General features: G+C 40.0%; 33 protein-coding genes across 60 annotated transcripts; 18 read left to right on the top strand and 15 right to left on the bottom strand.

Annotated features, from left to right (window-relative positions):
• Positions 1-4,189: 4,189 nt before the first annotated feature.
• On the top strand, positions 4,190-20,446 carry LOC141757343 (stromelysin-3-like). The gene is made up of 8 exons (XM_074617775.1): positions 4,190-4,437; positions 8,997-9,286; positions 12,060-12,203; positions 14,755-14,888; positions 15,027-15,241; positions 15,561-15,765; positions 16,322-16,582; positions 16,692-20,446. Exons 1-8 carry the CDS (start codon positions 4,327-4,329, stop codon positions 16,817-16,819), a joined length of 1,488 nt encoding a protein of 495 aa, XP_074473876.1. The 5' UTR covers positions 4,190-4,326; the 3' UTR covers positions 16,820-20,446.
• A 1,646-nt stretch (positions 20,447-22,092) lies between these two features.
• ppp6c (protein phosphatase 6, catalytic subunit) lies at positions 22,093-26,175 on the top strand. Its single transcript, XM_074617652.1, has 7 exons — positions 22,093-22,295; positions 23,563-23,658; positions 23,813-23,878; positions 24,057-24,198; positions 24,305-24,384; positions 24,475-24,684; positions 24,778-26,175. The coding sequence occupies exons 1-7, from the start codon at positions 22,221-22,223 to the stop codon at positions 25,024-25,026; spliced, it is 918 nt and encodes a 305-aa protein (XP_074473753.1). The 5' UTR covers positions 22,093-22,220; the 3' UTR covers positions 25,027-26,175.
• Positions 26,176-27,078: 903 nt separating this feature from the next.
• On the top strand, positions 27,079-51,937 carry scai (suppressor of cancer cell invasion). 3 transcript variants are annotated; one of them, XM_074617949.1, is made up of 17 exons: positions 27,079-27,449; positions 30,152-30,276; positions 33,980-34,075; positions 34,380-34,466; positions 35,033-35,131; positions 35,336-35,432; positions 35,718-35,816; positions 36,479-36,631; positions 37,947-38,048; positions 38,935-39,036; positions 39,419-39,509; positions 39,669-39,768; positions 40,113-40,194; positions 41,137-41,209; positions 41,550-41,723; positions 41,833-41,933; positions 43,047-51,937. In XM_074617949.1, the coding sequence occupies exons 2-17, from the start codon at positions 30,170-30,172 to the stop codon at positions 43,191-43,193; spliced, it is 1,710 nt and encodes a 569-aa protein (XP_074474050.1). In that variant the 5' UTR covers positions 27,079-27,449; positions 30,152-30,169; the 3' UTR covers positions 43,194-51,937. The 3 variants fall into 3 exon arrangements, with proteins under 3 accessions (XP_074474050.1, XP_074474052.1, XP_074474051.1); XM_074617951.1 differs by having other exon boundaries at positions 27,080-27,449; positions 39,419-39,497; XM_074617950.1 differs by having other exon boundaries at positions 27,080-27,449; positions 39,419-39,503.
• A 1,168-nt stretch (positions 51,938-53,105) lies between these two features.
• odf2a (outer dense fiber of sperm tails 2a) lies at positions 53,106-61,909 on the top strand. 2 transcript variants are annotated; one of them, XM_074617872.1, is made up of 19 exons: positions 53,106-53,261; positions 54,464-54,595; positions 55,379-55,492; positions 55,624-55,806; positions 56,227-56,414; positions 56,970-57,096; positions 57,362-57,487; positions 57,568-57,642; positions 57,852-57,923; positions 58,092-58,208; positions 58,393-58,578; positions 58,956-59,065; positions 59,313-59,448; positions 59,688-59,798; positions 59,968-60,231; positions 60,800-60,900; positions 61,154-61,316; positions 61,472-61,597; positions 61,685-61,909. In XM_074617872.1, exons 1-19 carry the CDS (start codon positions 53,259-53,261, stop codon positions 61,853-61,855), a joined length of 2,505 nt encoding a protein of 834 aa, XP_074473973.1. In that variant the 5' UTR covers positions 53,106-53,258; the 3' UTR covers positions 61,856-61,909. The 2 variants fall into 2 exon arrangements, with proteins under 2 accessions (XP_074473973.1, XP_074473974.1); XM_074617873.1 differs by lacking the exon at positions 53,106-53,261 and adding an exon at positions 53,628-54,100.
• A 3,441-nt stretch (positions 61,910-65,350) lies between these two features.
• sptan1 (spectrin alpha, non-erythrocytic 1) lies at positions 65,351-102,090 on the top strand. Of its 9 annotated transcripts, none has more exons than XM_074617927.1 (56): positions 65,351-65,502; positions 76,878-77,114; positions 77,636-77,761; positions 78,960-79,100; positions 79,582-79,862; positions 79,969-80,113; positions 80,209-80,363; positions 80,524-80,659; positions 80,826-80,927; positions 81,039-81,176; positions 81,283-81,393; positions 81,542-81,619; positions 81,770-81,925; positions 82,053-82,257; positions 82,611-82,792; positions 83,223-83,466; positions 83,605-83,727; positions 83,833-84,050; positions 84,289-84,381; positions 84,494-84,628; positions 85,006-85,154; positions 85,425-85,481; positions 86,693-86,891; positions 87,200-87,304; positions 87,404-87,436; positions 87,522-87,557; positions 88,079-88,126; positions 89,403-89,494; positions 89,611-89,755; positions 89,869-90,050; positions 90,193-90,292; positions 90,390-90,587; positions 90,699-90,845; positions 90,939-91,042; positions 91,682-91,844; positions 92,658-92,672; positions 93,576-93,707; positions 94,021-94,158; positions 94,250-94,354; positions 94,507-94,715; positions 95,172-95,292; positions 95,458-95,579; positions 95,684-95,816; positions 95,925-96,023; positions 96,131-96,290; positions 96,724-96,800; positions 96,891-97,100; positions 97,219-97,515; positions 97,890-98,002; positions 98,331-98,348; positions 99,997-100,051; positions 100,210-100,406; positions 100,518-100,571; positions 100,918-101,064; positions 101,402-101,549; positions 101,640-102,090. In XM_074617927.1, exons 2-56 carry the CDS (start codon positions 76,881-76,883, stop codon positions 101,763-101,765), a joined length of 7,437 nt encoding a protein of 2,478 aa, XP_074474028.1. In that variant the 5' UTR covers positions 65,351-65,502; positions 76,878-76,880; the 3' UTR covers positions 101,766-102,090. The 9 variants fall into 9 exon arrangements, with proteins under 9 accessions (XP_074474028.1, XP_074474033.1, XP_074474032.1 ...); XM_074617928.1 differs by lacking the exon at positions 65,351-65,502 and adding an exon at positions 70,404-70,557; XM_074617932.1 differs by lacking the exon at positions 85,425-85,481.
• A 1-nt stretch (position 102,091) lies between these two features.
• dync2i2 (dynein 2 intermediate chain 2) lies at positions 102,092-109,800 on the bottom strand. Its single transcript, XM_074617952.1, has 9 exons — positions 109,521-109,800; positions 107,698-107,958; positions 107,480-107,589; positions 107,114-107,271; positions 106,671-106,780; positions 105,630-105,800; positions 103,278-103,513; positions 103,017-103,174; positions 102,092-102,540 (listed from the first exon to the last, which is right to left on the bottom strand). The coding sequence occupies exons 1-9, from the start codon at positions 109,596-109,598 to the stop codon at positions 102,302-102,304; spliced, it is 1,521 nt and encodes a 506-aa protein (XP_074474053.1). The 5' UTR covers positions 109,599-109,800; the 3' UTR covers positions 102,092-102,301.
• An 850-nt stretch (positions 109,801-110,650) lies between these two features.
• Positions 110,651-116,197, bottom strand: LOC141757458 (protein SET-like). Its single transcript, XM_074617956.1, has 8 exons — positions 115,929-116,197; positions 114,308-114,365; positions 114,071-114,213; positions 113,758-113,861; positions 113,557-113,670; positions 113,144-113,314; positions 112,467-112,598; positions 110,651-111,669 (listed from the first exon to the last, which is right to left on the bottom strand). Exons 1-8 carry the CDS (start codon positions 115,999-116,001, stop codon positions 111,649-111,651), a joined length of 816 nt encoding a protein of 271 aa, XP_074474057.1. The 5' UTR covers positions 116,002-116,197; the 3' UTR covers positions 110,651-111,648.
• A 606-nt stretch (positions 116,198-116,803) lies between these two features.
• Positions 116,804-121,143, top strand: zdhhc12b (zDHHC palmitoyltransferase 12b). Its single transcript, XM_074617957.1, has 5 exons — positions 116,804-117,325; positions 118,007-118,146; positions 119,007-119,099; positions 120,017-120,183; positions 120,275-121,143. The coding sequence occupies exons 1-5, from the start codon at positions 117,229-117,231 to the stop codon at positions 120,588-120,590; spliced, it is 813 nt and encodes a 270-aa protein (XP_074474058.1). The 5' UTR covers positions 116,804-117,228; the 3' UTR covers positions 120,591-121,143.
• A 1,246-nt stretch (positions 121,144-122,389) lies between these two features.
• Positions 122,390-137,037, bottom strand: pkn3 (protein kinase N3). The gene is made up of 22 exons (XM_074617941.1): positions 136,623-137,037; positions 133,325-133,601; positions 132,575-132,744; positions 132,266-132,389; positions 131,762-131,913; positions 131,345-131,567; positions 130,862-131,044; positions 130,558-130,667; positions 129,233-129,376; positions 128,355-128,430; positions 127,764-127,923; positions 126,963-127,032; positions 126,632-126,693; positions 126,412-126,478; positions 126,085-126,176; positions 125,815-125,991; positions 125,653-125,715; positions 125,490-125,566; positions 124,410-124,552; positions 124,202-124,309; positions 123,964-124,044; positions 122,390-123,309 (listed from the first exon to the last, which is right to left on the bottom strand). The coding sequence occupies exons 1-22, from the start codon at positions 136,641-136,643 to the stop codon at positions 123,109-123,111; spliced, it is 2,781 nt and encodes a 926-aa protein (XP_074474042.1). The 5' UTR covers positions 136,644-137,037; the 3' UTR covers positions 122,390-123,108.
• A 1,017-nt stretch (positions 137,038-138,054) lies between these two features.
• Positions 138,055-143,131, bottom strand: uap1l1 (UDP-N-acetylglucosamine pyrophosphorylase 1 like 1). Its single transcript, XM_074618662.1, has 9 exons — positions 142,504-143,131; positions 141,357-141,561; positions 140,424-140,599; positions 140,120-140,292; positions 139,756-139,949; positions 139,534-139,674; positions 139,220-139,405; positions 138,557-138,623; positions 138,055-138,404 (listed from the first exon to the last, which is right to left on the bottom strand). The coding sequence occupies exons 1-9, from the start codon at positions 142,781-142,783 to the stop codon at positions 138,318-138,320; spliced, it is 1,509 nt and encodes a 502-aa protein (XP_074474763.1). The 5' UTR covers positions 142,784-143,131; the 3' UTR covers positions 138,055-138,317.
• Positions 143,132-143,932: 801 nt separating this feature from the next.
• On the bottom strand, positions 143,933-156,738 carry slc25a25b (solute carrier family 25 member 25b). Of its 3 annotated transcripts, none has more exons than XM_074618658.1 (11): positions 155,874-156,738; positions 150,421-150,547; positions 150,182-150,269; positions 149,667-149,702; positions 149,197-149,308; positions 148,904-149,062; positions 148,627-148,779; positions 148,428-148,535; positions 147,789-147,956; positions 147,553-147,703; positions 143,933-146,838 (listed from the first exon to the last, which is right to left on the bottom strand). In XM_074618658.1, exons 1-11 carry the CDS (start codon positions 156,267-156,269, stop codon positions 146,654-146,656), a joined length of 1,683 nt encoding a protein of 560 aa, XP_074474759.1. In that variant the 5' UTR covers positions 156,270-156,738; the 3' UTR covers positions 143,933-146,653. The 3 variants fall into 3 exon arrangements, with proteins under 3 accessions (XP_074474759.1, XP_074474762.1, XP_074474760.1); XM_074618661.1 differs by lacking the exon at positions 155,874-156,738 and adding an exon at positions 152,434-155,809; XM_074618659.1 differs by lacking the exon at positions 149,667-149,702 and having other exon boundaries at positions 155,874-156,728.
• Positions 156,739-159,524: 2,786 nt separating this feature from the next.
• On the top strand, positions 159,525-163,304 carry naif1 (nuclear apoptosis inducing factor 1). The gene is made up of 3 exons (XM_074618657.1): positions 159,525-160,143; positions 161,004-161,054; positions 161,597-163,304. Exons 1-3 carry the CDS (start codon positions 159,696-159,698, stop codon positions 162,145-162,147), a joined length of 1,050 nt encoding a protein of 349 aa, XP_074474758.1. The 5' UTR covers positions 159,525-159,695; the 3' UTR covers positions 162,148-163,304.
• A 1,492-nt stretch (positions 163,305-164,796) lies between these two features.
• Positions 164,797-176,683, top strand: eeig1b (estrogen-induced osteoclastogenesis regulator 1b). Of its 2 annotated transcripts, none has more exons than XM_074618656.1 (12): positions 164,797-165,003; positions 165,698-165,986; positions 170,348-170,468; positions 170,683-170,712; positions 171,612-171,728; positions 171,828-171,874; positions 171,982-172,142; positions 172,404-172,505; positions 172,816-173,035; positions 174,203-174,324; positions 174,408-174,477; positions 174,563-176,683. In XM_074618656.1, the coding sequence occupies exons 2-12, from the start codon at positions 165,841-165,843 to the stop codon at positions 174,606-174,608; spliced, it is 1,182 nt and encodes a 393-aa protein (XP_074474757.1). In that variant the 5' UTR covers positions 164,797-165,003; positions 165,698-165,840; the 3' UTR covers positions 174,609-176,683. The 2 variants fall into 2 exon arrangements, with proteins under 2 accessions (XP_074474757.1, XP_074474756.1); XM_074618655.1 differs by having other exon boundaries at positions 172,404-172,535.
• A 2,563-nt stretch (positions 176,684-179,246) lies between these two features.
• dpm2 (dolichyl-phosphate mannosyltransferase subunit 2, regulatory) lies at positions 179,247-183,003 on the top strand. The gene is made up of 4 exons (XM_074617926.1): positions 179,247-179,367; positions 180,602-180,691; positions 180,942-181,044; positions 181,207-183,003. The coding sequence occupies exons 1-4, from the start codon at positions 179,365-179,367 to the stop codon at positions 181,260-181,262; spliced, it is 252 nt and encodes an 83-aa protein (XP_074474027.1). The 5' UTR covers positions 179,247-179,364; the 3' UTR covers positions 181,263-183,003.
• Positions 183,004-188,540: 5,537 nt separating this feature from the next.
• pip5kl1 (phosphatidylinositol-4-phosphate 5-kinase-like 1) lies at positions 188,541-202,699 on the top strand. Its single transcript, XM_074617662.1, has 10 exons — positions 188,541-188,806; positions 190,874-191,089; positions 192,966-193,016; positions 193,126-193,280; positions 193,421-193,545; positions 194,543-194,577; positions 194,678-194,733; positions 194,843-194,955; positions 196,490-196,652; positions 200,754-202,699. Exons 2-10 carry the CDS (start codon positions 190,874-190,876, stop codon positions 201,196-201,198), a joined length of 1,359 nt encoding a protein of 452 aa, XP_074473763.1. The 5' UTR covers positions 188,541-188,806; the 3' UTR covers positions 201,199-202,699.
• Positions 202,700-205,315: 2,616 nt separating this feature from the next.
• Positions 205,316-210,176, top strand: LOC141757283 (tumor necrosis factor ligand superfamily member 15-like). The gene is made up of 4 exons (XM_074617663.1): positions 205,316-205,663; positions 206,310-206,352; positions 206,510-206,551; positions 208,078-210,176. The coding sequence occupies exons 1-4, from the start codon at positions 205,481-205,483 to the stop codon at positions 208,470-208,472; spliced, it is 663 nt and encodes a 220-aa protein (XP_074473764.1). The 5' UTR covers positions 205,316-205,480; the 3' UTR covers positions 208,473-210,176.
• A 5,443-nt stretch (positions 210,177-215,619) lies between these two features.
• sh3glb2b (SH3-domain GRB2-like endophilin B2b) lies at positions 215,620-238,962 on the bottom strand. Of its 4 annotated transcripts, XM_074617431.1 has the most exons (11): positions 238,726-238,961; positions 236,129-236,270; positions 234,736-234,864; positions 233,621-233,754; positions 233,251-233,343; positions 231,679-231,741; positions 225,813-225,836; positions 225,596-225,685; positions 224,311-224,411; positions 222,021-222,261; positions 215,620-219,890 (listed from the first exon to the last, which is right to left on the bottom strand). In XM_074617431.1, exons 1-11 carry the CDS (start codon positions 238,807-238,809, stop codon positions 219,783-219,785), a joined length of 1,209 nt encoding a protein of 402 aa, XP_074473532.1. In that variant the 5' UTR covers positions 238,810-238,961; the 3' UTR covers positions 215,620-219,782. The 4 variants fall into 4 exon arrangements, with proteins under 4 accessions (XP_074473532.1, XP_074473533.1, XP_074473534.1 ...); XM_074617432.1 differs by lacking the exon at positions 225,813-225,836 and having other exon boundaries at positions 238,726-238,962; XM_074617433.1 differs by lacking the exon at positions 231,679-231,741 and having other exon boundaries at positions 238,726-238,960.
• A 5,722-nt stretch (positions 238,963-244,684) lies between these two features.
• On the bottom strand, positions 244,685-255,560 carry zer1 (zyg-11 related, cell cycle regulator). 2 transcript variants are annotated; one of them, XM_074618239.1, is made up of 16 exons: positions 255,408-255,560; positions 252,221-252,438; positions 251,959-252,109; positions 250,938-251,392; positions 249,593-249,766; positions 249,385-249,499; positions 249,117-249,263; positions 248,825-248,998; positions 248,482-248,697; positions 248,316-248,357; positions 247,985-248,104; positions 247,768-247,883; positions 247,310-247,498; positions 246,918-247,015; positions 246,514-246,616; positions 244,685-245,564 (listed from the first exon to the last, which is right to left on the bottom strand). In XM_074618239.1, exons 2-16 carry the CDS (start codon positions 252,385-252,387, stop codon positions 245,477-245,479), a joined length of 2,355 nt encoding a protein of 784 aa, XP_074474340.1. In that variant the 5' UTR covers positions 252,388-252,438; positions 255,408-255,560; the 3' UTR covers positions 244,685-245,476. The 2 variants fall into 2 exon arrangements, with proteins under 2 accessions (XP_074474340.1, XP_074474339.1); XM_074618238.1 differs by having other exon boundaries at positions 255,403-255,533.
• A 3,472-nt stretch (positions 255,561-259,032) lies between these two features.
• Positions 259,033-269,044, top strand: tbc1d13 (TBC1 domain family, member 13). Its single transcript, XM_074618240.1, has 12 exons — positions 259,033-259,190; positions 260,692-260,765; positions 260,870-260,910; positions 261,295-261,356; positions 262,045-262,144; positions 262,442-262,524; positions 262,671-262,830; positions 263,111-263,321; positions 263,406-263,569; positions 264,036-264,196; positions 264,294-264,351; positions 264,484-269,044. Exons 1-12 carry the CDS (start codon positions 259,168-259,170, stop codon positions 264,547-264,549), a joined length of 1,203 nt encoding a protein of 400 aa, XP_074474341.1. The 5' UTR covers positions 259,033-259,167; the 3' UTR covers positions 264,550-269,044.
• Positions 269,045-269,801: 757 nt separating this feature from the next.
• Positions 269,802-277,353, top strand: thnsl2 (threonine synthase-like 2). 3 transcript variants are annotated; one of them, XM_074617783.1, is made up of 9 exons: positions 269,802-269,898; positions 272,482-272,713; positions 272,808-273,002; positions 274,153-274,305; positions 274,398-274,637; positions 274,984-275,132; positions 275,262-275,387; positions 275,512-275,666; positions 276,750-277,353. In XM_074617783.1, the coding sequence occupies exons 2-9, from the start codon at positions 272,491-272,493 to the stop codon at positions 276,973-276,975; spliced, it is 1,467 nt and encodes a 488-aa protein (XP_074473884.1). In that variant the 5' UTR covers positions 269,802-269,898; positions 272,482-272,490; the 3' UTR covers positions 276,976-277,353. The 3 variants fall into 3 exon arrangements, with proteins under 3 accessions (XP_074473884.1, XP_074473882.1, XP_074473883.1); XM_074617781.1 differs by lacking the exon at positions 269,802-269,898 and adding an exon at positions 270,932-271,148; XM_074617782.1 differs by lacking the exon at positions 269,802-269,898 and adding an exon at positions 270,960-271,098.
• Positions 277,354-278,471: 1,118 nt separating this feature from the next.
• dqx1 (DEAQ box RNA-dependent ATPase 1) lies at positions 278,472-292,488 on the top strand. The gene is made up of 12 exons (XM_074617207.1): positions 278,472-278,729; positions 282,575-282,963; positions 286,223-286,416; positions 287,431-287,899; positions 288,669-288,959; positions 289,288-289,387; positions 289,752-289,907; positions 290,125-290,316; positions 290,445-290,570; positions 290,912-291,102; positions 291,186-291,376; positions 291,495-292,488. The coding sequence occupies exons 2-12, from the start codon at positions 282,622-282,624 to the stop codon at positions 291,700-291,702; spliced, it is 2,460 nt and encodes an 819-aa protein (XP_074473308.1). The 5' UTR covers positions 278,472-278,729; positions 282,575-282,621; the 3' UTR covers positions 291,703-292,488.
• Positions 292,489-293,905: 1,417 nt separating this feature from the next.
• smyd1a (SET and MYND domain containing 1a) lies at positions 293,906-303,082 on the bottom strand. Its single transcript, XM_074617924.1, has 10 exons — positions 302,772-303,082; positions 298,970-299,146; positions 297,595-297,808; positions 297,314-297,444; positions 296,790-296,828; positions 296,322-296,508; positions 296,106-296,198; positions 295,846-296,009; positions 294,275-294,443; positions 293,906-294,121 (listed from the first exon to the last, which is right to left on the bottom strand). The coding sequence occupies exons 1-10, from the start codon at positions 302,906-302,908 to the stop codon at positions 294,020-294,022; spliced, it is 1,413 nt and encodes a 470-aa protein (XP_074474025.1). The 5' UTR covers positions 302,909-303,082; the 3' UTR covers positions 293,906-294,019.
• Positions 303,083-303,641: 559 nt separating this feature from the next.
• Positions 303,642-309,296, bottom strand: spra (sepiapterin reductase a). The gene is made up of 3 exons (XM_074617925.1): positions 308,904-309,296; positions 306,682-306,972; positions 303,642-305,985 (listed from the first exon to the last, which is right to left on the bottom strand). The coding sequence occupies exons 1-3, from the start codon at positions 309,223-309,225 to the stop codon at positions 305,795-305,797; spliced, it is 804 nt and encodes a 267-aa protein (XP_074474026.1). The 5' UTR covers positions 309,226-309,296; the 3' UTR covers positions 303,642-305,794.
• A 4,460-nt stretch (positions 309,297-313,756) lies between these two features.
• Positions 313,757-323,668, bottom strand: LOC141757509 (excitatory amino acid transporter 1-like). The gene is made up of 10 exons (XM_074618028.1): positions 323,471-323,668; positions 322,543-322,685; positions 322,309-322,446; positions 320,557-320,761; positions 320,427-320,469; positions 318,663-318,943; positions 318,351-318,584; positions 316,887-317,081; positions 316,632-316,766; positions 313,757-314,727 (listed from the first exon to the last, which is right to left on the bottom strand). The coding sequence occupies exons 2-10, from the start codon at positions 322,679-322,681 to the stop codon at positions 314,517-314,519; spliced, it is 1,581 nt and encodes a 526-aa protein (XP_074474129.1). The 5' UTR covers positions 322,682-322,685; positions 323,471-323,668; the 3' UTR covers positions 313,757-314,516.
• Positions 323,669-325,321: 1,653 nt separating this feature from the next.
• nadk2 (NAD kinase 2, mitochondrial) lies at positions 325,322-335,929 on the bottom strand. 6 transcript variants are annotated; one of them, XM_074617547.1, is made up of 13 exons: positions 335,793-335,929; positions 333,867-334,132; positions 333,486-333,574; positions 332,202-332,290; positions 331,775-331,856; positions 331,477-331,560; positions 329,799-329,962; positions 329,196-329,289; positions 328,529-328,672; positions 328,334-328,389; positions 328,184-328,237; positions 327,582-327,705; positions 325,322-327,456 (listed from the first exon to the last, which is right to left on the bottom strand). In XM_074617547.1, exons 2-13 carry the CDS (start codon positions 334,095-334,097, stop codon positions 327,318-327,320), a joined length of 1,350 nt encoding a protein of 449 aa, XP_074473648.1. In that variant the 5' UTR covers positions 334,098-334,132; positions 335,793-335,929; the 3' UTR covers positions 325,322-327,317. The 6 variants fall into 6 exon arrangements, with proteins under 6 accessions (XP_074473648.1, XP_074473653.1, XP_074473647.1 ...); XM_074617552.1 differs by having other exon boundaries at positions 328,529-328,624; positions 329,823-329,962; positions 335,793-335,928; XM_074617546.1 differs by having other exon boundaries at positions 335,683-335,829.
• Positions 335,930-337,995: 2,066 nt separating this feature from the next.
• Positions 337,996-343,727, bottom strand: skp2 (S-phase kinase-associated protein 2, E3 ubiquitin protein ligase). Of its 2 annotated transcripts, none has more exons than XM_074617801.1 (10): positions 343,568-343,727; positions 342,580-342,842; positions 342,369-342,480; positions 341,881-342,024; positions 341,210-341,344; positions 340,648-340,746; positions 340,396-340,523; positions 339,556-339,607; positions 339,081-339,188; positions 337,996-338,995 (listed from the first exon to the last, which is right to left on the bottom strand). In XM_074617801.1, the coding sequence occupies exons 1-10, from the start codon at positions 343,579-343,581 to the stop codon at positions 338,788-338,790; spliced, it is 1,263 nt and encodes a 420-aa protein (XP_074473902.1). In that variant the 5' UTR covers positions 343,582-343,727; the 3' UTR covers positions 337,996-338,787. The 2 variants fall into 2 exon arrangements, with proteins under 2 accessions (XP_074473902.1, XP_074473903.1); XM_074617802.1 differs by having other exon boundaries at positions 342,580-342,839.
• Positions 343,728-344,508: 781 nt separating this feature from the next.
• fpgs (folylpolyglutamate synthase) lies at positions 344,509-355,295 on the bottom strand. The gene is made up of 15 exons (XM_074617417.1): positions 355,029-355,295; positions 352,073-352,201; positions 351,876-351,929; positions 351,626-351,690; positions 350,648-350,762; positions 350,145-350,222; positions 349,810-349,871; positions 349,141-349,243; positions 348,784-348,861; positions 348,513-348,660; positions 347,530-347,613; positions 347,062-347,212; positions 346,481-346,556; positions 346,062-346,128; positions 344,509-345,695 (listed from the first exon to the last, which is right to left on the bottom strand). The coding sequence occupies exons 1-15, from the start codon at positions 355,257-355,259 to the stop codon at positions 345,319-345,321; spliced, it is 1,818 nt and encodes a 605-aa protein (XP_074473518.1). The 5' UTR covers positions 355,260-355,295; the 3' UTR covers positions 344,509-345,318.
• Positions 355,296-356,449: 1,154 nt separating this feature from the next.
• Positions 356,450-360,354, top strand: cdk9 (cyclin-dependent kinase 9 (CDC2-related kinase)). The gene is made up of 8 exons (XM_074617736.1): positions 356,450-356,526; positions 356,662-356,775; positions 357,705-357,786; positions 358,079-358,169; positions 358,364-358,530; positions 358,631-358,802; positions 358,951-359,099; positions 359,193-360,354. The coding sequence occupies exons 1-8, from the start codon at positions 356,483-356,485 to the stop codon at positions 359,556-359,558; spliced, it is 1,185 nt and encodes a 394-aa protein (XP_074473837.1). The 5' UTR covers positions 356,450-356,482; the 3' UTR covers positions 359,559-360,354.
• Positions 360,355-382,628: 22,274 nt separating this feature from the next.
• lmo4a (LIM domain only 4a) lies at positions 382,629-397,396 on the bottom strand. 2 transcript variants are annotated; one of them, XM_074617795.1, is made up of 5 exons: positions 397,138-397,396; positions 389,282-389,529; positions 386,292-386,388; positions 386,042-386,200; positions 382,629-385,374 (listed from the first exon to the last, which is right to left on the bottom strand). In XM_074617795.1, exons 2-5 carry the CDS (start codon positions 389,521-389,523, stop codon positions 385,366-385,368), a joined length of 507 nt encoding a protein of 168 aa, XP_074473896.1. In that variant the 5' UTR covers positions 389,524-389,529; positions 397,138-397,396; the 3' UTR covers positions 382,629-385,365. The 2 variants fall into 2 exon arrangements, with proteins under 2 accessions (XP_074473896.1, XP_074473897.1); XM_074617796.1 differs by having other exon boundaries at positions 385,234-385,374; positions 397,133-397,271.
• Positions 397,397-399,910: 2,514 nt separating this feature from the next.
• Positions 399,911-416,766, top strand: lrsam1 (leucine rich repeat and sterile alpha motif containing 1). The gene is made up of 25 exons (XM_074618397.1): positions 399,911-400,076; positions 402,672-402,865; positions 403,266-403,322; positions 404,170-404,214; positions 404,372-404,449; positions 404,757-404,825; positions 404,920-405,004; positions 405,081-405,202; positions 405,297-405,387; positions 405,471-405,580; positions 405,707-405,736; positions 405,964-406,086; positions 406,445-406,584; positions 406,686-406,730; positions 407,301-407,371; positions 408,054-408,153; positions 408,301-408,388; positions 408,660-408,734; positions 409,249-409,329; positions 411,603-411,698; positions 411,914-412,012; positions 412,087-412,218; positions 412,476-412,542; positions 413,250-413,473; positions 413,699-416,766. Exons 2-25 carry the CDS (start codon positions 402,794-402,796, stop codon positions 413,819-413,821), a joined length of 2,223 nt encoding a protein of 740 aa, XP_074474498.1. The 5' UTR covers positions 399,911-400,076; positions 402,672-402,793; the 3' UTR covers positions 413,822-416,766.
• Positions 416,767-417,151: 385 nt separating this feature from the next.
• On the top strand, positions 417,152-424,065 carry ndor1 (NADPH dependent diflavin oxidoreductase 1). Its single transcript, XM_074618398.1, has 15 exons — positions 417,152-417,281; positions 418,133-418,272; positions 418,493-418,570; positions 418,885-418,982; positions 419,078-419,176; positions 419,520-419,621; positions 419,750-419,953; positions 420,111-420,238; positions 420,420-420,631; positions 420,790-420,897; positions 421,014-421,128; positions 421,524-421,670; positions 421,789-421,907; positions 422,495-422,589; positions 422,828-424,065. The coding sequence occupies exons 2-15, from the start codon at positions 418,138-418,140 to the stop codon at positions 422,970-422,972; spliced, it is 1,785 nt and encodes a 594-aa protein (XP_074474499.1). The 5' UTR covers positions 417,152-417,281; positions 418,133-418,137; the 3' UTR covers positions 422,973-424,065.
• Positions 424,066-426,197: 2,132 nt separating this feature from the next.
• Positions 426,198-442,093, top strand: ptpa (protein phosphatase 2 phosphatase activator). Its single transcript, XM_074618396.1, has 10 exons — positions 426,198-426,301; positions 427,793-427,902; positions 428,438-428,524; positions 428,702-428,827; positions 429,460-429,577; positions 430,569-430,668; positions 430,848-430,972; positions 431,429-431,529; positions 436,717-436,824; positions 441,173-442,093. The coding sequence occupies exons 1-10, from the start codon at positions 426,277-426,279 to the stop codon at positions 441,245-441,247; spliced, it is 975 nt and encodes a 324-aa protein (XP_074474497.1). The 5' UTR covers positions 426,198-426,276; the 3' UTR covers positions 441,248-442,093.
• Positions 442,094-450,662: 8,569 nt separating this feature from the next.
• ier5l (immediate early response 5-like) lies at positions 450,663-454,316 on the bottom strand. Its single transcript, XM_074617803.1, has one exon. It carries the CDS (start codon positions 453,705-453,707, stop codon positions 452,787-452,789), a length of 921 nt encoding a protein of 306 aa, XP_074473904.1. The 5' UTR covers positions 453,708-454,316; the 3' UTR covers positions 450,663-452,786.
• Positions 454,317-467,562: the final 13,246 nt, after the last annotated feature.

Below are 467,562 nucleotides of genomic sequence, written 5' to 3'. Positions count from 1 at the left end.
TTTAGGGGGAGATAGCAGGTCAACAGTAGATGTCACATAGAAGTGGTGTACATCATCTGTAAACTGAGATTAATTTGAGATGCAGCTGATGCAATGAATCATGGGTAGTCCCTCAGTGGGGTTAATCATGACAAGCTGTTCATGAGATGACTGATGCAGCCTGCAGTGCTCGAGGTGGGGCATTGTGGGTAGTCTAATTAAACAACAATGAGGAGTCACTGCAGTCGGCAGTGAACAATCACATTTAGACTTTAGCTTCTTTATGCAAAACCTCCTCAAGCTCTTTAACTAAGAACATCTGGACTCATCGGTCAAAGTGTAGGAGCATTTCTGACGAGCTTAATACATACCAGCCCTCACCCTTTGCTACAGGAAGCTTTTAGCTGCAGTGATTAGCATGCAGAAATCGTTTAATTGATAGCTTTTAACTGTTAAGACTGTATATAAGGTCCCAATTAATCAACTATTCCAAATATTCTGTTTTTTAAAGGGACTGTTTGTAAGAATCAGAAATTGCTTGTTAACGGCGACACCTGTGGCCGTTAAGTCAACGAAAGTCAGCGTCGGGCTCGCGCTTGTGCTCGCTCTACATAGACATGAACGAGCATCGCTCAAAACAGTGAGGCGACACACGTCAGCTAAAACCACAATATCGCTCTATATTTCAGCTGTTTAACAGACGGGCTTCACTAGATATAACTTTGCGGTTTTGGTGCTTTTGTGTAGTTTGTGTTGGAGTCTGAGTCTGAACAGCGTAGCCACACGCGAGCGCGCATGGGACACCGACCTGCATTGATTTATACGTGTAAGAAGTTACAAACAGTCCCTTTAAGTTTCAAGTTATTTATATGTGCACAACAATTACAGAGAAGTAGTTATTGGCAATGAAATTCTTAGTTCCCGGGCTCCCTTCAACAATCGTTATATAGGCTATAAAAATAAAATTACACAAGTAAAAAAAAAAAAAACAGAATCTAAGACAGAAGAAAAAGTGCAAGTTATATTCTAATGTGTTAGAATAAATAAACAGTTTTGTTTGAATATGTAACGGAACAGTTATATCTGTGGTTTAATAATTAGATAGAGAGATAGATAGTAACTTTATTGATCCCGAGGGAAATTCAAGGAGAAATTGGTGATTATTTTACAATAAATGATTTATTTTTGTGAAAAATAAATGTGATACGCATTGAGTAAGGAGTCAATATTTATTTATCTGGTATTCAATAATGTTAGTCCCTGCATAGTTGTCCGAGTTCATAAATACGTGTTCAACGTATGTATGTAAATCTTTAAAGCCTGGTGCCTACTGAACCTGTCATCGAGCTCCAACAACACCCAGTTATTAGACAGTGATCTCACTCCGTCGAAGGAGTTTCCAACTGTCAGCGCGGAAGCAGTGCATGATGAATTGTTTCTAGTTAGCCGTCGTGGATCTTCAATCTACCAGCCAGACATTTTCCACTCCTGTCGATCTGAAGTCGTCTCTCCTGCACAAAGAACCGGCACTGAGTTGCCCTCCAGACAGGGCAGCAGCTGGTCTGATTTTACTACCCCCCCTGCAAACATTAAAGCTAGACAAAAGAGACGAGCGGATATGTTAGAAGACGAGACGAGCAGCTTGTTTTACACATCACGAGAGGAAACCTCGACAGTAGGAAAGAGAATCCATTGTTCATCACACAAGCTGTGGTTAACCTGTAGAGCTGAATCACAGCGAGTTTGATCAGCAGATGGCTCTCTGGTTGCTGACTAACGTGCCTGAATTGCCCCGTGAGGGATGAATAAAGTATTTTGAATGGATTGAAAGTGATTAGAGGAATTCCTCGAGTCAAGTCGATTTTATTTGTACAGCCCAAAATCACAAATTTGCCTCAGGAGGCTCAGGAGGCTCAGGAGGCTCAGAAGGCTCAGGAGGCTCAGGAGGCACGACACCCTCTGTCCTTTACAGTGCGATCCTCTCATCAGATGAGGAAAAACGTCCACCAAAATAACCCTTTAACAGGGAAAAAAGAAAAAACTGGAAGAAACCTCAGGAAGAGTAACAGAGGAGGGATCCCCTTCCAGGATGGACAGACGTGCGATAGATGTCGTACAGAGTAACAACATTGTTGAAGAAAAATTGCCCCGACCTTGGGCCAGCAAAATATAGGGCGTCCTCCTTCAGCACTTTTATCGTTATAATAATTAAAACTATTGGAGTTCGCAAAAATCAGTTTAAAAAAATTGGTCGAGAGAAGTCAACAGATCTCGATGCAAAAAATGTTTATTTCTGTCACCAAAAACAAACACGTGTCGTCAGTTCGAACGGAGGACTCACCTTCATGACAAACCAGTCCTCCTTATATATCATGAGCTTCATTCACAATTCTCTTTCATGTTCTTTACCCTCGGTGGGCAAACTGCCCAAAACTCATTATTTTTCTGCAAACTCAGCGATTCTGCTTTATTTTGATCCCACCTCTGACAGATTTACGATTCTGAACTTTTTACCCCCGAGCCTCCTCCATTCATGCCACCGCTAGAGATGTAAGATGTCAGGAGCGTCAACGTTTCAGCCGGTGTTGCTGTCCTCCATTTGACAAAACCCCCTGCCATGCTCCACTCCTCTCAACTAGAGAGCCAGTGTGCTTTTCCCTCACTAATCCTCTCAACGCCAAATAGATAGAGCCAGAGCAACACAACCTCCTCTCCACGCCAAATAGATGGAGCCAGAGCAACACGACCTCCACTCCACGCCAAATAGATGGAGCCAGACCAACACAACCTCCTCTCCATGCCAAACAGATAGAGCCAGAGCAACACAACCTCCTCTCCACGCCAAATAGATGGAGCCAGAGCAACACGACCTCCACTCCACGCCAAATAGATGGAGCCAGACCAACACAACCTCCTCTCCATGCCAAACAGATAGAGCCAGAGCAACACAACCTCCTCTCCACGCCAAATAGATGGAGCCAGACCAACACAACCTCCTCTCCATGCCAAACAGATAGAGCCAGAGCAACACAACCTCCTCTCCACGCCAAATAGATGGAGCCAGAGCAACACGACCTCCTCTCCACGCCAAAACAGATAGAGCCAGAGAGACAAGTCCTCCTGTCCATGGCAAATATATAGAGCCAGAGCAACACAACCTCATCTCCACGCCAAATAGATGGAGCCAGAGCAACACAACCTCCTCTCCACAGCAAATATATAGAGCCAGAGCAACACAACCTCCTCACCACGCCGAATAGATAGTAAGAGCAACACAACCTCCTCTCCATGCCAAATAGATAGAGCCAGAGCAACACAACCTCCTCTCCCCAGCAAATATATAGAGCCAGAGCAACACAACCTCCTCTCCACGCTGAATAGATAGTGCCAGAGCAACACGACCTCCTCTCCACGCCAAATAGATAGAGTCAGAGCAACACAACCTCCTCTTTACGCCGAATAGATAGAGCCAGATCAACACGACCTCCTCTCCTCACATTCTTATTTCACCAATTCTGAGTCATTCGTTTCTGAGCATGTTTAGCCCCTCAAAAAAACGTGTTATAGAGCAACAAAATGCACGTTTAGCACCTGTTCTCTAGCGCCACATAGTGGACACAGGAAGTGGCACAGGGAGATCCGTCATTTCCTGTGCCACTCAATCCACGTAAGGCCTCTGGAACGGGTCTTGGGGTGTGGGGTATAACGCATGCACATTGTAACTGAAGTTGCGGTCGTGCGCTGCGATTGGCTCAATTTCGGCAAGGGCAGACCAGATTTTACTGCGCATGTGTTATACCCCCAAAGATATGACGCGTTGATGATGCGTGACACAGCCTCCTTTCTATAGGCCTGGAATCCATGCAGGAAATAACGTCTAAGTTGTGCGTGCAGTGTCCGATGGTCACAGAAATGTAGGGCTGAGTCGACCAGCGTCCCACAAGTCACCCCGATGTGCCCGAAGGTGTGAGGGCCCTATGCTTGCAGCTTTAATAATAATTTTAATTTCAATAGGTACTCGGCTAAAATCCAGCGAGTGTCTCATTTACTGGTGGAATGAAACTAAGCAGCTACATTTACTACTCAAATAGGCTTTTTGGAAGCCAGCCATGCAGCCAACTTTTTACTGCACTAAACATTTATCGTCGTGCATTTGGAGTTAAAGGGGTTAAATCACGTGTTGTAGTACATTTGAGCACGTGGGAGCTCGCAAGAAGTGTCATTTGAAGAAGACAAAGAGAATTCTGCACCGTGATTCATTCCTCCACTCAGCGTCCTCCTCCTGCACCACCAGCACTCATCCAGCTTCCTCCTCTCTCTCTCAAATCTGAGCCCTTCTGGGACAACATGATGCAGACTGGGACGCTCGTGTTTTGCATCTTACCTTTGCACTTTTTCCTCTGCATTCATTCTCTGCCGGTGCACGAGCGGCCAGCCAGCAGGTACAAGCAGCTACAGGTGAGTCCAACACAGACTTGTGAGCTTTACGCAGAGTGGCACAGAGGCTTAAAGGGAACTTTACGCACGGAGCTCACACAATGTTGAGCAGGTATAGAGACACAAGAGGATGCTGTGTGTGACGAGAGATGAGTAAAAGACAAAATAATTGCATATGCATTCATGTTTTTCATGTATTGTCATGTCAGTAGCTAGATGCAGCTGTATGTTTCATGACATCATTCTCATACAACTCATAAAGTTGGCTAAAAATGAAGTGAGGGGAAATTGTGTTCTGCACAGTTATTTTAAAAGAGCGGCAGAAAATTGGGAATTGGAGGGTAGCTGGAGAGGTACCAGTTTGCCTCATGGGCACTGCCGTTGAGCAAGGCACCAAACCTCCAACTGCTCTTGGTGCATTTCCTGGGCAGCTCCCCTCACTCTGACATTAATGCATCCATTAATGCATGTGTAAATAGGTCCTGTTTGTGCATGTGTGTAATGTGTTTTTAACTAACAACAGAATGAAAAAATGTAATTTCCCTTCAGGGATCAATAAAATATATTCTTCTTCTTCTTCTTCTTCTTCTTCTTCTTCAACAACTCCAAACTCCTGTCCCTTTCATACAAAGCTGGCATGGCAGCATTTAGTTCAAACAGGGTTCGGCCACTGACTACTGTGTAAATGCTTTTGTTCCTCAAAATCATACGCTCGAGCTGCTACCATGAAATATCTGACAGCTGAAATCATTATTAACCCTGCAGGGTACCTCACTGGTCCTGTAGTGGTAATACATTTTCAGTTCATTTGTGGATGAGTATTCCTATGAATGAGAAACTGTAGTTTATAAATGGAAAGGAATCAAACCTTCCTTTTCTTGCAGTAAAAAACAAATAAAGCATTATGCATGCTATGTCATTGAACTGTAGGCTGTACTGTATGTCATTGCCCAAATAGGACAACATTAGTTTCTGCAGCTTCATTGATGACAGCCCTGCTGCTTTCCGGTATAGCTGTCAACAGTGGGAGTCAGATTAAGCAGGCAGAGGCAAGTCATCTGGCAACTGGTGGTGTTTATAAAAACTTTGCTTATTTGCTGACTCGGAGGAACTGGAGAAAAACAGCAGATAGCTACTTAGAAAGAGAGAAACACATCCGGCAAACAGACACCCAGCGGCTGAGCAACCTCACCGAGGACAGCACTGCCAAACAGGACGACATCACAACACTATCAAACATTGTTAGTCATTATGTAATCCTGAGTTTGTTCATCCGCTTACTCAACAGTCAGTGTTGGAAGATAACTAAGTACATTATTCAAGTACTGTATTGATGTATAATTTTGAAGTACTTGTACTTAACTTGGGTATTTCCATTTTCTGCTACTGCTAATTCTACTCCACTACATTTCAGGGGGAAATATTGTACTATTTACTCTATTACTTTACCACGTTTAAAACATTGTCCGTTAGAGGAGAAAATACCACTAATTTGTGAGGGAAATGTCTTTGATTTTTGAGTTGGTGGAATAAATGTAATAAATAATTTCTGACAATGACTAATATATTTAACTACATACATGCTGAAAATCAAACATTTTTATTGTATTAATTTAGATATTTTCCAAAGTAAAAGTCCCTAGAAGTGTATGATTCAACTTTTTCCCATGGTCGAGTGTCACAATATCGCAATAAATCGTAATATTGAATACTTAAAAGTCGCACCCAAGTATCGTGATAGTATCTAATCTGGAGATAGATGAAAGGTCCCAGCTCTGGTACAGTAAATAAATACTGTGATGAGGCTGAGCAGCACGAATGAATGATGTGAATACCTGTATCTATATACTGTATACTGTCAGCAGTACGGTAGCTCTCACAAGTGTAGAAAATCTCTGATTGAGCTTGTTAACTGAAGAGGTTTAGTGAGCGATGTTTACAGTAGAGGATCAGTCTGTCATCTCCATTCATGCTAATCCTCTTTTATCCTGCAAATATTTCCTCCGCTTGGCATAATCAGTCCGTTTGTGTGCAAAACACAGAACGCCCGCTGATATCTGGGAGTTTTTGCGGTTAAAGGGGAACACCACCTAAATTAGGAATTCCCATCTGTTATTTCCATGGCTGAGGAGAGTTCAATCAATATTTGTTAACATGAGCTCCTCTCTCTCTCTCAAAGCCAGAAACCAGAGAAGTAAGTCTCAAACTTGTGATGTCATAGGGTTTAAAGTCTTGAGCTCCTCCGTAGACAATGAATGAGAGACTGATTTTGTGGACTCACACAAATGTTTGTTTTCTTCTTTGTACCCAGTTGTGAAACAGAAAATGTTCCCATATACTCAGAACATTCCCCTGGGTTCTCTCAGTGTCCCAGACTTTATACCCTATGACATCACAAGTTAGAGTTTTTGCCCTCAGGCTTTTGGATTTGGGAGAGAGTTGTTCATGTTTACTCATATTTTTGGACTGTCTAAAGCTGTGCACGCACTGTACCATTTTAGAAATGTTGTTGTGTGCTTCCTACTCCGACTGTACGAGTAGAGCGTTAGTGATGTAAAGCCAAAGCTCACGATTTATGTGCTCACACTGTAACGTGGTAAATATAAAAAAAACACGGCCGGTCGGCTCCTCTGGGCCGTTCTGGCTGTTGACAGTTGTACATAAAGATTGGTTTGAAAGCTCCGAGGCAGGTAAAGTTTGTTTGCTAGCAGAGATCTGTACGGGTCACAATGCTAACAAGGTAGAAACGTGCTGCCTTGATCATCTGTGCCATCCTGTCTGCTGAAACATCTAAAAAAAACAGAAGCAGCAGCGTAACGTTATATGGATTCGCTGTGGCTAGGAAGACGTGGACAGTATGGCTTGTCCATTTGCAGAAGCAGAATATCTATTGTACATTGTTATCTTGATAGCTACGCTGTGATTGCTGTAAAAAGAGTAGAAGAAAGGCACTGATGTTGGGGAATCAACTCGTGGCTTCAACTGTGTGAGAGCCTGTGGTCGGTCGACCAACATTTCCGACTTGTCAGGAGTTGATTGATCCTCGTCCCCCGTGTACACTTCACGGCAAACGGCGCCCGACGAAGCTGAAATTCGGTCCGACTCTAAAAGGAGTCGTGCGGCTTAAAATTCGGGCCAGAAATGGGCTAAAATCGTACAGCGTATGCACAACTTTAGACCACAGCAATAACATGTATGCGTTTTGAAATGGCCGTAGTTTCCCTCTAAATATTTACCCAGATTTCTTCCAATGCGCACATCATTTATCTCAAGTTTTAACTACTTTATCTCTGCCATCTGTGGTAGTAGAATTTATCACGTTTGTGGTGGTGAATTAGAAAGTCAGATCAGATTCTGCTACAGTTTTTTCTGTAATTGCAAGTCGTAAAGTTAGTCAATCCCAGTAATGCCAGATCAGCATCCTTGAAAAACACCCTCCCTGTGGTATACTGCAGACGACCTGATGTCATGACCCACCAGGGAATTTCCAGACATCTGCTCACTTTGTGTGCGATGCAGCTTTTGTGGAGGTTTGCAGAATAGATTCATGTGTATCTGTGTGTGGTGCACATTTTTCCAATCATGTGCATGTTCACACCTGCATGGACACATTGTATTTACACATTTGTAACAGATGTAACAGATGCCACCTATTAGATAAAACTACAATGCTCCCTTCTGTAGATGGGCTGAGCACTTAATTTGGGTTGAAGCTTGAGCACGTCAATTCGGGCGATATGCAGCAACCGCAGGGTCCTGTGGTGACATGTTAGCTCCATCTCCAGGATTCCCCCCTGAGCATACACAAAGCTTTGTTTCAATGGCATGTGCCTTTGTGTTTATATCTTTATGAAAACTTGCTTCTTGCCCGCACACTTGCCTTAGATCTGTCACTTAGCTCCGCTAAGCCTGTGGCTTCAGTTTTGTTGAAGTGGTTAAAACCTCTTCAACCCCGAGTCCATCGTTGTGCATGTTGTGGAGAGATTGTTGAAAACTGGCTTTAGTTAAGTCGATCAATTGTTTCAGTCATCTTTCAAGCAAACATGCCCCTAATTCACCTCTCTTTGTGAATATTTGCTGATATATCATGGTCATTTTATGATTTATTACAGTAAATATATTACATATTGGTCCTTTAGATAACAGAATTTAATCAAGCAATAAACCACAAGAGGCTGTGATTTACAGTGATTTTTACAACAGCTAAGGGACGTTGTTACTTCATACTTGGCAAGGTTTCATAACAAATGCAATTATATACAGATAAGAAATTCATTCTTCTGCCAAGCAATGTGGTTTGTAACAGTTTGGGTCCGTGTGTGATGGTTGAGTAGCTTGGAGAGCGTAGCAGAAGACGACAGTCAAAAATTCACAGCCATACGGGTACGGGGGTTTCCACAATTCCACACTAACCGTCACACTTGAGGTGAGAAGGTGTAGGAGCTGAACTGACTCTGTAAACACAATGCGCTGTCCGATGACGTTGCTTCCCTCATATCTTAGCAACACCTTAAAGATTATAGGTTAATAAAGACCCTGTTTCTGTATGATGAACTCAATGACTGTGCCTTTGTCTGAAGGTATCGCCTCACGGCAACGGTCACGTTGGTCTGAAGAAGAGGGGAAAACACGAACAGGACACGTTAAATGAAGATTACCATTTCAAGTCTGTCAAGTCGGCATCCAAAAATGACACGGAGCTGTGGAAGCGTCCTCGCTGTGGAGTCCCAGACTATCCCACCTTAACGCAGGTCGGCCTGTCGTACTATAACCTGAAGAATAAGAAGAAGGGAGGCCTGAGCAGACAGCAGCGCAAGAAACGATATGCGCTGTTCGGAGGGCGCTGGGAGAAGACTCACCTCACTTACAAGTAAGAAACACAAATACTTTGTTAGTACGTGGCTTTGTTCAGTTGTTTACCACTGCTGTTGTCACTGTCTTTTAATCCTGAATGCACTGCTGGATGGTTTGCTGGATGTTAGGGATGTGACTGTGAGGACATTTTCCCACCGGTTAATAAACTTATTACAGCACAGGTGTTACCGATTAGAAAAGTTGACGGTCAACATATGTAGCGCGCTAACTTTGATCTTTAACGTGGGGTGGCTGTGTGTCTTGCATCTCCGGTATCGTGCCAAAAACTGATTGCCCTCATGGGAGCGTGTGCAAGCTCTTAAAGCTGTATCGGCAAGTTTATAGTCTACAGCTGCTGTTATCTGGATTTCTTTGATACAGACAGAAAGGCACGTTTCTCTCTCCTCAAGCGCTGGTCGTAAAATGTCCATGCATATTGTCTCTTTTTTATATTGTAAAAGCTGTAAAAACATCTCCTTCAAACAACTGTTCTTACTCAAGTTTCTCACCAAAATCAAAACACATTTTCTTTTTCCTCGCGGGACGACGTGACGCCATTAGTCCTGAGCCTCGACGGTACATACGGAACTTGCAGTACTGTAGAAAAACAAGAACCATCCCATCTTCAGAATTTTTGCATCGACTTGGTACCGAAGTATCGGTAGTAGCGTGTTGTGTTCACGATGTACAGGTTAAGCGAACTGCAACACGGACTTGAAGGGAACCGTACTCAGACCTCCTCTGAGTTGGTTTGGAGGGCTGAAAGGGACCAAGTGTGAAAACACTACAAGACAAATCAACAGCTCTGTTAAGCCTCTAGATGTCTGACTGTCATCACCTCATGAAAAGCAAATTCATTTTTATCTGAGGAACACTTGATGGAACAAAACAAAGCTGTTTTTTTTAGTTTAGCCATGAACCTCATCATGTCTGGAATTAGGATGAGAGAGGGGGGTGGAGATGGCGAGCTAATGGTTATTTACAGGAAAATGTGTTTACGTTGTAGTTTCACACGAAGGCTTGTGGTGTAAATTGTTTGTAGATTCAGTTTGTCAAAGCAGCAAAAACAGGCAGAATCGCCAGCCACCTCATAAATTGTGGAATCATCCTGTAATTAAAATGAATGGATTCATAATTATTATTGTAGAGATGTTGTTATGTATGTGTTTACCAGGGGGGTCAGTGTGACAAAAGCAGAGTGCTCTGCCTCTGTAGGCTTTACCAGTGTAACTGTTTGAGAAAGCATCCATAAATAGGCAGTAGTAATGGTGTTAGTGCTTCCAACTTAGCTGGGTTTCCCTTTTTAACACAACTGGCAATGTTGTCAACCACAAGTAACAAGGCCTGTTGCACACATGGGTGATCTGGTTAATCATTAACATGCGGGAAGAACACTTTGTGTTTAACCATTTACATGTATTAAAGCTGAAGTAGGCGAGATTGGAGGAAATATGATTAAAAAAAGTTACCGGTCGCTATATCCTGACAGTAGTACATGAAACAGGTAACCTGAAAAAAAACATCTGGCTCTGCCTCTGTGTCCTCCGGTTCTCCTAACGGCATCTGCAAGATTTCACAGACCGGAGGAAAACAAGCAGTAAGAGCTGATCTGAGGTCTGCTGTCCAGCTGCCGTCTATGAGAGCCGGCTGTCAATCACTCGCGAACTCCGACCAAACGGTCAAACTAGGCAGCGCTGATCAAATATGAATCAATATTATGTTACGTTAATGCCTATTTCTCGCCTCAAATGTTTTCAGAATCATCTTGTAGTGCACGGTTTATCTGTAAAATTAGAAAGTTTGACGCCGCCATTGTGAAACCTGGTGAAGGAACGCCAAGTTCCGGTCACATGACCGGAGCACAGCCAATAGGAACGTTCTCTCAATAAAATGACCTGTGATTGGTCAAAGTCTCCCGTCACAGGCTAGATTTTTTAAAGCCTGAAAACAGAGCCATGAGGAGGTGCAGAAGTCTAGTTTTCTCTCAGAACACTTGAATTACAATATGCTGAAAGGTTATTATGGAATTCTTGCCCAATGATGCCAAAAATATACTGCCTACTGAAGCTTTAATGTCCTTCTTCAGCTGCCAGCGTGGCGAAAAACCACAACTGTTGTAAGCCCGTAAGAATGCAAGACTTGACAACTCACTATTTTACACTGGAAATCAGTGATTATTGAAGGACAAATGCAGAATATTACAGACAAAACACCAATTTTATTATGTATTGTGTGAGTAGAGCTTATCCAAGAGCATCAATTAAATCTACCCTGTGGTTATTGTAACTGTGTACACCACATCAAGGCAGTATGGTTACTGTCTTTTCATTTTAATTTGGATTCAAGCTTTTTCCTTACACTGCAGCACACAGAGCTTACCATCTGTTTGGTGTGCATGGGGAAGTCCTTTAACATTGTCAGCGGTTCATATCAGATCCTGTCTGTCCTGCCTGAGCTTGTCCACACAGCTGAACAATAAGAAAGAGCCCATTCTCTATCTATATCACAAGAAAAGCACTGATTGGAATGATTACCGTGTATTCATACTCCACTGCAACACACAGGTGTGGGACGAAAGTTTCAATTTTGTTAAGCTTACCTGAACTGAAGTTTTGTTTTTTCCACCTTTTCCACCTTTTTCCATTTCAAATAGGTTACTTGCTAATTATCACCTAATTAACAGGAAATTTGCGGACCTGTAAAATGAAATGTTACCCTGTTTTTTTTCACGAGTGCTCTCTAATACAGCATTGTTTTGTGTGTGTGTGTGTGTGTGTGTTTGTGTGTAGAATTATGCGTTTCCCCTGGCAGATGAGTGAGGGCAAAGTGCGGCAAATCTTCCAGGAGGCGTTTGGCGTGTGGAGTGCAGTGACTCCTCTGACGTTCGCAGAGGTCACCACTGAGAAAGCTGACATCATTATTGACTTCAGCAGGTAAGAAAGGTACACCGGCAAGCAACACAACAACACACAGGAAGGTTGTTAATAGGCGCTACTTGGCTCCATGATAAAGTAGATTTCAAAGAATAAACTTCCTAAAGAAGTTGTATTTTTATTGCCTAAACATAAATAAGTTGTAGTTTTGTTACCTAAACCTAAAGAAGTTGTAGTTATGGCTTAAGCCTAAAGAAGTTGTAGCTTTGTTGCCTAAACCTAAAGAAGTTGTAGTTTTATTGCCTAAACCTAAAAAAGTTGTAGCTTTATTGCCTAAACCTAAAGAAGTTGTAGCTTTGTTGCCTAAACCTAAAGAAGTTGTAGTTTTATTGCCTAAACATAAAGAAGTTGTAGTTTTGTTGCCTAAACCTAAAGAAGTTGTAGTTTTATTGCTTAAACCTAAAGAAGTTGTAGTTTTGTTGCCTAAACCTAAAGAAGTTGTAGTTTTATTGCCTAAACCTAAAGAAGTTGTAGTTTTGTTGCCTAAACCTAAAGAAGTTGTAGTTTTGTTACCTAAACCTAAAGAAGTTGTAGTTTTATTGCTTAAACCTAAAGAAGTTGTAGTTTTATTGCCTAAACCTAAAGAAGTTGTAGTTTTGTTGCCTAAACCTAAAGAAGTTGTAGTTTTGTTACCTAAACCTAAAGAAGTTGTAGTTTTATTGCTTAAACATAAAGAAGTTGTAGTTTTGTTGCCTAAACCTAAAGAAGTTGTAGTTTTGTTACCTAAACCTAAAGAAGTTGTAGTTTTATTGCTTAAACCTAAAGAAGTTGTAGTTTTGTTGCCTAAACCTAAAGAAGTTGTAGTTTTATTGCCTAAACCTAAAGAAGTTGTAGTTTTGTTGCCTAAACCTAAAGAAGTTGTAGCTTTGTTGCCTAAACCTAAAGAAGTTGTAGTTTTGTTGCCTAAACCTAAAGAAGTTGTAGCTTTGTTGCCTAAACCTAAAGAAGTTGTAGTTTTGTTACCTAAACCTAAAGAAGTTGTAGTTTTATTGCTTAAACCTAAAGAAGTTGTAGTTTTGTTGCCTAAACCTAAAGAAGTTGTAGTTTTATTGCCTAAACCTAAAGAAGTTGTAGTTTTGTTGCCTAAACCTAAAGAAGTTGTAGCTTTGTTGCCTAAACCTAAAGAAGTTGTAGTTTTGTTGCCTAAACCTAAAGAAGTTGTAGCTTTGTTGCCTAAACCTAAAGAAGTTGTAGTTTTATTGCCTAAACATAAAGAAGTTGTAGTTTTATTGCCTAAACCTAAAGAAGACTTTTTGTTTGTGTTCAAAACGTGACGTTTCATTTAGTTTTACATGTTTGAGCGTGTTGCTTTTAAGTTTCACTTTCACTTTTACAACGTAGTAGGTGTAGTAGGCCCCTAACGACCCACATCTATGGTGCTTATAGCGACTGATGACACCTATTTAATGGTCTGATAATACAATATGTATGTAAAAATGTACTACTGGAGTGTAAAGAGTTTTGGTGGTGGTTGAGTTTGAGTGAGGAAACTATTCATAAAATGATAAAGTCATTGAATGCACTTTGTGTCAAAGCAATAAAAAGTTCTGCACATTAACTGCTGTTGTGCTGTGTGAAGAGTTTTGAAAACTCAGTATAGAGAAATATGTATAACCAATGGTAAAAAAAAAAAAATAATAAGTTTATATGTATGTGTAATACAGACCCAGGGTCGGCAGAATGATCTCTGTAATCTGACCCAGACATGAAACTCTTTGATCCTTTTGTCAGAGTGACCCAGGAAAAAGTAAACCAGATGTATCCCAGCCAAGCTCAAGAGCAGATTACCCACATGAATGATTGCAGTACAGGACTTGTTTGGCAGGGTTAAATAGTGTGCCTACAGCTACGTTTTTATCAACCTAGATGAGTCATTTTGGCATTTGGTTTACGATACTTCCGTCATATCTTTTGCTTCACTGTGTGCTCCCACATTACAGTCACATAACTTCTCTGCCAAGCACTTTTGTTGTTCAAATCTTGACCTAGTTACTTTTATAACTGCTGTTATGGATTGTATTTTATAGATTAAATTAGAAAAAAAGGAAGTCAAGAAGGAAGGCCCCATTGACTGGAGTCTTCACTCTGATGACGTGGCGTCAAATTGCTAACAATACCCATCTCTACTCGTGTTATGAATACAATACAACATGGACGTTATCCAGCAGAGCAAACTGCAAAATGTTATCCAACCCTTGTCATGGTACCCCAACATAACACCACATTACAGGCTTGTACCAGCATGAAGTGACTGGATGATTAACGTGGATCATTATAGAGTTAGTGTGATGTGATCTTTGAACAAAGCAGCTCTGTGTATGATCATCTCCAGGTTCCTGAGCTTTATCATAATAAATAACGCTCTGACCTGTAACTAAACCTGTACAAGTATTTGTGGTCATGGCTCTATAACAAGCCATTCAAAGAGCTGATGAGGCCTTTTACACAAAGGTATGATAATAATAAGACGACTTCATGAAAGGTTTACCTCTGCTAAAATGACTTAAGCTTGCAAGAGACTATTAATTAGAATCACAAAATGCTTGTGCAGGTACTGGCATGGGGACAGCTTACCGTTCGATGGTCCTGGAGGTATCCTCGCCCACGCCTTTTTCCCCAGGACACACCGAGAGGGCGAAGTCCACTTTGACTATGATGAGCATTGGGTAGTGGGCAACGATGTGGGTGAGTACATTCTTTGAGGTAAACAGAGATCTTGTTTTATTTTGGAACAACCTGGATTTAAATGTTTTTTCTTTAAAACTAAAGAATAATAGATCCAACAACTAATTTTTATCCTTTGTCCTTTGCTGTCCTGTTTAGGCACAGATCTCCCACAAGTGGCAGCTCATGAGTTTGGCCACGTCCTCGGCCTGCAGCACTCCCTGGAGCCGGATGCCGTGATGAATCCTTTCTACAGCGACTCCTACCCCGTGCAGCTCGGCGAGGATGACAAGAGGGGCATCCAGTATCTGTACGGCCCGCCTCGGCACGCACAACCCGAGATGACGGAGACCAATGAGATTGACATTGGAACGGTGAGACAATAATACTGGGAATGGACCTCAGGCCTGTCACAATAATTACGTTATCGACTTATCGTACGATATATATGGACATGACTTCAATCATTTTTGCTTACTTTGTTTGTTTACAAAAGAATGTCACCAACATTTTAGCCAACATGATGATTAAACAACAGTTTTTCCTAATATTGGAAGAATTGGGAATTGCGCAGACATTGCACATTGTCAGGCCTAATGGACCTCACAGCTACATGCACTGTATTTTAAGATACAGATTCATATCCAGTCCAAAGACAAAAATATGTGCTGTGTTTTTGTCGTTTTGCCCCAGCTGGACGCCTGCAGAACAAACTTTGACGCCGTGTCCATGATCAGGGGAGAGCTGTTCTTCTTCAAGTCTCGATATGTTTGGCGTATCCGTGATGGGCAGCTACAAGCTGGCTATCCGGCCTTGGCTTCACGCCACTGGAGAGGCATTCCTGACCACATCGATGCTGCGTATGAAGACAAGTCTGGCAACATCTGGTTCTTCCAAGGTTGGAAATTCTGAATTTAAAAAGGCTACATTTTCTGAAGAAAATGCTTGTGTGCTAACTGATGAAAACTTGTTGAAACATACAAAAAAACAACAACAGCAGTTGAAGTCATAGTTCTGAGTTCACAGTCCTGAGTGTAAGCGTACAGTTTGAGCTGAAGCAGAGCAAATCCAAGTGCAAGCAGGGGCAGGTTAAGTGTGAGGACAGGGTTTTCAGGGCATTACAAAATCTGAATGTGAAATCAATGAGTCAGGATCTCAAATTGAAAAACCATGCTCTTGAATAAAGATAGGAAAAATGCTCGATAACATATTTAAGACCCCTGTATGTGGTTCTCATTTTAAAAATGAGTCAGGAAACATTAAAACATTAAAAACAGTTCTCAGCCAACCAACTGAGTGTGCGTTAATTAACTCAGCTACAGCTGATAAAATCTGCTGGTGACAGTTGTCATTTCAGCCAACAAAATCAATGATGGCTCTAGTCTATGACATATAAGGTCCAGATAAATGAGGTTCAAATTTGGGGTTTTAATTCTATCTTCTTACCATGACAGGTGAAAGCTACTGGGTGTTTGACGCTGAGAGGAAGATTACAGGACCAGATTCAGTGTCGCAGCTGGGTCTTCCTGTCACAGATATCCAAGCAGCTTTGAAGTGGGAAGAGGACCGTGTGGAGAGAGTCTACCTCTTCAAGTCTGCTTCCTACTGGCCCTTCGATCCTCAGGAGAATCGAGTCGATTACGTCCATCCTCGCAGCATGCACAAGTGGGGAGGAATGCCCTCCAAGATTGATGCAGCCTTTCGGGACCGATACGGTGAGAACTGGGATCAGAAAAAGTACTTTCACATTTGGTTTTTTTGCCTCTGGCTAAGTGACTCGTAAGCGTCTACAATTGACTGTTGCCTTCTCTCGCCCTCTGACAGGCTACGCCAATTTCCTGAGCGGGCTGAAATACTGGAAGTTTGATCCCGTGGCGTTGAAGGTGCTGGAAGGCTACCCCCGCAACATCGGCACGGATTTCTTTGGATGTTCTGCCTCTCTGTCCAAATAAGTTCATACACATGCATCTGCTGAACATGTGAAGAGCAGTGGATGGACTTTTCAGCTTAACTCACCGTACAGTACATTCTGTCTGTTTCGGAAATATACGCAAGGCTGATGTATTTCATTAAGATTGACTCAAAACACATTTACGTACATCAAGCTCTTGCCAAAGTCACTGCCCGCTGCAAACAATTTTTATTTTTTAAACAACAAACTTGCATTTGAAAATACATGGGTAACACGTTAGAGTAGTTACCAGGGAACAAATGAAGAATGAATGACGAACTAACTGTGAACTAGTGAACCGTTAGTGGGGCGGCTGTAGCTCAGTGGGTAGAATGGTTGTCCTTCAACCGCAAGGTTGGCGGTTAGATCCCCGGCTCCTACTGTCTGTCGAAGTGTCCTTGAGCGAGACACTGAACCCCAACAGCAGCCCACTGCTCCTAACTCAAGTTTATTTGTATAGCCCAAAATCACAAATTTGCCTCAGGGGGCTTTACAATCTGTACAGGATACGACACCTTCTGTCTTTTACAGTGTGACTTCCCAACAATGTGTTGGATCAATCAACAAGCTTGATTGATGTGCAGGTCCGCACTACACGTTGTTGAGAGTTTGGAGATGTGTGTGTTTGCTCCTCCATGACCTACGGCTACCCATAACACCCTTCTCCGCGTAGGTTCATGAAGATGTTTACGTGCATCTTGGCTGAAGCATAATAACGGATTCAGTCAGTGCCACCTGGGCACTAGCTTCAACCATTTCATTGTTCATTGTTGGCATTATACACAGAAGAGCTCTGCAGTTTTGGAGGCATACACATTACCTCTGCTTAGCCTTACATATATACATATCTTGACCTTTTTTTTATTATTTCCAAAACGTGTTAATCTCATTTGACTGCTTCCTCTGTTTCCTTTGGTTTTAGTCATTAGGTTTTTTGTGCTTGCAGGCGCCTGTTGCAACCTCAAACATAAACCATTTATCTCTGCAGAATCTATGCAAGCAGAATTAGGACCAGTCCGGAAATGACTCACTTTTGCAATGTAATTATTTACAAAAGCCTTCCAGTCTAGTATTTAGTTTGAAGATAGACAAATAGTTATCATGGCATTAACTGCGTTAAAGAGTTGTTGTCTTTTGCTTGTTTGCACTGTAGGTGATCTGTCACAAATGCAACAGGAGAACGATATCCATTACTGAAAAAGTACTGAAAAATCAACTTTGGGTCAATTCTTTCTCTAAATTCACTGCAGCATGTCAAGAATGAATGGGTGCTACATCTTTGAACATTTAAGGTGCTATTTAAAGTTCTATAGCCAAGGTAAACCAGTACCTCATGTATTACACAAATTCAACAAATCTGTTCTTTTCACTGTTCAGTGTATTCTTTTTGTGCATTTCATGGAGCCGTATACGATAATTATCTGTTGAAGTGTTTCAGTTCTCTGATTGTTATTGTGTCTTCGTTAGAAAAAGCTCTGAGACTGTATCATTCTCAGACTGTTGAAAACCATATTATAGTTGGCTGACATCATAATGTGGTCTGATATAAATCATACGAGTTTATTTTTTTTTATGGATATTGGTTATTTTGTATTCAAAGTGTTACTGTTTGTAATCAGTGCAGGACACTGATTATTGCATTGACTTGTAAAATACAGCAGTCCAGTGTCAACATGTCCATGTTATTTTGATGTACTTTAAACATATACTGATCTGTTTGCCTTTATTAGGCCTTATATTGCCTTATATTAGAGGCAGAAACCTATTGAGTTTTTGCTGGTTTATTATTATAATTATTGATATTATTATTATTTTTATTATAATTATTATTAGGGTTCAAGCCCCAAAAGGGCTTTGTATCTCACACCTTAAGTCCAATTGACTTGAAATTTGGCACACACGTCCAGCTCAATGTGATCTACAAAAAGCCTCAGGAACCACTAAAGTCCGCCTGACTGGATTTTCTGTAATTTAGATTTTTTTGAAAAACACATTTTTGACATCTCCTCCTAAACCAAATAGACGAAATTTTCTGTTTATCATTATTGGACCAAGCTTATCAATTCAATATTTTGAAATCGCTCTAAAGGGGCGTCATCAGTTCCAAACATGTGCATGGGCCTGTTGCGAATTTGGCCGTAAATCAATAACGGTTTGTACAAACATCCCCAAACTTGCTGGATATTTTAAATTGATCTATTGAAACATGTCCCCAAAATGCCAAGAAATATGATTTTGAGTATGCAATTACTGAAAGGCTGCATACATTATAAAGATGAAACCAGTGTGTGATTGGTCTCACTCGTCAGAATTAAACCAGCTGAAGTGACTTTGCTCATTGCTGCTCGCTGCTTTGATTTTGGCAATTCAGCTGCTTTCTTCTGGTGAGTGAAAAAAAGGTTTGAACCCGCGAACTGCCGCTTGCGGCTGTAATATTCAATTGTTTTTTTTAATATGTGTTTGATATGTGAATACATCTGTAAAGTTTTTTGTTGACAATAAAACCCAAAAATAAAAAATGACCTTGCTTTTCCTATTTCTACGACTTTATTCTCGTAATATTACGACTTTTTTTCTCGTAAAGTTATGACTTTATTCTCGTAATATTACGACTTTTTTTCTCGTAAAGTTATGACTTTATTCTCGTAATATTACGACTTTTTTTTCGTAATATTATGACTTTATTCTGGAAATCTCAGATGTTTTTCCCCTCAATGTGGCCCTAATACTCCGTAGTACATATGCTCTTTGGCCCTCACTGCATTAGACTTATATACTATATACTTAGACTATAATCTGTGTTACCTTCATCACAATGCTCAAATGTGTTGCGGCTCCGGACAGATTTTTGTTTTTGTTTTTTGCCTAAAATGTCTCTTTTGATAGTAAAGGTTGCTGACCCCTGGTCTATGCAAACAGTTCCAGGCTCATGTTTACCACTAAGCTGTTATTGTGGAAGAGACAGTTGACATTGTATCAGCAGGGGGCGCTGTTGCATTTGCCTTGCACACAAAACGCAGGGCATAAAGTTAACCGGAGATAACGCCACTTTAATGATCCCTTCGAAATAAAAGTTTAAAAACAGCTACTGGCATTTTCTTCAAACGTTTCCAAAACAAACAACTGCTGTAAAATGCATTAAAGGTCCCATATCGTGCTCATTTTCAGGTTCATACTTGTATTTTATGTTTCTACTAGAACATGTTTACAGGCTTTAATGTTAAAAAAAACTTTATTTTCCTCATAATGTCTGCCTGAATACACCTGTATTTACCCTCTGTCTGAAACGCTCTGTTTTAGCGCATTTTGACGGAATTGCAACAGAATTGCATTAACATTGCTAGGCAACTGCTTGGGTCCATGTGTCCTTCTTGTCAGCTGATGACATTCACATACACTGCAACCAGGAAATAAACTGGGACACATTTAGAATGTTTTACGTTTAAAAGTGTGTCAAGGATCTTAATATTGTATATTCGTGACATCACGAATGGGCAGAAATCCTAACGGCTTGTTTCAAATGCACAATTTCTGAATACGGGCTGTATGTATTTCTCTGTATATTGAGCTTTTTATAGTTTAACAGTATTTATATCACACTTAATAAACCTGCTTTATAATATAAAAAGACATGAAAATCTCAACCGGTGGTTTGCCTACTCCGGGTAGGGAATGAGTCCTTACCCCAAGTGAAGGAGTTTAAGTATCTCGGGGTCTTGTTCGCGAGTGAGGGGACGATGGAACGTGAGATTGGTCGGAGAATCGGAGCAGCAGGGGCGGTATTGCATTCGCTTTACCGCACCGTTGTGACGAAAAGAGAGCTGAGCCGGAAGGCAAAGCTCTCGATCTACCGTTCAATCTTCGTTCCTACTCTCACCTATGGTCATGAGGGTTGGGTCATGACCGAAAGAACGAGGTCGCGGGTGCAAGCGGCCGAAATGGGTTTCCTCAGGAGGGTGGCTGGCGTCTCCCTTAGAGATAGGGTAAGAAGCTCAGTCATCCGTGAGGGACTCGGAGTAGAGTCCTTGCTCCTTTGCGTCGAAAGGAGCCAGTTGAGGTGGTTCGGGCATCTAGCACGGATGCCTCCTGGGCGCCTCCCTTGGGAGGTGTTCCAGGCACGACCAGCTGGGAGGAGACCACGGGGAAGACCCAGGACTAGATGGAGAGATTATATCTCTACTCTGGCCTGGGAACGCCTCGGGATCCCCCAGTCAGAGCTGGTTAATGTGGCCCGGGAAAGGGAAGTTTGGGGTCCCCTGCTGGAGCTGTTGCCCCCGCGACCCGATCCCGGATAAGCGGTTGAAGATGGATGGATGGATGGATGAAAATCTCACTTTTTACAATATGGTACCTTTAAAACTCAGTTGGATATCTGTTCCATTTCTTCAGAACTGTCCCGCAAAATACAAGTAAACCTTCTTTTAGGTTTTGTTCGTGGTGTAAATGTATAAAAATAAATAAACTGGGACACATTCAGAATGTTAATGTTTAAAACTGTGAAATGGTCTAAATATATCATATATTTGTGACATCAAAAATGGATAGAAATCTTAACGGCTTGTTTCAAACGCACAGTTTCTGAATACGGGCTGGGTGAAATTCCCTGTGGATTGAGTGTTTCGATACTTTCACAGTATTTATATAGGATTTACTTACTTACTTAGTCCTTGTTGCGCCTGGTGGCACATAGGGCAAGGACTAAGGATCTCCACTCACCTCTGTTGTTTGCTTTCTTCTCAATGCTGTTCCAGCTGTATCTTCTCGTCTTCATTTCTCCTTCGATGGTTCGCCTAAAGGTTGTTTTGGGCCTCCCTCTTTTGCGTTTTCCCTCCGGTGTCCAACGCAATGCCACTTTTTTCATGTCATCAGATGGTTTCCTTAATACATGTCCGAGCCATCTCCATCTCCTTCTTATCAATATTGTTTCATGTCCAAGCACCCTGTCGTTTGGTGTAGTTCATGGTTTGTGATCTTTCTAGGCCAGAATATCCTCATGATCTTTCTGAGGCGGGTATTGTGAAAGCTAGAAAGCTTGCCTATGTCTTTTTCAGTCATTCTCCAGCACTCAGCACCATATGGAAGTACAGATAGTACACAGTTGTATAACTTGTTGTATATAGGATTTAAGCCTGCTTTATAATAAAAGAAAACATGAAAATCTCACTTTTTTATAATATGGGACCTTTAAATATCGCTCTTGTATAACATACTTTGTTCTCTATTAATAAAAGACTATTTCGTTGGTAAAGACTTTTATTTTGAAGGCTCCTCCCGGATGTGGTTACCTTAGTTGACTTGACACCGGCGAGGAGAGCTGAAGATGAAGGAGCGGTGAAGAAGAAGAGGAAGAAAAGGAACTACAGCTCACTAACTATTATATTTAATCTCCTGGTTTTGTGATAATGGCGCCTTTAGACCTTGATAAGTACGTTGAGATAGCCAGACACTGCAAATACCTGCCGGAGAACGACCTAAAGGTGAGCTGAAGCCTGATATTAATGGATTATTAGGCTAACGGTTAGCTAACGTCTGTTCAACAAGCTAATATCGGCTAGTTAGCGGTAGTTGTTTTACTTTAATGTGGCAAAGTTTGTTGTTATTTTTATGCGAATTTTACCAGCAATAATAAGAGAGATCGTCGGCTAACAAACTCCTTTAAATCAGGACAGGAGAGTCAAAGAGGAAGCTACTAGCTACTAAATGCTAGCTACTAGCTGCTACTAGCTAGCTAACGGCTAACTGTTATGATTGGTTCATAGCCTAGCGTCACCGAGTGACGTCAGCAGCAGTCTATACCAGTACAGTTAGCAAGGTGAATAGTTACCCACCATATATACTTACATACTTACTTTATATATGGAGCTTTTATATAATTAAAGCACTAAAACACTTGTTAAGGGGAGCAGTGACGTTACTGTTTGTTGTTGAAACCTGATCATGTCAGCAGTCAGCAATGATATATTGTTTTTCTGTAATACTTTCCTGTGCATTTAATCCAGGGATTGAAATAAGCACCTGCCACCTGCCAAATAACAGGGTTAATGTTGACTGTGGCAGGTGAAAATTTCAGGTCACCTGCCACCATGGCAGACAGATTTTCCTTATATTAAGAAATATTATTTTTAAAAAGCAATTCTAAAGCCTAAATTAAATATATGGTAACACTTCATTTTACAGGTCCACACATTTCATGGTGATTAGGTGATAATTAGCAAGTAACCTATTTGAAATTTCTTTGGAATCACTGCCAAATTACCCCAATATTTACCTATAAATTGATTGAAAATAACTTTATTATAAACATTAAATTAATACATTTTGAGGTAAATATTGGGGTAATTTGGCAGTAATTCCAAAGAAATTTCAAATAGGTAACTTGCTAATTATCTCCTAATTACCATGAAATTTGTGGACCTGTAAAATTAAGTGTTACCAAATACAGTTATGGATTAAGGTTACATGATATATTCCATAATTCTACGGTCTGGTACCACTGACTCAGTGTTAACAATTTTAAAGCGTTCTACCTAGATTTCAGAAGTGGCAGACAAAAAAACATGAGTGGCCGGTAGAAATGTTCAGTGACCTGCCACAGTGGCAGGTGAGGAAAAAGGTTAATTTCAGACCCTGATTATGGATAAAAAATAGTTCACCAGTAAGCTAGCAGTGTCGCACTGTTATGAATTTGTATTGTAACAGCATGACTTTGACCACTACTAACTACTGTCATGTTACTTTTTCCAGAGATTATGTGATTATGTTTGTGATCTACTGCTGGAAGAATCAAACGTTCAGCCGGTTTCTACTCCGGTTACTGTTTGTGGAGATATTCATGGTCAGGTAGGCCTAACTGATTTCTTGCTCTCACCCCTCCAAAGTTTTTTTTTTTTATTATATTGCTAATACTGGGACACTTTTGAACAATCATTGTCTGTTTTTTGTGGGTTTTTAAATGAATCCACAAGAATAAATTCTCTTTAATGTCCCCGTCTAGTTTTATGATCTATGCGAGCTCTTCAGAACTGGAGGCCAAGTTCCAGACACAAATTACATTTTCATGGTAAGTGACTTAAGTTTTCTTGATTTCTTGAGCTTATTGGCAAGTAACAAACAGGTTGAAAGTAACAACAATTATTCTGTACCCCGGTTGTTCAGATATGTATCTGCCCTGTATCCTGGAGTTGTGTTTTGAATGAATACATGGAGGGTCTGATGGTGTCTTCTTTTCCGTCCTCTAGGGAGACTTTGTAGACAGAGGATATTATAGCTTGGAGACATTTACACATCTGCTAGCTTTAAAAGCAAAGTGGCCGGATCGTATCACACTTCTACGTGGAAACCACGAAAGCAGACAAATAACGCAAGTGTACGGCTTTTACGGTAGGTACAAGTGCTTCACTGTTACTTTTTATATAAGCAAATGTTTTCTGTTTCACAAGCTCATCAAACCGTGCTGCCATGATGTATGTTCTGCTTATATTTTTAGATGAGTGCCAAACAAAATATGGAAATGCAAATGCCTGGCGGTATTGCACAAAAGTGTTTGACATGCTGACTGTGGCGGCTGTAAGTTCATTCATGGTTCTTTCACACTGGTTGCATAATAACATTTCAAGAACTGATTTTCTAATGACCTTTTTTAATCTCTAATCCCAGTTGATAGATGAGCAGGTGCTGTGTGTCCATGGCGGTCTTTCACCTGACATCAAGACGTTGGACCAGATCCGCACCATTGAACGCAACCAGGAGATTCCCCACAAGGGGGCCTTCTGTGATCTTGTGTGGTCAGATCCAGAGGATGTGGATACCTGGGCTATCAGTCCACGAGGCGCAGGCTGGCTGTTCGGCTCCAAGGTTACTAATGAGGTACGTTGTGTCGTCAACATTTGAAACTAATGAATGGAAAGTTTAAACACCCGTAACAACCGGTTGATTGAAAGTGCTCATATTTTGTTTTAGTTTGTGCACATCAACAATCTGAAGCTCATCTGCCGCGCACATCAGCTGGTTCACGAAGGCTACAAGTTCATGTTCGACGAGAAGCTGGTGACCGTGTGGTCGGCGCCCAACTACTGCTACCGCTGCGGAAACATCGCGTCCATCATGGTCTTTAAGGACGTAAACAGACGAGAGCCCAAGCTGTTCCGCGCCGTGCCCGACTCCGAGCGCGTCATACCTCCCCGAACGACCACCCCCTACTTCCTCTAATAATAATGTATTTTAAGAAATTCATGGAAGTACCGTTCCTTTCAGGTCTACAGCATCTTGAGTAGTTTCTTCCAAGGCTACAGTCTGTTTGCACCACACTCACTTTGTTCTGTCATAAAGGAAAAAAACATCCTCTTCTACCCCCCGATTAGAAAATGATACCTTTTAAATATCTTCATATTTTAATGATAAGAAAATGTTGAATGGTTTAATTTTGATGTTATGTATCCCACTGAAGCAAATAAAACACTTAAACTGGTGGTAACTGCCAATAGTACATGTTCAAATAAAGTGATATATATTTTATTTATCATTGTAGCAGTTTGTCATGGTTGCCTTTTGAAAGACTGGACTAGTTTTCTCCTCTCGATGACTGGAATTAGGAAATAAACTGTTGTGATAATTGCTGTAACTCACTGTATAAACAGCTGCTGAGCCATCCTCCAGCATTCTGCCTTAAATGTGGGTTTTATTTTTAAGCGTCAGTTTAAGTTTTTTTTTAATCATGTGTTACTGCAGACTATTTTTATGAGAGTGTGATGAGTTGTTGCTGCAACAGTGACTTTTATACGGAAGCGTGATGGATTCACTTGAGAAAACAATATTGCCCTGTTTTTCTGAATTAACGAGATACCTCAAAATCCCAAGAGAAGCTCTCATTTACTTAAGAGCTCGATTTCATGGAAGCAAAACATGTCCCGCCTGTTTAGTTAAATCCAGCACTGACAAAACCTATGAATAATAGGTGCAACTGTGGTGCATTTGTCTCTTGAGTCACCACGTAGCCAACCTGAATACATCTCAGATGCATCATTTTATGTCCGTCTCCCAATGTCTCAAATCTAAACCAAAAATAAACTGGATTAAACTAAACAGACGGGACATGTTTGCTTCCACGAAATTGAGCTCAAGTAAATGTGAGCTTCTCTTGGGATTTTGAAGTATCTCGTTAATTCAGAAAAAAACAATGCAAATATTTTTTCTCAAGTGAATGCATTACGATCACATGATAAGCAATATTTAAATTTGAAAATAAAATTTACAGTGCATTTTCTTGAATAGCTCAGCTCAGTAGTTGTATTGTAGCAGAGAATGGTTCTATTTGACATTGTTCCCGTTTTGTAATTTCAATAAAGCATTATTCATTAAGTCTTTGGGAAAAGTAGTCACTTGAAACACTAATGGATTGTTAGAATGTAGTCCTCCTAACCATTGTAAAATGACAGCAAAAAACGATAGGATCATTCTGATGTGGCTACAAAGAACAGGATGCATTAGAGGAAAGGTCGTGGTCATGGTGGTCCTTACTTTCCAGCCTGCATGGTTCATGTTTACTGCTGGACCAAGTGAAAACAAGTTGACGTGTAAGAAGGCTTAAGCAAACAAAAAGTAAATTCAGGATATACTGGGGACTAATCGTCACGAGGAGATTAACTGGAATAGGCTACTTAAGTTATATATCTGAACCCAGTAGGTTTAAACAGCTGATTAGACTGTTGTCAGGCTATTAAATAGGCATTATCAGACGCTATAAGCCCCATAGATGTGGGTCAATAGAGGCCTACATGCATCCTGTGAGAAACCAACAACGTGTAGTTTTTTTGCCTAAACCTAAAGAAGTTGACGTTTTGTTGCCTAAACTACTTATTGATGGATTAATATTTAATTTGTAAATTCTTTTCATAATTAAATTTTTTTATTGCCCAATCAAATGTAAAATAATTAATTACTTTGTAATTTAGTTAATTTATTCATAGATTTATAAATACATTAATGCTTATTTTTTGTTGTACAATTAGTTATTTATCAATGAAAGGCTCTATTACTATTTACTTGACTTTTGTGGTCCTCCATACATGTAAATATTCAGGTATATATTTAATTTTAATATGTATTTATAATGTGTGTATACAGTAGCAGCATCTGTTGTTAATTTGGGGTGTTTTTTATTTTATGTAATTGTATTTTAGTTTACTCTCTGTTGTCTCTTTAAAATGTAAAAATCAATAAAAAAAAAAAAAAAAAATCATATTTCAATATTGTAACACGGCCTCTATTTTGAAAATCCTGACCCGGAAGTAGCTAGCCAGTTGTAGGTGAGCGGAGAGCCAGCAGCGGTTGAGCTGTCCTCCTCCTCCTCGTCTTGTCTCCTCCTCCCGTCTGTCCTCCTGTCTGTCTCCTCTTAACCTGTCACACAGGACAACGTCCTTTCATACAGAGACAAGCAGCATTTAGTCCACGCTGCTGGGGGGACACACGTCTCCGTGTTGGACAGACAGCCCGGGTCCAGTGTCTCATCCACGGCTGATGAGATGCCCAGAAAGGCGCGCTGCAACCTCCAGAGCTCGCTGAGATCCAAGCTTCATCACGGTGGAAACTAACCGTTTACTCCTCCTCTTCATCATCGGTAGCCGGCTGGCGAGGTAAGAAATTAACGTAAAAATGTACGTTACACAAGCAGGCTGGCTGTGTGGACCTGTTTTTACATTAATCTTTGTTATCCAGACGTTGATATTCAGGTTATTGTGTGTGAGTGGTGTCGATATCGGCAGCGACAGAACGCTAATGACGTTAACGGTTTTAACGGTTTTAACGGTTAACAAACGGCCCAATTTAAGATCGGTATCTGTTAGTGATGACGGGAATTCAGGCTCTTTTTAGTGAGTCGGATCATTTGGCTCAGCTCACCAAGAAGAGAAGAGCCGGCTCTTTCGGCTCCCAAACGGCTCTTTTTGACCTATGATTAGTAATTGTGCACATATATCACTTAAGTTATTCAATATGATTATACTAAACCTTATAATTTCCAGAATACCATAATTTTACATGCTGCTTCTTTTTCCGACTGTCACTCGTCTTGTCTGCTTTTCGTGCAACGCATCGCATCGCAACGCAATGCACCGCAACGCAACGCTGCGTAACACACCGCAACGCACCGCACAGTAACCGCAGCGCTTTCTGTTCATTTTGAAGATTTTTTACCAATTGGCTGGTGTACGACTTATTATATTAGTAATAAAAAACAATTAAATAAATGTATATCTATGTATTTATTGGTCACATTTTGTTTTACAAAGTTAGGAAAGCAACGTTTAAGTCAAGCCTGACGTTTCCTTACACATAAAAGAATGATCCCAGTCACTTCCACACAGTGAGGCAAACAGCTTATTGATTAAACGGTGGTATCGGAATCGGTACTCGGTATCGACCTATACCCAAAGCCCAAGTATCGCTATCGGTATCGAGACTAAAAAAGTTGAATTAGTGCATCCCTATCCAATTGACATTGCCACCTTGCTTTCCTAACTTTGTAAAACGAAATGTGACCAATAAACACATAGATTTATTACACGCCATTGTTGAATACTCGATTCTGATTGGTCAATCACGGCGTTCTGCGGTCTGTTATTTCTTTATAGCAGACCGTTGCTATGGGCGCAGCTCTGATGTCGGACTCTGGTGGACTGTTTTTGTCAAAATATTGATTTCTTAAGTAAGTAGTCATGTAATTAGCGGGATAATGTGCAGCTAGCAGGTCATTGTTGTGAAAGAAACCCCTTCCTGACGATGTGTCGGGGTTTCTTTCACAACAATGACCGGCTCGCTGTACATTATCCCGCTTACATACATTTATTTAATTACTCTTTATTATTAAAATGATAAGTCGTACACCAGCAACTTGGTAAAAAATCTTCAAAATTAACAGGAATTACAATTCAAGTGTGAACCTTTTTAATGCAACAACAAATTGGTAAAAACTTAAACAGGAATTTAAAGTACAGTATATAATGTGTATAGTATATAAACATAGAATTGAATAGATCGACACCATTGTCACCGATATCCGATTCCAGCTATTTGAGTCAGTATTGGCCCGATATCCGATCCGGTATCGGTAACGGTGCATCCCTATCTCGACCGCAAACGTCCTGTCATTTTCACGTTAAAGAGACATTTCTCTAAAACTGAATGAGCGCTGTCGGATGTCTAAAGACAAATATTCAGTCCTGCATTTCAGCACATTTACTCAGTTTAGAGCAAATAACAGTTTGTTACAGAGATATACATAAACCCATGCAGGTGTTTAGGGTTCTTCTTAGTGATAACACGATAACTAAGCTGAAGGTTTTAGTGTAAGGCATTCGTTAGAGATGTTACACTGGATGTGCAGTAGCTAAGATTAGGCTACAGCTTCCCTCCATCATATATACTGTAGGCGCACACAGACACTCCATCTCCTAAGGCAGTAGCTATGAAGCCCGTCATTTCCATGGCAGAATAAACTTTTCACTTGGCAGCAAATTGTTTTAATAAGCTGAACATTGTGACCTGACTGTGTGCGCTGCCTTCCTTGACCTGATTGCACATCCATCTTAGCAAACTGGAGGTTGCAGCCACTATGAGAGTGAAATCTGGGACAGCCCAAGACAACCTAAAAAAGGTGACCATGTGACGCATTCCCTCCATAGTTTCTTATCTCTATTCATATTTAAGTAGGGCACCACTCTGGATATCTGCAACTAGCAATGTTCAATGGTAATAGTTTGGATATCAACGTGGTTGAAATGTATATTTTGTTATCTTAATGTATTAACAAATCATAAGTTCACATTGGTGCCAATGATAATCGGTCTAGTTGCCACCGATTCCAATATTTTTAACCATTTTTAATAGGGATGCACCGATACCGGATCGGATATCGGGCTGATACTGACTCAAATAGCTGAATCAGATATCGGTGACAATGGGGGCCAATTTATTAAATTCAATTCTATGTTTATATACTATATACATTACATACTGTAATTTTAATTCCTGTTTAAGTTTTGACCAATTTGTTGCTGCATAACAGAGGTTTAGTTGCTAGTTTACGATTTATTATTTTAATAAATAAGAACAATTATTTATATCTGTGTATTTATTGGTCAACAATGATCCCAGTCTTTTCCACACAATGAGGCATACAGCTTATTGATTAAACACTGGTATCGGATCGGTACTCGGTATCGGTACTAAAAAAGTTGGATCGGTGCATCCCTAATTTTTAACTAACCAGTATTTTTTTTAATGGAGTACCTCTCCTTAGTAGATATACAGTATATATTTATTTTCTGTTTGTAATCAGGTGTGAAAAGTCAGTGTCATGACTGGAGCTGAGACTGAGGATGATATTCCATTAGGAGAAAGGAAGACTGTCACAGACTTCTGCTATCTCCTGGACAAGTCCAAACAACTCTTCAATGGGCTAAGGTCAGTTTTTACTCACTCTGTTATCTCCTGTCTGCTGGACTGCATTCTGTAATCAAGCATTGCAGTGGCTATTTTGAAAAAAATATATGCAATGTAGAGGAATGATTGGTAAAGAATCCATCCTAGTATCCCTATGTATGTTCATATTGGATGATTGTGCAGTGCAAGATGTACATTCATTGCCAGCCTCTAGTGTCAATACAGGAAGTAGCATGGCCTTTATGTGCAGATGTGGAGGTCAGGGTGGTGGATGGGTGTGTAGAGTATCCGAGTTTGTGTCTAGTCACAATCAGTTGATGTTCCTATGGTAAAGTATGGAACATAATTTTATTAATTTCCAGGTCTGGATTAGTATGGAAAAAAGACAAGAGAGAATGGAAAAATATTTTTTTCCAGACTATTCTGTTTTCTAAAATATAATATTCAGAATTTATAAAAAAAATATTGACCATTCAAGCGGCAGAGTGTTTTTCATGGCGTTTGGAGCAGCCAAAATGTTTACCACCACGTGAGGTGGCGCGGGCCAGAGCGAGCTTGATGTCGTCGAAAGCAAGGCAAGAAGTAGGCAATGGCGTGTAGTGGCCCTACAGTGTCTACCTAAGGAAACATGATAGCATTTATGCACGACGCATCACTGACATGAATAGACTCATACTATTTATGTCTATTTTAACTTTCCTGATCTGGAAATAGAAGCTTTTTTTTCTTGTGATTAAATGAAGCAATTATCAGCTGAGCATCACTGACCTATTTACACCATTTATAGGATAGTTGTGATTGCTTGTAGACTTACTGGTTATTACGGTTACACAGTGCCATCTCAACTTTCTGTATAATGTCTGTGCTTGCTTGTCAGAGATTTATGGAATATTTAATTGAAATTCCAGTTAATCTACCATATATTTACTTGCACATTACTGTGATTTCCCTGAATTTCAAATCATCAGTGTTATGAAAAGCCTCCTTACCAGAGGCCTGTACTACGCAACAAAACTACAACTTCTTTAGGTTTAGGCAACAACATTTTTTTTTTGAGAAAAACATCGTGTTTTGAGTTAAAATAACTATGAACACATAGACAACTACACATTGTTTGTTTCACACAGGATGTGAACTCCAGTCTCTTGGGTGAAAGTCCTGCATTATACTATACTATGCTACCGCACCTGACTTCCGCTTCTGCTCCTGTCATAATTACTACGGTCGCGACAGGTCGCTGTTGTGTTCTTTTATACCTTCTTTCGGTGATCTACAATGTGAATAGATGATAAAACATACTAGTGGGTGTAATAGGCCCGTATTGACCCACATCTATGGGGCTTATAGCGACTGATAACGCCTATTTAATAGCCTGCACAGTAGGAATGGTTTTAGCTCGCCTGGTGCATGTAGAATAAATAACCGGTTTGCTTCTGTTCCAACTTCTTCAAACCAAGATCCAGAGCCAGATTGAGTCTCACATTGTGGCTGTTTTTGTTGTGCTATTGTTACAGTGGATATCACAATAAGCTCAGAAAGACTGTAGAGTGCAAACACACAGATTGGCCATCTGGAGTAGAAGGAGTCTGTGAACCTGTGATCTGGTGGCGAGCCAGGAAGGACAACAATGATGGAGAAAAAAGAAAAGGGCCAGGCTCTTGAGCTGGACTGATAGATGGATGCATAATATGATGGATTCGATAGATTAACTGCTTTCTGTTTTTATTTATTTATTATTTTATCCTGTCATCGTTGATTTTGGGTACATCTGTTAGTTGAGAGTGACACACTGAGTTTTTGGTATATTAGTCAGAACCGATGCTGCGTTCTCTGGTCATACTTGAATCACTGACAGAATGACTTGATCATCAGCTCAAAGCACACATTTTAAAGGGCTCAAAAACAATCCCACACGAAATGACTGAAATAGTGAAACACACTCCAGCAAAGCCCTGGACAGGCTCCAGTATGTGCAAAACTCGGCTGCCAGGGTTCTCACCCGCACCAAGCCCTGGCAGCACATCACCCCCACCCTCATCCACCTCCACTGGCTCCCGGTCAAGTCCCGCATCACCTACAAAATCCTCCTCCTCACCTACAAATCCCTCAACGCCCTGGCTCCTCAGTACCTATCTGACCTCCTCCACCCTTACACACAGCCCCGGAACCTTAGATCCTCAGGCACGGGTCAGCTCTCCGTCCCTCACACAAGAATGAGAACTTTTGGGGACAGAGCCTTCAGTGTGACAGCCCCCACACTTTGGAACTCTCTCCCCATAGAGCTCCGCAACGCACCATCTCTGGACACCTTCAAAAGACTCCTCAAAACCCACCTCTTCACCAAGGCCTATGGCCTCTAGCTACTGTTACATTTGTTGTATTTATTTATGTCTTTATTAAGCGTCCTTGGGTTTCATGAAAGGCGCTATATAAATCCAAGATATTATTATTATTATTATTATTATCTGACGTTTTCATTTCATTTTGGTCGTTCAAAATTAGCTCCAGCAATCACAGCTTTTTTTTTTCTTACCAAACCATAATTGTTTTATAACAGAAAATTACTTAACAATTTTGATAACCTGTTAGTAGTTTGAACATTCACTGGTAACAGCTTTTTAAATGTGAGGATAAACTACTTTTCTCCATTTGATATCATTGTGTACTGTTAATCTTTGAGTTTGGTCAGACAAAAACTGTCTGACCAAACTGTCTGACTTACTGGTATGTTTTATGGTTGTAATGTTGTTCGCAGAAGAGCACAGGGCATGATTCCACAAGTTAGGATTAAATATAGATGTAAGGGTGTGGTTAGGGTTAGTGCAACACTCTCAGTTGAGAGGCTGTATCAATGAGCGAAAGGACTCCCATTCCTTTGGTTTAGCTCGATTCCTGCAAGAGGCAGCAAATCCATCCTATGAAAAATATTAAACACTCACCAACCGTCAGCCAAAGAAGATTAATTTCTCCGTTGTTGAGCGTAGCATGTTACCTATTCTGTAGCATTCAACTGTTAAACTGGGCATGCACTGTATGATTTTAGAAATGTTTTTGTGTACTTCCTACCCCTACTGTACGAGTAGATCATTTTGCAATGTAAAGCCAAAGCTCACGATTTATGTGCTCACACTGTACGGTCCGATGGTCAGCCACGACCTGAGTGTTCACACTGTACGTGTAAAACAGAAAAAAAAACACTGCTGGTTGGCTCCTGCGGGCCGTTCTGGCTGTTGACAGCTGCCAATAAAGATTGGTTTGAAAGCTCCGAGGCAGAAATTCGGTCCGACTCTAAAATGAGTCGTGCAGCTCAAAATTTGGACCAGAAACGGGCTAAAATCATACAGTATATGCCCAGCTTTAGTCTCTAACAGTTGAATTGGAAATTGGTAATGAAACTGGGAATTGGTCCTTGAGATCCACAAAGGGCAAAATGGGCATTAACTACTCCACTCTATGCATAATAATCTACAGGCCATAAAGCCAAGTAAGTATGTTATGTACAAAATACTGCATAAGTGTGCGTCACTTGAAAGAACTGAAAGGTCGGGGCTTTGGTGTCCAGACCTCGAGGAACAACAGCTGTCTTTCCCAAAATGTTTAAGTGTTCCTTTAATTGAAGTTTGGTTGATTGTAGAGCTGAAAGTATTTAAAGATGTTATGTATGTGACTGTGTCTCTTTTCTCTCCTCCTCTGATTATTATTATTATTGTGCTCTTTGCTGCAGAGACCTTCCTCAGTATGGACACAAGCAGTGGCAGTCCTACTTTGGACGGACTTTTGATGTCTACACTAAGCTGTGGAAATTCCAGCAGCAGCACAGGTTATTTCCATCTCTTATTAGTTCACGTTGTTTTTCCAAGTTAGAAGAGGTGGATGTGTCGTGTTTCAAGTGTCCGGCTCAGGGTAGAATCACCTGTCAAACTGAGGGTGGTGTCATCAGAATGAGGAAAAATATTGAGTTTGGATGTGATTCCTCCATGTAGTAATTTAAAAACCTAGATGGGTTTACAAACAAATTTTGACATAGCATATATCATATGTCATTTGCCAGATGTTCTGTCACGCTCTGGTTGAATTATATCGTTGTCTAGTGCTCAGTATTATATGTTTTAATTTATTGACAGGCAGGTTCTGGACAGTCGGTATGGCTTGAAGAGATGGCAGATTGGGGAAGTTGCATCCAAAATCGGACAGCTTTACTACCACTACTAGTAAGTCAAACTATGTCTCTTGGGGGGGCTCTGACTGTTTGGGCATCTCCAAGCGGACCTGCTACTTTGATTCATGTATGTGGAGCAGCGCAAAGTGCAAAAGGGCTTCGTGAAGTGGAATATAGATAAGAGGGAGTGGTGATTGATAAATCCACTCTCACCTTGAAGTGTATTGAAATTAGGGGTGTAAGAAAATATCGATACACATGAGTATTGAGATATTATGTTGTGTGATACTGTATTGATTCTCCAAAACAAATCTGCTATTTGATCTTTCGGAGGTTGTTACCATGTCATACTAGCTTGTCGCGAAGGAGGCTTAAGTTACACACAATTTTGGCGAGGAAAAACTGGTATGCCGACTTTCAAAGGGGTCCCTTGATATCTGACCTTTAAAGGCAGAGTTGACGATGTTCTCCAGTATCGAATCGTTACCCTTGTATCACGATACGTATCGTATCGCCAGATTCTTGCCAATACACTAATTGGAATGGTATGAATGTATTGAAATGTGCTCCACTCCAGAGATGGTAATACACTTTCTACTTCCTAATGTTGATTGACAGCCTTCGTACCTCAGAAACAAGTTACCTGAATGAGGCCTTTTCGTTCTACTCAGCCATCCGTCAGCGCTCCTACTACTTTCAGGTCAACAAAGAGGACCGGTAAGTTCCAAACATTTCTTAAAATTTTGTGAGTTGCAATTTCCTGAAGTAGACGCCTTTATTTAGTATATAATAAAATGCTCGGACATTTAGTTTTTTAAAGATTTTTAAGCCTTAACGAACAAGTCTTTAAATATGTCCGTCCTTTAATGTGGATTTGTTTGATTTTACAAGTTCATATTGTCTCCTCTTCTCTTTTATCAGGCCAGAATTAGTAGTGAAGAAGCTTCGATATTATGCCCGCTACATAGTCGTCTGTTTACTGCTGAACAAGATGGACCTAGTCAAAGTTTTGGTAAAGGTATGGAAACAAGTTTTCTTTAAACCAGAATATGTATCAATTCAATTTCAATTCAATTAAATTTTTGCCCAATGATGCCAAAGAATTGTTGCCTACTGAAGCTTTAAGTTGTTTGCTTTTATGCTTTTATTGTGGCGGTCATATCTGAAAAGCCCCACGCGCTTTATTATGAATGTAGCACAAGTCAAACTTTTGCAGTAGAGTTAAAAAAAAAAGAAAAAAAGTGTTTGTATTTGTAAATTTGCACGACCTTCATGGAACCTCATGCCCGTCTGCTACCTGCAGGAGTTATCTGAGGAAATCGAAGACTACACACAGCGATTCAACACGGAGGACCAACTGGAGTGGAACCTGGTTCTCCAGGAAGTGGCAGCTTTTGTAGAGGTAAGTTACCCTCCTAATGTAACACAACACATTAGTGCTTTCAATGTTGTCTATTTTATTATCCATAATGAATGTTACAGATTTGTTTGATTAGATTTCCCTGAGGTCCGCTGAGTTCTTGCTGTATCTTATAAAAAGATAGTAAATGCCCATAATTGTGTAATCTGTAACAGGGCAAGACAAATGGAGGGTTGAAGTTAATTACTGACATTAAAACATTAACCCCCTGAGACCCGCCCGCGATCCCGACTGATACAAATGATATCAAACTAATAATTGCTGCAACAACTTATGAGAAGATGACGAGATGAATATTTAATTAATTAATTCATGTTTATCTCTGATATATGACTAGAACAACTTGACACACAGTGCTGAGCTGCATCTCAAATTAATCTTCAGGTTCCCAGCTTTCAGATGATGTACACCACTTCTATGTGACATCTACTGCTGACCTGCTATCTCCCCCTAAAGACTCCCTGTACCCCCCTAAAAAAAGACAAAAACGGGTCTATTGTGTTTTTTCAGATTTAATGCAACAATTAATTCATTTTTCAACTCACAGCCAGGTCATTAAACAAGTCCCTTTTGTGAGTTGTCTGCTGCCTGGTACATTGGATCAGCTGTGGCTCACTGTTGTTTCTCTCCATTTTTTAAAACAGGCAGATCCAGTGGTAGTTCTGAATGACAACAGTTCTGTTGTTGTCACCAGCAATCGGCTGCTGGAGGGAAGTGTGCCTCCACTGGAACAAGGCATGGTGGTTGGGCAGCTCGTCCTTGCAGATGCACTAATCATCGGCAACTGTAACAACCAGGTTTTAACCCACTAATTCTAATTCACAGTTCCTAACCCTTCATACACATCAACACAGTCTTATTGAAGAAAAGTTGTTGTTGGCTCTCAAACAAAAACGATATCAAACACACCTTTTGAATATACAACTTACCAGTATTACCTGCAGCTCTGTTGTCTCTGATGTTTCATCTTACATTGCTCTTGAATAGTAGTTTCACTGGGGATGCACCGATTGTGAAATTCTGGGCCGATATCGATGCTTTTGTTTATTTTGTTTCTGCTGTTATTTTTTCCCCTTTTTGTGCCAGGAAAATAAAAACCTCTTCATCTTAAAAAAAAAGAACTGAGCTGTTTTAAAGTCATTCAGCGTTTCATTAAACTGTCTTTGAATGAGCACAAATTCAATCATACGACTTTATGAAACAACTTTTAATCTTCTTTCTTAACTCTCTTTTTAAATAACTGCTTCAAAATTATTTTTAGCTGCTATGCAACTACCTACTCGATGAGAAGAATGTTTCAGTACTTACATAGCCCAAAAATGAATTAAATGTAAATGCGATTAGAAACATAAGCAGTTGTTTCTCACACATAGACTTTACTTGGTCGTGAACTGAGATGATTCAAAAACTGTAAAAGATATCAAAAAAGCTGAAACATACCTTAATAGTTCAAAGTCTTGTAACCTGTTTAAAGTTAAATTAAGTCTAGCTGAAAGTATGCAGAAGCAGTAGCCTTTCAAAGTGGAGTATGTTTAAGAGGATTTGAAGATTTTCTCCATTGTGTAAAAAAAGTGAAAAAAGCTTAATATTTTAAAAAGTATAAATGGCAGAAAGAAGAACAGATATAGCACTAATGTCCTGAAAGAGCTGAATATTTTGATAGTTGAACGGTTTCTGTTGCTCAAATTATGCAGAAATAGTTAAAGTCCAAAAAACGTACGGAAGAAATAGAAGTTGAAGAAACCTCAGCAGAACAACACTGGGTGAATCAGCATAAACAGAATAAACAGAAAAAGTACAAGGGCGCAACACTGAGGCTGCTACTCGCGGCACCATCTTGGATCAATTCTATAATAGACCTACCTTACTGACTAAAAACTCCCTACAAAGCTGATTTAAACAGGATTTTAAATGTAATGTTTGCTCCTTTCTTACCATCGTGGCAGCTCTGATTTGTCTTTGTCATCTTGTCAACCTGCAAACAATTCCCTTTGTACTAAAAAACCTGAGCTTTTCATCATCTGTCAAACCACAAATGCCTAAATTACTAATCCTCCACAAATCTCTCAGTGGTGAGGTAATGTCAGTGTTGTTTTCTTCCTTTTTTTTTAGGTGAAGTTCAGTGAGTTAACCATCGATATGTTCCGCATGCTTCAAGCTTTGGAGAGGGAACCAGTAAACCTGGCCACACAGACCTCGAAACAAGGAACGCTGGTGAGTGTCATGTCTGAAGATAGCGTACTTGTGATGGAGTGTTTTTGGTGAATTTCAGATTTTTACAACATAAAGAGAAAAGCTTCAGCGGTTCTTACTTCCTGTTGCTCAAATGAAATGAGTCTCTATATTCAAACATGTTATGTCTCATAAATGAGGCGGTTCCTCTCAGCCGCAATCAGTAGCAAATACCTATGGCAACCCGTTTTAACATTTAATAGCTAAGCTTGACTATCCGGAATTAACATTAGAGACCCACAACGTCCATTACATTTTGACTTACTCCAGTTAGAGGTATCTACATCATTTTGACTAAATTTTAGATATCTAGAAAGGACAATGTAAATGTCTACAATTGAGGGGAATTAAACATATCTTGAACTGGAATAACAACTAGTCAAAATTCAGTTGCAGATATCCGCAATGTGAATTACGGCTATCCACAACTGAATTGTGGATATCCGTAATGAGAAACCTCATACAAATGAATGGCAAAAGTAGTTTGAATCGTACTAGTCAAAATGTAATTATGGATATCTAAAATTAGAGTTTTGCCTAGTCAAAACAGAAATAGAGTTTTGACTAGACAAAATGACGTTGCAGATATCTCTAATGAATATCCTGTTAGCTATTAAATGTTTAAACAGCTTGCCATAACTACCTGTATGTCACCGTTTGGCGTTTAATAGCAGCCCTGTAATCATGCTGCAGTATGATTGAGTGCTGAGTGAGTTGCATCATTCCCTCACTGGTGTCTGATTTATTCAGGGTGACAAACATGATGACAAAATTAATTGCCTCCCAGAAGACTGGTTACCTTGGCGCACATAAAGTAAACTGGAACTGAAATATGAACAGTAATAATATTAAATATTTTCCCCCACAGGAACCCAATGAGAAGCCAGCTAAACGAGAAAACCCTCACAAGTATTTGTTGTACAAGCCAACATTCAGCCAGCTTTTTACTTTCTTGTCTGCCTCTTTTAAGGTCAGTGTTCACTTTCATCATAAATAAATGAAATAGTTAACGGTCTATTATTAGACATGCAGTATCTGTCATCTTCGAGGATCACAAGTGCTGGCTTGTCTATTTAGATTCTCACCTTTCCACTGCTACTGAACATCTAAACGTTTATTATTTTCTTGTTTTACTGAGGGGAACATTGATCGTGACACAGGGTCACAATCCCTTTCACATAATCTGGACCCATATTTGGTTTTCTTCTGCACCCCCTACTCATTATTCTATTTTCTGTTTTAATTTGATTAATTTAATGTCAGCATTTAAAGTACATGTAGCACTTACATCTAACATAATCATAATACTATTACTACTTTGTTTTTCTTCCCCTCATTGCTCTAATGTTCAGGAATTGCCTGCCAACAGCGTTCTGCTCGTCTACCTGTCAGCTACTGGAGTCTTCCCTGCCGGGCATTCAGATTATGAAGGTAAAGGTAAAGGTACTAACGCATCAACGTCCAGTCTTTTTAAAAGCAAACATCGACTAAACATGCTAACCTAATATGGTGTAGAGTTGAAGTTAAAGTTATGATCTATATGTCATAATCAATCATTTCTTTTCAAGTTGAAGCAATATCTGTTTTGAACATTTCCCGTAGGCCCGTATGATTTTGGAGGAGTTCTCACAAATACAAATCGAGATGTGGTCAACGGAGAGACGGTGCAGAAGAGGAATCAGGCCCAGAAAGAAATGCACTGGTGGTTATTTATTCATTTGTCTTTTTTCAAAATGTTCTGTTAATATTTTAGGAAAAAGAAATACAGTTTAAATATGTGTAACAGAAGAATGCTTCCTGTGAGAACTAGGAGGAAAATCAGTTTGCTTGTTGTGACTAATGACAAATATCTATATTTGTATCTATCTGATTTAAATCTGTCTGACTCAGTCTGACGTCTGACTGCAACCCTCTTTCTCTGTGTTAATAACCAGCTTAGACTCTCTAACCATGTGTACACAACTTCAGCAGTTGCAAAAGCTCACTGTAGACTTGCTGGAATAGAAAAGCAGGTTCCTGACATTTACTTTGTTTTTAATGTTGCAGCCTTCATCCAGGGGACTTATTCCCTTTCACCCGGAAGCCACTTTTTGTCATTGTGGATTCTACAAACAGCACAGCCTACAAGGTATGTGAACAGGTTAAGTTACTTGAAGAAGAGAAACACATCTATATCCGAAGTTTTGCAACTGTGAGGGAGAGTCGATGGGGCGGCATGGGGAGAACGCGATAACACATTTATACTGCATGCAAAAAACTGCATGTGATTATCATAAAGTGGGCGTCTGTAAAGGGGAGACTCGTGAGAACCCATAGAACCTATTTTCATTCATATCTTGAGGTCAGAGGTCAAGGAACCACTTTGAAAATGGCCATGCCAATTTTTCCCCTCGCCAAAATTTTGCCCAATTTTGGAGCGTTATTTAGCCTCCTTAGCAACAAGCTACCATGACATGATTTTCTAGTTTCATATGATATCTGTGCCTTCACTCTGAACCTACTAGAGCCTCTGAAAGACAGTAAAGTCGGTCGGGATCGCGGGTCTCAGAGCGTACTTTTAAAACACTTATCCCCAGATTGCAGCAATGTGTGTCAAAATTCTTTCTCAGTCAAATCTGAACACTCAGACAAACAGTACACATATTTTAAGATTCAGTGTGACTCACACTTTCCGAGGATATCATTATCTTCAGTGTCAATAATGAATAAAACATCCATAAATTTGCACCTTATAACTCCACCTGAGAATCATCATGTTTTTATATTTTCTTCAGTATCAAAGTAATCCAGTGATAGTTGTCTGTACATCCACGGGTACGCTGCAATCAGGAACTGCTAATAGCTAATTAAATTTACTTTTAATGGAGACAAAATTTAAACACATGTAGGCAAAAAAACAACTCTGACTGACTCCGTGGCAACTCCCTGTTTACATGTTGCTCTAAATGTTTATTGACATCGAGTGAGGTGATTTAAAAACCTGTTGTGTATATGATATGGTCACACTGTGAATGTACTGTATGTTCTTATCAATAATATTACTTTCTCTGTCTTTTGTTTATCCTAATAGCACTTCACAAATCTGTTTGGCCAGCCTCTGGTATGCCTACTATCACCTACAGTATATCCCAAGAGTGTGCAAGGTGTGTGTCACTCTACAGCAACATTCATTGAGTCAACAAAAAGCTGCAGATTGTTATTAGCTGGCAGTTCTACAGAATTCCAATCAAATACTTAATGTTTGATTTAGAAATCAGTCCTTATCTAATAACCTAAATCTTGGTTCATTTAATTTAAACATTTCCCTTTGTGTATGTATTTTATGATGCAATCACATTTTTAGGTAGACCTTTTAATGCAAAAGATAGTGAGGCTGCTTCTTTCACAAGGTTCTTCAGGCACCGTGTTTATGTGAACATGGAGAGAAAACGTGTGTCATGTTCTCACTTCCTACCTGTGTCGTGTCTCTGCTTACCTGTTCAGATCAGTCTCAGCGTGGGAGTCTCTTCACTCTGTTCCTCTACAGCCCACTCTTGGCCTTCTCCTCTGTGTGCGGCTTAAGCAGCGTTCAGCGAGGCCTGTGGGAAAGGGCTCAAGAATTTCTTCGTAAAGTCTACCGTGACATTGGGCAGATGATAACTCGATCACGGAACATAGGTAATAATAATAATCATGATAAATGTATTTATATAGCATATCAACTGATCGATTAATTGACACATTTTTTTCAGCACTAAAATGTTCTAATGTTTCACCGTCTCTGCAGATCAAGCCTTTTTGCAATTCTTTGGTGACGAGTTCCTTCGGTTGCTGCTGATCCGCTTTGTGTTCTGCTCAGCTGCACTGAGGCTGCATAAACTCTTCCGGGTAAGTCGCTGCTGCTGTGGATTTTCTACGGAAGTTGTTTATTTGAATGCCAAAAATGCATTGTACGGTTAAGAGCCCAGCACTTTAACACGCATTCACGCACCATCGGACACATAGAAGCCACACTTCATGCACACTTCAGAGCATCTATTCAGAGCTTCAGAGCTGAGTGTATCCCATAAATCACCACAGTCTACTGCACTACACCAGCATAGTTGCTACTGGTAATACACCTACGAGCTACACTCCCAAGCTGTAGGAATGTCATAAAGAAAAGAGAGACAGAAATGGTATTTATTCTGCAGAATTTTGAAGGCAAAGGTTAGATTTTTGAGAGCGACTCCTGCGATTTGTGTTGTAAAAAAACAGAAAAAATAATAATTTTATCAGGCAGTGCAGCAGCTTGGGGATGACTGCTGGTTAGCTGATTTGTTTAAGTTCCAAGCATTCTGGGAATATTTTGGAAAAGCTCCATTTTTTTTTAGTGGGAAAAAACGTTTTTGACTGGATGGAGGGACGAAGAGAGAAAAATATGCTTTTACACATTTAACTGGCTTAGTGTGGACGTGTGCTGAAGTTCACGGCGGTGCGCCGCTGCAGAATGAATATAGGGGAAACACTGGAGTGGATAAGGCTGCACAATTAATCAAATATTAATCGTGATCACAATTTTCACCTGCAATATTGACGTTTAAAATGTACGTTCTGCTCATAGAAAACTCAGAATATCAAATCAAGCGCTTCCTAAACTAACAGCCAGCCACCAACTGGTGATTGAGATGTTTTGGCTTCACTTATTATGGATATAGATATCATCTATACAACCAATGTATTTATGATTAAATTAAGACCATAAAATTGTTTATCTAGCCTCCTAATCTTGATTAACATTTGGGCCATAATCGTGCAGCCCTAGGAGAAGATATTTGGCGTTAATAAAAAAAATGTTTTTGGCTTGCTGGTGGTTCCTGTTGGCCCGGCAGCCCCCCCAGCGCTGACGACAGTGAAACACTAAACAAGTCCTGGCAGCTAGTAATGACAGTCTATAGTATCCCTCAGAACACGTTTGTTGTGATATCTGAGTCCGATGTGTTTGGTGTTGTTGTCTTGCAGGAGTGCCAGAGCTTCCCGGAGTCGTACCCTGAGCTCCCTAAACAGGATACAGTGGAGAGCAGCCTTCTACAGAAGCATATTTTGGAGCTGGCGACTATGCTGGACGTGCAGAGCCTATTTTGGGATGATCCACTGGAAGCCTACTAACATCTTTCGCACTGGGCAAAAATGGCATACGTGTACATACAGACTCCGCTGCCAGAGCTCTCACAGTTGTCTTTGCTTTTTTTACAGGTAATGAAAAATAACTGATTCAGCACATCCACGTTCACGCCCTGCATCTAACTGTTAACTTGTGGAAGCAAACGTAGTGCAACATTTAAATGTTCACATAAAATAAGCCAGAGTTTAGTGTAGATTTCCACCATTTTTAGTCTCAGCGGCTTGGCTCGTAAATATACGCATCATGTAAGAGTAAACAAACAGTGAGAGGCTGCAAATAACTTTTCTACTCACCATTCCCCATCCGAACGTAAGGTTGCAGCCTCGAGCTATATTCCTCGTCAGATAAGTGTTGGCAGTCTTGGTTTCGTGTCTTTTTTTAAATAATATTTATCATTGTTTATTAGAGTGAAGGTTGTGGAAGCCTTAAGGATAGAGAGAAATCTCTGTATGAAGGCAAAGCGGGGTGGTGTTGAGAGGGAACACAGTGCTAAACTAAACCCTTCACTGCATCAGTAAATATTAGTACGATGTTAGCACATTATTCGTTCACTAGGCTGGAATATGAAAGATTTCACCAAAAATGTTATTACTGGTATTTGCCAAACAGTGCTTGCTGTGCAACAGCTTAACTTGTAGCAGGCTGAGGTGCATGAGATCATGTTGTGTTGCGTGTCGTAGGTCCTCATTAGTTGGAAAGATATCACACTCCTTTGGGACATTAACCAGCAATCCATCTAAATACCTTTAACTTGTACGTCGTTTCGGTGCGTTTTGAGAGTGATCGTTAAAGCTTTTCCATATCACTGTGCTGTATTTGCATGCAAAAGGCAAACGAAATGTATCCATTTTGTTGTTTTATCCACAAAGATTGGCCTCCCAACTTTAAGGATATAAAAAAAAGGGTTGTAGATTTTAAAACGGCATGGGGGCTGGGGAGGAAACGGAGCCAGTGCATGTGTTGCATGGGCCTGTACATTTGTAGTTGTGTCAGCAAATGAAGACAATCTAGTTTGACAACAGAGGGGTTGAAGGAAGGTAGCATGGTATGCACACCCACATTTTTTCATTGCTTTTTTTTTAGAATCATTACTTAGTGACACCAAAACACCTCTGTAACCTAAATGATTCCTACCAGAATATCATTGGCAACACCAGAATCTCCCTCCTGCAGTCAGGTTACTTTCCTGGGTTTTACTTTTACCGTTGATCCGGTGCTTGAAGCTCACAGATGCTGCCATCTTTGTCAGTTACTGACGCCACAAAACAATCAGATGTAGTGAAAAGAGAGGATGCCTGGGTGGAGCTGAGGAGGGATGAACAAGTAGTAACCACCACGGCTGACTTGAACTGTTGAGAACAATTGAGACCATGACCATTGTGGGGTTTTTTTTCACTTTGTCTTCACTTTCAACCCTCAAAATTTCCCACAACACCCAAAAATCTAAAGATATTCATTTGGCAATGAATCAAAGAAGCATCAGGTTTCAGAAGGATTGAGCTTCTCAGGCCCTGTTCAGACCTGGTATTAACATGCGTCATAAGTACAGATGTGAACGCACTCAAGACGCATTGAGATCGGATCTTTCAGACCACATTCAGAGGTGGTCTGGGCCACATATGGCCACATTCTTTTAGCAGTATGTACGCGAACATGTCCTGGACCACATTAAGGAGGATGTGGAGGATGTCCCGCTGGGATCCGCGGGCCTCTGAGCTCTCTGGGGACCGCCGGTGCAATAACCTTAATAGAATGTACCCAAATTCACGAATATGTAGAATATTTCTACTGACATTCATGTAATATTACATCACAACGTCTGCTGTATTAGCCATGTGTTAACTACGTGTTTATCTGCATATAGAGCGGGGAAGTGAGATCGGATCACAAGTGGTCACTCATGTGGAGACGCATTCTAACGCCAGGTGTGAACAGACATACTTAGAGCTGTCCACTTGTGTTCGGATCACTGAGAACGCATGTTAATACCAGGTCTGAACAGGGCCTATAATAGAATGAGTGCTACCCCAGCTAGGACTTCCAGAGACATAGTATAAGGACCTTTTCATTCACTTCGTGCATTCGTTGTTTGAGTTATATTCTGCAGTAGAAAGTAGCATTTCAGTAGACATCAGAAGTCTGTTGTCAGACTGGTGCCAGAATTAAATCCTATGCTGTTTCACAGTACAGACATTTGAATGAAGAGAGCCCAGAGACCTGCTCAGTGGAGAGAAGGTGTGCTTGTTGACATCAGTGATCATGGGAACACCAGATGAATTTCTACATTTTAGACTAAATCAGTGGTGTGCAAATTACACTAAAGGTATTGATATTATATTTTAGTTTCCAGAATTTTGTAGTTAGCATGTGCGAGAAGAGAAGGGTTTTAAGCAGTTTCATGCTGCTGCGTGGTTCCAGATGCAGTTCTCTGGCTAGTTATCAGTAATAGGTATCATTGTAATATTCATGTTTGTCCCACTAGCAGAAGTACTCAAAGATGGCAGCATCTGTCAGCATGTTTCCATCCAATACCTCGACGCTAAGGAGGATATTTCAAGTCCAAATTAACAGGAAGTAGCTGATTTTGATGTTACCTGCCTAAACATCTGGGCCAAGATATCCCAAAACTACTGATCAAATTTCCGTTGCTGTGACTGTCCATGGTCCCGGTGACCTTTAGGGCCCCTTTTAGGCCAAAATGTTAGTTTGCATACAAGATATTTTATAATCTAATAGGCAGATTGCCATGAAATGTCGTCTAGCATAAAGGATAAGGCTGCTGTTTGTATTATTATGAGACCAAAACCAACGATGCATTTGTCCAATTTCTCAATACTCCCTACCTTACACTAATCTTTATCAAATATCTAGTTAGTTTTAAAGGCTCTGCAGTTCCTTTAAACAGCTGGTCTTTGTAGTTTTTAACAAATGTTACTCAAACAGGAGGAAATAGTGCGTTTGTTGGCAAAGAGGAATCAGATATATCAGGCTTTGGATACACAGACAATACTTGTTAGCAGGATACATGCATTTTTGGTGTTGGTCTTTTCATTGGATTTGTCGATAATTATACAATTATACACTATAATACCACCAACCTTATCCTTTGAAAATTGACGTTTTTAGCCCCAATTCAGTAAAGGCTCTTAGAATAGCTTAAAGCTAAATTGTCAGTATGTAGTATTGTTTTGTCCAGCACTACTCAGGCTTCTAGCCCGGCTTCAGGCCTCTTAGTTTTTGTTTGGACAGTTTCATATATGTTTTGAGTTATGCTCCACATCATAAAGGTGCTAAATTCGAAATTCAGAGCATTAATATAGCATCAAACAACTATTGTCTATGTAAAGATATAGAGGAGTAACGTCTACCTGAGCAGAGAATGAAGTCTCACTCTCCCTCTGTGTGTCGGAATCAGAGCTTCTCTGTGCATGTTAGTGCATGTGAGCATGCTCTATAGCTAGCTCACATCCGCCGCACTGCACTGCTCTCAGATGATGGTTACAGCTGATAAAGCATAGCGCCCCACTTCACTATAAACTGTTAGAATAAATAGTTTAAACCCGCAGTATCTTATAAAGTAAACAAACGTGACATAAACAAAAAAATCTAAGTTGTATTTATCGATAATATTGCAATAGTGGTACGAGTTTGTTTTTCTTGTCCAGTGCTTTAAGAGCTGGTTTAAAGGCTAAAGCCTGGTCTAGCACACTGCAAAATACATCGCTTTAACCGTTTCATACTACTGAGGAACGCAGCATGTACTGTATACTGCGTTCGTAAGTAGTATGTAGTAGGCGGTTTCGAATACAGCCTCTGTAAACGCTGTTAGCATCGTTAACTGCAAACTGCCGGCTCAGCCGTCGCCATATTGAGAGCTGTGTGGAGGCAGTGGATATGCTCTCAATTCCGTATTGAGCACCTTTAATACACCAAAGTAGAAACAAGCTGAAGGCAGGTTCATAAAGTCCGGGTGTTTATCACTGGGGATTTATTTCTGACACTGGCAGGAGGAGTGATTGCACAGGCCATTGTAGTGACGCTGATACTGAAACCAGCTGACCGTTAACTGCCCTTGACCAAAATGTTGATATGATGCGGCAATGCAGGAAGTAGCCAAGCAGGCTGGTCGGGATTGAGATTTTTGAATTGACAAGAAATGAAACACTATTTTGTAGTGTTTATTATATTTATTGACATTGTTAGAGTATGTGTACAGATAATGTAAAGCAATTTTTTTGGCACAGATGTGTTTGTTCAGTATTTAGCAAGTCTATAAAATGTGTAATGAAGTTGAACTTAAGGACGAGCGACATGTTAAAATGAGGCCAGTTTGTTCTTTGGCCATTTTTCTAAATATGTTATACATTCCAACTTTCCAAGGACTTGAAGAGAGGCAGAGGAAAACCACCGCTGTTTTCTCCATTTTACATTTGTCTGGGAAAGTGAGCCGTTTCTACATTTTCTTCTACTTTCATTGTAATATCAACCATGTTCCCTTGTGTTGACAGTTATGGTGATTAAGATATTGTAGGCTTGCACTTTATGAAGTTTAATATTGTTATGATCTTGTTGTTGTGCTTTAAGGGGAAAAAAAAGAAAATCCATCCATGTGAGTGTTCTTCATGCCAGCCCTTCACACTGGTGACCTTCTTTTTTACAAAAGAGTAAAAGTTGTGTGAGTCAGTGAAACATTTTCCTATAGGAACTGTTCATTTGCTGTCACTTTTTACACAGCCTCATCCTGAAATGTGTCAAAACATGTTGGCTGATTTCCAAAAAAAAAGTTTTGAATAGGCAGCAATAACATGTTTATTTACGTGTGTGGAAGAATTATAAATCCTTGTGCTTTATAGCCAGTGGTGCTCAAAACGATGCTGTTGGTGGAGATTACAACGCCTATCATGATTTTTATTTTTTTTTACTTTACAAAGGAATAACAACAACAACAGCAAAACTAACATTTTACATGTTTGGATATAAATCAGGACAGAAGAAGAAGTGAAGAAATGTATTTATTTAAACTTTAGTATTTCTATTTGTGTGAAAACAATGGAATTGTGTCGAGTCTTGCTGATACATCCACTTTTCACAATTATGTGCATCGTTCCGTTTTGTGTGTATACAAATGGAGAAATACAGTATTTTTCCCTGGGAATGTCACCACAGACACCCAGTTTGTAATGCTGCAAATATATAAATATTGCAAAACTTTCATCAGTTGGGCTATAGGCTCAATCACCATTGTGTTACCTCCTTTGGCTATAGATAGAGACTTAACAGATATTTATTTAAAGGTCCCATATTGTAAAAAAAAAAAAAAAGTGAGATTTTCATGTCTTTTTTTACGAGCATGTTTAAGTGCTATATAAATCCTGTGAAAGTATTGAAACGCTCAATCCATGCAGAAATACACCCAGCCTGTATTCAGAAACTCACACTGTCAGGATTTCTGTCCATTTGTGATGTCACAAATCTACAATCTGTATAGACCCTTTCACAGTTTTAAACCTAAACATTCTAAATGCGTCCCAGTTTATTGGTGCCTTCAAATGGGCTCGTGTTTACCATGTTTACCGTGTACGCCCCCCCCCCCCCCCCCCCCCCGCCCCCCTCAGAGGCCATGGAAGTAAATTTTTTGGTGCATAATAAGTTAATATATTGTAATTTTAGACATATATTGTTTTGATATTCCAAACGGCCTCATCTTCTTCCTCTGTCCTTATGTGTTTGCATTTCCTGCATTATGTTACCCACTTGCTAGCTTGCTAAATTGTTAGCCTCTGTGGCTTCTAGACGCCGACAGTAACGTTAATATTGCCGTTGCTTAGCAGCGGTGTTCTTCACGACTTAACCACTTGAACGCCGAGCATATCGTGTACACGACTTCCCATGTTGTAAACACAAGCTCACGAGTTTCATTTGAAGGCACCATATTTCCGGTTGCAGTGTTTCTGCATGACTTCAGTTCACATGGACCAAAGATGTTGCCTAGCAACGCAATTCTGTTGCACAAAAACGGAGCGTTTCAGACAGACAGTATGAGGGAAAAAAGTTTTTTTTGAACATTATCTAAACATGCTCTAGTAGAAACATAAAATACAAGTATGATCCTGAAAATGAGCACAATATGGGACCTTTAAATGAAATGTTTATATGTTTATGTAAGGGGTAATGTACAGTGAGCCGATCACTGTTGGGCGATGCAGGACGCCTATAAGCAAAGCAACAAAACCGTGTAATATAAAATGTTATTGTATGGTGTGTTCCCTGAACTCAAAATCCATGAAAATATTTGAATATGTGGCACAAAATAATCACTATTTAATAGAAAATAACCCCAACAGTGACGTGACACTGTACTCTGATCATAATTATCACTATAAAAGAAAACAAATAAACAAGAAAACGTTTAACTTCTGTTGAGATCGTTTGATGTCTTATGTGCTTCATATTTTAAAACAGGACCGTGAACACAACCAGTTAGTTTGTTATGTAGCACCAGTGGGATCATTAGTGCAGAGAAAGTATGAATTTTAATTAGCTTGTATTTCCTCACAGACTCCTTGAAACAGGATTGTGCATCGTGTGTGTGAATATTTGTTTTGTTTTTTTCTAATTTCATGTTCTCAATTTGACATAAGCTACCCAGCAGCGTATGGAGCATGGTGCAATAGCGTAAATTGATTCTGTGTGATGAAAATGGCATTTCGGGCTTCAGATAATTTGATGGGTGTATCAGAATAGATTGTTATAGAGTCCCCAAAGTCCTGGGCGCTAATACACAAGATCTTATGTGCACAAGATAACTGGTGTAAACAATATAACTTGTACAAACAAGATATTAAGAAGGTATTCATTTGTTGTGTGAACAGATATTTACTTGTGCAAACAAAATAATTTGTGTGTGCAATGTATTAATTTGTGTAAACACTAGAGAAGAAAAAGGTAGTGTCTTCTAGAGAGAACTCTAGGGTAACACTTCATTTCAAATTTCATTTTAATTAGGTGATAATTAGCAAGTAACCTATTTGGAATTACTTGCCAAATTACCCCAATATTTACCTCAATATTGATAAAAAATTACTTTATTATAAACATTATTTAATTATAATCCGCTTTTTCCCAATAGCTGGAAATTTATTTAATATATTTCCAGGAAAATAATACAAAGTTAATTGATATGCTTTATTTCCATATCTGCAGATAAATAGATAATAATTAGCAAATACCATATTTTAAATTTCTTTAAAAAAAAATCCCTGAATACTATTACTATTATTGTAGCATATAATTATTAAATAATGTTTATAATAAAGTAATTTTTGTGGTAAATATTGGGGTAGTTTGGCAGTAATTCCAAAGAAATTTCAAATATGTTACTTGCTAATTATCACTTAATAACCATGAAATTTGCGGACCTGTAAAATGAAGTGTTACCGACTCTAGAAGACATTAACTGTTGCTAGGCAGATAACTTGAACAAGATGGACTGTGCGAATGAGATATAAACAAAAATACTAACTTGTTGGAACAAGATTATCAACTTGTGTAAACCAGATAACTTGTTTAAACAAGCTTACTTGTGCAAATATATGTGCAAAAACGAGATATTAACTTGTAAGATGATTGATCTTTTTGTGCATTTGAGGTGACGATCAGATGTTAGAACTGGTGGCTGAGCTGCAACATCATGCAGAGTTCATACTATATACTCATCACTCTGATTATAAAGCCTTATGCCAGGTGGACACTGTGACAAGATACAAACCCGACTCAATCAACGTTCCTCTCTCTTTTGCTGCCATTGCCTTTTTACCTATAATGGAATAGTTTACAGACTGCTGCTGCTGAGTGTTCAAAGATCTTTTTGTGATTCATGTGTTGTGACCTGATTTAGCCTTATTGAATCACTCTGATTTTAAGCATTTAGGGTATTGAAATATACCTGCTTTTCCATTCCTGGACCCATATTGGGGGTTTGTTGTCTTTTTCTTATTCCCATGCATTCCTAGCAGAAAATGTCTCAGCTACATAAAACATAATCAGTAAACACCAGATTTTTTGTTGCAGTCCCACAGAATCAATTTCTAAAGCTGCCACTGTGCACTTTAGTCCAACATTCATACCGAGTAGATGCACAGAACAAGCAGAGAAAACAACAGGCTGGTGTTATAAGGGGTATGATCTGTGCTCGCCAGGCATAGCCAGTACTAGAATCTACCAGAGCACAAGAAATAAACTTGTTTTTGACATGGACGCACAAGCACAAAAAAGCCTCTGCTCCATAGAACGGATCCATGGAGAAGCACGCCTCTTGGGAACACAACAAATAACTGCCGACTAATCAATCCTGTTTTCTCCCCTCCCAGATGTGCAGGGGCCATTTCTACCTTTTTATACTTGTAAAAAAAAAAAAAAAAAATGTCCAAAAGATGGGTGCAGCCTTCCTGTATGTGACTTGCTTGATATGATTTTCAGTCAGTGTCAAACTGTCAAATATGTTTTCAGTTTAAAAAAAAAAAAGAAAATGCACAGATGATTCTCTCTGTACGCAGCATGTTTGTTTAGAATAGAAAGTGCCAAAGACTGGTGTACTCTTGCTTTTCCCATCTTAACAATGATTGAGATCAATTATTGTATCAGGTGTTGTTGTTGTTTTTTTTCTTCTTTTTTTCTGTGTTGCCAGATTGAGCCAATAAAGAAAAAGAAAAAAGATGGCTTCATAAAAGGACCAATAAGTGTCTTTATTGTGGGACTGGGGAGGATGTATACATGCACTGCTTTGTGTTATCATTAGTTTGTTAAGAAAAGTTAAAAATGTAGCTATCAAACTACATAGAGATTGATAATTGCATCATCAACTTCCCAAAACAAGAATTTACAGATTTACCAGACCTATAGGCTGTCTTTAACTGTTTTTTTTTGCATTTTTTGGCGATTGGATGGCGAGCACTTCCGTTCTGGAAACTGCTCAGAAACCCCCTTATTGTAAATCTAGCTAGGAAAGCCATCCATCCTCTGAATGCTCTAGGTCTCTAGTTTGCGGCTGTAAAGTTTCATGAGACTGTGATTAACCTAGAGGTCACCACTGTTTAGGGACCCCAGTATGCAGAAATATTCAAACACATCATTTTAGAATAGGCGAAAAAATACTGCATGAAAAAAACTGCCTGGTTTTTGCCCTAAATTGCATGTGATTATCATAAAGTGGGCATGTCTGTAAAGGGGAGACTCATGGGTACCCATAAAACCCATTTTCATTCACATATCTTGAGGTCAGAGTTCAAGGGACCCCTTTGAAAATAGCCATGCCAGTTTTTCATCGCTAAAATTAAGCCCAGCTTTGGAGCGTTATTTAGCCTTTTTCCCGACCAATGGATTCCTTAGGTTTTCTAGTTTCATATGATATCTACGTCTTCACTCTAGCCCTAAAACTGAACCTACTAGAGCCTCTGAAAGACAGTAAATGGGGGGTGAAATGAGAATTTGTGGTTCTTTACTGCCTTCCGGTGGCCATGTTGAGATACTACAGCACTACACTAAACGTTCAGTGCGCCTCTACAAGATAGATTTATGTAATGATTTAGGTTTCAGTTGACGGTGTATTTTAGTAGTGAGCATTCCCAAACAAATTTGCAGTTATTTGGATAACACATCAGCAGACTTGGTTAGCGGTTTTGTAGTTCCCGTTCAGATGACGATGTGCATACATAAAGGGGGGGAGTTATCTTTTCAGATAACGATGTGCATTAAAAACAGGGGGGGAGTTATCTTAACACACCGAGTATCTCTGATAACTTCCACAGCTTGTTGAGTGGTTGTTGCTAAGAGACGTTAGAAACGTCGACTCTGGTCCAATCACCGTTGGAGAAAAACATCACGTGCTTTAAACTGACCAATCAGAGAGGCGTTGAAGTTTATCCGAGCATTCACTCCAACAGACTTTTTTTTTTTAATGTTAAACCAACGTTACTTATTATTTTACCTGCTAAACAAACTGTTCTGCAAGTGGAAATATTGTTAAAGTGTTGACGAAGACATTTTGCTATATGGTAAGTCGAATTTGTAAGTTATTAGCTAGTTAGAGAAGGCTGCTGTCAGCTAATGAGCTAAAACTAACTGTCAAGCTAATGTGTAGCTAATGTTTCAGTGCATCTTACTGAACTACCTTTAGATTGACTCTTTAAGACTGACAAACTCACCAAAATCATCTAAATGTATAGCCGAATTTATAATGCCACATAGAGTATTGTCAGTGCATGTGTTTCAGGTGAATAAGAGAAGTTGTGTGAGCAGATATTTACTATTTATTTCAAATTGAGTAAAAAAGACACTAACTGTTGCTAGCCAGATAAGTTTAACAAGATAAGATCAGATATTCCTTTATTAGTCCCACAGTGGGGGAATTTGCAGTGTACAGCAGCAAAGGGGATAATGCAAAAAACAAGATGCATCAGCTAACACAGTAAAAAAAGAGCTAAACAAAGTGTAACACAATATGAACCATTTAAATAGAAGGAAGTATAAAAATAGGAGCAGTATATACAGTATTGACAATAAATAGACTATTAACAAAATTGCACAAGTGGAAAATGATATTGCACAGTGAGAATGAATGAATGAATGAAATTCCACCTGAAAATATCAGGTTATTGTCAGTTTTTTGGTGTGTAAGTGGTCTACTGGGAGCAGTGCTGGTTGTGGAGTCTGACAGCTGCAGGAAGGAAGGACCTGGGATAGTGCTCCTTCACACACTTTGGGTGGAGCAGCCTGTCGCTGAAGGAGCTCTCCAGTGCTGAGATGGTGTCCTGCATGGGGTGGGAGTCATTCTCCATCATGGATGACAGCTTAGCCATCATCGTCCTCTCTCCCACCACCTCCAAGATGGATTGTGCGAATGAGATATAAGCAAAATACTAACTTGATACCAGATATATTGAAACCAGATAACTTGTATAAATGCTTGTGTAAATATAGTATGAATATGTGCAAACAAGATATTAACAAGATAACTTGTGTGAACTTGTGTATAATTGTAGTAATTGCTGTAAATATGTTGTACAGAAATGTGTACTGCCTTATCTAGAGGGAAAGGCTGGAAAATGGTGCGATCAAATACATCTTAAATTACCTCTCATATGTTGTAATTGTGTAGAACTCATGTCATCAGCACTATAACACTGATTTCCATTGTAAAATTCTGATGTGAACATGTTAAATTGGTTGGAGATACTAAACACACTCTATTTCACAGAGGAAAGCGATGAGAGCTCGGTCAAAGTCACCTCCAATTCATTTGCACATCAACGAAGACACACCAGTTCATGTGCATGTGACGAGCCAGAGGACGAGTCCTGCTAGGACGAGTCCTGCCAGGACGCCTCAGGTAAGAGATCTACTTATGTTTGGACTGTCTGTCAAAGTGATATCTTTACTTTTTTACTGTTTTCACTTATTCTTTTTTTATTGTAAATGTGCACATATCGAATATATGTATCTCCTTGATCTCATTAGGGGCCGGGCAGCTTCTTCTCCTCCTACATTTTTTGATCAATTGCCACCAAACTTGCTGCGTTGCATCTTCAGACTCCACAAACCATCCAGACAGATTTTTGAATTATCAAAACATTTAGCCCACAGTCCATCAAAACGTTTTAGTGTGAGCAGTACTGTACACAGCTACTGCAAATTCTCGCTAAATAAAGCTCCAATGTTCATGAAAATTAATGACAACATTTTGAGGTCACGGTAGATGTAGGGTGGTAAATTGCAGAATTTTATCTTAAAAACTTTATTTTTGACAGCATTTTTAATTCTATCCTCATGTGAACCATTGCAGTCGATGGAAATCAAGCATTTTTAAACATCAATTTGTCACTTATGGAGCAATCAATCTTTATTAAAATAAATTACTGACATCTCTGTGTTGTCTAGATAAAGTACACAAATTCTCAGAAGGTGGTCTGCCGTGTACTTATCATTTGTCTTCCTTATTTCATCCTCCTCCTCTTCTTCCTCCTTCTCGATCAAAAGTTATGACATCTTGAAACTCATAACACTCCCTCCTGGTCATAGTACACACTTATTCTAATATGATGTAGTTATTATGCAGCATGAAGGCCTAACAGACGGCTCTGACATGCTGCTGCACACACTCTGTGTTTTAAAGGGGAAGACTAAGATCGACAGAGGAAACCTCCGTCCTACAGCCAAGGTCAAAACTCGAATGCCATGGATACCACCAGGAAAGAACTCCACACGGGACGCTTCATACAAGTGGGAGGTAACACATCTTAAAGGAAAATTACACCTAAATCCCTCCCGTCCTCTGTGAGATTTGTTTTTGTCTCAGCATTGTGAAAGAGCTTCTCCAGTCAAAGATTTGGTGTTACTGAAAGTGTAATTTGCACCAAGGGGCCAACGCACTGCCTTGAGATCACACCACCACTCCCTGAACCAGAATCTGAACATTCCCAGTCTGTGCTGCGAGTAGATGACCTCTCATCAGAGGAAGAAGAAGGGCTTCACGGACGAATCAGCCAGTATGAGAGGAAGATTGAATGCTTACTGACTGAAGTCGGCTCTCTGAAGAATGAGGTCAGTTTCTCCTCTGTTTCCACTTTGATCTCAGCAGGTCTGAAGCACACAAGTCCTTTCCTTATCAGGTTCCTCTCAGGCTAACATGTCAAGCCAATTTCAAGTTTAATTTGTATAGCCCAACATCACAAATCATAAATTTAGCCCAGGGGGCTTTACAATCTGCACAGGATACAACACCCTCTGTCCTTTACAGTACGACCCTCTCATCGGATGAGGAAAAACTTAACCAAAAAAACCTTTTAACAGGGGAAAAAATGGAAGTATCTTCAGGAAGAGCAACAGAGGAGGGATCCCTCTACCAGGACGGGACAAACGTGCAATAGATGTCGTGTGTACGGAGTAAATACATATGAAAATACAACATAGACAATCCATATGACAAAAAGCGTGTATGTTTGCACATCTGAACGTGTGCAGGTGGAACTGCGGAAGAAGGAGCAGCTGCTGGAGCGTCAGACGGAGCAGCTCAGTGTCTCCCAGCGGGTGATCGTGGAGCAGGAGGAGGAGCTGGCTGAGGTGGCCAAAGAGCTCGAAGAGACTGAGTGGGAGAACACGCGATTACGCAAATCAATGGAGAAGATGCTGGTGGAGACTGACAACAAAAGGCAAATATTACACTGAACACTTCTTTTTCTTCTTCTTCTTCTTCTTCTTCTTCTTCTTCTTCTTCTTCTTCTTCTTCTTCTTCTTCTTCTTCTTCTTCTTCTTCTTCTTCTTCTTATTCTTATTCTTATTCTTATTCTTATTCATATAATATGTATATATATATATATACATACAGTGTATATATATATATTATTTTATATATATACAGTGTATATATTTATATATTTTATAAAAATTGTTTATATATTATTTTATTTTTAATTTTTAAATTTTTATTTTTTGAGCAGTTTTGTTATTAATACCAGTAGGATTTTTCTTTTTCTTTTTTTTTCTTTCTTCTTTTCCACCAAGATGTGATCTTAGTACCTCATCTGCAAGTACGACATACGACAGCAGAATTTGCCTTACTTGCATTATATTCAAAGTGCCTTTATGTGGTGTGTTAAGGTTTGCTTTTTTTAATTTATATTATTTGAAAAATTTCAATATACACATTTGTCAAATGGTTACAGCGTTATTCTGGACTCTTGTCCTTGCAGACAAGACGGGGGCAGTATGCAACAGCACAAAGATGCTCTGCGCAGGAAACTGGTGGAGACTGAGATCGATGGGACAGCAGCTGCCAAGCAAGTCACCGCCCTGCGAGAATCTGTTTCCAAACTGTGCGGTGCTATTGGCACTGTGAGTATTAACTCAATATTTGACACTGATATTGTGTCCTGTCCAGTCCTGTCAGGCCTAAAGCTAGGACGTTATTTTTTACTTTTTGACCGCAGCCCATGACTTTTTCTGGAGCAAAGAATAGCTCATTTAGTTGTCATAAATGGCCAGAATTAATGTTTATATTATATGATGCTATTCAGTGATTTGTCAGAATAAGTTCTCACAACCCTCTTTGGTAAACCTATGACTTTGCTCCTCTCTGTCTCTCTGGTTGCTGGTGAAGACGCTGTCTGGCTCGGAGTCTTCAGCATTGGCCCATCAAAAGGAGCTGTTGCTACAGAAACTGGAGACCTTTGAGGCCACAAACCAAAGTCTGCGGCACCTTCTCAGAGAGCTTCACGGGTCCAAGGTAATGTGTGTACCTGACAGATCAATACAAGTCGAGACGCGACTAACTTTCATGCGTCTTGGTGGACTGTTTTTGAGCAGATGGAGTCAATCCGAGTGTCCGAGCAGAAAGATGCATTAGTCAAGAGACTGGCTGACACAGAGGCAGAAAATGCTGTGAGTATGATAGAAGAATCTAATTTATTTAATTTTAATTAGCCTAAAATGTTTTGTCTATTTTTTCTTTCATTAGACAGGCTGATACTTATTATATGCATTTCCCATGTATTGTGTTTTTTTTCTTTTTAATCTTCATGTATAACACTGAGTACTCCCCCTGTGTATGAAATGTGCTCTATAAGTAAAGCTCACTTTTCCTTTTACAGCATCTTGTGGTGAAACTTCAAGAGAAGGACAGAGAGGTTGAACAACTCTCCACACTTATAGATACTGAAAAGGTGAGCTCTTTACTGTAAATACAGCTCTGTCAAACTGTGGAGTGATCTCAAACAGGGATCCAAAACAAAGCAATATCTTACTGAGGAATTAAATCCATTACTTACAGTATGTAAAGCAGAATATGTGTTTGTCTCTAATGTAAATTCCGCTGTATTTTGGGAGTGCAGGACAATGCAAAGAGCACAGCTGGTTTGACCAAGAGTCTGGAGTCAGCAAGAGCTCATTTACAAAGACAGCTCAGGAGCAAAGAAGCTGACAACAACCGGCTCACTGTGCAGATAAAGGTTTGACATGGGAGATGTCTGTCCTAGCAGCTATGCTGCTGATCCCTCTTGTTTTTGTCAATATTCTTGTGCAGTCAGACTCATTCTTTCAACATGTCTGAACTGTTGTCTGATAATTTGACATATCAATGGAAAGCACAAACAGTGAACCCACCCTTTGGTTTTGTCCCTTCCTTTGGTTCAGAACCTGGAGCGAGCAGCCATCCAGCAGAAGGTGGAGATGGAGCATCTGACGGAGCAGCTGGTGAGGCTGAGGCAGCGGGCCGGCACAAACCGAGAGGCTCTGAAACGAGCCACGCGAGCCCAGAAGCAGCGAGCTGAGCGCAGCGAGGACACTGCAGGCCAGTTGAGCGTTCAGCTACTGGACATGGTAGGGCCGTGTCACAGAGCAGGCAGGCTGTTCTACTAAAGCTTTAGATTGATTAGTCAGACACACACACACACACACACACACACACACAAACACACACAAGACACAGACATGTTGGGTTCATATAATTAACTATAACATCCTCACTAGGTGCTTTTGTCAATTATTATATTACTGACCAACTGTTAAAGAAACTTATTCAGTTATTCCTCTTGGCATTTGGTCAAGCCCTATCTCACACACACACACACACACACACACACACACACACACACACACACACACACACACTCTTTTGCACTGGTTTGTGACACTTTTTGTGTGTCTGTAACGGACTCAAGTAAAAACAATCCACTGTTTTTATTTATTTTTAACAGGAGAAGCAGGTGGTTGATGCGCTATCAGCAGCTGAGACCTGGCAAAGTTGCCATGCCCAAGAAGTGAAAGACAAGAGTAAACTGAAGATTGATCTGTCACTGTTGAACAGGTAACTACAGCTCCGTTACGGCTCCGACTGCAGACAAGTATAACGGTCTGTCGTTATGATAATCGGACACTTAGAAACTAGAGATTTGGCACCAATTTTAGTTTGCCAGGAGGTCCTATTCACAGCTGAAAGACGGCTAAATAATGCATGCAAGAGAGTGACAGCTGTGTGTGGAAAGGCTGGTTCAGGACTGTTCATTTTGGTCATACAAGTGAAAATATGACAACTGTTGTGTCATGTAATGCAGCCGTATAGCAGAGCTGACGGAGCAGCTGCAGAGTACGGGAGATAAAGGCCGAGCGGAGAGAGAAACTCTGCTGGATCACATGCACGGACTGACCACAGAGAGCACCGCTGCCAAACTGGAGAAGCAGTCCCTCAAGGTGAAACAGCCAACTAGTCCAGAGAGTAATTCACTTAACAGAGAGAACACATTTATTGAATGGTAACCCGACCATACCCTGATCAAAATTTCTACATATGTTTTGCGTTTGTGTCTCGGGTATTGTCCTTCCTACCTCCATTTTTCATTCAAATAGACTTAGATTGACTTATATCACCTTATGAGGCTGGACAGTCCTGTTTATATGATAACTAACGACACATCATGTGTTCCTGTCAGGCTACCGCCTCTGCGGTGGAAGAGAAGCTGGCCTTGTCTCAGTCAGAGCTCCAGCAGGTCAAAGCTTCGATCCAGCAATATGAAAGCCTGCTGGACAGCTATAAGATCCAGGTATGTGAAGCCTACTGTACTACTAGGAATGCAACAGTGTGAGATTTGGTAACACTTCATTTTACAGGTCCGCAAATCTCATGGTAATTAGGTGATAATTAGTGTCCCATGGACACTTTTAATGTTCATGAAAACTCAGCTTTTCTTTCTGTTAACCAACACTGCATAGGTTGGAAAAACCCGGGCCGAAGCGGAGGAGTACCGTGCTCGGCTGGCTCAGGCAGAGCAGGAGGCCCAGGCGGTGCGCGGGGAGCTGCAGCAGGAAATAGAGGTGGTGCGCAGGGAGCTGCTGGGACGACTGGCGGAGCTGGAGCCTCTTCCCGAAGCCTTACGACGCTCCCAATTCCAGCTGCAGGAGGCTCAGGACAAGGAGCGCATCCAGGAGAGACGCGTCATGGAGCTCAGCACAACCCTGACTGATCTCCGCATGAAGGTCACAACAGTCCTACGCATATGAACTCAAGTTAGCATCACAAGATAATGATTTAAATTCCAAGTTGAATTGCTAATTTGAAAATGAATCCGATATAACAACACTGACTTTGAAATTTGCTGAATGGTTATGGTACAAACTATTTTTTTTTGTGGAACTAAATAGGAAGTAAGCGCTATACTTTCAGCACAAGCAGAGGTTTTGTCATTGGAAGATAGAAAATTAACTTCATACATTTAATTCATAACACTAGGGAGAATAATAAGTGAAAGGAAGGCATAGGATTTAAGAGTAATGTTGTTTTCATTTTGAATTGCAGTAGCACTGAAAACAACATTGGTATGTGAGGCCACTATTAATCTCCAACAAATTTATTGTTGAGGTTTGCCAATAAATTTATTTCGGCTCGCATTAAAATGTTTTAAAGTACCACATACATATTGCTAGAACTTATAGTCAGATCACACACACATGCAATTAGTTTTGGTAAAAGCTCTAAGTAGGAAACCAAATACTTGGATACACAGTCCAAGTCATCTGATGCAGGACTTGTCTTGTTGTGTGGTAGGTGGAGACCCAGGGCAGTCAAGTAGAGCTTCTAAGACAGAAGAAAACGTTGCAGCTGGAGGAGAACAGACAGCTTCAGCAGCGAGTGGAGAGTTTGGAAAGGTCAGTCACCATTTCTGCTTTTCTCTTGGCTCTGGCACTTTGTTCAGAGCAGGGGGACCCCCCCTTAATTAGGTTTTTTATGCAAATTACGGCAATCGGGCACTATGGGTTTTAAAGTACCTTAATTGCCCTCAACTGGGTGTTGAACTAGTACTGTAAGTGTAGCTTGTAACAAATTTTAGTCAGTGCACTTGTTAACTGTTTGTTCTAACTGTTCGTTGTTTTTGCTGTCCTGTCTTGTGTCATCCTGCAGAAAGCTGGAGGATGCTGGCAGTCAGAACAGCGACCTGCTGGCGGTCGTTACCAAACGGGAAGACGCCATCCACAGCAATCAGCTCTGTCTGGAAGAAAAAACAAGGGAATGTTCCCTGCTGAGCCGAAGGCTGGAGGAGGCTCTGGGTGATGCTCGCCAACAGGTCTGATACCGAACATTGTCTTACAAAGATTAAAGAATACAGTAGTCGATCATCATTAGTACTGCATCAGAAAACGTAGAACATGTTTGCAGGTGAGTACTATTTCTCCCTCTGTTGCCCAGTCATTAAGTCCAATGTGTCATATTTATCTCTAGATGGCAGAGACCAGAGGACTCGCTGCCACAAAAGAACGCTCCACCCAGTCCAAGATACTGGCCCTAGAGGCTCAACTTAGCAGGACTACCTCAGAAATCAACCAACTGCGACGCGGCAAAGAGGAGGTGAAGGCCTCCACTATAATTAACTCAAGATTTGGATGTATCAGCTGTGTGAGTAAGGTCTGTAAGGTGTGTATTTTTGATGCTCAGGTGGAGCGGCGGTACCAGAGCCGACTGCAGGATGTGAAGGATCGCCTGGAGCAGTCGGACAGCACGAACCGAAGCCTACAGAACTACGTCCAGTTCCTCAAAGCCTCCTACGCCAATGTGTTTGGAGACCTGGCCCTCGGCAGCTCACCGCGTGCCCCCTCACCCATCTGACAAGCCCGTCCGTCAGCGGTGTATTATAAGCAATAAAGATTATTTAGAACTGAATTGGTAGACAATAAAATATATCATTGGATTAAATAGTTAAAAAATAAATATACTAAAAGAATCCTAAAAAGCACAACAACACAACACCAAATACTGGCATGTGTATTTTCAGTCTTTACAAAAGCTTCTGATTTTAACCGATTAGTTTTGATGGCACCTTGGAGCTTTTCAGATTGAATGTTTTCTTCAGAAATATATGATTGGATATTGAAGTCAGTGTTTTACATGCCAAAAACAAACAATGGAAGTGGCTCCTTTTCTTTATCAAGCCTTCACTCCATCTTTTATTTTCACCCTCAGCCAGTCATGACTTGAGGTAATATGTCTTTTACCAGAATGAACAGACTACATACTGTATTTGTACTGCTATATATTAAAACTATTTTTGTTTCTGTTTTTTTTTAACATTTATACAACTCTGTAGCCAAGCCACCTATGACACATTATGTGCTTAAATGTATTTGTGCTTTTTGATTGCATGGAGCAGAAAACATTGGTGCTATTGCTGTCCTTTGGCTGGTACAAGACAGCGTGTGTCAAAACAATTATTTTGGGTTTACAGTTTCAGGTATTGGAACCAATAGTTGTTGCTCGCTCATGGAGTGTATTTAATGACTGAATAATTTATATCCACCGTGAGTAACTTTAAAAGCATCAATTAAAAAACAAAACTTCCACCGGAGTCAAACTGTGTGAAGATTGAGTGCGTTTGTCGTTTTCTCAACTTTTTTCTTTTTTGTCACATTGTGTTATGAAGATGATACAAATGGACGTAACACTTTTTGATGTTGGTCCACTGACATACAATTAGTGACCTGTTTGTAGTCATCTGTTTGTCATCCAAAGAAGCTGTCAATGAGCCATCATTGCTGTTGTCATATTGTCCTGGAGCAGCATTCCATTATTTACTGTCTATGAGCAGCCTCATCACAACAGTGCATCTCTGTTGAGTTAAGCTTAACCCCGTGATCGCGACGGACTTTACTGTCTTTCAGTAGGTTCAGTTTTAGGCCTAGAGTGAAGCTATAGATATATGAAACTAGACAACCTAAGGAATCCATTGGTACCAACATGTCATGCTATTTCAAAGGGGTCCCTTGACCTCTGACCTCAAGATATGTGGATGAAAATGGGATCTATGGGTACCCACGAGTCTCCCCTTTACAGACATGCACACTTAATATAATCACATGTAGTTTTTTTTTCATGCAGTATAAATGTGTTATTTTCGCCTATTCTAAAATGGTGTATTTGAATATTTCTGCATACTGGGGTCCCTAAACAGTCTTGGATTACATAAATTGGGTTTCACTGTAAAGCTGAGACTCTTGTGGATCCAACGAGCCCAACTGTATTCATGTGTGATGATGTTAGTCCCCATAGCAGCCATTTCATTGTAGTGAGACAATTTTTTTAAACTTGACCTCTCTGTATAAAATGACCTGTGGTGACCTCTAGGATAATCACAGCCTCATGAAACTTTACAAACACAAACTACAGACCTAGAGCATTCAGAGGATGGATGGCTTTCCTAGGTAGATTGACAATAAGGAGGTTTCTGAGCAGTTTACACAACAGAAATGCTCGCCATCCGATTGCAGAAAAATGCAATTCTTGCAGAAATCTCAAAATGTCAAAAGCTTTTGATACCAAATCACAGCATGGCTTTTTCTATGGTGTTCCTCAAGGTCTTGGTGTCTTAATGTTGTATTTTGGAGGGATTATTGATCATTTTTATAAATCTTCCCAGCTTTCAGATGATGTACACCACTTCTATGTGACATCTACTGTTGACCTGCCATCTCCCCCTAAAGACCCCCTGTACCCCCCTAAAAAAGACAAGAAAACAGTTCTATTGTGGGTTTCAGGGGGTTAAATGTAGCAATGTTTAACTTAACATTAGGAGAGGGCAGTTCAAATAGAAATGAGGCAGGCAAAATAATATATCATCCAATATGTAACAGCTCATCATAAACAAATGATGTATTGTCTAAATAAATCCTTGTGACAGTCAGCTGATAGACTGCTGAAGGAGTCTCACAGACAACACTGATGATCATAGAAAGATTATGTAAGGGCTGAATGCTTTTTATGAACACACTGACTTTGCAGCTCAGTGTTAATAATTGATAGTCATTGAAAGTCAGTTTATTGATAAGTTACACAGAGCATTCTGTATCAACATTACAGCCTGAGACTGCAGGGATGGGAGCATAATGTCTCATAATAAAATTAAAACACCCAGCCCTGCATTGATCAGCACTAATTCTATTACGTGTGACTAGAAAATGTGCATGAGCAGGAAACAGTATGTCCTTCTGTCCTGCCAATTATCCACGGTTTGTCTTACAAAGTGTATTCCTGTATAGTCGGGAAGGAAATGTAAGTCTGAAAAATACATTTTACTTGCTAGCACTGCATTGAAAAAATGCATTCTAACCAACTGGAAGTCTGAAAATTCACCATCAGTAAGGCAATGGATAAATTAACTGGTGTCTTACTGCACACCTGAAAAGATATTGTATAATGTAAGAAAAAAAACTGAAAGCTTTAATAAAATTTGGGGACCCTTATTCAATATTTTGCCCTCTTTGGAACTAGATGGCCACAAACGTACAACTCCTCCTGGACCAACCCTAAGATGTGTTGATGTATGTGTGTGCATGTACATGAGAATCTTTTTAATTTTTTAAAATTGATTTAAGTTTTATTTTCTACAATTATTATTTCTTCAAACCATGATCACTACTGACGCATTCAAAGTTATAAACGTGTATGTGCACTAGATATGTGTGCTTATTATTTATATAAATTGTATTCAATATTATTATTATTATTGTTATTATTATTTTTTTATATATGTTTTTATGTTTTTTATTTTCTAATTATTTGTCTTTATTATTTCAATCATTACTTTGAATGTATCTTATATTTTTTATATTTTCACTTACTCATTGTTATGATTGTTGTTGTTGTTATTATTATTACTATTATTATTATTATTATTATTATTATTATTATTATTATTATTATTATGTATATATATATATATGTATATTTATATTTATATACATATGAATATAAATATATATATATGTATATGTATATATATGATACAAGGATTGGTTCATTTTCAATAATATATCATTACCACATTTTTTTTCTATAATTATTAATTAATTAATTACTTGTTATTTTATTTGAATTTTTTTTTTCTAGTTTCAATATTTATTTTAATAACAAAATAACACGTGGATACACGTTGGAACTGAATTGTAAAATAAGTCTTTTGCTAATAAAAATAAATCTTTAAAAAAAACAACAACAACATTATACACACAAAAGCACATTATAAGAAGAATATGACAAGGGTAGAATAAACTTTTTGTTGGGCACGTTATGCTGTGAAGAGCTTCGGGTACTTCCGGTAATCATCGTTCTTTTCCGTACAGCTGCAGAGAATTACGTCACACAAAAAAACAGCCCACCCAGTAGAGAGAGAGTGCAGTCGAAGACTAGCATCCTTCTCCGCAGATCCGCTTGGTCAAACACCACCACCACTTCTTCTTAAGCTCCTTCGACAACAGCCCGAGGTATGAAACATGCTTACATTGTTTGAATTGTTTTAAAACGGATTCATAGCACTAAATAGTCCGTGTTCTCCTCGTTGCTCTGCTCTGTTTAATTCAATTTGTGCTCTCTAGCTAGTTAGCTTAGCGGCTAACGTTAGCCGTGGAGCTAGCTGGCTGCAGGCACTCCCTTTTGTTGATTGATTATCACAGCACGGTGGGTCGGTAAAATAACGGTACACGGTGTGCTAGTTTGCCTTTTAAAGCTGTCTGTGGGTTAGATATGTTCCTAGCTAACTTTAGTTAAATGTTAAATTGCATTAACCGACCTACCAAATGACACCAGCTTGCATTGACATCCAACCGTTACAGTTACAAACAAAACGGTGGATTAAAGCATTCACAAGTCGATTTATTTAACTTAAACTAGTATAATAATGCTGGTTTAACGTGTTAGCGAACATAACATAACGTAACGTTTGTCATGAGCTGCTTGTCATCTGTTAGCCACCTAGTTTACAACAGTAATGTACGTTTTCAGTGACCAAATCTGACCAGTATGCATTGTAATAAGTTTTCAATCACAGTTTATACATTGTGTGTTTTGAATGAATGAATCAATGAATGAAATACCACTAGGATTAATAATGGCAAGGTTATGTGTAGCTGCATTCCTGTCGGCCATGGCTGAAAAGGGAGCCGCCCAGAGCAGTTGAATACCTCTTGGACATATGTCCCCAGCTGTCAGTCCTCTTAGTCCTCTGCAATTATTGAAATGCAGACAGTGTCATGTGTCCATATTCTCAAATGTATGAACAATTTGCAAATGTTTGCCTTAACAAAAGTATGGCTTACATAAAAAACAAACACTTCTTCATTGACAAATCTTAACTGAAAGAATAGGTCTTCTACAGTAATTAGTACAAAACAAAATGCAGCTTTGTTATTTTCATATAAATATGATGAAATTATAAACTAAGGCCATCATCATACATTGAAGCATAAGCTCAACCAAAACTATACTAAAAAACGTAGCTTTTTATCTCCCACTCATTCAACAGTGGCTCATTATTGGTCATAATTCTTACTATAACAGTTAAGGCACTCAAATACAGACATATTGTCAATAAGAAAAAATAAATTACAAGGATAGGAATATAAGGAGTGGGCCCAGGCTATGAAAAGACTGGTATTTCCAGCAGACCGGTACGTAATGTACATTAGATAGTGTATAGTTTTGCATACACAGCTGTGGACAGTGTAAAAAACAGCTGGACTTTTGATAACACAACAGTGCTATTTCACACTTCAGCTATACTGGCTTTGTCAGGGTGGTGCCAAGTTCTCCACATACCAACTGCCCCTCCACTCATCAGAGGAATTCAGATAGAAAGCTACAGTCTACAAGATAGTGATTAAGCACCATGGAAATGAAAGGAGTGCCATAGGAATCCATGCCATAGGTAAACATTGTTTAAAGCTTCAGTAGGCAACAATTTTTGGGCATAATTGGACAGAAATCCCATAACCTTTCAGCATATTGTAATCCAAGTGTTCTGAGAGAAAACTAGACTTCTGCACCTCCGCATTGCTCTGTTTTCAGGCTTTTAAAAAAATCTAGCCAGTGACGGGAGACTTTGGCCAATCACAGATCATTTCGGAGAGAGAGAGAGAGCGTTCCTATTGGCTGTGCCTTGGCTGGCGGGCAATGCTTGGTGTTTCCTCAAGATATCTCAACATGGCTGCCGGGTCACAAACATTCTCATTGTACAGTTAAACAGTACACTATAAGATGTTTCTGAAAACATTTGAGGCGAGAAATAGGCCTTACAGTAACAGATTATTGATTCATATTTGATCAGCGCTGCCTAGTTTGACCGTTTGGTTGGAGTTTTTGCGTGATTGACTCGTGGCTCTTCCAGATGGAAGCTGGACGGCAGACCTCAGATCAGCTCTGACTGGTTGTTTTCCTCCGGTCTATGAAATCTTGTAGATGCCGTTAGGAGCACCTGAGGACACGGAGGCACTTTTTTTTTTCTTCAGATTACCGGTCCCATGCACTACTGTCAGGTTATAGTGACATTATATGTTTGTACTATTTGGATATTTGTCTTTGTGCATTCACCATTTACAATATTAATGTTGAATATTTTGTGGGCTTGGGCCACGGCTATAGTAGATGCTTTTGAAGCCGTTCTGCCATTTGATAAGCATAACGAGTTGCTTTATGATAGGAGTATAGATTTATTTATCCATCCATCCGGTGACCTCCCTGATGAGTGTCGTGGTTGCACTGCTACAACTTACTGACCTCAACTCCAGGTAGCCCCCCTGCCAGCTAAATGTGAAATGGCAGCAAAAGAGAATAGGAGAGTATTATTGATCCAGACATTATGAGCCTTTTCTAAGCTTGACAAAGTATAAACAGGACAGTTTTCACTGTCTTCGGTTTAAAATTGTATGAGCAGAATCTAAATAAGCGCTGGAGCCTGACCTAATGTTGCTGTAATACAGAAACATGGAAGCAAAATGGGACAGCACTTTGAGCTGTACCGCCCAAAATACTTCCTAGATATTCCCAGGGCGAATTATATGTCCCTCTACACTGCCCCGTTTTAATTGGATTGTATTACAATCATCACTTGATTACATTATATGAATTTTGTTCTCCATGCTACAACTGACTTAGACAGCATCAGAGCTTATTTTCTTTTTCTTCAAAGAAAGAAATGCCTTTTAACATTGTTTTGTTCATTTGGTAGAATAACTGAACTTGAGCAACAGGAAATTTACATCAGTTAGCTGTGGTTCCAGCCAATCTAATGCAAAGTAGACCTATCACAACCTTTAGTACAGTGCGTGTAATAAAGCTGTTAGAAGACCATTTAAGGAGGGTGGGGTCAGTCGTTTCTGCAGGGTCAGCACTGCAGTCATTTGAAAACAACCTCTTTGTTTTTCTGTCGTTGAGTAATATTGATAACCTGCAGCATTTGAACACAACTATATAGGCTAGATATGGCTATATGTCAAGGTCTGTGCTACAGTGAATAGAAACCTACATATTTCTCTTCTCCAGACTCCCTCCCAACCGGTTTTCATTGTAACTCCAAGGTGACCGTGACCCAAATAAAATAAAGCCCTCCCTGTCTCTATGGCTGTCAGGTTGTGCCTTCAGATAAAGTACCGTCTGCTAACTCACTGTCATTCTACTGCTGGCATGAGCTACTTTCCAGACATTGTGAGACTCTGTTTGTATGGAAGATTCAGGTTGTTTCCATCTCAAATGTACAGTGATTCACAATTGCATTGACTGCTGAAACATGATCATGATGGACTTAAGACATAATGCTTCCTGTGAAAGCATCTTCTTATTCTGACTACCTACTGCTACTGCTGATTGCTTCTTACTGATTGTGCGATCAATGTTATGCCCTACACAGATTGACAGCATGTCGACCTTTACTAAACCCAAACTCAAGGTAACATCCATGTTTGTCTCACTGTATGGCAAGCCTTTTTAACATTTAATAGCTAGACAGGATATTCATCAGAGATATCTGCAACGTCATTTTGCCTAGTCAAAACTTGAATTGAAGATATCCGTAATTACATTTTGACTAGTACGATTCAAACTAGTTTTGCTATTCATTTGTATGGGGTTTGTCATTACGGATGTCCACAATTCAGTTACGGATATCTGTAATTGAATTGTGGATATCCGTAATTCCAGTTTCAGATAGCTACAATTTAATTCTGACTAGTCATAATTCCAGTTCAAGATATCTTTAATTCCCCCTCAATTGTAGATATCTACATTGTCCTTTTTAGATATCTAAGATTACATTTTGACTAGTCAGAATGACGTAGATATCAAAATGTCACAATGTAATTACAGATATCTTGAATTAGAGTTTTGACTCGGCGATACGACGTTGCAGATATCTGTAATCACGTCAGCCGCTACAGCAAGTGGGAGGCGGAAGCTATTCAAACATACTATGGCGCTGCACTGCAGCCGTACGGGTTTATAAAGTGTGTCTGGAGACAATAAATCTACAATACGCTGTAAATTTCGACCACAGCTCTCTAGTGAACACACCTCTCGTTCGCCACAAATTCCTTGAGGATTGGCTCTTTCTGTTTCATGGCGTTTTCCTAACTATCTGATCCACAGCGGTCCCTGACCGCTCGCCTCACGGCCGTCTGCACATATAGGGCGATGTTATGTGTCCAGCTCGGATGACGGCTCGTTTTGATTAAAATGAGGTTGTATAGCTCATTGTCTACATTACTACGGTTAGAAAGAGCCGTCGTTTGTGTTTTAACAACGTTTCGCTAATGAGTTATTGATCCGGGAAGTTTGAATCTGTGAATATATTTCCAACTTTACCGAAGTTAGCAAAAGCTTCTGCTTAATACTGTTCAGACGCTTTGTTGGGCCAATATCCAATGGGAAGCCTCGCATGAGCGACGTCATGCACAACAACTCTGACTAGTCATGATGACGTTATGATATATCTGTAACTGTTAATTAGGATAGTCAAAACTGAATTATAGATATCTCTAACTGTCGTTTTGACTAGTCACAGTGACGTTATAGATATCTTGAATTCTGACTAGTCACAATGTAATTACGACTAGTCAAAGCACAATTGTGGATATCTCTAATGTTAATAAGCAAGCTTAGCTATTAAATGTTAAAACGGATTGCCATACTCAGTGTGTTTGTGTGTGTCTGTGTCTTTTAGTTTGTACAGGAAAGAAGATTCGAGAGAAGTGTGAGGCAGTGGTGATGTTGTTTTGCTGAGTAAAGGGATGGGAGAGAGCTGGAGGGAGGAGCAGGGGTTACAGAGCAGAGAGAGCGACGCATTGGGCTGGGCTACATCTTTGGCTTGCTCTTATGTACAGCATAGTCACTGCAGGTGCAATGCGTCTGTCTGTGCTGCGGACTAGATGAGACTTTTGCTTCTTCAATCACTTCATCAGACTCTTGTACACATTGCTGCTTCGTCACAGATGTAGTCTTCTGCTCAGCCAAGATACAAGAAAACTGGAGGATCCAGAATAGAAACATCTGATGTGTGTATGACTTTGGTTTTGCACGGTTTCTTATTTTCATCCTCTCAAATTACCTACGCAGATCTTTAAGTATGAAAATTTAATGTTTGGTGATCTGAATTGTGCATGCGTTTGTCTGTGTTGGCTTTCATTTATTCTGAACCGAAGAGGTATTAGTGAATAACGCCGCTTTCATACACCTAGTATGGAAAAAAAAAAAATGTTTTTACTGCATGTCTTTTGTTAGTGTGATAATCTCTGCATGAAAATGAAAGTGCAATCTTACCTTGACTAGAATAGCCTTTCTGTGAACCTAATTCACGCATTTCAAAATCTGTTCAGTGCGTCAGAAAACACTGAGATTAGTTTGTTTACTCCTTGATACCTGCTAGCTATCAGCCTAACAGGAGTAGTGACACTAACTGGACAGGAGCTCAGCAAATATTAAGGTAATACGTCATTTTACAGGTCCGGAAATTTCATGGTAATTAGATGATAATTAGCAAGTAACCTATTTGAAATTTCTTTAGAATTACTGCCAAATTACCCCAATATTTACCTTAAAATTTAATGAAAATTACTTGATATACATTATTTAATTATTATATTCCGCTATTTCCCAATAGCTGATCATTTATTTAATACATTTAATTTATTAGCAAATAACTTCTTTGAAATTTCTTTAAAAAACTCCCTGAATCATTACATCAGCTACCAGGTAACATTTGTGTAGACAATAAGTCACACAATAGTGAGATTTGTGCCTGAACAGAAGTGTCTTCTATTAATTTTCCACCTCCGATGAAGAGCATCGCACAGCCGTTTCTCAAGCCTACGGGCCCTATTTTAACGACTATATGCTATTTTAGCATATAATTATTAAATAATGTTTACAATAAAGTAATTTTTGATACATTTTGAGGTAAATATTGGGGTAATTTGACAGTAATCCCAAAGAAATTTCAAATAGGTTTCTTGCTAATTATCACCTAATTACCATGAAATGTGCGGACCTGTAAAACGAAGTGTTACCAATATTAACAGCTTGTGTTTGCTAGGGCTTCAGGTCTCTTTAAGTGTTGTTTTATATAACCTTTACTGTAGATTTTATTTATATATATTGAATTACATATATAGGCTTAACACTTGCTGCTTGTTGGTTGCTAAAAGCTCCAATCTTGGTAAAGGATTGCTGACGTAACTGTGGTTGCTTCAAATTGACGATTTAGGCATTGACAGCTATACTGTGAACTTTACATTACATATGACTTACTGAAATTCTTCAGATTCTTCAGGCAGGGCATGCTGTAAAGCAAAGGGTATGACAGTCAGCTGTGTGTTGTACAAAGTTCAGTTTAAGGAAAAGAAGTGCTGCTGCTGTTATCTTAGTCTTCATCCTTTCTCCTCTGTTTCTCAGTAGGGAGACTCCCATTTCCTGCAAATTCCTTTAGCTTCCATCCTCCCAGTATGGCGTCAGTATGACCCCTATTCATAACAGATGGTTCACCATAGTAACTGGGAGTTCCTAAGTTGAATGACTTCATCCACTCCTCTGTGGATCTCTGATGATGACAGAGGATTTAGGGAAGGTCAATGCGATCTATTAACATGCTGTATTCTCTGAGACCGGGTCTAATGTCGGGGTGTAGCCTTGCTTCATGGTTACAACAACTTCCAAGATTGCTTTACACATTCTGTGTTTGGGGAACAAGCTTCTCCTATTTATTGGGGAGTACAGTGTGTGGCGAGGTTGTGTGCCAGGCACGTAGAAGGACTGCGGTGACCGACGTGAAAACGCAAATGTCCCTATCTAGAGCTGTTGTGTAGTTGCGTTGAGTAGTGAATGTCATTTGGAGAAAAACAGCACTGTCAGAACAGTGGTGAATGTGCGAGGTTTCCCCGTGTCATGTTTCCCAGCAGCAGAGTGGAGTGACTGAAGTTAACCATGGATGTATAAAGAGAACCGGATACAGCGTTCAAGGCGTGGCGAGCGAGCCGCGATGGTGGAGTGAGCTATAGAGTGATTGACGAGATGGAGCGGCGTTAGTGAGAACAAAGCAGTGAATCAGAGAAATACAACTTTTTTATTGTTTCACGGCGGTTCGAAAGCAAAAATAAACACGACCACACCTCCGCACAACCCTGCTGGAAGGTAATGAGTGCAGAATTTTGAACTGCAGCCAAAGGGCAGACTTCATCCTGTCCGCTGTGGCTCAGCGCTGCTCTCGATCAAACTGATACCCCGAGAGGCAGGGGAGCACATGCACATGAGATATCAGAGGCCGAGGGCATAAAACAGCGGTGGTGTTGGCTGGGGTTTACACCCCCACGTGGGGCACAAAGCTCTTTGCTGACGCCCGAAACGTCCCGAACACAGCAACATAAGAAGAACAGAGAGAATCAAAAATTGGACTTTGGAAGGGTGATGACTTTGAAAGTCACATGCAGCTGGTATAGTTCCAAGTTCCCGCCCAGCATTCAGGGATTCCACCAGTGTATTGCAAGCCTCGCAGCCTGCCAGGCCTGAGTTGTCTCCCCGCCAGGCCTAGTCATTAATGTGTTATAAAGGTAGCAAACTCCTTTAAGGAATAACTCAGGGCGTAGGTTGTGTGCTTTACTTTAGCGAGTGTGTGCGGTCAATGGTGCCTTCAAAATGGGGTCGTGTTCACAAGAAGAGTCCATATAAACGGCCACCTCTTGCGGTATTCACAACCTCGTAAGTGGAAAGTTTCTGAAAGCTCAGAGTTCACGAGTTGTGACGTGTTTTGGTGACGTTGTCAGATATGACGGAGGCCACGGAAGTTAATTTCTCGGTGCATAATAAGTTAATAGTTTTTCTTGGTAATTTTATAATATGTCTGGGAAAATGTTGATGTTGCCAACTTCCTAATCTTTTACCTCTGTCATTATGCCTTTACATTTACTGCATTATGTTACCCACTTGCGAGCTTGCTAAATTATTAGCCTCTGTGGCTTCTAGACGCCGACAGTATTGTTAATAATGCCATTGCTTAGCAGCGGTGTTCTTACGACTTAGCCAAGCATATCGTGTACACGACTTCCCATGTTGTAAATGTGTTCCTGTGTCTTGCCCCGTTAGCCCCGCAGTTCACTCACTTATGGTGGGCTGACCTTAGTAACAACTTTTCTGGCAGAAACCCTGGCATTACATTTTAAAAATACCTGTAAGAGATGGAAGATTAGTTATGACTACGACCATCAATGGAATGAAAACCAGCAGTACTGCTGGCTGATATCAGTGTGTGTGGGTGTCTCCCAGAGAGAGCAGAAAACCCCCGCAGAGGAGCAGTGAGGTGACGAGAGAGAGAAAGCTGTTATCTACTGATACAGGATGGGAGGCAGTGCTATCAGCAGTTGCAGAGCTGTATTTAGAGGTGTCAGAGAGCTGTTTATACTTGGCGGAAGGCGCCATGGCTCGGGCCACGTGCGAGCTACGGGCACGCACAAAGGCGTTGGTCGTTGCAGTATTCTCCAAAACGCCAGGGGGCGTACAAACAAAATATTCAGCGAAGGAGCAAGAAGTCGAGTGTTGCCAGCAAAACGCCATAGACCAACAATGTAACTGTAAACTCAGATGACACAAATTGAGACTAAATAGCAGCGCAGTTCCTGTAAATAACAACAAAACAGCATAGTCATTCAGCCTTGGCACTTTGAAAAAACGCTTGAATACCCTGATTTTTTTAAATTATTAAATTACATCCACATTTTGGCAAATTCCACGATATTCCTCATTTTACAGCTTTTATTATCAAATTGCGCGATTCAGTCCGTATGCCAATCCGGAAGTTAAAATTGCACGAGTTCCCTCAACAAAAAGCTCTTTGGCAAACTGTATGGCATTTGTGATACTTACACATTTTGTTCAGCAAGATAATCTCCACAAATAAACACCACTTTTATGATTTTTTAAGTCTAAATGTAATTGCCAGAAGTAAAAAGCCAATGTTCTTATTATGCATCCATGGCTGAGGTCACTCTGTTAAATCCCAGACACAATTTAAGCTCTCTGTGAACTGGGGCAGGTTATGAGATGGGGGGAGGGGTGCCGGCTCACATTCTGGACTGTCACTTTTTTCAGGCGGTGGGTTGATGCCACAAATCGGCTTATAGTATATTCTGTATAATATGTATATTCTATACTGTAATGTTGCGTGTTTGTGTACGGTATATGTGGTTTCACTCTGGGATGCTTGCATGCCTGGAAAGCTAATGGCGCCTCTGGGGACCAAAGCATCTCTGGCTCTGGTTAAAACGCCCACTGCAACTGCACTGCTGACTGCACTAATCCTCCCATTGAGTGTAGACATGGACCAGGAAACTGTCTCACATCTATCCATCGCTTTTTGTCTCTTTATCTGCAACGTCAACAAAATCCATGTTTAGACCTGACAGACTCCACACACAGCCCTCCCCTCACCCTGCACTCAGCTTGGACATCTACTATTGTGCCTATGGGTTTGGTTGACCTTGGTTTGGTAGACGGATCAATATCTCTCTTGTTCCCTCTTTGTGTCCGTCTGTTGATGGGTGGAGTCTGGCACAGAAACAAAGAATCAACTACGTTATGGTTAAGTATTTTGAAATTGCCCGCAGATTACCAGATTAGGCAGCACGATTATGGCCAAAATGATAGTCACGATTATTTTGATCAATATTGAGATCACGATTATTTATCACGATTATTCATTGATTTTAGCGACAACACGATGTTGGAAAAAAAATGCTACATGTAGTCCAATATGAAAAAAGCTACATTTTAAAGTTAAATGCTTCAATCTGGTGCACTTTGAGAGAAAATTTAGCAACATTAAGAGCAAGATAAACAATTTAATGCCCTCAATTTAATCATAAAAACATTGGTTGTATAGATAATATCTATACCCAAAAGTCTCACCAGCTAGTGGCTATTAGTTTAGGAAGCGCTCGATTTGATATGCAGCGGAGTTTTCTATGAGCAGAACGCGCATTTTAAACGTCAATATCACAGGCAATCATGTTCATTTAATTGTGGGAAGCCAAAATAGTGATCGCGATTAATATTCTATTAATTGTGCAGACCTATCACCAGATAATTACAGGGTGAAAGATGCAATCTGGTAAAACCACCAACAGTCACACCTTCATTAGTTGCACTGTTGATAGTTTTTTTTTTTTTTTTTCTGAATGGTTTTCATCGCAGCGCTTCAGGCTGTGTTTCCCATACTCTATTGATGCCCAATTCCTAGAAATGAAGCTAGTATGAATGCCTGCTCAAGATCATGTTTTGTCATGTTTCAACGAGGTTGCTAGCCAGACACCACGGGGCCAGAGGCCCAGTGGACAGAGAGGCTGACTGCAGCGCTTCCATTGTGTAGTGAAGCCTAGCCTACTGTTCGCATGCATGTGGAATTCCCCCCCCCCCCCCCCCCCCCACCCCCGTTTGGCATTTTACTATTTCAGCTGCTGGTCCCTTGGTTGCTCAGCTTGAGACAGGATGGGGGATTTTTGTTTTGGCAAAAGTCTTGTTCTTTATATCCCGTCTCATAGTTCCAAGCCAAGTTTCTTTTGTATATTGATTTGAGAGAGACTGCAAGTCAGTGGTGGTCTTATCAGGGAAGATAGAAATGTCAGATTGATAAGCATTAATGTGACATAATATGCAGCTGGGTGGCATCTACGTATGGTAGGGTTGCAAATTGTTTGTACTTTCCTTAATCGATCATTGGTTACTATAACGATCAATCAGTCGATTAATCGTGATACATTTTTTTTATGTAGAGGCCCAGACATATTGAATAAAACTGAATATCAGATTACACATAGTTTTACAAGAAAGACGCTCAAAAACAACTTAATATAACGCTGCAACAAGAGAAGAGGCATAAGAAATATCCCAGACTACCTATGTTTATGTTTATTTGTTTCACACATATAAAAAGACATTAAAATACAATTCACATGAAAGAAATGTAAAATACGTGTGAGGGGGTGATGGAAACCTATAATAGCTTATATATGTTAAAAACATTTCACATATAAAATATACAGTGTTAAATGTAGGAGTAAAGTTCAAACAAAACAAAACAAAAAAAATACAAAGAAGCAGGAGTAATTGCCATATTTACAGTTTCAAAGAGGGATTTTTTTCCCCAAATCAAATGTCTATCTCAGGCTTGTTATAATTTTCCCTTAATTTAGTCAGTGTTATCCATATAATGTCAATATTTGAGTGGCCTGAGAAGGCAAAATGCAAAATAAATTCATGTTTTATACTTACAAATGAATGCTGTGATAAATGTTCTTATTTACTTATGAGTCCTATTGTGGTGTGTTTCCAGAAAATGGACGCCTCAGGCAAAGTGCTGGAGACAGCCGAAGACATCCAGGAGCGCCGGCAGCAGGTGCTGGACCGCTACCGGCGCTTCAAGGAGCTGTCGATTATGCGCCGGACGAAGCTGGAGGACTCTTACCGCTTTCAGTTCTTCCGCCGTGACGCCGACGAGTTGGAGAAGTGGATCCAGGAGAAGCTGCAGATCGCCTCTGATGAGAACTACAAGGACCCCTCTAACCTGCAGGTTTGTCAGGCTGGTTTTTATCTTTCTCTGTACAGGTTTTGATTAGACTGTTAACTTGCCCTTGTCCCAGAATTCTTACGCCGGGTCACACTACCTGAGTAAGCGTGGCTCGGCTGATTATCGGCTGTGGCAAATACTAGAGATTCGAGGTGTCGTTTATTTTTTCTGGGTGCAGCGCAGTTCACAGTAGAAATAGACTGTGAAAATTATGTTTTGACAGTCTTTTGACATCAACATTACTACAGTTTCAATGTTCATATCTCTGTAGTTGTTTTCGGTACAGTATGTTATTCTTTGCACCACAAATACATAAATGGACAACAGCAGACAATCATGGGAATGCATGTCAGTGGTCTGTGAGAGGGAGGAGTCGTGAGGGAAGGAGCTAGAGAAGGTGATGAGCAGGATGTGATGGTCTGAGATGATCTTCTTTACAAGCCTTACAGTTCTCTTGAGTATGTAGAGATGTGGGGAATGGGTTGCCTCTGATTTTATCTAATGTCTCTATTTGTTGTACACAGGGTAAGCTGCAGAAACATCAGGCCTTTGAAGCTGAAGTTCAGGCCAACGCTGGGGCCATCATCAAACTGGACGAGACTGGAAACCTCATGATCACCGAGGGCCACTTCTCCTCCGAGACCATTCGAGTAAGGCACACGATGATGATGATGTGGTCAAGCTAATATGCATATACATATTTCCTGACTATCCTGTCCACTGTTAAACTGTTCCATGTGATTCAGTCCTACACGCCTTACCGGACAACACAAAGACCCATAGTTACAAGTGTCAATATGGGAGAGTATATACAAGTAGGTGTTGAGCTGCTGTGGACCATGTGTGACTCTTGAGTGCTGTGAAAATTCTTCCAGATCCGGCTCTTCGCTGAAAGCTATACCTTCTTTTCATTCTGTTGTTAGGAAATGGACTAACATTTATTTATGTTGTTTTTCATATGGGTCGTCCTACAAAGGAATTTTTTTTACTACCGTTACCGTTAAAACTCCAGGACTCACTTTTATTATGCTGTCCTCACTAAAGGTTGTTGCAGGCAACGTGTTTTTCAGCTATACAGCTAGCTCAACATTAAATTCTACAGCATTGTACTCTCCAAGGAACAGACGGGTTGTTTTGTTTGGCAGGATTTAATGAAGGAAAAAATGTAATTTGTAGAACTGAAAAAGAGCCCAAAAAAAAGTACTAAATAATATTTCTAATACATCAGTAGGGAAAAGATTACTGTCACAACCAACAGATGCATAAAAGTATGTTAATGTTAATGTAATAAAGATGGAAATACAAAGATAAATACCATTTACACAAGCGCCAATGCTTTAAACACTAATACACATCTATGTAGTTGACAACAAACTAACCATCATCAAAAATACTGTACTTAAGCCTAAGAAATGTTAACATAAACGTGTTCATAATAGATGACTTACCGATGAAGCCGGTTTTGTGGACAAAAGATTAAGAGGATTATACACTGAGATGCTCACGCTATGTGTCCCTGGGGCACAAAGGAGCTTCCTGAGCACCGCATCCTGTTATTCTGCTTGATTACTATTAGCTTGCTTTCTTTTCAGCACAGCTATTCACAATCACCACTAGGTGGCACTAAAGGACATACAAAATAATCACAACACACTGGTTTCAATACATTTAGATACATATGGAAATTTCTATTTCATTAAAGATGCAAAAACTACCATGAAATCATGTCTTATGTTGGAGTGGAGATGTTTGCCCACTGGTCTTTTACTCTTCTTCTTTTCCTTCGACCTTCCTCTCCTCTTTGTATGTATTTTTTTAAAAACAAATCCTTCTCCTCCTGTGCACTAGACCCGTCTTGAGGAGCTGCATCGCCTATGGGACCTTCTGCTGATGAGGACCAAGGAGAAGGGCACGCGTCTCCTGCAGGCCCAGAAACTGGTCCAGTACCTGCGTGAGTGTGAAGATGCCCTGGACTGGATCAGTGACAAGGTCAGATTTCTCATTGGAGTGAAGAAATATTTCATATATTTCTGTGTTTAGGGGTATTCTTAGGAGTTTAAAGTAAAAATTTTCCTTTAGCCATTTGGCAGAATAAAGGAAATTCTGTTTCTGTGGTTGCTCTTTAGCTGCTCTAATAAAAGTTAAAAACAAAACAAATAAAGAAAAAATAGCAGTCCTCATTTATAGGAAATGGTAATTAGAGTTGAAAGCTAAAACGATTGCCTGAGATTAATGGTACCATGAGTGGGGCATGAAAACCAGTTTTGTCGGTAAAAAATGGTGCCTGTTGCTCAAATGTTACAAATATTATCTGTTAGGGGTGTGCCTACCTTAAATGACAATTTCACTTATTCACACCTTATAAATGAAATGTAATGATTGATGAGCACATTTCTATAGCTTTAAAGCATAGACATTTGACTGAAGTGTAATATTTATCTCAATGTTGTTCCTCCACTTCGATGTGTAGGAGACCATGGCCACCTCAGAGGAGCTGGGCCAGGACCTGGAGCATGTGGAGCTTCTGCAGAAGAAGTTTGAGGAGTTCCAGACTGACCTGGCGGCCCACGAGGAGCGCGTGAATGAGGTGAACCAGCTGGCAGCCCGGCTGACACAGGAAGCCCATCCCGAGTCTGAGCTCATAGTTCGCAAGCAGGACGAGGTCAACGCCGCCTGGCAGCGCCTGAAGGGCCTAGCCCAGCAGAGGCAGGGCAAGCTGTTTGGGGCTGCTGAGGTGCAGCGCTTCAACAGGTAAACAACAGCCTCTGCTCAGTGTGTGTGTGTGTTGATTGTATTGTAAGAAATTGCATTTTGACACGATGTAAATACAAATCTGCGTGTTCGATTCCAACAACAGGGATGTGGATGAGACCATCAGTTGGATCAAGGAGAAGGAGCAGCTAATGGCATCTGATGACTTTGGTCGGGACCTCGCCAGTGTGCAGGCTCTGCTTCGCAAACACGAGGGTCTGGAGAGAGACCTGGCTGCCCTGGAAGATAAGGCAAGAAGATGCTTTTTACAGAATATCAACATATATACAGCACAGCCATGAAGTTAAATACTTAGTATAACCTTCTTATTGTCTTTTTCAACCAGGTCAACACACTGGGTGGTGATGCAGAGCGCCTGCAGCAGACACATCCACAAAATGCAACCCAAATCCATCTGAAGAAGGACGAACTCATCACCAACTGGGAACAGATTCGCACTCTGGCCGCTGAGCGCCACGCCCGCCTGAACGACTCTTACCGGTAAAATACGAGACACAGCTTGGCGATAAACCGTCAACACACTCTGCTTAGCCACAGGCAGATATTTGCTCAGTGACAGTATACAGAGTGCCACTCTGTTAAATATTTCTCTACAGAATTCTGCTCACTCCTGCCTCTATTGTGACCATCTATTTTTTAGGCTGCAGCGTTTCACTGCCGACTTCAGGGATCTGACCAGCTGGGTGACGGAGATGAAAGCCCTGATCAATGCTGACGAACTGGCCAATGACGTGGCTGGAGCCGAGGCTCTGCTGGACCGCCACCAGGAGCATAAGGTAAAATCTCTGATAATACACCAGGTCATAGGATCTTGGAATTTGATCACCATTTTAGCTTTGTCCTTTTTAAAAGCTGAACAATGTAATCAAGCTAAATTTGTCGCTGACGCTCGCGTTGCATACAGTTAGGACAAGGTGTAATGTAATCTGTTGTGTTTTACAGGGAGAGATTGATGCCCATGAAGACAGTTTTAGAGCCGCTGATGAAGCCGGCCAGGCCTTGCTCAATACAGGACACTACGCCTCTGATGAGGTCAAGGAAAAGGTAGTAGTATGACCGCATCCAGATTGTACTTCATTCTTTGGTGTGATATTATACCTATCTATACCAACCACACTACCATTTAACATGTTTATAATGTTGTGCTCTGTGTAGCTGGGCATCCTTTCTGAGGAGAAGGATACTCTGCTGGAGTTGTGGGAGGTTCGCAGGCAGCAGTATGAGCAGTGCATGGACCTGCAGCTCTTCTACAGGGATACTGAGCAAGTTGACAACTGGATGAGCAAACAAGAGGTAACCTGGCACACCAAAACCTTTCTTCAGGAAAGAATTGCCCCCAGTGTGTATCAGCTAGTTGATGTGGTGTGCCTGTTTTTAATGTTGTATGTTCATTGTATAGGCTTTCCTCCTGAATGAAGACCTTGGTGACTCCCTAGACAGTGTAGAGGCACTGCTGAAGAAACACGAGGACTTTGAGAAGTCACTTAGTGCCCAGGAAGAGAAGATCACTGTAAGTTGCTCCCGTTTGTATACAATTTACGTTCCACCTTCCGACTGCATAGAAGTTGTATAATCACCGCCAGGTTGCAGTTTTCTCTAGAGTTGTACTATTATGAAATAGGATACACCTTGAGTTTCTTTGTCTTGTACATCTCCAGGCCCTGGATGAGTTTGCTACCAAACTAATCCAGAACAACCACTATGCCAAAGAGGACGTGGCTACCCGCAGAGATGCTGTAAGTACCACTGTCAACTTCCCTTAAATCAAATGAATAAAGCGCCTCGAATATGAGCACTGAATGCTAAAGCAGCTGGCAGGATTTTGTCACTTCTCTCAATGCGAACTCAAAAGCAACATGTCTTTTTCTTTCTTTGCCCATTTATAGCTGCTCAGCCGCCGTAACGCCCTGCACGAGCGTGCTCAGTCTCGTCGTGCTGCCTTGGAGGACTCTTTCCACCTGCAGCAGTTCTTCAGGGACTCTGACGAGCTCAAGAGCTGGATCAACGAGAAGATGAAGACCGCCACAGATGAGGCTTACAAGGTTGTTCCATCAAAGAGTTGGAGAGCTTGTTGTGCAGAGATGTGTCCTCCAATTTGAAATGCTTTTATACATTCCCATGTTATGCTCACTGTTTCTGACCTCTGTGCCTCTGCTCTCTTGACAACAGGACCCCTCCAACCTGCAGGGCAAAGTGCAGAAACACCAGGCTTTTGAAGCTGAGCTGTCAGCTAATCAGAGCCGCATCGATGCCCTGCAGAAGTCTGGCCAAGAGCTGCTGGATGGAAAGCATTACGCCTCCACTGAGGTGGCCGGCCGCATGGAGGAGGTCAGCTCCCAGTGGAAAAAGCTGCTGGAGGCCACTGAGCTTAAAGGTACTGGCTTTTTTAACTGAACTGATCTGAAGATAATGGAGGTGCTACAGGAAAATGAGAGATTTGATTTCATCAAACACAGGTCTTGAACTGATTTAGATTTTGGTGGTCGAAGGTCAATGTCACCGTGACATCATGTCTGCCCCATTCTCATGAACACGATATCTCAGGCACGCCTTGAGGGAATTTCTTCAAATCAGGCTCATATAAAATTGTATCATCTGCATAAAAATGTAGTACTGATTAGGAAGAATAATGTTATTTATGTATAATGTAACTAGCAATGGATCAAGAATAGACCACATAGTTGGTGAGTTTTGGTTGTAAATATGATTTCTTCCATTTTACTTTAGGCATCAAGCTCCGTGAGGCCAACCAACAGCAGCAGTTCAACAGGAACGTAGAGGACATTGAGCTGTGGCTTTACGAGGTTGAGGGCCACCTAGCTTCAGACGACTACGGAAAAGACCTGACCAGTGTCCAGAACTTGCAGAAGAAACATGCACTGCTGGAGGCTGATGTGGCTGCTCACCAGGTACCCAAAACTAGACGTACATTATGAAGGCATTAGGGATGCTAATTTTGAATTACCGATAGCCGACCCTTGTTAACTGATCATTAACCGTTAACCAACAAGATTAGTGCGCTGCATGCAGGGCTGCTGTGGTTGTAGTGCCTAACAAGCCGCCCAACTGCAACGACAACCTGATGCACGAACAGGTTGAATCCATCATTTACCACCAGCTGCAGTGTATACTGCCATCTTTCGGTCTGTCAACTCTCTCTTGTCCAGTGTGTGTGAAATATATACGATAGCATTAATCGGTTAAAATTATTAATGTCGGTTAACGGTTAAACAGTTAACTATCAACATCCCTAGATGGCATACCTGATACTTATTGATGCTAGTCTTTTTCTTGGTACACAGTAGTTGAATAGCAAATGTATGAATTATTCTCTCCCAGGATCGCATTGATGGCATAACAATCCAGGCTCGCCAGTTCCAAGAGGCCGGACACTTTGATGCTGACAACATCCGCAAGAAACAGGAGGCTTTAGTGGTGCGTTATGAAGCTCTGCGCGAGCCCATGGCTGCACGCAAGCAGAAACTGTCAGACTCTCTTAGGCTCCAGCAGCTGTTCAGAGATGTGGAGGACGAGGAGACTTGGATCCGTGAGAAAGAGCCCATTGCTGCCTCTACCAACAGAGGTAAAACTTATTAGCTATATTTGCTAGTATTATAAAATGAAAGGAGGATGCTTCAGTTTCAGTTGAAGCCCACCACCCACAGATATTTCACATGATTGATGACGTTCTACTAAAGTCTCTCTTGGTGTTTTTCCTCAGGCAAAGACCTGATTGGTGTCCAAAACCTGCTGAAGAAGCACCAGGCCCTGCAGGCTGAGATCTCCGGTCATGAGCCTCGCATTAAGGCTGTCTCCCAGAAAGGAGAGGCCATGGTGGAAGAAGGTATTCATTAAAAGCCAAGCCTTGTTTGGTATCTTCCTATGAGTTGATTGTGAAGCATTGTCCCAGTATTCAAAATGCTGATAATTCATTTGTGGGGGTTCTCAGGACACTTTGCTGCGGAGGAGGTGAAAGTTAAGCTGACTGAACTGCATGGACGATGGGACACGCTGAAGTCTAAGGCCTCCCAGAGGAGACAGGATCTGGAGGACTCTCTGCAAGCCCAGCAGTACTTCGCTGATGCCAACGAGGCCGAGTCTTGGATGAGGGAGAAGGAGCCCATCGTGGGGAGCCCAGACTATGGCAAAGACGAGGACTCTGCCGAGGTACATGAACGGAGGAGTTTTGACTAAATTCGTTGCCAAAGATTTTTGTAATCTATTTTAATCGATTAGTTATTGCAGCCCTAATGTCAATATCACATATCGAATTTTCAACTACTTGCTTCTTTTAGTGTTTCCACCTGAAGCTCTTTGAACGTGTTACATTTATTGCACAAGACTCAAGCTTCTATCTACTTGTTTGTGACAAGTGCAGTTGTGCTGACTAGTTTTTCTTCCACAGGCTTTGCTGAAGAAGCACGAGGCCCTGATGTCTGACCTGAGTGCCTATGGCAGCAGCATCCAGGGTCTGAAGGAACAGGCCCAATCCTGCAGGGTAAGACCCAATCCCTCTTCACACCTCAACACACCGGAGCATTTTCAGATAATCAAACATTGTTCAGTTTAAGCACAAATCAGTGACTCAAAATGTGTGTTTACCTGAACAGCAACAAGTGGCACCAACTGATGACGAGACCGGGAAGGAGCTGGTCCTGGCTCTGTACGACTACCAGGAGAAGAGTCCCCGTGAAGTTACCATGAAGAAGGGGGATATCCTCACCCTGCTCAACAGCACCAACAAGGTGCAGATAAGACCAGCTCGGTGTACAATTTCACAACAATTTAACCGCATTTGGCGGGTGGCGTGTTTTCATTTCAGACCCTGAAAAAACAGTGTGGCTCATTTATGTGTTTTAATTGACCTCTTTGGCACAGAGGAAGACAATATATCAGGCTTTGACACACACACAATACTTGTTAGACCTCATGGGATTTGTTGAAAAATAGGAATATATAGAATATCTATAGAAATATCCCGTACAGCCAAAAAAAAGCACTTTGATTAATTAGAATGCATCAAACATTTGCAAAATGAGATATTTTGTGATTTAAATCACGCACCAGAAAATATGTCATTAGCATCACTTGCTGATATTCCTCCCTCTGCTCCGTGCTGCAGGATTGGTGGAAGGTGGAGGTGAACGATCGCCAGGGCTTTGTTCCTGCTGCTTATGTGAAGAAGCTGGACCCCACCCAGTCCTCTTCCAGGGAAAACCTGCTGGATGACCACGGCAGCATCGGGCTGCGCCAAGACCAGATTGACAACCAGTAAGAACCCACACCATAACCTCTGAAATTTTGGAGCGGAACGTAGTTTACGAACTAATTTCTCCTTTCATACTGGATTTGTTAACTATTCCTCTTAAGTGTCTTTTCTCTACTCTTTAACTTACTTTCATCAGTATTTTCTGCTCAGTTTTTTTTAACACTACTGACCTTGCCCCCTGGCCTCTTTCTCTTTGTCTCCTCTGCTGTCCTTTGCGCTATATTTAACAACTTAATCTCGTCTTGCTGTGCGTTCGCCTTGCCACTGAGCAGGCTTGTCGCCAAGGAGGCCTGCAGCGTGTCTGTGCGCATGAAGCAGGTGGAAGAGCTGTGAGTAGGAACCAGCCTCCCTCTGCGTGTTCTTGTGATCGTGATACCACTAAATATCATCGCAGTTTTTACATCCCTCCCAACCCTCAAAAAAAACCTCATGTTGTGTTCCGCTGTGTCTACTTCACGCTCATCCTCTATCCAGTACAGGGATAGAAGAACCTTTCATATCCTTCTCATCCCAGGCTTGCCTATGGATGTTAATTCCTGATTTTCTTGTCATGTCATAAGCTGTTCTGTTCTGCACGTATTGGGCTTTGATTCATTATTGTATAGGTTACCTCATTGTCCAAGGCTCCAGAAGGTGCTAGTCGGAGAAATTCTGCTGATCCTCGTGGCTCCAAGATTCTTGATTGAAATCTCCAGCAGACGTGGAGCTGGTCCAACTTTTTATTGGCATTTACTTAAAAACATTTGAGGTCACAGGAGTAGATTACAAAATCTATAATAAAAACATGGTGTAGAAAATAAATGATAGATTAATAAATAGATAAAAATAAACGAGAGACCTGTCAGGTCGTCATGAACTTTAAACATTATGAACTACATGCAGACTCTACTGGGTAAAACGTGTTCAAATAAACCTCAGCCTAGTGCTTGGCTGTTTGTCTTCACTTTTCCCAACTTGTAAAAGCTCTGAAGGTTGTTTTTTTTGCCCCCAACATTACAAAGGGCTGTTGTGATTAATTATTGCGAGGCAAACATACGATGTGATCAATCAGGCAATTACTAGATTGGTTTGCCTCACTCATTAAAATTTGTGGCATTTGCTGTGTGATGTAGCTCCACAGCTTGTTGCTCTTATCTGGATAATCTGGACAGCTCATTTTGTGTATACCATGTCAGAGACATAGTTCCAGAGAAAAAACAGAAAAGGAGCAAATCCTCACATCGGAGAAGCTGGAACCAGCAACTGTTCTCCATCTTTGCTTAATAAATGACTTTAACAACTAATCAATTATCAAAATAATTGACTAATTGTTTCAGCGCTACAGGAATGATTTTGCAATTTTAATTTTGAGAAGCATCAGTTTTTAGCAGAGAAATAAAGTGATCACTAGCAATAAATACAAATTCCTCAAAAGAGCAGATTCTCCCTGAAAAAAAAAAAAAGAGATTTGAAATCTTTAAAAATGAGCCACGGTATGAGAGGGATAAGCTTTTGAAGGCACATTAAATGATTCGATTTTGTGGTTGCAACTTTTTCCAAGGTATGGCACTCTGCTGGAGCTGGGAGAGAAACGCAAAGACATGCTGGAGAAGAGCTGCAAGAAGTTCATGTTGTTCCGTGAGGCCAACGAGCTCCAGCAGTGGATCAACGAGAAGGAGAGCGCCCTCACTAACGAAGAGATGGGCTCTGACCTGGAGCAGGTCGAGGTCTTGCAGAAGAAGTTTGACGACTTCCAGAAGGTAATGTCCGCTCGTGTTTAAATCATGACGTCGCATCCGGGTTAGCTCCTTTTCCACTAGCTTCTGTAACTGAATGCAAATTGAAAGTTGAAATTATTATTCTTCCGGAAGTTATAGTTGTAATTCATGTAGCTCCCTGTAATGCAAATGTATAACTTGTCATTTATAGGATGAAATCATGTTGATTAGTAAGCATCTGATCTTGAGTCGTTTCTGCTTAACTACACTCATGGCTACTGCATGTATTTTTTTGAGATTGTTTGTACATCTCACGTCTCACAAAAATGTTGTTCTTTTGTTTGGTCCAGGACCTAAAGGCAAACGAGTCTCGCCTGAGGGACATCAACAAAGTGGCGTCTGAGCTGGAGTCTGAAGGCCTCATGGCTGAGGAGGCCCCCATGGTTCAGGCTCAAGTAAGTTCTACTTCCCTGGCTTCCTCAATTAATGAGCCATCTTCCATGTTTCACCCGTCATTTAACGGAGATCATGTTTTTGTTTTTTTCTATGTGCAGCAGCAGGAGATGCTCGCTTCTGCTCCTGGCAAGGTGATGATCATTTCTATACTTTACATACATTTACAACAACAACTAAGGTATGACTCTGGTATAACGCATATATTTCATTGATCAGGATGAAGCTGATTCCAAGACTGCATCTCCATGGAAGGTAAGCTTCATCTAACACTGTTAAATCTGTTCATTCATTCAGTGGTTTTTATGTATTTTTAGACAAAATGCATCGACTGCAAAGATTTGACAGCCTGTCAATGTTGATCTGGAAAACTGCATGACTGTTCAGCATTTGGTTGATGTTTGATACTGGTGTGTTACGTCTGGAATCTACTACAATCATGCCCAAAGACATTTTACTGGCAATGTTACATGTCCTTGTGGAATATGATTAGACATTGATGAGACAACCAGGGAGCCTGGGAACTCCTAAGCCTTTTTTTTAATATCCCTTTAATTGAAATTACGTCTCAAGATGTCAATCATTTACAAGTTGATTCATCATAATTCCGTGTTTTGGGGCTGGTTCTGCTCTAGTCATGGTTGCAGTGCTTACTATGTCCTGATTGGTGTAAAGTCTTAGGAGAAGACTAAGACTTTCCAAAACACTCTTGACTGGTGTGGTTTCTGTTTTTGTCCTCCTTCTTTCTGCCACGTTTTGTACAACTTTGACTATAGAATGTACGCTTGGCTGTTCAAACAACGGCTAACTTTAATACTATCAAGGTAAGATTAACTAGTCCACCCCGACCTCGTCTTGAATCTCCTCCCTAGCTCTCCCTGTCCTGCATTGTGATCAGAAAACTAACCCCATCGTCATAGTTTCCTTTTTGGTGTCACGTGATTTGTCTCCTCCCCGTCCTCCGAAACCCGACTCGAATGTTCAGTTTTGTCTGGTTTCGTCCCGTTTCCCGTGGCGCTTGTTCATCCCGTTATCATCCGTTTTGTTGCCTGTAGTGTCAAATGAATGTCGGCATGCTACATACGTTATGTCTTTTGCATCTTTTTGTAGATCCTGACTACATTTTGTTATTTTCTTTGTCCTTATGCTATGTAATGTTCTTAACATGCATCCAGTCCTGTTGCACTTCACACCCATCATCCACCTGCCTTTGTTTGTCCATCGCCGTCTGTCACTGCAAAATAGCACAATTCTAGCATGTATTGTATTCGTTTGATTATATTCAAAGTAAATATTTAATTTAGCATTCCTCACCTCACCTTAAATCATGATCTCCACGTTTATCAGATGATGCTGTTTAATGCTAATGACTTAATTAATCACACAATAGGCTCATTCGAGTTGAGCCAGGCCTGCGCAGAATCGATCACCGGCGATCGCTGCACAATGCATGCCGGTTAGATTTGTGTCCGACTTGATCCCGACTTGCTCTGACGTCATGTAATATTTAACGCTAGATTTGAGGATATTAGTCTCATGTTGTACAATGAAAGTTTCATCTGTTAAGAAACACATCTTGTATGGTTGATAATAATAATAATTATAATAATGGTTATTTATATGGCACTTATCAAAACGAGTGCTCATTACAAAGTGCTTTATAAGGCGGACATAAAAATAATAAAAGATGGAATCCAATGCCAGATACACGCACATTTCCACATATATTTACAAACAAATATAAATAAATCCGAACGTGGTCCGCAAACTACAAGTAGCCTACAGATCTAACAGGATGTCACTTTTCCTGTGACTTCCTGTAAATTCTTTCAAGGCTGCTGGAAACGGCTGGAAACTGTCTTTTTAGTCCCCGCCCCCCTGCTGCTGCTGCCGCCTGATCTCGTCTACTTTCCGGTCGAGGCGCAGTTCATCTCGAACAAGCCTTTTGTGTCCCTCTTTAATGAGAGGGTGTGTTTAATTCTCATACTGCAAATCACTGCAAATTTTAACACCAAAACCAGAAGAAACAATCCGCAGAAGGGCTTGGCAAACTTTGAATAAGTGTGGAGTGCTGATTTTTGTTGATTGCTTTCTGTGTAGGAGCTGAATAATCGCTGGCGGTCCCTGCAGCAGCTGGCTGAAGACAGGAGCAACATGCTGGGCAGTGCCCACGAGGTGCAGCGATTCCACAGGTACCAACCAAACACTCACCTAGAAGAAGATGAATGTATTCTTTCTTCATTTTGAGAAGTTACATAGCGTTGAGTACACACAACATTTGACCAAAGTTGTGTTTGTACCTCCTCAGGGATGCTGATGAAACCAAAGAGTGGATTGAGGAGAAGAACCAGGCCCTCAACACCGACAACTACGGTCACGACTTGGCCAGCGTCCAGGCCCTGCAGCGCAAACACGAAGGCTTCGAGAGAGACCTGGCGGCCCTGGGGGATAAGGTCAGATTAGTCTTTTAGTCATTTCTATGAGATATTGTAGCTGATCTACAACCAAACCTCTTGTTGAAAATGTGGTATTTCCCCTTACTCATTTTTCCTACTCCCCTGTCCAGGTGAACTCTCTTGGGGAGACCGCGGAGCGTCTGATCCAGTCCCACCCCGAGGCGGTGGATGACATCCAAGAGAAATGCACTGAGCTGAACACTGCCTGGAGCAGCCTGGTGGGACGCGCTGATCAGCGCAAAGACAAGCTTGGCAACTCCCACGACCTACAGCGCTTCCTCTCTGACTTCAGGTGAGGAGAGAGCAGCTGCTGGATGCCGCTGGGTCAGATTTGTTGTTTGGGTGAAGAACTGGATTGAATTGTTTTGGGAGAGAGATATCTAAGTTTAAGGGATGCGGTTAATGTGTGTGGTATTTTCTTCATCTGTGCACAGAGATCTGATGTCCTGGATTAACGGCATACGAGGTCTGGTGTCCTCGGAGGAGCTGGCCAAAGACGTGACCGGAGCTGAGGCCCTTCTGGAAAGACACCAGGTATTGAACTCCTTCCTTCTGTTAATGCACAAAATTGCAGTCAGTGCAGGTTTTTGGTCATCTAACACCACCTGTCTTTTCTTTTTCTATTTTCTAGGAACACCGCACAGAGATCGATGCTCGTGCCGGTACCTTCCAGGCCTTTGAACAGTTCGGGCAACAGCTGCTGGTGCGCGGTCACTACGCTAGTCCTGAGATTCAGCAGAAACTGGAGGCTCTAGACCGCGAGCGTGCTGACCTCGAGAAGGCCTGGGTGCAGCGTCGCATGATGTTGGACCAGTGCCTCGAGCTCCAGGTATTGGGAGTGTTGAGCCATGACATGACCAGTTAGAAATAGTTATTATGTCGTCCCTGACAGCTGTCTTTGTCCCTCCACTGACTGACTGTTGTCCTCGTCCCTCTGCAGCTCTTCAACAGGGACTGTGAGCAGGCCGAGAACTGGATGGCAGCTCGCGAAGCCTTCCTTGCTAGCGACGATAAGGGCGACTCCCTGGACAGTGTGGAGGCCCTCATCAAGAAACATGAAGACTTTGACAAGGCCATTAACGTGCAGGTCAGTAAGATATTCTGCTGCTCAGTGAAATTTTTTTAAAATTGATCGGTAGGTGGTGTTCAATAATTGGTTAAATGTTGCCCCGCTTTACAGGAGGAGAAGATTGCTGCCCTGCAGTCCTTTGCTGACCAGCTGATTGGAGCTGACCATTATGCCAAACCTGAGATCTTCAACCGACGCAATGAAGTCCTTGACAGGTAGGAAACGTTCGGAGACACGGTTTCAGTTCCAGTACACACAAATTTCAAGTTTGTCTTCAACAACGTTCTCTCAATTTTCAGCTCAATCTTTCCCAGATAGCAGTACTGCAGAATCATCGGCATACAACAGAAGCTTTTTACAACAGCTGGCATAAAATAAGAGAGGCTCTAATGTGGAGCCCTGGGGAACCCCACATGTAATCCTTTGGTTCGGACTAGGCTTGCCGCGGTAGTCGGTGTTACCGGTGTTACCGGTGTTACGCGGTGTCGGGCATACATGATTACATTACTTGCCCACCGCCCCTACCATCGTTTTACTTTTTTTATAGAAATAAAAACCCATTTAGTTAATTTTCACGTATCTGCGCCGTGAATACGGACGACAGACACTACAAACTAAAAGTGAAAGTGTCTGCTCCGTACGGAGTCTCAGCACAGAGCAGCAGGAGTCAGATTTCATGTTCAGAGTTGAGAGACAAGACTATGGCGAAGGATTTGGTGTCAAAGCGGAAAGCATAAGCGCCATTCCCCTCAAAGCCCCTAAAAAAATAGAGCCAACTGTTGGTAAACAAATGTTAAATTGCACATGCTTGTGTTTGAGGTCACTTTTAAACTTGAAAATGTGATGTTTGAAAGGTGGCGCCGGCTGAAGGCCCAGATGATCGAAAAGCGTTCCAAGCTGGGTGAATCCCAGACCTTGCAGCAGTTCAGCAGAGATGTGGACGAGATCGAGGCCTGGATCAGCGAGAAGCTGCAGACCGCAACTGATGAGTCCTACAAGGACCCAACTAACATCCAGGTACACATTTGGCCTCTTCTAGCACAGTCCAACAGAAGTTCATATTGACACAGCTAGTCTGAAAGGAGTGCATGGAAATCCCTTCAGAATGGATTTTAAGCATGAATGTAAATTCCATGCATGAATTTAGTGAATAAAAAAGATAGCACTTGTTTCTATTTTAAAGAAACCTTCAGGGCTCCAGACTAAGGTTTCACATTGGTTGCACTGGTGCGCCAAACTTTTTCATTTAGGTGCACCCAAAATTTTTCTTTGCGCCTTTTGCCTCGCATTTTACAAGATTACATTTGAACACATAACGTTAGACTTTACCATCGCCCAATACCCGTTTTTACTGAACACATCATATTGTAAATGAATGGTACCTCCTGTTAAGCTCTCGTCCTGCTGATTTCAACACAGATTTGTTATTCACAATGTGGCATTATCAGGGAAAAAATAGGGTCGGTGCCCTGGATGCATCGATAGTGAGTTTAACCATCTACCTACAGTACCGTACCTGCTAAATGTCAGGCGCGCCCAATGAAAATATTGAGTCGCACTCTACAGATTTTTGGTCGCATATGCCACCGAAATGGTCACACTCTGGAGCCCTACTTAAAAGAAAGTCAGGAGCCATTTATTGTCACGGATGGTAATTGATTGTATGGCAGGTAATGGAGCCATGTGTACTTAACTAAATTAAAATGGCTAATCTGTTTTGTCTTGTTTTTATTGACAATACTCTTCTTTAACTGTGTCAAATCCCTCCTTGTGTCCTGTCTGAAGTGAGACTGAATTTTTCTCCCACTGTCTTATTTTTTTTTATTATAGCTGTCCAAGCTGCTGGTAAGTTTTTAGTAGTGTGTCAGCTGACTAACAACCGAGCAGGTTGTCCTCCATGTGTCCATGTCTTTGCTGTGTGTGTATGTGTGTAGACACATTATAGAACAAGCACTCTGTCCATCTTGAGTTTGTCCCTCATCAGCACTGTTGAGTGCCGGCTTCTTTTACACCTGTTGTTTAATTTTGTTAATTTCGAAAAAATGGCTTTTTGTATTTTTATTCAAGGTTTGTTTTGTCATCGAAGGCTACTAGTTGTTGGTTGTGGCTTCCATTTGTATTTTCAATTCTTGAGGGGAGATGTCTTTAAACTTGCTTCAGATGTTTGACGCAGGTAAACTAATCAAATTGGACCTTGAAATGAAATTGAGACTGACGAATAGAATAGATGAATTACAGACAGTATTTTGCTGAGAGTGTCGTGTAGGCCAGCTGAGAAAGTAAAGATCCAGTCATGAAGCAACTTTGAAGAGACTCTTCCCTCAGTAGTGTTTTTTTTATTTTAAGTTAGCTCCGTTGCAGATGTTGTCCTCTACACTGCCATTTTATGTTCTTCACTTTGTTTGTCATGCGTGTCTGTCGATGTCCGACACATTGTCTGTCATGGTCGGTGTTCTGTGTTGGAAGTAATTTAGTTAATATTCAACCCTCTAGTTTTTTAGTTACAGTTTTATTAGCATTATGAGGCTGACATTAATTTATTAATGTCAGCCTCATAATGCTTCAGATAAAGGTTTATTAGTCAAACTGACTTTGATTTCAGCTCTTGCACAGAATGTAAGTATGAAAGCAGTGCTAGATGTTAAGGGGGGTTGTGAATATTTTACACCATATAGCAGAAGCTTGTCCATATTGTGATTCTCACACCGTGTCCATGTCCCCCCCCCCCTTGCCTCTGTGTGCTGTCAGAGTAAGCATCAGAAACATCAGGCGTTTGAGGCCGAGCTGCACGCCAACGCAGACCGAATCCGTGGGGTCATTGATACCGGCAACACCTTGATCCAGAGAGGAGCCTGTGCCGGCAGCGAGGACGCAGTCAAGGTATATTCACTATGTATTCTATTATTCAGCATTCACAGTATACAGACAGGTTTAATACTAAACTACTACTAAGCTGTAGCAAGTGAACAACTGTTACTCAACTGTAGCTGATTAACGTTACTTTGCGATATTGGTCAGGAAAATCCCAATTAGATATTTTCCTCAAATCGTTCAGAGCTACTGCATGACATGGATTCTGTTGAGAATAAACAGAAGTCTGTTCACTTTCCACATGATATGTGTCAGAACATGATTTTAAATACAGTAGTGTAGTGAAGAAGTGAAAATAATTTCAAACATGTCTGTTCCTCAGGTGCGCCTCAGCGCTCTGGATGAACAGTGGCAGTTCCTCGTCAACAAATCTGCGGAAAAGAGCCAGAAACTCAAAGAGGCCAACAAGCAGCAGAATTTCAACACCGGCATCAAAGACTTTGACTTCTGGCTCTCTGAGGTGAGAATCTGCACGCCAGATACATGTGTAAAAACTCTGACAACACCAATGTACAAAAGCTAATCTCAAAGTCTGGTTTATTGTTTCTCAGGTGGACGCTCTTCTTGCCTCTGAGGATTATGGCAAAGATCTGGCCTCAGTCAACAACCTGCTGAAGAAACACCAGCTGCTGGAGGCTGATATTTCTGCCCATGAGGTGTGTAGCTCATTATTACAAATAGCTCTGCATGTGGGTCAGCTGTACCTCAGGTAGCGCACAATAACTTATTTCAGAAAATACAAAATCACAGATAGATGAAGATCCAGAGTTACAATGAGAGCCACTGACCACCTCCCACCTTTCTGCAGGATCGTCTGAAGGATCTGAACGGCCAGGCTGACAGCCTGATGTCCAGTGTCGCCTTCGACACCTCGCTGGTGAAGGACAAACGCGATGCAGTCAACGGCCGCTTCGCCAAGATCAAGAGCATGGCTGGCGGTCGCCGCGCTAAACTCAACGAGTCCCACCGCCTGCATCAGTTCTTCAGGGACCTGGATGATGAAGAGTCTTGGATCAAGTAAGAGAGTTTCTCCTCGGATCATGTAGTTATCTGCAAGGGAATCAGAGGGGAGATGGGATGAGACAATCTTGGAGAGGAGAGGAGAGGAGAGGAGAGGAGAGGAGAGGAGAGGAGAGGAGAGGAGAGGAGAGGAGAGGAGAGGAGAGGAGAGGAGAGGAGAGGAGAGGAGAGGAGAGGAGAGGAGAGGAGAGGAGAGGAGAGGAGAGGAGGATAGGAGATGAGAGGAGAGCAGTAGATGAGATGAAAGCAAGAGAGGAGAGCAGGAGATGAGAGGACAGGACAGGACAGGACAGGACAGGACAGGACAGCAGGAGTGGAGAGGAGAGGAGAGCAGGAGAAGGCAGAGGAAAGAAAAAGATGAGACTTCAAACATCCAAATACAGGAAGTCTTGATGCCACCCACATTGGGCTTTAACTTTAACATTCACATTTCTGTCCTTACCCCCCACACAGAGAAAAGAAGTTGCTTGTGAGTTCGGAGGACTACGGACGTGATTTGACAGGAGTACAGAATCTGAGGAAGAAACACAAGAGGCTGGAGGCAGAGCTGGGAGCCCATGAGCCGGCCATTCAGGTAAGAGGCTCATCTATTCATCCCTATTCGTTGTGCTTATTTAAATAAGCACACAAACTGAGCCTTGTTGTCTGCTCATGTCCCTCAAAAGGACAGCTAACCTTTTAGAGAAGATGCCTGAGCTTTGGCATGCGGTGATTAGATCTTTGTTCTGTGTGCTCCCAGTCGGTGCTGGACACTGGGAAGAAGCTGTCTGATGACAACACCATCGGCCAGGAGGAGATCCAGCAGAGGCTGGCCCAGTTTGTCGACCACTGGAAGGAACTCAAAGACTTGTCTGGAGCAAGGTAAGCCTGCTAAGCTATGCACTCGGTTTGCCAGGCGGGTGTCACCTAGGACTCGCACACACTTGGATAGATATAGGTGTTTAAATGTGTGTGTTTGCTCCCAGGGGACAGAGGCTGGAGGAGTCGCTGGAGTACCAGCAGTTTGTGGCGAACGTGGAAGAGGAAGAAGCGTGGATTAATGAGAAGTTGAATCTAGTTGGGAGCGAGGACTACGGAGATACGCTGGCTGCTGTGCAGGTGCTTTTTTCCGTCACAGACGACAACAACACGCCACATTACATAACATCAAATACAAGTTTAATAAGTGATGTAACTGAATGTCACGGAAACCTTTCTTTTCAACAGGGCTTGCTGAAAAAGCATGAAGCATTTGAGACTGACTTCACCGTGCACAGGGACCGAGTCAACGATGTGTGCACTAACGGAGAGGAGCTTATCAAGAAGGTACTGACTATAAAGCATCAAGAGAAATTATCTACGTATGTTGATTTGTGCAGTACAACTACAGAAACAAAGATTTCCAAAGATAATTTTGTGTGCCTTTCCAACAGAACAATCATCACGTGGACAGCATCAGTGCCAAGATGTCGGCTCTGCGAGACAAAGTGTCTGAACTGGAGAGGGCGGCAGCTCAGAGGAAGGCCAAGCTGGATGAAAACTCTGCCTTCCTGCAGTTCAACTGGAAGGCCGACGTGGTGGAGTCCTGGATCGGTACGAACGAACACATAAAGACGTCTGTCTTCCTTTTGCAAAAGAGCAGTCTCACGCCAAAAATACATGACTTCTATTGGTTTTCTAAATACTGGATGCACTAGGAGAGTTTTCCACAGTTAGAAAGCTTCAATACGCCACACACTGAAATCCTCCCACTACAATATCTTCACTCTAGGAAATACCTAATAAAATGTATGCTGTAAAGATTTTTCTGATCATTATAGACTGATTAAAATGCTCAATCGGAATCCACAATCCCATTCCTAGCTATAGCCAGAAGAAGATGATTCAGTTTATTACTGCTAATTACATCATTATCATCTCACCTAAGGGTTTAGTGTATTAATCTGACTTGGTTTGGACGTTTTGTGTGCACTTGAATCTCTTTATCTTCATCATGTTTGAACCTGTGGATGTGGTTTGTGATTAGGTGAGAAAGAGAACAGCCTGAAGACCGATGACTACGGCAGAGACCTGTCCTCTGTTCAGACTCTGCTCACCAAGCAGGTAAGCCATCTCCCAAAACACTATTTTACCTCCGCCCTGTGTTGCTTTTTCCCTTTGGCAACATCGTTTTTTTCCCGTGTCTGTCTGCAGGAGACTTTTGATGCCGGTCTGCAGGCCTTCCAGCAGGAGGGCATCACCAACATCACAGCTCTCAAGGACCAGCTGCTGGCCGCCCAGCACGTCCAATCGAAAGCCATCGAAGCTCGTCATGCTTCGTTGATAAAGCGCTGGAACCACCTGCTGTCCAACTCATCCGCTCGCAAGAAGAAGCTGCTGGAGGCTCAAGAGCACTTCAGAAAGGTAAAGAAGATAACCCTGAAATCTTGTTTCCAAAATCAAAGCTTAAATACAGTTGAAAGCATTTGATCAAACCCAAAAGTATATTGGACTTGTTTTAAGGATCATATCTTCTCCACAGGTTGAAGACTTGTTCCTAACATTCGCCAAGAAGGCGTCGGCCTTCAACAGCTGGTTTGAGAATGCAGAGGAGGATCTGACGGACCCGGTTAGGTGCAACTCTCTGGAGGAGATCCGGGCGCTGCGCGAGGCCCACGAGGCCTTCCGCTCCTCGCTGAGCTCAGCTCAGGCCGACTTCAGCCAGCTGGCCGAGCTGGACCAGCAGATCAAGAGCTACCAGGTGTTGTCCAACCCGTACACCTGGTTCACCATGGAGGCCCTGGAGGAGACCTGGAGGAACCTGCAGAAGATTATCAAGGTCTCCACATCAAACATTATATTATGCATTCACACACACACCGCTAATATTTTCAGTCACTTTCTCCTCTAAGCTAAACTCATCTTGTGTGCTTCACCACGTTTTAGCCCATACATGTCATTTATACTTACCATTTAAGCATTAAAGAGTTGGGATTGGTTTAAATTAAACATTTTCTAGATATAAAGAAGTGTGTTTGTTCAAAAAATGTTGCCCGAAGTATACATGACCAAATGTAAATGGTCCTGTAGTTTTAATGGCTCGGTTGTCATTATTTGTTTTTATTTCTATTTTCAGAAGTTGAAACTGATTTTCAGTGCTGTTTTCCTTCCTGGTGTCTGTTTGTTTGTTTCTGTCTGTAAATTTGAGTGTAGGAGAGAGAGCTGGAGCTGCAGAAGGAACAGAGGAGGCAGGAGGAGAACGACAAGTTGCGTCAGGAGTTTGCGCAGCACGCAAACGCTTTCCACCAGTGGCTGCAGGAGACCAGGTAGAGGAGGAGTTCTTCTAGACCTGGGCACTGTGGCACAGATGTCGGCTCTTTTCAGATTGTTTTAGCACGAATGCCGTGTTTTCAAGATGACAATGTCTCAGTTGCATGATGTTCTTCAGATTTGTTTCTTATTTTTACTGGTGAAGAACATTATCTCCATTTTCAAACCCGTTGATCACGGTTCACACTGGTGTTTTAATGTTTTCAGGGTTGTTTGCAGTGAGCGCTGTGTCATCGCCTCATGTTAACGTGTATTTGTTTCTCTCTCTCTCTCTCTCTCTCTCTTCGTCCCTCGCCTCGGCTGCTTCCTCGCTGTGCTATCCAGGACATATCTTCTGGACGGGTAAATATCACATTTCTCATTATTATTTGATTGTGCTATGAGTGTTGAGTGAAAGTAAATCTTTGATCTCAACGATGGCTTGTAGTCTAAACACATGTTCCCCCTTATTCCTCCTTGATGTAAATCTTTTTCTATATATATTCCCTGTGTTTTCGCTCCATTTTCTTGTCTGATGTTTAATCTCTGGTCCTCCCCCCCCATCCTCTCTTTGAATAGCATAGCCTATCGACGGGTTATCTGTGTCTATCAGTACCAAGTTGCTGATGATCTTTCTGGAAGGTCAACCTCTTTCAAGCTTTGCTCTCTTTGCTTCTCTCTGACCCACGCGGTGCCCTCAGGGCTGTGTGACCTCATGCACTTCAGTCTAAAAACACCACGGTGTGCTCGGTACCTTCTCGCTGTACTAACAGTCACCCGGTCCTCCTTTTGTCACCTTGTTTACTTTGTGTACTTCAGGGATGGAAACTGCAAATGATTGGCTTCCGCTGTGCATATACACTACATCCTAAACAGACTCTCTAAACTTATAGTGGCGTGCAGTGACTCATCATCTGCAACGGAAAACTGACTCATATTCATGGACTACTAATAATCTGCTGCAGTTTCCAGTCCTGTGTGCAGTAGCCCTTAACCTTGCATGGTTTGGGTTACAGGTAGATTTTTTAGCATGAATTCAGCTCCACTCTCTCATAACAGATAATGTCCCAATAGTGACATGCCAAATTTATACACCCAAGAACCAGTTTATTTCACGTTCAAACACTTAATGTAATTATAATTCATAAAGGTTTCTCTGGGTTCTAGTAGAGAACGAAAGTCTTCCTAATAGTGGGCAGGCATAGCTCAACATATCATAACAATTGTTGATTGATATATTGGGAACAAAACTGGATATTGGGCCGTCACAGGCTCACACCCTGCTGGCCGTGGCTGGCATTTTTTTTTAAAATGGCGACCAGCGGCTGGTCAAACTTTCCTATCCCCATTGGACCCACATGCAATATAACAGACATAAGATCCTAAAGAAGAACCAAATAAAATACTCACTCACAATTCTTTTACAAAATAATTAGTCATATTATAATTTGATTATAGTGCTTTGAATCAGGAAAAAAAAAAAGTCATTCTCATAGTATTATTTTGTCAGATGGCGGATACTAGAGCAAATGTTATTTTTATGCCTCCGCGCTGGCGACAGCCGTGGCCGGAGGCATTATGTTTTTGGGTTGTTCGTTCGTCCGTCCGTCCCAGTCTCGTGAACGTCAACTTGGACTTATCTCACACATCTAACTGGATAAAATGATGAAGCGATGACAGTGGGGTTTCCTGGCCTGTGCCACTGGGCCTGGCCCGCCACTTGAAACCTTAACCCAAGTGCAGTGCCTCGCCCTAGTCTACCCAACTCGCCTCTCTCTTGGATGAAGGCGGGGGGGTTCAGTTATTACCTTAAACTGTAATAAAACAGTGGCCCAATATCCAGATTTCTTCTACATATATGAAGCTATACAGTATATGTACTGTACCAAATTTGGTGCTTTTATCACTAAACAGGTTCACTGTGCTGCTCCACTATAATAAACACAGTGAGTGAGTGTAGTGGTTTTATCAGACTATGCTGCTTCCTTTCTAACATCAGTTTCTGTTTCAGGTCGTGTATGGTGGAAGAATCTGGTACCCTGGAGTCCCAGCTGGAGGCCACCAAGGTAAATAAACATCACTCACCATTGCATGTTGACACTTGTTATTCTCAGCGGACAAGTAGTCAACACCTCTGAGCGGAGGTGATGGTAGACGACAACATGTGGCAGGTGTTGATGTAGAGTGTGTGTGTGTGTGTGTGTGTGTGTGTGTGTGTGTGTAGCGTAAGCACCAGGAGATTCGGGCCATGCGCAGTCAGCTGAAGAAGATTGAAGACCTCGGTGCGGCCATGGAGGAAGCACTGATCTTGGACAACAAGTACACGGAGCACAGCACAGTGGGCCTGGCCCAGCAGTGGGACCAACTGGACCAACTGGGAATGAGGATGCAGCACAATCTGGAGCAACAGATACAGGCCAGGTACACACCCAACACATTATAATACAGCTGTTTCACGTCACTGAGTTTATCTGAGGTTGAGGAAGTGTTGATGATGCTTTGAGCTCACGCTGCTCCTCTTGTCTCTTTCAGGAACACCACTGGAGTGACGGAGGAGGCTCTGAAGGAGTTCAGCATGATGTTCAAGTAAGTGGCTTTGACCTGACCTTCATCATGACACTGATTTGATTTTTATTAGATAGGGACGATGCAATTTAACATAAATCCAATACAGGGCAGAGAGAAATGAGAGAAAGTCAGAGTGCATTAATAAATGGGCTGCCTGAGTGGGTATGTAATGCCTGATTAATTTAAAAACAATTAAGGTCGGTCTTAACCGTCTTCGAAATTCTCCTTGTTTTTTTTTCTAATGGAGAAACACACAGAATCTGTCTTTTTTATCAAATTTATTTATTTACATTGCAGTTATAGACATATTTCTATGTCTGCTCTGATGAAGTCACATCCTCATCTTCACCTGTTTATTTTGCAGGCACTTCGACAAGGAGAAGTCCGGCCGTCTGAACCACCAGGAGTTCAAGTCGTGTCTGCGCTCGCTAGGCTACGACCTGCCCATGGTGGAAGAAGGAGAACCCGATCCGGAGTTTGAGGCCATACTCGACACCGTGGATCCCAACAGGTTTGTTCACAAGTTCAGGAAAATTACATTGATAGGGATGTCAACTGTAGTAAGGCTGTCTGGTATTTAACACACTGTTGGATTCGCTGCCTAAAGCTAGCTTGGGCGTACACTGTACGATTTTAGCCCGTTTCTGGCCCGAATTTTGAGGTGCGCGACTTATTTTAGAGTTGGACCGAATTTCAGTCAGTAATCAGAGCTTAGCAATCAAGATAACAATGTTGGCTTTACATCGCAAACGATCTACTCGTACAGTAGGAGTAGGAACTACACAACAACAAAATGTCTAAAATGGTACAGTGTATGCCCGGCTTAACTGTGATGAATCTGTCTGCAGAGATGGCAACGTGTCGCTGCAAGAGTACATGGCGTTCATGATCAGCCGTGAGACAGAGAACGTCAAGTCCAGCGAGGAGATCGAGAGCGCCTTCCGAGCTCTCAGCACAGAGAACAAACCCTACGTCACTAAAGAAGAGCTCTACCAGGTCAGATGTGGTTCCACTTTTCACTCTGGAATTCAGGAGCGTTGAGTCTTTTATGGAGGTCTAACTATGTCCCCCCTTTCTCCCTTTCAGAACCTGTCCAAGGAGCAGGCAGACTACTGCCTCTCGCACATGAAGCCGTATCTCGACAGCAAGGGCCGCGAGCTGCCGTCGGCCTTCGACTTCGTTGAATTCACCCGCTCGCTCTTCGTCAACTGATCCCGCGCCCACCAGGGACCAATCGGGATGCGTTTTCCCCACACACACACTTCCAACACGAACACACGGCTGAAACTGCATGATTGTGGCACTAGGAATACTCACTAAATAACAACTGTCTATCGTACTCTCTATTTATCGCTCTCTACCCTTAACTCTTTGTGCTTCTCATGATAGCATAGTGGATTTGTCTACATTTGAATGTGATTGTTTTAGCTTGTGCTTTCGATGAATTTAAGAACCTAATAGTAACAATAATGTTGTTATAACAACACCGTAACAACTGCAGTGTGCTTTAATAAACGCTACTGGTTAGAACTGGAAACCTCGACTGTTGTTTTTATTTCACCAACACAATTCAATGGTTAGGCTGCATTGTGGGATATTTGTGCCGCCGTAGTGTCCACTGTTGCGTACTATTGGTTTCATACTGGGGTTTCGGACGTAACTTCAGTCTTACAGATTTTTATTTTTCAAAACACAGTTCGCATAAATCCGTCCTATGCAGCAGCCTTCAACCGTCCCAGGTTAACATCTCATTCTGCCACCTGATTGGCTATCTGCTCCAGCTGAGCGCTCTCTCTGGGGCTCTGCTCGGTCAGATCGTGGCTCAACTGCCAAACGCAGACCGTCCCGTCTGTTTTCCCCACCGCCAACAGGTGAGGGTTCTGACGGTTGAAGGCCAAACAAGTCGCAGCTCGGTCCGCACCTCCCTGCTCGATGACGGCTGCCGGCCTCAGGGACCTGCGGCCCAGGTCGAATATCTGCACCTCACCTTAGAGACGGAGAGAGAGATGCATCTGTCTGACACCCTCAAGTATTGTTAAACTTCACATATCAGGTCGAAAGCTCTGAAGCAACTACTATCAATTAAAAAGCTGCTAAGGCGCTGAAGTAGGATCGTGACTGTGACTTGCGCTCCAAGTGAACACGTAAAAATGTGTCAATTACTGGAAGTGATGATAACCAAAAGAACATGTGCAGCCTAAACAAATAATAAACAACAGGCTAAATACACACTTTGGCTCCTACAAGCTCTCGAATACACCTTATTTACAAGAATAAAATGTCATCCTCTATTTTGTTTAATAATAGTGAAGAGCAATGACGTCATTAGGTTTCTTTTGAAATATACTGTAAGTGGTTGACAAATGGATGGGCTGATTCATCATGGAGAACCAGTCTGAATCTGACATGTAAATCCAGCTTTGAACACACAATTATTCATATCACAAAGTTTTCATGCTGTACCTTGTCCGCTGGCTGCTGCAAAAACCAGCGGTCTGGTTGGAGACCACTGCACCTGAAACACGTAGGAGTCTGAAACCCTGAGAGAGAGCAGCGGGTCTGTCTGCAGCAGAGAGTGGACGTGGGCCAGACCATCAGTCCCTGCACTCACAAACAGGTTCCTGCAGACACACACAACACACATGTCACTGTTGAGTCACTTGTAAAAATAGTTGCCGATCACTTCTGTAATCTTGTGTTAGGTCGGTGAGCGGAGCTGTGGACCTGTGGAAAGGTGAGCAGTCTATGGAGTGGACGGGGCCGCTGCGGGGCCTGAACGTGAAGACCGCTGGAGCTCTCAGCGTCACACTCTGTCCTTCAGAGGGCGCAGCAGCAGCCGGCGTCTGGGAGGAGAAGGAGCAGCGGAGCAGCAGGCCGCCCTCAGAGCCCACCAAGAAGGTGTCCGAGTCCCAGGGAGACAGAGCCAGGGAGGTGACGCCCACAGTGCTGCTGCCTCGGGCCTACAGGTGACACAAAACGAAACGCATTCTCACTCCACCCACACTGCAGCACAAGGGAGTATTTTGAAAATTATAGAAAATGTATTTGGTTATTTTCTATACTAAGGCTTTTTTTTTTGACATGCTATACCATGACTTTTTTTCATAAAATCTTCGACATACTACACTAAGAATTTTTTTTCATGAACATTTTCGACATACTATGCTACGACTTTTTTTCATGTTTTTCGACATACTATATTATTTTTTTTTCATGAAAATGTTCGACATACTATACTAATTTTTTTTTTTTTAATTTCTACATACTATACATTGACTTTTTCATCAAATTTTCGACATACTATACTATGACTTTTTTTTCATAACATTTTCGACATACTATACTATGATGTTACGGTCTCGGAGTGACCGTTCGTTATTGTTGTTATTGTTGTATATTGCTTCGTCTCCCTTTTGCTCTTTTCTTTTGGTGCGCTCCGCTGTCCCTCCACTCCGAGATGACGTCACTCCTGGGGGATCCCCTTCAGGGCGTCGCCTCTGGACAGCCCTTTAGGAGGATGCCCTCAGTTTCCCGCCATTTGTGGTCCTGCCTCCGATACTTCACCGCTGATTATCCAATCACCAGCCTGCTGTGCCGCGTGTCAAGATTTAAGAGCCAGCTGTGACTAGGCCATGGCGGGCAGTGATTACAATTGATCTGTCCCCCGTGCCTCTCGATTGTTGTGTGAATTGTTAACTAGAATATTGTGTACAGGTCCAGCTGGAGTCAGTGGACTTTAGATTATTGTGAAGTTAACTGGTCTGAGGTACTCGTTTGTGTTTATTTTTCCTTTTGAGTAGAGCAGTAGTTTAGATGTCTGTTTGGTAGGGATTATTCAGGTGCTAGGGTGTGTGCTTTTGATTTCTCCTTTCCGCGCCACCCGAAACCCTCGTTTTTGGTTATTATAATTCAAACCATTGTACCTTTTATTTTGCTATTATTTCAGTCACGGCAATAAAACAAGTGATTGCCTGATAACACCGGCTGTATGTTACTTCCTTCACCCCTACACCACCTCTGGGTTGTAACATGACTTTTTTTCATAAAATGTTCAACATACAATACTATGACTTTTTTTTATAAAATTTTTGACATACTATATGACGTTTTTTTTAATACAATTTTCGACATACATGATTTTTTTTCCATGAACATTTTCGACATACTATACTATGAGGTTTTTTTTTACAAAATTTTGGACATACTATACCATGACTTTTTTCATAAAATTTTCGACATTCTATACTATGATTTTTTTTTATAAAATTTTCGACATTCTATACTATGATTTTTTTTAATAAAAATTTGACATACTATATGACTTTTTTTTCATAAAATTTTCGACATACAAGATTTTTTTTCCATAACATTTTCGACATACTATACTATGAGTTTTTTTTTACAAAATTTTGGACATACTATACTATGAGTTTTTTTTTACAAAATTTTGGACATACTATACCATGACTTTTTTCATAAAATGTTCAACATACTATACTATGACTTTTTTTCCCTAAAATTTTCAACATTCTATACTATGACTTTTTTTTAATAAAATTTTCGACATTCTATACTATGTTTTTTTTTTATAAAAATTTTGACATACTATATTATGACGTTTCTTTCCTTACATTTTCGACATACTATACCATGACTTTTTTTTCATGAAAATTTTCGATATACCATATTAAGACTTTTTTTTCATAAAATTTTCAACATTCTGTACTATGACTTTTTTTTAATAAAATTTTCGACATTCTATACTATGTTTTTTTTTTATAAAAATTTTGACATACTATATTATGACGTTTCTTTCCTTACATTTTCGACATACTATACCATGACTTTTTTTTCATGAAAATTTTCGATATACCATATTAAGACTTTTTTTTCATAAAATTTTCAACATACTTTAGTATGACTTTTTTTTCATAACATTTTCGATATACTACACTGACGTTTTATTCATAAAATTTTCGATGTTCGTCGTTTAAGGAAGTGGTCTCATTTCTGATTCATTCGGACACTGTGGATGAGCAGTTGGGTTCCAGTGTTTGCCCTCATCCTGAGGCTCACCTTGAAGCTGGTGTTGCTGCTGTGGGGAACCTGCTGTCGAATTAAGGCGTAGGCAGCATCCAGGACAAAGCTGCCCTGGTCGGAGTCCATCGTCCACAGCAGCACCCTTCCTCCTGAACTAGCACTGAGCACCCCAAACTCTCCTTTCTTCTGCAGGGGCACCCAGACAACCTACACACACACACAAACAAACAAACAAACACACACACACACACACACACACACACACACACACACACACACACACACACACACACACACACACACACACACAGATAAATCAAAGAGCAGTTTACGTTACAGTACGGCTCTTTCAGTCCATCTTGTTGAAGTGTTGCAGTGAAGTTCTTTATTCTTCTTCGCTCAGCAGTAACAGATCTAAATACTGCATATAATCACAGACCTATGGGGTCAGATCAGTCTCAATATTAATGAATGCACATAGAAGGATTCACAAATTTATTTTGTGAATTAAATATAAATGACTCCACCAAAATATTTTTCAATGCACACTAAAACAGTTATTGTTGTATGTAAATGTAAAACAAATCCACAAATTATAGTATAGTACGTCGAAAAAAGAGTCATAGTATAGTATGTCGAACATTTTCATGAAAAAAGTCATAGTATAGTATGTCCGGAGCATTCACACTAATTAAACAAACTCGACTTTGGGGACAAGTGTACTCTGATCTGGGCCCGGGTCCCGGATGTGAAAGCACCCTTGATCACAAAATTAATTTGTGAATCCTTCTGTGTGCATTCATTAATATTGAGAGTGATCTGACTCCATACAGACCGCAGCATACAACGTTAGACTGATGTAGATATTTGATGGTTCATACCTTTGCCGGTAGTTTTAAACTGAAGCTGATACTTCGATCCTTTTTATTCTTGCAACTGTGCTAAAGCCTCTCAGAACAAAGTGCTGGACGCTAAACCTCTCCACTGGTATCAAATAGCCTACATACGGTATCACTGATCAGAGTGCTATCAGGGGTGGACCACGCTGAGCTCCAATAGGAAGTGTTGTCTACTCACCTGATAAACAGGCTCTCTGTGGCTGTCTGCTGACATCCCAGTTTGGACCAGCACCGGGTCCTGAGTCTGACTGGTGTCCCAGACCACCACCTCTCCACTGTACAGACCCCCTGCAGCAACAACAGCGCACACACACAGTTTACATTAAGCTCTATGCAACAACTGTGTGATCGAATGAATGAAGTCCAGCTAGAGCCAGGCTCAGATTACAGCTGGTCTTTGTTGGAACAGATTATCTTGTAATTTAGTAGTGTTGTCATTGACAAATAAAATCACTGTTCCTCAAGTTGCCAGCTCAACAACATGTTTTTGTTGAAAACTTTACATCGAGATGAGATGATTAAATTTGCGCTGACCTGCTTCAGACTCTGTGAGCATGCAGAAACCATGTGTAATCAGTTCATGATGTGAAAAGCAGACTGTGCTGTGCAGTGTAACGTTACCTGCAATGAGTGCAGGCTGGCTGGGATGACAGCACAAAGCGGTGACTGCAGTGGGAACATCTATGACCAGATCAGCCTGATTGGGATTCAGGCCTCGGCGATCCAGGTTCCATGTACAAACACACGACCTCTCAGTGCTCCAGTCTCCATCGTCAATCCTGCCCAACAAAAAAAACACACATTTGAATCACACTGACCACATGATGAGTACAGGAGGCTTCTCTAACACTTTCCTGTTACTACAACTAGTGTAAAATAATATGATGCCGTGGGTTGGTTTTCCTCTTGTCCTTCCCAATTTCTTGAGTCACCAGCCGCCACTGATATAGATATAGATATATAGACACACACATTAAGACAACATACCGACCGTAGGCACAGGCAATAACTGAACCTGTACAACTCCAGGACACACTGGTTACATGAAGACCTCTCTCTTGTGCGCTGGGATGTTGAAGGCAATGGAGGCATGACACCTGCAAACATGATAAACTGATTCTGAATATGGAGAAACAGTATCATACAAGGAACTCTCCATAAACATCAACCCACGTCAGAAAACACCATTTTTGTTTGATACTTACCAGCTGACTGTAATCTTCCCAGTTCACCTGGAACTCATCGAAGGCGTGACTCCTGGCATTTCTGACCAGCTCTCTGATGACCGTGTCCTCAACCCGCTGTAGGAAGTCCTTCAGGCCAGGCGGCTCCGGTTCATCGTGGTTCTGCTGGAAGAGCTGCTCTTTCGCTTGATACTGTGGTTCCGTCTGAGTGCAGCTGGTGTTAGTCGACACAGTCTGAGCCTCGGCCTCAGCACTGTGCACAGCTCTGGTCTGACAGCCTTTCTGAAATAAACAGCACATAAAGATCTTTCTATTATCAATCATATAGTAATAGCAATTTTGAGTTAATTAGACTTAAGCAGGTGCAATATTGATGCTTTGTGCTTAGAGAGGCCACATGTTTCATTATTTTAAAAGTTAAAAGTTAGTTTTAGGTGAGTGTAAAAATGTTTATGTCTTAAAAACAAAAATCTGGTCCTCTCTCTAGGTTCCATGGTGAGGAGGAGGTCGTGTTGCTGTGGCTTTATCTATTTGGTGTGGAGAGGAGGTCGTGTTGCTCTAGCTCTATCTGTTTGACTACGCCGGGGAAGCTGCTTGACATCCTCCTGGATCCACCTTTACACATATGTTCACAATATATGTATTAAGCTTTGTCATATGGATTGTCTATGTTGTATTTACATTATGTTGTTACTCTGTACACACGACATCTATTGCACGTCTGTCCATCCTGGAAGGGGGATCCCTCCTTTGGGGCTCTTCCTGAAGTTTCTTACATTTTTTCTTTTTTCCCTGTTAAAAGGGGCTTTCGGAGGGAGTTTTTCCTCATCCGAATAGAGGGTCGCTCTGTAAAGGACATAGGGTGTTGTATCCTGTACAGATTGTAAAGCTTCCTGAGGCAAATTTGTGATTTGTGATTTTGGTTTGGTTTTTGGTCGACATACTTTACCATGACTTTTTTTCATAACATTTTCGACCTACTATACTATGACTTTTTTTTCAAGAAAATGATCGACATGCTATACTTTGATTTCTTTTCATAAAATGTTCAATATACTATACTATGACTTTCTTTTATAAAATTTTCGACATACTATACTATGACTTTTTTTTCAAGAAAATGATCGACATGCTATACTTTGACATTTTATTTTAATAAAATTTTCGACATATTATTCTGACTTTTTTTCCAAGAAAATGATCGACATGCTATACTTTGACATTTTATTTTAATAAAATTTTCGACATAATATTCAGATTTTTTTTTCAAGAAAAAATTATCGACATGCTATACTTTGACATTTTATTTTAATAAAATTTTCGACATACTATTCAGATTTTTTTTTCAAGAAAAAATTATCGACATGCTATACTATGACTTATTTTTTGTCATAATTTACTGACTTTTTTTTTTCGACATACTTCACCATGATTTTTTTTACATACTATACTATGACTTTTTTTTAATACAATTTTACAATTTATATACAAATAAAATTTACTTGACTTGAGTTATTGTGTATTATTCTTGAACAAATATGTTGTTTACAGAGTATTAATGTAAATCAAATGAATACATTCAACATCTCCTATTCAGATGGTCTAAAAAGCACCAGGTTGTTCTCAGCTGTTTGTTTAAAGCAGTGTAAAGTTGGTATCAGAGCTTCCAGATGTGCTTTCTACATTTCCCAGCAACACCTGAACGTCACATGAGTCCACTAACGCTAACAGCTAAGCTAACTACTGTGGTACAAGTTTCTGTAATACATAAATATTCTGCAGCTAAAGTACATTATGATTCATGTTAACAGAGCACTTTGGGAGCAGAAGATGGTGAAACATACCGACTCCTGAGCCGCCTGCTGAGAGATCCTCCACAGAGACTGAACACTCACTGAGTCCAGAGCTTCATCAGTAAACATGTTAGTCAGATGAACTCAGGCTAAATACAAGTTAAATAATCAACATTATTACATAATTAAACATTAACTATGTTAACTAGTAACTACTGCATTCACATCGTTGAGACAGAGTAGGAACTGTGTTAGCTCGCTCAGTTAGCTGCTCTCCTAGCATCCTCCGTAACCAAGCGAGCGTCACCTTGGTTACGGAGACTCTTCTTCTTCTACTACTACTTCCGCTTTAGAGGCGCATTACCGCCACCAGCTGGACTGGAGTGTGGAATAAGAGATTAGGTCAGAGGTCAGCAACCTTTACTAACAAAAGATTTTTAGGCAAAGAAAAAAAAAAATCTGTCTGGAGCTGCAAAATATTTGAGCATTGTGATGAAGGTAACGTTTATAGTCTAAGTATATAAGTCTAATGCAGTGAGGGCCAAAGAGACAATGTACTATGGAGTATTAGGGCCACATTGAGGGAAAAAACATCTGAGATTTACAGAATAAAGTCATAACTTTACGAGAAAAAAAGTGGTAATATTACGAGAATAAAATCATAACTTTACGAGAAAAAAAGTGGTAATATTACGAGAATAAAATCATAACTTCACGAGAAAAAAAGTGGTAATATTCGAGAAATAGTAATTGTATTGTGTGGTTACGCGCATGCATACGTTTAAAACTGTGGGTCTGCGATTGCTGGGGCCACGCAGGGCGATTATATTGATCAACAGACAGACTGGACAGGAAGGTCAAATATCCTAAAATGCATCTGTCCATTTTGTCATTTGTCTTTATATAAATATTCAGTTTTGCTAGATAATTGTTAATTTGCTTCTGTCCAGGATGTACCCTGCCTTCGCCCAATGTCAGCTGGGATCGGCTCCAGCACCCCCGCGACCCTCAAAAGGATAAGCGGTTACAAATAACAGATCGATGGATGGACGTTTTCAAAAGTGTAATTGCTGTGTAACTTCTAGACTGGCCTAATGACAGCAAGCATGTGGAAAAACAAAGCATGGTGCAGGTTTTTGTCAAACAACTATAATGCCCAAAGTGACCAAACTACTCCCAAGCATCATGTATACATTTATTTATTGTAACAAAGCAACTGGTACACTTAATTTAATGTGAACAGGTTTCCAGTGGCACAGGAGAAACACTGCAGACTCCACAGAAATTATTTTTTTTCACTGCCATCTCAAAATGTTAGGACAAGCTCAAAATTAGATTTTTTTTTTAGGTTGTTTCTATAAAAAATTTACATTTCAAACCTTGTTGTGGGTGTCTGAAAAACAAGATAATGAAAATTTCATTCAACAGAAGTCCAGATTTGGTGTCAAAGCCCCGCTGCCCCACCACACCTCCCCCATTAAACTGTGTACAATGAACAAGTGTCTTACCAAGATACATGGATATCCCAAAAACATTTACAACGGTTGAAAGGAACAAGCTGGTGCTTTCAATCAGTTCCATTAGTACAGTAAGTCACAAAGAAAAATGCAACTTCTAATAAGCCTTAGTATCCCCCCACCACTAATTATATATACACGTATATATATATGTATATATACGTGTATATATATGCTAAGGATGCTATGACTAAGTTATCACTGCACCAAGGCTTATTTTTATTGAACTCACAACTTCAACAGAAACTGTCATATTTTACATAGAAATTGCTATGGTACGTATTTCAAATCTACGTAGGATGACGTGCAGAATGCTACAGTTTTTTTTTTCTTTCGCATGTCTTTGGGAGATGTTGAGAAGCAATGACAGGTGAGACTTCAGGAGAAGAGAGCCACCGACACCCCCACCCCCTCCCCACACCCCCATTGTAGACCTGCTGTGTATGGAGCCGGTCTTTAGACATGCCATTACGGATAGGCCGTGGCTGCAGAGGAAGAGGACGGACAAGGCTGACGACACACAGGAAAAAAGATTTTTTTTGTTTTGATTTTTTACAAACCCCTTCCCCCCCACAAAACAAACAAAATATTTTTGCTCCCGTGGGATGTAGGATGATCACATCACAGAGGGAGGACTGGGAAAAAGATGTTGGCTGAAATGTTTAATCATCCTCTCCGTCGTCCTGAAAGAAAGAAAAAAGTATTACACTGGTTGCTCCGGCATCCAACATTTCAGAAGTCATTAGAGTTACTAGGCTTGTTTGAGATGAACTGCGCCTCGCCTGGAAAGTAGACGAGATCGGGCGGCAGCAGCAGGGGGCGGTGACAAATCTGCGGTCAAGTCAGACAATTTCCAGCCGTTTCGAGCAGCCTTCGCGGAATTTACAGGAAGTCACAGAAAAAATTACTTCCTGTTAGAGCCCATCTGTAGGCTACTTGTAGTTTGCAGACCACGTTGGGATTAATTTATATTTATTCGTAAATATATGTGGAAATGTGCATGTGTCTGGCGTTGGGTTGTATCCTTTATTATTTTTATAGCCAATCAGCTCTTTGATCAGGCGCGAGCCAGGCTTTCCGATAATGCCCTGGGTCTTGCAGTCGGTGGAGAGCAACTGCGGCGCTTGGCTCTAAAAACTGCGGTCGCCCCGATCTTGCGAGGTTATTGTTGCCCACGTGTGCATGACGTCAGAGCAAGTCGGCATCAAGTCGGACACAAATCTGACATGCATCGTGCGGCGATCGCTGGTGCCTGATTCTGCGCAGGCCTGGCTCATCTCGAACGAGCCTACTATTAAAGCTTCAGTCTGCAACAATTTTTGGGCATCATTGGGCAAAAACTCCATAATAACCTTTCAGCATATTATAATTCAAGAAGTCTGATGTTTTTAGCTAGTTACAGGCATTCTGTTAGCGTTGGTTGCATATTGTGACGCTCAGTCTCTATGTTTAGTGTGTTAATGTTCTACAGTATCGTTACCTCTCCATCTTCTCCATCGTCATCATCGTCATCTTCACCTTCCTCTTCCTCCCCCTCATCAATATCTTCCAGACCCTCCTCTTCATCGTCGTCATCATCGCCGTCACCTTCCTCATCCTCCATGTCAGGGACCTTGGGGAACATTCGCACACATTAACCACTTGGTTCTGCCTCATCCTTACTGCAGTGAACTATTCACCCTGCTATTCACTTACATTATGCAGCAGACTAGTATAGCACTACACTCAACACTTTACTAGAGAGCCGGACCAATACAAGATGCTTCACGGTGATACTGACATCAATATTTTAGTTTTTATCAAATCTGAGAACATGTCAGTTGAACAGTCAGATATTTTCTTATTTTCTTTTTATCACTAAACTTTACCAAACATTTTTCTTTAAATGTGATTCTTGTGGCCGTCATATGTAGAGAGTGGGACATTTTACAGTCGGAAAATAAACTTGTCAGTGTTCTCTGGTGGACAAACTATGTAAATGAATTCCTGTCCTGCAATTTCTTTTTACTTATCAGCCAAAACTTAATCGTATTGTGTTATCATGTTCACCAGTACCTCGAGCAACACACACCACCACCAACAAAAGGGCTTTGTGTGGTTTTCTGTCTGAACGCTCTCTTAAAACTAGAAGAAACTGAGGTGAAGAGCGAAGCCTACCAAGTAGTACTGCAGCGGATTAGGCCAGATGTCGTCCTTGATCACTTCTCCCAGCTCGTCAGCTCCTGCATCGGAGTGATCGGTAAACCAGGTGAAGAAGCTCTCTGGCTCCTCGTGCTGCCTTTTCTTCCCAGCTTTGTTTGGTGTCTGGCCCGTACGCTTCGTCAGGTCCTGAGAGAGAAAAATGTACCCGGTGAAGATTGTAATATTGGTAAGAGAATAATAAGACTAGACAGGTTGAAATAAAAATAGTACAATGGAAATTGAAGGTGAAATAATTAAAATGATTTTTTTTTTAATTCAATGTTTTCCTACTTCTTGGGTTAATTAGATTGTGTAGTAATGGATGAAAGATAATTAATTAATACATTTTTTTCCCAAAACATAACATACAAGCCAAAGAGTAAACAAACCTTTCCAGCTTTCCATTTGATTTCAGTTGATTTGGAAACCGGATCTCCGCTCTCGTTTACATTAAACTCTTTGGAGAGGGCTTTGTTCTCAAAGTACGGGTTCTCGTCAAAATACTACAGAAAAGAAAACACACCTGTTATCAGTATATTCCATGCATGCCATTTAGAATGTAGAAATACAAAGTGAACCGGAAAACTTACAAAATCTATTCTATATCCAGACTTGATGTCCTCGAACTCAGTGACCTCGACCCTCGACAAGTAATGAAGTGCTTCCTCATCTTCCTCCCCCAGAAGAGCTGAAACTGCAGACCGAGCACAGACACTGTTAGCTGCTGATCACACTATGTTCTTTGTGCTAGTGAGAAATACTTTAACAACATTAAAAAGCAATGCATAATGTCATAAATTGAGACAATGCCCGTTTACTCCACTGATGCTTATTTCTGTAACAAGACAGCTCCTAAGCGTAGCATCACCATACACACACATACAGATAAAAAACATAGTTTACCTTGTGGATGGTTGACGAATGTTGTGACCCAGAAGTTGGGGATTTTGGCTATGAGTTCTGATCGCTTCTGAAAGAAGGGCTGGCGTAATTTGTTGTACTTCTGCTCTACTTTTAAAATTTCTTCGCTTGCCTGTTCGTTCAGTCTGGGGAGAAAGAACACAAAAACATCATGTCAATAAGACAACTTTTATTCAGGCTCCCATCTTTCATTACTCAAAAACAACATTTAAAACGTACCTGTCAATTTCATTCTGTACTTCGTCGATGTGTTCAATTGCTTCCTGTTGCTCTTTTTCTGAAAGGAAAAGGAACATTTCTAATTTAGGATTTTGGGAAAGAAATCATGAAATGCCATTGAAAATTAATTAAATGATAATATCCATTATCCAACTAGACATCCCCATGACATGCTGTATTAAATCAGAGTAGTTGCATAATGCATTAGATTGTAGCATAATAGCTGAAAGGCCAAGGCCATGTCAGAGTCAAGTAGATCCAATGAGGCCTTTCTGCTTAAATAAACCACTCAAGATTTTTATTTGGACAGCCAGAGTAGCCTTGGAAGCCTTAGCCACAAATCTTAAAAAAAAAAAAAAAAAAGCTCAATTTTATGTAAAAAAAAATATTAAACATTAAGAAAATATATAAACAAGTTAAATAAATCAGTAACCATATCTGATCAGCCTAAAAGAAAATCGAGGTAACACTTCATTTTACAGGTCTGCAAATCTCACATCAAATTTTCACATTACATGAACAGTGTATAAAATAACGCGGGACTGTGTGTGTGTGTGTGTGTGTGTGTGTGTGTGTGTGTGTGTGTGTGTATATAGGCTCCATGGCAGACAGACAGACAGACCCCTTCGCCTCTGAAGCTTCCTGTTGCAGCTAAAGGCGGCCTGGTTTGAATGAATGAGGAGCTCAGCGACGTCTCCATGCACAAAAGAAATAAATACTATCTGCTCCACACACTTGTTGTTAACACACCTCGCAGTATTTTGATAGCTTCTTCTTTGTGCATTCAAAACAAACACCAACCTTCATAAAAACAACCTCAAAAGCGACATTTACAGCAGTCTAAAGACAACAATAAGAAGCGCTTGTTGACATTTTTTTACTCAGCTAACTCGCACACAAAAAGCTAAGCATGCATATAACATATAACATATGCATGCATATTTTACATGTTATATGCATGCATATATTATATGTTATATGCATGCATTTGTTGTATGTTATATGCATGCATTTGTTGTATGTTATATGCATGCATATACCATACAACAAATGCATGTGCATTGTTATATGCATGCATATGTTATATGTTATATGTATGCATATTTTATATGTTATATGCATGCATATGTTATATGTTTAACAGTTAAGGGCCTTTTCTTGACCGTGTGGAAACAACGTCCAGGTGAATGTTGTGCACGTTGCTAATAATGTTAGCAAACAAACGAAGCTACAGCCACACAACGTGTATGTATGAGGAGCTGCACTCGATGTTTATCAATAGTTAGCTCACTACAACAAACCTACACACATACATGAACAATAACTGCACCTAAATCCAGCTTAAGCGATGCAAAACACCGGCCTCCTTTCATTAAAACTAGTAGCTAATGTGAGCTAACAGCTAGCTCCTATGCTAAGTCGTTAGCTCCTTTATGCTAACATGCTACATTACAACATGTCGCCTCCAGTGTGTGACGTCAATTAAGTACTAATTAAGATAAAATAGATATAATTCGATACCACACAATGAAAACAACATTCAAAATAACAAAATGACGACAATAAACAGAATAAAATGGCGTTGCAGGCTGCCGTTTAACCGCCATTCCGGTAACGTTACCGGAGGTCTCGTCCGCCGCTCCGTCGTGATTTGAGTTCTCCTTTCGGTTCACTTTCGCCGTTGAGGCCGACATGGTTTGTTCCGTTTCAACACCTTTGAACCCAGATGTTTATATTCCGAGTGGTTTGTTATAATAACTCTTCTCTGGAGGATATAAAAAGTTACTTCCAGCTCACACAGAGAGAGAGAGAGAGTGTTTGTCTTGTTGAAGCCCCACGATGATGAGGAGGAGGAGGAGGACGCACGCTGGTTTCTCCTCTGTGGAGGCTGCTCTGGTCGGTGATCACTGTGATGGTGCTCTACCGCCACCAGCAGGCCGGAGTAAGACACTGCAGCTTTGAAGCTGCAAGGCAGCACACACAGTGTTAATACGAAATAGTAAAATCTGTGACTATTAACCTCTACTGGAATTTTTTTTGGACCCCTTTGATACCCACAATAGACCTGTTTTTGTCTTTTTAAATTTGTAAACAATACAAAGTAAAATTAAATCAACACATAGGTAAACAATACATATAAAGGAAATAATGATCTATTTACATTATTTTAGCATTTTTATAAATGCATGCATTTATATTATTTTCTTATGATTTCTCTATTTATATATATATATTATTTATATATATATATAATATTTATATATAATATAAAATATAAAATATAATAATATAAAATATATATATATATATATATATTCTAGAACGGGAGCAAAACGTAACCCAATTTCCCCCGGGGATCAATAAAGTATTTCTGATTCTGACATTTATTTCTTTGCCAGAAAGAGAGGGAAGTTCATCCCAAAGGTATTTATACCCTCCACTTTAAAGAAGGGTGCTTCATTGATCTGTGAGTGTGTGACGTCACGGAGTGGGAGGGTGTAGTGAACGGATTGGAACTAGGCCCTAACGGTCTAGTCCCTCCCGGCCACTCTGTTACTGGACTGTCACATGACCGACGCCGGCCAATCACAGCTGAGACTGCACACGGATGATAACAACAAAACAGATACATTAGATTCTAGAACGAAGCTTAAATTCGAATATTGTGTTTTTTTTGCGACTTGTATCAAATTGGCTCAGTCGCGCGACACCAACAGAAGAATGTTCCCGCGACATTAACCGTTATAGCCATTAACGTTCTGGAACGTTGAGCTAGTTGTTTGTGTTTACGCGCTGTGGATCTCCTCTTACCGTTAGCTATAACGCTAGTAACGTTACATACTGATGGTGCCGTCACTCTGGACCCCCCCCCCAGTTAGTCCATCTGAAGACAGCGATGGACGCTCTAACATGTTAGCACCATGTTTAAGAATGTGTTTGGCTCAGGGTTTCTGGTGAGAACAGCTCATGTGATTCTAACATGGGTCATCACGTTAATACTCTTCCTACATGATACAGGTAAGTCTGATGATGATAACACTTTACATTATGTGTAGATGTAAAGTAATATATATAACTAATATGTGGAATGACGGAGCTAATTCTTGGCATTTAGGTTACACTACTAACTTAATAATTTCTTAAAGGTCCCATATTATAAAAAAGTGAGATTTTCATGTCTTTTATATTATAAAGCAGGTTTAAGTGCTATAAAAATACTGTTAAACTATCAAAACGTTCAATATACAGAGAAATAAACACAGCCCATATTCAGAAATTGTGCGTTTGAAACAAGCCGTCAGGATTTCTGTCCATTTGTGATGTCACAAATATACAATATATTTAGACCATTCTAAATGTGTCCCAGTTTATTTCCTGTTGCAGTGTATGTAAATAACATCATTTGACAGGAAGTAAACATGGATCCAAACTGTTGCCTAGTAACACAATTCCGTTGCAATTCTGTTGAAATGCACTAAAACGGAGCGTTTCAGACAGAGGGTAAATACAGGTATATTCAGACAGACAGTACGAGGAAAATAACGTGTTTTTTGAACATTACAGCATGTAAACATGTTCTAGTAGAAACACAAAATACAAGTATGAACCTGAAAATGAGCATGATATGGGACCTTTAAATGAACTTGCCTGGGTTACGTTAGGTAGGAGTCAGAACTTCGGTGTGTTTTGGGTTTCTAGAGCTGAGGAAGCAGGAGGAGAGCGGCCAGCTCGTCCAGCCGGTGCTCTTCGTCCTGCTGGTGCTGGTGTCGGTGCTGCTCTATTTCGCCGTTTCTCTGATGGACCCAGGCTTCATCTTGTCTGACAACAGCGATTTACAGGTGATTAATGATCCTGATATATATATCTCTATCACTTTACCGCTCTGAGACCCACAATAGACCTGTTTTTTGTCTCTTTTTTTTAGGGGTGTACAGGGGGGTCTTTAGGGGGAGATAGCAGGTCATAGAAGTAGTGTACATCATCTGAAAGCTGGGAACCTTAAGATTAATTTGAGATACACTGTGTGTCAAGTTCTTCTAGTCATAAATCAGAAATAAAAAAGTATATATGGGTTTAGAACATTATGATAGAAGAATATGATGGTCATCCCCATGCTCTATTATGTCTCATAAGTTGTTGCAGCAATTTTTGGGTTGATTTGGGGTTTTTGGGTGATTGGATGGCGAGCACTCAGAAACCCCCTTATTGTCAATCTACCTAAAGCCATCCATCTTCTGAATGCTCTAGGTCTCTAGTTTGTGGCTGTAAAGTTTCATGAGGCTGTGATTATCCTAGAGGTCACCACAGGTCATTTTATACAGTGAGGTCAAATTTAAAAAAAAATGGTCTCACTACAATGAAATGGCTACTATGGGGACTAACATCATCACACATGAATACAGTTGGGCTCATTGGATCCACAAGAGTCTCAGCTTTGAGACTGTGGTGGACATGTCTGTAAAGGGGAGACTCGTGGGTACCCATAGAACCCATTTTCCAACACATATCTTGTGTGTTTCCCCACAGTTCATCAGACCTGTGGGGAAACACAATCGACATTAGACTGTGGGTGGCTTTTTTTCATGTTGGTGGGTGTGTAAATGACAAATGAGCACATGCAGTAGTTCACGATGAATGCTTGAAATGAAAATGGGCTGTGGCAGCTTCTCTGACCAGTTTGTCACGTGTGTTGTGCCAGTTCACACTGGGAGTGACGGAGGAACAGCAGGACATGATCCCACCCACCACCAAATCCCTGCGACAGCGCCGTTGTGGCCACTGTCTGCTGCAGGTACCCGACACACACACACCACTTTCATTTCATACACATTAATACAATAAAAAAAAATATGACAGTATAATATGCAGTTTGTTAATATGTTTGTTGGCAAATGTATGGTTTTAAGGTATTTTTCTCATGAACAGCGACTCAGTTGTCAAGTATGGAAGTTCGATCATGTGTTTGAAGCGATAATGTACTGTTAAGTGACAACAGAGGAAGATCTGGGGAAGACCGTTACATGTAGTAGAGGACCATGAGTTAACAGGTTGTCTGAGCCGGTGCGATTGACGGATTGTCTGCGGACGAGGTGTTTGTAATTTGTCATCTCTCGGTGGGGCAGGTGTAGCTCGCTCTCAGGCTGAAATGTGACACTTGAAGTTCTACAGTACTTCCAAGATCCCTCAGCGGTATAGAATAACAGATGGGTTACCAAGCAGCACAGCTCTATGTTACACACTGTACTACTTCCTCCGGTGAGCACAACACATCATAAGATACAGGCGCAGGCAGGCCACCGTGTACAGCAGTGTACAGGAACTGATTGTATGTCTGTTTTTACCTTGTTTATGTAACATCCAAGCTGATTAAAAGCTCAATCCGTGATCTAAATGTTACGACGGAGTATTAGGGCCACATTGAAGAAAAATAAATAAATCAGAGATTTCGAGAATAAAGTCAGAAGTTTACAAGAAATAAAATCGGAATATTATGAGAATAATAATATCAGAACCTTGAAAAGATTGTGTAAGAAACTGCGTTTATTCCGAAGAAAGAACCACACGGACCTGATGGGGAAACTGCCTCTTTTATGGAGGAGGAAATTACTTTTATTCTTGTAAAGTTATAACTTATTTCTTGTAAGATTACGACTTTTTTTTATGTGTGTGTGTATTTCCTCTGAATACACTCACCTTTATTCCAAGCAGCAGCCAATGAGATCAAAGCACTGCCAGACTTGTCAGCACTGTGTCCGGCGTTACGACCATCACTGCCCCTGGATTGAGAACTGTGTCGGCGAGAGGAACCACCGCTGGTTTGTGCTTTACCTTGCTGTCCAGCTGCTGGTGCTGCTGTGGGGGCTGCACATCGCCTGGTGAGTACAACACAGTCACCGAACATCTGCGCTGGCAGGTTTCTGTTGCAAAGCCTCCACAGATCGCTTCTTTCTTGCTTTGTTTCATCAGGACGGGTTTCAGTTACGCACCCACCTGGCAGCTGTGGCTGCGTACCAACGGCATGCTGCTGGCCGTGTCCATGCTGGTGTCTCTGCTCTCGCTGATCGTGCTGCTCCTGCTCGGCTCCCACCTCTACCTGGTTTCTCTCAACACCACCACCTGGGAGTTCATGTCCCGCCACCGCATCTCCTACCTAAAACACTGCGGCGTCGATGAAAACCCGTTCGACCGCGGCACCTTCCACAACCTGTGGGGTTTCTTCTGCGTGTGGGGCACGGTGGTGTGGGAACAGGTGTACTTCAGGGAGGGCAGCGACCAAGTCTAGAAACACATGGCTGAACAAACTCTCTGGATATTTTGGGATCAGACACGTGACTGCGGAGTTGGGGAGATAAACTATCTTTGTGTGCAGTTTACCTTTTTATAGATACTTGTGTTGTTGTCCCACGTTTACCTTCTGACTCTCCTCTCAGTGGCTCATCCCTGCTCTGTTGTTTACAGCCTTTCAGGTATACACTACCCAGACGGTCCCATTTTAAGGCTCTTGAGTGAACCGTGACACATTGTAAACCTGACTGATGGACTGTTGATTCATTTTTGAAGTTTACTTTTATACATGTCGAATATTGCATAAACATTTGATGAACAAATAGACTTGTTTTAGATGCATGTGTAGACAATCCAGATCTGTGGTTGCTATGGTTTCACTCGCTGGATAGTCAGATTCCTGACTAACCAGTTGGACAATTGTTGAACAAATCCGTCCATTTGTTTTTAGTGTAGAAAGCATCATTCTGTTCTGTGATCATTTGCTGTAATTTGCTGTATTTATTCTGCACAGAGGTGCTACAGGGTCCACTTGCTTTAACAGTTTTTGTAGAAATTACAACCATTTTTTTCCCACCTCAGTTGATTTGTACGACGGAGTATTAGGGCCACATTGAGGGAAAGAAAAATCGGAGATTTCGAGAATAGTCATAATATTACGAGAAAAAAAGTTGTAATTTAATGAGAATAAAGTCAGACTATTTCAAGAAAAAAAAGTAGTAATATTACGAGAATAAAGTCTGAACTTTACAAGAAAATAAAGTAATTTCCTCCTCCACAAAAGAGGCAGTTTCCCCATCAGGTCCGTGTTTCTTTCTTCGGAATAAACGCAGTTTCTTGCACAATCATTTCAAGGTCCTGATACTGATGATAATGTGCCGCTGATGTGCCAAAAGATGAAGTATTTCGTTATTTGTGAAACTTATACTAAAGTATAACTTCACAAGATGCTCCATCTTCACACAGCTGCTCTATTTCCCCTTTAAAATAACACGTAAAATTACTACTTTATAATATTATGACTTTATTCTCATAATACTACGACTTCTCTTAAATTTATTACTTAATTCCCGTATTACAACTTTTTTTCTCGTAAACTTATGACTTAATTCCCGTAATATTACGACTTTTTTTCTCTTAAATTTATGACTTTATTCTTGTAATATTACGTCTTTTTTTTCTCGTAAACTTATGACTTTATTCTCATATTAAAAAAAAAATTCTCGTAAACCGATGACGTAATTCTCGTAATATTACAACTTTATTCTCTAAATATCAAATTTTTTTTTTTCCTCAGTGTGTTCCTAATACTCTGTCATGTTTGAAATATGAAGGTAGTAAAAACTGCTTTATTGTTTCTAGCATCTACTCCAACCATGAGGTACAGGATTTCAGTGGACAGCATTTGAAGCTATTTTATATTGTACATAATTTTTTAACTATTTTGAACAAGAAAATGTCTTTACATTTTTGTATGACTATTTGAACGGAGTAACTGGAGGAAGACTGGAACAGTAAAGCTAAGTAGAGAGTTTCGGGTGCAATACATTGTTTGGTATTTCCATTTTGAGCGTTTCCTTGTGCAATAGTAACCGTGTAAGACAGCAATAAATGTGGTGTTGAATTCAATGTACCAGCAGTAGTGTTGGACTGAGCCATTATCAGTGAGAGCTCTGGTTTTATACAAATTAACATTTAATTCATGTTATGTACTTTTGAATTATATGCAATGTTTTTACTACTTTGAAAATGACTATACATCAATACATAAATGTTTCATGAAGAGTTTCCTGGTCATTAAAAGTCCAGCAGATATACATTTATTCATTAATATTTCCTTCATGTAGTTTACACTTTACATAATGTTCTATATAAGCCTTATCTTCATGATAGTATTGTTTTAAAACAGTTGTATTGATTGAGAAATCTCTATGAAAGAACTTACATTAACAATTTGGCTATTTTCAGTACAGCATATAAGAGGCTAACAACAGATAGAGCTATAATGGTTATACTATATAGAAGAAGAAGCTAATATAATGTCATGTTTTGGCCTTCAGAGTCCGTTTTGTTCACTAACGTACATATTTACAATCTAGTACTTTGGATTGACACGGCTGGAACAATGTCCAATTGTAAAAAATATTGCACTGGTGACATTTCATATAGTGTACACAGTAAATGTTCAGCCTTCCTACGGCTTGATGATAGAAACAGTCGGCATTAAAGCGTTCAAAATCAATTTGGCATAGACAAAAACTTTTTAAAAATAAAGGAAGTCAGACCCAGCGAGTGTCAAAATGTGTCCGTTTTCCAGCGAAACCGGCCGGGCTGCAGCCTGTCGTCGAGTGTCTGAGAGACTCTGTAGTTTGAACCTGGAACTGTGGGGACATGAAAAAGGCAGGACGGTAGTTTCTCAGCTTCTGTTGAATCAGAAGAGTAAAATAAAAGTAGGTATAAACAGCCTTTCACAGTGATTTGGCAGCACAGAGGGTTGGAGGGAGGAGTATCTTTGGTCAACTCATGTAAGAGAAGTCAAAATCAGCAAAGACTTCTTGTTGCTCGGCGGTGAGGACGCAGGGCGTCCGCGGGAGGGTGAGGACCGGCTTGAGGCGAGTGAACTCCTCGTCAAAGTTGCTGACGTCCTTCAGCGCTCTGATGGCCGGCATGAAGGGAGGCTTCATCTTTTTGGCCAGGAGAGCGGCCCAGTCCATTCCCTGTCGACAAGACAATGAGTTCATATGAAGAGCAGGAATCACAGAAACACAAGATTTCTATTATTGTTATCTATTCTAAAATTATGTATTTGAATATTTCTGCATACTGGGGTCCCTAAACAGTCTTGAATTACATAAATTGGGTATCACTTTAAAGCTGAGACTCTCGTGGATCCCATGAGCCCAACTGTATTCATGTGTGATGATGTTAGTCCCCATAGTAGCCATTTCATTGTAGTGAGACCATTCTTTTATTTTTTTTTATTTGGCCTCACTGTATAAAATGACCTGTGGTGACCTCTAAGATAATCACAGCCTCATGAAACTTTACAATCAGAAGCTAGAGACCTAGAGCATTCAGAGGATGGATGGCTTTCTTAGGTAGATTGACAATAAGGGGGTTTCTGAACAGTTCACACATCAGAAGTGCTCGCCATCCAATCGCCGAAAAACACAATTCTTGCAGAAATCTCCAAATGTCAAAAGTTTTTGATCCCAAATCACAGCATGGCTTTTTCTATGGTGTTCCTCAAGGTCTTGGTGTCTTAATGTGGTATTTTGAAGGGATTATTAGTCATTTTTTGTCATGAGTTGAGGCTCTCAGTGAAGAGAATACAGTGTGGGGGGGTGAGCAGCGCCTGGCTGGATAATAACCTGAAAGAATTTGTGTCTTTTGATCTCCGAGGCGTCTTCCTCTCCTCCTCCGAGTCTCTTCTCAGGTTCCTTCTGCAGCAGCTAAAACACAGAGAGGGCAACGGAGGGGAGTCAATTACAAAACAGGAGAGGGGACACAAACACACAACACCTCATATCATTCAGAGAGAGAGATTAAGTCATCCATCATGAGAAAAGTCCTGGAGAGAATTCAAATCCATTTCGATAGGAGGCCAACCTTTTGAAGGAGGGACACAGACGCAGGAGAAAGGAAGCGAGGGTAGCGCACTTCATCGTTGACGATGCTGTCGAACACCTCTTCCTCATCGTCACCTGGGAAAGGAGACTGAGAGGAGAGAGAGCAGCACAAACTTAATGCTGTTCATATACTGAAACAGTTTTGTTGATTTATCTGATAAAGCTATTGTTTGTTTGTTTATACTGACCTCCCCCACCATCATCTCATAGATGAGGACCCCCAGCCCCCACCAGTCCACACTGCGGGTGTAGTTATTGTCCGTCAGCACCTCCGGGGCCAGAAACTCTGGCGTGCCGCAGAACGTCGTTGTGCGATCCCCGTGGCCCATACCTACACACAGAACAGCCATGCTCAAACATCAATACAGACAAATTACACACATGCAATAATGACAGAAAACTATTGAAATATTATCACAAGAATAGGTGTTCACATTCCAAGCCATGACATGAATGCTTCTCTACCAACTAAAATATTTATTGGGTAACATTTCATTTTAAACGTCCGCAAATTTCATGGTAATTAGGTGATAATTAGCAAGTAACCTATTTTAAATTTCTTTGGAATTACTGCCAAATTTCCCCATTATTTACCTCAAAATGTATCGAAAAATTACTTTTTTATACACATTATTTAATGATTATATGCTTATTGTCAACACAAATGTAACCTTGTAGCTAATGTAATGATTCAGGGAGTTTTTTAAAGAAATTTCAAAGAAGTTATTTGCTAATTATTATCTATTAACTTTGTATTCTTTTCCTGGAAATGTATTAAATAAATTACCAGCTATTGGGAAAGATTGAGTATTTTTTTTTTATGTAAACGTCTGACTTATTCTCATAATACGACTTTCTTTCTCTTAAACTTCTGACTTTATTCTCATAATATTAGGACTTTTTAATAGCAAATAAGTTATTTTCTAATTATTATCTATTTATCAGCAGACATGGGAATAAAGCATATCAATTAACTTTATATTCTTTTCCTGGAAATGTATTAAATAAATTACCAGCTAGTGGGAAATAGCGGAATAAAATCATTAAATAATGTTTATAATAAAGTAATTTACGATACATTTTGAGGTAAAAATTGGGGTAATTTGGCAGTGATTCCAAAGAAATTTCAAATACTTGCTAATTATCACATAATTACCATGACATTTGCGGACCTGTAAAATTAAGTGTTACCACTTATTGCTTTGTACTGAAAGTTTACATCACATACAAGAGTTTGACTTTTACTGGAGCTTGAAAAATGATCTTACCTTCTTTGCACAAGCCAAAGTCTGCTACCCTTACATAACCATCTGCATCCATTAGCAGATTATCCAGCTTCAGATCCCTGACAGACAGACACAAACCACAAATCATGCAACATACTCCCAACATGCAGCGAGGTGTGAAGTAATACGATTGAGTAGGTCTCACCTGTAAACTATTTTATTTTGGTGTAGAAACTCCAGGCCGAGCAGCACGCACGCCGAATAAAACCTTAAACCAGAGAGAAAGTGATGGGAATAATAGCAACGTCCTGTATTTTTTTCTGCATGTCAGTCAGTGGACTTTATACGGAGAGTGAGGTGTGCTTACCAGGTCTGTTTCTCATTGAAGATGCTGGTGTGAATGTGAGTCATGAGGTCTCCTCCGGGGGAGTAGGCCATCACAAAGCACACGTGGTCTGCAGTCTGGAAGCAGCCGTACAGGTTCACCAAGAAAGGATGGTGGGAGGTGTTGATCACTTCAAAGATCCTCTTTTCACACATGAGGCTGAACACAAACACACAGAGAGACATTTGTAGACATTGTCATATTTAAACTCAAAAAGCAATTTTGAAGTTTTCTAGTTGAGGAATTGCTTACCTGTCGACTTCGTCACGTGTCACGATGTCTCCTTTCTTCAGGGCTTTGATGGCGTACATTTTGCTTGACTTCTTATGCTCCGCTAGCAACACCTTGGATCAGTTACAAGGTTTGATGCATGTTAACCTTCATATCTTAAAAACATCTGCAGCTTTAATAGAGAGTTCAGACGGGAGCAGACAGGAGATGAGGGAAGAGAAAGATGGGTGAAGGTTCCACCTCCAGGTCACTAGGAGACCTCGTAACCTTCACTAACTGAGTACCTTTCTGGTCAAAGTGCTGCTACTGACATTTTTACAGGTAGAACAAGTTAGAGTAGATGCGTACCTTACCAAAGTGACCTCTCCCAAGAACTGAAATGCAGTTGAAGTCTTCCAACTGAAGTCCTCCGTCCCTGCAGCACGGGAGCACAAAATATTTTGCAACTGAAGAATTCCTTACTGGCTTTTTACCATTTTCTCTGTTTCTGTGTTCTCTGCACTCATACCATCACACTCACAAATCTTAATAATAATTAACAAAAATGCAAAATGTCACTATGACTTACTGTGGCAATGGATGAATAGAGGGCTGTCGCTTGGGCTTTGGGCTCTTGTTCTCACCAGGATGCTAGTTTTTCAGACAATAGAGATAAACTGACTCATCAACTGAATCACTCAAACAAGGACAAATGAAAGCAGAATAAAAAAATTGACTTGGAGAGCAACAGAAATATTAGGAAAGGAACAGAACCACTGCTCTAGATTATCTAAATTTTAATATTATACAAAGTAAATAGCCTCTGTCATTAACCCCTTGTTTTTCTGGCATTAACCATTGTATGAATATTTTTGCTGTTCAAGTATTTGTCACTGAGACAGACCATCTGACTCACTCACCAGTGGAGAGTCTTTCGTGCTCTTTTTTGAGCGATGTGGAGATCTGCTGGTTTGTTCCTCAGTAAAATCTCTGAAAAACAAGAGGGAAAGCTATGACACTGCCACTATTGTGGTCTTATTGCTGCCTACCTTCAGTGATGTACCTTGATTTTCTAAATTCCTTTGAGCAGTATCTAGCTCCACAACACTCAAACTCAAGTTTCTGTCTCAAAATCAATTACAGATTTACAATTACAGAGTAACATTGTCTGACAACTTTTTATTCTTTATGAAGAAACTACCCCAAAAACAATTACTAGTACAAACAAACAAAATAACACATACATACTAAAAATGTTTATTCCTAATTTTATGACTAGAACGACTTGACACACAGTGCTGAGCAGCATCTCAAATTAATCTTCAGGTTCTCAGCTTTCAGATGATGTACACCACTTCTATGTGACATCTACTGTTGACCTGCTATCTCCCCCTAAACACCCCCTAAAAAAGACAAAAACAGGTCTATTGTGGGTCTCAGAGGGTTAAAAACACTCATTTTCACAACCTAGCATATTTATTTATTATAAAGCATTGTGTCTTACTTCTCTTAACTCTGAATGCAGGTTAGTGATAATGTTTCTATGAGCCCTCCCACTGAAGTCACATCCTCTCTAGTCTCAGATATCATGAGCGGGTAGAAAAACAGCCTCGAGTCACGCCGTGCAAAGCTACGCAAAGAAGTTAATAGCTCACTTTTGTAGCAGCTCTTTCATAGACGGGACAAAGAGATGTTTCTGGGTCACAGTGTTTGAGCCTTACCGTGCAGGAGGAGTGGTGGACGACGGGAGGCCGGCGTTTGGGCCGGCTAATGGAGGGCTCATGGGCTCCATGGAGCTGCAAGGATGCAGGATGCTCATCATCAAACGACCCCAAGTGGCAAAGTTCATGTTCATCTGGGCCGCACGCAGGACGTCCTTCCCTGTGAGGACAAATGGAGACAAAATAGATCAAATCTGAAGACTTTAATAAGCAAGTAGTGATTTTGGGCTATACAAATAAAATTGACTTGACATGGCAACCAGTCTTGGACACGGTGGACCCATCTGTACTACACTTTGTTCTACTTAATTAACACAATTGGAACTGACTACAGCGTACCCTATTCATTTTAATGTAATTATGTCGGCCTGGTGGTGTTTTTGTGTGTGTATCATGTCTGTGAAGTTGTAACTCCTGCTGTTTTTGTGTTGTGTATTGTTTGTTTGTTAAGGTTGTTCGAAACATATGAAAAATGTGGTTCTGTACATATTTGGAACTGGACATATACAATATGTAATGTTGCCAGAACCTCAATTTAAAAAAAGCATCTGAAGACACAGTGCACAATGCTATATGAATAAATGTTGCTACCTTTTTCTTTAGGAAAGATTCTCCTCTGCCTCTGGAGTTTGGAGCGCCGCTCAATGACGGGATTGATAAATGTCACCTGCAAATGAACAGAGGGGATGATTAGGATTCATGTATACGACTGATACAGCGTTAGTGTTGGTGGCTGTTTCATAGGGAGAGAAATATTTACTGCTTGGGATGTTTTTGTGAAAAAAAAAACTTGAATATATTTGGAAATGAAGTCGACTCTGGAATGAGAAATGCAGGTACAATATGTGGGTAGCAAACTATGCTAAGCTCTCAAATTGAAGGGCAGGTCCATTATTAGTTTTCTTATATCATTCTGTAGCTTCCCAGTGGTGTTCCTTATATATTCATATACAAATACGGGAATGAAGACATTATATCACTATCACTCTCAAAGCCACCAGACTCCATTGACAAAAACAGTAATCTTACACAGGAGTTTACATAAAACCCCATTTCAAAAATCGGAACTAACCCTTTCAGTTATTTCCAAATTTAGCACAGCTAAAGTTGACAACACATTACTCATAACCTTATTGATCAGCTCACTTTGGTAACCTATGTCTCGGCTTTCTGCTAACGGCTGAAACCCTGGAAAAGAACGCAGAAGGACCCTCCATTCAAGCTGTTTATTATTTAGTGTTTGTCTAGTGATGACTTTAATAAAGACATGCAGATGTCACAGGAGGAAATAAACTGATATGAAAGTATCTTTTTTTCTGTTTTCTTTCCAGTTTTTCTTTTTGTTTGTTTAGTTTGGAATGTTTATTGCAGGTTTTATTTGTCCTGGATTGTAAATTTGGAAGCACAAAGATGCCTACATGAAAATGGAGTTGCAGATAAAAAAATAAAAATAAAAATAAAGTAAGAACCTCAATGAAGACGATGCCCTGAGGCTCCAGCTGGAGACACATGCCATGTCGGTTGTTATCCAGGAAATCCTCCAGCCGCAGGAACTTCACCCCACTTAACGCTCGCCAGTCTCTCCAGTACACAGCAATTTCCAGCTCCCTGGACTAGATCAACACACACACATTACAAATATTAATCTGTGTTTATAATCTCATTGAATATTTTATTTCTTTTTTTTTCAGAAGACTGGGAGACCCATGGGTACCCATAGAACCCATTTTCATTCACATATCTTGAGGCCAGAGGTCAAGGGACTTTATTAGCTTCACTCTAGCCCTAAAACTGAACCTACTAGAGCCTCTGAAAGACAGTAAAGTCGGTCGGTCTCAGAGGGTTAAAGTGTAAAGCTTCACTGTTAAACGGAGAGAATGAGAAATGGGATGTTGGATGCAATATCAAAACCTGAGTCTTAAGCAGGGATGCTGGGCGTGTGTGGGTAAAGCCAGATTAAAGCAGATGTCAGGGGATTAGCAGTGGGATTACATGAGTAGAGTAGGAGGTTAGAGGAGTATCAGAGACGTACTTGGCCATAAGGACTCACTGGGGGACAAGATGTCAGGGCTCTGTGTTATTGTTCTCGGGCTGTTAACAGATGTTCAACATGAGGGAAGATTGAGATGACATTTTGTTATAAACTATTTAGTCAAGAGGGCGAGCAACACTGGTGTGTTGGTACAGGCTCTCATGAAGAGGAAGACGGACAGGGTGGGAGATGGGTGGGGGCGGATTTTATGCAGTTTTGTTGTCTACCATTATTTATTCTTCATGATCGCTACTGACGCATTCAGATTTATAAACTTGTATGTGCACCAGATGTGTGTTTTTATTTATATAAGTTTTATTCAATATGTATTTTTTTTATTTTTTTCCGAATCATTTTTCTTTATTATTTCAATCATTACTTTGAATGTATCTTATATTTTCATTTATTATTATTACTATTATTATTATTAATAATAATAATAATAATAATAATAATAATATTAATAATAATAATAATTATTATTATTATTATTGAATTGAATTGTAAAATAAGCCTATTGGCTGCCTAACATCTAATAAAGTGCATAACGTGTTGGAAACACGCTACAGACTGGGAAAATGACCTTTTAGAAATTAATTTATTGTAACACTGCTTTATCAAAGTCAAGGGACAGTGACTCAGTCAGTGAATTATGTTTGTTTTTATGTCGTTCTAAAAGCAGGTTAGCGGAGTATTCGTTTGAAAAATGCCGTTCTGGCTCAGTGGTAATGTGAGTTGCTTGTTGAAGTGAAAGCCACTGACCCGTTCCAGCTCAATGTTGAAGCTCTGGCCCCAGGCCTCTTTGCCCAGCTGTCTCCAGTGTGTGTGACCCACTATCCTGTTGTCCACCTTCAGCACAGCACTTATCTCCGCTGAGACACAAACACAAAGACACAGGAGACACTCACTAATAAACACCAATAAAGGTTGTAACAGGCTGCGTGGATATTTTAAATACAGAACAATACAATGTCATAAAGCAGTCGCTTTCGACATACATCTATACACAGCTGCATGATTTACATAAAGGGAAGTAAAATGACCAAACAAAAGAGTGTTGACTTACAGGAGAGTTCATCGGCCTTGGTTGTCTTGCCATTGGTACTGCGTACTGACAGGCCGGCTCTCACCTTCAGAGACTTCCCATCCGAGAGGCTTACAGGCGAGGCCGAGACGCTGGTCTCAGGACTACGGCCCGGGACGGACTCCAACAGGTCTTGGCAGCCCATCAAACATACCTCCAACCGACCTGAGGAAAAGCATTTTCAATTCAGTCTTGAGAAAAACACTATTTTAAGTTTAATGGAAAACATGATTTTGCTTGAGGAAGAAAATATAAATGTTCTAGAAATCACAAAATGATGGAAAGTTCTCTTACATAAGTAAAAGTACCTGTACAACAATGTAAGGACAGTCTGTTAGGGTACACTTAGGGTACAATTACTATGAAATTTGTAGACCTGTACAATGAAGTGTTACCCTCTGATACCCCAAAATCCTACTTAAAAGGTGCTCGATACGATATATTGGACTGTATATTAGTAGCAACCTGTTAGACTGGCTGGTTTGAAGAAGAAGGAAGAAGAAGAGGAAGAGGACAGAGCGGTGGATTGCTTCTTTGGTATGCCGAAGGAAGGCGAGGATCCCAACGATAGTTCCTCCTCAACGACAGCATGCTTCGGATGGTCCTCAGGCAGCTCGCTTAAACGTCTCTCCAGGGAGAGATTTAACAAATCCACCTTCTGAGACGACTCTTGCATTCGTGCCTGGGCCTGAAGGACACACAACACTCCTTCAGAGTACAGCCTGGCTCAGTATTTTAGGTTTAGTTTTATGACTGCTGTCTTGTCTTGTAGTTGGCTCTGATCTTAATTAAATCACCAAATAATGACATTATTCTTCATATTGTAAGTCTCATATGTCAATAAAAAACAGACAGAACATCAAGTACCCAGCTGGTACCCACCTCTGCAAGTACGCGACGGTCCTGGATCTTACGCCCACTCAGCTGCTTCACCACATTTTTGGCGCCCTCTGCTACGGCCGATTCAATCTTCACGTGGTGCATGAGGTCGGCAACCCGCTGCTCCAGACGACCGATCAAGTCCACGGGGTGACCTGAGAGCAGATACAGGAAGCAGCACGCTTTTAACACCTTGGAATCTGAGCTAGTAAATGTTATACTAGGAAGAGACCACCTCTCTATCAACTTAATTCAGTCCAAGGGGGCTTATTGGCATGGGAAACACAGGATCCATGGTGGAAAGGAGGTTGTGTTGCTCTGACTCTATCTATTTTCCATGTTGTTAGCATTTGTCTTGTTATTGAGGGTGACTCAGTCTGTCAATATGAGACTACTGCAGTGATTCAATGACTCTCTTATATGGGTTTTGTCACAGTTTTCAGTAATGGGTATTTTATACGGTGTTGCCGTTGGGGAAGAGCTACATGCACGTGCTGTAAGATTTACCATGCGAGCCATCCCGCTCCCCGTCTCTGGCTTGATTGACTTTGATAATCTGCATGCGCAGGAGCTCAATCTTAGTGCGACTGTCCTGCAACATCTGCTGGGCTGTAGTCACCATCTTCCTGTCCTGGAAAATAAATGAGAGCTTAATGCATGTTGTCCAACGCAGACACATCCGTGATACAATGAGAGGAACAAGACTAGGTGGAAATGGCTGGACCGTTTATGGTCAGTGTGCTGAATTGTGGTCAAACTGTTGTGTACAGATTGTAAAGCAGTACAAATAAAATGTACTTGACTTGACTGCTGTACCTTGACTGAGCTGTTGGTGTAAGTCTGGATCATGTTCTCGGCGCCCTGTTTGACTTTGGTCTCCATGGTGAGCTGTTTCTTCAGGGTTCGGACTCGACTGGCCACCGGTGATGTGATCTCTTCCCACTGACACGACTCTGCTGATAGGTCGTCTTCCTCCTCCAAGCAGCCTACAGTAATTCCAAAGAAGTTTCAAATAGGCTACTTGCTAATTATCACCTAATAACCATGAAATTTGCAGACCTGTAAAATGAAGTGTTACCCAATGTTTTAATGTCGCAGGTTATTTACTATTTACAAATGCTGTGTTCACACTACGAGCGAAAAAAGCGACAAAACAGCCAAGCGTTGCCAGCTACACTGTCGACGAGTCGCCGTTGAAGTGTTGCTCAAGTGTTCGTTGATGTAGGTATGTCGTTAAATAGTGCTGGGAACGGCATTTTTTTAGATCGAACAGAACAGGGTGAAACAAAAACATATGATTGGTTGACTCTTCATGGCGTCATTGAAGCACTGAAAGAAGTTGGGACCAGCTAAACTTTACTTGTAGGACGTCACGCCATCACACAGCGACAAATATCGGGCATCAGTTTGTAGCTTCATGTCACCGGCTTCCATTGAAAATGACTTGTAGCCTGTTGCTGTGTCACTCATAGTGTGAACACAACATTAGTCCACAGATGTAAATGAGTCCGGCTGCTGATTTGCATAAAAAGTGCAGCTAAACAAGACCTGGTGCCTGTTTTTTACCTGTGGTGCTGTCCTTCTCTGTGGCCATACATCTGGCATTGAGCTCCTGCAGCTCCCAGTGCAACTTCTCCAGCTTGCGGCTCGAGGCTTTGAGTTGGCCCTCCACGTCGGCTGCGCTTTTGCGATTGGTGACGGCCCGCCGAAGTCTCTCGGCGGCCTCCTTGATCTTCAACTCCCGCTGGATCTCCTGCCTGAGCAGAGTACGAGCATCTTCCAAACGCTGCTGAAACTCTGGGTCCAGAATATCCTCCTCATCCAGACCCTGCAGGTTGCCACCCTGAAGGAGACACATCACAACTGCTTCAATGTCTGATAACTGTGGTTATGTATCACATATTATATTGCATATTATAACAATAGAGCTGCAACGATTAATTGATCAACTATTATCAGTCTGAGTATGTTTTTAAGAGAAAAAAAAAGTCTAAATTCTCTGATTCCAGCTTCTTAAATGTGAATATTTTCTGGTTTATTTCCTCCTCTATGACAGTAAACTGAATATCTTTGAGCTGTGGACAAAATAAGACATTTGAGGACATCATCTTAGGCTTTGGGAAACACTGATTGACATTTTTCACTATTTTATAGACCAACAACTACTCCATTAATTGAGAAAATAATCAACCGATTAATCGACAATGAAAATAATTGTTAGTTGCCGCCCTACATAACATTGTATAATCACCCAATCTTGCAGATGCCATTAGGAGCACCGGAGGACACAGAGGCACGTGATTTTTTTCAGATTACCTGTCTCATGCACTGCCGTCAGGATAAAGTGACCGTTTTATAAAAATAACTTTTTGCTCCATTTCTTCCCACTGCAGCTTTAAACCAAGCTGTGACAGTTATACCGTCACTGGATCACCAACACAACGCCTCCCCCTTGTGGATAAAGATCTGTTAAGCTTTCTACTACAGTGGCAACTTTGCCTTATCTGTGTCAGGAAATCAGGTGCTGTGTCAAGAGAAAAATCACAAATTCTGAGTCCAAAGAGACATTTTCAAATATGCGTGTAATCAGTAATATGTAAATAGACAGCTACTTAAGTTTAGCTGTATGGAATGTGCAATTAAAAAGATATTTAGAGATCAGTTTTGGACTTAATCTGAAACATTATACTTAGATAGCTCCAATTAAATTATGACTAAATAGTGCAGAGACTCTTCACATGTTCCTCTCTGGATCATCTCAGCGACTGACAACCAAAAGATCCAAAACAAATTCCTTCATGATGAGATCTTTGCAGTTTATAAACCAGGTTTCCCTCCTATTTATTTATTTATTATCAAGTACTCAAGAAAATAATCAAAGAAATGATCAATTATCAAAATAATAACCCTAATTGAATTCTTAAGTCATGCTATTGTTATTGTAAACAATAATAAGACCGAATTAAGTTAGCCAACATGAAAAGATGCTATGCAGGAACAATAAACAAATGATTTTATGACGATATTGTTGGATTTGTTTAAGATTGGATTAGATGAGTTTTAAGGTCATGCTTCAGCCCACATTTATCATCCTACTCAATGACTGGATACGAAGCCCAGATACTAAACAAACCACTAACCTACGTACACTAACTATTAGATCATCAATCCTTTTGTTACTAGTAACTGGCTTTGCTAAAGGCCGACCAAAACAACAGCTGTTGTTGTAGGCGGCTGGCTTTTGTGTTGGGTATTACCGGTATCTATTCATGTGTATTACGTAAGACACACCTGTCAATCGAAACAAGTACACCTTTTTCTTTCCTAGGAAGTGTAGTCAAATCTGGGTCCTATTAAAAGACATTTTCACATCCAATGGATGGCAGTATAAATGTGTTATTTTCCTCTATTCTAAAATGGTGTGTTTGAATATTTCTGCATACTGGGGTCCATAAACAGTCTTGAATTACATAAATTGGGTATCACTGTAAAGCTGAGACTCTTGTGGATCCAATGAGCCCAACTGTATTCATGTGTGATGATGTTAGTCCCCATAGGAGACATTTCACTGTAGTGAGACCATTTTTTTTTTTTAATTTGACCTCCCTGTATAAAATGACCTGTGGTGACCTCTAGGATAATCACAGCCTCATGAAACTTTACAGCCACAAACTAGAGACCTAGAGCATTCATAGGATGGATGGCTTTCCTAGGTAGATTCACAATAAGGGGGTTTCTGAGCAGTTTACACAACAGAAGTGCTCGCCATGCAATTGCCCGAAAAACGCAATTCTTTCAGAAATCTCAAAATGTCAAAAGTTTTTGAAACCAAATCACAGCATGGCTTTTTATATGGTGTTCCTCAAGGTCTTGGTGTCTTAATGTGGTATTTTGGAGGGATTATTGATCATTTTTTATCAATTCTCGCGTGAAAAAAAGGTTAAATTTAGCACCAAAACCCAAAGATTGCTGCAACAACTTATGAGACATAATAGAGCATGGGGGTGGAAATCATATACTTCCATCATAATGTTATAAACCCTTATACAATTCATTTTAAATAATTAATTCATGTTTATTTCTTATTTATGACTAGAAGAACTTGACACACAGTGTTGAGCTGCATCTCAAATTAATCAAGTTCTCAGCTTTCAGATGATGTACACCACTTCTATGTGTGACATCTACTGTTGACCTGCTATCTGCCCCTAAAGACCCCTGGACCCCCCTAAAAAAAGACAAAAACAGGTCTATTGTGGGTCTCAGAGGGTTAAAGGAGAAGTCACTGATTTTATACATCCAGGTCAGTTTACTAGCAGTGGGAAGTCCTACACAGCCCAATTTAAAGATGAGTTACTCTCTCAAAACAGTATCTCTTCTTTTGTGTCACTGAATAAAAACAAATATTAATTGTGATTATAAACACAAATTAATATTAATTTGTATTATTTTTATATTATATAATATAAAAGACAAAAACAGGTCTATTGTGGGTCTCTATTGAGGGTTAACTAACATAAGATGTCTCCTCGTCGTCTTTAACCAAGACGAAGAGACATATTCAAAGTGTAAACTCACCTTTTATTGAAAGAAACCATTTTAGATTGCTCAAATAATATACTATATATATTCTGGGAGAAGGTTTATGTCGAGGAGGTAACAACCTGTAAATAGCTATTTGTGTGACAACCATACAGACAGACACACAGAGGAACTATGAGGAAAAGCAAACAAGACAAACAGGTAAATCCAGTAGCAGGTATCACCTGTACACCTGAACTTTGGTTCATATTAATAGGTTGGTTAACTAATGTCTCCATTATAATTAAACTGATGAATTAAGACAAGCTGTATCAACATTTACCTGTAGTGTTGAACCTGACATGGTGGCTCACTGTCAGTTGGACAAAGCAGGTGAAAAGAAACAGTTCCAGGACCAGGACCAGGACCAGGACCAGACCAGGACCAGGATGGCACGACTCACAGGTATCCGAGCTAAACTGACAGCCTGACAGTTTGATAAGCCGTTAACAGGCGCTCCAGAGAGGTGTAATCCGGATACCTGTGTTCATAATAAACTAAATCTGAGTTTGAAAAGTTTGATTTGAGTTCAACAGGGTGTCGAAGGTAAAAGTGACGTCGGTAGTAGACGGGGCGGTTTAATTGGTTAAGCATCGATATGACAGACGCGCCTCAGGAACCAATCACATTCGAGTATTCGATGCACCTGCTGAGGTAAACTGTATGATGCGTTCACGTAGCCTGGGGCCTTAATCACAATCCGGTCTCCCTACACACCTCTCAGTGAACTCTGTTTGGAGTCACACTCACAGCTCAATGAAGGGTATAAATAGAGAATCAGAAATACTTTATTGATCCCAGGGGGGAAATTGAGTTCTACAATATAAAGAAATAAAAATAAAGAAATCATAAGAAAATAGAGATAAGAAATATATATATATAATGTGCAAATAATAATGCTGAAAAAAAGGATCTATGCAAACAATATAAATGCATGCATTTATACAAATGCAAGAATGGTGTAAAATAAGAATATTAGTTTTATAAAAAAATTCAAGAAAAAATAAAAATAAAATATTAATATATATTTTATTTTTTATATATATAAAATATTAATACTAGTTTAAATGTTCTGTATAAATAAATGCAGTTTTAATGCCAGAGTAAACCAGATTATTGTACAGCTGAATTATTGCACTAAATTATTATACATATATATATATATACATATATACATATGTATATATATATATACATATATATATATATATATATATATATATGTATATATATATATATATCATACTATATACTGATTTAACTGTAATGCAGTACTATTCTTGCATTTTTATAAAACTAATATTCTTATTTTTCACCATTCTTGCATTTTTATAAATGTATGCATTTATATTATTTGCATAGATCCTATTTTTCAGCATTATCATTTGCACTTCTTTTATATATATATTTCTTATTTGTATTTTCTTATGATTTTTCTATTTTTCTATATTTATATTCTAGAACGGGAGCAAAACGTAACTCAATTTCCCCCCCGAGGATCAATTTAGAACAATTTACAATCTAATGAACATGTCTACCGTTTTCTAGACTGAACAAGGGTATATATTTCTCAGTGCACAGCTGCAACGCTGCAGCTTTAACTTAACATATCTCTCAAAAATATCATAAAACATTCTCATACTTATCCCGAAACAGTTGAAAATTAGTATAAGAGGTCGAGTAGATTACTACAAAGAATGTGAGAGGACACAAAGTGAGGTATTTTGATTATATTTTTGGTTACATGTAAAAGAAAACATATTTGATTCCAAAAACTCATTGCTGGTCCCTCATTTGTCTTACTTGTTTTAAAGCTATGACATGACATGATTTGTAGCTCTTCCTCAACAAAGGGGGAATTACATGACACTCATGACAGTTTGATATGATTATCTTCACATATCATCACATATAGTTCAACAGCACATCCATCCAGGGTTGCCGTCTTCACCCTGTAACTCTATTATTCAGAGAAATGTCACTGAGCCTGCAGCTCTTTGGCCTTTTTTTCATCCAGAATGAGCGGAGTTGGCAGTGTCCTCCCTTTCAGCAGCTGCTCCAGGCCCTGGCAGAAGAAATGAGGTTGTATTACACCTCCGTATTTAGACAAGACACTGGAGATGATGACAACAGTGGATTCATTGTCCACAAATTCATTTTAAATGCCAGCTGAGAAAACTATTTTTTTTCTTCAAGGAACAACCTGTAACTGCTCACCTCTCCAAAGTAGGAGACCAGCGGTGAAATCTCACATTGTGCTGGAGGATTGTCCCCTGATGATGCACTATAGGAAAAAAAGGAGGAGAGATTCAGATCCAGTCTACGTAAATAAAACACTCACAAGCCCACATACACACGGTTCAACTGTTATCAGGTCATGAAATAGGTGTTATCAGTCGTTATATGCACCATAGATGTGGGTCAATAGGGGCCTACTACACCTACTACGTTGTAAAAGTGAAACTTAAAAACAACACGTTATGACATGTTGTAAAACTGAATGAAACATCATGTTTTCAACACAAATAAAAAGGCTTCTTTAGGTTTAGGCAACAAAACTACAACTTCTTTAGGTTTAGGCAGTAAAACTACAACTTCTTTAGGTTTAGGCAATAAAACTTCAACTTCTTTAGGTTTAGGCAACAAAACTACAACTTCTTTAGGTTTAGGCAACAAAACTACAACCTCTTTAGGTTTAGACAACAAAACTACAACTTCTTTAGGTTTAGGCAACAAAGCTACAGGCAAAAAAAAAAAAAAAAGTTCATAATTAACAGCCTGACAACAGTCTAATCGGCTGGCCATGACAACCAGGTCTAGGCTTCAAGTTCTGACATTATCTGTTGTAGCAGGGTGTCTATATGAACATTTTCCTCTGACCTGGCCGTAGGAGGAAGGGTATTCCCACGTTCATCCAGCAGCGTGGCTCTTGCGGCTGTGACCCAGCGGCAGTGTTGAGCCAGCAAAGAGTTTCTGGCGGTGGATGGGCTGTCTGTGGCTGCTCCGTCTGCATTTTTCAGTGGGGAAAACTCATCCTCCCTCACGACCTCAAACGCAACAAAGTTCCTTCCAAAGACAAGACAGTGCATATTTTAATTACCCGCAGACACCGTATTATGAGTTTATGTAATTTCATGTAGATAAAAAACAACAGATGTAAATAGCTGAAGACACAATATAAGAATCAACAATACCTTGAGAATGGAAAGACATCAAAAACAAATTTCTCCATCTTTATGCCATTGGGTTTGGTGGGTTTGACTTGATTGCCACATGTGTCCACAAAGGGAACTTTCTTGAGTGCGACGTGTTGTTTCAGTTGGCTTTCAAATGTCCTGTAAGATGAAAAAACATTACTCAAACACGAGGAAATTTGTATTTATAGGGGACTATTTTCAGCAATGGAAGGCTCTTACTCTGCTACATCCTGCAGGAAAGCCCTGGTAAAGAAGTGAATGCAGATGTTTCCAGCGCTGTACACCAACTCCCCTCCAGGTCCTCGGAGCTCAGCTGTCTCTGGTTGGATCTCGCTGTACTCCACCACCTGGGTGACGCCTCGCACCCTGCAAACCACTCCCACTGGCTCAGCAGGGTACGCCTTCTCCACCACCTGGACAAATGATGGAGATGAGAGGCCAGAGGGAAACAGGAGTCACAATTTGGCAACAGGCTAAGCATGCACATCAATATTCTCATCTAGCTCTCAGAAAGAAAGCAAAATAAGCATATTCCCAAATTATTGAGCTATTCCTTTATATCTGCTGTATGATATTACTCTACCTTGGCTCCGCAGTCGGCCCCTTTGCTCACACAGAACCCAATGAACACAGGGTCCGCCATTTTGACCAGGATGTTGTCCACACAGTACACATGCAGGTACTCCACTCCCCTCTTCGTCATGTCCTCCAGCACCTTGTTGTCCACCAACGCCTGGTACAGACCACCGTTCCCATCTGGCAGAGAGTGGAGAGGCTTTGAAACATTACGGCGCGTTACCTCAAACTATCCTGAACACACAAATCAGTGGCAATAGGTGAGGGATTTTACTGAGTGTCTGGATCTTCTGTAGGTGATGTATACATACCTGGAGCCATAGCTATCTTCCCTTTCCCCTGCAGGATGACCTTTCCGTCAAATGTCACTGCTGGGATCATCCTTTGCTCAAACATAACAATGTTTGATGGCTCCAGACCAAAGTAGTTGTTCTCTTTGAAGAACTTCTCTGTGGGAGCCAGAGTGAACTCACTGGTCATTATGTACCTGAAGAGTTGCAATAGTACAGACAGGTTTAAATATTTACTCTATAATCCTGGTGACATTCTTTATCTAAATTTCTAATCTCCAAACTTAATCACAGCGCCAAAAACAGTCATTTATTTTTACTTAAAGCAGCTATAAACAATATATTTTTTTTATGAACAACGGTTGATTAAGTAAAAATCTGATCCTCTTTAGGTTCCATGGTGGAGAGGAGGTTGTGTTGCTCTGGCTCTATCTGTTTTTGGTGTGGAAAGGAGGTTGTGTTGCTCCGGCTCTATCTGTTTTGGCGTGGGGAGGAGGTCTTGTTGCTCTGGCTCTATCTATTTTGACGTGGAGAGGAGGTTGTGTTGCTCTGACTCTATCTATTTTGGCATGGAGAGGAGGTCGTGTTTCTCTGACTCTATCTGTTTGGAGTGGAGAGGAGGTTGTGTTGCTCCGGCTTTATCTATTTGGTGTGGAGAGGAGGTTGTGTTGCTCTGGCTCTATCAGTTTTTGGCGTGGAAAGGAGGTTGTGTTGCCCTGGCTCTATTTGTTTTGGCGGGAGAGGAGATTGTGTTGCTCTCGCTCTATCTGTTTTGGTGTGGAGAGGAGGTTGTGTTGCTCTGGCTCTATCTGTTTTGGCATGGAGAGGAGGTTGTGTTGCTCTGGCTCTATCTGTTTGATGTGGAAGGGAGGTTGTGTTGCACTGGCTCTATCTGTAGTGCATAAGCCTTTACATAATCAGAGTAATGGAGGAAGATACATCATATATTCTTACCATGCAACGGTGCATTTTGAGCCATACTTTCTGTCGGCCAGCTCCTGGATTTTGTGAATGCGCTCCGCCTGGATTTGATACAAGGTTTTGCCGCTCGGTAGCCCAACATTGTACATCCCTTTGGGATACTTAACACCAAGACGGGTCCCCTGACCGCCGGCCAAGAGCAGGACCCCGACTCGATTCTCTGAGATTTGCAACATCCCTGTAAAAACCAGAGTGGTAACATGAGCAAGGCCTTTAACTTCACATACATAGCACACATCACCTTTTGTCATACTGTATAAGTGAAAACGTTCATAAAACTTTACAAGCTGGCATTTAACCTTTAACTTGTTACTGCTTTCATAATCAGCGCTGCCTAGTTGGACCGTTCGCGGCTCTCCTAGACGGAAGCTGGACGGTAGACTCCAAATCAGCTCTGACTGCTTGTTTTCCTCCGGTCTGTGAAATCCTGCAGATGCCATTAGGAGCACCAGAGGACACCGGAGGACACAGATGCACATGATTTTTTTTTCAGATTACCTGTCTCATGTACTACTGTCAGGATATAGTGACCGTTTTATAAAAATAACTTTTTTTTAATCATATTTGCTCCACTATATTAAGTCAAAAAAAGTCATGAAAAAGTCATAGTACAGAGTAAAGTAGTGACTTTTTATGACATAATTTACTATGACTTCTTTTCGAATTTTTTTTACATATTATATTATGACATTTTATCATGAAATTTTCAACATACTATACTATGACTTTTTTCGACATACTATTATTTTTTATGACATTTTTCAACATATTATACCATGACTTTTTTATGACATATTATAATATGACTTTCTATGACATATTATACTATGACTTTTTATGACATATTATACTATGACTTTCTTCACTACCCACTGCAGCTTTAATCTGAAAAATAACTGGTAAATAGGCCTAATAAGATGTTGAGGAAAGGTGGAGTAAAAAGTACATTACAGTATTTTCCTCTAAGTACAATACTTGAGTAAATTCACTTTGTTACTTTCCACTAGTGCAGTCAGTGAGTGATACTGCAGCAGCTAAATATGTCACATCTATAGGTGCATTATAGTAACTCTACTTCACTTTTCTAATACTCTCAGCAGATTTACTGTAAAACATTCACCTTCATTTCCCCACAGTTCCAGAGACTCTTTGTCACTCTTCCTCACACTGCCGATGGACTGAGGAGGGACCGGCTCTATGTGCTGGTCCAGACCTGCAGAAGGGGAGGCTGCAGCCCTTTTGGCCCCCTCACAGTGACCCTTCAGTCCCTTTAGATCCAGCTGAGACAGCTCCTGGAGGAAACTGTCTCTCTCTGCCTCACACAGCTCCGGCCAGAACTGCAGGACGTGAGACTGTCCTGCAGTCTCTAAACTCTGCTGCAGCTGCTCCAAGGAAAGCATCCTGTGGGTCTCGGTAACAACGCAAAACTAAAGTACAGACATGCAACTTCCCTCTTTCTCTTTCTGCAGCAGCAGTAGAGTCACAGGTTAGTTTGTAGGAACTGAGTGAACTCGTGACTGCAGCTCTCAGGTTCAGAACCCGGTAGATAAATAACAGGATATACTGCTGCGGTCCAGTGAAAGGGCGTCTTTATGCTGCTTTCAGGGCTACAGGAGTCCAAACATGGCTGAAATAGCTTTCTATAAACCGACGTGTGGACGACTTCCTCTCAGTCAGTAGCGAGCCACGAGACCAGACCAGACAAGACCAGACCAGAGGGCTACAGGACAAACTGTGCTGACTCTGCGTCTCATCAGCTGACTGGAGCCCACAGATAGAAAACATGTTTGATACCCATCCGGTAGCCTATATTGAAAAAAAAAAAAAAATCTATAAAAAAATAATCTATATATATGAATAATATTTGTAATTATATACAGCTATATATACATATAAAATAAAAATATTATATATATATTTTTTAGATAATATATATATATATATATATAAATAAAAGATATAATACAATATATATAATATATAAATATATATATATATAATAGAAAATATAATAAATATATATTTATTATATTTTTTATTATATATATATGTATACATATTTTTTACTTATTATACTATTATTATATTATTACTTATTATATTATATATATGTGTATATATATACACAAAATATAAATATATATATTTTCTATTTATTATATATATATTTATATATAATATTTTTTACTTACTATATATATATTTATATTTTATATTTATTGTATACATATTTATATATTATATTTTGTATTTGTATATATTATCTAAAAAAATATATATACATATTTTAATTTTACATATATATATTTTAATTATATATTATTTTTATTATATATATGTATTTATTTTATTGTATATATATATATATATATATATATATATATTATTTTATTAAATATATATATATATATTTTTTAATTTTATAAATACACACATACATTTATCTGATAGCTTTAGTTAGTTTCAGATTAAGATTGATTAATGATACTGATATAATATCAGAGTGAGGGGTCAGTTACACAGACACAGTAACTAACATAAAAACACACTTTATTTTTTAAAATGTCTTTAATGAAATAAAAATGCTATCCAGCAAATGAATGATGACAAAACATTTCATAATAATGTCCCGGGTTTGAATAATTCCTTCAATTATTTCACAAAATGTTGGTTCATTTAAATATGTCACACCATTTATTCATAAAAATTGTTTGATTGAGTAATGAACACTTTGAGGCTTTGAATGAGATGCTTCTATCGCTCTAAAACCAACCTGTTCTTTGCCTCAGGTTTTCACCAAGACCACAGATTTCTCAAAAATCAAAGACACCTGAATATTATTTATTCAGCACAACCAATAGATCACACATTCAGTCATGAGTCCCTTTGCTGCCAAAATAAATACATAAATACATCAATAATAATAATAATAAACAGGAATTAAAGCAGAATACCTTAAAGTGCATCCAGTGTTCCACAGACTCCACCTCTTATAATAATCAAGCACATGTATGTGAGAGAGGCACTCATGGGAATCTGTGTCTCATTTGACACAGGCATCAGTCAGTGCTGCCTCTGCTTGGATGTCCTGCCACGTGACTTAAAGCATTTATTGACATCATACAAGAATGGAAGATGTCTTTAGCCGACAAGCCAGTGAAACATTCCTTAGAGATCCAGCTAATAATTTCCTGATGGCTCATGTTAAACCTGTGGAAAGGGAAACTGTTTTAAAGGTGAACATATGATGACGGGAATTAAGGAGGAATGGAGGTGTATCCCAGAGAGGCATCTGTGAAGCTTCTGTACACAGTTTTAGGAGGGACACTAACCTCAAAACATTATACTGTCATTACTGAAAAGATAAAAGCACTGATACTGGTCATGGACACTGACAGAACGTGCTCTGTCAACTTAAGCTGCAACACTATTTATAGGATCAGATATTTCCTACTTGACAACACTGCCTCAGTGAAACGTCACTGTTAAAGGTGCTAAATGCACGAGTGGGAGCATTTCTATTGCCTCCACACGGCTCTCAACTTGGCGACAGCTGAGCAGGCGGCTCAAAGCTAAAGGTGCTAACAGTGGAAACAATGCTGTTGGTCGAGACGGCGTTATTGGCTGTAACCGTCATTTGAGAGCAGTGCAGAGCGGCGGCCGTGAGCTAGCTAGGGAGCACGCAGGTAGACATTATTCCTCTATATCTTTATATAGACAATAGTTCTTGATGATATATATTAATGCTGTGATATCATAGACTCAGGTAGACATTACTCCTCTATATCTTTATTTATTACACGGCTTTGTTGAATACTCGATTCCAATTGGCCAATCACAGCGTTCTACGGTCTGTTATTTCTTTATAGCAGACCGTTGCTATGTATAACAGATGGTTGCTATGTATAACAGACCATGTATAGCGGGCCGTTGCTATGTATAACAGACAATGTTTAACAGACCGTTGCTATGTATAGCAGGCCGTTGCCATGTATAGCAGGCCGTTGCCATGTATAGCAGACCGTTGCTTTGTATAGCAGACCGTTGCCATGTATAGCAGACCGTTGCTATGTATAGCAGACCGTTGCCATGTATAGCAGACCGTTGCTTTGTATAGCAGACCGTTGCCATGTATAGCAGACCGTTGCTATGTATAGCAGGCCGTTGCCATGTATAGCAGGCCGTTGCCATGTATAGCAGACCGTTGCTTTGTATAGCAGACCGTTGCTATGTATAACAGGCCGCTGCTATGTATAACAGACCGTTGCTATGGGCGCAGCTCGGATGTCGGACTCTGGCGGACCGTTTTTGTGTCAAATTATTGATTTTAAGTAAGTAGCTGTGTAATAAGCGGGATAATGTGCAGCTAGTGGGTCATTGTTGTGAAAGAAACCCCAAACTGCTTTGCGGCGTCATCGCCCTGTCGGGGTTTCTTTCACAACAATAACCGGCTCGCTGTACGTTATCCCTTACATAGACAATAGTTGTTGATGATATATATTAATGCTGTGATATCATAGACTCAGTCAGACATTACTCCTCTATATCTTTATATAGACAATAGTTGTTGATGATATAATATGATATCATATAAAGAACCTTTTAACACAAAGTAAAGTTTAATCACATCATCAGGAGACACCTTTGTTGTTTCCTGCTTGTGATCACAAGCGAATGTCTCTAAAAGCAGCGAATCTTGCAAAACAAAAAGGAAATTCACGGTCTCGATGTAATCATTTGTGTGCATGATTTACTAACGCCTTATGACTTAACCTATATAGCTACTGTGCATTTTTCATTAAGCAGCCACTTTGTGGCTTTGTTTGGGCGGCGAGAGAGCAAGAGACAGATCTTGAAAGCCGAAGCGATATTAAATCGAGAGCATGAATTAGGTTTGTGATCTGCCCTAGCAAAGCCCTTTAAGACAAACATTCTTCCTTTACACAGACCAGCAGGACTGCTCCTGCCACATCGTAGTAAGCTACTTAAATTAATTCAATGTAAACACTTGTCTTGTCTTAACCCAAGATTAGCACTCCTGGATGATTGCTTTAAGACATATTTAAATAAGGGCAACTAACAGAAGTTGCTTCAGTCAAGCTTTCCTCCATCTTGAAAGTCTCCATCATCCTCTCATTCCTCTTCATTCACATCATCTCATGTTTATCCTTTACACCCTGGAATTTCAATATGTTGAATGTCAACTGCTTGTTCTTAGAGCAGTAAATCTTCAGCTCAAAAGAAAAGCAAAAAAACCCTGCTTGACCTCCTCACTTTGACGTGACCCCCAGCGTGATCTTGAGGTGCTCGTAGACCACGTAGCTGATGCTGACGGATGGAATGACCTTCATGAAGTTGGGTGCCAGGCCTCGGTAGAGTCCCAGTGGCCCCTCGGTCCTAATAATGTGTCTGAACAGGGTCGACATGGTCATTTGAGGGCCCCCTTCCAGGGTAGCTGAGGAACACAGAGGAAGACAGGCTCATCAGCACACACAAAGCTACTCGCTTGTTGACTTCTGAAGTGCCAGACATATGAATCTAAACACATGAACAAGTCCATGAACATTATCCATCCATGGTCAGTTCCATCGGGGTCGTTTGAATGCATTTAACATAAATGTCAGTATATGTGTGCTCTACAGTTGTAGCGTCGGACGATTTGACCACAGCGATGGGAATGGCGGATGGCTTGACCGCACGTTACCGCGATACGATAATGTTTCCTGTCCAAGACAGAGTTAGCATGCAGCTTTAGCCATGATGTGTAGCTCTGCTTTTCCTGGCAATGTGTGAAACCCAAAGTGTTTCCATCCTTTACTATGATGTGTAGTGTTTACCACGTTGGATTTAAAATGTGAGGGTGCAGGTCGTATCCAAACGGACCCTCCGCCGTTTTCTACTTTTTCGTTTAGGCTCGCGGCGCCCGGCTGGTTTGTTTTGGTTGACGGATAAAGAACGGATCTGACGTCTGTTACTCAGACCACGACAATGAAAGGGGTAACTTCCTTCTTCCTCCGTATAGACTCAAATGAAGCAAATATATTGATTCTGGCATTAAAAAATCTATTTCAAAATCATGAGAAATAAAATAAAAATCGCGATACATAGGTGAATCGATTTTTTTCCCCACCCCTAGTGTACAGTGCAGTAGAGTTCTGCAGTGACTGACCTTGTGCCTGCATTCGAGTCCTGACCAGGGCCAGTGGGTAGCTGGACAGCTGGCCACACGTGCTGGAAGTGGTGCCACAAGCCAGGAGCACAAACACTCCCGGATCAGCGCTGTCCGTGGCGTAGCGCTGCAGCCAGTAATTCTTCAGAGTCTGACAGAGGAGAGCAGAGCGAAGGTGTCAGATCGAACTAAAAGAACAATAAACAAAAAGTTATCCCTCTACAACAAGCACACACCTCATAGATAGCCAGGTCGATGCCAGCGTAGGGGATGATGCCCAGCATGTTGGGGACATAGCCCTTGTAGAAAGCAGCCAAACCCTCCTTCTTACAAATATGTTTAGCACAATCCAAAATGCCCGAGTACTGGCCGGTCTTCCTCAGGGCTAACCTCGTCTTCAACACCTGAGAGGACAGAGAGTGACGTCAGGCCTTCTGACAGGTGAAGGAAACCACCACTTGGTTGTCCAAGAGTTGTAGAAAATCTTTCACACTTTACCAAACATAGACTAACATATATATATGCCGTGCATTATCTTTTATATTACAATACTTTGTGAGTTATGAACCTCATTTACATGAAGGACTTGCTCACACTTTGTGCATAACTGGAGGTCTGTGAGTCTGCGTGTGAAGATCTGATTTCCTCCAGATAAGAGGGCACAGTACAGTTTCACATGATGGGGTCAAAGCTAAAAGTTAAAATGGGCAGTCAGTCACAGGGCGGAAAGAATCCACTCGGATATTTCTGCATACAAACATAATGAGTCATGAGTTGCTACATAACATTCACAGAATTGAACACAATCCTTTTTTTTTAAGAGGTCTTGCTTGAAATTTTGTTTTATGCTGTCTGTGTTCACTGGTCTCTCTCACCTCCATGGGGTAGATGCTGCTCTGAGAGATCGCTCCGGCTAGAGAGCCCGCCACCAGTCTCTCTGAGATGCCCAGCGTCTCCTGGTTACTTCCCATTAATCGTTTAATCTGACAGAGAGGATGTCTTTTGTTATGCAACAACACAAAAATGTGACTGAAATAAAGGGCTTATTGGAGTCAGAGCTGTATTCGTGCCTACCTGTTCGTAGGCCATGAACTTAATAGCAGACTCCGGGCCAATTTTGATGACATTGATGCCGTTGCCTCGCCACAGTGACCTCACACCGCCCTCTCGGATCATCTGGAGAAAGCCTCCAGTGATATGCATGTTGTTGCTCTTAGAGGCGTGAACCTGGGGAGGACAAACAGAACAGGACAAACACAAACAGTCAGCACGTAGTCTTCTCTTTGTCTAGAATGAGTATGTCCCTCTCTGAGAGTACTCCCTAACTCATCAGCTATGTGTTGTGCATTACCTGCATGAGTACTTTGAGCCTGTCCAGTGGCGCTGTGCATGTTCGAGACACAGCACCAGCTCCTCCTCCAGCCACTAGGTGTCGCCACCACATTCCTGTTTGCTTCTCTTCTGCTGTGAACTCATCAGGCACCAACAAACTCTCCCCAACATCAAAGATCTGAGGAGGAAGCAGAGGGTTTCAGCCACTGATCCTCAGTAAACAGTTGTTTTAGATAAGAGTTAGTGACAGGAAATACCAAATCAGGGTACAACACAAATCATCCGTGCTTTGAACAGAGAGGGGGAGCGTACCGTGGAATGTTTCCAGTAGAGGATGATCTCAGGAATGTTGCCTGCAGGATGCAGGAGGTGGTAATCCCGCCACTCATTCCAGTCAATCGTCATTGTGCCGTTTTTATCCATACTGGGGATGCAAAATAAACAGCGGATACAGACTGTTATAAATGCAACAGTTTTAGTCAGTAAACAGAACAAGCTATCTGCTATCTGCATGCACGGTTACTTCTCAACAATGGTAACACTTGTTCTCATGGCTTCCTTTATGAGTTCATTCTGTTGCAGCAGGATGCTTTACTTGAGCACTCTGTGCCACAACTGATTCAACCACATCATCACAACATTTCTTTGTTTTGCTAATGTGATATTTGTTGCGTCTTTCATCTGAAATCAGTGAACAAAATATCGAACTGGATTAGACAGACTGCAGTGGTGATCAGTTTAGCACTGGCTTGAGCAAGCAGACTATAGAAGCTACTACTTACTACAAGATAGGGGCCCAGACATGACCCCTCCTTATTCTGAGACCAGCCAGAGAAAAGAGACAGACAAGCAGACAGACAGACAGACAGGTGGTTAGAGGAACTAGACAAGGATCACACTGAGCCATAACAACATGAGCCAGTTGATGCTGATATTTTGAACAACGAGAGATATTTCACATGAGTAGTGAGTGACAGGCACCATGGTTGAGACCTTTTCAGACATGGAACATGGACCATTTCTTGCTTCAAGGATCTGTTTATGTGATTATGTAAATTATGTTCTTCCATTTTATCAGATAGGGCAGCACAGTTTGGGAAAGAGCCACAATGCTTGCATGATATTTGGCACCTGGTGTGTGTGAGAGGGACTGGTTGAAAAGTAAGGATATTAAGGAAGAATAGTGTTCTTCAATAAAAAAGAGGGGAGACATCACAGAAACACACAAACAGGGACTGAACAGGTTTGTGAATCCATTAAGTGTATTAGAGACTGTTGATCACATTATCACTCTCACCTTTTGAGAATCTTCTCAGACTGTTCCTCAGAGATCTTCACCCCCAGGTCGCGCAGAGACTGCATGATCTCTTGCGAGTCGATCCGGCCTACACCACAGGAAATAATTTGGTATTCATTAAAGCTTCAGTAGGCAACAATTTTCTTTCCAAAATAACCTTTCAGCATATTGTAATTCAAGTGTTCTGAGAGATAATTAGATTGAATTAAAAGTCACCGATTGTAACACGATTCCTTTACCATCGTTCTTCTTGTCCAGACTCTTGAAGACCAGCCGCAGTTTCTTCTCGTGGTCTCTGAGGTAATGAACAAACTCCTCAAAGTCCAACTGTCCATCCAGGTCTTTGTCTCCTGCTTTCACTATTTTCTGTAAGGAGAGAAGAGACAGGAGAAAACTCAATTCTCAGCTCAGTTTTGTATTCAAGTGATGTCAAGACGTTTCAGTAAGCACGATGCATTAGCTGCATATACAGTAACATTATCTGTAAAAGTTGAACTACTTCACTGCCGTTATTAAAGACAGTGATGTGGTAAGAGTGATGTGACAAACAGTACGTCAGAGCGTAGAGGAAGCTTCCACCATCTCCTGCCATCTGTGCACTGTTGACTCGGCCTGCAGTTTAGACCACTTTACAGCCATCACACATATCAGGTTATTAGTAATCTCAGACAGTCCCCGGCACTTTCTGCCAATATAGCCTGCCAAGTCAACTGGAAAGAGTTCTATGAGGAATTAGAGTTAGCTGGAGCATGAATATACACTTACCGGCAGGAAATGGCTACCTTAAGGGAAGGAATAGCTCAACCATGTGCACCACTGGACTCACAAGATGGAGACCAGTCCATAGGCCACTGATTGAGGAACCATTTCACTGAAAAACAACTACCTCAAGGATCATAGCAGCAGTTTTGCACGCTTTTGCCCTTTACATCTGCTTTTAGAGTTACAATATGTTATCAGAGCACTGATCTATATCACTGAAAACTGAATAGCTTTGGGTATGAAGACAATGGAGTATTGTCTCAAAAAAGTTCAAAATGCAAGTCTTCCTCAAAAATAATCCAAAGCACACTGTAGTGTTTGAACAATGCCTTTATTTTACATGGCAATAATTGTTTAAAATGACCAACGCGTTGCAACCAACATAGGTCTTCATTAGGGGGGACATCCCAAGTCCCTTAACTGCATCCACATTTCCCTCACTTGCATCTTTCCCTTGTGTCTTGCATGGAGAGATGCAAGGAAACCATGCAAGGAGAGAGGAAACGAGGAAATATGTTTTCAAAGAAATGTGACGTCTTTTCCTCTGAAGCGTCACGTGAAGCGACATCTGTCTCTGATGACAGCAGCAGCTGATCACAGCTGGATCAGCTGTCAGTCGGCTTTAACAGCTGTAGAGACTACTGATGGAGTTTGTGTCTGAACTGTACTACTAATAGTAATAAAGACACACAGTTATCACTGACTGTTTAACAAACACCTGCACATGACTAACCTCCTCGGGAGGTGGTCCTAGTACGGTTCACTTCAAGTCAGCGTTGCAGTTCGTTTAACCTGTGCATTGTGAACACAACATGCTCCAGGTTTGCTTTGCCATTTCCCTTTGTATTTTAGCCCTTCAGGCTTGCCGTTAGGGGTGGCCCGTTTGATCAGCTACTGATCGTTATCGGCCAATATTCAGTCAAAATATGCAATTGGGAGATCGGCATTAATGGTTTCTAGTCATCAATGCTACGTTGTGCTATGGTTTTTGGCAAGAAACTTGAATAAATACAGTTGTTTGAAGATGTTTTCACAGCAATATAAAATAGATACTGATAATTGAGAAAAAGCAGAGAATCCTGTGACACAAGAGACACAGTCTTCTGTGTGCCAACACTAAAAATATAATTGAAGGGGAAAGCATTGACCAGCAGTGATGCAGGAAGGAACTATAGTGTGAACAGAAGGAGGACTGAGGCCCCATCAGAGCTGAAGTGGACCAGAAACAGAACCGAGTCCTCTTTCAAATGAACTGACAATGTGAACGCAAAAAGAACTGAGTCCCTTTTATGTCTGTCCCCTTTTTGGTCCACTTTAAGAGGACTGACAGTAGTGCTTCAAAGCAATTAGGACCATGAATGTCTGTACCAAATGTTGTGCCAACCCATCCTGTAGCTGGTGAGATATTTTACAGGACAATTTAAAACTCTGACCTGATGGTGGTGCTGGATTAAAAAAAGTCAGGGGTCCAGCCAACTGCTTTGTCCTACCTGTTGAAGATCCGTAGTTGGTGCCATCATGATTAATACTGTGCTCTTCTTTGGAGTAACATTACTAGTGCTGATTTGGTTACTGTCAGAGGAGTGTGCAGTATTTTCCTGCAGCTCTGTGCAGTTCCCAGCAGCCTCTGTCTCTTTCTCCCCCGGAGTTTCAGCAGGCATACACTGCGTCTTGCTAAAAAGACTCCGGCACAGGAAAGTCAGCATGCCCTGTATCATCCTGGGAGTTTCGGTGTCAGGGTGAATACTCAAACACAACAACGACACTTAACTGTGTCTGTTGGCTGAAAGCAAAGAATTGAACTAGCAGAACAAGTGTAGAAAGGTCAGCTGAGGACAGTAAAGAGGGCTCCTCCACTTTCTTCCACGTCACTGCTCCAGCTCAGTGTCTCATCTTCTTGCTGGATCTTTTTCTCATTAAAATCACTCAGTGGAAAAGACGTCCAGGCTCAGGTCCAGCAAGATAAAAACTAAACGCTAAATCTAACTCTTGCCATATCATATATAATTATAACTGATGCATGATCCATTTATCAAACCTAGAACTTCACACTCTAAGTTCCTCATGTTGAGAGTTATTATATGATGAGAGCAGCAGGATTTGCCACTTAGCCGGCTTCGGTATCAGCAGCCAGAGATATGCAGCAAAGACAGTCTCCAGAAACCTGCATCCTCACTGCAGCTGAGCCGGACCAATCACAGCAGCCCATACTAGCAGGTTCCACTGTCGAGCTATGGAACGAGCCCCTCAGCCAATGGAGGACAAGATAGCGACATGGAATTTAATTTATGCCTTCAGTCATCAGCTAGAGTAGAAGGAGGGGGCAGGGTGAAGAGCAGGGTTTCCCCTCAGTCGCACCTCCCTCACAGAAGAAAATCTGCTGAGTGATGCCTCCCTCCTCCCTCCCTCCTCATCCTCATGAGTCACTGCAAGCACCCCGTCAGCATCCAGCAGGCGATCCCATCAACCCAAAAACCGAGCTCCACTCCGCTGCATTTTAATTCTCAACACATCCTGGGTTCCTCCGGCTGTACGGTCTTCATAAAATGCTCAGGACTTCAAGCTGCTTTCCGCAGACCTGTTTCACTGCCTGCACTGCCTGCAGAGTACATTGATCCCAGTGTAATTGATTATTGACAGAAACAGGAGCTCTCTTAATTATGGTTTGTCCACCATAAAACCTGCAAGTCCCTACTCCCAAATACGGTAACAAGTCTCTCCCCACCACCATGAGGGACATTCACATTTCAGCAATGAAAGTCTCTACTTATCAAATAAGGCTGGGATTATTACTTTTTCTCTTATTATTATTAACTAATCCTACGAAAAGACCAAAACCAACAATGTGTTAGTCCATCTGTCAAGACTTTCTGTCTTCCCATCCCTGTCTGTGGCTCTCAGCCATGGATGTATTAAGAGAACTGGATACAGCGTTGGAGGCGGGGCCCCGTTCATTCCTATGAAAGTTTCTCAGTGGCGCATGAAGCCAAAATGACTCGACTTCCGAATGGAAAAGTACCCAGATCTTCTGGCGATCTTTCGCATTCATTGGGCCCATGGAGCAGGCACAGTTGCGCCCTCTCGGTCACATTGTCGTCGTGGCTTGCCAACTCCGCCTCCCATTAACATTATAATATCATCATTGTCTTTAGTAAACTCGCAAGGTATTGTAAAGTCCCTGCATGTGTTCAAACTTAAGTTAAGAGAAGTCTAAATTTGATTGAAGATTTTAAGTTGTTTTTTTTTTCTTCAGATAACTAGGCTTCAAATATGCTTTCCTGAAACTGAAATTATGAGGTGATGACTAGTGTGGGCTCCAATGCAAGTTCTGATGCAAGTCCATCAAAATTTGAAACACACAGCTCTTCTCCAGTCGTCCATCTATCAGTACAGTACATTAACTATCTTTGTTTCATCAGGGTGGACCCTCACGTAACGTTAGACAAGATGCGTGTTTTACGGGAGAAGAGTTTTACTGACATGTATGCATATGTAAAGTATGTAAGCATTAGAACCTGCTCCACTGTAAAGAAACAAAAGGCTATATCCTAGACATCTAAAGAGACCTTTCACTTTGCTACCAACCATAGTTTGAATTGAGACGTCTAGATGTCTTTTGGCTTCCAAATTATTGCTCGCTAGATTACTTACATATGAAAATAAAAAAATTGATTTTAATTTTTATGAAAAATATTTGCGTTTTGTTAAACTGTAGTTGTCCATTTAGACTTTTTTTGGAACTTTCCCTGCTGTTGTGTTTTTTATTGTCTCGTGTCATTGTCCCTACTTACTGTTACTTATCTATCTTTGTTGAATTAACCCCTCGGAGACCAGCGATCACGACCGACTTTACTGGTGTCTTAATGTGGTATTTTGGAGGGATTATTGATCATTGTTATCAATTCTTGAATGGTAAAAAATGGTTAAATTTAGCACCAAATCTGAATGGTATCCAAATGAAAAATTGTTGCAACAACTTATCGAGACATAATAGAGCATGGGGATGACCATCATATATATTTCAATGATAATGTTTTAAACCCTTATACACATTCACATTTATTTTTAAATAATGAATTAATTCCTTCATGTTTATTACAGATTTATGACTAGAACAACTTTACACACAGTGCTGAACAGCATCTAAAATGAATCTTCAGGTTCCCAGCTTTCAGATGATGTACACCACTTTTATGTGACATCTACTGTTGACCAGCTATCTCCCCCTAAAAAAAAACTGTACCCCCCTAAAAAATAAGGTCTCAGAGGGTTAATAGCACTCAACAGATGTCTGTACCTTGTCTTTCTCCCTACATGTGTTGTTGTCTTTTCTTACATAATTATCAGTACTACTCAGGTGTAATTCATACTGTGCAATATAATTTTCCACTTGTGCAATTTTGTTAATAGTCTGTTTATTGTCAATACTGTATATACTGCTCCTATTTTTATACTTCCTTCTATTTAAATGGTTCATATTTTGTTACACTTTGTTTAGCTCTTTTTTTTTAACTGTGTTAGCTGATGCATCTTGTTTTTTGCACTATCCCCTTTGCTGCTGTGCACTGCAAAATATGAACCATTTAAATAGAAGGAAGTATAAAAATAGGAGCAGTATATATAGTATTGACAATAAACAGACTATTAACAAAATTGCACAAGTGGGAAATGATATTGCACAGTGAGAGAGAATGAATGAATGAATGAATGAAATTCCACCTGAAAATATCAGGTTATTGTCAGTTTTTTGGTGTGTAAGTGGTCTACTGGGAGCAGTGCTGGTTGTGGAGTCTGACAGCTGCAATATTGTCAATATAGCTGCATTATTGTCAGCTATATTATTTTAATTGTCTGGGTTTTGTGCTTAAATTGTGCAAAAATAAATAAACAATAAATACATTTACTCTGAAATATATATATATCCACTTACCCTGAGCTCATGTTCAGTTCGATGCACCCCTAACTTCTTCAGCCCAATTGTCAGGTCGTTGACACAGATGCCTCCATCACCATTCACATCCAGGACTTGGAACAACACTCTGAGTCTGTGCTCCTGCTCAGGTCCTCCACAGATGTCACACAGATGTCCTCCTGACTGACCAGCAGGGTCCGAGTGCCATGAGTCACCAGCTGCTGTGGGCTGTCGGGGGGGTTTAGATGGAGATGGAGGAGCCGCTGAGGAGGGGTCTCTGCCGGTGTGCCCTCCTCCACCTCCACCTCCACCTCCTCCAGGATTGACTCCTCTGTGAGTGTCTCCTGTTCGACACTGGCAGAATACATCACTAAGCAACGGAGGTATCAACGAGTCCTGCTGCTGGTGCATCATGGGTAACCAATATTCGCCGGTTGGTCAAAAGGGCACGCGAGGCAACAGTTATACAGTATCTCTCGCTCGAGCCCTACCACGTCACATGTCCCTCCATTTGTTTCAACCGCCGGCCGGCTGGGCACCGAAAGGAAAAGCTACCAGAAGCCGGTTATCTTCCCCAATTGAACCCGACTTTTCACCACGAACACATCCGAAACGTTAGAGTTTAAATGCGGAGCTCGTGTGTCACACCTTCACGAAAAGTTTCACGTTATAAAGACTGTTATGAATGAGATTTTTCAGCCGCTATTTGCTCCGTTACGTGAGGAGAGAAACGAACCGGCTCCGGGACTGGAAGCCATGACGTAGGCATGACCCCGCCTTACTCTGTCTCTGATTGGCTAATACTTGTTGCCTTCGTTGATTGGTTAGTTTTCAGGTATGATGAGTGAGATAGACAGCCTAAGTCCCGCCCCTTCCGGTGGACCCCATTGGACCTTATTTTGGAGAAAAAAAAGTACAGTAGTCAATGCCAGGAGATTATTATTATTTTATTATTATAAAAAACATTTTTTATTTTTTAATTATTATTTATATAATATTATATAATATATATTCTCCCACTGCATCACAGACTACATCAGGTTCTGTGAGGAGAGCATCGTACCCATCAAAAAGGGTACGCTGCTTTCCTAACAACAAGCCCTGGATCAATGGGGACATTAAAGCCCTGCTGAACAGGAAGAAGAGGGCGTTCATGGCCGGGGACATTGAGAGGGCCAAGGTTGTCCAGAAGGAGCTGAAGAAGGAGCTGAGGGCGGCCAAGGTCACCTACAAAGACGGACTGGAGGGGAGATTACAGGCCGACAGCTCCAGGGAGGTGTGGGGGGGGGGTTCAGGAAGATAACTGGCTACAAACAGCCCCCTCAACCTGCTGTTGAGGGGACCCAGGAACATGCAAATGAGCTAAACCTGTTTTTCAACAGGTTTGACCAACCAACCCCCATGAGCTCAGCAGGACAGCCTGGGTCCTCACTCACCAACACCAGTGCCTCCCCTCCACATCTCCCCTCCCCCTCCTCCCCCCCCCTTCCACACCTCTCCTCCTCCCCCCAGCACCCATCACCAGGAGGCAGCAGCAGCTTGCCCCCCCCATACCTACCCTGAGGATCACAGCCACAGCATGTCCTTTACTCAGCGATGCAGGTAGACCATGGCCTGGTGGCCTGGATTACGGACTACCTCACCAGCAGACCACAGTATGTCAGACTGCAGGGCAGCCTGTCAGATGTGCTGGTGAGCAACACCGGCGCCCCCCAAGGAACTGTGCTGTCTCCCTTCCTGTTCACCACCTACACCTCCGACTTTCGCTTCAACTCGGGTACATGCCACCTACAGAAGTTCTCCGATGACTCCTCCATCGTCAGCTGCATCACAGATGACAACGAGGAGGAGTACAGAGCCCTGGTGGAGAACTTCATAGGGTGGTGTGATAACAATCACCTCCAGCTCAACATTGGAAAGACCAAAGAGCTGGTGGTGGACTTCCGGCGGAGCACGAGGCCCCCAACTCCCATCACCATCCGAGGGGAGGAGGTGGAGGTGGTGGACACCTACAAGTTACTGGGAGTACACATGAACAGTAGACTTGACTGGACTGACAACACCGAGGCCCTCTACAGGAAGGGACAGAGCAAACTGTTCTTCCTGAGGAGGCTCAGGTCTTTTAATGTATGTAATAGGCTGCTGCAGATATTTTACCAGTCTGTAGTAGCCAGTGTACTCTTTTTTGCTGTGGTATGTTGGGGGGGTAACACGAACACAAGGGATGCCAACAGACTGAACAGGCTGGCTCTGTGGTTGGATCTGAGCTGGACGGTCTGGAGGTGGTGGCAGAGGGCAGGATGAGGAGGAAGCTGGACGCTATCCTGGATAACCCCTCCCACCCCCTCCATGATGAGCTAGTCAAGATGAGGAGCACCTTCAGCCACAGACTCATCCCTCCTCGGCACAACACAAAGCGCCTGGGTCAGTCCTTCATGCTGGTAGCCATCAGGCTCCACAACCAAGGCTGACCCCCATATGACAACTATTAGGACTTTTAAGAAATTTAAACATGCACTATCTACCTTTTAACATGCACTATCTGGCGCACTTTACACTATACATCCTATTTACCACTTTATTGCTGACTGAACATATGTACATATTACATTTATTTATTTATTTATTGCACATACTACATTTATTTATTGACGGACTGTACACACTATGTTCACCCATTCACTCTGTATCTTTTATATCTCTATTATTGTCTTTATAATTTTTGTATACCTTTACCTCTCCTGTGATTCACTCTGTTTGCTGATGTTGCTGCTTTGACACCTGAATTTCCCTCCGGGGATTAATAAAGGTTCATCTTATCTTATCTTATCTTATATAATATCTTTTAAATCGTACTACTCAATTTTGCACTATGTTAAATATCTTTGAATAATGTCCTTGTGTTAAATTAATTAATCTGTATGTATGTTTTATTTTATTAATTTTGTGTTTGCTGTCTTTTTTATTTTTATTTTATTTATTTTTTGTTATTTACATTTTTTTTAAATCTTACTACTCAATTTTGCACCATTTTAAATATCTGTGAATGATGTTTTTTTCTTAAATATAAACACTATTAAAATAAATACAAAGAATACAATAAATGGCACATGTAGAGTGCATCTTTCTCTCTTCTTATATATACTGTGTATATATATATATATATATATATATATACATTTTTCTTATTGTTTTTATGTGTTATTTCTACTAAATTTTTCACCATGTTAAATATCTGTGAATGTTCTTTTTCTTAAATAAAAATACAATAAAAAAAATACAAAGAATACAATAAATGGCACATGTAGAGTGCATCTTTCTCTCTTCTTATATATATATATATATACACACACATTTTTTGTTTTTGTTTTTATGTTATTTCGTGTTAATGTTCTAGGCTCCTGCTGCTTGTAGGTTTAATTGCTATTTCCTGCAAAGCCTGTATGGTGTTGTTATTGAATTTTTTTTATTTTATTTAGAAATAGATAAGAGCAACACATATATTCTCTAACTACTACTGTAATAATATCAGATGACATAATGGTGAGAGTATTAGTGTTTGGCTTTTGAATGACTGTTTATGTGGCTCCTTGAGTAGATTGACGTGTGGTTCAGCCAATAGGCGCAGAGAATACAGAATGACCTCGACACATCCAACCAATGGGGTGTTGTCAGTGGGCGGGGCTTACACGCCCCAGCTAACGTAAGCGTTGTTTAGTAGGAAGAAGAAGCCGATTCTGGAAGCCATTACGTTGCGCACATCAATTGAGTAAATCCTACTATTTTTGCGTACTATACGCACAATTAACCTCCACAACCTCCAGGAATTTCTTACTAATTATGGCATCGATCGCTAAAAAGAGAAAAATGAATTTCTCGGAGAGAGAGGTGGAAATTATTGTGGAAGAAATAGAGAAACAAAAGCACACACTGGTTAACCACTTCAATGCTGGAGTCACACACATGGCCAAGAATAACGCATGGGTGGACATCCTGAAGAAGGTAAACGCGGTCACCACCTGTCCCAGAGAGTTGCCCGAGGTGAAGAAGAAGTGGTCCGACATGAAGACGGAGGTCCGGAGGAAGGTAGCCCAGGCGCGGGCTGCCATAGAGGGAACCTCCGCAGACTGCACTCCGGTTCCGGTCATCCTCACCGCGATGCAGCAGCGGATCTGTAACCTGCTGGGAGAGGCCACCATCATCAGTTTACCTGCAGGAGGAGACTCGGATGCTGAGATCACTCTACCTGTGACGGTGACCACCGCCACCACCGTCACTCTAGCAGAGAGTAAGTGAAGTTTTTACACTACTCTGAGAGCAACATACACACAGGTAGTAGAGTTATTATAACACTGCTGTAATAAGAAAAGAAAAGTTCATGTGATTCCCTCTAGATGAGAAAGGATAAGAAAGACAGAACTAGTAAATGCATTTCCTGCTGAAAAGTGCGTGTGAGTGCTGAATGCTGAAATTAACTGCAAAGCATTGTTAAAAATGCAGAAATGTAAAATGACTTGCCTGCAAAATGCTGAAGCTCAAATGCATTATTATAACGCTGCTGTAATAAGCAAAGAAAAGTTTATATGATTCCCTCTGATGAGAAACGATGAGAAAGACTTCCAGGATGGGGGCTAGATCAAAGACAGAACTAGAAAATGCATTTCCTGCTGAAAAGTGCATGTGGATGCTGACAGCTGAAATTAGTTGCAAAGCATTGGTGTAAATCCTGAAATGTGCACTGCACTGCTGAAAAACGTAGAAGTTGAAATGTACAACTAGAAGGAATTGGAAGCTGAAATGCATTACTAGAAAAGCTGGAAGCTAAACTGTAATACTGTCAAAATTGGTAAATTTGAAGTGAATTTCCTAAAAAAGGCGGAAAGAAGAAATGCTTTATATCAGACAGATGAACTGCATTAACACAGAGAGACAGAGAGAGAGTATTTGGGTGGAATAAACCTTTAAAACTATAAGTCGTCAGACAGAAAGTAGTATTTCCAGTAATTTAGCACTTTTAGGAGTAAAATATTTAAAGAAATGATTTTGCTAATAATTGCATTGTATATTTAAGTTTTCTGTCTTCTTTTTCTTTGATTGTTGATTATTTTTGTTGTGTTTACAGCATCATATTCTGTCTGTATTTTCTAGCTCTTCCAGCCGGCTCAGGTACAGTCTGTGATGAAACAAAGCCACTGAATGGTAAGTGGTTTTTCTGCTGCAATATCCCTTTATACTTGCTTGAATTATATACCTGACTCATGCAGACCAGTCAGTGTATTTCTTGGTTGAAAGGACACATCTTTCCACACAAGTAAGGTCTCCATACACGGACGTGTTATTAATTAAAGGGACTGTTTGTCAGATTCAGAAGTTGCTTGTTAACAACAACACCTGTGGCCGTTAAGTCAACGAAAGTCAGCGTCCTGTTGCTCGGGCTCGCGCTCGCTTTACATAGACATGAACGAGCATCGCTCAAAACAGTGAGGCGACACACGTCAGCTAAAACCACATTATCACTCTATATTTCAGCTGCTTGGCAGTAATGTTAAATGTTAGCCAGACGAAGGTTTCTCCATGAATCGATGCTGAGTGGTGTTGATCTCCTCATTTCATCCTCAGCCAGAAAGCAAATTTCCAGATTTCACGAAATGTTGAACTACTCCTTTAACTGGTGGAGTTTGGGGTTTGAATGGAAACTTGCAGACTCTTCAGCTAAATTAACTTTTCTGTTCTGTTTCCAGCTGAAACAACGTACCACACCCTGGAGGATGGAGGCGTGGTGGAGTACTGCACCACCACCGTAAGCGACTCCGCTCCCACTGTGGTGGCGGCCGTCGAGGCTCCGGTGGAGATGCTGGCCTCGTCCTCGGCTTCCCCGCCTCCGCCTCAGGGTCAGGCCAAACCTCAGGAGCTGAAGAGCCGCATCGCCCTCAACTCAGCCCGCCTGCTGCAGGAGCAGCGAGTCACCAACGTCCACATCCGACAGATCGCCCAGCACCTGGAGGGCCAGAACGAGCTTCTGCACATGATGCGGCGCTCCCAGGAGGCTCAGGCGTTTGCCCAGGAAAGACAGGCCCAGGCCCTGGAGGGTACCCAGGCTGCCCTGCTGGCGTTAGTGCAGATGCTCAGGCCCGCTCTCAAAGACCTGCGCAAATTCCTGCAGAGTGGGAATGAGGTTGCAAACGCCAGCAGCAGCTCAACAGCGGGAGCGACAGCTGACGGCGGGGCAGGAACAGGGGAGCAGAGCAGGCCCAAAACACCTCCTCCACAGCAAGCCGAGGAGGCACAATAGACACTGTGTGTGTGCGTGCGTGTGTATGTGTGTATGTGTATGTGTGTGTGTGTGTGTGTGTGTGTGTGTGTGTGTGTGTGTGTGTGTGTGTGTGTGTGTGTGTGTGTGTGTGTGTGTGTGTGTGTGTGTGTGTGTGTGTGTGTGTGTGTGTGTGTGTGTGTGTGTGTGTGTGTGTGTGTGTGTGTGGGCACTGCCTCCTGGTCTGCATTGTACATAGGAGTCCATGAACACAGACTTCAGAGAACAATGAAAAGCTTGTCAGAAGTTGCCTTCGGCGGGAGCATGTACAGAGTTTTACTTATGTTTTATGATTCAGAAAAACAGTCAAGAAAGCAGTGAAAAGGTTCTCTTGAACATTATTTTTTTACTTTTTACCATCTGTCATTTATTAGCAGTGAGTTTATGTTATTTAATACATTGGATTTGATATTGAAATTAGGTTTTTAATGCAAAGATGTCGACCAGTAATCACTCTGATGTGGGCTGAACATTTAGTTCGTAGTTTCTTCAAGAAGTCATCCTGCAGCTTACACTGAATGGAGAATAATGAGTTTTGTTTAGGGATGCACTGATCTAACTTTTTCAATACCGATAGCGATACCTGTGCTTTGGGTATCGGCCGATACCGAGTACCGATCCGATACCAGTGTTTAATTAATAAGCTGTATTCCTCACTGTGTGGAAGTGACTGGGATCATTCTATTATGTGTTAGACAACATCAGGCCTGACTTAAACGTTGCTTTCCTAACTTTGTAAAACAAAATGTGACCAATAAAAACATAGATATACATTTATTTAATTGTTCTTTATTATTAAAATAATAAATTGTACACCAGCAACTTGGTAAGAAATCTTCAAAATCATCAGGAGCTACAATTCAAGTGTAAACCTTTTTAATGCAACAACAAATTGGTCAAAACTTAAACAGGAATTAAAATTCCAGTATATAATGTATATACTGTATAAAACGTAGAATTGAATTGAATAGATCGGCCCTGTTGTCACTGATACCCGATCAAAGCTATTTGAATCAGTATCGGCCCGATATCCGATCCAGTATCTGTATCGGTGCATCCCTAGTCTTGTTTTTAAGACCGGAGTCAGTTTATATGCACAATGTCTTCAGAACTGAATAAAATTTGAAGAAAAATCATCATCTTGTGTACAAGGTGCAACACTATTTATCAACCAGAAGATGTCAGTGTGTGTAAGCAAGTTTCATCACTGGTGGAGCAGCAGTGTAGTTTTAAGGCATCTACTGTATAAATTGGGATGAAATCTGTGTGTTATGCAAAATGATTTGTCTTTAATTTGGAATATCAGTCATATAGGCTGGGGTATACAAGACATTCCTGTTACTTACCATGTTACCATTAGTTTAAACCATTAGTTTAAAAATCCTGGTTAAAAACAGTCATGTTAAATCTACATGTAAATAAATGTTTTTGAGCTTTAATGCTTGCTGGTGATAAACGAGTGAGAATAACCTCTTGATGTTAAGTGGTGTCCTGAGTCTACGGGCACATGACCAGTAAGTAATAAATATTAAAAGGAAAATAACTATAAAGGGTCTAAAAATTGGTGAAAGCTAATCAGTAAATCTATTGGCTTCCAGCGCATCAGCTGAAGAGAACTTTTTAACCCTCTGAGACCCACAATAGACCCGGTTTTGGTCTCTTTTTAGGGGGGTACAGGGGGTCTTTAGGGGGAGATAGCAGGTCAACAGTAGATGTCACATAGAAGTGGTGTACATCATCTGAAAGCTGAGAACCTGAAGATTAATTTGGGATGCAGATCAACACTGTGTCAAGTTGTTCTAGTCATAAATCTGTACAAAACATTAATTCATTAATTAAATATTTAAAATTAATTGTGAAAGTGTATAAGTGTTTAGAACATTATGATAGAAGTATATGATGGTCATTCCCATGCTCTATTATGTCTCATAAGTTTTTGCAGCAATTTTTGGGCTGATATCATTCATTACACAGATTTGGTGCTAAATTTTACCATTTTTTTTACCATTCGAGAATTGATAAAATGATCAAATATCTTCCAAAAAATACCACATTAAGACACCAAGACGAGCATTTTATTCTCTTAATATTACGACTTTTTTTCCCGTAAAGTTATGACTATTCTCGTAAAGTTAAGATTTTTTTCTCGTAAAGTTATGGCTTTATTCTCTTAATATTATGAAATTTTTTCTCGTAAAGTTATGACTTTATTTTCGTAATATTACAACTTTTTTTCTCGTAAAGTTATGGCTTTATTCTCCTAATATTCAACTTTTTTTCTCGTAAAGTTATGACTTTTTTCTCGTAATATGACTTTATTCTGGAAATTTATTCTTGTAATATTACGACTTTCTCGTAAAGTTATGACTTTATTCTCGTAATATTGCAAAAATAATTCTCGTAAAGTTATGAATTTATTCTTGTGATATTACGACTTTTTTTTCTTGTAAAGTTATGACTTTATTGTCTTAATATTACGTATTTCTTTCTCGATAAGTTATGACTTTTTTCTCATAACACTACATAAGCTATGTGAAATATTTCAATTATGCATAGTTTGCAAGTATTAGATTTTTCCATAAGGGTGTTTCTCTTCCTTACACACCTCTGCTCAGACTTTGTGGACGGTCCCTAACTCGCCCAGTGAGATGCGACGTTCACGGACCCGCTCTGACTGACTTACTGACTGCTGTTGAACTCAGAGAGGGAGAAAAAGTTGGTGAAGATTTCAGGTTGAAGATGCACTGAAAACCGAGAAAAACTGCCAAGAAAGCCAGACTCCAGTTGTTGTGCAGCGGTGGGCGACACAGCTGTACCGTCACCAGACCGAAAGGACCGGTGAGATCTGGTGTTTATATATATATATCTGTTGTAGTAGAGCCGCCGGGTGGTTTCAGTGTTTGCGTGGCAGCTCTCTGCACTGGGAGAGTCTGTTAAAACATGCGATTCTTTTTTTAGGGATAGTGTCTAAAATTATTAGAAAATTAATTGTGAAACAGTAGTGGAGGTGTTGTCTGCAATGTGGCATAGAGAAACTATAGCCTACATGATTTCCACAGCTGTCATTGCTCCAAAACAGCTGCAAAATGAAACTTTAAAGGGGACATATCGTGCTCATTTTCAGGTTCATGTTTGTAATTTGGGTTTTCTACTAGAACATGTTTACATGCTTTAATGTTAAAAAAAACGCATTATTTTTCTCATACTGTCTGTCTGAATATACCTGTATTCACGCTCTGTCTGAAACGCTCCGTTTTAGCGCATTTCAACGGAATTGCGTTGCTAGGAAACAGCTTTGGGTCCATGTTTACTTCCTGTCAGCTGATGTTATTTACATACACTGCAACAGAAAATAAAACTGGGACACATTTAGTAGGTTTACATTTAAAACTGTGAAATGGTCTCAAATATTGTAGATACTTTCACTGTATTTATATATCACTTTAACCTGCTTTATAATATAAAAGACATGAAAATCTCACTTTTTACAATATGGGACCTTTAATAAGTGTATTTGTTTTTCCAATTCCAGGTCTAAACTATTCTTCAAAGATGTCTGACCTTGAAGCAAAGAAGGGTTTTCAGCCCCCACTTTAAAGCCCGTACATATTTCTATTTTCCATTGATTTTGTGTTCATCATACCACACGCGAGCACACTACAGCAGCTGGGAGCAATGTCTTTTTTGATAAAGAAGAAGAAGTTCAAGTTTCAAGTGCACTTTACGTTGGAGGAGCTAATGGCGGTTCCTGTCGTCAATGGAGTGCTTTTCTGCAAGATCCGGCTGATTGATGGGGGGGACTTTGCCATCTTGTCAACCAGGTATTTTAGAACAACTTCCTTGTTATGACCCACTAAAAACCCTCTATTGCATGCATTCACTCACCTGAGTTTTAACCCTCTGAGACCCGCTGACTTTACTGTCTTTCAGAGGCTCTATAAGGTTCAGTTTTAGGGCTGTGAAACTAGAAAACCTAAAGAATCCATTGGTACCAACCATGTCGGGACTGGAATAGCCATTTTCAAAGGGGTCCCTTGACCTCTGACCTCAAGATATGTGAATGTAAATGGGTCCTATGGGTACCCACGAGTCTCCCCTTTACAGACATGCCCACTTTATGATACTCACATGCAGTTTGTTTTCATGCAGTATAAATGTGTTATTTCCGCCTATTCTAAAATGGTGTATTTGAATATTTCTATTTCCTAAACAGTCTTGAATTACATAAATTGGGTATCACTGTAAAAGGAGGAGACTCTTGTGGATCCAATGAGCCCAACTGTATTCATGTGTGATGATGTTAATCCCCATAGTAGCCATTTCATTGTAGTGAGACCATTTTTTTTAAACTTGACCTCACTGTTTGAAAGAGTGTTCAAAGTGTTGCTTGTATGTACTTGCTGTACAACGGTGTGTTTTGTGAATGCAGGCAGGTTGGGCAAAAAGGAAAGAAAAGAAGTGGCAGAACCTGTCTGGCCATTTTCTGCCTCTCCCAGGCAGCCGGCAGCCTCTAGGCGTGTTGTTGTCAGAGCTGTAAACGTCAAGTCACCGTTCAGATAAGCAGAGTGGGAAACGTTCCCCCTGATAAAGTTAATGTGGGAAAAGAATGTGTGAAGACGTAAGCTCTTATGATTGATTGTATAAAAAACAAATATGAGAACTAAAAACCCTGTAGAAGTGTTGGGATCAACGAGGCCAGTAAGCTTTTCTCTTTTGGCTGCACCCTCATACTCCATATTCACAAAGCCTGTCGTCACGTCCGCTTTAACGTTTTCCACAATACTGAACAAAATAATCCAAACAGGTAGAAGTAAGATGTAAGAGGAGCACAGCAGGATGCTTTTCTTACTCTCTTGGTCCTTGTGTTTTAAAGCACCTGATTTATAGGCCGACTTTCTCTCAGTTTTTTTCTATTGAGCTAAACTAAAAAACACAAACGTTTAACGGGAGCGGATCAAAACGAGGTTTCGTACTGAAATATTGTAGTACATCTCCCACAGTTTCCATAGTTGTCTCTTTTGTGCTGTGTGTTTGTGTTTTATTTTAACCATTAGTGAGGGGGCTGTTACATTTCTTGACACCAGGTAGCTCGTAATCATTTTTCTCTGCTGGACCCCAAGCCCCCCAGGAAGTGCGCCGGTTGTCGATCCGGACTATCGTAGTGGCTAAACGGCGGTACAGCAACTTCCGTTTTCGTCACGTGATGCATTGGGCCCAAAAATACTTTTTCCCATAGACTTACATTGGGAAAGAGACGTCTGTAACTCAGCGGATAATTTTACGAGGTGAATCAACTTCCCAGTACGAACACTCTAATAGCCCTTATTTAAAGAATTACTTTTTTAAAGTTGTAAAACGCACCAATAGCTGAATCCAGAGTTATTTCCCTTCCTCCGTTCATGTGAGTGAGACCCAGACCGAGGCTGGAGCGCAAGCCGTGACGACGACGTGGCGTTGGGATCCCGTGACCAAGTCATGTGACCGAGCGGACGCTACTCCGCCAATCATCTCGGAAGTTACTCCGCCAAGATCCGGTTACTTTTCCGGACAGAAGTCGAGCCATTTAGGCTTCATGCGCCAATGAGCAACTCTCATAGGAATGACCGAGGCCCCGCCTCCAACGCTGTATCCAGTTCTTTTAATACATCCATGTGGTGGACGCTACACACAGAACTGCGAGTGTCAATGCTTGTGCTCAAAGTGGTAAAAATCAAGTTGATATCCTCATTTACATTCAGGACAATTGACCCGCTTTTCCCCCGCTGTTGGGCGGCACTGACAGCTCATTTTTATCTAAACTAATCAGCCATTCCTCGTCCTTGTTGTGGCGCTCTCAACGCGAGCGACAGGAAAAATAGGAACAGGGTGTCCCACAAAAGTTCAGCTCAAAACGGTGTGTCGCGCCTTGTCGCTCGCAGCCAGTTTGGACACGTTGTTAGAGACTAGCTGGTGAACATAATGGAGCATTTAGCAGCTAAAGAGACCGATATGTTTTGTCAGAAGTTGGTGGAGACCAAACCAAGAGCTAAAAGAGAGAGATAGAGAGTGTTTTGGAGTTCATCAGTTGTACACAAACACTCCAAATGAATACTAATGTTGCTTCGTGTCTGCTGGATATGTTAAAAGGACACAACTTTAAAAGATGGCAATATATTTTGGCGCCAAAAACAAGTTACTGCAGCTTTAATGTAGCTTTATTGGTAGGGCCAGGACACTGCAGAACCTGAATACGTTGCTTCAAAAGCTCTTAAAATTTGTTGTTTTAAAAAGCACATAACACAGCTTTGCATTTTTCATATTTTAAAGAATTATTCCTTTGGTAGATATTTATGCAGACCTGTATCTGTGAAACAAAATGTAAATAGACATGCAGAGGGTGTAGGTTGTCGTGCATGCACATAAGGAAATAATCATAATAAAAATTAGTCAGCAGGGTTAACGGTGCTGCTGGGCAGATTTCCATGTTGTTTGCTTTGCATTTCCTACAACCACATTCCAAAGAACAAGCATGTGGGATCGTCTGTTATCAGCAGAGCAGCAGTCTACTCATGTGTGTGTGTGTTGTGTAACTGAATTGCTGATCGTGTGGAGAGCTGGACGATTCTCCTTTTAAAGTTTCCTCTGACATGAGGCGGGCTGCAGGGACAGATAACATCAGCGTTTACCAGCCAAGTCGGGACAAGCCAAGCACGCTGATGGCCTCTCTGAGTGTATGGTAGAAATCAAGTGTAGAGAAGTCAGTACTTTTGTGTTAGTTCCCTGATAGCAGTGCTGTGATCTCAGCTGCTTTTACCTTTGCTCTTTATTCACTAGTTAAGTGTTTATAGACTGAGGGAGGGACACACTGGATCAATCTCATGAGACCTCATTTCCCTGCCGTGGACTCCCAAACTCCACAAATGAAGAGATGAAGGCCTTTGGAACACTTTGAGGTCCACTGCCTGGCATAACGAACATAGCCTGTCTATAAGAAGTGGACGTAGTCACCGTGACGTCACCCACTGGTTTGTGGACTGACGGTTTGAAGCCTCGAGTTGGGCTAAATTTTAGCGAGGAAAAACTGGCATGGCCATTTGCAAAGGTGTCCCTTGACCTCTGACCTCAAGATATGTGAATGAAAATGGGTTCTATGGGTACCCACGAGTCTCCCCTTTACAGACACGCCCACTTTATGATAATCACATGCAGTTTGGGGCAAAAAACATGCAGTTTTTTTCATGCAGTATAAATGTGGCCTATTCTAAAGAGGTGTATTTGAATATTTCTGCATACTGGGGTCCCTAAACAGTCTCTGAATTACATAAATTGGGTATCATTGTAAAGCTGAGCCTCTTGTGGATCCAATGAGCCCCATTGTATTCTTTTTTGATGATGTTAGTCCCCATAGTAGCCATTTGATTGTATTGAGACAATTTTTTTTAAACTTGACCTCACTGTATAAAATGACCTGTGGTGACCTCTAGGATAATCACAGCCTCATGAAACTTTACAGCCACAAACTAGAGACCTAGAGCATTCAGAGGATGGATGGCTTTCCTAGGTAGATTGACAATAATGGGGTTTCTGAGCATTTTCCAGAACAGAAGTGCTCGCCATCCAATCGCCGAAAAATGCAATTCTTGCAGAAATCTCCAAATGTCAAAGGTTATTGATACCAAAATCACAGCATGGCTTTTTCTATGGTGTTCCTCAAGGTCTTGGTGTCTTAATGTGGTATTTTGGAGGGATTATTGATTATTTTTTATCTCGCGGAGACTCGTGGGTACCCATAGAACCCATTTTCATCCATATATCTTGAGGTCAGAGGTCAAGGGACCAGGTTTTGCCTCGCTAAAATGTAGCCCAACTTTGGAGCATTATTTAGCCTCCTTCTCGACATGGTAGCAATAGATTCCTTAGGATTTCTAGTTTCATATGATATCTGTGTCTTCACTCTAGCCCTAAAACTGAACCTACTAGAGCCTCTGAAAGACAGTAGTCAGGATCGCCTGGTCCAGGGGGCCTGGAGTTTGACAGCCTAGAACATGACTTTACAGGGATTATAGAGTTTTATTGCATCAGAGGTTTTGTCATCTGCTCACACCCTTATGTAGTTTTACTCTAAGCTGTATGGTTTTGGCAAATATTTGTCTCCTAGACAGTCTAACCTGTTCATTGTGTATGTGTGTGTGTGTGGGTGTAGGGAGGAGGTGCGGCAGAACTGTGTTCGATGGAGGAAGAAGTACTCTTTCGTGTGTAAAGTGGGTTCTAATCCCATCACAGGAGTGTTGGACCCCTGCATCTGCCGGGTCTCTGTACGTAAGGTAAAAACTACAGTTCCCAGCAGCCACCTCTCCTTGCTTCTCTGTGTAAAGGCAATGCCATTTCACCCCCACACTACCCAGTAATATAGGAATGGTTATGAAACAACAACCTGTCCCAGGTTCCATATTAGTTCCCTATGAAGTGATGTGATGTGTTTATGGATGTGACTGTAGAGATGGTATGAGGCTAACAGTCTGCTCTCTGTCTCTGCAGGAGGTCAAAGGAGGAAAGAGCTTTTCAAAGGTAAGGTTATTTTCTGATCACTAAAATACATAAAGATATCAAAACTCATCTTTAATCCAGCTCAGCCCAGTTTAGCTATAACGTGTTTGACCTGTGAACTCAACTCATAAAGTTGATGGTAAAAAGCCGTGTTAAATACCAACCGTGTCAACATCACAGGGCTTTGTTACGGGGCCACGTGACAGGGTACAGTCAGAGGGTTATAATGACTGTGAAGTGACCACACTGTGTTTACTACAGCATATGTGTGTGTGTGTGTGTGTGTGTGTGTGTGTGTGTGTGTGTGTGTGTGTGTGTGTGTGTGTGTGTGTGTGTGTGTGTGTGTGTGTGTTTGAGCTACATAAGGGAACATAAAGTTTAGTTTATATTGTCATGTCACACGCTGATTATAGGGATCATTTTATCTTTCCAGGTTAATTACAAGGGTTAGTCCATGCTGAGGAATGTGTGTTTGTCACAGGACTTTGGTACTGTCTACCTGCACGGTCGATAATATTTTTATTTAAGAAAAAGAACATTATTCACAGATATATTTAACATAGAGCATTTTCCCTTTCTCCCACCCCCGGCGTTATCTCCTTTCCTTTGGTAAAGGATGCTCCAGTGTTTCCTATGCTAAAGGGTCAAAAACAATCGAGTTAAGAAAAAGAACTAGTTGATGAAAAGTTTGTTTTGAACCCGTCAGGAGTGGCCTTACTTGGTCCAGGACATCTTTAAACTGTGTCACCCTAAGTGAGAAGCAGCGCTGACTGGGCAGAAAATCATGAATGAGGAGGTTAAAGGAGGTTATTGACTTCTGCATGAAGTCGCTCTGTCTTGTTTCCCTTCATTCACTGTCTGTCTGTCTGTCTGTCTGTCTGTCTGTCTGTCTGTCTGTCTGTCTGTCTGTCTGTCTGTAGCTGGGTTTTGCTGATCTCAACATTGCAGAGTTTGCTGGTTCAGGCTCTGCAGTTCGCTGCTGCATCCTGGAGGGTTATGACACCAAAAACACTCGACAAGACAACTCTATCCTCAAGGTAGGGCAACTACACACATGCAAACACACACACACACACAGACACACATACACACACTGATCAGCACTGAGGTTTAGTAACATATCTGTGTTTTTATAGGTAACAATAGGAATGACTCTTCTGTCGGGGGATCCCTGCTTTAAAACGTGAGTTCCTCTTCATCAGAGATTCTGACACTGTACACTGAATAAGGACCCGAGGGGACTTTTTGTAATACTCATTGTTTGTTTTGTGCCTGTGTTTTCAACATCAGGCCTCCCAGCACGGCCAAATCAGTCTCCATCGGGGACGAGGACCCCACCCTGCAGCTGGACTGTAAGGGTGAGAGCACTGATCCCACGTTGCAGCCACTAGGAGGCATCATTGAGGCTCCTCACCTCTTCAAACCCAGACAGTCATCAGTACGAAGCTCAGGTAACTGCTCAGCATTACTGTTCCCTTGTTGACCTCTAACCAACTGGAATTAAAGGGGTGATTCTAACTCATTACAACTTGTGTCTTAAGTTTGTAGATTTTCTATCAGTACTGAGATTTGATTGGTCATATGCTGCAAACACACACTCGTTTGTTCGGGTTAGTTAAGCCAGATAACGAGAAGGGCGTGTTGAACTCGCTTCGTAGTACAGGCCTCTGATAAAGGTGTGTGTGTGTGTGTTTACTGTGTGTATTCTGCAGGGCTTCCTGAGGACGGAGACGGTGCGTCCAGTCCAGATGAGGTCTTTCAAACTGGTCATTTCCGCAGCTCCAGCTACGCCAGCCAGCACAGCAGGATCTCAGGTCAGAGAGCTTCATCATGCTACAACCGAGGTCAGAGAGCTTTACTTCCTCCACCAGATAGAACAAACTCTTCAAACCTGAGTTATTATTACCAACACAATTTAGGAAAATAATTCCACTTGGGCCCTAATTATTGAGATTGGGTGGACTAATCGAGGGTGAATATAATCAAATGGTTGTAATGTGTCTTCGTCTAAAGCATGGGTGTCAAACCTACGGCCCGAGGGCCAGAAAAGGCCTGCTAAAGGGTCCAATCTGGCCCAATGGATGATTTTCCTCTTCCTCTTCCTCTCCTCATCCTCTCCTCCAGGCTACAGTACAGCTCACTCTCGCTGCTCCAGCCTGACTGACCTCAGTCACCATAGGAACACCTCCTCCAGCAGCGGCGTCTCCTCCGGGTTCGCCCATTCCCCCCTGCTACCTCCCTCTACCCCCACCTCCACCGAGCCGCACCGACAGGCAACTCCCACCAAACCGGAGAGACCTCCTCTACCCTCGGCAGCAGCCCTCATGTCCAACAGATCCTCCAGGTAGACACACACACACACGCACACGCACGCACGCACGCACGCACGCACGCACGCACGCACGCACGCACGCACACACATATCTGCTCCTGCATGTGTTCCACCTCGCTTCAGTCTTATCGGTGAGGAAGTTGAGGATTATCATGAGTTGATCTCACTGTGAGGCATGTCTGGACTCCATCACGCTGATAATAGTCTAGGGTTGAATCTCAGGCCACTCTGAGAGGAGGACTGTGGGTGGAGTATTCTGTTGGTCACATGGACGGACCTCAGACTTAGTGGGTGATTAGAGGGAGAAATGGAATATAATATTAATAAGTATGTTTTCTTTACCTCAGAATGAGCTGTTTATATCTACATAGGGATAATTAATTAATTAATTAATTAATTAACTAAAATGAATCGTAAAAGTGTGTAAGGGTTTAGAACATTATGATAGAAGTATATGATGGTCATCCCCATGCTCTATTATGTCTCATAAGTTGTTGCAGCAATTTTTGGGTTGATACCATTTGTTACACAGATTTGGTGCTAAATTTAACCATTTTTTATCTATTGAGAATTGATAAAAATGATCAATAATCCCTCCAAAATACCACATTAAGACACCAAGACCTTGAGGAACACCATAGAAAAAGCCATGCTGTGATTTGGTGTAAAAATACTTTTGACATTTTGAAATTTCTGCAAGAATTGCTTTTTTCGGCGATTGGATGGTGAGCACTTCTGTTCTGGAAACTGCTCAGAAACCCCCTTATTGTCAATCTATCTAGGAAAGCCATCCATCCTCTGAATGTTCTAGGTCTCTAGTTTGTGGCTGTAAAGTTTCATGAGGCTGTGATTATCCTAGAGGTCACCACAGGTCATTTTATACAGGAAGGTCAAATTTCAAAAATGGTCTCACTATATGAAAGTTTTTGCCCCAAAACTGCATGTGATTATCATAAAGTGGGCATGTCTGTAAAGGGGAGACTCGTTGGTACCCACAGAACCCATTTTCATTCACATATCTTGAGGTCAGCGGTCAAGGGACCCCTTTGAAAATGGCCATGCCAGTTTTTCCTCACTAAAATTGTGCCCAACTTTGGAGCATTATTTAGCCTCTCTCCCGACAACATGGTATGACATGTATGACATAACATGACGTGTATTTATCTCGCCAAACAACAGAAGAAAGAAGACCACCGTGGAGAGGCAGCCCAGCTGTGTGGACGACACCCGCATCGATGCGGACGACATCGTGGAGAAGATCATCCAGAGTCAGAACTTCTCTGACAGCAGCGACGATGAAGGTAGGACAGAGTTTCAAAGTTTCAGCTCAACATTCGTGTATCACAGCGGTAACTTCTCTTCTGGATTCCTTGTTTTCCTTCAGACAGCAATTTGAGACTGTTTGTCAGCAAAGATGGGACCACTGCCCTCAGCGGGACGCAGCTCGCCAACAGGTACGCAGTTTTACAACAGGTACACTTGTTGACTGTATCTTTTTTACCACTTTCTTTCATCTAACTGATCTCTGTGTTTTCACAGAGGATCACCTGGTATATTTGAGCCAGTGGTCATCGAGACTCACTGAAAGAAACATGAACAAGTCTCCAGCATCATCAACTGGTACGGTGACGTCGGATTGTCTGCAACTGCATGTGCAAGTATGTGCATACTTGTCTTCAGAGCACACGGCTTGAAATAAGACTACTATGATATTGATGTGGAACCTTCCTGGTATATTTAATCCGGTGGTGGGAGATGTGTAACATATGATTACTGTGTTTTCTCAAATAGTGGACGGGCCTTTTTTTTTTTACTTCACATGAAGAAAGAACCAGGCGTTTATTTTTATATTATATTATGTTGTAAGTACATTTGAAAATATTCCGCTGTTAATGCAGATTTAACAGATATATCCTCAATGCATCCGTTTTACATTAAAACACTGCCAGAAGTCCAGAGGGAATAGTTCCTCCTCTTTCCCGGGAGGATTTTATAGTGGAGCATCTGCAGGAAGTGTTGAGTTTAACATTGGCAAAGTAGAATCACCCAGAATTAATTCAACAGTGAGTGAGAACTGCAGAGCCTGGCAAGTATCGGGAGTACACTATTTTTTATCCTCATGCACAGGAATTAGTCATCCATGCTCTAAAATTACCGAATTTATGAGCACAAATAAGTACTCTGGAATTAATGTCGAGTCACTTTAACAGCAGGAATTTGAAGCTCCTAAAAATACTGAATTCATTCCTTCATGTTGATATTGTATTGACATTCAGTTCATTCACTTTATTATCCCAGATGGGAAACTCATTTCAGTTGTTCTTGTCCCCTCACCCCCCACTCTTTTTATATACATTTGTTATGGTACATTTCAGCGATACTGGCCAGCTGTTGGCAGCTGTCATATAGGCCTATAGGGGCCTAATGCAGCACAAAATAAACACTAATATATTGTGAGTGGAAAGACTTCCGATCTTGCTTGTTAAACGATGTTATCTTTCACGTCCATTTGTTGAAATGTTAATATTGTTTAACATTATGTTTGGTTAATTCATGTGCATACACTTTGAGTTTGAGAGTTTTTGCAACCCATTTGACTGTTATCAGTCCATTAAATAATCGTTATCAGTTGCTATAAGCGTCATAGATGTGGGTCATTAGGGGCCCACTACGCCTACTACGTTATAAAAGTTAAAGTGAAACTTAAAAGCAACATGTTCTAACATGTAAAACTGAATGAAACGTCACATTTTGAAGATACTTCTTTAGGTTTAGGCAATAAAACTACAACTTCTTTAGGTTTAGGCAACAAAAACAAAAACACTTAGTTAAGTTTAGGGAAAAATATTGTTTTGGGTTAAAATAACAACACACAAACTCTCTGCTCCTGTCAAAGTTAATACGGTCTCTAGAGATCGCTGTTGTGTTCTTTTTTACCGTCTTTCGGTGATCTACCATGTGAATAGATGATAAAACCTACTAGTTTGTGTAGTAGGCCCCTGTTGACCCACATCTATGGAGCTTATAGCGACTGATAACGCCTATTTAAAAGCCTGACAACAGTCTAATCGGCTGGCATTGTGGTAATTGTAGTGCAACACTGAAATGGTGCGTTCAGTGGGGCCTTGTCAACTCGTAAAACTGAGCAGGAAGTAGCACTTGGTCAGCTTGCTAAACACAGGACAGACCACGATACCCAGTGTTTCACTTTAACACATGATGGACAACTGGAAACAGGATGATGTCCATATAACTTTGATTTCTCTATCATAAAATACATGTTACAGCCTATATGCTCAGGCTAATAACAGCAGAGTTTAAGTCTGGTGTCAATTTTATCACTGGTCCAGTTTATGTGATGGATTTACCACTGACACAAGTCAAATATGATTTTATCATGTTGTCATTTTCTGGCGTTACGAGTTGACGAGGACCCTCCAAATGCAGCACAAGAGCTATGAAAAGGCTCTCAGAGAGGGCAGACGTCCTCTACACAGACTGGAACTGAAACATAAGCTTTTGTCCTCTTTTTTATATATATTTTAATGCTATTTGATTGTTGTATATATGTACTTAATATATTATTTTGCACATGTGTACTCTCTGAGGAGGATTTTTAAAAACCACTAAAAGGAAATAGAGATTGCACGATTGTCTAAAATGACATATGACATGTTCAGTTTTTACTTTATTCGTTATCGTTTCATTTCAATGCTCTTGTTATAGGACAAAATGTCTTTTGATGAATCTGTCGAAGGCCGTCCATCCATTCCCTGCACTTAATAATATATATATATATACTGTATGTATATATATATATGGATTTGGTGCTGCCCTGCACGGTATTAACCAAAAAAACTCCAGCCAGAACTCATTGCACTTTTTAGTTTTGGCAGTTTTTGTTTTTTGAGGGTGCTGCAATATACTCCAAGAAATTCATATTTTCATATCATAGTTGAATAGCTTGTGTAAACTATCACGTTGTGTTTAGAGCTAACAATGATCATGTAGGCCGGTGTTCGCCGTAGTGAGGTCAGTCCCACAGCTGCAGCAGCACAAAGCCCTCGTTGAACCAGAACTAACAGAATACAATAGACACTCACCCACAGGACTCATTCTGCAGTATGTCAGTGTCTTTGTTGATACTGTACTGTATGTGTGAATGTGCCACCATATGCATGCAGGACATGCATGTTTGGCTGACTTTTTTATCTTCATCAATCCCTGTATTGGGTAAATACTGCATAGATCAATTGTAGGCAAATATTGGTGAACATAAGGGATATTTTCGGTGTCACAATCACAGTTTGCCGTTCACACACAAAAACTTGGAATATTTATACAGTATAGTGCCTAGAAAAAGTATTCAGTCCTCCACTGCTATTTTTGTATGTTTAAACAAAATGTGCTATTCTCTGTCTCTTTCAATGGTACTCCATATTTATCACTTCATGGTTATAAATGTAGTTCTATACAGGATGCATGAGACCAGGCCCTATATGGGGTTTCACTCAAAGAACCATGGTTGCACAAAATCCAACATATTTCCCTTTTATTTTCAGACCAGCAGGCTGGTCTACAGATGTATATGTATTTCTAATATTGTACTGTATGGTGAGATGGGACTGAAAGGATAATCATTCATCATCAATCATTATTTAGGGTGTGGTTGTGAGAGAAAACATAAAAGGGAACCGTTGTGTTGGTGAATTGTCTACTACTGTGATTTGTTCTTCTTTCCTTTGTACTTGACCATGTGTAACCTGTGACTTTATTAATTACATTTATACAACTTGCATGCAGTGAAAAGTATTTTTCTTTCCTGATAATTTGAAATCAAACAGAATTGTTGCATAATTAGATTGGGATTATATTGCATTTCTGTGATACTGATTTTATTTGTATAGGGAGGCACTTTTGGTGGAGAGAATATAGACACTATTTTTAACTTTTTGTAATTTATTAAATTCATATTAGGCTTATCAAATTGGACCTATACTTGTCACTATACGAATTAGTAGAATTATAATATATGCATGAATATGTCTACATTTTTGGTACTTTTGTTGTCCTCAAACTTGTGAATGGATGAGTTTTTAATTTTTTTTTAATTATTGTAACTCAAATATTTTCTCTCCTTGTATTAAAATGCCAGGAAATGTATGTAAAAGTCACACCAAGAGTTGAGATTATTAACAACATCAGTGTTGAGGAGCAATGAATTATGATTTTGCATTAACATGTATACCAAATCAAATAATAAAGCCTTGATGGAAGCGTCATCATTCTGTATTTGATGTGGATTTATATATTTGTCGTATATACATGGTTGTTGCACACATCGAAATAGGAGCGGTATTTACAGTATTGACAATAAACAGACTATTAACAAAATTGCACAAGTGGAAAAATTATATTGCACAGTGAGAATGAAATGAAATTCCACCTGAAAATTTTGCACAGTATGAATTACACCTGAGTAGTAATTATATTGCACAGTCAGTATACAGTATAGTAACACTTAATTTTACAGGTCCGCAAATTTCATGGTAATTAGGTGATAATTAGCAAGTAACCTACTTAAAATTTCTTTGGAATTACTGCCAAATTACCCCAATATTTACCTCAAAATTATAAACATTATTTAATAATTATTTATTTTTTAAAAAACAGTATCTTAGACAAATTAATACGATGAAAATTAATCTGTCTTTCTTTTTTTTCTTTTTTCTTTATATTTTAAAATTAATATTATCTACACTCCAGCATACCAGTAGGTGGCAGTAATGCACTAAATCATGCCAGGAAACATGTTTGATTATTTTTTGTTTGTTTGTTTAATTTTTGTATTTATTTATTATTATTATTATTAATAATATATATATATATATATATATAATAATGATAAATATATATAGAAATATAAATACATATATATATATACAAATATATATATAAATATATAAATATATATACACATATTTATATATATAAATATATATGTATATATATATAAATATAGATACATAAATATAAATAAATATATATATATAAATATATATTTATGTACATATATATAAATATATAGATACATATATATATGTATCTATATATAGATATATATATATATTTATTTATATTTATGTATCTATATATATATACATATATATATGTTTGAATATTGTCTTTAATATCATGTAACCTGAAGTATCTAAAGCCAGACGTTACACACTTCAGTCCAGTAGGTGGCGGTATGCAGCTCTACACGTTGGTTTGCGATCTGCCATTAAATCAGAGAAGAAGAAGAAGAAGAAGCCAGGAAACGTCAGCAAACAGATAATATGGTAAGAAAGATAAGCTGATTAAACTTAAACAAACGGACTTAAAGCAGCTCTTTGAAGCTATAACTCATAAAAATAGCAGACTGGAACATGTTGGATAGTTTCATGCAACAATAGAGCTAACGTGTTTACGATAGAGACATTAGCTTTAAGTCTCCGTTTCAGTGTATAGCCAATTTCATTGTGATTTATACGTTACAAGAAACGTAAACAACTAACGTTAACGTTACTAAACACCTTCACGGCTCTCTCAACTTTAAAACAGACGTTTTTGTATTTGGGGTTAACCTTCTGAGACCCACAATAGACCGGTTTTAGTCTTTTTTAGGGGTGTACAGGAGGTCTTTAGGGGGAGATAGCAGGTCAGCAGTAGATGTCACATAGAAGTGGTGTACATCATCTGAAAGCTGGGAGCCTGGAGATTAATTTGAGATGCTGCTCAGCACTGTGTGTCAAGTTGTTCTTGTCATAAATCAGATATAAACATGAATTCATTATTTTAAATTAATTGTATAATGGTTTAGAACATTATGATTGAAGTATATGATGGTTATTCCCATGCTCTATTGTGTCTTATACGTTGTTGCAGCAATTTTTGGGTTGATACCATTTGTTACACAGATTTGGTGTTATATTTAACACATTTTTACCACTTGAGAATTGATAAAAAATTATCAATAATCCCTCCAAAATACCACATTAAGACACCAAGACCCTGAGGAACACTAGAGAAAGCCATGCTGTGATTTGGTATCAAAAACTTTGGATTTCTGCAAGAATTGTATTTTTTGGCGAGCACTTCTGTTGTGTAAACTGCTCAGAAACCCCCTTATTGTCAATCTACCTATGAAAGCCATCCATCTTCTGAATGCTCTAGGTCTCTAGTTTGTGGCTGTAAAGTTTCATGAGGCTGTGATTATCCTAGAGGTCACTGTATAAAATGCACTTTGGATGAGTCTGGAAACAGCAGGTACAAATTAGCCATTGTATGTAGAGCATAGGACATTTATTAAGAAGTAAGACTTTATGGAAGTGTAAAACTGCAGCGTATTGCTGGAGTGTTCCATTAAATGAAAACCATTTATGCTGCTAGTAGCAGCTGCACCTTTATCCCAAATTTATTCAAGTTCATCTGGAAAAAAAATTCAAATACTGTTGGGATTTTGGTCATGCGTGCAACATATAACAACCCCCCAAATGCCTTCTGCTCAGTTATTATTTTTTTTATTTATTTCAGGCTTCAGGAGTGGATCAAGCAGTGGGCACGAGTCTGGTTGTCTTCAGTCTCTCGCTGTTTACATACTACTCTATCTGGGTCATCATCCTGGTAGGTTCTGTTTACGTCCCAAAAATTAAACGGTCAAGCTACGGAGCGCTGATCAAATATTAATCAATATTCTGTTACTGTAATGCCTATTTCTCAGAAACATCTTGTAGTGTACTGTTACGGCCACCTCCTGTATGCTTCCACTGTCTCACTAAATATTATTATTACATGCAACATTACATGGTTTTACAAAATGACATTTTAACAGGAATTTCAGTCTTGATGATGTGTTTTTTTTGTCCTTTTCCAGCCTTTCGTGGACAGCGATCACCTACTGCACAAGTATTTTCTTCCTCGAGAGTACTCAGTCATTCTGCCTGGCATCGCAGCAGTAGTACTGCTTCTCTGTATAGGTCAGTAGACCTTCTGCAGCCTAAAACAAAGCACGCACTCAAACATTCTCATTACAATATGCACTCCGCAGACAACCCCTCTCTACATATGAAATTAAACAAGGTGTGACCATGTGTGTCGTGTTGATGTCAAAGTTAATACCGCTCTTGTCTTGTCCACAGGGGCCTTCACTGCAGTCATCATGTGGAAGAATCACAAACCAAAGAAAGTGGACTGATCTCAGGATGTTGGTGGATTTAAATATGTGAAAATAACCTTGATGCTAAAAAAACATCTCTGGTGACTCTACAAGCAAAAATCACACCTCCGTTGTCTAATAATGGTTACTGAACAGTTCACCTTCACGCTCACAAAATTATATTTGTTAAAAAAATTAAGTTTCCTGATATTTATTTCATATTTTGGTTCTATTTTCAGTTCAGTGGAGTTAAGTAAAAATCAGCTACTGTGTTTTAAAGCTGCTATGTGCTGAATTTGAAAACGTTGGTGCCCCCGAGTGGCCGTATAGAAAAAGACACTGAATTTACTAAAAGCAAAACATAGACTGCACCAATATGAATAACTTGAAAGATCACAGTTTAAACTTTGAATTTGTCCAAAGCCTTTGATATTTCTCAGTGAGTCACTGCTGCTGTGACTATTCTGTAGTGTTTAGATCAGTCTCTCCTCTAGTAGGCAGCAGACAGTGGATTCATTTAGCTGTAGGGTTATATATCAATGTCATATTTAATAGACCGGTAGGATTTCACGGGGATCCAGTAGATAACCCCACAGACCAACTACTAATTGCTACGGATGTCACATTTACCTGTTCAGATACCATTTTTGGGCCCAAATTTAAGACAACCCTGACTATACAAAGACACCCTCCGCTGCAGTTAAACATGTGACAAACATGTGAAATCCTTTAACTAAACACTTTGAACTCTGAGGGACACACTGCAAACCGACTTAAAGGCACTCAATAAACCAGCAACATTATTAGACTTCAAACAACACAGTCTCTGTTGGAGCCGGAGTTACACCAGAGGCCTGTACTACAAAGCGAGTTCAGAGTAGACTGGATAACTCGATTACACTTATCACGTTATGGTATTAAACAAAGTTGTGGCGTCTATGACTATGAATTTCAGCCTTCTTTCAGCTGCGTCCCCGTCTCCGACGTCGTGAAACAGACTTGAGAGCAAGTAAAGAAATAAATATAAAACCCTAATTCAAAGCGGTAAGCACCCACCGCATACAGCCAGCTGTCCTTCCTGCATTTGTCAGTTTAAACTCTGTTGTTTTCAGCCTGGATTATGACTTTAACTTCTTCGTATTTGTGTAATATTATCATACAATCCAGTCTCCGAGCTCCGATTGGTCAGTAGGTGGTGCTTCTATACGAGTTGATCTCTTATCTCGAACATTACCTGCTCCGGAGCAGGTTAGGTGTTCAGCATAAGTTACCATGGCGATCTACCCCAGTAAGAAGTGAACCACCTTCGTAGGACAGAAAACCTTGAAGGGTTAACCCTGAAGTTACCTCGCTATCTCCAAATCCTGCTTCATAGTACAGACCTCAGCACTCTCTCCATTCTAAAAGATAATCTGATGTTGTGAATATGCTAATATCTTGTCCTCAAATACAACTCGATCCCCACTATTTAAAACATAATTTCCAGAATTTTGTATATTTGGGTTAATATGGTAATTAACAGTAACGGCAGGATGGAAGGAGGTGGGATATGTGGCACTGTGTGAAAAAATGACAACCTGAAAGTAGGATGGGTCTTAAATTCTGTAAATATTGACAATGTGTCCATTTTTGTAGTGTGTGAAAGTGTGAATGTAAATGCATTGGATACAAACCAGCACACGCCTACAGTCAGGCTGGTAATGGGGCCAATGGTCCTTTTTTCTCAGTTCAATAAAATGTTGATGCTCGGTAGTTGACTTGAGCCTCAACTGAATAAAAACCATGTCTTTTTGACTCCTGTTGTCTTCTGTTAACTCCTGGTTCTACGGAGAATGTGTCATATACAGTATTGCGATTTATGGCCTCTTACTGACACCTGTTGTCAATAATACAACATTACATGCAAGAGTCGCTAGAGGGACACTTGCTGTTTAAAGGTCCCACATCGTGCTCATTGTCAGGTTCATACTTGTATTTTGTGTTTCTACTAGAACATATTTACATGCCGTAATGTTAAAATAAAATCTTTATTTTCCTCATACTGGCTGCCTGAATATGCCTGTATTTACCCTCTGTCTGAAACGCTCCGTTTTAGCTAATTTCAACGGAATTGCATTGCTAGGCAACAGTTTTGGTGCATATTTACTTCCTGTCAGCTGATGACATTCACATACACTGCAACCAGGAAATAAACTGGGACACATTAAGAATGTTTACGTTTAAAACCGTGTAATGGTCTAAATATTGTATATTTGTGACATCACAAATGGACAGAAATCCTGACGGCTTGTTTCAAATGCACAATTTCTGTGTTTCTCCGTATATTGAACGTTTCAATACTTTCACAGTATTCATATAGCACTTAAACCGACTTTTCACTATAACAGACATGACAATCTCACTTTTTACAATATGGGACCTTTAAGTTTAATTAAAGATCAGCCACCACTGCACTCAGACGTCTGTCTCCATCTAGCTAATGTTGTTTTTTTTCTCTGCTAAGTGAGTTAACGTTAAAGGTTCCAGAGTTAATCCCCGACATGTCGACTATCATGTAGTCTTGCTGAAATTACTGGAGATGTTCATACAAGCTGTTTTGCTCTAATTGAAAGAGCAACGGCCAATGGGGGGAAACTCCCAGCACTCACTTTTCTGCTGTACAGCCCAAAAAATATGGCTTAGAGCAGCTTTAAAGTTAAAAAGGTAGCTACTATACAAATGATTTCACTGCATAAACATATAGAATATCTGTCTGGAAGTGTGTGGAAATGAAAGGCCAATTATTGTTAGACCTTAGTTTGTCAGAATATATAAATAATGAATGGGGCCCTGCCTTTAATTACATCCTGGTAATCAAAAAATGATTTGATTGTTTGTGTGGCTGTGATTTGTTTTGCACCGCTGGGAGAGGACACAAAGTCCTCTGTTTGCAATGTGATGCTGTATGTGAGAATTTATTTTTCCGACAAATGTTTCATCACTACACTAGATTTTTGCTGCCAAACATATTTCAGAATTTTTTTTTATTCCAGTTGTGTAAATACAACATTAAACAATACATTTCCAAAGATTAATCTGATTTCAAAATGACAGGAACGTCATGTTTCTACTAATTTCACTATGGATTGATAAAATTGATAAAAGGAAACTGTCTCTTATCACCTCACAGTGTCACTGAGAGAATATCAGGACAGTCTGATGTCAAATTTCAAAATAAAAGCCCCTTAAAAATCTCAGAAATTAGCCATTTTCCCTCTAAATTAAGATTAGAATTAAAAGGAAAGCCTATTATCACAAAGTAATATCACTTCAGAATAATAGCAGACAACCCATGACATTCTCATGTAAAATTTCAAAATAAAAGCCCTTTAAAATCTCAAATTAGCCATTTCCCCTCTAAATTAAGATTAGAATTAAAAGGAAACAGCCTGTTATCACAAAGTAATGTCACTTCAGAATAATAGCAGACAACCCAAGACAGTATATCAGGACATTCTCATGTAGAATTTCAAAATAAAAGCCCTTTAAAACCTCATATATGAGCAAAGTTCTCTGTTTGCAATGTGATGTTGTATGTGAAATGCTTCATCACTACACCAGTAGTGATTTTGCTGCTGCTACTACAAGGAGACAGGAGAACCAGATGGTTGGACCTCAGCCATGAGCCAATGAGTAAGCAAAGCTTTGCTCTGTGGCTGCAATGGCATCCTCCAACAACAACTGCTTTGATTTTTTATTATGTAACCTTTTATTATTAGATGTGTTTATTTGGTGTATCGATATTGATTTTTTTTGTTGCAGTCATTTAATTCACAAAAGGGCTCTGCTCTGCTCGATGCTGTCACACAGTCAGTCTACCAGCTGACATGTGACACACACACACACACACACACACACACACAGAGAGAGAGAGATAGGAACAGAGAACAGACTGAGCCCAGCCATCACACACACTCCTGCTCTTCTCTGCGTCCACCAGCTACAACGAGGCAAGTAAACCACTTTAATCTGAAGATAACTACTTTCATATGCAACATTTAATGAGCAGCCTGCTAGTTATTTCCATTTAATAATGTTTTTTTCATGCTCCCATCAGCATATCTTTTATTTTCCAACCTTTGCTATGGATAAAAGTGTTCCATGCATCATTTTATAACCTTTAGCTAATTTCTGATTTATTTATTTTCAGCTGTGTGTGTCACAGTGTGGGATGCTATTGCTCAGATTCTGCTTTTTGACTCAGCATTTTGACTCATGCTCATCAGCTCCCATTTAAAGCTGGAAATACCCCTCTGAAACATGACTAATACATTTAATACCAGTGATTGTAGGGATGCACTGTGTGGAAGTGACTGGGATAATTATTTTATGTGCAAGGAAACATCAGGCTTTGACTTAAATATTGCTTTACTAACTTTGTAAAACAAAATGTATCAAATAAATACATAGATGTAAATTTACTGAATTGTTATTTATTATTATTATTATTATTATTATTATTATTCAAAATGAACAATTTTTATTTATTATTAAAATAATAAATTGTACACTAGTAACTTGGTCAAATAAAATATTCAAAATTAACAGAAATGTATTTATAATTAAAATAATAAATCATACACCAGTAACTAGGTAAAACAATTCTTCAAAATGAACAGAATTTTATTTATTATTAAAATAATAAATCATACACCAGTAACTTGGTAAAAAAATCTTCAAAATGAACAACATTTTTATTTATTCAATTAATAAATAGTACACTAGCAACGTGATAAAAAAAATTTCAAAAATTAACAGAACTTTATTTATTATTACAAATTTAAAAATATAATATAAATAATATATAGTATAGAAGAAATTGTACACAAGTAATCTGGTAAAATAAAATCTTCAAAATTAACAGAATTTTTATTTATTTAAATAATAAATACTACACCAGTAACTTGGTGAAAAATATTAACAGAATTACAATTAATGTGTAAACCTTTTTAATGCAGCAACAAATTGGTCAAAACTTAAACAGAAAATTAAATTCCAGTATATAATGTGTATAGTATATAAACATAGAATTTAATTTAATAGATCGCTAGTAGCTAATAGACACTCACTCCTTGGTCAGCTTCAAAGATGAGGCTCTAATTGTGAGTGAAAAGTAGTTTATTCCACGAAAATTAATAAAAACAAATATATATCCATATGCAATGATGGACTATAAAACTGACAAATTCTGCTGGAAATAACAGAAAATACAATCTGCGTTTTCATCCTGCTCCATTGAAGCCTAACTCGCACTAATCACACTTAAAAGGACACACCCAAATTGTCCAATAGCAGGACAGACTAGAGGAGCCCGTCTTAATAGGGCAAAACACACATAAAAGAGTCAAAATGAATCACAAAGCTCATTTTACACATGACTAATTGACCTTAATTCTAATGCATATCAAATCAATGGCATAACAAAATGTACTTTAGCAATTTAGATCAAATACAAAAATAAACCACATGGCTCTTACACCAGTGAATCATCATGCCACATAGTGCTGAAACCACGATACAGGCCTACAGTTAGTCATCATAACTCATCAAACTCTTAAATAAACATTTTGTTGTGATAGATGTCTTGAGTAAACACGCATAAACAATTTCTCCCAAGCGCTGTACAGTATTTAGCGGTGGGTAAAATGAGGTTAGGGGCTTGACCCACATTAAACCGGTGATCCAGGACTTGGTAAAAACAGCCTTTGTGCTTGTTGTCAACAGGCTGCATACTCAGCATCACTGGTTTGACGTATGTATGCCACGTGAAGGGGACGGTGTTTACAGGAAAGGATGTTGTTGGACCTCATGGCAAATAGTCTGGTTGAAAAAATATGCAAATGTCACACTTTATGCAAAATGAATGCAAATACATGACATTGGGATTTGTTCATTGGGTTTTGGATTATTATATTACCATGTTCTTTCCATATTATTTGTAGAAGATTAAGCCCTTTCTCTTGCAAATCAATACAAACTTGGAACCATATATGTTCCACAACATTACTAAATAAAACATTACATTTATTCAGGAAGTAAAATGAAACTGTACTTGTAAAAGGAAGCCTTGTTTGTTTCCGTGGTATTACTGGGCTCTTACTACTACTGTATATAATTTGTAATAGATTATTTCCTTTTTCATGCAATCAACACAAACTTGTACCATATTATGTTCCACAACATTACTAAATAAAACATGACAGTTTTGTTTTGCGGTACGTGTATCTCTTAGACATTAACAGCCACAGCGTGTAAGAACTGATTCAAAATAAAAGCACAGTTCTGATACTGTACATATGAAATACTAAATGAAATGAGTGATAATTTTAAAAAACAACAACAACTACGGCGTGCAAAACATATTTCAGAGAAAATGTTATTCCAGGTGTGTAAATACAATATTAAAGAATACATTTCCAAAGATTAACCTGACTTCAAAATGACAATATACCACCTCAGATTCTTTATTTCCTCACTTAAACCATAAAGTGTTAAACCATTGAAGCTGAAATAGGCGAGATTGGAGCAAATATGATTAAAAAAAGTTATTTATATAAAACGATTGCTATATCGTGATAGTAGAACATGAAACAGGTAACCTGAAAAAAAATCATGTACCTCTGTGTCCTCCGGTGCTCCTAACGACATCGGCAAGATTTCACAGACCGGAGGAAAACAAGCAGTAAGAGCTGATCTGAGGTCTGCTGTCCATCTGCTGTCTATGAGAGCCGGCTGTCAATCACTCGCGAACTCCAACGCAAACGGTCAAACTAGGCAGCGCTGATCAAATATGAATCAATATTATGTTACGTTAATGCCTATTTCTCTCCTCAAATGTTTTCAGAATCTACTGAAGCTTTATTAAACCATAAAGAAACAAATAACTAAAGTTGTGTTCACTCGACTGTGAGCTCCACGGTGTCGGTAGTCTAGCCCTCTCCTCTGTGCCCCGGGAGGTGGTGGGAAAGTGATGGTGAGACAGCGCTGATTAAATATTGAGCACAATTTGATTTGAGGCTCACATGTTTTACATCTGAAAGGTTGCCTGACGAATAGTTATGGCTCATTAGCACTGCTGGTTTTAATGTGTGTGATAAAGTTGATCTGATGAGGAGACAGGAGGACCAGATGGTTGGACCACAGCCACGAGCCCATGAGTAAGCAAAGCTTTGCTCCGTGGCTGCAATGCCATCATCCTAACAACCGCATACGACGACATAAAATGCTTTAGATTTTATTATGTAACCTTTTATTGATGTATTAATTCAGTGTATCTATATTGATTTCATTTTTTTCCCAGTCATATAATTTACAAAATGACCGTACTTGTGTGGTGTGGTCTGTCAGAGTGACTGGTGGCTGCTCAGTTAGTGATAGTGTATGGGTGTGACCGCAGGGTGAAGCGAGGCGCCGCTCGATGTTGTCACACAGTCAGTCTGCCAGCTGACATGTGACACACACACACACACACACAGATAGGAACAGACAGAGACCAGCGACCACGCACCGACCTGCTCTTCTCTGCGTCCACCAGCTACACCGAGGCAAGTAAAACGCTTTAATCTGAACATAACAACTTCTCATGAAGGCGATATCTCAGGAACGCCTGGAGGGAATTTCTTCAAATTTGGCACAAATGTCCACTTGGACTCGAGGATGAACTGATTACGAATTTGGTTGTCAAACATCAAAGGTCAAGGTCACTGTGACCTGACGTCTGTCCCACTTTCGTGATATCTCAGGAATGCCTTGAGTGAATATCTTAAAATTTGGCACCAGCGTCCACAACGTTTTCCAGCTCTTCCTGGGGGGGACCCCGAGGCGTTCCCAGGCCAGACGAGATATATATGATCTCTCTGGCGTGTTCTAGGTCTACCTCGGGGCTCCTCTTTACCAGTTGGCCGAACCCGGAAAAACCTCCAAAAGGGAGGCGTCCAGGAGGAATCCTGATCAGACGCCCGAACCATCTCTGCTGGCCCCTTTCGACACGAAAGGAGCAGTGGCTCTACTCCGAGCTCCTCACCCTCTCTCTAAGGCTGAGCCCAGCCACCCTACGGAGGAAGCTCATTTAGGCCGATTGTATCCGCGATCTCATTCTTTCGGTCACTACCTAAAGCTCATGACCATAGGTGAGGGTTGGAACGTAGATGGACCGGTAAATCGAGAGCTTTGCCTTTCGGCTCAGCTCCCTCTTCACCACAACGGTCCGGTGTAGCGCCCACATAACTGCAGACGCCGCACCAAACCGCCTGTCCATTTCTGGATCTATTTTACCCTAACTCGTGAACAAGACCCCGATATACTTCAATTCAATTCAATTGTAGTAATAGCTTGCAACAGCTAGCCAGCGGTGTCGGGACAAACTGCAAAAACTAGGCCAACAGACGCTCACCGACGGCCCCAAAACTGTCCGATTTGCTTGGTGTGTCAGTTCCTTTTAAAGATGTGTTCAAACCCCAGCAGCCTGAAGACTCAAGCGGAACATCAAACAGGTTCACAGCTTTTGTTTCACAGTCAAATGCAAAGTGAAGCTGTGAGTGTCGCTAGTAACACAGAGAGAAGAGCTTAAAAGGACCAGAAGCTTTGCATCATGCTTGTTGCTATGGAACTACTCAATAGCATATCCGTTCAACTAGTAAAAGGGGTTAATGTTGATTGCGGTGGAGCAGTTGCAGACTGTGGTTGCCAAGTTTGCAGAAATAATACAAGATACAATTTAGGCATACATCAAATCAAGTCTTTAAATGCACCTCTCTCTTATTAATGCACACAGGTCCCCTTTATTAGTATTCATAAATGAGCCATTGAATCTTGTATTCCCTTGACAACCAGAAGGTTAAAGGTTCAGCTCACTCTGATTTTACAAACTGAAGATAAGAAACCTTAAAAAACAAATCACAAACATGTAGTATCATCATTGAAAGAGGCTCAGTCATTTCCCAAAATAGCTTTTAACAAACAGGAAATTGCATTTGTTGGGGACTATTTTCAGCGGCGGATTAATCCACATTGGGTGCTCTATAGTGAGTATTTTAGGCAGCAGGATGGTGTGTGTGGGACTGAGTCACAGTGTGTGTGTTGATGTTAATGAAGTCACTCATTCATTGTTGGTTTGGAATTTTATATGATTTCTTGAAGAAAAATATGGAATATCGCCAGACTTATAACCTTTGAAAATTAATTTTGGTCATATAAATGTACCATCTTTTACGTACTGTACAAATTCAGCAGCTTGTTGAAATAATAGTGTTCTTTTAAAATACATTTTGCATTTGCACCACTGCTGTCTACTAGTCTCCTCTTTGTCTTTGGCTTCATGTAGTTAAACATTTAAAATGTGTTTTAATGGAGAGACGAGGTGATTGGAGGACCAGCATTATGCCATTGACCACAGCACAGCCCATGAAGCTATTATCCCTTTGTGTTGGTTTCCATAGTTACCCTGTTAAAGACTCAACTGACAGTCAGCTGTCTTTTGTGTTTGTCACTGGCCTCTCTGGCCTCTACTACTCTTTGATTTCTTTTTGCCGGAGCTTTGAAAAAAACCTCCTCTGTGTGCAGTCACAGCTGTCATAAGTTTTTGGATTTGTGTATTTTTCTGTGTCCCCCAGATGGAGATGTCTGCCGCTGCAGGTGGCCTGGGGATGTCTGGTCACCGTCAGCACTCCGGCACGGTGAAGAGGAAGAGGTGGGGAGGTTTGAGGCAGCAGTGGAAGCTTCTGGGCTTGTTTGAGATCGATCAGCAGCACGAGTTCTACGGCCTGACCTGCATGATGAAGGAGGGATTGGCTGCAGCCACCCAAAGCAACATTGATAATGCATCTACAGTGAGTACGGGTCAGCAATCACCTACACATAGTTTATATAACGGCATCTGCACGATTTCACAGACCGGATGAAAACAATCAGTAAGAGCTGATCTGAGGTCTGCTGTCCAGCTGCCGTCTATGAGAGCCGGCTGTCAATCACTCGCGAACTCCGACCAAACGGTCAAACTAGGCAGCGCTGATCAAATATGAATCAATATTATGTTACGTTAATGCCTATTTCTCTCCTCAAATGTTTTCAGAATCATCTTGTAGTGCACGGTTTAGCTGTAAAATGAGAAAGTTTGTGACGCCGCCGCCGCCATTGTGAAATCTGGTGAAGGAACGCCAAGTTCTGGTCACATGACCGGAGCACAGCCAATAGGAATGCTTTCTCTCAATGAAATGACCATCTGATTGGTCAAAGTCTCCCGTCACGGGCTAGATTAGCCTGAAAACAGAGCCATGAGGAGGTGCAGAAGTTTAGTTATCTCTCAGAACACTTGGATTACAATATGCTCAATATGCTAATATGGAATTTTTGCCCAATGATGCCAAAAAATATACTGCCTACTGCCACTTTAACAGATTAGAGAGAGCCACACAGCAGCGCCTGAGCAGCATTTGAAAATGTTCAGATACCAGAGCTGAAAGGGAATCTCCTCCTAAACAAAGAGCACAGAGTGGTATGCAACGTCCACCCCGCTGCTGCTGAATGAACAGTCATAGTGCAACACACAGCCGTGTGCTGCTGCTTCACCCTAATCCCAGTCAAACACACCGCTGACTCAGCAGGCTGCTGCATGACTGTCCTGTCTGTTGTATCTACAGAGTCACAAAAACACATATGCACACTTTTTACATAGAACATACTTGAGACGTATTCTTTACGTCTTCACTTTTTACATGTATTTGGACATTTTGAGTGTCAAATACTTTATTTCCAGCATTCTGGTGAATTTGTATGCACCAATTTATGGTGGAAATGTCTTCATTTACACAAAATTCAGGCACCAGATGACTATTAAAAATATAGGCTAATGGAATATAATGCACTGAGGCTCTCAGGCATCCCGTCTCACAAATATTTGTTCTCCTGTAGATCAACTTTTCTCATTTAACCCTTCTACTGCCTTTCCGTCGATGGTGCAACTTTTGTCCTTCCGGGTCAAAATTGACCCAGTGTATGGCAGAGCTGTACCACTTGTGCTTGTAATTTTATCAAAATTGTCTGATTTTATAAGTTATAAGTTTATAAGGCATACACATATAAATTACCACCCAATTCTGTGTTACACGTTTTTAGCATTTACCACAAGTTTTACGCTTTTTGGGGGGAATTTATGCTCAATAAACCTCATTTAAATGAAATTATATCTCATTTTTGACTAGAAAACCCTCCCCAGAAATTATTAATTAATTTCATCCATGTTATTTTGGGGCAATTAGATGAAAGCAACCCATATTTATGATATAATGAAGTTTGAAAATGGGTTAAATTTGACCCGAGGACAACAGGAAGGTTAATATCCTCTCCTCTTTTGTGTCTTTTATTTGGGGAAGTAACCTCTTTAAATGTGCCTGTGGCACATATTCACCCCAATGATACATTAATTAATTCTAATTAATAGATCATATGTATTTCAGCAAGATTTTTGCTCTTGTTCATAATGTTCTGCACATTAAAAATATATCCCACATATCTGTGTTCTCTGAGAACTCGAAATATTTTGAGAAAAAAGAGAAGAAAAAAAACGAGAAATTGTATAAAGTTGTAATTTATTGAGAATAATATTTCAAGAAAAAAAATAAAAATATATATGTATAATAGTAATATATACTTAATATATATATATTCTTATTCTCAATGATATCTTCCCTCTTTCTCCCACTATAGAATGAACTCTCAGATGATGATTTCAGATTAGAGGTTACTCAGATTCATAAGGTAGGTGAATATGTCTCAATAACTAACAGGACTCAAATTAATTATTGTGTTAAATGCTTCCACCTGCATATTTAGTTGCCTGTGTTTGTGTTTGTGTATGTGTGTGTAGGATTTTACAATGGAGACGTTTGCAGGCCCAGTGTTTGCCAGCCTACGTGGCTCTTTAGGAATGACGGAGCAGGAGTATCAGCAGTCACTCTGCTCTGAAAACTGCTACCTTCAGTTCATCAGCAACTCCAAGAGCAAGGCCGACTTCTTCCTGACGTGAGTCATCAGCTGTTAACTCACTCATGCGCATGATTGTCTTACTGTTTTCATAAGAGTGTGGCTTTTTGTATCATTGATAATATATTTATAATTATTGAGGATAGAAATCGACTTACTTTGTGCTTTCTAACTTCTAGAAATGATAAACGCTTCTTTTTGAAGACCCAGAACAAAAGGGAAATTAAATTCCTTCTGGCCAACCTGAAGATCTACATTGAACATCTGAAGAAATACCCCCATTCATTACTGGTCAAGTTCCTAGGTACGTATTCATACTGATTTACATATGTCACTTTTTATCATAGATTTCATTTCATCAGATCTTTAGATAATGGGCTCGGAAAATCAACTTGAGGAGACCTGGGCTTTTCTTTCAAATATCCATAAGTATAATTTTGTCATGCAGTTGCAAGCATAGACTTCATTGAAAGCTCCATGGTGGTCTATTTAAGGACACATTTAACATCTCACATATTCTCAACAGAAAACTTTTTAATGCAAGAAATGACAAATTATCCACATTCAGTGGTGAAAGAAGTATTCAGATCCTTTACTAAGTAAAAGTACCAATGTAAAAATACTTCATTACAAGTAAAAGTCCTTCATTCAAACTCCCACTTAAAGGTAAAGTGTGTATGATTTGGCGACATCCGGTGATGTGGTTGCAGATTGCAACCGACTGAGTACCCCTACGCTCACTCCTCCGTTTCCAAGACTGCGGTAACGTGAGCCGCCTCGCTGAGAAGCCAATGGCGTTACCATAATAACACTACTTTAGGAGGAACGGAAGTCAGGTGGCGGCTGGCGGTACCGCGGCTTAGCACTCTGCGGATCATGTTTTCACCCTCTTTAAGCTAACTGAGTAGGTTTTACGACACATTTAGTATTTTGGTTCACTCTGTTATTGCAACATCATTTCCTGCAGCAGCAGGCAGCTGTTTACAGTGATAAACCCACTGCACACTACCCTCCCAGCACCAATTGGCAGACAAAGCTGGTGCAACAGTGGAGCATTTAGCAGCCGACGGATAGTTTTTCAGGAATTGGTGGAGACCAAAACAGAGCTAAAAGGAGAGAGAATATCAGACTTGCATTCATCGAGCGGCCAGAAACATGACTATAAATGAATACTAATGTTGCTCTGTGTCTGCTGGATGTATAAATAGGCAACTGCCTGCCAACATGTTCGCTATAACAACGTTATAATGTGACAATATGCCAGATAATAATATGTCTTATTTCTCACTGTTTTTTTCAAGGCGTTCACAGGATCAAAATCCCACACAGACGGAAGGTACATATCAAATATTATTACTGTTCTAATTGGCATTATAATTAATGGATGTTACAAAGAATTATAATTAGCACGTTTCCTTTTTTTTTTACTTCTCCAGAAATACTTCATTGTTATGCAAAGTGTTTTTTATCCTGATGATCGATTCAATGCCAGGTAAGCTTGATTTACCCCCAGAGATGCAAAGCATGAGTAGTATTATTACTATGTTAACAGCACAGAATCAGAGAGTGCAGCCTCTTCGATGTGTGTTTTGTATTGACAGGTACGACATTAAGGGCTGCGAGGTGAGTCGTTGGACAGAGCCTGCACCAGAGGGGAGCCAGATTATTGTGATTCTCAAAGACCTCAACTTTGAAGGCCAGTACATCACTCTAGGTAAGGAAACAGAACGGGATGTTTATGTGAGTCCTTGTGAAGCTGTGTAATAGTACAGGCAGCCTAATTGCACCCCCTTCAGACCAAGCAGTATATCGTTTCTAACACTGTGCCAAAAAATTTATTCCTCTATCTTAAAAAGACCAGTGTGTAACAATTAGCGGGATATATTGGCAGAAATGGAATATAATATTAATAAGTATGTTTTCTTTAAGGTATAATCACCTAAAAATAAGTGTCAAATGTGCACATATTTATATTTGGGGAAATTGTTTATGTTGGCATGACATTTTACAGATGTTATAGTTTGTACAACATTTGTTGTATAGTTTAAATAGCCACCATTTAGGATTATGATGTTTACCATTTTCTTGTTATAGTGCTAGAATAGACATTTTATTTATTTACGACAGTATATAGTGTCGTAAGGCAGTTTCAGTGTGCATGGTAAAAAGTACGCTTTTGGAAGATGCTGTGAAATTTACATAGGTGTGGATTGTAACAAGTTTTTCATCGTGTTATACACCGTGTTATATGCTGTGTTATTACACGGCTGTACAGACTGTTGCTATGTATAGCAGACCGTTGCTATGTATAGCAGACCATGTATAACAGACTGTTTCTATGTATAGCAGACCGTTGCTATGTATAGCAGACCGTTGCAATGTATAGCAGACCGTTGCTATGTATAGCAGACCGTTGCTATGTATAGCAGACCGTTGCAATGTATAGCAGACCGTTGCTATGTATAGCAGACCGTTGCTATGTATAGCAGACCGTTGCAATGTATAGCAGACCGTTGCTATGTATAGCAGACCGTTGCTATGTATAGCAGACCGTTGCAATGTATAGCAGACCGTTGCTATGTATAGCAGACCGTTGCAATGTATAGTAGACCGTTGCAATGTATAGTAGACCGTTGCTATGTATAGCAGACCGTTGCAATGTATAGCATACCGTTGCAATGTATAGCAGACTGTTGCAATGTATAGCATACCGTTGCAATGTATAGCAGACTGTTGCAATGTATAGCAGACCGTTGCAATGTATAGCAGACCATTGCTATGGACAGCAGACCATGTGTAACAGACTGTTGCTATGTATAGCAGACCGTTACTATGTATAGCAGACCGTTGCTATGGGCGCAGCTCTGATGTCGGACTCTGGCGGGCCGTTTTCGTGTCAAAATATTGATTTCTTAAGTAAGTAGCCATGTAATAAGCAGGATAATGTACAGCTAGCGGGTCATTGTTTTGAAAGAATCCCCTTCAGGGCGATGAGACGTGCAGCATCGCCATGTCGGGATTCTTTCACAACAATGACCACCTCGCTGTACATTATCCCTTACATAGCGTACAGTGAAAGTGTGATAACGTTTAACGTATGGAACACTGTAGCGCTCCAACACTGGACCTTTAAATGAACCATGTCAAAGCACACCATTTAAATAAATCTAATTCAAATAAAGAAAAAGGTGTGTGTAAATGCCGGTGTAATATCCATCTATTAATGTGGTGTGTGTGTGTGTGTGCAGACCGGCAGCGTCCCTGGCTTCTGCGGCAGATGGAGATCGATACCCACTTCCTCCGGAGGCTCAACGTGTTGGACTACAGTCTCCTCCTGGCCCATCAACCCTTACACCACGACGAACGCCACCAGAGTCTCTCCTTAGCCACTCTCATCATGAGAACCAAAAAGTCAGTGTCTTTAAGATGTTTTCTTCACACCTCACTACAGGGTTTCTCAACATTTTGTGACCCTGCTTTTGTGGTTTGTCAGTATACAGTTCTAGTTTCACCATCATGTCACCGGTAGCGGTGAAAATACTCAATAAGTTGATAGGTAGAATATTTTTATAATCAATTCATCTTTTAAGTAATTTTTCAAGCAACAAGACTAAAGCCCCATTCTGGCAGGATTCACATTACAGGGGGAGGTGGGAAATGAAATATTCCCTGTTCTCCTCAGTAATTTAACTCATTGTTATAGACGGCATTTTAACCATGGTGAAATTACAGGACGTGGTCTGTAATAGACATGTAGCCTATAGTGTACATTCAGCAGGACAAAGCCAAAAAGGAGAGTTGAAGGGGAGGCATTGAGGGAAAGATACTGTGTGAGGTAAAACTCAGTCAAATCTTGATGTTGTATTTTTATCATTCTGCATTCTGCTAGGGGACGTCATTATCTCTGATGTTTGTCACAAATAAACGTCCATAAATTCACTTCAAAATCATAAAAGAAGTTACTTTAAGTTATCTTCAGTGTTAAAGTAATCCATCGATAAGTTGTCTGTACATCCTTCTAAACCCCTATACACTTTTACAATTCATTATAAATAATTAATTAATTCATTCATATTTTTGATTAATGACTAGAACAACTTGACACATAATGCTGAGCTGCAGCTCAAATTAATCTTCAGGTTCCCAGCTTTCAGGTGATGTACACCACTTCTATTTGACATCTACTGTTGACCTGCTATCTCCGTAATATTACGAGAATAAAGTCATAACTTTACGAGAATAAAGTCATAATATTAAGAGAAAAAGGTCATAACTTTACGAGAAAAAAAAGTTGTAATATTACGAGAATAAAGTCATAACTTTACGAGAAAAAAAGTCGTAATATTACGGGAATAAAGTCATAACTTAGCGAGAAAAAAGTCGTATATATATACTTCAATCATAATGCTCTAAACCCTTATACACTTTCATAATTCATTTAAAAAATTTCATTAATTAATTAATGTTTTTTTTACAGATTCATGACTAGAACAACTTGACACACAGGGCTGAGCAGCATCTCAAATTAATCTTCAGGTTCCCAGCTTTACTGTGATGTACACCACTTCTATGTGACATCTACTGTTGACCTGCTATCTCCCCCTAAAGACCCCCTGTACCCCCCTAAAAAAGACAAAAACGGATCTATTGTGGGTCTCAGAGGGATAATATAATTGAATTCTACTTCAAAAGTAAACTGACTCTTTTGTTAGCCAAGTGTTTTTGCTACTTTACACCTGTCATGATGTACAGTAAGAATCATGGACAGCGTTAGTGATGGTTTTACAGCCTCTTTATTTATGGGCCTGTGTGCATTACCAGATGAATGTTGGTGTTGCAATACATGCAGCTATGCAAAAATCCTAGAAACTACAGTGAGCAGCTGTTTTAGGAAAATACCTAAAAGTTTAAAGTGTCGAGTAGAAACCAATGGATTTGTGGCTGTGAGCCACAGACAGGGTAGTGAAAGCAGACAGTATCGAGTGATTAGTTTTGGCTTTTTCATAAGATTTGCTAACAGTAAGAAACATTTAGATCTACACCAGTCTTATCCTTAAATAACAATGAATTTAAAAAGAAATCCTTTTAATCGTGCTGACGTGAGAAATGTGATTCTGTGGTTTAACAGAATTTTTGCTGACAACCAGAGATTAAAGCTGAAGTAGGCGAGAAATATGATTAAAAAAGTCTGCATCTGCAAGATTTCACAGACCGGAGGAGAACAAACAGTAAGAGCTGATCTGAGGTCTGCTGTCCAGCTGCCGTCTATGAGAGCCAGCTGTCAATCACTCGCGAACTCCAACCAAACGGTCAAACTAGGCAGCGCTGATCAAATATGAATCAATATTCTGTTACGTTAATGCGTATTTCTTGCCTCAAATGTTTTCAGAATCATCTTGAGGCTGTAAAATGAGAAAGTTTGTGACACCGCTGCCATTGTGAAATCTGGGGAAGGAACGCCAAGTTCTGGTCACATGACCGGAGCACAGCCAATAGGAACGCTCTCTCAATGAAATGACCTGTGATTGGTCAAAGTCTCCCGTCACGGGCTAGATTTTCTAAAGCCTGAAAACAGAGCCATGAGGAGGTGCAAAAGTCTAGTGAACTCTCAGAACACTTAAATTACAATATGCTGAAAGGTTATTATGGATTTTTTGCCCTATGATGCCAAAAATAATACTGCCTACTGCCACTTTAACCTGTGACGGCAGTATCGATAAAAGGGTCTTACAAAGCTTAAAGTGTGAGACACAAAGAGGTTTAAATGAAACGACAACACAAAATGATCTGTATCAGATGTCACAACATAAACACAGTTTGTAGCCTGATGTCACATAACTGTCTTCTTTACATTCTTATTATTGGGATGATTTTGTCTAATTTCTTAGTAAAAAGGTTTGACATTCAAAACAAAAACATTTTTCTTGGGGATTCCCCCCCCCCACACACACACACACACTGAGAACTGGGCTGGCTCCCAAGACTGGTGTATAGGATCCTGATGTGCTAGTGGATTCCTTGACTCTGACAAGTAGCATTATGCACTAAATCTAATCGATCTTATGCACGCAACTTAAAAATACCGTAGAAACAAACTGACAAACAAAAAACATTGGGTCTGATAAATATACAAAGCTGACACTGAGTTAGCCTCTCCAGCAGAAATGGTGCATGCTGAATCTAATACATATGGTATAAAGTTTATTGAAGAAGACAGATGACTGTTTATACTATAAACAGTCGTCTTCTTCTGTCTTCTGTCATCTGTCATCTGACTTTAACTACTTCTGCATACTTTGAGCTACAGAAACCATTCAACTATCAAAATATTCAGCTCTTTAAGGATGTTAATGCTTTGATTTCTTTTTTCTACCTCTTATACTTTTTAAAACATTAAGCTTTTTTCACTTTTTTTTAACAATGTAACTTAAAGGAGAAAATCTTCAAATCCTCTCAAACATACTCCACTTTGAAATGCTACTGCTTCCGCATACTTTCAACTACAGACTTCATTTGAACTTCAAACGGGTTAAAACACTTTGAACTATTAAGGTATGATTCAGCTTTTTGATAACTTTTACACTTTTTGAAATATCGCAGTTTACGTTTTATGCTTTTTTCAGACTTTTTCTGAGTTTATAATGGGTGTGTATTGCGCTGCTTTAGAGTGGTGACATCACGCATTTTCAAAATATTTGGGCAAAAACCCTTGTAGGTTCTACAACTTCCACTCCTTATACACAATTAATACATTAAAACACAGGCATTTTTGTCCTCTTTCAGATGATGTGCCCATTTAAGCAATAGGACTTAAACTTTAGGAATTATCTGCTTCAAAGCACGAAGAGAAGCCTCCCTCTCTCTCATCTGCTGCAATGTTAATTCACCTCTGATGTGTTGAGTGTTGAGCAAAAACTCAAATGTGGAGACTTTTAAAACTGCTAGTTCTCAGTCATTTTTAACTTTATCCACACAAATAACACATCTACACCTTCATCAAAGTCTTGAGGTGCTCAAACTGAAGAGCTTTCAGGTATTCAACTTACAGTTTTTAACTGTGGGTGTCTTTTTTTCAGTGTTTCCACCAGTCATTCCCAACCATTACTCAGCAATTTCAGACACAAACACACAGGTGATTCTAATTGGCTTATTAGAGCTCCATCAGTCTCTGCCTGTCTCTGATTGGTGCGTTGCTCCTAGGCTCTTTTTGGGACCTCTCTCTACTCTCGGCCCCGGATAAAAGGTAGAGGATGGATGGATGGATGGATATGGCCAAAATAATTAATGATGTCTGAAGTTTCTTGTGACGCAAAAACACATTTAAACTGCCAAATTACATCAGATTAGGTAAATTCTAGTTACTATTTCTTACTGACGTTTTGACATCTGCCTGTCTCGACGGATCAGAACACTTTACGACATTTGCGTTGTGAATTGTGAGTGAAGCTACTGTACATACAGTCACTGCTGTGACTCATACGCATTGTCTCCCCTGTGACTTTCTCATTTTAGATCTGTGAATCCAGGCTCCAGCCCGATCCATGCAGGCATAGCTGCTGTCCCCGGGGCAGTCCCTGAAGATGATTCCGCCTTACTTTTGTCTGAAACACATGGCAGCTGTTTGAAGCAGTCACAAGCAGGAGTTGCATCAAGCAGTGGCGCTCCTCAAACGTGCCCGGATCACGCAGGGCCGGCCGGTGACGCAGCTGAGCTTCTAGACTTCAGGGCCCAAAACCGACGTTTGCTGCCCAACTTGAAGAATCCTCTGCATGTCATCGACGGGCCTGAGCAGCGCTACTTCATCGGCATCATTGACATTTTCACAGTTTACAGTTTTAAGAAGCGACTGGAGCATTTGTGGAAGAGGCTGAGACATCCAGGCCGTTCCTTCTCCACCGTCAGTCCACAGACTTACTGCCACAGGTTATGTCAATGGGTACAGGACCATACCAAGTAGACCCTGGGGGAGTGGTGGAGACTTACCACCAGCTCTCACTGAGCATGTTCAAACAACTAACCAAAGTCCACACACATGAAACATGTTTATCTACATCTGTTCCATGGCTCCAATCCTTTCATCTTTCCACATGTTCAAAACACATCTATGGCGTTATATTTCAGCCTGGTCTTGTGATGTTCCCATGCAACGAAACTGCATTGTCAATTACGTTTCGAGGGAAACGATGGATGGTCAACATTGACATTGTTATTATTATTTTAACGTTATGTTGAATGTTTAACGTTATGTACATAAATGACGAGAGAGAAAGAAAAAAAGCGCTCAAAAGCATGGCGCTACTACTAAACTAAACTAAACCTGAGGGGACATCACCCTATTTTTTCCCTGATAATGCGACACTGAACAACAAATCTGTGTTGAAATCAACAGGAGGAGAGTTAGTAACGTTACCTGTTAGCAGCTGGTGGGCAGCACAGTCCTGCTTGGCTAAATAACGGAGCTACTAATGTTAACGGAGGTGCCATTGAGTTACAGTATGATGCGTTCAAGCTCTGCTCAGTAAAATGACTATTGGGTGAAGGTAAATTACAACGTTACCATGATGCGTTCAAACGTCGTAAAATTATTTTTTTGCCGAGAAACTTGAAAAAATACAGTTGTTTGAAGGAGATGTTTTGACAGTAGATATTAGAGAGGGAATTATGAGGTTTTTAACTTCCAAACAACTTACCAAGATTTTTTTTTTTAATCAAAGCAAATATTTAAATAATTATAATCATTTGAATTGTGTGTTTTTATTCAAATAACTACTATAGATGACAATAGCAAAGTACAGTACAGTACTGTGTAGGCTACAGTACACTCCCTCCCCCAAAAGCCACGGTGTAATTTGAACACTGTAATTTACCATGTATATAATGTTTTTTATGTAAAATATATCGAGCATTGAATGACATCAGATCTAAAATGTTATTCCTTCATTTAGCGCAGACCCGGCTTGTGCAATGGAAGACAATAATCACATTGTTGTCATGGCAATGTGTGTTTTATTGCCAGTTTAGCTTTTATTCTCTTAGTATTTCTTGATTTGAACATATTGTGTGTTGATTATATACAACTGTAATTGGAAACAACTGTAAAAAAAAATTGTGCTTTCACTTTATCTTGAAAAAAAATGTGTTTATCATTTGTCATTTTGGTCTCAAGGTCAAACATGCATTCTCCCCTGAAATTCAGCAGTGTCTCTTACTTACATTCACCTTAGAAATACTATGATAAAGAATACAAACATGCTATGTTTGCTTTACTGACCAGTAAGATTTCTTTGATCATGTATGAATGTCTGAATACAAAGACTGAAAGAATGTGATAATAATCAAAGCTGCATGTTAGTTTTGATGATGCAACCGTCAGCAAGCATCTTTACATAATTCTTCCATTGCTGTTTCACAATTATGCAATAGATGATTTTGCCTTTATGTCTGTAAGATGTTTGTCTGATGTCATGTCATGACAGCACATGCACTGATGAGACAAACCTGACTCATTCACTGTGAGTAATTCCCCAACAATGAAGGTGACTTCATGATTATCTCCAACGGGAATACTCCAGCAGTTGGACAGCATATGTATCTCATATTTTATACCCTGGTATGACTAAAAAAACAATGTGAAAATTTATTCAGTTTATCCAGTGTACACAAACATGGACCCAAACTGTTGCCTATAGCAACGCAATTCCGTTGCAATGCACTAAAACGGAGCGTTTCAGACAGAGGGTAAATACAGGTATATTCAGGCAAACAGTATGAGGAAAATAAAGTTTTTTTTAACATTAAATTATGTAAACATGTTCTAGTAGAAACAAAAATACAAGTATGAACATTCTTTTGCCATCACATTTTGCATGTGATGGCAAAAGGGATGAAAAAATGTTGAGAAGTTGTGAAGACAATTTCACTGAGTATCAACTCATCAGTTTTGATCAGCAGACATGTACATGTGGTTATTGTACAAATTGTAGAAAATTGTACTTCCTCTTTGCACACATGTGCCAAAACACGTGCAATTTGCTTGAATGAATGAGAAATTCTAATCTGTTGTGATTAACAAACTAATTGTTCAGAGATTTGAGCTCATTGTTTTGAGAAAATATATATAATTCTCATTTGTGAATTGAGCCAAATCGAATGAAAAAAACTGTAACTTTTCAACATTAAACCAACCCTGTAGAGCTTTGAGGTGAGCTCAAGTCCAAGGTCACACGATCAAACTGGTAAACGTACTGTAAAGGACAGAGGGTGTCAGATTTTAAAGCCCCCTGAGGCAAATTTGTGATATTGGGCGATACAAATAAAAACTGACTTGACTTGAAACACGGTCTGAAATATATTTATGTATTGAGCATGCATGGATGTATAAAGGAAAATTAAAGTGGAAGGATATTTGAGTCATAAAGAGGAACGTGGAGCGGGCATCAACCGCAATCACATGCTCATGAATGAGGAAGCAGACATGCGCACCACAGGAAGACATAATGCAACTGAAGAACGATAAATGGACACATGTTCCATTGTTCCATAATGTGCTGGTGGTTTGCACTGAAACAATGATGTGATGGGTTGCGGGTTGAGTATTTTTACTTACAATTTGGGATGCAGGACTTGTAATACAGTATGTTCACACCGTGGTAAATGCACTTTTATTTCTGGAACTGCAAATTACCTTTTCAGACAATTTCTGGGAAAAAGTCCTTAGAGCTGTCAACTCATCCTCCAGCCGTGCCAGGCTCAAACTTATACAGTTTAAAGTGAAACAAAGACTTCATTATAGTAAGGCTAAACTCTCCAAGTTTTACCCAGACAAATTAGATGATTGATGTGATAAATGCTCACAATGCGCCCTGTGATCTGACACATATGTTCTGGTCGTGCCCCAAATTGGCTCAATTCTGGCAATTGTCTTTTGATGCGGTCCTATAAATCGTAGGGATCAAAATCCCCCCATCCCCCCATGTAGCTATTTTTGGGAGATCTCCAGACGGAAAGACTACAACGACTTCTTTGGAAGTCCAACCTCCCACTTTCATTTAAATCTTGGCTACTCGATATTCTGTCTCTCCTAAAACTGGAGAAAATTAAATTCACAATGCGAGGTTCCTCCAATAGATTTTACTCTCATTGGAGACCATTGCTCAATTATGTTGACCGGCTTCCCCATAGTAGAGTGTCACAGTAGAGGTGCGTGCGGTGCCTACCTGCGTTGAGCGTGGGTTTTGCGGCTTGTCTGCCACACAGCCCCCCACCCGTATAAGATCCTTGTGCCAGTCTACAGATTTCAATAGTCCTACATGGCAGTTTGAGTGCCAGCAACTTTTTATTTTATTTTATTTTGGTTTATGTATTACGGTTTTATTATTATTTATATGTGTATGTATACATGTGTACAGCATATGGGTATATATATAGGTGTGTGTAGGTATATATACTACTTTTCGATCTATTCACAATTATTATTTTTATTTCTTTTATCCATCTATTTATGTATTTATTTCCTTTTTGTTTTCCCTTCTCTGGGATTATTCAATGTAATTCCATGTGTACATCACCAAACTGTCCATGTGTACCACATTATCTCCATCACTACAAAGAGGAACAGGGGGGGGTTAGGATATACGGTTCTAGGATAACACTGTTTCAAACATGTAAAAATAATTTCTTTATAGTTGTACTGCTCCATTGTTCTTTTTGTGCCAATAAAAAATTTGAACATAAATGCCAAAAATGTCCAAACTGAAATACTTTTCACTACATGTTTTCTTATTTCTATAACAGCACAAACTGTAACTGCCAGCTCTTAAATAGAATAAAATGAAAGTGACATTATTTCCTGTATCGTGCAAAATGAGCAATTGTCAAATGATTTTCTGTATTTTTTTTTTTAGGGGATCACCAGGGATTTATGATTGAGGAAAAACTGGTGATTACTGGAATGTGATGAATATACATGAGAGGTAAGGCTTAATCACGTGTTTTGGACATTGCAAATGTCTGTGGTCTGTGCTCCTCCTCTCTCTCTTCTCCCTTCCCACAATCCCTATCTCTGCATGAATGGGCAGATGAGGTCATTCCAGTATGAGGGTTTCTAGTAGGCGGTTGGCTACAGCCCTCTAGGCTCAACTGACTATATAAACTCTGCATGTATCACTATGAAACAACTTTTTTGAGACACCAGCCGGTTTACAGACACTTTGACAGAGATCAGGATATCCATATCAATTATGGATATGGGCCATGACGAGTCTACGCTCATCCTCATCAAACACTGCCGGGACATGAAGAAACAGGAGACGCGCCTCAGATTCATCACTCTGCTCCTGGTGTTCAGCTGTACAACACTGTTCATGTTTACCATCTGGGCTGATTTAAGGCACCGAGAAAACTCTGGATCCAGTGGACAACCGGTAAGTTACAAAACCTTTTCTTTACGGGATTAGTTCTCCCTGTTTTCTTTGTCTGCTCATTGATGATGTGAGCATGTAAACCTCGTGGTCAGCTTATATGTAACATTATGATATAATAGGAATATTCAGCCGATTAGACTGTTGTCAGGCTATTAAATAGGCGTTATAAGACCCATAGATGTGGTTCAATAGGGGCCTACTACACCCACTAGTACGTTTTATTATCTATTTACATGGTAGATCACTGAAAGAAGGTATAAAAGAACATGACAGCGACCTCTAGCGACTGTAGTAATTTTGGATAGGAGCAGAGAGTTTGCATCCCGTGTGAGTTGTTATTTTAACCCAAAACAATGTTTTTCCCTAAACTTAAGTGTTTTTGTTTTTTTTGCCGAAACCTAAAGAAGTTGTACTTTTGTTGCCTAAACCTAAAGAAGTTGTTGTTTTCTTTTTTTTTGCCTAAACCTAAAGAAGTTGTATTTTCTAGCCGTTTTCTAGATGTTGCTTCTACATCTCAGCCCTTTTTATTTGCATTTTGCTGCCGATATCACTGAAAAGACAAGATCACATATCACACGCTGGCCACGATTATGTATCTGACTAAGATGTTGCAAGTCATGAGTCATGTGTCCTCTCTTATTCTTAGACTGCAGTTGCCTTCTCCAAGCAAGAGACAGTTTGCCCTGCAGGTAAGCTGTGTCATTAACTAATTGTGTGTCATATTTCTTAAACAAAGACAGCATTCTCATGCTTGTGTTGCATGATGCAAATCAGGGCTTTCCCCGAAATTTGATGAGCCTGCAGGCAGCATCATGTTGAACCTTTTGTCTCTTTCTCAATCTACAGATAATCCTCAAAAAAACATCCAAAGACTGCAACTTAATCTCTGTAAGTGTTTTTCTTGAGATTTCACACTTTTTGCATGAGTCTTGTTTTAGCTGATAGAGAATGAAACAAATATGTTATGTTTATGTTAGTTAATATTTTTGACATTTTATTGTAATTTCCCTGCTAATTGGTTTGGGATTGCATTTAAAGTTGAAGTAGGCGAAATTGGAGAAATATGATTAAAAAAAAGTTATTTTTATAAAACGGTCGCTTTATCGTGACAGTAGTACATGAAACAGGTAACCTGAAAAAAATCATGTGCCTCTGGGTCCTCCGCTGCTCCTAATGACATCTGCAAGATTTCACAGACCGGAGGAAAATAAGCAGTCAGAGCTGATCTGAGGTCTGCTGTCCAGCTGCTGAGTATGAGAGCCGGCTGTCAATCACTCGTGAACTCCGACCAAACGGTCAAACAAGCCAGCGCTGATCAAATATGAATCAATATTACGTTACGTTAATGCCCATTTCTCTCCTCAAATGTTTTCAGAATCATCTTGTAGTGCACGGTTTAGCTGTAAAATGAGAAAGTTTGTGACGCCGCCGCCATTGTGAAATCTGGTGAAGGAACGCCAAGTTCCGGTCACATGACCGGAGCACAGCCAATAGGAACGCTCTCTTTTAGGGATGTCCATAATTAACTGTTTAACCGTTAACCGACATTAAGCATTTTAACCAAATAACGCTATCCGTTAAAATGGTTAAAAGAAATGTTAATAATTAACTCAAAAGCTGAGCAGCTCAGAGGAGCGGCTCGTCACTTTAAGGAGAAAAGATGGTCCACCTTGACAGCCCACATTAAGAGGCGGAGCCGGAGTTGAAGGCTACAGGAAGTCGGCTTCGGTCTCTGGCTCGCTTAAGCGGAGCGGAGGTGTTGTAGTTTCGTAGCATTTATTCACCGACAAATAAACTGTACACACACTGCTACACCTAGGCAGACAAAGTATCGTTACGCCGGGCAGACACACAGCTGACAACCTGCTAAACTAAACTAAATGTGCAGTGGAGACTTTTACTGGGAAAGTGGCTGCATGTCCGCGACACTACACGCAGCATCGTGGCTGCTAAGTTAATGCTCCCGGACGGGTGAACTGGGGACTCCCGTCAACCAATATCTTTAGTGCTCCTGCAGCTGATACGAGGCACAAATCTTGTCGGTTAACGGTTAATAATCGGTTAACGAGGGTCGGTTATCGGTTAAGATTTTTTTTTTTAAATGAGCATCCCTACTCTCTGAAATGACCTGTGATTGGTCAAAGTCTCCCGTCACAGGCCAGATGTTCTAAAGCCTGAAAACAGAGTCATGAGGAGGCGCAGAAGTCTAGTTTTCTCTCAGAACACTTGAATTACAATATGCTGAAAGGTTATTATAGAATTTTTGCCCAATGATACCAAAATATACTGCCTACTGACACTTTAATATGGCGGATCCTCCACGCGAACGTCGCCGAAGTGGGTAGGGAGAGGGAGTGGGGGGTGGTTTGGAATTGGGCCTCTCACTGACTTACTTTTTGTCCCTCTTCCTACAGTGTCCGAGTCTGGGGACGACAACACCACTCATGGTCAATACCTCAAATGGTACGCCTTGCCTCATGAAAAATACAACAAACAGAAACGTGCCATTGTGATTCCCGAGGACGGCTCCTATTTCATCTATGTGAGGATTTCCTTGGGCTGCCACGATTTCGATCAAGCTAAAATTTTCAGTAGGTTCTTTGTAGCGCTGCACCAATGGAATGAAGGTTACCCCGAAACTCAAACCCCGCTGGAGGTCTGGGATGGTATAAATTGCACTTCAGACACGTTCAGGAGTGTGTTTGTGGGGCAGCTTTTTGATTTGTCGAAAGGAGATCACATGAGTGTGTGGATCGGAGAGGGCTACAAACTGATCACGAAATCAGCATTCGGTGCTTTTCTCACATAGAGAATATGCCTTGATGAGAAGATCTTTTTTTTTTTGCATGTGTTCATTATCTCAGTCTCAATCATATATCTTTAAAAGTATCTTTTATTAAAAAGTTAATTTTGGGTCATCACTTATCACTCATTTTTAAGATTTGTATGTTTTAAAAAAGCACTTCCTGTGTTTGAGCAAACGGTCAAAGTAGGCAGCGCTGATCAAATATGAATCAGTATTCTGTTACTGAAATACCAAGCACCGCCCAAGAGCCGGAGCACAGCCAATAGAAACGCTCTCTCTCTGAAGTGGCCTGTGATTGGCTAAAGTCTCTCGTCACGGGCTAGATTTTCTAAAGCCTGTAAACAGAGCCATGAGGAGGAGCAGAAGTCTAGTTTTCTCTCAGAACGCTTGAATTACAATATGCTGACAGGTTATCATGGAATTTTTTCCCAATGATGCCAAAAAAGTGTTGAAGCTTTAAGGCTTTAAATATCTGTATTCAGGTTTGAAAGAGATGCAGCAGATGGGTGACAAATTACAGGAAGTGTCTTGTCGTTCCACCACGCTGTTTTCATTTAATTAAGCTTTAATGCTCCTTGACATGGAGTCTACTGGAGGGATGAACACCATTCTTCCACCTGAAAAGATATTCACTCATCTGGTGTTTTGAGAATGGGGGTCTCTCCAAAAATCGTATCTTATCTTAACTTAAAAAGACTTATGTGAAGGCTAATATATATTTCACATCAATTTCATTCATCAGCATGAGTAAAGACAAGACAAATAGATACATTTGTGAATCTGTAGTTGTTTAATGAGCTATTTATAATAGCAATTGTTGCTAACAATGGTCTAATAAAGAGAACTGTCAATTTCATTGGGCAGTTCACCCAAATTACAAAATCTTTGAAAAATGTGCCCATTTACCGCCAGTGGTATCTCGGCATAGCTGAAGAGTTTTGTTGTTATTGCCGAGGTTTTGAGATTCTTACTGCCACTCCAATACAACAGAGGTGAATGAACTTTAGTTTGTTATGTTCAAAGCATCGAAACTGAGATGTTAAAAATTAATTCACACACCTCTCTGTCAACAGTTTCTGTTGATGTACTCGGACATTGCTTCAGGACAGACATAAGCTACTGCTGACTTGTTCACAAAAAAAACAATGTTTTTTCAACATTAAAGTATGTTAACATGTTCTAGCAGAAACCCAAAATACAAATATGAACCTGACAATAAGCATGGAAGTCCCTCTTTAAATTCAACAGCTTAAAGTTAGCTTTGAGTGATTGTGGGATTGAATAAAGCTACTGATGTTGTTTGGTACCTCTTAAGTTAGCCTAGAATAATAACATGTATTGATATGCTTTATCAGTATACATTAGACACAGCTCATTTTCAGCATCAATTTAAAACCATGTGCAAAAAAATTCTAACATTACAGAGGGCTTCAGCCAATTCAAAGTTAGTGAACAACAAAAAAAGATGTCAACAATGTCAGGAAACAAATACTATTTCCATATATTGTGTGTACTCAGGGATTCTTTTAGGAATTATGAAGCACTAGTTAATATTAAGAATGTAACAACTGTATGTTAATTTTTGTAATTGAAAGCTTTGGTTTGAGTGGGAACTCTTTTGCTGCTGTGGGCCTGAAAAGCCCATTAATATGTTGACTGTAATGTGATATTGGACTATACAGTACAAATAAACTCGACTTGAATGTATGATAAAGGCCTGCTTTTACTTTTTCTGGAAAACACTACACAGCATGCATACAGTCACATTCATCAGTGACCTACAAGAAGTGGGTATCTGCCAGTGCTATGTGACCTGAACAACTGGAAGAGAAGACACTGTTAACTCACACCTTAAAACCGGGTTCACCCAAGACCAGGGGTCAGCAACCTTTACGGTCATAACAGCCTGTTTTGGCCCCAAAAAATAAAAAAGCATCTGTCTGGAGTCACAAAACATATTTGACCCTTATAATGAAAGCAACGCAGCATATTAAATCTAAATTAGCCTATCAACATTACTAATATGTCTAAAGGGGTCTACCTCTACAGGTGGCATCCTGTCTCCCGCAGCTCCAGGTGCTCAACACTGGGTTATCTGTACCGCTGCATTTTACAGGTGGTTACATTAACCCTCCTGTTGTCCTCGGTTCCAGATTTCTTTAATCGAATTGCCCCAAAATAACATGGATGGTTGCTTATAGTGGTCTTTGCAAAAATATTGACCACTACTTTCGTTGAATTGTTGGTGTTTTATTCAAATCTATAGCATCTTCCCGAGTCAAAATTGACAGGAAGACCAAAAGTGTCATTATGTGCTGCTATTAAAAAAATGTAATGCTTTCAAAACAGTATTCTGACTAAAAGTTTACATATACCAGTATGTGATAATCCATCAACATTATTTTCCTCTGAAAATAACTATAGTCAAAATAATTCATAAAATCTGCTTTTTATTTTACTAAATAAAATAGGTATAATTTCATGGAAATTAGGTTTATTAACCTTAATTTCCCCCCCAAAAAGTGTAAAACTTTATAATTAGGAATGAAGTTGGCCAAAAAGGTGTAACACAGAATTGGGTGATAGTTTATACTAAACCAGACCGGGTCAATTTTGACCAGGGAAGACAAAAGTTGCATGGTCGACGGGAAGACAATAGGAGGATTAATAAAATGGATACATAAACAAGATTGCTCACTAAACATATATCTGATTCTATTGTTGTAATGTTGGCGTCTTCCTTATATGGAAGGTAAGCTAAGCAGGTGAGGTAGTGACGTAAGGGGGGCAGTAAGGTAAAGGTAAAAATTAGCGGGTAAGTGCTAGGCAGGTGTATCCGATACCAAGTAATACAGGGCCAGAATCTCCGATATCAATACCGATACCGATGCGATTAATTAAAAGCTGTTTTTGCACTTTCATGTTGCTTTCCACTGTTTATCACCTATCACATGCATGTAAAAAAAACCATTTAAATCATATTTGCTCCAGTGGCGTAGGCAGAAATCACAGTGTGGGTGGGCCTGTCCCGTCCAAGACCAAACATCTACTTATAAGATTGTGAAAGGCATATTATGTTAACCAAATATAGGCCATGCACCAGTTTAATCCTACAAGCCTTCTACATCATCATCATCATCATCATAGGTAATGTTACAGGCCCCTGACATGTATATTTATCTTCTCTCTTCACTCTTCGTTCAGATTTATTAAACTCATTTTTAGCTGCATTTCTATTTCCGTCGTACAATGAGAGCAAAAATAACCTGGTCAGATTCCTGGTAGCCTCTATGTGTGCAGGTCTACTCATACCTGGACAATCAAGCTGGTTCTGATCCAACAAGACAAACATAAACAGCATAACATAGCATAGCATAGCATAGCCTGGCACGGCGGCCACATATTAATATACACAGCTGGCAGCAACATGCAGCATAAAATCATAAAATTTGTTTACCGAACATAAAACTATAGCCAATAAACAATAATAATGAAATAGGTCATTAGCCCATAATTGAAAATTATCTTACTTTTGATGATTCCAGCAGGAGATGATCGGGTTTCTTGGTGTTGAACACTGAAATGACTTCATAGTCCCTTTCAAAGGTGAGCAGGGTCCAAAGAGTTCAGTATGATGAGATGACCCCCGATGACCTCCAGAGTCTTTCACCAGTAGGCCTTGTTATGGGTACAGTAGGGTGACGAGGGCAGTTCACACCTACCACTGAAGTGCTATCTTTAGCAACAAAGAAAACCTACAACAAGTTACACGATTATGAAGCCAACTAGGGCAGTAAGGCTGTAATTCAACTGTAGATCGCAGCTTTAACACAAAGGTTTGGAGGCGAGGACAGAACAGGGCTGCTGTCAGACCACCTGAGCATTTTTAAACTGCAGAGATGATTGTTGGACCAATCAGCAGCCGACACACCCCATACCGAACTCACACCTCCAGCCAATTAGAGAGAGAGAGAGCACCTAGATGGGAAACAAAGATCCTCACCAGACAAAGACACTCACTCTCAAACAAAACACAAAACACATTTCAATATACGGTTGAGAATGATGGCTGAACTTCTTCCTCCTGCTCCTCATGCTTCTGTTCCTCAACGTACAGGGGTTTCCATTTAACAAGTGACAGTGTTACCTGGTGACATTCAACCAAATGTATATGCATACTCGCAGTAACTTTTATGTAACTGGTTGACGTAGATCAGGGGTCAGCAACCTTTACGATCAAAAGAGCCATTTTAGGCAAAGAAAAAAAAAAATCTGTTTGGAGCCGCAAAACATTTAAGCATTGTGATGTAGGGAAAAAAACAGTTTATAGTCTAAGTATATAGTATATAAGTCTAATTCAGTGAGGGCCCAAGTGCAAATGTACTATGCATTGAGGGGAAAAAAATCTGAGATTTTGAGAATAAAGTCATAACTTTACGAGTAAAAAATAAAATAACACGTAAAATTACTACTTTATAATATTACGACTTTTTTTTCTCGTAAACTTCTAACTTTATTCTCATAATATTATGACTTTATTCTTGATTTACTCTCTTTATTCATTTCCATTTTTTTTTTAAATCCACAGGAGAGGGGCTAAAGAGCCGCATGTGGCTGACCCCTGACCGAGGCCCAGCCACAGCTACGCAGCTGATTTGCTCAACTTCAACCCTCTGGAGCATTAACTAATTTTCCTGATGAGTAGTTAGTAAATTAAATACCCTTTAGAGTGAGTAATACGTTATGAGTAATTGATTATGCGTTTTATGTTTCCACAGCAGAAACATGTGGGGTCAACGTTTGACCGTCAATATGACGCTGCTGCCAGCTCTCTGAAACTGTGGTATCATATACGTCAGTGTTTAAACCACAGTTTCATAGCATTCTTTCAAGATAAAGGTCAGTTTCAGTTCTTATACTCATGCTGTCTCACACGAGACATATTGTTAATCAAATTTCATTTGACATCTTTTTGGTAACACTGGCTTGACTCTCTGGTCCGATCACCCAAGCTTTGAGACACTCTTGTCAGATTGGCAACAACCAATACACTTGACTTTTGTTCGCCCATCAGATATTTTTGCCTGATATAGCAAAAGCACAGACATCATAATAAGGTGTGTTAGGAGTGCCAACAAGCTATGCCAAGGAGCCAGCATGCACGAAACCAGAGCCATGGACTGACACTGACTGCTTTTCAACAGAGACTTGAAAACAATGCCGCATTCATGTCAGATCTCAGTTATTGAGTTTCACACTTGGAATAATGACGCTGCACAAGAAACATTCATAAAACCACAAAACCAACAACTGAGGGCCACATAATACAAGAGATATGAAAGATGGTAGAGATCAGTGGAGCTATCCTCTATTTAACCCCCTGAGACCTGCAGGATCTAGTAGGTTCAGTTTCAGGGCTAGAGTGAAGACACAGATATCATATGAACCTATGAAACCTAAGGAATGTCATGCTACCATGTCGGGAAGGAAGCTAAATAACACTACAAATTTGGGCTAAATTTTAAGGAGAAACTGGCATGGCCATTTTCAAAGGGGTCCCTTGACCTCTGACCTCAAGATATGTGACTGAAAATGGGTTCTATGGGTACCCACGAGTCTCCCCTTTACAGACATGCCCACTTCATGATAATCACATGCAGTTTGGGGCAAAAAAAATCATGCACTTGAATATTTCTGCATACTGGGGTCCCTAAACAGTCTTGAATTACACAAATTGGGTATCACTGTAAAGCTGAGACTCTTGTGGATCCAATGAGCCCAACTGTATTCATGTGTGGTGATGTTAGTCCCCATAGGAGCCATTTCATTGTAGTGAATTTGACCTCTCTGTATATAATGACCTGTGGTGACCTCTAGGATAATCACAGCCTCATGAAACTTTACAGCCACAAACTAGAGACCTAAAGCATTCAGAGGATGGATGGCTTTCCTCGCTAGATTGACAATAAGGGGGTTTTTGAGCAGTTTACACAAAAGAAGTGCTTGCCATGCAATCGCAGAGAATTGCAATTCTTGCAGAAATCTCCAAATGTCAAAAGTTTTTGAAACCAAATCACAGCATGACTTTTTCTATGGTGTTCCTCGAGGTCTTGGTGTCTTAATGTGGTATTTTGGAAGGATTATTGGTCATTTTTTATCAATTCTTGAGTGGTAAAAAAAAGGTAAAATTTAGCACCAAATCTGTGTAACAAATAGTATCAACCCCAAAATTGCTGAAACAACTTATGAGACATAAAAGAGACTGGGGATGACCATCACATACTTCTATCATAATGCTCTAAACCCTTATACAGTACAATTAATTTTAAATAATTAAATTTGACCTTACTGTATAAAATGACCTGTGGTGACCTCTAGGATAATCACAGCCTCATGAAACTGTACAGCCACAAACTAGAGACCTAGAGCATTCAGAGGATGGCTTTCCTAGCTAGATTGACAATAAGGGAGTTTCTGAGCAGTTTCCAGAACAGAAGTGCTCGCCATCCAATCGCCGAAAAATGCAATTCTTGCAGAAATCTCCAAATGTCAAAAGTGCTTGCCATCCAATTTGCGTTTGGTCATCTCTTTCTTTCACTCTAGTCTGCACACAAACAGTTTGCATGCTTACCCACAAGCCAACCCTCTTTACTGACTGGAAAGGAAAAAGCCCGCTCTCACTGTGGAAGGACGATGAACAGCTTCCCTTTTTTTTTTTTTTTTTTTTTATAAAAACGGGATTTCATACGTATCTATTTGTGTGTTTTCTGATGAAACTGGCACGATGTCCTCTGTGCGTCATGGAAGATGTGAAAAGGCAAGCTATTATTGTGTATACGTGTTGTCTCCCCTATCTCTCTGCCAAGAATTTATGACTGCGTATTCTGATAAATGAAACTAGACACTATCCAATTTCTTCCCAGCAATTATTTAACAGAAAATGAGAAGAATTACCCTTACTTACAGTTGTACGCCTACCTAATGAATTTTTGAGTTATGGCTAAAAAATGTGTTTTGTGAGGTCTGTGCCAAATTTGAAGAAATTCCTTCCACGGCTGTCACCGGCACGGAGAAATAAAAAACAATGGTAAACTGTGAAATACTCATCCGTGCTGCGTTGGTGGATATTCAAGAACCAGACTCAATCATATGACTGTAACACACATGCTTTATTGCACATCAAACCAGAGGCCATACGTTGGATAATGACAAGAATGTGATGACAATAAGATGTCTGGATATGTTATAGTCCCTCCCCATCAGCCATGTAACAATATACTAAATCAAAAACAATGAAAGCAACAAAACACAACTGTGTTTAGAAATCCTGAATTCATTTTACAAACACACACAAAAATGGGGTGTTTAATCCAATCAGAGCAGACTGGTTTCTACAATTAGCATGCTACAGATGTTCTTCAGTCCTTGTCAGGTAACCTGTTTATATAAGAAAGATAGTTTGACAAAATAAATCTTAACTCTTAATCCTCTTAAAAGATTTTTTTCAGATGGCATCCATGTTTGGAAACTCCATCGGCCGACACTGAAATTGAAATTTGGTGGAAAGCTCTGACTGATATTAGGCCATGAGGTAACTACTACAACAAAGGTCAAGAAAGACTTTAATGCTCAAACATCCAATAAATTATATACAAGACCAAAATGTCAAAAGCATTGCTGCAACGTTCATTACACTCAAAAATACAAATAGCGCAAACAGCATATTGATGACGCAGCCTCATCAGTAATAGAGCTACAAATATAAATTTAGTCTTGAGGGCGGCGCTAGAGGAAAGCATGAGTGTACTCAGCAAATTCAATGACATCCTGACAGTTCCGAAATTAAAGGTCCAGTGTGTAGTCTGGCAATGAGGTGAGGAGAATGCAACCAAATGAAACCTCTCTCGTGTGCCAAGCGTTTTGGAGCGCTACGGTGGCCGACGCGAAAACGCAAATGGTCCTCTCTAGAGCCATTTGGAGCAGAGTCAGTACGTGGAGTGTGTGTGTGTACGTAGGAAGTGAGTGGTGAAGCAAGAGAGAGAGAGAGCGGCAATGGGAGCATTATCGACTCCGGCCCGGTGCAACCATGGATGTATCAAGAGAACTGGATACAGCGTTGGAGGCGGGGCCCCGTTCATTCCTATGAAAGTTGCTCAGTGGAACATGAAGCTAAAAATGGCGCGACTTCCGAGTGGAAAAGTACCCGGATCTTCCAGCGATCTTCCGCTCGGTCACACGGCTCGGTCACGGGGTCACAGCCGTCACGCTGTTGTCACGGCTTGCTAACTCCGCCTCCCAGCCCTCGCTCCAGCGTCGGTCTGGGTCTCATTCACATGAACGGAGAAAGGGAAAGAACTCTGGATTCGGCTGTTAGTGCAACTTTTAGGATCTAATGATTTAAATAAGGACTATTCAAGTGTTCATACTGGGGAGTTGATTCACCCCAAAAAAAAGATCAACTGAGTTACAGACGTCTCTTTCCCAATGTAAGTCTATGGGAAAAAGTATTTTTGGGCCCAATGGCATCACGAGACGGACACGGGAGCTGTAGTACCGCCGTTTGGCCACTATGAAAATCGGGATCAACGACCGGGGGGGCTTGGTGAAACACGGCAGACTCCGTGGAGAGAGGACCCGCTCCCTATTTAGATATAAACGACTCATTCTAATGTAACGCAACACAACGATTCTTATTATCAGGTGATTATACACTCAAGAAAACATACTTATTAATATTATATTCTATTACTGCCAATAGATCCCCCTCATTGTCACACACTGGAGGATATTTTGGCCTGACGGTGGCTCTAGAGGAAAGGTCACACAAACATTCAGCATCGTCCTCTGGGAACCAGATATGATCTCAGATACTCAGATACACTAAACTACTGTACACTCTCCTACTGTTAGCATGTTTCAAAATCACTTTCCCTTTGAAAGCCTTACAACATTACACACAGCTATGACTCACACTTATTGCACGGTCACTGGTGAGGTAAACCATCCAAACAAGGACTTTACATCATCAGTAGCAAAATAACACACAGTGAAACATTAGTCACACGACTTACTTCACATGCTCACAAGCTGATGAGTCATTTCTTTGACTGATGAATGTGACCTATTCTTCTGAACATCATTATCTCTGTCATCTCATCACACATTGCAGCAGACTGTATCACTCTGTTTCCAGTTATTTTAAACTCATAACCCAGTTGGCCTGACTTCACCCTGCATGCGTTGGGAGTTAAGGGAATCTCCTCCATCAGGGAGCTGGAGGGCTGCCAGTCAAATGTGTGTGTGTGGAAGCTGAATACTTCATACTAGACATATTACATCACAGGCAATGGCGAAATAAGCAACAGACAGACACATGTCCCAACGCCCCAACAGTAATAATGTCATGTCACTGTTGGATAGTAAAAAACAAGTGATTCATTCCTGATGACAGTTCATTTACTGAGCAAAGTTACCCTCACACTCCTACTCTCTTTCAGTCAGTTATCATTTTTAGCCTCTGTGATCTACTTTTTCTAGCTTTGTTGCAACCGTTCTTTAGACTAATAATCATCCTTATAAACCAGTTTATGGTTTGACTGGATGAATGGAGTTGTAGCGTAACTGCTCCTCAAACAGAAAGTACTTTTCTCTTATGTTTTGGTGCCTTCAAATGAGACTCGTGAGCTCGTGTTTACAACATGGGAAGTCGTGTACACGACATGCTCGGCGTTCAAGTCGTGAAGAACACCGCTGCTAAGCAACGGCAATATTAACGTTACTGTCGGCGTCTAGAAGCCACAGAGGATAACAATTTAGCACGCTAGCAAGCGGGTAACATAATGCAGTAAATGCAAAGACATAATGACAGACAAAAAGAAGAGGCCGTTGGGAATATCGACATTTTCGTCTGAGGAATAACTATTACGACTAAAAATACATTATATTAACTTATAATGCATCGAAAAATTAACTTCCTTGGCCTACACCATTTTTGACAACGTCAACAAATACGTCACAACTCAGAGCTTTCACTAACTTCCTACTTACGAGGTTGTGAACACCACAAGAGAGGAAGGCGTTCATATGGTCTCCTCTCGTGAACGCGATAAACACGACCCCATTTGAAGGCACCGTTTCTCCACAAACATTTTAGAAATTTGAACCATGCAGCTATAGCCTAGGAGTACATGATGATGACAAAGCAGAATCACTTACACACACATACTGTATACTGTAGTTATTTCACAAACTAACAGCAAGTGTCATTAACTGGTAAAATGGTGAGTTTAGGATACGAGTTCTGCATTTGAAAATTGAAACACAATCTTCCCAATCTGTACGTTCAGCTCTATGAGATTTACAATACGACGACATACACAACACAAACAAATCCAGAAGTCCGATTCCATTTGTAATGAAAGCCCTTCTCAGCAGATGATAGATGTATTTGTATTGAGGAGTTTTAAAGCCCCCCCCCTCCAGTGTATTTTGGCATTTCTATGATATTTCATATTTATTTGAGTCATTTTCTGACTGAGTTGATAAGACAAAGAACTTAATTTTGTGCTCAAAGTAAAAAAAAAAAAAGAAGGTTGTTGGTAAAAATGGGAATATGACGTATGACTATAGTAGAAGCTGCAGGTCATAGGTCATCCTCCCAGCTTGCGCAGGCGCACTCGTGTTCGTTTGAGTCTGAGCGGCAGCAAACCAATAAATCTAGTTAGTTAGCCCAACTTGTTGCATTAGCTAACTGAGGGTTTTCATTTTATTTTTATGTTCCTCCACTTTAACTCAGTGTGTTTATTATCAGTCAACCCAAGAAGATTACACAAAATCCCACCGGAAGAAAGAACACAACACCCTGACTGTCTCTCTCACTCACTCTCTTCTTCACCGTCTCCTCCTCCTGCAGGAGATAAATTAACGGAAAGCAGCCGATACCGGAGGTTTCGCGGGTCTCTAACGATGGGGAGGAGCACAACTTTCAGCCCAATGGAAAAAAACAAGAGAAAAAGTCCCGCCAAGAGAAATAAACAAATTACGGAACTCATCATCACACTCACACATTACAGGAAGAAGAGGAAGTCTGTAATAATGACCCACACGGCCACATCACACAAAACTGTTGCAACTTCCTCCCGCGAGCCATCAGTATTTATAGAAACTTTCCCAACAGACAGGTTTGCATAAGTGTTTTAGATAGCCACAGATCAAAATACAATAAGTGTACTAAATGCACACAAGTGTGTGCATGTGTGTGTGTGTGTGTGTGTGTGTGTGTGTGTGTGTGTGTGTTTGTTTGTGTGTGGTCCATTAGCTCAGTAGTTCAAGGTAGGTGACGGGGACTTTGCCCTTTTCGTTCCCCCGTTCTCCAATCAACCAATCAGGGTCCATTCCTGGTACGGTGTATACAGTAATGAGCTGGAGAAACGAGAAAACAAAACAGAGGAAAACATTTTAAGATACATATGGCAAAGTTTTTTTTTACCAAAATGAAGCTATTTAAACAAGAAAATGACTCATACTGAGGTTGATTCTACAGGAAAGGGAAACAGAAAGCATTACGTTGCACATCATGCGGAGACGTTGCATCATCTCCCTAGTTCCACTCTTCAGCCGCAGTCTCAGTCTGTGCTTTGGATTTTCTCTGACTTCAATGTTTAGTCTATGTACTATCGGCTCCTGATTGCAAAGATTTTCAACTTGTAGACGCCCAGCGGAGATTCCAACATGCTCTCAGCATGAAACGGTAAAAGGCGTGGTGGGTGACTTTATTTGTAGCCGTAGGTAGATTTGTAGATTTGCAGCAAAAATAGATTTTGACATCCGTATTGACAATAAAGTAGAGAGCACAGACAAAATACAGACACACCAAAAACATGACAAAGAGTACTAAAAAAAGCCTTACTGGGATCAAGACCCAGCAAAAAGAAGGCCACAAGAACAATATAAAAAAAACACTGAAATATCAGGACAAGAATCACAATAAAACGACAAAAGGATAAACTTTCCATAAATATTTGCAAATGTTGCTAGGACTTCCTCCGACCAGATGGGAGAGGCTGGAACTCATTAGACAGAGGATGTGGTTTGAGGTCATTGTTTGAGACATCGCTGACTAGCGGCTGTAACTGGCTGGTGTACAGGGACTCTATAAATCATTGCGGGTCGGTGTCCCATGCGTGTTCGCGTGTGGCTACGCTGTTCAGACTCACACTCTGACACAAACTACACGGAAGCACCAAAACCGCAAAGTTCTATCTAGTGAAGCCCGTCTTGTAAATGGTGTTGGTCGCGGTCGGAGGACGCAGGGGAGTCCGTAGCTTTGGTCTCCAGGACCAGAGTCTCTGCTGTACTCTGCTCCTCTGCTCCTCTGCCTGCCATCACTCACTCAGCTCGCTCCACTCTCACGTGCATGCGCGCACACTCCACACTGCAGAAGAGTTAGTTTAGCTCTGAGAATATCTAGTGAATGTACAGAGGACGTTTATGCAGAAATAACTGCTGCAGCTCCTCCAGACCAACAGAGGTTTCCCGTGTCTTGTGAAGTGACGGGGCTCCGCAGCGAGTTACGTTATCGTCCTCGACCGGGTGCCGGTGACTCCCCTGTTCCCTCCGGCCGCGGTCGGGAGGCTGATGCAGGAAAAGCCAACACTAGGATCAGCAGTGATTCATGGAGAGACCTTCGTCTGGTCAGCTAACATTACTGCCAAGCAGCTGAAATATAGAGTGATATTGTGGTTTTAGCTGACGTGTGTCGCCTCACTGTGTTGATCAATGCTCGTTCATGTCTATGTAGAGCGAGCACAAGCACGAGCAACAAGACGCTGACTTTCGTTGACTTAACGGCCACAGGTGTCGCTGTTAATGAGCAATTTCTGATTCTTACATACAATCCATTTAAAAGCAGAGGAAAAGTCAATAAATAAAAGCCGGGCATGACACCCATTTCCCTCCAGGTGTTTAAAAAGCAGGTTAAGCAGAGTGAGTGTGGCATCCTCCACTCCTCTGTTAGGTCGATATGCGAACTGCAGCGGATCAAGTGCATGTTCGGTGTTTTTTAAAACACACGCTTTGGAGCTTTTCACTTGTGCAGGGTTGTCTCCAACATCACTTTTTTGTTTCAAAAAACCTGCTCCATTTTTTGTCACTGCATCTGAAAACATCAGCTATGTCTGTAAAGGGGAGACTCGTAGGTACTGTAGCCATAGAACAAACTTTCATTCAGATATCTTGAGGTCAGAGGTCAAGAGACCCTTTGAAAATCGCCGTGCCAGCTTTTCCTCGCCAAAATTTAGCGTGACTTTGGAGCGTTATTTAGCGCTCTTCCTGACAAGCTAGTATGACATGGTTGGGACCAAAGGATTCATTAGGTTTTTAGCCAACTACAACCTCTGAAAGACAGAACAGCAGCCGTTGGATTTTTAAGAGGTTAATCTAAGCATTTGGAAGCCCACTGATGGTGCTCTGAGACCAACCAGTGGGCCAGACATAGTTTCTTGTTTAACAGAGATGTTTGTGTGTAGGGTGCCACAGAATATCCTGCTGTACCTCATCAGCCAACAGGGAAAGCTCACTGGCATCATGAGCATCGTAGTCATACAGGACCTTGGCCTTTCTGGTGCCGGTGACAGGAAGCTGCATCTGCTCCATCGTCAGCGTGCTGGGCCTTTGGCTGGATGAAGAGGAGACCGTGGCCCCAGGAGATGAAGGTCCAGACAGGAAAGCAGAGGAGACGGGGTCCGGGCAGACAGCAGCAATTGGGTGGGGAGCGCTGACGGCATTAGCACATCTGCGCGAACATTGTAAAACAAATAAAAGGAGTTAAGTAGTGTAAGTGGTTTTCCAGCTTATTTATTTTCGTGGTGAATCAATGGGTCAGCGTGCGTAAGCTGTGCTCCCCTCAACAGCTGATGTGTTGAAACCACAAGCTGGCAGACTGAACAACTACTGACAATGTTAAGTGGTTGACCTCCACAGACCGCATGTTGCGCCATCATCCAGATGTGTCTTGTTTATGTTGAGATGAGCGGTAAGCCGCAGCCGGACGGCTTTCCTAGCTAGATTGATAATAAGGTGGTCTCTGAGCAGTTTCCACCACAGAAGTGCTCGCCATCCAGTCGCTGAAAAATGCAATTCTTGTAGAAATCTCCAAATGTTAAAAGTTTTTGATACCAAATCACAGCATGGCTTTTTCTATGGTGTTCCTCAAGGTCTTGGTGTCTTAATGTGGTATTTTGGAGGGATTATTGATAATTGTTATCAATTATCGAGTGGTAAAAAAATTGTTAAATTTAGCGCCAAATATGTCACAAATGGTATCAACCCAAAAATTGCTGCAACAACTTATGAGACATAATAGAGCTTGGGAATGGAAATCATTTAATTCTATCATAATGTTCTAAACCCTTATACACGTTCCCAATTAATTTTAAATAATTAAGTAATTCATTCAATCATGTTTATTTCTGATTTATGACTAGAACAACTTGACACACAGTGCTGAGCTGCATCTCAAATTAATCTTCTATGTGACATCTACTGTTGACCTGCTGTCTCCCCCTAAAGACCCCCTTTGCCCCCCTAAAAGAGACAACAACGGGTCTACTGTGGGTCTCAGAGGGTCAAGTGGCTTTACAATTAGAGAGGCCCTTTCCCCACACTGTTTGACAACATCACACATACAGTATATCTGTTATCTGCTTGCTCCAACACTGCAATGAAGTTATATGACGTTTACATTAATGTTCAAACTCATAGCTGCACATTATGGAGTCATAAGAGTGCCATAATAAAAAATAAATCTGTCAGAAAATAAGAAAATAAAAGTGGAAATATAAAGAGGAATAAATAAAAGAATAAATAAATATAACAAAACTTATATACAGTACATATAGCATATAATACAAGTCTGTTTTAGGCCTGTTATATAAACAAATACATACTATCAGAAGTGAACGTTTTGCAAAATCAAGCTATTTGTGTGCATATGGAAATAGTTGGTGCAAGTGCACACAAACTGTGCATATTTGCTGTCCAACAAAAACTGTACTCACTAAAGTAAAAATCAAACCTACAGCATTGACTACTAATATGAATAATCCGCCCTGAAACCAGTTTATAGGTGCACCACCGCCAACAGCTGAACTGGTGTAGCACAGAAGACCGAGGTGAATTGTGGGATACACTTGGCACTGAATACCTCGGTAATAGGAGACGTGTGCATTCACTGTGTTGGTATGGTGTACTGTATGATGCTTTGATTCATTTGTCTACTCCGGTTTCCTGTACGTAGGTGTTGCCTTCTCACGCAATATAAGAATGAGCCTTAGTGACATTGACTCACTTAGTGATTAATAGCAGCTTCATCCGTTCATGCGGAATAATTAATGATAGTGAATGTGTGTGTGGACACGTACAGTTACTGGATTTAACATACGTGCAACAATTTAGCCACAAATTCGTTTTTTTACTAGGTCTTGTTTCTCGGCAGTCTGGCTGTTCATCTGACTCAACAAGGCATCAGCGTTTTGCTCAGAAAATACCAGTAATTACATCTGTGTACGCATTGAATAATATTACGCAATTCCAGCTGTGTCAGTTGGAGGAAGGATGCCAAAGCCGACACTGGCTGGTCTGCGGTTAAGTCTGTGGTTAACTCTGAGCTCTGCTCAACAAGACAAGTATGACAAATGTGACCTTTACAATGTAATTAAAAACATTTTGAAACTTAATTTTTCTTTCACAAATACCTTTTGACCTGAGTGACCGAGCTACAAAAGCATTGTCCTAATGCATACACGTGATAACAGATGAGGCTTCCAACAGCAATCACACTCACTTGTTGAGCTCCCTCTGAAGGTCCTGCATGTAGTGATGACACTGAGCGTAGTAAGTGGCCTGAGCCTCCGCAAAATCCTGTAAACAACGCAGGTGGTTGAGCTGAGGGGAGAAAGGAAGAGATGAACTCAGTATGAGTGGAATCCCCAGCAGAACGATAATCGCTTTAGAATCGCTCTTGATGTTTGTTTTTAAAGCCATTAACAGCCTTGCCCCACCTTATTTGTCTGAGATTTTAACGAGCATAAGGGGCTTTGCGGTCGTCGGGTCAACTTTTTTTAGAAGTCCCAAGGTCGAGGTATAATCTGTGGGGTGATCGTGCTTTTGCTGTTGCTGCTCCTAAACTACGGAACAAGTTACCCCCTGATATACGTCATTGACCTTGTACTATTTAAATCTAAGCTCAAGACTTTTTTATTTAGAATGGATTTTAATACCTAGTAGCGCTGTGACATTTTCCCTGTGCTTTTTATGTACCTTTTTATGATTTTATGATATGTTATGTTTTTTATTCCTGTTATTTTTTTATGTTAATGTCAAGCATTTTGGGTACCTTTTGGTTATTGTAAAGGGCTTTACAAATAAATGTTGATTGATTGATTGATTGATAAATACATACTGTATATAACAAACATTATAATCAGAGACGAGGCACTAGGCACCTGATTTGACAAATGCTTTCACCACATTTTGACCCACAGTGCTGAGCTGCATCTCAAATTAATCTTCAGGTTCCCAGCTTTCAGATGATGTACACCACTTCTATGTGACATCTACTGTTGACCTGCTATCTCCTCCTAAACACCTCCTGTACACCCCTAAAAAAAGACAAAAACGGGTCTATTGTGGGTCTCAGAGTGTTAACTCAGATATGTCGAACTGGTTAAAATGACGCTGGTCACTACTAGGACAATAAGTTCACATAAGTTCATTCAAAAGATGTATTAGTCCCGTCAACTACATAACTGTTCTTCTGTTGTGCGGTTTAAACTCCAGCCGAAGAGCGTATCAATGGCTCTTTGTCTTTCATTTCCCTCAGGGGACAGCACTGTCAAGATTGCTTGTTATCACTGTAATGGTATCAAAGTTCACTGAAGTTGAACTTTCGGGAACATGAATGTGTCCATTTAATCTGTGCAATATCTCAGACAACCACAAAACACAAATTCATGGTGCTCATTTCCTCTAAGCCGTTAGTCTGGACAGGATAGTCAGGGAACTCTGACTAATGGTTTTCCATCCCTGAAGGCTCACAGAAATCCGTTGACATGCTTCATCACACTCACATGTGTGCTGCTGATGCCTTCCAGCAGCAGTCTGGTGACCTCAGCTTGCCGGTCAAACTCCGTCTGAGCGACGCGAAGCTCGTGCTCTGACTGCAGGTGGAAGTGACAGGACAGGACAGGAATGAAGTATTAAAAGGGCTGTATAATATATACATGTAATGCTTCTCATAAAACATTTAGACACAACCAGATCTATCCGCTAGTGAAGGTTACTTACTTTGTCCACTTCCTCACTCAGCAGCTGAGAGAAGCAGCATGAGAACAGAGAAAAGCAGTAATTAACCATTCTCAGACTCAAACATGGAATATAAAGATCTATAAGCTACGTCTGTGCTTCAGTCTAGCCCAGGAGTCAGCAACCTTTACTATCAAAAGAGCCCTTTTAGACAAAAGAAAAATCTGTCTGGAGCCGCAAAACATTTGAGCACTGTGATGAAGGTAACACAGCTTATAGTCTTACTTTATGAGAAAAAAGTTGTAATATTACGAGAATAAAGTCATAACTTCACGAGAAAAAAAGTTGTAATATTAAGTGAATTAAGTCATAACTTTACGAGAAAAAAGGCGTAATATTACGAGAATAAAGTCATAACTTAACAAGAAAAAAAGTTGTAATATTAAGTGAAAAAAAAGAAAATAACACGTAAAATTATTACTTAATTATATTATGACTTTATTCTCATAATATTATGACTTTATTCTCGAGATCTCAGATTTACTCTTTTTTCCTCAATGTGGCCCTAATACTCCGTCGTACCGTCGTACCATAGACCTACAACAATGATAAATAAAAATGAAAATGTAAACAAAAAACAGTTATTCATTTCCATTTTTAAAAATCCACAGGGAGCCACTGGAGAGGGGCTAAAGAGCCGCAGGTTGCAGACCCCTGAGCTAGCCAATCTGAAACTCTGAGGGGAGCTAGCAAGGTGAATGGATGCTGAATCTAAATTTTCTTTATCTGCAGGAACTGGGTTTAGTTAGTCCGCTTCTGTTACTATGACAATTCCTACTCTGATGCCCACTGATCCCAGGCCAGTTTTCCAGCACCAACTTTGAATCAAACAGTCAAAAAATTTTATTTAATCTAATTTATGAAATGTAATTAAATTTAAATTAATATAATTTTAACTTTTAATTTAATTAATTCATATTCTGTGTGAAACAATATAATATTCTTTTAAATTAAATAGGAACTTTTCATGTTATTTGCAGGAAATAAAAATATGATAGTGAGCAAATTAAACTCCATATTCATAATTAAGAAATAATTAGTGATTAATAATTAGTGATGTGCGTGCAAACTCATCTCAGCGTCAGGTGTGCAGCAGCGTGAGCAGTGGGTTTATTTGAGTTCATTTTTTATGTAAAAAAATGCTGAAAAGCAGCATCTGTATTAACTCATAACAAATTAACTGCGCATAATGTAGTAATTTAAATGTAATAAAAGCTCATAATGTAATAATCAGCACATAATGTAATAAAACCTTGAGTGCATAATGTAATGACAGTTTTGTTCATAATGAAAAGAAAATTATTAAACTTAGCAACAAAAAAAAGTTGAACAATTGTAATAAATTCAGCACATAATGTAATAATTTACAAAAAGAGTACTCTCCTTGTCTTCTGAAAGGTCCCATATCATGCTCATTTTCAGGTTCATACTTCAAAAAGACCTTTATTTTCCTCATACTGTCTGCCTGAATATACCTGTATTAACCCTCTCTGTCTGAAACGCTCCGTTTTAGTGCATTTCAACGGAATTGCGTTGCTAGGCAACAGCTTGGGTCCATGTTTACTTCCTGTCAGCTGATGTTATTTACATACACTGCGACAGGAAATAAAGTGGGACACATTTAAAATGTTTATGTTTAAAACCGTGTAATGACCTATATATATATTGTATATTTGTGACATCACAAATGGACAGAAACGGTTTGTTTCAAACGCACAATTTCTGAAAACGAGTTGTGTGTATTTCTCTGTATATTGAGCATTTCGATACTTTCACAGTATTTATATCACACTTAATAAACCTGTTTTATAATATAAAAAGACATGAAAATCTCACTTTTTACAATATGGGACCTTTAAAACTCAGTTGGGTATCTGTTCCATTTCTCAGAACTGTCCTGCAACATAGAATTAAACCTTCTTTTAGGTTTTGTTCGTGGTGTAAATGTATAATTACTTTGTGCTGCTGTGGTAGTCACAGCTGTATCTCTACTTCTTAAATCTTCTTCACTTTTTGTAAATGGTAATCTTGTTGAAATGTATGAATAACAAAACTGTGTGTGATCAGAGACCGAATGTTTCGATCTTGTAGTGGACCGTAAATGCTTCAGTGACGTATTTGTGTTTGCCAGCTGCTGTTGTCGTTGACCTGAACTTGACCTTTACTCTACATTGTGCAGCAGCAGACTCATGAATGACTGCTGTATTATGCCCTCCTGTGTTAAACATGTGTCATTATAAGAAACCAATGAAGAAGGTTTGTGTCATTTCTCAAGAGACATTGTGGGTTACGTATGTAGAGGTTTCATGAGAATTAAAGTGGGATGACTGATGAAGATATTAAGGCAGATGAGTGTTAGACTCCATTTACAAGGATGGACAACATGTTAAAAAGTTAGAAACTGAACTTTAAGTAAATCTAACTGCCTGGATAATAAAAAGGTTTAAACAGCTAAATGATGCGGTTTGTCCTCATCACCCATTTCCTTTCATGCATCACTTGAAAACTTCCCATTAACACCTTCTGCTAGTATCTGTTACCAGCTTGACGGAGCATGCTAATTGAGGAGTTATATTTCATCTATTTCCATTCATTTCTTATTGTAAAACATTTCATATTGTATGTATTTGACAAATTAATGGATTATGTGTTGAAACATAAGGTACAAGACATGGTAAAAATGTTTGTTTCTATCTGCATATGATGTGGTAACTACAGCCTGGGAAAATAACCCCCCTATATTTCCATTTTATTCCTGTTATTTCCCATTAAAGGTCCCATATTGTGCACATTTTCAGGTTCATACTTGTATTTTGTGTTTCTAATAGAACATGTTAACATGTTGTAATGTTAAAAAAAACGGTATTTTTCTCGTACTGTCTGCCTGAATATTCCTGTACTTACCCTTTGTCTGAAACGCTCCGTTTTAGTGCATTTCAACAGAATTGCAACGGATTTGCAGCGGAATTGCGTTGCTAGGCAACAGCATGGGTCCATGTTTACTTCCTGTCAGCTGATGTTATTTACATACACTGCAACAGGAAATAAACTGGGACACATTTAGAATGTTTATCTTTAAAACCATGTAATGGTCTAAATATTGTATATTTGTGACATCACAAATGGACAGAAATCCAAACGGCTTGTTTCAAACGCACAATTTCTGAATACGGGCTGTGGTTGTTTCTCCGTATATTGAGCGTTTTGATCGTTTAACAGTATTTTTATAGCACTTTATAATATATAAGACATGGAAATCTCACTTTTTACAATATGGGACCTTTAATTCCCATAAATTCCCATTAATTCCCATGGAAATTTTGCACCACCTAGTCTGAACATTGAATTTGTCCCTAAAGTACCCCCGTGTTTCCTAAAAACTTTAGGTTACTTCAGTTACCGGTTGTCATTCATCGTATTCATTTCAACGTCTCACTATGGGATGTGTCTCCCTGCATATTCCTCGGAAGGCATTTTTGTCATTACGACAATCCTGATTGGCTCGTGATCACCACGTCCGCGTCAGGTAGAACCACCTACCCTTAAATAGCTTGGCGCTATTATGCAGCACCATTCAAAATAAGCACCTCTTCTTGCTTCACCCCAGCAATAAGGGCTGTCTGGTGAGACATCTCACACATGCTACTTGACTACTACTACTCTACTTTGAGAACCGTAAATTAAAGTTCTCATTCACAGCATTCGTTTCACTGTCTCACTATTGGATATAGGGACTCCCGTACAGCCAGACGAGCTTGTCTCAAGCACTCAACGGGTAGCAAAGGGCAAGGGTTAGGCTGTCAGTGACACTCTGACATGCCCTGAGGCAAACTGAGTGCATGACGGATGCACCGAGAGTGCGTGAATGTCAAAATGTCGCAGTGTCTGCATGAACCGCGGGGACGTCGATGGCCATCCGGGCATGATCCGGCCCGAGGCAGCACGAGCAGATCTGATGTTTGTCCCTACTCTTGATCTTATGTCTATAGAGGATTGGCGTAATGAGACAAATGCTTCTGAGGAATACGCAGCGAGGCGCCTCCCATAGTGAGGCGCCTCCCATAGTGAGGCGTCTAAATGAAAGCTATGACTGAGAACCATAAATGGGCCGTGTAACGGATAAAAGGATAAAACAAAGTCTTTACCACACACAACCACACTATAACTCACTGGTGACTATCTTCTACCACCATGTACGTATATATAAACGGCACAAAAGATTCTAATTTTATTGTGTTACAACCTTCCTCTGCTCTGATTCGCTTGGGTCGGTCGCCACTTCCCAGCTCTCCCAGCCGCTCTGCAGCTGGTTCAGTTACAGAACCAACACAAAGAAACACCAGCTGAAAGTCAACAAGCCTCAAACCTTTCTACTCTACAACGCCGTCTGACATACGGGAGGGTTAACGTTTTCATTTAACCCAACAACAACAACGTAGAAAACAACCTTTTTTTCACTGCGGTTCTTATTCCTAATTCTGATTTGATCTCAGAAAGTTACAGTTTAGCTGAAGCAGTTAAACCACAGCTAAGAAGGTCAGCGACAAACCAACGGCACTGCTGCGTCCTTTGCTATGTTGCTTCAGATGAAATGTTGCTGCTAACTGTTAAATGTTTTTTTGTGAACAGTTTGATGCATTAAGGCCACCGTATATCTCTTATACACCTAATATACTATGATTTGCTCTCTTTATACCCAGTGCAACTAGAAAACTCAGTTTTTTTTCAGAGACACGTCATAATATTAGATCATACCAGTGGGGAGCGATTGTATATGGCTCCTAAATGTGGTACATTCAAAATATCATAGTTACAACGGAGTATTAGAGCCACATTGAGGGGGGAATTTAATTTAATGAGAATGAGAATGAAGTCATACTATTTCAAGAAATAAAGTCATAACTTTACGAGAATAAAAAGCCATTTCCTCCTCCACAAATGAGGCAGTTTTCAGTCTGGTCTGTGTGGTTCCTTCTTTGGAATAAACACAAATTGCATAATCTTTTCCACATCCTGATACTTATGATAATGTGGTGCTGATGTGACAAAAGATTTATGATTTTGTTATTTGTGAAACCTAAACTAAAGTATAACAAGATACTCCATGTTCCTCATTATCACACATACGGCACGTTGCTCTATTTCCCCTCTAAAATAACACGTAAAATTACTACTTTATAATATTATGACTTTATTCTCATAATATTACGATTTTTTCTCTTAAACTTCTGACTTTATTCTCGTAATATTATGACTTTATTCTCAAAATCTCAGATTTATTTGTTTTCCTCAATGTGGCCCTAATACTCCGTTGTACATAGTGTTCGTATGTCAAATAAAAAAGAAAGTATGAATAATCAGTTCGCTCAAACAACAATACACAAAAATGAAACATGCGCAAACATGCTCATAAGTGTCATATTTATGTCGCAAAGATCATGCAACAGTCGGACAAGCCTAACTTGTTCAAGTATTAGAAACATGAGCATCTTACAGTGTTATTTAAAAGCTGTCATCGCCATGCTGCTTAAACATACAGGCACCACAGTAGGCAACATTACAGAGCCACTGGTGTGTTGTTGTAAACTGATTCAGGCAGCCTGTGTTTTGGTTCACTTGGAAACGGTCGGAGAACACCTCTCGCAAGCGATCTCGGACCAGTTGTTTTGGTCCGCACCAGAGTACGATTACTGCGTTCATAACGAACCACACCAGGGGTTGAACCGCACCAGAGTTTGATTAAAACAGATTTAATATTCTTATAAAAGCACTTTAAGTATTCTATGCCTTATTAGCATGTTAACATAGCTCCTTCCTGCGTGCCACTTGTTTCACTTGGGACTCTTACCGCTGATGCACTGGCAGAAAGAACATAATTTCGAGGCCTTGTCTCCTGAAAATCAGGTGCAGCCTACAGACAAGAGCAGGGGAGGAGGAAACACATGTTGGCACAGTCATGCAGGCAGTTACAATCATTAAGCAGAAAAACAAAAAACAATTTTGCCAAAAGCATTCCTGCGTAATGAAAACAGATCAGAAGCAGAACAGATGCAGATAATTCAGAACAAGTTCAAAGCAGAAGGTGCCGTGTGTAGGTGTTGCTGCTGCTGCTGCTGCTGGTGGTGGTGTGTGAAATTATTTATGACTGTGAATAATTTATTGATCGCTGTTTTATGCAATAAATAGGTAGAGTCAGATTACATTCTTATATTGATGGATCCACCCCATCTTTTGTTGCCATTAAATTAAGCTTTTTTTAGCTTTCTTACATGTTTTGCTTTTGTTTTAAATATATATATTTCTGGTAGCACTTCATTTTACAGGTCTGCAAATTTGATGGTAATTAGGTGATATTAGCAAGTAACCTAAACGCTGCTCACAGGCTCATTGGATCAATCTGAACAAGGCTCACCACCCTGATGTGAGAAGGTCGCCCCCTGCTGTTTCTCAACGTCCCAACTCTGTACTGAGCAGAGGCCTTCTATTAAATCATTTTAGACTCAATGACATGATATCCACAGAGTGCCTTTAAAGGCCCTGAAAACTTCCTTTCTCAATCACTTTCACAGCAATTTCTGATTCTTACAAACAGTCCCTTTAAAAGGGTCATGGAAAATTTACTTTTTGTAACGTTTCAGTCTCAAACTGTAATTATTTTAGTAAATAATACCCAACTAACTATGATGGTATTTTGCTTTATTATTCCTATTTCTACAGCTTCTTATTCTTATTATATTGTATAAACTTTCACGTCGCCGAATATTATTTTGTGCTGCTACAGTAACCTAATTTCCCTGTCGATACCACCGTTTCATCTCATGTCATATTAGGTACTCCACTCATGGTTTTGATGATGTAACGTCGATGCATCAATGCGATATTGTAACTCCTTGTTCTATTAAGCACAGGCGGAGCACTCTACCGAACTCTAGGGGTAATAATACTCTCCTTCAATCACAAGCACGCCTTCCCTCTGGCATCAAGATGAGCTGGTTTCAGAAAAGCATTTCAAAGAAGCTTATATATTACTCAGGTTGAGATACATGCAACTGGCACTGCAGGTATAGAATCATTGATGATATGGCAGCCAGCACAGCATCTGAGAAGCTTTTTTTTTATTACATTTTAAGGGGCAGTTTGGTCAGTGCAGCCATGCCATCTGAGGACGTGCAACACAAGAGTAACAAAAAGTTTATAGTTTATACGTCAAAGCTGTATGGTTCTTGTTATTCCGCCTAGATATTTTATTGTGCGTATGTGGTAGAGAACAGCAGGCACAAGATGACTTATGAAGTTGGAATGATTAAACTGTTAGCAAAAAATTGCTTATGTCCACATCCAGCAGATTGATTTCTCTTTCTATTATAAAAATACTAAAGCTAAAAGAGGTAAAAATAAAAGCTCCCTTTAGGGAACTTACCGCCGCTTTGGCTTCTGCCTGCTTGGCTTTTTTCAGGCGCGCCTTGCAGATGTCAAGATCCAGTCGTCGATTCTCCAGAAGTCGCCTCTCTTTCTGCAGAGGACAGGAAGGGATCCAATCAGAAACCGGGATCTGCTGCTGGGAACAAACCTCGCAAAACACTTCTATTAAACAGCTTCTATTCAGATAAAAGCAAAGTGACGCAACCAGCTCCGATACGAACCCAGCTCTAACTCTGTTTTAGTGTCAATGAGTGTCCGTGGCAACATACTTCTTCTCACTTGGGTGGCGTTAATATGAAGACAATGTCTTAAAGCACCAAGGACTTACAGTGTAGCAGTGAATAAGAGATTAAATCAGTCAGTCTTACTGATATAGTCCTCCAGTCTCCTTCCAGGAAGTTGCGAAGAGGAGTGAGGAAGGTGACGGATGAGGTTTGGAGGAGCTCGCGCTCGGCTCCTCCCAGTCTCTTCTGGTACTCTCCAACTGTGATCAGGGTACTGCCTACAAAATACACACATGCACACAGGTATTACACATTATGTAACATCTGACTGAAAAACAGACTTTTTTTGATTGTCCAGAATATGCAGTATGCATATGAATACTAAATTCATATGAGCAGACTATTGTGCTCATTTTCAGGTTCATACTTGTATTATGTCTTTCTACTAGAACATGTTAACATGCTGTAATGTTAAAGAAAAAACTTTATTTTCCTCATACTATCTGTCTGAATATACCTTTATTTACCTTCTGTCAGAAACATTCAGTTTTAGTGCATTGCAACGGAATTGCGTTGCTAGGTAACGTTTGGGTCCATGTTTACTTCCTGTCAGCTGATGTTATTCACATACACTGCAACAGGAAATAAACTGGGACACATTTAGTATGTATACGTTTAAAATTGTGTAATGGTCTAAATATTGTATATTTGCGACATCACAAATAGACAGAAATCCTAACGGCTTGTTTCAAACGCACAATTTCTGAAAACGAGTTGTGTGTATTTCTCTGTATATGATACTTTCACAGTATTTATATAGCACTAAAACCTGCTTTATAATATAAAAGATATGAAAATCTCACTTTTTAACAATATGGGACCTTTAAAATTGAAGACAATTAGATATACTGTCAGAGGTTCTACTAGGAAATTTCATACTATTTGGCATTTTGGGCTTTTGTTAAGGACATGGAGACTGACAGCATGACAATGTAACCAATTTCTCTGTCATTTCAATATATTTGTGTTATTTGTTTTCCTTTTATGGATGTCTGGTTATGTTTAATGGATATATGTGTATGTCAGAGCATCTGTGAGTTTTAAACTCTGGACTGATCTGTCGACTATTTCATTATTATTGCTAATAGAAAGGAAGGTGCTTCAGGAAAGCCTCCCCAGCCCTCTTCATGAGTACTTCATGAGTACAAAGCGGACAACGTGTTCAAAGACTCATCAGTTTCAGTAACAGCACCACTGACCATATGGCGTCCCTGGACCAAAATCATTGGCAGCTTCCAGCATGTACTGGCCCAGCAGCTCTGGGTTAGTCGTCCTGGAGGGAAGCTTCTTATCCAGCTTGTCATAGATGAACTCCTCTATTCGAGCACCTGGATAACAGGTTATAAAGACATCATCGTGAAACTGTAAAGTACTACTACTAATAATAATGAACTGTATTTGTATAGCTTCTTTCATACAAGAAATGCAGCGCAAAATGCTTGACAATAAAAGACATTACATGCACTGAGTGCCTCACATGAAAATGAAATAAAAACATATCAAAATCATTAAGATGGAAAATAAAACCAGAAAAAAACATTATAAAAAAAATTAGAAAATTAGTGACCTTAACAATCCACTAAAAAGCAAACTGTTGGTTCCTCACTCTACATCAGAGTGATATCATCTATATCATCTGTACTCATTATGTACAATGACTTCACACAGTCTTTCCTTACACAACACCCGGGGAAATGGTCGTGTTTAGAAGGTAACCCAGGTTACCCAAGGTTAGGCATTAACCTTGAATAGTTAAGGTTAGGATAGGTCGTTGGACAACGAGTCTCGCAAAAGGAAGTGGTCACTGCAAGCTGCAGTTGTTTCAATTAAATAGCAAGCACATGACCAACATGCTGCACTGTTAATGCACTGTATAATGATGTAATGTATTCTGTCGTTCCTATTGTTGCTGCCGTGATTCAATGTTGTCTTTTTATGTGTTGGATGCTGCTATTTGACCTTGTCTTGGCTAGGTCTTACTTACAAGAGAGGTTTTAAACTCAATGTGAAATAAAAATAAAGGTTATGAAAATGTTGCTTTTTCACACATTTTCACAACATGTGGGCTACCTTCTAGACACACAACCCTGGGAAATGACTTACCAGTGTGGTCCACTGGAGCATGAGAGGGTTAGAAAATACACAGATCGAGAGTTAGACATTACTACCAAGGTTTGTTCTATTATTCTATCCACTCTAAGTCTATTACAGATTAATGAGAATCTCTAAGTGTGATATTAAAAGTTGCTTGGTGACAAAATTCAGCTAGAAAAGCACAATTATAATGTGACATTTAGGTATAAGTTAATTTAAAGTGCTGCAAAGAAGGCAACCTTTACAGATATATTTACTCAACAAATTTCAAAATGACATTTTTGCCTCCTGCTTGTTTGAAAAATATGTTTCAAAAAATATATATGGAGTCCCTGATGAATGAAAATGGATTCTTTTACAATCAATTTAAATTAATAAACTATTTTTACATTATTTTTCTTTTGACTAATCAGAAAGCCATGAATGTAACAGTTTTCTTCGTCTTCTAGGACTCCATATGAGGAGATGTAACTTCTACGTCTTTTTTTCCTCTCTTACTTGGGTTGGGCTGCAGGAGCACCTCGGTTTGTCTTAAGATCTTTTCGGTCCAGTTCTTGGTGGAGTCGGCCCGAGTGATCAGGTTCTCTAAGTGGGGATCCAGCTCGGTCTTCTCAGCCTGGCCCAGCTTCTCCTCTGTGAACTGGGAGACAAAGTTTAGGATCCTGAGTGGACATCGCAGGAACAACAACAAGATATACACACAAAAAGTATCTAATAAGAGAATAAAAGCATATATATATATATAGATATATATCTATATCTATATCTATTTATAGATATAGATATAGATGATAGATGCCACCGTGACTGATAGCAAACTTATAAAAACGTTGACAATGTACAGACTGAGTGGACACAGCCTGGCCATAGAAACAGGCCGTCACAGGCAGAACAGACGACCCAGAGAGACCACATCGTCATACAAGAGAGGTGGAGACAGAATCTCACTTCTTACTGTGCTGTGAAAAATATAAAGATGTGAGAGATGCTTTCTTTGAAAAAATAAACAACATATATCCTGAGAAAATAGCATACTTATATGGGGAGAGAAATCAATGTGCAATATTAGCTGCAAAATATGTTGAATGTTGCCATACAATAAGAGGTGCTACAAGCTCCGAACATGTTTCTGATTGACTACATCTGTAAAAGAATGTATATTTAAAATGTATTTGGTATATTGTGATTGTGATTATTTTGTGATTATTTCTTGTGATTGTGATTATTCATTAATATGTAATTTAGCTTTGGCAATAATGTAACCTAAACATTCATGCCAATATGGATGGATAGATAGATAGATAGATAGATAGATGGATAGATGGATAGATGGATAGATGGATAGATGGATAGATGGATAGATGGATAGATAGATAGATGGATAGATAGATAGATAGATAGGTAGATAGATAGATAGATAGATAGGTGGTAGATTGCCATGCCTGACTGACAGAAGGCAGCAGCCAGCTGGTCTTAAAAGACGCACAGACGACGGAGAAATTCGTCATATAACAGCAGGCAAAACCTCGGAGAGACAACAGCTTTGTGGTACGACATCAACATGTGACATCTTCTCAGTTTTTAAATAAAAATAATTCAGAGGGGACAATCGGAGAGACAGTCAATCCGAGGCTGGATTACCGCCAGGCCTCAGCCCAGATCCCAAAGGCCCCCAGGTTCACTGAGGGCTCATCAGTTTGTGGGAATTTGATTAACCTTTTACCACCTGTCCTGCCCATGGGGACACTAGCACTTAACTTACTGCCAGTACTATGAAACGTTACGTCAATATGAACGTGTAATATGTGTATAAACAGATTGCATGCTTGTCCTTTTCTGTCATTGTGGTCATTTAAAAGAAATAAAGAATGCCTTTTGTGTAGGGCTGCATAATTAATTGAATACTATAGTGACCGTTTTATAAAAATCATATTATCTCCAATTCACTGCTGCTTTAATTTAAAGGTCCCGTATCATGCTCATTTTCAGGTTCATACTTGTATTTTGTGTTTCTACTAGAACATGTTTACATGTTGCAATGTTCCAAAAAAATCTTTATTTTCCTCATACTGTCTGCCTGAATATACCTGTATCTACCGTTTGTCTGAAACGCTCCGTTTTAGTGCATTTCAATGGAATTGCGTTGCTAGGCAACAGCTTGGGTCCATGTTTACTTCCTGTCAGCTGATGTTTGGGATGTGGGACACATTTAGAACGTTTATGTTTAAAACCGTGTAATGGTCTTAATATATTGTATATTTGTGACATCACAAATGGACAGAAATCTTAACATCTTGTTTCAAACCTGTGTTTATTTCTCTGTATATTGATCGTTTTGATAGTTAAACAGTATTTATATAGCACTAAAAAAACTGCTTTATAATATAAAAGATATGAAAATTTTACTTTTTACAATATGGGGCCTTTAAATTGAAGAAAATTAGATATACTCTCAGAGGTTCTACTAGGAAATTTCATTATATTTGGCATTTTTCGGCCTTTGTTAAGGACATGGAGGCTGACAGCATGACAATGTAACCAATTTCTCTGTCATTTCAATTTATTTGTGTTATTTATTTTTAATTAATATGGGACCTTTAACACTATAAATACAAACACACCACCTTTAACCCTATAATATTCCAGTGTGAGTATTATAGGACTACTATAGAAGATGCATAGCCCAAGTATAATAATAAAGCAATAAAACTGATTATTATGACTGGTTATGTTTAAAGAAATAAGGAAATAAATAGGAATAAGTTGCAAGACTATTGCTCCCTAGACAGACAGCAGCTCCTCTCTTTCCTCCTGCTGCTGCTGCTGTCACAAGGCTGACACACACTCGATCACAGCCATCAATAATGGATCGAGGCTTTGCAAACCTTCATCGGCTTACAGAGCTGGTCGTGCTCATCATCCAAATACACGACCATTTGTATTTAAAACACCACAATCTGCTTTGAGGATGATGAATAAATCGTGCACTATGGCCCACAGCTAACTAACAGTGATGTTGCATGCACGCAGGATGCAGTTTCACAGTATAACGGTGGATAAACCCTCATATTATTATATATATAGGTGTTTTTTACCTGCACAGCTCGGGTGAAGAAGACTCCTGCACCTGAAGCCAGTTTCTTGACGTTGAAATCCATGATGTGTACCGTGCTGAGCATTCAGGCAGGGCTGGTGTTGTTTCCCTGCTGAAGGGAAGTATCCTCCGGATCAGCTGAGAAGATGATGATGATGTAGCAGCAGACAGACGCAGGGCTGAATGACTGGAGCTGTAATCCGCTTCATGGATGATCGGTGATCTGCTGTTCGCCCTGCGTTTAAAGAGACCAGAGCAGCAGCAGGAGGAGAGTCACGACTCCATCCAGACTGCCTGCAGCAGGTACAGCATGTTCAGCATGTACCTCCAGTGTGATCTCTGTACTCAGGCTTTTTAATCAGTCTGTTCGACATAATATACTATGATTTTTTTTACTTACTATAGTGTGACTTTTTTCTACTCTTTTTTTCAACATACTATACTATTACTTTTTTTCGACATACTATTCTATAACTTAAAAAAAAATAAAAATAAATACAATACTATGACTTGTTTTTTAAATTACTATACTGTCACTTTTTTCGACATGCTATTCTATAAAGTTTTTTTTTAAATACTATACTATGATTATTTTTTTACTTACTATACTGTGACTTTTTTTCTACTCTTTTTTTTCGACATACTATAATATTACTTTTTTTCGACGTACCATACTATGTTTTTTATGACTTTTTTGAATTACTGTACTGTGACTTTTTTCTGCCCCTTTTTTTTCGACATACTTTACTATGACTTTTTTTTCGAAATACTATTCTATAACGTTTTTTTTAAAAACTATACTAGGATTTTTTTTTACTTACTATACTGTGACTTTTTTCTACCCTTTTTTTTCGACATACTTTACTATGACTTTTTTTTTTAAATACTATTCTATAACGTTTTTTTTTTTAAAACTATACTAGGATTTTTTTTTACTTACTATACTGTGACTTTTTTCTACTCTTTTTTCGACATACTATAATATTACTTTTTTTTCCGACATACTATTCTATTAAATTTTTTTTTTTTTAAATACTATACTATGACTTTTTTTCAACATACAATACTATGATTTTTTTAACTTACTATAGTGTGACTTTTTTCTACTCTTTATTTCCGACATACTATTCTATAACGTTTTTTTAAATACTATACTATGACTTTTTTTTAATTACTATACTGTGACTTTTTTCTACTCTTGTTTTCGACATACTATACCATGACTTTAAAAAAAAAAAAAAAAAAAAATACTATACTATGACTTGTTTTTAATTACTATACTGTGACTTTTTTCTACTCTTGTTTTCGACATACTATACCACGACTTTAAAAAAAAAAAATAAATACTATACTATGACTTGTTTTTTCGACATACTATTCTATAACTTTTTTAAAAAAAAATACTAAACTATGATTTTTTTTTAATTACTATACTGTGACTTTTTCGACATACTATATTATGACTTTTTTTTCACATACTATACTGTGACTTTTTTCTACTCTTTTTTTTGACATACTTTACCATGACTTTTTTTTTTAAATACTATACTCTGAATTTTTTTCAACATATAATACTATGACTTTTTTCTACTCTTTTTTTGCAACATACTTTATGACTTTTTTTTCACCACACTATACTATGACTTGTTTCTCGACATATACACACACACATATATATACACACACCTGTAATGTAGAGAAAAACAACACAGGATTCCCAATTTTTTACCACTCCATCTTTATTGCTTATTCATATCTTTACATTAATGGCCTGGTACTATTTAGAGCAGGAAAAACTGGAACTCCGTCATCATGTTTGGATCAAATATTCTTCACTCTACTTTGGATCACACAGCAGTTACAAAAGAAATCAGTAACAGAGTGTCGACAGACTTCAGAAACATTATGAAATTAGTACATGAATTCTGAAACACAGCAGTTCTCCTGAAGAAGTATTCCACTTTAACTTTTTAATTACATCTTCATAAATAACAGTCAACCCCCAACAGTAGCTACCTGCTGTCACTGACATCCATGTTTTTTTTTTTTTTTTCCAGATCTAGACATTATTTCTTCCTGGAAAGCATAAATTGAAACATTCAATGACTTCAAATTAGAGAGAATATGTGATGGAGGATTAAGATGATCATCTAGTTTCTCTAGAGAGAAGTTCACACATCTACTACGGGGATTTAATCAAACACTGTGTGATTCTTAAAGAGCTAAAAACTCACAAGTTTTGATCATAATGTGAAAGTGTGGTAAATCCTCTTCATATGCACACATTTGAACTCCAAACAGAAACATTAAGTGAGTCTCTAAAGAGATTTTCATCTCACACCAACTGCCTACTTGAACATTAAATTTCCACCATAACCATGAAATAGCGATAGAAATAGAGCTGTACCAATCAGATTCCCATAAATCACACAAAGAAAAAAAACTGTACATGAGAACCCAGGAAATCAAGTCAGTGGGTAAACCCAACACGACTGATATGAAATAGCTTAAAAAACATCAGTTAGGCATCATGAATATAACCCTTAACTGTATTTGTGAATGACACGCTGTACAGAGGCTGATACTGGGAACCAGCTCGAGCTACACACACTGAGGTGCCAGTGTGCTACATATTAGAAACCACTGTGCAATATGCCCGAAAACCAACACATTTTACATCGGAGAAAACCCTTGTGAATGTTACTATGCAATATGAGCGGTGATGTAGGTTCCTTCACTGCCGTGAATGTTACGTTGCTGGCAATCTCTTGTTTAGGAGTGCAATGAATGAAATGTGAATGAAAGCTTCCAACCCACCTCCCAAATCCTGCTGTCAGCATCAGCACTGCGTTCACTACTGTAGGTGAAGGGAGTCTTTAATCCCAGCTCAACCTGCTCATTCAACCCCATTCAGATCTTTTATTAAAGTGAAACTAAATTAAAATGGCCACAATGCAATGTGTTATAGACCTTTTCAAACTTGACAACATAAAGCATTCTTAATGGGCTCCTTTTGTATTTCCAGTTGCAATGTTTGTTAATGCAGTAGCTGACAGGAAGTAAACTTGGACGCCCTAGCAACAGAATGAAAATGAAAAGGTAAATTGGTGCCTTCAAATGGGGTCGTGTTTACCGTGTTTACGAGATGAGTCCATATGAACGCCCCCCTCATGTCGTATTCATGACCTCGTGAGTGGAAAGTTTCTGAAAGCTCCGAGTTCACAAGTTGTTACGTGTTTGTTGACGTTGTCAGAAATGGCGGAGGCCTTGGAAGAGGCGCATAATAAGTCAGTATATTGTAATTTTAGTCGTATATTGTTTTTCTTGGTAATTTTATAATAAGTGTGAGGAAAATGTTGATATTCCCAACGGACTCATCTTCTTCCTCTGTCATTATGTGTTTGTATTTCCTGCATTATGTTACCCACTTGCTAAATTGTTAGCCTCTTCTAGACGGCGACAGTAACGTTAATATTTCCGTTGCTTAGCAGCGGTGTTCTTCACGACTCAACTACTTGAACACCAATCATATTGTGTACACGACTTCTCATGTTGTAAACAAGAGTTCACGAGTTTCATTTGAAGGCACCAACAACAACAGCTAATGGAGTGAATGAAGTCAGACTTTGATTTGGGTGAAGGAAAAGGTAAGGTAACAAGTTGGTTAGAGTGAGGGTGAGAGCTGCGATAGCTCGAGTAGAAATCTAACATTTACGTTCAGTAGAGGTGGAGCTCAAACTTGATTCCTCTGTCCTCCTTATCTCTGAGAGCCAGGCATTACATTCCTGAACCGATCATCCTACTTTTAACTTTAAACACACATATTGATGCACTATTAGATTTTTCTCCGATCAGTTATTGCTTCGTCTGCTGTTTGCTGTTAGTACGAGTACTGCGGGACGACTCGATACTAGAAGAAGCATTTGATTTTAGTGAAGCAGTTACTTAGCAGCATGTTGACCAACCAGTAAAAACGACGGGTCATCAGGTGTTGTTAAGGTTTATTGTTTCCTGCAGCCTCGTCTTCCTAATTGTCTGGCATCATTACTTGACCACTGTTGAGCTCGAGTGCAAAACACTGGACAGCTTTAAGTTGTCCATAACTTTTATATATCTACTCCGTCACAACAAAACTGTGATTCAACAGTGTGAAAGCCTTCTGTTTCGTCAAAGCATCTGAAATAGAACACAAACTCCGATGACAACTCGCTATTATTTTGATACAATGCGCTAACAGCAGTAATCTGACCTGTAGTGTGGCTCACCACCAACCAGTATGGAATATCAAGACTGTACTGACCAAGCAGAAACAAAAGACCAAAGACTGTAGATGAAAGCGTGATCACACTGCCAAAAGTATCAGGAACCCTGAAAGGAGAACTCTACTGGTCTTACAAAGCGTGTTGGCGAGTACTACTGCACACGTAACATCTATAAAGCCTTTTGCGACTCCAGAGGGAGCCGAGAAAAATCGGATTAACTGTCTCAAGTGATGTCACTTGAGTCAGCGTCAGTTGGGAATGAAGACTACAAGTTTGAAAATAAAATAAATATGGAGGTGTGGAGTTAGAAAGAAGTGGGCTGAGCAGACCTCTGTAGCTCACTCCTCATCTCTGCTTGAGGCCAAATAGAGAGCCTAAGTCCCGCCCCTTCCGGTGGACCCCATAGGACCCTATTTCGGAAAAAAATATGAACGGTAGTCAACGGAGAGAGATCAATATTTTTTTGATCCCGTTTGAATAGCTACATGAATCAAAAATATGATGTTTGTCAATTTAAAACATAATTTTACAAGTCAAGAAAGTCTCAGTTTGTTGTAAAACTGGTGAACTATTGTCATTAGAAAGACTAAACCACCCAAAAGTCGCGTAGTGACGTTTCTCTCTCTGATGCTACGATGCCTGTGTGTTTCCTACTGGGATGTACTCACACCAGCAACTGGTCTGACTCGTTCTTTCTCTTCCCGGCTGATAAAAAAAGACCAGGAGTCGCTGGATAAAACACATCAGGTAAGATAACGTTTCATTTGTGCGTGGTACATAGCTAAATTAGCTAGCTGGCTAGTGTTGGTGACGTATATTGTGCGAGACGAGATATGTAGTTCACTGCGCTGAAATAATACTATGACAAACTGGGACTTTCTTGACTTGCAAAATTATCTTTGAAAATCAACATATGTGTGATTCATGGCGAAATTCAAACGGGATCAAAAAAAATATTTGTCTCTCTCCGTTGACTACCCTTCATATTTTTTCTCAAAATAAGGTCCCATGGGGTCCACCGAAAGGGGCGTGACTTAGGCTCTCTATAAGCTCTAAGCAACATAATAGTCAAGTTGCATTGTGGGTAATGTAGGCGCCAGGTTTGACAAGGAAGAAGAATGTCTGGAATAAAAAAAGAGGACATTTCTGGTTCTGCTGCATCGATTTTGGTCTTTTTTTTTTTTTTAAACTGGCCATCGTGAGTCCTACAATGATATACAGGAGTGAAATGCAGTACTCTTTGAACATTGCACCCACATGTGATGGTTGAACAGCTCATTCAAAACCACGGGCACTAAACTGCTGCTGTAACAGCCTCCACTCTTCTGGTTTCAGGCTCCAGATGTTAGAACCTGGTTGCAGGGATTTGCTCGCATTCAGATAATAGAGGTCCAACGCTGATGTTGGGTGATAAGGTCTGGCACACAGTAACAGCGTTCCAGTTCATCCCATCGGATGGGAGGGCCGGTCAAGTTCTTCCACACCAAACTGGGAAAACCATTTCTTTACGAACCTGGCTTTGTGCATAGGGGGCCTGTAGTGTCCTCATACTTTTGGCCATATAAAGTGTATTTACTTTGGGTGTTTTGACCTCTCTCACTGCTGCTTCCAATAAAGAGAATTAACAGAATCAGATTAAAATGCCAGACAATTAAAAAAACAGAAGCCACTAAATGTAAATAGGATTGCCAGACTACATTTGAATGATTGGGTATTCTGTATATAGTTTCTTAGCACTGACCATATGTCAGTCAAAATTTAAACAAATTTAAATACAGAGTAAAGTCATGAGTGTTTACAGTTATAAAACATACACACAGTAAAATGATGAGACAACAGAGAATATTTACATATATAACAAAGAAAATCATTGTGCCACAAAGTCTGGGAAGACTTCCCCTCCCGTCAACATCAGTGTGATGCTTCTCTGCAGCCTACACACATAATGGCTATATTATATTCACCGTGTCAACAGCTCAGAGCAGTGCGAGAGCTGAGACCTCTGATGGCGGTGCAGGACAACTACACGGCCTTTACACTTTTTGTTCTATGTTACACAGTTAATAGCAGTGAGCCGGGGAGGGCTGTTCTGTTTCCTTCCACTGAGACCAAGCATCACTCCAACTGTTTTGTTCTGTTGTTAAATCTTTAACACACACACGCGCACACACACACACACACACACATGCACGCGCACACACACACTGAGAGATAACCCACCCCCACAAACCCGTCCCGACAGAAGAGATGCTCATGTGTAGCAAAGGTAAGCACCCTCACAACAAAACACCATGCACCACGTCTTAAGTCCTATGTGTCATATATTAAGGTTTTTTGTCCAAACTGCTGTGAAGAGGGTCAGAGACACATTTCTGCTCTACAAAATAATAAGAATGATAAGAATAATGCACACAATTGACCCTTGTGGTGATGACAGGCCTTAGGTTGGTTTGTCTGAAGTTTGCTGGAAATCATGGATCCCGTGGTGTGTCAACCTCTCTGTCCATAGTTTACCTCCTGTCCGCTATTCGTTTCCATGGGGTCTTCTTTGAAGGTTTCACACTGCTCCATTACTTTGCTGGGGAAAAAAAATTTTACAAGTTAGCTAAACTTTCGGTATGGAGTCAGATCAGTCTCGAATAATGAACTTTACATTTTCACAAAAATAATTATCGTTGTATATAAATGTCATTTAAAAAATCCACATATAAAAAAATATAGTTCACAAATATATTTCTGGTGCACACACAAATATTTCTTGTTTTAAATAAATGTAATAGAATCCACAAATATATGCATTTAAAAGTATTTGCAGTTTTCATCAGAAACATGTTTGGATGTTGTTACATTTGTACACAAACTGCTAAACCTGCATTGTCATGTGTGAACTGCATGTGTGGTTTTTTTTTAGACTCCCCTGACATCCACCTATTTTTCCAACAGGGAATTATCTGCAGCCAATCAGATGTCTCCCACCTTTTCAGCCAATCACATGAGCGTGACCTTACGAGGGTGTGATTGGCTGATAGGGAGGGAGACATCTGATTGGCTGCAGATAATTCCCTGTTGGAAAAATAGGTGGACATCAAAAAACCCACACACAAATGCAGTGAAGTTCACACATGACAATGCAGGTTTAACAGTTTGTATATAAATGTAACAACATCCAAACATGTTTCTGATGAAAATGCAAATACTTTTAAATACATATATTTGTGGATTTCTATATATTTATTTAAAACAAGAAATATTTGTGTGTGCACCAGAAATATATTTGTGAACTATATTTTTTTATACAAAATTATTGGGCCAAAAACTTAAAATTTTTCTCTTTTCTTAGTGCAACAGAAAATAATGTTAAACAAGGAAAACCAGTTCTTCTGGCTGCTGCTCAGCCTGTCACTGAATCATCAGCTGTAGAAATTATCTTGGTTAATAGAAAACCGCCCGAGAAGCTGCAGAGTACTAACGAGTACATAAAGGGATTCTTTTTAAGCACAGCTTATACACAGAGCTGTAAGTCTTACCTGGCCATGTCCTTGGTTTCTGGGTGTGAGCTTTCCAGTTCGAGAACTTTCTCTAGAAGACTTACTCCTCCTTCCTTTATCAGCAGGGGACAATACTTGCTCGCTGCAGAACGAAAATGAATGTAAAAAGAGACAGATTGTGAGAATTATGACAATTTAGGCACATCAGCAAAAGAGGAAGTAATATTTTAAATAGTCCATTTTGAAAATTACAATTTAGTCAGCACAGGAATATGTACCAGTATATTATTCTGATCTATTAGCTAGAACATGTGTATTATAAGCTAGCTGTAAGTGAAACACAAGTGTACCATTCTTCATGCTGATTGTTCAGAACACCTCTGACAATGTGAAGGCTAAATGTTAAGTCTGGTTTGAAAGCATCCAGAGCAGCAGATACTCACGGTAAACTGACACCAGGTTGAAGAGAGCCCATGTGGCCCAGTGCTGACTGACAGGGGCGATGCACTGGGGCAGCAGTCGCAGGATGGGCTCGAATGACCTGAGAGACCAAAGTCAATTTTAAAAATTCAAAAAGGAGGAAAAGCCACTGACAGCCGTGCTGGACAGCTAGACCACAGCTTCAACTTTCAGCTTTTTAACACTGTTTTTATTTTAACCATTGAAACTTGCAAAACACAACTCTCCACATGAGAGAGCATACAAAGTATAAGGATAATAATTATAAAAATATTAACAAAAAATCAAAAAATAAATAGCAAACATTTCATAATAAAATATAATATAAATTAAATAAATTAAAAGATGGCTGATACATTAATAAGGAGATATTTACCTGTAGTTTATGTTGCGGCGTGAGCTTACGTCCCAGCTCTGGATGGCGTCCCACATCTTGTCCATCACCGTGTCTCTTCGCGGCTCTTCCATCGACCAAACATCCGGCCCATCAAACATGATGTGTGAAAGCACGCCGCATGCATTGTACGACACCTCGATCCCATCTGCCTTACTGTCCAGCAGGTTACTGTCACAGCATCAAAACAGTGAGGAGGGAACAGATAAAAAACAACAATATCTGATGAGAAGTCTGCATGAAATAATAAACCGAGGACAAAAATTTTAATTTGGACTACAAACATTCAGTTGTGTTAATCTGTATCTTCACTTTTTGGTTCATTCAGTATAGTAAGGCGTTAATATGTGTGTGGGTGAGGCTGTGGTGTGGCTGTGTGGATGCTCCAATGATATGATAAGATGCAGAATCATTCGAGAGTTACTTTACTCTCCACATACCTGAATACAGTGATGAACTGTGGGGTGAGCAGCTGTGGCCTCAGTGCTTTGACCTCTGCAACATTTCCCAGAAGCCCCAACATGTTGCGGTGAAGCTCCTGCTTGTCTGGAAACTCCTGGAGTTAAGATCATACAACAATGAGGAGTGGTATGTTATTATTACACAGTGGAAATATCAGGAGCCCATGCAACAGTACTCTATTTACACAGCACTCACCTGTAGACACTCCAGAAAGAGACTCATGCCCCGACAGTTGAGGAACATCTGACAGTTGTCGGGTGTCTCATCGGTGATGTTCCACAGAGCGCTCCAGGAAAACTCCATCACCTGGTCACACTGAGGGGAAACAAACACACAACCTTTTTAGCAAGAATCCCCTCCCCTAGAGTTGATCGTAACAGGTAGACAAGTAAGGGATAAGGGGAGGGATAGTAAGGGAAGCCCGACAGGGTTATTGGTTGTATAGAGTCTATTGAGTCAGGCTTGTGTCTATAAAGCAACAGAATATCAAGTTCAAAAGATCCGGAGGAGTAAAACTGAGACTCACCATTCTGTCCTGTAGCTTCTTCTGGATTAGATTCAACATCGTCTGTCAAGGAGAAAATAGAGTCAAGAAAAAATAAAACTGTGACCATGCATGTCCTATCTTTTATGGACATGTGTCAGGAATATGGAATAGTTAGAATAAGAATAAAGCTCATCTTGATAGTTACCTTGACAAATCCCATCTTTCCTACAGCTTCCTTGTGATGATTGTCCACCTGACAGACCAAAGCATTGCAGAGATGCACAGCAATTCTCTGGATGGACTCATCCTGCCTGGCTGGCTCCAGGATTTTCAGCAGCAGCTGGTTGACTCGACTGTACTGGAACTCAAGCTCCTCAGGGATACTGAAGTTACACAGAGTCAAGCAGCAGTTCCTCTGGACCTGGTGGGGGGAAACACAGGGAGACACAGGAAGGTTTAAGACTCAAACTGAAAACACTATAAGTCTCAAGAGCAACAGCAGCAGTAATTAATTTTTCTTTGATTTTGTTTTTAAAGAGTAGACTTACGGTGACCTCCTGGTACTGCTCCATTCCATTTAGCACCACTTGAATGACCTCTCTGCGCAACCGCACACTCTGGTCACTGCGGTACTCTGTGTTGGTCAGGTAGAACAGGGCAGCACTGCCCGTCACCTGGATGCTCTTATCATATTTATGGCATTTCAATGCTGCTATGACAAGCTGAAAGGACAGAGAGATTAAAGGAGAGGTATGAGAGAGTGGCACAGGCACAATGATTTAATTGGAAGTCACTGGTGTCACCTCCTCAAAAGAACAACCCAACTTAAACGTATCATACTTGCAAAGCTCGGAGCAGTTGGCTGCAGTGTTGTATCCTGGCGATGTCAAACAGCTGATTGATGGCTCTGTGGGCCAGCTCAGGGCGAAACTCTGTGTAAGCCTCAATGGCATTCAGAACCTGGTCTTCATTCTTTGATCCAGTCACCTGAAAAAGGCCAGCAACACACAGATGTAACCCACAAAAACAAAACCTGTTAACCCCGAGACCCACCACAATAGACCGGCCATAAACTGTAATATGTGTCCAGCCCTTTAGATAACAGTACCTTATAAGCAGGGATGTGTGTCACATTACAGAGGGTGGTGTCATACAAGCCCAGAAACTGCAGCGGCCTCTTCAGCTCCTGGAAAGGATAGATGCTGCTCTTGCACGGCTCGATGCTGAAAGAGAGAAAACCCTGGCTTGTTCACAAGTTCATTGTTGATCTGAAAATAAAATGTATTTGCAATGTACTCTCTAGAGTTGTTACCCACCTTGGCCGGCCCATAGCTTCTTCAAAGTGTGGAACTGTGCAGTTGTCTAGCATAATGTGACCTGAGATGTCCAGTGACACCAGGTTGACCAGACGCTGCACGATGGCCGTCAGGATTTTCCTGGTCATCTTAAACTTAGAAGTCCGCCTGCTTTCCCGCGAGATGTCAAGATGCCTGAAGAAAGCAGAGTTTTATCAATGACACGTTCTTTTCAAATGATTTGGGACATTAAAATGAATGGTTTTGATATTATCTATGCGATGGAAGCAAAATATTAGACTTGAAAATATCCAAACTATCCTTTAATCCACTATGATTCAAAGTTGTATATCAATAAAAATGAAAAAGTGGTGGGTGAGATTTTACAGATGAAAATATTTCCATATATCTCCATCCATAGTCATTTAAGGATGATGTAAATAGATTAGATGCATGTACATGGGTACACATGTATCTGCATTCCCTTTGTACACTACTGAAATGACTAACCTGACAAAGTTGCACCACTATGTTCACCAGCTAGTTTATAACTGGGTCTGTGTGCTGTTTGCTGCTGAGCAGCTAGTGGAAAAAAGGCTGCCTACTGCGGCCAAAAGTGACACTATGAGAGCAGAGTGAACCAACACAGTCCGGACAGCTAAACAATGAGCTGAAATTCACTGTAAAGCTCCGTAAAGCCGAGGGGAGCTGCTGATTCAGGTGATAATTCTCTGTAGGTTCATCACTACCAGAGACACCTGTCACATTGTCATTTCATACATTTTTCTACACATATAAATCATAAGCTGCTAAAAATGAACTGACTCGAACCTCATATAGTTGTATCTAATTCTTACAATAATGCAAAAAACAGGGAAGAGTATATTCACATAATATGTCATATAGAAAGCTAAAGGCACCCTCTGGACTTGTCTTGTAAATAAACTAGTTATTGTGTGTATCCTTGAGCTCTAACAAATGTGACGAATGCATTTCAGACCAGGCTTGTATCTCCCAGGTGAGTGTGTGTGTGTGTGTGTGTGTGTGTATACATTTTCATCTGTAAATATTAATGTATAGTCTATGTATAATGTACATAGAGTCCATAAACCTGTTCAACTCTAAAACTTCAGTCTAGTGGATAATTTCAACTTGGATGAATGAGATGAAGCTACAGCTACACAAGTTCAAATGCTGTTTTCTACCACCACCAGCACGTCAGTAAAATGTGTGTCGTATTTGATCACTTATATATATACAGTATGAAACAGGCATGATCAACTGGCAAATATACACAAGACTGCAATACCAGGGTGTGTTAAGAGCACCACAAGAACTTGTACATAAAAGCCCCCTCCCACCTTACCTGAGATTAGTGATCTCCACCACTGTACTGACCAACTCCTCTGACAGGTCCACGTTGTAGAGAACAAGAGATGCCAGTCTGTCTTTCCACTGGGTGAGAAAAGCTGTCCCCAGCAATTGTACATTAGACAGATCTAGTGAGGTGAGTGACTTCAGGGGTTTGAGCAGGCTCTCAGCATCCACCTCGTCAGGCAGGCCGCCTAAGTTGAGCAACCTGAGGCGGTTGAACCCCTGGAAGTTAAAGTCCGTCTCTAATGCCTGCCTGGAAGCAGGGCTCTCCTCCTCCTCGTCCTCGGTGTCCTCGTTGCAGGCGAGTGGGGCGCCGCCCTTCCTGTAGAATATGTGACTGCAGCCGAAGAGACAAAGGGACACCAAGGTCTCACGGAAGCAGGTGAGTGTTTTCAAGCTACGGGATGACAGACTGTTGCAGTAGGTGAGGTGGAGCTCAATCAGGTCCTGGCAGAACACACAAAGTAAAACATTACTGAATCAGTGAATCCTTTTGAAATTTCAATTGTACATACTTAGGTCAGTAACTGAGCTAATTTTGGGTTAGATGTGGCTTACTGGATTTGACTTGGAAATATTATGAAATGGGATTTAGGACGAGCGCTTCTCCTTGTCGTTAACATGTTGTTTACTTTACTCGATTGGAATGGAATCAGCTGCTTAGCGGTTAAATGTTACGGTACGGTAATATTAATAACTTTGTTGTAGCGTTAACGTTACTAAACGTTACCTTTGAGCTAAGTTAGTGGAGCTAAAATTAAAACAACGTCTGTTTAGATAACAGATCAATGTTGTTGAGAGCTAGCAAAAACACTAATTATTTTACAAAAAGGATTTGTATTATATTATTATAACTGATGGGAATGAAAACTATAAAATTAGACAAGGTTAGAGGTTGTACAAAAAACAATTATAGTTCCTTCAAAAAGTGAATGTCTAGAGACACTAGGAACTGGAAAATAAAAGATGTAATCAGCTTATTCTGAAAAACTAACGATGTTCTGACATCCCACCTGTTTTTTAATGGCCTCCAGATCTCTGTCACGTACACAGTCTTCTCTCAGCTGTACCCTGGTCAGTCTGGTGCTTCGAGGGTCTGAGAATAGTTGGAAGAAGCTCTCCTCTGGTTCAAAGTTACTGTCTGTGTGGACCAACTCCATGTATCTGTTTAAACAAAAAATACAACATGGAATCTGTAATATTATAACAAACATGGGGCATTTTGACAAAATGAAATTATGTAAACATCAATTGTATATGGTATATGTTATGTACGTGTTGACGAGCTTGTCGCAGATTTCGCTGGGAAGGAAGATGTCCGAGCGCAGACAGAGCTTGTTCCTGAGTCCCTGGTAGCACATGGTCTTCCTAAGGTTCCTCAGGCAGAAGATCGTTGCCAGAGTCATGAGGCTGTCAGGGTTGTCTCCTGCTTTGGCTGCCATGTTTGCCTCTTTTTCTGCAGCTCAGATCAAAGACAGGGCAGTGCAGGGGACCTGAGGAGGCATTCATTGAATAAAAGGAAACGGTTAGGAGAAATTTCCGGTAACGTCTCATTTTACAGGTCCGCAAATTTCATGGTAATTAGGTGATAATTAGCAAGTAACCTATTTGAAATTTCTTTGGAATTACTGCCAAATTACCCCAATATTTACCTCAAAATGTATCAAAAAATACTTTATTATAAACATTATTCAATAATGATATGCTGAAATAGCATATAATTGTTAAAATACGGACCTTAGGCTTGAGAAGCGGCTGTGCGCTGCTCTTCATCGGAGGTAGAAAACCAATACTAATAGAAGACACTTCTGATCAGGCACAAATCTCACCATTGTGTGACTTATTGTCTACACAAATGTAACCTGGTAGCTAATGTCATGATTCAGGGAGTTTTTTTAAAAGAAATTTAAAAGAAGTTATTTGCTAATTTTTATCTATTTATCAGCAGACATGGAAATAAAGCATATCAATTAACTTTGTATTCTTTTCTTGGGAATGTATAAGCTAAATTACCAGCTATTGGGAAATAGTGGAATATAATTATTAAATAATGCTTATAATAAAGTAATTTTCGAAAAAAAAATTAAGGTAAATATTGGGGTAATTTGGCAGTGATTCCAAAGAATTTTCAAATAGGTTAATTGCTAATTATCACCTAATTTACAGACCTGTAAAATGAATTGTTACCTGTTTTTCTCATGTAAAAATGTTCTGTGTGGTGCCCTTTTAAACAGGATCATTTGACAAACAAAACAATAAACAGATTGCTATGAGGGTTATACACTGAGTAACAGACTTAGCAAGTAAAATAATGACATTGAATCCAAACTAATCTCGAAACATCAATTCAACATTGACAAGATATTACAGTTAACTTGTGTTCTACAAACTCTTACTGTATTTTCCATGTACTAAATTAACTAGTAGGCATATTACTGTCAAAAAGGCTTATTGCCATAAGAACCTGAGCCCATATTTACATTTTTTAAACCACCTCTTTGCAGGCATTGCAGACCTTTTCATGCTTAGGAAAGTTAGCCGTGGTTATTGGTTACTGTAAACAACTAATGTTGGCTACTTTGCAACAACTTGTTTCTTATCTTATCATATTTATATTAAGCGATACATTTTGAGGTAAATATTGGGGTAATTTGGCAGTAATTCCAAAGAAATTTAAAAAAGGTTAATTGCTAATTATCACCTAATTTACAGAGCTATAAAATGTTAAATTTCTTATGTAAAATGTTCTTACTGTACACTAAGTAACAGACTTTGCAAGTAAAATAATAAAATCCAAAGTCATCTCGAAACATCAATTCAACATTGACAAGATATTACAGTTAACTTATGTTCCACAAACTCTAACTATATTTTCCGTGTATTAAATTAACTAATAGGCATGTAACTGTCAAAACGGCTTCAAGATTCAAAAGTTTTATTTGCCATTTGCACCTAAGTACAATGGAATTCTGAGCAGCTTACACCGAGTCAGCTTTAAGAAAAGAAAAAAGGTAGAAAAGGCACAAGGTAATTACAGTAAAAAAAATAAGTAGCACATTCAACTCAACATAATAAATACATAAATTATTAAAATATAAAACGCCCTCAGTGTAGTCAATAAATGAACTAAACTACCCTCTGCATAAAAACAATACCCCCAGAATACAAATATACAGTATATGCTCCATGACCATGTTAAAAGAACTTGTAGCTCTCATAAAAATATTTTTGAAAAAAAATAATTAATATATTTCAGAGAATTACAGTGGAAGGCAGCATATTGCACAGAATTTCAGTCCATTCAGTTCAGGTGTAATGTGTGTCAATAATGGTATGAAGGTGAGGTGTGGGGTATGGGTTAACTGCTATAAGAACCTGAGCCCATATTTACATTTTTAAACCACCTCTTTGCAGGCAATGCAGACCTTTTCATGCTTAGGAAAGTCAGCCATAGCTATTGGTTACTGTAAGCAACTAATGTAGGGCTATTTTGCAACAACTTATCTTATCTTATTTATATTAAGCTGAATGACTCCTGCTATTATAAGATGAAGCTTAGTAACCTTTGCTCTGTTGGTGCTACCAGTTTGTCAGTTGACCACCACACAGCAATGAATCCAAAGTTACATGATATATTCCATAATTCTATGGTCTGGTACCACTGACTCAGTGTTTACAATTTTAAAACCTAGATTTCAGAAGTGGCAGACAAAAAACATTGAGTGGCTGGTAGAAATGTTCAGTGACCTGCCACAGTGGCAGGTGAGGAAAAAGGTTAATTTCAGACTAATCTTGAAACATCAATTCAACATTGACAAGATATTACAGTTAACTTATGTTCTACTGTATTTTTCGTGTACTAAATTAGCTAGTAGGCATTTTACTGTCAAAAAGGCTCACTGCTATAAGAACCTGAGCCCATATTTACATTTTTAAACCACCTCTTTGCAGGCACTGCAGACCTTTTCATGCTTAGGTAAGTTAGCCTGTAAGCAACTAATGTTGTCTACTTTACAACAACTTCTAATCTTATCTTATTTATATTAAGCTGAATGACTCCTGCTTATATAAGATGAAGCTTAGTAACCTTTGCTCTGTAGTCTCTAGTTAACCACACACACACAGAGCAATGCATCCTGGGAGACACGGCAGAATAGTTAACTTAGCTAGCTTCATAGCTAACACTGTGTTTTACTTTAATAACACTAACTCTAGCTAAGTACTGACACTCAGATAACAACTACTCACTCACAACAAGCCAACATACCAAAAGACACCACTTGTTATTCTAAATTAAGCCTCAACTTACATAGTCACCTAGTGCGTCTGAGTTAGCTTGTTGCTAACGGTGACTTTCCCTGCTATGATGCTAGTTAGCATACAGCTAGTGGAGGAGCTAGCTATGCTAAGCTAAGAGCTAACAGCTACAAACAGTCAGTCAGCTGTGTTTGAGTTACTTTACCTCAGCTTTCGCCAAGGCTTTATGTCCTGATGACGGCGCAGAAAAAGGAGTTATTATCATCAGTCTTCACTCATCTGATTTTCGCTTTCGTCCTGATGTCAACAAACAGACTCCTCCTCCTCCTACTTCTTCTTCTCCTCCGCCTCCTTTTTTCCCATCTCTTTCCTCCTGTTCCTAGAAGGTATCCCTCAATTTGGGAAGCTCTCGCGAGATTAAGGTGACGGTTAGGCGTTGAGCTCCAATAGTTACGGTTATTAATTAACCTATAATAGTTAAAGTTAGGAATTAACCTTAAATAGTTAAGGTTAGGCACTGACTTAACCTTAACTATTAAAGGATAGCTCGTCGGGTCGTAGTCTCGCGAGAGTTTTTGCAAGTTTTCGCAATTCGCGGGTTACCTTCTAGACACGACCCTTCTGGTCCTCCTCCTCCTTCTTCTTCTCCTTCTTGTTCTTCTTCTGCTTCTGCTTTCCAGCAGTCTAGCTGGTGGGTTGAAAATTCAATTCAATTCAATACTGTTATTGCCATGTCAACCCACAGTTGATTGGAATTTGTTTCAGTGCAGTGCTCATTAAAAACAGTCAAACCCACACACCTATAAAAAACAACAACATAGTGTACATAGGAGACAACCACATACATTTATACAATCATTCAAACCAATAAAATCCTAAAATGCTTAGGTTGAAGGTGTAATCCATGGATGTAGGTGTAATCCTGTTGCTGTGATGAATTGATATTTACACGTTTTGTTCAGCAAGATAATCTCCATGAATTAACACAATTTTTATGATTTTATTTAACTGTGAATGCAATCACCAGAAGTAAAAGGTTAACGTTATAGGCTATAAACGAACTACATAGGGTCGCGTGGTCAGACAGGTTTATTACAGTCCTGCGACAGCCACACATACCATATTTTTTTTTGTCAGAATATTTAATTTATTTTTTATTATTATTTATTGATTGCTGTTGGGATGTAATGAGAATTTCAACAAATATAACAAAAATGTATTTGAACAGTTCTACCAATCCTACATTTAAAGGTCCCATATTGTAAAAAGTGAGATTTCCATGTCTTTTATATTATAAAGCAAGTTTAAGTGATATATAAATACTGTGAAAGTATCAGAACACTCAATCCATGGAGAAATACACGCAGCCCATATTCAGAAACTGTGCGTTTGAAACAAGCTGTTAGAATTTCTGTCCATTTGTGATGTCACAAATCTACAATACTTAGACATTTTCACAGTTTTAAACGTAAACATACTAAATGTGTCCCGTTTTTTTTCTTGTTGCTGTGTATGTGAATGACATCAGCTGACAGGGTGTAAACATGGACCCAAGCTGTTTCCTAGCAACGTAATTCCGTTGCCATTCCATGGAAATGCGCTAAAACGGAGCGTTTCAGACAGAGCGTGAATATAGGTATATTCAGACAAACAATATGAGAAAAATAATGTGTTTTTTGAACATTAAAGCATGTAAACATGTTCGAGTAGAAACCCAAAATACAAGCATGAACTTGAAAATTAGCATGATATGTCCCCTTTAAGTACATTTTTACTAATAATACTTCTGTACTTTTTTTTTAATTTTGAATGTAGGACTTGTATTTTTAGTTGTATTGATACTTTTATTTGAGTAAAGGATCTGAGTACTTCTTCCACCACTGCAGGATACTGGGAGGAGGTATGATAACTGAGGCAGGTCCTGCAATATTACCTGATCTTGTGGCCCTGTTTCGGGCCATGTCAATAGGGGCCCCAACAGCAAATTTGCCCCATGGGACCCCCTTAATCTAGCCATGTCACTGTATACACAGGAACAAATGCAAAAACTTGTTTCATTGAAGCAAACCTTTTTGTTTATTTATTTATCTAGTTAGTTAGTTATGACCTTTAGACAAAGACAGACTTATTTTTAGTATCTTTGGTAGGGAGACAGACATTGAAACAACTACTGTGCAGGTCATACATGGTACTAGACCTCTCACTTACTGCACTGCAATAAGAGAAACCATCAGACAGTCATATCACACATAGGGTATGTGTATTCATCACTATGTGTTTTCAGCCAGCATGGCATTGCAGTGGCACTGCAGCTGTCGAGGGGGGAAAGTGAGTGACTAACACTTGGCTCAGTGCGAAATATCTCAACAACTACTGTCAAGATTTCATTGGAATTTGATATCAATATTCATGGTCCCCAAGGGATCAGCCTTTTTGGTAAAAGCGCCGTCATCATGCTGAAATTTCCACTTGTACACAAATCGCACCAGCCTTGAAGATCTTAAGTACAACTTTATTAAAATCAATCAATTAAATATGCACAGCCTCATCATACATCCAGGTAGTAACTCACTCATATCCCTTCCTTTTGTCTTTTCTTCATACATTGATCATACTTACTTGCATAATCTACTCAAAGCCTTTCTGCCCTCTAGTGGTTGTCAGAAGGGATGTCACTTTCTACAGACAACACACTTATTAGGTAGGATCCACTCGAATCCACCAACCACACCAAACAGTAGCATAATGCTGCCTAGTGTTGTAACACTAGTAACTTTTGACATTTGGAGATTTCTGCAAGAATTGCGTTTTTTGGCAATTAGATGGCGAGCACTTCTGTTGTGTAAACTGCTCATAAACCCCCTTATTGTCAATCTACTGAGGAAAGCCATCCATCCTCTAAATGCTCTATGTCTCTAGTTTGTGGCTGTAAAGTTTCATGAGGCTGTGATTATCCTAGAGGTCACCACAGGTCAAAAATTGGTCTCACTACAATGAAATGGCTACTATTTGGACTAACATCATCACACATGGATACAGTTGGGCTCATTGGATCCACGGGAGTCTCAGCTTTACAGTGATACCCAATTTATGTAATTCAAGACTGTTTAGGGACCCCAGTATGCAGAAATATTTAAATACATCATTATAGAATAGGCAAAAATTAAACATTTATATTGCATGAAAATAACTGCATGTGATTATCATAAAGTGGGCATGTCTGGATACCCATAGAACCCATTTTCATTCACATCTCTTGAGGTCAGAGGTCAAAGGACCCCTTTGAAAATGGCCATGCCAGTTTTTTCTCATCAAAATTTTGCCTAAAGGTGTGATAGAAAATAGTCCTATTTTTTATTTATTTGTATATATATTATTTCAAATTTGTATATATATTATTTCAAATGACTCAAATATTTCAAATATTACATCAAATGTCTTTATTGTTCCATTCTCTCCCTCCTGAAATAAGAAATGCTTCATCCCTGGACATTTTCAAAAAACACCTCAAGCACCACCTGTTCATCAAGGCCTATGATCTCAGCTGACTCTTCCTACACATCACTCTTTTAATTACTTAGTTATAGTTTCTCCTCTGTGTTATTTATTAGTATGATTTTGTGTGCCCCCTTTGTAAAGCATCCTTGGGTTTCTGAAAGGCGCTATATAAGTCCAATTTATTATTATTATTATTATTATTATTATATGAAATAGCTATGGTGTGAAAAACTTATGTTTATAAGCTAATAACCAGAGCTTTGCCTATGGAAATTTAACTTAATTGGGATTTTTATCAACAGAGCAGTCACAAGTTGTCAGTGTGGCTCCAACCAGCTGCTGTGTGTCTGCATGGTCTGCATGGTCTGCTCTGTTGTTGTGAAGACGGAAGTGAGAGGTGGACTTCCCTCTCTGGACAATAATTCACTCCGTTCTGGACCCAGTTAAAGGAAAACACCGACATCATCATGTCTACTGCCTACAAGAACAGGTGGGACACATCTAAATCGTTTTGTTTTGCATTGAATGCAACACACAGACTGTCAAATATGCATGTTGTGTAGCAGCTGCATGTAGCACCCTAATGCTATTAATATCAGTCTTTTGAGCTAGCAGCTAACAGCAGCTAACTGTGAGCTAACAGAAGCTTTAAGCTTAGCAACACGTGAGGAACACATGATATGACTTCACTGTTATTGTGCATTAACATGCCTTTGTGTCGCTTTACACGTTAATTAGCTAATACAGCAACTCCATCGTGCTAGGAAGCTATGCTAGCTTCCCTGTTAGCTGCTAGCACATCAGCTGACTTCCTTCAAGCCTCAACTGGCTAACAATTAGCATCCAGCTAAGCTAGCTGTTAGCATCCAGCTAAGCTAACTGTTAGCCATCATGACACCAAAATTAGAAACGCACTGAAATAATAAAACACATATAATATTCACATATACACAAAAAAACTTAAATTAAATTAAATTAAAAAAAATAAAGTAGTAAAAAAAAAATGTTTTTAATAAAAATAAATAATAGAGATTAAAAAAAATAACACCAATCCAGCTAGGTAGCTAAGCTAGCTTCCATGTTAGCTGCTAGCACATCAGCTGACTTCCTTCAAGCCCCAACTGGCTAACAATTAGCATCCAGCTAAGCTAACTGTTAGCCATCAAGCTAACTGTTAGCTATATCTGCTGACAGGGTGAAAACATATGCGACTTATTTCCAGATAAACCTTCCTCCTGACGTTGAAACAACTATAATGACTTGTCCAGACCATGTTTACTTGGAAAAACACCGTGGCCTCAGTTTAGAGACACTAAAAGAGACATTACTTTTCATATAATTACCATTTTCTCTGCCATAATGTATTTTAACCCACATTGTCAGCTGTTGTAATAACTTCTAACATTGGTCGATTGTATAATGAAAATAAGGCAAAGATGGTTTAAGGCAAATTAAGTTTATTTAAATAAATAATATTATTATTGATTATTATTATAATATTATTAATAAATTATATAATAAATACATTTATTATTATATATTTATTTTTTATTTTTTTAAACTTTTTACTTTTTTAATTTTATTGTATTTTTCTTTTTATTAATTTGCTTTTTATCATTATTATTATTATTATTATTTATTTTCTTAATTTTATTTCAATTTTGAATGCTGAAGTTGTTTTCTCAAGTGTACTTAGTGTGTTCGTCTCTTTGCTCAACTACTTAAAAATTTATTTATAAACTATTGTAAATACGAACTGTAAATTGCATATATGAAAACAACCTTGAAAAAATCCACGCAAGAAAACAAATAAGCATATTAACCAAAAATGTTTTTAAATTTAACGAAACTAAAGATTTCTGACTTTATACCAGAGAAAGCATCTTTTCCTGTAGATGTGTTAACAGTTATGACTTAACGTTATGTTCATAATAGTATAAGAGCTATTTTGTGATTCATTGGTTCTAACCTTGTCTTGTTTCTTATTTCAGAATACAAGAATTCAAAGAAACCTTGAGTGAAGAAAACCTAAACTTGGAGACACTGAGGGAGCTGTGCTTCAATGGTCATTTTCACACCTTGATGTCTTTTTATGCTGATACAGATAACGTTAGTGTAGATATTTTATTGTTCTGTATTTGACCATCCTTTTTTCTTTATTCAACTCAGGAATCCCGTTTGAAGGAGGCATACGAGCGCTTTGCTGGAAAGTAAGTTGCCCTGTCTCTGTGTTGTTGTTTCAGTAAACTTTTGAGCATGACACATTGGGCCTCATTCAAGAACATTTTTGTATTCTTATCCTAAACCTCTGGTGCTTTTTTCCTTGACTTTTAACCATAAAACATACCGGTAATTCAAAATGAAGAGAAGATGATTATGGAAAATGTTGGGAATAGCTATAATTTGTACTTTACTCAACAACAAATGTCTCAAATTATAGACACTAGTCATGAGATCTGGGTTATAAATAAGTTGTGACTTGTCAAGATTTCCATAAGACTGAAGTGGGACAGATAATGTGACTATATGGACTGGCAAAATGTTCTGATCTGCGAACATGTCTCATGTGATGTCATGTTTTACTCTCTTTTCAGGTCCTTCTCAATTATCTACCTCTCGATCAGACATTATGGGAGTCTTTCCTAAAAAAGCAGAGGTAAGGAGACCATGTTAAAACTTCATCAAAGAGCATGTTGATTTTATTTGGAGATTCCTTTTTTTTATGTCACTAGGCAACCACAATTTCAGCTGCTAGCATAGCTCATGAGATGACATTAGCTAATGTCGTTAGCTGACTAGCACCCATTTCAGCTGTGACTCACCAGGCAGATGCTGTTTATTATGGTGGTCTCTCATGGTGAAGCTAGCTGGGTTTTCACCACAGTTTATCAGATTTTGTAGTAAAGAAAACACAATGACAGGACAATTTAGAATATTATATTATTATTTATTTTTTTCAATGTCATTTTTTTTGTCCAGTCTATAAAATATCAGAAAATTGTGGGAAAATGGCCATTACAATGTCCTCGAAGCCCCAGATGACATCTTAATGTGTCAACAACCCAAACTCCAAAATATTCTATTTAAAATAATATAAATTCTCACATTTTTGAAGCTGAAAACTGAATGTTTTGTGTTTTTGCTTGATAACTAAAGGTTACTCAATTCTTAAAATATTTGGTGATTCATTTTCTGTCAACTGAATAATAAACTAGTTGTCTCAGCACTACTGCTTATGGGTGTTTTTTTAATCCAGTATAAGCCTTGACCTGACCAAAAAACTCTCAAGGTATATTTTAAGTTTTCACCGCTTTCTTTTATTTTGTCCCACGTGTCTCTTTTAGGGAGGTGTACACCCAGTTCCTAAAAGAAATGATCATCCAGCCTGGTATTGCCAAAGCCAACATGGGCCTTTCCAGAGAAGATGTGACTATGGAGGACCATGTGAGTCTAGTCTCCCTTGTCTTGGTGTTCTTTCTTTCATAGCAGTGTTTAACTGAAATGAGGCCTTATTCAATGAATATGCTGGGGTACACTATGCTTATTGGAAAAGCTTTACGCTTGGGCCAGACTGCCCGCCTGAAATGCTGCGTGTCCCTCGCGTGTTTTGTCCACATCGGCTGCTGCTGCTGCTGCTGTTGTTATCTACCCATGTCCACTAGGGACTGTACATGCCCCATCTACATATGTTCATATGTGTGTGTGTGTGTGTGTGTGTGTGTTTTATTTGATTTTTTTCAGCCTCTAAATCCGAACCCAGATAGCAGGTGGAATAACTACTTCAAAGATAATGAGATTCTACTACAAATTGACAAGGATGTAAGGTATGACTTTTGAAAAACTATTTCTACATCTATTAGTTTGTTCTTGATGGTATGTGAATGTGACAAAGACCAAAGCCTGTCATTGTGTAAACCATTGTGACACTTCAGGTCAAATGTGACAGGGGTGTTTGTTTGCATGTTTGCAGGCGGCTGTACCCAGACATGGCGTTCTTCCAGCGTCCTACAGAATACCCTTGCCAACTTATCTTGGACCCTCAGAATGATTATGAGACGCTGCGTCGACGAGTCGAACAAACCACACTGAAAGCACAAACAGTAAACCGCAACCGCAGTGGAGTCACCAATGTAAGTGACTATTAATGTGTCTGTAATAATGTATAAATCCCAGAATAGCCCATGAAATAAGGAATAATCCCACAACATTAGTCATTATTCATATTCCACGTGAATTATTATTAGTTATTCTCCGACGGATATCGCTGTTTTTTATGTGTAGTGGTGCGTGTGTGTACAGTAGTGTGGCAGCTGCACTATCCCGAAGTTAGAATATTTCTCGCCGAAGCTTCGAAGCCCAAAAGATTGGTATTCGGGACAGCTCTAACTGTAACTGAATCTTCCCTCCCAGGTCAGCTCTCCTGGAAAGTCGTTGAACCTGTATCCGTCTAACGAATATGAGGTGTTGCCCAATGGGAGTGAAGCGCACTGGGAGGTGGTGGAGCGGATCCTCTTCATTTATGCCAAACTCAACCCTGGGATTGCCTACGTACAGGGCATGAATGAGATTGTTGGGCCAATTTACTACACCTTTGCCACGGACCCCAACAGCGAATGGAACGGTTGGTAACATTTCAATTTTAAAGTTGAGATTTTTCACACATAAAATACTGTATGAATATAATCTCTCTGTGATTCCCGTTCAGAGCACGCTGAAGCAGATACGTTCTTCTGTTTCACCAACCTGATGTCGGAGAACAGAGACAACTTCATCAAGAGCCTTGATGACTCTCAGTGCGGCATCACCTACAAGATGGAGAGTGTGTACTCCATGCTCAAAGACAAAGACCTGGAGCTCTATCTTAAGCTGGTATGGTCTTACTTCATTCTCATACTTCCTTTTAGGGGGCTATAGGGATGTTGTCAACTGCTCTCTAGGGCTTGATGATGATGATTTGAATCTGCAATGGAGAAGCTGACAATTCAAACTGCATGTTGTTAAAGCTGCAGTGGGTAGAAGTGGAGCAAATATGATTTAAAAAAAAAAAAAGTTATTTTTATAAAAAGGTCACTGTATCCTGACAGTAGAGCATGAGACAGGTAATTGGTCAAAGTATTCCGCCACGGGCTAGATTCTCTAAAGCCTGAAAACAGCCATGAGGAGGTGCAGAAGATCTCTCAGAACACTTGAATTATAATATGCTGAAAGGTTATTGTGGAGTTTTTGACCAATGATGCCAAAAAATTGTTGCCTACTGAAGCGTTAAAGGATGGGTTCACGAGCCGGTCTTGAAACAACAATGATATGATGTATCTCTTTTTTTCTGTCCACACAGGAAGAGCAGAACATCAAACCCCAGTATTTCACATTCCGCTGGCTGACCCTATTGCTATCTCAGGAGTTCCTCCTGCCAGACGTCATCCGCATCTGGGACACCCTGTTTTCTGACCAGGACAGATTCCACTTCCTCATCCTGGTGTGCTGCGCCATGCTCATGTGAGTTTTCACTTTACGCTCCCTGTACTGCTGCAGCATTGATTAATTTGACCTCTGACTCTTCATGTGAATCGTGGTTTCTGTTGCCTGTTCACAGACTCATCCGAGAGAATTTACTGGCAGGAGACTTCACAGTGAATATGAGATTACTGCAGGTAAGGCTTTTTATAATACGCCGTGAAGTTTCATATTTAGACATATGATGTTTTTACCGCAACTGACTCATTCCCAAGTGATTTTATTACTTTTTTGTTATTTTAATTCTTCTTTCACTGATGTTCTTTCAGGATTACCCCATCTCAGATGTCCACACCATCCTGACCAAGGCCAAAGATCTGCGGGATAACGCCTAACCTGTTCACTCTTTTTCCTCCTGCCTTTTCTGCTCAGACATGGTAGGTGAGAGTTTAAACATTACAAAACATTGTCGTGTCAAACATGTAGCGTGGGAGGACTTGATCAATGAAGAGCTCGGACAGATGTGTTGAGAAAACCCCAGCATACTGCTTCTGACGATCGGTCGGCAGGGACTGCTGTGGAACCTTTGAAACTTTTCCTTTCTTAAGTGAGGAGGAGATGCCACTTGCTTCTTGATGCATTATGGGAAAAGGCTACCTTTTAGTACGTGGTCGTCCTCCTCTCACAGCCATCTCTCCCGTGGAGACTTGTCGTGCTCAGATAATGATGATTGCACAGGACACCTGAGGGAGAGGGAGCCGCGTTAATCCGACACTACAGATCTTAGTTTGTCCTGAAAACGTACCAGAAATGTTTAACAACAGAGCCAAGAATTCCCACTGCGACCACTTATGAAGTCAGAATGAGCAAATGTTTCATTGGGTTGAGCAATAGTGCATGTTTGTTCTTTAAGTTTTTTTTTTATTTTTAGAAGTTGAATGTTTTTAATGTAAGAAACATGTTTGCCTTATCTGTTTTAATCATGTGAAACAGGAGACAGTATTTCTGGGTACATTTTCTGTCTGGATAAATCTGAAGTAATGGGCCTATTGAATCTTCTGAAAATAATTATTTCTTGAGCATTATGTCTCAACACAATGCCTTTTGTCCCGTTGGAAATGTAATATCATGGATTTCCTTGTAAAATCATATTATTTTGAAAAAACCATCAGAGGAAATTGTGGCGCTTTTCACACTGAACATTATTTGCTCGATAGTAGCTTCATTACAGTCCTTTATACCGTGGCTACGGAGAATCATTCGTTGTGATTGACCATTGACCAGGGTCTGAAATTAGCACCCGCCAAATGCCGGTAAATTGTTGGCAGTGGTGGGTAAAATCGTCAGGCCATCCGCCACTTTGACAGAGAGGGAAAACACTAGAGATGGGAATAGAGAACCGGTTCCCGTTAAGAACGTATTCTTAGTTGTCTGATTCCTCGGCATCTCATGCCTCCGTGACTATCGATTCTCTGTATGCTTTCCGACAGTTAATCACGCACAATAACGCATACAATGTTATTTACCATGTATATAATGATTTTTTTTGTGTAAAAGATATCGAACATTGAATGACAACAGATTTAAAATGTTATTCCTTCATTTAGTGCAGAGATTTCAAAAGTGGCAGATAAAATTTCTGAGTGGCAAACAAAACAAAAAAAACTTACCGGCTACAGTGGCAGGAAGATATCCTCTAGTGATTCTTCACTTATTGGAGAAGGAAAGTAACATTTATTTTGTGGCTAACAAAGATGTTACCACCACAAAATTCAATTTAATCGAAGGTGTCGAGTAAAATATTTGATCACTGGCAAGTGGAAATGGCCTAAGCTAGATAATTCTCTTTGCCATGTGCTACTATAAAAAAATAACACACCGAACAGAGGCTGAACCCTCATTGAAGGTTATTTTCTAATAACTGTACAGCATGTCGTGCATTATTAAATACTTGAGACAGTGAACTGAAGCAGCAGGGTGTGTACAGGGACTAGAAAAGGTTTTTGCCTCAGCAAAATGTCTGTTCTTTTGCTGTTTAGCCAGCTGCGTTTGATGGAACAAAATAGATGAAAAGACCTAAGCAGTAACGTTAAGTGCTAAAAAGCCTCTTAATTAACTTGATAGTTAGTATGAAACTTTTTACTCTATCCCTCTTTATCTGGTAGCTTCTGTAGCCAAAGCTTAACAGTGGAGTGACGGCAAGCTGAACAACATTGCAATTGCTCTAAACTACCGCCGTTTTTAAGGAAATAAAAGCCTTGTTAAGTTAATAGCTAAGCTCCTCCAGGGTTAATGGTGCAGGTTAACCTTTGGTTCAGTCTGATAATGTTCAGTGTGAACACTTGATTCTCATCTCTTTTAGGGTTTGTGTTGTGCACATACTATATGATCATATGGACGGATCATGGCTTGATAATAATTTGAATGTAAATGTGTATCTGCAAATCTAAAATCTGCCTCTGCGGTAATATCCTGCCACAAGCTTGTGACATGTTAATAAGGTTAATTTGTGGGGAAACAGATGAAAACTATTTAAAAGCTCAAAATATGTTGATGATAATTTGGCTTATTGAATCACTTCATGCACACTCATATGAAGGCACTCTCTGTGGATCGGTGATGAAATGCTTTACCATGTTAATATGAATATGAATGGATGAAACAAATTCTTCCTGAACAGGTCAGTGTCATCTTGTACAAAGTGCAGGATTTTCAAATATGAGCCTTCGTAAACATGCTCCAAATGGTAACGAGACACCTTTTCCAAGGCAATGGAAGTATTTCTGTCATTTTTATTCATCTTTTTATTGGCACTCCTTAGAAATTGAATGGAGCATTAAAAACTGTCTGCAACTGAAGATGGAATCGAATCTTACTTGACCTATCTAATCCAAACACACTATTGTAATGTACTCTTTAATACTGTGTGTGGGTTGTGTGTGTGTGTGTGTAAGCTCTGTTAACTTTTAACAAACAGTATGGAACAATACAGTGTTTCTAAAATGTGTTAATAAGCTGCTCAAAGGACACATTTATTTGTGTCAGAAGTGCTCTTCCATAACAACTGAAAAGGATATTCTTCTAAGTTGTGTCAAGCTTATTTTTGGATAAAAGGCATGGAGATCCACTGTGGCTCCAGAGGCCTGTACTACGAAGCGAGTTCAGCATACCCGGGGTATCTTCTCGTTATCGGGGTTTCTCAATCTGCATCCCCGACTCCGGCGGTGTGAAACGGACTTGGGAGCGAGTAAAAATATAAATATACAAACATAATTCAAAGCGGTAAGCACCCGCAGCATACAGCCAGCTGTCCTCCCTGCATTTGTCAGTTTAAACTGTGTTGCTTTTAGCCTGGATTTTGACTTAAACTTCTTCGTATTGGTGTAATATTATCATATGATCTGCGCACCGAGCTCTGATTGGTCAGTAGGCGGTGCTTTTATACGTCTCTTATCTGGAACATAACCTGCTCCGGAGCAGGTTAGGTGTTCAGCATAAGTTGCCATGGCGATCTACCCCGGGTAGAAGTGATCCACCGTTGTAGGACCAAATCCTGATAAATCTATAAAATCTGTTAAAAAAAATATTACTTCTTGAATGATCCATTTTAAACCACCGTGAGACAGACATGTCGTCCGAAAGAGAGGAGGGCAGATTCAAATACGATTATTAAAAATAGGCGGCTAAAACCTCATACCATCACAAACAAGACCTGCTCCATGCACCGTTTCCTCTTACTTGACATCGCCGAAGGAAAAATGGTGCCTTCAAATGTGGTCGTGTTTACCGTGTTTACGAGAAGAGTCCATATGAACGTCCCCCTCTTATGGTATTCATGACCTCGTAAGTGGAAAGTTTCTGAAAGATCCGAGTTCACGACATGTGACGTGTTTGTTGACGTTGTTAGAAATAGCGGAGGCCATGGAAGTTAATTTTTCGGTACAAATGTTGTTTTTATTTGTTATTTTATAATGTGTCTGAAGAAAATATTGATATTCCCAACTGCCTCATCTTTTTCCTCTGTCATTATGTCTTTGCATTTACTGCATTATGTTACCCACTTGCTAGCTTGCTAAATTGTTAGCCTCTGTGGCTTCTAGACGCTGACAGTAACGTTAACATTGCCGTTGCTTAGCAGCGGTGTTCTCACGACCTAACCACTTGAACGCCAAGCATATCGTGTACACGACTTCCCATGTTGTAAACACGAGCTCACGAGTCTCATTTGAAGGCACCAAAAAGAATCAATCCTAAACCTCGACCTTATCAAGTGAACTTTAGCTGGATATCTACCGGTATATCCAACCACTTAGAAATGTCCAGAATAGTGTGTTCAGTTTGAAAGAGCAGGAAAGAGCAAACATCCTAAGACCAAAACAAAAAGACATTTTGCATTTGAAAGTATTTTTTATCACGTGCAAAAATGTTGGGTGAATATTTTTTTTGAGGGAATGTTACTAATCGATGGCATACACATGTTCCTCTTTTTAATGTGTATTTATTTCTATCCTGATGGCTGTGTGTGTGTGTGTGTGCGTGCGTGTGTATGCGTGTGTGCGTGTGTCAGGGGAGTGATGTTCACGATATTCTTTCTTATGTCAGTTATTTGCATGGTTCCAATTTTGTAAGCACATTTTTGTAATGTCTCCAGTGTTAAAGACTTGTATATATATATGTTTTTACATGTTTGCAGACGTGCATTAAAATGAATGATGGTATAAATGAAACATCTTTCTTTGTTATGTGGTGTAATTAAAACCAATTGTTACTGACCAGCAACAACCTGAGAGGAACTCCTCCTGTCTCAGTGGTTTGAATTGATATTTGGAAAAAATGCCTCATGAAATATACTGTTCCAGGATAGTTTGAATTAAATCATGTATAAATGTATCTAAAGGGATTGTCGTGCATGTTTTTAATCTTTTTTTATGACCTTAGATGTCTTATTCTTGGAACTTTTCACAGCAAACATTAATGAAAACTAATGACGAATCAATCACAAATCAAATCCTGTTTATTTGTCACATAGGCTACACAATATGCACAGTACAAAGTTAATGAAATGCTTTGTATGGAGGACGAAACCTGAAAAAATAAATACATAAATAAATAAAAGTGTAGATAAATAAATAAATAGTGAAATTAATACAAAAATAAATAAATAAAGGAGCAAATTAAATAGAAATATCGATGTCACATTTTATCAATTAATGAATGGCTACATTTATTTTTTATTTTTTCTACGTTTATTGACATTTATTTTTATTGAGTTATTTATTTATTTTTTATATTTATTGTTTCTTTTTGTAAAATAGAATATTTTACGTAAAGAAACATGCATAGCAGGTGGGTGTGTTTTTCTCTTTGTCAAAAAGAGAAAGAGGAGAACAGTTAAATTCAAGCAATACGTTTATAAAAGTGCCGACATACAATAATGGGAACTAAAATGATATCTTTTGACTATCCATAAAGAAAAACATAAAGCAGCATCGTGTGCATTTTCTATGAAATGAGAAAATAATGCACTCATGGATGAGGGACAAAATCATGGATACAATATCTTAAGTAATAAATATGTTTTTCCTAGGTTATTCCAAAGTTCAAGTTCAAGTTTTATCTCCATTGGGACAGTCAACACTCAGTCAGTATATCTATCCCTTCTGGTGTAGAAGATAGCTCAGACTGGCAGTGAGTGGTAATTGGAGAGGAAAGAGTTCTGTTTAAATCCATTTGACTTCAGAGCGGTAAGTACTGCATGCTCTGTGTAGTATAATAGATGAGTAGTACAAACTGTCTGTGCTGACTTAGCAGCTATGATAGTTATCATGAGTCATGAGCTCATAGTTAGGTGACAGTTTTACAGTGTTGAATATTAATTAATTGTTTTGAATTGTAATTACCTACGGGGTCATTACTGTCTGATGAGGTAATAATTTACCTTTATTTAACCTTCTGACCCGCGACTGACTTAGCCGTCTTTCAGAGGCTGTAGCAGGTTCAGTTTAGAGCTAGATTGAAGCCATAGATATCTAATGAAACTAACTAAATTTGACCTCACTGTATAAAATGACCTGTGGTGACCTCTAGGATAATCACAGCCTCATGAAACTCTACCATCCAATTGCCGAAAAATGCAATCCTTGCAGAAATCTCAAAATGTCGAAAGTTTTTGATACCAAATCACAGCATGGCTTTTTCTATGGTGTTCCTCAAGGTCTTGGTGTCTTAATGTGGTATTTTGGAGGGATTATTGATCATTTTTATCAATTCTCAAGTGGTAACAATTTATTTTTTTAAATATAGCACCAAATCTGTGTAACAAATGGTATCAACCCAAAAATTGCTGCAACAACTTATGAGACATAAAAGAGCATGGAGATGACCATCATATACATCAATCATAATGTTCTAAACCCTTATACAATTCATTTTAATTAATTAATTCATGTTTATTTCTGATTTATGACTAGAACAACTTGACACACAGTGCTGAGCTGCATCTCAAATTAATCTTCAGGTTCCCAGCTTTCAGATGATGTACACCACTTCTATGTGACATCTACTGTTGACCTGCTATCTCCCCCTAAAGAGCCCCTATACCCCCCTAAAAAAAGACAAAAACGGGTCTATTGTGGGTCTCAGGGTTAACAGATATAATCTTATTATATCACATATTCCTATTATCTAATGTGATGTGATCCACTCCGTGTTTTTCGTCCCCCTGTATCAGCTGACCGGGTATCTTCTGACCCTTCCCTCCTTCCTTAGGCTTTGGACATAAACAGGAAGTCTATCTGGTTTAGCAGCCAGCAGCGCTGTGAATAAATTAATTCAAATCACTACCAGCGAAGTTTAGAACAACATGAAGACAATCTGAGCCAAGAAAGAAGAACTTCTCTTTGTTGTGAGAAGTTTGGGCCCATAAATCACCACAGCTTCGTGAGGTAAACAGCCTCTGCAAAAAGCATTAATCCACACCTGCTGCAAGATCCAGGTATGAACCGAGACAGGTATATATAATATATAATAATAATACATTATTTCACCGTGCATTCACAGTAAATCAATGCAATATGTGCAATATATATATATATAAAAAAGGCCTGTGCAATATTTGTAAAGTATGCAACCTCTACTGCTCCCATATATATATATATATATATATATATATATATATACCAAGTACTTCCTTATTATATTACTCCTATGTATTACATATTATATTATATATTATATTACTTATTCTAACTATATAGTACTTATTTTTTATTTTATTAATTTTTGCTCCTTAACTTACTTTTTTCTTAATGGAGCTTCCCAGCAATAAGTATTTCACACGATTGTACTTACAATACAAAGGTATTGTGAAATGACAGCTGTATACTGTGTACTGTATAACAGTAGTTATGCCAGTATATTACTGTGATTTAGCAGTATGCTGCTGTAGAACTACTATATTTAACTTTAACTTCACAGTAAATGTTTAGATTACTGTGATTTAGCAGTATGCTGCTTTAGAACTACTATATTTAACTTTAACTTCACAGTAAAGGTCTAACAGATTAATGCAATTTAGCAGTATTCTGCTGTAGAATTACTGTATTTAACTGTAACTTCACAATAAATGTTTAGATTACTGTGATTTAGCAGTATGCTGCTGTAGAATTACATTGTAAACTGTAAAATATTTGACTGTAAATTACTGGCCAGTACTGTGCTGTAAATGTACACTTAAAAACCATTATAAAATACTGAAAAACTGTTTTATTTGTTAACCCGTCAATAACTTCAAACATTGAAAAATAGGTTAAATTCAAATAAACACAAAAATATGATCAATTTTACACATTTATTTAGCATGTAGAGAAACCTCTCTTCTGATGAATTCACAGTAGCTTGCAGTAATCCCGGCTGTAATAGCCATGCCTCGCATTAATTTCACAATAAAATTCTGAATATTATATCGTGAATATCACAGTTAAAGGCCTGTGATGTAATTATAATGTAATTTATTGTGTATTATTACAGTTGCATCTTGTGAAATCCTGGTAATAATTTACAGTGTATGATAAAATAACAGCTGTACAACTGGGTTTGGTTAAGGTTAATGTGTTAGTTAGTGAAGTTAGCAATAAACGACGAACATTGTGGCTGGGAGTTTTTGACTGTCGTCTTCTGCTACGCTCTCCGAGCTATCACACATGGACCCAAACTGTTACAGGTAGTAGTAGATGATGCAGGCTGAGGGAAAGTACACCAAACGTCAGTAGCATGTCACTGATCTCATAACACAGGTGTGTATATAAGATCCAGGTCTCCATTCTCAGGTTTGTCCGATGCAGTACTGCAGTACTCGTGGTGGGGTCCGTGGATGGGACTTCCGGGATGTGCTGTTGTCAGGTTACGCTCCAGACGGGGGGATGTTCATGCCCGAGAGCGTCCCTGTGCTGAGCCCAGACACCTTGAGGGCCTGGAGGGGGCTGACCTACACCAAACTGGTGGTAGAGGTCGCCTCACTGTTCATCCCCACTCAGCTGATCCCCAGAGAGGACCTGGAGGGTGAGCGGGGGAAATATTCACTGTTATCATAACTTGTTGCTGAGCTGATAACACCAAGAATTTCTTCTCTTTTGTCCTTTTCCCCTGTTCCCAGTCCTAGTGGGTGAAGCCCTGTCTGGTTTCTCAGTGCCCGAGGTGGTGACAATCGCCCGGCTGAAGGACGGTCTGTCAGTCCTGGAGCTCTTCCATGGAGACACCTTAGCCTTTAAGGACCTGGCCATGACCTGCACTGTGCGCTTCCTCGACTACTTCCTGCGAAAACAGAATCGCAGAGCTACTGTTATTGTTGGTAAGACCTAACACCAATAATGTCATGTTATAACACTAAGGATCTAGTTTTTTTTTACGTAAGCTGACCGGGGCCTGTTTGCTAGTAACCTTTAGTCCCCTCTTACTTTATCTGTGATCATCATTTTAAATGGCAGTAAAGCCAATCACACAGCAAAGCTGCCATTAACCTGTATTTGTGTTGAAATTGTAAGACGACGTCATGGTCATATAATGAGGATTTTATCACTGCAGCTTGGTGATAACCCCTGGTTAAAATATTTTTTGGTGACTAGGCTATATAACTACAGTAATTCATACTTGTTCAGTTGTCTGAAAAAGGAACAGAAAAATCGGTAAATGAGACCAACTCTATGGTGAAAGAAGCTGTAGTTTTGTTGCCTAAACCTAAAGAAGTTGTAGTCTTATTGCCTAAACCTAATGAAGTTGTAGTTTTATTGCATAAACCTAAAGAAGTTGTAGTTTTGTTGCTTAAACCTAAAGAAGTTGTAGTTTTATTGCCTAAACCTAATGAAGTTGTAGTTTTATTGCATAAACCTAAAGAAGTTGTCGTTTTGTTGCTTAAACCTAAAGAAGTTGTAGTTTTATTGCCTAAACCTAATGAAGTTGTAGTTTTATTGCTTAAACCTAAAGAAGTTGTAGTTTTATTGCTTAAACCTAAAGAAGTTGTAGTTTTATTGCCTAAACCTAAAGAAGTTGTAGTTTTGTTGCTTAAACCTAAAGAAGTTGTAGTTTCGTTGCCTAAACCTAAAGAAGTTGTAGTTTCGTTGCCTAAACCTAAAGAAGCCTTTTTCGTTTGTGTTCAAAACGTGACATTTCATTCATTTTTACAACATCTTAGAATGTGTTACTTTTAAGTTTCACTTTAATTTTTACAACTTAGTAGCTACTGACCCACATCTATGGTGCTTATAGCGACTGATAATGCCTATTTAATGGCCTGATAACAGTCGAATCGAGTGGAAAAGGAAGCATAATATTCATCAGCAGTCAGGTGAAGGTAAAGATCCTTTGCTTTGACGCAACACTGTGATTATCATTAACAAGCACATTCATGCTCTCTAGAGAAAGCAAGAAGCACCAAGTCTATAGTAGCATAGATGATACATGTAATGAATCTGAATCAGCCAGCTTGTGGTTTTCCTCTCCAGGTACATCAGGGGACACAGGTGGCTCAGCCATCCAGAGCGCCAAAGGTCTCGGTGGGTTTGATGTGGTGGTGATTTACCCCCGAGGACGCATCACTCCGGTCCAAGAGAAACACATGATCACCTGCCTGGAGGATAATATCCATGTGTTTGCAGGTAAACCTAAAGAGGCTAAAAGGACTAACGGCTGTTCTTTCACAATCAAACAATCAAAATCAAACGATGTGTGTTTTTTTTTAACTCTGCAGCAGACGGCAGCTCAGATGACATAGATCAGCCTCTGCGCCGTCTCTTTGCCGACCAGGAGCTGGTCAAGTCTCACGGTCTCATGAGCCTTAACTCAGTCAACTGGTCTAGAGTCATGGTCCAGCTGGCTCACTTCATCTATGCTTACCTGGAGCTCAGCGGTATGGAGCAGGCCGAGGCTGACGGAGACCTGCCTGTGCTGGAGGTGGTGGTGCCAACTGGAGGGGCGGGAAATATTGCAGGTGGGTTGATTACTACTAGTAGGTTTAGTTTTAGGGCTAGAGTGAAGCTACAGATCATCACATCATATGAAACTAGAAAATCTAAGTCGGGAAGGAGACTAAATAACGCTCCAAAGTTGGGCTAAATTTTAGCGAGGAAAAACTGGCATGGCCATTTTCAAAGGGGTCCCTTGACCTCTGACTTCAAGTGAAATAAAGTGGGCATGTCTGTAAAGGGGAGACTCGTGAGTACCCAAATTATCATACAGTGCTTCTCATGACACGGGTTTGTCCCTCTCTCCCTGTCTGTCTGTCTGTCTGTCTGTCTGTCTGTCTGTCTGTCTGTGTCTGTCTGTGTGTGTCTCAGCTGGCTACATAGTAAAGCAGATGGGATTGCCCTTGAAGCTGGTGGCCATGGTGAATTCTAATGACATCGTGCACAGGACGGTAACCACTGGGGACTTTTCCATGGCAGCTAATGTCACACAAACTTTGGCCTCTGCCATAGACATCCAGGTAACAGAGCTACACAGGCCACAGCTACGACTCAGTCAGTCAGGCATTATTTTAAATGTCCAGCATGTGTGTAAAAGCTATAAAAGTTGTATTGACATGTTTGGTCACTCCTTGACTTCTGGCGTCTAGGACCCGTACAACATGGAGCGAGTGTTCTGGCTGCTGCTGGGCAAAGATGGTGCTTCAGTGAAGAACATGATGGAGGAGTTTCAACAATCTCACAGACACTCTCTGCCGGACAACCACCGCAAACTAGTACCAATCATAAACTACATCTGTATACTGTATTCAGGCATGCTTATCTCCTATTTGTCTAGTGAGACCAACCCCCCATCTAACACCCTGGTACCTTTGTGATCGTTCCCTGTTTTACTTCTAGTTGTCACAAGTTTTATCAACTGGATCAGTGACCGATGAAGGGATCCTGGAGATCATGAGGAGATGCTGGGAGGAAAACCAGTATGTCCTGTGTCCACACACAGCTGTGGCTGTATGGCATCATTACCACTGTCCTCACAGCCCCGGGCTCAACAGGTCAAGCATAGTGTATTCATTCTATGTACCCACATACGCACAAGACATTTCTGACTTCACTGCAAGACATGAACTAGCAGGGTGTCTGAGGTCGTCTAGCCTCGAGGAGGACATTAACTGAAAGAAAGAATGATCTAAACAACAGAAAAGGACCAGAAGAAGAAACAAGCTTTTAGAAAAGCTCCAAAACACAACTAATTATTAAATATTTCAGACCAGTCACACAACAGGAGCTGGTTTACAAACAACAGCCATGCTAGCAGCTTTGTGAGGCTGTACTTAACCATAGACATATATGCATGTGAAAATCGTCTATCGCTTGCAATATTAGACACATAGTTTTTAATACATATCGTACATTTCATGTTTTAAACACGCTAACATTAACTTATATCGATTAGCTAACAATAACGAACGTTAGCTAGCTCTTATCTGATGTTAAGGAGGCAAATGTTTTGTAAAGATTTAACGTTAACTTGAACAGTTATACAAATAATGTGAAAAATGCTTAAAGGAAAATGTGATATGATGGTAATAGTTTTTAATAACCTAATAATACCTAATAATTGATTGAATCCCACCATCTATCGAAGGAGAGACCGGTGATCCATTAACCGGAAGCAGTGATGTTAACGTATTTATCAGTTTTTCACCAAAATCTTTGGGAAAAGAAAAAACGTTAACTTAACGTTACTCCTCGTAGATCATAAACGTTTGAATATAAAACGACGCATTGAAATCGGTTGAGAAATGTAGACGTTATAGTAATTTTTATCCAGAAAAACGGCAGCTCCCCGTTCACTTGTATAGGGTTACAGGCCACTTTTGCCTGGTCCAATATGGCGCCCACATTGACGTATGATCCAGGAGTCAATGCGGCGTCTATGTATATATATCTATGGTACTTACTGTAGGCACACCATGCTCACAATGTTTACCATACTCACTGTCTTTATTTACTGTGTTAGCATGCTAGAACTAGCAAAAAAAAATTACAAAGTTGGCCAAATTGCTCTTTACTGGACTTACTGTAGCAGAGGTCTTATCCAGTTTTCCAAGTAATTACTGAAACTCTTTTTGCAGGTGTTACATTGCAACAGCATCTCCAGCCAAGTTTCAGGCAGCAGTGCAGAGGGCCGGCCTGACCTTTGACCTACCCGAGGCAGTGCTGGCGTTGGACAAGTTGGCCACCCGTTACCAGAACCTGGAGCGGAGCGAGAACTGGTGCAAAGACTGGGAGGACAGTCTGAGAGAGAAACTCCAGTCTGTGAGTTCAGCCAGGAAGAACAAAGAGACTTATTACAGCTGATTAGGACAGGTGTTATTCTATATATTAAAATAGGGTTTTTACTTCAGAAAAGCTGATTTTAATCATTAAACTGTGTAATGGGTGAGGTCAGGTGACTCTGGCAGTGTGACAATGACCTATGCACTTCCTTATCTGGATGTAGTGAATGATGTTGATGGGAAAGGCCTCCTGTTGCCTCTTTGATGGACTTTGGTCTGCAGTGTCATACAAATTAAGTAATTATTGTTATGCAGCAACATTTCTGTCCCCATGAATTACTTCCTCATATTTTCTTTAAAATGTGTCAGATATTTATATCACATGTCTTAAATTAAAGATTAAGGTCTTCTTTATAACATAAACAAAGAATAATGCACATTAAAGATATAAATATAAAATAACATGTTTACTCTACTGAGCTTTTTTTGGTATGTGTGCTCGATTTTTACCATGTCCCCAGAGCAAAGCAATCAACTTCTACAAGAACTATAAGACATAAAAATGATAAAATATGCAAAATATTCTTTAATTAATGTTATATACTGTATGTCATAGTGGAGGCTGGTCCATAGAGGCAGAGGAGGTTGCTCCTCCTCTATTTCTGAGAGGTAAGAGGGTATTTAAAAAAGTAATTAGCTAAAATAAACCATTACAAAATCTCAGTGTCATATTAGAATAGAATAGAATAGAATGCCTAATTTAATTAATGTTATATATATATATAACATTGATTAAATAATATATATTTAAAAAATATATAAAAAATACATATATATACATATATAAATATATATTTATTTATACATATATATTTATTTATATATCTTTTTATATATCTCTTAATATATATATATATATATATAAATACATATATATTTATATATGTATATATATTTTTTATATATTTATATATATATATATTTTTTATATATATATATATTAGTGGAGGCTGGTCCATAGAGGCTATTTTTGAAAGGAAAGAGAGATCAAAATATTAACCATTATCAAATCTCAGTGTCATGTTACCCTGTCAATCACTACATGCAGAAATTAAAAAAAGACATAAAGACCTTTACAGATTTGTCATTGATCATATATTTAAAAACATTATTATAGGAAATGTGATGTTTGGTTTCTTGAAAAAAATAAATATATATATATATATATTTTTTAATATGACATATATATATTTGTATATATAAATATATATATTTTAAAGAAAACATCAAATTTATTAAAAGAAAAATACATATATATATTTATATATAATATGAGAAATATTATTTATTTTAATTAATTTGATATGTTTTCTTGTGTTATGTTATCTTTTATTCATAAATATACATTTAACAATAAATACCTCATTGTGATGTTGAGCAATATGTGAAAAAACACTTTCTAATGCAGAACATCTGTCTGGTCTAACCACTCTGACCACATGGATTCCCCAAAAACCCCCAAAAATCTCCGTGTTTTCCGAGGAGCCCTGAACGCAGCACGAGATCTGACAGCTCCCCAGACCAACATGGCGGCTGCTGCTAGCTGAGCTCGACCAGTCAACTGCTCCAGTCTTTTGTTGTTATTCTCACACAGCTGTCAGGAAACAAACCACATCCGAGGAGACACACTGGTAACGACTGTCGCAACGTGTTCCCCTCCACATTACCTGGTTTTTATCCAGCTGTTGTCCGGTATGTGAATGTGAGTGGACTGACACTGGACTGAAGGCTTCTGCTGGTTTCCTCACCTTCTCTACCTACAGATATGTTCCACAGGTAAGACAGACACCTGGTGACACAGTACACCTGTACTAGCTCATGTCTTTGTGTTTGTTTTATTTACGACTGTGTGACTTAGCAGAGTTTAAATGGCACTCAGAGCTAAGAATATGCTCTCATAGTAATATTTACACTGCTTTTAAAACCCTCTGAGACCCACAATAGACCTGTTTTTGTCTTTTTTAGGGAGGTACAGGGGGTCTTTAGGGGGAGATAGCAGGTCAACAGTAGATGTCACATAGAAGTGGTGTACATCATCTGAAAGCTGGGAACCTGGAGATTAATTTGAGATGCTGCTCAGCACTGTGTGTCAAGTTGTTCTAGTCATAAATCAGAAATAAACATGAATTAATTATTTAAAATTAATTGTATAAGGGTTTAGAACATTATGATAGAAGTATATGATGATCATCCCCATGCTCTATTATGTTTCTTAAGTTGTTGCAGTAAATTTGGGGTTTTGGTGCTAAATTTAACCTTTTTTTCACTCGAGAATTGATAAAAAATGATCAATAATCCCTCCAAAATACCACATTAAGACACCAAGACCTTGAGGAACACCATAGAACAACAGTAGATGTCACATAGAAGTGGTGTACATCATCTGAAAGATGGGAACCTGGAGATTAATTTGAGATGCTGCTGCAGCACTGTGTGTCAAGTTGTTCTAGTCATCAATCAGAAATAAACATTAATTAATTATTTAAAATAAATGGTAAAATTCCCATGCTCTATTATGTCTCATAAATTGTTGCAGAAATTTTTGGGTTGATACCATTTGTTACACAGATTTGGTGCTTTTTTACCACTCAAGAATTGATAAAAAAAATGATCAATAATCCCTCCAAAATACCACATTAAGACACCAAGACCTTGAGGAACACCATAGAAAAAGCCATGTTGTGATTTGGTATCAAAAACTTTGAGATTTCTGCAAGAATTGCATTTTTCGGCGAGCACTTCTGTTGTGTAAACTGCTCAGAAACCCCCTTATTGTCAATCTAGCTAGGAAAGCCATCCATCCTCTGAATGCTCTAGGTCTCTAGTTTGTGGCTGTAAAGTTTCATGAAGCTGTGATTATCCTAGAGGTCACCACAGGTCATTTTATACAGTGAGGTCAAGTTTAAAAAAAATGGTCTCACTACAATGAAATGTCTACTATGGGGACTAACATCATCACACATGAATACAGTTGGGCTCATTGGATCCACAAGAGTCTCAGCTTTACAGTGATACCCACTTTATGTAATTCAAGACTGTTTAGGGACCCCAGTATGCAATCATTTTAGAATAGGTGAAAATAACACATTTATACTGCATGAAAAAACTGCATGTTTTTTGCGCAGAAATGCATGTGATTATCATAAAGTGGGCATGTCTGTAAAGGGGAGACTCGTGGGTACACATAAAACCCATTTCCATTCACATATCTTGAGGTCAGAGGTCAAGGGACCCCTTTGAAAATGGCCATGCCAGTTTTTCCTTGCTAAAATTTAGCACAACTTTGGAGCGTTATTTAGACGATCCCGCGTGTCTCAGAGGAATCACAAAAAATATTATGAGAAGGAACTTATATTTGTAATGTGATTATAAACAGCCAGCTATTTGCATTCACTGCATCCTTTTGTTTGTCTCGTGACCTGTACACAAACAATTGATGGCTCCACCCTCGGGTGATTCAAATTAGATACACACAGTCTCAATAACAATGTACAGTGTAAGCTCGTCAAAGGTAGTGTAGTGCTATCCAAGGAGTGGTATAAAAACATTACTAATGCATTGATAGGTCCCAGGAAAACATTGGGCTCTATCTGTGAAATAGGAGAAGTTTGGAAACAAGACTCTTCTCTTCACCCACTGGGTCAAACTTAGGAAATGGCAAAGTAGGGATTCAACTTTTTCAGTCCCGATACCGATTTATTATTTTCCCAGTATCCTTATAAGCCTATTTGTAGAGTAGGTTTTTGGCTTCTGTCAAGCAGGACAGTGATGTTCACTGTTGTGAGTCTGAGCTGAAGAGCTCTTTTGAATATCTCACTGCGGCTGGTATCTTTCCTGCTGAGATAGCGTGAACTTCAGCTATGTGTCTGTACATTGTTAAGCTGGACCAGCCTGCACAACTGTCTGGGAACCTGCTGCTGCTGGTAGCCTGCTGTTTAGTATGTTATTTGTAATTACGTAAAGTGTGATCAATTTAATCCTCTGCTGTCACAATGCAACTTAATACTGCATGCGTCACTGCTTTTCAGCTTCCTGGTTTTCATCACACAGTGGCTCAGTGCAGCTCGTTGTAGCTCCTGTTATTAGGGATGGGTTTGAAGGTAGAACATACTAGTGCCGTTGCAGTACCCAAGCTTTGTTACAGATACTAAAGCCTGAGAGAAAACTAAACATTAAAACACTAAAAATTATTTTTATTTGAGAATAGAAGCCAAAGTTCTTAAAGGTCCCATGTTATAAAAAGTTAAATTTTCATGTCTTTTATATTATAAAGCAGGTTTAAGTGATATATATAAATACTGTGAAAGTATCGAAACGCTTAATCCACAGAGAAATACACACAGCCTGTATTCAGAAACTGTGCGTTTGAAACAAGCCATTAGGATTTCTGTCCATTTGTGATGTCACAAATATACAATATATATAGATCATCACACGGTTTTAAACATAAACATTTTAAATGTGTCCCAGTTTATTTCCTGTTGCAGTGTATGTAAATAACATCAGCTGACAGGAAGTAAACATGGACCCAAACTGTTGCCTAGCAACGCAATTCCATTGCAATTCCGTTGAAATGCACTAAAACGGAGCGTTTCAGACAGAGAATGAATACAGGTATATTCAGGCAGACAGTATGAGGAAAATAATGTGTTTTTTGAACATTAAAGCATGTAAACATGTTCTAGTAGAAACACAGAATACAAGTATGAACCTGAAAATGAGCACAATATGGGACCTTTAATAGTGCGTGGGCAGATTTAATTACAGAAAAACAAATTGAAAGACATTTGCATATTGCATTTGCTGAAAAACCAGCAGGAGCCTCCAGACAAATCAAGACGTTTCTTCAATGTCCTGCCTCTTATTTGCACTTCACTGCATTAGACTTAATAGGCTGTGTTACCTTCATTATGAGGCTCAAATATGTTTTACGGCTCCAGGCCGATTTTGTTTTTGGTCAAAAGTGGCTCTTTTGATAGTAAAGGTTGCTGAACCCTGGGCTAGAATGAAGACACAGATATCATATAAATGATATTACGACAAACTGAGACTTTCTTGACTTGCAAAATTATCTTTTAAATTGACAAACATCATATGTGTGATTCATGGCGTAATTCAAACGGGATCAAAAATATTTATTGTCTCTCTCCGTTGACTAGGGGCGGGACTTTGCCTCTCTATAAATCAGCATGCCAGTAAGGTGCCAGCAGGCCTTCCTCCACAGATCATGTCTGTTGCAGCTGTCCAACACACACACACACACACACACACACACACTGTCTGTGGCATCTGGGTGGAGTCAAGCATTCCCCACTTAAATACCAGACACGCTACACGTTCCTATGACGGGCCTGTTTGAGTGAAAGGAGACAATGTTTACTAGAGACAGGAAGTACTGTGGCTCCTGCTTTGCATTCATGTTTGTGGTTCCTGAAATTCAAGTGTCTTCTCAGTTGTTTCTGTATGACTCAGAGCTTCCTCTGACTGTACTGTCAGCTGAATGTTAAAGGCTAATTGGCACAGCAGGCAACTCCTAACTTCAGTGTGTCTAATATACTGCAGGTCTGACGTCACCTCCCCTGATTCCTTCCTTTGCTTCGTGTGTTTTTGCCTCTCTGTAGGTGATCTCAGGCCTCTCTGTGAACCAGCCCCTCACCTACCCAAGCTGATGATGTCATCACCACCACCAGCAGCTAAGCCCTCCGCCACCTCCCTCTCCCCCGGGTCACAGGTTCGACCCTCGTCTGCCCTGGACTCCCTGTCCATATCTTCCCTCCTGTCTGGGGATTTAGATGACGAAGGCGATGGAGGAAGAGGGGAGGAGGAAGGGCTGGGAGACCTAGAAGTGAACCCTTACGACGGTTTGCCCTTTTCTTCACGTTACTACGCCCTGCTGGAGGAGAGGCGTCAGTTTCCCATATGGAGGCTCAGGCAGAGTCTGCTGGAGCACCTGGAGAGCCACAGCATGCTGCTAGTCAGTGCACCTAGTGGAGCTGGAAAAAGCACCCAGGTAACCAGGAACCAGCAGGGCCACAGGGGGAAATAACATGTGTATGTAATCACCTAGATTTATCCAGGTCAAACTCTAAACATGAACCTTTTATATTCTTAAATTGACAGTGTTTGTTGCAACATAATAATATTAATACTTAGCCATTAAGGTTGTAATGATACATTTTTACAACAATACGATATGTATCAATTTCAAGGATGATATTTGGCTCATCTAGAGCTATACGATACGATACGACACGATACGATACGATACGAAATGTACGATACGATACGATACGATATGAAACAATACGATACAATACCATATGAAATAAAACGATACGATACGATACAATACCATATGAAGCGATACGATACGATACGATATGAAATGATACGATACAATACGATATGAAACGATACGATACGATACAATAGGAAACGATACGATGTGATGCGATGCGATGCGATACGATATGAAACGATACGATACGATACGATACGATATGAAACGATACAATACGATATGAAACGATACAATACGATACAATAGGAAACGATACGATACGATACGATACGATACGATACAATACGATATGAAACGATACAATACGATACGATACGATACGATACAATTCAATGACTTGAAATCAGTGTGACTGTGAAATAAATATCTGATACTGGACGTTGCAGGTCAGGATTCCTCAAAGTTATTCTTGTAAGAGATAAATTAATTATGGATATAAACAAAGTAAACGCAACGATTAATGGCAAATACATAACACCTTTTACTTGAAAATAATAAAAAAAAGTGCAACTTCGGGACTTGCTGCTTCAGTTCTCAAGATACAAGGTAGTCCAATATTTATCAAAAAATAAAATAAACCAACTTCTATTCAAGTTGAATGAAAAGTGGTTTAACCTGCTGCTTCTGCTCAAAGCTACCGATTTCAGTACTGATACAAAATAGTACTTTATTCAACACCTTACTTTACTAAGAGTGATTTTAGTTTTACACAAAACCATTTTTCATGCAACACAATAAGGCACACATCTTAAATGCGCCAGTGTCTATTAACAAAAACAGCTACGAATATTCAAGAACTTAAAATACTGTGTAAAACGATCTGTTTCCATGCCACAGAAACCTGACTAACCGGGTTAATGAGACACAGTAATAATGGGATAATGTGTTGATCCTTGTCCTATATTTTGAGTCATTTAAGCTTCTAAGCATTCTAAGCTCATTCACTACTCTCTCTATAGTAGACGCGTACTCTCCCTGAGATGGCCTGGTTATCATTACACCTTGCCTCTCAGCTCTCCACTCCCCTCAGGCTAATGAATGACAGTCCAGTAACATTGTTCTGCTGTAACCTCAACACTCATTTCATCTAGAAACATGCTGAGCTCCCCTTTCCAGCACCTTCTTCTCTAATCAGCAGCTTACTTCGTGCTACTGTAGCATGTGTCTTTCAAGGAGAAACACACTTTCTCTTTTGTCTTTTTAACCTGCTGCATCTTTTATCATTCTGGTGACACTGTGCTGTACTGATTAGCTGTTGTTAAGACACTCTGACCTTTGCACTTCTTACCGTTGGCTGCATGCAATGTCTGCTACCTTTACTCTCACTCTGAGTTGAATGAGAACAACTGGTATCTAGCTCAAAGTGTAATATTTTAGAGCATAAATATGAGAGAACACTATGGAGATTACATTTCCACACAGATCTGAATATTTGGCATACTTTGACTTCTTTATTCTTAACTTGAACTCCCATTAGTTTCCACAAAGAGGTCGTCTTCCTGGGTTTGTTTGTTTGTTTGATGTTTGATGGATGATTCAGCTTTTTCCTTTCCATGTCCTCATCATCATCAGCTCTAATGCAGGCTTTGGTTAAATATTTATTCTGTTGTAGGGCCGTGGTATATTTGTTCTGGCCAGTCATCCATGGATGGCACTCCACTTGCTTGTTCATTTATTACTGGAACACCTGCAGTACTGTGAGCCAAGTGGATAAAAGCATGGAACAATTGGCTGATGGTTGTGGATCCAGCTTGCATCACACAACCTGTTTGAATATTCCTGAAGATGAGATTAAGATCATGCATTATTTTTGAGGAAGAAGCCAAAAGGAAACTTATTTTACTGCCAAATGTTTGTTGGATTTAAAGGTACTACAGAGCATTTCAGCTCATTTTAGCTCACTGTTCTGATTTTTTTGGCCGGTAACTTCACCGTTTTGGTTCAGTCTCAACGCTCTCATCAACCTTGTGTCTGGATATTTTCCTCTAGAGTTAGTAGAAACCAAAGCAGAGCCAGAAGGAGAGTGAATATTGGCCTTACAGACAGTGGACATAAACACAACTCCAGATGAATGCTAACATTGCTCTGTGTCGGCTGGATGTGTAAATAGGCAACCGTATGCAACCTGTAATATTTCCTTGCAGCTGTTACTAGGGCTGCACGATTATGACCAACACGATAATCACGATTAGTTTGATCAATATTGAGATCACGATTATTTATCACAATTAATCATAGATTTTAGGGACAAAATATTTGTATTGCACTTTCACATTTAATCACACAGAGTGCTGCTTTCACTTCCATGGTGTGTTACATTCCTGCTAATGTACACATCTTTGTATCAAAATAAGACTGGTCCTTATCCACAGTGCATCTCCTAGAAATTGTACCAAAATATTTTACCCAAAATTGAATAAACAGAGAACTGCTTTCACTTTCACGTTGTGCTTTCAGCTTGTCCTGCTAATTAACACATTTCTGCATTAAATAAGACTTAAAATAAGGTTCTTCTTCACCTGAATTCAGTGCATTTTGCTTATCTGCTCTCTGTTAAAACGAGTATTACACAGTATATTACTCTTCTACTGTGGACTGCAGCCGCAACATTCACGGGCTGTCGCTGTCGGCTATCGGTAGCCCCCTAGTGGCTGGCTGTTAGTTTAAGAAGCGCTTGATTTGATATGCAGCAGTCTTCTATGAGCGGATCACACATTTTAAACGTCAATATTGCAGTCGATCATGTTCACTTTATTGTGTGAAACCAAAATTGTGATCGCGATTAATATTAGATTAATTGTGCAGCCGTAGCTGTAACAACTTCAAACAAATTATAGTGATGATTTGGACTCCTTACACTGCTTCTGAACAACTGTGTAAACCTGTGTGTAAATACTCATCATGTCCCCCTTCCTCGTCTTGTTGACCTCTTGTCTTTCTTTTCTTCTCCCTCCTGTTCTCCCTGCAGGTGCCACAGTGGTGCGTGGAGTACGCTTTGTCCTATGAGTTTTCTCAGGGCCTGGTGTGTTGTTCTCAGCCCCATTCGGTGACGGCGGTGAGTCTGGCCCTTCGCGTGGCTGATGAGATGGACCTCAGCCTGGGTCTGGAGGTGGGCTACAGGGTGTCTCACGATGACAGCTGTACACCCGACACCCTGCTCAGGTTAGGGCGCATGGATAATGCATATCGATAATGACATGTTATTATTTTCCCCAGTTCTGGGTCATGCCTCTCGTTTTCAGATGCGCTATTTGCTCCAAACTGCATGTGATTATCATAAAGTGGGCATGTCTGTAAAGGGGAGACTCGTGGGTACCCATAGAAACCATTTTCATTCACATATCTTGAGGTCAGAGGTCAAAGGACCCCTTTGAAAATGGCCATGCCAGTTTTTCCTCGCTAAAATTTAGCTCAACTTTGGAGCGTTATTCAGCTTCCTTCCCGACATGGTACCAATGGTACCAATGATTCCTTAGGTTTTCTAGTTTCGTGGGATATCTGTGTCTTCACTCTAGCCCTAAAACTGAACCTACTAGAGCCTCTGAAAGACAGTAAAGTCAGTCGGGATCGCGGGTCTCGGGGGGGTTTGAGTACAAGTGCAACAACTTTTTCAACAAGATATCAATATCAAAATGTGCTCGACCCAGCTGTAGGGAAATCCATGAAATGAGTCATTCATTGCTTTATTGTCTGAGCACAATGCTGATCTGTATCATGTGGAATCGTCTTCTCCTCCTCAGAGGTAATGTAGACGGCTTCATTGGATTTCACTAGTTTTTTTTACGATAATGTGTTGCATGGTCTTTCTTTTGCTTGCAGCCACACCTCGACTCTTTGTTCTCTGTTCCCTGCAGTTTGTTGTCCAAGGTGGCAGTAAAAGTGTTATAGCCGCAGTGTAATCACTGAAAATGGATCCCTGTGTCCTTTCCTGCACTCTGGAAGGATTATATAGATAAATGTAGATCCATAAAGGTCATAGTTTTCAGCCATTTAGCATGTCACTTCGTCTCTTAGTTATGTGTCAAAGGACGCTTTGACAGAGCTCCTGGCCATTGATAGTGTTTTTTGTGAGGTTTGACCCGCTGGGCCATCTCGCTGTCAAAATGCTTTAAAATCTGTGTTTGTTTAAAGGATACTGGCTCTTTCCTCATCTCTTTATTTTCCTTTCCCTCTCAGGTTTGTCAGTGACACTCTCCTGCTAGAGGAAATGATGTCCGACCCTCTGCTGCATCAGTATGGCATCGTGGTGTTGGACGAGCTCCAGGAGCGTACCGTGCCCACCGATGTGCTGCTGGGCCTGCTGTGTGACGTCTGCCGGCAGAGGTCGGACAACTTCCGTGTGGTTCTCCTCGCTCACCCGACGCTGGCGCCTCGGCTCTCCACCTTCCTGGGACCAACTGTCCCTCACCTCTCCCTGGACAGCGTGCTCACTGACCCCCCTACCAGAGACCGGGAAGAGGGGAGTGAGAAGGTGGAGGGGGACAATACGGGGGACAGTAAGACTGTTGAGTTGAACAAGGTGGAGATAATGTACCGGGAGCTTTCGTCTGGGAAGGAACCGGCGGCTGCTGCCTGTCACATGGTGCTGGATCTGCATAGAAGAGGAGAGGAAGGAGATGTGATGGTGTTTTTGGCGAGTGCACAGGTACAAGTCTCATACTTTATAAACCTATATAGTTTTTAAAACTTCCAAAGTACCAAATTAAACTAAAATCATGTTTCCCCTTTTGTCCAGACCAAATAAACCCAACTACAGATGTGAACACACACCCTTAGAGTAAAACTAGTCACTAAAGTCCAGCAACAGTAATAGATTTAGCGGCGTATCGGTAGAAACCATATCAAGTTCCTAGTGAAGTCTTTTTGTATATTTAACAAAAGGAAAACTGGTCATACCACCAATATTCACTGTGGTGTGCTGTAGAGTTTCACCACCTTTGTCTTGTAGAGGAGTGAAACAAGGACACTTCAACCTGAGAGGCCTCCGTTTCACACACAAACACACACACAGAACGCAACGTATCTGTCATGTGTTCTCCATCCATGTGCAAAGCTATGTGTATATATTGACCTAAAGTATATCAAACTCTCTCTCAAGCAAATTAAACTCCCTTTATGTCAACATCACCGCACCTTCTGCTCCTCGACTCACTATCGGTCCTGGTGTCCATTTAACACGGAGCCTGTCGTGTGTGCCTGTGTGAGCCGAGGCTGCATTTGTAAGTCAAAGTCCTCTCTGATGATACTGGTCTGTTCTGGTTAATCCTCAGTGAAGCACACACAGTGTACTAACACGACACCGACACGACACAACATAAACCCTCACAATGTATGTGGAGGGCTTCAGAGTGGATGTTTGAAAGAGTGGATTCAAACTGAGGCTCCGTTCTCTCTCTCTTCCCCGTTCTGTGTAGGAAACAGAAGAGTGTGTGGTCCTGCTGGAGAAGGAGTGTGTAGCTCTGAGTCCTCAGCTCGGTCCTCTCAGGATACTCCCCCTCCATGCTGGACTGGGTGGGCTGACCCAGCGGGTCTACGAATCCAACCCCGAAGCTTCTACGCTGAGGGAGAATGACAGCTCCCAGGGCGCGGATGGCTCGGTGCCGGGGGTCAAAAGGAAGGTTATCCTTTCAGATAGCCTCGCAGAGGCTTCCTTCTCCCTGCCAGCTATTCGCTACGTCATAGACACGGGCCTTCAACTCAAAACTGTGAGTTGGTTTTCATACATGACAAAATGTTGCGATTAAATTGCAAATTGTTTAAACAAAATAAGCCCACATATCTCTGTCTCTTATGTTTCTATTGTATTTATTTACTCTGATCATTGGTTGCTTGTATGGTTTTGATATAAACTACAGATTGTTCTAATGTGCTCAGTCAGTAAATGCTAAATCAGCTGGATGCAAAAAAAATTAAAATATGTACTTAAATGCAGAGGACAAAGAGTTATTTGAATAAAGTGGAAATCAAATCAGCATGTTCAGGCTGTCGTGTAACGATTCCTTCTCTGACATGTTTCCCCGTATTCTGCCACAGGTTTACAATACACAAATACGAGCTAACTCGCAGGTCGTGAGGTCGATCAGCAAACACCAGGCCGACATGAGAACTCAAAGGGTGAACAGCCGCCTTCCAGGTAGGTCAAAGCTCATTGCTGCTGTTCTGATTACCAGCTGATGTAGTTCAATGTGAACATTTCCTAAAACCCGAGGGCGATGCATGTCCACAAACTAATTCAGATTTTGGCTTTGCACTTATTTTCTGTATACCCAGCTTCACAAAAGTATATAAGAACAATCCATGTCATTAAATGTCCATTATAGGCAGCTTATACCTATTTCACCATCCAGCTACTGTATCACATTGCTAACTGTTTTAGTTATTAATGACTTCATGGTGATACATGATAGACTTCATGGCTGAAAATCACATTTTTCCAACTACAGTAATTCACTGTATCATGACTGTTCACTACATGTGGTCTCCTTGTTGGACTTTAGGTCTGTGTCTCCGTCTTTACCCTCAGTCTCTGTATGATGGGATGGAGGAGGCTCATTGTCCGGGGGTGGAGGAGGAAAACCTCAGCCACTTGGTGCTGTTGCTCAAGAGGCTTGATATTGCAGACATGGGACAGTGCAAGTTCCTGGACAGACCAGGTATGGACCACTCTGAATGACATTTATACCAGCTGCACCAGCGACGCTGCTCTTGTTTTCACCTTGTGAATCATCACATTTTATCCTATTGGACATTTATTGGTGCCAGACCGCGATCACTGATGTGTACTAGAGCAGTTTGCAGCTAGGTGCACTGCAGTTCTCTCTCTCTCTCTCCTCCATATTTATTCTTCTTCCATGTCTCCCTCATTCCCAGCCCCAGAGGCTCTAATGCAGGCTCTGGAGGACCTGGACTACCTGGCAGCACTGGACGATGATGGTAATCTGTCGGAGGTGGGCATCATAATGTCAGAGCTGCCGCTGGAGCCACCGCTGGCCAAAGCCCTGATCGCTGCCTGCGAGTACGACTGTGTTGATGAGCTGCTCACTATAGCTGCCATGCTCACGGGTAAGTTAAAAAAATCATTTTACTGTCTGGTAAACAATAAAAATGACACAATCAACTCACATTCACAAAGGTATGGTTCTGTACTCTTTTAAAATGAACATTTGATCTGTTCTTTGCCCTCTTGTCAGCTCCCTCCTGCTTCGTGACAGCAGACCCAAGCAGAGAGGAAACCGCCATCACACACTGGCGACCTCTGATGCACGCAGAGGGAGACCACATGACTCTTATTAATATTTATAATACCTTCATAGAGCGTACGTACTCTTCAGCCTTCATTACATAAATACTTTGTTAGATTTAGCATGACAGCCACAGTGGGAACCCTGCATTAATGTGACTGTTGGGGCTTCATTAACATATATATATATATATATATATATATATATATATATATATATTTATTTATTTATTTATTTATATATATATATATATATATATATATTTGATTTATATATATATATAATTTATTTATATATATTTTTTTATATTTATTTATTTATTTATATTTGATTTATATATTTATATATTTATTTATTTATATATTTATATATATATATACATGAGTTATTGAATGGTCCGTGTGTGGTAATTGCAGATAATCAGGACGAGGCATGGTGCACGACAAACTTCCTCAGTCACGCCTCCTTACGATTGGCCGTGGTGATCAGGGCGGAGCTGCTGGAGGTGATGCAGCGAATAGAGCTTCCCGTTTCTCCTCCTGCTTTCGGATGCCAAGACAACTGCACGAACATCAAGCGTGCTCTCATCTCAGGCTTCTTCCTCAAAGTAAACACCCTGTTTTCTTAAAACTGAGTGATATATTTTTGCACTTTGTTGCTGATGATAAATGTTGTTCTTAACCTGTTCAGGTGGCTCACGATGTGGACGGCTCAGGTAACTACCTCCTGCTAACTCACCGCCACGTGGCTCACCTGCATCCCTTCTCGTCCTACCGGTGTCGCCAGCCGTGCCCCAGTCCCCCGAGCTGGGTCCTCTACCACGAGTTCACCATCTCCTGCGATAACTGCATCCGCATCGCTTCCGAAGTCCACCCTCAGATGTGAGTCAAACCGTCGTAACATTGTAAATGTGCAAGTTAACTGGATTTTCGCCGTGTGAAATCGTTGCTCATCGTTGTCTATAAAAGCCCAATCTAAAGAAACACCTCTCTACCGTAGGCTTGTGGAGTTGGCTCCTCAGTACTACCTGGGAAACCTGCCATCGAGTGACGGCAAAGAGCTGCTCATGGAGCTGAGGCAGAGTCTGGAGCCCCATTCATACAGGTCGGACAGAGTGTCAGACGAGCACAGCAGGACTCACAGAGACGCAGACGGGACGGGAGAGGCTCACAATGAGTCCGGCACCGAGCTCTGTGTTGTTCAATGAGACGGAAGAAGAGACGGAGCGATTCAGGAGAAAACAGCTGTCACTTTATTGTTTGATCTGAGATTTGGTACTTTGTATGAATTAGTCTGAAATCTCATTTAAGGTTAAATCATTTTGATGTGTGATTTTTCAAATGGATTTTTACTGGAAAACAGTAATGTACAGTAACGTATTGTTAATATATCTTATATGCAATGGCTTTGGAAAATATTCAAACCTCTTCATTTTGTCCTTGTTGTGCTATGGATTGAATTAATTTAAATTTTACTTTGAATATGTTTTTATTTAATGAGGGATATCTGTGTTCCTGTTTCTGTAATTCTACAAAAATAGTCTAATAATAGTCTGTTATCTCACTTTAGGGTGTTGTGTGCACAGCGGCACAGAAACATTGATCTTAAATTTAGCACAACACAAATTTGAAAAAGTGAAGTGGATGAAACACTTTATCAAACCCCTGAAGTGTCATTTTAATTAAAACACTTACACATATTTCAGCTAAAAGCTATCCGCACTACTTCAGTGAGCAGGGACCCTGATATTGGTTGACCTTTGACCTCTATGCAGATGCCCATGAACAGACGGCCTCTCAGGGCTCACTGTGATCTGATGAGATACTGCAGCAGTGATGCACAGAGCTTCTATTTTCAACTTTTTGATACTGTTTGTATAATGTTTGGGTTTCCTCCTTAGATTCTGCCTTTTTTCTCTCCTATTTAATAGGATATGTCTGTCAATACAGTACTTCAATATTTCAAATAAATATGTGGTTTTTCATGTTTGAAATATCTCAGCTGAGTGATTTTTACTTTATAGCTGCCTCAAGTAGCCAGGCCAGCTGATGTTAGCTTCGCCCCAGCCCTGAAAAAAAGTCATAGTATAGTATGTCGAAAAATTTCATGAAAAAAAGTCATTGTATAGTATTTTGAAAAATTTCATGAAAAAAAGTCATTGTATAGTATTTTGAAAGATTTCATGAAAAAAAGTCAAATTATAGTATGTCGAAAAAATCATAGTATAATATTTTGAAAAATTTCATGAAAAAAAGTCATCATCTGGTATTTTGAAAAATTTCATGAAAAAAAGTCATAATATAATATTTTGAAAAATTTCATGAAAAAAAGTCATAGTATAGTATTTTGAAAAATTTCATGAAAAAAAGTCATAATATAATATTTTGAAAAATTTCATGAAAAAAAGTCATAGTATAATATTTTGAAAAATTTCATGAAAAAAAGTCATAGTACAGTATGTTGAAAAATTCCATGAAAAAAAGTCATAGTATAATATTTTGAAAAATTTCATGAAAAAGTCATAACATAATATTTTGACAAATTTCATGAAAAAAAGTCATAATATAATATTTTGAAAAATTTCATGAAAAAAAGTCATAGTACAGTATGTTGAAAAATTCCATGAAAAAAAGTCATAGTACAGTATTTTGAAAAATTTAATGAAAAAGTCATAATATAATATTTTTGAAAAATTTCATGAAAAAAGTCATCGTATAGTATTTTGAAAAATTCCATGAAAAAAAGTCAAATTATAGTATGTCAAAATTTCATGAAAAAAAGTCATAGTATAGTATTTTGAAAAATTTCATGAAAAAAAGTCATAATATAATATTTTGAAAAATTTCATGAAAAAAAGTCATAGTATAGTATTTTGAAAAATTTAATGAAAAAGTCATAATATAATATTTTTGAAAAATTTCATGAAAAAAGTCATCGTATAGTATTTTGAAAAATTCCATGAAAAAAAGTCAAATTATAGTATGTCAAAATTTCATGAAAAAAAGTCATAGTATAGTATGTTGAAAAATTTCATGAAAAAAAAGTCGTAGTATAGTATTTTGAAAGATTCCATGAAAAAAAAGTCATAGTATAGTATCTAGAAAAAAAGTAAAAAAAAAAACCATAGTATAGTATGTCGAAAAAAGGCAAAAAAAAGTCATATTATAGTATGTTGGAAAAAAAGTTAAAAAAAAAAAAAAGTCATAGTATAGTATGTCGAAAAAGTAAAAAAAGTCATAGTATAGTATGTCGAAAAAATAACAAAAAGTCATAGTATAGTATGTCAAGTATTCAGTAGTAGGTGATTTGATTGCCTCAGGTGAACTTGTGACCTCAGTATCTCTGAAATCCTGGCTCCAAGCCTGGTTGTCAGGAATGCTTTTCGTTTGTGTGTAAGTGATCACAACATGTTGTCTTTCCACTTTAATTGTAGATACTGTACATGATACATACTGTGTTACATCTGCACATGTTGATTTTAACAGAACAGGGTATCATCAGTGATTATTGCTCTTTGCATCGGCTTAAGAGCTGCCGGTCTTCAGAGCAGCATCCCTCATGGTGTGGTACGCAGACTCATTCTGCTTGAACATCTTCAGCTCCATCTCAGTCTGCGTGCGCATAGACTGAAGGCATAAAAAAAAAAGCAAGATTACTGGGAGAATTAAATAATACTTCCAATGTTACCACTCAGTTTGTAGAAACTATATTTTCAATATGTAGTTATTACGCTACAAGTCACAGCCCGATACATAAAAGAAAACTACTGCATAGTGTACCTCCAGGTCTTTGGTGATGGCGTGGTTGGGTCCGTGGGTGACCATGAGGATGCCGTAGGCCTTGCAGATCAAGCCGTGACCCACTTCTATCTGCCCTGCGTGCCAGTGGGTGACGCCTGCCCGCATGATGGCCATGCCCAACAGGGCATTGTTGTGGTGGTAAAGCTTTCTGCAGAAACAAAAAGTCCCATGAAGAGACCCAAACCAACAATGAATGTATCCTGTATTCAAAGCCTGATATATCTTATGTGCCATAGAGCTACATAGTCGTCCACAGACTTTTAAAAGCACACCAATGAGCCAATAATACTCACTGGAGCATCAAATGTATATTAATACACTGCTTTAAATAGTCCCCAACAAATTTCCTCCTGTTTGAGTAACGTTCCCAAAAGCTACAGTACAGTGGCCTCGCAGCTTAAAGTGGCCGGACGTTATTGAGGTTTTTGCCTGATACACAAATGCACTTAATAGTTTTTAAACCAATTAAACCTAAAAATGTACTTGTCACAATATATATCAATATTGGGTAACACTTAATTTTACAGGTCCACAAATTTCATGGTAATTAGGTGAAAATTAGCAAGAAACCTATTTGAAATTTCTTTGGAATTTCTGCCAAATTACCCCAATATTTAACTCAAAATTTATCAAAAAAAAATTATTATAAACATTATTTATGCTAAAATAGCATATAATGGTTAAAATAGGGTCCTTAGGCTTGAGAAGCGGCTGTGTGCTGCTCTTCATCGGAGGTGGAAAACTAATAGAAGACACTTCTGATCAGGAACAAATCTCACCATTGTGTGACTTATTGTCTACATAAATGTAACCTGGTAGCTAATGTCATGATTCAGGGAGTTTTTTTAAGAAATTTCAAAGAAGTTATTTGCTAATTATTATCTATTTATCAGCAGACAAGGAAATAAAGCATATCTATTAACTTTGTATTCTTTTCCTGGGAAATGTATTAAATAAATTACCAGCTATTGGGAAATAGATAATAGATAAATAATGTTCATAATAAAGTAATTTTCGATAAATTTGTACGTAAATATTGGGGTAATTTGGCAGTTATTCCAAAGAAATTTCAAATAGGCTACTTTCTAATTATCACCTAATTACCATGAAATTTGCGGACCTGTAAAATGAAGTGTTGCCTCGTTTTTTAACCAATTAAACCTAAAAAAATTTACTTTGTCACAATATATATCAATATTGCGATATGCAAAATGTATCCACTTCTCACACTCCTAAATTACAGATTTCACATACAAAACATAAAATATTTTGACCTAATATATGATGAAATATATCAGCATCATTCAAACACCTAGATGATTATTATATTTTGTATTAAGGTGTGAACACATTGAGGTTTCTCTTTCCCAACTCCAAAGTTTTAAAGGTTTCAACGGTAATCTATGGTGAAATAGGGGGTTTCTATGCAAATATAAATGGAACATGGGGAGTTTATACATGAATCTTAACTATAACTTCATACTGATCTCTGCAGGATACCTAGTGTCATGGTTAATGTGCACTAGTTACTCTCTCCCTGCAGCACTCACATGTATCCCTCCACCATCCTGCGGGCGTAGTCTGCAGCCTCAGAGAAGCACTGCAGGTATGAGAGCACCTCGCTGCCAACGCTGAGCACACGCAGCTGATACAGGTGAGTGTCCGCCAAGACGTTCTCCTGCTTCTCCAGACACTCGTGACACAACTTCACCACCTGAGAGAGGACAGACAGAGTACAGTACAGTACAGGGGAAAGACAGTGAAGCGTGATGAAGAGAGAAAGAAATGCAGACAGCTGAGTGTTGTGTACCTCGTGGAAATCCTTCTTGATATGGGACCTGTCGATCTTGTCCAGACATTCTTTACTGAAGGCGGTCACCTCTTTCACCTTATCAGCAGAGGGCTGAGAGGGAGACACAGGGACAACACCGCTAACAGGAATATACGGTTTGAATCATAATCATAAAAGTGAAATAAAGAAAAGGATTCTGTATTTTGTGTGACTGTTATCGTATGTAAAGCCAACTTTGTTCTCTGCGGCAGCCATCATCAGGTCGTCCTTGATGTGCTGGCTGCAGTGTTGGCAGGTGCACTCAAAGTGGAAATGCTCCTTCAGCCTCTTCTGGCGGTCAGCAGACAGGCTGAGGAAGTCCACGTAGCTGACGGTCAGCTCCTCACCTTCTGGGATTTTACCCACAGCTCGCAGCTCAATCCTTGAACAGAGGAGGACCAGACTGGTTTTCTGGATCTGATAATGCATGGTTTAATGGTACTCCTCTGCTGCACTGGATGCAGCAAATCCCACGATATTACTGATCAAATCAGTACAAGTTGAAAGTTGATTCAATTGATTGCTAAGTTGTTTGAGTGGTCCTGAAACAAATGTTGCTATAGGTCATGATCTGTGTTCTGTATAGTTTTAGCACACGCATGTTTCAGCCATGTTATAGCCTCATCATATCATATATAGATATTGATCAGCTGCAATACGTACCTCCTCTGAGAGTGGAGAGCAGAAATCAACGCTGACTGGCTGCAAAAGAAAGCGACAGTCAGTTCATCCAAACATTTATAAGTTACGCTGGTCTTTTGTTTAAAATAAAGCATCAACGAGTCACGCTGGTCCACAAAATCTAGTTTTACTATTGTACTTTATGTTGTGCTCACATAATATATAATACTAAATAAAGTTCTATACCTAATTATTTAATTATTAGATATAATAGTAATTATAGGTGCTGTGCAGCTGCGGGATGGGCCGGGCATTTTGAGAAAGATGAAGAAGAAGCAGAAGAAGAAGCAGAAGCAACAGCAGAACAAGAAGAAGTGACAGCAGAAGCAGCAGAAGAAGAAGAAGAAGCAGAAGTAACAGAAGAAGAAGCAACAGAAGAAGATGAAGAAGAAGAAGAAGATGCAGCAGAATAAGAATATTGACAAAGACAGCATAGCTGCCCGGCCCCTAATAATAATTAGATAATTACACAGAGATTTTAAAGGAGCAGTAGCTTGGATACCTACTTGCCGTGGTTGAGGATGACGGTGCAGTTGGGCCAACAGTCATGGTTGACCAGACAAAGGTTGGGAAAAAGACCCACACCGACGGCCTGCAGGCCTCTCTGGTCGCTCAGCGTGAATCCATTACACTTGATCTACAGAGACACACAAGAGAGAGGGGAGGAAGTACAAACTAGTTTATTTCTGAAGCTGTCTTTAGTCCTGGTGCAGATTACAAACATATATAATATTACAGATGCATTACAGATTACATCAGTAATGCATAATGAGACATTCATTCTTACAATGCCAAAGATGTGAGAGATGTAGTCGACGGAGTGCTGCTTTCTTCCATAAGACCAGTACTCCTGGAAGGTGTGCACGTCATTATTGAGCCGCTTGAGTTCTTCTTCAGGTAGGTCGGCCACATGGTCCTCCAGCTGGTCCACGGAGATCAGCTGACTGTCTGACACAATGCCCGTGTCCTTGTGTGTACGCCACAGCACACGAGCAGCCAGACTGGACAGAAAGAGAGAGACATCGCTGGCACTATCAGATATTGGTCAGTTCATGTGTCCTCCACTGAATCCTATACTGTACTAGACTACACCAGCACAATGCTTTGTAGTCAGTCTGTGACTAGTCATCCTCTTGATTGATTGATTGATTGATTGATGCCTATGATGCATCACACGATGTTCAGAATTACAGGGAGAAAGGCAAAATAAATGTCTCAAAATTCACATATGAAATCATCACAGATTAATATAATCAGGTAAATACTGTGTAACAGAAGAAGGGTATGTACTCTCTACAAAAAGATGCATTTCCTCTTGTTGTATTTTTGTAAAAGCATTAGAGTAAAGTTCTCGCTGAGGAAACGTCACCATCACTCTTGTGATTATTTTCTTCCTATTTTTCAGGAGCTAACATTTGCTGTTCAGCCCCCTGAGGCAAATTTGTGTTGTGTGATTTTGGGCTGTATTAATTGACCTGACTTGACTTTACACCGTATCAGAGTTGAGACAAGGAGAACGCCTTGTTCTGCAAAACAGGACCTCAGGTTGCTATGATTTCTTGCCTTGCAGTATTATACAAGTCAGTTTCATCAGCCGACTGATTAGGCTGTTGTCAGGCTAATAAATAGGCGTTATCAGTCGCTATAAGCCCCATAGATGTGGGTCAATAGGGGCCTACTACACCCACTTGTAGGTTTTATCATCTATTCACATGGTAGATCACCGAAAGAAGGTATAAAAGAACACGACAGCGACCTCTAGCGACTCTAGTATCTATGACAGGAGCAGAAGCTGTATTATAGACAGTGTGAAACTTCATAAGGGTACCCAAAACACAATGATTTTCCCTAAACTTAACTGCTTTTGTTGCCTAAACCTAAAGAAGTTGTAGTTTTTGTTGCCTAAACCTAAAGAAGCCTTTTTGTTTGTGTTCAAAACGTGACGTTTCATTCAGTTTTATATGTTAGAAAGTGTTGCTTTTAAGTTTAACTTTCACTTTTACAACATAGTAGGCGTAGTAGGCCCCCTACTGACCCACATCTATGGTGCTTATCGCGACCGATAACGCCTCTTTAATGGCCTGATAACAGTCGAATCGGGTGGTTTCATACAACTTTCATTTCATCTGTCTCCTGCAGCTTCCTCTCCCAGTTGTCCTTACCGAACGTGCTCGCTGGGCACCTTGCCGATCTTCTTGATGGCACCACATTCCTGCTTGTGTTCGTCCCAGCATGCAGTCTGGCAGGTCCGGTCGCAGTAATGGGCAAACTTACACTGGGCACAGCGGTGCAGTTTGGCCTGGTGCCGGAAACAGCTGTGGCACACCTGAGTGGCCAAACTGAGAGGGAAACAGACAAAACATAGAAACATTGCAGGTGCATGGAAAACATCATCTTTCAGTGACATCTGCAGTGAGAGGCCCCTGTGAAGATGTAGCACCAAAGAAGACGAAAGTGATTGAAGAGGCAAAAAACCCAAGTGGAAAGAAGTTAGTCAGTGCAGCTCACTCGAAACAGAACATTTTGCAAGGATGACAGAAGCTGCCAAAATAAATAATAAATAAATGACTCAAAAAATAAATTAATATGCCATTAAATGTACCAAAAATAATATTAAAAATAGACTTACACATTAATGTTCCCTTTTATTTATTTATTTTTATTATTTTTTTTTATTTATTTATTTTTGTATTTATTTTTTATTTAAAATGTATTTATTCATTTCATCAAACACTCCCTCAGAAGTACTATTTCTTAAGAGTTCCCCAAAATAAAAACACAACATATAAACCTGAATTTCCTGTATCAGTCTGTTTTCTTGAACTTAACACAGTCAATTCACGTGTGTGTCTTTTTCCATCTTAGAGAGGGGGATGGTTTGCAGCTCCCTCACAATATGCATACTATAAACTATTCTATATACTATCTATGTAATATTGTTAAATATACAGTGTGTATGAACAAGACACATATACATGCACATAAATATCATAAATAAAATATCATCACAGCTCTCTGTTTTAAAAAAAAGTTAAGAGAAGTAAATGGAGCTTGCAAACATGATTACATTTCTATCCTCATATCTTCAGCTGACTGGATGCTGACGACAGACAGAAGCTCGCACTGTGTGAGTGAACAGAGTCCGTCTGTCTGTCTGTGTAAACAGTTTATTCAGTCCAAAGGAACAGTGAACAGACGTGTTAATGCTTCTGATGATTGTTAGAACGCAGCAAAGCCCTGTGCAGCTTCACACAAACAGACACACGCACGCTCTGTTCTCTCGCTGTAGTTTTGGACAGCTCCTTTCCTACATTAGGCAGATCCTCTCAGTGCATGCCTACTGTGCTGGACGCCCTCAGTGAGCCAACGTCCTGCAGCTACTCGCTCTTATATGGCTCAAAGACGACGCTACCAGATCTGTGTCTGGCATTCCAGCACATAGATAAACCGGGCTGCACTCGGCTGCCAACTATTTACAGAAAAAGTCCAGAACACTGTGTGCAATGTGCATGTTGCAGAAGGCAAAAAACTGCAGCTGCATTACATTACTGAAAAAGAAATGCAAATTGAAGACAGAAGTCCAGGGGAGAAGTTTTACATGAGACAAAATGTGCAACAAAGTCAAACTAATTGTTGGAACATCTTAAAATAACATCATTAGAATAAGGAACATATTAGTTACAATAGTTAATTATTAAACCTGCAGTAGGCAACAATGTTTTGGCATCATTGGGCAAAAATTCCATAATAACCTTTCAGCATATTGTAATTCAAGTGTCTGAGAGAAAACTAGACTTCTGCACCTCCTCATGGCTCTGTTTTCAGGCTTTAGCCCGTGACCGAAGACTTTGACCAATCACAGGTCATTTCAGAGAGAGACAGCGTTCCTATTGGCTGTGCTCCGGCTGGTGGGCGGTGTTTGGTATTTCCTCAAGAGATCTCAACATGGCTGCAGGGTCACAAACTTTCTCATTTTGACAGACCAGACCACTGAATGGTCTAGGGCAGTGGTCTCAAACTCAATTTACCTGGGGGCCGCTGGAGGCAGAGTCTGGGTGAGGCTGGGCCGCATCAGGTATTCCACAAAAAAAACTTTGTTAAAAAAAACAACAATCTTCTCAAACGTCATTATTAACAGTTCTTTAACTTGAATGGGTTCTTCTGAACATGAACTGTCCTGAACATGAATGGAACATTGAAGAACATGAACGGTTCTTCTGAACATGGCCTCTATTGCGTCTCCCACTTTTCCTGAAATTGTCTGTGCTCGTCACCAACCTTTCTCTTCACTGCAGGCTTTGAAAAAGACAAGATATATATTCATTCCACTTGGTGTCACTCCGCAATAAAGTTGTGCCTGCTGTGTTTGTGTTGCTCTGCAATTACACCACCAAACCGCTAGTTGGCGGCGGCGTCTCTATGAGTTTCCTTCTTCTTCTTGTACTACAAACAGAAACTGAGCGGAGTTGGAGCTAATAACTGTTGAACCACAGAACTTCTACTGATATTACTGCAACGCCGAAAAGAGAAAATATATCTGAGTGGATTTGTGTGAACAAACATTGAAAAGATGGAGGCAGAGAGAAGTAGAACTTGGTCCTGGCCGCTCAGCATCGCTGAGAGACTGGACCAATCACAGCTGTTGCGGTCTGCGTCGCCGCGACGTGTAGTTACATTTCTGGAGAGGTGCACGTCAGGCTACGGCGTCGATTCAACGCAGAAGTATAAATCAAGCTTTAATCAAGCTTATGCGATGTTACACGGGCGCCGCCACAGTTGTTGTGAAATGTTTCTCTGCTTGCATCAAGCCCGGCCGATTGCCCGTCCCCGGGAGCCATATACCCCGCTGTGATTGGTAGGTTCGTTCAGCTCGGGCTCGCGCAACAAAGGGACCTTCAACGGCAAACTGCCATTCACATAAAACTCGCGGGCCGAGGGCGCCTGGTTAGCTCAGTTGGTAGAGCGGGCGCCCATGTAACAAGACTTGGTCCTGACCGCGGCGGCCCGGGTTCGAATCCGGCCTGTGGCCCTTTCCGCATCCACTCTCTCTCCCCCCTTTCCAAGACTCTATCCACTGTCCTGTCAATAAAAATGAAAAAATGCCCCCAAAAAAAACTTTATAAAAAACTTTATAAAAAAAAAAAAAATTTGCGGGCCGCACTAACATTAAACTTTCATATCAAGGTGGGGGCCACAAAATATCGTCTTGCGGGCCGCAATTGGCCCGCGGGCCGCGAGTTTGAGACCCCTGGTCTAGGGGCTAAAATATATTTCTAATCTGCACTGACATTATGAAGCGTCCTTTGACAGAGGACCTTGTAGAAATACAACAAAGGCTGAAATCCAACACAGGACGTTGGGGTTATATGGCACGCTCTGTAACAACTCAGCTACCAAGGCGCTCCATGTCTTATGTAAAACACTTGCTATACAAATAACCTTTTAGCAGCTGTAACACAATAATCCAATTTTAACATGTAGCATATTTGAACAGGGTCTAAAAAATAGAGGTATGACCAATGCATCATAGCACATACAGACTCGATAGACATTGATCTACTGCATGTAGAGAGAAGGAAATCGTCATTTCTCTATCCACATGCTACATGTGAGGTCACTAGAATCTCTAAGACTGATGTTTTATTCATTTTTAATTTATGAAATTATTTTTGAAAGCTTGCAAAGTGTCAATTTTTGTGGTAGAGCGTCCTAGCTCTTGAAAACTGTATCCAAAAGTATGTCGAGCTCAAGCTCACATGACACCTTGACAGCTTTTTATTGCTGGTGTCATGAGAATTTTGGGCATCTAAGATATGAGGTCACACAGCTCAGAGAAGCCTGACCTACACGTCCACAACACACCGGCAGTGGTGTCAGCCAGATCTGCAAATACATGCACGGTAAGAAACGATCCTACCTGTCCATCTAGTCTAAAAAACGACAACAACCGGGGAGCCCTCGTACCTGTCGAAGACCACAGCGGAGAAACTGGGCTCGGCGAAGACCACTTCCCCGGCCTTGAGCTCTTTGGTGGCCTTCAGGCCTCGACCTTTCTTCCCAGCATCAAACAGCTCAGCGCTCTCCATGTTCCCCACAGTCATTGTACTGGCTAAACAAAACACAGGAGGAGGCCGAGAGGAGGGAGAAAGCTGCTGAGGGTGGGACTGGCCGAGGGATACGGGACCAAACAAGCTGCAAAGAGTTCTCGGGAAATTCTAAGGAGCACTTTCCCCCCTCTCTCCTTAGCCCGACCCTGCTACAGCCAAAAATAAACTTACCCCCTCTAGAGGTTGTACAAACTCCCCAGAGTGGGGAGGGGGGTGAGCAGTGGGAAATTAGGCGCTGGGGAGGTGAGTAGAGGTAGTCTAAGGGTGTCGTCCCCTTCTTTGGGTTGGTTCCTCCTGTGGTATTTTGGTCCGGGGCAGCTGTGTCCGTCTGTCAGAGGCACATGACGGGAAACGGAGCTGCTCACCTTAAGTGGCAGCCTCTTTCATGTATCTGCAACTCCCTACTGGTAGGCATGAAGATGATCTAGAACGCAGCAGCGCAACTGGTCTTCAACTAACCCAAAACAGCACACGTCACGCATCAAATTCAAAACAGCAACAACAATGGCTGCCGCCTACCTGAACTCACTCATCCAGGTCTACACTACCATCACAACAAAGTCGCCAGCTAGACTCTTCTCCTCTGTAGTCTGTAGTGGTGGAATGAGTTACCGAACTTCATTCGATCCACTTCCACCTTCATGAACACCTCCGCACCTGATGACATTCATGCTGCATTTATGTAATATACAGTATCAAGTTTAGGTAAGCACAAATAAAGCACAAATTTCCCATCAACATTTTTATGAAGTAATCAGTCGTACATTGAGGAATGTGTGAAAAATATTTTGAGTGTTTCTGTCACATATTGAAATGCTTATACTCAGCATTACAGCAGCATTAATCACTGTTTACTAATATAACTATTCAGAAAAGATAGCATCTTATTAACATACTGTAAGGCACATTGAAACGACAACCCCCAGACTTCACAGTTAAGACTTAACATGGCACAGATTGGGGTCAGAGCACAATAATACATAAGTATCCGAATGACAATAACAACTGATAACATAAACATACAGGGAACCGTTCTGACAATAAACAAGCACTTCATTAAATAACGGTTATCACAATATGACATGAAATCAACCAAAGAATAACAACACAGATACAGTACCAGGTTTCCTCTTTCTTTTTCCTTTACATACTGTAGAGCAGTGTGAATGATGTTGTCCCTTATCTTCATGTCTTTGGCCTGTTTGTTGTATGATTTGTTGATGTATACTGTAACTTTCATGTGCTTTTATATGCATGTACTGTAATCAGGGGCATAATATGGCCTACAGAGCCAGTTTTTGGTTTGTCTGTTCTGGGCTACTGTAGAAACATGTAGGAGCAACATAGAGGACTCCATGAAGAGGACCCGCTCCCTATGTCGATATGAAGGACTCATTCTAAGATAACGAAAACACAATGAGTCGTATTTTCAGGGGATTATACACTAATGTATGAGGGAGTATTAGCGCCACATTGAGGAAAATAAAATAAATCCGAGATTTCGAGAATATATTCCTAATATTACAAGAATAAAGTCATAGGTTTATGTGAAAAAAGTCGTAATATTATGAGAATAAAGTTGTAATATTATAAGAATAAAGTCGTAAGTTTATGGGAAATAAAGTCATAATACTATGAGAATAAAGTCAGAAGTTTACGAGAAAAAAAGTTATAATATTACGAGAATAAAGCTAGAAGTTTACGAGAAAAAAAAGTCGTAATATTATGAGAATAAAGTCATAATATTATAAAGCGGTGATTTTACGTGTTATTTTAGAGGGGAAATAGAGCAGCGTGCCGCCTGTGTGAAAATGAGGAACGTGGAGCATCTTGTGAAGTTATACTTTAGTTTAGGTTTCACAAATAATGAAATACTTCATCTTTTGGCATATCAGCACCACATTATCATCAGTATCAGGACCTTGACAAGATTGTGCAAGAAACTGTGTTTATTCTGAAGAAAGAACCACACGGACCTGAAGGGGAAACTGACTCTTTTGTGGAGGAGGAAATAAAATTTTTTTCGTAAAGTTATGACTTTATTCACGTAATATTACGACTTTTTTTCTTGAAATAGTCTGACTTTATTCTCATTAAATTAAGACTTTATTCTCGTAATATTATGACTTAATTCTCGAAATCTCGATGTGGCCCTAATACTCTATCGTACTAATGAATACATGGTTATTAATATTATATTCCATTTCTGCCAATAGATCCCCCTAAATGCTACACAAGGCCTGATGTCATGTGTTGTAAAATTGTTGCTATCTTGCATTATGTGTGAGCTGGAGATGATTTATTATGTAGCCGAAGCACCTGAAGTAAAGCACCAGAACATCTACAAATGGCATCCTGCTACATGGCAAATGATTAACTGAGGTGTTTCGTGTTACAGTCATTATTCACAACTTTGGTCTTGGCAATGCTCAGACTGGCCATCCTGTTACCAACCACCATGTCTTTTTTGGTCTAGTCTCAACCGTGGGGATATCACTAAACTGCCTGTACATTGATTAAAACATCATTACTGTGATTGCTCAGAGAAAACAAAGGAACATTCACACACATAACATTCACCTCTGCAATGTCTACACATAAACACTGAATATGGCAATTAAAGAAGTGAAGGAAGAGGAATCTTCATTTGATTTCTGTGGGTGTTTTTATGGGAATGTGGGTCTTTCAGACTAATCTGAGGAGGATCTGGGACTCACACTTATCTGGACTATCTCAACCCCTCAAAGTCTTTGTCTCAGTCTCGATACACTCTGGTTTTGGTCTCGGTTTAGATGGTCTTGACTACAACATGGGTGGTAGGTTTCAATTGAAATCAAGGCACACATAGAAATGATCTGTAATAAGAGTAAGTTTTAGCATCTAGAGGTCAAAGACGTCGATGTGAGCTCCTGATGCGTAGGTGTCTTCCAGAAGCAGCTTCATCAGCTTGGCACAGGACACCTCACAGGTGAGCAGCGTGCCCTGAGCGTGCATGTCGGTAAAAGACTTCCTGAGGTTGGGATCGGCTGTTTTGGATCTGGCTGTCACCTGCATGGCCGTGTCCAGAGGCCCTGGACAGATACGATACAGAGGACAGAGGTGAATGGAGGTGAATGGAGTTCAAAGGTTCGAAAGGACAGAACAAACACATTGGCCCAATTCCACTACCGGTACAAACATTTACTGTAAACTGCTCAAACTGATAAACATTTAATGTATTCTACTTTATTGTCATACAGATGTCATCAATTTAAAGTAAATAGATTGTATTTAGGATCAAATATACCCTTGTCCAGTCTAGAAAACAGTAGGCATGTTCATTTGATTGTAAAATGTTGTATATTTATAAATATTTAAACAACATATATTTATTATTTTTTACCCCTATCAATAAAGTATTTCTGATTCTGATATTTATTTATAGTTTCCCTGCCGTCCCGAAGTGGCCGTTGTATTTACAGTGTACCCTCCACCTTAAAGAAGGTGCTTCATTGAGCTGTGAATGTGACGACAGACAGAGTTCACTCCGTCACGGAGTGAGAGGGTTGTAACTGGGCCCTAGTGTTTCCAGTTGGATCACGGCCTTGCAGCAGCTGCTGGTATGTTTTCATTTTAAAAGGTACGGGGAACTTTAAAATGTGGTAAAACTGGAATTCAGCCTCACGACTCCTTTAGGAAGACTTCATTCAAGTCCTCTAACTGTCCAACAAATCATGGCTGACTGGTTGGACTTTGAATGTGAGGAGCACAAACAGAAGGTTGCTCACCTGGAGAGTAGCTGAGCACCCGGAGGTCCGGCTCCTCCTTCACCAGCACATTGAACATCATCTCTCTGGCGGCCTTGCCGGTGCAGTACAGCACCCAGGAGGGGAAAGCCTGCAGGGCGCACAGCGAGGTGATGTTGATCACGGTGCGCCGCAGACCTGGACGCTGTGGGAAAGCCTGCAGGACGTTGGCGGTGAGGCACAGGGAGGAGCTGACGTTGAGAGACAAGTAAGAGTCCACCTCGGCCATGTCGGTGAAGCTTTTGGCGTAGCGGGACACGTCCCCCAGGGAGGCTGGGAAGAGGGAAGGAGGGGTTAAGAATAGTGTGTGTCTCCGTCTACATGCCTCGTGAGTGTTTTCATCAACTAGTTTTATGTAAATATTCTCAAAAGGAGGCAACAAGATCACAACATTAAAAGACGTTTTCACTGTTCTGAGAGAAACTAGACTTCTGCACCTCCTCATGGCTCTGTTTACAGGCTTTAAAAAATCTAGCCCGTGACAGAAGACTTTGACCAATCACAGGTCATTTCACAGAGAGAGAGCGTTCCTATTGGCTGTGCTCCGGCTGGTGGGCGGTGCTTGGTATTTCCTCAACTTGATCTCTACTGTTTACTGACGCAATAACTGAAGGCTATTTACTGCTTCCTAACTACCTCACATCCTTCCTCTCACTTAAATACAGTAAATAGCCTTCAGCACATGATCCAGGATCTGCTCCCACCCAGTAACTCACCCAAAACACTTAATTTCATGCTTCAAAACAGAGTTAATGTGTCAGTAAACTGACCAACGCCACCAAAATGAAAGGTTTTGTCATCGTGTGAGCCATACTGGTCAAAATGTTTAGATGTTTTTTCACCACGGCGTCAAATCAAATACAAATCTCTGTTTCGTTCTATTGTTTGTTGACTGTTTACTGTACTATACCAGAATGTCAGTTTTGTCTAGCTGAATGTGTGTCACACTGAACTGTTTAGATTACTATTTCAACAGCAGGTAAAAGATTACTGGGAAAAGTCAATACTGTAGTAGCTACACAGAAAAAGGAGATATGGAAAATGTATTTGCGTAGCAATGCGTTACATATATTGTAAACAGAAAATTCCCTTTTGATTTTTCATGTTAAAAGGTCCCATATTGTAAAAAGTGAAATTTTCATGTCTTTTATATTATAAAGCAGGTTTAAGTGCTATATAAATACTGTTAAACTATCAAAACGCTCAATATACGGAGAAATACACAAAGCCCGTATTCAGAAATTGTGCGTTTGAAACAAGCCATTAGGATTTCGGTCCATTTGTGATGTCACAAATATACAATATTGACATGGTTTTAAACGTAAACATTCTAAATGTGTCCCAGTTTATGCTAATGTATGTAGTATGTTATGCACACTTTGCTAATATAGTATCTTGCACACTTTGCTAATGTATATAGTAACTTGCACACTTTGCTAATGTATATAGTATGTTATGCACACTTTGCTAATATAGTATCTTGCACACTTTGCTAATGTATATAGTATCTTGCACTCTTTGCTAATGTATATAGTATCTTGCACTCTTTGCTAATGTATATAGTATCTTGCACACTTTGCTAATGTATATAGTATGTTATGCACACTTTGCTAATATAGTATCTTGCACACTTTGCTAATGTATATAGTATGTTATGCACACTTTGCTAATATAGTAACTTGCACACTTTGCTAATGTATATAGTATCTTGCACTCTTTGCTAATGTATATAGTATCTTGCACTCTTTGCTAATGTATATAGTATCTTGCACACTTTGCTAATGTATATAGTATGTTATGCACACTTTGCTAATATAGTAACTTGCACACTTTGCTAATGTATATAGTATCTTGCACATTTTGCTAATGTATATAGTATGTTATGCACACTTTGCTAATATAGTAACTTGCACATTTTACTAATGTATCTTGCACACTTTGCTAATGTATATAGTATCTTGCACACTTTGCTAATGTATATAGTATGTTATGCACACTTTGCTAATATAGTAACTTGCACACTTTGCTAATGTATATAGTATCTTGCAAACTTTTCTAATGTATAGTAACTTGCACACTTTGCTAATGTATAGTAACTTGCAAACTTTTCTAATGTATAGTAACTTGCACACTTTGCTAATTTGCACACTTTGCTTATGTATATAGTAAAAAAAAAAAAAAAAAAGTGAGAGGTTGCTTCTTACCTGCGTTGTTGACCAGTATAACGTGATCAATATCCTCAGAGAAAGCGTCCTTAGATGCTGTGACAACCTTCTCCAGTCCTTCCATCTGACTCAGATCTGCCACCACACACTCCACCAGCAGGCCCGCTCTGCCGGCCTCAGACTCGGCCAGCTCCGCCTGCACAGCCCGCAGGTCATCACCGGAGCGGGCCGTGAGGACGAGCGCCGAGCCGGGCTTCACCAACCGGGACATCTCTCTCGCGATGGTCCGCCCGAAGCCTCTGGAGGCCCCGGTGATGATGCAGAGCGCACGGCCCAGGTCCTGGTTCGTAGGAGTCGACATGGTTGTGAAGCTCAGCAGCAGCAGACTGATCCTCTTTCACCTAGTGGCTGCTTCTTCTTCTTCATGGCTTTTATTCCATTCGTTACCCTGTCGCCATCTCCCGGTGTCACACTAATTCACACACAATAGGTCTACCTGAAGAACAAACAAAGCTCTATAGTTTCTGTCTCAACCACAATCCATCTTATTTTAATCCTGTAATAATGTTGCACATGTTGAATTTTGCACATTTACTACCTCAATTATTTTTCATTGAAGAATAAAACATTGTATCTTGCACACTTTGCTAATGTATATAGGGGAGAGTGGGGTAAAATGAGCCAGTGGGTAAGTTGACCCACCCCCTGTATCTTGGCAACTGTGATTATGTTTTGTCATGTGACCATAAATTCAGGGAGTACCCATCATTTCTATCTTGCTGTGATGAAGTGAAGCACATGGGAGAAGTAGTAAGTACTTTTTTACACCAAAAACAGTTTTTTCCCTGTCAAAGTAAATTTTCTGCATGTCAGGAATAATGACTGTTAGGTCAAAGCAAATTTATCCAGGTCTAAAAAAATATATGATACATGTTGGTGATTTACTAAAGATATAACACCATGTTAATCCCTTCGTTAAAGATTAGCCTGAATTGCTAAACTGGGCCATTTTTTCCAAATTGGTAGCTATGGGGCAAAGTGAGCCAAAGGTTATGGGGTAAGTTGAGCCACTGGCTCACTAATATTCTACTATTATTCCGAGCCACTGGCTCAATTTACCCCACCATAAATTAACCAAATTAATTCTCTGATGTATAAAATGGTATTACTGTTGAGTGTTACACAACTTGGTTTGATTTTTTAATGTGTTAACCTTTATAGAAGAGGGAGATAAAGGAAGTAAAAACAGTTGGTTATAGTGGAACAGCAGAGGCAAAGAGGGTCCTCACAAAGGAGGTAGAGAAGGAGCTTGCAGACCATATCAAAAAGCTGGCTGAACAGTTCCACGGCCTTACTCCAAAGAAATGCTGTGAACTGGCATTGGAATTGGCAGAAAGAACAACCTTCCTGTCCCCAACAACTGGAAAGAGCAGGGTTTAGCAGGTAGGCCTAGGTCAAACCAAAGACCAAGACGAAAATCACAGCGTACAGCAGTTCTGAGGAGAGTGTGATGCCATCCCATTTGATGACACTTCTGAACATGAGAGTTCTAATGATGAGAGAAGTGAATCAGACATCTCAGATCTGTCAGTTGGTGACTTTGTCATAGTAAACTTTGTATCCAAAGGCAGAAGCTACCATTACATTGGCTTGGTTGAGAGCCTGGAGGGCAACGAAGTGAGTGCAAGATTTCTCAGAAGAATCCGGGGGAACACTTGACGTGAGAAGCCCACCTTTGTATTCAAGGAAAAGGATGAGGCATCTTTTCCACTGAGTGATGTGCTGAAGGAGCTACCTCAACCTCAAAAGGCTGGAGGAACTGCAAGGAGGGAGCAACAGTTCATATTTCACTGCAACCTTGACGACTGGAATATAGTCGAATATTGAATGATATTTTGATTGTTGAATGGTCTTGAAACTCACAGGTGGTTTGTTCTCACAAGTTCATAACTGTGAAACTGTTTGTTAACACACTTATGCTGAGGTTTAAACTTAAAAACTCAGATGTTCAGTTTACCCCACGATGGCTCAACTTACCCACTGACTCGGATCAACTTACCCCTTACCTGGGGCAAGTTGAGCCACAGGAGCACTTTTTTTGGGAAGGTCATTTTTTCCAGACAGCTTTGTGATGGATGCATGCTGATCATTTCATTTGATAGGAGAGATCCTGAATTTAAGGTTCAAGTTTTCATTCTGCTTCTGTCTCATTTTTCCTAACCTCGAGGACAGCATAAGTAAAAATTGGCTCATCTTACCCCACTCTCCCCCTATTTTGGTGTCCAGGGAAAATAAATGACAACTGGAGCCCCTCTCTCTTCATATGACTTATCATCTTTCTTTCATATCATATCATGAGATGCAAATCATGATTAAGAAAAAATAATTTTCCCTTTGGTGAATGGGCTTCTTTTATTTTGTAAAAAAAATCCTTAAATCTTGATTATATTCATGTTAATTTATGTTTTTTACTGAAATACCGCAGCTTTTTTTTCATTGTTGCAAGCAAGTAAGCAGTCAGTGTCAACTGTCAACAGGAATGACACACAGGATTTAACTGCTGATGTGTTGATGGGGCAGCATGACACTACAGAACATCTCCATCGTCAAGGACAGACATGAAGGTTGTCTTCACTATAAGACATACTGTGCATCATTTAAAGCTTCAGTAGGCAACACGTTTTTGGCATCATTGGGCAAAAATTCCAAAATAACCTTTCAGCATATTGCAGTGGCGTGGTTGGTGAAACTTTTTCTCGGTAGGCTGTGCCACATCCAATCAATTTCAGCAAACATCCTGGTATGATTTAATGCAAAAAAAGTGAACGTATCAAAAACACATTACTACTTTACAGTTAAATAATCAACAATTATTTTATTCCAACAGGAGCAGTAAAGAATTCTTAGAAAAACACAACAGTATAACATGAACTCAGTGGTGGAAAGTAACTAAATACATTTACTCAAGTACTGTACTTAAGTACAATTTTGAGATACTTCTACTTTACTTGAGTATTTCCATGTTCTGATACTTTATACTTCTACTCCATTACATCTCAGAGGGAAATATTAGACTTTCAACTCCACTACATTTATCTGACAGCTTTAGTTACTTTACAGATTTAGATTGTTAATACAAAATATAATCAACAAATAAATGATGCATTATTTTAGATTAAACTACCCAGCAGTATATAATGTCATTAAAATGAGCTCCACCTTTACCAGCTGCAACATTAAAGCAATGAACACATTAATGCATCAATAAGTATAATCCAATAATATACATTATTCTGCATAATGTGTACTTTTATGTTTGGTACTTTAAGTATATTCATATGCCAATATTTTTGCACTTTTACTTAAGAAGGCTTTTGAATGCAGGATTTCTACATGGTAGTATTGCTACTTTTACTGAAGTACAATATCTGAGTACTATGCATGTACTATAGTACAATAATAAACATGTAATCCAATTCTAATGTAATATAACAATATAACATGTAATAGAAATGTTTACTTAGTGTGTTATCCCTATTGACCTTGCTTTGTTTGGTAAACCAATATTGAGGTAAAGATCAGAGGAAGTAAACAGGAAGTGTAATTAGGAAAACTGCTGTTAAGTCCTGAAGCTGTTGAGACAACTGAATGTACATAAGCATGTGACTCGAGTGCCCTGAGGTGTAGGGATAGTAAAATCCAGCAACACTTCTGCTTCAAAACTCTCTCATCTTACTCAAAAGGCGCAACCACAACACATCCACAGATATTAATACTACATAAAAGAACGTTAACAGGTACAGAACAATTCATTTACCGGTCTCAATTAAATTGTGATGACTCCATGACCAATTTAAGCAAATGAGACCGAGGACAACTATGTACAAGAAAAGTCGATGTGGTGAGAAAGCCTGCATGTTTTTGACAGCTTATTTGTAGAAGAATTTTGCTCTTCTCTCCTTCTGAGTGGCAAAACTCTCAATGACCTTCTTCTTTAAGTCACAAATGTCTCTGACGAGTTTCTTCTCCATGGAGAGCATGGCAAGAGCATTAAGGTGATCCTACGTTGCTAATTTGACATCAGACTCCTTAATGTGCAATTATATTCATTGTGTGCAATATACTCACTGTTGTTTACAGTATGTTTATATAATTCACTTTTTTTAAACTTTAGTCAGTTTTTTAGCATTTTTATATTACATTCATGAGCCAGATGCAATGTCATTATATTCTGCTGTGCATTTAGCCTGTGTATAGTCTGAATAACAATTAAATTAATCTTCAATAACAACTAGGCCTCTTCTAGAAATTGACCTGGTGGATTGTGTTTAATAACTACTTTACCTGCATTATTATCCAAATCTGATTGTCTCTTCTCTTTCCTTTTTAAACATCTAAACAGATATAATTGTGATGTGCTCTATAATAATCATTCATTTGACGTATCGCTGCAATGGGCTGAAGCGTCGTCTACGTATATCTGTCTATGGACATGACAGCTCCCCAAAAGTGAAGCCAAAACATCTGGATCGCCCCCTGGTGGCTGGCTGCAGTATAGGTCATAAATCCCGCCTCCTCTATGTTAGCAGATGGGATATGGCTATATTCAGTGTTGGTATGGGACTTTTCAGGACAGTAGCTGTTAAAGGAGGGGAGGTCATGGTTATTAGTAAGTGTCTCTAACCTTTGCACTATCCACACAGAGTGATGATCTGTTCAGAGAACTGGATGGATCCCTCTCAGTGTGTGATATGATCATATTTTCACAGAAAGACAGTGATCAAGACACAACAACTGTCTGAGCAAAATTTAGGAAATAGGGGTTTGTTTTGTTCATTTAATCCACTGAAATGATCTCTGACGTTTTAAATAAAAGGGAGACAGGCAGGAAAGGCTTTTTTCTGTTTATTTCACTGACGTTATAATAAACAAAAACTAAGAAAACTGTTTTCATGAAAAGTTGTTGAATTTCAGTCAAGACTTGAATATTTGTTTCACAGATTCATATTGAAATCAGAGGCTTTAACATGCATTAATCACCCAAACATATTCACTTGTCTCATATCTACAGTAAATGAGCAACGTTGGTAAGAAAAAAGTCACACAGTCAATACATGCATTTGCAATTCTAGGTGTGTGAGAAAGAATCTGTGAGCTTGTACCACTGAAACATAAAAAAAAACTTGTAATAACCACAATATTAACCGGCTAATGTTGGGACAATATCGATACGTTTTTAATTTAAGTTGAGTTATGTCCTGGTGACAAAATGGTAAAAGTCCAAATATATAATTCCGTCACATAATATCTTCAAAAGCAAAACACTGCTTTCTGTTTAAATCCTTCATCCTGCACATATCTAAACCTACTTTCACCTCAACCTCTACATGAGGGTCATATGAAGTTAAAATATTCATTAAAGTAGTAAACAAAACAGTCCTATTTGAAACAAATGACATATACTACGGGACGTCATCGCTGTAATGTTGGATGAAAAAGGAATGTAAGAAATTCACTTCTAGGACATGATAATAAACGAATGTTAACAAATCAAAAAGTGTGAAATAACGACTAAAAAATGGTTGACAACAACATCTGACAATTAGGTCCCTACTCCCCCAGAACAGAACAGGTTAACAGATGTGGGTTGAACTACATGTTTGATTCACTGTGAGCATGTTTGTCATTTTCAAAATCACTATCCTGGGAGATGAGCTTGTAGGGTTTCTTCCTCTCCTTCTCCTCCAGCACTGAGTTTCCCATCTCCACGTCTTTGCTGCGGAGCTCGTGTCGAGACAGGAACTCCACGATGCCGGCTCCGATCGAATCCCCCAAAACATTGGTTGTGGTGCGCAGACGGTCCCTACACCCCAGCATGAGCAAAGAGAATAAAACGGCAAATGAGTGGGAAAACATGCTGAGTACAGGGCTAACTCTGCGAGCTATACAGCTATATCTGAGGGTAGTTTGTTCTTTATTTAGTTGTATGAAACTGAAATGAGGTTGTTGTCAGGCTATTAAATAGGCGTTATCAGTTGCTATAAGCCCCATAGATGTGGGTCAGTAGGGGCCTACTACACCCACTAGTATGTTTTATCATCTATTCACATATAAGATCACCGAAAGCAGGTATAAAAGAACGCAACCGCGACCTTTAGAGAACATAGTAATTATGACAGGAGCAGAAGCGGAAGTCAGGTGCTGTAGTTCACCCAGGAGACAAGAGTTCGCATCCCGTGTGAAACCAACAATGTGTAGCTGTCTTTGTGTTCGTAGTTATTTAAACCCAAAACTCAGCATTTTTCCTTAAATTTAAATTTAAAGTTAAAGTTTTTTTTGCCTAAACCTAAAGAAGTTATAGTTTTGTTGCCTAAACCTAAAGAAGTTTTAGTTTTATTGCCTAAATTTAAAGTTGTAGTTTTATTGCCTAAATTTAAAGAAGTTATAGTTTTGTTGCCTAAACCTAAAGAAGTTTTAGTTTTATTGCCTAAACATAAAGAAGTTATAGTTTTGTTGCCTAAACCTAAAGAAGTTGTAGTTTTATTGCCTAAACATAAAGAAGTTATAGTTTTATTGCCTAAATTTAAAGAAGTTGTAGTTTTATTGCCTAAATTTAAAGAAGTTGTAGTCTTATTGCCTAAACATAAAGAAGTTGTAGTTTTATTGCCTAAACATAAAGAAGTTGTAGTTTTATTGCCTAAACATAAAGAAGTTGTAGTTTTTGCTGCCTAAACCTAAAGAAGCCTTTTTGTTTGCGTTTAAAATGCAATGTTTCATTCAGTTTTACAACATGTTAGAAAGTGTTGCTTTTAAGTTTCACTTTTACGAACATAGTAGGCCCCTACTGACCCACATCTATGGGGCTTATAGCGACTGATAACGCCTATTTAATGGCCTGATAACAGTTGAATCGAGTGACTTTTTCCAATGAGATTCATGACAACTTGTAATGTTGCACAACAAAGAATTTAGAAATAATAAATGCTAATAATAATTCCTTGTGATGTTTTTATAGGTCAGGTTTTTGTGTTGTCCGGTCAGGTGTTGCCTGGGCCACCTGGATACCTGGCGAGCTACCCATGAATCCCTAAAACTAACTGTCTTATTAGTGTACTGTTTTTGACCAGACCAGTCTCGAGGAAAGTTTCTATGGTAACTGAAGGCCAGACTTATTTAAAACAAAGCCTGATTCACTGGAGTAAGTTGATAATCTTGCTTTATATAAAAACACAGCTTTAGAACATACAGGCTTATATTCATTAAACGTTATACATTCTTCGGTTCAGCGTGAGAAGGGCCTGTCTTCATGTGCTTTGACAGACATTCGTATTTGGTCCATCCCAGTTAAAGGAGAGAAGGGCTTTTTTTTTTCTTATTACCCCAGTTAGCTGAGTAATTTCTGGGAAGGGTATTCTAATTGAAATGATTAATTTGGGAAACCTAATTATGTTTCTATGTTAAAACTCATCGCAAAAAATATTCAATACAAAAGGGAAGATGTGGAACAAGACTCCAGGGAGAGAGGAGAAGTGTGTCACTAGGTGGTAGTAGAAACAGATCTGCTTTTGACCTTTAAGACGACGGAGATGATTCATGTAGGGATCTAAGTTAAAGTTACCGCATTTCACATGTATGTTGTAATGGATTATTGTTTGGAGAAGTTTGAAATCCTGAAATTTAAATTTTGAAATATCATGGTTAGAGTTAAAATAACTGCCCGGAGGCAAACTTGTGCTTCACATGTTCATGATCCAGGAAGCTACTCACAGGAACCAATCAACTGCAATGATGAGAGTGATGTCATCAGTAGGAAGTCCAACAGAGGTCAGTACAATCACCATGGTGACCAGGCCTGCCTGAGGGATGCCGGCGGCTCCGATACTGGCTGCAGTTGCTGTAATACTTGATTGAAGAAAAGCAGACACATACGATGTCTGTTACTGCTGATTTGAATTTTTTAAAATTCTTATTTCTTATTCACAACAGCATAATCTATTATTATCCTCTTTTGTTAATTTTTACCTGATGGTGATGATCTGACCAAAGTTCATCTCCACATTGTTGACCTGGGCAATGAAGATGGCTGCCAGTGCTTCGTACAGAGCCGTTCCGTCCATATTGATGGTGGCGCCCACAGGCAGCACGAAACGTGTGATTCGCTTGTCGATTTTGTTGTTCTCCTCCAGACATTTAAAGGTGACAGGGAGCGTGGCCGAGCTGAGAGATGAAAGAATGGAAACAGGTTAAAAATCGGTTCAAAGAAACTTGCTCGACCTCCAAAGAGATCCCGCCTTCGCCGCCACCCACCGATGCGGTCCCGCCTTTGTCGCCGCCCACCGCATCTGTCCTGCCTTTGCCGACGCCTAACTCAGTTTTGCCTGTCTGTCCTGTCTCCGGGCTTTCCCCCTTAGGGGTTATGCTCGTCTGCCCTGCCCTCGGTCTGTCCCCCTGAGGTTCTCTGCTCCGCTCTGCCCTGCTCCCAGGCCATCCGCCTGAGGTTCTCTGCTCCGCTTCTGCCCTGCTCCCAGGCCATCCGCCTGAGGTTCTCTGCTCCGCCTCTGCCCTGCTCCCAGGCCATCCACCTGAGGTTCTCTGCTCCGCCTCTGCCCTGCTCCCAGGCCATCCACCTGAGGTTCTCTGCTCCGCCTCTGCCCTGTCCCCAGGTCATCCACCTGAGGTTCTCTGCTCCGCCTCTGCCCTGCTCCCAGGCCATCCGCCTGAGGTTCTCTGCTCCGCCTCTGCCCTGCTCCCAGGCCGTCAACTAGAGTTTTCCTGCCCCGTTCCTGTTCGGCTGCCAGGCCGTGTAGTGTGAACTTAGCTTTACATGTTTGGCTTGCTGTTACGTACACTTGGAACTTATTGTTACCTCTCTTGCCTGCTGTTCCTACTAGTTTGTAAGCTTTTTGCACTATTAAAATACCATCACTGAATCTGCAAGGGGCGGCACGGTGGTGCAGTGGTTAGCTCTATCTGCGACCCTCAAAACAAGAGGGTCTTTTTGTCTCTATGTGTCAGCCCTGTGATAGTCTGGTAACCTGTCCAGGGTTCGGCCAATGTCAGCTGGGATCGGCTCCAGCTCCCCCGGGACCCTGAAGTTTTTGCAATTTGCGGGTTACCTTCTAGACACAACCAAGTAACAGGCATCCATCTGTAGTAGGTGCGCTGCTCAATATGCTATCTGATGACGTAGGGACACTCTAGTAAAGCGAACGCACCCGCAACGAGGCAGGGGTCATTTCATTGGTCAACACTACACCTGACATTCTGTAGCTCATTTTGCCAGTTGCCATCATACACAGGTATGGTAGGAAGGATCTTCGCAGACCCAATACAACAGAGCAGTCGTTATTTTCAGTTTGAAGCATACTGACACAAAACAGGTTTTAGGTTTGGCCACAGACAAGTTTCTCAAATGCTAGACTGTTTTTTTTAAGGGAATAATTGTGATTAATTTGCTGAAGTGTGGTGGTGTTGGACACGACTCACCTGGAGGAGGTCCCCAGGGCTGTTACCAGAGCTTGCAGGAGCCCAGCGATGAAGATAAAGGGGTTTTGCCGAGTGATAACAAAATAAAGAGTGGGAAGAATAAGAACTCCGTGGATCGATAAGCCGATGATAACTGTGATGGTATACATGCCCAGCTGGCCGCCCATCTGCGTCAGATCATCCATCTCCACAATCTTTCCTGCTATCAGGAACAGGATGCCAATGGGAGCATACCTGAGAGGAGAAGAGAAACAGTGAGTTACTGAAGATAAGTGTAACGGTAACATTTGTTCACCAAAAGCAAGGTCTTACCACATGATGATGGCAACCAGGCGCATGATCGCTTCATTGAGGCCGTCGAAGAAATCCCTCAGGAGCTGGCCCTGCTCCTTCATGTTGCCAATTATTAGACCAAAGCACATGGAGAAGACCACCAGCCCGAGGGCGTTGACCCCGTTCACATGACCCGCCACTGGGATCACTTCCTCCCGGGTAATGTCCATCACCTCCTGGGTGCCGTTGGTCGAGTTGAAGAGGGTGTCATTCACCGTCACAGTCACATGGACTATTCGTTTTCCATATTTGGTTTTGAACTAAAGAGAATTAAAGGATCGAGATTATACCGGTGGAATCTGATAGAGCTGAATCAGGTAATTATACTTTGAGTTAAATTACTGTTTCATGTACTCCTGGCTGGCTCGCCCAAGTTTTCTAGCAGTTTTAATGGCCCCTTGACCTCTTCTCAAGTCTCGTGGCACTATCAGTTTTTTTCCAAACTATTTGCAAGATTTTCAACAATTTTGCTCCAGTTATTCATGGTTCCCAGAGGATGAATCCCTATGGTATAAGTGGCCCAATGACCTTTCAAATAGCACCAGTCTCAGGTCTGCTATGTTCATAATTGAAAACTTGTTGGATTATGATGGATATGCATGACCTTCAGAGGATTCATCCTTCGTAAATCATTCATTTGTGCCATGAGGCCATGAAGATACTGACATTCATGCTGGGTTGGAACACATTTTTTATTCAGAGGTTAAATCAATATAATCAACCAGTTACTACAGTTAGCTGGGCTGAGGCCTACATGACTCAGGTCAGTCTAGGGCATGGGTCAGAAACCTTTACTATCAAAAGAGCCATTTTAGGAAAAAAAAAAAAAAAAAAATCTGTCTGAAGCCGCAAAACATTTGAGCATTGTGATGAAGGTAACACAGTTTATAGTCTAAGTAAGTATATAGTATATAAGTCTAATGCAGTGAGGGCCAAAGTACAAATGTACTACGGAGTATTAGGGCCACATTGAGGGAAAAAAAATCTGAGATTTCCAGAATAAAGTCATATTATTACGAGAAAAAAAAGTTGTAATATTACGAGAATAAAGTCATAACTTAAACGAGAAAAAAGTCGTAATATTACGAGAATAAAGTCATAACTTAAACGAGAAAAAAGTTGTAATATTACGAGAATAAAGTCATAACTTAAACGAGAAAAAAGTCGTAATATTACGAGAATAAAGTCATAACTTAAACGAGAAAAAAGTTGTAATATTACGAGAATAAAGTCATAACTTAAACGAGAAAAAAGTTGTAATATTACGAGAATAAAGTCATAACTTAAACGAGAAAAAAGTTGTAATATTACAAGAATAAAGTCATAACTTTACGCGAAAAAAGTCGTAATATTGCGAGTATAAAGTCATAACTTTACGCGAAAAAAGTCGTAATATTACGAGAATAAAGTCATAACTTTACGCGAAAAAAGTCGTAATATTACGAGAATAAAGTCATAACTTTACGCGAAAAAAAGAAAATAACGTAAAATTACTACTTTATAAACTTCTGACTTTATTCTCATAATACTACGACTTTTTTCTCGAAATCTCAGATTTATTTCCCTCAATGTGGCCCTAATACTCCATCGTACCGTCGTACCATAGACCTACAACAATGATAAATAAAAATGAAAAAGTAAACAAAAAACAGTTATTCATTTCCATTTTTTAAAAATCCACAGGGAGCCACTGGAGAGAAGCTAAAGTACTGCACACTTAGTATTCATATTTGTAGAGCTCACCTGCTGTGTGCAGGCTTGGACCAAGTTTGGGGGAAACATATTTCTGAAATGAGAAATCACACAGTGATTAAGAGATGGGCCAGTTCCGGTTCAAACTTTGTGAATATTATTGTTCTTGTATGCAGGCTACCTGATCAGATCTAAGAAGGCATCAGCAGGACTGATTTGCTCGATCTTCTGCTGCTTTCCAAACTCCTCTTTCGATCCTTTTCCCGGGTGGATGATGAGGACGACTAAGATGCCAATGAAGACTGCGATAAAGGTCGTGGTCATGTAGTAGATCACGGCTCTCATGCCCATCTTTCCTGAGGCTTTGCTGTCCAAAGCTGCCATTCCTGATGGACAGAGGGTGGAAATGCAATCAATATCTGAGTATTAAGACATATAAAATATGCGCTAAATCTTCCTGTAACGGGTAGTGGTAGGACCCAATTGCAGCACACAGGACACCAGGAACAGTTGGTAATGACTTTTAATGCCAAATTCTGTAGATACACAACAGGGTTAAGTAAAACTGTGCACAGAACAGTTCAACAATCCAGCAATGAATCTCCACACAGTCTCTGGCTACCCGGTTGGTTTGGCGGGCCGAAAGAAGAAGCGGTATGGTTGGCCTTAAAAGTACGTAAACTATTGTACGTACGGAAACAACGTAAGTACAGAAAACACTTCCAATGACACCCAACTTTTTTGTAACGTTGCACTATAGGGCACTGTGCAGAACTACACAGCAATGTGAAAGTTGAGGAAAGAGCATGCAGGAATGGCGAGATGCTGCGCAAGCAGGATTTTCAGCCTAAAAACTAAAAACCATGTGACAAATGTCACTAACGTTCCACTTTCTCCAGTACAGTGTTTCCTAAGTCTCAGTGGCAGAGGGCACTGCCTTGAAAAATTTGAGGTCCACTGCTGCAAACGATGAGAATCGACCCAGCGCAGTTAGAGGCCCCAAGGATGAAGCACCTTCCGTAATTGCTTTGAAGTCTTCTCTGTAACTGAATCAGCGGGAATCTCTTCATCACCAAGCTGGGGGTGAGCTTGGCTTCCTCTGTGATTACTGGGGGTAAACATGACCTCCCTGTGAACCACCTCATTCTTTCCCAGCACCAAGCAAAGCCCAATTTGTTTTATATGTTATTGAACCTATCTGAGACGCTGTTGGTCTTTTCACAAGCTGACAAATACGAGTTACCATAGCTACAGTTTGTGCCTCTCATGTATAACCATGACATTGGAGTTACAGAGGCCTGTACTATGAAGCGAGTTCAACATACCCAGGGTGTCTTCTCGTTATCTGGCTTCACTAACCCTAACAAACGAGATCCAACTAAACGGTCCTACGAGGCTGGTTATCAACTCGGTAAATCAACCCAGGGTTTCTCAATATTTCTATATCTCTATCTGAATCTTTGTCAGTCCCTTGTTTTGCTTTTTGACTGCCTACCCGCCATTTCATTTCTGATTCAGAGATGCAGTAGATAGATATACTTTATTGATCCCAAAGGAAATTTAGGAAAAAAAACGATGGACAACAGCGGAAAAGTTACGGCAGAAACTCCTGTAGTAACCCGCCATGCCTAGAAAACTACGAAGAGCTTTCCTAGTAGTGGGAATAGGGCAATCGGTTATGGTGGAAACTTTGGCCTCCACTGGGCGCACTTGGCCTTGGCCCAACTGTCTCCCTAGATAGGTGACACATTCACATTTGGCCAAGTTTAATGTAAGTGACGTGTAGTGCCTGATGAAGACATGACGCTAAAGTGACAACTGACCAATCACGTGAACATAGAAGACTACTGAAGAGAATCATAACCCTGAGACAACAGAACAAAGTGAATGTTAACAAGTCCTACATCCATTGTTACATGTGTCGCAGGCCTACCTGTTATTAGACTGGAGACCAGTAAGGGGAGAACAAGCATCTGAAGCATCCTCATCAACAGCTCTCCAGGGAAAGAGAAGTACTTCATCTCTCGATAGGTCATCTTAAATGGGCGGAGCGCGAATCCCAGACCAATACCTGCAGAGAGAGAGTATGGCAGCAGATTGTTTTCAATGCAATGGAGACACAGACTGAATGAAGACATTTCCATTTAGCTTTCAGAGGAATACGCACCAACGACAACTGCCGCGACTGTAAAGAGCACAAAGGCGTTCTTCTTGAGGAAAGCCTGGATGTCCTCTTTGGAGATCTCCTCCACTTTCCTCTTTGCCTTCATCGTACGTATGTGAATGCCTTCCCTGAATCGCTGCATCTTGCTGTAGCAAACCAAAATATGTCCATTAGTGCAAATCGTTTTTGAAACTTGACCTCTCTGTATAAAATGACCTGTGGTGACCTCTAGGATAATCACAGCCCCATGAAACTTTACAGCCACAAACTAGAGACCTAGAGCATTCAGAGGATGGATGGCTTTCCTAGCTAGATTGACAATAAGGGGGTTTCTGAGCAGTTTACACAACAGAAGTGCTCGCCATCCAATCGCTGAAAAATGCAATTCTTGCAGAAATCTCCAAATGTCAAAAGTTTTTGAAATCACAGCATGGCTTTTTCTATGGTGTTCCTCAAGGTCTTGGTGTCTTAATGTGGTATTTTGGAGGGATTATTGATCATTTTTATCAGTTCTCGAGTGGTAAAAAAAGGTTGAATCTAGCACCGAATCTAGGTAACAAATGGTATCAACCCAACAATTGCTGCAACAATTTATGAGACATTATAGAGCATGGAGATGATCATCATATACTTCCATCATAATGTTATAAGCCCTTATACACAATTAATTTTAAATGATTTATGACTAGAACAACTTGACACACAGTGCTGAGCTGCATCTCAAATTAATCTTCAGGTTCCCAGCGTTCAGATGATGTACACCACTTCTATGTGACATCTACTGTTGACCTGCTATCTCCCCCTAAAGACCTCCTGTACCCCCCTAAAAAAAGACAAAAACAGGTCTATTGTGGGTCTCAGAGGGTTAAAACAACTAGTACCCCATACATTTTTTAAAGCAGAACAGAAAGAGAGCTTATTTGTGACATACCTCTTTAGACCGGTGTTTGTTCTTCAGTTGTCGGTGCAGAGCGCTTCAGCGTTGTGTGACTGACCTGGCCGGCCTGTGGAGAAGCAGCGCAGCAGGGTACCTTCTGGAGCTTCTGGGAAACTGAGAGAGATGGAGCTGGAACATGAAGCACTTGGGAGTGTGTGGGATAAAGAGAGCTCTCATGGACCTATTGTAATTGGAAAACAAGGGAGGGGGGACACCCTGAAGAGAGACAGAGAGAGAGGAGGGGAGGAGGGAGACTGAGAGGACAAATTAGAAAATGGTCCTCCCACAATAACACTGTTAGCCCTGTGACAGTTTCAGGTGAAGCCCAGATGTATGAAAAACTTTGTTGAGAGTTGTTATCATAGAATTATTCATCCATCTAAAGCTAGATATTCCTCACTCTCCTCTCATCCTCATTTCCTTTTTTCTCCTCCTTCTTTCGATCCGTTGTGTTTTTCTTGCTTTAATGGACATACAGTATACAGACAAACAAATAAGGAATTGTTTCTGGCATTAAAAACATAACCAGGTTTAATTGATACACATCGTCTCACTCGGGGTGTTATAGCCTAGTTTGAGGTAATTCCGCAGAGTAAATGACACACCACAATTAGCTGAATAAAGTAGAGCTTGTGCAGTAATAAGTGACCTCACTGTATGGAAAAATATTCCCTGGTGAAGTTGAATATAATTAGTGAAGAATACCCCTCAAATCAGGTCACATAGCCTTTTACAAACACTATTCCCTACTCACTGTCACACCAATGAATGAAACATGTATGTAGATGTTTGTTTGTTTGTGATCCAAAACATCTCAGAAATGGACTTGTGTCTGTACTTAAAACTTCATTTTAGACTCTTCAGCTTACCCTCCAGATCTGGGTAGAAGACCAGATCCAGGTAGAATAGTTCTAGATCTGGGTAGAATAGTAGTGTGCCAATCAAGTTATTACAAGTTCTATTATTAGTTTAAACCTTACCTGAAAGGTAATATCTTGACTTACTAGAATACATGATCTGGTCTTATTCTACCCAGATGTGGTCTTATCCTTGTGGTCTGATTCTACCCAGATGTGGTCTGATTCTACCCAGATGTGGTCTTATCCTACCCAGATGTGGTCTGATTCTACCCAGATGTGGTCTTATCCTACCCAGATGTGGTCTGATTCTAACCAGATGTGGTCTTATCCTAGCAGTCTGATTCTACCCAGATCTGGTCACCCCATGATGACACACGTTGAGTGACAGACCCCTCATTTGAATAATGAGGCAGAAATGCATAAAGAAATGTAAAAAAGAAATGTGTAAAGAAAAAGAAAAGAATACAGAAATAAATAATTTGGGGGAAATTAGGGGTAAAATCATGCAGAAATAAATAAATAAATAAATTCATAAATACATAAATTTAAAAAAATAAATATAAAACAAATAAAAAATAAATAATTTAAAAATTAATAAATAAATTTTAAGATTAATAAAAATAAGGAAAAATTAAACAGAAGAGTAAATAAATAAGGGAATTAATACAAAGATAGATAAATAAGGAAGCAAATTAAAACAAATATCTATTTATGTCACATTTTATCAATTATTTAATGGCTACATTTATTTGTTGAAAAACCATAAAACATCCGTCTGAGATTTGCCTCTGCCACGATGCAATGGAGGTGAATGGAATTTAATTAAACAAATTACATTGTAATTTAATTTTAATTTAGGTGAACTGATCCTTCAGCTGGACTCTTTCAGTCAACCTGCTCACACACAGTTAACAGTGCGTTAGTAATAAACCTACTGCAGACGACAAAAGAGGCAGCAATGAGTTTAAATAAGCACACACAAGCATTTCTTTTTCATACCACTTTTATCTGATTGAAAAACAATATGCATCTTAAACATAGTGACACATTACATTCATGAGGAACCCTTCCTTTGGCACGCTGCATCTTACAATATCCTGATGGTTTTGTAAACTTTTCCTCACAAAGAACACCTCCTGGTTCAGAGTCCAGGGCACGGAGGTGTTATAAGGTGCACCAACAATGTTTTCCTGATCAAATGAAATTACAAGTGTTTACAGGAGACCTGTTAGATTTGTATTAAATATTTAAAATCATTACGACTACAGCATGAATACAGCATTGTTCAAGCATTTAGTGTCAAGCTGTTGAAAATCAAGCACGTCTGCCTCCGGCACACGCTGCCGTTTCAGTAGCACTTTCAAAGCTATATTTCTGGTCTTGTGAGAGGTTATAACTACAAGACTTTTGACCTAAAAACATGGAGAAAAATGTCCCTTTTAAGCTTGGAGTTTTTTTTAGTGCACTTAATTCTTTCCTCTCCAAGCCCAAATGGCTCAAACAGCTAGAACAAAATATAAGCTATGTTTCCAAAAATATCTTTAGTCAACAAACTGCCACTGTGCTTTCAGTTCACCATATAAACCTTTATACAAAAAACACAAATTAGACTTCTGAAAGTCTGGTGATATTTTATAATTTTTCTCATTGTCAACAAATCTCACGTGCAGACCCAAACCAACCATGAACGTACAGTATCTACTAACAAGTGTGTGATATATCTTCTACCTCTGAGCCATAGAGCTCCACATCAGTGAGACACCACTGGGTGACGTGTTCCTTCATCACCATCAACACACACTGTAGTTTATTTAGACTCAATCCCACATACACCGTCCTAAAACTCACCAGAACACCAAATGTGGATTAATCCGCCGCTGAAAATAGTCCCCAACAAATGCATAATTTCCTCGTGTTTGAGTGACGTTTGATAAAAACTACAGTGAGCAGCCGTTTTAGGAAACTACAGAGCCTTTTTCTAAAGGTGCTCTATACGAAATTCAGAGCATATCTATTGCTTATATCTATTTTCTCGGTTGCCTATACCAGCCTGTGGACTGATTTCTATGTAAAGGACTTGGGACGGATTTGCTTCGTAATGTTAGTTGATGAAGTAATTTTCAAATGGCAAACTAGTTAGTGTCATGGTGATTGGACATTACAGATAGTAACGGTGATATACGATTGTAATGTCACGTCACTGTTTTGGCCGATGCCCAGGATGATCGCTCAGAGTGCAAACATGAGCAACAGGATGCTGACTGCAGTTCACTTAACGACCACCCGGTGTCATTAATAACAAGGACTTTATAAAAGTTACATGTAGTACCTTTAAGTGTGATGTTTGTGAGCCGTTTTCACTGGTTTATGTCTTCAGTAAGATGGATTTAGGGCTGAGTGACAGTCAGAGAGTAGTGGGTGTCTGACTGATTGGGATTTGTTGACAAGGAAAAAAAGAAATACAGAATAACTTAATTCTTATCCTTTAAAAGTCATTCACCGTGTGAGAGCACATCACATAATATAATCTGAAATAGACACAAATTTTAATTTTCTATTAACAGAATTATATTTATGTTATACCTAATAATCATACCTGATCTGTTATCTCTTTCCTCTGCTTAGAAACTCTGTTGATTTGATGCAGTGAAAGATAGTAACACTTTAAATGTTGCTCGACACAGTATTTACAAAAGCCATTTTTAACCCAGAGGATTATTACCTGTTCTAACCTGGGGGACGGTGGGATGGAGAATAAAATGCAAAAGAAAAAAAAAAAAAACTGATTTGGAAATAATTAATTTGTAAAAATGCACACATTTAATAAAACAATAGTAACAATAATACCTTCTTTCAGGTATAACAATTTTTCTTTTGGGAGGCTAAAAGCTAAAAAGAAGTGGTACTTCCCTTTGACCACATCCCTTTGAACAGTTGGCTTTGAGAGAAACCGGTCGAGTGTCGCGTGCTCTGGACTCGTCTCAGTTATCCAGATCGACTGTCCGGAGCTGATCCTCCTCGCTCATGCTGATTGTAGCGATGGCACCGTCGTTGAACTCAAATGAAGTCCCGCCGTCGACCACCATGCAGGCGTCCCAACACCGCGAGCGGACAGACACCCTGAAGCAGCAGAATCATCATAACATTCAAAAAGGTTTACAGCTTCTTTATAGTGGGAACTCTTATTTATTCAGCTTTTAGTTCTGACACTGAGGAATATTTATTATTATATTTATTTCACTGACTTGCTGGCGAAGCCTCTCTGCCGACTGCTGGAGAAGACTCGGTTGACGATGGGCTCCCTGATGCTGTAGAACAACCGTCTGTCATCCGGACTGAACACCAGAGACTCGTTGTATTCGTCAGTAACTGAACACACACACGGATATCATAGTCACATAAAACAAAGTGAAAAAAATGCACAAGTCAAACATAAATAAAGGAGGATTATCAACGATAATACTTCATTTTACAGGTCCACAAATTTCATGGTAATTAGGTGATAATTCGCAAGTAACCTATTTGAAATTGCTTTGGAATTACTGCCAAATTACCCCAATATTTACCTCAAACTTGATCAAAAATTACTTTATTACAAACATTATTTAAATAATTGTATGCTGAAATAGCATATAATGGTTAAAATAATTAAATTACCAGCTACTGGGAAATAGCGGAATATAATTATTAAATAATGTTTGTAATAAAGCAATTTTTGATAGATTTTGAGGTAAATATTGGGGTAATTTGGTAATAATTCCAAAGAAGTTTCAAATAGGTTACTTGCTAATTATCACCTAATTACCATGAAATTTGCGGACCTGTAAAACGAACCTTATCAACTCACCCTTTTCAATGACGTCACGATTAAGTTGGATATCAAGACCTGTTTGAGAGTTTCCTGCAAAAAGACACAGTAGTCAGAAGTCAAGTGGACGTATTCAGAGACAAACCTAGTTTACTTTAACATCAAAACCTGCACACATGCAGTACATACCGATTTTTAGAACCTCCTCCACAGCTTGTTCTGTCAGTTTGTTGATGTTATATGACCTGATCGAGAGAGAAAACACCAAAGAGCAGAACATCGAGAGTTCAATGAGAAGATCGATGCCAGTCATGACTGTTTGGAGTGCTAGTAATCTTCTCATCTAACTCTTAGCGTTGAAAGTTGAGTATAGTTTAATTTTACCAGGCTTTGGATCCTGTTCCTGTACAAATGCTGAGTCCTGAATTCTTCTGCTTTTCCCATGGGCCATCATCCACAGAGATCTCATAGTAGGAAGCCCTGTGGAGCAAGAGGTTAACATGGGGTGTGAAGGAGTTTAACTTCCCCCTGTGGTAGAGAGAGATTTCCCTGGTGAGTGCTGGAGATGAGCAGGCAGGGGGATTAATGAGGGTTACAAGCATGGACTGTTTATAAAAATGGACGACAAAAGTGAAGCCAAAACATCTGGATCGCCCCCTAGTGGCTGGCTGCAGTATAAGCAGTAAGTGTTCATTTTTCTGATCAGTTTGATTTTAATTAGTTATTTGATGCTATAAAACGTCATGATTGACAGCCGTGATTCTCTCTTGCTATCAATCTGTGGCCGTGCTCGGCTCGCGATTAGCTCGGGCGGGACCTCGATACCGCGGCTCCACCCCCCGATCACTACTGTGCTGACTCTGGCTCCAAATGACGTCAAAATCTCCACATGGCAGCTCCCGTATCCGGGATATTTAGGCTTCACTTCTGTGAGAGAGCAGACGCGCCGTCCATCTATATATACAGTCTATATATACAACATGCACACAGACAAAGGTATACAGTGTTTAGACGAGTGAGTTACGTGCACCAGTTAGGATGACGGAGGTACCTGGAGGACAGAGATTCTCCGATGAAGATTTCATTCAGGCTTCTGACGGGGAGGAGACTCGGCCTGGAGAAGCTCTCATGTAGTGTTCCCGTCGCTGAGAAATATCACAGAGTTAGTAGAAGAACAGCAAGAGAATAAAAACATAAACTTACAGATACATTACTGTTGAAAAGGGAGTAACCTGCTGCCACAAAGCTTCAGATGTGTGAGAGGACTACTCTATGTCTGTATTTAGCTTGTAGAAAGTCCTCTTTACTAATATTTAGTTTAGTACATGCACAAACAAAACGCTGTTGAATCAGAATAGAAGAAATCATCGATAAAAGAAAGCTGAGCATCAAAATGTGTGCAGATTTAAACAGAAACAGCTTCCTGGAACAAGCTGGAATTAACAGCTGCTACGTGTTGCTTTAGCAAAGCAGAAATAGAAGGTTAGTCACTTTTGAACGGTGGTGTGTACGTAAAGATGAAGTTCCCTAATTGGAGGTCAATATCAGCCCCGTTATTGACAATCTAATCTAGTGAATTTCATCTTGTGTAAAAATCAGTGAGTCACACAGGAGACAGGAGGACGGGGACAGACAGGAGGACTGGGACAGGTACACATGGTGGGTGCTGGCGTCGTACTCCGCTGGCTGTCCATGGTGGTGATGCGGTGAGCTTGGCTGTGCTGCTCCAGGCTCAGCTGCTGTTCGTGCAGGTCAACGGGGGTGGGATTGATTCCTGTGCCCTCCAAGTTCACACGGATCCTCTGACGCCACAGCCACCTGAACACAGCAGCACAGCACCATTAGGCTTCAACTAAACAGTCTTTTAAATATTGTACAGCTATAAGCTTGACAAGTTTAGTAATTGAATGTTATTTCTTTCTTTCAATGGAACAATCAAGTTTAAAATATACTTATTAACATCTGAAATAGGGCTGCACGTTTATGGCCAAAATGCTAATCACGATTATTCATAGATTTTAGCGACATATTGTTACTGCACTTTCAAATTAAAATAAATCAGAGCACTGTTTTCACTTCCATGCTGTGCTACATTCCTACTAATGTACACATTAGGGCTGCACGATGTTGGAAAAACATTGCAATATTCTTCTGCTATATACTAAAAAATACAGTAATATTCAACCTACCCTTTTGATAGCTACATTTTAAAGTTAAATGCTTCAATCTGGTGCACTTTGAGAGCAAAATTAGCAACATTAAGAGGCTAGATAAACAATGTTATGCTCTCAATTTAATCAGAAACACATTGGTTGTGTAGATAATATCTATACCCAAAAGTGAAGCCAAAACATCGCGATTGCCGGCTGGTGGGTGTTAGTTTAGGAAGCGCTTGATTTGATATGCAGCAGAGTTTTCTTTTAGCAGAATGCGCATTTTAAACGTCAATATCGCAGGCGATCATGTTCATATAATTGAGGGAAGCCAAAATTGTGATCGCGATTAATATTCTATTAATTGTGCAGCCCTAATCTTAAAGCACTTTTATTGCACCAAAGAGGCTGTACAACAAATATAAGGTTTATTTTGGGGTTACATTTAGTAGTGCACTTCCAGAAAGTTACTCACAAGAGACAGAACGGTCAAAATCAACAGCAAACACACAAATATCTTGTCTTTTAGTCACTAGTATGGCTCGGGCTTCAAAAATGCTGGATCCTACATTTCCCACGATGCAACACAATAGCATATTTGGTAACACTTCATTTTACAGGTCTGCAAATTTCATGGTAATTAGGTGATAATTAGCAAGTTACCTATTTAAAATTCCTTTAGAATTCCTGCCAAATTACCCCAATATTTACCTCAATTTATCGGCATTTACTTGGCAGTAATTCTGAAGAAATTTCAAACAGGTTACTTGCTAATTATCACCTAATTACTGTGAAATTTGCAGACCTGTAATATGAAGTGTTATCTAAATCTCAGACAGAGTGACCTCTAGTATCTAGTTGGGTGACTTGTACAGGATACTGCAAGTGGATTTAAGCTATCCCACAGAGTCTGAGGACACAGCATTGGGGTTTTAGAAACCATGTGACTTTTTCCAGATAACACAGGTTTAAACTTCTCTTGAACTCTAAAAGCTATTGACAGAGCGGCGGCCCCAAGTTGTTTACCAATTTACAGACAACAGTGAGACATTTTGGGAGATATAAATTTTCTGGTACAACGTAACTCACTTGTAGGACGTCACTAGTGAGCTGGTTAAGTGACAGAGCACACACAGGAGGATAGGGCAGCACTAGTATTATTTGTGGGTAAATACGCACCTGAACTCACCACGACAGAGTTTCTCCAGTGCCTCTGGGAAGGCCCGAGTGTAGCGCACAGGCAGGCACAGATGACCTTCTGACCTGTAGTTGAAAGAGAGAAATGTAATGAACTGAGAGGACTGTTGAATAGTAAGAATGTGGAGTAATGACATGCCATTATATATGTTACTCTCGGGTGCTGTCAGAGAAACTTCCTAAGGAGGTTCCCCCCCACTAGTATATCAGGTCCGACTGTTCTTTACACATTTAACATTCCAGACAAGCTCTTCCCGAAAAGTGCTGTTCAGTGTTTTACCTCTCAGGGTCTGTGTTAACTCCAACAACTGGTTTGTCCTTGCTTAAAACCTTACTGGCAACAAGTAGCATTGTCCCATCACCTAACAAAACAAACTGCAGTTAGAGAACTTGTATTGTGTATTGGCATGTGTTGTCTGAAGCCTTTGTTCATGTGACTTTTTGCCCCCTGGGTTTGAATAAAGTCCTGCCCATTTTTTACATCATGCCTAGGCACAAAAGTTGGCGTTCAAGGAAGATTCTTTTATTCAGTGCCCATTTATTCAATACATAGTACAGATAATAACCACAAAAGCCAACATTTACAAACTTTTCCTTGGCATGTACGACCTATATATTGTTTTTGTAATGAATCAAAGTCACAAACAGAGGCTGAAGAACAAAAAAAACTGTGAAATCCAAATGACCAAATAATCTAAAATTCCTACCTCCAGCAGAGATAATGGCATCTGCCCATCGAACTACTTCTTCATCATATTCTCCTCTCTTCACAACTCGTACCTCAATGCCTTCTGTCCTGTAAACACATAATCATAAAACAATCTTTTACCAGCAATAAAAATTAAACATTACCTCTCTGCTTCTTTGGAATGTGGCTGTGACGGACCACACATTACTGCCAGAGTTGCCAATTCCGCCTTTTATAAGCGACTTTGGGCTTGTTTTCCTGAAAAGTTGCTTACAAATATGGGTAGTTTTGGGCTTGTTTCTAAAGTGTAGTTGCTTATTTGGGCTCCTGACTCTCTCTGACGATTTTTAGACAGTTTGCCGTAATTTTAAGTGTGATATACGAGCACATCATGCCGATCTGGTTCAACATGCAAGCACTGAAAAACATAAAAGAAACGCAGCAGCGTTCTCTTTAATAAAGGCTTACCGACATTGGATTCACGGTCTTTGCAAAGATAAAACCAAATGCAAAAATGTAATTAAATGTTCAACTTGTTTAAGTTTAGCTGATGAGAAAAATGTAAAGTTACAAGCTAAAAATGGATCCAAAAATGACATGAAACATTCAACTTCTTTAAGTTTAGTTGACAAGAAAAATGTAAATGAAGACAATGGAGTAGAAGCGCAGCTGGGTCTTTGTGGTAATCACACCTTATTCTAACTGCAACACCACATATGTTGTCTACAGATTAGAATGCCCCTGAGGTTGTTTCTATGTAGGATGAACAAAAAGAAGACTAAAAGACCGAGTTGCAGAACATAAAATGTTGATGGCATTACATTATGAGCAAACGGGACATGACAACCCTAAGAAAACAGGGACAGTGACCCCGATGAAGACCTATGTCTTTAATGTCATAATTTAAACAATTATTCCCATGTAAAATAAAAGGCATTTTAATTTTGTTCAAACACTACAGTGTGCCTTGGACTATTTTTGAAGGAGACTTGCATTTTGTACTGTTTTTGAGACCGTATTCCACCGATGCAATGAGCCCTTGACAAGATTGAAGAAAAATGTAAAGTTACAAGCTAAAAATGAAATAAAATGTTCTACTACTTTCAGTTTAGTTGACAAGAAAAATGTAAAGTTACAAGCCAAAAATGGATGCAAAAAAGAAATGCAATCCAAAAGAAATTCATACTTTCTCTCTCTCATATTGTGGTATGTAGGTAAGGTCACTTGTTTGGGCTTCTTTCGGGCTCGTTTCTATAGGCCTGGTTGCCCTTTTTATCTCGTAAGATCTGGCAACATAGCTTACCTCAGGCATTTCACAACGTGTTCCACATTGTTAGTGTGGATGTTGTGTCTTTCCAGCAGGCCGCTGTAGCTGGAGCCCTTCATAGCAAGCTGCAAAACACACAGACAACAAGTTTGAAATGTTTGCTAAGGACAGTGAAAACAGCATCTAAAATTATTGGATCACCATTACCACAGTTACAGGACATTTTGTAGTATTTATCTAGTGTACTATTTATAGATTTTAAGGGCTGAGAGAGAGCCAGGGTAAAATGCATTTCATTGCATTTCACTGTACACTGTACTTTTAAATCCAATGACTGACAAATAAACTTGAACTTGTTAAGCGTTGGAGGGGGGAGGTCATAAGAAAGGAAGGCCTGAAAGTGAAAGCCACTCTTACCAGCTGTTTCAAGTCCTCTTCAGAGAGTCCTGCGTAGAGATACCGCTGCTGTTCAAACTCATATCTCGTAGTCTTTGTAACCACGGCCACTTTCTCCGGTTTGAATCCAGCTTTTGGCTGCGATGAGGCGGTGCACAGTGAAGTGTGGAGGGGGCGAAGTGGGTTTCCATACAGCAGGCTGACAGCTCGAGTCCCAAGGCAGAGCAAGTTCACCACTGAGCGGCGAGTCATTCTTACAAGCAGGGAATGAAATGAGCACCTGCCACCTGCCAAATACAGGGGAAATGTCGGCTGTGGCAGGTAAAAAATTCAGGTCACCTGCCACCATGGCAAAATATTCAGTGATTAAGGTTACATGATCCATATTTCTACTGTCAGTGTTTATTAGGGGTGGAAGAAAATATAAAAAATATGGAGTATTGCTATATTATGTTTTGTGATACTGTATCGATTCTCAAAAACCCTATATTGATTTCTACTTAATAGTTCACAAGCAAAGATTAACTCAGTCAATACTTCATTTTATTTGCAAAGAGAAATACAAATGCAGATCCTACTATTCTGATTGCATAAAAAATACATTTTTTAAACTCAGATTTTATGCATATGGCAGTATATTTTTTATATTATGACCATTTTCCTAAAATTAGATTTTAAAAAATCGATATATTGCCTTGCTTACAGTACCGCAATGTATTGCAATATATTGAATCGTAACCCCCTGTATCATGATACGTATCGTATCGCCAGATTATTGCTAATGCACAGTCCTAGTGTTTACAAGTCTAAAGTATTCTATATAGATTTCAGAAGTGGCAGACAAAACACATTGTGTGGCTAGTAGAAATATTTATCTTTATATCATTTCTTTATATTAATCTTGTCTCTAGGTGAAGGCTTCAGATAAGCCCAGCGGGTTTTTTGCCTTTTTCCTGCACTGTATATTATCCATTTATTATTTTGTTATGTTGTATAGTATATAATAATGTTGTATAGTATATAATAATGCATACAGTGCACTTTAGACTAAGCTACTGGAGTTACCCAGCACTATACTCATTTTTAACAGTCTCTTCTGCACTTTTTAATAGTCGTGTATCACAGCTGTTATCCTGCACTATATTCACTTTTAACAGTTTTCTTCATCTCCTTGTATTTTTATATCTGGTATATTTTTTTGTACTTTGCACTACTAACTTTTTTACTAACATGTTTTGCACTATGGAACTGTGATGCTGGAAACTTTAATTTCCCTCGGGATCAATAAAGTTACTATCTATCTAGTCTTAAATTGTGCAAAACAAATAAACAAACAATAAACAAAATGTTCAGTGACCTGCCACAGTGTGCAGGTGAGGAAAAAGGTTAATTTCAGACTCTGCTTACAAGTGAACAACACACACAAGAAGCATAAAGTCAATGACATGTCCTCTATTAGAAGTGTTGAATGAATGAGGGCTCTCTACTGTAATGTAACTGATATACTGGGTCATATGTCATGTGTCCTCTGCAGACAGGTGAAGTTTAGTCCATTCACTGAAGAAGAAGTCAGACACACCCAGCTGCCACAGAAGGTCACCAAGCTATCCTCTAACAGTTCAGTTTAACTATATATATATAACTTAAAGATATTACTTTACAAGTTGAGTGTTTCCAAGTAACAAAACAGCTGTTTAACTAACCTTATTAACCGCATTTGGTAAAAAGGTAACATGTGGAGTTATGTTACCAGCTGGGCTTAAAGAGCTAAAGGTAGCTAGCTAGTTTGCTAACAACAATAACAACATATCAGTACTCAGACTGGGTTCACTCTTACCACAAACACATTAAAGAGCTCCTTAGGTCCGAGAAGAAATGTTTAAACACCAAGTAAAACACATGTGAGAGGATACACACGACAACACAAGAGAGAAGACTGGTACATACCATGCAGCCTGGCACGTACCACCTACTAGTTGTACGTTACGTTACGTGACTCTGATTTGCTACGTCGCTAGAGACGACGTGATGACGTTGTGTTTTGGGCTGCACCCCTGGCGTCATGACGTACGTACGTACGGCCCGCCCCCTGCCTGCAGGAAAGGCTGCAGCTAGTTCCACATCCACAAGTATAAATTTACCAATTTTCTTTGTATTTATGAAAGAAATGGAATTATATCTGTCAACAATTTCTTCCTCACATAACAAAAAAGCAATGAAAACAATGAATGTATGCAATATCTTTATTTATTTTTTTTTAAACAATATTTTTATTGAATTTACATATAGACATATATACATATATACACATACAGACAGACTAACAATATTAATAATTAAATTATACAATGAAATGTTTAGTCAGAATTTCAAAGAAAGAGACATGACATTTCATGTTTCACTTATCCAACAAAGAAAACAAAGAAAATAAAAGATAAGACAAAAAAACAAAAAACAACAACAAAAACAATTCCGACAACTGCACTCAACAACACACAGCAGTTTCAATTTGACTGTGGCCCCTGATGTCCAAGAAACTCCAACAAAGGTTTCCAAATATTTTCAAATTCTGCTGCTTTTCCTCTGGTTATGTATGTAAGTCTCTCCAGTACAACACAAGATGCCATCTCCCTCACCCATACATGTATCGGAGGTAAATCCATTTTTCTCCAAGACAAAATTCTCCTGGCCTGCAGGAGTCCAAAGTTAATTAAAATTAACTGTTTTGAGTTAACGATAAAGTTATCTGGATATATACCTAGTATACATATCTTTGCTTGGTGAGGCACCTTCACTCCAACAATCTCAGATATATTCTGAACAATTGTTTCCCAGTATTTGTTTAACTTCGGACAGTAATGTATGCAATATCTTTAATGTTTTTAAGTGAAATTATTGTCATACTCTCGCGTGGTCTTTTTTATTATTATCTACTTATTTATTTATTTTTATTGTTTTTTTTTATTTTATGTTTGTTTTGTTTCATTTCTGTTGTCCTTTTATGTTTGTCATAGCTCTTTGTTTATGTTTTCGCTATGCTTCTTTTGTATGTAAATGTTTTTAATGTTTTCTGCTGTTACTATGTATACTGTAATTTTGAAATAAAATTTCAATCATTACATGCGACCTGAAGTCTCTGTAAGCTCGCTTTTTAATAGTTTGACCACAAATGGGCTGTATACAGTGGTGTACTTTAAGAGGCACTGAGGTTACAAGTCCTCCAGACACCTAAACAAAGTCCACACCCAGCAGGCAGCATGTTTAGCATAAATCTCAGATAGAGTGACCTCTAGTATCAGTTGGGTGATTTGTACAGACACAGCAAGTGGATTTAAGCTATCCCACAGAGTCTGAGGACACAGCAGTGGGGTTTTATGAACCATGTGACTTTTTCCAGACAATTTAAACTTCTCTTGAACTCTAAGCAAAATGACAGAGCAACAGCCCCAAGTTGTTTAACAATTTACAGTTTTTTTTAACTGTAGCACCTAAAAGGGTGTTGGGTGGATGTTGCAGATAACTTGGTTAACAAAGAGCCTGCTGATCAATGGTTGGCCCCTGTGTGGGTCAGTCAGAGAGGTAGGTATAGGCTAGGGGTCAGCAACCTTTACTATCAAAAGAGCCATTTTAGGCAAAAAAAAATCTGTCTGGACCCGCAAAACATTTGAGTATTGTGATGAAGGTAACACAGTTTATAGTCTAAGTATATAAGTCTAATGAAGTGAGGGCCAAAGTGAAAATGTATGACGGAGTATTAGGCCCACACTGAGGGAAAAAAATCTGAGATTTCCAGAATAAAGTCATAACTTTACGAGAAAAAAAGAAAAAAACCTAAAATTACTACTTTATAAACTTCTGACTTTATTCTCATAATACGACTTTATTCTTGAAATCTCAGATTTATTTTCTTTCCTCAATGTGGCCCTAATACTCCGTCGTACATTAGACCTACAACAATGATAAATAAAAATGTAAAATGTAAACAAAAAACAGTTATTCATTTCCATTTTTAAAAATCCACAGGGACCCACTTAAGAGGAGCTAAAGAGCCGCATGCGGCTCCGGAGCCGCATGCTGCTGACCCCTGGAATAGGCTCATGTGATTGGACAGTGAGAACCAGGCAAGTCACACACGGAGACCATGAGATGTAAGACTTCTTTTTAATCAAACTATTTCTTCCTAAGGATGAATTAACTTTTTGTCTCAGTTTGACAACAGCTAGCACTTCAACCCACAAGAACCAGCTCAGACACACAACAGTCAGTGGTTTTACTGGTTAAAACTCAGTTCACAAGTTGAATCTCATGTTCCATGAACGTTCAGTCTGTAGGACATTTGAATGGAATGATATATATATACAGCATATAAATGGTGATGTAGAGCACTGAACATACAGCACATCTACACTGACACATGAACAGTGACATAATGAGCTCATCATTAAAAGCAACTAGTGTCTCGCTGGAGAGCAACACTGGGGTTCAACAGGAATATCGTCATTTTACAATCATTAAAATCATCCGTTCTTCCATTATTAGAGCTGAGAACAGGATGTTTCTGCACATCAGTATTATTCAAATGTCTGAGGAACCTTTTATAGACATTTTACAGATGATAATTGAGTCTTTTAAACCACATTTCCCTTACAAAATATTTTAAATTAACACATTATTAGAACCAAAAACAGATTCAAAAACCCATTAAAATGTTTGTGTTAACACATTCCAGAACTGGATTCACCTCCAAATCTAAACATTTCTCTTCAAGCTTTCATGTTCAGTACTTAAAGGCTTGGTGCAGGATGTGACCTTTAGTACCCTTAATGCTTGCCAACACTAAAAACATCTTCTGTAGCAGCAAGATAACACTGTAACATGGCTCCATCACCACAATGGGATCAAACAGGAGCTAACTCAGCTTAATAACATGGAGGTGTGGTGGTTACAGTTTGAACCTCAGCCGACACTTCCTGTTCCACATGAAGTAGCCGATGAGCCTGGTGGCGGGCGTGGGCCGGGCGATGCTGGAGAACGGCCTGGAGTTGATGCTGACGCGAGGCATCTCCTTCTTCAGAGAGGACAGGTGGCTGCCATTCACGATGCCGAACACGTCCAGCAGGCTCAGCATGGGGAACGTCTTACCCAAGTCACTGGAAATATGACACAAGGTTAGGTTTAGGGTCACTCAGAAGTTAGAGAGAAGCAGGGACAGCAGCAGCGGTAGGGGGAACTCACGTGAGAGCAGCGAGGTGGATGTGGTAGCAGCGACTCAGGCTGAGATGCAGCAGATGCTTCAGTTGTTTAAGGACAGGGAAGCTGTCGGCCATCAACAGAGTGCTGTCACTGTAACACAGAGGAACCAAACTGTATTATAACTGTATTCGAAACCGCCTACTATACTATTATTAGTAGTAATATCAACTGTGTTACATGAGGTACAGCATGCACATGATCAACAGAGTTTATTAGACTCCTTCACGGCGATCCTTCCTGGCAGTGCACCAATATCTTTGTTTCATGACTTCATTCAGATGATTGTTGATCAGGAAGTTTCTTATTGTCAACACTTATTTATACAAACATAACATCTTGTGTATGCAGATGCTGTTCATATATACAAAGAATCATACATTTCTATTTCAAGTTGAATACTGAACCTTGGGAGAATGTAATAAATGTAATAAAATGTCAAGCCACACAAAAATCTCACCTTAAATCTAATGATTGAATATGGGGGCATCTCGTCACCAGCACCTTCACGTCTGGAAATAGACAAAGTGAACATTAGAAGTTTATACTGCAACACAAAGTCCTCAAAATTAGCTCAATTTGATAGTTGGGTAGCGGGTAAGCAAGAAAAAAAGAACCCAAACAACAACAGCAGCAGATTATTCCGGTGAAGTTTATGAATGCGCCTTTAACATCTACACAGAACGATGTGTAGATTACGAAATAGCACAATCAGTGAAATGGGCAAACAAGGTTTTAATCTGAGGTTACATCTCTGCCCTTATATTGAATCTCCTCCTTATCACATCACCTGCGGCTATCGCTAATAAACAGGGCGTACGCTGGTCTGAGGTCTGTGTGCGTACGGAAGAAGTGAACAAAGACAGTAGTCCTATGATTTATGACCAGTAGATCTTGTCCTCATTTGCTCTCCATAAACAGGCACACACTATTCAATATGTAAAGTGTGCCCTGCAGCTGGATCTTGAGAAAAATAAATACTTGAACCAAATTCAATTTTCACAGCTTATCAGCATGGCCAGCTGGAGGCAAGGGAAGGCCTGTTGCACTGTCACTCTGATCTATTGCATGCTGTTGACCTTTTGTACTGCAGTGCCCCCTATGGGCACATTCATCATTAACTGAGCCATACGGTGTGGAGCAGGTACGCCATCATAGCGAGCCGGCAGGAGAGGGGCATCAGCCCTCGAGTAAAAAGGCAGCGGCACAGAGAGCAGAGAGGTAAAAACACCCGCTCATGTTCTGCCCGCTGCCAGAACACAAAAACTGAATATTGGCATCATGAACATCCCCCACTTACCGTCCAGCATGAGGCTCTCTCTGTATCCGCTGAGGTTGAGGTCAGTAACACTGGAGCTCACATTATTAACAACGCTCTTCACATGATTATTGTCGAAGTCACACCATGATATGTTCAACTGCTCCATACTGCACAGGAAAAAAACAAAACACAACAGCGTTAGTAAACGGCAGAGATGCACGATGGATAAAACCGGCTGCTGCTCTTTGGATAACACGATTGTGACACGTGAAATAAGACAAAGCAGCTGACCTGCTGCAGGATTGGAGCATGTCAGTCAGAGCGTCAGCAGAGAAGCCGGAGCAGCCGCTCAGGTTGAGCTGCAGCAGGTTTGGGTTTTTGGCCACAGAGCTGAGTGAGAGACAGGACAAAAACAATCATATATCATCCATCTGAATCAGTCACTGAGAGGACACCCCAGAAACACACGAACCCCACAATAATGAGGTTTACATGTAGCTTCTATTTCCATTCTGCACCTGATAAACATATCACATATCTATGCAACAAAGAAATAACAGCTTTGGAGCTAGTTTAAACATATCCTACATTTTGATCAGTTTAATTATTAAAATCATTACAAAACTTCAGCTGGTTCCAGCCTCTACAATGTAAGGATTTACCTAATTTCACAGTAAATTAAATTGATTAGAACATAGATTCAAATATTTATTAATCATGTTTTAACGAAAAAGAAAAGTTAATGATTAGTTACTGGTTGTCGAACGTTAATCACGGAGGATCCCGAGGGGATAGAATCAGCAACACGTTTCACACCTCTGATCTGAGTGGAGTTGGAGAGGTGAAACCGTACCTGATGATGTTGTCGGAGAGCTGTAGACCCTCCAGGCTCAGACACTCCAGCAAGCTGCAGTGACCGATGATGCTCTCCAGAGATGAGGTGGGGATGATTGAGCTGGACAGATCCATTAGAACCATCTGCAGAGGGCTGAACAACAGAACAGACAAAACAACACCATCAAGTTGGGTTTCTTTTCTTTCAAAATCATCTTTTAGAAGAGGGCTGTGAAATGTTTCACTTGAGCAGACAAAAAGTTCCACATTACGATGCGTTCAAGTTCTATTCAGTGAAAATTGTATATTAAAATAAATAAATATTGTTATATTACAAAGTTATCATGATGTGTTTGGATGTCATCTCCTAAAATGTTGTTTTTGGCAAGAAACTTGAATAAATACAGTTGTTTGAAGGACATATTTCTCAAAAGTGGCAGACAAAATAAAATACTTTCCTGCCACAGTGGCAGGGAGTGAACAAGTTAATTTCAGACCCTGAACAGCCGCCTCAATTAGCTCACATTGTTGAAATGTGAAATCAAAGTTTGTATTGTAGAAATACTGGCAAAGGGCAAAATTAAAATACCATAAACAAGAAATCGAAGCTGGAGGAAATGAACCCTTTACCAGCCCGAGTTGTGCAGACCCAGAATAACATTTGGAGCAAGCGTCACCAGCTGGACTCACCTCGAGCCTGTGAAATGCAGCTCTTCCACGAAGGAGCGAGGGCAGCGCAGCATGCGGATTCCGGTCTTCAGCACCTGCTGCAGAGCCGGACCCGCGTGGGTCAACCCCTCCAGATCCACGCTGTGCCACAGAGACTCATCAAACCTGGGACAGACACACGGGGCAGGGAGGGATGCACTCAATTTCTGTTTGAAATGTCTAAGACAGTCTGCAATGGGAATTATGGAGATCGGTAATGACAAACCTCATACACAAAAATGGCAAAAGTAGTTTGAATCGTACTAGTCAAAATGTTAGTACGGATATCTAAAATTAGAGTTCAGCCTAGTCAAAATAGAATTAGAGATATCTTGAATAAGAGTTTTGACTAGGCAAAATGATGGTGCAGATATCTCTAATGAATATCCCGTCTAGCTATTAAATGTTAAAACAGCTTGCCATAGACGGGCTGAATCTGGGTGCTAACAGGAATGGGATTAGGAACTCACGCCAAGCGATGCCAGCGTTGGCAAACTGTCGACATCTTGAGGAGGTCCTGCAGAGGGATATAGAAGAGGATCCTGAGAAGCAGCTCGTCAGGTAGGTGGTCCCATGAAATACCTGCTGAGGGTAAAAAGAGCAAAGTGTGAGTTCATCACAGCTACAAACCAAACGTTGCTGCAGAGCTGCTTAAAAGGTGGTCAGAAAGAGGGTTCATACACGACGTGGCTTCTTTTTTCCTCCTTGATCTCCTGGCTAGGACAAACTGGTTGCCGTCATCATTCTCTTTCCCCTTGCTGAGGAGCCGCTGGTGCTTGTGTCGTGGTGACCACTGCTGGATGAGCTCTGTTGGGGTGCATTCAATGTCTAGACCTTCACTGAGGAGGCTGCCTCTGGACTTGCGTTTGTTGATCCTCTTGGAGGACTGAGACAACATGGAGCCCTGCAGACTGAGGCAGGGCAGATCCTGCAGTGGCATGCTGCTGGGTGGAAGGAGAAAACTAATCAAACACTTATTGTAAATTACAATTTGACTTTGTTTCATGAGATCATCTGTTAAGGGTCTCTAATTCAAGATATCCCTAATTCTATTTTAACTAGGCAAAACTCTAATTTTAGATATCCGTAATTACATTTTGACAAGTACGATTCAAAACACTTTTGCAACACTTTATTCTCTTGTCATTGTCATGTCAGAAAACATCTGTACATCTCAATAGTAGCTTCCTCCAGATGCCCGCCATATTGATGCTACCAGCAGGGTAACCGCGCAAATTACAACTGCTGAAGAAAACTGTAATAAATGTGACTTCTATCTGAAGCAACATGTTAGTTAACAACATGAGTTACACTAGTTTTTTATACTTATATTCAGTTTATACTCTTTATTACACCAGTAAGAGCAGCTGGATGGAGGCCTGGTTGACATGGCGCCATATCCACTAAAACTGTTATTATGAGCTTCAGAAAGGCGACTAACAAACACACAAGAAACACAACTAACTACATAAACCTGTAATGCTTTGACAGATGTGTTTTTATTGGTATTATAAGTGATATTTGTTGAATTGGTGCACAATCTAAGCTAGTAGCTAGCTAACGTTAGTAGCTGGTGATGGATCATTGGCGCACACGTTGGAAGTTATTCTCATCGCTTTTATTAAATATTAAGGTATAAATAAAGTGTAAAAGTATTCGTTAATCATACCTGTGTTTCGGCATCTCCTCCGGTTGAGTCCTAACCGTGTGATGTGTGAGTTAGAGGTGATCCTGTCTTCTTCTTCTCTGTTTGCCTCCAAACCTCCAACAACCACTGAGACTCTTTAAACTCACCGCCCTGAATTCACTACGTCACTGACGTGTCTGCGCCGTACGTACGTACGTCTTACGTCATACGTAAGTCTCTCCTCAGAGTTTATGAAGAACTGAACAAATGATGACCCCTAGAGTTACTATGGAAGAGTGCAGTCTTATTATTTATTTACATTATATATATATATATATATATTTATGTATATATATATATATAAATATATATATATATTTATGTATATATATATATATAAATAAATAATAAGAGTGCAGTCTTGTTATTTATATATACATAAATAACAATAAGACTGCACTCTTATTTATATACTGTATATATGAATATATATATTTATATATAATGTATATATATATTTATATAAATATTTATATATATATATTTTCCTTTAATTATTTTCTACCCTTTTATTTTATTATATATTTTTTTCTAATTTAAGTTATCTTTCCTATTCAATTGTGTCTTGTATGTTAAGAAGTGTTATTGAGTTTAGATTACTATGCCTTAATGTTTGCATATGAATTATCTAAAAAAAAAAAACGCTTAGGATGATGTACACCACTTCTATGTGACCATCTACTGTTGACCTGCCAACTCCCCCTAAAGACCCCCTGTACTCCCCTAAAAAAAGACAAAAACGGATCTATTGTGGGTCTCAGAGGGTTAAGTGTACTTTCTTGATGTCTTCATTGTTACTAGAATTTAATTTAAAACTCATTTGAGGTTACAGGGTGGATGGACGGTTCTCAACGACCTGTGAAGCTGATGACCTCATTTAACTGCACTGGATCAATCACCATGACAACATTAATTAAAGACCCAGATGAAGTGTATTTTATACAGTTTCAACATCTTTCACCATTATACATACAACAATTGTATGTAGCACAGTCAGGTAATGCAAATTAAGGGGACATTTAAATATTACCAGTGTAAAACATTACACAGAATTTGATTTTGTTACATGAAATCATCTGTTAGAATATTTACACTTCTACAAAAAGAATTGATTAGGCCACGTGTATGACACACACTGTCAAATCCCAACAAAATAAAAGTAGGAACCGTGCAAAATGGCTTTCATTTTAAAAAGACACTGTGAAAGGTAATTGTGTTCCAAGTACACAGTAAAAATCAGAAAAGTCATGACTCTATGTAGCACTTTTTGTATAAATGTAATAACCATCGCACCACTCCGGTTCATCCCGGTGGCATCGGTGATCACTGAAGCACACACGGTTCCATTTTAGCCAACTCAGCTCACATTATTGAGTACGTGAATGTACCCTTTGCAAGTTCATGTAAACATATTTGGCTTCAAGTAAGACTTAAGAAGTTTGTGCGGTCGTCTGTAAGGCTCTGGGTGAAGCTGTTGTGAGGCCTGGAGCTGCCTTGGTCCAAACTAACATCAGCTACTGAAGCTAGTGAAGCTACAAGACAATAACAATACCTGGGTGCACATAATCCCTTTTCAGGTAAACCCCTAAAGTCACTGAAAAGCGAGCATCACACAAACCTCATTGATACAGACAGAAATAACTTTCTTCCACGAAGGTAAATGTGCATGTAACCTTAGCATGCCAGTATTTAAACTGGTTTGACTTCACTTATTTCAATTTCACATGGTCTGTTTACTTGGAGGAAGCTGTGTCGAGGTGTTTGAGTGCTCCTCCCACCAAGTGGAGGCTTCCGGTGATGAGGACGTGGATCTCGGCTGCGTCGCAGAGCGGAACAGCTTTGGCCGTAACGCTGGGTTTAACTGGGAAGACTCTCTTGGCTGGGTCTGCCAGCACTGAATCCCTGCCCTGGGTGATCCACTGGAGGGCACTGAGGATGCAGGGGAAGACCAAGGTGTCTGCTGTCTTTCCAGCGACCAGAGGCAGGCTGCCCTCGATGAGCAGCTGGGGACCTTTGTTGTCCCCCAGGCGGTGATGGAGATGCCAGCTCCTCTCGTTGTCCAAGCAGCGAGTCAACATGTGCTCCACCGAGACGTTGAAGTTCTGTTGGTCTGAGAGGTGTGGGAATGACAGGAAGTTCATAGTTTTTCAAGGTTTTTTGTAACACAAAAGCATTTTACAGAATCTAGATACCGTATTACAGATAGGACTGGTAACAGGGACCAATTTCACATCCCTCTTTAGTGTAAAAGCAATAAGTCAACATTCTGGGAAATGTGCTTATTGGCTTTCTTTATTCTTACATAAACAAATATTTAAATGAACCACTGGCTGTCCAGAGGAGGGAAATCAATCTCAAAACTATGCTATGCTTTGAAAAGTGCATGTGATTTGTAGTGAAAGGGCCACAGACCACAGGTGTGGTGCTTTAAAGGTATGTGCAAACAGCCAAAAGCAAAAACACTCAATGATCTCACCTGCGTTGCAAGAAGTGATGGCTTCAGTGATGTTCGGGCAGAACACAGCAAAGTCAAAATGATATGGCTGAAAAGAAAAAAAGAAAATTAAAAGACATAAATGCTGATCAGTGTTGTTGCCAAATCAGACCTTCTGGTGGGATTTATCAGTAGGTACATGATGGTGTGTGTGTCAGTCCTGACTATGTAGCTTACTTCAGTAGGGGAGAGATGTTGGCAGAGTAAAACAATCAGATTTTCATCTTCAAATCAGGTTAAACAGGGACGTTTCTACACACTTCTAGACATTACTCCTCTATATCTTTACATAGATAATAGTTGTTGATGATATATTAATGCTCTGAATTTTGAATTTAGCACCTTTAATAGCCGTGAAGACAGTGGCCGTTCGCTGTATTGCTGGAAACAATTGTACTCACCACCAGTAATTTAAGCATGGCTGCTGAGTCTCTCTCTCCTGTAGCATTGAACAGCAAAACTCTGGCCACAGGTCCACTACAACACAAACACGTCATAGCTTTACATCAGTACTGTGTAGCTGTTTGAGAAAATGTCTGAAGTGTTTGCTTAGTCAAATCAAGGAGCAACAGTATCATAATAAACTAAGGCTACAACTTCATGCAAAACATTTTACATGTTTGCATGTTACATTTAAAACATGTGGTTTTGTTGGAGGGAAGGGTGCCGCTACGTAAAACTAGTACATTTGGAGTGCTTCACCTGGCTGCTTGCTTCATGAGTTTGGTTTATTTCTGCAGGTAGTAACAGGTGTGTTTGACAGAGTGATGAAGCAGTCATCACCTGAGTGATCTACAATTCACAATGCAATGCAATGACACTGAGTATATTCTGTTTGATGTGACACGGCCAGGCTCAGTACTATGAGCACCTCCTGTAAGAACTGTGTGTAAAGTGACTCTAATCCTATCAGCAGTGAATAGAACACCACCGTCACATCAAGGTGCTTGATGGATGCAGGTACACTGAGTGTCATGCTCACCTTGCGTTCCTTTCATGCTGGGCTGCAGTCTCTCTGAACCAGTGCACACAGGCCTGCATACTGCGCATGGTGTGAGCTCCGTCCAAGAAGTAGGTGACCGCTCCGTGTTTCAGAGTCTGATTCCTTCCAGGCCACTCTGTGTCTGCCAGCCCTGAGATCAAACATTCACCAATATCAGAGCTAGCGGTAGCATCATGGCTCGCTGACATTTCAACAGTTTTACTGTTTATTTGAAACAGAAACAGGACATGACATTTCTACAGAATATGAATGTACAGCCAAGAACAACCACAGAAATCTTTGTTTTCATCAGGTGGATGGATTTAAAGTCAAACTATTTTTTGCTTATTTGCTTTCACAGCTACTAATGTTGCAGAAGCAGTTACAGTATATCCCTATTAATATTAATTGTTAGCACAGTCAGAGATCCAAAACGCAGCAAAGCATTGATCTTTGTCTTGATCTCACCTTTCACCATGATGGGGCTGGGCTTGAAGGCACTCCCCTGAAGAACAGCTGTGCTGTCAACACCGGTGGAGGGGAAGTTTTTATCTGTTGAGCGAGGACAGATTGTTCTGAAAACTGGGATAGCCTTAAGCATCTTTCAGACATAGAATACACAACATTGCTTGTTTGCATTATTAATTATTCTGATGTAGGCGGTCAGTGATGGCTTTATTAATTTTTACAGGCTGATCTAATACGGGAAGAATCTCAACAACATTTATTAGTGTTCTAACCTAGCCAGATTGATGTTGTGACTTGTACATGAAAGTGCCTCTAGCGTTTATTCTGACATGAGACCAACATGTTAAAGCTTCAGTAGGCAACAAGTTTTTGGCATCATTGGGCAAAAATTCCATAATAACCTTTCAGCATATTGTTATTCAAGTGTTCTGCGAGATAACTAGTCTTCTGCACCTCCTCATGGCTCTGTTTTCAGGCTTTAACAGATCTAACGGGAGACTTTGGCCAATCACAGGTCATTTCATTGAGAGAGCGTTCTTATTGGCTGTGCTCCAGCTGGTGGGCGGTGCTTGGTATTTCTTCAACTGATCTCAACATGGCTGCTGGGTCACAAACGTTCTCATTTTACAGCTAAACAGTACACTACAAGATGATTCTGAAAAAACTTTTGAGGCGAGAAATAGACATTGACGTAACAGAATATTGATTCATATTTGATCAGCGCTGCCTCGTTTGACCGTTTGATCGTAGTTTGCGAGTGATTGACAGCTGCTCGGAGACGGCAGGCTCCAGATCAGCACTGATTGGTTGTTTTCCTCCGGGCTGTGAAATCTTGCAGATGCCGTTAGGAGCACCGGAGGACACAGAGGCACATGATTTTTTTTCAGATTACTGGTACCAGGTATCGCTATCGGTATCGGGACCGAAAAAGTCTGATCGGTGCATCCCTAGTTATAAATTGACACACACACCACCCATCCCACCTGGTAGGCATCTTTTCTGCAGCCAAGTGTGGCTCAGCTGGAGGGCCAGGGATGCGTTGGAGCGTTGGTGTTGCCCCGCCAGGCCCAGACGCAAAGCCCCACAATCTGCCTGGTAGTCCTCCAGGTCTGGACACACCCACAGCGGACACTACAACAACAGGTTAGACTGTTTTACATAAAACCAACAGCCAGGTCTATTTAAAACTTTATTTACCCAGAGACATTTCATTGAGCAATCCCTGACTGAAAACTAGTCTGACTGGTCACTTACTCTGATCTCTTTGGCCCTGTTCCTGAGCATAACCATGGCATCTTCTGGCTGTTTGACTGTAAAAGCAGGAACTCCGGGCTGAAAACAACAAGCACATGATTAACAGCCAGTGAGCTGACGGTGCAGCGGAGGAGTCGAACAATACCGTACAACAATGAGTAGTTTTAATTTAAAGAACTGCAACGTCTCTTTACCAAAATTTCTCAAAAATCTAAATTGCTAGCGAAGCAAACTCCATCTGCTGATGAAGATGAAGTTGAAAGCATAAAAAATAAGCTAGAATAATTTTTTGTCATATAACTTCCAACGTGTAGTGCAATCACAGTGACATGTTACTGATGTGTACAGTCATCACACCTTGAAGATGCCTCCTTTTTGCCAGGCGATCTTTTCAATTGTGTCTCCGAGAATCTGAGTGTGGTCGATACCCAGAGAGGAGATGCCACACACCCAAGGCCTCCTGTGGACACACAACCACAGAGGTCACATTTGATTGCATCACTGATAAAGTTGTAAACAAAAACTGTATGGTGTCAGTATATCAGTAACTACAGTACAGGTGGTGATAAAGCATCTTGTTGTTAAATAGCAACTGGCAAGCTCCTCATAATTATTAGTCATCCTCATAATTTGGTGCTAAGAACATATTGCTGCAATTGAACGCTTTACTTCTATTTTAAGACCTCAGCTCAGCCTTCGACACGGTGGACCATAATATCTTAATCAGCCGTCTGAAGAAGCATGTTGGCATCAGTGATGTGGCTCTGGATGGTTGAGCTCTATTTTGTGGGGTCCCCCAGGGCTCTATATTGGGTCCTCTCTTATTCACAATTTACATGCTACCTCTGGAGCTAATCATGCCCAGACATGACATTGCTATGCCGATGACACGCAACTGTATGTCCCTTTAAAGCCTGGTACCACCGTTGTGTCCTGCCTCACTGAAATCAAATTCTAGTTCACTAATATTTTCCAGCCTGAAAGAGGTGAATAAATTACAATCGCTTTATAAATATTGAGTCTTACCTTATAATGTTGGTGCAGTCAAATGCTCCACCAATCCCAACTTCAATTACAGCTAAATCCACCTGAACAAAGAACAGAGTATTTCGATTCGAAGGCAAGTTAGTCATTTAAGTAATACAACTTTTTGCCCTGCTAGTGGGCTCGAGGACGGTGATGTCAGTCTGTCCATCAAACAAAGTGATGCAGAGCTAGACATCTCAAACAACTACAGGCCAGGCTGCCAGGAAAGTTTACCCAGAGGATGAGTGTCTTCCTGAGTGTTCAAGGGATGAGTTTATGACTCATGTTATGTATAATTCTCAAGACATATTGAGTGCAGAGGCCTGCTAGCATACCTTCTCCTGAAGAAACACATGGAACGCCAAGATGGTGAGGAAACGGAAGTATGCCGGCATCGACCCTCCATGGGCATCCTGAAGAGGACAAATTAATAATGCGTCAGATGTATTTATAGCTCTTTGTGCTTTATCAAAATTCTTTGCTTATCTCTAAGGCTTTTTTTTTAAAAGAATGACCAAATTTGTCCAAAACATTTAAGGAGTCAAACGGCCCACTGACTGCTGTTAACGTGACCAAAGTGTGCCGTCACATGATGCTCACGCTCATCCTGACATAAGGGGTCTCATTTTCCTATTGACTCATTTACCCGTGACACTGATTATACTGAAGCTCTACTCGTGCTGGGAATACAAACAGGATGCACAATCAGGTAAAATGTCACAGAAATCACTGCTTGGAATGCCAACTGTCTGAGAAAATGAAAGGTTAATCCACTGAATTATTTAACTGAGTGAAGCCAATGAGTAGCCATTAGTCTCTGCCTCGTTACAGGACCTACCTTCGTTTCATCCAGCCGTCCATAAACCTGCCAGAAGTATTTAGCGAAGAGCTCTTTTCCGATGGGCTGTCCGTTGATTCGGATCCTCTCCCTGACTTGTACCAAATGTGGGGAACTGCAGCCAAGAAGGAAACAGCACAAGAGGAGTGTTACGCCACTTTTCACTGGCTAGGTATAAGGAAATAAATACCATGGCAAGATGTTTGTTAGGCTTGAGTTTGCCATGTTATGATTTGAGCATATTTTTTATGCTAAATGCAGTACCTGTGAGGGTTTCTGGACAATATTTGTCATTATTTTGTGTTGTTAATTGATTTCCAATAATAAATATATACATACATTTGCATAAAGCAGCATATTTGTCCACTCCCATGTTGATAAGAGTATTAAATACTTGACAAATTTCTCTTTAAGGTACATTTTGAACAGATACAAAATTGTCAGCCCTATCATTTTCATGTGAAGCACTCTGTACACACTGTATGTAATGTCTTTATTGTTAAGCACTTTGAGCTGCATTTCTTGTATGAAAGCTGCTATACAAATACAGTTTATTATTTTTAACTGCTGGTATTTCCTGTACACTATGGTTACTAGCTCTTCACAGGTGTGTTTTATTGACATACTCACTCTTGTGTTTTGTTGTACCTGCCAGGGTGGGACAGATTAAACCTTTATTATTATTATTGTTGCATGGAGTTCAGTCACCTCACATAATCCCCAGCATAGCTGCATTTACGCAATGTCAGCAGAATAGGAAGAACAGGAAAAACACCTGCTTGGCAGTGTTCACGTATTAATCCGAGATGGTTCGCCTTACTGCTAACCTTGTAGTTACACCACATAAATAAGCTACATTAACTACTTTTGTTGTGTTACATACAGGTGGTGCATACATAAATATCTCTGATTACAAGTCGGCCCAGCTTTCATCTCTCCATATCAAATAGTGTAAAGTGTATTACACTGTAGTGTTACCTGTAAAATCCTGTCCGGAAGCCATAACTTCTCAAAATCTGCTCCGTGAACGCACATGTCGATCCCTGAAAGACATATTCAAAGTCATATTAAAGCTATCACATTGATTTGTCTCCTTCAGTGAATGAACTCGTGTTTGAAAACGTGTTTACCGTCAGACCTGTCAGCACTTGCGTAATGTGATATTAGTATATTAGAGCTCAATATTAGTATTGGATAGGAACACAGGTTGTGTGTCTAGTTAACTCACCTTGCCCTTTGTTCCTGTTACATGAATAATATTGAGATGGTCTAGTTCCCCCACCTTTGAAACACACACAAACACACCAGATAAGATAAGAAAGGAAAACAGTACCCTATCACATCAGACAACAATAACATTCTTTGTAATCATTGAAGTCGCCGCTGTTGAAATGTGTAGTATGTGAGCTGATGTAACTGACTCACTGTGAGGCCAGCTCGCTCCAGGAAGCCTCTCATGGCCTGGAGCTGCAGCTGAGGGTTGCTCCGCTCCCGGCGTACCTGCTCCAGAGCACCGGAGTTGGTCTGTAGTGTGTTCAGAGTACAAACGGCGTCCTGCAGCAAAAGCAAATGTTTATGAACAACGGCACACTTTAAAAACAAACCACCATAATCAACACAGCACTGAAGACCGAAGCTTGGACTCAATGCGCTGTCATGTCACAGCTTTCAACTTATTGCTAAAACACGGTGCCTGGCTGGCACCTTGCCAAGAAATAGTTTGGTACTTGACCCCTCGTAGAACATTTTTGTAAGGATTAAATAAACAAGATGTTAATTAGTGAGCTTTAAAAACAGTGCTGCTGCACATGCAAGGAATTTGACTGGCTTTTCTTTGCTCTCAGTTAGAGGTAGCCTATTAATATGTGGCGAAAGGACGTTTTACAAACTATCATTATCGACTGAACTGGGCTCTGATAGCGGCCGATGGCTGCACAGCTGCAACAAGTCACACAGGGACGTAAATCACCATTTTGCATGGAGGGTCCACATGTCAAAGTCAAGGTAGAGGGGGAGAAAAAAAATATATATATTTCAAATATATAACGCAACACTATCAGCTCTTTGTCCATGATACAAGACAGGCAGACATGGAGGAAAATAAATCATTCACTGTTACTTTAACTTGTTCACCAGTTTGGTGTTCTCTCTTCCAAATAATCCAGCCACATAATCATCAACTCATGAAATGAAATTGCACGCTTCAGGATCCTCCTTACTCCGAGAATATGCGCCAACATTAACGGTTTGCAAGAGTGGCATTTAACAATGTACAAGACGCGCAACAGAAGTAATCCTGGCCATTGCAAATAAATAGAACATTTTCCAATGATGTAATACACAAAATCACCCGTCAGGATATTCTCTTACTTATTATTACATTTGGAGTGACGAAAAACAGATTTTTTCAAAAAGTAGTCAACTAGGCTGCTGCAGAAGTAAGGAAGATATGGCCGATTAATCGACTGTCAACTTTTTCCTTCTCCAAACTATCGGTCGACCTCTACTACCTCTACAATGTACTACTTACACAGAATTAGACGGTAACACTTCATTTTACAGGTACGCAAATTTCATGGTAATTAGGTAATAATTAGCAAGTAACCTGTTTGAAATTACTTTGGAATTACTGCCAAATTACTCCAATATTTACCTCAAAATGTATCAAAAATTACTCTATTATAAACATGATTAAATAATCATATTCCACTATTTCTCAATAGCTAGTAATTAATTTAATACATTTCCAGGAAAAGAATACAAAGTTAACTGATATGCTTTATTTCCATGTCTGCTGATAAATAGATAATTATCTAAATTTGAAATTTCTTAAAAAAACTCCCTGAATCATTACATCAGCTACCAGGTTACATTTGTGTAGACAATAAGTCACACAATGGTGAGATTTGTGTCTGATCTGAAGTGTCTTCTATTAGTTTTCCACCTCCGATGAAGAACAGCGCACAGCCGCTTCTCAAGCCTGAGGGCCCTATTAACCATTATATGCTTTTTTGCATACTTGCTAATTATCACCTAATTACCATGACATTTGCAGACCTGTAAAATGAAGTGTTGCCGACATGGCTTTGGTGTGTTGGTTTGGTCACCTTGATTAAACAAGGCCCCCCGTTAGTTTTGATTCGTTTGTGAGTGATTCTGGCGTTTTAGTTTTGTACATTTCCACACATGATTTATCATCGTTTTAACCGCTAGCGGTTTCTTTAAAGGCTGTGCAGTATTTTGAGTTTTTATTTATATAAAGAAATTGAGAAACTTTTATTTAAACCATTTTACAAGGATACCACACACATGGCCAGAAGTGACATAACCAGAATAAAATGGTTATTACTCAATGATTTGACTGTGGCTTTGAGTGATCATGGTATAAACTGGGGGTTTATGTGAGCAGGTGTTTCTGTATATTTGTTTCAAAGAAACATGAAGTGTAACAGCAGCATTTGTCTGCTCAGTTTTTAACTAAATGATAGTAGGGATTGAATTTTTTTTTTTTTTTAGCTTTCTTGTCAGCTCTCCCTGAAATGTTAAAATACGTGTAATTATTATAATTATGGGGTTCTAAAAGACGCTTCTCGAGCCTAAGGGCTCTATTTGAACAATTATTATGCTATTTTAGTATATAATTATTAAATAATGTTTATAATAAAGTAATAATCGATAAATATAGAGGGAAATATTGGGGTAATTTGGCAGTAATCACAAAGAAATTTCAAATAGGTTACTTGATAATTATCACCTAATTACCAACAACAAAGCTGGACAAGGTTAACAGACATTTAACTACTATGTACAGACATAAATACACACACATATACATACAGCAACAACAATGAAATGCGTAAACAGTAAGACAATGGTGCTGTAATAAATATGGGATGATTCATATAGTACTGTGTGCACATAATGCAATGGACAGTGACTGTGCGGACAGTTCCATGTTTACATAGTAGTTTCCGTTCAAACTAAACAAACTAAACCAACATAAGGAAAAAGGTAAATAACACCAGTTTGCACCAGATGTGAAGCCCAGTCAGACTCTCACATGGCACCAGAGGTTTTAGACCACGTGTTAGCACACTGGTTGAACTTCAACGTTGAGTCAGTCATTAACAGACAGACTAACAGTGTGCAGACTGAGAGCTCTGTGTGTCCATACTATATAACTCATCATAACACTCAGCAACCAACAGCTCAGCAGCTAGAAGTTAATGCATCTGTAGCTGTCAGCCATGTTCATCCATCTCAACACTTTGCTGCAGTCACTCAGAAGTTACTGTTACTAACTTATCAAACTAGCTCTATGTGGCTGTAGCTATTAGCTCGCTAGCAGCTGCAGACAGACAGGTAGAAGAGAGACAGGTACCTGGTACTCCATGCCTGGTATGTGAGGAGCCGTCTTGGTGCTGTAGTACCGGACTGAAAGACCCGCCAAATTGCTGCTGACCGTCCAGTCCTGCTGTCGGAGCCGCGCGGCAAACACGGAGCTCCGCTGCAGCTTCCAGCACACCGCGCTCCACATGCACACCATGATGGGGCGTCGAGGAGCTGTCACAGGAAGCTGAGGCCAAATATGGGAGGTTCCTTTCACTGACATAGTGACGTCACTACACGACCCTTCTTTTTTAGAGGCCAGCTTAAAGGGGACATATATCATGCAATTTTTTTTAGGTTCATACTTGTATTTTGTGTTTTTACTAGAACATGTTTACAATGCTATACATTTTCCTCATACTGTCTGCTTGAATATACCTTAATTTACCCTCTGTCTGAAACGCTCCGTTTTAGTGCATGTCAACGGAATTGAAACTGAATTGCTTTACCTGGCAACAGTTTGGGTCCATGTTTACTTCCTGTCAGCTAAAATGATAAGATAAAATATGATGAACCTTTATTAATCCCCGGAGGGAAATTCAGGTGTCAAAGCAGCAACATCAGCCAACAGAGTGTAACACAGGAGAGGTAAAGGTATAGAAAAATTATAAAAACAATAATAGAGATATAAAAGATACAGAGTGAATGGGTGAACATAGTGTATACAGTCCGTCAATAATATTTGTAAGATACAACAGTGTGCTTAAAGGTCCCGTATTGTGGAAAGTGAGATTTTCAGGTCTTTTATATCATAAAGCAGGTTTAAGTGCTACATAAATACTGTTAAACTATCAAAACGCTCAATATACGGAGAAATACACACAGTCCGTATTCAGAAATTGTGCGTTTGAAACAAGCCGTTAGAATTTTCGGTCCATTTGTGATGTACAATATTTAGACCATTACACGGTTTTAAACATAAACATTCTAAATGTGTCCCAGTTTATTTCCTGTTGCATTGTATGTGAATGACGTCAGCTGACAGGAAGTAAACATGGACCCAAGCTGTTGCCTAGCAACGCAATTCCGATGAAATGCACTAAAACGGAGCGTTTCAAACAGAGGGTGAATACAGGCATATTCAGGAAGACAGAATGAGGAAAATAAAGTTTTTTTTTAACAATACAGCATGTAAACATGTTCTAGTAGAAACACAAAATACAAGTATGAACCTGAAAATGAGCATGATATGGGACCTTTAATTACCGGTATAATTCTAGTCTTATTTTCATTTATTTGTTTTTATTTGATATAACAGTGTACTTGAAGCTGCAGTGAAAAATTTAGCAAATTTAAAAAAAAAGTTATTTTTATAAAACGGTCGCTATATCCTGACAGTAGTACATGAGACAGGTAATCTAAAAAAAAAACATGTGCCTCTGTGTCCTCTGGTGCTCCTAATGAAAATATCCGGGTCACAGACTGTTCGGAACCGGAAGAAGAAAGATGCAGCGAGAGAAAACAAGCAACGCCGGCAGCACGGCTGAAAAGTAAGAATATCTAACAATTTAACCTATAAAACACTTTGATTTTTATCAAATAAGTTACCTTAGGACATGATCTACAGACAGACCTTTGTGTTTTTAACATTAATGTCCTATAATGAGCTGAAATGTGTCTTCCAGGCCGGACCGAGAGGCCGCCATCATGTCGAAGTACTACGATGGAGTCGAGTTTCCTTTCTGTGATGAGTTCTCCAAATACGAAAAGATGGCCAAAATAGGACAAGGAACATTTGGGTGAGTCTTTACACAAACATGTTGTCATGTGGCTGTATATGTGAGTGAGTTTTGTGTGGCTAACTAGCTTTGCTTAGCTAACATTAGCTATGATTAACTAACGTTAAGTAGGTAAACATGGACAATTGTGTTTTTCAACGTGTGGGCAACTGTTCCAAAGTCGATTTCAAGACCACCAGGTTTGTTATATGTTCAGGTGACTTGTTGAAAATGTAGCTTACATAGTCACAGAACCTATAACCTGCACACATAGATGCTGCCGAGTGGATTGTACATCAATCAATCAATCAATCAATCAATCAAGCCCTTTGTTGTCATTGTAAGTACAACGAAATTAGATTGTGACAATCCCATAGGGGCTAAAAAAGATAATACAATAAAAAAAAGAGTGCAATATAAATATATAAAAAGAAGATAATACAATATAAAATATAAAAATACAATATGTATATTGATGAGATGACAGTTTTACTAGATTATTGCACAAAGTGTCCGTCAGATAATTATATAATTATTGCACAGAGTGATCAGCATGTTATTGCACATATTCGTAACAGTAGATTTACAGTATTTACACTGCAAAAGTGACCAACGTGTTATTGCACATTTACACTGCACGTGTTCAACGCAGACAAAGGAGACGCTGTTTTTAAATCTGTTTGTGTGTTTGAGCGGATTGATCTGATTAGTTAATAGAGGGACGTTGTGGTCTGTAGTTTATATACACTGTATGATTTCCCAAATCAACATAGGAGAAATGTATTTACTCATACAAGAAGTGTAATTGACTCTGAGTATAATATGTTTAACTAGAAATAATGTAGTTAATAGTTACCACTTGGTTTTCTTTCTTTGTGAGTGTTCAAAGTCCAGTTGTTAGCAGAGTAAAAGTGTTGTATTTGTTGTAATATTCACTTCATGCTTCACAGGGAGGTGTTCAAAGCAAAGCACAGACAGACTGGGAAAAAGGTCGCACTGAAGAAAGTTCTGATGGAAAATGAGAAAGAAGGGGTAAGAGACCATTCAGAGTCTAATTATTAATTTCCTAGCCTGATATGCTGAATGTCCATATGATTGGGACACCTATGTTGCACTTTTGTAACTGTTGTTTACGTGGACTCAACATCAACAGTTGTGGACTTAGCAGTCAAGACAGACAGGTTGTAAACAAACCACCAGTGCTCTGTTTCAGAAAGCAGGTTTAATAAACTCTGAACCTATTGACAACCTGCTGAATTGATATTAGTGCATCAGTGTTTCTACACGTTCATTATGAGAGTTTCCTCTGGCTGCTTCGTTTCAGTTCCCAATCACAGCTCTGAGAGAGATCAAGATACTGCAGCTGCTCAAACATGAGAATGTGGTCAATCTGATTGAGATCTGCAGAACCAAAGGTTGGTGTCAAAAGTATCCAGTCTATAAATTTGCCATAAGAATCCATTTCTGTCTTCATCTGGGTTTGTGTGCTTTTAATTTTAGGTCACTCATTCTCAAGTGACAAGAGCAGGAAAAATATTGTGTGTAAAAGTAGTTTGTTGGTACATGTTTTCAATCTTTCTTCTTTTTTCCCCTGCCATTGTTCTTGAAGCTACTCAATTCAACAGATACAAAGGCAGCATCTACCTGGTGTTTGACTTCTGTGAGCATGACCTGGCCGGACTGTTGAGCAACGCCAATGTGAAGTTCACCCTGGCAGAGATCAAGAAGGTCATGCAGATGCTGCTCAATGGATTGTACTACATCCACAGAAACAAGGTGAGGAATCAATAAAGATGACCGTCCCCTGGTTCTTTTGACAGATTTAAGATCTAAAACAGAAATTTATGTGAAATATCATTGCCTTCTCTTGGAACAGATCCTTCACAGAGATATGAAGGCAGCCAACGTGCTCATCACCAGAGACGGTGTCCTGAAGCTGGCTGACTTTGGTTTGGCTCGAGCCTTCAGCCTGGCTAAAAACAGCCAGGGTAACCGCTACACCAACCGCGTGGTCACACTCTGGTACAGACCTCCAGAGCTGCTGTTAGGTAAGAGACGACCATAAAAGTCAAGCTTTAAGTGTTAAAAAAAGGAAGACAAAAATTCAGTAATGATTTATAGCACTCATTGATGCTGAGTTTACAAAGTGCCTCACGAATTAATTATTTATCTATCTGTTTATTTATTTTTCGATAGGTGAGCGAGACTACGGCCCCCCCATTGACCTGTGGGGAGCAGGCTGCATCATGGCAGAGATGTGGACCAGAAGTCCCATAATGCAAGGCAACACTGAGCAGCATCAACTCACTCTCATCAGCCAGCTCTGTGGCTCCATCACTGCTGAGGTAAGATAACATCATTACAGGAACATCTGAAGTTTCATGACTTGGTGACACACTTCTGTTAACTGGATCATGAACATTTTCTCTTTCTATCAGGTGTGGCCTGGCGTGGATAAGAAGTATGAACTTTACCAGAAAATGGAGCTGCCTAAAGGCCAAAAGAGGAAAGTAAAGGATCGTCTCAAAGCCTACGTCAAAGACCCGTACGCCCTGGATCTGATAGATAAACTCCTGGTCCTGGACCCGGCACAACGCACAGACAGCGACGACGCCCTCAACCACGACTTCTTCTGGTCCGACCCCATGCCGTCGGACCTGAAGAACATGCTCTCCACTCACAACACCTCCATGTTTGAATATCTGGCTCCACCCAGACGGAGAGGACACATGCCGCAGCAGCAGCCCAACCAGAACAGAAACCCGGCCACCACCAGTCAGACTGAGTTTGATCGAGTGTTTTAGAGGTTCTACAGCTTTATGGACGCTAGTTTGCCTGGTTGGGCTTTTTATTTAGCCTCAAACTTCAATTTCCCAACCGGCCTAATATTGAGGAAAGCTACACATTCCTGTTATGGTTGCGTGTTGGTGGACGTTACCTGGAGATCTGTACCGTTTTTGTATGACCACTGCTCGGTGTGAGTTCATGGAAGAGGATGCAGGTTGTTCATGTTGACCAAGGACACGACTGTTATGTTCAAAGTTATGCAGAGCCATCTGCAAGGCAAGGCATTATGTTGTGCGTTTTCCAGGTGATAATAAGACTGATGTTACAGGTCCACAAATTTCATGGTAATTAGGTAATAATTAGCAGGTAACCTATTTGAAATTTCTTTGGAATTACTGCCAAATTACCCCAATATTTACCTAAACATTTCCAGGAAAAGAATACAAAGTTGATTGATATGCTTTATTTCCATGCCTGCTGATAAATAGATGATAATTAGCAAATAACTTCTTTGAAATTTCTTAAAAAATCCCTGAATCATGACATTAGCTACCAGGTTACATTTGTGTAGATAATAAGTCACACAATGGTGAGATTTGTGTCTGATCAGAAGTGTCTTCTATTAGTTTTCCACCTCTGATGAAGAGCAGCGCACAGCCGCTTCTCAAGCCTAAGGGCCCTATTAACCATTATATACTATTTTAGCATACTTGCTAATTATCACCTAATTACCATGAAATTTGCGGACCTGTAAAATGAAGTGTTGCCGACATGGCTTTGGTGTGTTGGTTTGGTCACCTTGATTAAACAAGGCCTCCCGTTAGTTTTGATTCGTTTGTGAGTTATTCTGGCGTTTTAGTTTTGTACATTTCCACACATGATTTATCATCGTTTTAACCGCTAGCGGTCTCTTTAAAGGCTGTGCAGTATTTTGAGTTTTTTATTTATATAAAGAAATTGAGAAACTTTTATTTAAACCATTTTACAAGGATAGCACACACATGGCCAGAAGTGACATAACCAGAATAAAATGGTTATTACTCAATGATTTTGACTGTGGCTTTGAGTGATCATGGTATAAACTGGGGGTTTATGTGAGCTGGTGTTTCTGTATATTTGTTTCAAAGAAACATGAAGTGTAACAGCAGCATTTGTCTGCTCAGTTTTGAAACTCCAGGGAGCTAGATGGTGATGTTAGGAACGGGTAGAACATCCCTGTAACTAAATGATAATAGGGATTGAAAATATAATTTTTTTTAGCTTTCTTGTCAGCTCTCCCTGAAATGTTAAAATATGTATTATTATTATTATTATTATTAAGGGGTTCTAATATGCCCTGTGAAAACACCTGTGTAGGTGAGCATATGTTGCATTGTTAGTCATTAAACTAACAGAAGTATCTAGAATTTCATCCACCTTGACTAGCTCCAAACTTTAATGCATCAGTAATATATATATATATATATATATATATATATACAAATATATATACACAAATATATATATATATATATATATATATATATATATATAACACCGACAAAGTCCACTCTGCATAATAAGAATAACATGAAGAGGACTGTATCCATCACACATTGATGAAATGCCTCCAGTAGGTGGCAGCATCATGTTACTGTATCATTAAATAGTGGATATACATATTTTGTTAGGGCTATAACAGAAAATAAGATAAAATAAAAGGCAACTAAATAAATAAATAAAATAAAATTCTCTTCATTAAGGCAGTTTCTTTTAAAAACTCAAACAAGGCTTTATATTTTCCTTCATCAAAGCTAAATAGATTATTGAGATCTATTCATTTCTATGTATTGTTCTAGCTCATATGAAAAAAAACGGCCTGAAATAAAACTAAAGGTATTTGTAGAAATCTTACTTTTTTCATCATCTTTCATGTAATTCATAAATAACTAAAATTAGTAACCTGAAATGGGTTGTTTGAAGTGAAACATTCCTAATATATGCAATTTGCTTTTTCAAAGACTCATTCAGGAAAATGTTGGCTTTTTAGTGTTTTTTGTTTTTTATAATTTTATTTAATAAAAAGAACATTCACAGATATTTAACATAAAGCAGTTTCACTTTCTCCCAACACCCCAGTGCCTAGACAAAATAATGTATAATAACATATCTACACAGGGAATGATGGTTCAAAATTGAGTAGTAAGATAAAAAAATAATATATATATATATATATATATATATATATATATGTATAATAAATAAATAAAAAAAATGTATTGTAAATAACAAAAATAAAATACAAATAAATACAAAATAAAAAAAGCCAGCAAACACAAAATATAATTAATAAAATAAAACATACATATAATTCAACATTTTGCATAGGAAAAGATAAATATACACGCTTTGAAATAGAAACAAATTTGTGGATGTTGAAGTATATAGGCTTATTTACAATCAGTTATTAACACTACATTCTAGTGTGTGGAGCGCTCAATGAGCGGTTCCTGTGGTGGGCTAATCATGACGAATAAAATTAACGGTCTTAAGCCTTTCGAAATAAGATACTAAAGGGTCCCATGTTGTATGGAATTTTTGGGTTGACCCTCTGACGGAATATTTTATCAATTCTAACTTAAGGAATAGCATCAGACAAAATAGAAATAATACGGCAAGAACATTTTTTTGAAAAAGGCATTTATGAATATGTATAAATTGCATGTGCATGTATTTGTCAAGGAGCACCTCAGGCTCATAGTTTCACTGTCGTCAGTCTAACAACAGTCTGTGGGTGTTGTCAAACTGGAGCTTTACTCCGATGATGGATTGCTCTTTTAGTTCCAGAGCTCATCCGCTGTCACTTCTATTGAAGAGGAGTGTGTGAGTGTGTGTGTGTGTGTGTGTGTGTGTGTGTGTGTGTGTGTGTGTGTGAGTGTGTGTGGTGGTGTTGGTGGGGGGGAGTTGACAACTATGACAACAACAACTAACATAAATTAGAAAGCGCTCCAACGGACAGATGGGCCTCCGACTGCAGCCGCCTGCATGCAAATGGCCTCTCAGTTTCTTCGCCATAGAAACAACACTGTTGATTATCAGTATGGATGAGAGGCCGGGATGCAGAATGATGCTCTAAACTGTGCCAGGTTTGAGCCACAGAAGGGCACACTGTGAACCGGCTCCAAAGGGATTATTATGGTGCTCTCTCTGACTGATGTGATGACACTCAGCCTCAGGGTTTGTTTGGGGTAAATGCCATGTCAGATTGGGATAAATGTCGTTTCACGTTCTCAGGGGGTCTCCGTTCCTGAGTGCTAGAAAAACATCGCTGCTATATTTGGTGAGGTTCTGTTCTGGAGGTAATTTAATCTGAACAGCCTGACATTCCTTCAGTCTACATGTCATGATGTCTTCAGAGGAATGAGAAGCAAACCCCAGCCCAGAGAAGTACCTGTCATCTACACAGATAAAACCCTTCATCTGTTTCCTCTTTCCCAAAACCATCTCCATAGCAGCAAGTGATCTTCAGCTATACATCCAGTTTAGTTCTGTTCAACTGTTGCTGGCCATTTGCTGCTTTTGTGTGAGTTCTTGTTACACTGTTTTAACTGTGATCTGCACCACTCATACAGGAGACACACTTATGAGGCCTATATTTTTAGCAGCGTGGCTCTACGTGTCCACAGGCTCCGTCCTTTCCACGCTGCAGCCGTGCAATGCATTCTGGCAGTGTGGCGGTGCGATTCAAGAGACGAACCGTCACATGGCCCGCTCCTCATTTGCATAAAGTTGAGGTCGAGGCTACTTTATGTAAATCACGGGCATCCGACACGATTCGCCGCCTCTGGAAACTCCCCAGAAACTTTTAAACTAAGCGTTGTCAATCCAGAATAAAGAGAGATTCAGCAACTGCATGGCTTATTTCTTATTTCAAATGTTTTCAGAAACACATTTCGGTGAACTATTTTCGTGAACTAAGAGAAGAACGTTTCCAGACGAGTCGCCATATTGTTTCCGATTTTCAAGCTGGGAGCAGCATCCCACGAGGGAAAACGTTCGTCCAATCAGGTGCCGAGTGCCTTGCGTCTGGTAGCAGCCCATCAAGCATCCAATGCTTGGAACGAGGCGTTCCCTCGCGATAAAAAACGCCCCTGTGGACACGTACTATCATTCGGTGTTCGGTTGTGCTTAGCTCCACCCTCTCGTGCCCTTTCTGGTTGCAAAATAACAACATGACGACGGCCACAAACCACGACGGTGACGGACAAAACGCCGAACTCGAGGGTTCAAAACAAAAGTCCACAAACCAATATGTGACGTCACAGTCTATGGTCTAAAACATGTAAAACCACCGGTGTTACACCTTATAAGAATCCTCTGAGATGCTGTATATGAGGTGCTTCCCTTGCTAGGAGTCCTTAGTGGCGTGACCGAGCACAAAAACGATTTAAACAGCAGCGGTAAAACTTTTAAAAGTTTTCCGGTTGTGCGATCGGATGGCTTTCTTTTAGATTAGCGTATTTGGATGGTTGATCGTGGTAAAAGCTGAGTGTACCTGAGCAGGTAGTGAAGTAGAAGGACGAGCCACTCTTCCCATGAAAACTAGATTAGATGTACTTTAGTGCACTCTACTTCCCAAGTATGTCATGACCTTCCTCAGTATTGCAGGTGTTGCCAGCACAGAAACTGGGAGGAACACTTATCATTGTTCTTGACAGTTTACTTTTTAGGAGGCAGGTAGTTCTGAGCCAATCAGGAACCGCTCTCTCTCTTCATCACGTTCTTCCTCCTCTCTCTTTTTTCTCATTTTCCTCCCTCCACCACCTTTTCAGTCCTAGCCAGCGGCGCCTGTATGTGGCTGATGGCATCCGGCGTGCAGGGCAGCACACATGAAAGGGGTCCTGTCACTCACTTGAGGCGACCATATGTGTGCCTGCATGAGCTCTGTGCCAGCGGCGGGCTGCCTCTGCCAGAAGACATTAGGGAAGCAGCAGGGTGTCATTAAGGCGGCACGATGATTGATTAACCGTAAATCGTGAGCATGAGACCTACCAGTCCCAACCGCTACCTCTCCCTTCACACCTCACACACACACACACACTCATTCCCACCTACACACACACACAGTCACAGAGAGAGCAGTGGGCTGAGGTGGAGATGGAGACAGAGGGAGCCCCCTGCAGATGCAAGGGTGTAATTGCATTAGCCGCCCAGTAGGGAGAGGATGAGCTTGGGTTGCTCTGAAATGAACACAGTCAGGGGCCACATCAAGCCATTAGTAGCACTCCAGCCCTCTGCTTCACTCCTGAGGCGGATTTCATATTCAGCTTTTCTGCAGCGGCTCACAGAGCTGTGGGGAGTTAATGGCGGCTCCCAGTTGCTTATCCTGTGTCGCTGGATGCATTTCTGTTGACTTCAAAGTTGAGTTTTTACACTAAATCTTGAGCAGTATCTCTATCGGAAGAAAAAAAAACACTGGAAATGATGAAATTCAAGACCATTATCAGTGATATTTTAATTACGATGCAACCACAACATGGGCTGTTAGTACTTAAAGCTGCTGTGGGTAGAAATGGAGCAAATATGATTAAAACAAGTTATTTTTATAAAGCAGTCACTATATCCTGACAGTAATGTATGAGACAGATAATCTGAAAAGAATCATGTGCCTCTGTGTCCTCCGGTGCTCCTAATCGCATCTGCAAGATTTCACAGACCGGAGTAAAACAAGCAGTCAGAGCTGATCTGGAGTCTGCCGTCCAGCTTCCGTCTATGAGAGCCACGAGTCAATCACTCACAAACTCCGACCAAACGGTCAAACTAGAAAGCGCTGATCAAATACAAATCAATATTCTGTTACTGTAAACCTGGTACAATAACCTTTTATTTTGATGTTAATATAATGTTAATAAAATGTACCCAAATTCACAAATATGTAGGATATTACTAATGACATTCCTGTAATATTACGTCAAAACATCTGCTGTATTAGCCGTTTGTTTACTGCTTGTTTATTTGCATATAGAGCGGGGAAGTGAGATCGGATCAAAAGTGGTCACTGGAGACGCATTCTGATACCAGGTGTAAACAGACGTACGTAAAGCTGTCCACTTTGTGATCTGATCACTTCTGAACAGGGCCTAAATCTCTGGTTTATCAGTGAAGTGTTTGAACTACGCTGCAGATGAAGTCTCTGCTAACAGTGACATCCAGAGTGACAGCTGTGTCATGAATGAGTCCAACATGGACCTAACGCATGTTGAGTAGACCAGAGGAAGTTTTGTTCCTTGTGTTGGTTTACATCCTGTCAGCCACATGGAGAACATGTTAAAGCTCGGTCAAAGTCATCCATCATCTCCTGTTGATAGATGACCATGCTTTCATGTTCAACTCACAAATGGTAGAACGGTTTCAGCAACATCTTAAAGGCGAGTCCAGAGTCGCTGACCCAAAATGACACAATTACAGTTTCCATAAAACTTGTGCAGCATGTGTGTGTGTGTGTGTAAAATTACCCAACCTCTAATGGTGTCTGCCTCCCATTTCCCCTCCATTCTGTACCCCTCTGTGTCCTGGAGTCATGTGGAGCCACACAGAGATGAGTGATGAAATCAGCAGAGAGGGAGTTAGCGATGGGACCGCTCCGGCTATAATGTTTTGTTTGGTATTAACATGCACGAGGCACTTAAGCTCCCACTGATTTGGATGAAAAAACATTTGGAATAGGGCTCATCAATCAAAGGGCACACACACAGGAGCTGTCAAAATCCTGGGGTGCTCTGTGTATTCGTGTGTGTTACATTGCTCAAAGGAATTGGTATTATATAAAGGAGAAACTGTGTCTCTCCTCTACAGCTTTAATGATCCATTTTAATCTCCTCTTTCATGTTTTTTTAGACCAGAGGAGACTCGTGAGCACATGTGGTGCACTGGACAACCCTGGACCCCTGGTTTCAACACACTACACCCACACCTTATCATAATGTTTGTTTTATGGATTTCAGAGTGGAAGACACACTTCATTATGTTGAGTACAGACTGTAGTCATTTGTTTTCATACGTGTACAAAATCAAAACACAGATCACTATTGATCCAGTATTGAGGGAGAGCACTGCAGATGGCAGCTGCTCATGGGCTGCAATGTGATGCTATTGGGGCAAGCTGGCACCGTCATTTACACCAACTAAAAGTGCAATGATGGGCTTTGATTGTTATTATAAGTGTCTGACATCATGGAAAGAGTCTCGCTTAAAGCTGCAATGAGTAGAAATCATGAATGTATTAAAGGTCCCATATTGTAAAAAGGGAGATTTTCATGTCTTTTATATTATAAAGCAGGTTTAAGTGCTTTATAAATAATTAGAAATACACACAACCCATATTCAGATATTGTGCGTTTGAAACAAGCCGTTAGGATTTTTGTCCATTTGTGATGTCTCAAATATACAATATTTAAACCATTACACGGTTTTAAACGTAAACATTCTAAATGTGTCCCAGTTTATTTCCTGTTGCAGTGTATGTAAATAATATCAGCTGACAGGAAGTAAACATGGACCCAAACTGTTGCCTAGCAACGCAATTCCGTTGCAATTCCATTGAAATGCACTAAAACGGAGCGTTTCATACAGAGGGTAAATACAGGTATTCATTTCACTCCATTAGAAACCTTCCTAAGAGAAAAAAAAAAATACTTTTCGACCGCAGCACCAGAGTCCCTTTAAAAAAACTCTGATTTTACTGCAGCAGGGTCTGACAGTCTGACCTGTGCTGTCCTGGTTCTGGTTCTATCGTGCACCCCCTTTCCTCCAGAGGGCCCAGCAATACGGCCTGTGTCTCCAGCACCGTGGGGGTCGGTGTTGGCTCCCAGGAGGGGAACCGGTGGAGCAGCGAGGCGAAGCTCTGCTCTTGGCCGGAGGAGGAGCCACTGTTGCCGGGGTCATGGAGATCTCCTCCACCTCCCTCCGGAGCTCCGACTGCAAGTTGAAGGCGGCAGCAAGGTGGTTGATGTAGGATGGATGAAGGGTTTTTATGAGGATTGAGAGGACAGCAGCAGATATTACATATTAAATTTATTGAAATTAAATTAAATTAAATATATGTAGTAAAGTATTAAAGGTCCGATATCATGCTCATTTTCAGGTTCATACTTGTATTTTGTGTTTCTACTAGAACATATTTACATGCTGTAATGTAAAAAAAAAACTTTATTTACCTTGTACTGTCGTCCTGAATATACCTGTATTTACCCCTCTGTCTGAAACGCTCCGTTTTAGTGCATTTCAACAGAATTGCAACGGAATTGCGTTGCTAGGAAACAGCCTCGGTCCATGTTTACTTCCTGTCAGCTTGATGTCATTCACATATAAACTGGGACACATGTAGAATGTTTACGTTTAAAACTGTGAAATGGCGTAAATATTGTAGATTTGTGAGGGAGAGGGAGAAAACCAAAACAAGACAAAACAGAGATGAGTGAATAACTGCATCTGTACGACATGACCAGACTGTGATTCAACTGCTTCTGAGAATGCCAGGTTTACATGTCATAATAATTATGTAAAACCAACAGCAACATGTGGATGACGATGAGTAATCTCAGTGTGAACAGGTTGGATCGGCTCCTCGGTGGTTTACCAGCAGAGAGCAGCATGGACTAACCTGAACAGAGAGTGTGTCAGTGTGAATGTTACTGGTTTTATCAGGTTCTTGGGTCAGTGGTCTGGTGGTTTAGTGGCCATGTAGGAGAAAAGGGAGCTCATCTTAATCGTTGCTGTTTCCAGGATGTTGTAAATCTGTGATGTCTTATTGGCTAACGTTGAAGGAAGAGCTAGTCTTGCATCTTGTCTGCATTCAAAACATGCAGGGGCATGTCCTACAGAAGTGTCAGTGTGGTGGCAGGAAAACTTTGCAAATGATTCGGACAGCTTGAAAAAAAAGCAAAAGAGCAAAACGTCAGCTGTGGCCGTTAAGTCAACAAAAGTCAGCGTCCTGTTGCTCACGCTTGTGCTCGCTCTAAATAGACATGAACGAGCATTGATCAACACAGTGAGGCGACACACGTCAGCCAAAATCACAATATCACTCTATATTTCACCTGCTTGGCAGTAATGTTAGCTGACCAGAGCGAGTGAGAACGAGCGCGGTGTGTGACTGAAGGCAAGCAAGCAGGCAGAGGAGCAGAGTACAGCAGAGACTCCGGGTTACAGTCTCCCCTGTGTCTTCTGGCCGTGGTCGGGGGGCTGGAGCAGGATTAGTTGACACTGTTTTTGCAAGACGGGCTTCACTAGAAATAACTTTGCGGTTTTGGTGCTTCCGTGTAGTTTGCGTTGGAACAGCGTAGTCACACGCGAGTGCGCATGGGACACTGACCCGCAATGATTTATAAGAGTGTAAGTGTAAGAAGTTACAAACAGTCCCTTTAAACACTCTATGGATACAAATGTCACGTGTCTTCATTTATCAATCACCTCATTCTGAAATCAGACATTTTCTCTCCCTCCTCTGCATGAACATCCAACAAAAACAAAACCGTAAAGTTCAACCTGAAATTTTTCAAAGCCTTAGCAGGAATAGGCATTTTGCTACTTTTTCAGTCGTACACATGCAAGTTCATAAAGTTCACAGAGGTCTTGTATTTCGGTCACCATCCTTCTATATTGCAGCTTCTTCCCTGCTTTGTTGAAAAGTGTCTAGGTCTTAGATACTCCTTGTCATCTCTTCTTTTATATGATTCCCCAAGCCGCGGGTCCCCAGAAGGCTGGCCTGACTGAATATCAAAAAGAGCAATTTGACTGGGCTTTTGAAATGCTTAGCTGTAATGTCAGTCCTGGGCTCTTTCAGATAGAAAGGAGAAGGGAAATGTCAGTGCAGATTTCTATCAGCCGAGTCAATAGAGAGCCCTCTTGGTGGCCAGCTGGGCCTGCCAACAGGACAACTGCCCTTTTATTGCCCATATTTTTAGAGCTTTTAGCCAGGATTTGGAGATAGATTTTAACATTCAACGTTCACACGTTTCCCCCTCAGGGAAAAGACTGGAAGACACAAAAACAAAAACTCTTGTTTCCATAAAACAACATTTACTTGTTGGAAAGAGGAAACTTCTTATCTTTGGTTTATGTCCATCACTGCGGGGTCGGACAGACTGTCATCTTAAATGCTTCTCTCTCTGTAGGAGTCAGTGAACCTTTACATGCAGTTCGTCACATACAATACATTTTACTGCACTTTAGTCAATAATAAATGCTATTTCATGGATCATATTTATCAAACAGGAATTTCATTTGGCAGCCATGGTGTCATTTACAACCCAGTTCTGTATCTATTGCACAATATATGTTAATGCAGCTGTAAATGCACACAGAACGCATTGTGATTGGAGGTGTCACGCGGAACTGAGGCTGTGTTTTACAAAGAGTATCAAAACTTGAAATGTACGAAGGTTTCGATGCGTTAACATATATCAACTCGAAGGAACCTATTCTGTAAAGAATCGGTCAGTCCATCATCACTAATGTCTTTGACCTGGAGGATGAAGGGGATCTGTCCCTTTAACAGGTGCGCTGCGTTTGCGGCGTGTTGTTGGGAGGTGTGCGTGATGACGTCACTCGCAAGAGAGCTGGTGTTGACAGAGCAGTGGGAAAGGCAGGCTGATTTGAGAGCCTTGTAAAGTTCTATTTTGTTGTCGGTTCTGTGGAATGGAAGTCCTTCATCTTTTAGCGTTTTTGAAGGGTGGCCGCAGCCGGGTCTGATGTTTGTGAAGAAGGCCGGCCATCTTGAGGACCTCACTGGAGCGTGGTGACGCTTCCTTTTAACAGGAATGACGAACCAACATATTTTGTCGAGATCACTGTGTTGACTTTTGGAGTTGGCAAAACAATCTCACCACAAGGCATTTTGCTTGTAGCTGTTGCTGAAGCTTCGGATCATATCGCATGATTCTCAGTTAAATCAAGAATAAACAAGCTCAGAAAATTTGAAATTGAAATGCCCACAATTTGTTTGACATAATCAAAAGCTTCAAAACAGCTTCTAAAAGGAGCTTGTGGGGAGATTTCTCAAAGAAATATTTGGTTTGGAGGGCTTTTCATGAACTATTACAGGTGTGAATATCAAAAATGTGATTTAAAAGAGCCTTTAACACATCAGAAAGTAACCCAAAATACAACAGAAATGTATAAAACCTTTTTCATAATGCTAATAAGTTTTGTTACCCTCGTCAACTTGAAGTTAGCCTGACTCAACCCAGTACAACAAAGTCATTACATTTTGAAAGCAATGACTCCTAAATTGTCTGATTAAGAAAACAGAAGGACACCATGTGCAAGTAAAGTTCCAGCTCAGTATTTTACAGCCCTGATTACTTCACACCCTGCTGATCAGTAAAGACCTACGACAGGAAACGTGATCGAGAGCGAACGCTCCTCCTGAGCTGCACACTCATCTGGTCACCCAGCTGCTTTTTCTCATAATGCTTCAGCGGCTTTTGATGCTCACAAGCAATTTTCTTCGGATGACTATCACATTACATCAAATTAAACTGCATTACCTCACACCCACTGAAGAGGTTTATTTAGTCAACAGATGGCGGCCTTATCTCGGGGAAATATGAAACGTGCTTCTTTGGATCCGGCAGGTTTGCTCGTTCTTAATTGCTTTATAGAGTCGGGACAGGTAATATGGCTTTGGGTTAACGTGCGTTCCAGCATGAAGGTTAAGAGATATAATGTTGTGGTTAAAAAATGTACATTTCAGAGGATATGTTGAGAAGAAATTAGCTGTCATGCTATGTGATATGAAGCTATTTCCTGTCAGGGTTAGGCTGTATCAGCATCATTGTTAAATTAACCCTCTGAGACCCACAATAGACCTGTTTTTGTCTTTTTTTAGGGGGGTACAGGGGGTCTTTAGGGGCAGATAGCAGGTCAACAGTAGATGTCACATAGAAGTGGTGTACATCATCTGAAAGCTGGGAACCTGAAGATTAATTTGAGGTGCTGCTCAGCACTGTGTGTCAAGTTGTTCTAGTCTAGTAAGTTGTTACAGCAATTTTGGGGTTGATACCATTTGTTACACAGATTTGGTGCTAAATTTAACCATTTTTTACCACTCGAGAATTGATAAAAATGATCAATAATCCCTCCAAAATACCACATTAAGACACCAAGACCTTGAGGAACACTATAGAAAAATACATGCTGTGATTTGGTATCAAAAGCTTTTGACATTTGGAGATTTCTGCAAGAATTTTATTTTTCGGCGATTGGATGGCGAGCGCTTCTGTTGTGTAAACTGCTCAGAAACCCCCTTATTGTCAATCTACCTAGTAAAGCCATCCATCCTCTGAATGCTCTAGGTCTCTAGTTTGTGGCTGTAAAGTTCCATGAGGCTGTGATTATCATAGAGGTCACCACAGGTCATTTTATACAGTGAGGTCAAGTTTAAAAAAATCGTCTCTCTACAATGAAATGCCTACTATGGGGACTAACATCATCACACATGAATACAGTTGGGCTCATTGGATCCACGAGAGTCTCAGCTTTACATTGATACTCAATTTATGTAATTCCAAGACTGTTTAGGGACCCCAGTATGCAGAAATATTCAAACACATCATTTTAGAATAGACGAGAATAACACATTTATACTGTATTCAAAAAACTGCATATGATTATCATAAAGTGGGCATGTCTGTAAAGGGGAGATTTGTGGGTACCCATGGAACCCATTTTCATCCACATATCTTGAGGTCAGAGGTCAAGGGACCCCTTTGAAAATAACCATGCCAGTTTTTCCTCACCAAAAAAAACAACTTTGGAGCGTTATCCTTCCCGATAACATACCCGTATCTGAACTGAACCTGCTAGAGCCTCTGAAAGACAGTAAAGTCGGTCGGGATCGCGGGTCTCAGAGAGTTAAATAAATCTTGAATTTGTGTAACTTTATGTAAATAAAATGTCTTGGGCTGAAAAGTCACCTTAACTACAACTGATACATTATCATTGAATAATAACATTAGAGAAATTGGTCTCTTCTGAGAGAATAACAGGGATCAGTAGCTACTTCATCCCCAGGCTGAAGTCTTGAATGTGTTGCAGAATTGGGATCAGAATCGTGAGGAAGCATGCCGCATGGCTCTTTCCTGTTTTGCTCCCGTGAATGGGCCCTTTGTGCCCTCCGCTCTGCTGCAGTTGTACTTCTCTGAAGTATCCCGAGGTGAGACCTGGACTGTGTCTGAGAGGCTGCTGACAGTGGAGCAAGATAAAGACAGAGGTGGTCAGTGTTAAAGAGCGGAATGGAAATAATGACCTTTGTTTGGCAGAGATATCACTTTATCATTTGCCCTATGGCTCTCTGACTCCATCATTAGTCACATCACAGATGTGTGGAACACTTGTGCATGACAGGAAAAGCCACAGTGACATCATGACAAATGTTTTCATAGAAGTGAATTCACCTTCTGCAATTCATTTAATTGGTGACAGACTTTTTATTCCTTTTCAGAAGTGTTGGAAGACGTATTCAGATGCTTTATTTAAAACTTCAGTAGGCAACAATTTGTTTGACATCATTGGGCGAAAATTCCAGAATAACCTTTCAGCATGTTTTAAGTCAAGTGTTCTGAGAGAGACTTCTGCACCTCCTCATGGCTCTGTTTTCAGGCTTTAAAAAATAAAAATAAAAATAAAAAAATCCCTTTTTTTCTGTTAAGTTATTTGTTTATTTAACTTGTTATTATTATTATTACTTTCTTTTCTTTGTATTCATGTTATTAATTTTTTTTAATTGTTTTATTCTATTCTTTCTTTTTATTATTATTATTATTATTATTATTATTATTATTATTTATTTATTTTTTATTTTCTTAATTTTATTTAAATTTTGAATGCTGAAGTTGTTTTCTCTAGTGTTTCATTATTATAATCGTCTCCATTTTTCAACTACTTAAAAAATTGGTTTATAAACTATTGTAATTACGAACTGTAAAAAATGAAAACAACCTTGAAAAAATAGTATGTATGGAAAAAAAATGTAAAGTCTAGCCCGTGACGGAAGACTTTGGCCAATCTCAGGTCGTTTCAGAGAGCGTTCCTATTGGCTGTGCTCTGGCTGGTGGGCGGTGCTTGGTATTTCCTCAACTTGATCTCAACATGGCATCTCATTTTACAGCTAAACCGTGCACTACAAGATGTTTCCGAAAACATTGTAGGAGAGAAATAGGCATTACAGTAACAGAATATTGATTCATATTTATAGCTGGACGGCAGACTCCAGATCAGCTCTGACTGCTTGTTTTCCTCCGGTCTGTGAAATCCTGCAGATGCCGTTAGGAGTATCGGAGGATACCGGAGGCACATGATTAGAAAAGGACCTTCTTTTGATATCTTCACAGATTAAGGAGTGGCATTATGGGAAATGAAGGATCCACTGGTTCTGGAGCTTGAGTTTATTACTAAAAGTGAAGATATCTTTGACCAATTTGTGTCATGTATTTTTCTCCATCCAGCACAGTGCTGCCTCTAGGGCACGCTAGCAGGGCTTAAAGCTTTAGGTTTTGTCTGTATTTTACTGTGTGTGTGTGTGTGTGTGTGTGTGTGTGTGTGTGTGTGTGTGTGTGTGTGCCTGAATAAGGTTAGGGACTGCTGGCCACCGGGTGCAGCTCCTGCGTCAACAAATGACTCTAAAGTTATTCTCAGCACCATGTCCTCATTAAAACATTCCCCAAAGTGCCCCTCCATAAAACGCCCTTGGCTTCATGTTTAGGTGTCTAATTAGGGTCCTTGCCTCAGCCTTAGGCCTGGATTGTGTGTCAATTTAATGAGGCAATTAGGGATATTAGTGATATTGTATCTGGACTATGTGGACTATCAGGAGATTTGAGGGGTACTGGGAAGTGTAGTGCAGGCCACGGGGGCAGTGGGAGGGCAGCGGTGTACGGTTGCAGACATGTTTGTGTAGGCTCCGACAATGACCAGCTGTAAAAAAAATATATTAATTAAGCCTCTTTCACACATAGTTCCCGTTAAATTACTGGGATAACCCGTCATTAGGGGCCTATGTTATAAAAGTGAAAGTGAAACTTAAAAGCAACATGTTCTAACATGTAAAACTGAATGAAACGTCACATTTTGAACACAAACAAAAAGTCTTCTTTAGGTTTAGGCAACAAAATTACAACTTCTTTAGGTTTAGGCAATAAAACTACAACTTCTTTAGGTTTAGGCAATACAACTACAACATCTTTAGGTTTAGGCAATAAAACTACAACTTGATTAGGTTTAGGCAATACAACTACAACATCTTTAGGTTTAGGCAACAAAACTACAACTTCTTTAGGTTTAGGCAACTAAAAAAACTACAACTTCTTTAGGTTTAGTCAATAAAACTTCAACTTCTTTAGGTTTCGCAACAAAACTACAACTTCTTTAGGTTAAGGCAACAAAAAACAGTTCAGTTTAGGGAAAAACATTGTGTTTTGGGTTAAAATAACTACGGACACTTCTGCTCCTGTCATAATTACTACGGTCGCTAGAGGTCGCTGTCGTGTTCTTTTATACTTTCTTTCTGTGATCTATCATGTGAATAGATGATAAAGCCTACTAGTTGGAGTGTAGTAGGGCCCTATTGACCCACATCTATGGGGCTTATAGCGACCACTTATAGCCCATTTAATAGCCTGACAACAGTCTAGTCGGCTGATAAACTATGATTTCAGCATTACAAGTGACCTCTTTTACAAGTGTAACCAAAAATATTGATTAATGCAGATTTAAAACTTATTTAATCTGTTGATAAAAGTGTTACAAAGTGATGGAAAAGATGGCAAAATGCTCTCAAAGCAGTCCATTTGCCTGTGAGTTTGCTTGAGGTGAAACAAGGCACTAGTCTGTGTCAGTGATTGAAGTACAGTATGTGTCAGCGGGCCTCCGTGTGTGTAGGTTTTTGTGTGTGAGCCACAGTGTGAGCTGAGTGCCGTGCTGCAAATTGCATCTGTTCTTAATTACAGAGTGCTAATGAAAGCCTGTACTCCTGGTGGGCCTACTGAGGACCGGCCTGGCACCTCGCCTCCGCCGCTCAGAGGAGGGACGAGAGTGACGACACACACACAGTCATAAACAAAATGAAGTAGTACATAGCGAAGACAGATGAAGACAGAGAGGTGATGGGCAGCTGCTGTACTCTCCACGCTGCAGTCCTCTGGTTCTCATTATCACAGCTCGTCTTCATCATCCAAGGCTGCAGGCGGATCTCCACTAGAACTCCAAACTAGTCTTCAGAGTGCAGTTGACAACAGTCATTCATATTTTGAGCTGTTTTTTTTTTTTATAGTTAGACAGCCTCTCTTCATACTAAAAGCTTTCCAATAGACAAGTACTATGAAGCACCAAAGTGGAAGTGTTTGAGTGTTGTGCTGTCGCTGTTTGCCTGCTGCCCAAGGCCATGTTCAGACCTGGCATTAACATGCATCCTGAGTGATCTGAACACAAGTGGACAGCTTTAAGTACCTCTGTTCACACCTGGCATTAGGATGCGTCTCCACATGTGTCTCGAGTGATCCGATCTGCACTTCCCCGCTCTATATGCAAATAAACACGTAGTAAACACACGGCAAAAACAGCAGATGTTGTGATGTAATATTACAAGAATATATTTGTGAATTCGGGTACATTTTATTGACATCAAAATAAAAGTTTATTGTACCGGCGGCCTCCGAAGACCTCCTCGCCGCCGTCACCACTGTCTTTGCCAGACAACAGCGGGGTACAGAGCTCCAGAGAGCCGGGGATGAGTAGAGGGCGAGCGGGCGGGTCTCAGCTCCGGGCAAAGCAGCGTAACAAAAACACAGACACATCTCCGACGGTATAATAATAACGCACTTTGCGTGCCTAGTATGATAGTCTGTAGATTATGTAGCCTATAGATAAGATATATTTTAATAAAATACAGTTGTACCGACAGAATAGAGTAGAGCCTTTTCCGTGCTGCGAGGCAGACAAGCGCTCGCGTCTGCCTGTCTATTCACATGAGGAGTGCAGAGACCAGCGGATCCCAGCGAGACGTCAAAATCAGTAGGATTCATCCTCTGGGTACCATGGATATCAGTACTAAATTTCAGGTCCATCTAATCAGTAGTTGTTGAGATATTGCAGTCTGGACCACAAGTGGTGGACCAACTGATCAGCCAATCGCCAGATGGAGGGAGGCATGGATGGATGTACAAATACATAAAGTATGTTGGAAACTTTTGCAGCACATCATTGATTCAGCAATGTGCAAGATAGGAGAAGAAAACAGGTTGAAAAAAAGGGGAAATACAGTACGTGTGTTTACCCAAGGCCCTGTGAGTTTTCTTCAACTAACATACACTGCCTCATCCCAAGCTTGTGATGTGAGTCAGAGGCCATGCATATGTGAGCACATACAAGATGTTTGAGTTAGGGATGTCAATAATGAACCGTTTAACCGTTAACCGACATTGAGCATTTTAACCGATTAACGCTATCGGTTAAAACGGTTAAAAGAAATGTTAATAATTAATTCAAAAGCTGAGCGGATCATCTCTTTAAGGAGAAAAGCTGGTCCACCTTAACAGCCCAGCTTAAGAGGCAGAGCCGGAGTTGCAGGATACAGGAAGTTGGCTCCGGTCTCTCCAGCTCGCTTGAGCGGAGCGGAGTTGTAGTTTCGTAGCATTTATTCACCGACAAATAAACTGTACACACACTGTCTGCTACACTTACGTTCACAGCTATAACGCCTCCAACAACCTCACACTCACCGTCAACACACACAAGGTCTGTTGGAAACTCGCTAAAGTTACGCAGACTACGTGTGCGGCGGCGGCCAGCACGAAGCCTCCAGCAATGCTAGAGCTGCTAACGTAGCACAAACACACACACTGTTTGTCGGACACTTGCTAAAGTTACACCGGGCAGACACACAGCTGACAACCTGCTAAACTAAACTAAATGTGCAGTGGAGACTTTTACTGGGAAAGTGGCTGCATGTCCGTGACACTACACGCAGCATCGTAGCTGCTAAGTTAACGCTCCCAGACGGTGAACTGGGGACTCCCGTCAATCAATATCTGTTGTGCTCCTGCAGCTGGTACACTGCTGCATGCAAGACACAAATCTTGTCGGTTAACGGTTAATAATCGGTTAACAAGGGTTGGTTATCGGTTAAGAACATTTGTCAAAATGAGCATCCCTAGTTTGAGTGATTTGTGTTGTATTAACAACTTACTGTAGTCGGTTCTGCTTGTGTTAGGGGGAACGCTTCTCTATTCATCTTCTCCCTCTTTTTCTTTTCCTTCCTAATATGACAAAATTATGAGGACTATCTGGAAGGTTTGCTGTGGGAGGTGGGGTGTAAAACTCAAGCAGGGACCCTCAATGTTGCTAATTCATTTACAGATTTAATTAGATGGATGGAGCCCTTGCCGTTATTAAAACAGAGAGGGAGAGAATGTTGCCAGCACTACAGGACTTTTTAATTACAACTCCACATCCCGCTTGCTGACGTCTGGGGAACCAGTTAATTAAAATCCTCATTATTTTACTTTTAATTAGTTCCCCCCTCTTTTGTTTCCTTGTGCCATATGGCAATGTTCCGTGGTCAAATCAACTTAATTGAGCTAATTAAGTTGATCAGTTTAATTATTCAAAGTACTCTGATTGGATGAAATTACTACCCCATCCCCCCTCTTCTCACCCACCAAAAAAAAATCCCTGCTTCAAACTCCCCCTCTTACACACTCCAATTCACAGCATATCCATTTCATATCATAGTAACCGATGGGTGGTGTAGCTCAAATCTTTATCAAATCACCGGCGATATCTGTGTTCCTCAAACACTATTTTCCCAACGACAAAAGAGGGAGAGTGTCCTTTAAAGCTCATTAATAGTTATAGTTAAAAGATGTTTCCCATTTCAGCAAAAGGGCCCAACTGTTGATCTCTTGTCCGAGGAAACCAGGTAGAGTTCATGTTCCTCAGAAGTGAGATGCATCGCTCCTTTTTTTATTTAAAGGATAAAATCGTACTTTTCTCAGTGCTTGTGCACTGGGTATCTGGAGTGCCTACCGACCCACAAACTGTGAGGTAAGAGAATATATTGCTCACAGCTTGAGAAAACTACCTTTGCAAAGGTGTGTTATTTTCTGTAAAATCCATTTTACAGAGGTTCCCTGAACGCTTCATGTGCAGACTAGCGGTAGACGCTAGCTAAACGTCTAGCTTCTAGTCAAGTTAATGCAGCGCATGCAACTCAGACAGGTGTGCAGACAGAGTGAAATAAGGTGTTTTTAATGTAAGATTTACCCCCTGATACCCGATCCCGACTGATTTTACTGTCTTTCAGAGGCTCTAGTATTAGTTTTAGGGCTAGAGTGAAGCTACAGATATCATATGAAACTAGAAAACCTAAGGAATCTATTGGTACCAACCATGCTACCATGTCATGGAAGGAAGCTTAGTAACGCTCCAAATTTGGGCTACATTTTTGGGATCCCTTGACCTCTGATCTCAAGATATGTGAATGAAAATGGGTTCTATGGGTAACCACGAGTCTCCCCTTTACAGACATGTCCACTTTGGATCAGGATTGTCTATCTGGGTGGTTAAAAGGATCACAGAGGATAAAACATCTTTACATATGGATCATTTACAGTTCTGAACTATTGCTTTTCATGAGTTTTAGTAGAATTTCCTTCCCTGGAATAATCAGTGTTTTGACTTCACACAGTCGTGACAAAGGCAGTTTGACACGCTCACAGTGCTGATAGGAAATCAATTATTTACTCTATGTCTGTGATCATGAAAAGCATAAGACAAATTCATTAGCGCATGCAAATGACTTTAATTGCAATTATCTCCATATCTTGATAAGCAAGGAGGGGGGTCTCCCAATCTCCCTCCATGGTGCAAGTTCCATGCCACACTCAAACCAATCAAGCCTCATCTGCATATCATTAATTAGCCTGACGAGTTCAAGAACCAATTAGCAAAACTGCAAAGATACAAGGTGAGGCGGATAAAAGTTTTCAGAGGTTATGACTCACAATTGGCCTCGTAATGTACATACAGTACATACAACACCAAGCGTGAAGCGTGTTTCAGGTGTACAGTATGTCAACATCTGTGGAGAGAATTCTTCTTATCTAAGTCTGCTTCAGTTACAGTAAGATACAGTTTCAGTGTTCCAGATTGGCGTTTCATCATTTTATGATATGATTTGAACACTTTGTTTGAACAAAAGTGCCCTTTAAGTATCAAGACACCAACCAAGCTCACTAGTTTTGATGATTTTATCATCTGAATGCGGAATAATATATACATATTCATGGAAAAAATCGTTTTGAACAGAAAGGCTGTTCTTTAAAGGTACACTGTGAGGATTTGGAGGCATTTAGTGGTGTGGTTGCAGATTGCAACCAACTGAGTACCCCTCCGCTCACTCCTCCCTCATAATAACACTACTTTAGGAGCAACGGAAGTCAGAAGGCGGCTGGGGGTACCGTGGTTTCGCAATCTGCGCCTCACGTTACCGCAGTTTCACAAGCATGTCAGAGAACTACGGTGGCCTTCAGTAACGTAAAAATGTGAAAGTCTCTCTCTAGAGCCAGAGTTTCGTTTGTCCGTTCTGGGCTACTGTAGAAACATGGCGGAGCAACATGGCGGACGTAGATATAAACAGCTCATTCTAAGCTATCAAAAACACAGCAATTCTTATTTTCAGGTGATTATACACTAAAGAAAACATAGTTATGAATATTATATTCCATTTAATAAGTAGGGGGATCTAATAAGAGTACAGTACAACAGTAATGAGCTCATCACCATGTCATTGATCATATCTTTAAAGACATTATTATGAGAAAATGTGGTGTTTGGTTTCTTAAAAAAAAAAAAAAATATTTTCTTATGATAAATTCAAAATGTTTTCTTTTAATCTTTTATTCATAAATATAAATTTAACAATAAATACCATATTTTTTTATTTTCCTGAAAATATGTGAAACCACTTTCTAACTATAACACTGACAAGACACTTAATATCTGTTTGTCATATACCCCTTACTCTTTTTTTTATTGTTCTATTTGGCTACTATCCCCTTTATACTGAATCTGAATTATGTTATTTTGTTTAATAAAGAAAGAAAGAAAGAAAGTAGAGATAAATAGCCAACGAGTTTAAATTAATATGACGCTGTGGGTTGGTTTTCCTCCCCAATGTTTTGAGTCACCAGCCGCCACTATATCCGGAATATGATCAAAACCAGGATAAGCCTCATAACCGGGACATTCATGACCATGTGAACACACTCAGTGACTCTTCAGATCTCTCAATCGGGCAGAAAAGAGGATTGCTAGCTGGTGTCACAGCTGCTAAAACAATGCTGGTAGTGTGCTGGCAAGCTTCTCTCACACACATATCTGTTTCCAGTTATCATTCAAATGGAATGGTCTATTGGTAGAAATCATTCATTGGGCCAGACTTCCTTCATTAGCTTCAGAGATTAAAGCTTCAGTAGGGCAAAGATTCCATAATAACCTTTCAGCATATTGTAATTCAAGTGTTCTGAGAGAAAACTAGACTTCTGCTACTCCTCATGGCTCTGTTTTCAGGCTTTAAAAAATCTAGCCCGTGACGGGAGACTTTGACCAATCACAGGTCATTTCAGAGAGAGTGTTCCTATTGGCTGTGCTCCTGCTGGTGGGCGGAGCTTGGTGTTTCCTGAACTGATCTCAACATGGCTGCCGGGTCACAAACTTTCTCATTTTACAGCTAAACAGTGCACTACAAGATGTTTCTGGAAACATTTGAGGTGAGAAATATGCATTACAGTTAGGGATGCACCGATACCACTTTTTTTCAGACCGAGTACAAGTACAAGTACTTACATTTGGGTACTCGCGGATACCGAATACCGATACAAGTACTTCTCTGTGCCAAAAGACCCTCGTTAACAGCCAGCTGGAGGGTGTGAGCGACACACGGCAGGCTTGGGAGTCCCGCATACGAGGCGGTGCGCCGCGACCGGCTCTAGGTCGGCTTGGAAAGGCTCGGGGCAAAGGTGCTTCCTGGGGCCGTGGCCAAAGTGTCACCGGGGTGGACTGTCCTTAGTGCGCTCCAACCGCGTCGTGCCACATAAAAGGTGGCAGGGGTCTGCGGCGATGTCTGCAACCCACCCGACCCGTCTTGAAACATGGACCAAGGAGTCTAACGCACGCTCAAGTCAGAGGGTGCAAGCAAAACCCCGTGGCGCAATGCACCACCGGCGTCTCGCCCATCGGGGCTGTGAAGCATGAGCGCATGCGTTAGGACCCGAAAGATGGTGACGAGAGGTTAACGTCACGCTGCCATAAAGTGGTATCAGAGCCGTTTTGCGAGTACGAGTACATGAGCACAGTATCGGACCCCAATTACATCCCTAATTTCAGTAACAGAATATTGATTCATACTTGATCAGCGCTGCCTAGTTTGACCCACATGAACTCTTTCAGATTACCTGTCTCATGCACTACTGTCAGGATATAGCAACCGTTTTATAAAAATAACTTTTTTTAATCATATTTGCTCCATTTCTACCCACTGCAGCTTTTAAGTGCCTTTTTATTCATCATTCACTCCACATCTTCATGCTGATCTGAAGCAACAGCCCAACAAAACAAAAGCTTTATAGCGGATTCAGAAGAAACTTGGTTTCATGACTGAAAAACCAGAGGAATGTGTTCACCCTCCATCATTATGAAAGAGCACTTTGAAACACTACCATTAAAAGCCTCATTGTTACTGTGAATGTGAAGCTAATTGGAGTAACCATGTGAGAGGAGCTGCTGAGTTGTGCGGGCTGTTAATTTGAAGAGTCACAGCTGGCTACTCATGCCTCTAACCCGTCCTGCCTGCTTCACATCAGCCTTTAATTCGGCTCTGCAGAAGCCACACAAACAATACGGAAAGGGAGTGATCCTAAAATTAGACTGGAAGAAATGATCTTGTAGTTTCCGTACCAAATGTACATATAAAAAAAACTCTAATTGAAAGGCACATGTCGTGCCAGAAAGCAATCAAAGACCTCGGAAAAGATCAGAGACCAGAAAAGATGTTAAAAATGTCAAGTTAAATGTTTTAATTTGGACAGAGAATGGAGAAATATGAAACTATAAAACAAAGCATTTTTCTGACCCGCACTTTGCTTTTTCCCCCTCAGACAGCTACAGAGAGCACAAACTGCTGGCTGCCTGGTGCCCACAGGAAAAGCTCCCTCCCTTTTAATTAGACCAGCTCGCCAGATTAGGCCTCATTAGGCTGCAACACTGGAGTGCTGCTAAAGCCCATGCAGGCCTCCAGCGCATCCCACTTTAATTGCTTCTGTAATGGCTTCGACTCAGGCCTTTGAAATCCCATTCCTGTGGGTAATCAGCCATGTTTGTCTGAGAACCACAAGCATTTCTTACTTAGTCCTCGGTCGGCATCGGCTACCTGTAACCTGTTGCTACACACTTACTGTAGCCAGATCATCCTCGACACACACTCTATGGCAAGCCGTTTTAACATTTAATAGCTAAGCTTGACTATTAACATTAGGGATATCTCAAACGTCATTATGACTAGTCAGTTGTGCATGACGTTGCTCATGCAAGGCTTCCCATTGGATATCGTCCCAACAAAGTGTTAGCAGAAGCTTCTGCTAACTTCGGTAAAGTTGGAACGATATTCACAGATTCAAACTTCCCGGATCAATAACTCATAAGCGAAACTTAGTTAAAACACAAACGACGGCTCTTTATAACCATTGTGAGGTAGACAACGAGCTATACAACCTCATTTTAATCAAAAGAAGCCGTCCTCTGAGCTGGACACATAACATCGGTCTCTATGTGCAGCCGGCCGTGAGGCGAGTGGTCAGAGACCGCTGTGGATCAGATAGTTAGGAAATGCTATGAATCAGAAAGAGCTCATCATCGAGGAATTTGTGGGGAACGAGAGCTTTGTTCACTAGAGAGCTGTGGTGGAAATTTACAGCGTGTTGTAGATTTATTGTCTCCAGACAAACTTTATAAACCCATACGGCTGCAGTGCAGCGCCATAGTATGTTTGAATAGTTTCCGCCTCCCACTTGCCGTAGCGGCTGACGTAATTACAGATATCTGCAACGTCATTTTGCATAGTCAAAACTCGAATTCAAGATATCTGTAATTACATTTTGACTATCCCTAACTCCAGTTAGAGATATCTACAACGTCATATCTGACTAGTCAAAATTGAATCTTAAATATCTAAAAAGGACAATGTAGATATCTACAATTGAGGGGGAATTAAAGATATCTTGAACTGGAATTATGACTAGTCAGAATTAAATTGTAGATATCTGAAACTTGAATTGTGGATATCTGTAATGAGAAACCCCATTTACATGAATGGCAAAACTAGTTTGAATCGTACTAGTCAAAATGTAATTAGGGATATCTTGAATTAGAGTTTTGACTAACCAAAATGACGTTGCAGATATCTCTCATGAATATCCTGTCTAGCTATTAAATGTTTAAACAGCTTGCCATACACACTCATCACATGTGAGACAGCTGAACATTATTATTAATTCTTCAGAGAGGACTTATTCTCTTCCCCATACACCGTTAGAGCAATACAACTCTTGATTGAAAAAAAACAACAACACAGAAAACATGATTCATACACTGTAGCACACAACACCACCACAGGATATTAGTGCACTTTGAACATATTCTCCCAATCTTCCTTCACGCATTCATAAACTATGAACAGATCCGTTTGTAAAACTTGAACCATTGCTGCAATAAACATTTAGACTGTACAGTATACACCGCTGCTGCTAAATCTCAGTATCTTTCCAAACACACTTACAAACACTGATGAACCCCAAAAAGTACATGATGTATGGACAGCTGAAGAAGAGAAGGTACATTAGTGAGGCAGCTCAGCTGAAATATTCAGAACAATTGTGAATTTTGCGATAAAAGCGACAATTCAGGCACAGATGTAGGTTTATATGTTATGAAAAGATATAGATTTTGGGGCGCTGCAAATTTTTCAAAATGGTATCGACGATATCTATATCTTTTCCTAACATATAAATGTACATCTGTGCCAAATTTGGTGCTTTTTTTGCAAAATGCACAATTGTTATGAATATTTCAGTTTAGCTGCCCCACTAATAAGACACAATTTGTAGTTAATGGGCTAGAAACGGGAAAAAAATGGTCCTTTATTACTGCACTACAGCCTCAGATATGAAAAAACAATGCGGAGACTAGGAAGGAAGGAAGGAAACATCCTGCAGCTGGAATCCATACAATTTTTCCTCAAAAAAAAAAAGGTCAAACTATGTGTGTGTGAAGTATATTTCACCTCCTGCAGGAGTCACTTTGCTGTCAGTCCCTCCGTATTAAATGCCCGCTGTAACTGGCTAGCTGGGTAAAGAAGGTAATGGATGATTCCATGGCAGTCTTCCATTTTTCCCCCCGTTAGCCTCGCCAGTTCTTATCAGTAATATTGCCACAGTTCACAATAGACAACAGCCTACTGTATAAATAAAGTCCAACCATCCTCAGCATCCTCATCCCGCCAGCGGAGTACTGCACTTGTCCAGATTTCACTCCTCACAGGCGACTCAGAGAAGTTTCTATTGGGATGATGAAATCTAAACGAGGTGCAGTAATGACTGTATCCAGACTGTCCATCAGACTGGAGGGTGGTCAACCGATGGCAGGATTTATAGGTTAGAGGAGGAGGAGGGTGAAGGAGGGACAGAGGAGGAAGGTGGGGGGAGAAGGCACACATTTAGTTTTCCATCCTCTTCCTCAGCAGACCTGTGAACAGTGGAGAGAGAAGAAGTTGTAAATGTTACTAGTAACACCTTTTCACACCGTACAGAAAGTGTGTTTCCATCCATCTGTTTTTATGCTCATTTTCAATTTTGTGGGATGAAAACTGATGAAACTTCCTTCCCAACATGGTAGCATGACGTGGTTGTAAATGTATGTATATCTTAGGTTTTCTTCTTTTATATGATATCTATAGCTTCATTCTAGCCCTAAAACTGAACCTACTAGAGCCTCTGAAAGACAGTAAAGTCAGTCGGGATCGCGGGTCTCTGAGTGTTAATTGATGCATGTAATGATGGCTTGATTCACTAATTTACTCCTTTATTAATGATAGTGTTTCTGCTTTGTAATATCAAATCAACTACTTTTCATATAGAGCAGGTGTAGACTGTGCTGTGTGTAGAAATAGGACTAATAACATGTTTGAATGTGCACACCACACCATGAGTTCTATAAGCCAATGACAGCATCATCATTGAGGGTTATTTTTAATCTCCCTTATTTCCTCCGTTTTGTGTAAACAAAGAGAACAATGATAGCCTAATTTGCGGGGAAATGCAACACCATGTCCTGTTGCCCAAAGTTACTTTTTATACTAATTATAAAAAGTGGATAAAGCAATGCTTACTAGCATCACATCATGGCCTCTCACCTTCTGGTCAGACATCATGCTGTTGGTCTGCAGAGGAGTCGGATGTCCAGTGAGCAGACCTCCACCAGGCCGGTCGTGTTCACAGAAAATAGTCCCGTTGACGTAGTGAAAGCGATCGCCAGGGACCAGCCGGTTCCTACAGGTCGCACAGGTAAAACACTGGGAAAACAACAGAGTGTCACGTGTGATTATATAGCATAAAGATTGTGGTAATGTAAATGTTGGAGTACAATTACGTAATCACACTCACCTTAAGGTGATAAACGTTTCCTTGTGCTCGCATCACCATCTCACTAGCAGGTATCGACTGACCACAAGCGCTGCAGGCTCCACTGTGTCCAAACAGCCTGCACATAAAACCACAGCACAAGATTGTCACTTCAACTCATTTAACACTATTTTGCATCAACAGCTACAGCAAAACAGTGTTGTTAATTTGCATGATGTGAATTTGAGATGTCGGAAGCACCGCAGAAGTAAAAACTTGTCAGCATTGGCATCTATTGTAAGTGACAGGAAGTCAAACAGACCATCTGCTCTTTGTAAAGAGCAAACTACAAACTTTTTTACAGCCAACTTTCAAGCCTAGAGGGAGTTAGTACTGACGGCCCCGATGGAGCTGACCATGGATGTATAAAGAGAACGGAGCTGGCGGGAGAACTAGCGACGACCTTGGAGAATTTAGAGGAAGTATACACGTGTGATTACGTCCGGTTTTCAAAATAAGGTGTTAACAAAGGGAGCAAAATACATATATGGAAATAAGATTGATTGGATTATATTCACCAGAAGTATAAAACATTACGTGTCCCTTCAAAATTAAAAAGAAAATACCACTAATATGTGAGGGAAATGTCTTTTTTTCTTTGATTTTTGGGTTGCTGGAAAGAAAATGTAATAAATAATGCCTGACAATGACTGATATATTTGACTTCAGGACATCTCTGACTACATACATGCTGAAAATCAAATATTTTTACTGTATTAATTTAGATATTTTCCCTAAAAGTGTATGATTCAACTTTTCCCCATGGTCTAGTGTTAAAAAAGTTAACACAAATTCGCAATAAATCGTAATATCGAATCGCAAGACTTGTAGAATCGCAATACTTATCGAATCAGCACCCAAGTATCGTGATAGTATCGACTCGGCTCTGAACAAAAGAGCACACTTATCTATCAGAGGCTGAACTGCAGCAGGTCGAAGTCTTAATAGGTCGCCTCTGTCATCATTACAACCTCTTGTGAAACTGATGCCTTGTGACACTTAAACTTGACCAGTTTGGCTGCTCTCTGTCTCTCTCTTTCAATGACTGCACAGAGTAATGAATTTTTTATCTTAATCCAAACAGTCATTTAATGAATACGCCTGAGAGGATTCCTGTTCTCCTTAATTAACACCCCCCGCCCCCACACACACACACACACACACACACACACACACACACACATTCACTCACACGCACACCCCTCTCAAGGCTCAGTTACATCTCATCCTGCTTTACTGGCTTAAAGGCAAGAGTCAGAGGACCCGACCCGAACCAGGCCTTAGATCAGCACTTTCTTGTCCACCTCAGGTCAGGGTTGGGGGTCCAACTACCTTTGCTCTGGGTCTCGTGCAACGAAAAACAAGACTGATTGGACCTGACAGATCCACGGGGCCAGAGAGCAGTCTGATAAGATGAGCAACATCTTTAATTAACCGAACAAAATGCAAATGTGTGCTGTGTTTTCATCGTGTCCGGGAGGCAGTCGTGAGGTTTTTTTCTCTGAATTAGCAACTCCAACTTTCACTTATAAGCCTTTTTATACACATGTATGAGCTTTTTATTTGCAGCGCTGCCACAGAACTGAATAAATGAATAATGAATAAATGAATGCCAGTGGCAGGTCAACAGTATTAAGTCCTATAGCCTGGAACAACTGAGTAACGGAGCACAATTAGAAACTTCTACACCAAATAAACAAACAAATACATAATCAGTCAAGCTACAGGTCAAATTAGAAAGCAATTTGACTATCTGGCAATTCACACTACCCTTCTAAAACTGCCATTAATATGCTTTTCAGCAATTGAAACTCAAATCACAATAACCCGCCAGCGATCCCGGCCAACATTACTGTTTTTAAGAGGCTGTAACAGGCTCAGTCTTTAAGCTAGAGTGAAGGTACTGGTATCATATGAAACTAGAAAACCTAAAGAATCCATTGGTACCAACCATCATCATGTCAGCTTGTTGGGAAAGAAGCTAAATAGCGCTCCGAAGTTGGGCTAAATTTTAGCAAGGAAAACTGGCATGGCCATTTTCAAAGGGGTCCCTTGACCTCTGACCTCAAGATATGTGAATGATAATGGGTTCTATGGGTACCCACGAAACAGTCTTGAATTACAGAAATTATGTATCACTGTAAAGCTGAGACTCTTGTGGATCCAATGAGCCCAACTGTATTCATGTGTGATGATGTTAGTCCCAATAGTAGCTATTTCATTGAAACGTGACCTCACTGTATAAAATGACCTGTGGTGACCTCTAGGATAATCACAGCCTCATGAAACTTTACACCCACAAACTAGAGACCTAGAGCATTCGGAGGATGGATGGCTTTCCTAGGAAAACAAGCACTCGCCATCCAATTGCTAAAAAAATCTTGCAGAAATCTCCAAATGTCAAAAGTTTTTGATACTAAATCACAGCATGGCTTCTTCTATTGTGTTCCTCAAGGTCTTGGTGTCTTAATGTGGTATTTTGGAGGGATTATTGATCTTTTTTATAAATTCTCGAGTAGAAAAAAATGGTTAAATTTAGCACCAAATCTGTGTAACAAATGGTATCAACAGAAAACTTGCTGCTAGTGTTGATGACTTGGTGTCTTTCTCTCTAGATTCAGGGACTTTTGAGGCGAGAGCTGCGAGCTACTCTCATTGGAGAAGAGGTTGGATCATTGTTAAAATCTCTTGCTAGTTTCTTAAGATTACGGACCATAGCTTTGATCAGCAACTATTTTGCCAATAGATCCATCTTTTATGTAGTTTTTCAGGGTACAATGACCTAACATTACCTAGTTGCAGCTTCTCAATTGTGAGGATATGCTGCTTTGCTTTGTCTTATGAGATAGTAAACTTGTTTTGGACTGTTGGTTGGACACAATAAGCAATGAGACTTAAAGAAATTGTGATTTTTCACTATTTTCTGCCATTCCATAGACCTCTGTCTACAATGCTCATCACCTGATGCTCACCTGATGTAGTCGTTCTTGCAGAGGATCATGCCTCCTTTGCTGTAGCAGGTGCTGCTGTACTCGCCCAGCTGAGCGTGGCAGCAGGAGCACTTGAGGCACCGCGTGTGCCAGTACCGCTCCATGGAGAAGAGCAGGAAGCGGTCTACGATTCGACCTCCACATCCTGCACACAACCTGCTCGCTGTCCCCCCGCCGCCGCCCATCACCGCCACTGTGGGTGCCTCCACCCTGCTGTTCACCATAGCAACCTGAAGACAGGGCAAGAGGACAAACAATTGAAGCAGGAAATACTCAATGGAACAGTTAAATATATGGCATTTCCTAAATGAAAAGCTCCAAACTGCTTACTTTTCTGAAATTAATGTCTGGTTATATTCTTCATTAAATATGTTGTTGCAACAATTTTTTGGGTTGATACCATTTGTTACTCAGATTTGGAGCTAAATTTAACTTTTTTTTTTACCACTCGAGAATTGATAAAAATGATCAATGATCCCTCCAAAATACCACATTAAGACACCAAGACCTTGAGGAACACCATAGAAAAAGCCATACTGGGATTTGGTATCAAAAACTTTTGACATTTGGAGATTTCTGCAAGAATTGCATTTTTCAGCGATTGGATGGCGAGCGCTTCTGTTGTGTAAACTGCTCAGAAACCCCCTTATTGTCAATCTACCTAGGAAAGCCATCCATCCTCTGAAAGCTCTAAGTCTCTAGTTTGTGGCTGTAAAGTTTCATGAGGCTGTGATTATCCTAGAGGTCACCACAGGTCATTTTATACAGTGAGGTCAAGTTTAAAAGAATTGGTCTCACTACAATGAAATGGCTACTATGAGGACTAACATCATCACACATGAATACAGTTGGGCTCATTGGATCCACAAGAGTCATACTGCATAAACTGCATGAAATTGCATGTTTTTTTGCCCAAAACTGACTCGTGGGTACCCATAAAACCCATTTTCATTCACATATCTTGAGGTCAGAGGTCAAGGGACCCCTTTGAAAATGGCCATGCCAGTTTTTCCTCGCTAAAATGTAGCCCAACTTTGGAGCATTATTTAGCCTCATTCCCGACATGGTAGCATGACATGGTTGGTACCAATGGATTTCTTAGGTTTTCTAGTTTCATATGATAGCTGTAGCTTCACTCTAAAGCTGAACCTACTACTAGAGCCTCTGACAGACAGCAAAGTCAGTCAGGATCGCGGGTCTCAGAGGGTTAAATGAGTAATCGACATTTGCAGAACCCCTCATGTAAACATCCAGGTAACAGCCATGTCGGATCACTCCAGGGTCCTGACTGTGTGAAGAGGTTTCTTTCAGGGGAAAACCAACAGCTAATTCAAGTTATCACATCTTATCCTCAGTACATTTACTGTGCTGAGAATGTAGAGAGAATAACCGCAGACAGGAACACACATCCCCGTCTTCCCAAATGTGTCTCTTGGCATCAGATCCAAATCGATTTGGTTTTTGGATCTTTCCGGTAAAAAGCTTGAGGCTGTTTACTTGTGGGGGTATGTATGGGCATGTGAAACCCCCGACAGGAAAACATCATCTTTGGGTCTCCAAATAGCTCGTCCCTTAACATGATAATGTGTCCCAGGAGGAGGAGGAGGCCCTTTGAAGCTGAATGGCTGCTCTATGACAGGATGCAGAAGGCCTTCACTTTCTGGAAATGTACTTCATTTGATTCAGCTGCTCGTTCCTTCATCATCTCGTAGAAACTTATTGTAAAACACTTTCAAAAGGAAATGGTTCGAGGTAAAGTTGATGGAAACAGCGTTACATACGCCATCAGGCAACATTTACTGTATTTCTCCGTCCTTCATTTTTCCATTACAAAACCGAACTGATTTCATGCACAGCTGGGAGTAATATGGCTTTTGAATCACACTGAGTACAAGCATAGCAGTGTGTGCTACTCAGCAATGAGTCAGCAACACTGCTTCTTCAGCCGCTTCCGTGATTTATAATTAGCGCCAACAACAACATAAAATAATTGCAGGGCTAGATTTCATTTTCCAAATGAGCAACAGCAGCACAATTTGTCCTCCAGAGCGTCTAATTTCAGCAAGGGCATGTTTAGCTTTACGACTAGCCTTCCCACAAGATTATTTGAGCTCGCAGCAGCTGGTCCTCCGCAGCGAAGCAGGCTGCCCTCAATACCCTCATTTTCTAGAGTAGACACCTGGCTCTAATCAGCCACAGGAACACCATGTTAAGAAGCCCAAGGCTGCATTAAAACCACAAACAGCCTCATGCACCGGGACCAAACCTTCCCATTAGTGAAGGCTTATTCATGAATGAATTGAAAAAGTGACTTTCAATTTAAACCATTTGAATCCGGGTTTTTTCCAAACATCAGGATTACATTCTCTTTTTAGAAACTGACATCACTTTAACCCGACTGACTTTACTGTCTTTCTAATAGGTTCAGTTTTAGGGCTAGAGTCCGTATATCAAATGAAACTAGAAAAACATGTGTCATGCATCCATGTCGGGAAGGAGGCTAAATAACGCTCCCAAAGTTGGGCTAAACTTTAGCGAGGAAAAACTGGCATGGCCGTTTTCAAAGGGGTCCCCTTGACCTCTGACCTCAAGATATGTGAATGAAAATGGTGCTATGGGTACCCACGAGTCTCCCCTTTACAGACATGTCCACTTTATGATAATCACATGCAGTGTTTTTGCATGCAGTATAAATGTGTTATTTTCTCCTATTCTAAAATGATGTGTTTGAATATTTCTGCATACTGGGGTCCTTAAACAGTCTTGGAATAACATAAATTGGGCATCACTGTAAAGCTGAGACTCTTGTGGATCCAATGAGCCCAACTGTATTCATGTGTGATGATGTTAATCCCCATATTAGGAGCCATTTCATTGTAGTGAGACCATTTTTTTTTTTTATTTGACCTCTCTGTATAAAATGACCTGTGGTGACCTCTAGGATAATCACAGCATCATGAAACTTTACAGCCACAAACTAGAGACCTAGAGCATTCAGAGGATGGATGGCTTTCCTAGGTATATTCACAATAAGGGGGTTTCTGAGCAGTTTACACAACAGAAGTGCTCGCCATCCAATTGCCGAAAAATGCAATTCTTGCAGATTTTTTTTCAAATGTCAAAAGTTTTTTAAACCAAATCACAGCATGGCTTTTTCTATGGTGTTCCTCAAGGTCTTGGTGTCTTAATGTGATATTTTGGAGGGATTATTGGTCATTTCGATCAATTCTCGAATGGAAAAAAATGGTTAAATTTAGTAAACTTTGGAGCGTTATTCAGCCCCCTTACCGACATGTTAGCATGACATGGTTGGTACCAATGGATTCCTTACGTTCACTCTAGCTCTAAAACTGGTATAACCAATGAAAAAAAATGCTAACTCCAAGTTATAGAGGCCAGCCCGCATGTGGCGTCATGGCTTCAGCTCACTATACTATAGCCAGAGCACTGTTACAACCAGGAGCCAATCACTACACCACAGTGGTTCAACTAGATTCATACTGAGAACACAGGATGTCTTTTGTCACCCTGTCCCTCAATGGACTCCTGTTTTTTCCTTCATCTATTTCCTGTCTTCAGTGCCAGATTCCTTTGGGTGCCACATCACCAGCCATGAAATCAATTAGCGGGCCGAGTCTGCATGATACAACAGCTTCCACCCCGGTGAGACAGACGCCTCATCCAACATTGTGGAAACTTTTTCTACCTTGCAGTTTGTCGTTCACTTGGAGTTATCTCTAGCATCTCTACATGGATAGGAACACTTCCTCTGGATGTTTTTGCAGCTGGTTGCTGGTAGAAGCAGTCTGTGCCCCGTGCTTGGACATATAATGAAGTGTTATGTGAAGATACAGCAGTCAAGAGGCTTTGGTTAATGAATCCTTTAAAACTAAACACAACATGGACACTACAACAACAGTGAAACCTCAAGCACGTCCTTAATCTTAGTACGTCTGAGTTAAATATTCCTGGCCACGTGTGAAACTAATTGCAGAGGAGCAGCCAATGTAATCATCATGCAAACACCTGCGTTAATCCAAGAAGTTTCAAGACATCTGCCAGATAGCTCTCTGAAACAATTCTTAACCAATTAAAATGCAAATCCTTCATTTAATCATCTTCTGCAAGGCAAAGCCCCGATATGTGTCATCAGTCTCAGGGAGTGGAAGCAGTGATATCGATAGTTCAGTGTGAACAAAGACTGTTGAATCGGACTGAGGTAGGTAAGAATCACAGTACGATACAGTACACAACTACATTGCTGAATATGTAGAAAGTGCTTGACTTAAATCTCTAATTCTTCCATGCACTTCCCTTTACAGTCATGCCCACTTTATGATAATCACATGCAGTTTTTTTCATGCAGTATAAATGTGTTATTTTCGCCGATTCTAAAATGATGTATTTGAATATTTCTGCATACTGGGGTCCCTAAACAGTCTTGAATTACATAAATTGGGTATCACTGTAAAGCTGAGACTCTTGTGGATCCAATGAGCCCAACTGTATTCATGTGTGATGATGTTAGTCCCCAAAGTAGCCATTTCATTGTAGTGACATTTTTAAAAATTAAATATGACCTGTGGTGACCTCTAGGATAATCACAGCCTCATGAAACTTTACAACCACAAACTACAGACCTAGAGCATTCAGAAGATGGATGGCTTCCCTAGGTAGATTGACAATAAGGGGGTTTCTGAGCAGTTTACACAACAGAAGCGCTCGCCACCCAATCGCCGAAAAATGCAATTCTTGCAGAAATCCTCAAATGTAAAAAGTTTTTGAAACCAAATCACAGCATGGCTTTTTCTATGGTGTTCCTCATGGTCTTGGTGTCATAATGAGGTATTTTGGAGGGATTATTGATAATTTTGATCAATTCTCGAGTGGTAAAAAAAAGGTTAAATTTAGCAACAAATCTGTGTAACAAATGGTATCAACCCAAAAACTGCTGCAACAACTTATGAGACATAAAAGAGCATGGGGATGGAAATCATATACTTCTATCATAATGTTCTAAACCCTTATACACTTTCACAATTAGTTTTAATCAATTAATTCATGTTAATATCTGATTTATGACTTGAACAACTTGACACACAGTGCTGAGCAGCATCTCAAATTAATCTCCAGGTTCCCAGCTTTCAGATGATGTACACCACTTCTATGTGACATCTACTGTTGACCTGCTATCTCCCCCTAAAGACCCCCTGTACACCCCTAAAAAAAAGCAAAAACGCAAGCATCAAGCAAGCAACAATTATTAGTGACTAAATAAAAGCTGGATAAATGAATAAATACCATTTTATTCAGTTAGGATCTAATGAATGTTTATGTGACTTCCTGTATAGACTGATGAAAACGGTCCTGCAGCTTTTTGTCACTCCCCTGAGATTCACACATCCAGCAAGTTGACCTCTAATCACCATTGTTGTGTCTTCATTAAACACTTGAACCCTCCCCACCGTGAACAAAGGCTGGTGAATAAGCAACCACTTGTGTTCTGCCCTGGAAACAGCCTGACTGATGAAGCCGTCAATAGAAACAGGAGCTATTGAAGAGGAACACAGTTCCGCTGCAGTCCGGACACACTGATGAATTGAATGCAGTTTCAGGTTGACAGAGACAATAATGGCTCATTTTCCTCAAACTGGATGTAATTGACTGATGCCTCTCACACAGGAATAACTATTGTAATGTAATCCTGAACTCTACGACAACAGTAATATCTTAATTAGTATAAAAAGGCATCACTTTAAGTTTTCCATAAACAAGCCTATTTCTGCACAGAGGCTTGTTGGATTAGAGGTCTTATGAGGCCATATGAGTGATCTTGTAGTAGCCTACTGCTCTATCTAATAATTCATCACACTGAGTAAATCACTGTAGTGACCTCTGAGCTTTAAGGCATGCAGTTATAAGGGTTTCCAGGATGATGACAGATAATGTGTTTTATACATGTATTACAGTTTTTTTCAATCGCTTTGGCTCATTTTTTTTAAACAGTCTTCACTTTCTCTAAACTGTAAGTGTCACAACTTTTCGATGAGACATCACAACTCTGTTGCATGTCTGCAAAAGGTAGTAACTCAACCAAAACCTTCAAAACCGAGTTATTGTGTCAGTAAATCGGCCGCCAAAATAAAAAGTTGTTTGGTCATGGCGTGTGAGCCGTACTGGTCAAAATGTTTAGATGTTTTTTCACCATCAACCCTGGAAATGTTTCTTATATACAAATCTGTGTTATGTTCTAATTTTGTTGACACTGACAGTTTACTGTACGATACCAGAATGTCAGTTTTGTCTAGCTGAATGCTGTTGTGTATCGCACTGAGCTTTTTTAGATTCCTGTTTCAACAGTAGGTCAAAGTTTACTGGGAAAAGTTAATACTATAGTGTAGAATACTGTATACACAGAAAATGTATTTGTGTAGCAATGTGTTACATGTATTATAAACAGAAAATTCTCTTTTTATCTTTCAGGTAAAATAATATACAGTGAACCGAAAATTCGTCATAGATATTTATGGAATATACATGTATGTCTGACAGATTTTGATAATCGAATGGATCATTTTGCATGTGATGGCTCAAACGATGAAAGAAAGTTTAGAAGTTGTGAAGAGGACTCATCAGTTTTGATCAGCAAGACATGAGCAAGTGGTTATTGTGCCGACTCTTTTGCTCTTATAATTTCCTTGAATGAATGAGAAGTTAAAATCTTTTGTGAACGACAAACTAATTGTTCAGAGATTTGAGCTCATTGTTTTGAAAAAAACAAAAACAATTCTCATTCAGGAATTGAGCTAAAGCGAATGAGAAAAACTGTAATAACAGAAGTTCATCTAGTGTTCTCTCGCAGAAGGAAGCCAACTACAGTTGCAGTCAAATTATAAATTAGTGACTTTAGACCCACACAAAGCCAAGCGGGCTGCATGCACAGCAAAAAAAAATCACATTTTTAAAATGAACAAGCTTGCAATCTACAGTAACTCACGTTTGATGAGATGATGAGGTTATAGGCACAAAAAGAGACAAGCAACTTATTTCATTATATTTACATTTAATTTACATTTAACCACTAGCCTACTACTGGGCAACTACTAATACTAGTTAATTACAACAATAACAACAACAATAATAATAATAATAACTATTATTATATTATAATAATTTCTAATTTATATAATATCTTGAATACTTTGCTAATGTATATAGTATGTTATTGCACACTTTCTAATGTATATAGTGGGTTATTCTATGTTTATAATTTATATTTTTTTATGCTTTTTGTAGTAGTCAGGTATATTTATAGTGTATTCCAATAATCTTTATATTTTGTATGCTATGGATATATTTCTCTAGTGTTGACATGTACATTTTATGTATTTTTTTAATGTATTTATTTATTTATATTACTGTTCCTGTGCATTGCTTGAATAACCTGCTGCTTTAACACAATAATTTCCCAATTTGGGATCAATAAAGTACATCTATCAATCTATCTATTTATCTATATATATATGTAATAATAATAATAATAATAATAATAATAATAATAATAAAAATAATACAGTTGTTACTAAGTATTTTGATAAGGAAAATATCTCAGAAGCAGCCCATCTGCATTAGTTATTATTATAATATTAATATTTCTACTACCTAACATTGCAATTTTCTTTCTAGTTAGCCGAAAGTACAAATTCATTGTAATATTCTGAAAAAAAAGTGTGATTTTCGAGAGATATAGCCTGAATATATAAGAACTGGAAAATGTACAAGAAGCATGCTGGTTTATATTAATATATAATAATAATAGTATTAAAAACTGACCGTACCGCTGTGAACTTGCAGGGATCAATAGTTGATGGAAAGTGCAGCTGCTGAAGGAGACTGAAGGAAAAGTGCCAGATGTTGCAGAAGAGACCAGATGTTACAGAAGAAGAGACCCGTGTAAACTTCTCAGCTGCTATATGCTCCACACGCCGGTTTGTCTCTTCTCTTTCCCATCTACAGAGCCTTGTGGTTGACCACTGACCACCGATCAGTCTTTTGTTCCAGAGAGGAGAGCTGTGCTGCAGTAACAAGAGAGAGCAGAGATCTAAACCTCCTCCAGCCTGGTGCACAGGGTTTATAAACACTCCTCCTCTGACGTAGTAAAGGGGGCGTGGCTCCTGCATCCTGTCAGGATAATGAATGACTGCTGGGGGAGAGCTTTTGCCTACTTTAGGGATGTTCATAATAAGTCATCATCATGCTCATAGCTGCAAGAACAGCATCAGAATTGTAAAGAGCTCTTCTCACCAAAGCCTACTTATTATCAGGGTGGTGGAACAAGTATTCAGATGCTTTAAGTATCCTACAGTAAAAGTAGAAATACTACAATTCTACTTGCGTACTGGTTAAGTACTGGTATTACCCTTGGGGATTAATAGGGTGCCTTTCTTCTTCTTCTTCTTCTTCTTCTTCTTCTTCTTCTTCTTCTTCTTCTTGTTCTTCTTATTTTTGACACTATAAGTTCTTTGGTTGTGCAAGCCAGCATGTTTTTCTGACTATTCTGACCCACAATCCGGAGCAAGAGGGTCAACAAAGTACAAAGTAGTATGTCCCAATTCTATGCATACTGCATGCAACAGTACACACTTTGTGAGGGCAGCTGCAGTATGTACTAAAAGTAAAAAAGAAAAAGTATGCAATTTGGAACATATGTGTAAGGTGATAATCCGTCAACGTTGTGTTTACAGCTTGTTATGCTGCCCCCAAGTGACCAAAACATAATTAAATGAATTAATGTGATGGATGTGTTAAAGCACAAGTGGTATACTGTAGATTTTTCATGCTTTGTTGCCCCTACTATGTCTATTGAAGAGCCACTAAGTATAATAAGACCAAAGTCTTTAGTTTAGTCTAAATAGCAATGAAAGCATATTCTCGTGATGCCATGATGTCAGATTAAGTTTTCAACAAATTCTCTATGTATAAGCCTACATATGCACATCTTCTAAGGGTATACCTACTAGTATTTTTAGGGTTGCAGTGCAGTGAGACTTTTTTAACCAAAGAGGGGCTCAGGGGGAAACTGTTCTAACCACAATGTGAGTTCCCTGTCAACGCCTTTAATTATGTGGTTATTTATAGTCCGCTCTGTGTGCCTCTTGTGGTCTAACTAAGCCTATGGCCGGAACCACAGTCCTACATCACACCTGCAGAGGTCTGTAATACGCACAGCCGAGTTTTAATGTCTGGGATGGTGCTGCTCGGGGAATCTCAGAGGTTGAATGGTTAGTATTATTGACTAGGTTTATATTGTGAAGATGTTGGTTGGGAGAACTAATCTGTTTAGTTAACGGGCAAGAATAATAAAGCACAAGTGAAACTGACTGTGATCCAGCTGCAAACAGCTGAGATGACCGTAAAGCATTAAGATGTGGTTGAAGCTCAGTCAGTGAGGAAAAAAAGAAGATTGTAATCATTACCACATGCAGAGATATTGTTGTTTCCCACTTTGCACTCTGTGATTCCAACAATGTGCAGAGTGTGACCTCTAGTGGACAAACTGCTAACATGCAGGTTTATTGTCATACAGAATCAGCATATGAAATAGAAAATATTCGATAATATTTATTTTTTTCATACTTTATTTTTTCACGGTTGTTTTCATATATGCAATTTACAGTAATTACAATAGTTTATAAACCATTTTTTTAAGTAGTTGAGCTTAGAGACAAACTCTCTAAGTACACTAGAGAAAACAACTTCAACATTCAAAATTGAAATAAAATTAAGAAAAGAAATAAGAATAAGAATAAAAAGAATAAAAGGAAAGAATAGAATTAAAAAAAAGAAGAAAAAAAGAAACAATACTAGTACAAAAATAAGAAAGTGACAATAATAATAAATTAAATAAACAAATAAGTTAACAGAAAAGGGGGGAGGCTGGGGGGAGTGCAGATATATAGTAATATCATTTAAAGTAATATAGTTCGACTTAGATTGTGATTATTATTAGTATTATCAATTTTCTTTTCCTTCATTGGCTGTTAATTTGAAAAGAAAAAGAAAGAAAACAAAGTAAATTTAGTCCTCCAAAGAGGGAAGGTGGTGGTGGGCCCAAAAAAATAAAAAATTATATATATATATATATATATATATAGATAGATAGTTGTTATCGCCCTCTACAGAATGGAGTGTGAATATAGTGACATAAGTAATGTATACATAATTTTTCTATAAATATTATATATATAAATATAAATATTATATATATTATATATATATTATATTTATATATATAAATATAATATATATATAATATTCATATATATAAATCATATATATATATGAATATTTATATATATATAATATATATATATACGCAAATATATATATATATAATATTTATAGAAAAATGATGTCACTATATTCCCACTCCATTCTGTAGAGGGCGATATGCATCATCTACAATCCGCTAATAACCAAAAGAAGAAGATAAACTGCAGCTATTATTGTTATGATTACAATAAGTAGGGTAGAAGAAGGGAACCCGTGAGTTGGGTAGACTCTCGCGAGATTATTAAGGTCAGCGACTGATCAGCGGGCAGCGAGTCTCGCGAGAGGTGTTGTTGTTGCAAATCTCAGATCAGATGTCGCAATTTCAGGGCTACCTTCTAGCCCGGAACTCCCCCTTTTAACTGTGTTTTTAAGCTAACAGATAACAGATAAGGTTACACAGCAGCAGAGAGAGGAGCAGTGAAACAACAACATCACCACACAACCTGTGAGTATGACATCTGACTCTGGTTAGGTAGGGTTTCTGGGTTATTGTTGTCGTGCTAGTTGTGTTAGTTAGCTCGTGTTAGCTTAGTGTAATGTTAAGTTGTCATAGGGAAGCTAACTTAAGCTGTTGTCTGTGTGAGGCTAGCTGACAGTATACTAACTGTTCAGCGAGCTAATACTCATGAGGTTGCTATGAAGAATAGCATCCAACTAGTTTTACTAGCTTCTACATATAATCTGGAAATAAAGGCAGTTGTTCAGTTTTTTATTTGTTTATTTGTTTTGCACAATTTAAGACTATACATCAAAACAAATAAAATAAATGAATAATATACAGTGCAGGAAGAGGCAAAACAAAAACACTGGGCTCATCTGAAGCCTCCACCTAGACACAAGGTTAATATAAAGAAATAATATGACTACATAATAGTGATAACAAAACAATTAGGACAAGATAAATATAATAACAACAATAACAGTACAGTAAATATATAAAAAAAGACAAGTGTGTGTGTGTTCTCAAGAGAAGTTGTTATGGTGTCTCAGTAGTAGTAACTGAATTGGGTTGAATATTTGCTTCTCCCCTCAACCTGTCAAAAAGAAAACAAAAGCTTTTTGTCGTTGTTTTTCAGCTCCACACTTTCAGATATCCTGGTCCTGGCTGTGTATTTTACTTACAGGGAATGAAATTAGCCACCTGTCACCTGACAAATACAGGGTAAATGTTGGCTGTGGCACCATGTCAGATAAATTTTCCTTATATTAAAGGTCCAATATCGTGCTCATTTTCAGGTTCATACCTGTATTTTGTGTTTCTACTAGAACATGTTTACATGCTGTAATGTTGAAAAAAAACACATTATTTTCCTCATACTGTCTGCCAGAACATACCTGTATTTACCCTCTGTCTGAAACGCTCCGTTTTAGTGCATTTCAACGGAATTGCGTTGCTAGGCAACAGTTTGTGTCCATGTTTACTTCCTGTCAGCTGATGTCATTCACATACACTGCAACAGGAAATAAACTGTGACACATTTAGAATGTTTACGTTTAAAACTGTGAAATGGTCTAAAATATTTTATATTTGTGACATCACAAATGGACAGAAATCCTAACGGCTTGTTTCAAATGCACAATTTCTGAATTCCGGCTGTGTGTATTTCTCCGTATATTGAGCGTTTTGATACTTTCACAGTATTTATATAGCACTTGAACCTGCTTTATGATATAAAAGACATGAAAATTTCACTTTTTACAATATGGGACCTTTAAGAAATATTATTTCTGAAAAGCAATTCCTAAGTTAAAAATAGTCAGGGATGAGGATGGAGGACCTACAGTTCTCCAGAGGACTGAGTTAACTGAGTTATTACCACAAATACTTCGCATGCCTCTTTTCGTGCATATGCATATTTACTGTACAAGTATACAAATATATAAATTTTAGACCCCGATTACTTTTCTATATCCCATTTTCCTCACACATTCTTTATACCTTTTTTCTATATATGTATTTTAGACATAGGAAAGTGTCTAAAATGATAATAGCTCCTGACCTGCATATAGTCAGGGATACCATTGTGACCTCTTAGGAGTAAAAATTAGCCTCCGAGGCCTTAACTTGTTTTAGAATAAAATGATGGACTTTGACTTGAAGTCTAGTCCAGCACCAACCACTTGATTTTCTGCATCAGTCCTGGTTATATTGGTTGTATCCTAAAACGATTTTACAAGTAGATTATCTCACCACATGATTTGTGTTTTTGTGCTTTGACAATTTCTTTTGTTTTGTCCGCTCTCCATTTTTGAGTGGAGAAGTCCAAGAGGGTTGTATTTCAGACCCTCTGCCTGGGAGTGTTACTTTTCTGATGGTTTGTTTCTGTACTTATTCATAATTCATTCTCTCCCTGTACACCCAAATCAAATGGTTGGCTTTTACTACTACTAATAAAAGCTGGCCTACATGTGATTTGCACATTTTTTGCAATTCTTTTTTTTTTTTTCCAGTAGAGCAGATTGAAACATACTGAAATATGATGACAGCAGAGGTTGTCTTTATTTCAGCTAAGATGCCACACCTTAGCCATAAAACACTTTGGAAACCTGAGAACACATCAGTGAAATAATGGAGCTAACAAAAATGGAAAAAGTGAAAGTAAACACAATTATATTTAATGTATGCATGCAATCAACACATTTAAATCATTTAAAGCCTGACTCAGTGTAAAGGTGTCTCTCATAGTAACAAACCCACATAAATCATCACCAGACTTGTCTTTGATTTACCTCAAACTGCTCTCATTAACTTTGTTTCTAGACATAGCAGGCAGCTGTTTTCAGCTAAAAATCCCTGTACACTATCAGTGTAGCAGCTGACAGACAAAGTTAGCGACTAGCTGGTGAACATATCGGAGCATTTAGCAGCTAAAGAGCCAGATATTTTTCTCAGGAGTTGGTGGAGAAAAAATTATTCAGTCATTTAATTATAGTTTTCAGTCACCATATGGCATATTGTGGAACTTCTAAAGGGTTCTTTTAATATGATTTCAAGCCGTATTGCTTCATCTGATTAGTCAAAAATGTTCTTACTTTGCAGTGTGCGGGCACTGTCAGTGCTTCCTAATTGTCCCCTAGTCCTCTGGAGCTGCTCTTGTTGTCGTGGAGGGACAGGAGGGAAACCCAGCGGGCAGAGAGACAGCCGGACAGGCAGGACTCAGGATGCCTCTGTTCTTCAGAAAGAGGAAACCCAGCGAGGACTCCCAGAAGAGACTGGAATATCAAATGTGCCGGGTAAGAAGAATGTGTTTATGTTAGAAAATGTCCATCCATCCATCTATCCGGTTTCTGCTGCTTATCCAGGGCCCGGTCAATCAATATTCTGTTACATTAATGCCTGGTACTGTTTGTCTGGTACTGTCCGTTGATTGTGTGCCTTTCTGCATTTCTTTTATGTAATGCTTGTTGTCATATTATGTAATGTTTGTCATGTATATCAGTGCTGTCTTTTTAACTCTAGATATTCTTTTTTACATTCCCTGCCCCCTTCACTCAAGAGGCTTTGCCTTTTGCCAGGCCGCCATTGTAAATAAGAATTTGTTCTTAATTTACTTGCCTGGTTAAATAAAGGTAAAATAAATAAAAGAACGAATGTCTATTCCAAACAAACTAAGTGTTATTCCTTGTCCTTCAGTCTAAGGAGGCAGGTGCTGATGACATCCTGGACATCTCAGCTTGTGAGCTCTCAGAGGTGAGTATGTTACTGTCAAAAGGTGGGAGGCAAGCTTCACTGATGACTATTAGTGACAAAAAGTAGAAATGCCAGGTTTAATACAACTTAAAGGTACTATTAAGTTACTTAAGTTATATAGTTGAAGGTTTTGGGGATTTTATTCATACCCTTACAGCAGGGGTTCTCAAACCTTTTGGGACCAGGGACCCCTTACAGTAACAACAACAATAGGTAACGTCAAGCTGGACTTAAACGTTACTTTCCTAATTGTAAAATTATTTTTTTATTTTATTTATACAAATTACATTTTTATTTATTATTAAAACAATAAATCGTACACCAGCAACCTAGTAAAAAATCTTCAAAAGTAACAGAATTTTTATTTCTTATTAAAATAATAAATCATGCACCAGTAACTTGGTAAAAAAAATTCTAAATCAACTGAATTTTTATTTATTATTAAAATAATAAATCATGCACCAGTAACTTGGTAAAAAAAATTCTAAATCAACTGAATTTTTATTTATTATTAAAATAATAAATAATTCACCAGCAACTTCTTAAAAAAATCTTCAAAATTAAAAGGGATTACAATTCAAGTATAAAACGTTTTCATGCAGCAAAAGTTGGTCAAAATTTAAGCAAGAATTAAAATTCCAGTATATAATGTATATTAATATAGAATATAATTTAATAGATCGGATCCATTGTCACCGATACCCGATCCAGGTATTTGAGTCAGTATTGGCACGATATCCGATCCGGTATCGGTGTCAGTGGATCCCTATCTGTTCGTAAACTTCTGTATTGATTAGTGTGTGATTAGTACTGCAGATGATGACATCAATGGTCTGTTCTACCACAGGTTCCCTCGAGTACCTTTTCCATTTGCAAGGTGCTACAGAAGAAGGTATGAATGCAACATTAAGACATACTAGTACATTTAATTTCTATTATATTTATATATTAAATACTGTGTCACCAATGTATATAAAACACCCCTGTGTCAGTATTTGTGTGTGTCTCTGGCTGAGCAGTCAGACATGTCCTCTGTTGCTCTCCTTCAGGTCCTTATCCTCCATAAAAATGAGCTGAGGTCATTTCTGCCCAAAGGATGTGACATCAGTTCTCTATCCACTTTAAAGGTAATATAAACAAGAAACAAGCATGATGGGAAATTGAAGTGCCTGTTAAAAGCATATTACAATGATTTTTAAAACCAGTTGTCCATTTTGGACATTTGTGAAGATGGCTAGTTTGGTCTAGTTGACGGTTCTCTTTCCACTGCCCGTTTCCGACAGAAAGCAGTGTAAGGCTAGGTTTTCTGATAGTCAACCTGTGAGCAAGTGTCCCATCTGACGATGAAATATTTATGATGGTTAACCAAAAGACCAGATTCTTTTCTGCTAGAAGCCTAAACTCAGGCGTTACTGAATCTTTCTGCACCTAAAGGTTTTGGATCTGCATGAGAACAAGCTCACTTCACTCCCAGAAGACATTGGGAAGCTGACGTCACTGCAGGTAAAGCCATTCCGAACTCCTCCTGATACAGAGGAAATGAGTGATGAATGAATGCTACTCATCATCCGTGTGTTTCCATTGTGTGTCCTGTCAGATTCTGAACGTGGAGAAGAACCGCATAAAGGCCCTGCCTGAATGCATCGGGGATCTGCGGCTTCTGCAGACGCTCAATTTGAAGGGTATGATGCTTCCTGCTTCCTCCCATGCATGAGAGGAATTGGTTATGTTTTCTTACATCACTGTGTATCTGTATAGGTAACTGTCTCAGTGAGCTGCCATCCTCGGTTGGTTCTTTGAGCAGCCTGCGTACCCTGGACGTGAGTGACAACAACATCATCCAGCTCCCCAAAGATATGGTCTTCATCCGCACCCTAGAGGTGTGTGTGTCTCGGGATTCAAACTTACAGGAATACAAGAAGGCTAAAAACGTAGATATGGTTTTAAACAAAGCCTGTGTGTGTGCTGTGACAGAGCTTTACGCTTGATGCTGCCATGATGACTTACCCGCCTGCGTCTGTGTGTGCAGAGGGCACCGAGAGCATCCAACGCTTCCTATGCGCCGGTGATTGTTTACTTTATAGTACTCACATCAATGTATTAGACAGTATAAGAGAATAATGTTGGATTTCTTGGTTTTCTTTTCAGAGATGGGAGAGGAGTACTGCCCCCCATCCCAGTATCTCCTGCCGGTGCTGGAGAACGATTGTGGCAAGCAGGCCTCTGACTGTTTTGATGGCTTGGAGGAGTCGTGGCAGGTACAGTAGGTGACGCACAAACACACATGACAAGAAAGTCACTTTTATGACTACGTAGTGCTTTTCACCTGGCTCCGTCATTTCGGTTGGAAGTCTCTTACAATCTTTCCTGGCTTTCTTTTGCAGAACAAATTCAGCGACTTTGAGAAGAGAAAGGTACGGGACTCCACTGTCACTTTCACTGTTAGATTCAGCCTGTCTCTATTGCACACATTTCAATTGTACTGTGAAAGGGGACACTCCTAATGACAAACCCAATTCTGCAGTTCCCCTCAGCTCCATTGTTTTGGTTTTGAGGTCTGTAACTTTACTGTTTTGCTTTTAGACCATGTGCTATAGATGGTTTTTAACAGGGCCCTCTGACTTGTCCCTCCGTCCTTCAGGAGCAGAAGCAGCAGGCGAAGCTGGCCTTCGAGTTCCACAATGAAGAGAAGAAAAAAGAGCACACCCAGCTCATCCTCATGAACATCTCCCGCAAAGAAAATATCCTCAACTCAGTCCGACTGGTACAACGTGCTCATCGATAAATATGCATTTTGTTGATTCTTCGATGGAGCTATGTCTTTGTATGTCGTTGTTATCTAATTTGGATAATCCTCCCAGCTCATTGTTGTTGTTTTGAAACTGCAAACTATGTTGTCTTTCAAGATATTAACAGCGAGCTGAGGGGACATTTTGGCATTGCTCCATTATAGAGTTCATTGTACAGTTTTCATTATAGATTGATCTATTTTATCTGATCTAAAAACAATATAAAATGATCATATCAAGTCAACCGAGTACAACATTGTGCTTTCAAGTTGCTTATTTTGTCTGACACACAGTAAAACAAATTAAAAGGTGTATAATCTATCTCATGTTTAGGCGCAGGAGCGTCTGGAGCTGGGGGTCAGCCAGCAGCAGAGGGCTCAGGAGGCCGAGAGGTTGGTGGTGCTGGAGAAAGTCCGACAAGCTGAAGACGGTATCAGCAGTCGCATCAGCAACATGCTGATGGATAAAAACAGGTACGACCTGAAGGACCCGGCTACGTGATGTACTGTTTGTTTTGTTGTGAGGCGTGTGTTACTTAATGCTAACCGTAATATATTTATTTTTATCTCTCCAGGCAGAAAAAAAGTGCGGAGTTTCTTCAAGCCATGGAGGAAGATCGGTGAGTGGACACAGACCACTGATCCATAATCTACTGATCTATTACAGCAGAGAGATATGAGGCTCTCCAACACATGGCAGCACTCACCCGATTGTTTTCCACTTACCAGACTGAACCTATTTATATAGCACTTTCCAGATACTCTCCGGAAGAAGGAAAATTATCACGATGACAGAACACAGGAGGCCTTACTCCCTATAAGAAAACAAAACCTTGAAACAGCATACAATAGTGGAAAAATAAATTCAAAATATTATTAAGAAAATCTATTTTGTGAAATTAGTTTAAAGGAGAGGTTCAGATTTCAATACTCACATGTCATCAGTAATTTGAAAATGTTGTGGTTCACTGTAATCGTTCGTCTGGTCCATACTGGCCGTAAAGTGACTCCTAAAGAGAGAGAGACTTCATTCTCTGCTCAGGTAGACATTACTCCTCTATATCTTTACATAGACAATAGTTGTTGATGATCTATTAATGCTCTTAATCCCATATATAGCACCTTTAAGTTGTGAAAGCTACACCCATGGTTACTGTAAAAAGTCAGCAGAGCATTACTATTCCCCTCAGGATCCGTATGGAGCATCTGACTGCCATCACACAGGAAGAAGCCAATTCACTGAGGAAGAGGGAGGTGGCAGGTAAGCAGCTTCTCTGATGTACTCTACCTATTGTAACTTTCATAAAACTGGCAAAAGAAGCATGTAAATAGCTCCAAGTATTTATATTAATTTACATATTTACAATAAACTATATGGAGCAGTTAATGAGCTGCTAGTGTAAAACATTCAATTTCTCTTGGGGGGAAAAACATCTGGCCATCCAACACTTTGTTCCAGAGCAAGATATCTTGACAATTATTTTCCGATTGTCATGAAATATGCTGCGAAACTTCCTGGTCCCCAGATGATGATGATTCCTGATAGTTTTTGTGAACCCCTCGATCTTTAATCTTGCACTAATATTGGTAAAAAATTCACTCAAGAAAGGTTTACTGTGTACATTCATGCCCCCGAGACGTGGAAGCCTTTCAGTTTTTCTCCGGTGCCACCATCAGGGTGTAATGTCAACCTTGCACATGAGATATCTCATAAGCAGATTGTCATGAAAATTGCTGAGCACATTCATGCTCCTGAGGGGATAAACCTTGTAAATTTTAACGAACTCATGGCCTTGCATCCCACACCAATCTCTGGAAAAGGTGTATGTTTTGAACCCTATTAAAGCTGTAGTATGGTATGCTGTTCATTTCATTCAGCATTCATTCCCTCAAAACAAATCTTCTTTTCCTCTAAATCCTATCCCCTCTCCGTGTGTTTTTAGTGGCCATGCAGAAGATGCTGTCAGACGGCTGTGTTATGAGCCTCCTCCAGGAGGCCAGTGACTTCCGCAGACAGAGCATGGTGTCTGAGGCCTACAGAAGGTTAAACATGCACACGCACAGACACCAGATCTGAGCAGATGGATTTTAACATTGCCAACTTGCATTGAGCTAACAAATCTTAAGCTGTGAGTGAAAACAGTAAACTCAGTGTGTGGTCTCTCTCTTTCTCCCTTTGTCTCATAACAGTATGGAGAGTATGGACAGGAGGTTTGATAAGATGCTGTCCCTCCAAGTGTTGGACAAATCTAAAGCCATCGCCCACATCTTACAGGAGGTATGTTGTGCCTGGATGTGTCCTCTGTAGTTGTCACCAGTTTCATGAGAGCCTGGTGGAGAAATCTAACTCAGTGTGAATCAAAATCACTTTTTGAGCAGCAGCCAGACAACAAAGTCATGCATGGGACAACAGTAACCAGACAGACAAAGCTTAGGGACTAATAGTGGGTTGGGAAACAGCTGCATGTATCAGCCAGAATGCATTGAAAGCTGACTTGGGGATAAAGTTGACCAGTTTTAGCGTCATGAACTCTGATTGTTCTCCGCAGGAGGAGATGCAGAAAGCAGCGTTCCAGGCCCTGCAGCTGCAGAAGGATGCTGTCCACGGCTACATCCGCAACCAGGTCTGTGTGGACGGGTGGAGATGGGTGGAGTGAGGGTCAAACCTGTCACTTGTCTCTGGGTTTTTTTTTACTCTCAGGGATGCAAACGACTTGCTTTTCGGCGAATGTTGCTTTTAGATCTGTTTTAGACTGTTTAGGTCACTGATGTAGAGTGAGGAACCCACAGGTTTGCTGTTTAACAACTGTTTAGGTCACTGATACGGAGATGTAAGTGGTCACACACTTGCTTTTCTCCCCAGCTGTCAGAAGAGAAAATATAGACTGCGGACACCGGGCATTATTGTCATTTCTTTTTCCTGTTTTGTCATGTCATTCATAGCTAACTCATTCTTACTCATACTTATTAAGTAATTTTTTTTAAACTTTTTGGTTACCAGTCAACCACCCATGAAACCTTGTTTAATATTACCTAAAGACAGAAAATCATTTCATCAAGGTTTTCATCTTGACTTTGCATTCAGCAGCATGTCCCTTCTCCCTGCTAGCTTCATGTTTGCTTCTCCACTGTCCCCAGATCAAGCTCATAGAAGGTGAATTAAAGCAGCTGACTAAATTGGAGATTAAAAGACGCAATCTGGATGCGGAGAACCTGCAGGTGGGTGTCACCGCCTTCTGTCATTGCCTTTTACATTTACATGATTTTTTTTTTTTTTCCTTTTTCCTGTTGATTAGTATATAATTTCTTTTGGCTATTTTCATGTCATTGCTCCATGGCAACAATTTATCATTGTACACATTAACCCTCTGAGACCCGCGATCCTGACCGACTTTACTCTCTTTCAGACGCTGTAGTAGGTTCAGTTTTAGACATAGAGGAATCCATTGGTACCAACCATGTCATGATATCTTGTCAGGAAGGAGGCTAAATAACACTTCAAAGTTGGGCTAAATTTTGACCTCTGACCTGAAGATATGTGAATGAAAATGGGTTCTATGGGTACCCACGAGTCTCCCCTTTACAGACATGCCCACTTTGTGATAATCACATGCATAAATGTGTTATTTTCGCCTATTCTAAAATGGTGTATTTGAATATTTCTGCATACTGGGGTCCCTAAACAGTCTTGGAATTACATAAATTGTGTATCACTGTAAAGCTGAGACTTGTGGATCCAATGAGCTCAACTGTATTCATGTGTGATGATGTTAGTCCCCATAGTAGACATTTCATTGTAGTGAGACCATTTTTTAAAACTTGACCTCTCTGTATATAATGACCTGTGGTGACCTCTAGGATAATCACAGCCTCATGAAACTGTACAGCCACAAACTAGAGACCTAGAGCATTCAGAGGATGGATGGCTTTCCTAGCTAGATTCACAATAAGGGGGTTTCTGAGCAGTTTACACAACAGAAGTGCTCGTACATCCAATCGCCAAAAAATGCAATTCTTTCAGAAATCTCCAAATGTCAAAAGTTTTTGATACCAAATCACAGCATGGCTTTTTCTATGGTGTTCCTCAAGGTCTTGGTGTCTTAATGTGGTATTTTAGAGGGATTATTGATCATTTTTATCAATTCTCAAGTGGAAAAAAATGGTTAAATTAGCACCACATCTGTGTAACAAATGGTATCAACCCAAAAAATTGTTGGACGCTGTAGTAGGTTCAGTTTTAGACATAGAGGAATCCATTGGTACCAACCATGTCATGATATCTTGTCAGGAAGGAGGCTAAATAACACTTCAAAGTTGGGCTAAATTTTGACCTCTGACCTGAAGATATGTGAATGAAAATGGGTTCTATGGGTACCCACGAGTCTCCCCTTTACAGACATGCCCACTTTGTGATAATCACATGCATAAATGTGTTATTTTCGCCTATTCTAAAATGGTGTATTTGAATATTTCTGCATACTGGGGTCCCTAAACAGTCTTGGAATTACATAAATTGTGTATCACTGTAAAGCTGAGACTCTTGTGGATCCAATGAGCTCAACTGTATTCATGTGTGATGATGTTAGTCCCCATAGTAGACATTTCATTGTAGTGAGACCATTTTTTAAAACTTGACCTCTCTGTATATAATGACCTGTGGTGACCTCTAGGATAATCACAGCCTCATGAAACTGTACAGCCACAAACTAGAGACCTAGAGCATTCAGAGGATGGATGGCTTTCCTAGCTAGATTCACAATAAGGGGGTTTCTGAGCAGTTTACACAACAGAAGTGCTCGTACATCCAATCGCCAAAAAATGCAATTCTTTCAGAAATCTCCAAATGTCAAAAGTTTTTGATACCAAATCACAGCATGGCTTTTTCTATGGTGTTCCTCAAGGTCTTGGTGTCTTAATGTGGTATTTTAGAGGGATTATTGATCATTTTTATCAATTCTCAAGTGGAAAAAAATGGTTAAATTAGCACCACATCTGTGTAACAAATGGTATCAACCCAAAAAATTGTTGCAACAATTTATGAGACACAATAGAGCATGGTGAGGGAAATCATATACGTTGATCCCAATGTTCTAAGCCCTTTTACCCTTTCACAATTAATTTAGAATAATTAATTAATTTATTCATGTTTATTACAGATTTATAACTAGAACAACTTGACATAAAATAATCTTTAGGTTCCCAGCTTTCAGATGATGTACATCACTTCTATGTGACATCTACTGTTGATCTGCTATCTCCCCCTAAAGACCCCCTGTACTCCCCTAAAAAAGTGGGTCTATTGTGGGTCTCAGAGGGTTATGGTTCAAGAAAATAACCAGAAGTAAAAGGATATTAAACACTTGATTTAGATCGAGTGATAATAATCATTATATTGATCATATCAGAGCCAGGCTAGTGTTTTATTTTCAGTCTTTCAATTGTATTTACTGATGAGTGTGTATTGTCACCCTACCTTCTGTGTGTGTGTGCAGGAGGTTATGGTGGAGCAGCGAACAGCTCTCAGTGATTTGTTGCAGCAGCTGCTGAAGCAGAGAGACCAGAGAGAGCAGGAGCTGCTGCAGGTTCTGGTGAGGAACAGCTGCTTTGACCTCAGTGGACACCGCTGGGAATTTCTCTTCTCTTTCAGTGTCAAGCAATTGTGTAACAAGTTAAAAAAAAATGGTGCTATTGTTGAGGCAGAGATTGCTCACATGTGCCTTCTGTTAGTCATTTACACACATCATGTTTTCTTTCTCACTCTGGAGTGGTTAAATGAGACCAGCGAGCGCTTTGTGTTTTCCAGGCGGAGATGGAGCTGAAGTCTGCGTCCAACCAGCAGAACTACTGGATGATCCAGTACCAGAGACTGTTGGATGCCAAGCCCCTGTCACTGCGCATGCAGGTACGGTACAGAGCAGACATGCGGAAACATCTGAAAACCAAACTGTGCTGTTGTTAAACTGTATCTTATTGCAGGAAGCGGGCGTGGAGAAAGAGTTGGTCAACTTGTTATGCAGACTGTCAGCTCAGCACTACTTGCCCGTCCTGGCTCATCATCGAGTGACAATTGAGGCCCTTCGCCACATGAACTCCTCTGACCTCAAGAAGGTCCGTCTCTAACATCATTACTAACACATTACTAACACAGTACTGTCAGTCAAACACTTTGATCTTTCAAATGGAGATTTTTCACCACATCCTGTAGCGCTCAGTTTCAACATCAGCTATCAACACAAAGTTGCCACTCTACGGAAGTGTAGGCTTGAGCTACTGCACAAAAACTATATTCCACTACTCCACTTAAAATGTGATGCTATGTCAGCCAACTACTTAATAATCAGCTTTATTCATTTCTCTGTTTTCAGCTTGGAATTAATGAAATAGGAATCCAGAAAGCTCTTCTGAACTGGGCTCGGGAACGCTACCCTGAAGGTAAATTACACACACCCTACATCTCTATATATTATACAATTGTAGTGAACATGGTGTGTGTGTGTTTTCAGAGCAAGAAAAAAATTATGTTTGCTCACACTGGTCACAAAAAATGAAGTCTCAACAATCATAATAACATGCAGCTTGTCAAACAGCATCAACAAAGAGGAACAGCTACCAAAAGCTGGAACTAATCAACATGGGCGTTATGAAGCTCATAATGTGCAGTTTTTGTTTAATGTTTAATGTGGATGAATGTTTAAATAGCAAAAAAATATTTTTCATAAATAAGGGGTAAATGCATACATAAATAAACAAATGAAAAAAATAGATACTTATATTTAAAAATAAATATAAAATTAATACAAACAAATGCAAAAAAAAACAATAAATAAATAAAAATAGATTAATACAAAATGAATGCAAAAATTAATAACTAAAATTAAAAATAAATACATAAATAAATAAATAATGGAAAATGAAACCCATTAAATTCAGAACTGAATTACAAGAAGGAAAAGTGAGAGCTTTTGTTAAAGATTTCAACTAAATTCTACAAATGGATTAATGTTTAAATAGCAAAAACATATTTTTCAACCTACTTAAAGGATGAGGACGACGTGTAGGACATTGAAACTCATGGGAAGTTAATGAAAAGACAACCTATCAGGCTGCTGTTGTTCACTCACTATCTCCTCCCCCACCAGTATCTCCTCTCCCACCAGGAGCTTGTAAGGATGTCCAGCAGGATGAAGAGGCAGAAGTTGCCCCCACAGCTCCAGCACCTTGCTCCCCTCTGTCGCTTCCCGGCACCTTGACCTTCCAGATGCCCAGCCCACCGCTCACCCCGGGGACCCCCGTCACCCCCTCAGCCCCCAGCCCTGTGGATGGACCAGGGACCTCAGAGTGTGTGGTCTGCATGGAGACCGTGGTAAGAAAAAAAACAACTCAGCAAAACCAGGAAATAATCAGTCTCAGTGATAAAAATACTACACTTGTTATTGTTGTTTCATATCAACATTGTTTACAGGTGAAAGTCGCTGCTTTAAAACTCTCTCTGTAAAATTGTGTTTCTGAAATCTTGATTTACTGACTGATGAAGTGCAAATATGAAACCTGAGACGACTGATTGTGTCTCGTCTGTCCCTCTCTCCAGTCTCAGGTCATCTTCCTGCCATGTGGTCATGTGTGCTGTTGTCAGGTCTGCAGCGACGCTCTGCAGACCTGCCCTCTGTGTCGTAGCAACATATCCCAGCACATACGCCTCTACCACAGCTAGGACCAACTGCACTGTGCCACTCCGTCACCGACTGCATCTCTCTTTATTTATGCATGATCATAAAGCTGCTGTGAGTCGATCTTATCATGGATAGAAAAGCTTTAGGTGGGTTTTCGAAGAGCTGAGTCACTTTCCTGTATTAAGCAAACAGTACTTTGTGATGTATATGCTGAAGCAAGTCTGAACAGAATTGTTTTTAATGGTTTTATCACTGGCGTCCAAGCCTGTTTTATTTTGTTGTTCTCTTAAACTTGATACATTTTATTTTATTTTCTTGCATTATTGTTTAGAGCCAAGTGGACTCCACCACTCACTGACTGACTGTTCTTTGCCTTATTATAGTTTCTCACTTGATGTGTGCCTTTTTCTGGAAATCTCTTTTTTTTTTTTTTTTAAATAATATCATTTGTTCGTGTTGTCAACTAGTACCTGTCCAACATTTATATAAGTTAACAAAACATATTCTATTGATTGTTTTTGCTTTTATGCAACGTCATCTTTGTTGCTCTTCAATCCATTACACACTTCGTCTCGCCCTCACTGCCAGAGGCTTCTTTCCCTCCTCGTCCAGGTCCCTCTGTGCCTGCTGGAATCATTTTATCAAGTGTTAATATGGATGAATTTTATATCAATGCATATCAAGACAATTTGAGAGGAAACTAATTTCTGCCCAGGTCAAAAATGAGGTGCTGAACCCGTGTTAACAGCCCCAGTTCCTCCCTCTCCCTCTATGTTATATTACTATAATTCACTATTACATGGCCCCAGGTTTGCTGTTTGGTAATCTGAAACACAGACATGTATAAATGTGCACCATGTAAGCACAATGAGATAATGAAGATCCCAAAGGGGAACTCAGTTGTTAAAGTTTAGTTTTAGTTGTGAGTACTACTCATCCTGTACAGTTGTATAATGTGTTCTGTGATTGATTTTTTTTAACAGGAAGGCTGCATTACAAAGAGGGGTATGGAGTTTTAACAACATGGGCGTTTACCCAACTAATTAAAGACGCTATTGAGCTGCTTTAAGGGAAATGTAAGCTCCAGTGATTTTGGAACTTGCCCCATGCTAAAGACTAGAGGCCTGTCCAGACCGCCTGTGTGAGCAGAGCGTGACGGCTGCCTTGCTGCTGCGTGTCCCACGCGTGGGTTGTCCACACCGGCATTTCATTTCATTATAAATGTAATTTATATTTATCTTAGACAGATAAAGGTTAAGAAACGCGTGGTAATATGTAAATAATAGTAATAATCGACAATTAAAACCCGGTACTTTATTCGTTCATGGAGCCGTGCAAGTCACTGCATTTTCTACAACACTGTCCTGCACATATTTCAGAATAAAAGCCTTGTGTTAACAAATTAAGGAATTCTTACCACAGAAAAAAATAAATGAGGGCTTTTATTTTGAAACAGAAGCAGGAAAGGTTGATTTAAAAATAAATCTTTACTTTTTTTCTACAGATACAGACATTAAAACTGTAGTAATGTAGCTGGTATGTCAATATACAGTCAAAAGATCACTGCGCTGCTCACACTGGCGGTCTGGACACCCCATAAAAGTCAGTATTTCTCAGCCTCTGCTGATGTTGACTCTTCTTTTCTTTTGAAAGTGCAATGCTAAATTGGTGGAGTACCCCTTTAAAACTAGATTTTGACACTTCTAACCTTATCATGCCAGTTGGGATTGTGCAATCAGTCGTGCATATATTCCTATTTCTCCAAACAAAGTCAATCAAATGACTGCAACCCATTTGCCAGAGAGTCCAGCTGAGCCTTTTTGGGGACTCTTATGGCTCTGGGGTCCCTGGGCAGACGCCTGCTTACCTGGATGGTATTCCAGTCTTGGACCTCCCTTTAGTTTCTTTCTCACTTGTCTCTGTCCTATCTTTTTGATCCCGCTCTTATTTGAATTGCTATAAATGGTGCATATGTATGAACTAACGACACATCCCCTGTTGGTCACTAATCTATTGTACGCTTTCAAGTGCTCTTAACTTCGACATCCCAGCATGTTTCAGGAAATATCTTTACATATAAATGTAGTGTGTGTGTGTGAGAGAGAGATTTCACTTCTATACAAATCAGACATTTCATGTCAACAAACAATGTGATATAAAATATATATGTGTTTTCCTGTACTCACCTTTTGGTCAATATTAACACTTTGTGTTGCACTGCTCATACACAGGCAGCAACATCTGGAAATGTACTGAAATATGTGATGTTGAGTGTGAGGGACCGAGCTGCTAGGCATGAGGAGTCACAGGTTTTTTTAAAAAATATGGTTTTATTGAACCAAAAATGAAACCAACATATTAACAAAATTAGCAATGTAGTTCTTTGCCCATAAAATAGGTCAGCTAAACAGAACATAACTCAGGCTATGCTAACTTAACATAAACTGAAAGTGACAAAGGGAACATATATAAAGGGTGATCAAACCATTTTAGAAACAAAAGTGTAACAAAGACAAACACTGCCAACTTAACTACAAATAAAACAAAACAGGAAAATTATCCAATCAATATAAATATTTCAGTAATTATCCCCCACCCCCCCTCAAAAAACCCCAACAACTAATGTACTCTAAAGAAATAAACAGAATCTCTAAAACATAACTTCCAATTGGCCACTTTCTGTATTTAAACGATCTGCAGCAACTGAACCCTCACCACTGGTAACTCGTATGAAATGTGAATTAAGATGACTTAAGGCAAACTTTTATAAAGACAAAGTTTGACGGTACTGAAGTTAAAGTAATCTCGAAGATTTTCATTTGAATAAATGTCTGTTAAGTCACTATCCATGTCCATGGCGACATTCCCGGGAAAAAATCACAAACTGAGATCATCGAGATTGCAACTAACTAAATGTGTGCACTAGAAAATAGAAACTAATGTACTACCAATACCAAATAAACTCAGTATGATATATGAAACAAAAGCTATGTGTCATTATTTATCTGTTTGCTGATGTGTGTGCAATGTGCATGAGGTCAAAAGGTCAACAAAACTCACTGAGGAGAAACTAATAAGTGTAAACTATAGAAAACTAAAGTGTGTACAGGAGGGTTACCAACATTTAAAGCCCCCCTCCAGCTAGATTTACATCCTGTTTTTTGGTTAATGTTCTTTCTCAAACAGAGAATGGAGGTGTGGTTAATAGTAATTAATTACCATTCCAAGTTCCAATGTACTTATAGGTGCAAATGGCAAATAAAACTCTTGAATCTTGAAAAGTATTTCAAGTAGAAAACACGAATCTCTGATTTTCTATGTGCGGCTTTGAATGCAGCATCAACTCATGAGCCAATCACAGCATGAAGCTGGCTTGCCGTAAAGCAGTGTCGTAAAGTGTAGCCCTGATGTTAAGTAAGAAGAGCTGCATTCTTTACTTAGAGGTTGTTAAATGTTGTATTTGTTGTTTTATTAGAGTCTAAGGTGACGAAGACAGCAGAGGTAAGTATTTTGTTTTGTTGGTATTTAGACATGAGATTTATAGAGGAGAACAGAAAGAATTGACCATATTGGTAGCTAGCTACAAAGTGATGTAATGTCAAATACAGAGTATGTAATAACTAATGTGAATTTAGGTAGGAAATAGCTGTTATGAGTACTACTATTAAGCATCACAACTATGTTCTGTGGACTCTGTGTATATAAGAAATGTCTGATTATTCATTTGTCTGCACTGGCACTTACATCCTCCTCTTGTCATGCTCTTTATATGTTTCATGTGTTTAAAGGTCCCATATTATACTAATTTTCAAGGTTCATACTTGTATTTTGTGGTTCTACTAGAACATGTTTACATGTTTTAATGTTCAAAAAACACTTTATTTTCCTCATTCTGTCTGCCTGAATATACCTGCATTCACCTTCTGTCTGAAACGCTCCGTTTTTGCGCATTTTGACGGAATTGCAACAGAATTGCGTTGCTAGGCAACAGTTTGGGTCCATGTGTACTTCTTGTCAGCTGATGACATACACTGCAATGACGAATAAACTGGGACACATTCAGAATGTTTACGTTTAAAATTGTGTCAAGGGTCTAAATATTGTATATTCGTGACATCACAAATGGAAGGAAATCCTGACGGCTTGTTTCAAATGCAGAGTTTCTAAATACGGGCTGTGTGTGTTTCCCTGTGGATTGAGTGTTTCGATACTTTCACAGTATTTATATAGGACTTAAGCCTGCTTTATAATATAAAAACATGAAAATCACACTATTTTAAAATATGGGACCTTTAACTCCTTTCTAGTATTCTTTTTATAATTCCAAGTCCATGTGACTTTGTTTCTCTCAGTGAAAATGTCAAAGCCCAGTCTGCTCATCCTGTATGGGAGCCAGACGGGTACGGCCCAGGACACGGCCCAGAGGATCGCACGGCAGGCGCAGCGAAGGCATCTGCAGGTTCAAGTGTTGCCTCTGGATAACTACAACGTGGTGAGTGTGCTGTTATTATGTATAGCAAGGACAGGGGGTTGTTATTGCTCTGACTGTTTATAGTTAAAGCACCAGATCCGGGGATTGAACTCAGTCCCTGTCATTCCCTGTTGTTCACAATGTAGCATTATCAATAGAGAGTTTATTGTGTCCCAAACAGTCTACCTACACTGTCACACTCTGAAGCCCTGCCTCACAGGTATCTCCTCTCCTCAAACAGGCCAACTTGATCTCGGAGTCTCTGGTGATGTTTGTGTGCTCCACCACTGGCCAAGGAGACCCTCCTGACAATATGACGGTAATAAAACAGATGGGTAAATTAAAAGATAACAAAAAAGACATACAGTAAGAGGAAGAATAGTTTAATTTAGTTTTTGGGTGTCCTGTCCCTTTTATTGTTTCTGTAATCGGTGTGGAAAACCATAGATGCATGGATGTGCTTGCCTTGAATATTGACTTGATGAGTGCATATGTTTTCATTTTAAAATATCTTTTATCATTCTGATCTTATTTTATTCCAGACAAATACATTGAAATAAGAAAAGCCATGACTTAGTTCATGTCCGACCCTGTTCACTTGTGTTTTACTGTGTGTCTCTACTTTGTTCAAAGAACTTCTGGAGGTTTGTCTTTAGGAAGTCGTTGCCTGCTGGCTCTCTGAGTCGCTTGGACTGTGCCATACTGGGCCTGGGGGACTCCTCCTATCCTAAGTCAGTACTTTTCAGGTTTACAGATCTCACAGTACACATTCAGAATGACTCATGGTCTTTAATAAATAAAAGCATCAACCCCCTTTCACCCATAGGTTCAATTTTGTGGCTAAGAAGCTTCATAAGCGCCTTCAGCAGCTGGGTGCCAGTGTGCTGCTGCCTGTCGGGCTGGCAGATGACCAACATGACCTGGGGTAAGAGACAACGTGTGTGAAGGAGCAGGTGAATCATGGCATACCTCATAAACTGGGGAGGAAAAATAAAGGGCAGAATGCATTTTTATTCCAGGTATCTTTATCAAATTTGTCTACTGTAAGATATGGGGGAAAATGTGTGAATTAAAACCGTACCTAAAGCTCAGAGCAGCGTGGTGAGTGTGACATGACTGTTGTTTCACTGATGGAAATGTCCAGAATTTATCAGCAAAGTAGAGCGAGTCTGGGAAAGTGGGGAGAAAGGGGGAATGCAACAAACGTTCCCAGCTGGAGTCGAACCGTGGACGTTGCGTTTGCTTACCTCAAAATGTGTTTGAACCAGGTCAGACGCTGTGATCGACCCGTGGCTCACGTCATTTTGGGAGAAAGCGTTTGCTCTGTACCCATCTTTGGCCAACGTGGTTCCACTGAGGGAAGATGAACCGTGAGTATCCTCTTGATTTGACACAGTATCTCATTCTGTGGTTGCATATTTCGATAGATATTTTGTGCCCTTCAAAAGCCTATTATTAACTTCTGTTTGGGTTTTGTGTTGCTTGATTCTTGTGGCAGGCTCCCTCCAACGTACACTTTCCACTTCCTGGATGATGTGAAAGAGACAACAGATGACAGGCGGAGGATTCCTACGGAGCAAACTGTCGCCTCCCAGTCCCATCCATTTCCTGCCAAACTAGTGTCCAATAGTAGAGTAACGGACATGTCGCACTTTCAGGATGTGAGGCTCATTGAGTTTGATATCACTGGATCCAACATTGAGTAAGTAATCTCGAGTTCAAATATGCACCCATTTAGGTTAATCTGACGGAAACTCAACGTGTCTAAATAAAGTCACAACCGCAATCTTACAAGTCAGCCCTGTAACTTTTCTGTAACACTTTCAACATGACACATTAGTAGTGGTATTGCTTTGTAGGTTTGCTGCTGGTGACGTGGTGATGATGCATCCATGTAATACATCAGAGGATGTAGAGGAATTCTGTGAACTACTGAGATTAGATCCAGAGGCCAGGTTCACACTCAGTGCCACGGACAACACTGCAGGTAGGTGTGTGTGTCTGTCTGTGTCTGTGTGTTTTTGCACTGTGTGCATTATTCATGACTTTTGGTTCATAGCAAACAAATCAAGTAAGCCTACGATTGACTTTAGATGTAAGAGTATATTCCACTAACCTGACCCTGTCAGATGGTTCGTTGGAATGACCATAAACCTCTTTCTTCTCAGTTCCGGCCAGGCTTCCTCAGCCCTGCACTGTGCGCCACCTGGTGGAGAGCTACCTGGACATCGCTGCTGTGCCTCGCCGCTCCTACTTTGAGCTGCTGTCTACCTTCGCCACCAACGAGAATGAGCAGGAGAAGCTGGTCGAGTTCAGCTCGGCGGCAGGCCAGGACGACCTGCACACCTACTGCAGGCGGGTTCGACGCACCGCGCTCGAGGTGAGTCTTGTCAAGGAAAAATAATATTACACTTTTCCAATTAAAACTTTGCCGTTGATTTAGCTTTTTACTTATTTTAAAGCCTTTGTGTGTAGGATTACATGTAGCATAAACATGTCCTTTGACCTGCTTAGTGTGTTGTGCTCTTGCTGCTGCAGGTCTTAGCAGATTTCCCCCATACTACAGCAGAACTCAAAGTAGACTACCTCCTAGATCTGTTCCCTGAGATCCAGCCTCGCTCATTCTCCATCGCCTCTTCTCTCAAGGTAGCTCGTCCTTCATGACAACTATGAAAATAGAAAATATGCTGTGTTTCAACTGGATAAATTAGGCAACGCTGTGTGAAATCACAGTGAATTGTTGACTTATTCTCTCCACACAGGCTCACCCACACAGGCTCCAGATCCTGATAGCTGTGGTTAAATACAAAACCAAGATGTATAAACCACGAAGAGGCCTCTGCTCCACCTGGTTAGCCTCCCTGGACCCTGTACAAGGTCTCTCACCACACTTTACAAGTGCTTAGATCACAGCCACAGAGATTACTTCATTCTGATTAGCTGGAGGTTGTGTTCATTTCAGACATACATACATTGTATTCCTTTTGTCTCAAATTAGAGGAAATTAGGAATAAAGAGCCATCTCTAATATAAGACAGTTTTCTCTGCAGATGAGGAAAATAAACTCGGCTATTTAAGAATTTATAGAATTAAAATTTTTGGAAAGCAGCCGTGTTTTAACTGAATACTTTAATCCTCATCAAGTCCTACAGTTTATAAAAAATACCTCATAACTTGGAGAATAAGTTCGTCCTGATGCAAAAAAATGTTGATCATCTGTTGGCGTTACATCTCAAAGGTCATTTTTTATGTCGTTCTAAATTGTGTTGCAGAGGAGGTGTATGTGCCTCTGTGGGTGAAGAAGGGAACCATGACATTCCCTAAAGACAAGGACACCCCTGTGATAATGGTTGGACCTGGAACAGGAGTGGCACCCTTCAGGTCGGCTGTACAAGAGAGGATTGCTGAGGGAAAAGACGGTGAGACGGTCCTTCACCTCTCTGAATTTCTCTCTTATTTTCTAAACGAATGACCTCACTTCACATCATTTCACAGCTCTGACGTAACACATGTCCTCATTTTCTTCCTGCTGTTTAGCCAACGTCCTGTTCTTTGGCTGTCGCTCTGAGTTCAAAGACTTCTACTTCAGTTCAGAGTGGGAGGAGACGATGAAGACTGGACGTCTGACTCTCTTCACTGCCTTCTCACGAGACCAGGTCAGACACACTGACTCCATACACAAGTTAATGATCACAGGAAAGGACAGAAACGTTAACATTAACTTCAAAGCAACACAAGGACTACCAATGAACTACAAATGATGTGATTATAGCATCAAATTATATCGACACATGTTTAATTTAGCACCAAATCAGACATTATCAAATTCTACATGGTTGCTTTAATGAGCCATGTTATCACCACTGTTAAATGCATCTATGTATAAAAACAAAGGTTACAATCCAGCTTTCCCCCTCTATTTAAATTGTCAGAAAAATGAGCAATGATTCTGTATTTTTTGTCTTTTTCCTGTTCCCCTAAATCTTAATCGTATCGTTAATCGTCTAAATGTACTATAAATGTATGTATTCATGATGTTGATGTTTATTGTATCATTTCTATTTTTGTTATGCCAACCTTTTTCTGTCTTAGTGACTCTTCAGATAGTAAGCACCAGTATAAAAACCTTTCCTACAATACCCAGAATGCACTGTAAATACTGCACCCATCCCCACCGTGCATTGACTGTGGCTGTGTGTATCCTTTGTGGCTGATAATGAAGCTGAATGTTTTTGTTCTTCAGGAGGATAAAGTGTACGTGCAGCACCGTGTGAGGGAGAACGCTGAGCTCCTCTGGGACCTAATCACCAATAGAAGTGCCTGCTTTTACATCGCTGGGTGAGTTCAAGGCACCAACACTAAACTTCTACTTTGTCCACATCTGGGTATTTAGGATAGGTGCACAATTTTTCAAATCTGTCTTAAAACAATAGTCAGGTGTGCTTATAAACGTTGATCATTCCTCCTATTCACATTAGCTGTTCAGGGATCCGTTCAGTGTTAAAAAGGGACAGTACAAACACTGAGTGGCTGTGAATATACAGTGTTGATCTTTTGGGGTTTTTCTTCTATACAGTAGTGCTAAAGAGATGCCAACCAGCGTGTGTGACGCTCTGAAAGAGGTGTTCCAGCAGAAGGGAGGTGTGTCCGCCAAGGACGCCGAGCAGATGCTTGCAACCATGGAGAGGACGCGCCAATTCCAGAGTGAGACCTGGTCCTGATCACATGACCTAAACCCACGACTTCAGACTTCTGCGTGATACAATCCCTGCTTTGGAATTAACGTGGATCCATCCATCAGTCAACATCAGCATATTGGAGCATGGAAGCAACAGTATGTGGCAACATGTGGCTCCAGCAAAAGAACACAGGGTCGTCCAACCAAAAAGTTGAACCAGGCTCAACTTTTGCTGCAGAAACACACAGAAAAGTTACTACATGAAAGAGACACCCACAAATAAAACTATAAGTTCTATACCTTAAATCTGTTCAGTTTTAGCCCCCCAGGACTTTGATGAAGATGTAGACGTGTTGTTTGTGTGGATAAAGTTAAAAATGACTGAGAACTGGCAGTTTAAAAAGTCTCTACATTTTTGTTTTTGCTCAGGACAGAGGTGAATTAACATTGCAGTGGATGAGAGTGAGGTGGTGTTTTGAAGCAGATAATTCCAAAAGTAAAGGCCTATTGCTTAAATGGGCACATCATTGAAAGAAGACAAAAATATCTATGTTTTAATGTATTAATTGTGTATGAGGAGTGGAAGTTGTGGAACCTACAAGGTTTTTTGCCAGAAAATAGAGTGTGAATGATGTCACCACTCAATAAACACCCATTATAAATATAAAACTTAAACTGTAATAATTCAAAAACTATGAAAGTTATCAAAAAGCTGAATCACACCTTGATAGTTCAAAGTGTTGTAACCCGTTTAAAGTTCAAATGAAGTCTGTAGCTAAAAGTATGCGGAAGCAGTATCATTTCAAAGAGGAATATGTTTAAGAGCATTTGAAGATTTTCTCCATTGAGTTGCATTGTAAATTGTAAAAAAAAAAAGCTTAATATCTGTATAAGAACGGAATAATTTTTTTTATTTGTTGGACAACAATAGTGTGAATGCTGAGCAATCCAACAATAACAATGTGAAGTGAATTGAAATACTGGAGTGGGTGAATCCTAACTTGACGAAGCTGTAAACTTGACTTGTTGACATAAACATTATGATGGACCAATGATGCAGCAGCACACATTGTTATATAAAATTGTGATTATTTGATTAAAATATGCCCTAATAAACCATCTTAATCTGAAAACTACATGAGGCTGCCTAGACTATTCACTTTTTGTTTGAGTTCTAGCATACTGAAAATAGCCAGTAATCAGATAAGGATCAATTTGTAATTATATGTGAAGGCGTCAGACTGGGACTAATATTAAGTTTACCAGACTTTACTCTTGTATTTTAGTGAAATGTCTCTCAAAATGATCAATTTGTTCCTGAAAATGTAAAGTATATGGGCAGCCATTAGCCAGAGCCAAATCTTTGGATTTATTACTCTGTATCTGGACAAAAAGCTAAATGTCCACTCAAGGGCTAAAATCAGTGAATGCCTCGATATCATGAATACGAACCAACAAATGTATTCGTCATTATCAGAATTGCATATTATAGTAGCCACATAAACGCATTGTTCTGTAAAACTGGTATTAGCATATTGTCATAAATGTGATCAAGTTTTTTGACATACTATACTATGACTTTTTTTTATCACTTTTTATGACAATACTATGCTATGACATTTTATAAATTTATTCAACAAACTATTCTGACTTTTTTTTATCACCTTTTTCAACATAATTTTATATGACTTTTTCATTTGTTCAACATACTATACTATGACTTCTTTTAATCACGTTTTTGGACATACTATACTGACTTTATCACTTTCTATGACCTACTATACTATCACTTTTTTATCACTTTTTTTTCTAAATACTATACTATGACTTTTTTTATTCCTTTTTTTCTAAATACTATACTATCACTTTTTTATCACTTTTTTTCTAAATACTATACTATCACTTTTTTATCACTTTTTTCTAAATACTATACTATCACTTTTTTATCACTTTTTTCTAAATACTATACTATCACTTTTTTATCACTTTTTTTCTAAATACTATACTATCACTTTTTTATCACTTTTTTCTAAATACTATACTATCACTTTTTTATCACTTTTTTTCTAAATACTATACTATGACTTTTTTATCACTTTTTTTCGACATACTATACTATGACTTTTTTATCACTTTTTTTCGACATACTATACTATGACTTTTTTATCACTTTTTTTCGACATACTATACTATGACTTTTATCACTTTTTTTCGACATACTATACTAGGACTTTTTTTATTCCTTTTTTTCTAAATACTATATTATGACTTTTTTATTACCTTTTTTCTAAATACTATACTATGACTTTTTTTATCACTTTTTTCTAAATACTATACTATGACTTTATCACTTTTTTCGACATACTATACTAGGACTTTTTTATCACTTTTTTCTAAATACTATACAATCACTTTTTATCACTTTTTTATCACTTTTTTTGTAAATACAATACTATCACTTTTTATCACTTTTTTATCACTTTTTATGACAGACTATATTATGACTTTTTTATCACTTTTTTTCGAAATATGACTTTTTTATCCCTTTGAATTACTATACTATGACTTTTTTTATAAATGTTTTATCACTTTTTATGACAGACTATATTATGACTTATTAATCACTTTTTTCTAAATAAATTACTATACTAGGACGTTTTTATCACTTTTTTCTAAATACTATATTATGCCTTTTATCACTTTTTTTGTAAATACTATACTATCACTTTTTATCACTTTTTTTATCACTTTTTATGACAGACTATAATATCAATTTTTTATCACTTTTTTTTCTAAATAAATGACTATTTCCGGTGATATGTTGCCCCACAATGCAATGCGGCAGTAACGACGACGTTCATAACGGACGTTGACAGATATCTCTGTAACATCAATTAACGCTTCAATTTAACTGTAAGTATAAAAAAAAGACTCCACTTTGCTATAGGCGAAATATAAATTTTAAATTAATTAATTATCATAAACCATCATTTTCGTCTCATGAGGTTGGCACGGGTTACCATGGTTACACCTCTCCAACTCCAACTGGCAGGGAGGCTCCCAGGAAGTGACGACATCAATTACAGCTCAGTGCGTCCGAAAATATACATATACTACTGTTTGTTTATTTATTTATTTATTTATTTATTTATTTATTTATTTATTTATTTATTTATTTATTTATTTATTTCGGACGAAGCCAAAAAGTGTTGGAGAGTGAAATATGTATATAGTATACAACATAACCTGTGACGCTATTTCCTGTTACGAACAGCGGAGGGCGGAAATGAGCTCCGGATGTTGTTAAATCTACCGGAAACCCGCGAAGAAGAGTGTTTAGCCTCACCATGGCGGAAACAGAGCAGCAGTCAGGTAAAGAAGCTTTCTACTCAGCATTAAACACATTTATCTATCGCTTTCTGCTCTCTTGTGTTAAAAGATAGTAGTGTTAACTACTACACCACCCAGCCACATAGGTCATATATATCTAATTACCTTAGGATGAGCCCAGAAGGAACATCGCAGCTGTCTTTCTCTCAGTCAGAGCCATCCATAACGTTGCATGTTCAATAACTTCAGTTGCCTTTTGGGGCTTGTTATTTTACTTCTATACCAAGTTGAGGTCATGTTTTATTAGCAGTTGTTGTCTAACTCAGTTTGCTTGCTTTACTGTGCGGGAGATGTTAGCTAGCACGTAGTATAGTGAATTCACAGGAGAGGTGAAACAGCTAGGTAGCACCTCTGCTGTTTACTCAGTTAGATAGATAGATAAATAGAATAGATAGATAGATGTACTTTATTGATCCCAAATTGGGAAGTTATTGTGTTACAGCAGCAGGTTATTCAAGCAATGCACAGGAACAGTCACCACTAGAGAAATATATCCATAAAATACAAACTATAATACATTATACATCATATACATTAGCAAAGTGTACAAGATACTATATACATTAGCAAAGTATGCAAGTAACTATATACATTAGCAAAGTGTACAATATACTATATACATTAGCAAAGTATGCAAGTTACTATATACATTACTAAAGTATGCAAGTTACTATATACATTAGCAAAGTGTACAAGATACTATATAAATTAGCAAAGTATGCAAGTAACTATATACATTACTAAAGTATGCAAGTTACTATATACATTACTAAAGTATGCAAGTTACTATATACATTAGCAAAGTGTACAAGATACTATATAAATTAGCAAAGTATGCAAGTAACTATATACATTAGCAAAGTATGCAAGTTACTATATACATTAGCAAAGTATGCAAGATACTATATACATTAGCAAGTGTACAATAACGTACTATATATATATATTAGCAAAGTGTGCAAGATATAATGTTTTGTTCTTTATTAAAAAAAATAGCGGAGCGGATGTGGACAAAATGAAATATCACGATATCTTATATCAAATACCTCGATATCGATATTGCGACAATATTATAGGGTTGACTATTGGTGTTTTTACAAAATATTTACACAATGAGATTTTTGATCAATAATCATCAGTAGTGTTGATATAATTTATATAATATATATTGATATAAATAATGACTAAGTGGGTGAAGGCAAATAATAGAACAGCTACAGTAAGTTAAGAAAATGAAATCACTTTACTGCAATGCAGCCTTTAAAACCAGGAAAAGACAACACTTATGCCATATTACGATATCCAAAATCTAATATCGATATATTGCCCAGCCCTAGTAAACATCCACGTCTTTTAAACTCCAGTTTGCAATAAAAATTTATAGTAGACTAAATGAACAATCTCAGATTTAGTGAATACTGGCTGCATGTAATCTGGAATTATCTCCACAATCTGTCTCTTCTTAAACTTCAGGGTCCACTCCTGAGGATGAAGAACCTGAAGTCAAAGACAGCAACACCTTCATGGTACCCAAGAAAGAAATCAGCATGGTGCCTGACATGAGCAAGTGGAAGCGATCTCAAGTAGGTTGCTGCCTGTGGCTGCGTGAACATGTTTCAAAATCGTCCGAGTTTGTTGGACATTCCAAATACCAAACCAAGAACAGGTTTAGAAATAACATGTAGGCCTCACTCAGTGTGTCAGCCTTTAATACACACTGGTGTTTTATCACAGATTAAAAGTGAATTTGTTATTAAATGAATCTCTTTACAACAAAATGGTTATCATCAGCGGTTATAGGCTTTGTTCACACCTGCAGTTTGGTTCCTTTAGTTGTACAGAGGGTTTGTTATTATTTATGATTTTTAGATTGATCCCAAGCAAATTATAATTAAAACCTTGGAAAGTGATTGAAGTTATTACGTTCTTGAGGTGCATTTGTGAAGAGTTTTGTTTGCTGTAGTCCGTCACAGTGGAACACTTGCCTTACCGTGATCCATATGAATTTAGTACAAATATTCCTATTAATATCATAATATTGATTTTAGTTTTTGGGGCAGTTTGTCTGACTACACATCTTACTGCTTTCCAGTTTTTAACACATCTCTCCTCTTACAGGCGTATGCTGACTACATCGGCTTCGTTCTGACGCTGAATGAAGGTGTGAAGGGAAAGAAGCTCCTTAGTGAATATAAAGTGTCAGAGGTATGTTCAAGTTGTGCTTCTAAAACTGAGGCTCAGCAGAGTGAACCAGCCTGTGTCTGTCTGAGCTAAAAACGCTGGTTTAGCCTTTGCTCTTTATTTCTCTTTATACTCTTTAAAGCCATCATGTGATGATGATGATGATGATGTTGATGTCACTGTTGTCTTGTTGTGTGACAGACAGTGGAGAAGTTACTAGATCTTTTGGACACTCTGGACCGATGGATAAATGAGACCCCTCCTGTTGACCAGCCATCCCGTTTTGGTAATAAGGCTTACAGAACCTGGTACGGCAAACTAGACCAGGTTAGTGAACACAAACACACACACTTGCAACGGTCGAAGCTTCGACCGTTGCCATAGTATTCGACCTCCAAATCACTATTCGAATGCTTTGTTTTTAAATTTGTTTTTACTTTTTATGTATAAGTATGTAATAATAATGTATAAATCCCAAAATAGCCCATGAAATAAGGAATAATCCCACAACATTATACATATTCAACATTTATTATTAGTTATTCTAAGACGGATATCACTGTTATTTTTGGGTAGAGGTGGGTGTCTGTAGTCCCGTGCACTGAAACGGGGTAGATGGAGACAGACGGACAGAAAATCATGTCAGCCAACTGCGAATAATTCTCACCGAAGCTTCGAAGCCCAAAAAATGGTATTCGGTACAGCCCTAACCAAAACACACCACCTGTTCGTGGCTCTTGTTTTTTCTCTCAGAAATACAAAACCAATCTGTCAAACAACGTAGCTCCTCCGCCAAGTTTTATGACTCCAGTTCCGAAAACTCAAGCTTTGTTAATCATGTAATGACCTGAATCACGTGTTACGTCCATTTAAAACTCCCACTTATCCAAATGTGCTAGTTTTAATGTTACCTAACAGCAAATATATTTATACATGTGATGGTGTGTGTGTTTGTGTAGGAAGCAGAGGCCTTAGTGGCAACAGTGCTCCCCGCTGACAGATCTGCTGCAGCTCCAGAGATCGCCGTCTATCTGAAAGAGTCTGTGGGGAACGCCACCAGGATAGACTACGGAACAGGTAATAGTGCTGACTGTGTGTATCTGTAATTCTATACAAAGCACTCAAGTTATTGGACAATATAAAATGACAATAATAACGGAGAAATCAGAGGTCCTGGTCACCTAGGCTGGGGGTGTTTGTTGATGTCATCCCTGCCTCTCTTCCTGCTGGTTTCCTGTCAGTTCTCCGCTATGAACTATCTAATAGCGGGGAAAGAATGTTGGTGGACCAACCGTTTAAACTAAACATCAAAACCACTTATTGGTTTATATCTAAATGTAACCATATTGATCTATTGCCTAATCCCAGCCTTGCAGTTTTGCTGGCCTATCACAGCTCCTCTTGTCATAACTCCGGTAGGATCTGTCATGTTGAGAGATGATTACGTAGCTGCTGTGGTGTTTGTTATATTTCAGAAGTGTGGCGCTTTCTGCAAATTGATACCAGGTGCATCAGACTATAGATTTACTATACAGATAATAATATAGGTTTGGCCACCAGGAGGTGCAGTGATGCACTGCAACTCCATTATAGTCGGCTTGATTCAGAGCTTTATAAAGGCAGCAGGCATTTAGTCCTACAAGGGTGAAGAAACATGAGACCAGGAAAAAGACGGAGTTAAGCTTAAAACACTACACTTTGATTTTTTTATTATTTCAAATGTCTTTTTTTGCAATATGTGTAAATGTCTTTACTTTACTCTACTTTAGCTTTAGCAAAGAAGACAATTGGACAAAAGGCCGATCTATTGAGCAGGCAGGTAGAAGTTAAAGTAGAGGTGGTATCAGTGGTAGTATGTAAACTAAACAACTCATAGTAGCAGTAGTAAGTTGTAAAGTAATAGCTAAAAGCAGATGGTAGCTTGAGTGTCAAGTTGTGTTCATCACATTACTGTCAAATCAAGAAAAGGGCTAACCCTGGGTGGTGAGTTCAAGTGAAGCCAGAATTTGACGGCACACAGATGCTGCTCATGTTTGACGATGTTTGATGTGTACTTTTGTCTTCTCAGGTCATGAAGCTGCTTTCGCTGCGTTCCTCTGCTGCCTCTGCAAGGTCGGAGCTCTCAGGGTAGATGATCAGCTGGCTATCGTTTTTAAGGTTTTTAACAAGTGAGCTGTTCTACTTTTCTGGTCCATACTGTACAGATAATGCAATGGTTTTGTTTTTTAGTAGGGATGCACCGATCCAACTTTTTCAGTCCCGGTACCGATAGCGATACCTGGGCTTTGGGTATTGGCCGATACCGAGTACCGATCCGATACCAGTGTTTAACCGTTTGTTTCTGCAGGTATCTCGAAGTGATGCGGAAGCTGCAGAAGACCTACAGAATGGAGCCGGCTGGGAGCCAAGGTGTGTGGGGACTAGACGACTTCCAGTTTCTGCCCTTCATCTGGGGAAGCTCCCAGTTTGTAGGTAAGAGCCTCACTACAGCAGTTCAGTTAAAACTACTGAAACAGTCCTGTGTGTGTAAGAGGGATATGCAGACGGGGTGATTGAGGTTGTTGTGATATGATGCTGATGTTACATATGTGTGAGTGACTGTGTACAGTCAATATAACATGTTGGTGGAAACAACAAAGAGAATTTCATATTGTTTAAGTGTGAAAGGAGCCTAAAGGGACACATGTCTAATAAAGCAGACGTTCTTACATATTCGTGATGACAAGTAATTGACCTCTCTACTGTGCTAATTAAAAGTCATTGCTGTAGTTCTGTTCATCCTGTGTAATGGATATGAGTCCACATGACACTGACAAAGGTCCACGTCTGTAAATCTCCACAGAGCTGATGCTGATCTCAGTTAATGGGAAGGTAAAATGGTGACACCCGGTGGTGAACGTGTGCACTCACAGCTCATTCTCCCTTCAGATCACCCAACACTGGAGCCTCGGCACTTTATCGACGAGAGGGTGGTGAACGAGCATCACCAAGAGTACATGTTCCTGGAGTGCATCAAGTTCATAAATGAGGTGAGAAGATGAAACACACATCTGGGTTCTTTTTTTACCTGCTCAAACATTCACTTTTAAACAACCAGAGATCTCACTCTGTTTGTACTCTGCATCAGTCAACATGCACACTGGATATCCACTTTACAAAATGGTACTTACTATAGTGTTCTAAGTGAAGGTACTGGGGTGGTCAAAATAACAGGAACACTTCTCAATTAATGTAATTCAGCACAAAAGGAATGAAACACATCCTCCCTTGTAATGCTTCTAATGTTTTCAAATGTATGGTAAATTGAGTCATACTATGGTGGCTTTGTACTCCATTGTATTATAAAATAACACCTTACTATTTATTACTTTAAAGCCGCTAGCAACTCGCTGGTGAACATAGTGGAGCATTTAGCAGCTAAAGAAGCAGATCTTTTTTCTATATGTTGCCCAGTGTCTGCTGGATGTGTTAATAGACAACTGGTTGCCATAACAACTTTCTAGGGTGATGATAGAGGGTTATGTTGACAGCTTGTTGCGCTGCCCCCAAGTGGCCGAAAGAATAACGAGTACAGGTTTAACACAAATTGAGACTCCTTCTTTTTTTAGTTTTCCTAGATTTGATATATATATATTAATATTAATATTAGTTTGGTCTTGATTCCAAAAATGTATGGTATAAATCCCATATTTAATATTGTGTATGTAAGCTTTTCAATCGCAATGCAAGAGGAAAGCTCTTTAATCCAAAGGTTCAAAGATGGACAACAAATACTTTTCCAATGTCTAGCAATAAGACGCTTCGCTTGTATTAGCTAAAGGTCATGAGTTCTCAGGGCCAGTGCTTCTGGGATAAGACCAAGGATACAAATATCTGGGCTCACAGGGATTTTTTTTTGTGGATGATGTTAGAGATTGTGTTGATTATTCCTTTCCAAAAATCTTGTATGTGTTTACACTTACACAGATGCAATGAAACAAGGTTCCTTTCTTCGTTCTACATTTTGTACACTTGTCTGGGATATGAGGATTGATTTTGTTGAGTATTTCAGGAGTGACGTATGTTCTCATAAACCAATTATATTGGATCAATTTAAATCTAGAATTAAGAGATAACATTTGTGTTTGATAACAAGCCTTTTCTCATTCATGCTCTGTATAATATCCGTCTGAAGATCCTCTGTCCACGCCATTCTTTTATAATTTGAGCATTCTGTAGACGCCTTTACCAATTTTCCGTAACTTAAATTATTTTCTTACTGTATCCTGTTACTGACCCGTGGGATATGTTTTATCAAATGACATATTTATATATATATATATATATATATATATATATATATATATTCAATATACTTTAAGTAGATATTGTACTTATTTTGTACTGATTTAGCTGTTGGAAATGAATTAGTCCAGGAAAAGGAAGACGGGGGGGGGGGGGGAAGGCAGATGGATTGTGTTGGTAGAGTGCCAGAGCAGGAACCATGCGCTTTGTTTTTGGTTTCGATAGGAAAAGGAGGGGAAGGATCCTTTTCCTCCTTCCCACTCAGACGCACCTCCTCCTTCCCTCTCTTTCCTCCTCCTCCTCCTCTTCCTGCTGTTTGACCTCTCCCTCCTCCTCACGGTCATGAAAGGATGCTGCTGTTGTGTCAAGAGGGGAAGAAGGGCCTCCGTGGTTCTCCTTGTACAGTTTTATTTGTGATTTTTCTCGTCTTTTTTCACTTGTCTCTTTTGTTGTGACTATGTTTTAGAGCTCAAAGACGATAAACAGAAAAAGAACCTGCAAATATTTTGATCATTAATTAATTGTTTCAGTCATTTTGCGACCTTAATACCAAACGTTCTTTGGTTCCGGCTCCTCCAGTGTTCGGATGTGCTGCTTTTCTCTGTTTAACATCATTCTAAACTGAATATCTTTGAGTTTGGGATTGTTGTTCAGACTGGCTGAATACTGTATTTATCATATGATTACAGTTATGAGTGATGCACTGGGGCTAATAGACTCAAGGATAGAGGTCTCATTGTGTGGGTGTTCCTGCGTTGTCACTGGTGCTGTTGTGTTCGACATTGTGCTCCACAATGTTTTCACTCTCACATTGTTATACAATTAGTTATTATGAGTGAATGTTGTTCGAGTTGTCAGTCTGATTTTAAGTTCTGTAGTTTATGAACCACAATTTAAAATGAAATGTGTCAATCCAAGTAAATACAGTCTGTAAATGCAAATACATTACAAACATTTTAGTGCTGAAATGACAAATTCCCATCATAACGTCAGAAAGGGTTCCATAGGCCCGGGTCGGTTCACTTCGGCCGCACAGTGCCGTGGTCCTGCTTGGTAGAAGGACTGACCACGGCCGACCCGCGGCGGTCTCTTACTGCGTCCTAGGTGTCTGTGCTGCAGGTGAACAACTTTACCTTTTGCTGTGCTGTGCAGCGGAAAAACACACACCATGCCAGCACGGATGACTGCTCGCGGCCGTTCACGGCACGGCTTGGCACGATGAGTTAAATGCCATACTTCCTCTGATCTTTCAAGTAGAGTTCCTTTTTTTGTTCATAGCATCCCAAATTATATTTTTTGTTTTTCATCAACAATCATCATCCACATGTATGTGTTGATGTTGAGATCAGCTGTTCCAGTGGCGGAGCATCGTAAAACACTTCATTCAAACTCGACAGAAACAAAACAAAACTCACCAAAACCGTCGTCGTTAGTCTTTCCAACAATCACCAACTCTGGTTTGGTCGAAATAAACTCTTATTTCACCGAGTTTGATGTGAAAATATGCCGTACTGTTCAGAGGATGAGATCGGCGCATGATGCGCGCATATGCAGATGATCGGAGGAGACCGGCGGCGTTGAAAAAAAGCCTGCCCTTTCACAACTACTCGCTGACTGCTAACGTTACTGGCGTTTAATAGCAGTCTACTTCTGTGCACGAGTACGGTATGGAGCGTTCACACTAATGAAACAAACTGGACTTTGGGGGCAAGTGTACTTGGGTCCGGGTCCCTGATGTCAAAGCACCCTAAATGTTCCAGGACAATACCGGTTTCTGATTGGCTAGTAGGTGAACACCTTAAATGTGGTTCCAGTCAACCAATACCCATATAACAGATAATATTTAACTGTGGGTAACCATAGCAACAATACTGAGGCTTAATAGTTAATACCTCTGAAATCGACCTTTAAAATACGGGTTACAAAATATGTTTTTTTAATGAGGTGAGTGAAACAGAATAAACACGATAAGATACTTTGAGGCGTTCTTTCCTCTTGGATCTATTACTCGCCTTATTCACTCTTTAGTTAACTGGAGCTCAGACAGGCCTCGGAGCTTGCACCATTCCATATGCACACCCGAGTCCCTATTCACACACATGTGGATACTTCAAACTCATGTTCTTTTTTTTTTGATTCACACACAAGGCTCTAGTGTGTATGTGTGTGTGTGTGTGTGTGTGTGTGTGTGTGTGCGCCGTCCTAAACATGAGTCACTTCCTTCCCCACATGCTGCTGTGAATCACTCCTTCCTCCAGGGAATACGGGCTGTCTCCACCCCCCTTTTCCTCCCTCTTCCAATGCCCTTCCCCCATGTGTTCTCATGCGAGGCCCTGGAAAGTGTCTAGAGCTGTGTGTGTGTGTGTGTGTGTGTGTGTTCGGGGTTGGGGTTGGGGTGATGGAAAAAGGAGGGGGTTGTTAGATTGATGCCCCTGGGTTTGGGTTCCCCTGCCTCTTGGGAAAAATGGTGGGAAAACGGTCCATAGTCTTCACTTCATTCAGACATTTCTGAATTCATACATTTATTTTTGTCAGTCTCACTTGTTTCCGTGACTGTCGACCTTTTGTTCTTCTGTATATTCCTACTATTCGTTGTCTGTCTATAAGCTAACAACACACTGGTTGTTGATTCCAGGATGTATTATTGTTATTTAGGTGATTGCTGATTACATTGCTGAAAGTATTCAATGCAATAAGACAGCAATGTCATTTTTTGCACTTTTCCATTATAAGGGTTTGATTGAGGAAAACAGGCAGCCTGTTGTGTTTCATATTGTTTTTAGTCCCGCTCGTGAATTTTTCTTTCAGCCTCATTTTACACATCTGGTCTTATCTTCAGGAGAACAAACGATAAAAAATGATAAAAGAGCCAAACAATTATAGAGAGCCGAAGTCCCGCCCCTTCCGGTGGACAAAAAAAGAATGACTCCAAATACATGCTAATGTTGCTTGGTGTCTGCTGGATGTCTAAATAAGCAACTTAGGCCCTGTTCAGACCTGGTATTAACATGCGGACAGCTTTAAGTACAGGTTTGAATGCACTCAAGACGCATTGAGGACGCATGAGATCAGATCTCATAGACGACAGCTGGACGGCAGACTCCAGATCAGCTCTTACTGCTTGTTTTCCTCCAGTCTGTGAAATCTTGCAGATGCCATTAGGAGCGCCGGAAGACACAGAGGCACATGATTTTTTTTTCAGATTAGCTGTCTCATGCACTACTGTTTGGATATAGAGACCGCTTTATATATTTGTAATCATATTTGCTCCATTTCTACCCACTGTAGCTTTAAGTGTGCACATCCTTCATTGTCACTAGTGCTGCATTTCTCACATTCCCTTGCTGAACCAGTAGTTCCCTTTTAAAAACTACAAAATCTGCTGTAAAAACCGGACTTGGATATAAAAAGGTTGTCATCTGTTTGTCGATTTGAGAAAAGCAGCTTCAGTCAGCTTGAATTCAGATATTTGCAGTAGATTCCAATGGTGACCCATTTTCACTGCGTCAAAACGAACAAAAGTTGTCCATAGAAACTTCTCAAACCACTCCTGCCACTTCTCCACTGTCAATCAATAAAAACTCACTATGCGCCAGACTAGGTCTTTTTCTGCCATGAAAATGGGTCATCACTGGGAGCCACTACAACGGAGTCGGCTGAACAAACTAAACTTTTTGAAAGCCACTTTTCCAGCCTACAGAGGGAGTGCTTCAGACTCTTTTTAGAGGACCCAACCTGTGTGATGCAATAGAATGAACTAAAGAGATGAACTGTGGTTTAGATGCTAATCAAAGGTTGGAGTTAGATGGTTATTGGGTGTCATTTTGTGACTTAAGCCTGCACACAAACATACACTGTGCCTGCTGATGACCAGATGTTTCTCACTTGTACCTCTTTCACCTCATCTTTGTCACTCTTTCTCTGTTCTGTAGATGAAGACGGGTCCGTTTGCAGAGCACTCCAACCAGCTGTGGAACATCAGCGCTGTTCCTAACTGGGCCAAAGTCAACCAGGGCCTGGTCAGAATGTACAAGGCTGAGGTACGCTCGCTTCGTTCTCTCTCATCGTCACTGATCAGTCAATTTTTAAGTGGTTTCATAAAGCTTCAGTTTAGTATCATTGTTTGTAATCTTGGCTGACCAGAAACTAAAAACACTAAAAAGAAGAAAAGAAGTTAAATTACAACTTACATAGAAAACCACAAAATTTGAACTGCATCTATAGACGATATCTTTGTCAAAGTTTGTGCTCTCCTCTTCTAATGAGCTAGTACCTTACCACAGTGAATTGGAGGGAATGCATTTGTTCCATGTGCTCCTGTCTGTTCTGACTGTAGACCACGCTGCATCTCTTTGGTGGAGCAGTTCAAGCTCCAGCAGAGAAGGGTTATGTAATAACGGAGGGAGTGACACAGATATATATATATTCATCCAGTTTGGACTCTCCAGTTCTCTTGGTGTTCCCTCAAAGGTCAGCACAGCGGCTTTAAAATTGGTGCACAAGGCCAAATAGAGAGCCGAAGTCACGCCCCTTTCCGGTGGACCCCATGGGACCTTAGCTAAGTTAGCTAGCTGGCTAGTGTTGGTGACGTATAATGCCCGAGACGAGAGATGTGGTTCACTGAGCAGTTTCACACAAAACTAAATGATACAACGACAAAGCCACGACGAACTGCGACTTTCTTGACCTGAAAAATATGTTTTAAATTGACAAACATCATATGTGTGATTCATGGTGTAATTCAAACGGGATCAAAAAATGATTTGTCTCTCTCCGTTGACTACCGCTCATATTTGTTCTGAAATAAGGTCCCGTGGCGGTCCACCGGAAGGGGCGGGACTTATATGCTCTCCATTGTGTTCTGTTCATTCATGCTGCTCTACCTTGGTGCGGGCGTCTTCCGGTCTGGCCACTAGTCATGTGATTTACCAACGCAGCGGGACGTTGCGTTACGTTTCTCCAGAAGTTGATTCGGTTTCAACTTATCGCTGCAGGCCGCTGTGTTTTTTAAATTTGTTATTTTTTCGCCACCCCCTGCCGTCCCCACCGCTGCAGCCTAAACGCACAGGACTGGTGTGAATGCAGCCTAACAGACTGGCTCTTTTAGTAGTACAGGAGAGAGAGGCAGGAAAGGGTTAAGAGTGGAGTGGAGAGAATGGAATTGTGTGTGTGTGGGGGTGGTTGGGGGTGGGGTTGGGGGGATGTCTAAGCCCGTTCTCCCCGCCTGCATGCCCACATCCTGTGTTTTCCAGAGCAGCCTGTGAGTCTTCCCAAAGAGCTGAGGGGCCAAGCTGTCTGCCTCCCCCCCCCTCCTCCCTCCCTCCCTCCCTCCCTCCCTCCCTCCTCCCTCCTCCGTTTGCCGTTCCCTTCATTAAATCCTCCCCTCCCTCTGTCCCGACCTTCCTCCAGGCCTGGAGCAACCATCAGCAGACTTGCATTCCTCTCTCCCTTTTCGTGGCCCCACACAGGGTTTTCGGCAGAGAGTTGTACTAGACCTAGAAAGAGCAGAATCCACCATTTTCTGTCTGAGAGAGGAGGCGATTCCTGGGCCTCGTCGTCTGCTCGGAACATAAACTGATTGTGTGAAATTACACACTTTTGCACATTTTATCCCGTTTACTAGCAGTCATGTATAAGTGGATTTTTTTTTTCTTCTCCTTCTCCAGGCAGCTCATTTCAATGTTCTATACAAAATCTACTTGCACAGACTTGCTTGAGCTGATAATTCATCACCGTGAACATCATGTCTGATTTATTGTTGTCAAAGACGAGCGAAGTCTCAACAAGTTAATTTACATACTGGAGAGAAATGGATGAATTCCAAAAGGAAACTCGTTAAACACACGTTAACAGATAAGGCTGGTGTTATTCTGTAGTTTTCTCATTGTTAAATCGTTTGAAAAGATGTCACCCAGTGCAACAGCGTGGCTCATTGGTGTGTTTTTAATCGTTTTTGGGGTGGCTGTGGCTCAGGGGGTAGAGTGGGTCAATGTCAACAAGGTTGGCGGTTCGATCCCCCGGCTGTCTGCATGTCGAAGTGTCCTGGAGCGAGACACTGAACCCCAAGTTGCTCCTCGGGAGCTTTACAGCAGCCCACTGCTCCTAATGCTGTTTATATTTTTTATTTTGCACAAATTAAGACGACACAAACATAACGAAAACATAGATATTATACAGTGCAGGAAGAAGCACACTGGGCTTATCTGAAGCCTCCACCTAGAGATTAGATTAATATACAGAAATAATATGACTACATAATAGTGATGACAAACAATTAGAACAAGATATATACAATAACAATATAATATTGAATAAAAAAGACAAGAAGTGTGCGTGATGTGAATAAGCAAATGTGTGTGCGTGTAAGTGTATGGATTGTGTTTGTGAAGGGGATATTGGTTTAAACATCTACATTGACTTCTGGGCAATAGAAATCAAACATACATGAACAACATGGGGAAACAACAAATTAGAAAACAGCAATTAAATGACCCTTTAATCAATTTTTGAAACATTTAATAGATGAAGTTTTTTGATAGATGTTAAAAACTGCTCCATAATTTGGTCCCCCTAAATCTTATTGAAAGTTGACCTCTACTAGTGAGGAATTTAGGAGGATGAAGATCTAGAGACTGACGGGTTGAGTAAGAATGGACCTGAGAATTTGCTTTAAAACAGGTCTTGAACTGCTCAGGAATATTCCCACCAGAAAGTATAAATAAAAACACGTATTTGAGAAATATTGATGTCATAAATAGTAAGAGAGTTTCTGAAACATGCAGAGGTCCCATTTCATGTATGTCACCATAGTGATAAGTTTTTGACAACAATGGTACAAAGGAAGAAGAGATATGGATGGCTTTCCTAGCTAGATTGACAATAAGGGGGTTTCTGAGCAGTTTCCAGAACACAAGTGCTCGCAATCCAATCGCCGAAAAATGCAATTCTTTCAGAAATCTCCAAAATGTCAAAAGTTTTTGATACCAAATCACAGCATGGCTTTTTCTATGGTGTTCCTCAAGGTTTTGGTGTCTTAATGTGGTATTTTGGAGGGATTATTGATCATTTTTTTAAATTCTTGAGTGGTAAAAAATGGTTAAATTTAGCACCAAATCTGTGTAACAAATGGTATCAACCCAAAAATTGCTGCAACAACATATGAGACATAATAAATCATGAGAATGACCATCATATGCTTCCATAATAATGTTCTAAACCCATATACACTTTTACAATTCATTTTAAATATTTTTAGTATTAGTACATTTTTAGTACATTTTAGTATTTCTGATTTATGACTAGAACAACTTGACACACAGTGCTGAGCTGCATCTCAAATTAATCTTCAGGTTCTCAGCTTTCAGATGATGTACACCACTTCTATGTGACATCTACTGTTGACCTGCTATCTCTCCCTAAAGACCTCCTGTACCCCCCTAAAAAAAGACAAAAACGGGTCTATTGTGGGTCTTAGAGGGTTAAACACTGTGTTCTGTAGGAAGAGTCAGCAGTGTGTGTGGTTTGTTGGTAACAGGGACTGTAGCGTACAGAAACACTGGTGAACTTCACTATAGAGCACCCATCAAATGTGGATCAAGTTAGGAGACGTGTCATCAACGGGTTTGCCATAACTCTGAATCTATGTTAATACATTTAATTTCGAGTATGATGGCCACTGCATGTTTTGTGTGATCTGTGTGATCGATGACACTTAGATGATTTTACACATTTTCATTGATTTAAATATGTGTTTGGACCAAAGGTCTCTGAGGCATGCGTTTCCACCCCAGTTGTGCCCAGATGATCATGACTGATAGTGTCACTGCGCAGACAGACTGAGCACAAGAGTTCACTTCCACTGTGCTCCCCCAGCACAGCACAGCCTCCCAACCCCCACCGCAGACACCCACCGCCCCCACCCACCGCCGCCGCTCCCCAAAACCATGTCAGTACGCACCCAGGGCTTCCTCCAGGCCGATCCACAGCCATTTTGAACAAAGTGAAAGGAAAGTGGGAAGAGTTAACAAGCAACACTTTAGGTCATGGCTAACTCTCGGTTTAAAGGTCCCATTTCGTGCTCATTTTCAGGTTCATACTTGTATTTTGTTTTTCTACTAGAACATGTTTACATGCTGTAATGTTCAAAAAAACCTTTATTTACCTCATACTGTCTGCCTGAATATACCTGTATTTTTACGAGATTACATTTGAACACATCATGATAACGTTGTAATTTACCTTCGCCCAATAGTCATTTTTTACTGAGCAGAGCTTGAACGTTTCATAATTGTAACTCAATGGCACCTCCTTTAACGTTAGTAGCTTCACACAATGTTCCACGCTGTCTTTCATGTTGGTAAAACAGTCCTCTCTTCTTTTTTATTCCAGTGTTTGGAGAAGTTCCCGGTGATCCAGCACTTCAAATTCGGTAGCCTGTTGTCCATCCAGCCGAGCAAGCCTTGACACTCATGCCACGCACACGCACACGATGGAAAAGACCAAAATCCCGACAGTTGGAACCAACAGTTTTCCCCGTTTCCTCCGGCATCCTCACATGCAAATCCAACAGTAGCAAAATCAACCACATGTAGTATGACAACACGCATCCCCCACATGTGCACGCATGTGGTCCGGAAAGCTAGTAGGCCATCCATAACTTGAATGCAGTGCATGTTGTGGATGACCTTTTGTGATTTTGGAGCTTATTTATATTTTTTGTCATTTTATTTATATAATGATAGAGTTTGAATCAGGCTCCTTTTTTTGAGGTTTTTTTTTTTTTTTTTTTAGTGCTTGAATTTACCTCAGTGTGGATCTTCATGAGCCGTAGTGAGTCGATACAAACTTTGCGTGACTTTTTCAAAACCCTTTTTCATAATTTCTTTTGCTTTTAAGGCCAAATGTTTTAATTTTGTTTCAGATATACCAATATTTTAATTACCAACTTCATCCCAACATATTAATAATTCGCTAAGAAATAACTGTGGGTGTTTTTTTCTTAAACAAAATGTCTTGACAGTTCATTGTCTTGCTCAGAGGAGAAAGGACAAGATGTTTAAAGCTTCCATAACAGCTCATCCAAAATGTACAGAATTTCATTGACCATAATTTCATGAAAAAGTGAGTTTAGGTAAGAATCTTTGCATGAAATCTCTTTTATTTTGCCCCTCACAGTCTGCTCCCTAACCAGTCACTGTCACTAATCTATGCCCATCATAGCCCAGCAGTTCAGTGAGGGTTAAACATTGTAAATTGACAAACCATACTTGAATAAATTCTTGTGGTTGTGCTGTGCAGCTTTTTCCTGAACCCAGGTGAAATATTGTAGTTGTTTTTTTTACCCCCAGGTTTTAAATGTGATGCATTCTGCGTGTGTTTCAATTTATGGCACATTTAAAGAACAAAGGTTTGTGCTTTTAATTTAATAAAATAAACGCTATTTTTGTGTGATTACATTGCACCTGATTTTAAATTTCTCATCTTCTATCTGGTGACGCGACCCATGAATTTTGTTCTCGGTCTCCATGTTGAAGCCGCTACATGTACAGTTTGAGAATGTCCTGTTCTTAACTGTTGCAACTAAAGACCTTTGACTCCTTGATAAGTTTCCTAGAATATCAGATTCAGCGCCATAATTGTGCTTGATTTGAATATATGTTCGTAATTGGAAAATAGACTTTGACTTGCGTGTGACCCAGAGATGAACCCAGCAGTGAGGCAGATGGATTCTGAGATGAGGAGAGAAAGTGTTGAATATTACATGAGTAAGGATACTTTACTCCTTCATGTGATGGATGATTTTTTATTTTTTGTGGTTACCAGGAGTAGGGGAACTCCGATTCATGTCAGATTTACAATTCCAAAACAACATGTAACAGTCCTTTTTTTTTTACTTACTACAAGTCCTCATAAGGACCGGGCTGGAATTCCCCTTACGTACAGGATGTTGGACTGCAGCAGAGAGAGCTGAGCACAGCGGTCCAAAAGCGACTGAGGGACTTTGTTGTTCAACTAGAACAGCAGCTGTGAAGGAGTGAAATGTCATCAGGTGAGACGCTCTACTGATGAATCAGCTTAGTATCATGAGCTCCTGCTCCTTGACTCACTGCTTTATTCAGCCAATCCTCTTCAACCTCACAATCATCAGTAGTTGTATTTACCAGGACTTTGTGTTCAGTCCGGTGCTAAATATATCTCAAGAACTGGTGCACTGAAAAAGACACCATGTAATAAAACTGGAATCCAGGCTTAAAGGGACTGTATGTAACTTTTTACACGTATGAATAGTTTTTTATTGCAAATGAGGGAACAGGTTGTAACCTAAAACATTAGACCTTCAGCGACTTTCTGTGTTTCCTCTATCAGCCTGTAGACTGCTTTTAATGTGAAGGACTTGGGTCGGTGTCCCAGCGGATGTGACGTCATGCGCATCACATCGTGTGTGCTTACTCTTTTTAACGCAGCTACAGGGATAGCTAACGATAGCTAACGGTTGGTTAGAAATGGAGTCCGGTAACACAAATAAACAACCAGACTCCAACACAAACTCCACGGAAACACAAAAAACTCAAAGTTAAATCTAGTGAAACCCGTCTTGTAAAACAGGAATGTGACCGACGTCGGGCGAAAACTAGGATCAACATCGGCCGGGCCTTCGATTCATGGAGGGAGCTTCGTTCGGTTTTAGGTATAAAAACGGACCCCGAGCTGGCAAAATTCCTACTGGACAGTCTTTACTGCAAAGCATGTGAAATAAATAGTGATATTGTGGTTTTAGCTGTGTGTTGCCTTGCTTTTTTGACTGAAGTTTGCTTGCGTCTACGTAGCAACAGGACGCTGACTGTCGTTGACTTTACGGCCACAAGTGTCGCTGTTAACAAGCAATTTCTGATTCTTACATTGAGTCCCTTTAAACTCCACTGTTTGTTCCTGTCAACAGTCTGAACGTGTTGCTCAACGCTACACGTGAGCTGCCTACTCAACATCCTCAAAAAAATCAACATGGCATTTTCTCACAATCAAACTGGTGAACCATCTTTACTTCTTTAAAGCTGCTGTAGGCAGAACGTTTTTGGCATCATTGGGCAAAAATTCCATAATAACCTTTCAGCATATTAATAGATAACATATAATTCAAGTGTTCTGAGAGATAACTAGACTTCTGCACCTCCTCATGGCTCTGTTTGCAGGCTTTAAAAAATCTAAAGACTTTGGCCAATCACAGGTCATTTCAGAGAGGGAGAGCGTTCCTATTGGCTGTGCTCCAGCTGGTGGGCAGTGCTTGGTATTTCCTCAAGAGATCTCAACATGGCTGCCGGCCGGGTCACAAACTTTCTCATTTCACAGCTAAACAGTACACTACAAGATGTTTCTGGAAACATTTTAGGACAGAAATAGCCATTACACAAACATAATATTGATTCATATTTGATCAGCGCTGCCTAGTTTGACCGTTTGATCGAAGTTCGCAAGTGATTGACTCGTGGCTCTCATAGACGGAGAGAGATTTTTTCAGATTACCAGTCTCTGTTTGTTAAAAATAACTTTAAAAATTAGAATTTGGCTGCAGAACTTTTAAACAAAATTCCTGGGTTGTTGAGGAGTGATGACCTCTGACCCCCTGCGTTGGGTGATGCACCATCTTCCTCGATACCCGATCTCCAAACTCAAAGAGAAAAGTCGGCATCCCTGTGATTCACAAGTGAGTGTGCATGTTGGATTGGGGGTACAACTGTGAGGAAGAAAAGGCTGAATTTGGTCGGCCTCACTCTGGAGGAATGTTTGGAATGGGACAGCTGCGTCGACCCGTTCCGACATGTCTGGGCTTCAAATGTGGACTTCATGGAGGCTGTTCTGAAATGGGAGGCAGCTGCAGACTTAAGATGGTGGAGAGCAGTTGTGGAAAGTACCTAAGTACATTTACACTTAAGAACAATTTTGAGGTACTACGTATACCTTATACCTCTACTTCACTACATTTCAGATGGAAATATTGTACTTTTTCCTGCACTACATTTAGTAACACTTCATTTTACAGGTCCGCAAACTTCATGGTAATTAGGTGATAATTAGCAAGTAACCTATTTGAAATTTCTTTGGAATTACTGCCAAATTACCCCAATATTTACCTCAAAATTTATCAAACATTACTTTATTATAAACATTATTTAATAATTAAATGCTAAAATAGCATAAAATGGTTAAAATAGGGCCCTTAGGCTTGAGAAGCGGCTGTGCGCTGCTCTTCATCAGAGGTGGAAAACTAACAGAAGACACTTCTGATCAGCACAAATCTCACCAGTGTGACTTATTGTCTACACAAATGTAACCTGGTAGCTAATGTCATGATTCAGGGAGTTTTTGAAAGAAATTATTATGCTAATTATCTATTTATCAGCAGACATGGAAATAAAGCATATCAATTAACTTTGTATTCTTTAATAATAATAAGAATCATAATTAATCATTCATTCCATTTCCTCATCTGAGATTTTATTAGCAAGTTATTATCATTTTAAAAATTACATCTTTTCTATTTTCAGTGTGCAAGAAACACTGTGACCTAATTAGTTTTTTATCATGATATGCAAATAAGATACAGCATAGTTTGTCCCCAATATGCAAATAAGAGCATAACCTCGTTTTCAATGAGCTCATTAATATTCAAAGAGGGTGTGGTCTGTTTGTGTCTGTGGTTTGTCTATATGATATATCAATATGCATCCGTTCTCATGCACCAGAGGCGGGGTCTATATTTGTGCCTTTTAACTTATGAATATAGGGGAGTGACCTGTGTGTAAATACAAGCGTGGTCTATTTTTTCATCACTATGCAAATTAGCGTGTGACCATGCTTAACTTAATCTATGTCATCCTGTATAAGGTCTAAATATGTGACGAGGGGCATGGCCTGTTTTTCATTAAATAGGACAGTTGTCGTAGTTTAATTTAATGTGTAAGTAATCAACAGCTCATTTGTGGGGGGTTTTCTCACCACTTTATATTTCCAGAAGCAAGAGGACCTCTCTTGCCCTTCTGTTTGTGTCCCAAGGTGTCATTGTTAGAAAGTGTAAAGTGTTTCATGTCTGCCTTTATCCTGATGAGCTCTGAGAGGAGCAGCAGGCTCACCTGTGCTGTTCAGAGTCAACTAGGCCCAGGTGAGTCCAATCAGAAGACAATCAGGACTCCTATAAGTAGGAGGGGAGGAGCAGAACATCTGTTTGCTCTGCATGCTACCAGCTAGACTGTCCCCTGTCTTCATCAAGTGCGTCTTCTGAAGTGAGTTGTTCTTCATGCCTTTGTGTTCACTTTATGACTGCCCATGTTTCTCTCTAAAATGAGTCGTGCGGCTCAAAATTCCCAGCTTAAGCGCAGCCTCACAGAGCTGCTAGCAAGGCTGGAGACTCCTGTGTGAATGTCGGTTTTCAACGCTGCAAACCCCACAAACTTAAGTGCTATTAACGTCCATTGTATTTGGTTTTATTTTAAAGTTAAAGGGGTCATATCATGCTCATTTCCAGGTTCATGTTTGTATTTTGTGTTTCTACTAGAACATGTTTACATGCTTTAATGTTCAAAAAACACATTATTTTCCTCATATACTGTCTGTCTGAATATACCTGTATTCACGCTCTGTCTGAAACGCTCCGTTTTAGCGCATTTCAACGGAATGTCAACGGAATTGCGTTGCTAGGAAACAGCTTCGGTCCATGTTTACATCCTGTCAGCTGATGTCATTCACATACACTGCAACAGGAAATAAACTGGGACACATTTAGTATGTTTACGTTTAAAACTGTGAAATGTTCTAAATATAGTATATTTGTGACATCACAAATGGACAGAAATCCTGACGGCTAGTTTCAAACGCAAAATTTCTAAATACGGGCTGTGTATTTCTCCGTGGATTGAGTGTTTTGATACTTTCACAGTATTTATATATCACTTAAACCTGCTTTATAATATAAAAGACATGAAACTCACACTTTGTACAATATGGGACCTTTTAAAAGTTTTATTTGGATGGAGGCAGACATACTGGATAAATAAAATCTGCATTGTTAGGTACCACTAAAGGTAAATGAGGCAATCAGATTTGTTTGTAATTTAATACTGAAGTAAAACACCAGCCTATTTATATTTATTATTAATATTATTATATGGAAATCTGGCTAAAAAGGGAGAGTTTTCAGATGAGTCCACTGGACCTGGTCTGCATCCCCCCTGACCTCCCCTCCCCCCACAGACCTCTGAGCAACCTGGCTGACCTGTACGATCTCTGCTGCCAGTCTGCCTCCCCCCTCCCAGAACACCTATTCCCTAAAGTCCTCCCCCCGCCACAACCCCTCCAAACCACTCCCTTCTGCTGTCACATTTGGCCTCCTCCCCCTCTGCAAACCCCCCAACACATCAACCTCCTCTCCTGACAAAGCATGCCTCCCTCCCCCCTTACTAACCCCCTCTCTCAGACTGCACCTCTCCCCCTCCCTCTGTTGTCTTCCTCCCAGCAACCCCACACCACAACACTCGTACCCCACCCCACCCCACGTCATCCCCCAGATCACAGAAGTGAGTGACTGGTAAAATAAATAAGAACACTCCAGAAATAAGTTGACTTTTAGTGTTTTTTATCCTCAAATCTGTTGGTTTTAATCCATTTTATTTCATTGGATTTGCATAACCATATATCCCATACACTAAGTTTTTATGTATATTGTCTTTATTTTTCATAATATGTATTTCAACAGAATCAAACCAGACCAAATCAAAATATTGAGGGGGAAAAAAAAACTAAATGGATATGTGAATGACAATAAATCAATGAGAAAGCACTCATGCCAAACAGGCAGCGGGTGTGAGTCTTTCCCAATCCAGATGGAGGAGCTGTGTATACACCATGAAACAAAAACCATTGTAGCAGAGAGAGGGCTGAACCGTGGTTTGTTTCTGATATCATTTCATGGTTTTTGTTTTGTTGGAATCTTTATTTTTTGAAGCAAAGATGTCTTATAATGCAGTAGTCAAATGCTTTCTGTAAATAATCCGATATATAGAATCCTCATTCTGCATCACATTTCTGTATAATTATTACACCATGCATTGTTCACGTTGCCTCATTTCTTCCATTACAACCCTACCTTATACTGCAAGTTATTATGGGTAGCGGGAGCTGGGGAAAAAAAGCCCACAGAGCTGTAGCAGCAAACGAGCTGCAGCGATGGACGTGATGTGTTTGGGGTAGAGTGATGCCTCGTACACAGAGACGAGCCAGCCAGGAAGAGGGGGGGTTTGAGGGAGGGTCAGCCGGAGGTGGCTCTAGCTCTGAATGCACAGCCCTGCTGATATCTTCATTCATTGATTTTAAAGAACACCACCAAGTGGCACAGAGCAGAGATAACAGGGCTCAGAGTTGTGCTTGGGGAGGATGTGGGTAGTGCAGGCTGAGACACACAAGACACAAGAAGGGGCCTTTTGGTAACACTTCATTTTACAGGTCCGCAGATTTCATGGTAGTTAGGTGACAATTAGCAAGTAACCTGTTTGAAATTTCTTTGGAATTACTGCCAAATTACCCCAATATTTACCTCAAAAAGTATCAAATGTCTTTATTATAACCATTATTTAAATTCTAAATATATAATCGTTAAAATAGGGCCCTTAGGCTCGTAATTCCAAAGAAATTTCAAATAGGTCACTTGCTAGTTATTGGACCTGTAAAATGAAGCGTTACCGACCATTTTATTTGAGTTACTCATGCTTTATCTGATAGGGACAGACTAACTGAAACCAGCTATCCAATGCAAGTACCATAGTGTTTATAGAGGACGCTAATGTGGGTTTATATGATGTTTAGCATATGCGAAAGGTCATTGAGTATTGGATTATTCATAATCTGCAAAAGTTTGGCTAAGGAGGCTGGGGAGTAAAATGCATTATCTTTGCCATTTTGCCAATAATTAACTCAAGGTCTACTTACTACGTTTTTCTGGAGCTTTCAACTAGGGATGTACCGATACTGGATTGGATATCTGACCGATACTGACTCAAATAGCTGGATCGGGTATTGGTGACAATAGATCCGATACCCGATTTAGTTTTGACCAATTTAATACATTTATATCTATGTATTTATTGGTCACATTTTGTTTTACAAAGTTAGGAAAGCAATGTTTAAGTCAAGCCTGATGTTGCCTTACACATAACAGAATGATCCCAGTCACTTCCACACAGTGAGGCATACAGCTTATTAATTAAAGACTGGTATCGGATCGGTACTCGGTATCGGCCGATACCCAAAGCCCAGGTATCGGTATCGGGACTGAAAAAGTTTGATTGGTGCATCCCTACTTTCAACTGCGAGTTTGCTAATAAAAATATCTGTTGTCATCACGTGACCCGAGTGTTAAATGTAGATAATACGAGTGGAATATAATATATATAATATGCATACTCCATCCATTGAGGAAGACCATGACGTGCAGCTGAAAGCCCAGAAAAAAAAGATAATAAGTGGACCTTGAGTTAAGTTCTTTAAATTGATTTTCTTTTTTTTATCTAACAAAACATAGTGTTGTATTGGACAATGCTGTATTGCATTGATTATGTTTCCACTTTTTAAGGGTTTATACGTTGCTACTCATGGCGTTATTCATGTTAAATAATTTAGTAATGGTTTATAAATCAGTTACAAGTCATAACAACCACCAGATTCTACTATTATCAGGCTATTAAATTGGTGTTATTGGTCGCAATAAGCACCATAGATGTGGGTCAGTAGGGGCCTACTACACCTACTACGTTGTGAATGTGAAAGTGACACTTAAAAGCAACACGTTCTAACACGTAAAAACTGCATGAAATGTTACGTTTTGTACACAAACAAAAAGGCTTCTTTAGGTTTAGGCAACAAAAACAATACAATATACAATATAATGTTTTTGCTTAAAATTACTACGTTTCAAAAGTGAAAGCGAAACTTAACACTTGTGAACACAAAGACAACTACACTCAGTTGGTTGCACACAGGAGGCGAGCCATGGCCCTGGTCGCTAGAGGTCGCTGTCGTGTTCTTTTATACCTTCTTTCGGTGATCTGCCATGTGAATAGATAGTAAAACCTACTAGTGGGTGTAGTAGGCCCCTATTGACTCACATCTATGGTGCTTATAGTGACTGATAACGCCTATTTAATGGCCTGACAATAGTCTAATCAGCTGCAACAACTTGTTAAAGGAACAGTTCAACATTTTGGGAAATGTATGATATATGCATTACCTTACTTTATATTACCAAATAGAAAGGATACACACCAGCCAAAGGAATGTTTCACTATGTGACTGATCAACCCGATTCGACTCTTATCAGTCCATTAAATAGGCCTTATCAGTCGCTATAAGCACCATAGATGTGGGTAAATAGGGGCCGACTACACCTACTATGTTGTGAAAGTGAAACTTAAAAGCAACACGTTCGAAAACGTTGTAAAACTGAATGTAACGTCATGTTTTAAACACAAACAAAAGGTTTCTTTATGTTTAGGTAACAAAACTACAACTTCTTTAGGTTTAGGAAAAAATAAATAAATTTAGATTTACGTAACAATACTACAACTTCTTTAGGTTTAGGTAACAAAACTACAACTTCTTTATGTTTAGGCAAAAAAGATAACACTTAGTTTAGGGAAAAACATTGTGTTTGCCTCTATTGATCCACATCTATGGGGCTTATAGCGACTGATAAGGCCTATTTAATAGCCTGACAACAGTCTAATGCAAATGTATTAGTGTGTTTTTCATAATGTGTGACACAGGTCAGTGACTGTATAGGCCTACAACTGCATCAGTTTTTAATCCTAACAAATAACCGCAGTCAAACACAACATTTAACGATTAAGGTTTTCATTTTTATTAAGATTATAAATTTTTTTAACAAATATTTTCTGGAACAGTTTTACCCGGTGATATACAATTTTAGTAAGCACAAAAATACAAGAATAACAACAAAAAATCTGTAGAGAATGGCTGAATACTCTCTTTATTTTGGTACACATAGTGCTCATAAAGCTAATGCGTGGATTCTTTATGGCTAAATCAGGCCTTTTTAAAACAAAAGGACTAAGATAATTCTTTTACAAAACAAAGTCACAAAACCCAAGACATGTTCTGAATGCTGTGAAAAGGCTTTGAGCGACAACCATGATTAAGAGGAGATGTCAAACTGTTTACTATGGCACACTGGGAGTGGAGAGGTGAAGTGATAACCACAGTAATAGCCCAAAAAAGTGTTACAGTATGGAAGTGTTGGCACACCGTTAAGTGATATGAGTTGCTTCAGAGTCCATTGTACCTCAAAGTGTTTAGGAGGGAGACTTGAACGTGGTGTTTCACATGACAACCGAAGGTGCCATTTTCAAACTGGAGACGGCTCCTCAGCTCCACAAACAGGAGAGACGTTCAGTCAAATTATCACAATAGCTAGCAGTGGTGTGCATTTGATTTAAGGCAACGGAAGTCAATCCATTTCAACGTATCTCCCATTGGGACGACAGGAAAGCCTGTACATGATATATATATACTGTATATGGCACAAACTCTTGTCCTCTCCCTGCCAAAAACTACTGTCATTAAAACCCTCCATTTTTTTAAATAGCTTTTTCTTTTTTTTCCTGCAAAAATAAAGTTGATTTTAGACCTTGTAGGGGAGACCGGGCTCAGTTGTAACGTCTCCAGATATCCTCCAATCAGAAACAAGTGTGAGTGATGTCACACTTACACACCCAATGAAGCACTTTTACAGACAAAGGTGTGCTTTAATGTGTAATTCTTGATGTTTTTTGTCTTCTGTGTATATTTTGAATCACAAGTATGTGATTAGACTACAAGTTGCCAATTCAATGTTCAGAGCTTTTCAGCATGTGGTATTTTTACTACAGTATGACACCACGAGGTCAGTTGTAATGCATGTACTTAATGTTGAAAGATCTTTGTCAGTGTTTAACATATTGAATAATGAACATGAATGTTCAACATTTAAGTTAATGAGGTTATAATTTGGCCAATTGTGACACTTTCTGTGTTAAAAGTTAATTAATAAACTTGTTTTTACCAAAACAACTGACCAGATTGGTGACAAAGACAGAACATTTTGCAGCGTTTACAGCTGACCTCACACATGGGGGGCTCTATTTGTAACAATGCACAACTTCACACAGTTTCATCAAATACATATTCTGCTGCAGCACATCTTTCAGAAAGGATGCACAGCAGTAGGATATACAGTAAAAACTTGTAGTTTTCCCCCCAAAAAGGTTCCCATTTATTTTCTGTAACTTTCCGAAAACTTGTTCTGGGAACATTCCCGGAAGGTTTCAGAAAAACATTCCATCATGGACACGTAAAATAGTGTCAGGAAACATTATCACTATAGCCCCAATTCTTGTGTTGTGTAGTAATTTTATCTCCATGCACAGAACATTTGCTGAAGCTGAAAAAGTTCCACAAATTACATCTTCACATGAAATGTCTTTGGAGTACAATATGGGGAACTTTAACAGGAACATTCTCCTGAGCTTAGAAAAATGTTCCTGCTGGGTTTACTTTAATAAAAAAACATGTTACAACTGTAATGTAAAATTACATTGTATGTAGCGATGTCTCTTTATGCAAAAGTGGAAAGTTACTGTCTGTGTGCTCTTCGTCTCATGTAGTGTTGACTTTTTACTGGGACACTGTCTGAGTAAAACAACTCCTTTTCTCACAGTCCCTGTTGTATATTTCTATATAATCACATTGTAATAATCTCCTGCAGTGCACTCTTCTGCAGGACTTTTGTGTGACTCTGTATAACCAGTGCCTCTTCTTGCAAGAATAAAATACAACAAAGACATTTCATCTTGTTTGAGATCTTATTTCAACGTTCATTAGGACTCATCTTGGAATACTGACAGAATTTCCATTACACAACTGAAACCCTGGTCTCTCCTATATAAAATAAAAGGTTTATATTTCAAAATGCCACAATGGCTCTGGTCCATGCACCCAGACTGGCCAGGACCTGTTTGCTACAGATCTGCTCCAAGTCTGCCTGTCTGCTCAGCAGCCCAGAAAACCCAGAGCCAAAGATGGAAATCAGGTTGGAGATGTTGGAAGTGTCTGTGTAGTCTAAGCTGGAGTAGTAGGAACAGTCTTCACGTTTTGCTCGTTTGCGAGCTGCTGCAAAATCCGACACTTCCTCCACACAACAGCCAGACTCCACCTTGCGTTTCTTGGCCGAGGACTGCGCGCTCTGGCCGGCGCACTGGAGCGCGTCACAGCCGCAGCAGCAGCAGTCCTGGTGGAGGTACCGGTTCTCCACAGTGGTCACCACATGCGTGTCCAAATCCAGCACTGTGGTTTTGTTGCAATGCACGCTGCTGCTGCTGTTGTTTGCAGGAAATTGGTCAGAATGTGACTCTGGAGTTGAAGAAGCCTCCATGCAGCAGCTCCTATAGTAGGAGGGATCCGGTTCTTTGCAGCGGTCCTCCAGAGAAGCGCAGCCGAAAAGAGCGTTCGAAATCCGGGCGTGCGCAACTGGCTGCAGCGCTGCGCCTCCTCCATGGCACGCAGAGGCGCACAAACTCTCCTCCTCTTCTCTGCAAGCTTGCTCCTCATCCTCTGCGTCCTCTGCGTCCACATCCAGCGGGTTGAGCTCCTGGATCTCGTTGCACACAGTCATCACCTCCTCGTACTGCTGCATCCTGTAGATCTCCGCGTATTTCTCCTTGATGTAGACCTGCCTGGCGTTCCTCAGCACATAGGAGACGAGCAGGTTTTTGTGCAGCTTGATGCCTCCTCTCTGCGTCCTGGAGTTGTGGATCTTCAGCAGGGAAATGGAGATGAGGCTTTGCGCGTCCACTGCTGCTGCTGCACAGTCCATGGTGTTGATCATTATTATTATTATGATGATGTGTCCACCACCAGCTCCAGATTCCTCTCCAGGACTGCCCAGGAGAGGAAAACCTGACTATTACTCTTTCTCAATGGGAATCGTTTCAAGCTTCAAGTGAGCTCTGTGGAGGAACATCGGACACAATGACCCGCCTCTCTCTCTCTTTCTCTCTCTGTGAGCCAGCAATCATTCGCAGATGGCCTGAAACCAGAGTAAATATATAGTCCCAGACAGAAGCCCCGCCCCCTCTGCAGGGATCAGCCAATCAGCAGCCTGGGATCTGTTGAGTGACAGACTGGCGAGCTGGAAATATGTCGCTCTCGACCAATCAGCGTCAGGCGGTTCCTCTGTACTATTCAAATTCCACCCAGGTTGTCTAACAGGAATGTCCTCATTTCTGCTGCCCCATAGCTGGCACTTCCAAAAAAAAAAAAAAAACAGGTAGTTTTTCTGGGTAAACCAGTAGAGAGATAAAAAAAAAAAAGGAATCGGTTTAAAGTTTTGTGTTCCAAGTACAAATATTTGTTTTAAAGGTCCCATATCGTGCTCATTTTCAGGTTCATACTTGTATTTTATGTTTCTACTAGAACATGTTTACATGCTGTAATGTTCAAAAAACACTTTATTTTCTCATGTCTGCCTGAATATACCTGTATTCACCCTCTGTCTGAAACGCTCCGTTTTAGTGCATTTCAACGGAATTGCAACGGAATCGCGTTGCTAGGCAACAGTTTCGGTCCACGTTTACTTTTTATAGTTTTCCGGGTAAACCAGTAGAGAGATAAAACAAAAAAAGTAATCTGTTTAAAGTTTTGTGTTCCAAGTACAAATATTTGTTTTAATCTTTTTGACCAAGACAGCTTAAAGGGGACATATCGTGCTCATTTTCAGGTTCATACTTGTATTTTATGTTTCTACTAGAACATGTTTACATACTGTAATGTTAAAAAAACAACTTTATTTTACTTGTACTGTCTGCCTGAATATACCTGTATTTACCTTCTGTGTGAAACACTCCGTTTTAGTGCATTTCAATGGAATTGCGTTGCTAGGCAACAGTTTGGGTCCATGTTTACTTCCTTTCAGCTGATGTTATTTACATACAATGCAACCAGGAAATAAACTGGGCCACATTTAGAATGTTTACATTTAAAACCGTGTAATGGTTTAAATATTGTATATTTGAAATCCTAACGGCTTGTTTCAAACGCACAATTTATGAATACGGGCTTTGTGTATTTCTCTGTATATTGAGCGTTTTGATAGTTTAACAGTATTTATAAAGCACTTATACCTGCTTTATAATAAAGACATGAAAATCTCACTTTTTACAATATGGGACCTTTAAGCATAACTTAATTTTGTCCCAAAACTGTTAAACTCGGAGAGACATGACAGGAAACAAACAAGTAAATGAAGGAATTTATAGAGAGCCTAAGTTACTCTCCTTCCGATGAACACCACTTGACGTTATTTAAAAAAAAAAATGTGAACGGTAGTCAACGGAGAGAGATAAATATTTGTTTGATCCCGTTTGAATCCCATGAATCACACACATATGATGTTTGTCAATTTAAAAGATTTTTGCAGAAAGTTTGTTGTTAAACAGTTGAGGTATGTGACAAACATCATATATGTGATTCATGGAGCAATTCAAACGGCATCAAAAAAATATGAATCTCTCTCCGTTGACTACCGTTCATATTTTTTTCGATATAAGGTCCCATGGGGTCCACCGGAAGGGCGTGACTTAGGCTCTTTTAGCAACCAGAACATATGAACACTGCAAATTATGACATCTCATGAGGCAAAAAAAAAAACATTTTGTCCCTTACCTCTAGTGGTAGCCATGCAGATAGTTTCTGGTTTTGAGATATCCGTCTCTGAGATTTCTGCCTCCAGCTGTTTCATTAGAATTACTTTCTACCAAAGAAATAGTCACTATGAAATTGTTATTAAATCATTAAACTGTTATTACACCAAATGGGTGGAGGCAGAAATCACATAAATATCTCAAAGCCTGGACAAATACAGCAAAAACAAAGTCACCAAAGGCTGTTGAATACACACAAGCAGACCACCGGCACCATGGCTGAAACCCTGTGTCCATTAGTGCCACCAATGGCTCCAAAAATTCTCCAACAAACTGTCCAAACTCTCTTGAAAAATAATGTCAGTATGTCTTATCCACAGGAAGTCAGAGTTTCTACTGAGGCTCTCGGAGCTTTCAGAAACTTTCCACTTGGGGTTGTAAATAGGACAAGGGGGGGGGTGCGTTCATATGGACTCTCGTGAACACGGTAAACACGACCCCATTTTAAGTGATCGAAGCCGCTGTATCAAGGTCCCGCCCACACACCCACCAGAGCCAATCACGAGCCAAGCACGGCCACAGCTTGTTAGTGTGAGCCAACTAGCTGCTACGTTAGCACATCGGTAGCTGTTTGGCTGGAAAGACACAACAGCTAACCGTAATATCTCTATAATTTATGATTAAAGTGACACGTGTCATTACACAGACTGGTGACGGTAATGGAAAGTTAAAGTTACATCTCTTCTCTCGAACAATTGCGGAGCCTCCGGCTGCGACTGCTTCAGCTGTCAATCATGACTTCACACCCCCTTTTTATAGCATCCAATAACTAATTAAAACCAAACTGATCAGAAAAATGAACACTTGAACGTACATCCGCCTGATAAGAACTATCTAAAATGACAGAAACCGTCTTTGGGAGAAATTTATTTGACTTTGACTTTTTAGTTTGGGCCATCCGCTAACATGGAGGGGGCGGGACTCATTACCTATACTGCAGCCAGCCACCAGGGGGCGACCCAGGTGTTTTGGCTTCACGTTTGGGGAGCTGTCATGTCATCCATTTTTATATACAGTCTATGTGACAAACACAGAGAATCATTACCTACCTGCAGTTATAGGTAGTTAGTGGTACTTTACTGTCTTGGTTCACTCTTAGCGCTGTCATGGCATAGAGTGAATATTAGACGAACAACAGGTGACCAGAAACAAAAAATTGTGCCCCTCAGTGTGGTATCACCTAGATATATGAAATTTGGTGGGTATATGTAACATGTTGAGACGTACAAAAAAGCCTCTTGGAGGTATACTGTTAACCCAACAGGAAGGCGGCCATGTTGAATTGAATGTGTTATTTTAGGGCTTTTTTTTGCCATTTCCAGGAAACTGTACTTTAACAAACTCCTAGAGATTTAACCTGATCGACTTCAAATTTGGTCAGTACAGTCTTAAGACCTTTGTGATGAAAAGTTGCTAAAAGCTTCAGTTTTTATGGAACTAAATTATGTTGCAGTGGCGTGGCGGGGAAAAAGCGGCTTTCGCCAAAACACAGGAAGTTGTCATGTCGTTTATCAACCAATCCGCTCCACATTTCTCATGCCTGATAAGAGTCCTGGCCTGAGGACATCCACATGCAAATTTAGACTCACTTTCATAGCGCCACCTACTGGCAAAAGGAAATGACGTATTTTGCACTTTGTTGTACTCCACCTTGCAAATTAATCAGACCCACCTCAAATTAGGTCAGAAAAGTCTTAAGACGTCGATGATGCTTTTTAGTGAAAATTGTGACTTAGGATTGAACGGCGTTACCGTGGCGGCGCGGCGAATTTCGATATCTTGCCATGAAAAAAGAAACCGCCGGTTACAGTGGGGTATCGGCATAAACAAAGACGACAATTTTCATATGATATCACAGTTGACTAATGTGTTTAGTGACAAAATCAGAACATTTAATAATAGATCTGCTTCCTCAAACTGACCCTAAATAACCCTTGTCAGTAAAACATGTTGGAATAATAAACTCACAAATAACACAATGTATTATAATTCATAATAATAATGATAATTCACACTGTCAGTCACTAATTCTAAAGGCGGCTGGAATGAATAAAGGAAAACACCAGTTTTCTTTGTGTATGTGTCTGAGTATACTTCACTTACAAACCAACTCAGTCCCATACTGCAGTCATCCAGCAGCGCAGTGGCCTCTACAGGTTTCCTCAGAGGTTCAAATGTTTGCCATCTGAGTGCAATAACCTGTGTTGAACCTGTAGAGGCCAGTGCAGCACTAGTTTTCTGCCCTGTGTGATTAGTGTTATGTTTCCAAATTCTCAGTCTGAGGTGGGACAGTGCTTCTACTCTCTCGTCTGCAGCAAGATATTTGTTTCCATGCAACCATGAAGTCATGAAAATGTGGAAGCCCCCCCCCCCCCCTCCTCTCTGGATAAGACCAACACCACTCTGAAGGACACCTGATTGTACTGTTCTCTATGAATGATGAATGTGTGATGCAGAGCAGGACACACTCATCTTTTCTTCCAGAGGAGGTAGCTGTTTGCAAAGAGGAGCGCACCCCAGAGGTTTCCTTCAGTTTAATATATAAAGATCACCGCTCACTAGATAAAGGCTTGTTGGACGTGCTGGCGCTGCAACATATAAGGCAGAGCATCCCCATAATGCAATGTGTGCCATATTAATTTACTGAGGAAAGCTTTGAATAAGGATTTCTTAGGTAATTTTACAAGGCTGCAAATTTCATGGTAATTAGGTGATAATTAGTAACCTATTTGAAATTTCTATGGAATTACTGCCAAATTACCCCGATATTTACCTCAAAGTTGATCGAAAATTACTTTATTATAAACATTATTTAATAATTATATGCTAAAATAGCATATAATTGTTAAAATAGGGTCCTTAGGCTTGAGAAGCGGAGGTGCGCTGCTCTTCATCGGAGATGGAAAACTAATAGAAGACACTTCTGATCAGGCACAAATCTCACCATTGTGTGACTTATTGTCTACACAAATGTAACCTGGTAGCTAATGTCATGATTCAGGGAGTTTTTTTTAAGAAATTTCAAAGAAGTTATTTGCTAATTATTATCTATTTATCAGCAAACATGGGAATAAAGCATATCAATTAACTTTGTATTCTTTTCCTGGAAATGTATTAAATAAATTACCAGCTCTTGGGAAATAGTGGAATATAATATTTAAATAATGTTTATAATAAAGTAATGTTTGATAAGTTGAGGTAAATATTGGGGTAATTTGGCAGTAATTCCAAAGAAATTTCAAATAGGTTGCTTGCTAATTATCACCTAATTACCATGAAATTTGTGGACCTGTCAAATGTTACCGAATCTTATTGGAGACTATTTTTTTTCAACCTTTGAATGACACATTTAGGAACAAAAGACAGCCTTTAAAAGTGCAGTAAATTCAAACAAACAAACAAAACAACCCCTGAAAGAACACATTAAATAACAAATACACAAGACGCATTAAATGTATAGTAATGAATGGTAATAGTACATGTTTGGCCGCATTATGACAAAGAGTGCATTGGTGTGTACCATAATAATCCTTTCTTATGAATACCAGCAGTGTGATAGCTGACATCCGGACCACCAGGGGAACTCCATGCTCTCTTAATCCATGTGCAAACTTGCTGAGACTGTCACAGTTCAAAAAGGGTTGGATCACCCAAATGACAAATATAGTTTCTCAGTTATAGTGGTATCTAGCCATGTACTAGCCTAAAGATAGTTTTATTTTTCCAGGTTTTGAGACATCTGTTTCTGAGATTTCTGCCTCCATCCCAAACTTGATCATAGTTAAGTGTTTTCTTTTTAAATTATTATTGGAACTACTTTCTACCAAAAGAATAGTTCCAAAGCATAAAGATTGGAAGCAGAGGGAAACAGCTAGCCGGGCTCTGTCCAGAGTTAACGCCTCTAAAGCTCACTGATTAACACGTTATATCTCATTTTGTTTAATCTGTTCTTCAAGAAGCAGTTTGGTAAACACATTCGTCGTGTATATATATATATATATATATATATATATATATATATATATATATATATAATCAGACTGAACTTGTGTAGTCTGAACCCGGCATTAGAGGTCTTGGTACTTTTGAACTTTGAACGGAGTCAGGCTAGATGTTTCCCTCTTCAAGACTGACATGGACCTTTATCTCACTCTCAGAGAGAAATCATGTAATTCCCCAAAAATATTGAACTATTCCTCTGACATAAAATTCCATAGCATGAATAATTCTTATAATATTTCAGTTAGAGACATGAACATACCGATAAAATCACAATCTATCACATTTTGACAGTTGTGGGTGTACTTTGTGTTCATGTAACATGGAAGACTTTTAGTACATGTCCTCCTACCTGTACATACATATCAGTATATATAGTTACAGCCCCTTCCCATAAAAGTAAATTATCATTAGTAGGCCTACATTTTCATGAAAAATACAGATTTCATTCCATTATCCTGCTTTCCTTCTCTCCCCACATTCTTCCGTTGTATTGCGGTCTCTTTCTATTTTGCAGTCTTGCCTCGTATCTGCACTCCCCTCCATCCTCGCCCATCTCCTCCATTTATGTTCTGCTCTCATCTTTTCAGCCTCACTTCTCGATTGTCTCTGGCTCCTCTCTTGTACCACCCCTCTGCTTATACCGCACTGACATCCTCACCTCTCAGTTTCCTCCCAAGCATGTTTATTTCTCTCTCTCTGTGGCTCGGAGAGGGAGTGCAGCATTGCAACACAGATGCAGGTGTCAGCAAAGCAGGTGCTGTTTTCTCTCAGCTTCCTGAGCATGCATGGTCAGCACTGTAGACCGTAGAGGTAGCTGTCTGTGATGCTGATCCAGATCCATACCCCCACATATTACTCCCATGCCTCCCTACTTTCCTTGTGCTACCTCACTCTGTAGCGTCTACAGCGAGTGCCTAATTACTGCACTTCTCACCAACCTCTCTTCCAGCTTTTCTGCTCAGTCTTGTAGAAGAGCAATTGTTTGTAGCAGATCTTTCAGACATTAGATTTTAGCAACACTGAAAATTATGATTTATTGATGAAGGCTTGAGTCAGTTTCTCCCTCAGTGAAGCTTGTGAGGGACTATCATGCTTGATTTCTCCATCCAAACCTGTATGTCCATCACAAAAATATCTTAGATGCTAGTGGATTTTAATGAGGCTTTGGGGAATATTGCATCTCAGTTACGCTTGGGCCAGACTGCCCACGTGAGCAGTGCGTGACGGCGTGAGTTTGCCTTTCATAATGGCCATTTCATTTCGTTATAAATGTCATTTATATTTATTTTAGACAGGAAAAAAAGGTTAAGAACCGTGTGGTTATTTGTAAATAATAGTAATAATCCCCATTTAAAACCCCATACTTTATTCATTCATGGAGCGGCCGTGCAAGTCACTGCATGTTCTACCACACTGCCCTGCAATTATTAAAAAACGACTTAATCTTGAACTATCATTCCCTGTGTAGATATGTTATGTAAGGGATAATGTACAGCTAGCGGGTCATTGTTGTGAAAGAATCCCCGACAGGGCGATGAGAGACCAGCATTGCCCTGTCGGGGATTCTTTCACAACAAGGACCCGCTAGCTGTACATTATCCCGCTTATTACGCGGCTACTTACTTAAAAAAATCAATATTTTGACACAAAAACGGTCCGCCAGAGTCTGACATCAGAGCTGCGCCCATAGCAATGGTCTGCTATACATAACAACAGTCTGTTACACAGAAATTACAGGCCGCAGAACGCCGTAATTGACCAATCATAATAATAATAATATACATTATTTTGTCAAGGAAGTTGGGGGGAGAAAGTGAAAATGCTCTATGTCAAATATCTGTGAATAATGTTCTTTTTCTTAAATAAAAATGTTATAGAAAATATTTAAAAATAATCCATACTAATACGCATGGAGACGCATATCACATGACCATTCATGTACACTGGGCATGTGTGATTTGTCTACTCTGCAAATGGTTGCTTAGTTATAGAAAATACAGCGGAGTATATCCTGTAATAAAAGGTCTTGTTTGATACTTAAGATCTTCATCTATCTATATTAAAAATGAACAGCTACAAATCAAAGTTTTACTATATTATGGGTCAAGAAATTTGGTCAACAAATGTCTCTTCGTTTCCCCTCGGTTCTCCCTCTCGTAGCTCTGCCGGGTGGCTGAAGTCTCTGTCAGCATTTATGCTTTGTTCCTTTACAATTTCTTTGTGAACTTCATAATAGTTGTGCATAACAAAATACGCATAGATGACAAAAGGAAAGTCTTCTGTTTTATGTGCATTAAACTCCTCAAAGCTGCAAAGCTTTAATTATTGCTATATGGTGACAGTTCAATGTTTCTATATATTTAGGAATTTCAATAATATTTCCTGAAATACAATTGCTAGCACAAACCCAGGGCACTGTGGGTGTTACTGACTAATATTAGCAATTTTATTTTTCAAAAGGCACAACCACAATCGTGGAGCAGCAGGCTGAAGAGAGGTGAGGACATTATTAGTAGGAGAACTGCAGTATCAGCAGGTGGAGTTTTAATGATGGCGAGCTTCAGTAATGACCAATCACATCTAATCCCCTTTGAAGGAGTAACTGCACCGAGCCTGAAAACCCTACTCATAGCAGTTTCTGCATGCTCTGCCACACCCTGACTACAAGACTGCAGAGGGCGTAATGTCACGGCAGGGTGTGGTCCCAGGTGCAACTATTCACACCTGACCACACCCAACTGTGACGGTAGGAAGTCAGAATGCAACATGTTGAACCTTTCAAACTACAGAGGTCAGTGCTTTCAACATATATAAGATTTAGTGTAAAGTTTCTCCTTGAAAGCAGCAGAAAGTTTGAAGTTGCCAGTATACTTCTTCAGCATACATCAGTGAAATACACTTAGCGGAGGTCATTTCCAAACAGGCGTTTTATGGTGCCTTCAAATGGGAACGTGTTTAGTGGAAATTTTATGAACGTTCACGAGCTGTGACGTGTTTGTTGACGTTGTCAGAAATGGCGGAGGTCATGGAAGTTCATTTTTCAGTGCATAATAAGTGAATATATTGTAATTTTAGTCGTATATTGTTTTTTGTTGTAATTTTATAATTGCATCTGCTAGATTTCCTCAGACCGGAGGAAAACAACCAGTCAGTGCTGATCTGGAGTCTGCCGTCCAGCTTCCGTCTGTGAGAGCCACGAGTCAATCACTCACGAACTCCGACCAAATGGTCAAACTAGGCAGCGCTGATCAAATATGAATCAATATTATGTTACTGTAATGCCTATTTCTCACCTCAAATGTTTTCAGAATCTTCTTGTAGTGCACGGTTTAGCTATAAAATGCGAAAGTTTGTGACCCGGCAGCCATCTTGAGATCAGTTGAGGAAATAACAAGCACCGCCCACCAGCCGGAGCAAAGGTCAAAGTCTTCCGTCACGGGCTAGATTTTTTTAAAGTCTGAAAACCGAGCCATGAGGAGGTGCAGAAGTCTAGTTTTCTCTCTTTAATCACAATATGCTGAGAGGTTATTATTGAATTTTTTGCCCAATGATGCCAAATAATTGTTGCCTACTGAAGCTTTAATGACCCCCATGACCTCTCCTCCAGCACAAGCTCCAGTAACTCTTCCGTATTGTGGCGTGTAATGAACACTGCACATTAGCTCTCTTACTGTCTGAAAAGCTTTTGTCTTTCTCTTGTCCTTTTCTCTATCTCCCTCTGTTGTCCACAAGATGCACATTCCACTTTCTAGTTCAGTATTTATTCTCCCACTATATTATCATTTACTGAATCCCAGTTTGTCTTGAGCTTGTGTTCTCCCTGTGAATTCGTTTTGAGAGAGTTCTGTTCGTTATATAAAAACATAAAAGGTTCTTTCCCTGCTGCCAGTAGAAAGAAATTCTGTTTTCTTTTTCCTTTTTGTTTGTCTGGGTCCTGCTGCTTTGCTCTGCTGCTCCCCACCCCTCCCTCCCTCCCTCTTTCCCCTCCTCCCTCCTCCCTCCTCCCTCCCTCCCCCCTCCCTCCCTTCCTCTGCTTTTGCTGGCTCTGCTTTCATTCGAGCCTCCTCCCCCCTCAGCTCCTCCACCCCTCCATCTTCCCTCTGGAGAATAGGGGTCATTGCACAAATGATTACTCAGACCCCTGTCGCTATGGCAATGCTGCCATGTAACGGGCGTCAGGCATGCATCGAGCACAGCAAAGACGCCGATTAGTAAGCTGGCGATGGAGAAAGCAAGCGCTGCCTTTGTGTAGCTCTGTTTTGCCTCCATTTTTTTTCAAACAGCCTGTTTTTCTGTGTGTCTCCAGCGTTGGGAGGGTGGAGGGAACGAGGGAGGGGAGCAGTGGAACAGAAAGAAGCCTGCAAACATTCTGCTCACAGCCCTCCAGCTTTGTTTCATTTTCTCGCTCTCCTTCTGTGTCTGAATGAGGACTGCTGTTGGTTTATTTCAGCAGCCGTTAAAATAACGGTTTTAATGATTCTGTTAGTGTATATCAAACCTATGCTGAAGAGTTAGGAATCTACAGTTTAGAGAAAATGTGTACATGTAGGACAAGATTTTCAAAATCGAATTCTTTGTGTTTTGCACAACAAACTGAATTAAAGCTGCAAGCAGCGATGATCGGGCCCTCGCACCCTCGCGCAAGTCGGGAGTACTTTTGGGACGCCCGTCGATGCAGCCCTACATTTCTGTGACCATCAAACACTGCACTCGCAAGTTAGCGATGTTTCCTGTGTGGATTGAGTGGCGCAGGAAATGACGTATTCCAATTTTGCACCACTTCCTTTGTCCACTATGTGGCGCTAGAGAACACGTGCTAAACATGCATTATATTGGTCTATATCAAGTGTAGATTACACAATGTAGATTTCATGTAAATCGGATGATGTTTGTCACATAACGCTGACTTCCTGTAGCCAGTAGGTGGCGCTATGACTGAGTCAATATTGCCATTTAGATGTCCTCAGGCCTGAACTGCTATGAAGTAGGTCAAGTTTGAAACCAGACACAGGAAGTTGTTGTATCTCCAGTGTATATTGTCCAATCTGCCCCAAATTTATCAGGCATGATGAGGACATTTACATGTCAATATTGAGTCATACTCAAAGCGCCACCTACTGGCAACAGGAAATTACATGCTTTATATTTATATATATTACATACTACAGGCATAATTGAGTATTAATATATAGTCAAGAGATTATTATAGATCCAAGACGAAACTGACTGAATAGGACTGAGAGAAAAGGGCACAATTACAAATCCGTCTGCTACTTCAGCACCACGGACAGCGCCGTGAATTTATCAATACACAGCATGATTAGGCTACTGATATTTCAGAGCCGTGGTCGGGTCAAAGTTCAAACTGGCACAAACCTCAGTCAGATAAAGGATCAATGAGTCAGGCAAACTAGATTAACATATTCTGCCCCTGCACTCTCTCTGCCACTAGGGGATGGTGAAGGGGATGGCACGTTAACAAAGGGCATGCATTTTGGTAATTTTGCCAACAAAAGGGATGGTATCCCCCCTCAAATCGCCTACTGGCCTTAGTTCAGCCTCACAGAACAAGCAAAACAGAACAAAAAAGAGAGTGACACTAGGCCTACTCTGTATATTGGACTTACATCCATCGGGTGGACTCAGGGGAAAATACCAATTTGCTAAAACCCGGCAGGCTACATTACAACTCTCCTTGTTTTATCTAATGTAGCGACTTCAGGAAACAATCTAAAAGCTGCTGAGAGGCTGAGGTCGGGCCTGGTTAGCTTGTCCAACGGGCTACCAAAATGAAGCACTGAGATTCAAAAAATACATTGAACAAAATCTGGTTTAATGAAAATGATCAACTTATTCCTAAATGGCTCGACTTCCGTCTGGAAAAGTACCCGGATCTTGGCGGAGTAGCATCCGAGATGATTGACGGAGTAGCTTCCGCTCGGTCACATGACTTGGTCACGGGGTCCCAACGTCACGCCGTCGTCACGGCTTGCGCTCCAGCCTCGGTCTGGGTTTCACTCACATGAACGGAGGAAGGGAAATAACTCTGGATCCAGCTTTTAGTGCATTTTACAACTTTAAAAAACATTTTTTAAAGAAGGACTATTTAGGTGTTCTTACTGGGAAGTTAATTCACCTCAAAAAATATTATCCGCTGAATTACAGACGTCTCTTTCCCAATGTAAGTCTATGGGAAAAAGTATTTTTGGGCCCAATGGCATCACGTGACTGACACGGAAGTTGCAGTACCGCCGTTTGGCCACTATGAAAATCCGGATCGACGACCGCCACACTTCCTGGGGGCTTGGTGTGACCCAAATCTCCCAAATCATCGCGATCACATAATAATAAGTGACAATATCCCCAACACTAACGAATACCAATACCAAAAATAGAAACCATCACAAACCTAATTAACATACACACATTACTCCTTTCTCCTTTCATGGCTCCTACATATGAGGTTAATGTTCTTTGTGGATTGTCTCTGTTCAAACACAACATAACTAAATCATATATGAGGGTGTTACAAAAAGTAAAATAATGAGTGTAAAACAGAGAAGTGGAGTGAGGAGGAGAGTGCAGATGATGCTCAGTGTTCCTGCAAGAATCCAAATGCACAGCAGGCTTTTTCACATTTGCTGTTTAGTTCAGCTTGGTGTATTCGTCTGTGTGTGGTTCTGTCCGCTTTGTCCCTCAAAGAGCTTTTTTTCCCTCTCCTTCTTGAGAGAGATAGAGAGTGAGGAGAGAGAGAGAGAGAGGCTGGAGCCAGCAGTCTGGAACGAGCATGACAGAATTTGAATTATAGAAGCAGCAAAGAGGAGAGGGAGCGGGGGAGGGTGTTTCAGTGTGTGTGTGTGTGTGTGTGTCTGTCGGTTTCTGTGTGGCAGGGAAACAGAGAGAAAGAGAATCATTTCAGCAGTGGAAGCTGTTATTTCGAAGGCACTGTTGAAAAGCAGGTTTGGAACAGTGTTTCATAGCTAAGTTTTCATTTAGAGGAGTCTTCTTCTCACTGTACAGTAGCCTAATGAGGAGTAAAGAATGTAAGGCCTAAATGTATTCAGTAACATATACAATGCGACACTGATTGTGTGTTTTTAAACTGTGAAACAAACCCATATATAGTCCAAATAAAAAACTAGCTAAATGCTAATGCTTGTGGGTAACACTTCATTTCACAGATCTGCAAATTTCATGGTAATTAGGTTATAATTAGCAAGTAACCTATTTGAAATTTCTTTGGAATTACTACCAAATTACCCCAATATTTAACTCAAAATTATCAAAAAAACACTTTATTATAAACATTATTTAATAAGTATATGCTAAAATAGCATATCATGGTTAAAATAGGGCCCTTAGGCTTGAGAAGTATGGAGTGTGTGTATATATATATATATATATATATATATATACAGTATATGCCGTGTGTTTATAAACGCCAACCAACAACTGTTGCATATTATACCTTTTTAAAGCAAACATTTGTTTATTTAGAAAGCTTTAGAAGGTTTTTGTAATATATATGGCAGTTATTTTTCTGGACGTATCTCTACAATAGAGTGTAAATGTGACTGAAGTTAGCATGACCCATTGTTAATAAGACAGAGGTTGAAAAGTACTAGAATTTTTGGTAACACTTAATTTTACACGTTTGCAAATTTCATGGTTATTAGGTGATAATTAGCAAGTAACCTATTTGAGATTTCTTTACCTCAAAATTGATCGAATATTACCTTATTATAAACATTATTTAATAATTATATGCTAATAGTATATAATCGTTAAAGTGTGCTACTCTCCATCATAGGTGGAAAACCAAAACTAATAGAAGACACTTCTGATCAGGCACAAATCTCACCATTGTGTGACTTATTGTCTACACAAATGTAACCTGTTAGCTAATATAATGATTTAAGAAATTTCAAGTAACTTATTTGCTAATTATTATCTATTTACCAGCAGACATGGAAATAAAGC

The sequence above is a fragment of the Sebastes fasciatus genome, chromosome 19 (genome assembly GCF_043250625.1).
Source record: "Sebastes fasciatus isolate fSebFas1 chromosome 19, fSebFas1.pri, whole genome shotgun sequence".
NCBI classification, from domain to species: domain Eukaryota; kingdom Metazoa; phylum Chordata; class Actinopteri; order Perciformes; family Sebastidae; genus Sebastes; species Sebastes fasciatus.
Note: the sequence above shows the minus strand (reverse complement) of the source record. Positions and strands in the feature narration are given on the sequence as shown.

Bases quoted from the DNA above. Each gene is read 5' to 3' on its own strand.
- LOC141757343 (XM_074617775.1), top strand. From the start codon at position 4,327: ATGATGCAGACTGGGACGCTCGTGTTTTGCATCTTACCTTTGCACTTT. The intron at 4,438-8,996 runs GTGAGTCCAACA...CTTTGTCTGAAG, and splicing joins GCAGGTACAAGCAGCTACAG to GTATCGCCTCACGGCAACGG. The intron at 15,242-15,560 runs GTGAGACAATAA...GTTTTGCCCCAG, and splicing joins ATGAGATTGACATTGGAACG to CTGGACGCCTGCAGAACAAA.
- ppp6c (XM_074617652.1), top strand. From the start codon at position 22,221: ATGGCGCCTTTAGACCTTGATAAGTACGTTGAGATAGCCAGACACTGC. The intron at 22,296-23,562 runs GTGAGCTGAAGC...TACTTTTTCCAG, and splicing joins TGCCGGAGAACGACCTAAAG to AGATTATGTGATTATGTTTG. The intron at 24,199-24,304 runs GTAGGTACAAGT...TTATATTTTTAG, and splicing joins GCAAGTGTACGGCTTTTACG to ATGAGTGCCAAACAAAATAT.
- scai (XM_074617949.1), top strand. From the start codon at position 30,170: ATGACTGGAGCTGAGACTGAGGATGATATTCCATTAGGAGAAAGGAAG. The intron at 36,632-37,946 runs GTTTTAACCCAC...CTTTTTTTTTAG, and splicing joins TCGGCAACTGTAACAACCAG to GTGAAGTTCAGTGAGTTAAC. The intron at 41,210-41,549 runs GTGTGTGTCACT...TTACCTGTTCAG, and splicing joins ATATCCCAAGAGTGTGCAAG to ATCAGTCTCAGCGTGGGAGT.
- odf2a (XM_074617872.1), top strand. The intron at 57,097-57,361 runs GTGAGTATTAAC...TTGCTGGTGAAG, and splicing joins TGTGCGGTGCTATTGGCACT to ACGCTGTCTGGCTCGGAGTC. The intron at 59,799-59,967 runs GTATGTGAAGCC...AACACTGCATAG, and splicing joins TGGACAGCTATAAGATCCAG to GTTGGAAAAACCCGGGCCGA.
- sptan1 (XM_074617927.1), top strand. From the start codon at position 76,881: ATGGACGCCTCAGGCAAAGTGCTGGAGACAGCCGAAGACATCCAGGAG. The intron at 89,756-89,868 runs GTCAGATTAGTC...TCCCCTGTCCAG, and splicing joins TGGCGGCCCTGGGGGATAAG to GTGAACTCTCTTGGGGAGAC. The intron at 97,516-97,889 runs GTCTCCACATCA...ATTTGAGTGTAG, and splicing joins ACCTGCAGAAGATTATCAAG to GAGAGAGAGCTGGAGCTGCA.
- dync2i2 (XM_074617952.1), bottom strand. From the start codon at position 109,598: ATGTTTACTGATGAAGCTCTGGACTCAGTGAGTGTTCAGTCTCTGTGG. The intron at 107,590-107,697 runs GTAAGTATCAAA...TCATGTTTGCAG, and splicing joins GGGAAGATTACAGTCAGCTG to GTGTCATGCCTCCATTGCCT. The intron at 103,514-105,629 runs GTGAGCCTCAGG...TGTCACCTGTAG, and splicing joins GCAGCAACACCAGCTTCAAG to GCCCGAGGCAGCAGCACTGT.
- LOC141757458 (XM_074617956.1), bottom strand. From the start codon at position 116,001: ATGTCGGCCTCAACGGCGAAAGTGAACCGAAAGGAGAACTCAAATCAC. The intron at 113,862-114,070 runs GTAAACTATGTT...CTCGGTCTGCAG, and splicing joins ATTCGTCAACCATCCACAAG to TTTCAGCTCTTCTGGGGGAG. The intron at 111,670-112,466 runs GTAACGATACTG...TCTTTCTTTCAG, and splicing joins ACGATGGAGAAGATGGAGAG to GACGACGGAGAGGATGATTA.
- zdhhc12b (XM_074617957.1), top strand. From the start codon at position 117,229: ATGTTTAAGAATGTGTTTGGCTCAGGGTTTCTGGTGAGAACAGCTCAT. The intron at 117,326-118,006 runs GTAAGTCTGATG...TTGGGTTTCTAG, and splicing joins ACTCTTCCTACATGATACAG to AGCTGAGGAAGCAGGAGGAG. The intron at 119,100-120,016 runs GTACCCGACACA...TATTCCAAGCAG, and splicing joins GTGGCCACTGTCTGCTGCAG to CAGCCAATGAGATCAAAGCA.
- pkn3 (XM_074617941.1), bottom strand. From the start codon at position 136,643: ATGTCAGGTTCAACACTACAG. The intron at 133,602-136,622 runs GTAAATGTTGAT...TGTCTCCTTCAG, and splicing joins TGTCAGGTTCAACACTACAG to GGTGGCAACCTGCAGGGTCT. The intron at 123,310-123,963 runs GTTATTATCCAG...TCTTGTCGACAG, and splicing joins AAAGACACAAATTCTTTCAG to GGAATGGACTGGGCCGCTCT.
- uap1l1 (XM_074618662.1), bottom strand. From the start codon at position 142,783: ATGCTTTCCTTGGAGCAGCTGCAGCAGAGTTTAGAGACTGCAGGACAG. The intron at 138,624-139,219 runs GTCAGAGGAAAA...TTTTTCCTATAG, and splicing joins ACCCTTCCTCCTACGGCCAG to TGCATCATCAGGGGACAATC. The intron at 138,405-138,556 runs GTGAGCAGTTAC...TTCTTCTGCCAG, and splicing joins TGGTCTCCTACTTTGGAGAG to GGCCTGGAGCAGCTGCTGAA.
- slc25a25b (XM_074618658.1), bottom strand. From the start codon at position 156,269: ATGATGCACCAGCAGCAGGACTCGTTGATACCTCCGTTGCTTAGTGAT. The intron at 149,309-149,666 runs GTAAGTAGTAGC...TTGCATCCCCAG, and splicing joins GTCTGGGCCCCTATCTTGTA to TATGGATAAAAACGGCACAA. The intron at 148,780-148,903 runs GTAATGCACAAC...TGTCCTCCCCAG, and splicing joins GGCTCAAAGTACTCATGCAG to GTTCACGCCTCTAAGAGCAA.
- naif1 (XM_074618657.1), top strand. From the start codon at position 159,696: ATGGCATCGATCGCTAAAAAGAGAAAAATGAATTTCTCGGAGAGAGAG. The intron at 160,144-161,003 runs GTAAGTGAAGTT...TGTATTTTCTAG, and splicing joins CACCGTCACTCTAGCAGAGA to CTCTTCCAGCCGGCTCAGGT. The intron at 161,055-161,596 runs GTAAGTGGTTTT...TTCTGTTTCCAG, and splicing joins TGAAACAAAGCCACTGAATG to CTGAAACAACGTACCACACC.
- eeig1b (XM_074618655.1), top strand. From the start codon at position 165,841: ATGTCTTTTTTGATAAAGAAGAAGAAGTTCAAGTTTCAAGTGCACTTT. The intron at 170,469-170,682 runs GTAAAAACTACA...CTGTCTCTGCAG, and splicing joins GCCGGGTCTCTGTACGTAAG to GAGGTCAAAGGAGGAAAGAG. The intron at 174,325-174,407 runs GTAGGACAGAGT...GTTTTCCTTCAG, and splicing joins TGACAGCAGCGACGATGAAG to ACAGCAATTTGAGACTGTTT.
- dpm2 (XM_074617926.1), top strand. The intron at 180,692-180,941 runs GTAGGTTCTGTT...GTCCTTTTCCAG, and splicing joins CTATCTGGGTCATCATCCTG to CCTTTCGTGGACAGCGATCA. The intron at 181,045-181,206 runs GTCAGTAGACCT...TCTTGTCCACAG, and splicing joins AGTACTGCTTCTCTGTATAG to GGGCCTTCACTGCAGTCATC.
- pip5kl1 (XM_074617662.1), top strand. From the start codon at position 190,874: ATGGAGATGTCTGCCGCTGCAGGTGGCCTGGGGATGTCTGGTCACCGT. The intron at 193,546-194,542 runs GTACGTATTCAT...GTTTTTTTCAAG, and splicing joins ATTACTGGTCAAGTTCCTAG to GCGTTCACAGGATCAAAATC. The intron at 196,653-200,753 runs GTCAGTGTCTTT...TTCTCATTTTAG, and splicing joins CTCATCATGAGAACCAAAAA to ATCTGTGAATCCAGGCTCCA.
- LOC141757283 (XM_074617663.1), top strand. From the start codon at position 205,481: ATGGATATGGGCCATGACGAGTCTACGCTCATCCTCATCAAACACTGC. The intron at 205,664-206,309 runs GTAAGTTACAAA...TCTTATTCTTAG, and splicing joins CTGGATCCAGTGGACAACCG to ACTGCAGTTGCCTTCTCCAA. The intron at 206,552-208,077 runs GTAAGTGTTTTT...CTCTTCCTACAG, and splicing joins AAGACTGCAACTTAATCTCT to TGTCCGAGTCTGGGGACGAC.
- sh3glb2b (XM_074617431.1), bottom strand. From the start codon at position 238,809: ATGCTCAGCACGGTACACATCATGGATTTCAACGTCAAGAAACTGGCT. The intron at 233,755-234,735 runs GTCAGTGGTGCT...TGTATTTTGTAG, and splicing joins TGGTCCAGGGACGCCATATG to GCAGTACCCTGATCACAGTT. The intron at 222,262-224,310 runs GTGAGTGTGATT...ATGTTCGCGCAG, and splicing joins CTTCAGAGGGAGCTCAACAA to ATGTGCTAATGCCGTCAGCG.
- zer1 (XM_074618239.1), bottom strand. From the start codon at position 252,387: ATGGCAGCCAAAGCAGGAGACAACCCTGACAGCCTCATGACTCTGGCA. The intron at 249,264-249,384 runs GTACTGTTATCT...GGCCTTTTTCAG, and splicing joins CACACATCCCTGCTTATAAG to GTGACTGGATCAAAGAATGA. The intron at 247,499-247,767 runs GTATGTGGAGAG...ATGCTGTGACAG, and splicing joins CAGTTCATCACTGTATTCAG to TAACCTGCTGGACAGTAAGG.
- tbc1d13 (XM_074618240.1), top strand. From the start codon at position 259,168: ATGTCTACTGCCTACAAGAACAG. The intron at 260,766-260,869 runs GTCATTTTCACA...TATTCAACTCAG, and splicing joins GAGGGAGCTGTGCTTCAATG to GAATCCCGTTTGAAGGAGGC. The intron at 262,145-262,441 runs GTGAGTCTAGTC...GATTTTTTTCAG, and splicing joins ATGTGACTATGGAGGACCAT to CCTCTAAATCCGAACCCAGA.
- thnsl2 (XM_074617783.1), top strand. From the start codon at position 272,491: ATGCAGTACTGCAGTACTCGTGGTGGGGTCCGTGGATGGGACTTCCGG. The intron at 274,638-274,983 runs GTGGGTTGATTA...TGTGTGTCTCAG, and splicing joins AGGGGCGGGAAATATTGCAG to CTGGCTACATAGTAAAGCAG. The intron at 275,667-276,749 runs GTCAAGCATAGT...CTCTTTTTGCAG, and splicing joins CACAGCCCCGGGCTCAACAG to GTGTTACATTGCAACAGCAT.
- dqx1 (XM_074617207.1), top strand. From the start codon at position 282,622: ATGATGTCATCACCACCACCAGCAGCTAAGCCCTCCGCCACCTCCCTC. The intron at 288,960-289,287 runs GTGAGTTGGTTT...ATTCTGCCACAG, and splicing joins CGGGCCTTCAACTCAAAACT to GTTTACAATACACAAATACG. The intron at 291,103-291,185 runs GTAAACACCCTG...TAACCTGTTCAG, and splicing joins TCTCAGGCTTCTTCCTCAAA to GTGGCTCACGATGTGGACGG.
- smyd1a (XM_074617924.1), bottom strand. From the start codon at position 302,908: ATGACTGTGGGGAACATGGAGAGCGCTGAGCTGTTTGATGCTGGGAAG. The intron at 299,147-302,771 runs GTACGAGGGCTC...TTTCCCTCTCAG, and splicing joins TCCGCTGTGGTCTTCGACAG to TTTGGCCACTCAGGTGTGCC. The intron at 296,199-296,321 runs GTTGGCTTTACA...TCTCCCTCTCAG, and splicing joins TGGCTGCCGCAGAGAACAAA to CCCTCTGCTGATAAGGTGAA.
- spra (XM_074617925.1), bottom strand. From the start codon at position 309,225: ATGTCGACTCCTACGAACCAGGACCTGGGCCGTGCGCTCTGCATCATC. The intron at 306,973-308,903 runs GTAAGAAGCAAC...CCCTCTTCCCAG, and splicing joins TATACTGGTCAACAACGCAG to CCTCCCTGGGGGACGTGTCC. The intron at 305,986-306,681 runs GTGAGCAACCTT...GTATCTGTCCAG, and splicing joins GGTGCTCAGCTACTCTCCAG to GGCCTCTGGACACGGCCATG.
- LOC141757509 (XM_074618028.1), bottom strand. From the start codon at position 322,681: ATGCAGCGATTCAGGGAAGGCATTCACATACGTACGATGAAGGCAAAG. The intron at 318,585-318,662 runs GTAAGACCTTGC...TTCTCCTCTCAG, and splicing joins CTGGTTGCCATCATCATGTG to GTATGCTCCCATTGGCATCC. The intron at 317,082-318,350 runs GTGAGTCGTGTC...TTCATCTCTCAG, and splicing joins GCCCTGGGGACCTCCTCCAG to CTCGGCCACGCTCCCTGTCA.
- nadk2 (XM_074617547.1), bottom strand. From the start codon at position 334,097: ATGACTCGCCGCTCAGTGGTGAACTTGCTCTGCCTTGGGACTCGAGCT. The intron at 328,238-328,333 runs GTATGTACTGCA...GTCTTTTTGCAG, and splicing joins GGAGGAGGTTCTAAAAATCG to GAAACTCTCAAACAGGTCTT. The intron at 327,706-328,183 runs GTGAGTTGATAA...GTGTGTGTTCAG, and splicing joins TCGTGACGTCATTGAAAAGG to TTACTGACGAATACAACGAG.
- skp2 (XM_074617801.1), bottom strand. The intron at 342,025-342,368 runs GTGAGTTCCTAA...TGTCTGTCCCAG, and splicing joins CAACGCTGGCATCGCTTGGC to GTTTGATGAGTCTCTGTGGC. The intron at 340,524-340,647 runs GTCAGCTGCTTT...TTTCCTGTGCAG, and splicing joins ATGCTCCAATCCTGCAGCAG to TATGGAGCAGTTGAACATAT.
- fpgs (XM_074617417.1), bottom strand. From the start codon at position 355,259: ATGTCAGTGAAAGGAACCTCCCATATTTGGCCTCAGCTTCCTGTGACA. The intron at 351,930-352,072 runs GTGAGTCAGTTA...TGTGTTTCAAAG, and splicing joins TGGAGCGAGCTGGCCTCACA to GTGGGGGAACTAGACCATCT. The intron at 348,661-348,783 runs GTAAGTGACCAG...CTGTTGTTGTAG, and splicing joins ACAGGGCCAAAGAGATCAGA to TGTCCGCTGTGGGTGTGTCC.
- cdk9 (XM_074617736.1), top strand. From the start codon at position 356,483: ATGCAGCGAGAGAAAACAAGCAACGCCGGCAGCACGGCTGAAAA. The intron at 358,531-358,630 runs GTGAGGAATCAA...CTCTTGGAACAG, and splicing joins ACTACATCCACAGAAACAAG to ATCCTTCACAGAGATATGAA. The intron at 359,100-359,192 runs GTAAGATAACAT...TCTTTCTATCAG, and splicing joins GTGGCTCCATCACTGCTGAG to GTGTGGCCTGGCGTGGATAA.
- lmo4a (XM_074617795.1), bottom strand. From the start codon at position 389,523: ATGGTGAACAGCAGGGTGGAGGCACCCACAGTGGCGGTGATGGGCGGC. The intron at 386,389-389,281 runs GTGAGCATCAGG...TTTTATGTGCAG, and splicing joins TGCAAGAACGACTACATCAG to GCTGTTTGGACACAGTGGAG. The intron at 386,201-386,291 runs GTGAGTGTGATT...TTGTTTTCCCAG, and splicing joins GAAACGTTTATCACCTTAAG to TGTTTTACCTGTGCGACCTG.
- lrsam1 (XM_074618397.1), top strand. From the start codon at position 402,794: ATGCCTCTGTTCTTCAGAAAGAGGAAACCCAGCGAGGACTCCCAGAAG. The intron at 403,323-404,169 runs GTGAGTATGTTA...GTTCTACCACAG, and splicing joins CAGCTTGTGAGCTCTCAGAG to GTTCCCTCGAGTACCTTTTC. The intron at 405,005-405,080 runs GTATGATGCTTC...GTATCTGTATAG, and splicing joins GCAGACGCTCAATTTGAAGG to GTAACTGTCTCAGTGAGCTG.
- ndor1 (XM_074618398.1), top strand. From the start codon at position 418,138: ATGTCAAAGCCCAGTCTGCTCATCCTGTATGGGAGCCAGACGGGTACG. The intron at 418,273-418,492 runs GTGAGTGTGCTG...CTCCTCAAACAG, and splicing joins CTCTGGATAACTACAACGTG to GCCAACTTGATCTCGGAGTC. The intron at 419,622-419,749 runs GTGAGTATCCTC...TTCTTGTGGCAG, and splicing joins CCACTGAGGGAAGATGAACC to GCTCCCTCCAACGTACACTT.
- ptpa (XM_074618396.1), top strand. From the start codon at position 426,277: ATGGCGGAAACAGAGCAGCAGTCAG. The intron at 427,903-428,437 runs GTAGGTTGCTGC...CTCCTCTTACAG, and splicing joins GCAAGTGGAAGCGATCTCAA to GCGTATGCTGACTACATCGG. The intron at 431,530-436,716 runs GTGAGAAGATGA...TCTGTTCTGTAG, and splicing joins GCATCAAGTTCATAAATGAG to ATGAAGACGGGTCCGTTTGC.
- ier5l (XM_074617803.1), bottom strand. From the start codon at position 453,707: ATGATCAACACCATGGACTGTGCAGCAGCAGCAGTGGACGCGCAAAGC.